The sequence below is a fragment of the Semicossyphus pulcher genome, unplaced genomic scaffold (genome assembly GCF_022749685.1).
Source record: "Semicossyphus pulcher isolate SPU_LCO1_2020_fin unplaced genomic scaffold, fSemPul1.0.p SCAF_14, whole genome shotgun sequence".
In the NCBI taxonomy this organism is placed as follows: Eukaryota; Metazoa; Chordata; class Actinopteri; order Labriformes; family Labridae; genus Semicossyphus; species Semicossyphus pulcher.
The window spans coordinates 16663742-17206837 of record NW_027211648.1 but is presented as its reverse complement, the minus strand read 5'-3'; the positions used below and the strand labels follow the sequence as shown (position 1 = coordinate 17206837).

At 42.5% G+C, this 543096-nt stretch overlaps 34 protein-coding genes across 45 annotated transcripts; 16 read left to right on the top strand and 18 right to left on the bottom strand.

Moving 5' to 3' along the window:
- Positions 1-45570: 45570 nt before the first annotated feature.
- On the bottom strand, positions 45571-70203 carry LOC138591805 (G patch domain-containing protein 2-like). The gene is made up of 10 exons (XM_069662497.1): positions 70180-70203; positions 68698-69363; positions 62411-62472; positions 61366-61524; positions 60954-61039; positions 60796-60860; positions 60662-60701; positions 60484-60560; positions 55819-55904; positions 45571-49082 (listed from the first exon to the last, which is right to left on the bottom strand). The coding sequence occupies exons 2-10, from the start codon at positions 69357-69359 to the stop codon at positions 48799-48801; spliced, it is 1521 nt and encodes a 506-aa protein (XP_069518598.1). The 5' UTR covers positions 69360-69363; positions 70180-70203; the 3' UTR covers positions 45571-48798.
- Positions 70204-94250: 24047 nt separating this feature from the next.
- LOC138591627 (Intraflagellar transport protein 43 homolog) lies at positions 94251-108597 on the bottom strand. The gene is made up of 9 exons (XM_069662271.1): positions 108547-108597; positions 106683-106784; positions 104334-104404; positions 101151-101186; positions 100344-100390; positions 95792-95864; positions 94963-95038; positions 94767-94829; positions 94251-94536 (listed from the first exon to the last, which is right to left on the bottom strand). The coding sequence occupies exons 1-9, from the start codon at positions 108589-108591 to the stop codon at positions 94426-94428; spliced, it is 624 nt and encodes a 207-aa protein (XP_069518372.1). The 5' UTR covers positions 108592-108597; the 3' UTR covers positions 94251-94425.
- Positions 108598-109812: 1215 nt separating this feature from the next.
- Positions 109813-120481, top strand: tgfb3 (transforming growth factor, beta 3). Its single transcript, XM_069661300.1, has 7 exons — positions 109813-110570; positions 114595-114758; positions 116053-116182; positions 116315-116422; positions 118595-118751; positions 119293-119446; positions 119538-120481. The coding sequence occupies exons 1-7, from the start codon at positions 110225-110227 to the stop codon at positions 119694-119696; spliced, it is 1218 nt and encodes a 405-aa protein (XP_069517401.1). The 5' UTR covers positions 109813-110224; the 3' UTR covers positions 119697-120481.
- Positions 120389-171691, bottom strand: ttll5 (tubulin tyrosine ligase-like family, member 5). The gene is made up of 31 exons (XM_069661298.1): positions 171633-171691; positions 169857-169963; positions 169694-169776; positions 168986-169092; positions 168566-168696; positions 168375-168457; positions 165785-165854; positions 165610-165694; positions 163345-163446; positions 163139-163230; positions 162869-162976; positions 156415-156496; positions 156007-156068; positions 150823-150950; positions 150256-150297; positions 148440-148547; positions 148230-148321; positions 147684-147746; positions 146896-147044; positions 146377-146617; positions 144799-144916; positions 144267-144413; positions 144067-144158; positions 143803-143951; positions 143002-143580; positions 142731-142918; positions 140861-141000; positions 133120-133318; positions 128944-129152; positions 125323-125405; positions 120389-122710 (listed from the first exon to the last, which is right to left on the bottom strand). Exons 1-31 carry the CDS (start codon positions 171689-171691, stop codon positions 122658-122660), a joined length of 3951 nt encoding a protein of 1316 aa, XP_069517399.1. The 3' UTR covers positions 120389-122657.
- Positions 171692-173049: 1358 nt separating this feature from the next.
- On the top strand, positions 173050-175509 carry erg28 (ergosterol biosynthesis 28 homolog). Its single transcript, XM_069661393.1, has 5 exons — positions 173050-173160; positions 173423-173575; positions 174375-174465; positions 174550-174668; positions 174791-175509. The coding sequence occupies exons 2-5, from the start codon at positions 173443-173445 to the stop codon at positions 174877-174879; spliced, it is 432 nt and encodes a 143-aa protein (XP_069517494.1). The 5' UTR covers positions 173050-173160; positions 173423-173442; the 3' UTR covers positions 174880-175509.
- Positions 175240-200862, bottom strand: flvcr2a (FLVCR choline and putative heme transporter 2a). 5 transcript variants are annotated; one of them, XM_069661391.1, is made up of 12 exons: positions 197795-197851; positions 197067-197701; positions 186607-186748; positions 185940-186080; positions 183718-183785; positions 183302-183405; positions 179940-180050; positions 179249-179354; positions 179051-179162; positions 178437-178501; positions 177220-177341; positions 175240-176742 (listed from the first exon to the last, which is right to left on the bottom strand). In XM_069661391.1, exons 2-11 carry the CDS (start codon positions 197649-197651, stop codon positions 177267-177269), a joined length of 1509 nt encoding a protein of 502 aa, XP_069517492.1. In that variant the 5' UTR covers positions 197652-197701; positions 197795-197851; the 3' UTR covers positions 175240-176742; positions 177220-177266. The 5 variants fall into 5 exon arrangements, with proteins under 5 accessions (XP_069517492.1, XP_069517490.1, XP_069517487.1 ...); XM_069661389.1 differs by lacking the exons at positions 197067-197701; positions 197795-197851 and adding exons at positions 190226-190883; positions 194052-194098; XM_069661386.1 differs by lacking the exons at positions 177220-177341; positions 197795-197851 and adding an exon at positions 200700-200862.
- Positions 200863-200907: 45 nt separating this feature from the next.
- On the bottom strand, positions 200908-204732 carry LOC138590947 (jun dimerization protein 2-like). Its single transcript, XM_069661392.1, has 4 exons — positions 204558-204732; positions 202370-202587; positions 201213-201317; positions 200908-201104 (listed from the first exon to the last, which is right to left on the bottom strand). Exons 1-4 carry the CDS (start codon positions 204643-204645, stop codon positions 200919-200921), a joined length of 597 nt encoding a protein of 198 aa, XP_069517493.1. The 5' UTR covers positions 204646-204732; the 3' UTR covers positions 200908-200918.
- Positions 204733-205092: 360 nt separating this feature from the next.
- Positions 205093-215483, bottom strand: LOC138591315 (protein c-Fos-like). 4 transcript variants are annotated; one of them, XM_069661869.1, is made up of 11 exons: positions 212812-215483; positions 212421-212500; positions 212203-212307; positions 211854-212082; positions 211635-211743; positions 210565-210724; positions 210453-210476; positions 210289-210367; positions 210025-210176; positions 209847-209918; positions 207694-207751 (listed from the first exon to the last, which is right to left on the bottom strand). In XM_069661869.1, the coding sequence occupies exons 1-10, from the start codon at positions 215336-215338 to the stop codon at positions 209847-209849; spliced, it is 3537 nt and encodes a 1178-aa protein (XP_069517970.1). In that variant the 5' UTR covers positions 215339-215483; the 3' UTR covers positions 207694-207751. The 4 variants fall into 4 exon arrangements, with proteins under 4 accessions (XP_069517973.1, XP_069517972.1, XP_069517970.1 ...); XM_069661870.1 differs by lacking the exon at positions 207694-207751 and having other exon boundaries at positions 209683-209918; positions 211854-211922; positions 211998-212082; XM_069661872.1 differs by lacking the exons at positions 210025-210176; positions 210289-210367; positions 210453-210476; ... (4 more) ...; positions 212421-212500; positions 212812-215483 and adding exons at positions 205093-206299; positions 206397-206504; positions 206833-207060 and having other exon boundaries at positions 207651-207751; positions 209847-209898.
- Positions 215484-217092: 1609 nt separating this feature from the next.
- acyp1 (acylphosphatase 1, erythrocyte (common) type) lies at positions 217093-218240 on the bottom strand. The gene is made up of 3 exons (XM_069661900.1): positions 218171-218240; positions 217864-217951; positions 217093-217510 (listed from the first exon to the last, which is right to left on the bottom strand). The coding sequence occupies exons 2-3, from the start codon at positions 217942-217944 to the stop codon at positions 217295-217297; spliced, it is 297 nt and encodes a 98-aa protein (XP_069518001.1). The 5' UTR covers positions 217945-217951; positions 218171-218240; the 3' UTR covers positions 217093-217294.
- Positions 218241-219138: 898 nt separating this feature from the next.
- On the top strand, positions 219139-220610 carry LOC138591228 (uncharacterized). The gene is made up of 3 exons (XM_069661752.1): positions 219139-219701; positions 220134-220365; positions 220509-220610. The coding sequence occupies exons 1-3, from the start codon at positions 219139-219141 to the stop codon at positions 220608-220610; spliced, it is 897 nt and encodes a 298-aa protein (XP_069517853.1).
- A 197-nt stretch (positions 220611-220807) lies between these two features.
- LOC138591674 (serine/threonine-protein kinase Nek9) lies at positions 220808-228879 on the bottom strand. Its single transcript, XM_069662336.1, has 23 exons — positions 228430-228879; positions 227673-227850; positions 227523-227578; positions 227373-227443; positions 227158-227263; positions 226822-226953; positions 226617-226727; positions 226462-226526; positions 226315-226365; positions 226035-226227; positions 225808-225952; positions 225519-225719; positions 225317-225363; positions 225004-225165; positions 224803-224911; positions 224551-224712; positions 223527-223694; positions 223385-223441; positions 223101-223288; positions 222859-223017; positions 222654-222758; positions 222501-222554; positions 220808-222420 (listed from the first exon to the last, which is right to left on the bottom strand). The coding sequence occupies exons 1-23, from the start codon at positions 228613-228615 to the stop codon at positions 222241-222243; spliced, it is 2886 nt and encodes a 961-aa protein (XP_069518437.1). The 5' UTR covers positions 228616-228879; the 3' UTR covers positions 220808-222240.
- Positions 228880-243303: 14424 nt separating this feature from the next.
- On the bottom strand, positions 243304-248014 carry ttc8 (tetratricopeptide repeat domain 8). Its single transcript, XM_069661751.1, has 14 exons — positions 247913-248014; positions 247301-247421; positions 247131-247194; positions 246869-247028; positions 246496-246585; positions 246366-246410; positions 246183-246268; positions 245998-246085; positions 245771-245881; positions 245532-245671; positions 245267-245441; positions 244977-245099; positions 244376-244459; positions 243304-244278 (listed from the first exon to the last, which is right to left on the bottom strand). The coding sequence occupies exons 1-14, from the start codon at positions 248012-248014 to the stop codon at positions 244162-244164; spliced, it is 1506 nt and encodes a 501-aa protein (XP_069517852.1). The 3' UTR covers positions 243304-244161.
- A 1428-nt stretch (positions 248015-249442) lies between these two features.
- On the top strand, positions 249443-287905 carry eml5 (EMAP like 5). Its single transcript, XM_069661285.1, has 44 exons — positions 249443-249942; positions 256928-257087; positions 260287-260385; positions 260796-260864; positions 264924-265109; positions 265626-265761; positions 266654-266855; positions 267230-267367; positions 267488-267744; positions 267859-268071; positions 268161-268328; positions 270485-270591; positions 270680-270798; positions 270918-271104; positions 271260-271365; positions 271781-271874; positions 273537-273637; positions 273748-273941; positions 274122-274233; positions 274422-274549; positions 275478-275619; positions 275713-275865; positions 276556-276687; positions 277363-277451; positions 278726-278902; positions 279035-279236; positions 279320-279446; positions 279705-279719; positions 280349-280357; positions 281840-281918; positions 282206-282335; positions 282425-282523; positions 282935-282955; positions 283229-283402; positions 283491-283699; positions 283948-284105; positions 284215-284329; positions 284421-284609; positions 284753-284925; positions 285570-285732; positions 285822-285925; positions 286022-286175; positions 286506-286606; positions 286690-287905. The coding sequence occupies exons 1-44, from the start codon at positions 249746-249748 to the stop codon at positions 286724-286726; spliced, it is 5925 nt and encodes a 1974-aa protein (XP_069517386.1). The 5' UTR covers positions 249443-249745; the 3' UTR covers positions 286727-287905.
- Positions 287906-287912: 7 nt separating this feature from the next.
- On the bottom strand, positions 287913-289797 carry isca2 (iron-sulfur cluster assembly 2). The gene is made up of 4 exons (XM_069661284.1): positions 289712-289797; positions 289312-289480; positions 289051-289166; positions 287913-288939 (listed from the first exon to the last, which is right to left on the bottom strand). Exons 1-4 carry the CDS (start codon positions 289771-289773, stop codon positions 288765-288767), a joined length of 522 nt encoding a protein of 173 aa, XP_069517385.1. The 5' UTR covers positions 289774-289797; the 3' UTR covers positions 287913-288764.
- A 389-nt stretch (positions 289798-290186) lies between these two features.
- LOC138591322 (NPC intracellular cholesterol transporter 2-like) lies at positions 290187-293816 on the top strand. Its single transcript, XM_069661879.1, has 5 exons — positions 290187-290268; positions 290515-290618; positions 292285-292392; positions 292494-292666; positions 293266-293816. Exons 2-5 carry the CDS (start codon positions 290537-290539, stop codon positions 293350-293352), a joined length of 450 nt encoding a protein of 149 aa, XP_069517980.1. The 5' UTR covers positions 290187-290268; positions 290515-290536; the 3' UTR covers positions 293353-293816.
- Positions 293817-313647: 19831 nt separating this feature from the next.
- Positions 313648-316207, bottom strand: gskip (gsk3b interacting protein). Its single transcript, XM_069662141.1, has 3 exons — positions 315964-316207; positions 313891-314136; positions 313648-313808 (listed from the first exon to the last, which is right to left on the bottom strand). The coding sequence occupies exons 2-3, from the start codon at positions 314131-314133 to the stop codon at positions 313650-313652; spliced, it is 402 nt and encodes a 133-aa protein (XP_069518242.1). The 5' UTR covers positions 314134-314136; positions 315964-316207; the 3' UTR covers positions 313648-313649.
- Positions 316208-316257: 50 nt separating this feature from the next.
- On the top strand, positions 316258-331247 carry atg2b (autophagy related 2B). 2 transcript variants are annotated; one of them, XM_069661781.1, is made up of 43 exons: positions 316258-316307; positions 316991-317402; positions 317498-317660; positions 317802-317954; positions 318044-318146; positions 318244-318406; positions 318499-318678; positions 318798-318894; positions 319014-319178; positions 319309-319460; positions 319594-319705; positions 320021-320264; positions 320358-320520; positions 320655-320747; positions 320863-321051; positions 321242-321515; positions 321597-321705; positions 321783-321984; positions 322301-322443; positions 322976-323133; positions 323250-323425; positions 323528-323678; positions 323799-324001; positions 324386-324466; positions 324570-324676; positions 324765-324857; positions 324961-325031; positions 325119-325195; positions 325283-325453; positions 325528-325660; positions 325751-325950; positions 326039-326268; positions 326361-326478; positions 326567-326758; positions 326836-326937; positions 327039-327117; positions 327197-327407; positions 327489-327558; positions 327641-327723; positions 329226-329347; positions 329449-329603; positions 329703-329852; positions 329939-331247. In XM_069661781.1, the coding sequence occupies exons 2-43, from the start codon at positions 317241-317243 to the stop codon at positions 330167-330169; spliced, it is 6231 nt and encodes a 2076-aa protein (XP_069517882.1). In that variant the 5' UTR covers positions 316258-316307; positions 316991-317240; the 3' UTR covers positions 330170-331247. The 2 variants fall into 2 exon arrangements, with proteins under 2 accessions (XP_069517882.1, XP_069517883.1); XM_069661782.1 differs by having other exon boundaries at positions 316281-316369.
- A 457-nt stretch (positions 331248-331704) lies between these two features.
- Positions 331705-333411, top strand: noxred1 (NADP-dependent oxidoreductase domain containing 1). The gene is made up of 6 exons (XM_069661750.1): positions 331705-331862; positions 331963-332144; positions 332402-332582; positions 332661-332815; positions 332945-333143; positions 333276-333411. The coding sequence occupies exons 1-6, from the start codon at positions 331705-331707 to the stop codon at positions 333409-333411; spliced, it is 1011 nt and encodes a 336-aa protein (XP_069517851.1).
- Positions 333412-334030: 619 nt separating this feature from the next.
- tmed8 (transmembrane p24 trafficking protein 8) lies at positions 334031-336926 on the top strand. 2 transcript variants are annotated; one of them, XM_069662100.1, is made up of 6 exons: positions 334031-334163; positions 334522-334633; positions 334738-334831; positions 334947-335040; positions 335235-335528; positions 335631-336926. In XM_069662100.1, the coding sequence occupies exons 2-6, from the start codon at positions 334524-334526 to the stop codon at positions 335846-335848; spliced, it is 810 nt and encodes a 269-aa protein (XP_069518201.1). In that variant the 5' UTR covers positions 334031-334163; positions 334522-334523; the 3' UTR covers positions 335849-336926. The 2 variants fall into 2 exon arrangements, with proteins under 2 accessions (XP_069518201.1, XP_069518202.1); XM_069662101.1 differs by lacking the exon at positions 334031-334163 and having other exon boundaries at positions 334546-334633; positions 334925-335040.
- A 1292-nt stretch (positions 336927-338218) lies between these two features.
- LOC138591225 (rab9 effector protein with kelch motifs) lies at positions 338219-341384 on the top strand. The gene is made up of 13 exons (XM_069661749.1): positions 338219-338280; positions 338364-338534; positions 338614-338719; positions 338885-339001; positions 339080-339193; positions 339346-339523; positions 339604-339726; positions 339806-339993; positions 340102-340298; positions 340397-340488; positions 340579-340633; positions 340894-340991; positions 341155-341384. Exons 1-13 carry the CDS (start codon positions 338219-338221, stop codon positions 341382-341384), a joined length of 1731 nt encoding a protein of 576 aa, XP_069517850.1.
- A 393-nt stretch (positions 341385-341777) lies between these two features.
- On the bottom strand, positions 341778-343791 carry gstz1 (glutathione S-transferase zeta 1). 2 transcript variants are annotated; one of them, XM_069661862.1, is made up of 9 exons: positions 343584-343791; positions 343179-343230; positions 343027-343094; positions 342757-342837; positions 342537-342662; positions 342384-342459; positions 342251-342303; positions 342120-342169; positions 341778-341965 (listed from the first exon to the last, which is right to left on the bottom strand). In XM_069661862.1, the coding sequence occupies exons 1-9, from the start codon at positions 343611-343613 to the stop codon at positions 341839-341841; spliced, it is 663 nt and encodes a 220-aa protein (XP_069517963.1). In that variant the 5' UTR covers positions 343614-343791; the 3' UTR covers positions 341778-341838. The 2 variants fall into 2 exon arrangements, with proteins under 2 accessions (XP_069517963.1, XP_069517964.1); XM_069661863.1 differs by lacking the exon at positions 343584-343791 and adding an exon at positions 343317-343552.
- Positions 343792-344041: 250 nt separating this feature from the next.
- On the top strand, positions 344042-351223 carry LOC138591035 (methylmalonate-semialdehyde/malonate-semialdehyde dehydrogenase [acylating], mitochondrial-like). The gene is made up of 12 exons (XM_069661531.1): positions 344042-344176; positions 344688-344729; positions 344837-344911; positions 345399-345560; positions 345653-345731; positions 346218-346520; positions 346898-347019; positions 347354-347543; positions 348044-348225; positions 348314-348493; positions 349316-349414; positions 349515-351223. Exons 1-12 carry the CDS (start codon positions 344138-344140, stop codon positions 349617-349619), a joined length of 1578 nt encoding a protein of 525 aa, XP_069517632.1. The 5' UTR covers positions 344042-344137; the 3' UTR covers positions 349620-351223.
- LOC138591036 (basal body-orientation factor 1-like) lies at positions 350272-355816 on the bottom strand. The gene is made up of 11 exons (XM_069661532.1): positions 355773-355816; positions 355438-355690; positions 355286-355351; positions 353724-353867; positions 353556-353636; positions 353382-353452; positions 352712-352856; positions 351673-352166; positions 351377-351481; positions 350562-350633; positions 350272-350371 (listed from the first exon to the last, which is right to left on the bottom strand). The coding sequence occupies exons 1-11, from the start codon at positions 355814-355816 to the stop codon at positions 350272-350274; spliced, it is 1575 nt and encodes a 524-aa protein (XP_069517633.1).
- A 4251-nt stretch (positions 355817-360067) lies between these two features.
- Positions 360068-365349, top strand: entpd5a (ectonucleoside triphosphate diphosphohydrolase 5a). Its single transcript, XM_069662087.1, has 13 exons — positions 360068-360512; positions 360831-360910; positions 361127-361270; positions 361690-361765; positions 362284-362319; positions 362655-362743; positions 362835-362914; positions 363018-363079; positions 363175-363276; positions 363969-364112; positions 364233-364289; positions 364978-365093; positions 365266-365349. Exons 1-13 carry the CDS (start codon positions 360068-360070, stop codon positions 365347-365349), a joined length of 1515 nt encoding a protein of 504 aa, XP_069518188.1.
- Positions 365350-367288: 1939 nt separating this feature from the next.
- Positions 367289-377282, bottom strand: coq6 (coenzyme Q6 monooxygenase). The gene is made up of 12 exons (XM_069661538.1): positions 376919-377282; positions 376618-376752; positions 373462-373520; positions 371615-371741; positions 370273-370403; positions 370080-370187; positions 369750-369812; positions 369554-369661; positions 368729-368931; positions 368376-368491; positions 367879-368045; positions 367289-367386 (listed from the first exon to the last, which is right to left on the bottom strand). Exons 1-12 carry the CDS (start codon positions 377118-377120, stop codon positions 367357-367359), a joined length of 1449 nt encoding a protein of 482 aa, XP_069517639.1. The 5' UTR covers positions 377121-377282; the 3' UTR covers positions 367289-367356.
- Positions 377199-384583, top strand: fam161b (FAM161 centrosomal protein B). Its single transcript, XM_069661537.1, is given in 11 exon segments — positions 377199-377235; positions 377238-377401; position 377822; positions 378806-379044; positions 379104-379572; positions 380767-381080; positions 382801-382919; positions 383031-383198; positions 383304-383403; positions 383483-383622; positions 383865-384583. Coding segments are annotated over 11 exon segments (1830 nt in total). The 3' UTR covers positions 383944-384583.
- A 1981-nt stretch (positions 384584-386564) lies between these two features.
- ngb (neuroglobin) lies at positions 386565-389680 on the top strand. The gene is made up of 4 exons (XM_069662015.1): positions 386565-386761; positions 387172-387280; positions 387379-387498; positions 387597-389680. Exons 1-4 carry the CDS (start codon positions 386664-386666, stop codon positions 387747-387749), a joined length of 480 nt encoding a protein of 159 aa, XP_069518116.1. The 5' UTR covers positions 386565-386663; the 3' UTR covers positions 387750-389680.
- Positions 389681-396127: 6447 nt separating this feature from the next.
- On the bottom strand, positions 396128-416142 carry tmem63c (transmembrane protein 63C). Its single transcript, XM_069661994.1, has 22 exons — positions 415916-416142; positions 413198-413277; positions 410820-410907; positions 409015-409052; positions 408195-408337; positions 407263-407314; positions 407040-407148; positions 406072-406145; positions 405840-405920; positions 405646-405766; positions 405355-405488; positions 405090-405212; positions 403394-403547; positions 403198-403304; positions 402557-402643; positions 402387-402452; positions 402148-402310; positions 401954-402059; positions 401432-401599; positions 401222-401334; positions 401060-401134; positions 396128-400886 (listed from the first exon to the last, which is right to left on the bottom strand). The coding sequence occupies exons 1-22, from the start codon at positions 416123-416125 to the stop codon at positions 400656-400658; spliced, it is 2523 nt and encodes an 840-aa protein (XP_069518095.1). The 5' UTR covers positions 416126-416142; the 3' UTR covers positions 396128-400655.
- Positions 416143-432026: 15884 nt separating this feature from the next.
- On the top strand, positions 432027-436896 carry zdhhc22 (zinc finger DHHC-type palmitoyltransferase 22). Its single transcript, XM_069662278.1, has 3 exons — positions 432027-432106; positions 433624-434181; positions 435742-436896. The coding sequence occupies exons 2-3, from the start codon at positions 433626-433628 to the stop codon at positions 436017-436019; spliced, it is 834 nt and encodes a 277-aa protein (XP_069518379.1). The 5' UTR covers positions 432027-432106; positions 433624-433625; the 3' UTR covers positions 436020-436896.
- A 625-nt stretch (positions 436897-437521) lies between these two features.
- On the bottom strand, positions 437522-442134 carry cipca (CLOCK-interacting pacemaker a). Of its 2 annotated transcripts, none has more exons than XM_069661974.1 (4): positions 442025-442134; positions 440936-441052; positions 440338-440507; positions 437522-439897 (listed from the first exon to the last, which is right to left on the bottom strand). In XM_069661974.1, the coding sequence occupies exons 2-4, from the start codon at positions 441039-441041 to the stop codon at positions 439100-439102; spliced, it is 1074 nt and encodes a 357-aa protein (XP_069518075.1). In that variant the 5' UTR covers positions 441042-441052; positions 442025-442134; the 3' UTR covers positions 437522-439099. The 2 variants fall into 2 exon arrangements, with proteins under 2 accessions (XP_069518075.1, XP_069518076.1); XM_069661975.1 differs by lacking the exon at positions 442025-442134 and adding an exon at positions 441857-441999.
- A 779-nt stretch (positions 442135-442913) lies between these two features.
- On the bottom strand, positions 442914-457404 carry pgfb (placental growth factor b). The gene is made up of 7 exons (XM_069661747.1): positions 457342-457404; positions 447246-447279; positions 445874-446070; positions 445696-445775; positions 444485-444514; positions 444307-444369; positions 442914-444228 (listed from the first exon to the last, which is right to left on the bottom strand). The coding sequence occupies exons 1-7, from the start codon at positions 457402-457404 to the stop codon at positions 444207-444209; spliced, it is 489 nt and encodes a 162-aa protein (XP_069517848.1). The 3' UTR covers positions 442914-444206.
- A 28987-nt stretch (positions 457405-486391) lies between these two features.
- slc35f4 (solute carrier family 35 member F4) lies at positions 486392-508077 on the top strand. Its single transcript, XM_069662095.1, has 7 exons — positions 486392-486620; positions 503668-503968; positions 504270-504489; positions 504582-504707; positions 504815-505007; positions 506175-506264; positions 506818-508077. The coding sequence occupies exons 1-7, from the start codon at positions 486392-486394 to the stop codon at positions 507057-507059; spliced, it is 1401 nt and encodes a 466-aa protein (XP_069518196.1). The 3' UTR covers positions 507060-508077.
- Positions 508078-513960: 5883 nt separating this feature from the next.
- ap5m1 (adaptor related protein complex 5 subunit mu 1) lies at positions 513961-518524 on the bottom strand. Its single transcript, XM_069661995.1, has 8 exons — positions 518330-518524; positions 517528-518188; positions 517221-517448; positions 517011-517150; positions 516141-516226; positions 515921-516033; positions 515690-515786; positions 513961-515596 (listed from the first exon to the last, which is right to left on the bottom strand). Exons 1-8 carry the CDS (start codon positions 518395-518397, stop codon positions 515514-515516), a joined length of 1476 nt encoding a protein of 491 aa, XP_069518096.1. The 5' UTR covers positions 518398-518524; the 3' UTR covers positions 513961-515513.
- Positions 518525-518620: 96 nt separating this feature from the next.
- On the top strand, positions 518621-527220 carry exoc5 (exocyst complex component 5). Its single transcript, XM_069661663.1, has 18 exons — positions 518621-518796; positions 519160-519254; positions 520501-520648; positions 520744-520938; positions 522363-522427; positions 522647-522675; positions 522759-522868; positions 523027-523071; positions 523155-523295; positions 523374-523456; positions 523546-523755; positions 523841-523988; positions 524078-524186; positions 524900-525020; positions 525132-525218; positions 525315-525423; positions 525551-525766; positions 526028-527220. Exons 1-18 carry the CDS (start codon positions 518770-518772, stop codon positions 526214-526216), a joined length of 2127 nt encoding a protein of 708 aa, XP_069517764.1. The 5' UTR covers positions 518621-518769; the 3' UTR covers positions 526217-527220.
- Positions 527221-543096: the final 15876 nt, after the last annotated feature.

The following is a 543096-nucleotide window of genomic DNA, read 5'->3' as shown; positions in this document are numbered from 1 at the left end:
CATGAGAGCGCGAGCGAGAGGAATGACTCTTTCCATGGTCGGGATAGGGCTCTTTAAGACTCAAGGGCTTGATGAATATGGAACAGCTGCTGTTGGCTGGCTCCGAGGGGCAGGACTTAAAGCGACAGAGGGGCCGGCGGAGCACCGGGGAGGAGGGATCCAAACGCTCACTCGCACACTCCGCTATGCACAAGTACAACACACACACACGCTCTCACACACTCATAGACTAAACAACCTATCACATGAACAACAGAGGCGAAAACCAGGAGAACAGTCAGCACACAAAGTTTCCATCTCAATTGAATAAAAAGAGCTGTGAAATTCTGCATGACTGAAGGTAAAATTTAAATAAATTAAGATTATAAATAAGAGAGTGAGATTGTATCGAGTTAAAGTGCAGGCACAGAGAATTTGTGGGATTAAAAAAAAGCTCCATTTATTTATTTTTCCTGAAGTAAAATACAATGTTTGTTGTTCTTATCGGTAAAGGAAAACTGTTTTACATTTTTATCAACACTTTGAAACCTATATTTTATAAAATTGGAAATAAAAACATCCTGTTTGCATGCTCGCATTCATTTGCATCAAACACCAAAGGAAAGCCAAAGCAACATCACCACATGGAACAACAGAGAACTTCACCGTTCCTAAACTTCAACAACAACAAAAACCTGTAATCCACTCTTTGCACTTTAAGGATATCAATATGAAGCCTTTACTGTTATATAACGCATAAAGTAAAATCTGACACCCGCCTAATCTACACCATAGAAGCTCCAGCAAGCAGTCGAGTGCATCTGCAGCACTTCACTCTCAAAAAGCAATAGCTTTCAAAGCACTAAGGACAGTAAATGTATTTATTGAGCTGTGTCGCTGGCTCCATTTGCGCGTGTTACATGTGAGGTACCATTGTGAAACCTTTCACCACCTGTGAGAGATGATCTCAAGCCATAACTCATATTCTGGAAGCCCATCAGCTTCTAAAGCAGCGGAAAATCCAGCTCTGTCTTCTCTAACCCCAGCTTTAGAGCCGCCTGTGTTTCACTGTTGATCAAGCCCAGTAAGAATGCTGAGAATGCAGATACCATTTCACAGTCAGTGAGGGTCTCCATGTTACTGTATCCCCACATTATAAGAACAGAGCTTACCATGGCATCTTATTGGAGAAACGAGCGGTCCGACAACAGCAGACACTTGGCCGAGTCGAGCAGGAAGAAAACAGCAGCCTGCCCACTTCTTGGAAACTCACGAGGTGCCTTCTGACGGTCAGTAAAAATGAGAGTGAGCGAGGAGGAGTCGAGATCGACCAGCAGATTTGTGCGAAAAAAGGTGTGTTAGATCACTCTGCTGCTCTCCGGTTTTTCTCTGCTGAACAGGAACTGTATATCCCTCAGAGAGGAATCCGGTTCCATTCATCGGCTCACGTTTCTATAATCAATGCAAAAACATCACGCAATCCCTATTGATCATCACAGGCCTATTGATGTGCAGCAATAGTGCCTGCCTCCACAGTGGCACAGATCACACAGCATCTGCTGGCTTTTTGTGACAAAAACAAACGGCTAAATAAATGAAAATCCAATGAAGACGGATGCCAAATCAAACACATGTCAGTTTAATTCCTTAAAGAGGAGTAAAATCACCATCAAACACTGACACTGCACAGAATGCTGGACAAAAGCTAAATCTGTACACCTCACAAGGCACAAACAAGCCACACAATATGCTGTATTTGGACGTCATTATTGATCACAATTTTAATACAATTTCACTTAAAGAATATCAGCCATTTTTCTGAGTTTTAACACTCATTGTAAGCCAATTTGGGGTTTAAAAACTCTCCAATCGTTTTCAAAACTGTCAAAAAAAACATCACTACAAGTCAAATAACTAAAAAAATATTCGAACAGTACAAACAGCTGATCCAGCATAAGTCAAGAGACTTAGTTATCAAACTTCCTCATGACAGACTGCAGTATTATATCTGCTATCTAAACAGTGTACTGTCTTTATGTTGATAACTGCCTTTGACTTGATAAATCACATTTCTGCATATTTTCCTTTGGCCTCCCGACTGACACCACGCAGACTTTTGTCACGCAGTGTGAGCTATGAAAGCCCTGCTGCTGTTATCGTTGCTTCTTATCAGCTCTGTTATGAAAAAAAAAAATGCCGGCAGGTGACAGTTGATTTGACGGGAAGGGATCTGATACAAATAAAGAATTGAGCTGCACAAGGAAAACACTCCATCACACGTGGCATGATAAAGTTACTGGAGTATGACAACCACAAGAAGGGCTTTGTTGATTATTTGACATGTTCATTTTTTTTTTGTGATTTTCAACATATCTGCTTTTGTTTTTCTAGTTTGATTCTGTATTTATGGGTGGTGTAATAAATAAAATGTACAGTAAATTAACTTCAAAAGAAGAAAACACGGTGTAACTTTGAGCAGTTTGGTCACCTAATGGGTTTCATAGTAATAAACCTGTTTGTGTTATAAAATGATGCCTTCTTAATTTTGTTTATTCTCATATCCAGCTGAACTTAAACACAACACAAATATTTTCCTTTAAACAGTACTGCCCTTTACAGAGGAACCTGAAGTGTCATGACAGTGATGATGTTGCTTTAATCAACTTTGAAGCTGAGGTGTACATTTTGAGAAAATGTCATTTAAGACTTTTAATGTAAATATTAGAGAGCAAGAAGTTAAACAGTCTAGTGTCTCTAAAAATAACACTAAACGTTACACTTTTATAAGAATTAGAAAATAAATCTGCAATGTTAGTTGTCATGTCATTTAACAAATTTACCTATAAATTTCACTTGAAATAGACAGACAGCTAGGCCTTATAAAGTCGCCATATTTAACCATTTCATGCATTCAGTGATGGTCAAATCGATAACGTATTCAGCCATCGTTCCCAGAGGAACAGGTACAGTGTGGCAGGTCCGCGTGCACTGCACATGCCTCAATTACAGTTAAACCGCGTGCACACTCATGTAATTTACAGTAGGTAGCCACAGGTGCGTCGACTCTTAATTTAAAACAGCGTACAAAAAGTTAACAAAACAATGTGTCTCGCACGTGTAACCAGAAGATAAACTTAGGTTTATGAATGTATAGTGTACCTTACTCGGACAAGTCATGTCACATCCCGGGCTGCACAGCGCATAGTACCGTGGTGTCTCCAGGTTGTGGTGGTGGTGGTGTGGCTCTGTGTGTCTGAGCGCGCCGTTTAACTGTCACACACTGCAGCCACAGTATCAACTCCTCCTCCGGCGCGCGCCCTGTGGCTAAACCAAACACCTCTACCGGCTGCAGGACCCGGGTGAGCGGGGTCAAACGGGATTCAAGATGAGGAGAAGTGTATCACGAGGGGGGAATACGTTTTTATATGTAGACACCCATTTCATTTTTTTCTGTGAGATTATCTCCCACTTTTTAGTTTTTTGAAGACAAAATAATCTGTATTTTGAGCGTACATTTTTGTATTCGACCGTTCTACTGAATTTAACTGCTGCAAAAATTCCTACAGGCTTCCGTACGGGCCAGTAAACTTACTCAAAGCTGTTTTAAACTGCGTGTCCGTCTCTTTATGAGCATATACAGCTGTTTGAAGTCTTTGCAGTCCGTCAGAGACCATTATTTGGTTTAATATACTAATCTTCTCCGAGGTGTTCTTGATGCTTTTACACTGAAAACGGCAGGTGACAACGTATGTTGATAACTGAATAAATAACAGGACATTAGCAGAGCGTCAAGACGCAGTCACAAACTTAAGAGACTCCCTTTAACTGATTTTTTTAGGGACTATTTAAATACATAAATTAGTTTTTGATATGTAGTTTCCTGAAAGATAATGTAAAAGCCACTATGTGCAAGTAAACATTGATCAATGCATGTTATATATAATACTGAACATAAGCTTATTGTACTCTCCGCATAGTAAGCCCTACTCTGACCTTTGGAGGTGGGCAGTACACCTAACCTTGAACTTTAATAGCCATTTTAACTTAAAAATGTGTAAAAAATTTAAATTGTTTGTGTTGTATCCCGTCTCTTGGAAGGTTTCCCTCCTCAGATTTTACATCCTCCATCATTGACTGACTGCCTCAGCTGTGGAGCAGAGCACACAGCCAGCTGACAGCAGTAACCAACTCTATCATCTCCACTAGAGGGAGGGCTATCTCACAACAAGGCCACCAAGGAGCTGCAGCAGAGGAACCTTTATTTATTTATTTTCCCAGGGTGATAGTGTAATTCATAAACTGAATGAATGACAGTCAGGACAGTGCCAACAACCAGGCACACAATGGAGCCTCCACTGCATTTACTACCGAGCACAAAAAGCTATCCATTACAAACGTGTAATTATTGTCCTTAATAGATTAATTCATGCTGAAAGATAGAAATGGGTTCCAGGCTATTGATGTAATCATTTCACTGAGGAAATTAAGTGACATTAAAAGAATGATATTGTCACCATGAAAGTATCATTGATTCTTTTCGAATGCAATTAACTGTATTTGAAAATGGGACCTGCACATTGAGCTGCGCAAGGAGCACTGAGGATCACTTCATTTGTGAGAGATATAAAGACCAAATTATCCCATCAAAGAGAAAATCTATAAATGTAATGGCAGAGCGCTTCAGCACTAAGGAATGACAACAGCGGGCCTGTTCAGTTCCCTCTGTTAGGCGTATTAACCACCAGTTAGCTGCTCTCAACAACCACAGGAGGATGATCCGGACTGTGAAACAGAATATCACTCAATTTATGAAATCACGTGTGATTTTTTTATTGGTTAATAATTCTGTCTTAAAAGCAGGAGCAATGAGAGGTAACGGCAGTGTCATTGAGACATTGCAAGGAACTACCATTGCTAATGACAAGAAAATGGATTATAGTTGGACTTTTTTCACATTAAGTTTTTACTTAATGTTGTTCGCTTAATCTTAAACTAGAGCTGAAAGGATTAGATAAATAATGCATCTTTTTCTGGCGTCCTTTGCTTTATGTCACTCTTGACTGGACATCTTTGTGGCTGAACTGTTGGCCTGGCAAAAGAAGCAATTTTTTACTTTGGGCTTCAGCAAATTGTGACCAATATCTGACTCATATTAACCAAAAACACTTGTCAAGTAGCCAAAAAAACAAGATCTCAGACTGGTTGATGACAGCAGTTATTGTTAGTTCCACTTCTGCCTCAAATTGATCTGAATCAAGGCCAGTTTAGGTGCTAAAATACACCTGAAGTGCCCTTACTTTCTGTCTACCAAAGCAGCATTATGCACATAAACATTTTCAGTTATTTGAGAATTAAAGTATCCCCATCAAATGTAATATCTTAAAGTGGACATATTTGAGCTATGCAATCAATTTTCTATTATTCTAACGTGTTTTTCAATCACGTTGGTAAAGTTTGTTGCGTTTGAAACATTGTATTCATATTTTAATTGTATTATTTTTGGAGCCTCTCCTTCCTCCTGAAACGAACAAGCCGTTTTGCCAATCAAAGGCTAGGACGATTGGCTGACAGTATTTGAGTGACCGCGTAGCCCCTCACCGCGGCCGCACTGTCGCGCCAAAGTTGTAGAAAACATGTTCGCTCTAGGATCGGTTATTCGGCCTTATATGTACGAGCCAGAATCGCCAGGAGGTATCGGAATGTTTTTTTTTTAAGATTATTTTTTTGGCTTTTTGCCTTTATTTGACAGGACAGCTGAAGATAGACAGGAAATGTTGGGAGTAGAGAGTTGGGGAAGACATGCACCAAATGAGTGGCAGACCGGGAGTCGACCCTGCAATCAGTGCAACGAGGACTATGGCCTCTCTACATATTCCAACTGAGCTAAACCAGCGCCCCGGTAAGCTGAAATCTTGACAATGACTTGACGACAAGCTCGTGCAAGAAGGCAGCCTGAGGTGAATGATGTTGAATGACGATTGGTCGATTTCAGCGAAAGCAAGGTTCTACGTAGAAACCTGCAGCTATTCTGAACGGCCCATTTCAGAGGCGACCTTTTTAAACATGTAATTCTGGAAAAACATGGAATAATGCAGTTTGCGCTGCAGGCACGTAACAAATGCCAGTTTACTGTGTCGTTTGTTGACTTTCCATGGTTCTGTTCTGAGTTTTGATGGATTCCAACAAAAGCCTGCCTGTGCAGCGGTTACTGGTCCGCACAGCTCCCTAACCCAATTACACTGTTTGTAATCCAGTGAAGAGAAATTCAGAGAAGAGGCAGAGAGGCAGACGGGGAGAAAAACATGAAACAGACACAACTCCTGATATGATGTCCGAGCATCAGATGAATCAGGCATCAATCTCCAGTCCTGGTCAGAAATGCTGCATAATTCAAACCCAAACATTTTTCTTTGCGTGATTCAAACCAAATCAGAGGGTCCGAAGCTCCTCTCTCCCTCCACCTGCTGTCAGCCTCCCTCCATCCAACCCTCGCCTAAATTTCATTTAGGAGACATCTTCCCCCCTCTCTCTCATGCTCTCTACGTGGCTGTCTCTTCTCTCTCTTTGAATTCAGTGCGCCGTAGCCCTTAGATTTACTTGCTTAACAAATATGGACAGGGGCCCTAAGTGGTTTTTGAAATCTTCGAATGGACTTTGGAGTGCCTGCGCTGTGCTGGGTGACAACAGTCTCTATGTCTCTCTCCCTCTAACCCATACATGTGTGTGTGCTTACTGCTTGTCTGTCTGTTTATGTTTATGTCTGTTTATGGTAACGCCTGTAAACGTGTGTGTGTGTGCGCGTGCACTTCCATGGCTTCCCCACGCTCTCCCAGACTCCCCGGCTGGGAGATGGCAGCGCTCGCTGGAGCGGCAGTCTGGAAATGAGATAAGGATGTCTGATTCATAGGATCTGACAGGAAATCTATACTCTGCAATGTTTATAATCCAGCCATTACTACACAGCCAAATGAAAGAACAATAATCCAATCATTTACTCCATATTTACCTGAGGCAGATTCTCGGCTTTAGAGGCAAAGTGCACTGCACGGTGGCGGAGGCTGTAAAACGGCTGATACGGGTGAGGGAGAGGGTGAGGAGGGTGTTGGGGGCAGATTTCAGCTCAGAGAGAGGAGGACTTTCAGGGATGGACCGTCCTCTGGGGAGATGTGACGGGAAGGTTTACCTGTGTATGCTCGGCGGGGTTAAAGGTCACTCATTACTCATCATTAAGAGCCCATTGATTTATGAGAAACTTACAAAAAGAAGAGTAACTATAGTTTATGAAACACAAGGTTAAAGGTCACAAAGATGAGCTCTAAAAAACCCCTCTATGAGCAAAGAGCTTCTTCTATTACAAAGCTGATACAGTTTAAAGCAGAGGTGTAATTCGGCTCCCGCACTCTGATCCTGTGTCGACTATAACAGAGAAGGCCATACAGCTAACGTCTCTCCATAAGCATGGAGGAATTCTCCGGTGGGGGTTAACTTATCATAGAGTCTTTCATGGACAGTATGAGCCGCTCTTCATTGTGTACGAGGGGGGAGGTTTATCTTATTTGGAAAAGTGAAGGGGGCCTGCCCTTATCTGTCAATAAACAGTAATTAGATTTTGTGGCCGATAGCGTCGATTGGTTTCTAATCTAGCTGTCGCCCTAGACGTGTGTAATTAAAATCCTGATTGATAAAGGGGCAGAAGCCCGCCCACGCCACCACTTTACCAGACCCTACCCCCGACCCCTTCAAAACACAAACAAGAGCGAGATATGAAAGAAGGCCTGGGGAGAAAACTGCACTACCTATTGATCAGCTCTATCTGCCTTCCTATCAATGCCCTTTTCCCACAATGGAGGGGCCGGTACAAAGGTTCCCCACGTCAAACTTCATTGCTAATCTTCATCCGGCAGATTTTATCCTCTTAAAAATAAAAACAAAATACCTAGGCAAACTACAATTTGGCTTCTTGTGTTTACAAAATAAAAAGTTTTGCACGTTTATCCGTGTGTTTTTTATATAAGGAATTAAAAACTGCTTACCACTAATGAGGCAATGCTTCCTGTGATTATAATGAAATCAAGGAAAATACACCCCTGAGGCAATAAAGAGATGAAATAGGAACAGTGCATTTTATTTCACTAATGGGCCTGTGTACACAAGAAAAAGGCCCAGACAAACACACATACATGCACACACACAGGTGAATGTCAATTGTGCATCACACATTAAACAAATAAGGTAATACCTTTAAGTCCGAGGACTCCCACCGAGAGTAGCCGGGCTGAAAGATGTTCAAAAACACCGCCTCCAGACTTCACCGTCATCAGGGTCCGTGCAGACAGACGAGTCAGGGAGAACGTGCTGTCAAAGTTCTGCAGACAAAGGGATCATAAAGAAAGTGAAACAGTGAGAAGGGGACAGAAAAAAAAGAGGCATCCTGCTGAGTGAGCTCGCATGTTTAGCCAGCGAATATCACATCATGACCCAAACCTCAGAGAGTTACCATGACAGCGTGAGAGGCAGATAATCTGTCTTATAAAGTCACATTTCGTCCGCTTGTCTGCAGGATTTTTAAGCTCGGTAAACTGGGAGAGAGAGCAGGCGGCAGGCCGGTGACCTTTCCTGTCTGACACTGGTCACCTGCTGTCACGTGCGAGGGCTGACCCACAGCAGTGAATGATGGCTGTAAACTCTGTCACACATACACACTGGAAAATATGCCTGCATGCACACAAACACACACACACGTACTGTACCCACTGTGGAGTGGATAAACCAGCTCTCACTCACCAGCACACCAATGCTCCCAACACATCAAGAGCATAATAAATCATGAATTAGAAGAGTGTGAGTGTGTGTGTGCTCGATGGGGGTGGACTCACTGGTCCAGTGCTTAATTTGATTCTTAATGGAAGGCAAAATTTCCAAAGGAAAACTTTCATTGGGCACAAAATGACTTTCCTTAGTTTTCACTTTCTCACACTGTGGGAGAGATTGAGATTGATAAATGCTGGCAGTGCATTGCCAGCTCATGCATGGAGTTCCTCATTTAACTGATTTCTGTAATTTACCCACTAAACAGCGAATAATAAATGGTTACCTAAACAAATGGGACTGAAAAATGAGCACTAAGAAAGCTGCTGTATAAAAATCTGCTGCATCGCTGCTCTTAGAAACATCTCATTTAATAGAATAAAGTCTGTAGTATTATAGGCATATTATTATGTCAAACATATCAATGATGTCATCAACCCAAAATCCAAACATAATGAAAATGATGTGACTGTGTAAGTCGCTTCATTTGCACCAAAGCATATGTAATCACTAATAAATATAATGTAATAAAATTGTTTGTAAGTAAATTAGATTTCAGACTTATTAGAATTGGTTTGTTATTTTAAAGTTGAAAGTTCAACATTTCTTTGTTGCAAAATGCTAATACAAATGAGAGGAAACACTGAAGGATTTCAAAATAAAAGTGCATATAACAGTCATGAATGGGGCGTAAGCTACGGAAGCCCTTAGCGGACATACATCCATACATTTTATTTACATTGATTTCTGATTGTTTTCTCGAGATCTGGGGAAAACAAAGCTGGTTTTCCCATTACAACAGATTAATTTGGCCCATTATCTCGAGATAACAAAGCTTGATTTCATGTGTTAACGGGATAATTTTCCAGCGGTCAAGAAAACAAAACAATCGACTGGTCACTGTGATATTACAGACCAGGACATGCCATGCTGCCACTGCCCTCACTAATGAGGTAAGTTAAAGATGCACTGTCAAAGATTTCAGTTTTGTGCTCTTGAGCGCCACCCACTGGCGATTATCTGTAATTGCGGGAGCTCACTTCCCAATTTAACCAGACGTCTACGGCTGGCTCCCTTTGTCATGATTTTCCTCGCTTTCGCTTGGAAAAACGTTGCCTTCATCTGAGCGTCGAATCTGTTTCTTAGTCTTTGGATTTTCACTTATTTCTGAAGTTGTATCTGTCGTCATCGATCCTTTCTTTGTTTGTTCAGCCATAGTAGATTACGGTTTACTCGAAACACTTGCAGAGAGCAGAAAAGCAGCCGCTACAGACACCCAGTCCATAATAATACTTTATACTGCAAATGCAAAGGCTTTCATCAGTGGGCCACAGGCTCAGTCACCATTGTGTTGCCTCATTCGGTGACAGACAGTGACAGATTTATTTAAACCAAAAAGTTCGAGATCATTACTTTAAGCCTGCTTCAATGCTCATTTTGTGCCTTTGCAACTCTGGGGATACGAGTAATGATCATCTGACGTGACAGTGGTGTCGTTATCTCGTGATGGATAAGTCGAGATCTCAAGAAAACAACCGAAAATAACTCGTTATCATGGCAAAACGGAGTTAACAAAATGTATGGATGCATATCTGCGAAGGGCTTCCGTAGTTAGCGGTGGTGCTCGTAGCTGAGTACAAGAGTACAAGTCTGGATTTTACTGACATTATCACCAACCCACAGAAAGTGAACAATGACAGCAAGTGGCACTAAGCATGATTTTTTTATTTATTTATTTATTACAATTTCATTCTTGCTGCTTTGTGTTGCATTTTAAAGAGATGTACTGTTACGTTGAATCCCAACCTTTCAGAGGTTTGGACAACATTTCTAAAAAGGTTTTGCTCGCTAAAGAGCTGTAATATTTGATGTTAGTCCATTTCATTGTGTGGGTAGTGCTGGTATTGTGTTTTCCGGCATGCCTTCTCTAAATAAAATACAAACACCAGTAAACATGATGATCAAATGATCCAGTTATATGTGGATTGGGCTCATGATGTCTTATAACCTTTTTAATTAATTTTTTACCCTTGAAAAAGTTGGAGAAAAAAGCTCCTGGGTATGACAAAGCTCATCTTGTGTGAATATATTTGATTGGAGATCAGATCCTCCTTTAGATTCTTCTTAAGAATATCTCCTCTCCTGATAATAAGGCCAGCTCCCCCTGTGGTGCCACAACAGTAGAGTGACCTTGTCACCAGGGTGCCATGTGTCACAGTGGGGGGACCCAGAGGGAGAGGATCAGGGTTAACAGATCATCTCCCTGCATGCCGGGTACCCGTGCCCTACCCTGCCTGCTCCCACCATGGGCCCGGCACCAGAGAGGCCGGAGCAGGGAGAGGAGCAGCTCCAGGCTCTGGAGAACATGACTCCAATTAAGCTGTGGAGGCCCGTCTCACGCTCCACTGCCTCTGCCCAGTCGTCCTACGCAGGAAGACACACAGTCAGGCAGGGAAATGAACTCTGTCAGCATCGTTGGGACAGTCACACAGAGAGTTAGATCCTGCTTTACAAACAATTTGTAACAGATAAAATGAGATCCATCAAGAAGCCGCAGAATGAAACAGTTTAAATCCTGATTGTTGCGGTTTTTATATTAAATAATATAAAATGAAACCACAAAGAAAGAGCAATAACAATAAGAGCTTGTTTCCTGTTTTGAGAACCCTGCAGAAAAATGCAGAGAGTTAAGCACACAGTAATAGATGAGAGCGATTGAGAGGCCTCTTTTCCCCCTGTGATTAAAAATGTATGTTGCCACACGCAGCCTTTGGTGTGGAACTCTCCTGGAAAAGGAGCTGGTTAATATTCGGGCCCATGTCTGGCTAATGTCTTAAAGTGATAAATAGGAGGGGGTTGCTGCCGTTTGATTGTTCTTCACAGGCAGTCTGGGAGCAGCAGCACAGGGGGATTTAAGGTGGAGGAATCCTCTCAAAGCTCCTCATTCATTCACTCTCAGACGCCCCATCATTAATTGGGCCTGTCGACATGACTCCTCTGTACCCAGGGCCACTGGCAGCTACCGTGGTGGATGAGCTTTTTAAGACAGTTCAAAAGAGTCCTTGCCTCATGAAAGGCATTCAAATTACATGAAATTGCATTCATGTCGAGCCTTGCAGGCATATTCATACAGTACACTGGCATAATGTCTTATTTCGTGCCCCGCATATCAGTGTGACTATATAATCGTCCTCTGGGGAGCAAATTGCGCTATAAAGAGTGCGCTTTACAAACGTTTTATATGTAATGTTTCAATTTTAAACCGGCTGTATACATAAATACAGTAAATAGAGCAGCTTATGGCGCAGAGGAAAGACAATCCACTTCAGTGTAATCCAAATATTGCAAGCTTTTCTCATAAAACGAGGAACCCAATACACCCAAAGGTAAGAGAAATTACAGAAGATAATATTTACATTACAACCAGTTCTCTTCCTCTCGAACACATATAGAAATCCACAGGCAAATAAGGTACACAAATGAGATTGTACACTACTTACAGCAGCTTGTAAGAAAGCCTCACAAGTTGGTCAAAGCATTCAAATGTAGACCAGATATATCCGAACTTTAATCTTTACCCACAGCGAAAAAAAACACCCACAACTGAAATGCTAATAGAACTTCTAAATGTGTAGCTGGACTACAATTGGTGCAGCAGTTTCCCCCTTTGGCACAGTTTCCTCTTTGACACTTATCTCCCCGCTCGGTGTAAGCAGAGCTATGCAGGACAAGGTGAGTCCAGCCTTCAAAACTTTGTGATTTCTACTGATGTGGAGTTGGAAGGTGATCGCAGAAGGTGGCCACATTTGGTTCATGATGTCAACCATGTGATGCTTTAGTATTTATAACCATTAGGGGCTGTATATATGTCATGAAGTACAGCGGGCTCTTTTTCAGGGTGGCCATTGGCCTACTTCACTCCCATCCTTGTCGGGCTGTTTCTTCATGTCAGGACTGATCACCTCTTCTATAGGAGGAGCTGTTAACTCTTGCTGTAGGTCATCTTCTTGTTTGAAATGTTCTGGATTTGAAGGCACAGTTTGACTCGCATTGCTTTTGTTTATAACATAATTAATGTAAGATTTAGTTACTGAAGGAAGGCAGAGATTCTGAGACCACATTGGCTCAGTGGCTCTAACCTTGGGTGATAAAGATGTCGAAGGTTAAGCAGCAGCTCTGCGCTGGGATTAAACGCTCCCAGTTTGTTTCCGAAGGAAGAATCACACACAGATTTCAGTCCGGACCAACAGTTTTCACGTTACTGAAACTTTCTCCTCACTCTTTACACATTTCACTATCTTTTGTAGCCATTCAGTGTCCTCCCACCCCTGTTTCCCCCTCCTCCTCTCCCTGTCGTGGAAGTGGTTTCTGTTATGGCAGTGGGAAGGCTACCCGCAGCGGGAGAGATCCTAATTAACAGCCTATTCATTTGTGTGGAGCGCAGGGCTCCTGCTTTCTGAGCACTTGTTTTATGGTGGCACTAGGGAGCCCTGTCCAGGGATTTGGAGGGGGATAATTGCCTTTGCCGCAGGCTGCAGTAATCTGGTCGGCTAATTCATTATTTTAATAAGTTAGCTTCTCCTCGGGGGTGTGCTAGCTGCGCTGCGCCTCAAACCTTGGTGGTGCACCTCGTTATTGTGGCGCTCTTTTACACCGCCGCCCGCACGGGGTTAATAACTGTTATTAGCCTCTCTCCTCAGCCTGCAATTTCTCGTTTAACTGGGGCGATTCAAACGAAACCTTTGCGAGCGTCTAATAATCAACCTCTCTGGAACCAGGGGTAATCCCTATGAAGGGGTCCATATAGTGGAGAGGGGTAATGGATGCAATCGCCTGAGTGCCTTTGCCTCCGCTCCTTTCATTACGCCTCCTGATGTTGTTTTTGTTGTTGACGCTGCTGTTGTTTTTATTCAATTCCTCCAAAATCATTGGAGGGGAGAAATATTTGCCTTGAGTGCGGGGGAATGGATCAGATTTATACATACAAATAAGACGATCATTAGGTTTGCGTAACTAATGGCTTCATTTAGGCCATAATCTTCCATCTCTCTAATAGGCTCTGCAGTCAGTGGGATGTGAGCATGTGTCTGTGCACAGGCAGCTTTAATGACTCCAGTGCAGTCAGACATTTTGTGCATTGGCTGATTAAAATCCATGTCAGTTCAACAGGAAGGGAATAAAGAGAGGGCTGCATGAATGGAAGCATTTGAAAAATCCAATATAGGAGATGGTGACGGCTCGATGTTTGGAGAAACCTGCAGTTAAAATCCAATTATGAACCCAGCACAAAGTAGTTTAATGGTTTTGAATGCACATATTGGATACATTATTTCACTATGTGAAGAAAAGAGATATGCTAAATCACTTTTGAGAGGAAATACAATGTAGACAAGGCAATCCTATTATGTGTCCCCAGATATCCCCGCTTTGCATCTGCCAATGACAAAGTCAATCACTGCGGCTAAGGAGGAGAAAACATCCAGACTGTCCTTAATGGGGAAGTTTCACTCAGAGAAACTCTGAATGTCCTCGCTGACAGAGGCCTCTTGCAGTAGCATTCATACGCTGTATGTTTACCAGCGCACGTTACAAATGCATGTATGCTTTCACCACTACAATATCTCTATGTGTACACTCTGTCCACATGCTCTCTGTGGCTTATGCTCCATCATGTCGACCGGCTTGTTTAGCTGTCATCATGCTGTGACCTGCCAGCCACTGTGAAATGAGCTCCTGGATATTAAAGAGGCTATCTCTTCATCTATACTTAACCATAGTGGAGTGACACATCACATGGCCCTGAGCCCTGTAAAGGAGACGCAGGGTGGAAAACGTTGAATGAGCCGGGCCTTATTCTGCGGTCGTATGACTGAAAGAACATTTCCACTAATATTCTTCCTCATCAACCAACAACAAACTATCAAAGCAGGTGAAGTATTGCACAATGTTTATCCAAGAGTGTCCCACTCTGCAAATGGCCCCGCGTGAGCATTTAGCACTTTTATCTGCATCTAAAAGTTAAACCTTTCTCTCAACCGCAGCCCCTTCTGCACACACGAGTGGTTGTGCTCCATAAAGTAAGCACATGATAGTAAATGACCTGGTTCACTATTAACTATTATCCACTTAATGTCCTTCCTGGCTTGCCACATGTGGAGCTTTGGCTGAGCGCTGGCCTCTGGGGCTGCCTGGGGCTCGTTCAGGGCCATGGCTTTTCAAAGCCCACGCTGCCATCTGCTAGTCCGGCGGCCCTGCTCCCCCTTCCCCGACTCATGAGGCTGTGGCTGGGACGGCAGAGGCCTGCGACTGTCCAACACCCAGCTGTTTACCACAGCTTCATGCATATGTATTCAGAGATTGCTATAGATCTATATATGGAAGCTGACGCACGGCTAATAAATGCTCTGCTATGTGGACAGTATTGCTAAATGCTATTTGTGCACAGGGAGGAGTTTGTGTATTGATCTTTCTGCTCTTATGGATATTTCTCATTTGACACTCCTCTGTGTGCGGCAGTATTGATCAGCAGTATCAGCTGATGTTTTTTAAAGAACTGCTGGAGTGGCATAGCTCAGCCTAGCAGCCCTGCCCACCTTAAAGCTGCGCAACTTAGCATGACTGGCTGCTAATGAGTGGTCCCTTCTCTCATCACACAATCCCGAGTCCCTCCCTCCCGCATTCATCAATTCTCATTAGGGAAAATCATCATGTGGAATACCAACTTTTGGCCAATATTCATCACTGTCAGCCCTCATCCACCGCGGCGCAATGACAGACGCAGGATCTGGGAGTGCCTAAGTAGCACTGACTTAGCTCTTTTATTCCCTAATCTCACCCTCTGTGCTTCTGGAGCCCGAGCAACTCTCTGCAGTGCACACTCGCTGACAGCAATTACTTTATGCAAAAAGAGTGGAGGAGTTCAGTGAGTGGCGTGAGTGAGAATAAGCCTCCTCTGAACTCTGGCTGTTGGCAGGCTGCAGCATTACAATAGGACCGGCTCGCTTCCCATGGGCACTAAAGGGCAGAGGGGAGGGAGGGGAGATGGCGGAGGGCAGATTTGTAGCACTGAGACGGGGATCTAGTTGTGACATCGCCCGTCTAGTCATTACTCTGCCAATACCAGAAAATGATTACATAATTGGATTCTTTGGTATTGTGCTCATATGCAAATAGAGTAGGGGAGTGCAGTGAGCGGCGTGGGGGAGAAAAAGCCTCGTCTGACATAAGTTAGATGAGAAAAGTGATATTATTCTCATGTCAGTCCATATAAAGATACAGCCAGCAGCCCGTTAGCTTAGCATAAAGACTAAAGGAAAACAGCTAGCCAGGTAACACATCTGGCCACCAACGCCTCTTAACAACAAAAAGTTTTATGAGGGTTTATTACGAGACGACTTCTTGGCTGTGAAATCTGAGGATGGCCGGCATTCGGGTGGAGATTTGGGCCAACAGGAAGTAAGGAATTTCCAAGTATTCATGTTACTGTATTTGAGTAGCTTTTTCGTGTACTTTTTTTATCTATTTTTTATTTTTTATTTTTCAAAGTCACTAATTTTACTTTTACTTGAGTATGTTTTAAATAAAGTAATTCGCTACATTTGTACATCCATCCATTACTGAGTAAAATATTTATCTACGGACATTGCGAGCCAGAAAGAAAAGTTGACTTGGACCAGGCACCAGTCAAATACATCGCATCAAAAACAGGCCAATCAGATCACAGTGTCATGCATCGCGTCAAAACAGCGGTGCAGGTTGCAAAGAAGGAGACCGGCAAAGACTAAACCTACGTATAACGTGAGTGAGCCATGAATAACACAGAAGAGAGTTCAGAGGAAACACCAAAGCCACCAGACTCCTTTAACAAAAACAGTAATTTAACCTTGCAGAACACGGGACTTGCTGGTCTACCCCTGCCTCATTACATATCGTAACACACGCTAGTTTTGAACTGAACTAACCCTTTAAAACAACACACAACAACACAAACAAACTAACTGATCGAGGCAGCGGTCGACCATCAGCAACTCCCGTGTTCTGCGAGGTAAAATTACTGTTTTTGTCAATGGAGTCTGGTGGCTATGAAGAGAGCTTGATAACTGCTGTTTCTGGTTAAACAAAGGATCTTACTCTTTGACAAAAGGTCCATCTCTCGTCATTTTGACACCAAACATGTAAACATAGGGCCCAGGTTTGAAAATAAAGCAACATTGGCAACATTTCTTTATTATTCAAATCAGCGGGGTCGGAAAGTAACTGAGTAACTTTTACTTTGAGTACTTTTTAAATTAACTTTTTATTATTATTATTAACTATTTTTTTTCTTAATACAGAGGCAGGCTATCTGTTTCACCATGCTTCCAGTCTTTGGTAAATCCATCTGGCTCTAGCTACATATTTACTTTACAGAAATGAGAGCAGTTCTCTCACCTTTAACTCAAGAAACAAAATACTGGTGAGTGTATTCCCCAAAATGGTGGACTATTCCTTTAAATCAAGGTGGCATCTTTTTCCACCCACTGGCTCATCTTCAGTTCAGGAGCTTATCTACGTCACTCTGAGATTGCCTTCGCAAGCACTGTGTCCCCCTCCTGTAAAAATTAGCTTGTGCGTGTCATTCTCATAACGGCAGCAGGATCAATACATTCATTCCCATTTTAGCCGCTCTGCCCCTTTGCCCACCCACGCCCCAGAATAGGACAGCTTGCAAAACCCAGCCGCCATGTCAGCTAATCACAGCCCTATTGCTTCAGTCATTCTTGCCCCATCGCTGGCCCGGCGCAGCGAGAGATTTTACCCAGAGGTCAGTGGGCTGGCCGGCCTGTCTCAGTCCAAACGCCCCTCCTGCCAGGTGGATCAGAGGGAGGCTAGTGGTTCGCTTCACCGCTGAGAAAATGAGATCACACCGCCACAGCAGGGGGGCTGCCTTTGGAAGACCTTCATTCCAGGCTACAAGATAATAGAGGAAAACTATTTGCATCAACTTAAGAGGCATTAGAATAAATCAGACGCTTTGATAAAAATAGGTGGTGAATGACTTTACCAGAAAATGATTCTGATTCACTGATTCTCTACATCCCTTTTCTTTATCTGCTAAATCGTTCAAAAATACACACATATAAATCGTTCAAAAATACACACCAGTGGGTGAAGACTGCATTTGGGACCCTTGGAGGGCAACATATGACGGCCTGAGGCTGTGTCTCAGTGGTTGAGGCATGAGTCACTTCCCTCAGGACTGCCAGTGAAATGATAAACAAACAGCATTCCTCCTCTGATGGGAGGATATCAATGAAACTCATTCAAAATAAAATGTTCATAGTACAACACAGGTCTTTAGGTTGATTTAACACAGACATTTTTTACAGTAATAGCATGGTTATAAAACGTATGGGTGGGATGTTGAAGCATTGCAGGTGGTTCAGCTCATCATACGTGAAATTGCGAGCAGAATTAAATGGAGGCAATTAATGTGGGAACAACAAATAAACAAAAACAGGTGATGCTGACTTCAGTCAAATGCAAATGTCTATAAACAGATAATCTGCATATGAATACAGAATGTAAAGGCAAGGGCAGGATTTTTGGCATCCGAAGCATCCCGATAAGTATATTACAGTTGCATCTCAGGGGGAATTTACTGTATGCCGGAAAACAGTCTTTGAAGAGCAAGGGGCGGAGCGCATTGGCCATAATGCAATCGAAACCGACGATCATGTCAATACGACTTAGCTTTTTATTCATCTCTATAAACAGACATCTGCAAACAAGTGAGTTCAGCAAGCAATCCAATCATTAATGCCACATCTCGACATCAAGATTTTTAGGTATCAAATTGCAAGTCAGAGCAAAAACAATTGCTGTGTTTGAAATGCCGTACTCTAGTAGTGGTACGTACTGATTTGGCCAAAATGTAGTATGCAAACAAAAGCAAAATGTGCAGTATGCCATAAATACCCGGATGTCGTACTGATTAAGAAATAAACTCCCGCATGCATCAGATCAGTCTACCTCGCCTGCTGTATCCCACAATGCGAAGCGCTGGAACCTCACAGCGGCAGTTGAAATCACGGACAGCAGCATTCCAGCGGAAGGGGGCGCTATAGCTGAAGAAGCGGCGGTTATTGTTTATTTCCGCCTGACGTAGCATACTGTAAAACGAATTTGAAAAGCTGCTCCATATGTCATTCTACCACCAAACGCAGTATGCAGCATATTGTACATAGTATATAGTGCGGCATTTTGAACACAACCATCGACAAGGAAGTCTTGACCTGGAAATCCAGTATCGCTCGAAAAAGTGTCCGTCACTCCTAAAGGCTATATCGTCATCAAAAGATTGCACATGGCTTCTGAGATTGGTCAAGAGCAAATAAAAAGAAGCTAATCTTGCTGTTCATTAGTAGTCAGATGTAAATAGTTTAATGATCTTAATGTTTATGTTACCTGTGTCAAGTGATTGTTGACACAGGTAGGAAATGCAAGCTCACAAAGAGATGCTTCCACCTGAAACACCAGTCAATCTGTGACACTGTACATATACATGATGTGACATAGTAGTGATTTTTCACCATCTCATAGAGAAACCTGTGTCATCACATGCTGTAGATACACATATAGGCTGCACACTTACACCTGACCCAAGTCCTTCATCTCTCAGCAATATGGAGCAGCTGAACTTTTTCTGGGTGTGATAGATGGACGGCAGAGTGTCCCCGAGGGAGCGGTGATTAAACAGGAAGTGGAGAGAGTCACAGAGCAGAGCAGGGGCTGGCTGACCCCTCCTCCTCCTCCTCCTCCTCCTCCACCGCTCACTGATCTGCTGCTACAGAGAAGAGAGGAGGCAAAGAATGAAAGGGAGCCATAGATTATCAATAAAGTCAATATGGCATTGTGTTACACCTGCCCTCTGACCGAAGCAGGGTGGCTAGCTCTCATGTCCTTATTGGGATCAGACGGTTGGAGGAGAAAATCTGAATGTATCTGTATTTTTTTTTATAAATTGTGAAAATAGATAAAGAAATCTAGATAATCGTTTGACTTTTTTTCTCACATCACTATGCAAATTATTCAATAATGCTCGTGCAGTCACTTTATCAAAGCATCATCACTTCATACCTCATTAGAATTCTGGTCACAGTCAATGAAAGGCTTGTTTCAACATATACCATATCAGCACAGCGTCTATACAGTAATGCGGCTGCTCTGAAATCTGCCTTAGACCTGCTACTTGAATTCATCTCCAGCATTCAGTGTTTAATTTTTTCGCCCCGGCTGCCCGCAGGGACTTTAACCCTTTCTGCCGTCTCATTTTAATCGGATGCTTTTTTGTTAAATGTTTAACTTAAATTGGGAGCCTCATAAATATTCCAAATCACTCGTCCTGTGTTTGATGAGGAAATGAGCCTCGTACCCGCCGTGATTCCCCAGGCAGGCGGGGAGGGAGAGGGGGGAAAAAAACCCTACAACTTAACTCTTGGAAGTAGACCTGTGTGGCGCTCTGACAGCCTACATTAGCAAGCGGCAAATTGTTTTAACAATGTGAGGGCCGCCTTTGTGTCGAGATAATGATGATATCTCTTTTCTGTGGCGCTACAAGCTACTGAGGTAATCACAAAGGTCTCTACAGTCATCAGTGCCTGAGAGCACCTTTTATGGTCTAAAGGGACAACAGCTTGTGCTGAATATGAATCTCACTGCTCTATCATAGACGTTACATGGAGCGTAATCATCTCAGGCACGTTTGATTTCTGTTCAAGTGAGTTTTTTTATATAATTCCCCTTTTAACTAACACTTATAACAGACACAGTTATATCGTAGCTCCCTAGCAGAGGTCAAGCAGGTCTGACCTTTGACCTTAGAGTGAGTCAGATAGGCTGAGGCCCGTTTCAGAGTTTCTCTCTCTTTCTGTCCGTCTTTCCCTCCCGTGGCTCTGCGGTCATTAATCTTCCACACAGGTGCTGAGGACTCCTGACCCTCTGCTCCACTTCCTCTATTAGCACCATGACAGCTCCACTGTAAGGTTCATATACCCGACTGTATTTCCATCCCTCTCCACCAACACCTCACTTCGACTGGTCTGGGACCTGAAATCCACCACGCTCCCCTCCCCTCCCCTCCTCTAAAGTTCAATTACACTTGTTTTAGTGCAGCTTTTTCATCCAGTCACAGCAGAGATTCATTCATTGACTGTGGTGTACATTTTAAAGTGTCACAGCAATGTGTTTATGGAATAAATTCATAAGAAAAAGAGAGAAACAACCAACACTATAATTGTACTATAAAAGACATTACATTCAGGCACTATGTAATAATATTACGCCAAAACAGCCCTGACCCGTCGACCCCACTAGACCTCTGAAGGTGTGCTGAGGTATCTGGCACCAAGACGTTAGCAGCAGATCCTTTAAGGCCTGTAAGTTGCGAGGTGGGGCCTCCATGGATCAGACTTGTTTGTCAGCACATCCCACAGATGCTCCATTGGATTGAGATCTGGGGAATTTGGAGGCCAAGTCAACACCTTGAACTCGTCGTCGTGTTCCTCAAACCATTCCTGAACCACTTCTGGACTGTGTACTTGGTCTGCAACAATGTTTAAGTCGGTGGAACGTGTCAAAGTAACCGCATGAATGGCAGGGCCCAAGGTTTCCCAACAGGACTTTGTCCAAAGCATCACACTGCCTCCACCACCTTGCCTTCTTCCCATCGTGCATCCTGGTGCCTTGTCTTCCCCAGGTAACCGACGCACACGCACCCGGCCATCTACATGTAAAAGAAAATGTGATTCATCAGACCCAGGCCTCCATCTTCATTGCTTCAGGGTTCAGTTTTGTTACTCAAGTGCCAATCGAGGCGCTTTCGGCGGTGGACAGGGGTAAGCATGGGCACCCTGATCATTCTGAGGTGACGCAGCCCCATTCACAACAAACTGTGATGCTCTGTGTGTTCTGACACCTTTCTATCAGAACCAGCATCAACTGTTTCAGCAATTTGAGCTCTTCTGTTGGATCGGACCACACGGGCCAACCTTCGCTCCCCACGAGCATCAATGAGCCTTGACCCCGTCGCTGGCTCACTGGTTTTCCTTCCGTGGACCACTTTTGATCGATGCTGACCACTGCAGACCGGGAACACCCCGCAAGAGATGCAGTTTGGCTCTGACCCAGTCATCCAACCATCACAAGTTGGTCCTTATTAAAGTCACTCATATCCTGACGCTGCCCATTTTTCCTGCTTTCAACACATCAACTACAAGGAAAATATGTTCACTTGCTGCCTAACATATCCCACCCACTGACAGGTACCATTATAACAAGATAGTCAATGTTATTCACTAGACCTGTCAGTGGTCATAATGTTATGGCTGATCGGTAGTATAGCTGTTATACAAATATATTTTAGTGAAAGTAGCAGAAAACTGAAAAAGTCTGATAAGTATAAAAGGCTATGAGCAGGGCGAGGTAAGGAGCACATTACATACTTATTATTCCCACAGTTCAACACAAACACATCCTCACATCACACACAGACTAACACATGCAGGCAGTTGTCTTAACATATGCAGCATCTCCGTGCATCCTCTCACAGGCCGCCATACGCCCGGGCCAGAGGCAAAGGAAAACACAAATGTCAGTCAGGATGGGGAAAGGTTAAAGACAAGCTACGAGCTCGATACTGTTAATTTGCTCCCTGGAGTCTGAGCAGTCCACCAGCGGAGTGATCGGGCTCTGCTAACTCAGGAGATATATATCCAAAATACCAACTCCACCGACAGCCTGCAGCCTGCAGCCTGTGGAGGGATAAGTAACTATTTCTATAAAGTCTAATTCTAGAGATTTTTAAACATATCAAAAGACATTATAATGCTTTATTTAACTTTTTTTGTTATGCATAACTACTTATAAAAAGGTTTATAAAGTGTTCCCATAATGTGATCTAATTTCAGCATTTACAAAGCTTTATATCTTCCTGTCAACTTTAGCCAGACCTATAGAGAAATACTCTGATGTATCATAACAGATTATTAATTATAAGGCTCTGAAATGGGATATCATGTAAACATAAATTAGCAAGTTAAGGCATTGTGTGAGGTTTTTAGCCATTATATATTACTGTAACCTAATTACAAGCACTTAGGAGCAGAATCTGAGGTAGTTTCTTTTCTTTTTATGATTTTTTTTTTGGCTTTTGACGTTGTTTGACAGGACAGCTAAAGAGAGACAGGAAATGTGGGGAGGAGAGAGTGGGGGAAGACATGCACCAAATGATCACAGACCCGGAGTCGAACCTGGCGACCAGTGCGTCGAGGACTGTAGCCTCTGTATGTGGGGAGCATCTTTTTACATGAGTACGTGATTCACTTTGATTTACACGCATTTGACACAAGAACTTTGGTTCGGGGTTAGGTACCCTGCCAGCAAAGTCGAAAGTGTAGCATGATAAGCTGTTTGTTTTAATGACCTGATGAGTATGACCTTTTGTGTGTCTATGTTGAGTTAAACATGCTGAAATAAGTTTTGAGAGCTACATTCAGATCATCATAGTCCATCAAGAGGAACTTACTTTTGCTTTTAGTCAACATGAAAACACAAACAGGGCAGTTGAAGGCACAAAGCTGTCTATGAATGCTTTTCAGAATAAATAATAGTGTCGGATAAAAGAGGCACAAAGGAATGAACTAAGAAAATATGAAAAGCTGTTTATTTTTTCTAAGTGGTGTGGAGTAACAAGAGGCAGTTTGAAATGTTTGAGATTTAAGAGCACTTATTGCACATGGGACAAATGAAAACTTGAACCTGTTGCTCTGATGCTCGGCTGGATTGAGCTCTGTGTTTGTGTGTGTGTGTGTGTGTGTGTGTTTGTGTGTGTGTGGACACTGTGGACATTAATGGGTTAATAATGTGTCTGTTGGAAGATAATCGTTATCTAAAGTCATATTTGCCCTTTTCATTGTTTTGTTTTTTCATTCTTGGGAGCTGTGTGTGCAGTGGTCGCAGTAAAAAGCAGCCATCAGTCCGTGGATGGGGATGGACCACATTACATTACGTTATTTGTCAGAGGAGGTAAATGGATGAAACAGCAGCTGCTAAGAATAGTCTTGTATTTCTGTGTGTATTTGTGGGTGAAAACTGTTTGTGTGATTTTGTTAGTCTTTGGACATTCTCTCTGTATTTCTTACAGTCAGCCTTTGCACACTTCCTGCACAAACTAGAGCTCCTTTAATGCATTTTAAATATACTATATATTGGATTAACATTCTTTAATATTTTTAATGTTTATTTTATTTAAGCTTCTTGATTCCTGCATTTTACCTGCTTTGTATTTTTTATATTGTAGTTCTCTTTATTTTTATGCAAATAAAAAAACCTTGTTGACAGTTAACCCGATTCTGACTCTGAATCTTGTGTGTGTCTATGTGTATGATGGTACATAGTGCTGTTAGTGATAATCACTGAACACTACTTTTTAAGAGTCATTGTGGGATACTTTCAGGACACTTAATAAGGTACACCTTTATCAGTTAGCAGGAAATAAGGTAAATTAACTGATGAAATGACACAATAAGTACTTTTTGATTTCCTTTATTTTCACTAAAAATGACTTTACACATTTAGGTCACAATATAGGCTTGTATATTCATTCCACAAATACATGGCATTGTTTAAGTTTTTTTTTATTTTTTATTTTAAAACCAATTTAGAGGGCAATTTAGAGTCACCAATTAACCTAATGAGCATGTCTTTGGACTGTGGGAAGAAACCGGAGCACCCGGGGGAAACCCACACAAACTCACGGGGAGAACATGCAAACTCCACACAGAAAGGCCCACTCCGTCCGAAACGGGATTCAAACTAGGAACCTTCTAGCTGTGAGGGGCCAGCGCTAACCACTACACCCCACCGTGCAGCCCATCAAACATTAGATGTTGATGGTTGCTCCTACTTCTTGAAGATGGACCTGAAGGTCTTCCTGATTCTTTTGAGGGTGCGCCTGAACCAGCCGACCTTCTTTACTTTGGTCTCAGGCTGGATCTCCACTTCCTCCGTGGTCTTGTCATCAGGCTGGATCTCCACTTCCTCTGTGGTCTTGTCATCAGGCTGGATCTCCACTTCCTCAGTGGTCTTGTCATCAGGGGAGGAGGTCGTGTTCTGTTCCTCCTGTTCTGGTCCTGTTGTTTGAGACCAGGGGGGCTGCTGACTGTCCTCAGGTGCCTTCTCTTCAGTGATGTTGTCCTGAGGTTTGTCAGTCAGGGAGGAGGTCATGATCTGGACCTCGTGTTCTGGTCCGTTTGTCAGAGACCAGGAGGGCTGCTGACTGTCTTCAGACGCTGTCTCCTCAGTGTCAGTCACATCAATGACGACGTCAGCACAGGAGATCTGAGGGAGGCTGTCAGACAGGAAAGGATGCTGCAGAACCTCCTGGGGTTTGATGCGCCGCTCTGGGTCTAAATGCAGCATCCTTTTAATCAGGTCCAACAACAGACATTGGTCATTGTTCTGTGTGTTAACCTCCATCAGCTCCTCAAGTTCATCAAGACTCTCCAGCCTGAGGTGTCTTGTGTCAGAAGGTTGGAACCCTGAGTCGCACTCGAACTCCTCTGATGTTTTGAATCTCCAGCCATCAGTTTCTCGATAGAAGTAGTATTCTGTCCCCATACCCTGATCCAGCACATGGTCTGGTGGCTGGCCCTGAGTTGCAACGATGAAGCTCAGCACGTCGTAGTCCATGTTGCCGGGGTACATTACGTATCCAGTTACCAGCTCTGCAGCCACCAGGCCCAGAGACCACATGTCAATGGCCTCATTAAAGGGAACGTGCAGCGAGACTTCTGGTGCTCTGTACCAGGTGGTCTGCACACAAGCACCAGGCTGACAAGCGTATGTTGGATGCGCCAAGCCAAAGTCAATCAACTTGACTCTCAGTGGCTTCTTGTGGCGGTCAACAACCATTACGTTGTCAGTTTTGAGGTCTGCGTGCACAATTCCCATGGAGCTCAGGTGGGAAAGGGCTGTGGCCAGCTGATGTAAGACAGATTTCACATCTGTCATGGGGATACACTGGTCCCATTGTTGCTCTATGTAATCATACAGGCTCTGATCCAGCAGCTCAAAACTCAGGCAGATGTTAGCCTTATCGAAGAAAAAGCCAGTCCACTCCACGATGTTGCAGGTGTCTGGATCCAGAGACCGCAGCTGCTTCAGGATAGCAATTTCCAGTCTTGCCTGATGAAAAGTTTCGGGGTCATTTTTGTTGACCTTAATGGCCACACACTGGTCGGTTTGGATGTGGCGGCATTTAGTCACCACACCGAAACCGCCCTCCCCGAGGAGAGCCTCCACCTGAAAGTATCCAAGTGTGCTCCCGATGGATATCTTGAAGTCTTCTGATCCTTGCATGTTGATTGGTGTCTTTGTGTTTGTCAAATGTCAAGTTGAAGGTCTGATACGCACTGAAAGATTCTCTGCATGCTGTCTTACTTATAAACTTTTATAAAATTCTATGACATCCTGATGACATCATCGGGTTCTGGCTTTGATGATGGCTTTGGCTTTGAAATTCTACGCACACACACACATTCTAGAATGTTAGAATTTCAAAGCCAAAGCCATCATCAAAGCCAGAACCCGATGATGTCATAGAATTTTAAAAAAGTTTATAAGTAAGACAGCATGCAGAGAATCTTTCAGTGCGTATCAGACCTTCAACTTGACATTTGACAAACACAAAGACACCAATCAACATGCAAGGATCAGAAGACTTCAAGATATCCATCGGGAGCACACTTGGATACTTTCAGGTGGAGGCTCTCCTCGGGGAGGGCGGTTTCGGTGTGGTGACTAAATGCCGCCACATCCAAACCGACCAGTGTGTGGCCATTAAGGTCAACAAAAATGACCCCGAAACTTTTCATCAGGCAAGACTGGAAATTGCTATCCTGAAGCAGCTGCGGTCTCTGGATCCAGACACCTGCAACATCGTGGAGTGGACTGGCTTTTTCTTCGATAAGGCTAACATCTGCCTGAGTTTTGAGCTGCTGGATCAGAGCCTGTATGATTACATAGAGCAACAATGTGACCAGTGTATCCCCATGACAGATGTGAAATCTGTCTTACATCAGCTGGCCACAGCCCTTTCCCACCTGAGCTCCATGGGAATTGTGCACGCAGACCTCAAAACTGACAACGTAATGGTTGTTGACCGCCACAAGAAGCCACTGAGAGTCAAGTTGATTGACTTTGGCTTGGCGCATCCAACATACGCTTGTCAGCCTGGTGCTTGTGTGCAGACCACCTGGTACAGAGCACCAGAAGTCTCGCTGCACGTTCCCTTTAATGAGGCCATTGACATGTGGTCTCTGGGCCTGGTGGCTGCAGAGCTGGTAACTGGATACGTAATGTACCCCGGCAACATGGACTACGACGTGCTGAGCTTCATCGTTGCAACTCAGGGCCAGCCACCAGACCATGTGCTGGATCAGGGTATGGGGACAGAATACTACTTCTATCGAGAAACTGATGGCTGGAGATTCAAGACACCAGAGGAGTTCGAGTGCGACTCAGGGTTCCAACCTTCTGACACAAGACACCTCAGGCTGGAGAGTCTTGATGAACTTGAGGAGCTGATGGAGGTTAACACACAGAACAATGACCAATGTCTGTTGTTGGACCTGATTAAAAGGATGCTGCATTTAGACCCAGAGCGGCGCATCAAACCCCAGGAGGTTCTGCAGCATCCTTTCCTGTCTGACAGCCTCCCTCAGATCTCCTGTGCTGACGTCGTCATTGATGTGACTGACACTGAGGAGACAGCGTCTGAAGACAGTCAGCAGCCCTCCTGGTCTCTGACAAACGGACCAGAACACGAGGTCCAGATCATGACCTCCTCCCTGACTGACAAACCTCAGGACATCATCACTGAAGAGAAGGCACCTGAGGACAGTCAGCAGCCCCCCTGGTCTCAAACAACAGGACCAGAACAGGAGGAACAGAACACGACCTCCTCCCCTGATGACAAGACCACTGAGGAAGTGGAGATCCAGCCTGATGACAAGACCACGGAGGAAGTGGAGATCCAGCCTGATGACAAGACCACGGAGGAAGTGGAGATCCAGCCTGAGACCAAAGTAAAGAAGGTCGGCTGGTTCAGGCGCACCCTCAAAAGAATCAGGAAGACCTTCAGGTCCATCTTCAAGAAGTAGGAGCAACCATCAACATCTAATGTTTGATGGGCTGCACGGTGGGGTGTAGTGGTTAGCGCTGGCCCCTCACAGCTAGAAGGTTCCTAGTTTGAATCCCGTTTCGGACGGAGTGGGCCTTTCTGTGTGGAGTTTGCATGTTCTCCCCGTGCGTTTGTGTGGGTTTCCCCCGGGTGCTCCGGTTTCTTCCCACAGTCCAAAGACATGCTCATTAGGTTAATTGGTGACTCTAAATTGCCCTCTAAATTGGTTTTAAAATAAAAAAATAAAAAAAAACTTAAACAATGCCATGTATTTGTGGAATGAATATACAAGCCTATATTGTGACCTAAATGTGTAAAGTCATTTTTAGTGAAAATAAAGGAAATCAAAAAGTACTTATTGTGTCATTTCATCAGTTAATTTACCTTATTTCCTGCTAACTGATAAAGGTGTACCTTATTAAGTGTCCTGAAAGTATGTGTGTGTGTTTGCGTGATCTTGACACAAACACACGCGCACACACACACACACACACACACATGCTAACACACACACACACACACACACACACAGGGGGAGAGAACAGAGGCCATAACCAGACACTTGTCTGCAAACATCTTTGCTCTTTGAAATGCAGGTGCAGGAGGTTTTTTTTTTAATCTTGTTTGTTGCTCAGTGGGTCACTGCCAGTCCAACTATTTTTATACTTTAGAAGTAAAATCTAAACTACTTTTTGCACAGATTTCAGAGGATTGTGCAATAATAGTGTAGTAGTAGTACTAGTAGTAGTGTGTGTGTGTGTGTGTGTGTGTGTGTGTGTGAGAGAAGGACGCTTCTCATTTTCCCAGCTGCATTGACAATATCTCCTGTGGTGTCCAGTTTGTTTAGATTTCAATATCAACAAATCAGTAACAATGTAAGGAGTATTACTATGATGTATTTGTGAAATAATACCAGTAGGTGTTCTTCTATATTAGTTTTCACAGTCGTAAAATGCAGCTCATCTCCATAAAACACTACAATCATGAACGTTTTGATGTAAATTTGCACGAGAAGTAGTCCTGCATACATACTTTAACTGAAAAGTTTAAAGAATATATTGCGTAAAACCGTCATTCCACCGTCCACGCTGAGTGTCCTTTTGAGGGTGGATGTGGTGTGAACGTGGTGTGTGAGGTGTGTGTGTGTGTGTGTATATATTCCTGGTGGTCCCATCCAGACGGTGTGTCTGACTTTCAACACGTCTCTCCTCCCCGTCTCACTGAGGTCACCTCGTTGGTATCGCAAGCGCAGCAGTCACATTGTGCTTCAATGCAGACAGATTGCTTATAATAACCGTTAGAGACCTTTCATTTTTCCCTGTCAGCGCTTTGCAGGATAATTTTGGCACCCTTTAAGGATTCAACTCCCCTAATAAGAGGATAAAAATAAACAAGCTAGTTGTTGAGGCACTATATTGGGATGGCTTAATCCCATTTACAAGTCTGAACGCACTCGGGCCAATACAATCAAACCCCTGCAACATCGTTATATGTGGCAATTTTCACCATTTCTAAAAGAAGGAACGACTGAGTGCTCGGCTTTCAGATGGCCAGGATTTACTAAATGGATGAAACGTCACTTTACAAATTTCATTACGAGAGACCTACGTGGAAAAATGCTCAGTCAATTCATGTACCATAACAAATATTAGGTGCATTTATTTTTAGTCCAGATATTGACCACTCTGGCAACAGATTGCATTAAAAGTCTATTTTAATTTGCGATATAGCTGTTTAAAAACAAGTTTCAGATTCTGCAGGAGTGGAGCGTTATTGATTCCTGCAGAGAGGTACAGACGCGATGGAGCTTTACTGTCCAACTGATCTGAGAACAGCCTGGCAACTAGGGGTGGGACAAAATATCGATACGGCAATATATCGTCGTCCTGACACGTGCAATACAATTATCGATAGGCTGGTGCCAAATATCGATACTTTAATTTACAGATATACGGCGCTCAAAAGAGATTTCCCTGCGATTTTGACTCACCACCTCATGACTCCTTGCGGTATCGCTTATGACATGGAGATTGCATGAGTGGAAATTTATTAGCTGAAGAATTTGACAGCAGAGTAGAAGAAGAAGACAACGGGATAATGTCGGACTGGTTAATATAATCTAGTGAAAGCACTTACATCGTTTCATCTCAGTTTGTGTCAAATCCTGTGAAACTGACACAAAAATGCAGTAAATAAAAACATTAATGCTGCATTTTATATTTTAAGGGGCATATTGTATTCTTCACTTAATCAGATATCGAGATCACGAAATTACTGTATTATCGTTATCGAGGGCCACGTATCGTATCGTGAGTTACCCTGGGATTTCCACCCCTACTGACTGAATCAAATACCGTAAAATCTGGAATATAGGTCGCACCGGAATATAAGACGCAGTCTGTTTTTGGGTGTATACCAGAGGGAAAAAAGTTCTCTATAGCTATTTATTAATAAAAACGTGTATACAAGTTATTTCAACACTATTTCAAATCATTTTAATTTAAATGAAATTATAGCCTACCATCTGTTCTCGCCATGTCGAGTTTGCGATCCTGCTAGCTACCTGTGCTGTTGCTAGCAGTAGCTCGCAGCCAATGGTAACATTGATTGTTTTGAGGGTGGCGGCGATCATGACAGCGTAGAAGCGTAACCAACAATAAAGTAAGTTTTCCTCGCTGTTTTATACGAGGAAAAAAAGGGTCAAAAGTGTGTCTTATACACCAAATTTTACAGTAGATACTCAAAGACATTAAGCAGAGCTAACAGATTAGCTGAATTAATCAGTTTGAGGAGAAAATGGTCCAAAAAGTTGATTTATTAAAACAGAATATTGTAAAGGTGAGATAAAACGAGTCGGGTGAATTAATCAACAAAGGCTGAAGGACAGAGGTTGAAGGAGTAAACTAATGTCGCCTCTGCCTTGAGTGAGACGGACATTTAAAAAACATAGCCAGAGATCAATACACACAAGGCTATCTCTGCTGATAACATCTATCCATTACTGTCTTCAAAGTTGGACACACTTCATTCTGCTTTCTGACTAAAATAAGGGAACATATCTGCTGATGCTGTTCAATATCAATATCATATACTATATCCTACTGTATGTGTTAAAAATGTTTGCAGTAAGAAGGTGTCCATTCAGGGGCACCCACACCAGCACAAAAACCGAAATGAAAATGCACGACAGTAATACCGGGCCTCTATTTATCCCATTCCCTATACCCTCTTTATGTATCTAATATTTCTAATTTACCACCGTCCAGGAAAAGTGACACAAGAAGCCATAAATTCCCTTCTAATTCCAAATAATTCCGATTACATGGACGAGTAGTTTTCAATCAGAAAGATAATCTGGATGATAGATGGTGGGATAATTGGCTGTCTCTGCCACGTAAATATTGTGTCGTTCTATTAATCTTGCCGAATGAAGTGTCAAGCTGTCACTCATTCGTCAAACTGAATTAGGAAATATAACGAATAAATAAATGCAGGCGGGTGGCGGTGGCGGCGGCGGCTGCGCGCGTGTGTTTTTGTGTATGTGAGAAAGAGAGGGATAGAGAGGGGAAGAGAGCAGATGAGGTGGCCAGGAGACGGAGAGAGATGAGTGTGCGGGGTCGTCTGTGCTTTAGTGTGTTTGTGTTTAAAAGTAGGTGAAAGACGGAGAGAAATATGAGATGAAAAGATAGAAACAAGACCGTTAGCAAGCATAAAATCATCGGGGGTATTATATACCTTAAAACAATGGCGGTTCAGGCGTCTTTATCAGGACGGATCCCCTCCTTGTTGTCTCTGTCCCAGGGTTCATATCTGTCACATGTCACAGGCAGCGGCAGCCGCTGGATATTTATCCAACTATCAGAGATAGAAAAGGTCATAAATACAAATAATGCATTCCAACAATAAGAAATAAATGTTTACCTGATAACTGAAAGCAGATTAGAACATGAAGCATGCTGGGAATCAGGTGCTTTTTATAATTAATATGTAAGGCATGAGTCAAGAGGTGATAAATATCTTATCTACTCTTTAACCTGTAAGACAGGAAGATAAAAAAAAATCAAGCAGTGACATCCTCTTAATTTAATTTATAAAGATCATAATTAACGACCTGCAGGCTGCACGAGACCCCATTTCAGACCGGAGACAGAAAGGGCCGGAGCCATACGAATAAAAATGAAGTTTTCATTGAATTCTGAATTAAATCTCAAATATCAGTAATTTCACAGAAAAGGTCAGCTCTAATGGAGTGCCTCCCTGCTTTTTTTAATGTCTCATATTTCTCTTGAAGGCGTCCACCGTGGCGTGACGCGGGGGCCGCTAATTGTGCGCCGCTTAATTAATGAAACCATCAGGTGTTTGCAAAGGCAAACAAAGAGCGGCGCGCTCCTAAATCACGGCTGCCCTTCGACACGGTTATTATCCGGCGGCAGGTGAACCCCTCGCCTTGACGCATGACAGATTAGATCTTCTCAGAGGATGGGCCGTCCATTTATCTGCCTGATAAACTCAGAGCCGCTCTCCATTTTCAATCATCAGAAAGGAAATGAGATTAACAATCTAATGATGCCAGCACACACACGCGCACACACAAACGCAAAACAATACTCATGAGCAAATGTCCATTTATCGTAGCTATGATTACGAGCACGGGGAGATGCGTCTTCAGTGATATATGATGGAATTATTATTTATGATAGATCAGAAAACACAGAGCTTTTTTTATTTCATGCAGGCATCTCATTGTCTGTGTTCCTGTTAAATCACACACTGCAACGTGCGTTCACACAGAGGTCCAGGCCTGTCATTTCACAGCACCCATACCTCACACCTAAATTTACAGTGCAGGGCTTGTGTGCCTTCCCCCTATACTCCCCCCCTTTGTGGGTCAGCCCCTCCCCTGCTGTCCCTGACACGCATAGCAAGCATCCCGGGCCCTCGTAAAGCTGACATCTTCACTAAACTATGCTAACAAGGCCGTAGTGATTTGTATATGCACACCCCGGCGGCACGTGGAGTTGGGGGCTGGGGAAAAGGAAGGTGGTGGTGGGGGGGATCATGGGTGGCGAAGGCGGCTAATCAAAGCAAGCAAAGGTTCCAGACACATTTGCAGCAACAAAAACACATATCTGAGGACTCACATGGTTGGAAGGTGACAAGAGGAGGCAACCCCAGGGTCCGTGGAACATTTCAGCCCTGCGCTTGGATTTATAGGCTTCAGGCTGAATGGCTGGTGCAGGTGCAGAGCGCAGACAACTGCTCCGCTCTGCCGATGCAATATATTACCGAGCAACAAACATCAGCCAGGGTGTCAACTGGAACAACTCTTATTATTTAAGGCTGTGTCTTTTAAAGGTGATGAGCTTGAATGGCTGGGATGGTGCAATCAAGTTTGGGGGCTTCGATGTTGTATATATTATTTACGAGAACTGAGAAGGTGGAGAAATTGAATTCATTCGTTTTATTCACCTCATATGGATTAAAAAAAAATCTATGTATTCTAAAGCATTGTTACATTTTATCTATTGATACACACAGGATCAGTACAAGTCTGTGTTTGTCATCACACCTCTGCCTGAGTCTATTACGGGCTGGGGGACAGGGACACGTCCACTGCTCACTTGCTGGTGATTGAAGGCCCAGCGTGCCCTTTTACCGCCCGACAGGTGAGGCTTATTCGAGGGCATCAATGAGAGCAGCAGCCCAGTCGTGACCCAGCCGCTGCTAATTTGAGAGACTCACAGTTAAAATTATATTACACTTCATTAAAACACACTTCTTTTTATCCGCGCAGGAATGACATTCAGGAGGCGCGTGGTTAATAAGATCATTCTGCTGAAAGATCCTCAACTTTGAAGTGAATGTGTGGTGTGTTAGTGGCAAACCTCAGTTACACGGAGACGTCTGGGAATTTTCACTACAATTATCGTCTGCTGGACTTAAATACAAGCAGTGAGTGGCTTTATATCCATGTAAGAGGCTCTGTTTGTCGGGTCATCCATCACTAAGCGTCTTTCAAAAAAACATTTGATGGATTGCCTTGAAGTTTGGCACAGCCATGCTTACTTAATCCCTCCTCATAAACTCTGTCACTTAAGCATTTCTAAGAATGTTCTGATGTATGTTGCACACAGTGTGCTACATGACTGGAAGAAGTACTTAGATCTTTAAGTAAGTAAAGTGGCGAAACAAAGATGTAATAATGTTGGAACTAATTGAACAAATTTACTGATTGGTATCTTAACTTTCAATATTATATCATCATTTCCTAGTTTATATATTTAATGATCTGCAAAGTAACTAAAGTTATTGAAAAAAGAAAAAGAATTATAAAGACAATATTTATCTCTGAAATGTAGTTTAGTATAAAGTAGCAGAAAATGGAAAATCTAATTAAGTATACATTAGGGATCGACCGATTATCGGCGCATTTAAACAAAGTTAAGTGTTGGAGTTTGTATTATTCAAAATTTTGACGCCAATATTTTCACTTTTACTGCAAATGAATATCGGCTCCAAATATCGGTTATCGGCCTCCTTGACTACTAATAATCAGTATCGGCCCTGAAAAAACCATATTGGTCTATCTCTAGTATATATAACCTAAAGTAATGTTTTATTTTGTTCACACAGGAAGTCTCAATGACGTCAGTTCCATTTGAAAAGATGCAACATTTCTTTGGCACAGTGACAGATGTTGATACATACTGTCAAAAGTACAAGTGTCATCGTTCTGGTGTTTTTTTCCTGGTTTTCACCATTGATTGGAATTGGCTTATTCCTTGTTGGCGACCATAACTTTCACAGTACTCGGCAAGGAGAGCAACTGAGGCCACAGTGAAAGACATAGTGCATCAGCCATAACATTATAACCACCTGCCTAATATTGTGTAGGTCCCCTTTTGCCGCCAAAACAGCCCTGACCCGTCAAGGCATGGACTCCACTAGACCTCTGAAGGTGTGCTGAGGTATCTGGCACCAAGACGTTAGCAGCAGATCCTTTAAGTCCTGTAAGTTGCGAGGCGGGGCCTCCATGGATCGGACTTGTTTGTCCAGCACATCCCACAGATGCTCGACTGGATTGAGATCTGAGGAATTTGGAGGCCAAGCCAACACCTTGAACTCGTCGTCGTGTTCCTCAAACCATTTTTGCAGAGTGGCAGGGCGCATTATCCTGCTGAAAGAGGCCACTGCCATTAGGGAATACTGCTTCCATGGTCTCCAACACTGTTTAGGTGTTACGTGTCAAAGTAACATTCACATGAATGGCAGCACCCAAGGTTTCCCAGCAGAACATTGCCCAAAGCATCACACTGCCTCCGCTGGCCTGCCTACTTCCCATAATGCATCCTGGTGCCCAGGTAAGAGACGCACACACACCTGGCCATCCACATGATGTAAAAAAAAAAAAAAAAAAATGTGAGTCATCAGACCAGGCCTCTTTCTTCCAATGCTCCGTGGCCCAGTTCTGATGCTCACGTGCCCATTGGAAGCGCTCACATCCTGGCGCTTGCCCATTTTTCCTGCTTCAAATTCGGGGACAAAATGTTCACTTGCTGCAGAACATATCCCACCCACTGACAGGTGCCATTGTAACAAGTTAAGCAATGTTATTCACTCGACCTGTTAAAATGTTATGGCTGATCAATGTAGATTCAGTGAGACACCAAGATGAGTGAAATCTTCCGACTTACCAGATATCCTTATTTATCAGAATAAACCATCATAATGTGACACAACTAGTGTCAAGGTCAGCACACTGCAAAAGGTGTCTTAATTCTCCTTCATAAGATAAGAAGTCTTAAGGATTTTTAAAGAGTTAGAAAATCTAGCAGTCAAGCTGAGCTTAGTAAGATATAATTGTACCCGTTTCAAATACAACTGATGTTTTTATATGTATCTCTCCAGACAATGTCAATGTCATAATGTCTGCCCTGCTCAACGATTTCGATCTAATCTTTCACTTATTGTTTTGTGTAAGATAAAAGACATTTAAAGACTTAAGATAATCTGTTCTTTACAGGTCACTCTCCCCAGCTGTAAACATCTCTCTCTCTCTCTCTGTCTCCCTGCCCGGGTCAGCAGTAGAAGTGAACGAGCGAGCGCCTGATCTCCTGCGAGCGCGGCTGTCAGCGTGGCCCTGAGTGGGCTGTATGGAGCTTCTGTCAGAGGGTGTCAGATTTCCAGCGTCCACACTGTGGCCCTCTGTCCTGCTCGTGGCTGGATCTCAATGGGCCCTTTGATGGGCCACCCGAGGCCTTTCATCGTGCACCTTGCCACGGAGCACGAGGACCAGGGAGGGGGTCCGCGATGCACAACACCTGGCAGGTATGCGAACCCACGTGCCCACGAGAAAACAAAAGCTACTCTGTGGAGCCTTTATTGGAAATTAATTTCCTCTGTAGCGTCTTTTTGCATTCATAAAACGCAGGACGGAAGAGAACAGGATGATACGGAGCCACGCTTCAACATGGGAGAGACAGGTGATACAGCAGGGCAACAGGTCAGTGAGGGAGTCATAAGACTCACTGGCTTAAAGTGAATTTCAAAATAAAAGCATCAAATTTAGTTTCTGGTTATTATTTACATAGTTTGCTACTAATGAGTGGGTGTGTCCCATTTGATCTTTACATGTATCTAAAGCAGGTGGAACCATATAAACATGATGTATTAGTAAAGTTGTATTGATGAAAAACTATAGCCATTGAAATTAAAAGGGAACAACATCTCGTAGAACTAAGAGTGTACTCTAAATCATCTCATTCTTATCTTACTTGGCCCTCTACGGTTCCCATACACCTGCCCCTGCTTCCCCCTCACCTGTACTGCCCTTCTACCTCTTTGCCCCTACCCCAAATACAGCAGGCCCAACCCCGGGTTCATCCTCTTCCTCCCTTATCTTCAGTTCAAAGCCCGTTGACTGAATTATCTCCGGACGGTAAGAGAGAAAGGAAACAACTGTCGGCAGCCGGAGAGCAACTCTCCTCCGACAGCTGCTTGGTTAACTGGTCTTTACTGACTAATCCCGAGCTGGAGGGACAGGGGCGCAGTGGGGACACATCAGCGTCTGCCCGAGACAAACAGGCCCACTGTTTGTCCTCGGGGAGAGCGGTGTCATGAGATAGTGGATGTTCGTGGCGAGAGCGGAAGCGGAGGTCTCAGGTTTGAGTGGCCACAGAGAGCGCTTGACTGAGGTGTTGAGAGGAAAGGTGTGGTGGCCAGACCCACAGGAGAACGGAGAGTGGATTTAACTGAGGGGGAGAAAGAACAAGCGCTGCACTATAGGATGAGTGGAGCCTATTGAACCCAGAACACCTGTGGGCATTGATCAAAGGCAATGTCTTCTTGTCGGGGTCACAGCGCTTTATCAGCTGTATTGACTTCACAGTTAGTCAAGAAGCTGTAAGTCCAAAAAATCAAATGCAAGTCTCAGAGGTCCACTTACAAAACTGCTACACAGTTACATGTCCAGAAACAGCTAAATAAAACTATATGTTCAAAAGGATTCGTTCTTAATAGGAGAACAAGCAGCTAAGAGCAAAAAACTGCAGTTCCTCCAGTGGCCACTTGAGGCTGGCTCCAAGACAGTAAATCCCCACAGGCTCCTGTATTAAAACGGCTCCTGTATTAAAACGCCAAACTTAACAGCAGAATTTAATATTTTTACAGGACAGTTAAAAATTCAGTTTATGTCTCTAACTGTACAGAAAATTTGTTTTTATGAAACTCACCCTAAATATTATTCAGGCTCTAATTTATGAATTTGGGGGCGTGGTCTCGTTGAGCTGCTAGCTGTCTGCTAGCTGAGCTAAAGTTAAGAACTTGGCTGTGTTTGCCAATGACTGTATATATAGATGGACGACGCGATGCCAAAATAGCACCTGTGATAGGCACTGCCATCTTGCGATGGCGACTTCATATGGAGCCAGAGACTGCGCAGTAGAGATCGGCGAGTGAAGCGGCCGTAGCCACTTCCGCTAACCCAAACACACACTTTACTTACCGAAAAAACAGCAAGGATACCGCACACCGGCGTGTTTAACAGCAGAACAGCTTCTCTGTGTTGGTCTGAGGTTAACATTCACAGGTATGGAAACTTCAATGACTGTAGTGATTGTTTTAGTTGCATTTCCACTCGCGGATCGTCCTCCGCTCTGCTAATCCGGAACTGACTGGCTGCAGGAGCCGACTTTGTCAATAGAGCTGTCAATCATCATTTTGACAGCATCAAATAACTAATTAAAAATAAACTTGTCAGAAAAATGAACACTTGGATGTGAATCACCATGATTTTATAGTTTGACTCATGTCCTAACTGTTAACATGGAGGAGGCGGGCTTTATGACCTATACTGCAGCCAGTCAGCAGGGGGCGCTCCAAATGTTTTGGCTTCACTTTTAGGGAGCTGTCATGTCGTCCATCTTTTTATACAGTCTATGGTTGGAGCCTTCTTACTGACTGTCATAGGCCCCATGCCAATCTCCACCCTAAAGCCTAAGCACTGAACACTCACAGACTTTATTGACGTCAGGCGTGCGGTGCGTGAGTCCGTGAAGGTTTGAGAACTGCATAAAAATAAGGACTGGGACACACTATCATGGCATCACACGTTGCCTGGAAACCAGATGGGCCGTTAAATCTAATAAGTAAAAAAGCCGACCTCCAGCATGTATTTGTGTGTCTTGCAATGTTTACATAGGCCTTTTTTAAGATAAAAAAATGTTAATCATTTGTGAATATTTAATTGTTGTCACAGATAAACGGATTTGCCGTTCCCGTCACTGTCAATGCTCACATTGTTTACATTTATTATAATTTTTTGGTCAAACTTTATTGAATACTACTTCAATGTACGAACATTTGTTTACATTTAGTGGGGGGCTGGACAATCACGTTTGTATACGTCACCAAGTTCGCTATAAACTCTGCTGATCTGACAGTGGGACAGCACTAAGCACTCACGCGCCTCAAAGTCCGTGAGTGTGGAGATTGGGATTGGGCCAAAGAAGTCTGAGCTTCAGTTTTTCTGTGAGTTTAAATCCAGTGTTATATATTTTTTTAAAAGTTAGCCCTAATAACTTTTGGTGTCTGAGCTCTTGGCTTGTTAGCGTGTTCAGCGTTTCTTATAAAAAATTTTTTTTTTTTTACATTACGAGGAGTTGTAGTGATAAGAAGACTGGTTCACTGAGTGGCTATGTTGGCTTTGTTCCACATGCTTTCTTAGCTTTTTAGTCTAATAAACAAACAAACCAGCACCAGTAGAATGTCACTCAGCGGGAAACACGTTATCTATCTCAAGAATTAGAGGAATTAACCTCGGGCATAAACTTTGTTACTGGATAACTTTGAATACTTAAGGCTTGCCAAGCCCTCGTTCCTGTCCCACTCCAGCCAAGTATGGTCACTTGTGGCTGCAGAAACATGGACTAAATCACAGTGGCTACTTCTTATGTTCAGTTTATGTAGGAGTGTGACCGAGTCCTTTAACTGAAACACAAAAGCTGCAATGACACTCTACACTAGCGTAAGAGGTCATTACTTTTATGTTGTCTTACCTTCATGGGAGAGGTTTGTTCAAAATAGGCATGTTTGGGGTGAAACTGAAATATTACATCACCACCAATTAGGCGTTCAATGAAGTTTAGTTTAGCTTCAGTTACTTTTGCTGTGCTGTCCCTTAATGTTCCAACCATGAGCGAGTGTTGGCCTGAAGCATATTCATACACAGTTAAAAGCCCGACACATTTAGACTGACGACATCAACATGGCCAGTCAGCATAAACGCTTCACCAGCATACGGCTCGACCCTTAACTACAGTATGGCCTGTTAGATACAGTTGATTTAAAGAAGCCAGAGTCCTCCACATCCACATAGATCTCCCCCCCACCCCAGCCTCCTCGTCTGTCTTGGCTCTCTGGCACACAAGGTCATCCCCTAGCCAGTCACGACACTCCAATTAAGGCGACTGATGGACGCAGCTAATTGGTAGGATTTATAACCTTCTTTTATTATGCTTTATGAGGAAGGCAAGTGGAGGGCATTACCATTTATAGGCCCCGGGCTCCATGCTGGATCACTGTCATCCAACCACTGTCCGGCCCGACGGCTGAACATCGAGGAAGAGGAGGAGCAGGAGCCGGGACGACTAATCTCCATTTGATTATGCTTATTTTGCTCTTTTGAAGTAGTTTGACTGAAAACAGTAAGAAGAGGAAAACATAAGTAAAAACAGAGCGAAAAAGATGGAGTTAAAGACGGGGTGAAGTATGGAGGGAGGCTCTGTGGGGCAGGAAGGCAGGAGGAGGCAGGCAGGGCTTCTATAATGAGCGTGTGGTTATTGATTGTATTGTCAGGGTGGCTGACCAGGGTCCCGTGTGCTGCGGGCCCCAGTCCATCTGTGGACAATGCAGTCAGTTACACCTCACTGCTCCGTCTAATAAAGAACAGGCAGATTGATGTCACTAGTATGGTTGAACTCTACCTAACACTCAGCAGCTCCGCTCAGTGCGCACACACACACACACACACACACACACACACGTATGGGTACGATGGGACAGTTGTGAAGCTGGGAAATCATTTTTATTACCCTCATGGAAGAGAAGAAATTAAAGGTACAATGGTTTACAGTTGATTATATTCTTAAATATAAAATGTAGGGATGCAACTAAAATAATGGTTATATTAATTTAAACATAAAAAAGAGACTCTCCTACAGTCAGCGTGCTCTACTTTTAGCCCCAGCCAACAGTTCATGTCATTCTCCATCAGGTCAGGACCTTTTTACAAATGATCAAACAACCGCAGCGGTAATGACAGCTCTGTGTTCTGCTGGTTAAAGTTGCCTCTTTTAGGAGGAAGTCGGCGCCTCCACCTGAGCATTCGGTCGCACTCCAGCCCCCAGTAGCATCGGCGGCGGCGGCGGCAGCACGAGCGATTACTCCTGCGCAGCCAGCCAAAACACAAAAATCAATAAACAATCTCAACGTTTCTGAGGGCCTTTCGTCTGACTTAATAAATGTCTCAATCCACTGTTATGACTTCATTTTGCTCTAACGTCTTCTTCATGTGCATCTTTTGCCGATCAATTAGAGAATGGAGTGCCCCTGCTGTCACGACGCGTGCCCTCCACCCGCTGCTGAAGCACGCACACACACACGAGCACACTTACATCCAATGCCCAAGTATCTCCTTTTAGGGTGTTCCACATCTCAGCTCTTTTTTGGAGTAATTTTATCTTTAATTATTTGAGCTAAAAGTGTTTTTTTCAGGATCTTTAGATGCAGATGCCACTTATGCATATTGCTCTAATAGAAAACATATGGAATAGCGCTGTGCTCAGATCCAGCCAGGGATCATAGCCATCATATGTAGCCTGAGTGTGCAGGAGAGGCACAACTTCCTGTCTGTCACCAGCGATGACAACCACTGCATCTTTCTCTTCAAGCGTCTCCCGCTGTCACAGGCCCTAATCCTGGGCCGCGGGGATGACAGGTGAGTGGTGCCGGAGCCTCTGGTCTGTGACTGGAAGCTCCTGGAGAATTTCACGCGCACCCCTCTCTTGTCTCCCATCGATTCTGCCACTTCCCATTATTGTCAATCAGAGCGGCGGCGTCTCCACGGGAGGCGCTGTGCGCCGGGCGATTGCCAGGGCAGCGGGGTGCAGAGAGCAGCAAGCTGCCACTACACCGGCACGGGGAGCCAGCAGGGGCCGCTCTCAAGGGGGCTGCCCGGGCAGGATGCCACGACTAAAGCTGAAACCTTTTGCTTTTACAACACATAGTGCACACGGTCGAGACGCAAGGAGGGGTGAAACCTCTGGAGCGGCTTTTGCGTCGCAGCTGAGGCACTCGCTGCAAACAGTTTCACGGGGCTGTCAGCAGGAAAGAAACTCTGCTCTCTCAGACGTGACCGCCTTGTTAGAAAAATGACATAATAACAATGACAGGAATAATAGGACAGAAGTGCGCTGCAGGTTAAGGAGGGAGTTTGGGTGGTGGCTGCTCCAAAAGTGATCTTCCAGTGTGGCCACATTCCCCCCCTGGTGGCTCTTGACCCTGAGCGGACCGCTGGCGTGGTTCCGTGCAGACGTTCTGGTCAGGTAAGGCAACCATGCGGCGGCTATAAGCCCTGGAGATTGATGGGAGCGGTGCCCTCCCTCCCCGCGCTGTAAAAGATTATCCGCTCACCCGCTGGAAACAAAGCTGTGATGGAAATTCGTCTCGCATCATCAGCAACAAAATATCTACACGGCGAAGCGGGAGTCTCTCATTTTTCATGGGCTATATATTAAATAAAAAAGGGCATTAAAGAAAAAGGGAAGGGGGTGGTCTGAGTGATAGCACTAGTTAGTGTTTTTTTTTTTAAATGGGGCCACTTGAATCAGGGAGATTATGCGGTTTTTATTGGCTGTCAGGAAACACAACTTTCTGCGTACTTCACCCGCTGAAGCTCGTAACGCTCTGATTAGAATGCCAGCAGAAATGAGAAGGGATGGTGCTGGTGGGAAGACATCGGAGGAGCCGCGGGACAATGCACAGACGCCCTGAAATCTGCTCTCCTTCAAATACACAAGAGGACCAACGTGCACAATAAAGCAGAATGAACAGGCTGCACACAGAATTCATACACCCAGTTTCACAGTCAGATCTGGTGTCAGAGACCGAGCCGTGCCTGCTCTGAACCGGAGACACATCAAGCAACAGTGTTATCTCGCGCTAAGTGAATATTGCATTCAGCTGATATGTGATATTTGAATTTCCCATTAAGGGGCGAGTATGTGTCGGAGTGAAAAAGCTCAGTGATGCTTGCTCATTTCAGAGCAGGCAGTGAATGGAAACCTTGCTGCACAGTTGCAGTGTGTCACGGTGGTGATAAGGATGAAGTGATGGAGGGGGACTCCCGAGGAGGGGGGGGACTAGTGAGAAAACAGACTGCTGTAACTCACAGGGTCACCTACACGGGAGCTCACGAGTCAGTTTGAAGACTAACTATCATTTAGAAGAACCCTAACTAACTGCACCTGATCACTGTGATCTTCTGCAGTGGTTTAGGAGTGTTTTTAAAAGGCAGAACTGATAACCTCACGAGTAAAGTGGCAGATCGAAATCGGTCATTATATCGACTCGAGCGACTCCAGTCTGTTCACGTCTGTCAGCTTGTTCAAACTCGGCTTTCAATTTCCCATTGCCGAGGGAGAGTAAGAGAGGGTAACATCAAACTCCCAAACATGACAGAGCTGGCTCTTTCTGACGAGAGGAAGCCATTGATTTTTCCTCCATTTCACCATCAATCTGGAGGAGAAGAGGTGGCTGCTGGTGCTCAGACAGCTGATGATGTGATTTGTAACCGTGGACCACCGGTGAGCGGAGAGAATTGCTCCGACTCTCAACACGTGGCCGAGTGACTACCGCCGTCTTCAGCATTCAGCGGCAAGATTAACAGTGGGGGATCTAGTGATAATCTCCATCGGCCGAGGGAGTATTTTCTCTGTCAGCCGCACTAACATTTGTATTCAGCAGGACCGCTGTCAAATCTAGTGGGGTTTCTGTCACTCCAGCAGCAGCTCTGTGGAAGGTAAAGTCAGTCTGTCCACCTGTTTGGTAAAAACTGAAATATCTCAACACCTACTGGATGGATCGCCGTTATAATTCTGATCCACAGAGGATGAATCCTTATTCCTCTAGTGACACCATGAGGTGATACATTTGTGGTTTTTAATGAGATTTCTAAACAACTATAAGACCAACTGCTGTGAAATTCGGTACACGCCACAATATTTCCTTCAGGTTAGATTGGAAACACTTTTGGGAACCTTTTTCCCTTTTTATCCAGCCCCAGGCGAATGACATTCCCATCAGCCTCAGCTGTACTTCATGATTAGTGGTAACTCAGCTGTTTGGAGACGCTGGCCCCAGTACCAACACGGACTGTGGGAGGGGGTTGGAGCAAGCCACTTAAGCCACTTAAGGAAAACTGTCCCACCCAAAAAATAAACATTATATAACTTTATAAACACTGTATTTTTAAGTATTTTCATAGCTCCAACTTGACCTCAGACAGCCTTTTACTTTGGGGCTATGTTTTTAACTGTACAACGGCTCTGTATTGGTACACATACGGCATATTGTGAGCTCAGCGATTTATAGGGGACAACAAAATCAAGAAAATAAAACTATCATGGAAACAGCTATATGTTCACTGTGGACACAAGTATAAACTTTTACTTTGTGCAAACACAGGGATAACATTAGCAGAGGGCGACAGGCCCAAAAGAGAGAGGGGGAACTTCAGTGGTAGTTTGGAGAAGGTTTTCATTTAGCGATATATTTCCTTATTGGCGGGTACAGCAGTGCTCTTCAGCAAGCGTCTATTTGACAAGAGCATGCACCCTTTTTGAAACTTTTAGTATATTTTGATTTCATTTTAGCTAGCCAGGCAGTAGCAGCAGCAGGGAATGATGATTCGGGAGCCTTGAGAGGGCTTGTGTTTTTTTCTAGCAGGTGCTGATTATTTACAAAACATAAAAATAAAAAATAATATTACTATAAAACAACAAGGATAAAGTATATAAATTGAAATGCACGTTATTAAATATACAACGCAAGCACATTTAATTCTGTGCATTACTACTGAATAAACGTGTGCAGACAAAAAGTTTACAACAAGCTCAATCACGATTAAAAGTCATATTGACCACAGAAAGCATCTGTGGATTTACAAAACACTTCAGCTGTAAGCAAAAAGACTATCACTGGGTTCAACACTTTACGGTAAAGAAGATTCATCTAATGTTTCTACTGAAAAAGTTACACACAACAGTAGCTAGTTAGCGGCTGCCTGCTAGCTGTAGCTAGTGTCAGCCTGGGGCACACAGCACATAACAGAATTAGCTTACTTTCAGCTTACGACGCTCACTTACAGTATGAATGCAGCTCAGTCTCACTGTCCTCTTCTTTGTCGTCTTCAGTATTCTCAATGTTTGGCATTTGGTCTTCACCGTGTCAGCATCTAGCATCCTCATTGTTGGAATTAGCCATGCGTGAAGTTGCATTGACGTCGTCCTCTGGCCCTCAGTTCTTATCATAACACTAGTAAAGCTGTCCACAATCAGCTGGTTAGCACGAATATATCGTATTTTCATGAACTGATTCGGAACTTGTAGTAACTGCTAGCCTAGAAACTGTTAGAGTGACAAACTAGTAACGATAGGAACCAAACAATCAAATCAACCAAGCAGTTAAGTTCAACGTTCATCACGCGCGTCACGCGTTATGTAAATTAAATATATATGAATAGATTTTTATTTATACAACTATAAAATATTTTCGCTTAGTCCTCCGATTGATCAATTATTATTTCTTATGATTAATTTTGTCAATAAATTGATTGACCAACTGGAAACATGTTTGATACATGTGATTACCGTGTTTGTCTGTCTCAGTGTTTCCTGTTTCTCTAAAATCTAATACTTTAATAGAATAGAAGAAAAATATGCACATACAATTTAACCTGGATCTTTAAACACATCTTCACAAACACAACTTATACAATAATGATCGATCATTTATTGCACACAAAAAAATCAGCACTTCAAATAAATACATACTGCAGTTTTTTATATAAATACTCATGACAGAGAAAGGATAATTACATCACCTGACATGAAGGCAAAACATTACATCATTAAAAAAAATCCTGTTACATCATTTTAAAATATATGCACATTTTAAGACACATTAGAATTACAACTTCTTGAAACATTTTTTAAAATCCATAACAGCCCAAAATCACACAGAGTTTATTGAGAAGCAGAGTATCCACCTCATGCTGACACGTATTTTGACAAGACTTCATAAACACTGCACTGCAGGTCTGATTGAATTTTACCATTGTAATGTCTCTCTAACATCTAGTGACATCGTGCAGGCTTTCTAAGGGAGGAGTAATCCTCTTTAGATCATTTGCAAAGCAATTAGGCATGCCTCCACTGCTATTAAATATGAAGATAACAGCCTGTAAGATAAGACGCTATTTGTAGTACGTATCAAATGTTGATAGCTGCCTAAAAGCCCTGATAACAGGGAGATATATTTAAATCCTTGTAAATGAAATTAAAAACTACTACAGTTAAAAAATTAGAGACATATCTTTTCTACTATCTATCACCAAGTTTAATTTAATGTCCTCAGACCTAAATCCTCAATTAATGGAGCTATAATTATGCATCACATCATAAATATGACATATTTTAAACAGTGCAATCACTTTAAATGCATGGCTTAATGGATTAAATCGACTCTGACATTCAATTAAAGAAGGCAAACACATCATTACTTTTAGCATGTATTTATAGATTTGAACAAGGCAAATATATAAACACCTTTAGCTGCCAAAAAACACAAGATGATGTTAAATGTTTTGATCCTTCCTGGTGCAGCGTCGCCACCTGACAGTCACCGGAAACCCTGACCACACGAGGTTTCATTGTGAGGAGGGAGCACAGATCAAACTGGAACCCTTTTGAAACCCAAAGTGAGTTGAACTACGGTGACTCGCAACATGCATTTGTCAGCAGGAACCAGAGAGCCTCTTTTGCATGTGTTTCTACCGCCACTACAGTCTACACAGCAAGAACAAACGCCAGAGACAAGAAAGGAGCCAAAAAAAAGAAGCAAATTCCCCACTGACCTGTGACCCGGGGGGGACCAAGGGGGCTGCCCTGCATGCATACAGAGGAGGTTCAAACAGAGTTTATGACTGCATTATCTCTCCTCTTCCTCATCACTTCTACACCCATCAGTGGACACTAGAAGCCACTACGCTGGAGCAGACGGACCAGGCATCACTCATTCACTCGCCTCCTAGGTGCCTTTGTCAGGTGATTGCTGGCGGAAAAAGGAAAACAGATCAATACATCTCCCATGGGCCTGACAGGTAATCTTTACCTGGGATGAAATATGAGTGGTACCAAGCCGCTGGATTCCTTAACTGTAACAGGGCGATTGACTGGCTGTGCGGAAGCGGTCCCCCCACTTCCTGGCCATTGGGAATTCATTTTGGGGGCATACAGTCTGTCTGTGATGTGATTACGGTGGCTGCTAATTACCAAAGAGGCAGGCGAGGTGTTTCCCTGCTCGTGCTACGAATGGAACTGATGCGTCTTCCTCCCCTGTCAAAGCCTTGGCACCGAAACACAGACTGACGGATAAGGCAACAGCAAGAAGCGCTTCTTAAAACACCACACAGTCAATACTTGTCAGCATCAAGGGGCATATGTCTCCAAGAAGTCGCCAATATATTTATCAAGAGCTCCTTTTTTCTAATTACAAAGCTCAGCCTGTGATATTCCTATCAATCAGGTGTGTTTCCTGGCATGAGAGGGGCCTACAGCGATGCCGGACTGCCTGGTCTCGCTCGAGCAATGCACACAAGAGTTAGCGGAGGAGGGGAGGAGGAGCTCTCTTCCTCAACACTTTGACTGATTCCTGTGGCAGGATGTCTTGCGTGAGGCATCCATTTAGACGAGTGTGCACACACAGCATTTATAAATGTCATCCCTGGCCAACATGATCACATAAAGCCTTCTCAGACGGATTATTGCAGACGCATAACTCACGTTAATTGGCAAATCTCATTCTACTAAATGCGATTCTTCTCTTAAACAGGGCTTTAAAGTGTCTGAAAAGACATGCGGCGTGCAGCTGGAGATACTGCGGTTGGTTTCACTAAAAAGGTATCTTATGTTCATTATAGAAAGTGCATATCTGTGCATTGTGGTGCGCGGAAGATTTCAGATATGGGATTTTTTTTTAAGACTGGAAACTTTTAAACAAACACTCTGCTGTCACTGTAAAATACTTTAACGGCAGCAGAGATGATTTGATTATGTGCAGAAGTACACGCTTGTGTTTTTACAACAGTTTCCACCAGGTCAAACTGAACCCTTTTCACTTGACTCCTATATAAAAATGCATTTTTCTGAAAATACAGCTTGTTTACCAGCTTGGCGAGGACTGTACTGTTTGATCTCACTGTATGCTGCCATTGATCTTTTAATGCATCTGATGGGGCAGGAGCCGGGGAAATGTATACCCCAAGGGTAGGTGAAAAGACAGCGTAGGACTCTCCTCTCCTGTCTCCAGCAGCTCCTCCGACTCCTTTCTGCACAGCCCTAAAAGCAACTAATCCAGCACTGCAGAAAAAAAAACCCAGTCCTTTCAAACAGATTTTCCGCCGGCCTTGAACTTAAATACATTTGGGAAAATTTGAATATGGAAGGTAAGCTGAGGAGAACAGAGGCAGGCCTCCGAGGACCGCGACTACACTCCCTGTGTGTTGTGCTAATGAGCACCTTTGTACAAACTGTAGCTTTTTAAATCCATGCTAATAGGAGGCCTGTACTTTGTGTGGCTCTCTATCGGTGGTCGCCTCTCTGAACTCTGCAGCAGCATGTGGTAGCTAAACATTCTGATGCTCTCCTGTGTCTCGGAGCTAGCTACGTGCTGCTTAACGCAGAGCAAACTCAGCCCTCTTGGCTGCCAAAGCTTTACCTGACTCTCCTCCCAGTGTTCCCACTGACAAACGCTGTGCGACTAGAGTGGACATAATTGCTGGATCGTGTGGTGGCAGGTGGCCCGGAGACTGCGTGTGTGGAAACAGGAGGAGCCGTGGAGTCTGGCGTAGAACGAAGGAGCATCTTGAAGCTTCCTCGAGGAGATGGCAGAGGGTTAACGAGGCTTGATTGCATTAACATTTGTCATGCTTAATATACTACCTGGAAAGACTGGATCTAGCAGTCACATGCTGATTTGAGGAGTGATGATGTGCTTTGTGTTTTCGCAGCCTTTTCTTTCTCTGGCACAGTAGCTTCTCCTTTAGCACTCGGTTCCAGACTTAGGTGTGCTGGTCCAGCCTCGATCACGGTCCTCCCCTGGAGGAAAGGTAAACTCTCCGGCTGGGCAGAAGCACAGGTCTGTGAACCTGCTGCACTTGGTCCCATGGCATTTAGAGTGGAGGTGTTGCTGGCTCCCTGTGCCTCTTCTCTCTGGTGATCCTTATGAAATGGGTTTCTAGCTGCAGAGGAAAAAAGAAGCACATATCATATTCTGAGCGTGTAACACAACACTGACAACAAACAGTAAAACACACTGAGATAAATCACATTTTCCTCGAGTGTTTCAGTGGACGGCCTCTCAAATAAAAATCAAATTTAGTCCCAGACTCATGGATCGCTCGCTGTTTTAGGTATATTAAAATAAAACTTTGAAGCAATCCTGGTCTAATAGGTTAAATATTAATGAGGTTTTGGTCAAGTGAGCCAAATCCAATTTGGCCCCATATGACTTGTGGACATGGTTATTAAAAGGCCAATCTGTGCTGCTCCTATGGCTTAACTTCCCCCCACTACGCCTATGCTGTGTAAGAAGCTGTATGTTTTTTACCTCCATTCATCACGCGTTCACATCTCACTGACTTTTTCCTTTTTAAACATCCTCTTTCTCCTGATCTCGCTCGCCTTTAAAGCTTTTCGTCTCTGAGAGTGAAGGGAAATATCTGAGAGAGAAGCCAGGCCAATTTTTGCAGCAGACAGAAGGACTCTAAAACAATTGCGCTCCCTAACATGCTTGATAAATAAATCTTTCCTGATCTCGACCCAAAAAAAAAAGAAAAAGTTAGCGGCGGTCACACAAGACATTCAGGAAGCAGACCCAGAGCAGAGGACGAGGGAACTAGAAGTGACATTGTGGCTCTGGGCTGTCTCAAAGGATTAGGCATTACAGCGTTCACTGGCATGTGCTTTTGCTCCTTCCCATTATATCTGCTTGTGCCTCTTTCCAGATGACTTCTTCCCCAAACTGATCCGGCGGGCAAGATAATTGATTAATATTTCTTGAGGGAACGATGACTAACCGTTGCTGAGGTTCAGCCCAAACACTCGGGTTAAACATAGTCGAAGGCTTGGATCAAAATTCAGGGGTTTTCATTTTTGACAGATACACAGAAACGGCTGGGAACGTTTGGTTTGTGGGTGTGTTAACATGCACAGGGCTGAGCGGATACAAGCGTCTATCCCGGGTCAAGGTCACAGTCAGGATAAGCTGTTTATACACACTTTTACACTCTGATCAAGAGGACAGATACTTAAGTAAAGTTATAAAGCACAAATCAAGAATGTGTAGGTTAAGGAAAGAGAAATAGTCTGACTGATCGCTGGGCCTGTGTTAAAGTTTCTCACGTTCAGTTTATCGTATGGTGGAAGAAGGACCCAAATATTTTCTACAACAATTTTAATGTGCTGCATTACAAGTAAATAATTTAGTCAAAATAGGTAATGTATAGATTATTTTATCATTAAAGGATGCTTAATGCGAGTATTATAAATAAAAGTACTGGAGCGCTGGTTTAGCTCAGTTGGTAGAGCAGCCGCCCCACATACAGAAGCTACAGTACTTGTCGCACTGATCGCAGGCTCGACTCCCCGTCTGCCGATCATTTGGTGCATGTCAGCCCTCTCTCTCTCTCCTCCCCAAATGTCCTGTCTCTCTTCAGCTGTCCTATATAAAAAGGCAGAAGCCAAAAAAATAATCTTTAAATAAATAAATAAAAGCACATTTTCTGCAGAAAAACTGGCCCATGTGTCTGATATATTTATCATAAATGATGTTATTTGATGGTTAAAACTGATTCTTCAATGCTTAAGTAGATGTTCCTATTTAAGAAGGTGAACATGGTAGTTTGAAGTACTTTTAAAGGTATAATCTCGAAGATTTTCATTCAAAAAATGTCTGTTAAGTCACTATCTATCGCTGAATGAGGTACCACAATGGTGATTGAGCCTATGGCCCACTGATGAAAGCCTTTGCATTTGCAGTATTATAGACTGGGTGTCGATGGCGACCAAGCGGCACCCAGTTAGTGACAGTTAGTTGGTCTGCCAGAGAGGGTAGGCGGAGCTAAGCGGCTGCTTTTCCGCTCTCTGCAAGTGTTGCGAGTAAACAGTAATCTACTATGGCTGAACAAACAAAGAAAAGATCGATGACAACAGATACAACTTCAGAAATAAGTGAAAATCCAAAGAAAAAGAAACAAATTCGGCGCTCAGATGAAGGCAAAGCGACCGTCAGCGAGGAAAATCAAGAGTTACAACCGTAACAAAGGGAGCCAACCGTAGAGGTCTGGATATCCGGGAAGTGTGCCCCCGGAATTATCCTTTATCGCCATAAGGTGTCGCTAGGGACAACTTCCCATACAACTTTAAGTAATTTAGTTTATTGGTTTCAAACCTACAGTGGGAGATATTGTAAAATATATTGTATCATTCAACCTCTTTGGGCCTCAAACTGTTTATTAAAATAAACCATCAGAGATGTTTAGAGAGGGTTCTTTGGTGGAGCTGCGAACAATTCAGATATCTGAAACACAACAAGAGGCCGAATCAGCCAAAAGGTGTAGCACCAATAGTTTAATCTGCATTTTATTCTATAAGATACGCATGTTTTATATGTAAAACTACAATATAGTCAATAATACTTGATTTAGCATATTTAGTTATCTTCCAATAAATATCATGAAGCATTTTCACACCACGACTCATCACATGTACAGTATCTTTGTGCGTCAGTGTGTACATCACACTGTAGTTTAAACTGATAAATGTTCATCAAATGCTTAAATAAAAGATGGTCACTACACCTACACTCAATTTGTTTTACATCAAGGTCAATAAAGGCATTACAACGCAAAGGTTTCTGTCAATGGGAGAATTACAGTACACGCATTTATTGTGGGTGATAATGGGCGGCTGAATGGAACCATCTCACCATCTTAATAAGCTCTCATGTGATGCTCTCTAAAAACAATCATTACAGGCCTTCCTGGAGCACTCCCCTTCCCCCTGTTTATTAATCAGCTAATTACACATTGACAGTAATGGGCCTGCTGATTCCCACACTTAAATGAACAGGGCTGAATAGCTCTTTAATGATTAGCCTTTGTGTTTCTCTCTCCTGCTCGCTCTCCCTCCCTCCCTCTCTCTCCCTCTCTCTCACACACTGAAGAAATAGGACATTCAAATCAGACCTCCCGGTGAGCACACAAACGAGTCAAGCACCTGACAGACTGAGCCGAGCTTAAAACAAATCTGTCTCCACAAACAAGAAAGCGAACGGAAAACAATTAGAGTGCTTACAAAGGCAGCAGGTTTCATGGTGACACTACGTCAACCTGTGTGGGGTTTCAGTGTGAAGCTCAGCCTCAGGAAACAGCACAAACCACCAGGAAAGTTTGGTGGAGCAGCGCAGGCAGGTGCAGGTGGAAACGGAGGAGATGGGTGGGGGTTTGAGGGTGGGGGGGTGGGGGGGGGGTTTCTTTGAAGGACGCGAGCAGGGTGCGGAGTGGAGCCGGAGAGGGCGAAATAGTGCGGTGGGCTGCATTTCTGTCAGCAGAAGTGATGGCTGAGTGGTAGCGTTATTTGTCTTGTGCTGCCATACGGCCCCTCGCACCAGCCTGGGCATTAATGAGAGGGGGCCGGACCGCCGGGCAGGAACACGGCGGGCCTCCGACGCAGGTGATCTGTCAAGCAGCCGTCTCGCTCGGGCAAGGAGACACATGAAGACGGAGGGGAGAGGAGAGGCGGCCGAGCTGACCGAGGGGCCGGGCTCCGCATGGGCACCGGCATGTGGCTCTGTGCGATACACAGAGATAACGCGCCGACAGCCTGACGAGGTCAATCAAACTGTCTATTAACGGCGAACTCTAACTCTTGCAGAAATACAGCACTGTGGATAAGTTCAAGTTTTGGTTTATTGCCATCATCCCGTTATAGAGATAAAGATGAAGGGCATTATCAGCGACAGCAGGGGAGGAGTAAGATTGCAATAATTAATTAGTCTGTGTGAGAGACCAGCCAAGGCTATTAAAATCCATCAGGAACTTTACACTCACTGATTCATCTCTGCCTTACAAATAACTCTGAAAATTATGTTGTGTGTAGAATGTTTTCATTTTCATCAACTATAACTGGCTCTAGTGACTATTTCAATCTGTATTTCTTAAGATGTTACTGAAAACTGGCATCTTTTGTTGGACATCTCGTAAGGACTCGTTGGATTGTTGGATTGATGTTGGTGAGAAAAGTAGAAAATGGCCAATTTAAGGCTGAGAAATGGAGCGGTCATCTAATCCAAACAGATACCTGGCTTGATAAGTTTTCTGGGGTTTTTTTCACAGCCAGCTTCAGCACTGCCGCGGAAGTGCTAAAAGGGTAAAGAAAGAAGACAAAGCAACAGCTGGGTACCGCCTCAGTAATTCCCAGCGGAGCCCTGCGAGGCACCTCCAGCCGCAGACTATTTTCACTCCTGATTACAGAGTTTCAAATCAACCGCTAACACATACAACAATCCACTTCCTCTGGCCAACTCAAACAAAGACTGGGCTGTCGTGTTCACTAAGAGCGACGCTGGGGAGCCGCGCGGCTTCTTTCTGCTAAATCTTTCCATGCAAACAAGATGTTTACCAGAAAACAACACAACTCAACAAATCACCGAATCTGATTGTGTCTCTGTGCACATTTCTGCCACAGTGGCAACAAAGCAGAATTTGTACACAGAGAGTGTGAGAGGTTGTCAGAGTGAATGTGCATCTCCTGGCGGTGGTGAGATTACTGAGGAGAGACGTGGTGCAGCAGCCTGCCAACGTAAAGATTTATACAGAGCAGTTGCAGCTGCAGAAACTGACATTGGACGACATGGGATGCATGATAAATCATGGTGGACAGGGGGCACTAGACTCAAGAGGCAGGAAAACACTCTGCACAGGGCTTTGGGTGGGGGTGGGGGGGTCAGATCAGGAAATCTCATTCTATGCAATTTTGCAAAACATTATATTTTTAAAGCACAAAAAATAGACAGATTCTTTAGTTTAAAAAACACATTAGAAAAGACTTACTTCAATAACCTGTAGTTATAACCGCCCCCTTTTCACCGCCAGAGAAGAAAGAATCGGTTACAAAGTTTTTTAAAGACTTGAAGCCATATATTTCCCCCTTTTACACCTTTAACAGCAGGCTGTGGGTCTGTTAACTGTCGACGAACTGAGGGATGCCCCTCGTTCCGCATGTTGAATATGAGGGGTCCTTAAGGGCCAGGGGTGATCCCTTTTTTACTTTTATGGGAAGTGGCTGAGCGCTGGGGAGGTGAAGGACAGAGTCACCGGCCGTTCCATCACTCAGAGCAATAAATGGATGCAATCTGTATCCAAGTAAAGCATTGGCTGTTTTTAAATTCCACCTCTTTTATCCAAATGAATGATGGACCCCGGTGCAGTGCACTGTGCGGCGATATTAATATACATCAGAGGCCTGCACCCCTCACTAAATCAGGGAACCACCAGCATTTGTTATTTAAATGACAAACACAAGCCGGAGCGCGGAGAGGGGAAGCAGAGGAAGAGGTGGACAAACCAATTCAGATTTCAATCCAGTGAAGACACAAGGCCCCCGAGCCGTGAGGCTAATGAAAAAAGGCAGCTCCACCGGTCCAAACAGACACAACGGCTGCTGCTCGGTGCTTAACGAGGGAGCCTGCATTCTCATTTGAAGCTCGTATAAGGGCCTGCGTCCGCTAACGCCGTTGTGTGCGCTGGCAGCGCCCACAACTGGCGGCACTTCGGCTTCCCTTGGTAGTAACGTTAAGTGTGCGTTAAATTGCTCTGTCTAACTATTTATTTATATATTTGCTTTTTTTCAAGGAAATTTTACAAGAAAACAAACAATGGAAATGAATTGTGCCCTGGCCTTAGCAGCAGCTCTACACCTGGAAATTGTACCCTCGAAAAAAACAAAAGGATTAGCTTCTCCTCCGCCATTGTTGTTGACAAAGTTGATATCATAAGTCCCTCCCCTTTTTGAATTTTATTGGTCGGTGAGGGAGGTGTGACAGTGATGAGCGCGGCGGGGTTCCAAAAGGTTAACTATTTTCAACTGAGAGCGCTGCGAGTGCAGGAAAAAACACAGCTCATGTCGAGGACGTTTTTGCACTGAGGACGCTGAGCGCCGAAAACACTGAACTGCATTGGTTTTGGCGCTGCCAGTGGACACAGGCTCCTAATGTTGACAATGTTCTACATTTTAGTCAGCCCAGTCTTTCTAATATTTTCGTCATGCTTTCCTTTATGAGGGAAATGATGTCCCTGCCACTTAGAAATAGACAAATGATACAGGTTAGTATTTTGTTTGTGTTTGTCTCCACATTAAAAACAGCATGCACCTCTGGCTCTGCGCCACAGAGTTTGAGGAGTACTGGTGAAGCATGTTAGAATGCTAACATTTGCAAAGTGCAGCTCAGCCTTATGTAATAAAGTTTAGACAATAGTTTTGGACGATTTTAAATTTTGACCTGATGGTGATGGAAAAAAATATTCACCAAAATGATACATTTATTTAAATGGGGTAAACACATGTACTGAATTGTGAGTTATTTTGAGTTATTTCACTAGAATTCACAAATAATGAAGCACATAGTGGTGTTGGAGGAAGAGTGAGTGGTGTTCCTAATTATTAGGACTGTCGCTACAAAATGTCGACAACATAATTCTACATATTTCAGTCCGGACAAAAAATGGTGGAATGACTGACCAACATTGCCGACCGCAGAACCATGCTGCTAGCATGTAAGTGAAACCTTCAGCTCTGTCTTTGACATGACCTGGATTTGCTTTTTGCTTGTATGTAACAATAAAATCCCCCCCTTATAATCATGGTGATGTTAAAAATGAAGTGAGAGGTGAGGAGGTCAGAGCTTCATCAGTGTACCTGATGTTGTGATGGGCGCAGCTTCTGTTTCCATCCTCCTCCTGGTGTCTCCTGTGCCTAACAGTCCCCAAGTGGTGTTACTCTGCCTGGACACGGAGAGATCGACAGAGAGAAAGAGAGGCAATGTTACTCATAATATGATCGGGCTGCTCCCACCTGCAATTTACACATAACATGGAGTTTAGTCGATAAACACAAGCGCTGCATATTTGCTCACATTCAGCCTCTGTACGCTGCATATTCTCTAACGTCTTAATTTTTCTTCATTAACACAGATTTTCACCGGAGAGCATATCGGATGAGGAGGGGTGCCGGGGTCTGTGCGGCTGAGTCATTGCAGGGTTCAAGTAAACAAATTACACCTGCTCTCTGCCTCCTGTGTCATATGTCAGGAGCCCTGAAATAGGAAAAAGCCCCCCCACCAGCTTAATAGCCCCGACTGCAGAGATGTAAAGTTAAGGTCAAGGTCCGTCCCATCGCTGTGGAGGAGGGGGGGGGTGGGAGCAGCTGATGTTGTGGTGTATGTTTGAGCACGGGAGGAGAAAAAGACGGATAAGACGGTGTGGGAGGGAGCGACAACAAGATATGATGACAGGATTAAGTGAGAATCTTGCATGTGTTGTTATCTCCGAGAATATTTAAAGCACAATATGGCGTGCTGTTTAAAATGCCAATAAACCTGTTAAAGTGACTTTATGACAGCCTGCAGAGCAACAGAGGTTCACACAGAAGAGAGCTCCTTGTTAACCAGCGCGGCTCATCCTGGACTGCAGGCTACATAAAGCTCACAGCTCTAAAAGGCACATGCTACAATAAGGCCCCGTCAGGGCAGCCTTTTAACAGGCAACGCGTTCTGTGACCTCAGCACCCATAAATCACATGACGGCTGTGCAGGCGCCGGGTGTCGAGAGCTGTGCAGGGCACGCTTTGAGCGAAGTCTCTATGTTGTATAATCAATAGATATAAAAATAAATGGCCTGACCGTTATTCTCTCCCTGCTACCCCTCTCTAATAAAATCCCAGTAATGCATATTTCATTTACTTTTATACTTATTGATTACCTGTACTCCAGTTAGTAAATCACGCGCCTATCGATCCCTCAATCGTACCTCTGTCGGACAGCACATAACCAGCCATTTGCGCCCCTGATAAAGAGCTCAGGCATTGAACTCCCCACAGTAAATCTTTGCAAACTAACTTTTTAATTCCAAAATCGATCCGCGTTTAAACGTCGCATTATTTCACGAGGCACGCCCGCGGTATTAAAAGTAATACCCTGATGCATTTGGTCTTAATGTGTGGAGGTCCATCCCTCCATCTCTTCCCTCATTACACCGAGGCTGGGCTGCTCCGGGGCCCCTGCAGCCTGGAGGGAGGCGAGGGCCCTCCCCCTGCCGCTCAGAGCCGAGAGGCAGAGCCGCTGCGGGGGCCGCCGGGAGCCCGCTGAGACGCTCAGCACAATGCTAATCAAACATGAGAATACCATCAGCTGGCTCATTAAGCAAGGCAAAACAGCACCATTCATCTCCGAACAGAACCCAAAGGCTTTTTATAAGCATGTTACGTGGCGTTGTGTAAAACTGAGACAAGTTGTTAAAAACGCACAACACTGTTTTTATTATTTAACATCTGTTACTTCATCAGTTTTAGCAGCGTGGCAGATGTTGGCCAGTTGTTTTGTCCCTAAATATACAGAAAGTGTGATGAGAAAACAAAGATTGACTTAGAGGCAATGAGCAATGAAAAAACAGCTCATATGTAATGAAGACGGCCAACAACAACAACATTATTCTATCAAAGACACAAGGACACAGAGGAAAAAGTCTCCAAGATGGATTTTTTCAGGTCATGTGAGACACGTTTAAATGCAGGCGCTCCCTGAGGGTGCAGAGTAAAACAGCACTGACACAGGGTCAATTGTAATTTTGGCGCCCACATCCAAAAGCAAATATATCAATTAAAAATAATAAATCAAAAGAGGAGTGAGGAGCTGCGGCTACAAAACGGCCATCTATTTTCATTAGGGTACACGGCGCTTCAGGTGTGAGCAGGATCTCAAGATTAATAGAGGTATTCAAATGAATCAGAAAGGATTAGGGTCTCCTGGGAACATAATCAATAGCTCCAAATCAATAATCAATAGGCCACTCACACCAATATACTAACTGCTGACACCGAGATCTCACAATTAAAATGAAACCTGGGAAGGGAGTGGCGTAAGACTATGATTTATCTCACAGCGCAAGTGTCATTTAGGAATAAATAAGTCAATAGATAAAAGCTGCCGCTGCCCGGCTCAGGTGGGAGGCAGTTATGCATTTTAACGCGGCCGCCGCCCCCCCCGAGCATTACAGCCAAATCCCACAAAGCATGGCGCCCGTTCACGCGGTGATACGAGGATAAACAGCATGCAACCTCATGCAGCCTTTATCACTTAGCATCAAATCTGTGATTGTAGCCGTCAACAGGAGATGACAGCTTTTATTAATACAGTATCATTTCAAGCCGGCCGCGGCGCAAGATTAATGCTCACACTCGGCCCGCAGAGAAAACACTTTTCTATCAAGGGTGTTTGGAAACAAAGAAAAGTCAGATGTATGGGAGCTCAGCAGAAATCGATCACGCGGGGAGGACGTTCAGAAGAAATGAAAATATAGTGAAGTGGAATCAGGAGTGGACGTTTTAAAGTTTGTTAAGAGCTGGCATGAGCGATTATATCATGCTAACTTAATATTGTGCTGTTGTGTTTGCATGCGAGGGAGTTAAGGGAGTATATGGGTGCCATGTGAGCAGAGCTGGGTCGCGAGGACGGAGCCGGCGTCTCACTGGAGAGTGGATTTGAGCAGCTTGGGGAGAAAGATTCAGCTCGTGCCGTCCGACGGGACACATCAGAAGCCCCGCTCGTCAATCCCCCCTCTCTCCCTCGTTCATTTGGGAGTATGATTTATACTTTTTGAAGTGAAGGGTCTTGAATCCCACTATAAAGGAATTAAGAGGTCTCCCCTGAGTCCGCCATTCAAATGAGAGCATGGCAGGGATATGAGGGCTTTTTAATAGAGAGAAATTAGTATTCACAATGCCTCAAACTGGAATCTGAAGGAACCTTTCAGGTGGAGAAGAAAGGGGGCCAGTTTAGAAAAGAAAGCCCTAAGAAGTCGGGGGCTTTTCATAGCAGTCGTGTTTTTGCCCCTCATCAAGGAGCGCTGGAGCTCTCTGTGAAACAACCCAAGAGAGAGGCGGGAAGAAGAGCGTGTGTGAAACAAAATTAAGAATGCACCATAAATAGGCAGAGTGGAAACAATACAACGAGGAGTCCCACAGTCTCGAGGCCGAGGGGGCCGAGCGGCTTCTCAACAGTCCCCCACGCAGATCCAACAGATCCAGGGATGACTGGGAGCCATGTGACGCTTTGACAAACATCTTTGGGATAAACCCTTTTTGAATGTTTTTGTGGAGTCCCAGAAATGCAGGGGTTTGAATCTGCATTACAACTATGTCAACACAAAGTATTTCTCTGTTTGGGAACGCTGACCTTGAAAACTACTGAATTACTGCATTTAAGTGCAGAAGTCTGTTGTGAGATCAGCTCAAACTTCTGGATCGACATTAACACTGTAAAAACACTGTGTTTTACCACCTAAATATAGTATTACTTAAAGGGCCATTTCACCGATTTTCAACCTCAGTTCTATCATGCTATTATGGGTAGCTAACGCCATTATGGTAGGAAAATAAATTCAATTTGTCTCTGTGCCTTTGGAGGACGCTATCCTGGAAAACCTCCGCCAGACTACGTAAAATGCGCCATCTGGCGGAGGCCAGGGATCTCGCTAAACTACACTTCCTCAATCTAGGACGCCCACCTCCGATGTCATGTCTCGTTCAAAATCATCAGAACGTAGACTGCAGACCTGAAGATTTTTTAAACAATCCACCGTATATTCTCGTCGTATTTTGGATTCTGTACCGCTCTGAGCCATTGCCTGCAACGAGACGGTAGTATTTCACTCCAGCATCTCTCGCTGGGCCGTTCCTTTCAGAGGGAGGGGCGCAATGCACGCTGGGTGTTGTAGGACTGGTGAATCCACAAGCTATTTGGACAACTTTCTCCACAGTTATGGCGCCAATTTCAAATATTATTTCTTCTATCGATTACAGAGAACACCAGCTTTGACAGTGGATTTTCCTAGGGTGAACTGCTCCTTTAACAAATTAAAACTAATTACTTTTCTAAAAGACAACACAAATTTGTAGAAAAAACTGTTCATTTTGCAGTTATTATTACTTTTACACCTACGTTCCAAAGAACTAGGAATAAAAGCCATGTCAATTAAACAGGATAGGATGCACACATATTCAAATCTGTGCTCCTGCAAGGTTAGAACATTCTAGTTTTACAACCTGAGTTGAAATCACTAATTTTTTCTGCACACAGGGCAATACAGTTAACCTGTAAACTCAATCAAACACACATTTAGGTACGCCCCCTTCCTGCACAACCCACCGAGTGTATCCTCCCACACACACAATCATACTCTAAACAGAAATCACTCGAGTTAACATCCACAGACTGATCCATCAATATATTGAGCTTTGATCGAACAGACTGAATGGTGTCTCCAATAGGCCCTTGAGAGGCTGCTTTGTTTAGCTAACATCAACTACCTGTTTCTGCAGACTGAGGAGGAACATCTGAGACGGGAGCTCTCTGACACCATGTCAATAGGACACAAAGGGTTCAACTGGAAATTGAAAGTATCAAGAACATTTAGATTTTTCCATTAAATTCAGACAAACTGTGAATAAAAAATATAATAAAGCTTTGAATAAATGTGTAACATACCTGGCTTCTGTCTCGTTTTCCAACAGAAGGCAGCCAAAAGCTAAAAGGAGATAATAAAGGTGTAATTACTGATGAAAACACGCGGACGAAATAACACCAGAGCTTTTTAAGGAGTTTAATCCAGTGTATCTTACTCTCTCTGGTAAGGATCCTGGGAAATGTGTCTGAGTCTCTGAACAAACACTGGCACGCTGCTGCCCTATAAAACACAAACCAAAGACGCACAGTCAGGATCAAACACCATAAAAACTGTTTTCTACTGTGGAGGAAGAAGAAGTCTGTTTGCTTTAACCTTGCTGTGAAGCTGCCTTCTGTCCTTCCTGATGCAGCACGCAGCAGAGCCGGGCACTCGTTTCAGACGTGACTGATACCGATACCCTGCAAAAGGCAAAATGAGCAGAAAATAACAATCATGGTTAATAAAAAAAAAAAAACAGCGCCATTCAACGTAAGAGATCAAGCTGAGTCAAATATACAGTATATAGTGGAGAAGGTCATTCAGATTGTAACATGCTAATTCATTGTTTTGGTGTATACTGGAAGCAATGCACTGATTGGAGGACAGATGCAAATTGCTCTCTTTTCCTGGACAAACATCTGGCTGCTTTTCCTTCAGGGAAAACCAGAGAGACGGTTATTACAGCAGCCTACTCTACAGAATAAAAAAAAAAAGTCTGTACAATACAAAATAACAAATGCAGTACCTCTGTGAGAGAGCCGTGCAGTTTGCAGGAAGGTGGGTGAGGGACGGTTGTCCTCAAGGGAAAGCTGGTTGTCTGAGTCCCAGCTGGGCAGCAGGCCGCTCACACCCGTCCCGACTCCACAGTCCCCCTCGAAGAACCAGTCGCTCTGCTCGTCATCGCCTACGACAGGGAGAATATTGCGTTGGTTAGCATGTCACTGCTGCAGCCAGCGTGTTTCTACTTGAAAAACTTAGAAAACATTTTAGCAAAATAAGGTTTCTCAAGTTTAAAAACTGTGCTATAGTACCCACTCTAAGCTCCACATTAGTTCGCAGACCCACCACACACATAGCAGCTTACCAAAGCAGTGAGAGACACTTTGTCCCATATAAAACTAAAACGCTTGCGTATCACTTTAGCTCCAACCTTGTCCTAATTCATGGTTTTTGATTAAAAAAATTGGCATGAGCGATTTTTTTTTTTAACATAATTTAGTGTTTTTAGCAGGTTCCTATAATTAGTTAGAATTAAAGCTGCTGTACGTTTGTCGATCCGACAAACTTAATTGAAGCTTCGACTGACACGCGAGAGCACCAATAACGACTGCTCCTCCGACTACACGCTACCGTTCAACCAGGCGACACCAGTCCCGTCCCCAGACAGCGGGCTCTCATCAGACCTGTCAGTCAGCACAGAACATGCAGGAACCATGCCTCTCACAGTCAAGGTGTAGTGACAACTGTTAAATCAGAGGCCGCCTGGCCCCACCACAGCTAATGAGATTAGCAAAGGCTTCAGCGCTCATTAACACGACATGACAACGTCTTATTAGAGTCGCCTGGGTGCCCAGCTACCAGCCCATTGTATGGAAACCTCCCTCTGTAGCGTTTCCTCAGAGTCGGGCAGGGTGTCGTCCAAATGTGTCTTTTTTCTGTCCACTATCAGAAAGGTCCATACGTGGGCTCCACATACTCTAAATCAGATCAAGTTTCTCCTGCAGTTTTAACTACATGAAAGTGTAGAGTAAAGAGTTCCCAGTGTGTTAACATGACCGGTGCTTTAATACCTTGTCTTCCCTCATCATTGGTGAACAGGCCGGGGTCACTGCTGCAGGTGCTGCTGGTTTCACTGCAAAGAAATGAACAGAAATACGACATGTGAATGATCTAACTGACCTGTTCCTTTAATCTGAATGACATTCGAGGGAGAAGAGCTCTGTTCTGATTTGTCATATCAAACCGGTGGGATCTTTAGGTCAGACAATGTTACAGCATCTGAGAAGTGAACAATGTGAATGTTAAATTTACATGCCCCTGTAATGTCAATGTTTAACATGTAACATTCAATAATAAAAATAATGAAGAAGTCCGGATCTAGAGGTCGACATAAATGGAAATGACACAAAAAGACAGAGCGTGCCGTGTTCTCCCTCGTCGCGATGGCAAACACAAAGGCATGAGGGGAGGCTCTGATCGAAGCCACTGAGTGACATGCACAATCTAATTGAATATCCTCCGCTGTCAGCTCCAATCTAATCTGGCCTGCGTTGTGGAGGATGACAGCAGAGCGAAACACATTCCCCCCTGCCCGCCCGCCCCTCCCTCTGGGTGTGCCCCACACGCGGAGCGACCCGCAGACGTGCCGCTTCCACGCAACTGGCCAACATCTGCTGTGTGGGCTGCCTCTGCTCGCCGCCTCGACTGCTCCGACGCCGGCAACCCCCAGGCAACCCCTGTTACGCTGCCTCCACACCCTCTGTGCCCCCTCTGCTACCCCAGACCACCCGGGGTTTCTGTGCCTTTCTCACACCTCGGCCACCTTGAAACAGGACCTCTAGACACTCCAAGGTCATTCGGAGGAGGAGGAGGAGGAGGAGGGAGGGGTCAGAGAGGGGTGTAGGTGAGAAGAGCTGAATTTCCTCCTTAATAAATATCTTTCTGAATATTTTATCTGTTCTTTTAAGTCCTATTCTGAACACCAGTGAGCTCAAAGGATACTCTGCATCATTGCACAGATTGATATTGGGTCCTTGATTGGTTAACTTTGAGTCATTCCCATATACAGTATAAAGTGCAGTAATCATAAGTTCACCACTAACATTTAAGTAAAGCTTAATTCCATTCAAACATCTTTACGACAGAGGGGGATCCTGATGCTCCTGATTGCCTTGCACTCTGCTTCCTGTTTATCAGCGATGACCTTGCTCATAGGAGAGAGCTGGAGGGGTCAGATATGCGCTGATACGGTGCTTTGCCATATTGCAGAGGCCTGCAAGTGACGGCAGCATCAGAGAAACGTCCGTCCAGCCTGCGCGTCTTCCTGGCCAGATGGTCCTGCATCGTCCGGAAGAAGCAGATGTGAGAGGGAGCCGGCCTCTCCGGGGAATCTGGAAGATGTCTGGCCTGGCCAAGCCGTCCTGAACTGCCCCCCCACCCCCACCCCTGACATCCCAACCCTTCAGCCCCCTCTGCAGTCTGATTCCCCGGGCCTCTGCTCAGCTGTATCCCACCTCTGGACACATCAACAGGCCACTGAAGCCAAAAACACCCCGACATTACACCCTATAAAAACTGTCATTCTAGTTGCATGCTTCTACCCACAGCCTTCATACACATTAGGAACAGGTGTTAATGAACCTGCAGCCGGATGAAGTTTCAAAATATGTTTGCTTCTTTCTGCAAAGTTTGAGAAAAGAATCACAGGTATTAACAATTAATTAGAGACCGTCATTAAGAATTTATCCGTATTAAAGGTGTAATGTGATGTCGCTTGGAGCAGCACAGGGCCGATGTGAGACCGTTTCCATTAAGTACTGCCTAATTAATGCCATGAATTATTGAGACCACCATTTTTCTTGGGACCAAAAGAAACACCTCTGCTTTCTTCTGCAGTGACCTTTGGCGAGGAAAGTTGACAAACATTTTGGGCAAACTTGGTCTTTGACTGAGGCGCGAAACAGCACTCGACAATAAGATATTCTTTTGTGGATTAGTGCTGCAAAAACAAATAAGTCTTAATTAGATAAAGAAGCATATGTCCATGGTGAAACAAAGCCAAGGGCAAAAACAAAAACTGCATTCCAGCATTTTCGAGCTGAACTCCCCACATGGCTCTATTGTCTCTATACAAGCCAGAGAGGTGAAGGAAAACACAGTATCCAGATGAGCACTAATCATTAGGATATAATCCTCAGCTCCTGGGAGAGGCAGACCAGTTTGCACAGAGATTACAGGCTAGCCGCCATTTATTGAGCCGGGGCTCATTCTGCAGAGGAATAAAGAAGAGGCAGAGACGGAGGGGGGCAAAGCGCTGATAACAATGGATCTGTGGGCTCTTCAAACAAGCCGCCCCAACCCAAATCCATGCCCTCTTCCATGGGCGTCTGATTATAAGGTTATCCCAGCATCCCTGAGCTGCAGTAATTGGATTAGTCTCAGAGATTTATGAAAATTAACTTCAGAAAATGCTGCTCTGCTTCCCCCAAAACTCCGCATAGAGTTTTCAAAATACAGCGAGATGAAGCCGAGTGTGAGAAAAGCACGCATGCTGGCTTTGTTTGTTCTGGTGGCAAGGCTGGAGTCACCAGTAGCAGCACACAGCTGGAGACGGAGGCTGAGCCCGGGACGGCGTCTACCCCACAGGTGAGGCCTGCTTGCCGGGCCAGCCGGGGTGCCAGGTGGCCTCACTGCCAGCAGGCTGGGCCAGGTCTAATCAAGGATGTGGAGCCCAACTGGAGCTGCCAACATCTGCTCCCCTCGCACTTGGGTGGCTGAAGGCAAAGCTCGGCTCCGTGAGAGGAGTGACCTTGAGGAGAGGCTTGTGTTAGGAGAGCAGACACTCCGTATGAAAAAGGTTAATAGAATGAATGAAGGCCAAAGAAATCAGAGTGCTTCAAAAGACATGCTTCAACAGTGGCCAACATCAAATGGACCGTACACACTGTTGTACGACTGTCAGCGCCTCGTCACTGCTGCCATTCGTTCATATCCTTTGCCTCTGCCACGGTTAACCATTAGATTGTTCAGCCCTCGGTACTCTGTGGCAGTCTACTGAGCAGCAATCAAGAGCGTTGGCGTTGTGTAAGTGAGAAATGATTGACAGCGTGCCATGGTGTTCCCATTTATTTCTTCTCCGGAGCTGTTTTCTGTCAGAACGGCTATTGATTTTTCCATAAAGTAAGAAAACAAGTACCGTTTAGGGGCGAGGGAGGTCAGCACAAATTAAACCAGAAGATGTAAAGCCTTCTGTCTGTCCCATTGCCGCTTATCTCGAATGTCTTCTTCTCAAAGGAAATACATTGTGCCAGAGCACGGCAAGACAACTTAAAGGACTATGATACTGAATGTTGCACTGCCCACTATATATATATTTATCTGTCTATTACACATCTAGACCATGGTGAAAAAAAATACAATGACCACTCCTATTATTCTTCTCATGTAGGAGACCTGAAACAATTATTAAATAGGTTTATAAGTACATTGACAAAATATAATCTGACTGTTCTAACATTTCTTAATTGTTTGTCTTTTTTTCTGCTGAAAGTTTCTATTAACTTCTGACTTTCCTCCAGCACCACCATGAGGTTGATTTTGTGTTTTTTAAGTTAAATGTATCAACAACTGTTTGATTGCGATCCTGAGGAACCATTAATGTTCCACTCATGATGAGTTATGTTGATGACACCTTAACTAACATCTAGCGCCATCATCAGGGTAAAGTTTCAATAAATAAATACTTTAGTTCATACCTGAATTACAGATGGCATTGCCATCAGTCTAATTCTACTAAATGAGTGGTAATAAGCAAATGTTTTCACGCGAAAACTCTGCAATAAGATGGTGATCATGGTAAATATTACATCTGCTTAGTAGCAGAATGTTTGCAGTGTTATTGTGAGAATGTTAAAATGCAGAGGTTAGCATTTACGCAGCTATTAGAGTGACTTTGAACTCAACATTGTAGCCTCCTCACATCTTTTTTAAAGCACTATTACTACACAAAGTTGCGACACAAATAAATTTGCCTTGGCCTGTATAATTAATATCTTTGGGTTTTTATGTGTGTTTAACTGCACTAAAGTTAACTTTAGTGCAGGGAAATTAGGTTGGGCGTTTTCAGTATTTCTAGTTTTTTCCAAAAACTAAATTATAATCACTTAATTAAGACAATAATCATCGAATTAATTAACATAAGCAATCTTCACACATGTACTCCTGACTATTTCCAGGAAATTTCAAGACAGTCTGCTACTGAAATTTTTCGAGAGTTGCCCCTCACAGCGAACGGGGTTTCTTCATTAGGCAGGACCATAGACTGTATAAAAAGATGGACGACATGACAGCTCCCTAAAAGTGAAGCCAAAACATTTCGAGCGCCCCCTGCTGACTGGCTGCAGTATAGGTCATAAAGCCCGCCTCCTCCATGTTAACAGATGGGACATGAGTCAAACTATAAAATCAAAATACATGCCAAAGAAATGTTTCTCAAACATGGTTTCTGTCATTATAGTTAGTTCTTATCATGCTAATTTACGTCCAAGTGTTCATTTTTCTGACAAGTTTATTTTTAATTAGTTATTTGATGCTGTAAAAAGGATGATTGACAGCTCTGCTGACAAATACGGCTCCTGCAGCCGATCTGTTCCTGATTAGCAAAGTAGAGCAGGAACAGCGAGTGGAAACGTAACTGAAACAATCACAACAGTCATTGAAGCTTCTATATCTGTGAACGTCTGCTTCAGACCAACACAAACAAGCTGTTCTGCTGTTAAACACGCTGATGTGCGGGATCTTTGCCGTTTTTTCTGGTAACTTAAGCATGTGTGTTTTGGTTAGCGGAAGTGGCTACGGCGGCTCCACCCGCCGATCTCTACTGCGCAGCTCTGGCTCCAAATAACATCACTATCGCAAGATGGCAGCGCTTATCACAGCGGGTGTTTCGGCATCAGTTTCGTACAATGAGAGCAGATGGAGACGCCTTGTCTATCTATATATACAGTCATTTGGCAGGACTTGACGTCCCCTCAACTTGCTAACAGTTTCAGCAGCAGCAGCAGCCCTAACAGCCAGAAGCTTCCAGAATCTCTTCATCTCTCCGATTTGCTATTGTCGTCTTGTAAATGATCTTTCTTCCTCATTCGGATGTTTTTAATCATTCTGTGATGTGTCGCTTTTCTGGTTTTGCACCAGTGGCATATCATAAACATCATCACCCCGCCCACTTGCTTGCGGTGAATATTCCTGACTATTTCATGCTGCGTTCACATCGGCTCACTCTGACTTCTTGCAGACATTTTACCAGGAGGCCGGCAGGAAAACGTCTGCATAAAGTAAAGGGGGAGATTTGGCTATTTGCGTCTAAGCATGCAGCCCACCTGCAAAATGTGGGAGTGCAGTGCATGTGTGAAAGGGGCTATAGAAAATAATACTTAGTTGTAGCTCTTCATAGTAAACAACTGTGCAAGCAGACAGCTTATAATAGCCAGAATGATCACATTAGGACAAGACCGGCCACATTTCCTCTTTGTGATTCCACAGTGTTTCTTAATCTTTGCCTCACTGTAATCATATAATCTCCCTCTCTGCTGCCACATTTAGTTTTGCTAAATAAAATGCACAAGAGAGGGTGCACTCTGGGACGCTGGGACAGGCCCAGCTTTAATTACCCAGCCCAAGACAGGAATTCATTTCAAAACAAATCAATAGCACACCAAGTCACTTATTTATTTGCGACAATATTTCTCAGAAGGAAATAATGAGCTGGCAGATGCCCGGAGGCATAACTATCAAAGATCCCTCCCTGGTGATCATTTCAGCTATAGGAGATGAGGATGAAGAGACTCTATCATTCATTTTTAATGTCAACTCAATACTTTAAAGTGGACTGGTATGATTGTGATACTGGTTTCGTTGAGGACGGGCTGAATATTGACAAGTGGCTCTATGAAGACAGGCAGTATAGATCATCTTAAATGTCGCCTTGTTTAATTGCTTCTGTCTGATGGTAGTTATGCCCGTGACTTTTATGTTATGGGTTTAACTGCCTTGGTAACTTTCCATTTAAAGGGTAAAAAGGGCTTTAAGAGTTTTGAGCTCCTTCTCCAGCATGGTTTTAATCCTGACTCTTTAAACAAAGGCAGGGTTAACGTTTGGCTTTTTGAATACTGTTCAATAAATGAAGTGTTTGATTGCAAATAATTTATCTAATATTTTCTATAGAGCCCTAAACAGATACCCAATAAGGACGTGTAAGGTGTAATAACATTATAATGAAGGAAGAGTTAGTTTTCCAACATTAAAACAACAAAAAACAGGAGGAAAATAGAAATATCCTTTCTTAAATAAAAATTACCCTTCAGACATGTTCTCATCTGCAGCCTCTCGGTGCTCCTTGGCCATCTTTCTCTTCCAGCACTTGTTTCCCATCCGCCTGGCTCCCTCAGCGTGTCGGTCTGCTCCCACCCAACCACCAGACCTCTTCCTGGATACCGACAGTTGCTGCATCCTAGACGGCCTGCGTCTCCGCCTCCTATCCACGCCCGAGACCTTCAACTTCTGCTGCAACGTAACAGTGATGTCTGAGGTCATACGTTTGACCTTCCTCCGTCTCCTGAGTTGCCTTGCTGGATTATTCTCAGTGAAGGAGTCAGACTCAGGCCAGGAGGGCTGCCTAGTCCTGATCGGGCCTCTCATGACAGAGCGCCATCGGCTGGTTGAGGTCACGTCGTCGGAGTCGCTGCAGTTGGCGACTGAGGCAGCGATGGTTGAGGACGTGTTCTCCCTGTATGCTCTCATCTCGTCCAAGCTGGACTCTGAGGCCTCCATCCAACATCGTCTGTGCTGCACCGGATACAGGGAGGATCCACGGTCGCGCTTGCGGCCTCTGCGACGGCGGATCTGCCGGCGCTGCTGCAGTGGACTGAGGACCATTTCCTCCCACAGCTCCCCCAGCTTCCTCTGCTCTGAGGTCTGCTCCAGAGCTGAGACCAGGTCCTGCACCAGCTCATCCATCATGGTGCTGGAAAACAAAGACACAAGATGCAACAGAATAAGCTTAAGTCATGTAAAGAAGGGTTATATTTTTAATTATATCAAATAAAAATGTGTGAGCAGAATAGACCTTCCTTCAAGTGTAACTACGTCAGTATTAGCATATAGTTATAACAGGAAACCTTTTTCTAGAGTGGTTTTAAATTAAATGATCTACTTTAAACCAAACCCACCTCACCCATTACTTCTTCATCTTTATGCCTTACATTATGTTCCGCTGTGTTACCTGTTTCTTCCACGGTGGGCTTTTCTCTGTATTATTGTTGAGCACTAATATAACATCATCTAACAAGAGGCTCCTGCAACACATATATCCTGCCATTGATTAAGACTATCTATTGGTTTTAATGCTTCCTGCTATCATCTCATGCTGTGGTGGTTATCTTTAAACTCAGAAGTGTCAATGTACATCTTTTATAGGAAATACTCACAGACTCATTGCTATCTGACAGTATTCAATTGTAGATGATTAACCACACATATTCAGAACTAGCTTAAAAAGCGACGGGGAAGCATTACAACACCACTGCAGCAATACACTAGCAGAGGCAGGCTAAGCTGTCTGTACGCTGTGTGCAGGTTGTTACATAACAACATCCTACACGTGAGCTCAGCACAAGGACAGCCTGAACAGCCTCACATCTTCCTCCAGTTAACTATCAGCGAACACACACAGTTTAGCAGCGTTTTAAAAAGACAAACGTGTCATATAGCTACGAGTCTCCACAGTTATTTACATGTTTTGTACATAGAGGCAGACGGTCCTTTGGGTTTGAGCACTCACCAGTCGCAGCTCGTCTTGTTTTGTTTTCGCCACAGCTGGGACAGCAGACGCACTTCCGCCCTGCGCACCAGCCAATCAGGTGTCTCCGTCTCGCTGTGACTCTCCTGCATAACATCCCGCCACCCCTCACTCCACCGCGGTGCTTGTACAGATAAGCAGAACCCAAAAGTCCGCCTGCTATGTGGCAGATAACACATTAAATGCCCACCTATCAACTTAACTTATATAACAACACTGTAGGCCTATACTTTGTATAAAGTATGTTGCCATATAGATCTAATATACTAATGGTCTTAGAATTTAAACTATCAGAGAAGTGACAGGATGGTTAAAATTTAGTAATAGGCTACAGTCAGCCAGCCCAAAAACACATATGAATGTATGTTTATTTCTGTAGGCTATGTTTGATATAAATACAAAAATACCACCAAATATCAACCGATAAAAAATCTACATAAGATAAAAGTCAGAACTTGTGTTCTTCTAACTTTTGTGTTCTATATAATAATAATACCAAATGTAAAATGTCTTTCCATGAACACTTCTTCTTACTGACCTTTAAAATAATATTTAAAGAAACAAGATTCAAAGCTTCTTCTCACCTACTTTCTAGCAAAAAAAACCCTAATCTATGGGGATTTTTAAAGGTTGTTGGATTGCATTATATTGTCAGAAGCACTGACAAAACTCACTACTATAATGCAGTGAAACGCATTATAAATCCCACGAAAACAAAGACTGTCAAAGGTGGAGGAGCAAGCCGTGCACTACTAACATGGTGGATGGTTCGATACCCAGCCTCTCCTGCCGACAGGCCTGAGCTTAGGCCACTGCCATGCAAGGTACCCCCACTGGTAAATAAGAGGCAAATTGTAAAAGCGCTATATAAATGTAGTTCATTAACCGTTGAGCTCAGAAATAACCATGTAGTTAAGTTGAATCCAATTGAAAGAGTTTAAATGGAAATCAAACATGGTGTGAAAACAATCATAAATCTACTTGTATGTAACATATTGTACATTTCTTCAATCATTATACCAAAGCATGTAACAGTTAATCATCAAACCATGTTGAGTTGGTGATAAGTTGTAGATTAGAGTAATTCTATTACCTCTGAACCTTTTAAAACAATAGTGCATTAATAAGTGTTTGATGATATGTAACTCTCAGTAATGAAGAATTGTCTCTCAAAGCCGGTGTGTTGCTGAATGAAGCAAAAAGTCATTTAGCACCTCTTTCATCTCTCAGATGAAGGCAGCCCAGATAATAAAAAAATAAAAGTCTGTGAAAACGAGCACAAAAGCCATTTAATCTCTCTCATCTTCCTCTTAATAACTGCAAATTTCCCCTTGGGCCCCTGGGAGAGGGCCTCTCTGTGCCTCTGCCACCTTATCTGTCGCCTCCATATTTCAGCGCGCCGAGCGGCTCCCTCAGTACCCAGCCCCCGGCCTCCTCTCGCTGGGGCCTGTGGGGAAGCTGGGCTCCTGGGCCCGCCATTGTTCTGGCCTGGGAGGAAAGTCCGGAGAGAGTCCTGAAAGCTGGAAAGAGGGAATATTAAAAAAAAAACTTGAGCCACTGCTTCATTAAGCGGCGGTCTTTCACAAGCAAACATATCTGAGACGGCCCCCTTTCAGAGGCAGTAATTAGCAATTTGGAAACCTTGCCCCCTCAGGATATACAGTTTCAATTTAGTCAGCAGCTTTTGATTCTTAGGCACTTAATATTCATTGTTTCTGCCATCTTCCCAATTTCTCGACGTACATTGTCTCGTCTTTCACTGGCGATAAAGTGTTTTATCTTTCATGTAATTCTTCTTTTCAATGAGCCCTCTGCAAGAGAAGTTAATTTTTTATAAATAATTTTCTGAGGGATTTGTGAAGAATGTGAGGGCTGTGATAGCAAAGTGCTCTTCAGGAAGTGCCAGGCTGAATATCATATGGAGCTGGTGCTTGATTGATTAAGTCTGGCTGTAAATAGTGAACGGGAAAAGTTCCTGCAACTTACCGAGAAGTTTGATAGCAGAGAAATCCTCTACGACTGATGACGCGGAGTCTAAAAGTAAAGGATGTTCAAGTTTAAACGACAACACTGTAATAAAGGTCATCCAGAAACACCAAGCTTCACCAAGCGAAAAAACATCTCCAAGTTCTAGCTTGACATTGGCTCCTCGTTATTGTGTTACTCTGTTTACCTCTTTTCTATAATAACTGACTTATGAAAGCTGTTATCATGAATTATTCCAAAGTGTTTGTCCTGGCACTGTAAACCCTTTGCATGGATTTAATGGCAAATGTTTGCAAACTGCTTATTAAGCCAAACCACATATCGTACCTCAGGGGGGCGAGACTGACACTTATCTCTGCCACCATGGAGCCTTTGTTTCAAAACGCGACCACTTCCATTCATTTCCAATCAGCATTGTCTAATAGAAATAATTGATTTTTGCCTCTTCTCCACAAATGAAAAACGCTTGTGATTAAACATTTTGTCTCCAAATCTAAATTCCAAGATCCCCATCAACACTTGAGAAAAATAGGCGACTCATTAAAGCGAAAAAGAAAGAAAAAAAGCAGCAGCTAAGATGTGAAAAGAGGAGGCAGGGAATGAAATAATGAATGGAGTCCGAGTGAGCTATCTTTCCCAGGCAGAGCGCCACTAGGGATGCAAACTCTCAGCCACCAGAAATGAGCTACCTATCTGTGAAAAGAGTGACTGCTCCATCCTATTTGATTTGGCTCTCCTATCATCTCTTAAGAAGATGTCAGCCTTGCTTCTTCTATTGCTCTGAGCCTTTATCAACCCGCAGACGATTTCCCTGCAAAAAAAGAGAGAGAGAGAGGGGAGGGGGGGGAGACGCATTTCAGTGCCTTTCAGGGAGCAACACTAAAGAATAAGTGTTATGCGATAAAAAGGGGCTTGTTAAATAGATCTGTCTATTTGTATGGTAATAATGATCGCTTAAAGACTCGCGGCTCCGTGACTTGTAGAACAAGGAAACAAATCTGTATTCAGGTATTGTGTTAACACGACTCTCCCAACGACCTTGTGAAACTTTCATACAGTAAAAAATGAGTTGAGTTTTTTTCCTTCACTGTTTGCCTCATTCGTTACCCCGTCCTTTTAGAGCGGAGGAGTCCCTGCACTCAGCACAGCTGCCTGTCTCAAACTACTGAAGCTCTTTGCACTTTAAATGATGATGTTTGAGTTTTTATTGTCTGATCAGGTACAGATCTGACTGTCTGATATTCAGAATTTAATTCAGTCTATCAGCAAAAAAGTCATAACAGAGGGTCTGATAGTTAAATATGTTCGGAGGCTTTTAGTGTTGATTTGATTTCCTTTGATTTGCTACATATTATACACTGTTGGATGTAAAATGAGCACATTTCTTAGCATAATTCTAAGCAATAAAAAGGTTTGCAGTAGGTCTGTACAGTAGTACAGCCTCCTTTAAACACTACTGTATCAGAAGAAGAAAATAGTATACTAGCCTGTGTTTTGTAGTATTGAGATCCTTAACTTTAAAGACCAGCTCCAGTCATGTTTTAAGACATTAAATGCTCTGCTTGAAATAATAAATTGTGTCTGATATGTTTTTCTGCAAAATACTTTTCATTACCTTGTAAAAATCCTTCAAAGGCATCTCCTTCCTTCTATCTCATTAAAAAGTCACAAATCTGCATAGTCCCCGCCGACATTGCAAATTTACAACCGCCCCCTCCGTCGCGAAAACAAAACACGTCTCTGCCATCGTTTAGTGGCAACTTATTTAAACTTAGCTAGCTTGAAATGTAGCAAAAATTACGATGACAGTTACAGCTGGCTCGTGCATCGCCGAAGTGGTTGCCATAGGTTACACATAATGATATGCTTAGTGTCAGCCTGTCCATTAACGGGATTGGCTCCTTAGGTTTGTGACGTCTCAAACCTGCCAATCTGAAAACGTGTTGTTCAGCCTGTCCTTGGTACACTGCAGTTTAAAAGCAGACAGGCCCAGCCATGGAGATGACTGCTGGTGTTGTCCCTGATGTGTCTTGAAGCACATGAAAAACACCACATGGAGAAGTTTACAAGGTTAAACACTTGATTCTCACTGGAGGGGGTTTTTAGCAAAAGTAGCAATAGTACACTTTAAAAATATTCCATTAGAAATAAAGTGCTATAATGAATATTATCAACCTTCCTTATATTATCATCATTATAGTTGCTAGTGGTTGTTGACTTTAACTGGTATCAGTCTTTTATCATAACTATGCTGTTATTGCTAATATTACTCATTTGTACCATTATAATTGACATTGTAACCAGAAGTCTGTTTTATCTGTTGTTGTCGTTGTAACAAGAACATATGTTGTTGATGTTGTTGTTGCTCACTTTGATTGTCTCTATCCTGCATCTCCCTCTATCCCACTTCTCGGCCCATCCAGTCGAGGCAGATGTCTGTTCAACATGTGTCTGGTTCTGCTCGAGGTTTCTGCCTGTTGAAAGAAAGTTTTTCTGCCACTGCTGCCAAATGTTGCCAAGTACTGCTCATTGTGGATTGATGTTGGGTCTCTCTCTAAATAACTTCTTTTTTTTTTTTTAAAGAGTACGGTCTAGACGTTATCTATTTATGTCTTTATTTTTGTATCTTTTACTTGCTTTTACTGCCCTTGTTGTTTTTATGACAATGATAATAAAGTTTCTAATCTAATCTAATTTGGCGCTATACAAATAAAATTTGATCGATTGCTTTAAAGCAAAAATATACAAAAAGTATCAGGAGTAAAAGTACTCATTATGCACAAAGGTCCCTGTCAAAGGTTTGTATATGTATATCATAACTTGATGCATTAACTTGTAAGTAGCAGTTTAATGTGGAAGCTGGTAAAGCAGAAGAAAGTTGTTACAAGTCATAGCTTTGTGTATTTTCATCTCAAACAATCACGTTATGTGTGATTTTTTTGTTTTCCTAGTAGATTGAAACTATAGCACACAGATATTGTAAGGGAAGTGTAGAGAAAGTGTAAAGTAAAAAGGAATGTATAAAAGTATCAAGATTGTACCTACATAAGAATTACATTATAGCCTACATTTTTCTTTTAACTATAAAAGATTGGTTACCTTCTTATTCCATTACCAGTATTTATACCACAGCGTTCCCTCCTGTATGTTAAAAATCCCACCCTGAGGTCTCTCATTAGGATTCAAAGGCTCCAGTTTTCTGGTCCCTGGTTTCATGAGCTATAAACAAAATTATCTGCAAAGCTCACGAACCTGAGGAGCATGTATTTGTTGTGAAGGAAATCAAACAGTAAGTGTGGTCTGTTTGTTATGCTGCGTACCTGGAGACCCTCCTGTACATTGTTTCAGATGCATCACTGCCGTGGGTAGCCGTGTCAACCTGCTGCACTCAGGTGCGTTTGACATGTCAATTTAGCAGGTAGCAGGTTGAAGCTGCGCCCGGGGAGATGATACTTTATCTGCTCTTCTGATATCTGCGTGGCATTTCTGTTTAAACAACAAACAGTTCATCCAAAAGATACCTGCCAGGATGTTCTGTGTAAAGTGCAACTGAGTGTTACAGAAGGAGGGTCTTACATGGGGGGAATTATATGACCAAAAAGAGGAAGAAATACATGTGTGTACAGTGAGTTAACAGCAAATGTCGTGGTTCTAAAAGGAAAAGACAAGAAGACATAATACGATGTTAAACAGAGAGTGTGTCCTAATGTTCCAGGGTGACCATGAAATTATTTGATTAGAAAAGGAAGGATCTCTTTAATGCAATAACCCTGTTGTATATAACCTTTATAGGCTTATGTGATGTTTAACCTACCTTTTACATTTTGATGTTTCATAGAAGGAAGCAGACAAGTAACCACATTAAAGGATGTTCCTTCCACCCTGACTGTAAGACATAACCAATGAGCTGTCCTGTCTGATAGCAGGCTCCTGAAACTGACCAGGACACTGAAACAGAGGAAAGATCACATGCAGAGGGATATAAATGTTAAGTCTACAGTTCAGATAAGAAAACAAACCAAAACTTTATTAATCCCGAAGGCAATTACAGTGCCAGATAGCGCCAAAAAATATAGTACAATACAAATAATACAAAATGCAAACAACTCAAATATAAGTGAAAATATAAAACATAAAATGTATGGGTTATGATGTCGAAAAGTATTATTGCCAATGGTGAACATCATATAACCTGATATTGAAAGTGCACATGATACCAGAGGTTGCATATGGAGATTAAAAGTCCCTTTATGCTCAATTTTTCCTCCGTGTTATACAGTCTGATGGCCACAGGTAGAAAAGACTTCCAGTGGCGCTCCATGCTGCTCCTCAGAAGGTGCTCTGGTAGGACTCCAGTGTGGCGTGCAGGGGGTGAGCGGCGTTGTCTATGATACTGAGGAGTTTCCTCAGCATCCTCCTCTCAGCCACCTCCACCAGAGACTCTAGTTCCATTCCCAGGACAGAGTCAGCCTTCCTGATGCTGCCCCAGCATACTACAGCGTACAAGATGCCGCTGGCCAACACCGAGTGATAGAACATCTGCAGCATGGTTCTGAAAGATCTGAGTCCCCTGAGGAAATATAAGTTATAAATAAACTTTTTGATGAGCTGTTTGTACAATATAAATAATAGAGTGGAGAAAGGGGATGGTCGATAGCTCACTGTGCACAGCTAGCTGTGGTTGATGAGAGCGTGGACGATTTGAGTGCGGGATCAAATTCAACTGCACTGATAGTTGAGGTGCATCTGAGAAAATACAGGAAACATCAAATGTCAAAATGTATTAATGTTCATGTGAAATTAACAGGAGCAGCTAATGTTAACAGCTGAAGACAGTAAGACAGAAAAACTACCTGTTATCTTTCTCCTTTTTGCCAACTTAAGCAGAGGAATTTATAGGATTATAATTGATCGTGTGTGAGGACGAAGGGAAGGTTGTAACATTTAAATTGTGGTTCTTTATAAGTTCGTAAAGTAGTAAGAAAAACACTGGTTCCCCCTAAAAAATAAGCACATATGTCAACTTTACTCAACTGACAAATGGCCTGGGCATACCCAGAAATCTATATCAAAGAAGCTTTGTCAACACAAATCTGACATGATATATAAACAACCAACCGTGTAGGGGCAAAATGTGGCTTTTGGATAGTTGATACAAAGCATTGTATGTACTTTCTACCTTCTTAATCAAAATGATCTGTTAAATTAGTGGAGGTCTGTTATTAAATGTAACATCCATCAAAAGACACTTGAATGCGTATGCAAATGAGGATTCAAGCTGTTACTCTTAAACATCTCGCTCCTTACAGAATCATCAACATATGCAATTTTTGTTCGTCTCTCACAACTGTATTTTTCTCCACGATGCCTGATGCTGAACAGAGGAGGAGGAGGAGGAGGCGCAGCAGGAGGAGGAGGAGGAGGATGCAGACTACACGGAGCTCTCCAGCACTAGAGCTAGATTGATTAGCCTGCTCACTTTGGCTGATTAATCAGGGTCTGTTAGGTGGAAACGAGCACCATTTATGGCTGATTATCTTCCCAGAAGGAAAAAATCTTCAGGTACAATCCACAGTGGAACTTTTTCCGCCTCCATTTAAACCCAGAGCTCTGCAGCTTCTTTACTTAGTGATAGAAATGCTGCTTACATTTTGTTCCATGAAGTTTCACGTTACGGCTGGAGGTGAAAAGCCTCAAACTTCTTCCATCTAATCCCGAAATACATTAAAAATTAGCAATGATGATAATTTTACCAGATACACTAATTTCATGACAGCTAAATTACCTGTCATAGCCTGAACCCTCAGACATGGAGCTCTTGATTATCCAAAGATTTAGGCTCTTATAGGAACATCCTGCTTGAGTGGTAAAAATCAATTAGAGAGACGGGAGGTTATACAAGTGATCTGTTTTTATTCCTTTAATTCATGTCCTGCTGTTCCTGTTTTTTCAACTCTTTTTCATGTATGCTACCCTTTATTTATAACTACTTTTACGCTGAAACTTAGATGTATTAACTAAAAGCCTTGCAAAACGCCCTACATGCAAAACATGGACGTCAATTTCAAGTATTTGTTTTATTATGTGAACGTGAAATCTAAATCTGTAATAAGGTTATTAATTAAATTTCAGTTTTAAGAAGAGACAAAATCCACAAGTGTAAAAAATTATTGTCATGATGCAATGGGCAGCAGGGTAAAGGAAGATTATATGATACATGTGTTCAATGGATAAAATAAATACTTTTATTCTTGGACTAATTATGAAAAATGAACTCCACGTAAGGATCAATCAAAGGAAATGTTTACATATTTCCATGTTTTTACATCCTTTTGTTTTAAAGCTCCTGTGAGGAGGTTTGTGTTGATTTTGGCGCCCCCTGTGGACAAAGCTGTACCTCTTATCTCTTTGCTGATTGTACTCTGCTGTATTGCTTAAGTGGTGGTTTTTAACAAAATATCTCATACTGAGTTATTAAAAATAACTATATAGAAATAATCAATCTGGTCGCTGATGGTCTGGTTTGCTTTCATAGTTCATATAGAGTAATCCAAATTAATTTCAGTCTGTTTCATAACCATCAGAAAACTCCTCACAGGAGCTTTAACTGTATTTCCAGTTTCACATCACAGAATTTTACAAAGCTTTTATGTTAAAGCTCTACACTGAGCTGAAACCTTAACAAACATTTGTCGGCCGAAAATGAATCAGCAACTATTTTGATCACTGATTTATCATTTGAGTAATATTTCTTTCTTTTGTAAAGATTTTTTTTGGCCTTTTATGCTTTTAATTACAGAGAGATGACAGTGGATAGTGTTGGAAACAGGGGAAGAGAGAGTGGGGATGACGTGGCAAAGGGCCAAGGGTGCGAGTCGAATCCGGGGCGGAGGACTACATGGGCCGCTGATTTAACCGCTGAGCTAAACCGCTGAGCTAAACCGACGCCCTATTTGTGTAATATTTCCAGCAAATATTACCTAACTCTGGGCGCTGGTTAGGCTCAGTCGGTATAGCAGGCGCCCTGTGCACAGAGGCTACAGACTGGCTGCAGCGGTTGCAGGTCTGACTCCCGCCCTCGGCCCTTTGCTGCATGTCATTCCCCACTCTCTTCTCCCAATATTTTCTGTCTCTCTTCAGCTGCCCTATCTCTATCTTATAAAGGCGAAATGGCCAAATAAATAATCTTAAAAAAAAGTTCTAGCTTGTCAAAAGATATGCTGATTTTCTCTGTTTCACACAATTTAAACTGTGTATCATCAGGTACTGGAGTGTCAGTGAACCTTTTAAATTCTCCTTGACCTCTAGGAAATTGTTATTTTGAAATCAGGCTATTTATATTGAATATAATTATTATTTGCAGCCCTTTAATAACTGGTTTTACATTGTTTCATATGAACCTCTAAAACAAGCAAGAACAGCATCCTTCTCGTGCTGAACCAAAGAACCAACACTGACTAACTCAGTGACTCGGGGCTCTGATCCAGAAACCGCTAAAGACCGACTTATGCAAAGAGGCTTTGACCTTTTACATTGAAGTGAGTTTGATATTATAGTAATGCTGACACCTCTAAATTGGAGAGAGAACACCTATCAACCTGAGGACACGTGCAATCACCCTTTTCATTCTGTTCGGTTCGTTCTCAATGGAGCTCGACGAAAGGGACTTTACCTCTGCTCTCTGTCACTAACACCAGCTGTGGGTTCGCTAACTTTAACTATATTACAGGTTTTTGTTGTCTTATCTGTGGATCATGTGTGCTCTACAAGCAGCCACAATTACACACAGGATTCTCTCTGAACAATCACTGGGAGTATGGCTGTATGTGGTGGACTGTTTAATGGTCACACCGCACCTCGTGCTGTTGTCCAGCCCTGCAGCCACCGCTCGGCTGCAGAGTGGCCTTCCCCAGCCTGGTCACCCGTTTCCATTTATCTACTGGGATAACTATAAAAATCTGTCAGGAGCAGGGTGGGTTTTTTCGCTCAGCTCAGCCTGGCTGGCAGATTGAGAGCCCCCTGTAATGCACAAGTCTGTTTTTATTATTCTTGCTGGGGGAACACTATTTCATCAAGTGCATGATTCCACAGAGGAGAGGAGATAGCCCCCGCCCGGCTATATTTCTTCCAATCAAACATACCAAGGGGAAAAAATGAGTGGGTGCCATCAAATCCCAGAATAATGCTGCCAGATTTTATGTAAAAAGAAGGACTGATGGACAAATACAGGAAGGCAAGACAAGTTTAATGACGTGTGTTCAGGAGCTGAGATTGGAAAACTGACAGAGAAAAGCAGCCTCTTTGCCGGAATATAAATTGTTGTGCGCTGTAAAAAGGCTTTTATCTGGAGTGAATATGGGACGAAATACACAGGTCAGGGTTAAGTCATTTTCTCCGGCAAGTTAAGCGAATAATGAAGGCGAGCCCGCGCGGAGAGGAGCACTGCTACTGCCAGTTTGTCTTCATTTATTATGCCAAATCTCATGATTTTGGCGTTGGCGCAGTGAGTGCTCTGGCGCGCACCGGTGGACGACATATCGCTTAATTTACACAAGGTAATGAAAGCAGGGAATGGGAGGACAAAACAATTTACCTGCTGACACGGGAAGAAGTGATTTGCGAACATGGGGGGTGAGCGAAAGAGCAGGCAGAGGGCCAGGGCCAAGGGGTGGAAGAGGAGCGGAGATAGGGATGAAGGGGGAGAGAAGAGGGAGCGAGAGGGAGGGGAGGATAAAGGGAAAAAAACAAAAGGATAAAAATGACAGACGGAGACGCAACTCGGAGCTTCAGCCTCGGCTCGTCAGGTGATGATGATGGCTTCAATGAGGCAACAGTAAACTCTCCGTCTCTGCCTCCCCCACATACACACACACACACACACACACACACACACACACACACACACAAACGTGCAATCAGGAGGCGAAATTGACCTCAAATCTGGAGGGTCTGTGTTGACAAGGCCCTTGTTTTACTCCTCCTCCCCCCAACAATTGTAATCACTTATCAGAGAGCCTCTTGTGTTGCAGGGACGGGCGGCTTGAACATCACTCTGAGGCCGCAACAGGTATTTTTCAACCAAAGACCAAATCTCTGTCTGCTGCCTCAAAACTCGCTGACCAGTTCGAGTAATTTACCTTCCGATTAATCAGAAAAATGAGGTTTATCTGCTCTACAATGACGTCACCAACTGGCATAATTGTTCCCTCTACCTTCTGCGATGATTGGAAAATACACAAATTAGGATTACTACACATAATCCAGACTTAAATTAAAGCCAATCACTCCACAGTATTGATAGATGAGTTGACAAAGAGCTCGATTGGCCATTCAGCTGATGGCAGAAAAAAGAGTCTGCCCGAGACTCCCTGACAATACGGCTGGAGCAGCACTGTAATTTTCCAATCACTGGCCCTTCAGGCCGGGCAGCTCCTTAGGGCAGTAAGATCAGATGAGCTCCGGCATTTTCTTTTGTAAGAGTCCAAACTCTATTTGTCTGCTCGCAGGAACAAAAACAATCAGGGAGCCGAGAGAGAGAGAGAGAGAGAGGGAGAGAGGGACCGGCTTTTTGGTCTCTCTGGAGAAGGGCCAAACACAGAGCTGGGGAGAGGGCTGCAGAGTGGGGTGACACAGATAACAGCCCTCCCTCCCCCCGCCTGCCCGCTGTGGGTGGTTGGTTGTGGTGATGATGAACGGAGGGGGGGGACGCGGCTCGGCACCAGGACCCTGCTGTCAGGGCTCTCGGCAGGACGAGGCAGAGAGAGGAAGTGTCGCTCTCGGCGGGCCTGCTGGGCCAACCTGGACTCTGCTGAGTCCTGCTGCTCGAGTCTTCACAACAAATCAAACACCATCACACCCACCCCTCCCCGAAACGCGGCCACACACGCGGCCAGGCCTCCGCCACTGTCTGCAAGAATGTGTCAGAAACCAGACTTTAAAGCCCGCTGCATCTGATAATCTGCTTCTGTCTGCTCAGCGTTTGGTGGACCGATATTTCCAAACATGCAGGAAGAGAAACTCGTGCAGGCGGCTCCTCCATCCTCCGCCCTCCCCTGTCCGCAGCCCTCTCCACAGGCTTATTTCCCCTCACAATGAGAGGTGACAGTGAACAGTGGAACTCGTCAGTGTGAATAACACGCAGTCATGCTTGGTGAGACCCTCTGGTGGAGCGCACATACACACACACGCCGAGGCTCAAGGGCCCAGCAGTAGGCACGCTGTCAACCTCGGTGCACTGCCTTCCATTACAGCTTAACTGCGGACAAATTGAGCAATCTGAGGGGTTAAATCTGACACGTTTGCCCGTCTGACCTGTGTTTGTCGTACAGTACAGTCGCTTTCCACTCCTCAATGAGGTGAAAATACAGATTATATACGAGTTCTTAATGAATGCGATCAACATAACGAAGGTCAGAGGGACAAGCGTACAAACTCAGCTGAGCTCACATTACTGTACCATCAGGTCTGCTGCGCCCGCGTGTCCCTCAGCGATGTGCTGTTCTCTTGAGTCTTGCCGTGTCCTTCAGTGGCACCTTATAAGAGCAGTCCATAACACAAGCAGTGGTCAGGCTTAATTTACCCACTTTCTCTGTCCACTGCCCCATCAGCATATAGTATCACATAACTGCTAATGGGCTAATGGAGGGTGGAGGGAGGGAGGGAGCGGGAGGAAGACAGCGATAGTTAGGGAAATGGAGCTCAGGTTCATCCAAACATTTAATAACTTATCCAATCCGGAGCGTTCACCTCTTACTGGGCTAATTATATCATTTAACTTGCCTGGAAGAAGGGGGCCCAGCGTGGACGCTCCGTCTTACAGTGTCATCACATAATTATGACTTATGCCAGCGCGGCCTAGCAAGCTGGATGAAGTCAGCCTGCCATAAATTTTAATGATCACTTAGACAATACTGAACATTCGCAGGGCTTCAGCGGCATTAGCGGGGAAATATGGACGCCGTCGCAGAGAGCAGTGTAGAAGAAGAAGAGGGGTAAAGGGAGAGGAAAAAGGCATGTCAAAGGAAGCAGGTGATGTTTGTGTGACATGTTTGGGGACCGGGCAGGCGCTTGGATCGCGAGGGATCAGGTTCTGCGGTCAGCGTACGGCCTGTGAGAGGGCTAAACACCTGAGTATAGTCTGCTTCAATGGAAAAACAGCAGCTGACACTTAATGCTTGCGGGCCAACTGCTGACCTCATTCTGCGAATAAAACACACGGGACGGAGGGGAAGAAATCCTGGCCGGTCTAATATGGAAACATGACGCTTTGTTCCCTAAGTGCGGCAGAAGTTTCTAATAACTTTGAAAGTCCAAAAAAAGAGGAAAAAAAGGCGTAATCGTGGGAAATAGATGAGGCATAATGAAAAGGGCTGACTGTCTTTTTTTAATAGCTGTAAAATGGCTAATTAGCCCACTATGATTGATCATTGTGGGAGCACGCATTGGGAGGTTTGAGTCTCCTGGGCTTTAATAGTTTTCTGGTGAAATAATTTTACATTTGTGGTGTAATTAAGAACAATCTGTGACCTTTGTGACCTTTAATGTTGTATGTGGACATATTGTTATATATAAATACGCAGTTTATAATCTGAAAAATGAAGCTTGAGTGTAAACTGATACTACAGAATAAGGAATATTGATTTCAAGAAGCAGGCGGCCCCGGCCAGATATTCTGCACTTATAAGAGAATCGGATCTCTCGTGCACTTAATATTAATGTCTGTTTTGTTGCTATCCAGTTTCAGGAGGACCCAGATTCTGCGGTGGGGCGATTGAATGACACAGATTACCTGTTTGGAAAGCCCCAGCAGACAGCTGATTGATAATGCATGACATAAAAATGTTTTTGTTTACCCACAGATATGGTTTCAGTTTCTTCTTTTTTTCCTTCACAAACCTGATTCAGCGGGCTGAAGTGGATTGAGAGGAGAGTCGCGGGTCAGGAGGTCTCGGGCTGGGACTCGACTGCTGGCGTCTGGCTCCATCTTTACCTCCTCGAACCGTGGGGGTCATCCACATCATATTCATCCCATTCAGCCAGTGTTGTCCTAAAGGGGGATGTAACATGAAAACATAATCTCACACCACAATTTCATTCCTCCAGCAGCATTAGATTAGATTGAAACTTCCCTGCACACTTTCCTGGGGCTGTCAAATGAGCTGTCAGTCATGTGTCAGAGCCGGCCCCTGCTCATCTGCTCTAATACATCACACAGCCTTTTATATGGATCAGTATGAGGGGGACTCTCTACACAAACGCCAGCAGCTCCTCCGCTGGGACGCCGGGTGATTGATAACATTTCCCCAGCTCTTCACACTCATGCCCATTTGTATAGTTGGTTGGAGAAGGGGCCCCTGGTGTCCACTGACATCCACGGTGCCCATCACCGCCTCGCCGAAGAACATGACATCAGCCTCGGAAAAACACGGCAGCTCGCTCTGATACATGCCAGGAACGGGCAGCTTTCCATTCATAAAGTACAGTGTGACAGCCATTGACAGATCACTTGTATTACATTGTGATATTTGTATTTCCCTACCAATGAAAGCAATATGGGAAACTAGCCCAGGTGCCACTCGAAATTAAAGATGTGGGCTATTAAATCAAGCACTTAACCTTCATATTATCACAGTGGATAAATGTTTATTGCTCATTAGCTTGTCCCGTGCAGTTTTAATGCTGTAGAAATCAGCTGCTGACTCCAGTCTGAGTGTTGGGATCACTGAGGGGAATCCTGAGGCTGTTTTTGTGTACCGTCATATTGGCATATTGGCCGGGCTAATGGCCACTTGGCACATAGACAGCTATCCATCCCAATCTCAGCCTCACTAATCCAATTGAGGCAACCTGCTTGGCAAGAGAGAGACTCATCTGTCTTTACTGTTCATTAATGGGGCTCCTCTTCGAGCTCGGAGCGCATTCCTTTGGATCGGACCGAAAGCAAAACACTAAAGTCACTAAAACACTGAGTGTGCTGCAGATTCAACATAAGAGCGGAGCTGATATGTAATCACTCCTGAGATGCATAATCACTGCTGTGTGGGGTAAAACATCAGAAAATATGAAACCTCCCTGAGGGACTAGCTACATATTTCCACAGACTATAAAAACACTTGCCTATGCAGGTATGTGATTCAGCTCAATATCAGTACGACCACATACACACTGTCCTCACTCGAGAGCCTTATTGAGATTGTTTTTTTTCCCCTCCATGGCAGGCCTTTATGTCGAGCGGTGGAATGATAATAATGTTTCTAATCTTGTTACATTGCACACAGAATTGTCTTCCATGTTAATGATGGACCGGCCCCCTCCCTGCTCCACTGAGATGCTTACTTTCAATTTGTGTACTGTCATCTCCCCGCCACGCAGCTGAAATTGATGCACCCTCTTCCTTTTAATTAAATCAAAAAACAGTCGGGGGTCCAGGCAGGTGGGGGTCCTGCTCTTGTGTACAGCCATCACAAAGACCTGGCTGACTCCCGGACGAATCAGAGCTGCTGCTGTTTGTCTTTCTGTGTGTTGTTAATGCAGCCGAGTTATTGTATTTAACATGTAAAATCACAAGCACAGAATGGATAGAATGTAAGTTAAATAAACTGATTTTTTACACCTTAATAAAGTGGGTTTTCAATAAAAACTATTCTCTTTAGGGTACCACTTTGACTTTCTTATGATATTGATTTCAGCCACAAAAAGGAGGGACAATTTCCCACTAAAAAAACAATCCCAGAAACCTTTCTCAGGTAGGTTTGCCCCCAGGCGGAGCTGCAGCCAAAGTCTAAGAAATGAGAGCGTAAAATTCCCACACATTAGAAGGCGGATAATTGGATTTCCTGTGTCCTGTACGGTGGGCGGTGTGGTTCCTGCAGCTGTGACATTATCAAGGTAACATAACCTGAAGGCTGCGGTGTAGCAGCACAGGCCCCGCAAGGCCTGTCCTCCAGTTCCACATCACTGCCTGCTTGGCTATTCATCCTGTGGACCCTGCAAATGAAATTATGGGAGGAAGAGCAAAGGACATTCTTTGGGAATTAATCCCATTTATGCCTAAACCCACTTCAGATTTTTATAGTGAGGCCCTCTTTAGATGTAAGACGCATTCACAATTAGACAAGGCCTGAGGAGGATTTAAAGAAATGCTGGGAGTGTTGGTTTGTTTGGTGGGTGATTTGTAGAAACGGACAGGAAACAGGAAAATCTCCATGAAAATAATTAAATCAAACTTATTCTAAAAACACAATTCTTATTGGAAGCAAAAATAATCCCTTAAATTTAATATTACAGCATAGACAACAACAAAACCATGTGAATGTAGAGATTATTGTGTAAGATAAATTAAAAATGTAGCCGCTGAGAATCTAAAATAATGACTTGATCAGAATACATAAATTTACTGTTCATCGGCCAAAATACAGTATTTTGTTAAACTCAAAATATGTATAAGATTGTATAATCATTATGAATTTTAAGATGTGGACATATTGAGGACACTCACTGTGGCATCTGCAGTCAAATCTCCTGCAGCACTGATCAAAGCATGAAGTCCACAAGAGTTTGTTTCCTGTAATAGGAAAAAACATTAACATTTAAAATATATGTAGAAGAGTAAATTACTTTATTAATATGTTTTACAATGGTTATGTAAAATCATCCCTGCATCTATTATTGTAAATACTATGAAATATCTCAATCTAAAACTACACTTACTCATATTATCATCACTATACAGTCAACAGTCAGAGGGATACAACCACACTTATTGTAATATAGTAGGAAATATTATGGTAATTTCTAGAGCAACCACATTTTATCTTAGTGTGTTTAGGGCAAATTAGGAAAAACAATTGTTTATATTAAATATTAAAAAGTAAAATTGTAATTGTATTTTTTTTTCTCCAAAAGAGACGAAGAGCTTGATGTTTTGTTCCACGTGACTGACGTTTACTTTCTCTGTGAACAAAGGGACTTTAGTCTCAGAGGTCAATGCTATTTATTCCATAAAAAAAGTACACACAATGAACCCTCAATGAAAACTATTTCAAATGTAAGTACAGGACAATAGCAGGCTTTATGCTAACCTCATCAACGTAGCCTTAAACCTGTCCAGGAAGTCGTCACAACCCGGATAAAAATGTCGACACACGTGAGATAAAGTTGCTAATAACTGACTTATTGTCTTTAAAAGTGAAGTTTCCCTCTCACCTTTAATACAGATGCTCAAATTGTAATTTATTTTTGTTGTAATATTCAGCTTGGTAACTCTGTTTTACCCACACAGCAAGAGAAAGCACCTGACATCAATTAGCCCCGTCTGTTTACTCTCGCGATTATGCAGATAAACACTGCCCCCTAGTGACGACACGAGAACACGACTATTCACACTGAAATATCACACAGCATTGTTTTTAGATACAAGTCTGAAGCTTATAGTTCTTTGGTGGTTCTTTTTTTACACATTTCTATATACGTTAAGGCAATTAAGTTTCTTATATTATAGAAAAAAGAAAGGTATTTTACTTTTTTTTAATTTGCAGTTTTATTTTCCATTATATTTAACCATGTAGACCAAAAAGACCAATATATTGTTTCACATTTTAAACTACTATAAATATATGTTTATATAAAAAAATATACCAAGTATTTGTTCCTAATATAAAAAAAACATTACTTTAATTTCCCTATACAAATATTATATGATATTGGCTGTTTATATTTCTCAACTCAGAATCTGAGTTCATACAAAATAAACACATATGGAACTGTTATGAACCCTGAGTTACAAAGCTTGACACACACACGCACACACACACACACAGGTCTTAGTACAAGGGCTGGGCTGATTACAGCTCCTTCACTGTCCTCATCAAGACAAGCGCAGACCACAGTCAGAGATGAGAGGCCCCCAATGCACACCCACACACCAAACAGAGTACATACAATAATATGTTCCCACCACTGCACACACACATACTGTACATAAAAACACACACACAAACAAACAGAGACAAACACACACGCTGTGGCAGCCTCCTCAGGCAGCCTCAGAGCTCAGGCAGGTCCCTGCCATTATCCCGTCCTCTACCCTAAACACGCAGTTTTAATTTCAAAGCTCTGATTAGCTGATGATTGCATGACAGCCGCCGACCAGGTTCCCTTTTCGCCCGGCTCCCAGACTGCAACTCAATCATGCCCAATTAGTGGGTCCCCAAACACTCTCTCTTATTAGAGGACTCATAATCGACTCATTGTGTCCTGATTTGGCAAATAAATCACTCTGGAGGCTGCTCACGACCCCCCCTTTCCCCCCTTTTTCCTCTCTCCCCCACTTCTCTCACCCTGTCTCTCACTGCCCACTCCCCTTCTTTTCCTTGTCCAGGGGTCCAGTGACAACGTTTTCAGGCGTGCTTTTCATTGGAGCTGACAGTTTGAGCAACGCCGGACTCCTTTTTTTTTTTTTTTATTCCCCCTGAAGAATGAAGAATAATTTAGCAGCTAAGGCAAGTCAGGCAGCATGCGGGTGTCCTTGTCCTACAAGGTTAAGAATCCATTCCATCTGAGCAAGAAAGGAGTGAATTAAAATAAATGATGGCCAGATATTTATTGCGAGTTTGTAGATGAAGCCAAGTCACTCCGGTGGACCAGCGGGGGCCTGGGCTGCTGGTGGCTCAGTGTAGCCGAGTGACCTCCGTACCTCTTCCTGCCTAACTGGGGAATAACGCTCAATGTCACATTACTCCTATCCTGTATTTAATATATTTATTAATATTCCTATATATATTTATATCTATAAATGCACGTGTTGGGGACATAAGGGTAAAACGTCAAATGAAAAAGCAGGACTTATATGAAATTATCTGGTCGGGGGATGGTAAAAATAATTGTAATTTGATTGAAGGAGGGGAAAACTGAGATTCGAAGACCCGGACAAGGAGACCCTGAATGAGACAGGACAGGAAGCATGGAGACACAAATGTCCTTCAGTGTGGAGATATAGAACTCAAGGCCGCTCTGACATGTACTAAATATATTATATATAGTTTAAGTTAAGGTACGACCTCTTCTTTCTATCCCACTTTCTCAGCCCAGCCGGTTGCATCATACGGTTGTCTTCAGCTTGTTAAAAGGAAGTGCTTGCTCATTGGTGGATTGATGTTGGGTAAATATTAGAGCAAAGAGTAAAATTGTTGTCCACAAGTAAAAAAGGGCCTTTGCAATACTACTGATGCATTTTCCCTTCCCAGAATTCATAGCGAAACACACTTCCTCAGGACAGAGATCCAACATGAGAGCTTTACAGTCTCAGTGGGTGGACCAGCTTGAGCCCGGGGGCTTGCGGAGCACTGGGAGCGCTGTGATGTTTTGTGCGTGCAGGAAACCAGTGGACTGTGATGTAGTGGACTCGGAGTGAGACCCACTGAGAAGCTTTAGCAGCGTCCCACTGTGACGGTGAGCTCGCTCTCCGGGCTCAAACAGCTTCTCCTCCAGCAGCAGATCCTGTGAAGTAACCTGAGGATGCTGCTTCTTTTCTTTGTCCAAACCAATTCACCCCTACATTGTCTCCCCCTCCTCCACCTTACCGACGGCTATGTGTTCTGTGTGTGTGTGTGTTGAGTGGTCATTAGTCTGTGTTTACAGTGGAGAGAGCCCGGCCAGCTGGCGTGTGACGTGTGATGTGCCGCACTGTGGTCTACCACTGTGAGACCCCTGTGGCAGAGTCGAGGAGGCCCACCTACCCCCTTCCCCAGGCGGGCCGCAGAGACCGCGACGAGCCCCTCGGCAGATGGAGCCTCCAGCGTTTCTCGTCTCTCTTCTACAAGCAAAAGGAGAGGTGGAGCGAGCGCTGGAGGTGGGACTGGCCCTGGCCCCCATCACAGATGCCAGGAGAAGGCTGAGACTCTTCGCGAGGCCCTGCTGGGAGGGTGCTGGGCCGGAACAGGTGCAATCTCAGCCCCCTCGATCCCCCTCTGTCAGCACCTCAGTGGTGGAGCCTGTGCTCTCTTCCTGTCCTCGCTCCTTCTCATTCACACACTCGAGAGGTGTTGTGGGGCTACATCCAGCCCCTCCCTCACAAATTCAGATGCCAAAAATCCAGACCAGACACAGTTTTCTTGCTCCTAAAGAGAAGCAAACATTAAAAGTTCAAAGTACAGTTGTGGAAACGTGTGTGTTTGTGACCCTCAGAGGGCACACAGTGGAGTTGTGTTGACTCAGGCGTTTTCTTCTCCCTGCCTCCTGGGCTGACCTCACCACTGCCGGGGAGCCAACACACCCGGTCTCCCATCAGGCCTTGCTTTATCGCCAGTGGCTACAAGACAAAGAGGTTCTGCTGTATACCTGGCTGCAGGCGGCACCCTACATGATGGAAAGAGTTTATGACAGAGAGGGGGGGTGGATGGCGAGGCCCAACAAGCCACCTTGACCTGCCCCTGCACACAGGACCTTGGTGAACCCCGTCCCATTGCCCCCACAGCCCCGCACAGGCGACCCGGCCACTCCAGCCGCCCCTGAGTTATTATCATAATTTCCCGGAGAGGCATTGCAGGGCCTCCACGAGCACAGAGGCGTCCGTGTTTTACAGAATGTTTTGTGTTTTATTGCCTTTAAGTCACTCATAGGCCAGCCGAGAGGGCCCGCAATGATAAGAAAACCAGTCATGTGAAAAATGAAGGCCCTCGCGTACGGGACTGAGAGGTGAAGAAGGGAAATAATAAAATACATGACAAATGTGGAGGTGGGCTGTATTTCATGTTCAAACCCCTGTCTCTCTGTCCAACCCACGGCTGCACTAAAAACATATGAGAGGAAAGCAGGAAGTAATAATAATGAATTCACTGTTACAAAAAGAACAGAAGCTTTTTTCCTCATTTCATGGCTTATACTTAAAAAAAAAAACACTGGCCCTCTCACTCCCCCTCCCGGGTACTTTGACAACATGACGGCCGTAAGATGCCCAGGGGCATTCCAAGCTGCCACCGTCCCAGCCATTTCATGTCCGAGCCCACCTGGGGTAAACAAAAAAGGACTTGGAGCGATAGAATATTAACTAAAGAAGAGAGGGGAAAAATAGCTCTGACAAAACTGAAAATACTTTTCAACCCGTCAAACTTTAGGTCTTACAAAATACCGCTTTTATAGTAATTCCCCCTCCTCTCCTGTAACCCCCTGCGGGTTTTTTTAAAAGGTGCAGTGTATCTAATGAAAATAAAACATCTGTTTAATCTAGCTATTTCAAAAGCAAATCCCCTTTTGATCAAAAAATGATATTGATCTGACTGCCTTAGTAGTGCGGCGAGGACTCTCCTTTAAACTTGAAATATCATGGAGTCTTTGTGGCAAATCAATACTGCGGCTGCTTTTTGAGGCTGGTTTCAAAGGGCGTGAGGCCCATTTGAATATGGTTGATGAAGTTGAGATAGTTTTGTTATGAATTAATGTGTAAAATATGATCTCGCCCTGGCTTTTAAAAAAGGGGGACGTCTTTATTTCCCTGCCTTTTTAAGCTAATAATAATCCCCTCGTGGCCGGTTCATTTCACCTGACTGATGCAGCGCTGGCCGGCGGGTCAGCGACAGGGAGCTCGTGACAGGCACGCCGCCTCCGCTGAAATGAACTGGGTCCTAATATTCCCTGAGCTTTAGCGTGTCTGTCCTCACCCCTCACTCTGTGTCTGCGGGGCCCCGGCATTGGGCCCCAGCTATCTCCACATCTCCCCATTTTCTTTAATTACACCTCAGCATATTGCTTTTGGGCCATATGGAAGGCAGATATTGAGACCAGATAAGATGTATAAACTTCTGTCAACACCACGGCATATTAGCCAGAGCTGGAAGCACATTATCTCTATCCTGTCCTTCCAATTAGCGCCCAATATCAAAATACATTAAGACAGGGCTGTCGACGAGGAGCAGGAAAAGCATTATATTAATGATGCCTCCGTCCGTTTTTTTATTAATATTGTATTACTTCCTTGCGTTTGTTTTCTTTGCCACAGAATGAAAAGTCATTTCCACCGAGGGACCTCATAAAAACACAGATAAATTACCCATTTAAACCCAATGGCCTGGGAACTAGCAGTGCTCAGCTGGTCCACACTGGCCTCGAGGTTTTACAGTTGTTTTTTAGTAACAAACTGCTGCTTTAAAAATAAACACAAGGGAAAACTTCTCTTCCTACATAGAGATTTGGCGCATGTGGCTTCACGTGTCCCATCAAGTCGAAGGAATTTAAACATTGTGTCCTTATTGGAACATTTTGAGTGAAATATCGGATTACTGACGCATGCTTTGAAGTAATGTGGATTTTTACAGCAGAAATGGCTCCATTATTTTAATAGAAAAATGTCAAGGAAAAACAAATTACACCCTAAACCCATGTGAGGCCTGTATCGTCTGATCTGATATACACAGCATCAGCGTGGCCTCAGACTCAGCTCACCTCCCTGTGACACCATGTTCATCTGAAAGCTACCGCCATAACCAGAAAGCTCCCGAAGAACACAACTGTCTTCTCCACTATGTATATATAGTGGCTGCTTTGACATGATTGAATTCCCTGCACCCAGACAGTGAGAGGTCATTGAGAGCCTCTCTGCGGCATCAGGATGTACTGTATACACTAGGAGACGGGGAGGGAATAAAGGGAGCAGGATGAGGCGGTAGAGAGAGGTCACTTTGAGAAGCTGGATGCAAGCACATGCCAAACAGCGTCTCTGGATCTCTCTCTCTTCCTCTAATCCCCTCTCTGATCCACCCGATGCTCGGGCCAATCATTCGAGGCCGGCCGCAACCCGTGATCACTGGGCCCTAATCTGAGCCCTCGGCCCGTCCGCAGCCCACCTCAGACGGCACCGGCTGACTGCCAGCAGAGGAGTGGCAGGCTTAGCCTTCTCCAGAGAGACAGCTAGAGGTTGTCTCTACATGGATGGGCACTTCGCAGCTCGGCGGGGGCGGGAGGAAGGGGCAACATAGCAGCTGCTCAGGGCATATGGGCAGAATTCATTAAGTCTGGCTAAATAAGCCAATTGTGGAGGCGGTAAAAAAGTGTGGTTTGTCTGTCTGATGGAGAAACAAACAGAGATCACTCACAGCTGAAATATTCTACCACACACAATTACTCGGAGTACAAACATCCCGTGTGACAGCTCCGTCCTGAGGTATTACACTTGATGAAGTTGATTCAAGGCCCACCAAATGAAAAAAAACCTGGATCTATTTGTGATGGGCAGCGATTGAGCCGTTAGATGCATAGATTATGTGTCCTTGAGGACTTTTGCTGTGCATCTCCAAATGTCATGAGACTGCTCTCTGCCTCAGAAATAAACCTAATCACAATCTGTAAATGTTACAGCTGTTTCCCTAATAGACCCGGCCGGACTTTGGAGGCCTGCATTTATATTCACACACATGAACCGGAGACTAAACTGAATGCTGATACATGCGAGCAGCACGCGTCGAGGCCGCAGAATACGACGCATTTCATAAATTACATCCAATTCTTTGCGAATGTGTCAAGAGGCAATGTTGATTTAAATTCAGACCTGAGCACACACCCTGTCCTGTGGCCTGTTTGTCGGCTGTGTATTCAGTGTTATCACATTGTAGTGAAGAGTTCTTTCACTTCACCTGACAACAGCTGCTGCCTTGCTCCAGACGTACATCCATTCCTCTTTATCCAGTAAAAGGTATAATGTATGCTAATCCCCCAGGTGTCAATAGGAACTCTGTTCAATGCATTTGAGATAATAGTGAAGAAGGGGTTGCTCCTATCGAAGACCTGCAAGATAAAGTCAATGGCACAGTCAATAACAATAAGGTTGTAGGCTTTAATGAGGAATGTTAATTTGAACACAATCAACTGGATTTCAGCTTAGCTGATTATCAACCTTGGACTTGTATGCGGGTGTTGATAATGCTGGCAGTACACGGAGGGCATGTTTATCTGTGACAGCTTCTTCCAGAGGAGCTTTTCAAACAAATCACTTTGCCTTTTGGCTGTTCAAAAATAACTAACAAAAGAGGGTGAAATTTAAAAAACCTGGACAAAGAACGTACAACCACACCGCACTGTTCACTGCACCGTGAACTTTATTTAAAAAATACAGGAAACACTTTACAAAATATATATTCTGGATAACAAACAGTAATTAAAGTCACTATAACGGAAGTCACTGGCCCTTCTGTGTGATGGACAATCACCAAGTTCCCACTGGAGCCATTTAGAGTCCCAGTCCAAACCTCCTCCTCATGTTACAGGCAACGCCGCCTGCTCCTCACTCTCTCCTTGATCCCATTCCATCAGCAGCTCTGAGGACACCTCTGTAAACAGATGATCCCAGTCCCAGCGCACATCATCCTGCACGGCGAAAGAGACACAGAAGACGGGGAGAAAAGAAGAATTAAAGACGTACCAAGAAAGAGAGCACAGGGAACAGAACGGGGAAGGAGAGCAGAGGGTGTTAATGTACACATCATAAATCTTGATTACCTGGGAGACAGAGTGGCAACCTCCCCTGGTGCTCCAGAAACAGCTGGACAGGTCTTTGCTGGGAGCTCACAAGCTATATTTACTAAGGACTCACTCACCTCTTTCACCTCCTGCTCCGGCGCTAAAACCTTGGTGAGGAGCTTCAAGTCGATCTCGCCATCCTGAAGGAAGATCGCAGTGAAATTCACTTAGCTTGCACAAACAGAGGTGATGTTGGATGCAAAAATAAATGGACCACCTTGACGAGAAAAAATGTGAGAATATAAAAGAGATAAATAAATATCCTTGACTTACTAAGGTCTGGAACGCAGAGTAATACTTCAGATCATTGTCCAGATCTCTGTAGGTCATCACCCGGTTCACCTGGATGCTAACAGGGTAAAGGAAAGTCTGAATTATTAACAGACTCATATTTAAACCACATTATAGAAAAGGGGTAGCCAGGCTGACTGCAGTACTTTCACACTCCATGCAAACCAACACTGAGAAGTGGCTTTGCAGAAGTTTGAAGTTTGTGTGAAATGAAGCTCCAAGACTTCAGTCGAAGACCACAGAGAGCAGGAGACGGTTGCCAAGTGGTAAACGCTTCAAATTGAAACCCAGCTGCTTATCTGTGGGTTAGAATTAAGTGGGGGGGCTCTCAAAGTGGCCGGGGCCTAGCAGTGCATGCCAGTCCTACTTACTGCACATTACACGCTACATTGCCTCCGCAATGAGTTCAATGTGGATATTATCTTGCACAGAGAGCAAGCCCCAGCCTAATAACCTCCACCGCTGTCATAGCCTTGCTACATATTCGACACATGTCGGCGTGTCTCTCACTGCCCTGTAAATCAAAGGGCCGGTTAGTCAGGACCCTGTAACAGAGTTGCATAAATCACATCCAACTGTTATTTCTCCATTTCAGCCCGATAAAGCAAGACACTCTGCAACGGCACCAGTGGAGGACAGGTAACCATCAAAGTCACCAGAGCAGGCCACTGATCTCGTGTCCTGTGCACGGACAGAGGTTAACTGTCAAACACGGGTCTGGGGATACGCTGTGTGTGTGTGTGTGTGTGTGTGTGTAAATCCTGAGTGATAAATATGAACCTTAAAGAGTTAAAGGCGTTCACTTCTGTACCTCGGTGGAGCTGCTATTTGCATGGTGAGATCCTCTTCCTGTACTTCATCAAGGTCTGGAATCACTGGAATATCTGAAAAAAACATTAAAAAGTGTCAATAATTAAGAGCATCTGATTGGTAGCCAAAAGACAGGATCATTTATGAAGCATACAGTAAATCCCCTGTGCTTTGTGTGAGTATGTGTGAGCATGTCCGTGTGGCACTTCCTCCCTCCCTCTCTCTCGCTACATCCTCATAAGAGCTGCCCTGTCACAATAGCCATGCGGCCATGAATATTCAGGAGGCGAGGCGGCAGCTCTTCCTGCTGTGAGAGGGGCGCTGGCCAGGGGCTCCCCAGAAAGCACCCCCTGCTACCTTAGCATTTGGGCCCTGTCAGCGCCGCCCACCCCCAGGACCCACAGTGGCCGGTAGGCCGACCTCCATGTCCACTCTGCCACTCCGACTGGGGCGGCATCCAGCCATGTGCAAGAGTATTTGCTTGCGGGCCCATCTGTGTGGGGTCGGAAGTCACAGTGCGGCCTGGCAGGGGCTGCGGTGCCAGGAGCCGCCAACCCGCTGCTCAAACAGTGGGAACCCACTTTAATTGGCAAAACGCAACAGGACAGAGGATGGCTCCTCTCCCAAGAAGGACAGGGCAAACTTTCACAGCATTTTTCAGATGGACATTTTTTGGAGCAGAGTAATGAGAGAGGCATACAAAGCTCCAGAGAAAGATTTCAAAAATCCTAATAGTAGAACACTGATTGTGTTCAGTGACTCATAAGAAGAACCTTATTGTGTGATGACATTTAATGTCAGAAGCTTCCAGTAGCTAAAGAGGAATATCAGCCGCAACAATCAAAGAGGAAGTGTTATTCTGTCCACAGTATATTTTACCGGCTTCCCATCAGCCTTGATAGAAAATGTGTTAACTCTGGATGTGATGTGGCTTTCCTGCACAATATTTTTTACTGTGGTGTAGCATATATTAACTCTACAGCTGAGTGTTGACAGTCAGAGAGAGAGAGACAGAGAGAGAGGAACAGACAGATACTGAGAGGAAAAGAGAGAGCTGGACTGCATGAAGAGGGTTGTCAGTAATCTCTAACCACAGTACCGCACCCTGAGGGGAAAGTCAATAGAGGAGCTAAATAGAGGTGAAGAGATGGAAGTCTGAATCTGATGGGAGGAAATATCTCGGCATCTATGTCACCATTCCTTCAAAATGACTCCTGAAAATAAACTGGAGTGAAGGAAACACTGATCTTTGATGGAGCAGTTCTAAATAAAAGTTACAGCCTGTTGAAGATGAAGAAAATTATTTTGATTCAGCAGTGAGTACGACTCGCTCAAAAGCGAACCCATCAACTTTCAGCAGACAACAAAAGCTCAGCCTCTGATGATAACTTATTTCTTTCTCTTTTTTAATTAAACCAAATTAAAAATGCCACGCTCGTTTAGCCGCTGACAAGATTCATCTGTGTTTCTGATATCCAAATAAATGCAGGCGCGGGTATTTCATATTCATGAGGCCCCGGTGACACTTTGTCCTCTCATTTACAAAGCACAGCGTTCAGCAGAATCCGTCCCCCCTGGACCCCCAATCAAATTTAATGGTCTTAGTGCAATGACATCAAAAAGCCTTGCCGTCCGGCTCTCTGCAAACAGCTTCCTGGGTTGTCTATCTGTCCACGCACACCCTTTTTCATTCCACCCAGTAATGCTCTATTAACACACTGCATGAGTTCAATGTGACGCACAGAGGCAAATGTTGTCTATATGCAAAGTCTATTATTAAGTGAAAAAAGGAACAACACTTTTAAATGAGCTTTCAATTCAACCCATTACTTAGGGTCAAGCAGGGCATCAAAGCAGCTGCAAACAAGCGAGTGATTTTTCCTGATGCGGAGGGCAGCTCCATCAGGAGGAGCCGTCTGTCCTCAGAGCACCACACATCACCTACGCCGGACGTGCGTCAAGGTGGCTTCTGTCTGGCAGCGAGCGGGCCACTTGTATCCTTATTACACGGCCGCGTCCAGCTTCCTCGCTGAAGCATGTAAATATCAAAAGGGGATAATTTGCTGCGAATGTAGACAAACTCCCGGCAGGCACACGCCAGTCAGCGACTTTGGGCTCCTATAGTCTGCGTGGGGGTCCGGTCAAATGATTACCTTTGCGCTGAATCCATTTGACATGCTCGTGGGGTAATATTCAAAACATGAGCAGCTATAGAATAAGACATGAAACAGATGAGTGCGTTTGCGATAGTGGTGCTATTTTAAGTGACCAGCAGGAGGCTGTGGGGGCAGCTGATGGGAAGATGGGAGCAGGGGACTGGCCTAGCCTTCTCTCTCTCTCTCTCTCCCTCTCTCTCTCTGTGTGCTTGTAGCCAGTGGACATAAGGGATAAGGGTAGGGGACATAATCAAGATCGCAGGGGCTATCTCACTAACCCTCAGCACTGTAATTTCCAATGCCCCTGCCTCGGGCTCTGTATTAAGAGGTCTCCCTCCACAGAGTAATAATCTTTCCGGCGGCGTTAACTGCGAGGGAACCGAACCTCTGGACTTCATTCAGCTGGCCTTTTGAGCCAGTGCACACCAGACAGTGACAGACAACATATGTGTGCACGTGTGTGACGAAGATACCCGCATTGTAGTATACAATGAATTTTAAAGTATCTTAACTTTGCATTTCATTTTAATTCATCCTCATATTTTAATTTAATATGAAAGTATTTTTATATAATGATATTTTTATGGTATTTTTAAACAAGCACGAGAAAATAAGACTCTGAAATGTCAATTAAATATAAAAAACAGGGATGCACGATATTGGATTTTTTGCCGATATCTGATATATCGATATTTTCCAACCCTTCTTGCCGATTTTGATACCGATATATTAGGCACATGTTTTTTTTCCACTTAATTGCAGAGAATATGAAGTCTCCCCTGTAGTGGAATTGATATCATGCCTGTTCTTATTGTAGTGGCCCACTGGCGGATGCAGAAATAACATAATACAGTGCTAACTAAAATGGGCAATATAAGAAAACTACTTAAACTTTTATTTGTATTTTCTTTCAAATAAAACTGTAATATTCATACAGCTTACACAGGCTTGGATGATGAGATTTGGCCCCTCCTCGCATGACCGATGCTGAGCAACCATTGCAAACAGCAACCTTGCTGTCTGTTTCGGAAACTTTTAAAAACTGCCATACTGCAGACATCTTGCAACCTTCTTCACGCTTGACGGAAGAGGCGTGGTGCAGGCAGTGCCCATGCTGAGTTAATGTCGTAGCATTACGCCAAGCTTTTTTAGGGAATCATCGAGCATTTAGGCATAACCAAAGTGCTTTATCGTCGGAAAATATCGCCGGAAAAATGACATGTCTGCCGATGCAGATAAGTCATTTTCAAGCCATAATCTGCAGACACCGATAACGTGATGATAATATCGTGCATCCCCACCCTTTAATATCGAAAATCATACTGAAATTGCAATACAAGTCAAAATAATCGCAATTAGATATTTTTTCAAAATCGTTCAGCCCTATGACAGGCGACATGTTACTGGCAACATCTGCGAGAATGAAATGTATTTGTAAGCACCTTAATTTTGCATTTAATTCTAATTTATCCACACATTTTAATTTAATATGAAAGAATTCTTATATAATAATAATTTTTGTTATTTTTAAACAAGCACAAGAAAATAAGACTCGAAATGTAAGAAATGTGAATTAAATATAAAACATATAGCAACATTTACGTTACAGATGAGTGATTAATACATATAATGATGTACTTCATCTGTATATAAGAACAGAGTGACAAACTCTTTATAATAGTATTTATACAATAGAAAATAAATGATCAAAAGTTTAAAAAATTTACATTTTTGTCATAAAAAATTAGGTAAATTATTTTTTCTTCTTCTTCCTATTCTAATAATGTTGACTTTTCTGAATTCAGAAACATGATGGCAGACATTTTTAGTTAGTTAAGGTTATGATAAGCCGATTGTAGATAAAACAGTTTGATCAGTCCTCCAGTCGTCAGCTGAGCTTTCTACCTTCGCTGATGCAGTCTGACCCTATTTCCCCAGCTGCCTGCTGCCGCAAAATCGAACAATTATTCCAGGCAGGGTTTAGCTGAAATTTCCCCCCTCAGTCGTGGCATTGTTTGATGTGCACAGAGTTGGGCCCTCAGGTGACTCAGTTAATGCTAGATCTGTATTCAACAGCACCTGTCTGACTGTGTGTCGCTCTGGATGGTGAGGGGAGCACTTAAAACTAACCACATTGCACTCCATCAACTATAGATATAATAAATGAGCATATTCAATTGTCTTGCTTATACGGTGCCACACACTGGTCAAAGGCAGAGCTCAAACACACGCTGGATTCAAGGAGAAATATGGTGTGAGCATCAGTGAAAAGCGATGATCTGACCGCCTGCTTATCTGCTCCACTTTCACACGATGAATGTGCGAGGGAGGCACCGGAGGGCTCCTCTTTGCCCGTGAGGAGGGACACAGAGTGGGGGATAGTCAGGGTGCTCTTACCTCCTTCATCATCTGATCCCTGGGGTGTTTGTGGTCGCAGGCGGCGGCTGTGGAAACAGGAAGTGTGAGAGGATGAATTATTCAATGCTCTAAAAATGCAACTGAACGGTGAGGTCATCATCGGGAGAAATTGAGAGGCGTCTCGACTGCTTAGACGTGACGATGGGCTTGTTTTTTGTCATGTTTTTCTAGTAGTTAGGACACATGCTCAGGTGGTGCTATGAGATGCTGTTGGGCTTGTCTGGGGGTCCAGCCTGGCAGGTTTAGACAAGATCCCCTCTGGGTTTTTAAAAAACAACCACAGGTGGAGCAGCAGTCTGAATAAGTATTACTAAGACAAGACAGTAGTGACAGAAGCACAAGATAAGGGATTCTTCTGCAGGGGGAACAACTTTACACACTCAGGCACCGGGGCCCCGACTGCGATGATGAGTAAAACACAGACAACTGCGTCCTCTACCTGCCTGTCCTCGTGACGGCTATTCTAGTCACAGAATGATGTGAGGGAGGGCGAGGAGGGAAAAAACTGGAATAACAGGAAAACTTGGCTCCCAACAGCAATAAAAGTGATGACAACTCAGTCACGCTGTTTTTTAATCATGTTAAGTGATTGTTCTTGGAAGGCAAGGATTAGCTGCAACCAAGGACAATCTGGAAGCACGGCGCTGTTTCCACTTTACTGCAAAGGGAACAAACATTTAAACCGACCTATTTTTCTCCAAGCAAAGAAAATACAACTGGCATTGCATTTAATTTAAAACTGCAAGAGTATGATGAAACATGGATGTTGTGGCTGGGTGAACTTACTCTTCCAGGTCTTCAGCTGCAGGTCTTCTTGATGACCTGTAACGCAGAAGAAAGAGACTATTAGAGAGACTAAATATCACCCGACGATTAAAGTTTTCCTTCCTTTAAATTGCTGGAAATCACAAATCTCAATGACATATATAGAGAGTACACTTCTGTATTCCTGCCACAGATGTATTTTAATGCTCACATCCTCCTCTTCTATATCTAATGATAGTTATTCTGCCACATCAAACACAGTGGGTTCTACAGTGTCTTCGCCTCTCCTCTCTATTTTCTCGGCCTCGTCTCCTGCTGGATCACGCTGCTATTTTCAGACTTCTCTCATTTACACGGCTCAGCTTGAACAGAGCACGCCAGACACCAAAATACTGTGTTTTGACACTTCTCTGCCTCAGCACGGTATTTTTAGCGTCCAGTGCCTGTTTTAAGAAAGGAAGCGATCACCACAGACATCAGGGAAAATATTCTTTGAGAAGTATTCATCCAGACCAATAATCATATAGTATAATAGAGAAGTGAACGCAGATTAATGTGTTAATTAGTGTCCTTAAAAAAATTGTATAAAAAAGGTTTCATGATGCAAAATGGTTCTGCTGCTTCTCCTGGTTTAGTAGTGCCCCCTACTGGTGCTAAAACTGACAGATCCAGTATTGAAACACTTTTCTCCTTGATGTCATTTTTATCATTTTATCATGCCCAATATCAAAGCTTCAGACCTGCAGTGTTAAATTATATAAAATAAATTAATACTTTTACATAAATACATATTAAACCAAAGAAACAGGCAATAAAATAGGTAAATATTATAATACACATGCTCCAGACCGGGTGCTAATTAAACACTCACTAGAAAGACAGGCAGTAAAGGGAAGTTGTTGGTAGAGCTATGGGGACGTTTAAGAGGTAATCTTCTTTTTTTCAATGGACAATTTAAAAGAATAAGCAAGGAAAATAAATTAAAGTTATCTATTTCAAAATATACCTGTACACAAGCTCCAGTCCCTACTTTTATTTCACCATTAAATCCAGAAGCTCCTTACCTAGGTTACTTCCTGTTTTTCTGATAAAGGGTTTACTCAACAGTTTGCTGTACAGTTTTTAAAGACCCCCTCAAGTGTTTAACCTTGTAAACATCTCCATGTGGTGTTTCTCATGTGCTACAAGACATATCAGGGACAACATATGCAGTCATCTCCGTCTGCTTTTAAACTGCAGTGTACCAAGGACAGGCTAAACAACATGTTTTCAGATTGCCAGGTTTGAGACGTCACAAACCTAAGGAGCCAATCCCGTTAATGGACGGGGCGACGGTATGCATATAATTATGTGCAACCTATGGCAACCACTTTGGCGATGCGTGAGCCAGCTGTAACTGTAATTCTTGCAAACTTACTACTGACTACTAACGTTAACGTTACGACTACTGATTACTACATTTCAAGGTTGCTATGTTTCAACAAGTTGCCACTAAACGATGGCAGAGACGTGTTTTCTTTCACGACGGAGGAGGCGTTTGGAATAGTGGGCGGGGACTATGCAGATTCTGGCATTTTTAATGAGGGAGAAGGAGGATGCCTTAGGAAGATTTTTACAAAGTATTTTGCAAAAAAACCATTTAATTCACAATTTATTATTTCTAGCAGAGTATTTTAAATGTCTTAAACCATGACTGGAGCTGCTCTTAAAGTTATTAAAGGCAATTTGAATTTGGGACTTATCATTATCATCAGAGCAGACACTTCAAAATGAGGCTAAGAAACCCACTAACTCAAAAAAAGCTTGCACAAAAATCTAGAGAGATCTAGACAGGGTAATCTGAATATACTGAGATCTAAATTATGAAGTATTATAAGTATTAGTATTACTGATTATCTGCAGTGAAAAAAGTGAAACCTTATCAATTGAATTTTTTTTCAGGGGAGGAAAGAATGAAATAAAAAACAATTAGCTGACCAGCCAAAAATGTTTACTCATGTTTTGCCATCTTATTCATGCTGTCTGAGTGTAGACAAGCAGCCTAAAAGGTGCTAGAGTCCAACCATGCAGGGCAGAGAGGAGCTGAGGGAGCCTACCTGCCTGCCCTTGGACTGTGTCCTGTCTGGGGGGCGGGGGTGGCGACACTTAAGACACATTACAGACCCCTTGATTAAGACTCATGTAAGGCAAAGCGATAGACATGGTAAAACTGTCTAGAAAAAGTTGTTAGGGATAAAATATATTGTGACAACCTGGTTTCAAAGGTTCATCAATAAACTGACAGATCATTTAGTGTCAATTAGAAGTGATAGATCGACAAATCCCGGGATTTCTGCGCTGGGATTAGTGGGAGGAGGGCGGCGGTGATTGAGCATGAGGGGTGACATTGAAGGGAAAAGTCCTTGCCGGTTCCAGGGGGGACCATTACTTACTTTGTTTCAGAGAGGATCAATGCGCGTGCAAACCCTTTTTACACCTCCTGTATTTCAATCGCTTTGAGACTGGGAATCAAGCTGGTTCGCAAAAGCAGAGAAGCGACACGCTGACCTTCTGTGAGACGGGAAAGATCTATTGAGTTTGCTGTTTTCCTTGCTTGCACTAACGGTGCAGTAAACTACGCAAATAAGCGCAATTGACTCAGCCTGTTCACTTCAATGAATCTCCTATGCTCTCACCTCCACCGAGACAGAAAGAAGAAGTGGCAGGTGGAGGAGAAACAGGAGAGTTTGCTCTGCAGTGCATAAAGACTTATGCTGATGCAGTCATGTACAGTATTTAGATTCAGATTTGTTATTTTTAGAGGAGAGCTTTGGGCAAACACCTTCCATCTGTTCCAAATATTTCATGAGTTCTCCATGTTGTGCTCCCCGTGTAAAGAGCAGACTGCAGTGGTAAGGGGTGATTAAGTGGCTTGAACCCCCGTGATGAAGTGGCTAGCTGACTAACAGTGCCCTCCTGTGGCTGATGCATTAACCATGTCAATTACCGCCTTGCTCACAGATGAAGACGAATGGAGAGTTGCCTGCTCGGACAGGCTCCCTCTAACCTTGTTGATTCACAGCCGGAGTGCCAAATATGCACTGATAAATAAGCTCATTCAACAGCATGAGAGTTCATTAATAACACATAAACCCGAGCGCACGGCTCACAGTCGCCGCCTTCAGTGCAGCCGCGGGAGATGGAGGAGAAGGTGAAGATACGTACTTGGCAGAACCAGAGCCGGAGCTTTCTTCTGCCCAGCCGCCCTGACGCCGGGCCGGTTTTGGAGGAGGACCCTGGAAGGAGACGACAGAACAGCTTCTTTAAATGTTTACTCACTTACACAGGAGATAAATACATGAGATTTGAAGAATTCTAGGTGTAATTGGGCTTTAATTCTGGTACATAAAGCAGCTTTAAGTTTTGCCATAATTGCGTGGAATAGGCTTTAGTGTGTACAATTAAAAACACGCCTGGTACGTGCAGAATAGAGTCGTCTATATGCACTCCATTGTTTGTTTATTATAGTTTTCAATACTGCCCATTTCCCCCCCAGCAGAACATATAGAGCAGAGTGTGGGAACTGCCATGGCCTGTAAGTCTGACCCGAAAATAGATCCACAGGGGGAAAAAACGACCCTCTCCCTCTCATTCTTTGATTCTGAAAATAGTAAACTGAGTATGCATCTCGATCCTGAGACCGGGACCCTGAGAGCAGCACTTGAATGAATTGAATTCCTCCGAGCACACGAGGGTGGGCACTAGACAAATGAATTAGGGAGGGTAAAAAAAAGGCACAACATTTCTCATTACTAAATTGGGTCTGCAGAGGACAAAGTGCTCGTGAAGAATTTCTTTCGTTTATGATGGAAGAGGAAATAATCTTTCATGGCTGGTTCCTTCAGCAAAGCCATTTATAAATCTGAATGTCACCATTAAGCGGGGCAGAGGGAGGGGGAGCCACTCTGCTCCGCTGTATATTACCATTAATCGAGAGAGCCGAGGCTGAACTAGCTCCCTCAACTTTGCGTAATTAGTAACTGTCTCTTTATCAAGAACAAAGGGGATTACAATAACGACAATTGAGTCGTTTCAGGCAACATTACAAAGATGCCTTGGAGTGATGTGAAATCTCTCTGATGGTTAATGTTTGGTATTTCTGACATGCGAGACAAGATAACGCGGTCAAGTGTCTTTGAGGGTAATAAATTCATCCTCTGACAGTTATTTCACTCTGCAAAAATGGAGAGGACCAGAAGTGTCCTGAGAAACAAAACAAGTTTGTGCCTCCATTTCTTCATGACCAAATATGAACCTCACAGTTGTAGTAAAATAGTTATGGCTGTTAACGTAATTAGCTTAGCTTGCTTGGATTCCAATTTAGGATTCTGCGATGGTCTCTAGGGCAAAGGAAACTTGTGGTGGCCGAACCCTCTGAGCCCATAAAAGCTATTGAGTCTTTGTTTAAAAGGATGTCAGGAATGTGACCAATCAGTTGGGTATTTTAGGCAGAAGAGGCCAGGGTTGATAAACTAAGACTGCAAATAAACCCACCCAGTCGCACGACACACGCTGGAAAAATGTATTGCATGTGCACAGCAGGTCAGAGAGGGCGCGAGAATACTGGTTGATACATTGGGGAAGTAAGCCTAATTTGGGAAGATTAGCTTTAAGCAAAAGCATCGCTGGTATGTTTTTGGCTTCGGGAATGTTGGCTGGTTTACAGTTTGTCAATCCAGAAGATGTGACTGATTCCGTAAATGCCAAAGATAGTGACGTGCAATTATTTGTTATGTTTCAACTTTCAACTCCAATGTGACCTTGCTCATATATTTTTGCTCAATATTCTGTCTAAACTTTAACTCCAGTATGTTTTTGAGGCAGAGATCACTGGGAAAACTTCAGGACAACATCTCTGCGAAGACTTAAAATGATTCTTGTCACAGTTGGCAGCATAAAGAGAGGATTATGAAACTTGTTGGGAAGGTTATAGAGACTTCAGTCATGTAATTTTTAAATTACACAATTTATAAGACGACAATCGCAATTCTTTGTGATTCTAAAGTTTAAAAGGGTTTTACAGCTTGTATTAAGTAACACTTGAAAACATCTCATGCAAGCACATCAGATCCAATACTTACAGGACAATAAATGAAGAGCAGTTACAGTTTTTGAACACTGACCATCTATGCGTTAAAATCTGCCGAAGAAGAAGATGGCAACTCAAGTGTCTCCGCATAAAAGAGCGCTCCATTGAATCCATTAGAACTTGTGAGTGATGATGGTTTTAGTGTGTGTGGTCAGTTTTAACAGGCCTGGATATCAAATACAACCAGACAAACTGAGGCAGAAATATTGGTAACTTGTGTAAACACCAAGACTGGTATAAAGCTGATGTCTGGAGCATTATCAGCAGAAGCCATGCAAATTCACCAAAGTGTTTTTTCATGCTACCTACCTCGTTGTCATCCTGTGATTCATGTATGAGACAAAAACCAAAATGCACACTGTTGAAGCTTATGGTGAGGGGAAATTATAACTAACAATCTATGATCATACTGTATAATCACATACTTCTCCCATTGCAGCTGAGGTGGAGGACTTCCTTACGTAACGAGAGTCTTCGAACGATGATTGGTCTGCTGCCAGGCGAGCTCGTCGTCCAGACTTTGCAACCTGAGAAATGTGCAGAATTTTAAAAAGGAGAATAGATTTTGAATGAAACCAGCACTTGGTGGCACTTCTAATGGCTACAAAGGAATTTGTGGTTTTGCTTTGCTTTGAATGTGCCATCTGATGAGGGAACCAAATGTTGTCTGAATGGTACCAGTAGATCTGGTTATTCCACTTGCATAAACTAGCCAAGTTTGGTTCTTAGCATGCTTTTGCTTACTAATATTGTACAACTTCTTATTCTGTGAAGCCACACTGTGCAGATTTGGCAACTATATGTTCCTGTGTTTGCACATGACAAGAGCATTAACCAAAAAATTAACACTTTTTTTCTTTCCAGTAATTCATTTGGCTTGTTGTTTCTGTTTTCAAGCTCTGTATACTCAAATTGTCATACCTTGTGAGGTCGAGGAGCAGTAAAGTATCTCATGCCTGACTGACAGATCTGAATTTACCTCTGCAGTAAGAGGAACCTATATGCCTATTGATGCTAAATGCGAAAACACATTTTATGTTGGTCAATGAGACAAAAGCAGTGGGCAAAGAGAACATAGCACTCTCGGGGCAATATATACCACTGTTTAGAGCAGTGGTTCTCAAAGTGGGGTCCACGAACCATAGCCTGGAGGTCCGCAAAATAATTATAATAAATTCATAATACATTTTAAAATTGTGCTGTATCATTAAAAAGTGCACATCTACAGATGAGGACCATTTGCGTCAATGTAACAAGCATATGGTGTCCATTACTCCCACCCATGTTAGCTTTGGACCAATAGAAACTGATATGATTATGACACATCAAGCCAATCCGTCATGAATCACTTGATCCGCTCCTGCTGCTGTCTTGCTATTGTTAATTTTCTGAAAGCTTTTACGATCAATTACTTGAAAGTATAAATTATGTCAAGTTAAGTCCACAAGCAAGTTGAATATAATGACCCTCTGTTTTAAAGTATATATAAGTGGTATTAAATGTTTATCACTATGACACAGGTCTGAAGTCTTTAGGGTGATAAGTTTTGAAATGCAAATAGTCCCGAGGGCATCTAAGAGTGCAAATGGTAGTAAGCATATACTTATTCTGTGTTACGATTATAAGGGGGTCCTTGGAAAATGTTCTCCCCTGTAAGGGGTCCCTGGCCCAAAAAAGTTTGAGAAAAACAGATAACTGCCTTGTATGGGTGAGCTGAAGAATCTCATCCTAACTTCCTACCACACATTTCCAAACCAGAGCAGGACAGGACATCAGGGCAGGATAAAGACACAAAGGGTCTAAAATTGTCTCCATAAATGAGAGGCTGTGATGGCATTAATATCATGTATATAAGGATTTTGGCGTTTCGTGTAGATCTTATCCGGTGTAGTAACTTGATAACAAACGTCCAGACAGGTCAGACTGACCATAAAGATACCTCCTAACTGTTTAAACTGTTAAAACAAAATATTGAGCTGAGCATGTCGGGAAATGTTTGCTAGCAGGGCAAACTTCTCAGCTAACATAAACAGGACATACATTCCTTCTGCTGCTATTCAAAAGCGGTACATGATAAAGTATGTTTGTTTGTAATAGATAGGTCACAGTTAACTGAATGGCTAATACTGTCTGTTTACGTTAGCTTGATAGCTTAGCGGCTAGCAATAGCATAGCCTCTCTGCGTCGTAACAGTATGCTCATAACTTAATTTTCAGCGAACATACGCATCATATAACCTCTGCTTTTATCCCGTCACTCAATCATCTGCAGCTTGAATGAGTAACTCACGCTTTTTATCGCCCCAGACTCTCCGAACTGAACGTTATCTTCCATTTCTGTTTTGGTTGCTAGTGTGCTAGCACGAGAGCAGCGTCTCCCTGGATATCACCAAGCGTCACGCTCTCCATGGCAACGCCAATAAGAAGAGAAGTGCGCGTTCCCGTCAGTCACTGTGAAGTCGCGAAAATAATTAATAAATACACGGTCAATACAGATAGTATATGTTACAATTTAAGTATAACGCCAGACAGCACAAAGGGATGATATGTTTATATTCTTTCTTTCTCAGTCTCATGAGGTAGGACACCAATCTGAATAAAGACATAAGGGAAAAATACTTGAACATCTAAGACTTTGGTCACTTGTTTCCTCAAATTAGGAAGCTTGTGGCTGCAGTTGCGTTCAAAGGGCGGGCCAAACAAACAGTCAGAATTGGGTCAGTAAAATGATGAGGACAGGCTCTGGGGAATAGTACAACAATGATGTCATGTTAACATCAGAGTCAGAGATTGTCTTTCACCAAACAAACAGCATATCCCACAACTCCCTCGTCCCTAATCAACAAGAATCCCCTGATTTTATCTCATCTGCTGCAGTGGCCTGACAGTAAGCACATGCCGCAGCAGTTTGAGAAAGGAAATACAAAGTGGGACTTGAAGTTTTCCTTGACGTCCGCTAGATGTCGCTGTTGTGCATCTTTTACTTGACTGAGGAGCAGCTGAACGGTAGCAGCAACCGGAGTATCACAGCTGCTGGCTGGGCTCACTGTGCATTTTTGGAATCCCTTTTGTTAACTTTGGCCTTCAATCTGCGTTTGATTTTCTTATAACATTTTATTTTGAAATAGGTCTTACTGTCCAAAAACTAGTGCATTATAAAACAATTTCTAAATGACCCTCCCAGACAGGATAAAGTATTTTATAGATGGATATTAATGAGCACCGAGCAACAAAAAAAGGCTTACTTGTCGTCTTATTCATGAAATACAAATTACATTTATCCTCTGTATCAGTAAAAATGACAGAAAACATTTTTTCCCTCGATAGATAAGTAAACACGAGGGGGTTCTTAATTTATTCGTGAACCACTCTTTCGTAATCACACATGTCCCTATATTACGCACGTTTTCTAAAGTTTTTAGATAAAGTATTATTAAGATTAGGACCGCTTTCATTGTCCGAATTAAGTCTATGAATTGCTGCCCCTCCCTCGTAAACGTCACAGCTCGTGGCTATAAAGTGCAAGTGAGAGTGGAAAGCGTTTGAGTGTGTTTGAGGCAGGACTGCAGGGAGGCGGCACAGAGGCGCACTGACTCCACACGCGCAAGTGGATGGAAAGAGCTCAATGCAATGGAGAAAGTGAACCGCGGTGCAGAGATCGGTACCCAGTAAACTCAAGAAAGCGAGAGGAGATGTTTGCAAGAGACAAGGGGGAATGAAGAGTAGGACAAAGAGTTTTAATGAAGAGTTGAGATTATTTTCCAAAATGGCACGGATTTGCTCCACCGCAAATGCGCATTTTGCAAAGATGACATAGCACTTGAGAAAATGGGAATCCTCCAGGAACAGAACTTACTCACGACCTGAATGAAAAGAGAAAAAGGGATTCTATTCAAATCGGGATTTTAGTTTTGTTTTGTCTTCTTTTACTTGACAAGCCTCGGTTGTGAGTGAACGCAGAGTGAAATATGAATCTGGGCAAAGCACTTCTGTTTTTCCTCCTCTCAAATTGTGTGACAATGACTCTGTCGCTGTCCACTTGCACCACCGTGGACATCGACCACATCAAGAAAAAGAGAGTAGAGGCGGTCCGGGGACAGATTCTCAGTAAACTCCGGCTGACCAGCCCGCCTCAGACAACAGGTCCGAGTCAAGTGCCGTTTCAGGTTCTGGCCCTTTATAACAGCACCAAGGAGCTCATTGAGGAGCTGGGCAGAGACAGGCAGCAGAGTTGTGGACAGGATAACACGGAGACTGAGTACTATGCCAAAGAGATTTACAAGTTCAACATGCTCAGTGGGCCGCCGGAAAACAGTAAGTATATTGTTAACGATCATGGTTATTCAAGTGCTTCTTTTGCACCTTCGCAGATCAAGGCAACAAACAAACGGCTATGTTCTAGATAAAAAGTCAATATGTGCAGATTTTACGCACAGGCGCGTCTGTGCGTAAAAGGAGAGGGCAAAGTAAACAGTCTAATTGGAATGAGCACCATTCCTCATACATACCTCACACCAAAGCCATGGGAACTCCAGCCTAAGTCTGACACATTCCTAAGCAGGGAAAATTCTCAGGCAGTTAAGTCTACTATTTATTGCCAACTGCAATACCTCATTTCCATTTTCTGGCCGTGTGTTACCCAATATTTTTCATCCACTGTTACGACTCTCACTTCTATTTCCCCTCTTCTGCTCTCTAGTAGCTCAGTGTTATGATCTAATTCCCTTGTTCATCCATATTGGTATTTCCTGTATAAACTATGGTCCATTGATTGTTCCAGAAATCAGATACAGAAGCTGACCGAGCAGCAGATTCTCCAGAGAAAGTCCCTTTTTAAGTGGGAGACTTGGATCTGTGCCCATGCACGGTCAGAGCCCGGTTATGGTGGATTGGTGGTGGTGTTACCATTTTCAAATCAACAGGTGTTTATGCTGCGCTGTGACACAAAGCAGAGCCTCTGCTGGTTCCCTGCATTAGCCCTGAATCAAATCCATTTCACGAGTCCGACCAAGTGCTCCTGACATTCAAAAATACACAGCTCGAGGTTTATCCGCTGGTCAGAGGTAGCCGGAGCTCCCAAAACAAACAGAGGTCTAAGGAGTGGGATCAGTGATGGCCAGGTGCCCAGGACACATCATGCCGGCCTCATGTAGGATATACTGTAGGTGATAATAAAGGAAATTAACATAACCTCCTATTGGCAACACTTGGTGCACCAAACAGCTTATCCAAGGAGGGTATAAAACAAATTAACAGAAGCTGCCAACATACATTAATTTGCACTTTTCTCAGCCTTTCCATTATGTAATTTTAAAGAGAGCAGTGCATGTTGCAGTATGTACATAATGTCTGTCACCTCTGTAATTTTGCAGCGTAGTTCATTTTCATTCCGGCTGGATATAATGAGTTTTACATTCACAGTTTTTGGAAGGTGGGAGTGTTTGGGAATATCGTCAAGTTTAGCTTTTTTTTTCATCCAGAGTTAAACAGTTAAACAGAAACTTTTCTTTCCACTTGCTCCAGACTACTTTTTCTCAGACACTACTACTAATACAAATCAAAGAATTAGCCATTTAAGACTGGATGAGGCATAACGGCGACTGGGCAGCAATCGATCTCCCACTTCTGGTGCATTAGGAGGTCATCATAAATCAAGTGCTGTTGAAGAAATGGGATAACGGCCTAATTGAACTGAGGCATGACCTTTGGCACAATAACATTTTGAGGACCTGCTGATGCTTAAATTAGAACGGTGGTGCTGTGCACACTGAGGCAAAAACTTCAAGCCAATCATTGACTCAGTGTTGGGTCAGTAGAAACCTGTGCTGAGGACAGCGGGGTATCTGATATATGGGAGAGTAGAAAGATGATGTCATCTGAGCAAACAGAGACAGAGGTCTCTGGCCTGCTCCCAGAGAAACAGCATCCCCCCCTCCCCGGATACAACTCCCACGCCTTGACCATTTCTTGCTTCCTCATCTTTAATCAAGTGGAAAAAAGTTGTTTTTCTTCAGAGCAGAGCTGCATCCCATTATCTCATCTGCTGCAGTGACCTGTCACGGTCGATGTCTGGCCCAGAAGGAAGTAGAGAGATGAGACTCCTTTCTCATACAAAAGCAGCATTTGAAATCTGTATTCTTAAACAAAACAGCAGCAGAATGTAAGATACTTTTATTTAACTTGATTATAGAGCAGTCAAGCTTCCACAGAGTTTTCTGCTGCCCTTTAGAAGACTTAGACGTCTCTGCAGCTGGCCTGCACCTGCTGCCTTATGCTTCCTATTTCCTTTGTTTACCTCGTCAAAGCACTGGAGAGACTGACATCACAGACAATCCTCGGGGCAAGAGGGCAGAAAGAGGTGATTCCTGAGAGTTTGTTTTTTTTAAACCAGGGAGTTTCTGTGTCATGAGAGGAAAGGGATCCCAGATGCAGGAGGAGGGTGAGCGTTTGTCTGGGTGCAAGGTGTGGTGAGTGGCGTTTGGGCGAGGCACTTTATGGGAAGCTTTACAACAGAGCTATTCCAACGTCTGCCCCCAGAATTTACTGTACAAATTTGTCTCTAAATTGCTCGTTTAAAAAGTAATCTAGGTTCAAACTAATTAAGAGATTCATTTGGAATAATTTTGTTATCAAGGATTTCATATGCGACTATAAAGAAACTTTTGCAGACGTGTTAATGAGATAAACAAAATTCTCTATTCAAAATCCCATATAAAAACAGGGTAATTTAAGTAAACCAGCAGTCATAACGGTAGATGTATGTTGTTTACAACCATAATGCTTACATTGTATACATTTATTATAGTAAATTAATTTGGCTGATATTGAACACAAAAAACTTCTTTCCCTCTCAGTAGATTTTCCAGTAGAAATAAGAGTTTACAGGTGAGACAATTAGTCTTAATAGCTCTCATCTAAAAGTGGTGGGGGTCATAAATGTATGTCTTTTTAATTGTGCAAGCAATCCCCTCCACTTACCAACATGGAACAAATTACCTCTCAGACCCTTGGCAAAAATAAGCCATAATGTGAAATCCACCTAAAACCATTGCAATGGGAAAAATGAGGTCATCCAAAAAGGAAACCAAAGACTTGATTAGAATTTCAAATCTCCCCTCGTAGTGGGGCTTTCCACCTTCTGTGGGGGAGGCAGAGGGGGTGGGGGAGGTTTGAGACGGAGCAGTGAGTGAGGGGAGGAGAGGGCTACTGAGGTTTCCTCCTTATAGATTGTGTGGAAACACTGGACAGATATCTGGCCGGGGATGAATGCTGAAAAGGTCGCCTAAAAATAGGGAAAGTTGAAAAAAGGAACTTAGTGGAAATATCAGATAATGACTGGGATGACTGAAATAGGATTATGGGTCAAATGAAGTACAGATACTCGGAGATGTGCAAGGTTTCTTTTGCACGACACAGAAACAACGGATACTCTGAGTTTCCATTTGTCCCCAAACAGCTCGAGGTGCAAATCAGCTAAAGGTGCAGTGCCCCTTTCAACCAGCAGCACATATGAAGCCTGCTTATAAAGCTCAAACTCGGGGTAATAAATTAGCCATGGCTTGGCTGTAAATGACTGTTTCCACTTGGCCCGTAAAAAGTTTGCTATGTGCTTGTTTTGCTCGACACTGCATGTGCTCGGCCTGTTAAATTAATAAACTGTTCAATGGTATTATGATATAAAAGAGAGGGGACAGGAAGCTTTTCAGATAGCATCACAATGTGGCCATTTGTTACGCAGACTCTGCCAAAGGTCAGCGCACAATCACACATACATGACACATACAGTTGTACTTAGCGGCATTGATAGTGTCCCCCTCCGCAGTTGTTTCTCAGGTATTGTTCTGCTCCAGCACGTGAGCCCACATGTTCCTCTCGGGTCCAGGGAATTCTTGGCGGCTGTCCGAGTCCTCTGAGCACCTGTTGGGCTCACGAGCTGGAGGGAGCAGGGGGGGGGGGGGCGCTGCTGTCCCACGGCAGCCTGCTCCTCCACCACATGGGACATTTGGTTTTCATTTCATGACTTCAACTTGTTGCTAACTTGGACCGCACAAAGCACAAGCAGATGGTTAGCGGTAATGGCCAATGTCCCTCTGGAATGACCTAGAAATAGTCAGAAGTAGTAAAAGCTTTTCATCTGTAAACAACATAAAGGTGAAGAGGGAAATCTTCTGTAAAAAGCTCATCAATAATCAGAAGGTAAACATGTCCTCCTCTGTAATGATGTCAGTAGAAATACACACAATGAGGTAACAGATGGATTAGGGCTAAAGGAATTCTCACAGACAATTAGAGCTCCAGTATAAGCTATTTAATTACATAATTTCCTCTTTACCTGCAGATGACCTCCCCTACTGCCCAAAGGGTATCACCTCCAAGGTATTCCGCTTCAACGTCTCGACCATGGAGAAGAACTCCACAAACTTGTTCCGGGCCGAGTTTAGAGCCCTGAGGATCAACAACCACAACGCCAAGAAAAACGAGCAGAGGATTGAGCTCTACCAGGTGTGTGAACTGACCGTTCGTTTCCACTGTTAGCCGAGCGCAGGGGGGTAATGTGCTCGATTTCCCTCCAAAGGCCTGTGTAGGTCAGCGAGAGGGATGAAAACATTTATATTAGGGTGTCCAAATCCCTCTCTCCCCCTTTCATGCGCTGATCATTATTCCATGTGCGTACAGTCAAATGGATTCCACATTAGGACGGATTTAAGAGCTTGCACAGCCGTCTTGAAGAAACCCTAGATTACCATTCGGCCATTCCTTCTTTCTCAGCTGTCAATCTCAGCAGTTGTCCATCCTTGTTAGATCAAGTAAGGTGTTTTGCTTTCAACAGGGGGGTTTATGGATCCGCGCTTGTGTTTTTGTGTTTATGAGCATTTTTTTGTGAAGTGTGTTAAAGCAAGCATCTGTTAGATGTCTGTGTGTGTGTGGGATGGCAAGGACGGAATTTTTTTCTATTCGGTTTCCTCATTAATCTCCCGTGAGAGACTAGGAGTAATGATCAGGTTCCAACATTTCCTGCCAGGGAGACAAGCGTCTCCGGACTGCATACCGCCTCTGAGGCAAGGCTCTGGCCAGCCCTGAATACAGACTGTCAGGCCCTCTAAGATTGTTTCCAGGGGCCTAGGAGGAGATAGAGGCAGGGTCACCCACCGGGGGGAGTAAATGGAGCCGCTCTCTCGCTCGCCCCCACACTTTTCAGGCTGGAGCTGATTGGCAAAGGGCTGACGCTGGCGGTCCTCTGGCCCCTCGTTCCCACAGGAAGCCAGATTAGATCCTGACAATGTTCAGGAACCTGGTTATCCATGGCACTGCTGTGGAGCTAAGTGCTCATACCAACCACCCAAACACACACATTTTGAACTACTGATAAACACCTTTGTTCAGAGAGGTGCTGATGGAGATAGGAATGTTTTTTTGTGTCTCGACATGGTGATACAGATATGACAAGAACGCCCGCAGAGATACCTGCAACGCTGCTTTATTTCCTAACTACATGACTCTTCTTCTTAGAGCCCGGCTAAAGTCAAAGTTTGAACCGCTGATGTGAAGGACGGCCAGGTTCTCATTGGCAGGAGGGTAACACGCAGGCATTAACTTGCAAAATGGGGATATCAACACAGGGAGTCACTTTTTCCATGAGGAGTAGACATTTGGCCCAAGGCATCCTGGAGAGTCTGGCTCAGACAGACAGCTCTGGTTCTGTGTGTGTGTGTGTGTGTGTGTGTGTGTGTCTGTGTGTGTGTGTGTAAAAGAAAGAGTTTATGCAGCTGGGTCACATTTTCATCTTTCCTCACAGATCCTCCAGAAAGACGACCCCAAAGCCAAACAGCGGTACATCGGGGGCAAGAACGTCCTGACCAAGGGAACGCCTGAGTGGGTCTCCTTTGATGTGACGGAGACAGTGAGGGAGTGGCTGATGTATCGACGTGAGTGCGACACCTCTAAGTTTCAGTGTATCTCACCTTATTACATATCCCTTTAAAGAGCACGGGGTACTTCTGAAATGAGGGAGAAATGTCAGCGCTTCACATCTTTTTGCTCTTGTTTCCCCCCTTCAGAGACCAATCTCGGCCTGGAGATCAGCGTGCATTGTCCCTGCCACACTTTCAGGCCTAATGGTGACATCATCGAGAACGCCAATGAGGTGCTGGAGGTCAAGTTCAAAGGTGAGACTGCATTTGGTATGTTCTTATTTCTCTTAAAGTAAGAAACATCTTCCCAAAATAAATCTCCTTTAAATATCTTGCATCTCCATTGCCTAGATTAATGTAATGTTCCCTGCTGTCATCCCCATTCAGAAGACTCAAGAATTCTGCTTTACTGATTAAACTTGAAGAGCCTATCTTTCTCTAAATCTGGCCAGTTGTTCTGGCTTTCAGCATTTGTTGTGTCATGTCGTCTCTAAAGCCAGACTGTGGTCACTGAGTCTGTATTTGGTCTGGATGTCTCTCTGCTCACAGTGAAGAGATTTTCTGCCAGTTTGTATTCACAGATAACATTTACCTCTGTTTGATTTGTCTAATGTTCCCGATAGGCATCTCGTGTTTGTTGGAATATTTGGTTTATTCGGATTAGCGGTGTTGAGGCAGCGCTTGTTTTAGGATGATTTGCATTAGCGGGGCTCAGGTCCTTGTATAAACTGTTACACAGAGGAGTTTGTTTTGGGTTCAAGTTTTAGCTTATAGTGTCTGTTTCAAATGTTTCCATAATGTCATAATTATTTTTACTTTTAATCGTTTTATTATTAGTTATTTCTAGTAAGGGTGGCGCAACAGTGCCTCTACAGCAGTGGTTCTCAAAGTGATAATTATAATGAATTTATAATACTATTTAATATTGTGCTGTATCATTAAAAACTGCACGTTTTTTTTGCGCCAATGAAACAAGCATATTGTGTCCATTCCTCCCACCCACGTCTGATGTGATTGTGACACATCAAGTCAATCTGTCATGAATCACTCAACTCACTCAGGTCGCAGCGAACCGTTCCTGCAGCCGCTTAGCTTGGCTTATTAGCCAGCTAGCTAGCTTGCGCGCATGGAGAAATATTTGAAATATCGTCAAGTAATGCTAAGCCAAAACTAGCTAAATTTAAAAAATATGACGACAGGTATATAGAGTTTGGATTTTATTGAGAACAGTGACGGGAGACCAAAATGCGTCATGTGTCTTCGGGTGCTAGCAGACAAAGCTATGAAGCCAGCCAAGCTAAAGCGACATCTGATTACAAAGCACCTGCAATATCAGGACAACATAAAATATTTTTTCCGTCGGAAGATCGAGACATACACCCGGCAGAAAACACATGGTGAATCTGGCCACAACTTCAGAGAAAGCACAGAAGGCTTCTTATTTGGTGGCTCAATGGATTGCTAAAGCTAAGAAGCCACACACAATTGCACAAGAGTTGGACTTACAGCGGCAGTCGAAAAGTTATGCTTGGGACAGAGTAAAAATGTACAATACAAACAGTTCCAATGGCTTCTAAGAGTGCAAATGGTAGTAAGCATATGCTTAATTGGTGTTGCGATGATGAGGGGATCCTTGGAAAATGTTCCTGGGGTCCCTGGCCCCAAAAAGTTTGAGAACCCCTGCTCTGCAGGACACCCCCTCTAGTGTTGGCAGGATGGACTTGTACTTCTAAAAAAGGAAGATTTGATGAATGTCCAAATACTTTAGACTTACCAGGCCTTTTGTTTTTTTTTCATTTAAGTCATTGTGGAGGGTCTGTTCTTGTGCAATGCTTCCTGGGATGGATGAGAATCTGGTTATTATACAATAACACACACAATACTCTCCTTATTTTGAGTGCGGTCTCCAAAAAATAGTTCCCTTTCATCTACATGTTCCTGCGGTCTTTTTGGTAAGATAATGTGTTTCCTTTCTAAGAGGAAGAGCGAGACACAGCGCATGGGAACACAATCGATCTGGTATCTCACTTAGCACCGGGGCCCTCGGTCCTGGGAACACTCTCGACTGGCTCGGCCACGAGGAATGTGCTGCCACGGCGCTCAGACGCTTGGCCCCGAATTAAAGAGAGGCGTACACATCCACCAAGCATCATCTCTCCTGAGATATCCACTGCTTTAACTATCAGGGGCAGATTGGATGAGCAGACGTAGGCCCAGGGGGGATGAGTGGAGGGAAGGAGGAAGTTAGGGACCTGTGTTAAAAAAGGAGAAGGATGAAAAGTGAGCCAGAGATGAGGAAAGTCCAGTCTGGATATTACTGTAAAAGTTACAGTGGAAGCCACTGAAGTCAGCTACTGAAGCATGGACATCTTTACGATTCCCAACAAATCTTTGTGTCCTCCAGACTAAACTGAATTGCTCCTGCAGATATGGAAGCAGACTATGACGATCAGAGCCGTGTGAAGAAACAAAAGGAGCAGCTGTACCCTCACCTCATCCTCATGATGCTGCCTCCTCACAGGCTCGATGCCCAGTCCTCCTCCCGCAGGCGCAAGCGGGCACTTGACACCAATTACTGCTTCAAGTAAGACACACTTTCTCATTATGTAATACACTGCTTGGATTGCTGATTGCCTGAATTCCTCTTGATGCACCTGCACACTGTGCCAATAAAAATGGCCGCTATTACCGTCTTGCGGGCAGGGGGGTGTATTGTAATTGTACACAAGCCAAGGCAACATGAAATGGAAATATCAGCTGTCACGTCTCAAAATAGATGACATAGCAGAGGAATACATGGGCACAGCTTGTTAATCGCCTTGACGAGCATGACAGAGGTATTAGCCGCGACAAGTCCGGATCTGTCTCGGTGCTAGCAAGCCTTACCTCCTCTTCCGCGGCGTCTCCTCAGCCTGGATTCCCTCTGTCAGGCTGACAGGCAGCACCAAAGACACCTGGGCGGACTCCAGGAGGGAAAATAAGGGCACACCTAAGAGTGGAATTTATGAACGTCTCTCTCATCTCCGGCTGTGAGGCCATAGGGAGGAAAATGTATACAGCACTTAAAATATTGTGTTATCTGCGAAATGAAGTGTGTAATCCTTTCTGTCTTCTCTTGTCTGCAGCAATTATGAGGAGAACTGCTGTGTGCGACCACTATATATTAACTTCCGGCAGGATTTGGGGTGGAGGTGGATCCATCAGCCTGAAGGGTACTACGCTAACTTCTGCTCTGGTCCATGTCCTTACCTTCGCAGCGCAGACACCACCCACAGCTCGGTGAGACGAAGCACCAAAACATGTCAAAGTCATTAATCCGTGAAGAGACTTGGTTGCTTATCTGTACCTTCTTCTGCTGTTTCCTCCACAGCTGCTGAGCCTGTACAACACTTTGAACCCCGAAGCATCCGCCTCACCCTGTTGTGTTCCTCAGGACCTGGAGCCCCTCACCATCCTCTACTACGTGGGACGCTCCCCGAAAGTCGAGCAGCTCTCCAACATGGTCGTCAAGTCCTGCAAGTGCAGCTAGACATCAGGGCTTTAAGGCCCCCCCCCCCCCCCGCCCCGGCGAGAGACATGGGATGTGACTGCTCCCAGCACTACTCAGGAGCGGGTATGAGGGGTTTAGAGGGGGGTCCAGCAGTGCTTCCAGCCATTGCCCGAGCTCTCTTGAAAAAAAATACAAAAGAAGCAGTCCACCAAATCTGCTCACAATCATCAACTCGTCAAACACCACTTCACTGACGGCGCTCGCAGACCCATCAGACCTCCTCAGCAATCGCCTTATGTCTCATGTTTCTCCATATTCCAGCATTCAGAGCACGTTTTCAATGGAAGCGGACAGATGCATAATCCAACAATGACCACTGCATTCCTAAGGACATAAAGTTATTGAACTGGACTCAGCATGATGGACACACATCAGAGATGGAGAGATCCCACCCCCCGACCTGACACACACAGGGCACCTTCAAATGCCCGAGCTGGAAACTGACTCTGTGCACGCCGCAGCTCCCGACACTGTTCATTCAGGATTGAATGCTATTGAATAAAAAAATGACCGTAGAAAAAAAAAAAGAAAACATGCTGGAAACCAACCTTTATTTCAAAGTAGTATTTCCATGGTTATGTTTACCTCCGTGATACAACACGAGAGGGATTCCAGGGATCGTTTTGTTTTAAAGTGAAGCCTTTCTGTTGTATGAGACGATGTATGTCACTAAGTGAACACTTAACTAGATCACGAACTGTAAATGTTTTTCTTATTACTCTTGGAAACACCTTTTTTTTTAATTAAAAAATGGACAGTTGGAATCGTTCTGTTTTGTTCATTAAGTCTTTTTTAATGAGTAATAAGGTACATGTCAATCAAAGGCCAGTGATTGTTCACCGCACATGCTTTACACTACTGACATGATCAGCCAAAAAATATCACATTTCCATGCATGTGTGTTGTAAACAATCAGCAACAAAATGACTGTAAACAACTCTGTATCACCACAGGACGATATACACATTGATTTTGACTGTACTGTTGGATATTTGTAAAACAGCATGCACTGGCTTCAACAGTAGCAAATCCACAACGTGACGTGTAACATCAATCAAAGACAACAAAAAAGTTCAAGTGTATTAAAACCAGTTGTGTTGTACTGCATTTAAAACTACAATGTGTGCAAAATCACACTGATAATCATCGGTTGATATGACAAAGACATGCGAGAAGTTCAAGTATTGAAGTCATCATAAACATACTGAATGTACTGATATATAACAGAGATGATTTATTCTATTAACAAACCCTGAGTGAACTCGCTGTATGGTCCCAAGCAACAAGAAATCCACAACATATTATATATTATTCTGCTGGTGCAGCTTTAACCTTCACTGTAGGAGAGGCCATTAAAAACCACAAGTCCTTTTAGTTTAGCTTTGAGCTACAGATGTGGCCGAAAAGCCTTTGGGTGGACAGTAAATAAATACTGACTTTATAACAATAATATACCTAATAATATTAATACATTTGGTCCATCCATGGAAAACAACATCAACATCTCAACAGGAAAAACAACAAGCCAACTTTTTTCTTTATATAAAATTTCCTGGCGACAGTGCTACATCATCCTTGTTAGGGGTGGGACAAAATATCCATACGGCAATATATCATCGTCCTGACTTCATCCATTATCTTTTCCGCTTAGCCTGTTCAGTGGTCGCAGGGGGGCTGGAGCCTATCCCAGCTGTCATTGGGCGAGACGCGGGGTTCACCCTGGACTGATCGCCAGTCAATCACAGAGCCGACACATAGAGACAGAAAACCTTTCACGCTCACAAACACACCTACGGGCAATTTTAGAGTCACCAATGAGCCTAACGAGCATGTCTTGGACTGTGGGAGGAAGCCGGATGACCCGGAGGGAACCCACGCACGCACGGGGAGAACTCCACACAGAAAGGCCCACTTCGACTCGAACCAGGAACCTTCCAGCTGTGAGGCAACAGCGCTAACCATTGCACCCTCCTGACTCGTGTAATACAATTACTGATAGGCTGGTGCAAAATATCGATATTTTCATTTACAAATATGTAGCACGCTCTAAACAGATTTCCCTGCCATTTGGACTCACTGCATCACTACTTCATGACTCCCCACGTTGGCGCTTGTGACATGAATGAGGTTACGCGAATGGAGATTAATTGGCGGAAGTTAATCAGATATCGTGATGTATCATTCATTATATAATTGTCTAGCAATATAAGAATTATCGCAGAATCACTGTATAGTGATATTATCGTTATCGTGGGCCACATATCGCGTATCGTGAGTTTCCCTGCAATTCCCACCCCTAGTCCTGGTAAACAGGGAACAAGGATGAAGCTCTAACAATCAATAATTCACTATTTTTAAGCCTATAGGGAAAACTTTAAATACTACCTCTGCAATACTTACCAAAACCCCCATCCCACCTGTTTGTGTAACATTTCAAAATAAAGACTCTATGTGAATGGCTCTTGGTGCACATGCCGCTGCATGAGCAGAGAATAAAATGATATATCCTGTAGTTAAAATGCCTCAGGGGCTTAAAGAAGCATCTGCTGAAGGCTATCTGTCAGTGAAATCTTTCTGTGGCATCAGTAGCACGGAGAGAATGAGGGCGGACAACTGTTGGTACATAGGCTGTGTGTAACCAAAGGGGAGGAGTGGAGAGAAGAGGGGGGGGCAGGGAGCTGAAAAGGCCAACTGATGTTGAGCTGCGCAACAAAATCCCAACCTGCGTCAAAGCTTGGCATTCCTGGCGTCGCACACTCTCCTCTCGCATGTCTGTAGCTGTATCGCAGAGGAGTTAATAGAGCCCTGTTCGATGTCTGGCATGCTTTCATCTGCGTCTGTTGTCCTTTCCCAGAATACACCTCTGCGGAGATGCGGTTACATGCAGAGACACCTGTCAGGCCGGCAGAGGGGCAGGGTGCGCCTCTGGTCGCTTTCGTGTCATCTGTGAGCGGGCTCCTGGGTTTGGAAGAGCTTTTGGTACACAGAGAGACCTGGGGAGAGACAGATGGAAGAGAACTGAATAAAGAAAGGTGGAGCGTGTTTCCAATCGACATGAAAGAATTCTACTTCAAAGTTGATCTTTTTCATTATTCCTGGTAGTTACCGGCAGATCTGCTCATTCATCTCAGCGCTTTAAGCCTTTTGTCCGGCTGTCCCCTCCCTCCTCATCCCGACCCAGTCATCCAGTAGAAAAAAGCATTCCACGTACAGTTCGAGCTGCCGTGTTTGTGCTCCCAAACAGTATTCCCTTTCATTCCCTCTCTGCGCACTCTGTTTATTTTGGTGCTCTTTTACACCGTGGGGCCTGAGTGAGCCGGAGAACGAAAACATCGCGCTGACTTCCAATCCGATGACATGACCGCTGGAAGCAGCTTCCTCTCGAAGAAAGATAAAGGGACAATATTCTCTCTGACACATCACACTCTGAATGACACTGGGTTAGAGGAAATGATGTCAGCAGTTTTTTTCAATGGAAAATGAACCCAAAAAGTCGAACAAGTGGGGCATAAAAACAGCAGAGTGGGTTATCTAACATGATGTTTTTTAACAGTTTGGATCTTTGTGTGCGAGCAGCTGACATTCAGATACAAAGGACTCTAACATCCTGTTGTTGTAACTTACATGTGACCTTATCTACTGGTAACATACCTAATAAAATACATTGTTAAAGGAAAATAATTCACCAAGAAAAATGTGCTTTGAATCAAGCATCCAATAACTTACATAATACATCTGAAAAAGGGGATGACAGCCAATAACTACCTTCCTTTCCCAACAAGGCACCACACAGTCTTATTTTGATAGAGAGAGGCCTAAGCCATCCGTCCTGACATGATCAGACTCCCATTAAAAAGGCACAAGTGCAGCATTCATTTCCTTCCCGAACTGAAAGCAATAAATCTCCTCACAGACGCGAGCCGTGGAGCCCTCAGAACTCCTTGAGAAAGCTTAAAGGGAAGCATTGTAAAACACATGTGGTCGATATAATCTGGGTTTGTAAAGCTTTGATCGGCCCTCATCAAAACACTCCCCCTCGTCTTGTGTCAAAAAATAATCACAGAAGAAAAGGGGAAGGAAAAGTGGGGGGGAAAGGGGTGCAGGAAAAAAAAGTTTTCAGAGGATGAAGGGGGGAGTTGTGTGAGCAAAAAGAGGAAGAGATTAAGAGCGCGCACAAGAGAGAGAGATAAAGGGAGAGTGTGATTAATGATGGTTGACAGCTGATCATAGAGAATGCTCTCCATTTGGACCCGCTCTAACTCCCTGTCACAGTCGATCAGGCGAGCTCAGTCATCTCGCTACAAAAGGTACACTGGGCAGGCAGAAAGACCTGACGCACTCCTAAGCTCCACAAAGGCTGTGCCCCTTCTAATAACACCCTCCTCCTCCCTGCAGAACACCACACTGAGGCTCTGTTTCACTCCCAGTCCCATTCATGGCTCAACCGGCCGTGCTTACTGGTTTTGCTACTGGGATTCTTTTTTTTTTTCCCTCTTCGGTTGAGACATTTTTTAAAGTCAAGAGGGAAGCATCTCCCCCACCCTTTGCGCCCTGAACGATGGAAAAAATGCATTCATGAAATTCAGAAGCTTCTCCCAACGGATCTAGTTACAGTAATTGATGAGTTTATAAGATGTTTGTTAGCCTAAGCCAGCCTGCAGAGTTCGGTGGGAAGAGGAAGAATGAAAAGAAATGTTCTGGCCACAGATGCACGCTCTCTTTTTTGGGGGGGCGGGGGAGGACTGAGTGTTGCGCAGCTACTGTGTTTTTCCGACAAGCTGATCTCTGGGTCGGCTGCACTGTGACGCTCACGTGATGTGATGAATGGTACGATGTGCTAATGCTAATGTATAGTAGGTCCATGGAAAAAGCCCCTTGATCAGACAAACAGATGTGTGCATCAGCGCAAATATCACTGTTACTGCAATGAGCTCAACACTTCTCTCAGGATGGAAAGAGTTGTGGAAATAGGGCAGGATGACAGGGCGCACGTGAGCACATGCACCCACAATTGCAGAGCGAAGCCCATAATACACAGAGCTGCATTATTCCAACTGTTAGTGTGATTTCTGGGGTGCAACTGGACAAGACTCCAGCCTTCCCGCCAGATGGGAAGGCCCCCAAACTGTTCCCATCACTAGATCCTGTTACAAAAGAAAGATCGCTGTCACTGTCATCACGCAGTGCCTCTTTATCCTGCGGCCGTAATCTGACCTCTAGTCTTAGACGCATACAGACTTTATGATCACGGAGCAAATTACCACACTGGAAACCTAATGAGGTCATCACACAAGTCTCTGTTCACTTGTGCTCTTCCAGCAAGGTTGTAATTAAAGCTTGTACACTATTTATTATCACGACAATGTAGTTATCTTTTACAGTGTGCAAAATACATTCACAACCACCACAAGCAGCATGAGCTGGCTAAATATATCCGGTGGTGTTTATCAGTCGTCCATGGGGAATGTCCACTATGCCTGGCTGTAATCACTGACACTGGCACACACGGGCATACCCACCCCCTCCCTCCGCGGGCACTATAGCACCACCAGGCCGAGTTAAAGCACTGTACTGAGCGCGTGCAGACCTGCAGCATGGGACCCACCTGTTTTACCGCAGATGGCATCGTAGACCGCGTGCTGGCCGCTGGACACGCTCCCACTGGCTGAGCTCTCTGCGGACGTCTGCCTGTTAATCAGAGACAAGATAAGTGTTAATGATCATTCACAAAGGGGGTTATAGGGTGACAATGTAGACCGTCTGAGTCCAAGCTGTCTAAGAGTATCATTCTATTTAAAGCTGAATGCAAAAACATGTATATTTGATAATCTAGGGTTGTTTTGGGCTCCTTTCTGTGGGCATGCTGTTTCATGACTCATCCTCTGACAGCAGAAAAGTGGAGTCAATTTCAAATAGTCTCTCTTCAGCGGAGGCTAGTGGGGGTTAAGTGTTTACCGAGTGCCTCTCAGGAGCTATTATGACAAGCAGGGGGCAAATTCCTGCTCCTTGTCCTGGGTGATGTGATTTTCTCATTGGCAGGATTACTGTGGTGATTATTGACTATTTGGACCTCAGGGCATGTGCTACAGACAGAAACAGAAGAGGCATGTACATAATCTGTTTTATAGGGTGAAAAGTCAGTACAGTTGTGTATACCTTTAACTCATACAGAAGTCTGGTGGAAGAATTACACAGCCCCTTTCACATAATCAGACAGCAAACACAAAGTAAACCATTATAAGCACCAGCGAGGCGTAGAGCACACGCGCAGACACGTCTGTAACCTTATACATTAAATCTGTTAAGCATTTTTTAGGGGGAACAATAAATAAAGCTTAGCTGGCATTAACCTCTCGCCCCATAACAGCAGCTTGCCAAAGGAGCATTAACAAGGTAATGAGGGTACACACTGCCTCCTTGTAAGGGGCTGCACAGTTGTTCTTTCATACCATTACACAACCACAAATAGAACTGGCCCACTTTGAGCGTGGCATACCTCGACAGGAAGCGACCCCTTTCATATTGAAAGTGAAGAGAGAAAAAAAACACTTGACCTCCGGGTTCTTCACATCGCTTTCTTTGTCAACAGTCTCTCACTCTGTCATTTCAAGAGCAGCCAGAAACATCTGAACTTGCAGTGTGTGCGGATGATATATAAGCTGAAAGTTTAAAATTTCACACTTTTCAAAGCGAGCTGGAGTTCTTGTGTAAACATAGCTGAAGTGCAGTTTGGTAGTCAGGTAGCTAATACGTCCTAATATCATTCAGACACACCAAAGAGGATAAAGTTTAACCATAAACACACTTCTGGCAGCTTCGGAGTGTATACAGTATCCTGTGAAAATAACTACTGTAGTGGCTGATTAATAGGGAGTGAAAGCAGCAGCGGGGCTGACATTAATGGTGCCGCTGTAATTGTCACCCTATTAGTAATGCCACACGACAGCCTGGGTTTCCGTAGTTACAGCTGCGTCTAGCCAAACCTCGCAAACAAAATACCAAACAGGCTCATTTATTTGTGTTACAAATTGGTCCTTTCAAAGCCTTCACTGAAGTCATACCACTTTGAGTCGTTGCAGCCCCTACAGTTGGCTGCAGCTGCGGTGCGATGATAGACCAGAGAGCCCTGCCCTGCTGAGAGGATACCAACATGAGGAGAATGAGCTTCAAGCAAGTGTTCTGCATGTTAGACGAGGCTCAAAATCAAAGCAAACGTGTGTCCAGTTTGTCTTAATCTTCAAACTGAACCAAATGCTGAGTTAGTTCAATCACTCAACACAAGTCAGCACTTTGAGAAAAAGTTGACTGGACAGCTCTCTGCGAGGATTTTGCAGGACTGCAAACAGAGGAAATCATTTGGCTGCATCAACAGAAATCCTAACTCCGTTTCCTCCTCTTAACAGGGCAGAAAAACCACATGTCATTCAGATGAACAGATTCATTTAACAACTGTCAATGGCCTTCAGGGGTGTATTATAATAGCAAAAAGGCCAGTGCTAATTTGTATCAAACAACAGTTTCATAGTTGAACAGCTGGCTACAGGAAGGTGTCTGGAGGACTGGATAACCTTGAACTGTTTGAGTACACCCAGCTCTGTGATTTTATTATAAGTTGGAAGAGCTCAGGCCGATACTGAGATGAATTTCAGATGTGATTCAATAACAGAGGTATTAAGTTGCCCCTAAAACGAGCGCTGGAAATAAAGGGAAGCAACTTATTATCCCACCATTCTCTGCAAACAATCATCTCTTTTCCCCGGGACGGAGTCGACTTTTCAATTACTTTGTCATTTTTTTCTTTCCCCCCTCTCTTTATTCTTTCTTTTCATTGTTTCCATCGGTGCATTTTTTGGTCCTGAAGCTTCCGTTTTTCCCACACTCTCCCCTGTCACACTGGTCGACCACAAAAATGCAGGACATAGGAGAGTGTGAGGGGGCTCTGGAATTCCACATGCAGAGGGTAAACACAGCCACTGCCAGGAAGACACACACACAGGAGCAAACACAGCACCTACCCGGCTGCCCTAACCTATTCTACAACCCCTACGCTGCCCCCCCCCACCGTTTTAACTCTTCAATTACCAAGTATGGTTCTGTTCTGTCTAGTGAAATGATCAGGTGAGTGTCAGTAGGCCTTCAAAGTTGCAGTAAAATACTTAACAGAAAGAAATTCCCACTTACACAAACAGTATTTTGAAGAGCCTTTCACAGCTGAGTGGGGAGCTGTGGTGTTCCACAAGGATCAGTTCTCAGACCACTACTTCTTTAATACAAAAATACAACCTTTGGTGCATGTTTGGTCAAAAAATGCTGAAACTGAATACATGACTAGCTGACTTTAGATGCATCTATGTAAGACTCAATATACAGTGTTCTATTGGGCTCAAATATTTGAAATACTCATAAAAATCCTCTTAAAACTAGACATGATTCAATTCAGAAACTAAGCACATATAAATTATCAAACTACTATTATCTCCCAAACACCTTATCAAGAGCATGTAAAAATGTGTTAAAATATTCTGCAACCCCTGCGCCACCCCCCCCCCCCCGCCCTTTAAACTCTTCACTCACTGAGTACGGCTCTGTTCTGTCAAGTGAAATGATCAGGTGAGTGTCAGCAGGCCTTTAAAGTTGCAGAACATACTTAACAGAAAGAAATTCCCTTTTACACAAAGAGTATTTTGAAGAGCCTTTCACAGCTTTAACTGTGTGCTGTAAAAAACAACCCTGCCCCAATCACAAAGGTTTGCTGTTGTTGTGTAATTTGGCCAGATGTCGGAGTAACAAAGTACATAAAGTAATTGAGGGAAATAGCTAGCAGTTCAGCACGGTTTCATTCCTTTCCTTTTATTTTTCCTTCTGTGCTCTTCAGCTTATCTCCAAACCAAACAGGATCTTAACGACGCTTGGAGCCCAGGCCCTTTCAATGAACCACTTTCTGTTTACGGTTCAGGCAGAAATCAGGCCTGCGATGAGGTTGTTTACTGAACAGGCAGATACACCCTGCGGCCAAAAGACTGAGCACTCCACTCCAAGTCTCATTAGCATTAGCCGTGTCCCCTTGAACTCACCGATCCCTTGCACTTTGTCTCAATTCACAAGCATTGGCAAAACAATCCCACTGTGTTTAAAGCACTGAATGTGCTACATATAATATGATGACTGTGTTAAACTCCTGGTTAATTTCAATAAAGTTGCATCAAGAGTCACAAATTGGTCTTACTTGATGAGGCGCTTTGTTGCTGTTTTCCTGGCCTGTCCCTCTCTGGCACTGCTGGGCGGCTTTGGGGTGTGAACAGGACTAACACAGGTTTGGATGTGGCTGTGACCGTGACCGTGACCGTGACCGGGCTGAACATGAAAGCCTGGTGGGGTGCAGCTGGATGAGTTTGTGGGAGCCTGGGAGTGTGAAGTCTGGTCTGGAAATGGAGCCTGAGAAAGACAAAGAACAACTGTTATATAAGGTCAATATCATGGAGACAATCAAACAACTTTTGACACTTTTATTAACTTTGTTTAGTGCGATAACTTTGAGCTGAACCAATGCAGCATTTATTGTTCACACAACAGAAATGGCAGCAATAGAGATACAAGCAAGTATTAAAACACCATACTGCAGGGTTGTGTAGCTCTGCTAATGCATCACGTGAAATACATACAGTTTCCAGCAAAGGAGGCTTAATAATAAAATAATAAAGAGAACCTAGAGATGCTTCAGGTTACTCAAAGATGACCTCAAAGATTGAACCGAGCATGGTGGTCAGTTTGTCGGGGATTTCATTGAGCACATTTAATTATGTTTGGGTACAATTAGCTTCTCACTCCGTACGACTTTTCTGTTATTAACAAAACTCAAAATGGACGTCTGATTTACTGTCTGCCATTGACTAGTGTACCTTACTTTAACTCATCTCAAATCAGCAAAAAAAATTGTTACACACCAGAATACCACTCAGGCCCAAAGGTTGTGATGCCTGACAGATTAGTGAACTGGTCCCGAAAAAGCGTGCCTCAATTTCTGGTAGATGTTTTTTACAACAACTGAAATTAAGTGAACAACCAGAATATAAAAAGTCTACAATGGCAATAGGTACCGTTACAGCTTGGTCCATAAATATCACCAAAATATATCTCTTTGATATGACGATATCAAAGTTGCCCCATTAGAATGGGGAGCTGTAGCTTGTGGTGTTCCACAAGGATCAATCCTCGGACCACTACTCTTTTGATATAAAAATACAACCTTTGGTGCATGCATGGTCAAAAAACGCTGAAACTGAATACATGACTAGCTGACTTTAGATGCATCTATGTAAGACTCAATATACAGTGTTCTATTGGCCTCAAATAGTAAACCTGCCCATGACAATCTTCTTTAAAGAGGTTTCAGACATGATTCAATTCAGAAACTAAGTGGATATAATCTAAATTACTATAATCTCCCCAAAACCTTATCAAGAGCATTTAAAAATGTGTGTCCTTGCCCATGTGTAGTGTGTTTTTCTGAAAGTATTTTATTGTGTAGGACAAAATAAATATTAAACAGAATTCCAAAATAGGAATAAGGATGTGCAATTACATTTGGAATGGGTTTGTCATGTGGAAAAATGTAGCCTCTGGCCATTAGGGTAAAATAGCAAAGTGCCTGACATGAATTAAAGCAGATATTAATGAAATGCCATCCAGTATCAAAACAAGTTTAACATTTTTTTGCAGTTGGCTGTACTGGGAAGAAATTCCTCACATTATTTATTTGTTTTTATAAGATCTCTTCAAAGGCTTTGGAAGGGTGAAAATGCTGTTTCTTTCTGACATAATATTTTAAGGCCACATTTCACTCTGTCTCTATCTTTGCAGTGCTGGGGAATGCTTTTCAAACATTCTTTCCACATCTCATGCCCATGCTATTTTCTCTGCAGCTTTATACGGCTATCTAACAAGCTAACGGTTTTCCAGCTTCACAATGCAGCTGTTCAAAGGGGCCGGCAGTGTGACAGGGAATATCTGATGTAATTTGTGTGTTGACAAATGAGAAGCTGAGTTTCCAGGTTGCAAGGCCTATGGCCGCAATTCAGTTTGAGCGGGGCCAGGAAGGGCACCTTTCTTTGGCTGCCAGGTGGCCTGGGGCCAAGCCTGTGGAGGAGCCGGGGAGTCTGCACCCAGTAACTGGAACGTGGACTGCAGCTCCGGAACAGCCCCCTGTCTCTTTCTCTCTCACAGAAGAACACACTCATAAGCAAATGTTTATATCAGCACTCACATTAGATGAAGCTCTTCTTTTTGTGAAACAAGATGATGAACCTTTTTTCCCATAAAAAAGGCCAATAAAACATGAAGGTGAGTTCAGGGATGTTAAAAGCATTGATATCAAGCCCCCCTCTCATACCACTATAGAAACTTCATGTCACGTCTCTTCCTGGTCAAGTCAGATTCCTTGTGCTTCAAAAAAAAAGAGAGTGAGACATTTTTCTCTGGAGTCAAAAAATGGGTGAAAGAGTAATAGAAAAACTGGATGCAGGATTGAAGACCTTAGTTGTAAGAAAGATCACATTGCCAGTCAGACTGTCAGAGGGATCCATGTGAGTGGAACAAGGGTTTAAGCGAGACACGTCTGATTCGATGGTGAGACAACCAAACCAGAGTCAGTCTTCTGATGACCTCAGTCTGTAAGGTTTGAACAACAGGATGACTCTTGTCAAAACCATGTTCAGTTCTCAGTGCAACAAACCTTTTCAGATTGGACAAGATTTCCTTCCTTCGTAGACATCATGGGACAACTGTGATTAGACTATAAAACGAGGTGTAAGGGGGAATGGAACAGGGGAGAAGGCAAAGGATCACTTTCACAAAGTGCCTTGAGTAAGACTCCCAGACCAAGCCAAGACAAATATCACCTCAATTGCATTAATTAAGGCCCAACCAAGATGCTGAAAAAACAATGACGTTAGAGCAACTGCATTACTCAGGACTGATCGGAAAAAATGGGTGCATCCACTCATTCCGCCCTGTAAACTGTCCCATGGTACTTCTTTGTCTCAATCTCTCGCCGTCCTTGGAAAGGGTCGAATTTTTCTATACACTCGGAAGGCGAGTGTATAGAAAGACAGAGGGTCTTTTTTTCTCAAACATTAAACTTGCTGTGGGAAACTACCAAGACCACTCTACCTTTCTAAAGTCCTGCTAGAAACAACCAAATCACATCTGTCATGGCAAGTAAGGCGTGACTAAATGTTTTTGTCGCTACATTACTTCTCCTGAGAAATCCCCAAATTTTATTTGTGTTGCATTTGGAACACAAATGGAGCTCAAATCTGATATGAAATGTACTGGTAAGACTTCTAACTCTTCATAGACTCTGAACCAGGCCTTGTTAGTGCCCTCACGGGCAGCATTCCTTGATTTTTCACCTTCTAATACAAGCCTATCTGAGTCACTCATCCAAAAAATGTAATCTTGAAGTGAGGAGTCATATTAGGCTCTCCAGGAATCAGCTTCTGCTGAGCGATACTCCTACTGAATACCATTTTGTGAAGTGGTTTGGAAAGATATGCTCAAAATAGCTGTGTAAATGCTAACATGAAAGCTTTCCCCTTGACGTGGGCGTATTTTGCACTATTTTGGACGGCACAGTGCTTAGGTAAGGGAATATTTTGTACAGACACAAATATTAGGGTTTTGCTGAGTTATAGCTCAATAGTTCTGAGACGTTTTCATTTTTCACCCATGTGGTGTTGATATTAAAGGTAGACATCAAACAAAAGATGCTCAACAATCCGAGTCTTTTAACTTTTTTTTACTAAATCTAAACATAACATTAAAAGCCTGAGCAGGAATTCAAAAAGTGTGAACTACAATTTTCCACCAAAGTCCATAGGTTCAAGCCCATGTGTCTTAAAGTAACCATCAATTTATTGTGAACTTGACATTGAAGGTTGGCCTTTATCGGCTCATTGTACTCTGAGGAAAGGGCACTGGTGCTCACCTTTAATAATAATAACTGTAGTCATTAAAGAGGGGGTATTATGCAGTTTCACATTTTAAGACATATATATAATTTGACAATGTTGGATGTTCATACTAAACGTGGGTGAAGTTTAAAATCTGTTGGTAAAAGTATGTTGGAGTAATCCCCAGGCTTCTCAGCTCAGTCTGCAGGCTGCTGTAAATGCCAGGTTTCACAGTTTTTTCTACACGATGCACTTTGTGATGTCACAAAGTGCAGCCTCAGTAGGCCAATCAGAAGAAAGTGGGCTTGTAGGACGGTGTTTCTTAAAGGTACAGAGCTGACTGAGTCGTTTCAGGCAGAGTTTTTTTAACTGTAAATTATGCTAAGCTACACCACAGAGTGAAAGTTCGAAATTAGCATAAAACTCCCCCCTTAAAGCACCATCTGCTATACCTGGTGTCTGCAATGACTCTGGTCCAGGTATTGTTGAGACTGAAGTCTTTGCTGTTGTAGTTTCTGGATGGCAAACTGAAGCTGGTAGCTTCCTTGGGTGGGCTGGTAGTGCTGCTGAGGGTTCACCCCTGTCACCAAACTGTAGGCACTCTGCATCTGCCCATCCCAGAGACTCTCTTCAGTCTTCACTGGCCTGCGGCTTGGAAAAGCAAAAAAGAAGAGAAGTCAGTGAAAAGGTGAGACAATGAAAATCGAATAATTCCACCTGGTAATAATGGGAAATATGCTCATCAGCTGTCTCGCTAAGAAATTAGTGAGGATCAAGAGCACTTGAGCACTCTGTTGAATGTGAAGCTACAGCCAGCTTTTGAGTTGCTTTACTGAGGCAGCAAAGACTGGAAACAGCTAGCATGGCTCTGGTCATCGTGGTAGGTAGATTGTGTTACCTGGCACAGAAACAGACTTGCGGTTTCCCCCTGTTTCAAGTATTTATGCTAAGCTTAGATAACCAGCATCTTGATGGGGTTTCATTTTGAGATCACTTCTCAACATAGCTTTCTAGCTTCAGTTGAGAGGAAGGAGTGCCAATGTTGTGTTTTAATAATATACAACAATATTTCCTTCAATTGGGTTAATGTTATTAAATATAATTGAGATTTGTGCTCTCCCCCCTTAAGTGACCCCCCTTAACAGCTGAAGTTTGAAATATTGCAAGATAGTAGAAGCTTCAGTGGCTAAATAGTGAGCCATAATAGCACAGTATTTGCAACCATTTTTTCTGTCACTTATTTCACCATCCAACCAAGACAGAGATGTGACAGCAGCTAATTAATCCTCCAAAAACGACCAGAAACAAGTTAAAAAGACAGCTCACAGCGTCCCTGTCGGTGGCTGTTTGGCCCACAGAAGCCTCAAGTCAAAGTGTGCAGATCGGAGTCAGAGCAGAGGGCAGGCTTGTGGCAAACACAGACTGAACTAAAAACTCTTTCTTTTTTTGCCTCAGCGCTCCCCAAGCTTCACGTTCCATTCACATCACAAAGCCACAACCTGGAAAGCAAACCTTTTGACGAGCTGCACGAGTTTGTAACTGGATTATCTGTCATTAGGAACTAAGCCTGTTTCAGCCTTTTTTTTCTCATTTTTTTGGCCTCTGCTAAAGCAATGAGGTGACCAGCCTCTCCTTCAGACACGCTTACACTGAGCCTATGTGGTGTGCTGCTGTATATCGACAACCTAAGCCAAAAATAACGCCATAAAGAGGCCTGCTGGGACATGCGAGGGAAAATAATGTGAAAAAACAGATACACAAGTACAGCTGAAGAATTGGGGACAAAAGGACAAAAAAGTTGCGTGCAATAACATGTTTCCATTGGTCTAGCGAAAGAGGAAACATTGTAGACTTAAAATAACAAAAGCAGCTTTATTTTTAGACAAGCTCTAAAATTAGAATTCAATTAATCTCGAGCAACAATGCACACTGTGGGATAATAATCTTGTGTCGCTCAAGTGAAAACAGATTCCTGTCCTGTGTGGCCAAACAAAGACACAAGGGATCTTATGTGAACATGCTATCCGCCCATGCATTTCTCAGTTCACATAATGGCACATATATTGCAAAAACAACTGCTGTGACCACGGGCCAATTCAATTTCTGGAAACAAAGGCTTGTCTGTGAACCTTGCAAGGCCAGAGATCCTAGAAACGCCAGGAGACAAACAAAAACTGGTTCTTTGTTTACAGCAGTCGTTTCCTTCAGCTTGGCTGCAGCTTTCACACTGGACCTCAGGGACCTTTGGCGCTACTATTTTATTAGCATACGGCCTAAAAAGGACTGCTTTTCCGGTTAAGTGTATATGCTTTCTGTTGGTGCAGTTTTCGCAGAAGGACCCCAAGGAGAAATCTGTTCAAGCAGGGCCTGTCAACACAACACCACGCAGATCACCACAAATTTAAAACCACCAAGAGCTCCGAGTCCAACGCAGTGACCGGTGAAAAGGAATCGAAAGAGAGGAACACTGTTACATCTGAGTTTCTCATCACAAAAGCACCACATGTGTGGAGCTCCAACTATCTGGGACTTCCCTTCCTGCCGGTTGGTGTCGGCTTTCTCTCCGCTGTGCTCCCGATCCTTTAATATGCTGATATGACTTACTGTAGAACAACACAGCAGTGCGAGTCGAGCACATGTGCCGCATCAATCTAACTCAGCGTGAATGTGGGAAAATGGACCGTCTGAGATGACATCATGCCACAGTATCTCAAAGCCCCTGCCTGGTCAGTGTAAACATCAACTGGCCGAAGAGTGTGATGGTATTTCCAGCCATTAGTCAGTTGTTTGCTTACCTTGTTTTAAAGCAACACCATGACACTAAATATGACCGGTATCTGGGGATTTATTGTTGGTGAAGTCTAGACAGGGATGCTCTGGCTTTATTCTTGTTTAGTCATGTATTTATGGTTCAGTTTTCATTTCCTGTTTTATTTTTATCAACTTCCCTCGTCCCTCTTAGGTATGATGGACTCCACTAGACCTCTGAAGGTGCGCTGAGGTATCTGGCACCAAGACGTTAGCAGCAGATCCTTTAAGTCCTGTAAGTTGCGAGGTGGGGCCTCCATGGATCGGACTTGTCTGTCCAGCACATCCCACCGATGCTACATTGGATTGAGATCTGGGGAATTTGGAGGCCAAGTCAACACCTTGACCTTGTTGTCGTGTTCCTCAAAACATTCCTGAACTATTATTGCAGTGTGCCAATCGACCAGTGTACTTGGTCTGTTTAGGTAGATGGTACGTCCATATGAATGCATCGGTTTTCCTTCTTTGGACCACCTTTGGTAGGTACTGACCACTGCAGACCGGAACACCCCACACAAGCTGCAGTTTTGGAGATGCTCTTACCCGGTCGTCGAGCCATCACAATTTGACCTGCCAAAATCGCTTACATCCTGCTTCCAACACATCTTCGAGGACAAAATATTCTCTAGCTGCTGAACATACCCCACCAACTGACAGGTGACACTGTAATGAGAAAATCAATGTTATTCACTTGACCTGTCAGTGGTCATAATGTTATAGCTGATTAGTGTATTTCTCACCTGTTCCCTTTGGACTCTCAAACTGTAAGCCTACAATTCGGCCTTTTAACTGATATTAGCTATTTAAAATAAAAATATTGTCTACTTATGCTGGGAGTTGGTAACATCAGCTGTTGGTGAGTTTAAAATGACCCTATTTATACTGTAAAGCTATGTAACCATTCAGAGTAGACGTTTATAGACCATTAAGTTGTAAGAGTTTGGGCCACACAAGCATAAAGAAGGTTGTTGCTAATTATTTACACAACCTAAGTGCCAGGCTTTACTGTTGCATAGCTAACAAGAACAAATGACAAAGCAAGTTTGATCATAAGGTCTGTTTAGATTTAAGAGAAAAACAGATCATTTGGAATCTGACCTAACAAGTGATTAAAAGGCTGTTTAATAATGTAAAGTGAGAAGATTTAACATTTAAATTAAACTAGTTAAAGGTCTAATCACAAAGATTTCAGTTGCGTTCTCTTTGGAGATAGACAGTAATTGCGGGAGTACACTTCCGAATTTAACCAGACCACGGTTGGCTCCGGTTGTAACTCGCTTTCCTTTTAAGACTGTTTGCCTTCGTCTGAGAGTCGAATTTGTTTCTTTTTCTTTGGATTTTCACTTATTTTTGAAGTTGTATCTGTAGTCATCGATCTTTTCTTTGTTTGTTTACTGTTTAGTCGCAACACTCGCAGCAGCCGCTTAGCTCCGCCTACCCTCTCTGGCAGACCAATCACTGCTGGCTGATGGAAAACGCATCACTAACTGGGCGCTGCTTGTGATTTTTTTCCGCAAATGTCGCCACAGACACCCAGTCTGTAAAATACTATTTACCGCTAATGCAAAGACTTTCATCAGTGGGCTTAATCACCATTGTGTTACCTTATTCGGCGATAGATAGTGAGTTAACAGACATTTATTTCAATTAAAATCTTCAAGATTATACCTTTAACTTCAAAAACCCAAAAATATTAATGCAAATATACATTAAAATAAGTATTGACATCAAAATTGAACATATCACATGACCCTTAATAACAGTTGTGTATATGTATCTTACATTACGCCTACGTTTTTGATCTCGGTGGCATTACAGATGTATCCTTGCAGCCAAATTATACGTAACGTAAGTCTTAACTAGTTATGACATTTATCAAGTTTATGGATAAAACAAGGTTTCATAAGTGACTTGTGTTAAAGTAGCTAGTAGCTGCTCAAAGGTTACTTAGGAATGACTTTTTAGACACACTTAGTAATGGCTGCATCAACTCCTGATCCATCTGACCCACTGATACTGCTCACTGTGGGAGCTGCCCTGCTGAGTCGGTGCATGTATGTGTTTTATAACCTAAATCCAATCACTGGAATTTCACTGAGTCTTACCTTAAGGGTTCCCCTTCCTTTTACCACATCTGGTTCAAATTATTGTGAATAAAAAAGTCTCCTCTTTTAAATCCAAAAGAAGAGACACATCAAACCTATTTTGTGGCGACTTTTTCCACCATCAAAGAAGTTTTTCTGATTAGTTCAGTTGTTGCTTCTGAGAACGGGCTGCCATAAAATCCTTTGGAATGGTAAGGCCTTATAAAATTCGACCAAGTCAAACATCAATCTAACAAAATATTGAACAGAACTAAAAATACCCTGCATAAGGAGGATTGTGGTATTTGAGTTCGAGCTGTGTTGGAGTGAATGTTGCGCTGTGGAGATAATAGTTTCCGGTCATTTGTATGTACAGACAGACGAAAATACGGAGGCAATTTATCTGTCGAGGCTGCTTTTAAGCTCAAAACACAATATTGAATGTTCATGACTAATACAAGGAGAGAGGACTACGCATGCTCTGCTACTGACGAAAACATCTGCTTTAAATGCCTCACATCATTAAACAAGTAGGTTAATCACCATAAACGTATCAGTAGATCCAACTCCGGAAATTACCCCAAAGTTAGCCGTGGGTGTGTGAAGACGTGCAGCGGAGTGAGGCAGCAGCTCTCATAGTGCTGATGCAGCATACCAGGTAGATCCTGGCAGCGGCACTTCAAAGGGCCGTGCTCCTCTTTGAAACCCATCATACTTCACCCCTGTGGTTGCTTAAAGAGCCAGTGTGCTTAACAGCTTCAGTATGTTTGGCACAAACTCTAAGCCCGAGTGAAGGAGGGGGGATGCAGGAAATTCTGTGTTATAAGAAACAGCGCTGAGGTGAAATCAATTCAATTTATCCTTATATCTTATTAAAGGCATCTCAGTGCAGCAAGAGGTGAACGCCAAACCGAGGGCTGGGTTTACAGGGGTAAAAGAGGAAATGTAAAATCCTGAAATAAGAAGCTGCACTTGATTTTCTGATTCATGAAGTGCCAAAACAATGTATAGAAATCAAACCACTCGAGATGAAAAGGCGACTTCTGTTTCCTCAGTATCACATGTTGAAGCTACGTGAGGCTGTCCGTGAAACTACAAATTCAAATCTCTTTTCTTGGTTTGTGGAAATAAAAACTTTTTAAAAAGGAAAAAGGCCAGACATTCCAGGAATTCCCTGACAGCTTGATACACAAGAAAGGATCTGAACTGGAAAAACAGAGTGCAAGATCAAGGCCAAGCTGTCTCAGACATTGTCACTCACGTATCAAGACAAGAATAAAAAGGGATTCGACGCTTATCCTTCAATGGATTACACTTTCAATCGCCAATAGGTTTATTATCCTGGCGTGGTACCACGGAGCATGACCGTGGGATCATACTCCGTCCTTCTGTTTCCTTCCTGCTCTCTTCAGAGCAATGTGAAATTGGTGAGAGGGTGAAGGGGGGCTTCAATGGAGGCGAGAGAGGCTGGAGCAGACAGACTATGTGGGTGTTGACTTTGCCCCCTCACCACCGCCTCCAACCCGCCAGTGCAATGCTTTAGGCTGCCAGCATGCTTCACACACTGCCCGCACTCAGCAGCCAATTCTTCTGTTACTTAACTCCACAATTCACATCAAAAAGGGAACAAAATGCCCATTTCCAGGCATGTATTGAACGAGCCTGCCCAGAGCTGCGTTGGCGCCCTGCAATCCTTTTCCAAAGACTAATAATATTCAATCTAAAAAGTCTTCAACGACCATTAAAAGAGCCTTTAGATTCTATTGAGTGTGACCAAAAATGCTACCAAAACCTAAGTGTCAAACATATCAATCCAAAGAACTACTAAAAAACTCTTCTATGTAGGTAAACACTCAACTACAGCATCTTGACTTTTAGATCTTATGACAAAAACAAGAAAGGCTGCGTCTCCTAAAAGCAATGTTTCTGTTGGTGTACTTCAGCGCGTCGTCTCAAGCTAAAGGCTCTCAGAGGAGAGATATGCGGTTTACCTTGGTAGTGAACCCCAATGAGACTGTTACCGACTATTTCTACTCTGTGGTCTCAGGGGAGGGGGGATAAAGAGTACACGTGAACACAAAGGTGAAATTTTACCAAACAGAGCACCAGAGCGCTTATAAGGGGGCAGAGGAGGTGTGAGTCATTTGGTGTGAGATGTCCAAATAAATCAAATTCCCTTTCAGTCAAAATCTATTCCAAAGTATCTTAAATGGTTGATAATTAATTTTAAATCGAAAAGGGGTGTTTGGAAAGTATACTTCTTTTCGTCCTGGCTCGCTGGACGGTGTGTGCAGTGCTGGTATCATAGTACCATTCGATTATCTTCGAGATTATCCATTTAAAGATCCATGTGTCACACTAAAGCCGCTTTCCAAGTCGTCAAAAAACCTGCTAACACCCGCTAACACCCGCTAACACACAACTTTTTTACTTAGTGGGAAAGGTTACCATCGGCATTCAGACCCAGGTCAAATGACTCTGCAGTAGACCCGCCTCGGCTCCTATCAGCATTGAACATAAAATATGTGTCAACACGCTAATCTCCCTTTCTGGCGCGATGCTATGCTCGGTCGGTAACTTCTGCGACTCCTTGTCTCAGTTACAAATTCCGCCCGTCTCCGTCCGAGCAGCGCTCGAACATCGTTTCAAATTTGTGGCCGCCGAGTTTGATAAATAGACTGAATAAGTAATAGATACAATAAAGACCTAACCATCGTAACATCTTCACAGTTTACCAACCCTGTCTCCGGCGCGTTTTGACATAAGACGGTGACGCAGCAGGAAAGAGAGCAAAAGCAGGATACTCCACTGGCAATGGGAAAAGAGACAATTGGCATTAATAAGCGGGGTCTTCCCGGGTCTGAAAAACTTGCGTCAACGCGCTAATTTTGGTGGGAAAGAGGTATAAGCAATACCCATAGGAATCATTATCTTACCATTCCAGCCCCCACTTCACATCCACCTGCTGTTTACGTTTGTGTTTGTTTTTCACGTTCATACGTAACAAGGGATTGTTGTTGCACTAAAATCTGAGAGAGCAGCACACCATGAATAAACGAATGTACCAGATAGTGGAAACAGTGAATTTAATGACATTATGAAAGCAATTTTATGTAATCAAAATCAGTAACATCATGTCCCATACCCAAAGGCAGAATTGGCGCCAATGTCAGTGAGTCAGACTTGATTGGAGCATCACTAGCTGTACTGGAGATTCACCCAGAGTTATGTAAAACAAATGTGCTATTTGAATAAAACACCCCAAATATTTCCTACTAATTCTATATTTTGTTGAACTCACCTAGTGGTGCTGCACAGATCTTTTCCAGAGTGTACAGCTTTCACTGGGCGTTGCGTCGTGGCAGGAGCATGCCGGGCTTTAGGGTTCAGTGTGAGGCTCTCTCTGCCCAGCATCCTGTTGGCCAGGTTCAGGTTGGTCAACTGTGGAAGGAGGAGAAAACGTTAGATGATTTAAGTCAAACACTGAGTCACTACGATCAAACAACAAACTTCTTGGCGTCCAAATGTCTGAAGCAGTGGAAACGTTTGATGAATAAGCACTCATATAGTGTTCCTCCCTACATCCACCATCATTCTCCTGTGTCTGGGGGCTATGCGAAATGTACACACAGCACATGGCACAGCTAGTCTCCGCTCAGCACTAAATCCAGGTGGTCCCCTCCCCGTTCTCCATCTCCAGCCGGATCAGCTATCATGACTCGCAAGCTCAGAACTGTTTACAGCCACATCAGGACTTCTGTAGCAACTGCTCTGCGCTGCCCTGTGAGTTATGTTCAGTGAAAGCTAATGGGAGAATTAATTATCCTGCTGTGGCATTTTATTTACTGTATTTCCTCCTGTGCACTTTAATGTCCAATGGGAAAATTGAGACACTGCCAAGCCTTGTGCGACGTGAAAAATGTGTCGGCATGGTGTTACACAGCTACAGCTATAAGTTACTTATAAAGGTAGAAGGGTCGTATTCATACAAAGTGTACACACATGAGGGTGCCAATAATGCTGGGTGTTCAGACGAACTGTCACATCTTATTTACCATGTGGGGAGTTGAAATATACCTACTCATCACAATGCAGGAGTACATAAACTCTATTAAAGGTGGCCGTGCCTGGCTTTACTCAATTTCACTGTTTGTATACATGTGGCCAAGCATGAGAGTGAGTAATTACTGAAACCTCAGAGGTCACCTAGTGCAACAGGGTGTTGTTCATGTTTACAAAGTTCCCCGTTTAGTGCAGCAAATGATTTAATGACTTCAAATCTGAGCACTTAAATAAAACAAAATGTACCCTGAACCTCTGAGAGTAAAAACACTGGACTATTTAACTGCGCTAAATAAACTGCTGCCAAGCCGGGGGATTAACTATTCCTATGAAATACAGCAAACACCTTTCAGATAGACAGAATAATGTACAGTCAAAAGGGAGTCATAAAATCAGCAGTCTGTGTGGTCTGGTGCCATCACAAAAAACTTTGACAGAAAAAAAACCCAGTGAGGCAGAAGAGGAGGAGGAGGAGGAGGAGGAGGAGGAGAGTTTGAGCGGCTCCCCACGCGGAATGACAAACCTTTGGGGAATATAGGAGAAGGTGGTGATGGAGCCAGCAGAGCTGCCGCTCCCCTGCTCAGTGCCAATTTGCCACATTCCTCTATTTATAAGCATCAATTACCACAAAAAATAGCTGCTTTTTAAGTATCAACAGAAATCACTCCCCCATGGTGCATCTGATAATGAGACCTCACACAGAGCTCAGGCTTGATGCGGCTCACCGCTGTTTAGGGCCAGCCAGCTACAAACCCCTGAGTTCCAGACCCACCCCCGCACCATCTCCAGCCCACAGACAGGAGGCGAGCCGAAGGCTGGAGGAGGAAGGTGCATGGTGCGAGGCAGCAGACCCTCCGGCTCCAACAGGTCTGCTGAATGAATGAATGAGCAGCTAGATGCCGCCAATCAGCATGGGGTCAGAGCCAGGTTTACACATCAACAAAGAGGAATATCAGAGACCTCACAGTGAGAGAGACACGGCTGCACGGGGGCCAGATTCTTCTTCCTTACACTAAACATTACACCGATCAGTTTACAGTTGCTTAATAACTCAACGTGGCTTCTTGTTCGTAGCTGTTGGCTCGGGTTCTGAAACATAATGAACTCACGTGCTGTGTCAGCAGGTTGATGTGACTGGAGTTGGCGCAGTGGCGAGCGACCCGCTTGTCAGCCAGCTTCTGCAGGGCTGAGATAAAGGCCTGCTGGTTAGACTGGGCTTGGGCGGATAGGGAGTTTAATTCCTTGAATGTTCCCACTGAGTTAGATTTCAGCTTACTGGAACCGCCCCTCTTGATCACTGATACACAGAATAACAAAAGACAAATGTAAGAACCAGGGAGTGAATGTGATAAACAACCACAGGTAGAAGAGTGGGCATACCTTGGCCTGCAGACGTGGGCCTGGAGAGCTTCTGGCTATAGATGTGCGTGGCACTCGGGAGGGAGGAGGCGGCTCCAGAGCTGGGCGTCGATGAGGTAAAAGACTGAATCCTCCTGAGAACCTGGGTTGTCTGCCCAGTTGAGATTGTGTTAGAGCCAGCGGAAACAGCTGTCCACACTGCTCTCGGGGGCTGTGTGACCATGACGGTGGAGGCGTACATAGGAGGGTCAGGAAGAGTCTCAGCATGGCAGTACTGAGACTTTGCCAGGGACTGCGCGTAGGATGGCGGCTGAGGAGGCGGCGGCGGGGGCGGACAATGCAGAGGCAGGGATGCCGGGGCGGAAGAGCAGTGCTGGTGATAAATATGTGAGCAGTCTAATGTCATTGGAAAGCTGGAGCAGTGCTGCGAGGCCTGGACCTCCGGCTGGGTTATAGCAGTTCTTACAGCTGCCTGATCTTCAGGCAGTGTGCGCACAGAAGGCTGACTCTCAGTGACCTTCATGTCTGGGTCACTGCTGACTTTCCCTGTGGAGAGCGACGACTCTGAAGCGCTGGAATCCTCTCGGGCCACAGGGAGAGCTGTTCAAAGGAGGAAATAAGCCAGAGCTGCTTTATCATCAGTTAGCCATTCCTCGGCTCTGACATACATTTGTTTTCCCCCAGTGAGCGCTAATCATGTGAAGCTGACCCGAGATGACTCATTCTTTTCCCCTTTACTTTACAACTTCCTGTTTACAGTGCTTGAAAATATTAAACATAAACCAGACCTACAGTTAAATGAAAAACACAGAAGGAACTCACTTTTGGTGATAGGACAGTTGCATGACTCTCCTGAAGCGTCTCCTTCATGCACGTCTTTCTTTACACTCCTGACTTTTGTTCCTAAGAAGACGGTGGCTGATTTGTTTTTCTGCGTGTAGAACGTCAGGACTTCCTCCAGATCGTTTTCACTGTTAAAAAAAAAACAGGAGATAATGTGAACAGCAGATCGAGATGACTCTGCAGTCAGTAACAGTCAGGAGCCAAACACTGAACAATGCTAAGCCGGCTTGCCAATTCACTAACCTCGCTGCAGTGATGTACTCCTGAAAAACACTGGGGTTAACACAATGCTCCTCTTTGCTGTCCTCCTGTTTGTTCACTATGCGATCAGTTTCCTAAGAAGATAGGAAAGAATAAGGCTCTGTTTGCACACTGTTTCCCATGTTTGCATCATTACTTAGTATTGTTATTCTGTGGCAAAGCCGAAGCCTGGAAACATGTACCTTGTTGTAACAGTGAATAAACTCCCCGAGCTGGTGGGACAGAATGCGTCTGCGGTCTTGGAGTGGAAGCTGGCGACTGGGCAGGACCACCTTAATGTCTTGTTGGAGGTTACTGGCTGCTCTTTTCAGGAAGCGAATCACCAGCTCCTGTGCAGACGGAAAACATCTTTTACTATCACTGCGTTGATTCACTGATTTGTCCTGCTGCTGCTTGTGTGTTCTCCTTTAAGGGTCCACAGCCATTTAAAACATTGAGACATTGAATTTAATGGCCTAGAGATCCACTTCGCAAGTTCAAATTGATTTTCCCTGAAAGTTTGAGGTCATAGATGATGATGAGGATGATTTATACCATTACAATGCAGACTTTCCAATCAGGCTGGCTTTAACTGAGACCACGTTTTCCTGCAATGTGGCCAGACAGCCTCGTTTACATTTCAGCGACAGCCAGGGTACATATGAGTAACGGGATGATAATAGGGAAAATCTGGCAAATATATATACTATATACATTCAAAGTTCATCATTGTACCATTTGGTCGTTGTCCTTGTCTGGCCAAGCTGGGACTGTGTCGGCCCGGCTCTCAGCCAGCAGTCTTTGCTGGACTCGTTGCAGGTATGCAGAAAAGGCCATGCGGGCCTGCACTTTACTGGAGAGCAGAGGAAGAGGAAGAGAAGATAAGACAATTATCACAAAACGAGTGTTTAAAGGAGCAGTTCGCCTCTGGAAGAAGCCACTGTGAGTCAAAGCTGGTGTTCTCTGTAATCGATAGAAGCAATAATATTTGAAATTGGCACCATAGCTGTGGAGAAAGTTGGACAAACAGCTTGTGGTTTCGCCCATTCTACATTCCTACAACACCCAGCATGCATTGCAATACTACTGTTTTGCTGCAGGCAATGTCTCAGAGCGGTACAGAATCTGAAATACGACGAGAATATATCGGTGGATCGTAAAAAAAATCTTGGGGTCTGCAGTCTACATTTCAAACCTGACGGTTTTGAAGGAGACATGACATCGGAGGCGGGCGTCCTAGATTGAGGAAGTGTAGTTTAGTGGGCTCCCTGACGTTTTATGTAGTCTGGCGGAGGTTTTCCAGGTTTGTTTCTACCATAATGGCATTAGCTCCCCATAATAGCATGATACAACTGAGGTTGACAATCGGCGAACTGGCCCTTAAAGCAATGTCAAAGAAAAGATGCAACAACAGAATAGATAAAAATATGTTTGCTTGAAACTGGCAGTAAAGACGATTTGGCTGCAACTCAATCGGCGAAACATCTGTTTTAACTGAAAAAATAAGCAGTTAAACTCATTCCACTTGCTGACATATCATCCAGAAAAGCGAGAGAAAACAAAAACAGGTATGCATCACTCGCCGCCAAAAGTCGTTGAAACACAGTGTATCTTGTCCCGCATTGCTATTAAAATGAGAAGCTGTCTCTGTGGCCCAGGTGAACCCGGAGCGAGTGCTGTCAGAACATTGTAGTTAAAAGAAAAAAATGTTTTGGAAAAATCTGTCAAACGCAAACAATGATGTTGGTGTACTATAATTTCCCTGCTTCATGCACAGTCCTGGCAAGCGCTGAGGAATTTCTACAAAGTCAGACTTGTTTTTGTAATTCTTCCTCAAATTATCATTTTGGGTTCACTTTTAAATCAACATAAGACCGCGTTCTCTGTTAACCTGAGTTAAGAGGTATGTACAGTGCGTTGAATGTGTTCAAATTTAAGGTTTATTCTTACATTTTTTTTTAAAAACTATTAAAATATTAAAGTGTGCAGACTCTGACTTTGAAAATAAACCAGGAAATCACGTTTTGACCCATAAAGAACGAAGAACTGCGATAAAAGAAGGATAAAATCAAGGTATTTGTAAGGTAATCTGTAAAAGTAAGTTTAGAGAAAGGACTTACAAGAAGATAAAAAAGCCAGTATCTTATTTTGAAGACTGATGAAAACATAACCTTTGTAAGGAGGCCCTTCATTCCTTCCTCTTCTTCTTATTCGAGAGGTAACGAGTTGAAAGTGAGGGAGCAGAAACTACAGTAGGGGGAGGAAGACGGGAGCAGCAGCCAGCTTGAGCAGCGGCCCAGAATACCGACTGACCTGAGGTCCCAGCCCTGCTGAAGGATGTTGAGCAGGTTGACTCTGGGCCTGGCATTGTGCGCGGCTGCCTCTGAGCTGGACAGAGCCTCGCCGTGGCAGCGCTCCAGTGGCGTGGCCACTTGTTTTCTTTGCTCTGCTACCAAAGCCTTGTGTGAGCCTGGCTCGAGAACTTGCTTCACCTCCTCGCTCTCCTCTCCCTCCTGACTGCTGCTCGCTGTCGGGGAGGCCTTGGACTCCTTCCCTGAGGTATGCAGCGTTTAAGGGAAGACAAATGTCAGTTGCATCACTGGCATTTCGAATCAAATACACACATGCACTCGAAAATAGAGTTTTTATTGTTGCTGCAATGAAATGAACTCATTCAGAGTCATATTTGGCTAACCTTACCGTGACACAGGGGAGTTATTTATTGGAAACAAACGTGCATTAGCGTGTGATGTTGTCCCACTTAGCTACACAATCCTCAGTGTAAGGAAAAAAAGCAGTTTCCTGAATGGAGGCAGAACACATCAGGCCTACCAGATTTCTTCTTCCCTGCAGCAGAGCGATGAGTCAAGTGGCGCTGTCTCCTCTTACGGGCCTCCAGAGACAGCAGCTTCCTCTCGTACTGGACAACATGGAGGCCATGGACGGCGTCCACCTGCAGCTGCACATTCCCATTCACATTTCTGAGAGACAGAACAAGAAATGTCAACACAGTGTTAGTAGCAACAACTAGGATGACTTATAAGTGTATCAGCAACAATTACAGAGCCATAGTAACAAGCTTTAACTTTAACTGAAGCCAGTTGTAAGAAAGATGAGTGTGGTTGAGCTGCTTTTCCAGAAGTTGACATGAGAGACAGCGATGGTCCAAAGGAGAGAGGATTTATGGCAAATAATAACAGCAACTGAGGTCTTAAAGCAACAACCGTCTCCCTAATCTGGCTACCTAACGAATATGGAAAAATCATAATGGGCTTAGTTTGGAGCCAAATCTCCAGAACATATTGTGCAATAGTAAAAGCTGTGGTTAAAACCTGAAAGCTCCGTACACATTGAAATAACATAAATGCATGTTGTAAAGCAATAACAAAAATGTGGTTCAATAAAAAGACACCGCTCATCTACAACCAAAGTCTTCCACCCTCCTGCCCAAAAACAGACGGAGCCGTGCCACATAGACACGCTGGAAATGTCTCCTCAGCTGTTCCTCTCACCTATCCAGTCGACAGACCAAACAAACGCCACGTTAGAACCAAACCGTTTCCACAAACTGATGGAGAGATTTAGTCCCCCCCCAATCCTGACCACAGTGGAACGCTTACCTTCCATGGAAAAGTCTGTTTGCCAGCATGTAGTTCATTGATGTCTTTGACTCCAGATATCCTCTGAGGGAGGAAGATAATAAGCAAATTATAAAAATGATCAATCCAGGAATCTCAACCACATCAATAATTTCCCAGACGGCTCAATAACACACTTTTAAATATCGCTGCTACTAAGAGAGCCTTTGATCTAATCAAGCTGCAAATCCTCATAAAGGTAAAAGAATTGTAAGCACACAAATGGATTTCCTTTCTTTTAATGGTTTTAATGCAAATTCAGTATAAAGTCACAGTGGGATAAAAGCCTTTCTTGGATGGTAATACACAGACTTAATAAAATACCGACTCTGTTCCTACACGTTAGTCTGCTGGTTTAATTAGTGCCAGAGAAGAGGAGGCGCATGGTCTGGCTGTAAGTACTGATTTAATTGATTTAGCCTAAATGCCCCACTTATTTAAAGACAGCATTAATGACGAGTAACTTTAAAGACAAATGCCTTTTGGAGATTACAAGTGATCCGTCTGTTCCTTCTCGGCTCGGCTTACCCGTAGAGCTCCCACGTTTCTGCAGTGGGGAAGATCCTGATGAAGCCTCCTCGTCTCTCGTACTCCTCCTTTATCCTCCTCAGCACTCTGATCTGTATAATTTAAGAAAACAAAAGGCTAGTTATAATACAGACAGCTTTAAGGAGTGAATGGGCTTTCAGGCGCCTATAATGTCTTAGTTAAACAAAAAATCCACAATTAAAGCCTTACCTCCTCCGCTGTTAGGCTCAGAGTGCTGTCTCCTTGGCATTGTTTAGGTCCGGGCTTGTCTTTTGAGCCCTCTGTTTCTGAGTTGCTGGCTGATGCAGGCCTCTGGCGCTACGGGGGAGAGGAGTAGAGAGAATGTCACTCTAACTAATTCCAACCATCTACAGTCATTCGTCTTTCCAATTTAAATACTTCCTTATGTTAAAGAATAATAACAAAACGTTTTTTTTATAAAACAGTTTAAGAAGAGAGACAGGAAATATGGGGAGGAGAGAGCTAGGGGTTAACATGCAGCAAAGGGCAGAGGACAGGAGATGAGCCTGCGGCCGCTACGTCACTTACTGTATCCTCTGTATATATAACACAATGGTGATTGAGCCTATGGCCCACTGATGAAAGCCTTTGCATTTGCAGTATTATGGACTGGGTGAGATTTTGGTGGAAAAAAAATCACAGTTGGCTCCCAATCAGTGACACGTTTTTCATCACCCAGCAGTGGTTGGTCTGTTAGAGAGGGTAGGCGGAGCTAACGCAACAAACACACTTGTGTGTAAAGCTGTTGCTTTTCCGCTCTCTGCAAGTGTTGCGAGTAAACAGTAATCTACTATGGCTGAACAAACAAAGAAAAGATGGATGACTACAGATACAACTTCAAAAAGAACTGAAAATCCAAAGAAAAAGAAACAAATTAGACGCTCAGATGAAGGCAAACAGTCTAAAAAGGAAAGTGACCGTCAGCGAGGAAAATCTTTTCGATCTTTTCTTTGTTTGTTCAGCCATAGTAGATTACTGTTTACTCGCAACACCTGCAGAGACCGACAAAACAGCCGCTTAGCTCCACCTACCCTCTCTGGTAGACCAACCACTGCTGGGTGATGGAAAACGCATCACTAACTGGACCCAGTCTGTATTACTGCAAATGTAAAAACTTCCATCAGTGGGCCATAGGCTCAATCACCATTGTGTTACCTCATTCGGCGATAGATAATGACTTAACAGACATTTATTCAAATGAAAATCTTTGAGATTATACCATTAGTAGGAATAGTTAAAATCTTAAATTGTCTGTTAAGAAGTTTTCTGACACTGACAAACAAACTGCATGTGAAGACTCCCCCTCCTGTAACACAAAGTACCCTCTCTTCTTTTCTCCCTGTTAGAAAATTTGAAGCATTTTTGTTGTGCACTGGCATTCCTGGCCGCCTCCCCATTGCATGCACTACCAGGCTGTGATTGACAACTTTGGCATTCAGGTTGAAACTTGGGCCAGACAGGGGGGCGCAACCCCACAGGATCGCATGCAGAATTTGTCATCCAAATAGCAGGGGGATTACATTTAATTTGTCCGACCAGGCTGGGGGGATACGAAGGCAGCCAAAAAGTGACAAGGCCTAATCCTTCAGAAAAAGACCCAACTGTTGGCTCTCATCAAAAGTAAAAGGAGAGGACGGGCTGTCTGACGGCCCCTGGAGTTCTTCAACTGATCCTTTGACAGCCCTGCTTTAGTGCCAGGCTTGTTTTCTGTACATCTGAGTAACTGAGACTCTGTGCAACATTGTTTCTGAGTTTTGGGTCAAGTGGTGCACTGCAGCATTAAAAGCACTTTCTTATTGATGCCACTAATGTAATGAGAATTCTCAATACAGCATTAAGAATCGATATAAACAGTCTGTCTGCCACTATGAAAAATAGGACAGCCACATAATCAAATAAGCAAAAAGCAGTGAGCAATTTCTTACCGGTAATGTAACAGGCATCAGGGAATTGCAAAAAGGGAAAAGGCAAAAGATTAATACGTCTGAGTCTGAGGAAAACTCACCGCTCTGCTGTGTGCGGGGGCTGTCGCTGCAGAAAGAGGCTTCTAAGAGGAGAAGGGTTATAAGACAATGAGTTGGAGGTGTAGGAGTAACTGTTTCATGAAGCAGCATAAGACACAAGCATGCTACATTAACATGCAACAATGCCACATTGTTCCTGTACGTCTAAACAGGCCCTTTTACACAATATAAGGTGGAGCAGAAAACTGTCTGATTTAGTAATCTCCCTCCAGCAGACCCCGCGCCAAATCTGGGTGCAGTAGTCGAGCGGACGGAGCCAAGTGCGTTAGCTGTTGTGGCATCATTAGGCAACAAGCCCTACAGAGAGCATTAGTCATTTGATTAGAAATGATAAAACAATAAGTCACAGAGTGTAGCGCTTACAAACTGATGTCACTCAAACACGGTAATTACATTAGCAGTTGTTTTGCATTACAGTGAATTTTCCATGAGGGTATGAGAAGAGCTCAATGGCAGTGGCAGGAATGTACTGTAAGCAACAGAGAGGTGAGGACAAGAATGGGAATGTTTCACAAGGAGGGGTGAATGAGTGCAATCCTCGGCCTGGCTCTTTGCTGTGTATGTGTGTGAGCATCCAGTACCTGTGTTTTTGGGGCTGCTTGGTGCTTCAGGCTCGGGTCCAGGGTGACTCGCTCAGAGCGCGGCTGTCTCGACAGGGGGTCCTGACAAACAAAGCCTGTGGAGACACGGGGGATTTACAAAAGCGTATATAAATGACATCAGGTCTTAAATATGTTACTCCTATGACCTTCATACATTGCATCAGATCTTCAATGTTAGTGCAAGATACTACAGTAAAGGAGGGACATGCTGGCAAAAACATAGTGCAAACCCACTGGGCTGCTAGTTCAGAAACATAATACTGTATGTGCATTGTATATTATATTATTTCATAACTTTATACTCAAAAAAGGAAGAAATATTTTGATTTACACATCAGTTTGTTCTGATCAAGTAATACATACAAGATACATTCCATGAGTGGTGATATAGAGCACAACATCAATGGGACTTTTCACCCTGTGTATCACTCCGCCTCAGCCAGGTGTTCTGAATACTGTTAATTAAAATAAAAGCAGCCCGAGTATGTTTACATTAATCAAGCTGGTACCTCTGAATCACACAGCAGACTCTTATTTCACTGGTTGATGATACATTAAAACAAACAGATAAATGTACATGATCAGCTGCGATAACTCTGGCACTCAACATCATTACCTCTCGTGTTGTATTGCTTAAAGCTCCTGTGGGGGGTTTTCTGCTGGTTATGAAACAGACTGAAATTACTCTATATGACCTACAAAAGCAAACCAGACCATCAGCGATAAGATTGATTATTTCTATATAGTTTTTTTTAATACCTGAAACGGCTGGCGGGGGGGTAGGTGTCAGACAAAGCGATTAACTGCACGCCGCCTTTGTTCACGTTTTCCAGGACAGACATTTAAAGTGAGTGATACCAATGACTATTAAAGAAAGCAGGATGGGATTTTTTGTTCAAAAAACCACCACTTAGGCATGTACGGGACAAAATCAGATAAGAAATAAGAGGTACGGCTTTGTCCACAGGGGGCGCCAAAATCAACACAAACTGAAAGTTCCTCACAGGAGCTTTAATTAGTGACACACTGCTCCTCAATACAGACAATTTATGTGAAGCACTGAACATGCTAAAGGGAAAGGTTTCATGAATTTGGTGAAATACACTTATCTTAAGAAGTCTTAAGAAGACTGATATAACTCTAAAACCTTAGCTTAGCATAAAGACTGGGAACAGGCAGATATGTCTACCAGAACATATTAAGTTTACTAATTTAAACGAAACATCTTGTGTTTTTTTTAAGTCGGTACAAAAACATTTTTTGGGTGTAGCGTATCGTTACGTGTTCCAATTCTTGTCTACGCGCATTTGCAGGGGAGTTGAAAAAGAAATTCTAATTTTTAAATTCTAGTTTTAGTGCAATTTAAAATAAATTGTTAAATAGAGATTTGTTGAAGCTAGTAGTTGAATTTAGTTATCGTCGGAGGGAGCCATGCTAGCTGTTTCCTCCTGTTTCCAGTCTTTAAGCTAAGCTATCTAAGCTAACAAGCAGCTTGCTGTGGCCTTGTATTGAATAATGGAAAGACATGATGAAGATGTTGCTCTTATCATCCAATTCTCCACCAAAAATGACACATATTACCCAAAATGGGACAATTATTTAAGCATTATACAGCTTAGCACGTTTAGATGTACATGTAAGTGATTGTGTTTAAGGGTGGGGAAAGATGTTTATCATCCACATTTCCCACTAATATGATTCCACCCTGTTAATACGATTTCAATCTATGATCTTCTGTTTATCAATTCCAGAACTCCCTCAAGGCTAACAAGCTTCAAATTGAAATGTTAAATAAATATGTTTGTGCCATATCTAGCAGTCAACACTTGAGTCAAATTAACTGTATTGACAGCTTGGAGCTTGAGGCTATTTGTTCTACCTCATCCAAGCCGTCAGGTAAGAATCGGGCCCCTGCCATGCTCTTGCTTAAACACAGCAATTATTACAAACATGGGTGACACGGAGCTGACAGCTACACACAGGCGGAAAATGAATGCTAATGGAATGCTGTCATTATTTACAGGTCTGGGATGCGGCCCAAGTGTTATCAGCCAACAGCGACTCAGTTTGTTCGGTACATAATAGATGTGCTATGTTTTACATGCCACTGCTCATTTTCCCCAGACCCGCAGTAACGTCTCCGTCCAAAGATAACTGGCAATTTATGATTCTACTCTTTCATTTAATGAGCCTGAGGGGAGGGTTTCAAGCCACAGCATGGCCTAGGCCGAGACACACATGCATATTTGCACTCTCAGACACTCACACACAAGATTGCCATTCCTTTAATATCATTAGGCTGAGACCGCAGATAGACTTAACGGTCCAGTGCCAGTTTAGATGGACGCCTGCTAATCAGAGGGCTCCATGTATACTGGGATTGGTAATAAAGATAAATCAGATGATTAACTAAAGCTAAATAATCAAGAGATGTGAACAGTTGGATTATATTTATGTCAAGAGTCCTTTTAACGTTAAGCTACAAGGATAAAGACAAGCTCTCAGACTGTATTTGTGCACCTCTGTGCTGCTGTGGTGAGATTATGAGATTCTCCTCTGTTTTAACTTGCATATTAAAAATATTTAAAGCTCTTTCTCCGCGTTAGAATTGAGTAATTAAGAAAGGAGGAGACATAACAGAGACACATCTAATTCACTACTGTATAAACAGTGTTTATCTCTGCCTTGGGCCGGGCAATTGAATGTCTTCATGCTAAAGATTGCTGCAGTTTGACATGTCGGATCCAGTTTCTCAAGACAGCCTAAAGACTTCAAAACAACCGAGGCCTCTGTTGAAAATTTGGACCGCAAGTCATTAACTGTCAATTAATAAAGGCTGTGGTTACTTCTCTCAACGCTGGAGCTCCTGTTATGAGGCCATACAGCAATTTTCGGTAAATTGCACAAACTCAGCGAGAGGAATTTAGGAAAACATTAAGCGATCAACAATAGACGATTGTCTCTACCTGCTTTAAACCTGCTGGTTACAAGAGAGGTCATCTACTCATTCTACCACCTCAAAAACATTTGTGGCAGAGACCCTCATACGTGCCTTCATTACCACCAGGCTGGACTACTGCAAATCCCTGGACAGGCTCCAGTATGTGCAGAACTGTGCTGCCATGGGTTCTGACCCGCGCCAAGCACTGGCAACACATCGCCCCCACCCTCATCCACCTTCACTGGCTCCCGGTCAGGTTTCGCACCTCCTATAAAATCCTCCTTCTCACCTACAAATCCCTCCATGCCCTGACCCCACAGTACCTTTCTGACCTCCCCCACCCCTATACCCCGGCCCAGAATCTGCGGTTCTCAGACACCCGTCTGTGGACTTTTGGGGAGAGAGCCTTCAGTACGGCTGCCCCCACCCTCTGGAGCTCTCTCCCTATTGAGATACGCAACACAACAACCACTCACTCATCTAAAAAACTGCTTAAAACTTTCCTTTTCAACAAGATCTTCAATCAATAACAACTGTTACCCAACCCACCATCATTTTTCAATCAATAGTGAAAAATTTACCTCGAGCAAAACATTAATAAATATACAAGGTAATAATTATTCTTTATCATCTTTTACTTCAGAGTAAATTTGTATTTAAAGGTATAATAAGTAGGATATTCCTAAATCATCAGTTATGGGCCTCTTTACATGTGTGCTGGTGAGTGTGTGTGCAGACCCTTGTGAGACCCCTCCCTCTGCATCTATTCTGTTGTTTTGCTTTGCACGGGACGTTTTCAGGAGGGGCGCTGTTGTGGTTCCCTGAGCCAATCACAGCGTAAAGGTGAGTGTGGGAGTGGTTCAAATTAGCAACTGGGCCCCATTCAGACCGGCAAACATGCTGAAAGAGCGACGCAGAGCTGGCCTTCTTTCTGTTGGACAGGTAGGTGCCTCAAACCGGGTAGGAGAAGCTAACCTACTGCAACTCCCTTCTCTTCGGCCTCCCCCAGAAAGCCCTCCATAAACTTCAGCTTGTCCAGAACTCTGCCGCCCGGATCATCACCAGAACACCTTCTTCCCACCACATCACCCCCATCCTACAGCAACTCCACTGGCTCCCAATCAACCAACGGATCACCTACAAAATCCTTCTGTATACTTTCAAATCTATTCACAACCTCGCCCCTCCTTACCTCTCCGACCTCCTGCACATTGCCACTCCATCCCGCACCCTCCGGTCTTCCTCCTCCATCCACCTCACCGTACCCCCTGCCCGCCTCAGCACCATGGGGGCTAGAGCTTTCAGCCGCTCTGCTCCCCAGCTCTGGAATTCCCTCCCACCCGACCTCCGAAACTGCACCACCCTGCCAATCTTTAAATCAAATCTCAAAACCCATCTGTTCCGCCTCACCTACTCTCCCCAACTCTAAGCACTGTCCCTCACCCACTCCTAATGTATTTTATCTGGTCTGTTTTACCCTTGTTGGTGTTTTTACTCTTGTTTGTGTTTTTTGTACAGCGACCTTGAGTGTCCTGAAAGGCGCTTATAAATAAAATGTATTATTATTATTATTATTATTATTATTAACCGGCGTTTAGAATGCTAGCACAAAGGTAACCGAGATGCTGTCGGTGTTAGCTCGGTGGGGTGGGCGTGTTCTCGCACGAGAGAGTGAGAGTGAGCTTCTGGTGACGAAGGGCCCAGGAGGAGGGGCCCAGTTTGAATGTGTTATTGACAAAAAGCAAGGAAAATCCTACTTATTATACCTTTAAGATTTGAATATAGCTGATCCTATGTTACAAAGAGTCGACTGACTGCAGATACTCTCTGGATGTTTCAGCTGAATTTTTGTTTTATATTTCAAACATCTGTATTCTTAGAATACAAATCAGTAATCATAACATTTTTTCCATGACTTTTTAATGGGCCGTAATACCCAAGGTTTTTATTCCTATCATTATTATGTGTGGCTAATGATAGAGGGTAAAATGAAGATATACAGGCTTGTGTTCTTTTGATTTTTATGGTTTACTTATTTGATGTACTTCATTTTGCCAGCGTATAATTTACGAGTGTAATAGATTTAAACATAAGCTATAAAAAGTGGATTTATACAAACTGAATGTCAATGAAGTGCAATCAGTTGTGCAAAAGTTTGGAAGTCAGTCATTGTTCCAGCATGCACTCACCCACAAGCGAAAACATGTCTGCAATCATGCTGGCCTTTATCTTCAGATCCAGCGGTGCATCACTGTAAATAAGCAGATTTTTTTCAACAAGGCAACAAAAACATAAAGATAAAAATGACACAAACACAGCGTAGAGCGAGTGTAGAACTGTCATAAGAAGACGTATATTTGTGGTATGACATTGGACCAAAAAACTTACGACACACATTAGTCAGAAAAATAACATTTGCCTGAGGATTTGTTTTCATAAACTAGATGTCACTTCCATTTCCTTCAATTTGACATTTTTATTACGCTTTATTTTTGGTCGCAAATTTATAGAGGCCCTTGTTTGAGTAGCCGGGGTAAAATTTAGGGGTCAAAAAGTCTCCTGAAACGATATAATAAGGATGAAAACGTGTCACTCACCACGCCAGGGAGGGAGAAAGGTTCACCTCTAACAGCCAGGGTTTGAGGTTGGAGTCAATGAGCACATCAAAACCATACAGCTCTACAGAGGGAGACACAAAATGCATCAAAAGGTTTTCATAACAGACTGGGGAAACCGAATACAGACGCAGAATTAGAACCCTAAAGATCAACTCATGTGAATACAGGATGAAGGGTATCAAAGTTACAAGACTTTTATCAAAGCTCCAATATGTTGCGTTTGGCAACATGGTCTATCTGCCTTCCTGCTACTGATTACACGCATGTTATATACCCAATCACTCAAGAGAGACGCATTCAACCGAGCCTGCTACTGAGGGACGGGCTCAATTACGTTAACTAAGTACATACACATTTCATCTGTCATAAAGATGCTTACGTAAGACGGCAGATCAAAAAGACCCCGTGGCTGTGTATACGTTTCGTACGTACAGTTCTCATGACAGGGAAGGTTCAGCAGTCTACATGTTGTCACTGCATATTAACAAGAAGGACAGCACTCTAATGGGTACCAGAATAAGTTTCGTCCTTAACATAGAGTTAGTATCTTGTCCAACTGGGGCAATAAAAATGAAACCCCAGACTTACAAAGCAAGAAATGTGAGTGTGTCCTATGGGACAGAAACCTGGGGAAAGCCTTAAACCAAGCATCGTCTATATTTCACTCCCTTAATAGCTTAGCACTGAGTGACACAATAAAAGCCTTTTATAAAGCGGTCAAAAAGCTCCCTGTGTAAAAGTCCACCCATTCTATCCCAATTTTCCCTCTCGTTTCACTGATATATGGCCCACTGCGACAGAGTTGGCCTACGTGCCCCATGAAAGCCCTCGCGCTGCTCTGGGGAGTGTCACCCGATGAGCCAACGACCCGCCGGCCCCAGCAGCAGCGTGCAGGGAAACCACAATATTTTACAGGGATAGGGCAAAGCCCAGCCATAGAGCCTGGGGAAAAATCCTTCTAATGGCACTTCAAAAGAAAAGACTGTGTTGAGAACAGGCCAGGGGGGTTGGGGGGTTCAAAGCTGCCAGAACCAGCACTGTTTGTTCAGGCATCTCAGGTCAGTGCCAGTGTTAAGCACACAAAAGCCAGCGTGACAGGGAGCTATGGTTTGATATTGCACTTAGTTGAATAATGGGGGGCTGGGCAGATGTATTTAAACACAATGACTTAAATCTATTTGGTTGTACATTTGAGTGTGCAGTTATCTGTTGAACGAATCTCCACCCGGGCTATAAAGAAGGTTGAAACCTAAAATTGAGCTTTCAGTAGAGAACATGTATGGGTTTTTTCTTGTCTGTAATGGATAGGACAGCTAGTCAGGAAATGGGGAAGGAGAGGGGGGTTAACATTCACCAAAAAGCAGGGGGTCAGGGTCAAAACCGGTGCCGATTTGGCGAGGACGTTGCCTCTGTGTATGGGGCGCGCTCTCTGCCAAATGAGCTGAACCAGCACCCCAAGAGTGTGTATGTTTTGACTTTGTTTGGCATAAACAGTATAATGTTGGTCCAGAATAATAACCAATAATAATAGCAAAATTGCACCTTTATTATTAGCAGCTAATCAGATAGTTTTGGGCTAGTCAGATGCTAAGGAGAGCCTCTGCGAGTGTGTAATATAAATGCATGATGTGCCATCTAGAGTCCCAGTCTGCATATGGCCTGGGACTCATCTTGAGTTGAATTGGCTGACTCATCTTGAGGTTTGCGACTCAGTCTGGAGAATGGTTGACTGATGATGTCATCAGGGTTATTACAGACCTATAGCAGATAGGCTGTGTTACATAACGAGGGCATTAAGAATAAAAGATTTGGGCCTTTACCAAACAGTGAGATTGTTACAAAAAGGTGCTGTCAAATTGCATTATGGGTAATGTCTATTAACAGATTCTACATAAAACTGTAGAACCTGTAGGCAGGGGCGTGGATTTTTAGTACTGGAAGTGTTATGGTTTCAGTTTGTAGTAGGCTTGTTGTCCGAGTACTGTTGACCAACCACGTATCAGCAGGCTGCAGTGTATACATGAGAGAGCATGCTAACAGCTAACAATCTGCTCTAAATCAAATTCACTTGACCCTGTGTCATGAAAGCTATTCAGCGTATAGATTTCCTAACTTCCTCGAATGCATCAGAAATGATTGATCCTCCGTTCAACAAACGAGCATTTTAAAAGTAGTTTTCTTCTCCTCCTGATCTGACAAAGCTTCAAGACCCGTTAATAAAAGTAAATCACAAGAAAAACGTTTCTTTTTTCGGGTTCATACCGCAGTAGTAAGCCAGAGTGCAGCCTCTGTGTAACTTACTATTTACAGTGAAACTGAGACTCAGCAGAAACAGATGAACAGGCGCTCCACCGGGGGATTTAAAGAACAAAGAAATGACAGCGTTTATTTTGAGGACATATCTGAGGGCGAAATTCGCTCCACTTTTGATCTGAACACGCGTTCGCTTCTCAAGTTGCTAACTGGACTGTAAACAATGCAGCGCATGGAAAAGGAAGTCTTGACTGGAAGTCGTTTATCGCGTAACGCTGGCTAAATCGGTCACGCCCAACATGTTTACCGTTGTCCCCTGAGGTTATATCGTCGTCAGACTATAGCTGATGGGTTCCAAGATTGCATTATGGGAAATTTAGTGTCCAGATTTTTTCATTTTGAACGCTCTTTTTTAATCTATCTCTTGTTCAAATGTATTTAAGTCTAGTACTAAATCACTGTACTACTCCTTTAAGACTTTCCTGAAAACATTAACAGCATGTTTGTTCTACACTTATGTTTTTATTACATGTATTAAGAGAAGCAGGAGAAAAAGCACACTGCATTATGTCCATCGGGTTATATTTCCTAGGTAAGGAGCAAGTGCTGTTATGCTGTGAGGTCCAAATTGCTGCAAACTTTATTTTCATGATGGAGCTGGACAAAGTTTGCCACATGTGCCTGAGCCAAGACCTGCAACTGAAGCTGCCTCTGCCATCTTTAACTCCGAGGATGGACCGGACCCCCACTGCTAAGCTGTACGTGCTTAAGCAGAGCACTCAGATTTTATTTTCCACTTGCAGGTTTATCCACTTCTATCCAATTTAGTATAAAAACACACACAGATTGAGGCCCGGAGTAAGATGGAGGGAGTGCGTGTGTCATAAAACACTATGCATTAGTCTTGGAGAACACAGAGCTGGAATAAATGGGTTTGAGTCTGCAGTGCCTCACCAGTGGCACCACAACAACAGGGGAAAATGGGGAGGTGTTATCCCGCCTCACCAGCCCGCGACATGCAGACTCCATGTGCCGCGCATTTTCCCCCAATTAGGAGCAGACGCCGCTCCTGCCCCATGAGCCTGCAGAGCCGCTCGCTGCTAGACACGTTTGCTCTATGGCTCGACCGCTGCCGGGGGGGGGGAGCGCTGTTAAACGTGCCCGCAGAGAGCCCACAACAAGCATCACAGACAAGGAGAGGAGAGGCAGCGAACATCCACATCACACCCATTTAAAGAGGGAGAAAAAATGTGACAGAGAAAAAGGGATGATGAAGAGGATTTTTTTAGATTATTGGATGGGCGCTGCTGGAAAGTTCACCACAAGAGACAAACGCCCAAAGACAATAATCTCCCCACCCTCGCCATGCAGCCTGTTGAGCCACAACAACAACAGTAACATAAAGAATTTCCTTCATGTGTGTGTAATCTTGAGAGGCGAGGACAATTAAATCACTCTTGCATCATTCGGGGGTAAATTATCGCTGCTGAACTGTTCCACTGCTGTTTCAGGGAGCAGCGTGGAGCCACAGTCATTTAAAACACTCGGAGGACAACAAATAAAAGCTACAGTTAACACTCTGTGGCCTTATTATGATAGCAAGACCCAATCTATTAATCATCCTTTGAAAGATTTGGAATTATACAGCAGCCGCACTGTCATCACAGACACACCAACGCTGTTCTGCAGTAAATGGTGGGAGTATCTGACAAATGTAAAACAGGGCGAGTGGTGCACAGACGGGGGATTCAACCACACTCAGCACTTAATGAGGGACGTTCAGTGGAACACAGGACCAGTAAGTGGAATGTTTTGTGTGTAATAAAATAGGCCTTTGGCTTGGCTAATCAGATCTTAGTCAAAACATCTCGTAATCAGCATCCCTCAGCAAAAAGCCTGTCCATTAATCACACGGCAGCGGTGAGGAGCTGCATGGGTGGCATTCTCTCCCTCACACACACTCACTCACTCACTTCTTACCGATGTAAGACAAAAAACTGTTTTTATTTCTTCCCACTTGAGACATTACGGAGCTATAAAAAGATTTTGTTACAGTATGCCCATTTAGATACGGACGTGCAATTTGAGCAAAGGGAAGAAACCCCATTTGAAAACAATAAACATTGTATAAAAGCCATTAATAGACATTAAAAAGGCAGGCTATAATTTGCAGTAAATTAAGATTATAATGTGCTTTATGATCTTACATGGCGTCCTTCCAACCAAGCCTGAGTACGTCTGAAAGCTAAACAATGGCTGCTTTTATCGGCCGTAACACGCATGTATTCACTGCCCTGCATTCTGATGCTTTTACCTGTTTACAAGTACAGACAGCTGCCGGGGCCCACGATTAATGCTGGGTGTACTGTAGGATGACTACAACCGTTCAGAAAGTGAACATGACTCCTTGGTGGTTTGGGTGGGATTTGTTTAAGAGACAAGAAACAGCCCACAAAGATACCAGACTGGACTCCCTGAAGCTTAGAAAAACCTGCGTGTTTGTAAAACACACCGGTTCCTACATGTCTCTGTATTCATAAAGTCGATACATACTCACACGAGCACGGTGGGAGTTTGCATGCAACACGACCACACTGTGAGCGACAGATCAACGCGGAGAGGAGTAGGGTGGTCCTCTGGAATCGTCAGTGTCTGTCTTTAGAAACTTAATCCTGTAGACAGACTATGAATGCTGTAATTAACTCGCTCGGGGCCATCTGAAAACACCCAAATTACACTCAATTCAATGGTAAAGTGATACGGCTGAAGCAGGGTAATGTGCATGTTCACAGCAGACCACAGTGTATTATGTATCATAGTAGAAGGTGTGCAACCTAATTGCTTTTGTACTACACAGTGATCCATGTCTACACAGGTCCCTTTAGGCCGACGGATAAGATTTCAACATTGTTCATCTAACACAGACATAAAAGATGGCAACAGAGTCGTGTCGCCAAACTTTTCTACACTATAATTAAGTCGTATCAGATGATCTTGTTTATGCAGAAGCAGAGTTTTGTGTACGTATGCAAAGGAATATAAATTTGTTGCAAAGCAGTCTGCAAATTTCCCCTTAAAACATTTTGGCATTTGGGACACGGTGATGTGTATAAACACACTCAATGCTTCAGCTGAATGAGAATAAGAGTGAACTTGTCTCATTCCTGATTTTCACTCTAACACCAAACATTTGCGTCATCTTGTTGTTTATTCATGTCTATCAAGTGAGAGCCAGGTTGAGGCTTGGTAAGCCACATTACCCTGTATATACCTGCATGGTCACCATTCACACCCCGGGCCTGGGCTAGTGTGTTTTTCAATCCAGCAATGATGCTCAAGCTGCAGATAGCATCTTTATGCAGGCGAATGTCTGATGGTGTGAGCCCATGCTGCTACACGCCCAAACAACCACCAATCATGGGGGGCTATTATGTCTACAGAAGCCTGTCACAACTGCAGAGCCTTTTATTTTTCTAACATGTGAGAGGTGAAAGAGAGTGTGAGCAGCAGAGGGAGGACGATAAACAAACAGAAACAGCAAGAGAAGAGGAAAAAGAGACAGCGTTGCTGAGGGAGGCTTGGCCAATGCGCTCGCTTTTGAAACCCCAAATCTCAGAGAGACCGCCAGACAGAGAGGGGGAGCGCGGACAATTAGTGCCAACACTAACATGGGTAATGGCTCCAAAATGGAGTTCACACGAGCCCACTGCTAGGCAGGACCAGCCAAGAAAACAGTCAGCCTAAATCAGGCAGACCTGAATGGCAAAAGAGAGGAGGAAGCAAATTCCTGGTTCAGTCAATAGGCCGTCCACGACCCGGCAGACAGTCAAAGGGCAGCAACGGGCAGGACGGCTCCACACTGAGGAATGACTGTCTGCAGCCTCAGCTCGGCTCAGTGGAGAAACAGTATAAAGGAACTGTTGGACAATGAAATGAAACTGAAAGGAAATGTGAGGGCTGTTGTAGAGGGGATGAGTCAGTGCTTGCTGCTCTGTGAGCAAAAGAGGGAACAGATTTCAGTCAAAGGCAAACTTGTGAAGCTGCTTGTTTTTTTACAATTAAAACTAAATTCCCTTTCAAAGTAGCCACCCACATTTAGATCAGTGTGAGGGTAGATTAGACTGGTTTACTTCCTGTATGGTTAAAAAAGCTTTAATAAAAAAGAGTCTGAAATGATTACCAAAGCAGTTTGTCTTGTGAGGAACAAACATCTTGCAGGCGGTGGCTATCTGTAGTTCAGCACTCAGTACAGCTTTGATGATGAGATCCTCCACCTGCCTCATCAGCACTGCAACAGACAGAATTAACAGATTATTATTATTTAGCACCCAAATAGTAATATTTTAAAGACACAGAGAGAAAACACAGGGTGAATTTAATCTTCGTACTGAGGAAAAACAAAGGCAAAGATGAAAAGGATGATAAAGAGGAGAAAAAAGGTTTGACTCACATGTGGTGTCCTTCCCCTCCTGCTTCAAATACCTCAACACTGCACTCATACTCCACTTGTTCCCATAATCCTCAACTTCAGGGTCATCGCAACTGAAAGGAAAGAAATGCACTTCAAACGCTCCAGTTATGATAAATGGATGAGTCAATCCAGCTTCCCATAACAGCTGCACATTCAATGTATGTTTCACGTCTGATGCACGTTACCTGACATAATCGCTGCTCTTTTTGTTCAGGCTGTAGTTTGTGAGATGCATGAACGTGTTCTTAATGCTCTTTGAAGTCCGGTCGTACTTGACTGTGGCAAATCTGCAAACAGACAGTGTTTATTTCTATTAATCTAATAGTGTGACTACATATCTCTCTGCAATAATGACCACATCCAAAGAGCTGACACTTAACGTTTGGATAGGGGCACTTTGGAGAGGGATTAGTCTCTGGCAGCGTTTAAGAGGAGTGGATGCCACATGTGCAATAATGAGAATTCCTTGGCACGCGCTGTGTACCTGAATACCAACACAACCCAAAGGAATGTCAGGAGATAAAAGTGGGATTCAGAATTTGGCTGTGATTTATAGCTCGCAGCTGATAATCAAGCCAGCAAACAAGAGGGCGGTGGCACTCCGTTTCCAGCACGTACCTCTATCAGACCTATAAATCATCCACCCTCTCCTGACCTACCTGCGCCTGACAAAAGCCTCCTCTGCGATAAATGAATTATCCTTCCTCTAAATACCTACAGCCAGTAAATATAGGGCAATTACACAAAGACACAATCAGCAACACTTGATGAGCACATTCTGCGATTGAACAATAGAGCGCTTTGTTTCAAAGTGCAGCACCTCGGCGCAGACTGCAGCAGCTGGTGTGTAAAGTTAAGGCTGCCCTCTTCTGGGCACTGAGAATGAATGAGTACCAGTGGATTTACCTCGAGTGCATGAAACACAGTGGATGTAACCTCTTGGTTTCAACAGTAAAGCCAATGCAGTAGTTCGAAAGGCTAGTAGAGGTCGCAAACTGAGTCTGATTGAATGGAAACAGGATATAAATGTCATATTTATAACCTCTGTGATTGACAAGTTGCTACCACTGCTAACTGTTAGAGGGAGGGCAAAGCATATCCATCCTCTCATCCGAGTATGGTCACTTTTGGCTCCAAAATACAAGCTGCTGACATCCAAAACGCCAAACTTGAAGCTTCAAAAAGGTAATCCAAAGTTCAATAGGTAACTCACAGTGGCTACATCTGTTTCTTTTCTACAGTCTCTGGCATGAACCACGCTGAAAAACAGCTACAAGCCAAACTTAGAAATCTCAATTGTGCTGTTAATAGTGAATGTGATGACCGTAGTGCCAAGTTATCAATATCCTAACTTTTATGTAGTTTAGTTTATTAGTTTCACACAAGTATAAAACACAAAACGCATGTGTGTGACTGTGGCAGAAATCTATTAATGACTTTTATAAAAAACACACCCAGGAGCAGATAAGTTGGAAAGGTGCTTGCCTGTACACTATTGCAGTACGATAAATATAGATAAATTAAACAATATTATAATGTTAAGACAAGTGTTGTTCACAAAACTCCTTATTTTTCCTAAAATCTCAAGAGATTTTGTGACTTTTTTGCAGAAAAAAACAACCTGTTTTGTCCAAATCAGCATACCCAAAAAACATGTTGAGAATTAAATTTAGTTCTACATACCTGCTGGTGCTACTGCAAATAAAATGAAATTAGATGTTTTTTTAATGAGAGCTATTAAATCTCTATTTAAAAGAAAAGGTTGGTGTCATGGAATGTGTGAGATACTGCAGCAATAAAATTTACATTAATAAGAAATAATAAGGGTATCCTAATATGGATCCTTGAGGTACGCCATATTAGATAATGCTTTTCTTTGACTCTATTTCTGACTCATGTCAAAAGAATCATTAAAAAATACATATTGTTTTCTATTATGAACATAGTTACTCAGCCCCTTAAAGTGGTCATCTCAAAGATCTGTTTCATTTCGCACCTATGGTGATAAATGGCAATTGCAGGGGCACACGTTCCAGATATCAAAACGTGTGATGTCCACGGTTGGCTCTCTTTGTTACAGTTGTAACTCTTGATTTTCCTCGCTGACGGTCGCGTTCCTTTTTAGACTGTTTGCCTCCATCTGAGCGTTGAATTTGTTTCTTTTTCTTTCACTTATTTTTGAAGTTGTATCTGGAGTCATTCACTCGCAACACTGGCAGACCAACCACTGCTGGGTGAACATGTCACTAACTGGGCGCTGCTTGTGACTTTTTCCGCAAAAGTCACAAAAGGCTTTCATCAGTGGACCATAGGCACAATCACCATTGTGTGACTACATTCGGCGACAGATAGTGACTTAACAGACATTTATTTAAATGAAAGTCTTTGAGATTATACCTTTAGACAATAAACAATACCGTGGAAGCCATAATAACCCTCACACAGCTCACCTAGCCAGGCCCTCCTCATACACGTAGATGAGGAGCGGATCGTATGATGTCACCAACACGTAAAGCCGCACATCAAACTTGAACTCTGGAAACAAAACCAAAAATTATATAGTCACAGAATAGCCAGAATACCAAAGAAAATAATAACAAATTTGTCTGTGTCAGAGGAACTCACCATCTATAAGTAGCGGGTTGTTTATGTAGCGAGACACCAAGATGTTTTCATCCATTGAAATCTGATTTGGCTGCAGATGAAACACACAAATAAGACAATAAAATTAACACTAACTTTCCAAACATCCAATTTCAGCAAAGACCATGTCATCCATTGACCAGGTAGTAAAAGTGTTATTGTAGATTATTTACAACAGTTATATTACATTTCAACTGGAAAAGTGTGACCTAACAAACTAAATCAACAGTATTAATAGTATTTTCCTGACAAATGCACTGCTTTTAATGTTTCCCAGCCCTCCACCATATATTCATATAAAACAGCATTAAATACTGAATTCCAAAGGCATGATGTGACACTGCTGTTAACCATTAACATCAAACATTCATCACATCCAGAAACGTTGGAGACTGCAATGACACTGGCCATAGCGGGTCAACATCCAATAACAGCCTATAAAAACACAATCTGGTGGTGGGAGAGGGGTCATTTATGAGGTTGAAATGTGTTGCAGGTGGCGAAGTTGAGAGGAGATGGAGCTGTGGGGGAGGGGAGCAGTGTAACCTCAGCGCTGGCTACAGTTCAGAGAAAACCTGAAGCAAAAAAAAAAAAAAAAAGAGCGTATTTCTTTCTCCTCTCCAAATATCGCTCTGACATTCTTTCCACTGTTTCATAAAAATGCCTGAGAAGAAGAAGAAGAAGTATCATGCATATGTTTTCCAAGAGTGAGAACCTTGTTGAGCTCCCCCAATAAGCCGGGGCCTTGGAAGAGTGTGATTTACTCCACAAAGCCTATTAATGTCTGAAACACTAGTTGATACTTATTTCAAAGACAGCTGCATCTGTACGCCCCCACACACACACACACACACACACGCACGTAACATCTGGCCGAGTGACTGTTTCAGTTCACACAGTGTTTTTTTAGGTCTGCTTACAGTTAACTCCCTCTAGGTTTTCCATTAATGTAAATCTTTTAATTCCTGAATTAGGAGGAACTTAAAGCTTATCGACTCAGTGTGTAATATTTGGTTAGTTTAGCTTAGCATAAAGCTGTTTCCATCTGATTTCTGTCGGTGATAACCTGAGCTACCTGTCTGCTGGCTGTAGGGTTATTCCTGAATAATGTGAGTGGTATGATCTTCTCACTTTATCTCAGAAGGAGCAAATTAGTTTATTTCTTATTCTGTGAGGTAGGGAGTATAAAAATATATAGGAATGGACAACTACTTCTTTTTATATACTTAAAAGTACAATACCTCACTCAGGTATAGTAGCTCATTCTGTTAGGGAGGAAAAATCTATGAGAAAGAACAACTACCCCTCTTTAAATGTAGGTAAAAGTTAGGTAGCCTATCCTGTCAGGTAGGGTAGCTCATTCTGTTGGGTAAGAAAAATGGACTAATACATTTATAAATGTGGGTTAAAGTAAGGTAGCTGGTTCTGTCAGGTCTTTTAGCATTCTATCACTTAGGAAATATCTATCAGAACGGACAGATGTAGGTCAAATTAAGGAAGCTCATTCTTTCAGGAAGGGCAGCTTCTAAGTATAAAACTTAAACCTCTTTAAATGTAGATTAAGTAGAATACATTATTTAATTAAATAACATTATTTTAGCTCATTCTTTAAGGCATGAAATATCTATGAGAATCTGTGAGAAAGAGACGCTGGTGCAAATGACGAAGATGATGGTGATGGTGAAGTGGACAAAGAATCCAACAACCAAGCTATTCAGTGATGTGGACATGGAAATCAAACACACCAAACCCACCATGTCCAATGACAGGTGTCAGTGGATGAAAAGGGGATTTGATCAGTCCTGTACGGGTCCTCTATGGTGGCCCACTGGTGCCAGAAAATGTGACAAACTGCCCTCTAATGTGCACATAGAGAGGAGATGAAGGGATGCCTGAGGTACCTTCATGTGGAGGAATCCACAGCTACCTGAAAACTGGAACTAAGATTCAAAATTAAGATTTGTAGAAACATATTATCCATGATATAATTTAATGGGGCTAAATAAGCAATCAATTCTGCAAATTAACCCTTGGTTGTCCTGCGTGATTGTTCAGATAATGTGAGTGCATGTAGAGAAATTCCACTCCCATAAGGCCCAATGTTGCAATATTACAAATTAAAAAACCCTTCAACTTAAGATTTGGGTCTTACAAGGTTAAATGGGGCAAGAGAGCAGTGGTTCGAAACCAATGCTCCAGATTGATGGGGTTATTATTCCTTATTTAGGAAACTAAATATTGAGAAGAAGCTGAATTTTGACATGTTCAGTTTTGAGATGGCAACAATACCATTTTCAATTTCAAGTGAAAATGTCAGATATTCCCTGAAACCAGCTTCTTAAAAGTTCACAATTGCCGTTTTTTCCTGTTTAACATTATAGCTAACTGAATATCGTATCTGTTATAGATTGTTGGGCTAACAAAAATATGTAATATTATATCAAATATAAAATAATAGCTTATAAATAAAGATTGTTATTATAATACAAGGTGTACATTGCCTTTTTGGAGTTCAAAAAGGTAAGAAATCACTGTATTGTAGAGTGATACCTACACTGAGAGAATCACTTACATTGCTGACCAAGTAGATGCCTCGCCCTCTTGAAGATGCTACTGGTTTAATAATCCACGAGCCTTTGTCCTTGGCAAAACAATCTGAGATTAAGGGAGGAAAAGAGAAGAGAACATGCACAATGAAAATGTTTGGACTGATTGTGAACAGGTCATAAAGAGAGGATGAGGATCAGGGGAGAGATGTCTTACTGCAGAACTCCTGGTATTCAGAGGGAAGCACAAAGGTTTGAGGAACGATGTGGAAGTTTTTGAACCCGTGAGTCTGCTGCATTCGCTGGATGTTTTTATAGAGCCGGTCTTTGCGCGTCAATTCATAGGACCTGGAAATGAGCAGAGTCTCCGGTTTAAAATACACCAGCGATGCGAGAGGTAGCTTTGAATCTGACAGAACAAAAATAAAAGTATACATAACAGCAATAGATCGCCCTCTGCCTGACAGTATGATTCATTTCATGTTCAGGGGAGGCAGCGGTCCAAACTAAATGCGCTTTGCAGTGGAAGCCAAAGAACACATTGCCTCAACCGAGGGGCTTAGAACGGCTCAGTGCTGATATTTATAACACAGAAAACAGTGGCGATGCACTTATATGTTTGAGAACTCTATCATACCTGGGAAAGTGGTTGACCTTCTGGAAGTCTTGAAGGCTGCGGAGTATGTAAGGCTTGAGGTGAGATCCTGTCCACATCAGGTTAAAGTCATTACTGTTTGGGTGAACCTGGAAAAAAGGCAGAATTATTAATATTAAGTCAGCTTGGTTCATTAAATCTAAGAAGCTGATCAGAAGAAAAAAGAATACTGCCTACTTTTTAGAAACTATCGGAAGTTTAACTCGCATATTTCATCGCCCTCATATTATTTTATCTGTTTTGTTTTGTTTTACTCCAACAATTCTTTAAGGGGCAGAGCCAACATGGCCGCCCCGGTGTCAAGGGGAGAGCCAGATGTTTGTAATAAAGCCTTATTAAAGCCTGGCTCTGCTGCAGCTGTAGTAGACACTCGCCTGCCTTTGATGATGGGTTAGTGGGAGTGGAGAAGCATTGAAATGAAATAAAAAGGGAATTATTCTAACTGCTTGGAAAGAGAAATAATGGGGATTGTGTGCCCTCGTGAAACAGGATTAATGCGTTTGAGGTCATTTAGTTTTTTTTTTCCGTGAGTGCATTCCTGGGCTTTGACATCGGCATTATCAGTCAAAGGAAATAAAAACAGACCTACTACTATTATCCTACACAGCGCAGAGAGAGGTACATAAATAGCATGTGTGGCTAAAATACTAAGATTTAAGGTAATCTTTTGAATTTAGTGGAGAAAATTACCTCATGGAATCCATGATTGGTGAGTATTCCTCGTACCAGGCGGCTCTCTGTGCGCACAATCTTGAAGGCCAAACTGTATCGCTCTAGGACAACAAAGTATTCTTAGCATCCAATGAATTAAAGGTTTAATTGTATTATTATTGCTGTTAATAATGTACTATACCTCCAATGGAGCAGATATTGCCATCTTTTGAAACTGCAGCTTCAGGGACAAACAAGAGAACCGGGATTTTCTTGCTAAGGCCGCTCCAGGAGATGCAGGGATGGTCCCTAGAAAAAAGTATTTTACACACAATCACAGTTAAAGGTAGATTTTTTGAATGTCAGGAATCCACAATAATCTGAAGAAATAAACATTTCACACCCTGATAAACTCCCCAGTAGCAATATCATGAGTTGAATTTCACAGCTCCAAATCTTTGGCATTCATTCCCGCATGATGTGAACCAGCCTATATGGGCAGTTTACCTAACGCTGAGGGAATGTATCCTGACATGCTGTTTGTGTTTCAGACGCGCAGATAGACACAGAACCACACACAGTTTCAGGAGGTGCTGGGCAATAACAAGCCCATACGCTGCGCTAACAAACACTCTTGTAAAACTGCAGACTATCTGATAGTACCAGACACAGCCTGCTTATCAGGAGCTAAAAATACGATAAGGTAGCATGATGATGGAGGAGAGCTCAATCGGGCATGGATGGTCGTGATAAGAAGGTGAAGCATGTAAACAATTGCTGCCCCTAGCTTAGGTATCCAAGTATGACGGACAATATGGCAGATATGTTTTCCTCTATGGTGGCTTTGTTGCAGGTACTTTCGTAATATTTCATCCGGTTGTTTGTTTGAACACATAACATCAAGACATACAAAATACTACTTGCCTAGGTCTTGCCATTTTTTTTCCAGAGCTTCAAATGACTAGAAAGGACTCCAGGCTTATGTAAAAGACATAACAACTTATGATGCTTTAAGTAGAAAAGTTAAAAAAAATTATAAGGTTGAAATCAAGTGCAGAAGATGCTTGTTTGGTAAGATGCACAGGGTGTACTGTAAGTGTTTCAGCTCTGGTAGCATTTCAAAGCTTAGCTGCTGCTTCTGTAAACACAGCACTGGTCACCTAAAGGTTAAACCCCAGCACTAAGCAATCCAAACTAATTCAGGAGATGGAAATTAGCCTAAAAGCAGGCACAGAGGCTCTCAGTAAGGTACAACTAAGTAAAGCTTAAGAGGGAATTAGTTGGAAAATACAAGATAACAAATACCAACTGCTGTTATGATCTAGAGATAGATGCCCTGTCCTCCTATTGAGTTAAAATCTCATCAATTATGCAAAATGAAACCTACCTGAAGGATTCATTTTGTCTAAATGTATCTTGGCATAAATTATTTAAACAGGGCGCGGGACAACTCCTGCAATCCTGCATAGATTTCATTACATATTCACTCTAATAAAGAAATATGATCACAGCTTTAGTTCAGTATAGTGTCACATAAACTGTATTTAGAGGGTAATCTTGAGGATCAGTAGGCTAAGAACCTGACATTAAAGAAGACCTGCTTAATTAAAACAGCTAAAAGCTGCAGGGATGTGAACATATCCTACTCGTCTCCATATTTGCTAACTGTCTGTTATAAAAGCAATGTAAACTTAACTATGGAAGAGCATGTTGTGCAAGAGCAAAGACATCCACAAAAGATATAATGGACATTTTAGTTTGCTGACTGGTAATGTAAATCATAATTAACACTAACTTAAAAGATTAGGACACAGTGCTTATACTATTGTGAGTAGAGGATGACAGGTTTTATTGCCTCCTTAAGCTTTGACAAGTAGTAATGACACTGACTAGCAGGACCACAGTCAGTATTATGTGGTTGTACAGTAGACAGACCAAGTAGCCTGAGCAGCTGCAAACTTGTAGTGTAAAGACTCACTCTTGCTCGTCCTCTGAGGAGGATTCAGAGTCCTCCTTATCCCGGGTCACAGCTGGCATCTTCACAGCAAGAGTGGACGAGCTGCCCGGTGAAATGTCCCAGGGATAACTTGTCTATGCTTTTCCAGCATGGCATCTACAACCTCCTACTGCAAGAACAACAGTTATTAAATATCACAGTTCAATTTAACGCCAGTAAATTCATGCAAAATATAACATTAATAGCCACGTTACTACGGATCGCTAACAGATTCCTGAAACATTGCTTCACATTGAGTACACCAGCTCCTGAATAGCTCTACCTGTTATGTTTACGTTAATGAACTAACGGTATCTTTCAATTAACGTAACGTTACAGTAGACAGAAGACGTTAAGACTTTATCCAGACAGGCAGACAGACAGCCCAACACACGCTAGCTACACAAGACTGAACCTGCTTTAATAACATGCTATCTTAGACATGCAAAGCTAACCAGGTAAGGTCTGCTTACTCTGACACCGCTTAATAGACATTTCAAATGTCATATACCACCGACAACTTGCCTTTATTTCCGAGAGCCTGCTAACTGCTAGCTAGCTAGCTGGTATCACCAGCGCCAGTTGATCATCGCGGTTAATCTTCCTGGTAACTACAACAACTGAGTAGCAACAGAGCAAAGCGCATGCGCATTCACTGACAATATTTGTATGTCCAGCTGACCAAACTTTGCAGTGCACTCATCAGCGGATGGTACTCTGTCAAAAGAACAGGAAGCCCGTGTTCTCAGGTTTAAATGGCAAGAGCGAATATAACATATATATAATATAATTTAATTTATTAATATATAATAAATATAGATCTCTTGGATAATCTTAAACGTGTACAATCAATTAAAATAGAGACTAAACGTAACTTTACCAGTGTAATGAATGAAAAACTGTAATTACTGCTTTAAATGTGTGATTTTTTTGCGTTGAACAACAATATATGAAAATAAGAGATTAAGCTATTGAAGTAATATTGCAAAGTATATATTGCAAATACAAGTACAATCCAATACGTTCATATTTATACTCATTTTAACTTCAATTACATCTGCTAGCTGAATTATAGCAGTTCAATAACTTTACACTCTTTGTATTTATTTCCTTAAATATTTTAACCGAAGATGATATAACACTGGATATGTTGTCTGCACTTAACGAAGACACAGGTCATCACAGAGTATTCTGTCGCTCCATATATACTCTTTGTTAGAACGCAGCCTAATTTACGGTCTACAGGTGACCGGATTTCTTTAAAACTATTGGCTGGTAAAGAAAGTAGGCGGGACCCTAGGCCTCATACGAGCCAATCATATAAATGGTACGATTCGATGGAGCCATTTCTTAAACACTGTTATTGGTCAGAGCCACAGTCCAAGATTGACATATTTACTATGGTGCATATAACACAATACTCGGCTGGCTTTGGTCCCATTTCATTGTTTTCTATTTAGTTTTTCTCTTTCATTTCATGTTCACACTGTAATTTGATAGACGCCGAAAGGTAAATATACGCCCATTCATACTTTTGGTCATAAAAGACTCGCACTGAACAAGGTTACAGCAACGTTAGCTGTTAGGTTACCTTAACGATTGCTTTCATGTCACTTTCTAGCTGATAGTATGTCTGTGTTGTGATAGTAAGTAATCATATCGTCGACATCTATTATTCTGTCTGCAACAGAACCAGCCAGCTGCGCTTTAATGGTCCTGCAGTCTTTAGTTGTTTATTTGGCATTGAAAACACTGAATTCTCTCTCTGACAGGTGCGTCTCACAGGCAGAAGATGAGTCGTTTTCTGAACGTACTGCGGAGCTGGTTGGTGATGGTCTCCGTCATCGCGATGGGAAACACTGTGCAGAGTTTCAGAGATCACAGCTTTCTGTCAGAGAAGCTCTACACAGGCACACCTGAGTTTGGTGAGAAAACTAGGTCTGACTGACAGCCTGGAAACATTAAATATCATATCACTCATCATACCACTGTCAAGTGTCCAAGAGTTGGTGATAAAATACCTTAAAATGTATTTAATAATATATCCAATATTAGGATAATTACAATCCCAACTAGATAGTCAGATTTGATAGGCTACTATAACAATTTGACAAAACGCAACTCTAATACACAGTTTCTGTTAACAAATGGTAGCAACAGTTAATGGTCTTCAATATTAGAGTGACTCAATACTGGATTTTAGAGGCAAAAGCCAATAACTGTGAATTTAAAAGATCAGATTAGATATTATCTTTGCATGAGCACACTATATTAAAATTTGTTATCTCCTTAAAAGGTCCTTTAAGTCACATTTCTATCACCAAGAAACATACACCACAAGGGTTGAGTTACTGAAGTTGTGTCTTTTCAGCAGTTTGCTCACTTTTTGGCATCCAGCATCCTAAAATAAAGAAGATGCTTGTTTGAAAAGTAGGCTAACGTAGTTTAAACTTTGTTGCGAAACTATTTGGATTCTTGGCATTCTGAAGCTGCATGAACTGTGCACATCTTTAACTGATATCAGTGGGTGCCAATTTATCAATACTTCAATGCCACGGTTGGACAAATTGGGTAGAAATACCAACCACACAGTAACAGAATATTTATCATAGTATAATAATTATATATTATATTTATAATATTTGGTTTCTACCGAGTATCTCTTCCCCTCTTTTCTCCTGACTCTCACATTCCCTGATTTTCCATTTCTTCCCATTTCCTCAGTGAATGGTCTCCAGGCTCGAACATTCGGTATTTGGACGCTGCTGTCATCGATCATCCGCTGTGCCTGTGCCATTGATATCCAGAACAGAACGTAAGACAGCTCCTCAATTCCTGTTCCTTGTTTCTGTTGGCAGTTTTCACTTGTTCTCACTCTGTGTCACGCTGGCTCCTGCAGGCTGTATCACATCACATTATGGACGTTTGTGCTGGCGTTAGGCCACTTTCTGTCTGAAGCATTCATCTACAAAACTGCTCCTCTGACAATCGGGGTCATGGCACCTCTCATCGTGGCAAGTGAGTGAGGACTTATGGGAAAATTGCATCCATTATCCTTTAAAAGATTAATTATATTTTATTTTAAAAGGTGTTAAGATATATTTTAAAAATCCTAACAGCGTCTCCTTGTGTATCTCTAGGTTTCTCTGTCGTAGGAATGCTGATTGGTTTCCAGTGTATTCCAGAGACTGAAGAGAAAGTCGGAGCACGACAGAAGAAGCGTAACTGAATCCTGGTAGTCTGATTTCCTCTGGTTCATTGAACACACCTTCACAATGACCACCAGAGACCGATGCACTGGTCTCATTGTACCACTGCTTCTCGCCTTGAAGAACATCAGATATAATTGAGATTGACTTTATACATCTCTATCTAAGCTGTATTCTGTTCTATCAGTTGCATTCAAATAAGCGTATGTTACACTGGAGTAAAATGTTTGGGCTTATAGTGAATTCATTCTCAATTAATCATATGAGGAGGTTTGTGAACGCGAGGGCTCTGAAATGAAATGTGTCGGTGTCATGTTTTTGTGCCCATAAATAGTTCATTTTTGTTTGTTTTTAAACTTTTGAAATGACGGTAATAAAGGGAATGTTGATAGTTTTATTTCACCAAACAATCATTTTCTGTACTTCATTTTTAATCATGACTTTCTAAAGAACTCAGATGACAATACAGTATAAAACTATGCTCTTCATTACAAAGTATCACAAACACGTCTTACTTGTTCTGTGCTCTGAAACGTTTGTACACCCTTTGATCTTATGCACAAATGTTGTCCTATAAAAGTTTTAAAACTGTGATGTGATGATTTCTACTAAAATAATAAGAGAACTGCTTATTAAAAAATGTTCCCTGTGCTGTAGTTGTGTTTATGCATGATTTTTGAATTATTCTGTGCTGCATAGATCTTATATTTGGTTTAAAGCAGGCGCTTTTTATGATGATTTTCAGGCCTCTGAGCTCTGTCAAAAGCAATAAACAAGAGCCTGTTGTGCTATTTGAGGTTTTAAAAATACATGGAATAATAAACCACCCATTATATCCAAAGATAAACACAGTACTGTAGAAAACACATCACTGTGTATCCACTCTGAAGGAACTTTAACAGCCTTAAGAAGTAATGTGTAAACTCCAGGGGTGTAGAAACATTTGAACATGTCCTTGAAATGCCACTGAAGAAAAACTAGCACCTCTTAAAATCACAGAATCATTAAAAAAAACAGGAGCTAGCCACAACACATCAAGTGAAACATGACAAACTGTACAAACACTTGCATGAACTACATTTCTCAGTAACTATATATAAGAGTATTTTACATAAAAACATTTTCTTGTTCGAAATGAGTGATTGCTCTGACATGCTTTAGTTAATAATCCCTATAAGCTCTGATCCCTTACAGTAAAACGAGGACAAAACTGACCTTCCAAAGTGTGAGCCGATGCACAGCATCAATCATATTTAAAATCAGCAGTGTTCAGAAGTTAAACTTCCATATAATCCTGCACAGTCTGCATTTAACATGCTCATCAAGCAATGTAAAGACAGAGTTAGGTTACTCTAAATATTGGTCCAGTATTAGGAAACACTCAGTTAAAATATTGCTCATTAGACACATAAAAACACTACATTTACACTAATCAAAAGGAGGGTGGAAGCATAGAGTGTTGTAGTTTTGGAGTTATTAAAGCTGCAGCTGCACTGAAAAAACATGTAAAATGCCTACTTTGAATAAAATAATAAACATTTACTAAAAAACCATTAAAGTTCCAAGTGCGTCCTCCATGATTGACTCGTGCTTGCTTTGGGATGAGCTAAGTTGCACTTGGGATATCAGTGTGCGTCCATCTTCATACAGTACATCATGTAGTACAGTACATTAAAGCCTCACAGAGGGCTGCTCAGTATGATCCAGGCTCACGTGCTCACTCTTCACAGCAGCTTCTTCTTGTGGGCACCTTAAAGCGTGTTGACGTGTCAGTTTTTCTGTGGCTATCTATGCAGGAGAGGGAGCATCTGTCCTCCTCAGAACTTCCTCTCATTCAGGGTTTCAGGTGGAGAGACGCCTCCTTCTACTTCAGCTGATTTTTTCTGCAAAAGACAAAGACAGAAACAATTACAATTTGAGTCAAAAAAATGTGTGTTTTTTTCATATGAAAAGACAAACCTTCAACAAATCACAGAATTCAGAAAGACAACAGAATATTAACACAGATCAAATGTATCAATTAATCACAAATGTCAAGTTAACTCTTAAAAAATGTAACGGATAAAAAGAAAAGAACAAGAACAAGAAATCCACTGTCCTTAAATATTAATTTGATCTTCATAATGGATTTTACAGGAGGTTACAAAGGATGGACAGTACCACTCTTGCAGCTGTTTAATTTAAGAGCTGATTACAAAAAAATAATGAAAACTTTTATTTTGAAAATTCAAACACAATGTGGTTTGTAACCATTTGTAACAGTGGCAACAGTTTTTTGAAGATTATTTAATGTCAAATCCTTTGTTTATTGAGTGTGTGTTTGTGTGTAGTATAGCTGCTTCAGAGAGTGTGTGCCCTACCTTGGCAGGTGTGTGTTTAGGTTTTAATGAGGTTGTTGGTTTATATATCAAGTCTGCTGCTGCCAGGAGCCGCTGCACGCTGTGGCCCCGTAGTCCTGCACCGATGACACTGAGCCTGTAGGCTGGAACGATAGCTTGGGCGTCACACCTCTGAGGGGCCCAGAGGGGCCACCTCATCATCCATACCACACCACCTCCACAACCACACTGCCTCCACCAAACCGTGCATACCCTACTATTACTGCCTGCTACATGCACTGAGGATCCTGGAGCAAATCATGCTTAATATGATGATGAACATTTATCTGTTTGGTTTTATATATCTAAATACATCCCACACTTCTTCATTAACTGAAGTTTTTTTAAAACTGCTGAGCTGATATTGTTAGTAAGTTTTAATAATTAAACAGAACTGGCTCATTATTAGAACAAGGCTTGTGGTGGTGTTATATCTGTTAGTGTGAAGGATTACTGAAGCTTTCCAATTCAGCTGCGTTTGTGCTGTTAGAGTTGGAATATTATGAACAGAGAAAGGATGAGGAAAGACAGCAGAAGCTTGTCTTAAACAAGGCAACAAGTGAGCAGCAGAAGACGCAATGTGGAGTGAGACTTTGTTCAAAATTACTTATTTTTTTGTATTCTTTTTTTATTTTATTCCATTACATTTTAATCTAAAATATGCTACATACACGTGAAGTATTGGCCAAAACTTTTAAATGAGGCATATCACAGATTAAGTAGATAAATTAACCAAGATTTTTATGTATTTAAGTGGATTGCGGTGTGTTATTATCACGTTATATCAGTGACTTATAAAAGAGATTATTAAAGACGTCTGATCTGTTTGACAGCTGTCAACTGCACCCACATCAAAGTGTTAAATAGTTTAGACGTTACAAAAGTGAATTTTTTTTTCTGCAAAACACTGAGAACATGCTGTTAGGTCAAGTTGCAGAGCTGTCAGACAAAGCAGAATCGTGCTTTCTGCAAAAAGCGCGTGAGAGCAGGGGATGTTTTTAGTGAGTTTAGAGAGAAAGTTTCAACCAGTGCAGCAGTGCAACCCCTGCAGTCCCTTCTGTGCATGCCTGCAGCAGAGCGCTGCACAGTGAGGGCTCAGCATTCAGACCAGAGACAGAGCGGCATCTCACACCTTCCCTCTCCACAGGGATGTGAAGATCCCACCTCTGACCTCATGAAACGCACACAGATGTACTTACACTCGCTGTCTGCACCTCAACCTGCAGGTTGGCCTTCTGTCGTCGGAGGTCGGATTTGATGAATCCTGTGACAAACACAGAGGAGAGAGAAGTTTAAGTAGTGCATGGTGTATAGTGTATTTTAGGTTAAAATAAAAAGTTTAAAAACAGAGATGGCTGGACAGTATTAACCAGCTGAATCTCAGAGTTAAAATCTTGTCACTAGTAGAGTTTTAGGACACAAAATTATGACACTAACGTAGTTTTGAAGGGGGTGAGTTGCAGGTTTTTATCTTAGAGAATATCAGAGACATTAGTGGATTGTATGTGGCTTTAGGTACCCAGCAAAAGGCTTTAAAGGTTATACAAAAAGACATACATTTTTGTGTGACTAATTAACTGATGTTTAATATAGAGCATAGATGAAAAAGAGGACTTCTTCACACATTCAAAGAATTTACCCATGAAAAAAGTCTGTTTCTTGATTTAGCCACTAGGGGGCAGCCTTATCCTATAAAATAGATTACACTGCACAGTTGCTGAGGCCAATGTTCACCGTTGTCTGGAAATCTGTTGCACGTTGTTTCAGGCGAGGTGTGCAGAGGAAACAGAGAGAAAGTGTAACCACTACTTACCTGTCATCACTGCTCCTATCAGCAGAAAGATGCACAGGAAGATGTTTCCTGCTAAAGTGCCCCATTTATCAATAATCTTCCCCTGGGAGATGGTGAAAATGATTCCAAAGATCTGAAATGAGATTCAAAACATCAGATGTATCTCATCTTATATGTTAAGCCTTAGCTAACACAGTTAGCCGTGCTAATGGAACAGACCTGAGCTGAACAGTTCAGTAGTCCTGATGAGGTTCCCTCTGACTCTGGATATGTGAGCTCTACTGCAAATTCAAAGCCCAGAGGTAGATATCCTGTCATGAAGAAGCTGCAGACAGAACGACAGGCAGACAGATGCTGAGGGTCAAATTAGGGACAAAAATAAAGTGTGATCTGCAGTAGTTTTCATCCTGAACAAAGAATTAAAAAAGCAGCTGCAAAATTGTAAAAGTAGGCCAAGTGTATATCGCTGTGTAACACATCCTGTCTGGGTTTCAGAGAATAAAAAGCAGACAGAGGATTTGCTATGGAAACCAGCTCTGGGCATAATCAGCTTACCACAAATAGCAATAATTGTAAGAATAAGGAACGTAGACTGTGAAATGAGAAGGAATGTTAATTTTGCTTTGATAAAGAAGCACTAAAGCTGGATGAGGAAATGCAAAGAAACATGAGCTGCAGCTGAATGTTTTAAGGCTTTATTAGCAAAACCTTTGGACACCCAAATATGACAGGAAGTGATTTGGCAATGATTGGGTTTCAAATGTCAGAGATGTTTTACCTGTCATTAAATAAACCAAATCGTGAGAAACATATTGGCTGACAATGTTAACTGCCACAGTAAAATTTCTAACAGGTTGTTAATGTCGTGTTCAAGGCCTGGGTTTGATGTTTAACTGTAATGGTAACCTACCCTAAAAGTCCGGCCATGATAAACACCAACCACAGGTGACCCAGGTTCAGTGTGAAGGCGTAGACCAGCATCCCGATCAGAGACAGGATATATATGGCCAGGGTGGTTTGTCTGAGGAGACAGGAGAAGAAAATTAATGACACAGTTTAAAATGTATGGTAGCAGTACAATCAAGATGCATTTACACACATACATGCACAGTTTGTGCAACACTCTAGTAACTCTAAACACTCCAAATCAACTTTGAAATCCAGTTTAATCTGATTTTATTTTAACAACAGAGTTTGGGAATCTTAATCTTGTTACAAGGCTCACTTACTACATGCCTCCCGAAGCAGAACAGCAATAAGATCAAGGAAAGCCTCAAACATAATATATCAGAAAGGGTTTCTGTATATACACGCATAAACTTGTAGAAGACATTAGGCTACTTAAGGGCAAAAGACTTTTCAATTTTATAAATTCTTTTTAGAAATAACTATATCTTAATTATCATTTAAAAAACAACCCAATGTCTCAACTGTTCGGACAGCAAAACACCATTTTATCATTATCAGGATGAGACTGCGAGCACCATCTAACCAGTAGCTCTTCTCCTCCACATTCAAATTGTCATGTATTGTGGTATTCAGTGTGTACAAGTCTAAATTTCTACCATTAAATGAGTAAAAAGTATCATGTGTTTTATTTCCATTATAATCTTAAGTAGTAATGGTTGTCTGTGTTAGAGCAGGCATCTTTTCCCAGATCGATCTCTCACTTAAAACTCAGCCAAAACAATCTTCCCTCTTGTCATAACTCAGGCCACCTGCACAAACAGGCTTACTCTGGTGAATCTGTCTCTCGTACAACCACGCGGAAAGAAATTCACCATAACATTTTTGTTAATATAACATCGTCCTTTGACTGTTTCTCACATTGGACAATAGGAGAGTGAGGGTCAACAACTGTGCCTGGCTGCTTTGACAGTGAAGCATCCTCATGGCATGTAAGGAATCTGAGGGCCGAGGGTCTTTTTTCCTGTTTAATAGTTTGCATGCCAGATCACTGAAGGCAGAGTACCAAACATCTGGAAAAAGTATTGACATGCTGGATCAAAACAAACATGATAGTATCAAATAATAGGATACCAATAGGAAAGCCTCACTTCTAACAATGAATTATTCTTTTTTTCCCTGTGAAATGGAGAGTCAAAAGGCCTGAGATGCGACCCAGGAGGAGCAGCTGAGTAAAGCCTGTCAGTTCAGATAAGCAGAGACGGACATCAGATCTTAAACGCAGTTCCGCTAGATTCTGATTCGTGCTCACTTTGAACAAAAGCTTTAATTCACTTGGACATCTCCCTGTGAACGGCTGACTTAAAAGACATCCACGCACAGCTAACACTGCAGCAAACAGGACTGACTGTGAACCCTGAAAACTAAAAATTCTGTTTGACAAATTCCCTTCAGTGGTCGTTGTGAGTTTTCAGTATTACAGGTTCATTTGAAGGACATGAAGCTTAATTATGACTTTTTCTTTTACATGCTAGCTGCGTGGCTTTATTGTTCTGACAGTCCAACAATTTGGTCCAGACTGAAATAATTCAAAAACCTTTCATTGGTGGGATTTTGCATAGCCTTTCATGGTCCCCAGAGGGTGAATCATAATCATGGTGAACCCATAAGTGCCACCATGCTTAGCTTCTTTCCAATTAGCCCCAGATGTACTTTGTATTTAGCATTAATTAGCAAATGTTAGCATGCTGGTCAAATGTTAGCATGTAAGTCAAAAGTTAGCTTGCTATTTAAACATTTTAATTTTTTTATGACCTTGCTTTGTTCCCATAAGCCACAGATGTATTTAGTGTTTAGCAGTAATTAGCAAATGTTAGCATGCTGGTCAAACGTTAGCATGCCAATCAACTTGTTTCTGGAAAGTATTTCATACAACTAAAGTATTATTTGTTATTACAAACAGCTTGACATTTTATTTAACATTTATTTACATATTTGTTCACTACTTTGCTTTGTTCGCATTAGCACTTTGTGTTTAGCGCTAATTAGAGAATGTTAGCATGCTAGCCCACTACAGCAAAGTGTTAAATATTGTAAACAAGAGTGCTAGTGTTATCATGCCATGTTAGCATGTTGGCATTAGCATATAGCTAATTAGGTTCTGGGAAGAATGACTTTGAAGAGTATACATGACTACATGAAATACTTTATTATTCTAGGACAAATTGCAAAGCTTTTTTAAATGAAGTTTCACCACTCTGCAATTGATAGTCTACAATAAGTAATTTGACACATTCTTTCTGGTCTTGCAGTAAACTGTATTGGAAAAGCATTTTTCATTATTTCTCTGAGGCTTTTGGGAAGTGTTGGGAACCTGATCCACACATAGCAATCCTCAGAGCAACAAGCTTTTTATCTATTACCAATAAGTATGAAAAATGCTGTTTTGTTTGTAATGGTTATTGTAAAAAAGTTAATCTTGTGAGTGTGGAAAAAGGAGTCTGTAACCACGTATGATTTGTGGTCAGGAGAAATGGCGAAAAAAATATAAATCTGGGAAGACTGATATTGTAGTGATGCTGGGTAGCTAGATGGATGGAGGAAGAATGAGGAAAAGGCAATGTGCGTTGCTAGCTCAACAGAGCCCAGATATATTTCCCTGTCGCAGCAACAGCTAACCTGAGGGAGAGGTGTCCCCAAAAAAACAACAACAAACAAGTTGGCTAACTGCTTTTCTCACTTAGCTCTCGCTCGCTCAACATGCGTCTACTCTTGTCCAGAATGCCGAACTCCCGCTTTAAAGTAGCTTTATAACAATAACTCCATCTTCCCTCCCACGGAACTGATCCTCAGCCAATTACCCACTCACTCAATAACAACTGCAAAACAACAGCAAACATAAACAGGAACAGGAAGTGTGTTCAATAAGATCTGGGACCTTTTACAGAATTTTTTTCAAGGTAAGGACTAATGTGTCATGTCCTGTGTTAGTTTGTTTGTATTACAGTATGTTCTAAAAAGTAATAAACACATATTCCGAAAGAGGGTGTTGTTACCTTGCACAGAGGTTTACGGGACATTATTTATTTCCTTATTTCCTTATGGCATCTCTACAAAATTGTTTATCTGATAACTGCAGCAGTATGATTAGAGGAATGACATATTCTGACGTCAGTGGTTTGTGGAAAAACTACAGGGAGATTTTTCACGAGTTTTGGTTCCCTTTTTTTTTTTAAGATTATTTTTTGGGCTTTTTAGCCTTTATTTATAGGACAGGGTTTTGGTTCCTAAATGCTTGTAAGCATTACTTAAGCTCAGTTTAGATTCATGTCTGCCCCTCAACTGTATTTTATGGAGACATCTTACTTGTATGTTTTGGTCTTGTCCAGCCAAATGCCACATATGAGCGACCCCACCATGCCAGCGATGACAATAGTCAGACCAATCCTCCCTGCATTCACCTCTTCACCCTGAGAGGAAAAACATCGACATTTTGACTCTAACAACCACATAAGACATCTGTGTACCTGCAGTTATCTTGTCCTGAAAGCTCGGGGACATAACAATCAAGAGTCCCAGAGCCCAGTTATATGTGTCAGGGTCATCTCCTCTTTTATAGTTGTGAGTGTCAAAGAAAATCACTGAGTACAAATCCTGAGTGAATGGCAGGAAAGAATGGTGAAGGAGGTAAAGAAGGACAGACCAAACTGAGAAGAAATACAGAAGGAAATTGTAAATGAAATACATAAGGGAGTGTCTGTTTTGGACACACCAGGACTTACAGGATAGTGTTCAATGATCATCCTATTCAGTAGTGTGGAAACAGCATAGAAGCAGCCAACGTTCAGCCCTGCAGACAACAAAAAGAAAACTATTATGAGTTCACCTTTAGGGAGGAAGACGGACCTCATGTTACCCCTTAAAACACTTTAAGATTCATCATAACTTAGCTAAAATAATTCATGTTTATGACCACAGGTTAGTCAGTACTTCCTGGTGTAAAGATCTGTCTAGACACAAAAACACCTTAAAATCCTTTGGTTCAAAGGTACACATTAAATAGTGACCTTTGAGCAAAGAAATGTGACAACTCAAAGGACCTTTAGATCAATGTAACACACAGGCAGTGCACTGGAAGTCCATGTGTTACGATGACACATCCTCATATCTGCTACACCCGCTGATAAAGATGGTGAGTTTCCACAAACGTGATTGTGCAGACGTTTATTTTGATGCTTTAACATCCCTATTATCTTCACCTCAATAGTGCAACAACATCCTAGCCCATCCTGGATTAATGATAAAACGATTGAATGAATCCGACTGCACCTACAATACCATAAGTCATAATGTTACAGGACATACTATTGACACAACAATGACCCAAATATAGACGACTAAAAGCGGTCGACAGACCTGTGCGTTCTTGTTCTTTTTACGTTTGGCAGTAATTACCAAATGTTAGCATGCTGGTCAAAAGGGTCAAATGTTAGCATGCTGGTCAAAAGGGTAAAATGTTAGCATGCCAGTCAAAGTTTTTAGTTTTTTCAATATCTAGCTTCGGATGTACTTTGTGTTTCGCAGTCATTAGCCAATGTTAGCATGCTGGTCAAACGTTAGCATGCCTGGAAAGTACTTTATGCTCCTGTCTTGTAAAGTGCTAAACAAATAACATATTATTTATTATTATAAAAAGTTCAAGATTTTAATTGGTTCACTACTTTGCTTTGTTCTCATTAGCCTCAGATGTACTTTTTGTTTGGCGCTAATTAGCGATTGTTAGCATGCTAGCCCACAACAGTAAGATGTTAAAGAGTTTAAACAAGTACATGTAGACAAATAAAAGGTTGACAACACCGGTGACAAAATTACTTCATAACAAGGTGCTTAAATTGCATGCTACAGGACAGCCCCTTAGGTCCTCTATGAGCTATTAGCTTTTATACTAAAGGTTCTGAGCGCAGCTAAAAGGCTATCTTTAAACGTAAACATAAACATTTTTGATTAGGAATGTTTTATACACCTTTTTTAAGCACTAATTTTATTGCATACATGTTATTTCATTGTATCTATTGTTTTATCACTATTAATCATGACTGTGTATTATTATAGCCTTCACTTGTTCTGTCATTGTCAGGTTAAAGGTTGGAAATCAAATATAAAGAAGGAATATAGGACACCATTTAATACCAGGCACAAAAGTCTTATTTAACAACATGCTTCACAATTTACATAAAGTAATAGTTAGATTTATGCGAGACAGGCACTCACATCTTCTGCAGACTGCTCTGTTGATTGTTTGTTTACATGAATGACTGAATGGTGCATGATTTTAAATGTTGCTGCCACGAATAACCCTGGGACGGTATCATCTCTTTCCTTTTATAAAGGATGATCCAGTGTTTCCTGTGCTAAAGGATATCAGGGTCAGTTTGGCTTGTTCTCTAAGGAAAAAAGACCATTCGACCACAGCATTGAAATGATGTATGACCTGCATGTAATGTTGTGAAACCTTGCTATGAACTGTCAGTGTAAGCATGCTATAATGGGTATTTTTTTGGAGACTTACATATTGTGACAGCTAACTAAAGTCAGGTAAGGAACTTTGATGTAAGTGAGTCCACTGAGACATGAGATTTACCTGCAGCAGTCTCGTTGATCCAAACTTTTTCTGATCAACATTTGAGGTCTGTCCACAGACATTAAATACTTGTAAAAATAGTTATAGGAAACATTAGCAGTGCTGAAGCAGTCAGCTTGGTATTTGAAAGAAAATGAGTGAACAATAAAGATGACTATTGATGAAGAGAAGGAAAATGCAAGATATTTGGAATGGAATTTAAACATGCTCCTGGGCTCTTAGCACCTTGAAAGGGTATTTTCACACTTTTTATCGCCTAAATGATTAAGAAATTATAAACGACGGATTAATCAGAAGTGGCCCTAGATAAAAAGTAATGTTTGTGGAGTAATAAACAGATCAAGGCAGCAGGAAGGGACCCACCATAGCTGACCACCAGGAGCATGAAGGGTTTGTTGCGCAGCAGTCTCAAGATAGACGCCGTGTACGAGTACTCCTCGGGGGGGATGTTCCTGGCTTGAGCCTGGGCCTGGGTGGGAGGGATCTCTGGTTTCTCCTGAAACACTGAAAAACAAACACATGCACATATTTCAAGAGGTTACACGAGTGTTAAGGATATAAGAGGTTTATGATCTAAGAGAGAAAAGCAGTCCTATCATTGAGCTTGTTCTGGTTGTGTATCGCCTGTTCAGACACTGGGGGGGGGGGGGTTGTCAACCAAGGATATCCTCTGTACATGTCCAAGTAAAAAATCCAAGTTTGTCTGACTGTCAGTGAGTTTTAGTCCAGCATGGGGAGAAAGGACGATTTAACCGAGCTGAAGGGGGAGATGATTACATAAAACACTTCCATGACTCCTTGCTTGTATCTCACATTGTGTCAAAACACATCTCATCAAAAAGTGGACAATTACAGCAATTACTGCAGCCGCTCTTCCAGTGAGCCGAGATGCTGTGGAGTTTTCAGTAGAAAGCACATCTCAGGGAGACTCAGCTTTCCGGCAGTGCTGCCTGAGAAGCCCAGCAACTAAGAAGCTCCTTCTATCTATGAGCCTGTGGATGTAAAGAGTCATCTTCACTTGCAGACTTACCAATGATCACGAGGATGAAGATGATGGTGGCCACTCCTGCACTGATGTAGAACATGATCCTGATGTGGTGGGCCAACTCATCCAAATCGTCGACATTAGGCACAAGGATGGGCGGGATCAGGAACCCGATGGCAATACCCATCTGTAGACGAGAGGCAACATAATGAAACACTTCCTCGCTCTGCTATCAAAAGTTCAAAAGGTCATGTCTGAATGGCATTTGACTGCTTACCACTCACAAGAGTGATGGTTTCTCACTGTAACCACATCAGAAATAGATGTTTACATATAATCTGTAGTCCCTGCATTCAAAATATGTCAAAAAACCTCACTAATATATTACATCTTGCTTGACTAATTAGCTAACATTTTGTGCACAAGTGCCATGCATTTACAATCAGACCTTTGGATGTAGCCCTTGATATAGCCTCCACTTGCTGTCAGATACCCTCAGATTAGTGGGAATCATTATGGTGGCCAATATGGCTTTGAGGATAGCTAGCATGACGGCAGTGTGAGAAGAAAAGAGCAAAGAAAATGTTGTGTTGGATCACAACTTTATGCTAATCTAAGATAATGTGATGTATAAAAGTGGTCGCAACCATCTCATATAGAGTTTTTTTAAATGTACAGATAATGCAAGAGGTCAGATTTGGGGCGGGGACATAGGCTTGACATGAGGATCTAATGTCAGTCTAACTTTTCAGATCCTACTACCTCCCTCCAAACACACACACACACAAACACCTGCAGGGTCCAGCAGCAGTTCTGGATCTGAACTAGAGGGTACTAAGCTATCCAAATTTAAACACCACATGAGTAGTGCCCACTTCCTCAGCTTGCTATGCTTCAAGAACATTCCAGAGGGGACACCAGCTGCGGTCCCTCCACTCTGAGGGAAAAATTGAGAACAAAAAGGGCAAAAGAGGACAAGACATGTTCCTAGAGGAGGAATAAACCAGTGAACAATGTCTGCGACACTTCAGTCCTCTGGGTATGTTACAGCCATCAAGATGAATTGATGAGCCTTTAACTTGTCTTGATAACGTGTCAAACCCAGCACATTCTGACCTCTCTTATGAAGTTACTTTTGGCACACAAACTGTCCGTCTGTTTAATCTTCAAAGAATTGCATCCTTTATGAAAATCCTTCCTACTTTCTTCTAATACAAACTATATCTAAACAGCCAAGAGGAAGTGTAAAATTAAAACTTGGAAGAATCAAGTTCAGGGGCCGAAGCCAAAGGAATAAAGCCGTGCTGAGCAAGTCAACATCAACAACAATGTGTCCTTTTATCTTAAACTGCGGGGAGCAGGATTTGGGCACAAAACAAGAACATGCGTGACAATGACCGGCATGTAGTGTTTGGTACAATGCAGGTTAGAGAGGACAAACTTCAACCGATGGGAAAGCTGGTTTCCGGGGTTAAAGAACATCAGAGGGGTTTAGATTATGGTGTGATCAAAAGGTATCCGTATATATATTACCCTTCCAGTGTACACTGACTATTTTTATTGGCCTGTAAAGAAAGAATTATTTAGAGCTAAACTAATAAGCCAGATTCTTCCTTCTCTGTCACATAATTGTCGAAGTTGAAAATGACACACTGAGGTTTTCCATAACCTTAAGCTTTAAGATGACTAAGCAATTTAATAAATGCTCTACGTGTGAAAGTGAAGGATAAACGACCTCAAATGACCTCCGCAGCCGCCCCTTACTTGCCATGGACACACAATCTCATTGTAATGTCACGGTACACTTCATTTACCCTAAGCTTGGGATGCTGGGAAGAACAAACCACACACGCACACACGCACACACGCACACACGCACACACGCACACACGCACACACGCACACACGCACACACGCACACACACCAACGCGCAACCATAAAGAAAACCCCTTTGAACAATCAGAGTGAGATACACTCGGTCATATCTGCTTCCTCTGACTTCTACTTCCTCGCAGTTTGGGAAAGTCTGTAGAACACCTGTTGCCTGTGAAAAGAAAGAGGAAGTGGCAAACTTTTAAATGTTACGAGCTAACAGGTCTTACATGAGAATCAGCTAACTGCTTTCAAATGTTCTAGCAATATATTGGTGTACTTTAATACACAGTTAGTTCCGACCAAGTAATCTGAACATCACTGCGTCTCTTCACTCTGTGTATCACTCCGCCTCGGCCAGGTATTCTGTATACTGTTACTCTGAATCACACAGCAGACTTTTATTTCACTGGTTGATGATAAATTAAAACATACAGATATGTAACAATGTTTGTGTTGCTTGGCAACAACAGTCCAGTTTCAGTTAAGTTGTGGAGCTAGTTGAGTTGGTGGAGCGAAAAAGTAATCTTTTTACTAATATTTGCTGCTTGTGTAACTGTATAAAAGCAATTACACACTCAAGGTCTTGATGTTGTTCTGAATGTGATCACGGCTGTGGTTATCTGCGGTCTTGTGCATTACAGCAGACAGTATGCCGCTTGTGTAACTGTTATATAAAAAAGACGAGAAAGCAGAAGAGACAAAGCAACAAAGGTTAAATGAAAACTGAAGGCTGGGGCGCTGGTTTAGCTCAGGTGGTAGAGCAGGCGCCCCATATACAGAGGCTACAGTCCTCGTTGCACTGACTGCAGGTTCGACTCCCAGTCTGCCGATCATTTGGTGCATGTCTTCCCCCACTCTCTCTTCACAACATTTCCTGTCTATGTTCAGCCGTCCTGTCGATTAAAGGCAAAAAGCCCCAAAAAATAACGTAAAAAAAACAAAAACTGAAGGCTACGAGCTACAAAACTGAAGACGGCACTGGAAGTAAACATTAAACGAAACACAGTACGAAGAGTGAATGGAAAAGGACATGTCAACAGACTGACAGTGACGAGACAGAAACCTCAGTCAGGTGCTGCACTGCTTTCTACTGTCCTGTTCACCATGTCTTAAAAGATAATCATTTTAAAATGAATATAGATAGATAGATAGATTTTGTAAGTAAAAGCTGTGTAATAAGCAGGATAATGTACAGTGAGCAGGTTGTTTATCACGGAGGAGTCAAAGGAAGGGGTTCCTACGCGATAACAACCTGCTCACTGTACATTATCCCATATATACTATACTTTAAACTGACAGCATTTAGAAAAATCCATTAAAGTAGAAAATTACCTCTAAAACACTATGAGCTCAAACTTTCACAGCTCTACTCCTCAACTTAAATTAAGGACATGCTGTGGAGTACAGTGTTGTCATTTGAGAAATCTTGAGGTCATTTTGACAGAACTGAAACTAACAATGTAAGCATGAATAAACCAAAGTGCTTGGTTCTGCAACTTTGCATGCTTTTAAACTGAAGCGGACAGAGATAGAGATTCACTTTGTTCAACCTGCTGACTCAGGAAGACTGATTTACATGAACACACATACAGCCACACATTCAAGATGGCAGACGCAGACATGAGATAACATGTACTGGCCTGTTTTTAACTCACTTACATTCAGATCTAATACGTGTTCAAGATGACAGACTTCAACCAAACCAAAGCACACAACAGAATAAGAAGCTAGAGCACCGTACACACCCTGCTATGGTTGTTTAAGCCAAACAGGTAAACAGAGACACACCTGATTTCCCAGAACACCAATGGAACAGGCAGTAGACACCTCCTGCTGCCCAAACCACAAGGACGCGAGTCTGGACGGGATGCCCAGGATGTAAACAGTCGCCACCGAGCACACAAACTGTCCGAAGAAAGTCATTGCGTACATGCTGGGGTGGGCCGTGCCTGTCTTGATCCAGGCCCCGATGCAGTTGAATGCCGAGCCCACCACCAGCACGTCCCTCATACCTCTGTTGTCCAGCAGCCACATGACAGGCAGGATGAGGGGGATGTATGTGAGAAAGAAGATCATGGAGAGCCAGTCGATGCCCAGGGTGCTGATGTTGTAGAAGCGCATGAAGATGTTGCTGATGATGCTGTACTGCAGCCACATGAAGGCATTGCTCATGGAGTAGGCGCCGAAGACGAAGAGCATGACCCACCGCCGCTTGTACAGTTTTGTCTCAAACATTGGGAAGAGCTGTGTGGTGTCTGAGGCTGAAGCCTCCAAACTGTCCTGCAGAGACAGCTGATTGTATTCTCCCAAACTGGTTCTCTCTGTTCTTGTAGGAATCCAATGATTGTCTCTGGGTTTGCTGCAATCGTCCGTCCACTCATGAGATAATTCATCCTGAGAGATCATGTTGAAACGCTTCCTTTTTCCTCCAGCGTTCTCCTAACTGCTGCAGGGAAGAGCAAAAACGTCTCCGCCCTCTTAACACTGTGCCATTTTACCTGATTAACCCCTCCCACCCAGCAGGTATTTCCTACATGCTGACCATAAACAAGCGCTCCTGCTGTGCCCAAAGTGGAGATTACCGCTTATTACTCCTTCTGATTAATCTAAAGTTGATCTGGGTTGCAGTTTGAATATAATGAGCCGCGTTGGAAAGCCAACAGTCACATACCTGACCGACATCTGCCGGTGTCAAGTCAACACCTCTTTAGTCATGTGATAGACTTGTTTCTTACTCCTCCTTCCAGCTTAAGTCACAGATTTAACTAGCACTTGACAGCAGCGCAGGGAATATGGACCTAAGGTGGGACAGTCTGAGACAGCAACTTGATTTTATTGCTAAAGTTAGGCACATGACACACACACACTTGCTTAGATGATTAAAGAGGAGCTAAAGTCCGTTCAGCAAAGACTGCAAGTTTGTCAGAAAATTGACAAAGTGTTAAACAGGAAAGAATGAAGAGGCATTATCAACAGTTTGGTATTTGAAGTAGGAAGCTAGCCGTTAGGTGTGCATACATACGAATTGCAAGACTGTGCATATGCAGTGCTTGCAGCTGTATGCAAATAAGTGAAAATATAGACTTAAAGTTGAAGTAAGGCTTGTATTACTACATTGTAAAACAAGTGAATTACTGTGTGCTCATGCATGGCTGCAGGGAGGAAGTATGCGTCGGTGCTCAAACACAAGATGACTGTGTCCCGCTGTTCAAAGAGCACTTATTAAAGTAGAGTGTTTGTGGTTCATTAATTGGATTTACTAAAGCCCGATCATTTTATATCACATCATCTGTCTTGGCCGAGCTCAGGCTGGTTGATTTAAAAAGTTGGATTACAATTTCCGTGCAGCCAGAGAGTATTAGCACAGTGACACAGTTCCTGCTCTGTTGGCTTTGTAATCAAAACGCAGGCTTTGTGTTTAAAACAAGGGTTTAAATGAAGCAGGATGACTTAATTTAGATTAGAGGGTGTATACAGGCATGATATTAAATGCATACTCAAACTGTACTTAATTAAGAATTAAATAAGTGTTTGATCGAGCTCCAAAGCTCCTCTGTTTAGGGTTTTTTTTCCAGTTGAGAATCTGCACAAACACAATAAATACTTCACTTATCTAAAGCAACATTCAATAACCTGCATGTAATATTGTTTCCACGGCATTTTGGGACACACAAAGCATTGATTTAAGAAGTGAGTTGATAACATGACATGATTAAATGAGGTCGGCGAGCGCAGAGAATTCACTGTCCTCGACTGTTTTAAGGATTCAGTCGTGGAAAAAGAAGGCTATGAACTCTGACCTTTGCCTGTCTAGTTGATGATAAAACCAAAAGGACTGATTGTTGGAACACATCATGAAGACGTGCAGACATGTTTGACTGACAGACAACTGTTTGAGGTGCTAGTGAGCAGAATTTGAGGTTGAAATAAGACGCAGTAGTTTGATGCAAAATGATGCTAAAAGAGTGAGTTTATAGTGATCAGTTACTTTTTGAACATGCGTTGAATTAACGTTAACAACTAAAAATGATTCATTCAATTCGCAGTCATAGAAAAACGAATATTCCAGACAAAATTTTCAGGCTGCAACATTTAGTTCATTCATTTATTATTTCATAGACAGAAACTGAGTTTTAACCTATTTTGATAATTGATGAATAATTTCTAACTAACTGTAGGTTTTCGTGTTCAAATAAATCTGGCTCACAAACACTCTACTACACTCACAAAATGAAGTCAGCTTTGGCACTGGGAACTTGTAAAAAGCATTTTTTTGCTAGTTTTTGCTGCATTCAGTAGACTAAGTGATTGATTGAGGAAGGACGAATGGTAAATCAATTGATAAAGGAAATAACTTCCCTTCCAGTTTCACTGAACTATTAAATGCATTACCTGGTTAAATATTATCCTTACTTTTATGTGTCTCCTATAATTCATTTTATAATAAAGCTTGAGCTTTACCTTTGATCTTTTATATACTGTATGTCCAGAACAAAAAAGACGAGAAAAATGCGGGCTATGAAAAATGCTTAAATCTCTAGTTTAACTTTTGGCTCTAAAGTATTTAAATGTCTAATTTTCAATTTGTGTGCTAACAGGGGAGTATCATTAAAACAGATTATTTCTATGAGATATTTTTAATCATGTTTTTTTCTAGCGCACTCAAATAAATCAATCAAATCAATGTTGATTTATTCCTTTGAAGAATGCCGACAACAAATTTGTGCAAGTGAACTTTTATTTTGAAAAATAAAATAAAAAATAATATTTGTCGTTAAAAGCAGCCAACTAATAGGCTTTAGCTCTCCAATGGGATTTTCACATCAGAACAACACTGTGGAAAATGAGTTTTAAATAACTTTTTAAAGTATTCTGTATGTTTATAGCATGTAGCACTACTTGTTGTGCGTTGTATCTTTATAGTATGTAGCACTACTTTTTGCGCGTTGTATGTTTATATCATATAGCACTACTTGTTGTGCGTTGTATCTTTATAGCATGTAGCACTACTTGTTGCGCGTTGTATCTTTATAGTATGTAGCACTACTTTTTGCGCGTTGTATGTTTATATCATATAGCACTACTTGTTGTGCGTTGTATCTTTATAGCATTAGCACTACTTGTTGCGCGCTGTGAGCGTCGTTGGCAACTTTAACAGTCTGGAAATTTCCGATGGCAGGACAGCATTCCCCTTGCTGCCACATCTGCCTGCATGGAGGGAAACCATGAATGGAATGAGTGAAGGGAAGAAAAGGAGAACCAAAACACACTCTCATGATACTGAAACTGCAACCCTAAATGCATGCAATAAAGTATTTTAGGAAATCCCCTGATACATCTGTATGGAGTCATATAATGATACAATATCTGTGGGCGGCGGAGTTATCGCGTTATTGGCAACGACAGATAAAGCGACTGTAAAACCATTTCAGACTGCTATTGCTCCATGTGTATAACACTGTCGCTATCTGGGCTCCCTCGCGATCATATTACGCTTCCTGAAAGTCACACGAGTTGTAAACAAAGCCACAAAACTCAGCATGCTACAATTCTGAAAGGACGTTTCCGCACAAAAACCATACAGAAACTTAAAAGAAGCGTCAATTTAACATACCTGGAGAACGGCAGCACTGATTTACTACTACACACAGACATTACGCACTGTACCAGCAGAAGATGACGAAGTTGTAGCGCACACGTCATTTCCCATCTGGCCGCCTCCCTAAATACAAATAGACGAAGAGTAGGAGTAGCTGTCATGTGATTTTAAGCATTTTATATTTTCTATATTAATGCTAAAGTCATGTATTTGAAGTTGTCTCAGGGAATTTAGTCATAATAAACGGGTTACTAGTCTGTATGACGTCATTAAGCAGCTGTCACAGGAGAAAATAGTCACCGAAATGTAATGGGAGAGGTACAAGCACTGAGTGTTTTTGTTGTTGTTGTAGTTGTTTACTCTTGCTGATTGGACTGCAACAGTTAGTTCTGAATATAAAAGTGTTTAAGAGGTTGAAGAGTAACTAAGTACATCTACTCAAATATAGTACTTGAGCACTATCAGGGGCGATCTCCTGTTTTGGGGCTAAAAAACCCTTAAAAGTGCCCTCTTAGATGTCCCTGATAGATACATCATGATACATGCACACTGAAATGGCCCAATGTGTAAAAACATCTGATTGAGTGCCATAGACAACCCTTGACTTTTTAGTTGCATGTGGGGTTTTATTACAGATGTATGGTAGTTGTCACACATTAAAACACTTTTAGTTTGAATGACATTTTTTAAAACTTTTTTGTTGCCCTGTACCCCTTTAGGGTGGCAGAATCTAAAAACGGAAAAATTTTAAGTTTTGAGAGAAGTAAGGGCGGATTGATTATTTCATGTCATCCTATTTTTTACTTCTACATCCTTTAGTTCCAGAGAAAGATACACTTTTACTTCACTACATTTAGCTAAAGGTTGCCTGATTTTATAGCAAGTAGATACATCTACAGAAAAAAACACATCAATAAAGTTTCACCAAGTTTTGGTGCCCAAAGAGGAAAACAGTTCTCACAAAAAATACATAATGTGATGGCAGGGGGAAGCAAACAATGCGAAGACTGAAAAATAAATTCACACCAGGACTTAAAGCATTATGACACTTTAACGCTCACTTATTTATGGTTATAAATTTGTATGCACATTTACACCGTACCATTTTTGCACTAATCATCAAGTTTAAATTTGCACTACCTCAATAGAGCCACTACCCAATGTTTCAGTGTATAATTGTAATTTAAACAGCCTTTATTCTAACAGCCTTTATTTTAATAGTCTTTATTTTTATTTTTGTCTTTTTATTCTTTTCTTATGGGCTTAAGGGGTGGTGGGGGGTTGGGTTGACAGATGTGTGATTTCACATATCTTGTAAGCTACTGGAAGCCTACATTTCCCTCGGGATCAATAAAGTATCTATCTATCTATCTATAGAAAATGAAAAGTGTAGCAGAACTTTTTTCCTTTTGTACCGTAATAGTCATCTTCCCCTCACATTACCTTGTGACCCTTTGCAGGGGGACACAAGATAAGGGGGATCTCTCATTTATGGGTCGCAAACCTAAAGGTCAAACTATTTTTCTGTAGTTAAAACTATCTCTTCATCAACCAGCTAAACAGCAATAAAAAGCTACTGAAGCATTTGTGCATCAGTGTTTCAGTCCTCTTGGCCATTTCTTCTGCAGAGCTTTGATATTTGAAGTACACTGTGCTGTTAAGTCTTGTGCACTTTAACTTGGGTAGATTTTGAATGCAGGATTTGTTCTTGTAATTGATTTATTTTACAATTTTTATGGCTACTTTTTACTTAAAACTATGGTGGGGTACTTTCATTTTGTGTCGAATTCGGTGACCCCTGTGGACAAAGTGGTACCTCTTATCTTTCCACTGATCCTGTCCTGAAAATATGTAAGGATTGTTTTCTAATGAAACATCCTATCCTGCTTACTTTCACCTGTCAAATGTCTTGCTCACTGCAAATCCTTAGTAGGAAAAATGTAAAAACAAAAAAAAACAAAAAGGAAATGGCTTCATCTGACACCGACCTGGTTACAAGCATTCAGAATAACTACAGAAATAATCTTCTCTCTTATGGTCCTGTTTGTTTTTCTTGGCCATAAAGAGGCCTCATTATTCATTTGTGTCTGTTTAATAACCAGTTATACTCCTCACAGGAGCTTTAAGTAAATGATCTGAGTAATTATTCCAGCTCCGGAGGTAGTGTGCCTAAACAGATCCACACATAGTGGATATAGACATAGTCTAACACAACAGAAATCCATGAACTCTGATAAGGTTTTTCAGCGTAAGCAGGTGCTGTGAGTGAATATGCAGATAAGCTTTAACATGTTGCACACACACGTGGCTCTCTGCCTCGGTACACCAGGCTACAAAGTAGAATGACAGTTTTTGCTACAGCACACTTCACACACATTCATTCCACCAGTGGATCTTTATCTGCATGCGTCCATCGCTACTTTTGCTTTTTGTAGACTGTCCTTAACAAAATATATCCTGTAGGTCCAAGGACCTCCAGGGATCTTTTCCTTGAATCCCTCTGGTAAATAATTTAAAATATATTTCTTCATTTAGCTGAGAGCTTATTTGTCTGTCCTGATCAGGCTAAGGCAAGGCTGGATTGTTAACACAGACCACACAGATTACCCCTAAAAGCCCCAGATTCTGTGAATGTTATTAGTTTTTAGGTATTTGATTGTTTCACACATATGTTTGAGAATTATTGCATATAATTTACAAGATCAAAAAAGGCAGAAAAATGAGCATGTATTGACAAATCTAGCTGTAAAATACTGCATTTTATTGTTGTTATTGAGTTTATAGTATTATTCATAACCCTGGGCTAGGTGCAGTTAGTGCCATTGGATTCTGGGTCTCAGGACATGTGTGGAGGGATAAAGGGGGGGCAAGTGGGGCCAAACAGAAAATATTTGCCCGAGGCCCCCTAAGAGGTTAATCCAGCCCTGGGTTTTGTTTTACTTAAAGCTAATGTCATTAAAAATGGTTATAAAACCATTTCTCTTGGGTTTTTCTGAACATAAGAGAATACAGGAGTATTATTCAACTCACCTGATTCCCAAAAACTCCAATGGAGCAGGCGGTGGAAACTTCATCCGCGCCGAACCAGTCTGACGCCAGACGCGAGGGCATCCCGAGGATGAAGACCTGCGCCAGGGAGCTTGCAAACTGTCCTAGCATGGTCACCCCGAAGAGGTGTGGCTGTGCGCTGGCCACCTTGATCCAAGTCCCGGCGCAGTTGAGCGCGTTGGCCAGCAGTGCCATGACCCGCAGCCCCTTCTTATCCAGCAGCCAGGTGACCGGGAAGATGAAGGGGATGTAGGTGAGCATGTAGACCATGGACAGCCAGTCTATTGCGAAGGCGTCCACGTTGTAGAACTTCATCATGATGTTGCTGATGATCCCGTATTGGATCCATTGGTACGCGTTGCACAGGGAGTACGAGCTGAATAGCAACACGATCACCCAGCGCTTCTTGTACAAACGCGTTTGCACCGCGGGGCTGCTGGCTCCGTTTGGGATGCTGCTGCACTCTATCTGGTCCCCGGCATCTGGACCTGTCGTTCCCACATGTGGACCGTTATCCTCCGCGTCTTGTGCGCTCATGTCCTGCGAGACCCGCGTAATATCTCCCATTTTCTGCTCCAGATAAGTCCTCCACCACCGCAGACACCTTCTTAAAATGTCTTCAAAATCAGAAAAAACAAATAAATATCACTTTAGTTGCATGTGACAATCAAAATTAATTCAATATGTCTACTGGTCTCCTTTGCCTTTACCAAATTCGTAAGGTAACTTCTCGTTAATGAAATGCTTGCTCCATTCCAAAGGACTGACCTGCTCCCCAGAAGTTCATCTAATACTTGAGCTGTGTGAGAAAGCCTCTTTAGACAAGAGCTGATACAACTTTACTCCACCCAGCTGCTGAGATAAGACATGACAGCAAGTGTGACACATTTAGCAGTCAGTCAAGGCAGACAAGACAAACTGCAGCACAGAAAAAACACTGTAAAATAAAACTTAGAGGAGGCTGTGGTTCTATAATTTGCCATTAATGTTGCGGTTTCAATTTTCTGCAGCATCATGATTCATCGTAGCACTATTCTAAAAGTATTCAAAAGTAAGCTAGCTATTGTAATATGCAGCTAAATTATCACAAAGTTGCTATTACTACTAGAAGTCTAATTTAGTTTCTTTTGCTTCAGTAATCTTCTCGTTAATCTGAGAGTTAAATCCCCCCTTGTACGAACAATGAGCACCTTGTGAACTTTTTGTATTAGTTACAAGCAGAGAACTTCTGTTGTGATGCTGTCTTTCATCATAAATCAAATGCTTATTAAATGTCAAATCTCAGCTCAACAAAAATCTGATTACATTTCACTATAAGCCTCCCTTTGATTCAAAAAGTATAAAAGAAATGCAGGTGAGGATTTTGATGACTTAACGGCCGGTTCAGACAGCAAGCATGAGCAGCGCGTGACGGCTCCGTCGTCACACTGGGTGCATGTCTGGGTGCTTCAGCTGGGCTGATCCAGCCAGCCGTGTCTTTCTACATGAGTTTAACATTAATAAAGGCCATGAGCAATATTTGCTTTATAAAGTTAGGTATTATTTATTTATCGTTATGTAATTTATTGATTTGTTGTCATTGTGTTAATGACGTTATGTGATTAAGTTTGAGAAAGAGTATACACTTTAATTCTATGAGTATGCTTTTGTTTTGAAAGTACTGGGCAGTTTGGGCGCCGGGTGGTAGGTGGAGACAAGCGGGCACCAAGGTGTATGGTTTTTCTTTTTCATTACCAGGATAAAGAGGAAGACGACACTAATATTTTGTTTGCTTACTGCCAAATATTTGAATGCAGGCCAAAGAGCTTAAGTATTGATTGGACATTGACAAATTTGATACTGCGTTAGATCCACTTCCGGTGTGCCCCATGGCCGGTTTGAGTTTGAGTTTTGATTTTTTGTTTGTTGATATTAGGACAAATCACCAAAAATAAAGGTCAATTTTACCAGCTTTAAAGTGGACTGTTATAATTTGTGTGGAATCATCTCCTCCTTCAATAAAAAAAAAATCATATTGCAGAATCCCTTTTCAGTCCTAGGAAACGAAAAAATGTGCCAAACCTCCGGTTAGAGTGGGATGTTTAAGAGGTAAATGTCTGTAATATGTATGACATTTCTAACTCTTTGAAGTTCCCTGCATAGAAATGGAACAAATGTATGGAAGTCAATGAAAATGCAGATTTAAAGGGTTAATCAGGTTGCTCTGCTACTGGCCACCAGATGGCGCCGTTTAGCAGAAATTCTAAACATAAAGGTTGAACACAAAAGTTAACACAAGACAGATATTTTTGCAATTTTCTATGACTCAAAAAAGTCCAATAAAAAAGAAACTAAACATTTATTTCTTATGGAAATACAAATTGGGATTTCTTGATAGCTTATATGCTTATATAACATCATATACAAAAGTATAAAAAAACATAACTGGTAGTAACAATATGGTAACAGAAAATAAAGTACAATGTAAACAGTCCATATATATGTGCATACGTGACGCCTGCGCCAAAACATAGTAAAGAAAAAAAGGATCTACCGCTCTGCCACAAAGGTTTATGAAAGAACAGAAATGAGCAGAAAATAATGACGGTTATATCTGTGGGTGAAGGGTCCTGCTTTGGGAAAATATAGAATTTACTGTATTTGGAAATTGTGCAAGCAATTGTATGTGATTTTTTTCTTTTAGTTGTATTTTCAATACACTTCCTTTGATTCAAAGAAGAATTTTATCAATGGTCAGAAAATGCAAGTAATGTTGGGCTTACAGACCACAAAGTATTGAAACCCTGCATTAAAATAGATATATCTTCTGGTAGCCTGATCACACACATAACCACAGTTCTTTTAAGCCTTACATAGATACAGTTATTGAAATGCTTTTAAAACAACAGATTTAGGCTATGTAACTTTGGCTGTTACGATACATCAATAAGGATCTAATATATCAATTAAATTGTCACCGATTCATTATCATAAATTGTATTCTTAAAGATACGCTGACCAATAGACGGGCCGACCGCAATATTTGTATATTTTCTTGTCCTTATTTTAAAAAGAAGAGATTTCATTTTAGCATGTGAATGTTTAGGAATAAAAAAAATCACATCATATTTAAGGTTTTTTGTGTGTGAGTAGATATATTAACTTTTCTGATTGTATTAAATGGGCCTGTGATATTGTCTCATATTAATCACAGGCTCCTGAATCGAATCAAATTCATATTGTGGCAGACTTTGTGATACCAGGTACTGATACTGTTCTCCAAAGGATCCATGGAATATTGTGTTGGGATGAAAACTGTAAATTGCAGTCCTGTAACGTGGCATAAATACATCTATAAGCTCAGTTCTAGTGTTGTTTTTTTATATCTGCAAATTAATATCCACTTATGAGTTACTGACACAACTGAGCTGCAATTAAGCTCTGGTATTTATGATGTTGGGAGGTTTGTCTGCATCCAAATTCCATTTTAACTGCTTGAAATAAGTAGAAATCATGGCGTGTTGGCTAATGGCTAAAGCTAAGAACAAATTAAGTACGGATTAACGACTACAAAAAAATGAATGAATGAAATGTAAGGTAATCTGCCCACAGCTTTGTTGTGCTTTTCTCATTTACCTTCAAACTGATAGTTGCTTGAGCTCCGATGACTAAAATAACAAATGAAAGGGAAAGCGAGAGAGAGGAAATAAGAGAAAATGTCCGATCTTATTGGATCCACATATTTTGGTGTAGCGCTCTGTGACTTAAGGTATAAGGACTTGGCTGGTTTCTCCTCCATGACCGAGGCTCAAAGCTAAGTGCTCTTTGTTGGCTTCTTCTTCTCTGCTGTAAACTTCACTTGGCCTCCAGCTGCTGCAGCAGGGGGTTCACCTCGCTCTCCGGGGTTTTGACACTATCAGTCCTGACAATACACGTGGGGCGGTGGCGGTTTAGCATGAGGATCAGTTGCTGCCGTTCCAGCTTCAGCTCCTCGATCTGGGATTTAAGGCCAGAGTTTAACATCTCTAATCGCTCCGATTCCTGTGAGAGGAAGGAGGGAACAAGAATTAATAGGAGGATTAGTAGGAAGAATGTTTTTGACATTACAACAGATAAATATGAAAGTTTGCAGAGCTAGATATGTATCACCTTTTGTAGATAATCAGTCCTCTCTTTCTTTTTGTTTCGACATCGAGCTGCGGCCACTTTGTTTTTCTCTCGCCTTCGGCTCCGCCTCTCCTCCTCTTCATCTCGCTGAACACAAGTACAAGTAAAAAGATGTGAGGTTAAGTTGTGATGCAAGTGGCTGTGCTTTGGGAGACTTTTCTTGTATCAGAGTACGATGATGAAATCATAAAAAAGCATTATCTTACCATCTTTATATTACATTGTCATATGACTATACTAACTATAATAGCTGTATTTTTTAAGTTTATATATGTTTCCACTATGGTTTTTGTAAGTCTCTGTCAGAGTATTCATGGCAGCATCATCTCACTGCTTACTTATGAAAAACTCAATGACACAAAAACAAAAACACAACTCCAGAGACCGCTGCAAATACATGTGTTTCTCAGGTTCTACTATTTATAGGTTGGTGTTTCTGTTAAATTAACTTTTGTTTGATTGTAGACCACATTTCTCCCTACTTTTTCAGAGCTATTTTTTCTTTGCAGAATAATGCAAAGAAAACAACAGAATAACAGAATACTAAAGTTTTAACTCAGGAAGAGTTCAGAAATCAATGTTTGGTGGAATAATCCTGGTTTTTAATTACAGCGTTCATGCATCTCGGAAGACTTTCACATTGCTGTTGGGTTTGTTCGATGACTTCACACCCATCCATTCACATTCAAACATCCATATTCCTCTTGAACACATTCAGGAGGTTTTCAGTGGGGTTCAGATCTTGTTTGGGCTGGCCATGACATGAAGAGAGAGATGCTGATGTAAGGAACATTTGGAGTGGTCTCTTATTTATTTCCGGAGCTGTTTATTAAACGACTGCATCATGTCCCGCTATGTCCACTAGGTGGACCTGTTGACTAAAATGTTGTACAATGCTGCTGCAAAGGTTCTTTTAGTTTAAAAGTTTATTATAGATTCAAAATCATTTTGCATTAAATTAAGTGACAAATCTATTTAATTAAATTTGAATAATGAATTGCAATTGTTGCATTTGTTCTTTTCACAGAGGAAACAGAAATGTTCAAAAGAAAAGCATCTTAATGAGTAAAAACTACAAATGTTCTGTTTACATTCGCATCATGTATTTATTGGTTATTAGCTACTCTTGTTTGAAATACCTCAGTTTTGATTACAAGGGGCCTCTTCCCCAGGCTGTCCAGGAAGTGCAGAGGTGACAGCATTGTTCCGAACTCCTGGAAGTCGCTGAATCTGAGCTTGTCAGTGAGCGTGGTGGCTGAGATCCCAGCCAGCGGGCCGAGGCTGGGCAGGGAGCCTGCCGTCACCGAGGGATCTGGGATTTGTCCTGGCATCGTGTCAGCCTTGGTCGTGACCACAGCTAGGAGGCAGAGGGAGAAAAATGGGAGACATACTCAGACTGCAATGAACCAGATCAATGAAGAACACAAAACCCTCTGTCTGCTCTGCTTTTTATAGTACAAACCGGGGCAGTCTTTATGGAGTGAGGGTAGAAAAAAAGCCTTTTACATCAACAAATTAGACGCAAATAAATATGGAAGTGATTTGTTTGACCTACAGAGTGTTTCAGAGCCTTTTTGCCTGAGGTGCACGGCTTCTTTCGAGACTTACTCTGATGAATCGTTGGTCTGTTACAGGAGCTGGATACTGAGGCTGCTCTCATTAGGCAATTTTATTATTTTGCTTCTTTTTCTGGAATGAATATACGACCATTTAGAGAGATCTTGGAAAAAACTGTACATGATTTCATCCCCAGACGACAAAAGAGAGAACATCAGGAGTGTACAAAGCAGACTCCGACAAATGCCCCTTTTATTTCAAGAAAACTTAAAGCTAGCAATTGCCAAGAAATACTCGTACACTGTGGTTCCTTCTTAATGTCAGGGGAGAAGAATGTGGCCAAATTCAGGATAATGTGGTCAAGTATGAACCTCAATACTACTGTTTTGTTTAGCCTTATGAAAAATTAAAGATGACACTGTTAACGTGTTTTGTGTTAGACAGATGTTTTTTAGTCCAACACTGGCAAACGTCCGAGTGTAAAAATGCTGACATGAACATTTGAATTTATCCAAAACAATGAAAGAAGAGTGAGCGCAAAGCCAGCCAAAGGCACAGGAAATTACTACAACAGCTCAGCGGATTTCCAAGCCACATGATGCAGCCAAAAAACTACTATCTGAGGTTGATTACTCACAGACCTTTAGTCCACGCCGCAGGAATAAACAAGCAATTTCTGATATAAATATCACATGAAAACACCACCTGGCAGGGCATCATTTGTTAGGCTGAATCTCAGGCTGTTTGAGTCCATGCATGTGAAGTATGCATACACTAAATAGTTAAGGAAGGACTCATGAACTTACTCATGAAAGGAAAAAGAATTGCAGTAGAACTCTGCGGGCATGATTGAAACACATGATATGATAAGGCCATGTGCAAAATCTATCTTTAAAATGTGCAAAACGACAGGAGTTTAGAGGTCATGTGTAGATAAATGCATTAGAAATGTGGAATGCATTAACCAAAGAAAAACAGCCTTAACATATAGGTTCAAAAGCATTTTCTTAAAGTACACAATCTGGACCAATAAACAGTACTTGAATATATCATGATCCAAAGTGAAGATTTGATTAAAACAGCTATTCATTTCTGTCTTTCTGTCTGGCTCAAGAACCCAATTAACTTACACTGATCAGACAGAGTTGGGACTATTGTGTTGAGCTCTGCACTGTTACAGGAGAAAGCCACAGGCTACTTTGTGAATATGAATTTTAAGTAGTTCAGGAACATGTGTGCAGCCATATAAAGTGAACTACATTGTGTTGCACCATGAACACTGAAGCCATTGGTCAACTTGAAAGCGGAAGTTTTTCTTCAGTGCGGCATTCATGCTAACGTTACGTAACTTTGTCTTGCCATCCCAGAGCTGCAGTGATAAAACGTTACAGCTTCACATTTGGAGCGGATTTCACTTTAGAAAAACACGTTTTTAACATTCAATGCACAACACAAATTTTAAGGACACTTAATAGGAACATCTTGTTCTGAATTGTGCAAGCCGTGGGTCCATATAAAAGCAGCATGCAAACAAAAGAGACTGATCTTGGTGTGGTATGCTTAATAAGATGTCAGTTCTACTTTTAACACCGAAAAACACGTCAGACTCAGAGATTGTGGTGAATATGAGTTAATAAGCTCAAACATCAGAGACGTGCTCGCTGCCTGTCCACAAACTGTGCTCGTTATGACCCATGCGTGGCGCGGCAATAAGCTATTTACTATCTAACAAATATTCAGCCTTCGGCTGGTGAAGTTTTGTATACTGACCTGACTTTGATCCCAGGTGCAAAAAATGTCCTTTCTTGTGGTCAGCCGAGGGTCGAGAGTAGATTTTAAAAAGTGGAAATCGTTGCATCAGCCCGATTTAAAACGTGATCCCAATCTGGGAGGATTTGGGAATGCGGAACTTGTGCTATGCCAGCCAAACGTAAGCAGGGATGTAAAAAAGTACATAGTGGGGGCAGAAGTGGGGAAGTCGCGCCGCTCCTCCCATAAAGAAACACTGAGGCTGCAGACTGCAGCGACAGAAGGAGGCTCAGATGGAGGCCTGCACGGAAAATACAGAAGCACGCAGGAGCCCCAATACATAAACGGAAACGGAAAAATAAAAGCTTATACTTTTTCAAAAAGTTCAAAAGTCCTATAAATTATTGGAAATAATATGTAAAGTTCAAATCCAAGATCACAAAAAAGCACCACACACCTCTCTGAATGTTAACTGTATTTATTCAGCAGCATAGATAAGCAATCAATGCTCATTTCACTTATTTTGAAATTTAACAAATAAGTCAAAATCTCAAAGGTAAAAAAATAAATCATAAGTTACATCTTGATAAGATATATATATATATATATATATAGTATATAGCACTGGATGTTTTCATGGAAAACTTTCAATGAGGTCAAACCACAGTTGATGACATTGAGGTATGCAGGGACTCAAACATGGATGAATATGTAAATACAACATTTACAGCAATCAATATACTATTGACACCAAAAACACAAAACCATACTGTAACATTAAATCCCACATTACATCTTAGATCTAGGAACAGATCAGATATATATAAGCTTTGAAAATTATATGGAATTTCTCAGCATGCGATTTAAAATCAAAACTTACTTCTGTCCCTCGTGTCAAAGCAAAAGCCATGCTTTTAGCTACATCACTCTGTTGGCTATTTATCTGGAGAAGTTTATATGTTTGCTTCATCACACACAAGACATTTCATGAGTGTTTCCCTTGAAGTGTTACAGCACACTGGCATCGTTTCAAAGTCAGGAACTTGCGGAACAGAGAAACCAGAGAGATCAGACAGATCACTTCCCTCCGTGCATTATAAGGCAAGGAGAGTCGGGGAGTTGAGGATGTCAACAGATTCAGCTTTCCCGCCTCCTCCTTTATGACCGTCAAGTCCATCTGTGAGAGAGTCCAGCTCGGGACACGCAAACGTGAACACAGACAGGTAGCTGCTGCAGGTGGGGGTGGAGGTGACCACAGGAGTGCTGAGAGGCTCCAAGTCGCTGGAAACAGACTTATACAGGGTCTCCCAGTCCGAGACCCCAAGAGAGCTGCTCAGGTCAATGTCTGGCACGGACCGAGCCGTCTCCATGGGGGTTTTATCCTCCAAACTGGGCAGCATATTCTCCAGAAGCCCCTCCTTAATGTCCAGAGAGGGCTCCAGATCGCAGATGTTGATGTCAGCACTGGCACACAGGAGGATGTTGGAGTTCCCAGAGATGGCTGTGGACGGATCGCTGGGGATGTCCATGTCCTGGAGCGAGGGAGCTTCCTGGATGCCATCCTCTGGAAGTCTGTCCTCGTCTGGACTGGGCGGGAGCACCGGGGACCCTGTGGGCTCCTGGAAAATGGACTCTAACTCCTCTGACATCTGGCACATTGGTTTGTGTGTAGAAAGGATGAATTCAAGCCGTTCTTTCTCTTTCAGGAGGTTGGCTATCTCTGTCTCCAGGGCTGCTTTTTCCTCCTCCAGCTTGTCCGTCTCCTTTGAATTAATCGACATCCAAAATCATCCACATTGGAAAAGACACAAACAGCGGGTGCTAAATGACAGCTGAGTAAATGCATCACTGTTTACTTACAGTTTGCAGTGTATCTGTGAGTTCCCTCCGTCTGTTGCGACACTTTGCTGCAGCCATTTTATTCCTCTCCCTCCTTACCCTCTTCTTCTCTTCCTCCTCTGGAGACAGCTGGGATGGGACAGAAATAATTCAGTTATTACCTTGAAGAATCCAGCCATTTCATCTCCTAATCCGCTACATCCGTTGCCAATTCACCCTCTGAAGGCTGGCAAAAGCATGTTTCGCTGCAATGCGTCTAAAAATAGACCATTGTTGCAGACTTGCTGTGACCTGAATATAAATTGGGTGCCTAAGGAAGGCACACAGCCGGCACACGCTACCAGAGCTGCATGCATAATAGCACTGTTGCACACAAGGAATTCAGATTGGCACATGTAAATTTACACTATTGACTATTCTGTCCAATAGCAGGTAGACTTCATCTGAGCAGACCTACCTGCTCTGTTTTCCCCTTTCTGACAGCATTTTTTCCCTTACTCCCGCCCTCTTTGGGTGTTGCCTGGTGAGAGCTTTGTGCTTCATTGGCTTGCTTGCTACCCAGAGACGGGGAGACAGATGTAATGATCGTAGGCTGGACCATCCACTGGAAATCTGGGGTAGAGGAAATTGCAGTGACTGTTGGAACAAATGGAGTGTCTTCAACGCTCATGTCTTCGCAGACCTCCTGGAAAAATGGAAATAAATCAATAATGAGTACTATAACTAAGATATTTAAAAATAAATGATCGATTTAAAGCATATCTCGTTATATTAAAAAACATCAATAAAGCACACAGTCATATTTTTTAGAGTCTCAAACGGAGGGTAGCCTGACTGTGTTTAATTTTCTTGAAATATACCCAACCCGAAATAGCCCTCTCCAGATCAATATTTGACTTTCTCATTGTTTCTGACGTCAACACTGACGCAGAGATGCTGTGGAGTCTCCTGAATGGATTTATTTTTCTCAATGAACCGCTGCATCGACACGCTCACATTTGGTCCCAGGACGTCGGAATCAAAACAACCCGACCAGCGATGCTATTTTGTCACGTTTCCATGTGATTTCACCTCCAGTGTGATCAAATAACAAACGTATCAGAAATGATGTTAAAAAATTAAGCGCACTCAGTTAATTAAAATCTTATCAATCAGTGTCACCTCCCCCCCCCCCCCCACCACGAACAGGCAGATGACATAAAAGATTTACACATTTAATGTTGAGTTTCTCCTGAGCTGCATGTTGAATACATGATCAACAAAAGCCATTCATACCTTTGCACTGCTCTCTGAGGAGGAAGCTGGGGAGATCGCCTCTTCTGGCGTCTTCTGGCAGAGTGTCCCGGCAGGAGACTCTGTCCGGCAGGTGGGAGAGTCTGAATCCATGTCAGGCGTCAGGTTATGATACATCACGAGGAAAAAATAACACAGGTCCTGATCAGTGATAAATATGGCTCTGGCCTTCCGCTGGGCAGAGCGGCACGGGTCTTTTCTCCAGGTATATACCTGGTAACTGGACGACTAGAATGCAAGCCCCTCCTTTTATGCTCTGCTAGAATTTTATGAATGAACCAAGACTGTACCATCCGCGGAGGGGGAGGGGGGGCAGACTGACAGCCACACAGGCCTATATTTTGGGGTAAAAAAAACATTATTTTTTACATTTACTGTCTTTTTTATTTCCCACATGACTAATATTGTTTCAGCATATTTGGTTTGGATTAAAATCACAACGTCGTCGCTTCACGTGGGGCAGTTTTTACTCTCATTCACGAATATCGGTTCATAAGAATGCATGTGAGGTGAGAAACGTGTGCCTATTTATAAATGCACATATGTAACCATTTGCTGGGCGATGAAAACTGGATGTTCTGATGCATTCATTAAATCAAGGGTAAAATACGTTTATATATATATATAGCCGAACAATATCTACTATATTTACTTCAATAAGCTAATATAAATGTGATTTAATTGGTAAATGTCGCTAACAAATGAAATTGCGCCAAAATTATTTCCCTCTGCTTATTTTTATGATTATATTTTACAAACATACTGCTTTTTTTTTTTTACTTTACCGTCTGGCAGATGTCTCGGTATAAGCTCAGCAATGTGGGACTGTCGTTTATAAAGATAAGAATCGACGGCTGTTAGCAGACATAATGAAATGATGCTGAATTGTTTACTTGGGGAGGCGGTGGTGAGGAGGAGAGATTGCACATGTGGGGGCGGAGATGTCACGTGACCAGACCCGGAACTTGGGGGGAGGAGAAGGAGAGCAGAGGAGAGGAGAAGAGGGGCTGCTGCCATTGACAGGAGCAGCACCATCCTTCACCTCCATCACAATAGAAGGGGATTAGTAAGATGTCTAGACTTTCTGTGTGCTTGCTGATCCTTGTCCCTTTGAACCTGGAGTTTGCAGTACAACTCAAAAAATGTCTACAAGTAGAAAACAAAAAATGTGCTGCTCATAGGCAAGTATAAGGTTGGCATTCAGCTAAACAGTAAATGTAATAATGAAGGTACTTGATTGTGTCTCACTGTAACATGGGGCAAACTTGCTGAAGGGCTCCTCGTATTTTCAAGCCAAAAATGCAAACTTAGACGTTAAGACGTCGGGTCACTACATCCTCAATAATAGAGACATTCTTGTAATATATACTCCAATTGCATCCACTTAAAATAAATACTTTATTTTGCACAGGGCACACGGGAAAGCTCTTTCTCTGTAATCACTTTGACTGTAAAAACAGCCATTGTGTCATTTCAAGCCTTTGAGGTCAGAAAACAAAAGTAATCATTTTACTTTTCTGGTCTGATATCAATTTATAATACGTTGGTTTGTTTTCCACTTTTACTTGAAAGGATTTCGTTTGCCCCGCGCTGCAGTGTAGTTCCACTGAGTTGATAATGGAGAAATAGTGCCAAACCACTCCCCTCAGATGTGACTCTTTGACCACAAGTTGTACATCCAGAAAAAAGTCCTGACCAGTTTTTGCTTTCAGCAGATGTTCAATGAGTCAGTGAGGTTATGACGCTAATGATTGTCATTAGGCAGTGGGGGAGTCCCAGACCAATTGGACAGATTGAACAGAGTGCATTGCACGGAAGCAAAGAACTACAAAGAGGTGACGGACTGTGTTAATACTGATTAAAGATTGTGAGCACAGAGCAATCATCCAAACTGCTACTGATGATTCAATTCATTATCAAAGCGGTAAAAAGATGGTGCAGAGAGATCACAGAATTTAAACATGTTCAACACATTTTACTTTTGTAAAGTTTTTATGTTGATGGAGTAGAAAAAACTGACCTCCCTTTGGGTGCAGCAAAGGCACCTGGAGCACACCTTTGCAGTGGATCTAATAAACACGTTTTGACTATTCAAGTCATTTAATGCGGGAAATTGTATGAGTAACATTTCATTTTGTTGTTAGTAAACTACACATTTAAAATAAAACGTATACCCACTCATCTATTTCCATACAGTTGCCATGCTTTGTACATTCTTCTGAGCTTTCGGAGGTTGGGTTTCTGTAATTCCTGCAAGAAAAAAAAGGTTGCTTAGTCACCACCAGGTAGCTGTGATTTAGACTTCCTTAAATACTACATTTAGTACAAAGTCAGATGTGCTACTCCACAGTTGTACCTTCTGGTCTTTGTCCAAATGGAGGACGTCTACCAACGGAGCGATGGATGGACGGCCATGGGCACACTGAAAGGGCAGCTGGCAGGAGGACAAGGACGCCACCAAGCTGCAGCATTCATCTCTACTCAGGACATCATTAAACTTGATGGCACCTGTTAAATGTGACAACGTATACAAATGATTTTAAAAGTTTTTAGTATGAGACTATAGTTTACTGAAGCACTGTTGCAAAATCAATAGAATGAAGGATGGAAGGAAGGTTACCGTGGCATGCTAGGGAGGCTAGCACCTTCAGCACAGTGAGAGGCAGAGTTCCTCTGACTCTACCTGTTGAGCAAAGTAACTGAGACGAAGAAGAAAGAATACCTTTTAGCTGTTATTGAGTTATGAAAAAGGTTTGGTAGCTAGAAAGACACTTCCAAGCTTACCTCAATCTGCTCTCGGAGATACTCCTGATTACAGAGAAAAAGCAAAATGGTTAACATAAGGGCATGATTCATACAATAGATAGTCTTCAAACTGAGGTTTCAGAAGTCTTACCTCCACAATGGGCTTGATGACAGAAGGTCTTCCCCTTCTGAGCTCATTACTCTCCTTTTCAATGAAGCACAGCGGCACTTTCCCTACTAAAACGTGTGGATCTGCTGCCTCTGAGAACGTCACTTCCAAGCCCAAAGTTCGCAAATGTGGCTGACAGGACCTGTAAGAGCAAGGGTCACTAAACTCTGCTCAAAGATCATACCAATGTAACAATGTTCATATGAAACAAACAGGTTTGAACAAAAAACACCCAGTGCAACAAACGACTACACAGCCATTATGAAAGTTGGTTTAAAAGTTTTAGAGTTTGGCTGCTGGTACGAGCAAAGATTATTGTGACTGTGTGTCAGTATCTGTGAGGCCTCATATTATCAAGAAATGTAGCTCAGAAAATCTTAATGACAAAGGGCTAAGAGCTCCAGGATGTCTTTACTTTAACAACAATAAAAAGGGGGAACAAGGAGGACTGTAGCAATCAGTGTGTGGAAATCAGGCGAAGTGCTTGCAAGAAAAACACAATGAACAAATGTCAAAGTTGACAGTGTACACTCTACTATTAATACAGACTCCCACTAATTGAACTTTAGTGCCCTGACGCTACTGAATGATGGCTCGCAAGCCAAAGTGCTACGCAACAGCTCTGAGTAAAGACAGGGGTGAAATGAGGCTGCGTCACTGCGCCCACTCTTTCTGCCATCTTTATTGCTCCCATCCTTCACCTCATTGCCAAAATCCGCAGCCGGGTGTCTTGGTCGTTGTAAAGAGCAGACAGCAGGCTCTTAAATCTTAAAGACTTTAAGGCCAAATGCAGGGTAAGTAAATCCATCAAGCAATGATAAACTAATTAGAATAAAGTAAAACATATCATATCTTAAATGCCTTCATTTACAGGCTGTGGTTCCTGAACATACAGCGCACACAGGTCCTGCATCAGTCCAGCTAAGTGCTCCAAATAACGGTAAACAATTTTGACAATTTTCATTCAACAGACAGTAGAAATCTTTCCTTATAAATCACTCACTGACTTAAAGATTTGGTTTAATAGTTTTTCTATCATTTCCAAAACTCACCTGAGCAACCTGAGGTCCTCTTCTGTTACACTGATCTCAAGAGGTGGCAAAATGTTCGATGAACACAGGCGTCTCTCTCCTGGTGCATCTGGATCATCCTCATACGAATCTATGACAGCACAAACAGTCATGACTGCAGCATCACATCAGGGTCCCAGCTACAGAATTATGAAATTAACAGTTCATTCGTGAAATAAATTCTGTTTGTCTGTTTTTTACCTGCAACTAGATTTTCAAGTCGCACTCTCTCGTGTGCAGCATGTTGATCCACCAGCACAAGAAGGTTTCCTGGGGTTTCAAAATAAAGCGCATGAGATTTAGGTAAAACAACAAACGACACAAGAGTAAAGTTCATGTTCATACCATCTGTTTCAGCGAGTGTTGTAGGCTCGTTTTCTCTTGTATTGATGAGACATGCAAGAAACTTCTTATCCACTTGATGAATCACCTAAGAGGTAATTAAAAGGTTATTACAATAAACATACATGGCAAAAGGCAAACATAAAATGCGATATGGCCGACACATTAAAAGGAACATTTTGAGGGAAGATTCAAGAGAGATATGTGCCTTCATTGAATGAATCATGTCCTTAGAAAACCGGTATGGAAACAGGATGTTGTGGACTTTGACAGCCAGTCCGTCAGCTTGCCCTGTGGATATGTCCACACCAACCTGTCGGCAAGCAGAGTTCTTAATGCAACATTAAAACAGCATGAGATTTCAGATGCAATTTAGAAGTAATACAAATGTGAAACACATTTTAATACAGTTAAAGTTTTGTTTACCATAGGAGGTCGGACAAACACAGGGTTATTCCATTTCGAGTACAATGAGGTGAGTGAGTTGGAGGTTTCACCACTGTCATCTGTTAAGAAAAACAAGATAATACGTGAAAAAAAAAAGCCAGAATTTATTTATTATATATTTTGTTTGTCTTGATATCCTTCAGTCATCTATCTAATCTGTCTGTGAGGTACCTCTGTCATCAAACCCTGAACTAATCACTCTCTCTGTCCTGGATTTAGGGAGGAAGGGCAACACTAGATCCATCTGAAATGGGTAACATCTGTATTCCATCCCTACAGTTTAAGAAACAGGCACAACAGTGACAGGACAGGACTCGCTGTGCATACTGATCTCGTTATTTTATAAAGCACAGAAAAATAACCAACTCACCCATTTCAGAGAGGACAGTAACTGCCATATTGGTGACATCAGATGTACAGTGCACTTGTGTTTCTTCGGCAGGCGGGTCGTCGTATCGGCTGAGCCCCGTCACTTTGTTGACGTAAACCATCTTGCCCACAGATGTATCATAGTGATGAAGCCAGTCGCCAGATGTTGTGGCCTCTTCCCTCTCGGCCAGCTCAGGATTTGAACTGCAGCCTGGGGCTGGCTCTGGGTTCAGTGCATTGTCACAAGGATTCTCGTTGTTATTGCTGTCTTGGATGCCATCATCACCACCACTGAGGCAGTCGCTGTCCGGTGATTCTGAAGATGTTTTGCTTTTATTCAACCCTGACACCGGCTTTAATTTGGTGAAAACTGAGAGGGCAGGTGGGCTTTGCAGGCTCCTCTGTGTTTCCTCCTTATCTCTTTCTGTAACATCACCATCTTGCTGATCTTTCTGCCGAAACAAATTCTGGGAATTTATAAAAAAGCTTCCTTTCTGAGGAGGTCTTGCAATGTTTTCTTGATGAGTCTCTTGGGAGGGTAATTTCTGCTCAGCAGACTTACCATATACTCGTCTAAACTTCTCAAGAGATCCAGATTCTCTACTTAACATTTTAGTAGAAGCAATTCGGTGAATCTTGGAGGGAATGACAGGAGCAAAGTCTTTGCATTGTGTCTGACACGATCTGTCGTGGACTGCACCCAATGAGATTTTGCGTTTTGATCCAAGGGATCTCTCTTCACATTCTCTTACTAAACTTGGCTTCTGAAACACTGCCTTGGTGATTTGGGACGGGTCCTGAGTCTGCAGACTTTCATGAATGTATGGATCACTCAGACTTATCTTTCTGTTACTTTTAAAAGTACGTGCACATCTATCTGTACCCTGGCAGTCAGGTAAAATTTGCTCCTTACTGTTTAAATCCATCTGAATGTGTTGAGGGATGCTATGAAGCAAAGTCACATTACTGATCGGGGTAGAATTGTTTAATAGCTTCTCGCTGTCCAGTTTTTCACATTGTAGTTGTCTGACTGGACTTGACAAGTCTTCCCTAGATTCACAGCATATTGACTCGTCATTTTCTGTCAGGTTACTGTCCGATTCAGGTTCTGGTCTTTGTAGATCACACGGTGGCTCACCTTTACATTCTTTTTTCCCTTCACTTTCTCTTTTTTCCAACTCATTTGCAGAAACCTTTTTCAGCTCTGATTGTTCACTCTCTTCTTTGCACTGCATTTGACCAGACACCCTGCAAACACTGTCCTCACATGCACTGTCATCTTTGACCTTACGATGAACAGAATCAGATACCAGTTTCATTCCAATACTGCAATCTAGTGTGGAAGCTCTGCTACTTTCTTGGCCACAATTGCTACCTTGGTGCCCCTCTTGGTCTGTATTGTGAGTGCCAAACAATTTGGGAGATAAATAGTCCAAGTCATCTTGAGAAAGTTCAGCCACCAAGTTCTCCTTGCGCAGAAAAGCTTTCACTGCCTCTTCTACACAGAGCAAAATGCCATCCCAATCTCTGAACTCTATTAGAGTTTTGGCAGGCTCAAGACATATGTCATACTCTGAGTAAGGGCATTTAATATTGATGATGTATACTCCATGCAGCTCTTGGCTTCGCTTGTGCTTTGGACTCCTCATGGCAGACGGCCCATCCGGACTGTCGTTTTTCTGATTTGAGCTGCTTAGTTTGCGTAGGAGAAAGTTCAGCAGCTTGTGTAACCGTGTTTTCAGGAGCAGTCGGTCATTTACATACAAATACTGCAAGCTGTTGTTGTAATGTCCTTCTCTGCCAATGTGGCCGATCACTTCATAATGTCCATGTGTGTGACTGATTTCTCCAAGTTTCTGTGCCCGCCCGATGCTGTGTATCTGAACAAACCTGTGGTAGGTGTTTCTAGCTTTCGGGAGCTGCACCATCATGGCTCCTGTGCAGTCATTCTTCAGGGTGAAAGACAAAGAGGGATGCATCAGAGAAATAGCCTCCACTCTGTGTCTGATCCTCTCTCCCTCCAGGACAGCATCCATCCTCTTCCTCCGGACTGGCATGTTGTGGAAGAAGCTACAAATGACAACAGTTGTCCCTGCAGAGGGTCTAGCAGTCTCTGCCTCAAACACATCCATGCTCTTGCCATCCTTGAAAAGTTTGACGTGAGTTTTCACTGATGATCTGGTCCGAGATGAGATTTCAACAAGAGTAGCTAGAGAAACTACACTTGCTAAGGCTTCTCCTCTGAAACCATACCACCTGAGATTCTCCATGTCTTCAACAGAGCTGCATTTGCTTGTGTAATATCTGTTTCCCACATTCTCCATATCCTCAGCGTTTATCCCAGCACCGTTATCGATTACCTGCACTTTGAACGCCTCCATGTCCATCCTGACCCCCACACAGGTCGCACCGGCATCAATGCTGTTCAGCATAAGCTCCTCGACACACTGCTGAAGGCAGGGGATAGCAACACCGGAACGAAGTTTCCCCTGAACTTCTGTAGGCAAACACTTAATCATTGTGGTCATTAAAATTAGTCCCTGTCCTAGTCACACAGAAACGTTAAAAAGTACGTGAGGGGCTTGATATTAGCTGTTGGTAGCTAACGTCCGATAACTTTAGCCTGCCGCTAGCTAGTCCTTTAAGTTCAAACATTTTTTAGACTGCAAGACATTAAAAAAAACACACTGGCGCCACATTACATAAAATAGAAAATGAACTACGACTGAACTACCAAAAACACAGGCTTAAATTAAACTTAGCTGCTGTTTACAGTCAACGTTAAACACAAGAGATAACCGTAGCAGCTAACAGTCAAAGCTAACAGTGCCATCTGCTGGTGTGAAGGACCTACAGCTCGGCTTAACCGTCCTCTTCTTTTTTTCGCTCGTTGGCAACCAGCTGTTAACGTGCACACCGCCACCTAGTGGACGGAGTGTGCTATGTCATGTGTTTATACCACTCTCTTGTATTTTATTAACTAATTACTTTCTATTTTAAGTTACATTTTGGTTGATTTATATGACATGATTATAATGGTATCATGTATACATATTAAGGCCAATAAACCATTCTGACGATATTTTTCCCAAGCTCTGGAAACAAAAGTAGCCAATTTATAACTAAAATTAAACCACTAATCCATTCTGTCATCATCAGCGAACCAAAACATTGCAGGCTTTCGAACAGACATTTCCTTTAACATATTTATTCTCAAGTCATTATATTAAGTACATATAATAAGGACAATACAGGAGAAAATTTGCTTTATTTTTTGTCCTCTTGCATGTTTTTAATTCTGCCAACTTCAAGTGCCACAGGAGAATTCCTGTTCTCTACTGTGCAACTTATGACCTTTTACTCCTTGTTAAGTTTGTTATAACATATGTTAAATGACACAGCTGTGCTTGATTTAATTACATTTTAATAATTTGGGTTTTAACAAGATACATTTTCTTAGAATCTAACAAGTGACTTTTGTGCTATTGTGGTTAAGCTGCATGATAAATTATTTCTTTACATATATTGTAATTTAGGTGGCTTAAAAACACCACGAAGCCCTAGAACCCATCATTTCCCTTTTTTGCCTAATTGATCCAGATATGCAACCCATAGTAGTATAAGAGCCACACAACCAAGTAAGCGCAAACTTCTGAATGCCCAAAAAATGTTGTGAAGCTTTGTATGTTTTGTCAATTCATGTAAATTCTCACCAAATATTCATTGTCAACGCCTGAAAAAATATTCTCCTCTTCATTCTTATTAATCCCCCAAGAGTCACATCGTACATTTTCTTAATGTAATGCTCTTTATTTTAAATTTGTATAAAGTGGACAGATTATGACAGCCTTGTTCTTGTAAACCTCTACTCTTTTTTTCTTTTCCTGCCTCTATACTCCATGGCAAATCTAATTTTATAAGCCTGTCACAAAATCAGTTCAATCTTTCATGAGTATTTCCCTTTTTAATAAAAATTCACAAACTGATTTTATATCTTTAGCTATTTTTCAGTGTTACTCCACAGCCAACTGCAGAACTCAGTCTTTACCATAAGAGGGCAGCAACACTGTGACGAAGATGTATTAATTCACCAGGCCTGTCATATTCCTTTGGTTAGTTTTATGGAGGCCGATGAAGATGTTGATAACAGATTTCCAAGGTCATATCAATGCCTGTTTGCTCAGCAGAATGTTTTCTGGTATTAAGTTAGTTTATTTCCCTTTTCAAAAAGATATAGTTATAGTCTGTTAAGTAATGTGGTAACCACTGATAACAACTCAGACAACTTTTAACAAGCTTTATTGCTGTTAGTAAGTAAAGTTCAAACAATGTGAAGTCTGCTGGAAGGGCTTTCTCATTTATTAATGTTAATGTATTTATTGTAGATGTTAAGGAGACCTCACAGACACAAATCTTGAGCTGCATTCCAAACAATAAAAAATACTAAATAAATAAAACATCTATGTCAGCATTAATATGTTATTCTATTTTACAATGTTAAAAGATGAGTGTTCTAGGCTCTCCACTGTTTTCTCGTTCCTAAACTCTGCCTTGCTTATGTTTGATTTGGGGCTCCCAGTTGATCTCAGCCATTCTTGCATTTCTTTCACCTTGCTGCTCGGGCCTTGTAGCTGCCCCTGGACAGTTCCTGCTGCTGTGTTTTGGACCCATCCAACCAGGCCAAGCTTCTTCCCTTCTGCCTGGAAAATAGTAAGTAAGAGAAAAGTAGAAAATAGTAAGTAAGAGAAAAGTAGAAGTAGGCAACTGATAAGAAGACTGCTGTGATAAGATAGTGGTAAGGGACTGGATGGGTCTTTAACATAAATAATTAGACCTAATACAGAAGACAAAGACTACATGTTATTACAAACATAAATGATTAAACTTGATTTAAAACTAAACCACATCCCACTGCCTCCATCACCTTTGATGCATATGCAGTTCTAAGCACCAGAAAAAGATATCAAGTTAGACTTCAGATTTAATTTTCTTTAAAAGACGTATATAGAGGCTACATTCTCATGGGCTAAAGTTATATCAATGTCAAACTCACTTGAGTGTATTTCCGAAAAAATACACCTTGCACTCTTCCAAAAATTTCGTATTCCACTGACATTAGGTCTTCGTTGGACATAGTGGACCTGGAATTACAGATATAAGACAATACCTGGATGCTGTGTTGTGAATATTTTGGGCCAATGACGTATCATGCCGGCTACATTACCGCTACTACAAGCTATGCTAACCCAATTCATTTAGGTTCAAACGATTTGAAACAAACTTAATTAAAACTTGCAGTTATGTATTCATGCTATATGAATATACGATAACCCATTGTGACCCAATATAAAATAATTCACCTGAATATAGTCTGGAAGCCGTGAAACGACCGCCTGCTCCGAAAGATGTCGATTTCAAAACATCCGGGACTGTGCTTCCGGAAGTGATGCTAAACGCGTGTGATGCTCGGAGAACACCCGAAACACTTGGTTTCTAGGCAACGTATGCAAACCTTGGGAAATGGAGACATCACAGTTATTATGAATATAACCGAGTTGATATATTTCTAGATAGCTAAACTCTAACCTAAACGTTATTTTTAGCGTGAATACGGACGGCATACAAAAAGTTGGTGAGTGTTTGAAATTCTAGACGAAGTTTTGGGTGAAATGTAAAAACCAAAGACGGAATACTAAGTAGAAAACAGCTTGCTACACCTTATTTGACATTGGCCTATCATTTGGCTAGTGAATATTATCCATTAAAAGATAACATGTAAGCAATGTTTTTTCATATTATTATACTGTAGAGGTATCTAAATTAATAACATATAACATAACACCTGTAGTTCACAAAAGACAAAGAAAAACTCTCAATATCCACAAGTGTGATATTTGGGCAAAAGCAAATACGTGTAGATTTGTCAAGCTACGTTTAAAGTCAACTATTAATTATTGATTCCATCTAGGGACCTGTAGAACTACATTTATATTTGTAGTACATGCCTTCATTATCCTACCAAGCTTTTTGTTCTGTTATATGTTCTACATTTAGACTATAGAGACTAATTAGCTGGAATTGCTTCTGTAGCTTGAGAATCATGCAAGGTTGATTTGGTTACACCTGTACTCTTATTTTATACAAATAGTCAAACATTATCTCTTTGTTCCCCCAACCTTATTCTCCTTTAGCCTTACTTTATTAATCTGTTTGTGTCTGTCTGTAATCTTGTTTTTCTATGAATTCTGCAGCAGCTGGTGTGAAGTGCACAGGGGTCAAGCACGAGAGCACAACCTCAAGAATATGATCTTTAAATACTGAAGAAATCATGAGCACATACACAAAGAGAAGACACAATCCTCAAGGGCAGTACAACTTTGCAGAAATAAGAGATAATATCTATACTCACTCTCAACATGCTGTAGTACCTGGTAGGAGAGCAGACAGAGCGGATCAGCCGTTTCCAAACAAGCCTGTCAGCCACAGGAGGCCCAACAACCCTAAGTCACAAGACTCACTGGATCTGAATGATTTTGGAAAAATCGCAGTTACAAAACAACCGAGAGGCCCTTTGTCAACACAAGATCATCATTCATATGGCACAGAGATCACTGTATCCCATCATCCAAGAAAAGATTCACACAGACTGCCCAGTGGAGAGCTGCAGATGTCCAGAGCAATTCATGAAAAACAGCTCATGCTACAGAAAAAGCTGTGGAGGGTTGAGGAAAAAGTAAGACAAAAAATCCACAGAGCCAGTGATGACGCCGCTGAAAGCGACGACTACATCAGGGGACAAGCAGAGATGCAACGCAGGAGAGAACCAATGAGAAGCAGAGAAGTGATGATCCAAGACAGAAGACAAGAGGATGTTAAACAACATATGAGGAGGCAAGATCAGAGGATGGTTGAGAAAATAAGACATGCACATGAAGAAGAAAGGGTTGCATGGAAAAGAAGGGAAATAGTAGTTGAACAGCTGCAAAGAAATGGACGTGAAGGAAATCAGCGGAACAAATTACGGTGGGAAAGTGTGAAAGAGCATACCAGAGAAAAAGGAAGGGTTGAAAAAGATGATGTCAAAGCAAAAGAAAGAGAACAAAGAGCAATCTCGCTGGGTGATAAAGGTTGGACAAGAGAAGAGAAATATAGGAAAGGCATGTGTAAGGAGATCTATATTTCAGACAACAAAGAACACATGCCTCCAATGAGTTCACATAAAGCTACTCATCCAGCTGCAACACATTACCACAGAGGTGAAGGAAGAAACCTGTCAAAGGAACCACTGCTTCCACCAGTTTGTAGTTCATCTCAAACCAGCAGATCAGAGCAAGCGGACCTCAGCCTCACAGCCAGCACAGGCGTCGGCCTCCAGCTTCTTCCTTGCAGAATCTGCAACCGAAAATTTGCAAGCGAAAGATTAGAGAAGCACGTCCTAATCTGTGAAAAGGGGAAACATTCACATCGGCAAGTCTTCAACTCCTTCGTTAATAGGACCAAGGGGTCCGATTTAGGGGAGTACCTGAAAACCCACAGCAGATCCAAAACTCCTGAGGTAGGCCAGAAAAAATTGTATGTCTTGTATCTCTTTCAAAGTGGATCTTTACATTATTTGTCAGTTTCAGCTTTTCTTTAGTTTTTCCAAACGTTTCCTTCTTTTACTAATCTGATTGGTTTTGATGTCTTTTTTTAATTCAGGTTTTGAAGAAAAAGAAGCAAATACAGAACAAGGCAAACACAAGGAATCCTCAAGGAGGTGGACTCCCAGCTCAAACCTTGCAACCTAAGCGGTTCAAGTGAGCCGACCCAATTACACCCCTTTCCTTTGTCTTGTCTTTGTTTGTTATATACCTCATGTCTACACTGTTTGAATGTCATGCCTATTGATTAAACGTAACCATAATCATAAAGTTTTCACTCTTTAGAAGGATAGCAGATGTTATTATCCCTGTTGGAAATATTGACGAGGCACACATATCCAAAGGACAGCAGCAAGTTTTATTCATGGATTTTTTACACAAAGCATGATGCAAGACTGCGTCTGTGAAAGAAGGAGTGTTTATATGATTGTTACATCTCCACAATATTTGGTTGTTGAAAAGATCAACTATATTTTCAACTGCTGTCAACAACACACTGTATAAAAAACATAACCGTAAGGCACAGCAATATTATATTTGCACACATTTTGGTTTCAATAGCTTGCTAAGGCATTGTGAATAACGTTGCATCTTACTGCGTGAAAATACTGTCAGTTACACTATTGACATCTGACAGACACAAGTCAACAGCTTGTAAGCAACTATGACAGAAGGTTTTACGCACACACACATATATATATTTGTTATAACACACAATAAACAACAAAAAAAACAACATATTTGCATTAACAAATGATTCAAAATACAGTAAAACAACATTTCAGAAAGTACCAAGGACAGGTAAAATGAGTGAAAGTTAAAAAAAAAAATGCAATAAGAAACAAAGTAGCTGTAAGGTCAGCTAGATGACTTTAAAAAGGGTTTTTTTTTCCGCATTCAAAGATATTCAAACTGTTCAAGTGTTCATACATGTGCTGCAAAACAAGAATTCGAGTCAAAGACGGCAATAAGAAAAAGTAAACGCAAGCAATTGTTTTAAAAAAAATCAGTAGTTCTGTGTTTCACACAAACGTATTTATGTGACAATAAAAGATGCAAATTGTAAAAGTATATATTTGCATGATAATAAGAATATTTTATTATAACTAATAGGTATGATAAATTAAAATAAATGTTTAAGAGGCTTTTTTGTCTTTGGCACTTAGGCTTTTCAAGAATATCAAATAAAAATAAAAACAAAGTGATGCATTAGAAAATGATGTTTTCTCATTGGAAGATGGTGTAAGCATGATTTATCATAAATCGAGACATCATGCGGGCTGCCCGTCTCTCAATAATCAAGAAGAGGAAACTCTGCATGGATTATCAAATACTCTCTTGTTTGTATGTGCTGTTCTTACCGGTTATATGACAAATACTAAAATATAAGGCACTAAGAGCTGAAGCCTGATTGCTGACATCACTTAAAGTCAACACTATCACCACCAAAACGTTGACTTTCACATTGCAGAGTAACACTATGATCACTACTACGATCGTCTCGCGCAGGTGTGAAGGTCCGATCCTTCATGTTGAATCCAGCCAACATTTCAGTCTGTGGAGAACCGAGCTAGATCCCTCCACCCAGGTGAACACATTGTGCAAGGTCTTAAACAGTATTACTTACAATAAAGTGTAATCATGTGACTTGGTGCTCTGACAAACATGTATACCGTAATGTAACCGTTATGATTGTGCACAAGGCTGCACCATCTACCCAGGTTGTTTAATACAACATGTGCTAAAAGTTTTGACACTTCCCATGATCGGGGCATCTGTGGGTTTAAGTTTCACACACCGGCTCCTGCAGATCGCCCCCCATGGTTTTTGAACCCGCCTCCTCTCCCTCTTCCATCCCGGGGCATGCGATCAGAGTGACGGTTTTGGTTATTATCACAGCCTGCATCCCGTAATGTTGACCGATTGATTGCTGCCCAGAGCTTTTCATTCTCCTTCTTCTGCTCATCAACCTGAAGAAGGCACGGAAAACATGCTCATAGACAAAGATCAAATATAGCACAGGATGTTTTTTGGGGGGAGGATTTCTTACCTGCTGCTCAAGCATCTGGATCCTCATCTCTTGACGAGCGACCGTCTCTTGCAGCTGCAAAAAAAACCCAAAAAACCTTCTCCGTCAAATACAATTGCATCTGGATGCAGCACTGATTAGATCATATGTGCTGTGAAGTGTGCACATTAATACCTGTGAGACCTCGCTACTTGCTTTGCAGCATGCGCCAGATTCTCCTTTTTTGCAGAAGTCATCCTCCTCTAGTCCATTGACTTTATCACAGCCCATTCGTCTAGTCTGTGCAAAATTGTGAAAGTATAAAGAAATTCTTAAAGTTTGAATTCAAATGATATAATTCATGTCTGGATGAGTCAAAGGACAGACATTTTGGCATTACCGATAGGCCCGTCTTACAGCTGACTGCTGCTGCTGCCGCCTTTAGCTCTTTCAGCTCCTCGTAAGGAAGTGTGACGCTTTCGGAGAAAGAAGAGAGCTGGTCAGGAGTGGGCAGATCTGAGTCGTGGGGTATTGGGATGAACTCAGCGTCCTCCAGCTCCTGTTGGATGAGATCGTGCCTGAATTAGAAAACTGCATTAAGATGTTACTGTCTTGTTTATTTGCTTTTTCATGGTAACAAACCTTTCGAAGCCACAGTGGACAGGAGCTGTCCCCAGTCTGATTTGCCTCTGACATCATCGGGGTCTCCATGAAACATTCCTCCGTATTATCCTCCATTGTGCCCCCGAGACCCCTGTCGCGGCACTCCGTCTCTGAACCAGGTTCAATGTCCAGATTCACTGTAGATGTAGACGCCTCCTGGTCCAGTCCTATGTATACACACAGACACAAAATGAAGGTGTATCTGTGTATATCAAACAAAGAAAATAAATTGATACAAAGAGGGATGGAAGAAAATGATTTACCACTTCCTACTGAAAGTCCACTGTTAGAGCGAATAGTCTTGGAGTTCAGCACTTTCTCTGCAAAGGAATGAGAAAATGTATTATTGAAAAGCTCTGTGCTTGCAACAGTATGCTGTGCAAGCGTCTGGTTGTGATTACAAACCCATTATGATAATAGTGTGCCAGCCACAGCAAGAGAGGTCTGGTACGTGGTGGAGGGAACCAAAGATGGGCCTTGGCATGGCAGGGCAAACCTCTGAACCAAATCCTTTATCAGCAGGCATCCCGAGGCGCCCGTTTCCTGCGTTTCCCCACGCAAAGATCTGATTGTCTGCACAAAACAAACGCAGATGATGACATATACACAAGACAAAAGTGGCTTCTGGGTAGAAATAAATATTCTTAAATACCCCTTTCCCACCAAAATTAGCGCATTGATGTGGGTGTTTCAGACCTGGGAAGACCCGCTAATAAATACTGTAAAGGCATATACTCCTGTCAGTCTCTTTTCTGCTGCGTCACCGCCTAACGTCACAAACGTGCCGGAAACAGGGTTAGTAAACAGTGAAGATGTTATGATGGTTAGGTCTTTATTGTATCTATTAGTCATTCAGTCTGTTTATCAAACTCTGTGCTGACAAATTTGGAACGATGTTGGAGTGCTGCTTGGACGGAGGCGGGCGGAATTTGTAGCTGAGATGATGAGGAGTCGCAGAAGTTACCGATGGAGCATAGCATCGCGCCGCAAAGGGGGCGGAGATTAGTGTGTCGACACGGGTCTTGTGGTCGGATCTGGGGCGATAATTACCCGGGTCTACTGCAATCATCTAACACGGGTCTGAATGCGATTGTAGCCTTTGCCAGTAAGCAAAAAAGCAGAGTGTTAGCTGGTTTTTGGACCAGTGGGTAAGGAGCTAAAGATTTTTTTTTTGGCTTTTGCTTTTATTTATAGGACTACTGAAGAGAGAGACAGGACATTTGTAGAGAGCTGGGGATGACATGCACAAAATGATTGGCAGACCATGAGTCGAGCCTGCAATCAGTGCGTCGAGGACTGTAGCCTCTGTATGTGGGGTGCCAGCTCTACAAACTGAGCTAAACCAGCGCTCCACGGACGTAAACTTTAACAACAAATCTAAACAAGATAAATATAAATGCCATAGATGCACCACTATATGTGTTCTTACCCTCGGTGGCTGCAATAGTGAAGCCGTCTCCACAGGACACTTTGGTCACAATCTTCCCTCCAAAGGGTCCAACAAGGACTTGGACACCCTGGTGTTTCTTAAAGTCCTTCACACCCAGCTGTCCATACTTGTTGCAACCGAATGTGATCAGACGACCGCGTCCTGCAAAAAAAAGAAATCATAAAATGAAGTTTCTTAGAAATGGTGATCATTTTGGCTCACTAGAGAGACATGAGACTCTTTTTGTGGTACCATCAATGGCAGCAGTGTGTGTCTTCCCTGGAGCTATGACCTCGATCTTGAACCGTGACAGCTGCTTTGCCAAGGTCAGGGTGGTGATGTACGGAATCCCCTGGTAAGCCTGGTGTGGTGTACAGTGAAAAAAAGGTAAAACAATGGCGACATATGAAAAGTAAATCTCCATAATTACCGCCTTTAAGTGTAGCCCAGTACCTCTCCGGGTTGGTGTTTGAGACCAGAGATTCCCTGGTTCAGACCAAGCTTATTGAATTCATTGTTTCCGCACGCCAAGACTTTTCCAGCTTCTGTTAAGAAGAAGGTTCCATCACTGCCACATGACACCGAGGAGATGGTGGCGCCTTTAGGGATCTCAACCTTGGAAAAACAGAAAAGAAAGTGCTTTTAGCTGTAATTAAGTCTGGTTTTTTTTTCATATTTATCAAAACACTGTATCGTACAGGCTCCTGCAAGGCTCTGTGCTCGAGAGACAGTCAGGAACATGCCACTGCAGGAAACTAAATCTAACCTGCATTGGCGAAGAGAAGTTTTCCTCACATTCCAGACCCAGACGCCCTGCAGCAGGAAAATAGAGCAATTATGATTGGAGACACTTGATATGACTGTACTGTAGGGCCACTGTCTCCATCTGCTGGCAACAGTTAAAACAACCAGGAAGGGGCTTAAAGACATCAGCTCCAAATGACAGTAAATACAGCAACCATGTGTACCATACTCTCCGTAGCCCCAGGAGTAGATGTCCCCGCTCTGAGTCAGGACCACCACATGGTTGTCTCCACACGAAACCTGCCGGACAGGCCGCTCCTCAAAAAACTCCAAAAGCACCGGCTCCAGAATCTCGCTGCCGAACTCGCCCTCCACTCCGATGCTGCCGTAATAGTCGGACCCAAACATGTACATCTGGTCCTCGTCTGCAAAAACAACAGCCAGGTTCAGAGAAACTGATACATGATTTTCTTCTTAGGTTATCATTTTCCCAGGAAGCTTTTTCTCACTGACCGGTGATACAAGCAGTAAAATCAGCTCCGCAAGCCACCTGTCGGACAGCCTTCCCCTGTAGCTTCTCCACCTTTTTTGGCTGCCGGTACGAAGCCTGGTCTCCGTGCCCCAGCTGGCCCACCATCTTGGCTCCGCCTTGGACATTCTGAAGAGACGGTTGGAGTTGGTGAAGCGCAAGAAAAAGTAGACCCAGCATATTTTCCCCACAGTGATTGGTCAATACTCACAGCCCAGGTATACAGCTCCTTTTCCACTGTCACCACTGCAAAGTGACTCTCCCCTGCACACACGTGTTGGGCACCGCTGCCTCCTTTAAATGAGTCAATCTTCTGGGGGGTGAACTTCCCTCCGCCCCAGAAGTAAACCTCTCTTGAGCGTGTGGTCACCACTGCGACAGGGGTGTCGGTCACTGTACTCAGCCTAGCAGCCAGGGCAAAATATCAGTTATACAAAACTAATAAAGGGCCACAGAGAGGCCTACGAAAAGGAGCAAATGAGTCAACTTACTTTGGTTTTTTCATGGCTGAATTCAGCATGGCAACTCGCTCTTCAAGCTCCCTAACAGAGAATGAAGTTATCCGTGGGGTGTCATGGATGATTCAATTTCTTGGCACCCAACAGTATCTAAAATATTTTCTGTTTAAACCAACTTACTGTCTGCAGCAGGAGATGAATGGCTGGTCCAGAATCTGGTCCCCAGTAGGCCTCTTTGCAGGATCCTGCAACACAAAAGCACCACTGGCTTTTAAATCCACTTGGTTTATAACAAAATTAAACAACACTCTTCTCTTATTATTCCCTTCACTCACCTGATCGAGGCACTCATACACCAGCTTGATCAGTTCAGGAGAATAGAAATCAGAGTTCACGTCCATAGTCCAGTTGCCCTGGACTATTTTCACACAGAGGTTCAGGGGGTTCTTATGGACAAAAACAACAAAATTAATTCATTCTGGTGGAAAATATTTCTTCATTTTCTTATAAATGTGAACAATTACAAGTTAACGAACCTACCGTTGCATCAAATGTTCTTGTAAGAGTTAAGACTTCAAAAATTACACAACCCATGGCCCAGATGTCGGATTTAAAGTTGTACTTTGATCCCTGGCACAATTCAGGTGACATGTAATACGGCGTTCCCACGCACTGGATTAAAAAAAGATGAGTTAACATGCAGAAGGAGACACTACTCAGGCGCATATAATCTGTGATCAACTCCACTATCTCACATGTCATCAAACATGGCAGCATCCAGGGTGATAAGAAAAAATGTTCACACTGTCTGTACATCTACAATGTGTGCTTTCATCTGATATCCAATATACAGCATGCACATGCCACAAAACTCACAGTCTCCGCCATTGAAAACTCAGAGTCAAGCTTCTTTGCGAGGCCATAGTCGCCCAGCTTGATGAGGTCAGTCTTGGTTAGGAAAATATTCAGAGTTTTGATATCTCTGCAAGAAAATAAGAATAGTTCATTTCCAAATATAAAACAGGTAAATATAAAATAAAAGGTTGGTCAGATTTCTTTATAGGGACACAGAAAAAGGCTGAAAATCTCACCTGTGTAAGATCCCAGCCTTGTGAATATGGGCCACTGCTGAGGCAATTTGGTACAGGTACCATATGACCACCTGAAGAAACATGTTAAATGAAAATATGCAATACTAAATAATTTGTATTGTACATAACAAATGCAATGATGCAACATACTTCTTCAGTGAAAAGTTTCCCCTTCCGGTGGATGATTTTGTCGTACAGATTTCCTCCTGTGGAGATAACGCCATTTATCATGCTGTCACAGATGAACTGCCTTCAAACTTGTCTCAATTACTAGTGGACACAGTCACAGTATTCACTTACCATTGCAATACTCCAACTCAATAAGCAGGGTCTTTTTATCCATGAAGTGATTGAAGTAGGCTATGATGTTGTTGTGCTCCAGAATGGACAGGATGCTGATTTCGTTCATGACATCTCTGTGCTCCTTATCGGAGAGCGAGCCCAGTTCCACCTCCTTCCATACCACCAGAGAGTTGTCCTGTGGGAAGCAAAAGGGGACATCTCTTGAAAGTTTCTCTACATTCATACTTACACAAAAGATATACAAGGAAAATCTTCGATGTAGAACAAAAATCTTTGATGAGATATAATAGGTGCAAAATTAATTCTTTGGAGTAAAGGAGGGCTAGCATGAAAGAGATGTGCTAAAGCACTCGAAAACAACAATAACAGGATAAAGAAGCAGCTGATGGGAAAGTTATTTATCTTGATCCACTGAAGAATTTCTCACAGTGGTCAGAAAACAGAGGATCAGTGGGCAGTTCAGTTAACCAGGCACATCCTGTACAGTAAATCACAATGATGCACCTATTAAAGAATGCGTATATGATCAATCTACTAATAATTCACACCAAGTTTTGGTACTCATCCTTTATTACTGATTTTTTTTTAAATGTTGTGGGGAGCTAGTAAAGGTGCAGAAGACATGTTTTCCTTGCCATGTTGTTGTAACCGTGATGGTGTATTTCTATTACTGCATGCTGTATGGCATTATGTGCGTTCCCTGCCTTTTTAGACATAGAAAAATATGCTGGGACAGACACACAATTTAACTCACCTCTGTTCTTCTGTACAGAGTGGCTTCACCAAACGCCCCCCTCCCGAGGATCCGGATAGGAATGTAATGCAACTTCTCTTCTTCGCCATTAAACGTGCCCGACGCTGATCGCTCACTGACCACAGACCCGCCGCCCAAATCTGAATTTAGCGAGTCGAAATGTCTTTCATAGTCCTCTAGTGACATTTCTGTTTAGGGACTTGTTAGCCCGTGGCAGTGATGGAAATAACCCGTACAGGCCTGACGACAACTCTTTCTGAAAGACGTCTACAAAACCGTACACACGTCTACCATGTTACCCACGTCGTCCAAAAAAGTAGCCTGTCAGAGTACAAGTACAACCGGAAGCCTCAAAAGCACTCTAGATCCACAATTTTTAGGAAAAATACAACGTAGCAAAATACGTAAAACTATACTAGTTGCACAACTGTAAAGCATGACACAACAAAATAGGACGTTTAGCCAACTTTTTGAACCTTCAAAATAAAAGGAGTATCCTCAAACGTGTTGTAGGCTATTTTACGATGAAAGGCAGCAAACCTCATTTCCGGTTCTGTCTGGTTAGCTTGACGTGGCTAACAGTAAAGTTAGCTAAACGAAATTACAGCGCCGCCTAGCACAACAAACCCTCAACTGTTACTAATGAGTCACCCAATTTAGAGAGGTGAAGTAACGTTAAATCTGCATTACAAATACAAGTTACGTCAGTCTGAAATTGGTTTGTCGTCTGATACTTAACACAGCGAAAACTCGTCCCACCTTTACTCGAGCTGAAACCCGGAAATTGTCAAATTAAAAGGTCTCATTGGCAAGTTAAATATATTACTTTCTGTACACTAAAATTGACCCCATTTTCTCTACTTCACCCCCTCTAAATTGAAGTAAGGTACGTCACACTAGTATCAGATAAAATGTAAGTATAATATACAGATATGTCTATATTTATTTCAAAATTGACAAATATAATTTCATAGCAATTTCCTAAGACTGATATGCTGCAATGTGAGATTTATTTCACAAATACTGACTCAAACTCATAACATAGGTTGTGTAATAATATGAATGTATAATTATCAATATTTTTTTATCTAGACCTTCGATCTTATCACTGTATATATATCAGTGTGTTGTGCACTTTGTATACACCTGGAAAATCTTACCAAGGTATCAAATTAGGGATGCACAATATTATCTGCATGTTACTGGTATCTGCAGATTATGGCTTGAAAATGACATATCGGCATTGGCAGATATGTCATATTTTTTGCCGATAAAACAACGCTTTAATTATGCCTAAGTGCTCCATGATTCCGTAAAAAAGCTTGACATAATGCTACGACATTAACTTGACGCGCACTGCCTGCACCATGCCTCTTCCATTGAAGGTGAAGAAGGGTGCAAGATGTCCACGGTATGGCAGGTTTTGGCTACTACAATAAGAGTATAGGCATGATATCAAGTGTACCACAGGGGAGACTTGATGTTCTCTGCAATTAGGTGGAAAAAAACGTGCCTAATATCGGTATCGAAATAGGCAATCAGCAAAAAGGGTTGGAAAATATAGGCATATTGGATATCGGCAAAAATCCAGTATTGTGCATCCCTATATCAAATGGATACAAAAATGATTAAGTGGTTCTGCTGATTGATTTAAAACATTACCCGTAATGAGCGAGAGAGAGAGAGTGCAGAGGAGATACAAGCACATACACAAAAACTCACACAGAGTTTTGTAATATTGACAGAGCAGATAACAGTGACATGCTTGGGGGATTTCAGAGTAAAAACGAAAAGACCAAAGAAATATCCAGACATGAGTTCAAATGATCACAGCAAGATCACTGGAAATTCAGAACCTCATAACACAGGAAACAAAGGTAGGCTTCAAATATTTAAACTTCGCTTGTTATCATTTAAAAAACACACAGTACAATATTATCAGTTGTACATTTTCAGCTCACATCCGTGTGTGTTTGTTCAGGATCTATGAGCGCAGTCAGAGCTGGGTCCAGGAGTCTTCCACTGTATCTGCTTATCGTGTGTTTAGGACTGCTAAACACTATTCTGATGTTAACTGCTATTGTTATTGGGGTTCACTGTGAGTACAACTGATCATAAAAAGGTGCTGTATGTCACTATGAACTGTAACTGTATTTTTTATAGGCCTACCAAATGTTGTGAAATTGTAAATACATAACAGTAATTTGTTTTATGGATCATAAAAAATGTACCTTTTCATTTCTGCTAATCACAGGTGTAAAAGTGAGTGAGGTATCAGCTCCCGACCTAACAGCAGAAACACTCCTAATAGAGTTTAAGGAATTACAAGTAATGAAAACTGAAGTAATACAAGCTCAAGAAGAGGCCAAAAAAGCAGTTAAGGAGGAGCTCAGAAAGCACCAAAAATTTAAACCGGAGTTAGAGCAGAACCAGACCCTCTGTGACCACCTTCAGACGCAGATTGAGACACACCAAGTGGAGAAAGCAACACTGCAGTCCAAGATGTTTGATTTGCGTGAGAGGCTTTTGCATTCATTCTTTGAAAACCTTTTCTCCTTGACGTGTCTTTAACTCATTTCTTTCTTCAACAGAAAGCAGTTGTGGACGATGCCTGCCAGGATGGCAATTAATCAACTCAAGCTGCTACTTCCATTCTATATTAGAAACCAATTCCTATAAGACCTGGCCAGACAGCAGAGCAGACTGTATCAGCCGGGGCGCCAATCTAGCTGTGATTGATAGCTTGGAGGAGCATGTGAGTCTAGTGTGCTGAAGATGAAATAAAGAGAGGAGTGAACAGGAAGAGTTATTCTTGATATTAATGTACATTAGCAACTTTTCTTTTTCTAAGCAGAAATCAAATGACCTTCTAAGAATAGAGCAGATGGCTGTAAGCTGTATGTTAATGGAAAAGGATGCACAGGACTCCAGCATGGAGGTGATGTTATACTTGTTGCTTCCACCTGCAGAGGTTGTTATATGTGAAGCTTAGTTTATTTAGATACGTGGTTGACAGTTGTTTTTCATGAAAGAAATTTTCATAAGTCAAAGTAGGAAAGGAAGAGAGTTGACAAGAAATGCTGGCTGAATTCTGTTTGGCAGTGGCATTGTCTGCTAAATTGGCCTGCTAACCCACATAATGAACACTTAGAACTAGCTAAAACATGTGACAGTTAAGCTAATTGAAATAACATAAAGATGTAATTTCAGATACTACAGAGACATCATTGCTGTCTAAAACTGCAGAAGCTGAGGAGATGTTTGAAATTATATGAACAATCCCTCAAGGACATCGGATACCTCTGTGGTAGAGATGCTAGCTAATAATAGCGTACAATCTGCGCTTCAAGTGGAGAGACAGGAGGTGTATAAAGGTGAAGAGGGAGTGTTTGAGTAGAGCAATATTAGCCTGAAGGCATTAAGGCCTCATAAAGAGAAGACATTTTTTTCTACACAATGAATCAAGGTCCACTTACTAGCCTTTTCTAGATCTTGGATCTTGGACCATTGGATGGTCTTCAGTTGCAGATTTTATCACTTAGCTCTGTTTCACAATGGCAAAACACCTAGCATAAGCTAGTATAAACATTGTTTTTATGGACTCCTCTTAGCATAGAAGTTGTATTTCTAAATAACAAATTGTGATATTGTTTAATCCCTGTTTCTACATAGCTAAATCTTTGGGAGTTTTTACCAAAAAAGGATCCAAGCGTTCACTTGCACACGGTAAAGGGAACGTGGATTGGCCTTATGTATGTTTGGACAGAGCGACGTTGGGTGTGGTCAAATAATGTTACTTTTCAGGGTCCAGGGTAAGAGCACGCAATGAATTTTGGGAAATAACTCAATTTTCTTTCTTGTTTTAAGTTCCTTTTGAGAGAAAATCAATACCATTCCTATGTCTCGTGTATGGTAAGTATGTAGGTAGAGTGAGCTGATTAGCTTAGCTTACTACTATTATTGCTATTACTAAGACTTAAAGCAGTTGGAAACAGCTAGTCTGTGCTGTCACTGTGGGGGTCATATCTTTGTTCCCTGGATCCTATGTTCCACAGATTTATATGGCAGATAATCCCATTGAACTAAATCATTAAATATTGGGTTAAACCTGAACATTAGTTTTGATTATTATGGTATGTAGCAATAACATTTTCTGGGTAGTTTGGTGGATCAAAACCAACCAAAACAAGAGTTTGAGTCAAGTTTGAGTAACATTAAGAAAACGACCCAGACCCTGCCGGGAAAATGGAAACTTAGAACCCTGGGAACATAGGTAGGCCACGCTCCCTCAATGTGTGCTGCCAAGAAATAGTTAAAGCATTAGTTAAAGTCCTATTTAAAACCAAAAGTTGTGTTTCAAGTCATTTCATCTGATAATAATTAACAACTTCTGATATAAAACTATAACATACATGTAAAATACATTTACACAGTATATAGTGAATATATTTTAAAGTATTACTTGATTGCTTTAGGTACTGGAATCAGGCAGAGCCTAACGACCAAGCAACGCCAGGTGGGGCCTGTGTGTCAATTCTGCAAGCTGAAGACGCAATGAGAACGTGGTCGGACTCAGATTGTCTTTTGGGCAAGGAATGGTTATGTGAAATGGAGCCCAACTAGTTGTGGAGAGAATGGTGGTCCACATGCAGGACAGGTTAAACTCTCCTCAAAGAAGCTGCCTTCATAACATTAAACAAGCTCGGGAATGATCATATGAGAAGAGAAAACCCAGTTATTTTCTTTGTCAGGATTTATTGTTTGCAAGTGTCTTTAGTCTTTAATAAATACAAGAAATATACTGACAAACATGGTTTCTTAATGCAGTTGCACGAGGCCGCAGGCAGATATCTAGCCATGATTTAAAATGATGACACGCTGGTCCAGACAAAGTATCTCAACAACTATTGAATAGATGCAATGACATTCTGTACAGAGACTTTAGGGTGTACTGATCCGCTGTCTTTATTTAGGGCCCCCATAAGGTCACTTTTTTGTGTCCTATATTTTTGTTTATGACTGAACACCTGCAAAAAAAAAAGTAATTTTAGAACTTTGTGTCAAGTTCAAAAGCAAATAGCATGCTAACACAGGAAACTAAGATTTGGTAAACATTGCACGTTTCCATTGTCGTTGCGAGTGCTGAGCATGTTAGCATGCTGATACTAACATTGCGGTACAGCTAAACCTCACTTTATTGCTAGCTAGCACGACTATAGTGTTGTTGTTGTGAGATTAAAAGAGAAATCAAATATCATGCCAATTATAAAACCTGAAAAAAGCCTGGTATGTGTCATTGTAGAGTGAATGGATTTTGTGGCTTTTATAGGATTCTCTCATCGTAAATCAATTCTATACATGAAGCAGATGTGAAGCTAAACTACAATGAATAATCAGAAAGGCCTTAGCTTCCAGACCAGGGTCCACACACACACACACACACACACACACACATCCCTACCTTATCACTGATATAAGCAGCAGACAAACAGATCAATAGGCACTACTTGCACCAGCATAATGGAGAACTCACAAGCAGAACTTGAGGACGAAATAACAAGAAATATTTCACGAGATTTCAACCACTATGGACATCCAGGCTCTCACCGTCGATTATTTGGAGGAGGTAATAATAATAATATAAAACCTTCTGCTGTTTCTGACCAATGTCTTTCGAACTTTTATACTGCCACTCTTTCCTCTCCTCCCTTTCACTTACAAACTAACTCTGTGACTTTAGGTCATCACAGGACTTTTGATTGAAACATATGTTAAATATTGTTGAATATAATATAAATTAGATTAGGTACTTCTATAATCTAATCTTGTTTTAAATTGCGCATGGATTATTTTAACCCTTTTATTAAAACCGCAAATTACTAGGTAAAGGTAAATAGTCAGCATGTCGATGCTTTTGATTTTATTTTAAATATCCAACTTAAGATTACGATATTATGGTCTGTTTACAGAGGGACGTTCTGTGTTTTCCCGCCACCGCCTGGTCACACTGAGTCTGGGCCTGCTGAATGCTGTTCTGCTGATAGCTGCTGTTGTCCTTGGGATTTACTGTAAGTATGACAGCTGATTTCCTCTATCTGATTTCCAATTCATCTTTTGTGGAAGTAGAAGTGGAAATAGATTCAGCCCTGTGCTGCAATACGATGTGGTATATGATACTATAGGGTTGTGACTTATTGTTTTGCTATCATTTTGTTTGTCAAATACCTTTATGTAAAATTAAAAAAACTTCTAAAAGATTGCAAAGGCTCCCAATAGCCTTTACTGAAACAAGCAATTCAAAGGCGTAATTGAATATCTAAATAGTTTATTTTATGCTCATTAATTAATCAATTAATTTTCAGCTCCATTTGACAAAAATGCTCGGAGGCTATCACATGCACTGCCCAAGATGGTAAAAATATTCCTGAATTTAAAACAACTGTGAGGAAATGTTACATTGTGTGCACTTTGGCGCCCCCTGTGGACAAAGTATGTAGTCCCATTTAGAGTACTGGTTGTCCGGATTTGGTCATCGAGAATCTGTATCTGAAACAGGTTTATCCAATCCAGTTTTACTTTACATTGTAGAGGCATTTCAATTAAAATCATGAATATAAACCTCATAGCTTTATTAAACCTCATAGGGGATCACCAAAATAAGTACTGACTGGTAATCCATTAAAGAGATGTTTAGATGCTTCAATCAGGACCACAGTGGTGGACCATCCAACAGGGTGACATTGTTTGGTGTTCAAAAACTTTTTCCACACTTCTTTCTCTTTTTTAGTTTGTTTCCTTCTGTGCCTCAGGTGCCAAAGCCAGTTACTTTCAGGTTTCTGATTCAACAATTACACCCCTCCTCATTGAGATGAACACTTTACGCAACCGCAGCGGTATCGTCAGAGCTACAGTGGAAGCCAAAGCACAACTAGCAAAACAGTACGCCAGCCACATGCAACTAAAGCTACAAGTGAAGCAGCATGAGATCAGCTTGGACAAACTTCAGAAACAGATTGAGATTCTGCGCACAGAGAAGGAAAATCTGCACGTGAATAAAACTGTATTAGGTAAGGCAGACTAACAACCTCTCTGGTGGCAAAGAGTCCAATATTTAGGTTTATGTTCGAACGTTCTCCCCCCTAACGGATATCATGCTGTTCACTATAACAATGTATGTATCAAACTATATGGTTGAGGAATTTATTGAAAAAAAACAGCTTTGGTTTACTTTTTTAATCTCCTGTTGCAACAGAGGAAACCTGTGACAGATGCCAACCAGGATGGACTCTTGTTAAATCGAGCTGCTATTATTTTTCCTCTCGCCATGCGTCCAACTCCAAAAAGAACTGGCTGGACAGCAGAGCAGACTGTATCAGTAAAGGGGGCGAGCTGCTGGTGATCAATAACTTGGAGGAGCAGGTGGGTAATAAATAAAAATAATAAACAAATAAAAATGATTCAATCTCTTGTATAAGTTAAAAGTTCCTTCAAGGGGAAACATGTAAATCATAGCTTGATGATATTTTGCTTTATACGTATTTGAGGTGAAAACTTAAAAAAATTAAGGTGAGGACTAATTCTGTGTAGAGAAAACAAAAACTAGCTCTTGCCACAGTAACTTAAAGGGAATTAAGAGCTAAAAATCACCCACAAATGATCATCGCTCGAAATTTGGACAAAGCAGGCAGCTGTTTTTAGTGAAGCAAGTCTAAACCCCAAGACTGGGGGGACATTGTTCTAAAGGGACACTTACCGTTAGCAGGTAGCTTAAGGACATAGTGGAGCATTCTGTAATTAACAAGCAAGATGTTTTTATTATGAGCTGGTGGATGCTTAATATTTGATGATAATTGCCAGGTGGACAGAAACCCAGCTCCAAATTAATAACTGTAGGCCTATTGCTCCATAATGGCATGATTTGTAAATTAGTAACTGTTTGCTAACGGCTATGGACATGGTAGTGATGTACTACCCCAAAGTGGTCAATTAAATCTTTGAGGTGAAGAACAGAAAGGTTTTAGTAAATAGCGGCTCCACATACAATAGTACATTCTGGAACAAACGTTTAATCATTAGCGGGCTAGTTAACAAGCTAACCAGCCAGGCATAGCCAGGGCAGACACTGGTACCTGCCAATTAGTGCTAAGATATAAGTAAAACAATAAAGAATTAAATAAAGACATTAAGTATGCCAACATTTCACCTCACAGCAAGACATTTTATGTGTTCGATATTTGCATTAAAAATTCTAAAAAAATAAACGTACCTACACTTCAATCAAGGCTGAGAGGTGACGTTACTTCTTGCAGACAGCTAGCGACTCCCACTTGTCACTCAAAAATTCTGCGCCCTTAATTACGAATAACTCAAAGCCTTTATATAGTTATATATATAGGGTAGTTATAGTAAATTAACCCTGTATTTTTGTCATTTATGGGGGAATGCGCTTTTGTACCCGTCTGTACCATAGACTATATAAAAAGATGGATGACATGTTAGCTCCCTAAAAGTAAAGCCAAAACATTTCGAGTGCCCCCCTGCTGACTGGCTGCAGTAGGCTATAGCTCATAAAGCGCACCTCCCCCATGTTATCAGATGGGACATGGGTCACACTATAAATTCAAAATACACACCAAATACATTTTCTCGAACATGGTTTCTATCATTATGGTTAGTTCTTATCATGCTGATTTACGTCCAAGTGTTCATTTTTCTGACAAGTTAGTTATTTTATTCTGTACAAAGGATGATTGACAGCTCTGATGACAAATACGGCTCCTGCAGCCAATTTGTTCCAGATTAGCAGTGTAGAGGAGGATTGGCGAGAGGAAACATAACTAAAACAATCACTACAGTCATTGTAGTTTACATATCTGTGAACGTCTGCTTCAGACACACAATTAAAGTTTACCTGCCAATCTCTACTGCGCAGCATTCCCAGGCCAGACGGGATATATAATCCCTCCAGCAAGCTCTGGGTCTGCCCGGGGGTCTCCTCCCAGTTGGACATGCCCGGAAAAACCTCCAAACACCCAGGGGGCATCCTAATCAGATGCCAGAACCACCTCAACTGGCTCCTTTCAACGCGAAGGAGTAGCGCTCTACTCCAAGCTCCCTCCGGATGTCCGAGCTCCTTAACCTATCTCTAAGGCTGAGCCCAGACACCCTCCGGAGGAAACGTAGATCGACTGGTAAATCGAAAGCTTTTCCTTCAGGCTCAGCTCCCTCTTCACCAGGACGGTCCGGTACAATGCATACATTACTGCTGATGCTGCACCGATACGCCTGTCAATCTCACAATCCATTTTTCCCTCACTCGTGAACAAGACCCCGAGATTCTTAAACTCCTTCACTTGACTTGACTCACTCCCCACTCAGAGGGGGCAATCCACCATTTTTCAGGCAGAGAACCATGGCCTCAGACTTGGAGGCACTGACTCTTCCCAACCGCTTCACACTCGGCTGCAAACCGCCCCAATGCCTGTTGGAGATCCCAGTTTGATGAGGCCAAAAGGGCAACAGCATCCACAAAAAGCAGAGATGAAATTCTGAGGTCCCCAAACTGGAAACCCTCCTCCCCCCAGCTGCACCTTGAGATCCTGTCCATGAAAATCACAAACAGAATCTGTGACAAGGGAAAACCCTGGCGGAGGCCAACATGCACTGGGAATGTTTCTGACTTTGTACTGAGGATGCGGACACAGCTCTCACTTTGGTTATACAGAGACCGGATGGTTCATAGCAACGGCCCAGGTACCCCATACTCCCACAGTACCCCCCCAGGACCCCCCGGGGGACACGATTGTAAACCTTCTTCTTCTTCCAAGTCCACAAAACACATGTAGACTGGATGGGCAAACTCCCCCCAATGCCCCCCCAAGCAGCCCTGCAAGGGTAAAGAGCTGATCCACTGTTCCATGCCCAGGTTGGAATCTGCATTGTTCCTCCTGTAACTGAGGTTCGACCATCAGCTGGAGTCTCCTTTCCAGCACTCTGGAATAAACTTTACCCGGGAGGCTGAGAAGTGTTAAACCCCGATAATTGGGGCATACCCTCCGGTCCCCCTTTTTAAAAATGGGAACCACCACCCCGGTCTGCCAATCGTAGGTACCATCCCAGACCTCCACGCAACATTGAAGAGGCGTGTCAGCCAAGACAGCAGAAACAATGTCCAGAGCCTCTAGCATCTCAGGGCGAATCTCATCTACACCAGGCGCCTTGCCACTGAGGAGCTTCTTGACTACCTCAGTGACCTCTGCCACGGAGGTTTTAGATGAGGCTTCCCCTGGACCTATGAACTCGATCAGCACGCTAAGGCCCCCGCCTTTGCCTGCTGCCAGGTTTACAACGCACTCGACCCTCGACCTGCCTATCCCTGCAGGTGGTGGGCCCACAAGGCGTCCACATTACTCCTTCGGGCAGAGCCCAGCCAGGCCACATGGGCGAAAGCCCGGCCACCAGGCCCTTGCCATCGAGCATCCCCCCATGTCTGGCTCCAGGGGGTAGCCCCGGTCTCCCTAATTCGGGCGAGGTAGCTGTATCCCGTGTTTGCCTTTTCATATGGGCTTTTGAACCACTCTTACTCTGGTTCCTCCCCTGGGACCAATTTGCCTTGGGAGACCCTACCAGGGGCTAGTGGCCCGGACAACACAGCTCCCAGGTTCACAGGGACACGTAAACCCCTCCACCACGTTAAAGTGGTGATTCATGGAGGGGTGAACCGCTCTTACTCTGGTTCCTCCCCTGGGACCAATTTGCCTTAGGAGACCCTACCAGGGGATAGTGCCCTGGAAAACACAGCTCTCAGGTTCACAGGGACACGCAAACCCCTCCACCATGTTAAGATCGCGATTCAGGTTCACCTGGAAACAAAAAAACACCCCTCAAATCTAGTCAGAATTTAATTCCAATATTGCTGTGTTCTGACTGGAGCTTGGAATACAGTACAACAGAAAATACCTTAATCCAAGTCGAAATGAGAAAAAAAGTGTTTCAAAGCCATTAAAGTCTATTTGATCATATAGTACATACTCTAACTTGGAAAATAGCAATTTAGTTATAAACTTGTGTGTCTGCTTTCTTACAGAGACTCATATCTGAAAACCTTCCAACTCAGAGTGGCAGTAGTGATTGGTGGAAGAAAGGATATTGGATCGGCCTCACTGACGTGGTGGCAAAGGGAACATGGGTCTGGGTTAACAATGTGACTGAGACGGAAACACTGTAAGCATCCTACATATTGGTACCACTGGTTGATTGACATTGGTATTGTTAATTTCTATACTTTTGGGGAAAACATGACGAACAAATGTGGAGGAACTAAAGTCTTCTTAAATGGTTTTGATTTATCCAAGGTACTGGAGAAGTGGACAGCCTAAGAGTGATGGACCTCAGAGTGGGGACTGTGCTGCTTTCTTTTACTTTGCTGATACCACCAGGATGTGGTACAATGGAAACTGCAATGATCATCAATATAACTGGATATGTGAGAAGCAACCAAGCTAGACACAAAAGTTCTTGAAAAGAAATCACAATAACTGGACGAATTATTTGCATCCGTGTGAAATCCTTTCAATAAACAAACTGCAGCTCAATTCATTAACATCCATGTTTTATGTGATTATTATTATTATAGTATATGAGTTAATATAACTACACTCTCTGTGAAGTGTTAGTTTAGAGTAGTTGTAGATAGAAGAACATGTATTTGCCAAGTGTTCATTTTACAGAATCCTGCTTGACTTAATAAAAAAGTGACATCCATACAAGTGTCGTATCATGCTTGAATGTTTGAGTTAATATGGACTTTATTTTGTCATCAGAAATTGAAACTGCTCTTTAAATGGCCTCTGCACCCTATAAATATTTAACAAATGATCTTGATTTTGTGTTTGTAATGTTACACACACTTTTACACACACAGGGCAATGTCCTGACACATAATCTCTTTTGGACAAACACGTCACACTGCCCTCGTCTTTGCAGTCAAAATGGAAGACAGCCCCACATTTCCTGTCATATCTTCACTGTCCTATCACTAAAGGCAAAAACAGAGTGAAAGAATAAAAATGTATAGATGTAAACTGAAGTTCTAGACACTTAAAAAAAAACTTAAACTTGCTGAAGTAACACTACTTTTTTACCACTCACAGATTACAATCTTACTGATGGGCTCCATGCAATAACGAACATCGACAGTGAGTTGGCCAAACTGCATGCGTCTTACAACAAAGTGATCCAAAGTAGGGATGAGGCCAAGACAGAGTTGGAGAGAATAATGTCTGAGCAGCGACTTACCAAATGGGAGGCTGAACACCTGGAGAGAAGATGCAAAGCCTACAAAAAGGAGGCTGAAAAAATTCAGTTGGAAATTGTAACGTTGAAATCCCACCTGCCGATGATCAGTGAGAGCTTTGTTTTTTGTTCTCCTGATACCTCTTTGATACTTTGACTACTGATAATTTTATGTTTGAAGTTATAAAATTATTGTGACCCAACCAAAAACACATAATTTTTCCTCTATTTTTTTGCAACAGAGGAGGGCTGCAAACGCTGTGTCTTAGTAGAGGCACAGACGGGCTTCTTCAATATCAGACCACGAGGACATTTTTCTGCCATCTTGTTAGCTCAGTGCCAGGTTAGGTAAACAGCCGTCGTAGTATGATGCAGTGTTCAGATCAGACTTTTGAGCCATTCCACCCAACATAAATCTGGTTGGAGAAAGGCAGTGGTGATTGTGGGGAGAAAGAATACTGGATCGGCCTCACTGACATGGCGGCAAAGGGAACATGGGTCTGGGTTAATGTGACTGAGATGGAAACACTGTAAGCATCCAACTGATTGGTACCACTTACTGTTAATTTCTATACTTTTGGGAAAAACATGACGAACAAATATGGAGGAACTAAAGTCTTCTTGAATGGTTTTGATTTATCCAAGGTATTTCCTCTGCACCCTGTAAATATTTAACAAATGATCTTGATTTTGTGTTTGTAATGTTACACACACTCTTACACACAGGGCAATGTCCTGACACATAATCTCGGACAAACACGCCACACTGCCCTCGTCTTTGCAGTCAAAATGGAGGACAGAGAAAAATCAGGTGGCACTTTTGATGGCAGATTTAACAAACTGATTAGTGAAGAGGAACTCAGCACAGACGAGCACACTCTCTACTCAAACCAAGAGAAGCAACAAGGTAAGTAAACAAAGAGAGAATAATAATAACATAATGTTGTGTTACAATATTGTGACACAGTTTGTGGCTCTTGATCCACCGCTTCTCTGTGTAGTGTCTATGTCCATGGTGGGACCTGAATCCAGTTTAAGGCATCACAAACTGCTCGCAGTAAGCCTGGCAGTGCTCGCTGTTGTTCTTCTAGCAGTCGATATTGGCCTGGGAGTCCACTGTAAGTCACTGTTCATCTATAATTACGCAACAGATTTACAATATTGTGAAAATATTGAGGTATTAGAAGGTCATGAGATTACGCCACATTCACAAGGTACCAAATTTAAAGTTTCCACTGCCCCCAAATTATACAAAATAAATTAAACAGTAAAGGCAGGTTTATGAAAAATCTTATAGAATATTTAAAAAGTCAAAATGATATATGCACTCTGATTACATTTGACTGTCAAGAGTGAAACCATGGGGCATCGGTTTAGCTCAGTTGGTAGAGCAGGAGCCAAATATGTACAGAGGCAAAGTCCTCACAGCATTGGCTACGACCCTGACCTCAGCTCATTTGTTGCATGTCCTCTCCACTCTCTCTGCCCCACATTTCCTGTCATATCTTCACTGTCCTATCACTAAAGGCAAAAACAGAGTGAAAGAATAAAAATGTATAGATGTAAACTGAAGTTCTAGACACTTAAACTAAAACTTAAACTTGCTGAAGTAACACTACTTTTTTACCACTCACAGATTACAATCTTACTGATGGGCTCCATGCAATAACGAACATCAACAGTGAGTTGGCCAAACTGCATGTGTCTTACAGCAAAGCGATCCAAAGTAGGGATGAGGCCAAGACAGAGTTGGAGAGAATAATGTCTGAGCAGCGACTTACCAAATGGGAGGCTGAACACCTGGAGAGAAGATGCAAAGCCTACAAAAAGGAGGCTGAAAAAATTCAGTTGGAAATTGCAACGTTGAAATCCCACCTGCCGATGATCAGTGAGAGCTTTGTTTATTGTTCTCCTGATACCTCTTTGATACTTTGACTACTGATAATTTTATGTTTGAAGTTATAAAATTATTGTGACCCAACCAAAAACACATAATTTTTCCTCTATTTTTTTGCAACAGAGGAGGGCTGCAAACGCTGTTTAGCAGGATGGACTTTCATAAGCTCAATGTGCTATTACATCGCTTTCTCAAGCACTTTATCGGTCAGAAGCTGGCCTGATGCCAGAAGGTTCTGCACGGATCAAGGAGGCGACTTGGCAGTGATAGACAGCAGAGAGAAACACGTAAGACCCAACGTTTAGTAAACGTGTTGATATTACCGGATAAAATCTGCAACTACATTTGTGCTATTTTCGCCTTTTTTAATTCCTGAGCAGGAAAAGATGTTTATTTGTGTGTGTGTGTGTGTGTGTGTTTTTGTGTGTGTGTGTGTGTGTTACATTTCCGGGGTTATCAGCTGGCCGTAAGTCAGCTGATATCTAGCAATTCTGAAGACACGAGAACCTTTTCCCACAGAAGCGGTTTCTGGATCGGATTGACAGATGTGGAGGAGGAAAATATTTGGAAATGGGTGAATGGAAGAACATTGACCGAGGGGTAACACACTTTACTCTTTAATATAAATAAGTAATAACCTTGTTTAAATATAAAGTGACAGAGTAAATATTAACCTGAAATAATTATTATAAACGTGTTCTGTAATTTGTTTAAGCTACTGGATCCCGGGAGAGCCCAACAACCAGGGTAATGAGGACTGTGCAGCTACGTATCCCAAAGACAACCCCTTTTTGGCCTGGAATGATGCTCCATGCAATCATCAACTGAGATGGATTTGTGAAATGGCTCCAAGGTTTGCCAGTTAATGCTATTATTGTATACCTACATTTGGGTTTATACAAAGAATTAATGCCGCTTAAGAAACTTCTGACATATTCTGAATTGTTGTTTTTACTGTCATGTGAATATTTGTTGAGACTAAAAATTGGCCAGAACGGGTCAAATACGAAAAGTACACAAGATTTATGAAATGACCTATAAAATGTAAGTTACTTTAATAAATACAATTTTACCTTTACAATAAACATTCTGTTTCTATTACTACTATACAGATCTGTACACTGGGTTACCAGTTTATCAGGAAATACCCTCCTTCACAGAAACTGCTCAGTAAATCTTCGTCACTGATAATAATCATTAAACAAAACACATAAAAACGCCCAGAAAAAGTGACATAATGAGGCCAGCCACAGCCAAATAAAACACAGGTGTGCACAATTGTATCTGAAAACCCATCAAGTAGGACTGTAAAAGCACACCCTGCTATAATATTTGTAGGTGTTCCTAATAAACTGGTAATTTAGCATAGACATACCATTTTATACATAAACAGTCCAACACCAATGCCCATGTGTTGCTGTTAATGTCTGACCTGCCAGCCTTCTAAGCATTTACCTTTTACCTACCACTGCAGTCTCTCCTATCTGTGTCAACTTTCTATTCAGACCACACCTTGCTTTTTAAGAATGCTGGCCGGCCGCTCACAGCACAGCAAAGTGCTGCCGAAGTTGCCTAAGAAGCTGCTGAGTGTCGACGTGCTCTGGAAAGGAGTCCTCAGACTTTTGCGCCGCAGTGTAGCTGCTCTGGAGGTCTCCAATCTGAACACAAAACATCACTTTAGCAGACTGATTCATGGGGATTATACATTGTTTAACTACTGCACATGTTCAAAATGATAGAATACAATTGCGCTACCTTTTCAGAGAGAATGGAGAGATTGAAGTGCGGCTCATACATGTGAGGGGCCAGTGATTCAGCTGTCTGTAGGAAGGCTTTAGACTAGAAGAAAGGACAAGCATTCAAATTTAAATTGTTATATCTTACAACTAGATCATTTTCAACTTCATCACAATTTACATTATTTGAGAGACAGCAGAAATCTGTTGTTTTCTTGATTTCAGTAGATGTGTGTCTGAGGCACAGACAAGGGGCTTCTTCAAAATCCGACCACGAGGAGATTTTTCTGCCATCTTGTTAGCTCAGTGCCAGGTAAGATTAACAGCCGTCGTTATATAATGCATTGTTCAGATCAGACCTTTGAGGCATTCCACTCAATATAAATCCGGTTGGAGAAACACACCTGTTTTATTATTCCTGCGTTTAATTCAGCTTGTGTTGGCATGACAGCAGTAGTGACCAGCTACATGTGAATTATTCAGAAATATTTTTGGGCACTACAATATTTAAGCTTAAATCATGATTGTGGTTCTTCATTAACAAGACTGTGTAGCATCACATCAGTGGCTCTTAAAGGACAACAATGATCCATAAGCCATACAAAGGCTTATGTCCTCACCTGTTCGATGCGTCCTTTGCGCAGCTCCAGCACAGCCAGGTTGTTGTAGGCCTCAGCATGGTCATTATTAAAAGCCAAAGCCAGTTTAAAACACTGGTAGGCCAGAGTCAGGTCCCCTATACCCTGTAAAACAGAACACATGGACTGTTTTGCATCCTGTATTATATATCTAAAGTTAGCCTGTAAGTTACAGTCAACAGTTAATTGATTTTATCTTTCAGCCATATAAAGAGAATAAATGCTATTAGATCATCAGATATTCTAGCATTTATTTACAGATGTGAACTCACCACAGCCACTTGTCCGATGTTATACCACACATCAGCCTGCTCTTCATCATTGGCCACCAGAGCCAGAGCCCTCTCAAAGGAGGATAGAGTCATGTCGTACTGCTGCGCGTAGAAGCAGCACAGGCCCAGGTTGTTGTACAGCTGGCAGTTATACACCCCCATCTGTAGCAACCGTCTAGTTGAGGGAGAAGCTTATTGAATCACAGATGGGATACAACTTCTCATTACACATACTGTATCAACACAATACAAAGGCTGGTCTGACCTGTAGAAGCGCAAGGCAATCTCAGGCTGATCAGTGTAGAAGTGATTGCTGCCTATGCAGGCTATAGCCTCCACGTGAGTGTTGTCCTGCTTCAGGACGTCTTTGTAGTACTCTGTGGCTGATGAAATGTTGTTCATCTCCTATGACAATATGAAAGTATAGACATCACATTTGTTTTCTTGTATCTGTAAATCGGACTAATTGGACTTCATAGTAAGGACCATGGTGACATACTGTACCTCATGTATACGAGCAATTCCTGTTAGAAGGGTAACCTCACCAGGAAAGTGGTCCAGGCCTTGTTTGAACAGGTTGAGCGCTGTTATTGGTTGATCTAGGCGCTGATACACCTAAGGGGAAGCACACACAAGGCTCTTTTACTCATAAGCAAACACTTTTAGAGAATATTTTCTATTGTGCAACAAGTTGTTAATGTGAGGTGAAGCCATAGTGTCTCTATGACTACCTTTGCAAGGTAGAGATATGTATCCACCACCTCTTGGTGGTTGAGGGCTGATCGAAACTGTTTTTCTGCTTCTCGATATAAACCAAGCCTGCAAAGGACAGAGACATGTATCATTGCACACATAAAAAAAAACTTAAGGAAAAGTTAGAATCTTGAGCTCAGTGTGTATACTGTGAGTTACTTGCCTGTAGTAGCATTTCCCCAGCTGAACTTTCCACCACCAGTCTTTGAACTGAGCATGCTCAGTAGCTTGAGCAGCCAAATCTAAAGCCTTAACAAGAGGTTTGTGTTGCATTAAGAATAATACACAGTCTCGCAATGTAATGTAAACCATTGTTCTTTATAATATAGATTTAAGCAACACTTACATTTTTCACATCGTTTTCATGATGGAAGATGTACTCAAACAGTGTCTGAGAAGGAAAATTATGGTTATTGCCATGTGAAAAAAAAACAATGATCTTGGCAAATTTTTGAAAGTCACAGTCTCAGTCTTACCCTGGATAAATTAGGCTGTTGGGAGTACTTGGCCAGATTTAGTCTGGACAAGTTTATAAATGGTCCTTCTGGATTGGTTAACATTGAGGCCTGGAGAAACAGAAGGAAAACATTTTTATGATCACCATTTCATGCTTTCTTTATAGCCAAATAAAGCCTATTAAAAAATAAAAAGGTGCACTTAAACTGTATACAAATGTAATTGGTCTAACAATATTTATATCTCAAGAAATTGGCGATAGACAATCTAGCATAGGTAATAACTTATAAACATCACAGTGAAAACCTCTGTATGGAAAAAAAAGCCTGATTTTGTTTCACATGGAGTCTTTCTGTCGCTTTAGACTGACACAGTTTAAGCATATTTACTCACTGTTCCGAGGCGGATGAATCTGCCAGAGGCGCTAGTAACAGGACGAGCAGTGCTTGCAGTGCGTGGGGTCTTGATGGCCTGCTCCATCGTCCCAGGACGCCCTGACTGCGTGCTGGGTCTCACAAATCCTGTGATAGGACGCCCTGATTGTGTCATAGGCCTAGAATTCAGAAAGGAAAACTTAGATAAGGCATTTCTTACTTTGTTCAAATTATTATCAAAAACACAAATTCAATGGCATTATACAAGTACTGTATTGTACCTGACAGCTGGAGTGGGACCTCCACCATGACTTGTTCCAGGGAGCCTCAATGATGTTCCAGGTCCTAGCATATGGTGAAATCTGATTAATCAAACAAATTTTACCATCGATAAACTATACTAATAATTAATTTTCATAACCATAAGTGACTGAGACGAGTTGAAACTTACGTGCAACTTGAGCAATTGAGCTCTCATCCAGCATCATCTCAGCAATCCCCTCCTGGTCTACCTCAATTTCATCTATGTACACCATCTCAGTAAGAGCACAGGTTTTCAAGCTCCATGCAGCCTACGAAACACATAGAGTTTCAATCATATAGATGGTCTCAGATGTAAATGTGTTACAGCCAGGAACTGTGTAGAACGATCCACATGAAAAAGAATGAAAAAGGATGACAAAGAACAACAGTATGCGGCCACAGTTACCTCTGACATAGGCAAGGAGGAGTCCTTAAGACAGCATGCAGTAAATGAGTGTGAGAGAAAGAGAGTTGAGGACAGATGTAAATAAATGTAGAAAATGAATGGAAGACGAGGTGCAGAAAAAAAGGAATGGGAAATACAAATGCAACGCAATGAACACGAATATTTTCAAGCAACAGTAAGGATACATTCAAAGATTGACTTAAATGTTACTTGAACTTATTATAAATAAACCACAGCGGCTCGACTAGTCAGGATTAAACAGACTCCCTTCGTTAACGCTAGCAAACAAACAGGCTTTTCTTAATGGATAATCGCTAGCATGCTAGGCTAGCCCAGCTAACTAGACCACAGTACCTGGTCGTACGGGTTTTCTTGCAGTATTTTAGAGCAAATGTCTGAACATTGTTGAAGCTTTCGCCTCCTGAAATAGCTCCACGCCAGAAACATCGGGTCCATCGTCACCTCCATTACTTTGGTGGGAAATAAATGGTGTAAAAGTCGGCTAACAGGCTGTTAGAGGTGGGATGGTGGCGAAAACTAAGCTTCCTCTGTCGCTTAGCAACGGCATAAGGGGGCGGCGGTCCACCATTGCGTAGTTTCCGCTCATGACATGAAATACAAAATAAAATGGAATAATTACAAAATAACGTATTGTACAAAGATTTAACAGACTCAGTTTAATTTGCCTTTCAGCAATGAATACGAAGAATAATACTAGAGACAAAACACAGTTATAAAAATTAGCTGTAAGCTGTAGTTCCTGGTATTTATTGTTATAAATATATAAAATCGTCCTCAAGAATGTAGAAAAAATGTTTACTGCCAATTTAACTTATTAGTAGACCTAAATGATGTTTTGGGATTCATATGAGAGCTGCTGCTGGTTAATGCGAATGTTGCATTTAACTGCTGTGTGCCTCATTTAAAATACTTTCATTGTTTAGAAAAATTAAAATTCAATATCACTAAATTCGAAGATGCATGCTTTAACTGGACAGCAATGGTTCAAAGGTGTATTCTTAAAAGTAACTAAAATCCAAACTAAAGCTGTCAGACAAGTAAAAAGTAAAATATTTGTCTCTGAGATATGGAGTAGAATCATTAAGTTGCATAAAAAAGTACAAGTACCTCCAATTTGTACCTATTTACAGTACTTGAATAAAAGTCAGCCCATACCGGGTTACATTAACCATTGGTTAAACTGGGAATTTTATTGTAAAATCACTCTTTAATAATACGAGAGGAGTACTCCAAGTACTCCTTTCTTTAGGAAGACCAAGTGAAACACCTCTGGGTTTTTATTATGGGTGTATGCTACTTCAAACCACAAGAGTTCAATGAATATATTAAATCTAACAGCCCCTCCTCAAACAGCTACATAAAGAGGGCAAAACTCAAAATATGAATTTGAAATGATGATGATACATTTTCCAGTATGATGAATACTTAAAAAAAAACCATCGAATAGATTTCAATGAAGCAATAAGATACTTTTTAATAAAAACACTAAGGACGAATATAAAGTAAATATGAGCCTTTTTTTAACATAACAGTACTACAGCCTTATGTGTAGCCCAAGTAGGAATTTATTAAAATATATTAATTATGAGGGATACTTATACTTTTATTAAATCATACATTGGGAGAATAGTGTTTTAACTAAACACGAGATTTTAATCTTACCCACAAAGTCTGTTATCCAGTATGCACTATTAGCCTAGCATAACTTTTTTATCCCAAGCGGAGTTGTCCCCTCCTGTTTTTTTCTCTTGAGGATGAATTACAGGGTCTGATTGGGCGACACGCTGTTCCGTCATCTTTGTGGGCGGGGCTTGCAGAATAACAGAGCAGCTCCATCTTTGTAGGATTTGACAGGAGCTTTGACCTGTGTCGAAGAGGACCGCGAGCCCGGTGCTGAGGAAGTACAAGACGATTCTCACAATGAAAACAGCCGCTTAGAAACCTGTTTCTCCAACAGAGACAGAGGACTTTCATCCTGTGAGACACCAAGACGCTAAATTCACATGACCCTCAAAAAATGCCTCATTTTAACGCTCGAGCTGGACTGGTGGAAATGCAACGGAACTAATGGGACACGCGGGCTTAAAATAAATCCTTTTTGGTGAATGACACTGTTTCAGAAAACCTACGTGATAGCGACAGAGAGACAGACACGGAAGTGCGGACATGGCTGACAGGACTGCTCCCAACTGCCACCTGAGACTGGAGTGGGTGTACGGATACCGGGGACATCAGTGCCGCAACAACCTGTACTACACCGCCGCTAAGGAAATTGTCTATTTTGTCGCCGGTGTGGGAGTTGTGTACAACACCCGGGAACACAAGCAGAAATTTTACCTTGGGCACAACGATGACATAATCAGGTAGTGTAAACACATACACATACAGATAACAGTTAGTTTCAGCACCTCGGACAGCACCCGACTAATGGCAGAGTATGAACTGATACTGTATTGTTGTCAGTGTAGGTGCTGGTGTCACCTTGTGAAATGTAATATGATATTTGTTTAGCTGCATATATAGGGAGCTGAAGGGGCACTCACCTACTTAACAGCGTCCACGGAGTTTGTAAGGGGAGCTTGGGGACACTCAAGCCAGGCTTATGCTTTTAACCAGCCGTCCAGATTGAAGGGTGGTCTCTCACTCTGTTAAATATTAGACTCATTACACCTATTGTAGTTGCAGGGCTGCTAGATTATAACATTAGGGTTAGGCATCAAATCTAAATTCGTGATTTTATTTAAAAAATAGGTGAAAATGCCACAAAATTCCACTATGTATTCTTGTTTGTTCAGAGCTTAAGGTGATTTTCTTAAAGTCAAATTAAAACTGAAAGATGTTTATAATTAATGAACTTATTTTTCTTCAGTGAATTTTCAGATTGCAGGCACTCTTGGTTTCATTCCTATCTTGCCGCAGGCACCTTTAAACATATTCTAAAGCTTTCTCAAACCAGCACCCTGCATCTCTCATCTTTCCATTCTTATAATACTGATGTGCAGCTGAACATAGATGTCCTTGAATGGACCCTTGTATTGAAAAGCTTTCTGTGGGTTGTGGAAGCCCTTCTCTGCGTGGTCAGACAAACCTTGAATCACCTGCTTCCCCCTGATAACACACAGCAGAGTTACCAGTGTTACATCACACATGCAACCATCCTCCTGCCTTTCTAACTGCTCCTCAGCATGCCACACAACAAAAACAACCCGTGTCCAACGCTCCAGCGCTTGCGTTGACATGTGTGTGTGGGTTGGCCTGGAGATGACGAGCATTATATAGTGTGTCGGTAGTCAGCTGGACTCCTGCTCCATTATTAATGGGACAATAGAGATGCTTACTAACCTTCGGCTGCCCTGTGGGTGAAGAGCCTTGAGTTCAAACACTTAGCTGGACGAATCACTGACAGAAGTGTGATGCAAGGATACAGCATGAAATTGAAAAACGAATGAATATGCAAAAAAATAATGAATTGGCATCCATCAAATGGGCCATCTGTACATCTGTGCGCACTAATGCAAGCAAATTTGTAAGGATTCAGTCAGATCCGACTCCTTATGGTGTCATTTGGGCTCCTGTTACACCCAGGTTATTAAAATAGATATAAAACTTTGTGAGAACATATTTAAAGTATAACAGTGTTGTTGACCCAGTCCTGGTCATTTTAATCTCAGATCTCAGACGAGTGCTTTTTCAGATCTCATACACATTTCCGTCGTCTCCTCGGCAGATTCAGCTCTGAATAAGTGTTGGTCTGCTCTCCTCACGTTGCACTAACTCATGTGGAATGGATGCAGCCCCCTCAGATAGCTCGCTCTTTCTGTTTCCCACTCCGTTCCTCCGTCTTCCCCTTGGTCTATTTTGGTTGCTGCTTTATTTTGTCTGTGTGCTACATGTAAATTGGTGTTTTACTTCATGAATTAATTGCCTGCTTTGTTTCTCCCTCCTGGGTTCATCTTGCCCTGCTGCCTCTTTCAACTGGTTTTCCCTGTCTGCTTTTCAAATGAATGAAAGGCCGAGCTGTCCGTGGCAGCAGACGGAGATGTAGGATAGTCAGGCCTTCCATTCATGGTCATTTAGAGGAATGTGAATTCACAGGTTACTGTGCAGTAACATAATAGACCAAGGATGACAGTATACTGAAGCTAAAACACAATTCCCCTGGAGCCATGTTAGTTTATTGTTCCACACTCACATATTTATTTTCTAACTCAAAGAACCCGAGGCTACAGCTGAAAACCTGCAGGAGTTTTTTCTGTACCGCAAACTTAATCCCCCCCTTTTTGCAATCATGCTGACATGCCTGGCGTGTACGCCCTGAGCTGAACAATGCACACAGATGCATTCAGAACACAGACGTGCACATACAAAAAATATAAGCCGAATTACCGAGGGATGCTCTGAGTGTGTGATCCTAGTGAATTCCCATGACTGTTGCGAAACAGCACACACAATCCTGTTTAGATGAGGACGGGTGCAGGGTAAGGAACACAGGTTTTGTGAGCTGATGGAGCTGTTTGTCGAATGTCTTAATAAGAGGTGAGTATTAAAAAGAGGCTGTAATAGACACAGAAATAAAAGGCGGTCTCATATTACCATATCATGTTAACTTTGTGATGGACCAGAGCCAGAGTTATGGATTATAGATACCAGGTGAGGTTTGTTTCTGTGAGCCTCGAGAGATAAAGTGAATACATTTCTATTCATATCGGCTAAGAATATTTTCCTTCAAACTTCGAATGTATTTTTCTTGTTAGAAGTAGCAGCAGGGTGCACACAGACAAGAGTCTTGCACCTGCACTCAGTATGAGATACTGTGAAATCACTCTGCATATTAATGTGCAAGCTAAAGTCAAACCATGTTCTGTAAAGTCATGAAAGTGTGATTAATATCCATGCAATATGGTGCATTTGAGCTCCAAACAATATTGCTAAAGCATTGCATGTGAAATAAAGGACTGTGGTGTACAGGGTGAGTGTGTGGGAATGTGACATTACCTGTTTTTCCAGTAAGAAGTTATGATTGTATAGAAAGCACATCATACTAATAACCTTATTAGTTGTACTTCTTCTTACCTTCCAACATATTTCCAGGTATTCAGTGCAGAGTGTCGGTGCGATGCCGAGGTCTTAAATCCGCTCATCACTGTGAAAAGCTGCAAGGACTCAGAGAGGAAGGCAGCCTGGTCTCTAAAGAGCAGATCTGTCTTCCTCCATTAGCATCCTCAGGAGTTCAGTACAGTTACTTAGCTCGATGGCATGATTCAGCATCCTTGTCGCTGGAATTAGAAACACAAACTTGAACGGATGTGTCGTTTAAGGGAGGTTATAAATGTTTTACACAGATGAGGTAAAAGCTGCTCTGATGATGTACGCTTATTCTCACCTTGCGTTCAATTAGATACAGCCCAGATGACAGGGATGCCATTGGGATTATTATTGTGCATGTAGGAGTGGAATTAAACATTTTTCAAAATAGCTCAATTTTGATAATGAACATATTGTATGTGCAGAATGTTGGTAATTAACAGAGGTGCTGATGAGAAGATGAAAAATTATTCTTCAACAATCAAACAACACATAATTAGAGCTAACATGAAGAGTGGCCATGAATTGATTGGATTGATTGAGAGAAATCAATTTTGACCACGCATATCATAGTAAGGGCTGCACGGCCTCACAGCCAGAAGGTTCCTGGTTCGAATTCCAGTTCGGACGTAGGGGTCCTTTCTATATGGAATTTACCTGTTCTCCCCGTGCATGCGTGGTTTCCCTCCGGGTACTCCGGCTTCCTCCCACAGTCCAAAGACATGCTCGTTAGGTTAATTGGTGACTCTAAAATTGCCCCATAGGTGTGAATGTGAGCGTGAAAAGTTGTCTGTCTCTGTGTGTCAGCCCTGTGATTGACTGGTGATCAGTCCGGGGTGTAACCCCGCCTCTCGCCCAATGACAGCTGGGATAGGCTCCAGCCCCCGGCGACCCTGAACACGATAAGTGGTATAGACAATGGAAGGATGTTACTATTTGACAGATATTTTGGGGTGCTGGTTTAGCTCAGTCAGTAGAGCAGGTGCCCCTTATGCAGAGTAAATAGCATTACTTTATGCAATTTTGCATTTAAGACGAGTAAAAATTTGAAGGTGCTACTTTGGAAATTGTGATTTATTTTGACAATGTTTTGACTTTTTATAATCAGAAGAAATAATTGAATCGTCTAGATGATAATCGATAGATGAATCAATTAAAGTAATAATCTCGAAGATTTTCATTGAAATAAATATCTGTTGAGTCACTATCTATCGCTGAATGAGGTAACACAATGGTGATTGAGCCTATGGCCCACTGATGATAGCCTTTGCTTTTGCAGTATGACAGACTGGGTGTCTGGTGTGACTTTCGTGAAAAAAATCACAAGTGGCGACCAGTTAGTGACGCGTTTTCCATCACCCAGCAGTGGTTGGTCTGCCAGAGAGGGTAGGCGGAGCTAAGCGACTGCTTTTTCAGTCTCTGCAAGTGTTGCGAGTAAACAGTAATCTACTATGGCTGAACAAACAAAGAAAAGATCGATGACTACAGATACAACTTAAAAAATAAGTGAAAATCCAAAGAAAAAGAAACAAATTTGACGCTCAGATGAAGGCAAGGAAGGAAAGTGACCGTCAGTGAGGAAAATCAAGAGTTACAACCGTCACAACCGGAGCCGACCATGGACGTCACACATGCAACACTGTCTGGATATCTGGGAAGTGTGCTCCCGCAATTACTGTTTATCGCCATAGGTGTCGCCAAAGAGAATGAAACTGAGATCTTCGAGATTATAACTATAAGGGAAATATCAGTAGCCCTTGCAACACTGCAAATAACATAAATTAATTGTATCAAAAATCCCAGATGGAAACTCTTCTACTGTCAGGACAGTGTTACATGTAGTAGTTCTAATTATTTTCATGATAAATCAGTCATTTTTAAATAGATGTCAGAAAAAAAGGGAAAGGTCCTATTAAAGGTTCCAACAGTTGCCCAATCATACACCAAAACTATTCATTACACAGTGTTCCTCGACAAATGACTAAACCTATTAACCATAAATAATTGAATTTTCTGTCCATCAACTAATCAATAAGCTCATTAATCGTTTAAGCACTGATACTGTTAGACAACATGGACCAGATCCAGTACACAGAGTGACTCATTTTGTTCTCTCTGAGGTATTTGTGGACTAAAAATGATTTTTCCCTCCTGAGATTCATGATAAAATGTTCAGCCATTTTTCTTCCTCTCTCTGTCCCTTTGACTGTCTCACACAGCCGAGCACCACCATCCTCTATTGCTTACTTTCTATCAGGTTTTCTATTTTAGGCTGTAAGCGCCTGCTGTAAGGGCAGGTGTTCTGACTGACATTTGATGGGCGGCTGGATTAAAAACAGTTTGAGGAATCCTGGGAAATATCCCGTACTGTACAGGCCTTCTGAAATGTGCTAATCCTCTGCTTCTCTTTAATCCACAGTAGGTAGATCAAACAAAGGAAAGCGCTGCGTGGGAATGTGATTCAAAGTTGCTTTGAGATCTCATCATATCACGAGGGTTGATCGTTATTCCTTCCCATATGTAACTGTCTGCATTCATGGGTCAAAAATAGCTCGCCTGACTTGTGTTGAAGTCGTTTCACGCAGGAGTGATTAAAGATGCGTCTATTCGATGTGGCTTATTTGACCACCGTCTCTTCCTGTGCTGCATGTTTGCATATGCACCGTGAGAAATCAAGTCCTCGGGCTGTTTATTCTCCTCGTATCTACATGAAAACAGGCTGTTTAATTGCTGCAGTATTTAGCTAGTTTTGTACTACAGGACTTGGCAGATGGGAGACAGCCGCATCCAACAGCCGTAGCCCATCTCAAACAGGAGAACTGTGGAGATGCACTGCAGGCTAAGTCATTAGTGGTGGCATTTAGCAAGCTCTTCAGCTGACAGGAACATGAGTGAAACACGGATCTTGTAGCTGGCTTAAAGACTGCATTGCATTATATGTCATGCATATTGAAAATGTACAAACATAACTCAAGTGAAAGTAAAAGCTGAGTGTCCTGCAAATACTTCTGACCTCAGATTGACTCCATAGCTGTTGGCGATTAAACCATCAATGTTCATATTTCAGCAGCGACCCTGACAGATTTGCCGTGAACCACACCTGCAGTTTTCTCTGCTTTGTTCGCTGCATCTCAAAGTCATCTAATCACCTCCTTTGATAGCTATTTTTAGCTGCTTGGCTCTGATTATATAATTCATAAAAAATAAGATGAGAAATTGTGCCACGTTGGAGAAAGGTTCGATAAAGAAGGTGGACGAAGAGGAGGTGATGTGAGAGAGCAAGGAGAGAGGGTTGGAGGAGGACAAAGATCAGGGCTGTCACTTCTAACCCACCTCAGCTGTCTGAGTCAACGCTGAAGCTTTGTCAGGACTGTGCTGACAGCTTGTTAAGGTTGCAGATGAGTCGTCACAAGTCAGACAGAGAGGACGAAGACAGAAAGAGACCTTTCAGAACGTGAGAGAGGAAGACTCGTTCTGTCGTGAGCTGGTCGAACTCGGCAGGATTTGAAGCTGCCCGGCCTGCTGTCTGAAAACAAGCCAGGATTAAAAATTCTGGAGAGCAGTTGGCAAAACAGGCAGCCTGATTATAATGGAGGGAGCTCCGTCGCAGCATGAAATATATAGGCCAGGACAAGGCAAGAGGAAGAATTGCCCAGTGAATCACTCAGGCCTGCCTGGAACGTGACTGGCGGCTGCTGAAAGGAGGGGCGGAGCAGGGGGAGGGAGTGACAGCTCTCTACAGCGGGCTGTTGCTCAGCTGTAGAGTGGGAATGCTCGTAGGTGGGGGGAGGTACGAGTGGAGGGGGGGGGGATTATGTAACAGCGTTACAAACATATGCCTGCTGATGCGAGGAAACCCCAGATGAATTAGAAAAGGTGAAAGAGGCAGAGGATCGTTCTATGGATGCTGAAAGAATTGACAGAAATGGAGAAAAAAACTGCCTGTTATACTCTGAAAACACCCTGTAGGCATGCATGAAGCTGGGCCGTGTGTGTGTGTGTGTGTATTTGAGCATTACTGAGTTAATTGAACCATGTCACCTCATCAAGCTGCCTCTCTGCCTCCGTATTCAGACCCATCACAGACTTAACATGTTCATCTCATCCCAGTGGTTTCTGCTGGGAGGGTGAATCCCTCGCTTGCTCCCGGCACACACACAAACACGCAGACAAGCACACAAAATGGCCATGCTAACCAGATGTTTATCTCTCTCTCTCTCTCTCTCTCTCTCTCTCTCTCTCTCTCTCTCTCTCCCTGTACAGTTTAGCTCTGCATCCGGAGCGTGTGTTGGTGGCTACAGGACAGGTGGGCAAGGAGCCTTATATCTGTGTTTGGGACTCCTACACCGTGCAGACGGTGTCCATCCTCAAAGACGTGCACTCACACGGTGTTGCCTGTTTGGCCTTCGACCTGGAGGGACAGGTACAGTTGTGGCACAATAACTGGAATATCCTGGGAAATTGACTTTTCCTTAGCATTGTTTGAATTGTAGCGAACTTTTATATATCAATAGTTTGGGTTTTTGTAGAAAGGAGCACAGACAAAGCTGAAAGTGTATCCTGAAATGTTCAGTTGGAGGCACTCAGAGCTGCAGGCTGGCTTTTCCAGCCCGCCTGCCCGGCTGAGTTTCTGAATGACACATCTGTGATTACTCCAGCAGTGTTAGCTGGACAGCTGCACCCAGACATGCTCTACTTGGTAGATTTTACAGGAAAGCAGTCAGATGCAATGTTTGGTACTGTGCATGACAGAGCTTAACAGGACCTGGTCGTGTTAAGGCGAGAAAAGTTAGCATCAGCGGGACCTTGATGCTGACATCAGTGGGACCCTGCAACATATAAACATTAATTGTTAATCACTGGAATATCCAGGTAACTCGCTGGTGAACCTCATGTTATCTCTGGAGCCTGCTCTCTGCAGACTTGCCACCAGTTAATATTTACACACTGCAGCCTCCACCTAATGTTGATTTGGACTATAAAAATCGATACTGTGCGGAACCCTCACTAGGTTTTTTATCTTAGCACGCCTCTCTCTTCCTCCCGTAGGAGCTCCAAGAGTGGAGTCATACCTCCTGTATTTTGCAGTAAGAGACAGGAGGATGACCCCGTGCTATTTTCCTGCTCGGGTAGAGAGCTGGGGATTTAGATGGAATGTGACAGTGGTTTAAGCCAGAGGAGGCTCCTTCGCTTCTCAGTTTAGCGGCTCTATTTACTCTAAAACTGTCCTATTCCTGGATCAGAGGAAGTCGGAGCTGAACTCCGGACGATCCAGAGGTATCCCTTGTGCCTTTACCTTGTCCATATATTAGTAGAATGTTAAAAAGAGATGTTTTTCTTGTTGTCTAAATATTTCAGCCATGTGCCACATTATCACCTGGTTGAGGCTAAATTAAAAAATGTCTTCATTAAAAACGTGTTAGTACACATGATTGCACAGAATATTTCTGAAACTTGTATTAACCCTCGAAAAGAGTTAGTTAAAGGTCTCCTTTTATTTTGACTTCTTGGCTGTCATATCTAATTAATGCAAACTTTTCACAGTGGGATAAATTAGCATTTATAATAAGAAGTGCTTAGCAGGAGTCTACAGCCTTACTAGCAGCTCTTTACACCTGATCTTAGGCACAGCGGCGCTTGGGCTGAATGCTAATGTCGGCATGTTAAGACGTATGCAATGACAGTACTAACGATGAAGCTTAAAGGAGCAATTCGCCCCTGGAAAAAGCCACCGTCTGTCAAAGCTGGTGTTCTCTTTAATCGATAGAAGCAATAATATTTGAAATTGGCGCCATAGCTGTAGAGAAAGTTGTACAAACAGCTTGTGGTTTCACCCTGTCTACATTCCTACAACACCCAGCATGCATTGCGCCCCTCCCTCTGAAAGTTATGGCCCAGGGAGAGACGCTAAAATGAAATACTACCACTTTCCAGTCAAGGACATTGATTGCTGCAGCATTGCAGAATCCGAAATATGACAAGAATATACCGGTGGATCGTCTAAAAAATCAGGTCTGCACTCTACATTTCCAACCTGACGATTTTGAATGAGGCGGGCGTCCTAGATTGAGGAAGTGTGGTTTAGCAAACTCCCTGGCCTCCACCAGATGACGTGTTTTAAGTAGTCCGGGGGAGGTTTTCCAGGGCCCATTGGAGAAGCGGATAGCGTCCTCCAAAGGCACAGAGTGAAATTGCATTTTTGTTCTTACCATAATGCCGTTAGCTCCCCATAATAGCATTATCGGACATTGAAAATCAGCGAACTGGCCCTTTAAACAACGCTGACAAAGTTTAGAAGTCGATGTTTACCACAGTTTAGCCTGTTAGCATGCTAACATTTGGTAATTAGCTTTAAAGTTTTGCAGGTATTGGCTCATAAACTAAAGTATTGGGCAAACTTTTGACCCAATGATTGCGCTAAATGAAAGGTTGACGATCACCAAATATGTTACGTTTGATCCTGAGAGGAAGATGAATGTGTGCACAAAATTTCATGGCAATCCACATTGGCCAAAAACATATTTATCCCTAGAGGTAAAGACATGGACAACCAAAGACAACAGGATTCATCATCTGGGAACCATAAACATTTGCAATTTCATTTGTATGCATTTGAAAATTAAGAGATCTTAAAGGGGGGTATTATGGTAATTTCAAGCTTCATATTTCACTCTGTGATACCTATGGACTAGCTTAGCATCATTTACAGTTAAAAAAAACTCCTTATTTTCCTCACACTGGTGCTCTGTGCAGGCCCTTATACAGCCTCTGCCTGAAACGACTCACTCAGCTCTGTCCCTTTAAGAAACCCTGTCCCTACAAACCCACTTTCTTCTGATTGGCCAGCTCTCTGAAGCCTTCTGAGGCTGCACTTTGTGACGTCACAAAGTGCCGCGTGTAGAAAAAACTGTGTGAAACCTGGCGTTCACAGCCGCCTGCAGACTGAGCTGAGAAGCCTGGGGATTACTCCAACATACTTTTACCTACAGATTTGAAACTTCACCCAAATTTACTCTGGACATGATATACAGTTTATGTCTTACATTTTAAAAGAGCATAATACCCCCTCTTTAAAGTTGGGACCAAACGACACACCAACATCCCAAGAGCCACATTGCTAGCTTGGCTAATTTGCTTGACTTTAAAAATACGGATGCCCTTTTCAACCCTCTCATCCCCGTGGTTTCAATTAATTTCGTCATCTTACCCTGTTTGCTAATCCAAGTTAAAACATTGGAAACGCCTCACCAGAGACTTTTATCCATAGCCAAACGTTGATTCAGCTGTGGATCAAAGAGGACATCCTCCACCATGTAAAGCAAGCTGCAGAGTGTTGAAGGATTTCCATATGAGCCTCTCTCTTTTATTCTGCTCCGCTGCTGCTGCTGCTGCTGCCTACTCACTCAGCCAGATATAGGTGGCTCCTCCAGCAAAAGCACTCAAACATGCTCACTGGAAGCGGCAGCGGCCGGACTACTGTCTGTTCTGCTCTGTAGCCGTCCTTAGCCCTTCTATCGTGGCTTTTAATGCTACAGTGGAGGTGGCTAAGCTTGAATTGCAGTGATTAGTGCAACAGAGTGTGTTCAGTCTGTGATGTGATGATGTCTTTCCTCTCTTTGCAGTGTCTGGTGTCCGTGGGTTTGGACTCTAAAAACACAATCTGTGTGTGGGACTGGAGGAGAGGGAAGGTTCTGGCAGCCGCTCCAGGTCACACAGACAGGGTGAACGCTTTCTTCCTTCCCCCGTCTCCTTCATGAGCTCAGTATCGACCGCCTCAATTAGCTATAAAGGCAGGACGGAGTGTGAGCCCAAAGAGGACATAAACAAGTTAGGCCTGATTGATTGTGGGCTTTCCAGGGCCCGTCTGAGACGCTGTGCGGCTAATAAAAAGGAATTTTAAAAAGATGAAACACAGGCAGCTGTTGTTTTCTAATTTCAGCCCACACATTTTCTAACACAGCCGCTACCAACACACACATTAACTTTTCTCTCCTCATTTTGTCCTTTTGTAATATGTTCAGACTTCTCATTTAACATTGCAGCGATAACCCGACACATAAAAGATCAATATGCTGAATTCTGCACATATAATGTTGTGGTTTTTGTGTTTTGTGTGTTTGTGTCCCGACAGATATTCGACATATCATGGGATTTGTACCAGCCGAGCAAGCTTGTAAGCTGTGGAGTCAAACATATCAAGGTAACCCCACCTCCTGGTCACTTTATATCCTGTAGATTACAGCCGGCTCAGAGCTGCAGCATTTGAATAATATCTGAGAACAGATTATCTTTTTTTTGTGTGGAAGTTTTCAGATTCCCTCGGCTCCATGCCCCTTTCCTTCCTGACTTCTCTGCTTTATTGCCAAGACCATATCAAAATCTTAAAATAGACGTATGCAAATTCACTTTATTCATGGTTATTAGGCACTCTACATAAGTAGGACAGGCAATGGCTCACAGTCTCTTCCCTCACATTTGTATGAATCTGCTCTGCAGAGAGGAGAAGTGTTGTCTTTCTTTGGGGACTCTTCTGCTCAGCTCCCCATTCAGCTTTAAAAAGACCCTCCGCTGTACAAGCCGCAGCTGTGCACGCTTCACTCTCAAGGCCTATCTCTATCAGTTCTTTTTCACAGAAGAGTGGCGTTCATAAATCTTTGATGAGTTCATGCAGGGTGTCTTCGCCAAGCCTTCCTTTGGGATATGTAGTAGTGTTGGTTGAGTTGCACGGCCATTAGGAAATAACAGGGACTTCAGGGACCCAGAAAAAGAGAAGAAGCTGGATCGTGCCGGACGTGACTCTTTGAGGCGCTCTTTAATGGGTTTGATGCTGACAGGAGGTTTAGCCTACTGTATTCCTCCATGGTGTTACAACTCACTGATCACTCCCTCATGTCAATCCAGCTTGACCTGCTGCCTCTCGTAGTAATTCCCCCTTGAACTCTTCCTCCACCAACGTGGCACAGAAACCGCAACCACACCACCTCACCCAACCCCCCCTTCCTCCAGTCCTCACTGAATCCTCAGTCTTCCCCCTCCTCCTCCTCCTCCTCCACTCCTCATTCCCTCCCTTCTGGGTTCCTGATGCCAAGGCAATCCAGCAATTGTCCCACATAATTCCCCTGCCTTCACCCTGCGGACCATGTGACATCTGCTCCCTGGCCCTGTGCTCGCTCAGCGATTATAGCACTCAGAGCATCCAGGAGATTTAGTCCCGGTAATCCACTCACTAGCAGGCTGAGGAAAACACAACCTCTACGACGAGGACCCAGGCTGCTGGCAGCGCTCTCCTTCTCACGCAACCCCTCCCAGCTTATTATACGGTAGTTTGTGTTTTGATTAGTCTGTTACAGCTCAGATGTTAACATAGCATGCACATGCACACACAGAAACAGCATTATCTTCATGACAGGTTGTACTCTTTACATTATATGTACATGCCTGATGGCAAAAATCATCCAGGTAATCAGAAGGGGGAACACTGAAGAGAGGATTTGTTTAACGCTAAGTTTTTTTCTGGTTCATGTGTTCATGTGCTCGAGACTTGTCTAGTGCTGTTCAATGGTAAAATGGTAAATGGACTGTACTTATATAGCTTTTTTCTAGTCTTCCAATCACTCAAAGCGCTTTTACACTACATGTCACGTTCACCCTTCCTCACACACTGATGGCGATGACCTAAGCGCCAGTCTCCAATCAGTATCTATGCACATTCATACAATTTGGGGTTCAGCGTCTTGCCCAAGGACACTTCGACATGTGACTGTAGCAGTCAGGGATCGAACCGACCGACTCTACCACTGAGCCACAACCCCCCTGTTCTGTGACTGTACTGTATGTATAATGTGGACTGCCAGCTGGCTGCAGATGAGAATGATCTTTTAGCTATAAAAGATTTTCATATAAATAAAGTCTCTTTAGTCACTAGTCTTCAACAATTTAGGTAACACGTACATGTTTTGCAGTATTACAAAATATATATGGATCGCACCACAGACTATATATAAAACAGTGGAGAATGCAGAAGTGCCTTAAACCTGCATTCTTTCTAATGGCCAGCAGGGGGTGCATAAACTGGTTGCATTAACCTACTTCTCAGTTCATTTATTACCTCAGCCAACATTTTCCTATTGAGTTTATGGACTCAATCACTAGTTTTAAGTCTTCTTCATAACAGCATGATGTTCATTTTGTAAATTATGGTTCCATTTAGAATAAGATTGATGGGCCGCTGGTTTAGCCCAATGGGCATATTCCTAGGCTAAAGTCCAACACAGCGGCCACAGGCCCCCCCTCGGCCCTTTGCTGCATGTCGTTCCCCACTCTCTTCTCCGCATATTTCCTGTCTCTCTTGGGTGGCTACTTTTATACAACCTATGCCTTGAACATGCTTGTGTGTAAAGGTGTGTATCGTTTTCTCTGGTTTCAATCAGCGGGGCTCACTGGGATCATGTAGGTACCAATGGCTTCATGTAAAAATCTTTTACTGTATGCGTGCTTTAAAAAGCAAAACATTTCTACACACTAGTATGGTCCTTAAAGGCAGCTATTATTGCAGTCCTGAAACATATACAGTATATATTGTGTACATACATATAGTGCATACAATGCCAAGGATTGCCCCAGTGTTGGACACCATGTGGACGGACGACAGCAGCTTTGAGAAAATCAGCTTCCGGCAACACTGACGGCCGGTCGTCTAGTTTTGTGAGCTGCCAAAGAGTTGACCTCTGTTAGCGTAGCATTTAGCGCTCTGACACCATGCAGGAACATATGAGGGAGGGGAGAGGCTGATGAGTTACACCGTCTCTGCATTAAATAACATTTAAGAGATTTCCGTGTTGGTCGGTAACTGAGCTAATGACAGACCAGTAATCCCTTGTTAAGAGCAGCAGCTTCTGCTATGCCAGTGGTGTCTCTGGAGGGTGTTTGAAATATTAAACATGTTATTGAGAGAAAGCAACACTGTAAACCTGATTTCCACTCAAAGCGCTCTCATTTTCACCTTTTCTCTGTACTCCCCCTCTCCCTCCGTTGCTTTTTCTCCCATGCTCCTGGCCTCTACATAAACCCCTCCAGCATCTCGTCTCCTCTCAGTAATTCAACAGCGAGGGGATTAGCCGGCGCCCGGGTCTCGCTGCCTTATCAGTTGCGGGCAGGGAGGGCTGTGCAGTCACGCCGCATCTATCCCCGCTGCCTCCGCAACAGGCTGGGTCACAAAGCCCCTTCCCACCCCCTTCTCTTACCCAACACTTGACACACTTTGTATACACCTTCCCAGATTACTCACACACCTATGATCTTTCCTGCTTAGCCCTCAGCCCCCCGACCCTGCGCGTAAGATCCCGCACATGCAAATACTCGCTCTGCGCTCAGTGAGGAGCTCAGGATTAGGAGACCTGTGCTGCTGAGGTGTGTATAAGCGTTCGATGTTTGATGGCAGGGCTGTATCTGAGGCTGTGATGCCTGCCTCTGATAATCGATCCCTCCTGTTAGCACACAGCAGCCCTATCAGTCAGGAGGAGAGTTGTTAGTGAGGGCGTGAAAGGCTGTCTCTAGAGGAGCTCATTTGTTCATTGTGTGACTGTCTATCAAGCCTCTGCAGAAAGTTAATGTGTGGTCGAAAACAGCTTCAATGTTTGCCCACACTTTCAGTCTCTTCTGAGCTGAATCCTGTTGCAGTTCATAAAGATAGATTTGGATAGGTGAATTCTGCTTCAGGTAAAAGGCTGTCATTCTGTCATTTCCCCGCAGCTCGCAGGTGATGAGTGTGTCTGTTTTTCCCGCGCAGACGGCCGTGTCGAGACGCCCTCCCCGCGCCCTCTCCCTGTGATCTCATCCCCATGCAGACAGAGCGTCTCTCTTTCGCCCTCTCCTCCTCCGTTTGATGGATTTAGCCCTCAGACGGGGCCGTGCCGGTGCATCCCAATGACCTTGTTCATAAATAATGAGCCCGTGTGTATGCGTACGTGTGTCTCTGTCTGTGCATGCTGATCAGGTGGTTAAAGCACTGACCCCCAGCAAGAGTCCCCCCGTATCACATGAAGAGGAGGGGGAGCGTTTGAGTTTGACTTTCCTTCAAGGTCTCAGTGTGTGTGTGTTTGAATGGATCTCTGTGTGTGGCTGTCAGGACATAAATAACTCGATGGTTTTCACTCTGTTGTATCCAAATGTTCAATAATTGTCCGTTTGCTCTTTCAGGACGGGATTACATCAGGGATTAGCCGCCACACTCTTTCACTCTTTCTGTTTGTTTTTGCAGTTTTGGAGCTTATGCGGTAATGCTCTCACACCCAAACGTGGCGTTTTTGGCAAAACGGGGGATCTCCAAACCATCCTCTGCCTGGCCTGCGCCAAAGACGAGGTCACATATTCAGGTGCCTTGAATGGCGACATCTACGTGTGGAAGGGGATCAACCTGATGAGGACGGTGCAAGGAGCTCATGGGGTGAGTTTTATAAGAGTTTTGTGCTTTTATGGCCCGGGCCGCTTTTGCATTTCCATCACAGTAAAAGCATCTAGTGAACTGAACCAGGGTTGTAGCCATGCATGCGGGCATAGACCTCAGTAGAAAAGGATCAGCCTTTTACTCCACAGGATTAAATGATATCTATTGGATCAACAGCTGGGTGAGGGGATGGGCGGATGGGGGAGGGGATAATAAGTACAGTGCCTGTTCATTCCTGCTTTTTGTACCACCAAATGTCTCTCTGAGGGTTTAGGTAACTCATTGTGTACACAGCCAGACAAACAAAGCCATCAGCAGAGCCTTCCAGTAATAAAAGAAAAACATAATGTTACCTCTGTCTGTGTTATCTTGAGACACGCAGCAGCAGGTTTGTAATTGTGAAAGCCTTGTTAAACAAATGCCTGGTTGAGCAGCAGCTCTACACGGTATTCAGCAGGAGTTGCTTCTGTCGTTGCTCATTTGTCGTGCCCACTGACAGCATGTCATTTCTTCCAGTCAGGGATTTTCAGCATGAATGTCTGTGAAGAGGGCTTCGCCACCGGGGGCCGAGACGGCTGCGTCCGGCTGTGGGATCTCAACTTCAAACCAATTACTGTCATTGATCTCAGGGAAACAGACCAAGGATATAAAGGTGATGTCAAACTGCCTGTTTTTTCCTTTAAAGAGGGGGTATTATGCTGTTTCAGACACATATAAGAAATATACATAATGTTACAATGTTGGATGTCTAAACGTGGGTGAAGTTTCAAACCTGTAGGTTAAAGTATGTTGGAGTAATCCCCAGGCTTCTCCGCTCAGTCTGCAGGCTGCTGTGAACGCAAAGTTTCACACAGTTTTTCCTACATGCTGCACTTCGTGACATCACAAAGTGCAGCCTCAGCAGGATTTGGAGAGCTGGCCAATAAGAAGAAAGCGGGCTTGTAGGGGCGGGGTTTCTTAAAGGGACAGAGCTGACTGAGTCGTTTCAGGCATAGGCTGTATGAGGGCCTGCACAGAGCACCAGTGTGAGAAAAATGAGGAGTTTTTTTAACTGTACATTATGCTAAGCTACTCGAATTGTATCTTTAAACCATCTCTCTTCTTCTTACTAACTTTATCTCTCTTTTCCTCATCTCTTATATTTATAATCTTGGACGTAACAGTAGCTAGAAGTGAAAATAGCCGAGGTGGGTAATGTGATTGCGGGCAGAGTTAATAAATATGTTTGTTTGTATAAGTCCCCACATTGTTCTGCTGTTCCTCTTGTTCTTCAAAGTCCAAGGTCTGTTGCAGTTTATATGGATAATGTTCACATACAGCACCTGCTTGCTTCATCCTTTTCTTGCTGTATTACTCAGAGTTAGTCGCAGATTGGCTGCCATTGTATTAAAAAAAATCATCCTAGGTTGCCTGCAGTTGGCTATTTACACCTCCTGTCTTTATCAACCCTGTCGCGTCTCTTAAAATGTCTGTCTGCTTTCATGTAAGCATGCTCTTTAAACTATGTATTCAGAGTTTTAAGTGTATTTGTGTGTTTTTCACAGGGTTGTCCGTGCGCAGCGTGTGCTGGCGGGGAGATCACATCTTGGTGGGCACACAGGACAGTGAGATCTTCGAGGTTGTGGTCCATGACCGTAACAAGCCCTTCCTCATCATGCAGGGTCACTGTGAGGGCGAGTTGTGGGCTCTAGCTGTCCACCCCACCAAGCCTCTGGCCATGACGGGAAGCGACGATCGCTCAGTCAGGTGAATCTTCAGCACGATCTTTTCTTTGTTTGTTCAGCCATAGTAGATTACTGTTTACTCACAACGCTTGCAGAGACCGGACAAGCAGCCGCTTAGCTCCGCCTACCCTCCCTGGCAGACCAACCACTACTGGGTGATGTAAAACGCGTCACTAACTGGGCGCCGCTTGTGATTTTTTCAGCAAAAGTCACACCAGATACCCAGTCTGTAATACTTCAAATGCAAAGGCTTAATAAAAATCATATTAACCCATTGTTAACCCACAAGAAAGTCCTAACTCTCCATAAGTCCTAACAACGCAAACATTATTGCCCTGGTTGTAATCTCACCACTGCTCCTTCTTTTCATCTGCCCTTTCTCCTCTGTGTCTAAAGGATCTGGAGCCTCATAGATCACGCGCTAATAGCTCGCTGTAACATGGAGGAGCCGATCCGCTGTGCAGCCGTGAGCACTGATGGAATTCACCTGGCGCTGGGGATGAAGGATGGCTCCTTCACCGTGCTCCGAGTCAGGTGGGTACACAATCCAGAAGCTAAATTGGACATCTTCGGTGCTCTGTAACTGGCCCCTACAAACGAAGAGATCCATCCCTTTGTGTCTGTTTTCACACTTAATGTCCTCTTTCCCTACAGAGATATGACAGAGGTGGTGCACATCAAGGACAGGAAGGAGGCCATCCATGAGTTGAAGTATTCCCCTGATGGCGGCCACTTGGCTGTTGGCTCTAATGATAATTCAGTGGACATCTACGGCGTGGTGCAGAGGTACAAGAAAGTGGGCGAGTGCATCGGCTCCAACAGCTTCATCACGCACATGGACTGGTCGACTGACAGCAAGTACCTGCAGACCAATGACGGCAGCGGCAGGAGGCTTTTCTACAGGATGCCAAGTAAGACGACATCACCAGGGGAAACATGTCATGTGTAGAATAATGGCAGTTTAAAAGCTTAAGAAGTGTCACAGAGCTTCTTTGTGAGATACAGTGTTTGTGTCTTCTGTTGAGGTGGGAAGGAGGTGACCAACAGGGAGGAGCTGAAGCTGGTACAGTGGGCTTCATGGACGTGTGTTTTGGGCCCTGAAGTTAATGGAATATGGCCCAAATACTCTGATATCAATGACATCAACTCTGTGGACGCCAACTTTAACAATCAAGTCTTAGTAACAGCAGACGACTATGGATTAGTGAAACTTTTACGATATCCGTGTGTAAAAAAAGGTAAACAAGTTGGATTTTAAGGAGAGTTAATGGAGACGTTTTGACGTTATGATCTGCTGTGTTACTGATGTGTTTCTTCTTGATTTTAGGTGCAAAATTTAAAAAGTATTTAGGCCATTCAGCCCACATAACCAACGTCAGATGGTCACATGACTACCAGTGGGTCATAACGATTGGTGGTGCGGATCACTCGGTGTTCCAGTGGAAGTTTGTTCCAGAAAGAAAGTCCAAAGAAGCCGTTCATATAGCGCCACAAGGTAAGACGACACCCTGCAACGTTCACTGTTTAACCAAACTGTGGGACTATATTCTCCAAAAGGAGGATTTACATTTGACCTTCCAGTCAATCCAATTACTGTGTAATATTTTAATGCAGCTTTGTGTGGAGAACCGTGACTCGTATTATTGATATATATATTGATATCACTCCTTTTATAAATCAGAGGCTCCTGCCAACAACACATTATCAAATTAGGCTAAGTGGGAATCCCTGATGGAAATTTTGAAGTCTACTCAATCTCCCACTTAATAACTGCAGAACAAAGTTTGCAGCAAAAGTCATTTAGAAAGAATAAATGTGTTGAAATAAAAATGTTTTCTTTCCTAAAAAAATAAGCCCACCATTGCTGCTAAAGCCCACTTAACACCTTACATGTTTTTTAAACAAATGGAAATAGAAATATAAGCTCCAAAGCATAATTTTGGAAAGAGCCTTGCTGTTTCCCCTTGCTTCAGTCAGGATGTTTGACTTAGCTAGGCTGCTTTTGGGGCGGTTGTGACTCAGTGGAAGAGATAGTGGAAGGTTGGTGCATGGCTCAATCCACAGCTCCTGCAGTTTACATGTCAAAGTGTATTTGGGCAAGACACAGAACCCTAAATTGTGTCCGAAGGCGTAGCCATCAGCGTCTGAATGGTAAATTGGAGTTTGGCACCTTGCATATTAGCCTCTGCCAACAGTGTATGAAGAAGACAGCGCTATGCTAAGTGCAGTGCATTTACCATTAACCATCCTACTGGCTCCATACTTGTGCTACCACTCTTGTGTCTGTGTGCTAAAGTTTAGGTAACCACAGGCAGCCCGTTAGCTTAGCACAAAGTCTGGAAACAGAAGGCGAAGCCCAGCAGGACCTCCAAACAATTTTTATCATAATATCAAGCTCAGAAATTGCTTGCAAGTCTTTGTACTAAGCCAAGCTAACCACCTGCTGGGTTTAACTCACTGACATGAGAGGAAATGGACTGCACTTATATATATATGTAGCGCTTTCCTAGTCTTCTGACCATTCAAAGCTCTTTTACACTACGTGTCACATTCACCCTCTCACATTCATTATCACACACTGATGGCAGAGGCTACTATGCAGAGTGCCAATCTCCAATCAGGAACTAACTACATTCATTGGAGCCATTGGGATTCGGTGTCTTGCCCAAGGACACTTCGACATCTAAACTGTAGCAATCACGGATCAAACCGCCGACCTTCTGAGTGGGAGACGACCGTCTCTACCACTGAACTGCAACTGCCCCAGAGTGGCATCAATCTTCTCATTCACTCGCACCAAAGAAAATTATTGCATTTCCCAAAGTGTTAAACTATCCTTTATCCGTAATAGTAATCCTGTCATCTACCTCTTAGCAAGAAAGCGATTAGCCTAGTGTTAGCATTGTTGCTAAAATGTCTTTTCTTTTAAAATACGTTCTTCTATCACAAGTAATGTGAGATTATTGTGACTCTGAATTTTGGTTATGTGAACCCATTCAGAGACATTCTAGGTCACAGTACATTTCTTAGTTACCTATTAGAGGTCGTATTCTGGCTGTTACATAATGTGCACCCATACTGCTCCCAGCAGCCTCGTGAACTTAATGTGCTGAACCACCAGAGAGCAATGCACTCGATTGTTCTGCGTAATTTCTTTCACGACCTACCATTTCCATAAAGCTCTGCAAAGAAACGGCCATCATATTAATTAAGACGAAGCCAATAAAAGTGAATGAAGCTTGGAAAGTATAATTGCATTGTCATTCCCAAGTCATATTTTTTCCAGAGACAGGGCGCAGCTGTGCTCTCTGAAATTGAAGCACATACTAACTGCCTTTCCTTTTAATTTTCCTAATGGATCTTGTGAGTAGCCGCCCTTAGCTGCCGGCTCTGCTTATTGCCTTGTCTTTGGCTCGGCTTCACTGTGCTGCATCAGCATTTTTATACATTTGTCTTGAGCGATGTCACTGTGAAGCACGACTGCCTGGTAAATAGGAGATGTCACAGTATGATTACATGATTGACCCTCACTCTTACTGTAACACCGTGCAGTGTTTTTTCACTGTTTGTGCAGAGGGATATTTGTCTGATTTAGAGGCAGGGAAGGATTTTTACTGTTGAGCTGTGACGCAGCCTTGTTTCTGTATGCAGAGAGCTTGGCCGACTCTAACAGTGAAGAATCAGACTCTGATCAGTCAGACGTACCTGAGATGGACTCAGAAATCGAGCAGGAGACGCAGCTCACATATCGACGACAGGTTTGTTATAGAATCAAATATGTTCCCCCTCTCTGAAAATTATCTTTATTATTAAACAAGGATTTTGAACACCTTTTTGTGTATTCAGGTGTATAAAGAAGATCTACCTCAGCTCAAAGAGCAGTGCAAAGAGAAGCATCGAGCGACGGCCATGAAGAAGAGAGAGAGAGCCCCGGGGAGCGGGGTGAAGCTGCACTTCATTCATGGGTAGGCTTAAGAGAAACTCTTGAAAGGTGGACAGTGTAAGATGAATTTCAAGTGGGCAACCGTTTCAACATTGAAGCCCTTCTACCAAAAAATAAAGCATTTGTATTTTTTCCTTGCAGCTACAGGGGTTACGATTGCAGGAGCAACCTGTTCTACACGCAGACCGGGGAGATAGTCTACCATGTAGCTGCTATTGGGATCGTGTACAACAGACAGCAGAACACTCAACGTTTCTACATGGGTCACGATGATGACATCCTGTGTTTGGCTATCCACCCCCTCAAGGACTTTGTAGCAACAGGCCAGGTAACTTCCAGCACTTCTTACGTGAAATATTCAAAGGTTTCTTTGGATCTGTTTATGGATCCTCTGAGATATCATGAGATGTGCTTCTCGGTATCTGACTCAATAAGTGAAATACGTAGATTGTGCACATACTTTAAGTGTCTTTGTCTGTACAGGTTGGCAGAGATTCCTGCATCCACATATGGGACACAGAAACGTTGAAACCCATGTCTGTGTTGAGGGGTTTCCACCAGCTGGGAGTGTGCGCTCTGGACTTTTCTGGTAACGCTCAGTGCTTCTTTTATGTCTCCAATCCAGACAGATTTAACATAACACACATTTCACATTCATAAATTCATCCAGACAGGGGAACAAAAAACCCTCTTCCACACATTAAAGAAACGGGCAAAATAACAAGATACCTCATTTACAAGCCGCACCGAAAAACCCATTTCTGCTGTCTTTTAGCTTCAGCAGTCTGACAGCATCACGGTAGACCTGTTCATCTCGCTTCCTTTAATTGGCGCCAGACAGAGGCAGTGAGGTGATCTGTATGTCAGCGTCAGTGAATAACCTGCCGTAGATCAAACCCACCGGGCTCTTTCATGTTGCTAACAAGGGCCAAATTTCAGTGAACTGGAGCAGGAGTGAGCTCAGTCTGTGCTCTTCTGAATGTTTTTTGGTCTTTCTTCCACAGCGGATGGCAAGCGGCTGGCCTCGGTCGGCCTGGACGACAATCACACCATTGTGCTGTGGGACTGGAGGAAGGGAGAGAAGCTGTCTGCCATGCGGTTAGTACGGTTAAACCTAAGTGCAGGTCGGCCTTTTAGCGCACAACATCTGCTCTCAAACACCCAAAAAGCTTTGACGAATCTACATTTAATTTTAAAGATTGTTTGAGCGCTGTTAGTTTAAATGAGGACAATTATTGATGAGGGTTAAATTGAAGGCACTTTGCTGCGCAGGGCTGACAGCGTGATTGATGGAGGAGAGGAAAGAAAGGGAATTACCTTTTAGATTACGAGGCTGCTCTGCTGCAACCCTGCCGGAGTCTGAATGGTTAGAGTTGGAGTGTGCCCCAGGGCCCCATCTTTGGATCCATAATTAAAGGGAATTACTTTACATTTTCAGGCTCATCCTGTTGAGTTGGTGCACTTCACATATCAGATTTAATTTTGACAGGGAGAGATATTAAGAAAAAAATTCTTTAACAGTTTCAGCCTCTTAAAATCAAAGGCCACATCTTACATACATAAAGAGAAAGCAAGACTTACTGTCCAAGGCGGCACAGAGAGAAATGCCCTTTTTTTTCCTACCATAATGGTGGGCCCTTTAAGAAAAAGTGTCTTTAACAGTTGCAGCCTCTTGAAATTAAAGGCCACGTTGTACATACATAAAGATAAAGGAGGATTTACTAAGTGTTGCATACTAATTTCTTACACCCCTGTGCACATAAGATGTAAGCAATACATGTGACCAGATATGGTGCACACATCTCCGCTTTGTGCATTTGATGCAAGCGGATTACCTTGATTACCTTGTGCTGTGCTGTGAGGTGCTAATTTGTTCAGAACATATTGTTGGATTTTTCAGTTTCCCAGCAGTTAAAATTACATAACCCGGAAACCAGTAGAAACCAGAAATATCTAACTGGAAAACATCCGCTTACTAAAATATCTCTGCTTTGCTTTGTTGCTTGCCCTGCTTGATGCTCATATTTAGCATCTACTCCATTGAAACTCCCCCTGGCGAGTCTGAAGCAGTGCATCGCGGGTTGTTCGCCTGTGTTTTTTATGTGGCAGGCTCTCTCTGCAGCGCAGAGACAGCTTGGAGCTGCACTAATCTCCTTTGCAGACCCTGGTGGGCAGAGCAGTGAGGCGGGCGTGGGGAAATGGGGCCTGACAGAGCCTACTGCCCCTGTCTGGTCTTCAGTGGGGGGAGGAGGAGTGGGTGTGATAGGGAGACTTTAAATGAGGGTGTAGTTGGAAACAGAGACACGAAGAAAAAGGAGAGGGGGCTAATGTGTCAGATATGGTCCAATGCTTACGAAAACTAGTCCCTCCTGTAGACTGGAAAGTTGCAAACAAAAAGTAATGATAAACCCGCACACGTTACATAAAACATCATATCCTTGGGCCAGATTTATGTTGTCTATTCAGAAACAGTTTGAATCTCTAAGCCATGCAAACAAGGTATATTTTTTTCTGCATTTATCTGCCAATTCTCAAAAGCCTCAGTGTAGCCGGCTGTATGTCCTCTGCCCTTGAATTTTTGCTTCAAGCCACAGTAGATTCGTCTTTTTTCATTTCAAGTCCAAGTTTACTCGTCCCTCAAACTGTCAAAGTAAAGATAAACCAGGGGGTAGGAGGAGACGAGCCATCGATGCATCACAAAATGTACAAATGTAATGTTTTTCTTCATGCATATTTAGTGATGTCAAAATTGTTTTTCAGGGGAAGCAAAGACAAGATTTTTGTTGTCAAAATAAACCCCTATCTGCCTGACAAGCTCATCACAGCTGGCGTGAAACATATGAAGTTTTGGCACAAGGCTGGTAAGACTCCTGAGATTTTTCTTACTGAATTGCAGAAACTCCTAACAAGCAGAGCTCAGGCTTAGCTGTGAAACGTCTCACCGTGAGTTGGCGGTCTGTTTCTCTTTCAGGTGGTGGTCTAATTGGACGCAAGGGGAACATGGGGAAGACGGAGACGATGATGTGTGCAGTGTACGGCTGGTCGGAGGAGATGGTGTTCTCTGGCACTTGCACGGGGGACATTTGCATTTGGAGGGACATGTTCCTGATGAAGACTGTCAAGGCTCATGACGGCCCCGTGTTCAGTGTGCACGCTCTAGAAAAGGTACCATAAGGAACCTCTGTCCAATGAGAACTTATTTTTTTGTGTTTTAATACATATTAACTCCTGTTTCACTCTCTTGGAAGTGGACAATATCGGACAATATATTTGCTCTGACAGTGAAATCTTGAACTAGCAGGAGATTATTCCCGGGTTAAATGTACCCAAATGTTGTCTCTGCAGGGATTTGTGACAGGAGGAAAGGATGGTATAGTGGCTCTGTGGGACGACACCTTTGAGAGATGCCTCAAGACTTACGCCATCAAGAGGGCAGTCCTCGCTCCAGGCTCTAAAGGTAAAAAGGTCATCCTGTTATCTTTTGTCCTCCAGTGTCCTTGCTTCGAGTTCCAGAGATGTAATCCACCCATTCAATGTAAATCCATTTAAAACATTCAAAGCTCTTAGCTGAAATGAATATTTCCTCCGGCATCCGGGTTCAAGCGAAGGTCTCTGACTTAATTCTATGATTCATCCACTCTGCAGGGCTGCTCCTGGAGGACAACCCCTCCATACGTGCCATATCTCTGGGCCATGGACACATCCTGGTGGGGACCAAGAACGGAGAGATATTAGAGGTGGACAAGAGCGGCCCTATCACGCTGCTGGTCCAGGTTAGATGCTCATAAAACCACAAAATCTGTCACAAATCATATAGAGCAAATCAGATTCCACCTGAGCTCAGTATCCCCGTGATAAAGTGATAATGTCGAAGATTTTCATTTAGATAAATGTCTGTTAAGTCACTATCTATCGCCGAATGAGGTAACAATTTCCGTTTACCGCCATAGGAGCCGCCAAAGAGAACAAAACTGAAATCTTCGAGATTATCACTTTAAAGCACCAACAGCAAGGAGACAAAATGCTTTGAGATGGATTTCTTATCTAAAGCATGTTTCAAGCAAGTGCAGGTTAATTATCATTATAGTACATAATAAATGGATGGCAGAAAGTTTCCTTAAATGATGTTATGCTTGGGAGAAAAAGGGATGACTCGTGATCAAGAAATTGTGTGTGAAGTTAAATGTCATGTTCCACAATCAGTATCTAAAAGCTTTGCCTTAAGGTTAATGAAAAAGTGAAATCTAATTGATGTGTGCCCCTTTCCGTTGTGAAAAAATACAAGTATACCAGCATAGCACCTTCAGTGCGATTATAACAAGACTACTCCCTGTTTTACGCAGCAATGCAGAATCCCCAAAGAGGTGGCCATAAACGGTGATGAATTATTGCTGTTGGATGTGAGATTGTTAATTTAGCTAAGTGGTCCCGCAGTGTCTCCTGGTTCCCCTGATCGTAGTCAGACTGAGTGAATGAAATTGATCGCCCTTTTCAAATGCTGTGAAATATACAAGTACAGTCTGATGGATGGGAGCTGTTGATGAGAGAGCTGAAGGTCATCCTGGGTTATCGCTCGTATAGGTAACAGGCTAACTCAGGACGTGTTCTTTGGTAATCTAAGAGAATATAATGTGGGGTGCATACAGTTTATGTGAGTGATTAAGCATTGGTGATTAATGAAGCTTTTGTATGTGTTTGCAGGGTCACATGGAGGGTGAAGTGTGGGGCCTGGCCACTCACCCCCACCTCCCTCTCTGTGCCACCGTCAGTGATGACAAAACCCTGCGCATATGGGACCTCTCGCCCAGCCACTGCATGTTGGCGGTACGCAAGCTCAGAAAAGGTGAGTCACCGCTCAGACACTAACAGATGAGTTTATTTTCCAACAGGAAGTACACAGGTCCCAAGGCTATAACAAACACATTATCCTCCACAGGCGGCCGGTGTTGCTGCTTCTCCCCTGACGGCAAAGCCTTGGCGGTGGGCCTGAATGACGGCAGCTTCCTCATTGTGAACGCAGACACTCTGGAGGACCTGGTGTCCTTCCACCACCGCAAGGACATCATCTCCGATATCAGATTCTCTCCAGGTCCGTGGTCCACCTCCGGATTTCTTAAACATTACAAAACTACCCTCAAATCTTTCTCTGAGATGCTTTTAAAATCTGTGTGCCCTTCAAAGCATCTTAGTGTGTGTAGGATGCTGTGCAGAAGTTCAGCAGGTAGACATATTTCCCTCCCGCTGTGGAGTCGGGAAGATATTGCTGCAGGCCTGACCCAAATTAATGGCTTTCTGTAATCGGGCCAGACAGAGAGACAGCAAGGGCCGAATGGGAAACAGTCGGGGCAGACAAAGTGAGAGCAAGAAACTAAACTCTTGTTTGGCTGGACACTTAACCTTGATCCACACCGCAACAGATCTTATTTCTCAACCCAACACTATCAATCTCTGAGATCCGACAGCTTGGAGTAGAAGTCTCTGTATGGAGCAGCGTAATGCTTGGGATTTTCAAAAAGAAAAACAAGCTCAGTGTACACTGGGGTTTCTTGGTGTAGGTGTTAAGTTTAAGACAAATTGGTGAAATTGTGCATCAAATATTATAGCAATGCATCTAAAAGTTGTGGGGCTTTACTCAACCCAAAAAAGTAAACTGCTAGGGATGGAAAGTCCTACGTTTTAGTTTCTTTTAATAGTATTAATAACCATATAGCCATAACACCGCCATTCTGTTGATGCTTGGTTTATGCGACTGACACTCTTCTCTGTTCTGTTTGCCCAGGTGCCGGGAAGTACCTCGCAGTAGCATCAGGAGACACATTTGTGGATATTTACAATGTAATGAGCAGCAAACGGGTGGGTGTGTGCAAAGGATGCCTGAACTACATTACCCATCTAGACTGGGACAAGAGAGGTAAACATGTTTCCTTAAATACTTTCTTCTTATCTCCTTGCAAACGACTGCTTAAAGTGGTTATCTCGAAGATCTCACTTTTGTTCTCTTTAACTATTTAACTATTGCGATAAATGGTAATTGCAGGAGCACACTTCCCAGATATCCAGATAGTGACGCATGTGTGACGTCCCCGGTTGGCTCCGGTTGTCCTGTCTTTTCTTTTAAGACTGTTTGCCTTCATCTGAGCATCAAATTTGTTTCTTTTTCTTTGGATTTTCACTTATTTTTGAAGTTGTATCTGTAGTCATCGATCTTTTCTTTGTTTGTTCAGCCATAGTAGATTACTGTTTACTCGCAACAGCTGTAGAGACCGGTAAAGCAGCCGCTTAGCTCCACCTACCCTCTCTGGCAGACCTACCACTGCTGGCACACGCATCACGAACTGGGCATCGCTTGAGATTTTTTCTGTGAATGTCACCACAGACCCGGGGTGTAATACTGCAAAGGCTTTCATCAGTGGGCCACAGGCTCAATCACCATTGTGTTACCTCATTCGGCGATAGATAGTGACTTAACAGACATTTATTTAAATGAAAATCTTCGAGATCGTTACTTTAAGCCATTTACAGATTCATAAATGTCTCTGTAAAAGAACAGTTAAGCACGACTGCCTTTTGGGGTTTTCATTCACAGGGAAACTACTCCAAGTCAACACAGGTGCTAAAGAGCAGGTGTTTTTCGAGGCTCCTCGCGGCAAGAGGCAGACCATACCGGCTACAGAGGTAAGCATGATCAGCAGGCACAGGAGCAGCCATGGTTATGGTTGGCACACTTCTCCCCTTTGGGATCAGAGGAGGCTTGGAGAAGGGCAGCGCAGCATTAACACGGCCCACTTTTCACCAATTCATTCTAAATTTGGCAATGGAAGTGGGATATTGTTGGTGTCCCTTTAATACAGCTTGACATTCAGACATCTTACAAGGCACACTGTGCAGGGGTGCATTAGGAAAATAAGGCTCAGAGATGATAGATGCTTCTGGGTCGTGTCTGGCCGGTGTGTCTGGTCCTCTTTTACCTGTGCTCGTTTATCCCACTTCATCATGATGCATTGTTTCCTTAAGGCCTCCCATTCAGTTCACTCTTCCCTTGTTTACTTGATCACAGGATTGTTATTGACAGGCTGAGACAGGTGGTTGGCCGATCAGGTCTTTCTGTTTGCTGGTTTAGATTGTATTTTTCAAACAGACAACTTTTGTTTGGTTATGACACCTCTGCTGTTAGAAGCCAGGGAGTCCCTCAAGGCTCTGTGCTCGATCCCTTTTATTTATCTGCGACAATTAAATTATTTTATTATATCGCTCTTTTGCAGAGGACACTTAGCTCTTTGGACAAATGAGGTGATCTCAGCAGATTTATAAGGGAGAAGAGAGGCTGGATATCTGAAAACTTTTTCAATTTTAATGAAAAAAACCCTCAAATTCCTTTTTTCTTTGGCCTTGAGAGATATACATATAAAGATCCTGCAGCAGTCTCTGGGACCTTTTTAAAGAAATAGTTTGACATACATTTGCTGAGAGTTAAATGACAAGATTGATACAACTTTCATGTCTATAAATATGAAGCTGGAATTAGCACATGGATAGCTTAGCTTAGCCTAAAGATAAGGGACAAGAGAAGAGAGCTTTCCGGTGCTGGTAGAGACTTATTTTTGCAGTGTTTGACAGAGCCAGGCTAAATGTTTCGCCTTGTTTCCAGTCTTATAAGATAGGATAATCAGCTGATGGATATAGCTTCATATCTAACAGATTGACTTGAGAGTGGTATCAGCCTTCTCATCCAGCTCCTAACAAGGCAGTCTTATAATAAAGACAAAGCGTAGAAAGCGTTTGACACCAGTGTTGAGTCAGGTCCTGTCAGGTCCTGATTTCTTAATTATGTTCTGTTTATTTGCTCTTGTGTTTGCCTGTTTTACGGTTCACTTTTATTGTGAAAAACTCTGTAACCATTTAAAAGTGCTATATAAATGAATCGTCACTTACTGACTCCCCTGGCTCAGGTGGAGAAGATTGACTGGAGCACGTGGACGTGTGTCCTGGGAACGTCTGTTGAGGGCATCTGGCCTTTGATCAGCGAGGTCACAGAGGTGACCGCTGCCTGCCTTAGTAATGACAGGAAGGTGCTAGCAACAGGGGACGACTTAGGATACGTCAAACTCTTCAGATACCCCGTCAAGGTAAGACACAAAGATTCATTTTTCTTATTATGTGGTTTGAGTGTGTAACAGCTTCAGGCTCATGGTTAAGGTTTATGCTAATGTTATGTTAATCCCTGTGATGTTGAACAAATGTTGCCCCTCTCCCTCCAGGGGAAATATGCAAAGTTCAAACGCTACGTGGCCCACAGCACACATGTTACAAACGTGCGATGGACCCATGACGACAGCCTCTTGGTGACTGTCGGCGGGGGCGACACGTGCCTCATGATCTGGGCCCATGAGCCCGAGGGCCACCGGGAATTCAAGCAGTGCGACAGCGAGGAGTCAGACATCGAGAGTGAGGACGATGGAGGTGAGGGAGGAGCTTCTTTGTCAGGCTTATGAAATATTTCTGTTGCTAAAGTTCAATCTGTATGATTTGCTGTCTGTCACCAGGTTATGACAGCGATGTGACGAGGGAGAACGAGATCACCTACACCATCAAGGCCTTATCCACCAACATGCGACCCATGACCGGCGTGAAACCCCACTTGCAGCTGAAAGAGCCCTCTGTGGACGAAAGGTATCCCTCAGTTAAGCTAACACGAGGCATTGCAGATGCTCAAAAAGAGTATTTAGAACTTTTAGCAATTTCTTCCTGACATAGATTAAAAATGAATGCTTCTTTGTCGAGCAGACCTGCCTTCTTTCGTCAACTCTTTCACTTTCCCTGCCCTGTACCTGCCCTTTTGAAGTAACTCAGCCTTTTCTGCTCTTCTTCCTTTCTTTAATGGCTGTCCATCTCTCATTATCCTGCTTCCACCTTTAATTCTACTTGAAGACAAGGCGTGGTCAGGTAAGCTTTTGTGTTCATGTATGTTGAAGCTTTAACGGTAGATTACCCCTATATAAGTTGTTCGCGTTTTCTTCACAAAGAAATAAGACCTTGTCCTGGTCATTATCTTACTTGCTAATGAGCTGCTGCTCTGACTGGCAAGACAAATTGGGCGAAACGTTGAAGTAGATCTTGAATTTAATGGATTTAATTAGTTAAACGTCAACTTTAGTCAGGAGAGCAAAATCTGAAAGGGTTGTACAAGAATCATTTAATTGTAAGCAACCCTTGGGAAATGGCATAATTAGAAGGGGGTCATATCACACACAAAACACACACCAAAGTTTTGTTTACACGGCTCGTTGTCTTATTTTTCAATCCTCATAATCAGTCTTTAAACCTGTCACAGACTTTGGCTGCTTCAGGTTTATTGATTTCTCCTTTTTTTTTTTTTTTTTTAAATATGCAAGCATCCATGCAGCATCTTCTGGGCAGCAGTTGTCATGGAAATGGACTGTAGTTGTCATGGTTACACAGTGGCACTGACTCTTGTATTTTATGTCCTCAGTGCGTCTGGCGGGCAGCAATGAATGCTGTGAGAAACCTTTTTTGTAACTCTTGTTTTTTTCTTTGTTACTGCTGCCGTGAAGAGGGTCGAGGTAAGCTGTTAACTCTCTGGTTTAGTAGATTGAATATGACATTTATGATGTGAACCTCACCTTGCCACGACTATAAAAGAAGCAGTTGTCGATTGAGTCTTGCTTATTTATTATTTATCGTTTCATTAATCCAGGGTGTTTTAACTATGCACTTAATTATAGACACATTTTCCTCCACATGGTGCAGAGAGAGCTGACATTTAGCTGATTTGATGAGTGAAATTAAGATAAGATAAGATAGAACTTTATTAAACTCTGAAGGAAATGATAGTGCCAGATAGCTCCAAACATACTGTACAAAATCAGAGAAAAAAACACAACTCAATATAACGTGTATGGGTTAATGTAAAAGAGACTGTAAGAGATGTAGTAGGCAGAAAGTAATAGTTATAACATAGTAAGAACTTCTATTGCACAATGAATTTAAAAACAGTGCATGGTATAGAATGTAATTGTACACAGTAATTAAGCAAAGATTATATTGCTCCTGATACTGCACATGGTACTAATAAGGAAGCTGAAGTATGGTACATGAGTATGCATTCTCTAACTATCAACATGAATACAAATATATGGCCAGAAAAGTATTATTGCACACAATGAACATAATATAGCCGGATATAGAAGAGTAATATTGTACATGGTAAGGGCTGAAAACTGTGCGCTGGTTCTCCTTGAATAAGGACAACTGTTACTTTAAGTCAGGTTACAGCGTAGTTGACCCAATGTGCTTTACAGGTGATGCAGGCAGTTCAGCAAAGGGATACATGATAAAGCAACTGAAAGCAATTATACTTAATGTAATGAAAACAGTAAAACTTTAAAAAACTATCATGATAAGATCAGAAACAGAGTAAAAAAACGATAAAGAAATAAAAAAAACAACAACAACAAAGTGAAACCAAGAGGAAATCATGAGTTATATATTGGTCTTTAAATTAGATTTTAAATCTATAGTGGAATTTTAAGATACTTATCCTGAAATATGTTCAATAAGTGATGTTTTTGAGTCTGTTAATTACACTGTATTCACTGTGTATTGATATGTGGTGATAACAGACAAAGCTGTAGTTATGTCACTGTGATATTTTTTATATTAAACTGCAGATTATTCACGTCATTTCACTCTCTATAAAACTGTTCCCACACAGTCGCCTTATTCAGTCCTCGCTCTTTCATGGCTGGTTATACAAACGCTGTTCACGCTTGTGATATAAGAAGCCTTGACATAAAAAAAATCTCATGTGCTTTTAAAGAGAAAATTCAACCCTCCAAAAACTAAAGAATTCATTCAACACAGTTTCCTTTGAGATTTAACATCACCTGTTTGTGTGCACGTATGAGCAGATAGTCATGGGACATTTAAATACAACAGTAACAAGAGTTTACTGTATAATATCACCATTATTATTGCCATCATCATCATCATTATCATGATAAGCAGCTCTGCAACGGCCGTCTCATCCCAGCTGTCTGTTTCAGGCCTCCTGTCAGCAGAGCGCTGCCACAGCCCGAGAAGCTGCAGACCAACAATGTGGGCAAAAAGAAGAGACCCATTGAGGTAAGAAGGGACGACACATCCTTACCAAGACACAACAAACTAAAATAAACACACAGATGGAGGAGTTTTGTCTCTGTCGGGGCAGCAGAAGATTCAAACTGCTGGTTTGTAATGTGATTATTTCAGCTGAAGACGCTGTGTGCTCGTCCGCGGTGCAGACTGCCTCTCTGGGGACTCTGATGATGCTTTAATCGAATGACGGCGTCCTACTTCGGCTCTGAACATCTTAGTTGTCATGGCGTTGACCTCTCTGACCTTCTGTTGCTCTTTTCCCGACTCTCCCACAGGACCTGGTGTTAGAGCTGGTGTTCGGCTACCGTGGCAATGACTGCCGCAATAACGTGCACTACCTGAACGAGGGGGCGGACATCATCTACCACACGGCCTCGGTTGGCATCGTGCTCAACCTGACAACCTGTAAGGAGACGGATTATCCTGAAGAAACTCCGCTCTAGATTCGCTCCCTGAAAAGCAAACATAACATGTAGATATTTCTTTTCTTACAGCCTGCCAAAGTTTTTATGTCGAACACAGTGACGACATTCTGTGCCTGACAATCAATCAACATCCCAAATTCCCCAACGTGGTGGCAACAGGCCAAGTAGGTATGTTTGTGAGACGTTGACCTCCCGCGTCATCAGCCTCCTCATTTTTCTCTCCTGTTTCCTGTGTTGTGAATTGTGCAGGAGGATTGTTGTAAACGACAGATGGCCGACTCCCTCTTACAAGCTTGTCTGTACTTTATAGCAACTAATGAGCAAAATTAACATTTCTGCATCCATGAATAGTTGAGGGATTGTAGCACATGCTCAGTTCTCACAGACAGACAAAAACAAGCCTGTGCTCGCAGAAGCTAATGACAGAAGATTTATCATAATTTTCTCTAAATTACCCAAATATTTTGAAAGAATAAGCTTTTGTCTGTATAGCAGGAACCACTATTGCTCAGAAAGTGCCCAAAAAATGAACCAATAATTTCTGGTTTGGTGAATAAATCAGTTTTTCCTTCTTTTCAGGTGATACTGGTGACATGTCAGGTAAGGACATTTCAAAATAAGCCTTTATATAAAAGCAGAAGATGGTGTTCATTTCTATTGAAAAACTATTGAAAGAACACGCGTGGTTTAACTCATTATATCTTACTGCCATCTAGTGGTCAGGCTAAACTTTGCTGTTTTTATGTATCAGGTTTGGAGGCGTTTTGTTTGCTTTGTTGTGGGTTCGATCACATTTATGTATAATTGGAAAAAGATATGACTATAGGCTATAAATTTAGACAAGTAACTTCCTTCTCCTTCTCCATCCCTCAGCCACGTCTCCATCCATCCACGTGTGGGACGCCATGACCAAGCAGACGCTGTCAGTGCTGCGTTGTTTCCACGCCGGTGGGGTTTGCTCTGTCAGCTTCAGTGCGACAGGAAAACTCCTGCTGTCTGTGGGCCTGGACCCTGAACACACCGTCACCATATGGAAGTGGCAGGAAGGTGAAATAATCTTCTCTTTAACTTTGATCTTTTTCTGGTAAGTGGAGAGTCCCAAGGGATCACACTTTAATAGCACTTTGTTTTTCAGGTGCCAAAGTGGCCAGCAGGATCGGTCACACCCAGAGGATCTTTGTCGCTGAATTTCGGCCGGACTCCGACACACACTTTGTGTCAGTGGGGATCAAACATGTGCGTTTCTGGACGTTGGCTGGTCGAGCTTTGCTCAGTAAAAAAGGTGTGCTGAGCTCCATAGAGGATGCCCGGATGCAGACCATGCTGTCTGTAGCATTTGGAGCTGTAAGTTACTTCTATATAAACTATATAAACTGTCTACTTTTGGTCAAACATCTCATTGATTCTTAAAAGAAACCAGTTTTATCAAATCTTTAAAATTGTTGCATATTATATTAAATCCTTTTAAATATGACTGACTTTAAGCTCATCAGATCTCAAACTGTCTGCTTAAACGTGCTGTGAACTGTTCTTGCAATGCTTTCTCTGCTCTTTTAGGCCACTAGATTAGTGCAGATTTGTTTTCTTTTCAGAATAACTTGACATTTACAGGTACCATTAGTGGGGATGTGTGTGTGTGGAAGGAACACATTCTAGTAAGAATTGTGGCCAAAGCTCATACGGGCCCTGTGTTCACCATGTACACCACACTGAGAGACGGCCTCATCGTCACCGGAGGCAAGGAAAGACCGTAAGTGCTGCTCTGTAATATTCCTCCTATATATTTCAAATCAGTAAGCTTGGATGTGGATTTAGTTTTATCATATATTGTCTTTAAAAGAGATATTTTTCCTCTGCAGGTCAAAGGAGGGAGGCGCCCTGAAGCTCTGGGACCAGGAGCTCAAACGCTGCCGAGCGTTTCGATTAGAAACAGGACAGGTCATAGACTGTGTTCGTTCCGTATGCAGAGGAAAGGTACAGCTAATATAGCACTGGGTACAATTTGCAGCTTATTCTCAATCGTCATCATCTGTATTTTGAGATGTTTTGTTTATGTCTGCATCAGGGTAAAATCCTCGTGGGGACCAGGAACGCAGAGATCATTGAAGTAGGAGAGAAAAATGCAGCGTGCAACATCTTAGTGAACGGACACATGGACGGGCCGATCTGGGGGCTGGGCACACATCCCTCCAGAGACGTGTTCCTGTCTGCAGCAGAGGACGGCACTGTCCGTCTGTGGGACATCCCCGAGAAGGTCAGAACCACTAAGTCTCAGCCATGTTTCCATTCTATCAAGATTTTTAATGTTGCTTTTATTAAAATAATCGAGATGGTTTCCCTCACATATAAAATACAGCAATAACAAGTGTTTTGTGGTCTTGCCTGTTGGCTTAACAGAAGATGCTGAATAAAGTGAACCTGGGACACCCGGCACGAACCATCAGCTACAGTCCTGAAGGAGACATGGTCGCCATCGGCATGAAGAATGGAGAGTTCATCATCCTGATAGTAGCTTCGCTCAAAATCTGGGGCAAAAAAAGAGACCGGCGCTCTGCTATCCAGGATATCAGGTAATCATAGCCGAGTGTGGCACTTTACACACGGTACTTTTTTAGCTTGCCTAATATTAAATACTTGATTGGCATGTCAGCATCTTTCCTTAAATTTGATATTTCTGTAAATGTTCTGGAAATAAGTTACTCTGATTTGCCCAAATTAGGGTTGGTTTCTAATGCCCACCATATTAGCCCTGTATGGACTTTCAAGGGTCTCATATGACACCCAGTGTGAAGCAGCAAATTATCTGTAAAGGCAACCACAAGCGGGTCCTCCAGTGTTCTTCGGACCAAACATGTCGTCCCTAATTTTCATGTATTATCATAAAGTGTTAAATTTGCATGTTCATTTTTAGATAGTAAAAAATCTATATCAGTGTTGATGTATACGATATAAGCAGATATGAAAAAGTATTTTACAGAACATATAATACAGAAAACAATGCTCAGGGTGATTTAAAGATGGTGTCATAACATAGTTTGTCCAGCAAGCATGCTCTGACTCCAGAATTTACAATACTCTCAGCATGTAGCAGAGCACATGTCAAATACTCTTTAATTAAGTTCATCTTTGATTTTGTCCATCTAAAATCTATTAGTATCAGTATCAGTCTCAAAAACACAATATCAGTTTGTGACACTACATGTCTTTCTTACAGGTTCAGTCCCAATTCTCGTTACCTGGCCGTAGGCTCCACTGAGAGTGCTGTAGATTTTTACGACCTGACCCTCGGCCCACAGCTGAACCGCATCAACTGCTGCAGGGACATCCCCAGCTTTGTGATGCAGATGGACTTCTCTGCTGACAGCAATTATGTCCAGGTACAGGCTGTGTTAGGGCTCATCAACTCTGCAGTGCAAAAGCATGTCTCTGGCTGTTTGATCTCTTAACCTGTGATGTCTTCAAACAGATCTCTACAGGTGCTTACAAACGACTTGTGTACGAGGTGCCGTCTGGGAAGCAGGTCACAGAGCAGACCCATATTGACAGGATTACCTGGGCAACCTGGACAAGGTGAGAGTCGCGGCAATACAAATGAAAAGGGTGTCAGAAAGGTAATCATAAACAACAGAGAATATAACTGCACTCTCTCTCTCTCTTTGTCGCCAGTGTCCTTGGGGACGAGGTCGTTGGGATCTGGTCCCGCAACACAGACAAAGCAGACGTCACCTGTGCCTGTGTGTCCCACTCAGGCCTTAACATCGTCACAGGCGATGACTTTGGAATGGTAAAGCTGTTCGACTTTCCATGTCCAGAGAAGTTTGTAAGTATGATTGTTAAATATTATTTTGTTTGTTACTTTTTCATAGTTTTTGATTTGTTATGATGCTAACATTGACATTATGCCAATTTGTCTGCTGATAATAGCGTCATATGTGAGATTTTTCACTGCACATTTCTGAGGATAGCTTGATTTGTATTCATCTAAAATACGGACAGTGTCGCCCCCTAGTGGTGCTGTCAAAAATAGCCCAGTAAAATGGGCTCAAAGCAAAACATCAACTGCGTCAAATCTTACTAAAAGAGTCCATGTTTTTATAAAATTATTCAATCTCCCAAAAAATATTCACATGGTGGCTGTGATCTGTTTCAGGCCAAACACAAACGCTTTCTGGGCCACTCTGCTCACTTGACTAACGTACGCTTCACAAATGGAGATCGTTTCGTTGTTAGTGCTGGTGGAGACGACAGAAGGTAGGCTCCAAAAAACTACACAAATACCATTTACTTGTCGATTCATATTAACGGATCCATCCTTTCCTTTATGTCCTTTCCAGTCTCTTTGTGTGGAGGTGTGTCCATGCCCCTCACTGAGGACCACACCTGGACCATCCTGCCTCGGAAACCCTCCCAGCGAGGCTCTTAAGAGGAAATAAATCTGCTTTAAACAAAGAGGAAAAGTCGGAGGAGGCGAACAGACCTGGCAGCTTGTAAATGAGTCAAAGTGTTGATTTGACTTACTGCCTCAAAACTAGGTGCATGCATATGTGCAAGGCTCATTCTCATCGCAGCATCAGTCCTGGTTGTGAACACAGGCAGAGTGCACACAGCCCTGCTCTCACTACATCACATCATCATTAATAAAATACAGTACGTGCATATCATTTTAGTGACGGAATTAAAAGAATAAAAAGAGCCTATGTGTCCCAAATGGCAGTTTAGCCACTTGGCAGGTCTATGATATTGTGTTACTGACAATGCCATTTTATAAAACATGTAGCAAACTGAATTAGCCTTAATCTGAGAGTTCAGTTTATGAGGGTTTGGATTCCTTTTGTATTCTGTTGGTTTTACTTTTCGGATCACGTAGTCATTTGTTTTTTCTATTTTTACTGGTAATTCCAAATCCTGTGGCCTTCCTCCTGAATGTAACATCCACTGTTATGTTCTGGATGTCAGCATGCCAAAGCATACTATGCACTGTTCACCTGACCTGGTCACTGTGTTACCCTGATGGTTTGTTAATGTGGTTGTGTTGTTGACTGGTTGACCTCAAACCTCCCTTCGGCAGTGTTTCCCCTCATGACATGTAAAACGTGTGCAAACTTGTGTGAGGATTTTGTTTGTGGTTAGTGGGTATGCATGGCTTACTGGAAGACAATCTGTCCGAACCAAACTCCTCAGAAAAACAAAAAGAACAGCTGTAAATTGATGTTTCAATGCACTGTTGCAATTCTTTGGGTCACTTCTCAGTGTGCTGCTATGACGTATTATTGTCGCATTTTCATGAATATGAACGGTGTGACTTTTTTCAACAGTGAGTTAAATGTTTTGTGTTATCAGATATATTACTTAAATGGAATGTTTTATCAGAGAGAAACTATAAAAAGTGCAAAACATTTTGCTTCTAACTACAGACTAACTACAAAAAAATGTTGCTGCATATTTTGATTTACATTATACCAGTGTAAATACCATTTGTACATATTCTTTTTGTATATTTTTTGTGAGATGTTTCTTAAATTCCACTTTAATAAAAAAAGAAAAGGCAACTATGAACTTGTGTCTAACACTTTGATATCAATTCATGAGCAGTGACATCATAAATCTAAATAATAAGTAACACTAATAATAATACAATCAGTGTACAAACAAACATTTTATCATTCAAAAGAAACTTTTCCTCGCTGCCCTCTCATCCTCTAATCAGGAAGAGCATCATGTGACCTCAGTAAAATGATGCTTTTTGGACACAACTATTTGCATGTAATAAAAAGAAATTACTTTCAACACATTTATCTGAAATTCACTCAATTTTACTTCAGATGACACAAATATAACTTAGCTCTCTTTATTCATAGATTTGATCTATATACATATATTACACACAAAAGCAAATCTAGTCACAGAACACTTCAACTGAGCCTTTGCTTTGTTTAAGTACATGCAAATCACAGTTGAATATTGTGGCTGTAAATTACTATTATTGACTGTCACTATCTGCAAAATAGCACAATGATAAATGAATCTGCTTTTCATGCAGTCTAAGCAGTTTTCCAAGAAAATTATTAGCTACCAGTTTTACTTTGACACTAGTTATTTGTGAATGGTGTTAGGAATTCATTTATATTAGAGATAGTCAAATGTAATATTATACCCTGAGTTACCAGTGAATGAGGTACACCTGATTGTTAAAGCCCATACAAATAACCCTGATCTAAAATTCTGCCTTTTATGAAGCTGTTCTTGGCTGACATGTCGGGGGGGTTGCATCTCTACAGTAATAGTTTATGCTAAAGTACCGAATGCATTTTAGTAGGAATGTAATATTATAGTGTAATATATAATAATATAGTGTATAATATAACGATTAACTGGTAAATCAGGGTAATATCAATGCAGAGGAGCTAGGTCATAATTTAACAGAGAAGGAGCTGCCACAGGAGCAGCCATGATCAGCCTGAGGATTCTTGAGCACAAGGAAGGCCGAGCGAATCAACTCATGGCTGAAATCCACAGTGGCTCCTTTCACGAACTCCAGACTGTCCTGATCCACGATAATGCCCACTCCTCCCTGCTCAAACACCCTGAAATGCAAAGCAGAGTTGATGCAGGCGGGTACAGAGTTGAGTGGATTAACAGACAGCAATGATGCCAGGTGAAACATAACTTTTAAAACAAGATTAGTGGCAGTTTACCTGTCGTCTTCATTCTTGTTACCATCAACAGAAAACTTGTACTGGAACCCGGAGCAGCCTCCTCCTTCCACGTGTATTCTCAGGTACTCGCCCTTAACCATGATCTCCCCTAGTCTCTGGATTAAAGGGGGAATAAGCAATATGGATGAGGAACAAAGCAGCAGCAAGCAAAGTGGCTGAATCGATATACGTTTTAACTTTCAATAAACTTGTATCTTCGGACATGGGAAGACAATGATGTTTAGTCATGTGTCTGCTCACCTTCACACATGACTCAGTGAGGTTTACTTTATCTTCTGAAATAGTTTGCTTCTCCTGGGTGGCAGCGCTGCTGAAACGCTGAGTCCCCGTTAAGTAAAGGGGCAGGGGATTTTGAGGAAGCCGGTGTAACTGTTGGCCCACATTGGTGTTGTTCAGAAGAGTAGAGGCTCTGAAAAATATCAAGATTGGATCACATGACAGCAGGAGATGTTGTAATGTTACTGACATTGGTGCTAGCTAATAACAAAGCTAACGGTTGCGTCAAGAGTTAGCTTGCTAACAACCTAGCACAAATAAAAACACAGCATTTTTCCGCCTCTAAAAGAGCATTACAGGTTATAATACTGTTGCGAGGGACCCCCCCTAATCATGTCAACACCAAATGTAAGGTTAACTTCACCTGGCGAGGCTCAATACTTTTGACTTTGACGCAGATATCATAGTTCCTATAGCGAATGACATCTTCCATAACAAATGTAGGTAATTCCCACCCCCAACCGTTGACAAGGGACAAGATTGCACTCTTATTGGCTAAAAGGTTTCGGTTAAATAGACACACCCATACGTGGTAAAATACGGAAATTTGATTCGTCAGTTCAACTGCTAATCACAAGGTTTTTGTCTTGAGAAATTTTTGTTTTCTACCTTTGCCTTGACTGTCAGGCAAAATTATCCCTTGGTGTATGCTGCCCCCCTCGAGATCCACGAATTAAATGTTTAGATCAAGCCGAACATAGCGACGAGTGGGTTATTTTGCTGCCTGCTTTTTTGATCTGGCTGTTATTGCGCTGGAGGCGGGATCTTTACACTTAGAGACTTTCCTGTCAGGCTAAGCGTCGGGCATGAGAAACCTCAGTGACGATAAATAGGCGTCACTTGGATCTCGTGATACAGGGAAATAAAACGTGCTAGGCGGCGATCATTTCTAGTTTCGAAGCTGAAGGAGGCACCTGAAAGGTACAGTTTGTTCATTTTGAGTTTTTTAAACTTCTGTTTACCATTTTATAATAAGCAAATACTGTTTGTCTTGTTCACCGAAGTGCCAGGCAGTTGTGTAGTATTTCTTCCTCGTTGTGTTAAACTTTGTAATCACTGCTACTCTTGGGGCGTTTTGGGGAAACAAGTCATATGATTTAGCACTTTCTGCTTACTGCTCGAAGTCAGACTGTTCTGATGGTTGTTACTTCCGTTTTCTTATTTTAGGGTCACACGACAAGAAGGAAACATGAATGTCCAGACGGGTCTCGTCGTGTTGGTCTGCTTAATGGGATTCACCTGTGCGGAGCCGGTGAAATTCAAGGACTGCGGTAAGTTTAATTAACCTTTTAATAAAAGATTATTTTGCTGTGTGATGAATGGACTTATTTTATATGTTAGTTATTGAGCTATTTTCGCGGAATCAAAGGGGACTGAAGAAATCTGAGGATAATGAGCTACATGTGCATCCAGGATACCTGGAAATGTAATCAGTGGAAAATAATTATCAATTACTTTAAATTTGCTAGTTTATCCGACCAATAGCCCGAAACACTAAACTATAAAACTTACATGTTTGCCTACTTGAAGTTGATATAAAGTTAATTATCCGTAAAACTTAACATTTGCCTGAATATACAAATGTCACCCAAATATTATCACTTGTACTAACCACTATTTAAAACATGTATTTGCACATTAAGAACCCTCACGTGTGCTTGTCTTTTAGGTTCCTCAGTAAGTTCAGAGAGTTCATTGTGTGGTCAGAAATGGAAGCTTTATTTATTTTTTTTAAACTTTTCTATAATATTATGGACTTCAAAAAAGACATATTTTAAAACGTGGTTAAAGTTAAGAGAGTGAAAGGTATTCAGAGTTCATAGTCTGTATAAGTGAAGTAAAAAATGCTTGCTCCTGTGTTTCCAATAATGCAACTCAAGCCTCTTGGTGACATCATCAGGTTTTTTGTCGCACTGTGGAATAATACTTTAGAGCCACAGAAAAGATTATAAAGCTGAGTAGGAGCCTCGTGACTAGTAGCCTGAACTTGTATAAATGTTTTTACAGTGCCCCATTTACCTGGCATCATTAGTCATCGCTGAATGAATACAGCCATAATGGGGAGGTTGTAAAAAGGACTGGGTCAAAATAGCTTTGAAATGAGTTCATGTAAGGAATGTAAAAAATGTATGCTTAGTGAGATAATCCAATCTACTAAAAATAAATAATCCCTCAAACTTCCACATTACGTTACACATTTCTCTCTTGCCTGTACCGCTGCCACTTGGACAGAAATTGTCTGGTGTTTCCTTTTGTCTTGTAAGGACAGATTAGCTGCCTAATATTATTTCACAATCTACTTTCTGTGGGCATGAAAACATCTACTGTAATTTAGATTTTGGTCACTTTATGTTTTTCTTTTTAAAGCAGTCGTTTAAGGATTTCCCTTATCACCACATTGACTAAAGTCCAAGCAGGCTGAATTTCTCATCTGTTTAGTTATAATTGTTCATCTACATTGAGAGCTACTTGAACCTTCAATGTCAAAGTTTATTCTGAAAGTAAAGCCTTATACATGGCTGTCTCAAGACAGGAAAATTACATGACGAAAATTCTCGTCATGATACAAAGGGATCAAAATGGTTTAAGCAGACCTTCTTTTCACTGAGGGGAAAAATACCGTAATGATCCTAAAGGTCTTGTGTCCCCTTTTTAAGTTCTTCATGACTTTTCTGTGGCAAAAAACAATGCGGAATAGTCTGAAAGTGTGCTTTTAACATTAAAAGAACACTATTGGACTATAACTGTCACTTTTTTTGTAATCGGCTACTATTTTCCCCTTCCATAAGTTCCGTAAATTTTAATCCCTGACGATGAATACCTCATTTGGCTTGCTTAAACCGAACCAGCCAGTTGGCTTATAGGTGTGTTCATGATGTGTCTGTCACCTGTATTTCTTCTTTCTAAAACATGCTCTTTCCCAATGTTTCTCTTCAGGCTCTGTCTCTGGTAAAGTGGTCATCGTTGACATTAGCCCTTGTGCCGTTCAGCCATGCCAGCTCAAAAAAGGACAGTCCTACGGTGTCAACGTGACATTCACAAGTGGTGAGGGAGCTTTATCTTTTTAACATGCTTCTCCCAATGATCAGAAAATGTAAATTTAATTCTAACCTTGTGATCTCACTGTCATGTTTTATCTGTGGTAGATGTGCAGAGTCAGACGAGCACAGCAGTGATTCACGGTGTCATTGCTGGAGTTCCCGTCCCCTACCCCATTCCCAACGAAGATGGCTGCAAGTCTGGGATCAAGTGTCCCATCCAGCCGCAGCAGACTTATAACTATGTGAACGAACTTCCTGTGAAGCCGGAGTATCCCGCGGTAAGTACCACATGTGACATTGGCAACAAACCAATTTAAATGTCACCAAATTATAAGCAGTCTGCAAACAGCCTTTGAAGTTCCAGTCCTGCTATATTGAAAACAATTTCAAGGTGTCTGCAGGGCTAAATGTGACCAAATCTTCAGGAAATGTTTAATTTTTAAAGTACACTTTAATTTCTTAAAGATATATTAGCGGAAGGAGAGCGTGGGGATTACAAGGGGCCGAGTCGAGCTCGGGGCTGCCGCATCTATGGCTGAGCCTGTTTATCACCTGGCCTGGAAATCAGTTGCTTGAGTCAAATGCAAATTTGCATGAAATGTACTTGGTTACATTCCACATCTCGGGACCACACAGGGGTTAAGTTCTTTTACATTCAGTGATATCTAATCAATCCTGAGTCAGATATATGCCAAATGTCATGTTTGTAGTGTTTAACTTGTGACTTGGAAAAAGTTTCCCAATGGATTAAATCAATTAAGTTTTTTCGCGGCTCGAGGTGTTTGTTAAGTCAAATGTTATCTCGCTTCGTTGAACCTTTTGTTTGGTTGGGAGGTTGTAGTCACACCTTTTTCACACATCTCTTCTGCATTTCTAGATAAAGCTGGTCGTGAAGTGGGAACTGAGAGACGACAACAAGAAGGATCTCTTCTGCATCCTCTTCCCCGTGCAGATTGTGAGCTAAAGAACCAACAGTACTTCTGCTGAGAATTGTAATTTTTTTAAAAAAGGGATTCAGCTTTGAGTAAAAACCAACAGAAGAATATAAATGACTTTTTGAAGATCTCATTTTATTCATTCGTCAAATTCATTTTAAGATGTCTGTCACTAGTTTGCAAGACTTTGCCGCCCACACACCTTGGATCCTGCTAAAGATAAACAAAACTAGCGGCTGAATTTTGCTGCAATCGTCCTCAGTTGATTTTAAGAGTTGTGGAAGTGAAATGATGCAGTTAATGTTTCTGTGACTGACCCTGAACTACATTCCACTTCAGTGCAAATGTCTTGTCTTACTGGCTGCTGTGTAGTCCGCAAAGGTACATGCTGTACTTCTAAAACTTTTGTAATATTTCTTACTAACCTTGTGCTACTGGGAGACTTATCAAACTGCAATATGAATTAAATTCTAATAAAGAAATCTAATGTGTACTTCAGGTGCGTTATGTGTTTTTCTGATGTAAACAAAACGATTTAGTAGTGTAAAGGGGACCATTATGGCAATTTTTAACAACTCGTGTACTATGAATATAGTTTCCAAACTATTGATATTTCCCTGAAAGCGGCACATTAAGTGAGTTTTTTTTTTTTTTCTCCATTTCACAAAAAGTTTGCCTCGCAGAAGAAATGATAATTCCGCTTTAGCTTCTGCATTTTTGGATAATCTCTCACAAGGTAAAAATGAAGACTGGCCAATAAAGCCTCCGCATGATGTCGGCGCAAAGGCCAGCAGCGAGGAGTGACGGTATGAAAGCAAAGGAGCAAGTTTTCTGAAAGTCTTTAACACTGAAGTATCAGGATCATAAATGGGTCACATGTACAGCAAAACATTTTACAGCAGCTCTGAAAGTCCAACAAATCCCAAAGCTTTCAAACTGGCACAGAATAGAGCCAGCTTAGATTAATACATAAAACATTTAAATAAGTCTAAACTGTTGCTGACCAAGTTATACATGTTAATGAAAGCCCCACAAAATACCTGCATACAAAAATACACTACACCTATAACTCCTGTTTTAAAAAGCTATATAAAGAACAGTATAAATTTGTCACGTTACTTTAAAGCCCCTGTAAACCCAAATCCACAAAATATGTGGAAACACTAGTAAGCATCTTAAAAGTTTTAGAAATTAGTTTTAATCCAAACGAGTTATTGCCATTCTTTGTTAACTTCCCTGACGCTGGGGTTAAGTTGGGCGTGGATATGTATGATGTTTATCACGTCATAAATTTCCTTGAACCAATCAACCGCAGTTGTGTCGCCCTCACAGGTGCAACACTTGAATACCAACTGACTCATGTCAGCACTTGATGGAATAAATGCTTGAGGTGAGCGTGTTTTGAAGCACCCACATATTGGACGACTGAGCATTTTAACAGTGGGAGCCTTTTCCTCCATGTGACGCCTATTACAACAGCTTTGACAGAAGACCTGCTCCATTTGTGTTGCTTTGTTAAGTGTATGTAATCACCAGCTAAATCATTGTCTTTGTGTGTTACACTTGCATAGGCTGGAATATACCTTAGCTGGGGTCAAAGGTCATGCTTGGCTTTTTAGAGTCATATCACTGCACTGACATTGATAGGAGTTATTAAAGGCCCTGTCACATAGGTGTGTGTCATTATCAGCTACTTAGCTCTCTGCTATGGTTATGTGAGGTATTAAACCTGAGTTCAGATTGTTATAGAGAAGGAAAAGCTGTCATTTGTCCCTCGCAGAAATATATATAACAATGACAAGTAATATTTATAACTGGTCACACTTACTCGACACCAAAAGGAAAAGAGAAAAAAGCCTGTAATTTTCGGTTATGTAAATGACCTTTTTATTTGCAGATGTTTCTGTTTTCCTTTGTCCCTGATCCCATTTAACTTGCTTAATTGAATATACGTATGTTAATCTAATATTTACCTCAAATTAAATGTCATTTACATCTTTGTTTTTGTGAATGAAAAGACATGCTAATGGAAATGACAATTAAGTAAACTTAACACTTTGGTGGACTACACACACACTTCACAGGTATCTAACGGCATTGATCTTCCTGTGAGGCTGATCTTTGTCACTGAGAACATTGAGGACGTGGACAGTTTCCTCCCTGATGGCCTGCAGACTATCCGAGGCACGATGCAGAAACATCAGGTAAACACTTTTTTACGACACACACATTAACTTAGGTTTGATGCCCTTCAGTGTTTTATCTAAACACGTGTTCCTCTCGATTGTCTCTGCAAGATCTGGAGAGGTTTTCACACTATTTAGCTGACCACACCACTTTGGACCAGTTATTATAGTTTTTAGATTTAATTTAAATTTTTAATTTAATTTAGTCTTTCTGTTTGGTTTTTGATTTCAGTTTATTTTTAGTTAGAAATTGACTCGTTTTAGTTTAGTACTTCTTATTTAGATTTAGTGTTTGTTTTTGTTTTTCCGCAATTATGAGGAAATCCTTGATTTAAAGAAGCTGAAAAAAGTAGGATGAAAGAATGCATGACATCAAATATGATTTACAAAACCATTGTTAAATGTCCCATATTGTGCAAAGCCATGTAATTCTTGTACACCATGAACCATTAACATTGCTTGACCCACAGCAGAGCTCGGTGTATAAGCACCCAGGGCTGATTTTACCTGCAGTGCTATTTAGCTGTAGTTCGTGTTGCACTGGTAATTGTAGTCTTTATTTAATTTTTTTTTTTCTTTAAACTGTCGCTTCATTTTTATTTCAGTTAACGAAACTATTTTTTTCCTGCTAGTCTTAGTCTTATTTTTCCTTAACTATGATAACCCTGCTTTGCACACATGATGATAGTGAGGTTAGATTGATGAAAGCATATTCAGTACTGAACATACAGCTCCATTTAGTGGATGATCTTTGGTATTGTGTCGTTTAGAATTTATTATCACCGTCACTACAGGGTTAAATATTTTGTTTCGCAGGACCAGTGCTGACAGATGAGTTAAGGCTGTACGGGAAGAGTACCTTCATTATTTTGTTATTTTTGACACAATAATGACACATAAGAAGTCTTCATTTGGAAGTCTCAAAACTCAAGAAATAAATGGCTTTTTGATGATAATTTACCCAAATGAATGCTTGTTTGGGCTTTAATGAACCCATCACTTTAAGTTAAGTTACACTCATTCCTTTGTTTTAAGATCTGAAATTGTTTGAGTTTGACTGCAGCTAAAAGTTACAGCACATTAAGTCATTCATATTCTGAATACCTTCAATAATGCAGAGTTTGAATGTTACACTGTTCCACATATTTAAGGAAACCAAATAGTAACCTGATTAGAGTTTTCAACGTCTTCGACATTTATTTGAGAAGGTGTTTTTTTTGCAGCCTCGCTGTGCGAAACATTGTGCAAGTCTGGTGTTGACTCCTGACTCGTCCCTCTGCCCCTTTGGATGGTCTCCAGTTGCTTTGTGCTCTTTGCTGAAACAGACCAACATTACAAAGGTTAGTTGGATAAATACACACATGTTGCAGAATAAAAAAATATGTGAATCTCAATGTTATACAGTTTGCCTGAGCTCAGCCTGAAATGACATAGTCTATTAAGGTTGCATCTACTGCAAGTCGTCACATCTGCTACCACCAAAAGGAAGTACTATACATGTCTGTAAATATAAATGATCTCAAGGGTTATTTCACTTCCTTTCCCATCACCCGTGGCCTGAAAATAAATGATGCATGATAAAATGACTTCTCTTCCTTACCTTGCTCTTCATGTCGTCTCTCTTGCCCTCTGCGTCCTGGGGTTGTTCCTCGTCTTTGGGCTCTTCTGGGCTCTTCTCAATCCTTTCCATCTTGAAGTTTCGTGAAGACAGACTTGAATTTGAGCACTTCATGGATTCTCTGAAAAATTGCATTTTTTTTTTAGAAACAAAGTACTATAAGAGATAAGATAGAACTTTATCAATCCCAAAGGAAAAAATAGTGTCAGATAGCTCCAAAAATACAGTAGAAAATTAGAGAAATACAAAAAAACAACTCACATATAAGTGAATATAATAGTCTGATAATCATCTTTAAAAGTTTCATCCACTATAAATCATCACATGTGCTACCACATGACACACTATAAATATTCTGTAACAACTTTAACAAGCCACACAAAGTCTGCAAGAAAAGTTTTTAAACATTTAAGACACAGCTGCACAAATTATTCCCCTTTCACTTACTTGTGTTCTCAGCGTAGCCTGCATGTCGACACGTCGCTCTCCTGTGTCTTTCAGCTGCTCCTCTGCATTTATTCCTGGATCTCCTCTTCATCAGCTGGGTAATCGTACGGTTGGAAAACGTCTCTGGATCGGAGCATCTTCTCTGCAGTTTAGAATTTGTTTCTTCTGCTGCTGAGGCCAGGGAGGAGACCCTGTGCTGTTCCCTCTGTGTTCACTGTCAGACTGCACAATGAGGCCGGGCTGTTTGAACCTGAAGAGAAAGGACAGTTAAGTTAGGAGACGAGCTCCAGTGGAAGAGCAGAAACTACAGTGTCTAAAGAGCCATCTTTAAGGTTTGTGCAGTGATACAGGAAAAATGATGATAATGACGCATGATAAAATGACTTCTCTTCCTTACCTTGCTCTTCATGTCGTCTCTCTTGCCCTCTGCGTCCTGGGGTTGTTCCTCGTCTTTGGGCTCTTCTGGGCTCTTCTCAATCCTTTCCATCTTGAAGTTTCGTGAAGACAGACTTGAATTTGAGCACTTCATGGATTCTCTGAAAAAGTTATAGCATTTTTTTAAGAAACAAAGTACTATAAAGAGATAAGATAGAACTTTATTAATCCTGTAGGAAATAATAGTGTCAGATAGCTCCAAAAATACAGTAGAAAATTAGAGAAATACAAAAAAACAACTCAAATATAAGTGAAAATATAAAATATAAAGTGTATGGGTTAATGCAAAAGAGACAGTGCCTAAAGTTAAGTATGTTAACATTACAAAGGTTAAATGGATAAATACACACATGTAGCAGACTAAATATATCTCAATGTTATACAGTTTGCCTGTGCTCAGCCTGAAATGAAATAGTCTGATAATCGTCTTTAAAGGTGTCATCTACCACAAATCATTACGTGTGCTACCACATGACATTCTAGAAGTATTCTGTAACAACTTTAACAAGCCACACAAAGTCTATAAGCAAAGTTATTAAACATTTAAGACACAGCTGCACAAATTATTCACCTTTCACTTACTTGTGTTCTCAGCGTAGCCTGCATGTCGACACGTCGCTCTCCTGTGTCTTTCAGCTGCTCCTCTGCATTTATTCCTGGATCTCCTCTTCATCAGCTGGGTAACCGTACGTTTGGAAAACGTCTCTGGATCGGAGCATCTTCTCTGCAGTTTAGACTTTGTTTCTTCTGCTGCTGAGGCCAGGGAGGAGACACTGTGCTGTTCCCTCTGTGTTCACTGTCAGACTGCACAATGAGGCCGGGCTGTTTGAACCTGAAGAGAAAGGACAGTAAAGTTAGGAGACGAGCTCCAGAGGAAGAGCAGAAACTACAATGTCTAAAGAGCCATCTTTAAGGTTTGTGCAGTGATACAGGATAAGTCAAGTCAAACTTTATTTGTATAGCTCATTTAAAACAACCACAGTTAACCGAAGTGCTGGGCAGGCTCAAAGGATACAAACAGGTTCAAAGAATACAAACAGGTTCAAAGAATACAAAGTGCAAACAACAACTAAGAATAAAAGAAAAACAATAAAGTCAAGGTGTCAGACTCAACTCGAGTCGAACGCCAACGAGAAGAGGTGTGTCTTCAGCAGTGACTTAAAGGTTTCTAGGGTCAGAGCAGTTTTTACATGAACAGGTAAGTTGTTCCAGAGTTTAGGGCCAGCCACCGCAAATGCTCGGTCGCCACAGTTTTTCTGTCTAGATCTGGGAACATCCAGGAGCATCTGATTTGTCGACCTTAGTGCTTTAACTGGAATATGCAGATGCAGGAGTTCTGCTAGATAAGGTGGCTCCAGCCCATTTATAACTTCAAAATCAAGCAATAACATCTTAAAATCAATTCTAAAACAGACAGGAAGCCGATGGAGGGAGGCCAGTACTGGTGTTATGCGATCACGCTTTCTTTTTCCAGTTAAAAGACGAGCAGCTGCATTTTGCACTAACTGCAGACAACGAAGGGACAACTGATCTAGGCCAACGACCTGAAGAGAAAGGGACCTTTCACTTACTTGTGTTCTCAGCGTAGCCTGCATGTCGACACGTCGCTCTCCTGTGTCTTTCAGCTGCTCCTCTGCATTTATTCCTGGATCTCCTCTTCATCAGCTGGGTAACCGTATGGTTGGAAAATGTCTCTGGATCGGAGCTTCTTCTCTGCAGTTTAGACTTTGTTTCTTCTGCTGCTTTCTGCTGCTGAGGCCAGGGAGGAGACACTGTGCTGTTCCCTCTGTGTTCACTGTCAGACTGCACAATGAGGCCGGGCTGTTTGAACCTGAAGAGAAAGGACAGTAAAGTTAGGAGACGAGCTCCAGAGGAAGAGCAGAAACTGCAATGTCTAAAGAGCCATCTTTAAGGTTTGTGCAGTGATACAGGAGAATTGATGATAATGATGCATGATAAAATGACTTCTCTTCCTTACCTTGCTCTTCATGTCGTCTCTCTTGCCCTCTGCGTCCTGGGGTTGTTCCTCGTCTTTGGGCTCTTCTGGGCTCTTCTCAATCCTTTCCATCTTGAAGTTTCGTGAAGACAATCTTGAATTTGAGCACTCTGAAAAAGTAATAGCATTTTTTGAAGAAACAAAGTACTATACGAGATAAGTTAGAACTGTATTAATCCTGAAGGAAATAATAGTGTCACATAGCTTCAAAAATACAGTAGAAAATTAGAGAAATACAAAAAAACAACTCAAATATGAGCGAAAATATAAAATATAAAGTGTATGGGTTAAAAGAAAAACAATATTACAATAGTTATCGATAAAAGTCGACTATACTTAATTATCTTACCTGACGAATGAATTCAGACTCCACTCTGATGAACCACATGTAGTGGACTTAACTTATACTTACTTAACTAATACTAACAAAACTTAACTTATACTAACTTAACTAATACTAACAAAACTTATAGTAACTTAAACTTAACTTATACTAACTTAACTTATATTAACGTAACTTATAGTAACTTAAACTTAACTTATACTAACCTAACTTATATTAACGTAACTTATAGTAACTTAAACTTAACTTAAACTTAACTTATACTAACCTAACTTATATTAACGTAACTTATACTAACTTAACTTATATTAACAAAACTTATAGTAACTTAAACTTAACTTATACTAACTTAAAGGTGTAACAATTAGGATTTTCCTAGAAAAATAAAATATAGACTTTTACAAATGTAATCACGGCGTATAGGTGAGTGTGGGAATGGTTCAAATTAGCAACTGGGCCCCATTCAGACCGGCGAACATGGCGAAAGAGCGACGCAGAGCTGGCCTTCTTTCTGTTGGACAGGTAGGTGCCTCTGGTAGGACAGGCTAACTGGCGGTTAGCATGCTACCGCAAAAGGTAACCGTGATGCTGTCGGTGTTAGCTCGGTGGGGTGGGCGTGTTCTCGCATGAGAGAATGAGAGTGAGCTTCTGGTAACAAAGAGCCCAGGAGGAGGGGCCCAGTTTGAATGTGTTGTTGATAAAATGCAAGAAAAAATCCTACTTATTATACCTTTAACTGAACTTAACTTATATTAACTTAAAATATACTAACTTAATTTATACTTTTTTTTTTTTTTTTGAGATACTTTAGTAATTCCCAAGGGGATTAAAAACAAAACTTAATTTATACTAACTTAACCTATTCTATCTAATCTATATTTGTGAAGGCACTTAGCTCTTCAGAGGACGCTTCGGTGGAGGGGGTCCCTCTGCCCTCCCAGCAGGTCGCTTGCGTCCCGAGCCTCCATGCTGCTGGTCCTCGGGCTCCAGACCAGGCCACTGCTCCTCCTCCGTCAGCGTCAGGGTCAGGCAGGGGGGCAACCTATCTGGCGAAGAGCTTACAGAGGACCAACGTGAAGAAACAGTTTTGCAACTACCAGAGGAAGAGGAAGAGGTGGAAGAGGAGCTCGAGGAGGAGCTCCAGGAGGAAGAGGAAGAAGAGCCCGAGGAGGAGGTGGGAGAGGAGCTCGAGGAGGAGCTCACCTCAAAGTCCCTGTAAAAGCTAGAGGGGGAGCCAGAGGGAGGGCGGGGAGGAGAGCAAAAGGAAGAGCAAGTAGGAGAGCCAGAGGGAGAGGGAGGAGGAGAGCGAGGAGGAGAGCCAGAGAGAGAGGGAGGAGGAGAGCGAGGAGGAGAGCCAGAGAGAGAGGGAGGAGGAGAGGGAGGAGGAGAGCTAGAGGGAGAGCGAGGAGGAGAGCTAGAGGGAGGTGTGTGAGGTTGCAACCTGAGTGGGGTACCTGAGGAGGACCCGGCTGCTGCTACTACTGCTGCCGGGAGCCTCCAAAGGACCACCCTGAGGACACGGGGGGGAGGAGGAGAGGGAGGAGGAGAGGGAGGAGGAGGAGAGCCAGAGGGAGAGGGAGGAGGAGGAGAGGGAGGAGGAGGGGAGGACCCGGCTGCTGCTCCTGCTGCTGCCAGGATCCTCCGAAGAATCAGCCTGGGGACGGACTTACCGGGGCCATGGACAAGGACCGAAGTCCAAGTGACGCGCTGAGGAGGAGAGCTAGAGGGAGAGGGAGGAGGAGAGCGAGGAGGAGAGCTAGAGGGAGAGCGAGGAGGAGAGCTAGAGGGAGAGGGAGGAGGAGAGGGAGGAGGAGGGGAGGACCCGGCTGCTGCTACTACTGCTGCCGGGAGCCTCCAAAGGACCACCCTGAGGACACGGGGGGGAGGAGGAGAGGGAGGAGGAGGAGGGGGAGAGCGGGGAGGAGAAGGAGGAGGAGGGGGAGGAGGAGGAGGGGGAGATGAAGGAGGAGAGCGAGGAGGAGAGCCAGAGAGAGAGGGAGGAGGAGAGGGGGGAGGAGGAGAGCCAGAGGGAGAGGGAGGAGGAGAGCTAGAGGGAGAGCGAGGAGGAGAGCTAGAGGGAGGTGTGTGAGGTTGCAACCTGAGTGGGGTACCTGAGGAGGACCCGGCTGCTGCTACTACTGCTGCCGGGAGCCTCCAAAGGACCACCCTGAGGACACAGGGGGGAGGAGGAGAGGGAGGAGGAGGAGAGCCAGAGGGAGAGGGAGGAGGAGAGGGAGGAGGAGAGGGAGGAGGAGGAGAGCCAGAGGGAGAGGGAGGTGGAGGAGAGGGAGGAGGAGGGGAGGACCCGGCTGCTGCTCCTGCTGCTGCCAGGATCCTCCGAAGAATCAGCCTGGGGACGGACTTACCGGGGCCATGGACAAGGACCGAAGTCCAGGTGGCGCGCTGAGGAGGAAAGCTAGAGGGAGAGGGAGGAGGAGAGCGAGGAGGAGAGCCAGAGGGAGAGCGAGGAGGAGAGCTAGAGGGAGAGTGAGGAGGAGAGCTAGAGGGAGGTGTGTGAGTTTGGAACCTGAGTGGGGTACCTGAGGAGGACCCGGCTGCTGCTCCTGCTGCTGCCGGGAGCCTCCAAAGGGTCACCCTGAGGACTCGCATGCCGGGGACGGGGACCTCGGACCAGGTGGCGCGGCGGTCGTCCTGTCGACAGAAACAAGCCAAACATTTCAAACTCTCTTTCACCAAAATGACTCTGGAAAAAAGTCCTCACATCCTTAGATTTCAATTCAATAAGACTCATTTAAAAATAAAAGTCACAGATACACAAACACGTGACTTTAAGCAGTGCTTGTTTTGAATACTTAACTGTATGTTTCTGTAATTTGCTTCTCCCATTAACAAATCAAAATGCACACTTGTAGAATTAAACAACTGAATGGACTGAAAGCACAATAATATCACACTGCTGTAAGTAAAAAAACATGATGAAAAAAGTTTCAGTTACATTTTTTACTACTTTCAATAACTGACAGCCTGCTAAGCTATGATATATTTGACTTTGTATCCCAGTAAAAGGTCTGATGAATACACAGGTAAGAAATTAGCTTAAAGGTGATGACACAAACACCTGCCAACATCTGTATCATCAAGAAGATGGAGTCTCATATCATCATCCACTATTCAGCAGGATCTTGTGTGTACTTAATAAAAAAAAGTTAACATTAATATCAAATCTGATACATTAATAATACCTCTGGAAAAGATACAGATGATTTCCTTTCGAACAGTATTTACATGTTCTAGTCCCTATGCGTTTCTGTCAGTTAACTTAGTGGAAAATAGATCTTGTTTGACCTGAATTTGTAACATGCATTTGAATATTAAGTCATCTAAAAACAAAAGATTAGTAAAAAATACTCTGAATTTTGATTAGCATGAAAAGTAATGTTGCTATCTAACGTGGACTCAAACATGCGGGCCTGGGGGAGTTTCATGATTATTTTCGCGATATTTTATAAATCGTCCAAATATTCAAATTATTTCGTAATAAAGTTGTGTTACTGTGCACAGTCATTTACAGAGTTACGTTTTGTCAAACGGCTATCAAATGAGATGAATTCACCCTTCAAAATGTCATTTAACAAACTCTTTATCAACTCAATGCATCTTTCACGTCTCAACAATAAAACAAGCCTAGAGTAAATCTGACGTCTGCCGTGCGGAAACAGTTCAACACCGTATTTTCTGACGTCTTCACCTGCCAGCCTGTAGCAGCTCTTTAAGGGTTACTATGGAGATTTGAAATGCTATTTACTTTTAACGCCGATATCAAGCTAAATTTGTTTTAGCTGACAAACTTCCGGTTTCATCAAATTTAATGCATAGGCCTATAACGCATGGTAAATTCAATGAAAAAAGGTGTGTTGAAAATTAAAAAGAGATACAAATATACAGCTGGATAAGAGTAATAACCGGATGTTAAAAACAATACCATTGTACAGAGACGAAGACGAACAAATTAGCAATATCATCATAATAAATACAAAGTTGAAGCCGATATAAAATAGGCCTTAGTGAATTAATAGTGTGAAAAATACATTGATGTTTATTTAAATGCAAAGAAAATAAGAATTTATTCCCTTTATAGGTTGGAAATATTATACCGGGATCCCAAACATGCAGATTGAAAGATTTCATTGCATTTATGTTTTGGAAAACGTCCTTCAAATTTGATGAATTAATCCTTTAAATGCCTTAAAAGTAGCGATTATATGCGGGACTGGACCAAAATGAGTTATATTAACAGGGCCTACTAGTTAAACATGTACATTTTATTCGTAATATTCTGGTATTACTGTGCACAGTCATTTACAGAGTAACGTTTTGTCAAACGGCTGTCGAATGAGATGAATTCACCCTTTAAAATGTCATTTAACAAACTCTTCATCAAGTCAATGTATCGTTCACGTCTCGACAGTAAAACAAGCTGTTTCTTAAAGAGTAAGTCTTACGTCTGCCATGCGGAAACAGTTCTGATCCTCGGAGAAATCTCCCGATGAAGGGTCGCTGAAGGGTTGATCAAGGGTCGATGAAGGGTTGATGAAGGGTCGATGAAGGGTCGATGAAGGTCGTTTTTCTGTAGAAATCCTTGGAAATTTTCAACTTTGAGAACCACTGCGAAAATCTGCTGCCAACTCTCAATTTGTTTGTGTTGAAAAGACTTTGAGTTTGTTTTTGTTCGATTAAGTACATGTTAGAATCTGTTCTGACGTCACTCACCTAAAGGTTGCTATGGAGATTTTAAATAGATAACGTCTATGTCATTTTATTTAAAGGTTAATTTACTTCACATTATTAATTTATTGAAATCCCATTATCAATTTCTCTTGAATAAAAAAAATCAAGTTGATTTTAGCTTAATTTCTGGCTCAACTACTTTTTTAAAAGATTAATGTTTTCACATTGTTTACCCTATAATGTTCATTCTGTCGTCTTTGTTTGTGCATTGAATGGCTTGGCATTAATAAAAAATTAAGGCATTTCTGTTGCTGTTTTTAGTTGGAAATTAGCTGTAGTCCCAACCACGTAGGCCTGAAAGCACTCATGCTTATTTTTAATTTTTTTTAATTTTTTAATTAATATCAGCAAATGAATAACAGCAGAGGCCCAAACGCATTGTGGCATATGGATTCATATGACAAACTAAAGCCGTATGGCATTGCAATAAATGGCTGCATAGATGGATTTAGTCGACACATAATGTAGACAGAGGCATATACAACTAACAGTGACCCCAAGGTAATCGCCGACTACTTCATTAGCACAGTCAGGCTCATTGGAGGCTGTCCACAGTGGTTGCGGGCCGACCCAGGTACGGAAAATGGTCATGTCAGAGAAATGCAGCTGTTCTTCCGTAGAAATCATGCGGACCATCATGCAGGAGAAGGAAGCTTCATTTATGGATGCAGTACGGCAAATCAAAGGATAGAGTCATGGTGGGGGGTCCTGCGAAAACAGTGTGTACAATTTTGGATGGACATTTTTCAAACCCTCAGAGATGATGGACATTTCACAGGTGACTTCCTGGACAAAAACCTGATGCAGTTCTGCTTCCTCAACCTTATCCAGGTAATGCCTTCTTGAAATATACAAATTACATAAGCTACAGTATAGACACATCACATTCTTCAGAAAATGTAGGTATTTTGAATGCAATTCTTAAGTCACTGGTAATTTATCTGGTGTCAAAGTCTCCTAAAACACATTGTGACATTTGTAGACTGATCACTAGCACTTTTTGGTTAATCTTTATTCTGTCCATCAGACAGATGATTTTACCTTAAGTAACAAATGGTAGGGTAAAGAAGCAGAGATGTTTCAATAACAAAGTTTGTAAAATTGTATTGCAGTAGCGCACTGGAAACTACAATGAAAAATTGACATGTATAAACTGTTAAAAAGAAAATTTAACATGCATCCTGTCAAAGTCAACAATGGCTGCCATGTACTCTACAGAAATACTGTATCTTAGTTAGTAATTTTGGTCAACAAAATGAAACTTTCAAGATCCAACTCAGAGTTAAATAAAGAAACTGCCTGAGTGGCTGACTCCTCTTACATTCAGAACAGTACCTTTTGCTCAGTAAACAAGCTGATTGGTTCCTCCGAAACACCTCGACTTCTCAAGAAAGTCACAATATCTAACAATTTCTCTGCCATCATGGACCTTTAGGGTGAAATAAACAGGAGGGCAGTTTAAACTGAGTAAACCCAGGAGATGCAGATGAGAAGCACAAGGAGAATGAACATCTTCTCATGATTGTTTGCACCTAACAAACACTTGGAAACAGTGTTGACCTTGTTATTTTTTAATGAAGTAAATCCTAGTTAAACGTGCGATATGCAATTTTCTGCCGCTAGAGGTCTCTCAATGAAACAATAACAAAAGAAAGCGCAATGGCATCATTGCAGTCAGTTTCTCCCGGTTAAAATTCCCTGATGATTAAACCCGGTAAAAACATGAAATAAAGCAGTTTCACGTAAAAAACCTGTGTTTCTCCGACGCTATTCGGCATGCCGGCAGCAGGGGCTGGAGCCTGCTGCCGCTAATGTTTCCCCAGCCGGTTTCTCTGATAACTTAAAGCTCCTGTGTGGAGTTTTTCGCTGGTTCTAAAACAGATTGGAATTAATTCTGATTACTCTATATGGCCTACAAAAGCAAACCAGACCATCAGTGACAAGACTGATTATTTCTACATAGTTCATTTTAATGCCTGAAACTGCTGGAGGGGGGTAGGTGTCAGACGCAGCGATTAACTGCACCCTGCCTTTGTTTACATTTTCCAGGGGAACAATGTAAAGTGAGTATTTCATATGACTGACTGTGACAAAGTGAAAGTTCCTCACAGGAGCTTTAAGATCCAGACGTCTATGACTAAAAGATGACAAAAATCCTTCATCCAGTTAAAATATATAGTAAAAAAAACACTGAGATCTAAAAGGTGTATTGTAAAAAACGTGGCCTAAAACTGGATAAAAAGTCAATTTCTGGCAGACAACCACAGCACTGATGACATGATTGATGTCACTACTCGATTAAATTTACAGATTTCTCTGGGTTTGAACATTTTAGACATTTTAATGCGGAAATATTACATACTACACGTTTAAAAGGCCACATTGCTGTCGACTTATTAGGGGGAAAAAAGTGAAACTGGGTATCTATAGGAAAACTGTGCTTGCCTTTCAAAATCTGTGTTGTAGATGCAACTTTTATGGACCAAAAAACAAGTCATATCTGAAAGAAAAATAGTGATGTACTGGATACATAGGATCAACACAGGCTGTTTGAGTTTTTATATCTGACTTTGTAAAGCAACATGTTTTAAGCAGCAGATAACGGGCTACAGTAGAAAAGCTGTGCCTTCTCACATCCTGTACTGCATATTGGTAACATTGCTGCAACGCAAATTTATCTGATCACTTCTAATGTACTGTGCAGTAGAAATATTCCAGAAAATATCTCAGATGCTTGTGTCTCTCCAAACTGCCCAGATAACATCACAGCTAGTCTGACAATAGTCTGTCATACATTCACAAACTCATTTTAAGCTAATTTTGTGCCCTGTGTCTATGTAACAAAAGCAGTATCTGCACAGTCCATTCAACCAAACTATTATCTGTAGTATACAGTTTACCAACAAAATTATACTGTGACACTCCCAGTAAGCCAACAATGTGGCAGGCATACCCAGATTAAGTACTGATGAAAATACTGACAGTATAAGTCAGGTCAGTATACCTTCACTAATGCATACCTATTACAATGCAGATCTTCCTCTCCTTCTTTTGCCATGTTTTAGCAGTTGCCATGTAGCTCAAGGTACGTGCTGCCACCACTGGAAGCAGGACAGGAGAGGAGAAATATAAGGCAAAATTTTGTTAGATATTTGTTTGTATAATTCTGCTGTCGTGTGAAAAAGCATCTTTCACATAGGTAACATTGGCTAAGAAACATACAAAAAAAAACAAAGCTAAAAACGTAAGTGTCTAAATAACGAGCTAGAACTGACAAGGTCCAAAACGGTCCAGCTTTATGGACTCTATCTATCTTACTGCCGTGGGGGTGAAAGACATTGAGAAATAAATTACTATTGTGGCAACTATTTACAGACGTGGGACATGGGACCTGGATTTCCGGGACTGGAAGTGTACCAAGTGGTTTCCGTTTGTAGTACACTTGTAGTCCAGTAATATTGACCAATCACGTCTCAGCAGGCTGCGGCGTTTGAAGGAAAAACAGTCTGTGTGGAGAGCAAAAGCAGACGGAACGTAATGTGTCGTAATGACATCCAGGCTTCCAATCTCTGTAAACAGACATCTGCATACTAACAGCTAACAATCTGTTCTAAATCTGAAATTCAACTTGAGATAAATTTCCTTGAGGTTGTGTCACGAAAGCCATTCAGCGTTTAGATTTCCTGACTTCCTGGAATGCATCAGAAATGATTGATCCGACCTCCGTTCAACAAACGAGCATTTTAAAAAGCAGTTTCCTTCTCGTCTTGAGGACAGACCTGACAAAGCTTCATTTTTACTCCTTACTAATCTACATCATGATGTTGAAATTTCGGCAAAAGTAAGACCCGTTAATTAAAGTCAATCACAAGAGAAACGGTTTATTTATCTATAAACAATGCAGCACACAAAAAAGGCAGTCTTGACTAGAAGCCCGTTTATCCCGTTAACACCGGCATGTTCACCAGTGTCCGCAGAGGCTATCGTTGTTATGGGATCCGAGATTGATCGGAGGCATACCGGGGTCTCCCTCACCTGACGTTGAAGATGCGGGGGGCACGGTGGTCGATTTAAAAAACACAATAAAGTAAAAACCGCAGCATTCCCTGTAAAGGTCAGAATCATGTCACGGATCGTTTTGGACATCATGCCTCACATTTATTGCATTCGATGTATTTGTAGTAGGCCTACATGAGAGAAACAAGTCTGGGCTAATATTGATGCAACGCAGACCTCTCAAGTTTCATCAAAAGCTCAGAGTGAGATTTCATCTGTTCAGGCCGTAGTGACTCAAAATTTTGTAGTTTCACCCCAGAGGCCCAGAGGCCCCACCCAATTATTTTTGCTAAAAACTAGTTCAATTTTTCATACTGTTCATAATTGACAAGCACAAATAGGAATGAAAACAATGGGCTAATTTGATAAGACAAATTGAATCAGCTGATTAACTGTTTTATTTTACATTTTAAGATGAACAGACAACACTTTGACCCCAAATGAGCCCCTAGAAAACAGTATTCAATTAAAAAGGTATTCAAACATCATGAACCGTATAAGAAATATAACATATAATATATAATATAACATAATATAATATATCAAATATACATTCAAACATGAGATCTGCCTCTTACCTGTGACCAGTCCTACCTCACAATACCACTATTAAATTTTGTTAAACATACAATATCAGGAATCTACCAATATATTTATTTTAATCTATACTATTTTTCCTTCTTCTTATCACCCCTCCCCTTTTCCTCTCTTTCTCCTTACTCTATGCACTCACAACACTAATTCCACACACGCATCACACACAAAATCTGTCGTAAATGTAACTGTACCGTATTTCGCACACTGAGTACTACAGTTGGCTAATTGAAGTTAGCAAATGGTAGCCAACTGTAATCCTCTGCTAGCCGTCTAAATCGATGGCGCACTTTCTGTTCAATCAATCACTGCAGAGGTGGCAAAAGTACTCACACTCTGTACTTAAGTAGAAGTACTGATATAAAAAAAGACTCTGGTAAAAGTAGGAGTACTGATTCAACTCCTTTACTCAAGTAAAAGTAAAAAAGTACACGCTCTGAAATTTACTTCAGTACAAAAGTAAAAAGTAAAAATGATTTTTTTATGTCAGTTATACACAATACTTGTTTTGATAACTTGGCAAAATGAAAAACTAAAAATTAGTGCTGTCAGTCGATTGAATTTAATCTGATTAATCAGTTTTAGGCTGTGATTAATCACGATAAATTGCCTTTGTAAAATACCCCTCATCCATGCAAATTACCAGTTACTTGACTAAAAAGTTATTGAAGTGCACTATACAACTATATTATTGTTGCCTACCTAAATTTTCTTTTTCTAGAATTTGCATTTGAACAAACCATGATGGTCATATTTCTGAGCCGACCTTGAACACATCATAATATTTCAACACGGATAACTATTTTTAACTAACGGGACTTGCTACAATGTTTGAGTGCACTTAAGGAGGCTGCTTTAAGCAGACGACCTGACCTGTCCTGCAGCAGCAGCCAGAGGTGACGGAGCTGTTCCAACAGACAGTGAATGTAACGTGACTCTACTGGAGATAGAAGTTACTGAACAGACTGAAGGCTGCTGAAGACTTAGTGGACCGCAGCTTTCCGTCTGTCTGATGCTGTCAGTCATTGCGGTGCTGTAATGTAATGAGAAGTCCGTATGTCTCATATGTCCGATGTTTTCTGATTGGCAGTTGGGCGCTAACTCGGGATAGTATGAAGTCAGTGCAGAGGTCTCACTCCCCACGTCTGTGTTGTGCATTTCAGCGTGAGAAATACCATGTGTGGCGTGAGACCGTGAGAACTGGCTTAAATGCGTGAGTCTCACGGCCATTGCGTGAGACTTGAGACCCCTGATGCAACGTTACACAAATGAGCAATGAATGTTAGGCTAACTAGCTAAGATATTTGGGAGTAGCGTTAGCTTAATAAAGAGTAACTTTAGAGAAAATGTAAACCTGTATTTACTCAACAAGTAAAACCGCATTTATTTAACATTTAATAATGAGATGATTAAGTAAATTTACCTGTTAACTGTGTGACACGGCGCCTGAACAGCGGCTACAGGAAGCAGACTCGCGTTGGTTGCTGGAAATATATTTCCCTTAAAAAAACTTTTCTTTTCTTCTCGAAATTTTACGATTTAATTCTCGTAAAATTACGAAAATTAAGGTAAAGAAGAGAGTGCAAGGAAGTAAGAAATAACCATCGAGAAAGAGGGTAAGTCTACATGTGATGTGCTTCTCACAGAAATCATTGATATATGAGATGATCAATTGATTACAAAGCCTGTAATTAATTAGATTTATTTTTTTAAATACCTGACAGCAATAGTTTTGATATGATGTGCTCATGCGCACAAACCTGGGTGACCAACAAACCCTCTACCCTGCTGCTGAAAAAATCCTACAGGAAACACTGCTTTCCCGTGCACCATTGTTGTGTTGCCATGAGAACGCGGACAGGCGGACCCCAGCAGGTGTCAATCAACATGGGATCTGCCACGCCTACACAGTCCTGAGAAATGGTCTGAATAGCCAAATGAGCCGATTTTCAACAAGATTTTCTCGTGGTTCTGAACATTTATTTTCACTCAGATTTTTGTGGATGCTTTATGACACACTCAATCACATATGCACTTTTGCTATTTGAAGCCGAGTTTCCAGGGCCTTTAAGGAAACACTGTTATGTCACATTTTTTAAGATTATATGTTTTGTATTTAAAACTATCTACAAGCTACACGGTATGGGGTAAAAAGTAAAATATTTCTCCTATCATTTGGCATCAATCTAACTACTTTATCAAATGCATATTTGCACATCAGTATAATGAATTGAATGAATGTACTTGGTTACATTCCACTACAGGGGACCACACAGCTGTGTTTACTTTCTTTACATTCAGAGATATCTAATCAATCCTGAGTCAAATATATGCCAAATGTCATGACTTGTAGTGTTTAACATGTGGCATGAAAAAATGTGTTATGTCCCCAATAGATCAAATATGATTAAACAGCGACAGTGTCTGTGGATGGTTGGAGGTGTCGGTTGACAGATTTTTCTTTCACTTCCTTTTTTTAAAATGACTTCCTGCAATAAGGACTTGTTTTGCATTTGATTCCTAGTGCAGACTTTGAGCTGAAGTTGCAACAGTGCCTCTGAGGAGTGTTGTGGTTTTTTTCAGCTTTGACTAAAAAACAAAGAATATAATAAACTCTGAAGATCTAATTTGATTCAATCTTCAAATTGATTTTAGGATGTCTGTCGTTTAGATTTTGCCATCCTTTGATTGGCTGATTCTTGCTGCAATCTTCCTTACAGGTACATACTGTACTTATAAAACTTTTGTAATATTTCTTACTAACCTAACTTTCTCTTTGATATGGTTAAAGAACCTAAATTTCCTTGTTTCACACAAAGTCTGCCTCTCTAGATCAGACTTAACATATTCCAAACCTCACCTCAGACTCATGTGAACTCTGTTTGAAATGTGTAGGTTTGTTTCTCACGAGGTTAAAAATAAAGACTGACATCATTCTGAGACTTTATTGGTCAGAGCAAAGGCCAGCAGCGAGGAGTAACAGTATGAAAGCAAAGGAGCAAGTTTACTGAAAGTAGATTTCATAACACTTAAGTATTAGGATCATAACCAGGTCACATGTACAACAAAGCAACACTTTAAAGCGGCTCTAAAAGTCCCACAAATAGTGTTCATGACAAAATGAACCAAAAGAACGAAAAATACATATTTAAGTTTCCACAAGGACAGGCTCCTTACTTTGCAGCAACAGCTGGGAATGCAAGCTTTAGCTGCAATGCACTGTGCAGTATGGAGAACAGATATACAAACACAAAGTGATACTTGGGATTGAATAGAGAGCCAGCTTCGACTGAGACGAACAAACCTAAAATTGTTTTGCTATCTGTGTGAAATGACAGCCCCACAAAATACCTTTAATCTCTGTCAATAAAAAATTAGTATTTTTTGTACTTTTCTAACCAAAAGTCAGTCATTAAGGCAGTTTATATGAATTACGCTGAAAGACTTTAGCTTTGGCTCTTTCACGCCTGCTGAATAAGAACCAGTTGGGTATATCTGAGCAGTTATGAGTTTGTAGCTTTAGTGCAAGCAGGGCAGAGTGTGGAAACCGGATGAACACTTGCTGCGTCTTTCTCACAAAGTACAAAAGGTGCAGAAATCACAGTTACAGAGGTGTAACACGTGGAAGATGAAAGATCTTTTCCACAGTGAGGTCAACAACATTGTTGCAAGAGATCCTGCACAGCCAATCAGGAGCAGTTGCTAAACTAACATGAAGTCATTCAATGATATGAGAGTCAGAACAAAGCAGAGTTGATAGGGCAGGGAGCCCTGTTATTGTAGTGGCAGCTAGGCAGGTAAACGTCACAAAGTAGGCTATAATATTATTCGTCAGACTTGGTTATTTGGCTCAAATCCAAACAAACCCACTTCACTCCACTTCTGCAGCATCTTGGTCCTTTTTATTGTCCGTTTTGCTTCAGCCTCTCGAGCCGCTGGAGCAAAGCATTCCCAAAGGCTTCTCTGTACCCGGGACTCAGCGTGTCCAGAAGGGAGTAAACAGTCTCATGGTACTGGGTGCTCATGTCCTCGTCCACTTGATCGAAGGCGTAGCCCACCACCTGTTTAACAGAGGGATGTATTGTCAAACCGAGTATGTTTTAAAGCATGCATATATTCTGTATGTTTCGCAGGGCATCTTACCCTCAGTCCTGCCTCTGTGAGCTCCAGGCAGTACCGGTTTCCCTCTCTGGTTTCCACGTTTATGTGGGCCACATCTGACGCGCTGGTGAGGCTTTGTGACACGTGCATTTCAGCGACGGCAAAAAGAACGTCATTGACCACTGCCTCTGCTTCCAACCTCATGTCTTTGACGTCACCGAGTTCAACGCAGTCCTCATCAAATGAAGAGACCATGGATTCCTCGGGTTGGCAGTCTATCTCCATCCCCTGTGACAGAACAACAACGTCAGTGGCTGACTCAGCTGAAGCACAGATGTTACAGTGTGCTATTAAATCTTACTGAGACCTCCATGTCCATGATAATTAATACTTAGGACTCCTGTTAAATATTATCTAATATGAGATAGTTATAAAGTCAGATGATGCCTTAACTTCACCTGTAACATAACATCTGGTTGTAAATCTTTAAAACAAATATTTTAAAGGGCTCGTTCTGTAAATAAAAAGGGGAAGTGGAACAAACGTATGTTCTGTGGGTTCTTATTTTAATATTGAACTTCCTGAGTGACTGTGTAAGAAAAGGTCAAACCACTTAAAAAGGGACATAACTATGCTGGACACCATTTTTCACTAACATAAGTAAGATAACATTTCATCCTATAAATGTTTATGTAACTTAAGAGTTTATTGCTGAGCACATTTCTGTTGTAATGTGAATACCAGTGTGTGGATCAGTTGTCACAACCCTTATCCTGTTTTCCAGCATTTTACCCTGAAAGTATGCACCTGCAAGGCTGTGGTGAGACAGAATCCTGTTGTTCAGATGCTGCTTCACTTATTAAAGACCATCTGAATCTCTACCAGGCTGAAAAAGCCAACTTATCACCATGACACAGAATTCCCCAAAGTAACACCTGTTCTGTTTCAACACATCCACCATTTGTAATCCTTAGTACTAGTGCATTTGTTGAACAAGTTCAAACTTGTTATAAGTCAAGGGGCTCTCAGTTGTGCATTCCTGTATAAGCTTTTTTCTTGCATGTCAGCTGTAACCTGTGTTTTTATCATCAGTCATTCTGTTGGCCCGATGACTTTATGGACAATGTTCCCTTGTTATTGAACCCCTGGCCCTGACTATGAAACATGCAACAAAATCCCACTTAATTTTTACAGATTAGACTTTGATTTTGATAATAATAGACTGTTGATATTATTATTTGTTTTTACATTATCAAGACGACATATATAATGTTGAATTTCAGTTAATAAACAACTGGGCAGATATTGAAGACAAACTGGCACATAAATCTCTGTTCAGTAGTGGAGTTGGGCCTAAGTATTTAAAGTAGTACATTTCTTTGAATTGTCTTTAATTTATACACTAGAAGTGTTATTATAAAGTGACATAAAATAAAAACACAAGTGCTTTAAGATTAAACTGAACTGCAGTTCTATTACACGTGTATATTACCTTTCAAAATGCAATAAAGTTACTGTTACATGTTAATTCATACAACCAAAGAAAAAATCAACATCACAGCGACCTCTTGAGGAGTCTCAGTAGACTGCATGTGGAGCTAGCTGAGGCACAATATGTGTGTTACTGTGCCTACTGACTACAGACGTCATAGATTGTATAGGTTCAATGAGTGAGTTTCACACAGTCTTAAAATTCAGCAAACAGATACACTTAGCTGGATTGATCTACTGTAGTAAACTTTACGGAAGCCCTTAGCGGACATGCATCCATACATTTTATTTACTCTTGTCGTTTTCTCGAGATCTCGACTTATTTTTCTCGTTATCACGGGAAAACGGAGTAAATAAAATGTATGGATGCAGGTCCGTTGAGGGCTTCCGTAGAACTTGGATGCTAGCATGGCTAAGCTACATTAAAGGGCTGAACTCTGGAGAAACTAAGCCCCTGCACTGGTTACGTTGGCAAAATATTTACAAGCTTTCTGGGCTATTTGCACAATTCAGTCATTTTATATTTAAAATGTGCATACAGAATATAAGTCAAAAGGTAATCAAAGGCTGATCTGATAATTACACAGTATACATTTCTAACCAAACTGCGTTCATTTTTCTCACCTCCTCGCGTGATGTGTTCTTCCGGCTTGTGGAAGAGCTCGAGCCCGCTCGGAGCTCTCCGGAGAGACGGCTCAGTCTAATTAGCACGTGAGATAGGTAGCTGTTGAGGCTCGGCTTTGTGGGAAAAGACAGACTGAAGCCACATTAATGCACGTCCTGTCTTGACCTTCAGTGTACCTGCCGTTTGTCTAATTAACTACTTAAAATAAATCTTGACCCGATAACCGTCCCGTGGGCTGCACAGTTCCGCCATGTTGTGACGTCATCGTCTAATCCCGCCCCGGAGTGTGTAGGCTCAGTTGGTGCGGAGTCATGAAAGTGTTTGTAAACAACTCAGTCAGAAGGTAACTTATTAGCCGCACTAATATCTTCAGCTCTGTCACTTACTCGTGCGTTTCGGCAAATGGTTGGTGCAAATATGTGTGGTGGTTTTTGTTAGTGTTCATGTCACATGTGAGGGTAGATAACTTGAGAAATGTTGGGTTTAAGGGTTGCCTAGCTAGCTAACTAGCAAGCATGTACTGCTACAAGCTTTGCCTGACGTTAGCCGGCTATGCTAATGTTGTCTCGCTTTGCCGATAGGAGTCTTTCGTATGCAGCTAACGGTGCTAGCCTCACAATTGTTAACCGGCTAGTCAGCTAAATGGCATGTCTTTGTCTTGCCAGCAGTCAAAGCGCAGCTACCGGTCTCTACGATGACAGCTCTATTCGAGCAAATATGGCTAAGGGTAGCTATTGACTAGCAAGTCTTTGGCATGCTAACTGTTATTTCGCAAGTGCGTTTGGCTTGTTTACACTGGCTCTAGAATAGGAACAAATATATGCGTATAAAACCCTAACGTCATCTGGACATCTGGTGTTACTAACGTTATTCTAACGTTTTCATGGCGATTTAAACTGTCTTTGTCTTTAACTGACGTATGACTAGATCTTGCTGTTCTTGGCTTAGTTGTAAACATTCTGTGTAAAGCCTGTTGTGTCAAGTGTCAAATTACAAAGCGGGCACCATATGTTTCTCTTTCTATAGGCGAAGCAAACTGGAGTCGGACCAATTCCCACACATATACCTGAGTGTCAACACATCCTCCAAAGTGTCCCTAATCTTGGGATATGAAGGGTGTTTGAGCTCACGCTTTCTCAATGTCTTTAAGCCGACAGGATGACACAACTGTAACACCAGTGACTCATTTAAAGCTGTTTGATTAGCTATAGCATTCCGGTGGCAGAGCATCAAGATCTGTTTCATTACCTGTGCACAGCTCACCTGTTGAGTTAAGATGCCTTGGCCATTTTCGGAGTCTATAAAGAAGCGGGCTTGCAGATACCTCCTGCATCGGTACCTTGGCAACTTTCTACAGGAGAAGCTGAGCTTAGATCAGCTCAGTTTAGACCTCTATCAAGGCACTGGATCACTTGCACAAGTGCCACTGGATAAATGGGTATGTGTAGTGTCACCTTTGTGGCAGGATCAATAATATAAACGCAGACTTTGCATGAACCAAGAGAAGCTTCATTATTATTTTTTCTTCCTCAGTCACTAAACGAGCTCCTAGAAACGGCAGATGCCCCTTTTGAGGTTATCGCAGGGTTCATCCAGACAATTTCTCTGACAGTCCCATGGGCTGCACTGCTGCAGGAAAACTGCGCCCTAGAAGTCAAGGGTTTGGCGATGGTGCTCAGACCAAGACCAAGAATGGGTAAGGAGAGGTTTCACTATGTGCCACCACAACACCATCTTTGAGAAAGGTTCTAGATCATCATTCTGTTCAATGTTAGCAAATTGACAACTCATTTTACTGACAAGTATGTGACTTTATCACATCTGGCTTTTCTTCCAGCATCTGGTACCGAGCCCATGTGCTGGTCCAGTTTCATGACCAGTAGCATGCAACTTGCCAAAGAGTGTTTGAGCCAGAAACTCACCGACGACATGGGGGAGAGCTTCCAGCCTTTTGAGGGATTAGAAAAGTTTGCAGAAACTATAGAGACAGGTACAATATATCTGTACTTTTAGGCAACATTTAAGACAGTTAAACAGTGTTTATTAAAGTGTAATCTCTTTTAATTGGCTACCTTTCAGTTCTGAGGAGAGTTAAAGTGACATTTTTGGATACTGTTCTCCGAGTCGAACACATTCCAGAAAATTCTAAAACTGGAATCGCTCTTGAGATTCGAATCAACAAGTAAGTTTAGGCTTAAATGTATAATCAATCCAAGAGGAGGAAAAAAGATAATTGGAAACTCCTTGATAAACTTACTGTGTTCTGTGTTTGCTTTCAGGATCGTTTACTGTGACGAAACAGGCGAGGAAAGCTCAAATGTGAATGTGCATCAGCCAACCACATTTGCACATAAAAACTTGCAGATGGAAGGCATCACCGTGTTTTGGGATGAGTTTTCAGATGTGTCCCGTGCTGGTTGTAAATCTTCACCCACTCAAACGGTTAGTTTTTATAGGGAGGCTTTGAAATTTGGCATTAAGAGGTGTGTGTGTGTGTGTGTATAAGCCTTTGAAAAAATCATCTTATTTTGCAGGAAACTGAGCCAAAGCTCTCCCCTAGCTGGAATCCCAAAATCATTTGTGAGCCTCACCCCCAGTTCACAGAGCCAGTATCCTCTACAACACCATTTGAACCGGTGCAGGTTGGAAGCCTTGACGGTAAAATCGAGCTGTCCCTCACTCTAAAAAACAACTTAGCTATGCCTGGAGCAAAGGTAAGTTTACCATTTTTTAAAGTACAGAATATCAAAAGAACAAATGTTTTTGATTGCTTGCTATATGACGATCTACAGGTGATTGCTGTTAACAGTGTTTTGCATGCTTTGCTTTCTAGCTGGATGTTGTCGGACATATCGATACACTTATTATTCTGTTGTCCCCGCGGCAAGTTCATCTTCTTCTGGACTTGTTTGGGGCTTTCTCTGGTGGAGGTGAGCATCCCTCTGATCCATATTTTTGCTATCATCTATCATCAAACAGGGTAACAATGTCACCAAATGAGTCATTCAGAAAAAGAATAAATAGATTTGCTCTTATTCTTTGTGTGAAGGTGCACAGGAATGGGCTAAGGACAGGAAAAGCCGTCCCATACAGCAGGAGGATGAGTATCGGCTCCACATGGAGCTGAACCGCTGTCTGAAGAAGGACAGCGCTGTGCCAGGAACAGACCCCGATCTCTTCGAGAGCCAGACAACCAGAACTGTGTCGAGTCGAGGTTAGACCAAAACACCATCCTCCGTCTGACCTCCTCTCAAACATGAAATGTGCTGGTTGCGTTTATCTAATGAAATGTGTTCTTTTTTTTCCTTTCCTCTGTTTTTTTAACACATCTGTGGGTGGTGTAGATGATGTGTTCTTCTCCATGGCAGACATGGACATGTCTCACAGCTTGTCATCTCTCCCTCCTCTGGGTGAACCACCCACTGTTGATTTGGATTTGTCACTTAATAGCAACTACTCTGCCTCTCCAGGAGAATCTCCCTCTGGAAATGCAACTGTAAGTTTTCACTTGTTTGGCTGCCGTCATAAAAACACCATGAAATGTAATGCTTTTCAGTGTTCTGGTTACTGATTCAGAACCAGCCTTTCTTATATTATCTTGCACACAATCTGTGTACCTGTGTTTGTAGGCTCTGTGGGATGAGTACATGGATGTACCTCGACAAAGAGAGAAGCAGACTGGTGAAACTCCGGTCCAATCACGGGATTCACAACTCCCTCAAAAATTACTGAGACAGACTTGTAAGTATCACAATATGTCTTTGTATTCTTACATACTTTATACAGATTGAATACCAGTCTCTCTGTGACCAATACTTCATAGAGGGAAATGAGATTACAGCTTTTCATTCAAAGGTAGGATTACAGCAGCATAACGTCCTGATTAGATCTGTGTCTGTGGTACAAGTAGTAGTAGTAGTAGTATGACGATAAGTGAAAGCAACTGGGGAGGTGTTTGGAGCTATGAAAACACTCAAACCCTCGGTTGCACATGAAATCTTTTCACCACAGCAGATTGAAGTATCTGCATTCATATTTGCCTTTGTTGTATTTCAGCCCATCCATCCAAAACACACGGTGATGAATCAAGGCCCGAGCTGGTGCTACGATTGACACTGAGTAGCCTGGCTGTTTCAGTCCTCCATATCGACCCTCTGCCACCACCGGATGCTGCTCCCAGTCCCCTTGGCCCCATGGCTGCACACTTCTTCAACATGGTTGGCCGGGGCCGGCTCGCCCCCGCTGCTTTCCTTCAGTCTCGAACAGTATTTAACCAGGCTTGCCCCCATGACCATCTCAGGTGCACTTTTGTATTTCACTATTTGCTGTTGTGCACGGACAGATTTGTCATTTCATTCTTTAACGTATGTCTGATTTGGGCTGATATTAACAGGTTTGTAGGCCAGGGCCTGAAGATAAACTATGAGCACTGTCAGGGATCCAGCCTTCGGACCTTCAGCACCGACGTCTCCCTTAACCAGATGGAGTTTCTGGAGTGTCTGTTCCCCTCGGAGTCAGTCAGTGGTGGCTCCCAAAGAGGCATTCAGTACACTGAGGTCAGCGATTTCAGCCTGAGCTTTGCACATTCTGCACTGCACTGAGCTCTGTACATACACAGTCATTGTGCCTGAAAGTTGCAGCTGGCGTGACATTACGAGTGTTTCTCATTAGCTTCTCTGTCACACCTCAGCTCCTGACATTTGACACCACAGCCAGTGCTGATGCGCAGCTTACCACCTGCCTTCACCTGCTTTACAAACAGGCTGAGCGCAGAGGCCCTCAGGTAACAGCATCTATCAGTCCATTGTGAAACCACAGCATTTACACTTATCACTCTAACACATAAACTGTGTCATAATTGTGTGTCTACTAAGTCGACCCTTTGCTTCTCTGTGCAGGGAGGTCAGGTTCGCCTCAGCACGATCCCCAGGAAAGCTGAGATCCAGGTGGAGCTGGGCCCTGTGCGCTCTGAGCTCGACATCAGCATTGTAGACCGTCTCAACTCCCTGCTCCAACCCCAGAAGCTGGCCACCACAGAGCTGATGGCCTCCCATTTGTACACATCCTATAATAAACATGTCAGCTTGGTAGGGGCGTCCCTAGAACTATTGATTAAAAAGTAGTATTTCCATCTCAGATATCGTATAAAATGTCACTATAATTATGAATATTGTAGCCTAGAAAAGGAGTATGAATAAGTGAAAAAAAGTTGCTTATTTCAACGCTCTTTAACTTACACATTATCTAAATATTTGTCTCTTTAAACTCTTTTCACAGCATAAGGCCTTTACAGAGGTTTTCCTTGATGACAGCCACACTCCCAGCAACTGTCATGTATCTCTTACGGTCAATGCCCCGGTGCTCGGCCTAGCGGTCCGCTTCCCCATCCCTGACCTGCGCTCAGATCAGGAGAGGGGCCCCTGGTTCAAGAAGTCCCTGCAGAAGGAAGTTCTGTACCTGGAGCTGGAAGACCTGGAAATGAAAACGGAGTTCATGGGCGGCAGCTCTCCGGAACAAACCAAAATGGAGCTCACCTTCAGGGAGCTAATTGGTATGTTGACTAAAGCTTAAAACCTTTTAATTTAACCTAGAAATTTCTACTTAACTTCTTTTTTTCCCCTCGTTTGCACAGGAAAGTTTCAGGAGGAGCCGGATCAACCAGCTGCCCGGTTCCTCAGAGTGTCCCACACCATGGATGGAGACATGACAACATCCGAGAGTGTCAAATTTGACTGGCCGAGGTACGTCTACCTACCCAACCTCAAAATGATTTCTCCTTCAGGGGCAAATCTCAGTGACACTTATTCTCTCTGAGCAGGGTTGTGTTGAAGATGAACCCCACAGCAGTCCACTCAATCCTTGAGAGGATCACGGCTGAAGATGACGAGGGGGCTGAGGACCATTCTCTTGAAGAGGAAGAGGAGGAAGGGGCTGCCCATTCCCTGAAGGATGTGTGTGATTTTGGGAAACCTGAGCCGTCACCCTTTTCGTCACGGAGGGTTATGTATGAGAATGAAGAGGTAGGGCATGGCTAAAGGGCCACATTCATTTCAGTAAATGCATGGATATGCTTGATATTTTATATTTCTAAATTTGCTTAAGTAAAGAATTGTTGTTGCTGTTTTGATAATAGCATCGGTCCACAGCAGGTGCAGGTGTTCAGATTTGCATTCAGGAGCAAAGGTATCCTCCTGTTGATATATTACAACGTGTGACAGATGCATCATTATGCAAACAGCAATGCAAGCACTGCTTTGCATACCTAACCTGTTGACAGAGCAGGTGGTGATGATCCCCTGTTAAGAAAATCTCTCCTTTTGTGTTTTTAAATTCCAGATGGTTATTCCCGGCGATGTCGCTGAGATGACGGAGTTCCAGGAAAAAACCATGAACAACTCTCGCTTCATCCTCGAGTTGTGTTTCCCCAATGTGCAATTAGTACTCCCCAGCAAGGCTTTTTATGAAAAACTACACAACAGGTATGGAATTTGTAAGACAAGATTATTTAAAGTGGCAAATGTGTGAGTTGAAACGTAGACCAATGAATTATTAAAGGCACTTCTGAGACATTTATACCAATAAATGTGTTGACAGTAGCTGAAAATCAACAGATACTCAGTTGGTGAAGTGTTCTGTACCACTTTGTTTCCATTTTTATTTGCCTGAACACATTATATTTCTTTGTAGATAGGCCATGTTGACACGTAGCTAATATATGAAAGAGTGGACTTGAATTGAGATACCGTAAAACCGTAGCCACTGGTGCGGTAGCTAGCAGCCTTCAGTAATTGTTGTAAGGGTAGCAGCTACAACCGCGATCATGACGTTACAGCACATGTCCGTGACGAAGCGTTAGCTAGCTTATAGCGCCATCGTCTTCGTAAAATCCTGTAACACAGATTTTATACTGGTATATTGGTCAAACTGGTATATAGGACGCAGCCCACTTTATTTAATTAACTTAACCGCTTCTTGTTCCATTACATTAAATGTATATTCTCCATATTTAAGGATTAACAATGACCTGCTGCTGTGGGAGCCCACTGCTCCATCTCCAGTGGAGACAGTGGAGAGCATGCCGTATGGAGTTGGACTGTCTGTCGCCAGTCAGCTGATCAACACTTACTCCAAAGACAGCTTCAGCCAGTTCCGCTCTACCGGTCCTGAAGGTGCGACGGCTGAAAACATTATCCATGAATTTCCACCGGATCACAGAATTGTAGTAGAAACGTGTCATGTAAAATCATGTGTAGTCTTCTTATCATGATTTGTGTTGTGCTTTCAGATGAAACCAGTGGCTCAGAGGAGGAGACCATGCACTATTACTGTCCTGCGTCTGACCTGGGCCTCAGGTCTCGCAAGAAGAAGAAACCAAAAGCCCAAAGCAAGACCTCCCAGAGCCTGTTCTCCGTCATCCTCAGTGTCAACCACGGCCTGGTGGCTCTTCAAACTAATGCTAAGGTAAACCCTTTTTATATCCCTCACCATCCTCACCATTCAATCAGACACTCAGATGTCTTGTTTTACTGATAGTGGGATTGAGTTTCCTTCTTTTTTTCCCAGAAGGAGGATAAAACTGTGCTGAAAAACAAACACGGCGAGTTCTGGCTGGAGGTAAAAAACGCTGTACTGTTCAGTGTGACGCAGTACGAAGGCTATAAAGACCAACACTACATCTGCTTCCACACCAGTAATGTTAGCATGTATCATCAAGGTAAACCAGCTGCACGTATTCTCTATGATATGACCTTGTGTTGATGTAATAATGTGACCTAGAGTGCTACTCTACAGTGTTACCTCTTTCACTGATGTCTCACTCTGTTAATCTGCTCAGGACTCATGGATGGGGGCACCTCTGTCTCAGACATCAAGTTACCATGCAGGACGCATCCGCACTGGTTAGAGCCGACTATCTACCAATCAGAGACGTCTCCTGAGAGATCGTCCACGCCCTCGGAGGGTATCGGTCTGGAGGCCCGCAGCATGGTGTCTGTCGCTGTCAAAATTTCATCACAGAATGCAGAACGCAATGTTAAGGTAGAGTATTAAAATCACTTATATTCTATATTTTCCAAAAGGATCAATTTGTTTGAGATCTGTTGACTGACAAAGTCCCTGCATGCTCTTGTTGTCAACTTTAAATCTCAACAGACCATTGTGTGACCACATTTGTCCTGTAGATGGGGCTGTTTTCAAATCCAATAACTGTTGTTGATTTAATCTCCAACCCAAACCCTGACCCTTTGTGCTTAACATGTTTTTTAAGTCAGTCCCATGAGTTCTTATACCGCTGTCATAGCAGTCACACACCTGTTTCAACCCACATTTTCTATAATAACACACTCAGACAAGCATTTCCTTTATTTAGCAGACTGGGTGTTGAAAGTAAATCCGGCTGCTCTGTTGTGCATCTTTATGCAGGAATTCCTGGTTGCTGTTGGAGTGAGAGGTGCCACACTCCAGCACAGAGTCGTCCCTGCCAGCTTGGGCTGGTATGACCAGGTAAGAGTAGATAAGTAACTCTCTGTCTGACAAAATCTATTCTATTCCTTTAGTTAGGTCGTATAATGTAATAAAATACATATTTGTCCTCTATGTGCAACAGATTGTTGACTTTCTGAATGTGTCTGACGAGCCTGTTTTGGGTTACGCCCCTCCTACGTCTGTCACCACTCTACATTTACATCTATGGAGCTGCTCTTTGGACTACAGGTAAAGCAAACTTCATACCTCCCTTTAAATAATGACTTAATTACCTATTTGTGTATTCTAATGTTCGATTTCCCTTTCTTTTGAAAAGACCTCTTTACCTGCCGCTCAGATCTCTGCTGGTTGTAGAGACTTTCAGCATCTCCAGCAGTGTGTCTTTAGATCACTCCTCCTCCACACTCAGGTATGAAAGGGCTGAAGGCTCCTTATACACTATTGTGAGATGGGACTGCTTTATAGTAAAGTATGCCTTCGTTGAGTGTGAAAGTGTGATTTGTTGTATGCAGGATAATTCTGGATGAAGCGGCTCTGTTCCTTTCAGACAAGAGTAACGCCGTCTCCGTCAATCTAGCACGTGGTAAGTGTTTTGCTTGATTTTATTTTGAAAAACAAAACTGTTTATAATGTTTATTTGCAGCATTGAGCCATGTTTTGCTTGTTACAGACTATGTCCAAGTGGTCGACATGGGAACGCTGGAGTTGAGGATAACGGCAGTTAAACCTGGATTGGATGGGAAGTTGGTAAGCATTATCTTCCTCTTAATTGCTCAATTAATTAATGTTTAAACTGAATTCATTCATCATTCTTCCCTGTCCTTTGACTTGTAGTCAGAGCCCAGATTTGAGCTGCGCTGTTCCAGTGACGCAATTCACATCAGAACGTGTTCGGACTCCTGCGCCGCCCTCATGAATCTTATCCAGTATGTAGCCAGCTATGGAGACTTACTGCCTCCTGCAGAGCCGGAGATCAAGCACAGCAGCACTACACAGAGAACAAAGGTCAGCACATGAGCCTATAGGACATACAACTTTAAAACTCTGCAGGTGCTTAGTTTGGTATTATTTTTGGACAGGCGGAGATCCCCAGCCGGCCCACATCTCAGACCCCGTTGCTCGCTGAGACTGAGCAGCAGATGTTGCAGGACCTAATGAGTGAAGCGATGGAGGAGACTGACGGGCAGCATGCACCAGGGCTGCAGCAGAATGGTTACTACTTTGTTTGTTATAGTTTAAAGATGAAGCTCCATGAATAATATAACTTTATTTAACTAGATCTGATCTTTCACACATCTATAGGTGCACATGAGGAGCGCAATCAAGACCACGACCCGCCTCGCTCAGACCTGTTCTTGTTCCCAGATGAGAGTGGGAATGTAACCCAAGAGTCAAGCCCCACTTACCCCATGCTTCACTCTCCTCTCATCACTCCTGTCCCTACACTTGCCCAAGAAACAGACGACTTCTGTATCCTGGAGACACCTGGTTCCAGAGGAGAGGTCAGGGTGCACTCATTCACTTTGTTTTAGCTACGTAACAAAGAGATGGAGATGTGTGTTGGCTCACTGTGCGTGAAATGTGTTTTAGGATCTTGATCAGGAGCCAGTGGTGAAGCAGCTTACCTCAGACACTGTGGAAATCAAAGGCGATCACTTCAGTCAGCCTCCACATGGGAGCGACTCCAGCAGAGGAGCCATGAACTTTCCCGTCCCAGAGGTGCGCTACCTCATCAAGGAGATCTCCGTCATCTGGCACCTGTATGGAGGGAAGGACTTTGGGAGTGGGTCTTTCACTGCATCACCTGCTAGAAGCCGAGGGTAAGCCTTTATCTGTTACTGTGGACACACTGTTTTTTATTGGGTAACAAAGAAAGGAGCTTGTTTCATGTGTATCAAATTCTGTCTTGCAGGTCTACACCCCATAGCTCCCCTTCTCAAACTCCTGTAAGGCAGGCCAAGACTTCAGGACGGACAGGAGGAGGACGAGGAAGGAACCCTGACGTCCTGATGGAGATACAGCTCAGCAAGGTAAAATCTTAATTATGGCGCCCCTATGCACATGAGATAAATAATTCTTGTCTACCATTCATCAGCCTTTCTCTTACCCTTTCCGTAGCTGAGATTCCAGCATGAGGTATACCCGCAGACCCAAGTGGCTTCTGGGCCGGCAATGGATCAGCCTGTCTCCAGGCAGGTGTTCGTCGTGCAGGACCTGGAGATCCGAGACCGACTGGCTACCTCACAGATGAACAAGTTCCTCTACTTATATTCAAGCAAGGAAATGCCCCGTAAAGCCCACTCTAACATGGTGAGGAAGACAACACACTCACATTAAACCAGACAAGTCTTGGCGTAGTCTAACGTCTTGTGTGCTTTTTGTCTTAGTTGACGGTTAAGGCGCTGCACATGTGTCCTGAGTCGGGCCAGGCTCCACAGGAGTGCTGTTTGCGTGTTTCCCTGATGCCTCTTCGCCTCAATATCGATCAGGTAAACAAATCTGATACAGCTGGTTTTTCCATGCTATCATAGCTGTGTGTCAGCATCCTTTGTAACATTTTTTTACAGAATTGATCTTTGTTTGTCTGCAGGATGCTCTCTTCTTCTTGAAGGACTTCTTCACTAGTCTAGCTACTGAAGTTGAGTTTTTTTCCCCACCTGCTCAAGAAGGTAACATCCATAATTCACAAGTGCCTTCAACTAACCCTCGCTTTGAATAACTGTCTTCTGTTAATATTTTTCTTTGCAGCTGTCTGCGTTTCCACGAAAAAAGCGTCCGCTCCAGAGATCTCCTGTAGCTTCTCCAAGCACGCTGGCAGCAGCCAGGACCCGGCCCCAATCATCTCAGTGCCCGCTCAGAGACGCCTGAGCCATAATGGATTCTCCACGTCTAGCCGGGAGGAAGTGAATGACAGTGATGCCTCTGCTGCTACATTCACTGACCAGCCAATCTTCTTTAGGTCAGTGTGAAATGACTAAATAATCAAACCCCTTTGAAGAAATAATGAGATGACTAATCTCTCAATTTCTTTTCCTAACAGGGAGTTTCGATTTACCTCTGAGGTTCCTATTCGCTTGGATTACCATGGGAAACATGTTTCAATGGAGCAGGTACATGTGCTCAGAGAGCTGTAATAATGCAACATTATTTTGTTCTGATTTATGAATGACCTTGTGACTGCTCTGTTCTTAGGGAACATTTGCAGGGATCATTATCGGGCTGACACAGCTGAATTGTTCAGAGCTGAAATTGAGACGCTTGTGCTACAGACAGGGGTATGTTTATCTCAGTATCTCTATCTTATGAGACTGTATGGGCCCTATTGTCCACCCGGCGCAAAGCGCACAGCGCAATTGTCATTACTGTCTTCCACCCAGAGCAATCGTCATTTTCACGTCAAATGTCAATGTTGTGTAAATAGCATGTGATCTTGCACCGCCGTTAGCGCTCATTGGCGTGTTGGTTTTGAAAGGTGTGGTCAGGCAAACGGGTGGCGTGTTGCTATTTAGAGGACGCAGAAAGCGACTGTGCCTTAGACCAACAAAAACCTGGTCTAAGGTCTATGGCGCAGTCTGTCTTTGCTATTTAGAGGGCGCATTATGGACATGCATCGGAGAGTTCACAACACGAGTCTCTGCTTGTCACTCACACAGGGACGCACAGCAGCGCTTTTACTCATAAGGAAAAAGCTGTGTATTTGCAGATACAGTGAAACAACGTTTAAGGGACAGACTGCAAGCTTTGGTTTCCCTCGTCTCCTTAAATCATGATACTGCTTTCGGTTTTTTACTGACCTGCTGAGAAGTGCAGGAAGACGTGGACAAGCTCTCCTCCACACACACCTGCTTCACCTCAAGGAGATTCCTGCTCGAGCCACGCATGGGCCAAAAACTACCGAGACTGACACAAAGCTCTCCAAAATGCGCGCTCATTCAGACGCACGGTCTCTATAATACAGCAGAAACTGAGGTAAATTAATTACCATTCTCAAACATAACTACCTGTGGCACCGACAATTGTGCCCACAGATATTAATACACTGTCCAGTCTCCATTACGCACGGACAGAATGCAGTGATGTGATCAGCAACAAAAATTAAATAAACATTTAAAGCCTACCTTTCTTTGATGGCCAGCACACAGAACTTTAATAAACATAAGATCCTGTCCGTCTGGAGACTTAAATCATTAATGCTGTTCCTCGTGTGTAAATGTACACAGCATGACTCTTTTCATTTTCGTTTCTGCTGGGCAGTGGGATCGCTTCAGTGGCTTTAACATCAATCCGTGCTTCGACATGTATCGTACAGTAACCTGTGTTTTTTTCGGCGTGTTCAAGGACACAGTGGAAAGAAATAAGTTAAATAAGCCGGTCGGTGTCCGGATTATATAAGAAGAATGACTGAAATCCGCCTTGTAAATAGCAACACGCCTGCCTGCAGGCGCACTGGGCTCTCAAAATGACAACTGACACTCAGCTGATTGGTTTGATTCATGTTATGCCGGAAACACGCCTATGAATAATCCAGGGACTGAAGCCAACCTCTTTGCGCCTTGCGCCTCAGTTTGCGCCCAGATTATGCGCCGTCTAACTGGCAAAAGTGCGTCAAACATGCCCTAAATCAGCCATGCGCTTTGGACTGTGCGCCTTCCGCCATCTAAATAGGGCCCTATGTCTTTGATTTAGCCTTCAATACAAAATATATCCCTTTAAAGAGCATAAATCACACAGCAACAGTAATCGTCCTGTGGACACTAATACTTGTGTTGTATTTCAGATTATTAGGTGTGGATAAGCTGTTTTCCTATGCAATAAACGAGTGGCTAAATGACATAAAGAAGAACCAGCTTCCAGGATTACTGGGAGGTGTGGGACCAATTCACTCTCTGGTACAACTAGGTGAGTATAACGGCAATGCCAACATGGAAACCATAATGTATAGTGTGTGAGCTTGTGTATGTAATGCATTTCCCTGTTCTTAAGGTGAATTTTCTGTTCAGTTCAGGGATTCAGGGACTTGGTCTGGCTGCCGATCGAGCAGTACAGGAAGGATGGTCGGATAGTCCGTGGGTTTCAGCGTGGCACTGCCTCCTTTGGAACTTCCACTGCTATGGCAGCTCTGGAGCTCACCAACAGGATGGTGCGGACCATCCAGGTAAACTCACTGTTTCCACTTTTACTAAAAAGTCAGAATTTGCTGCTAATTTCCTCCTGCAGCATCAGACATATCCTTTGCTTTGTGGTTCATTTTCAGGCAGCAGCTGAGACGGCCTATGACATGGTGTCTCCAGTGCCTGATGAGAGAGACATGAAGAGGATAAAACGGTTCTCTCATTACGGGCTGGCTCATCAGCCTGTGGACCTCAGAGAAGGTGTAGCCAAAGCCTATACGGTGGTCAAAGAGGTAAAAAAAGCTAAAATATTCACTTTGATGATACTAATGAAAAGAAACTCTGTTTAATGAGGATTCTCTGCTGATTTCCCCCACAGGGAATCACAGACACAGCACTCACCATCTACGACACAGCCACCCGGGAGCATGAGCAGCGTGGGATGACGGGCGCAGTGGGCGGAGTTCTCCGCCAGCTGCCTCCAGCAGTCGTCAAACCTCTCATTATGGCCACTGAAGCCACCTCCAATGTGTTGGGTGGGATGAGGAACCAGATTCACCCTGATGCGCGTCAGGAGGAGTCTCAGAAATGGAGGCAGGGCGAGGAGTAATTCTTGTTGCCATTTGGTACCTCAAACCAGGACTGTGCTGAAGCAACAGCTCGAACATACGATGGAGACTTTCTTCAGAGCGTTATTGCAGGCATCTCAGAGGTGCATATGAAAAGGTGGTGTAAATTATATTCTGTTCATCTCGTGGCAATTTAAGCTACTGTGATTCAGCTTGTGTCAGTCCCCTCACAGTGCCTTCATGGTTATCAGCATTGTCAGACTGTACGTTTATTCAAAGGGATGTATGAAGAGTGATGCATTTTTATGAGCCACATTTTGTCTTTAAGTGGAATATGTTCTGTTGTGGGGTAGACTTTGGCATTAGAGATATAAAATCATAACGATGAAGAAATAGGCTGCTGTCTCATGAGGCGCAATAAGCATTAGCTTCATTCTCAAACAGCTCTGTTTACAAGTTGTGTGTTGTTGCGTTCCCTATACTATTTGGTGTCAACAAACACTAATATAGTTGTAATGACCCCTAATTTATATCAACTGCACTGTATGTGGGCCTTGTTATTTACTGTAAATATACCTAATGTGTAACATTTCATGCAAATATAAGAGAACAACTTTAGTATCTGAATGTGTCACAGATGTGTAAAATTCTGTAATCAGCACTTTTTTAAGTGACTAGAAAGGTTACTTCCTCAAATGAATGACAGATGGGAAGATCGCTCATTTTGTTATAAAGTTTTGCAATTTTATTTTGAGCTGTGATCAATGTTGTATAATTTTTGTAAAAGCTGCTGGTGTTAGAAGCAGCTTGTAAAACTTAAAAACACTTTCAGATGTCTCATTCTGTCAGTCTGCTGCTCACATTTTCACATTGTTGGCACAGTACATGGAACTATGTAAACTCATTATCTTGAAGAAAAGTCTTAATTTCCTGCGCAATTGAGTTTTTTAAGTGTATGTTTGAATATTGATATTTAGTGTGAAGTTGTGTTGCAGACATTTGAGTTGCTCATTTCCCTTGTTAATGTGGCCAGGATAATATTTCTTGTACATAAGTGTACAGTTAAATCAATGAATTTGTATTAAAAGCATGAAAGGGAAATAAAAATGGTTAAATCCACTAGAATAGAGTGTGGTCAAGAATTTGTTTTTCATTGTCATCCCACCATTCAATTATATAAATATTTAATCATATGATAAAGGTGATGACTCAACATAACCTGTATTGATTTGCTGTGACCCTTCCCTCCCATTAGGTTACTGCTTTTTATCTGTACAGTTGTATAAATAGCTTTAAATATATTATGGAAAATTTGAATGACATTTCTTTTAAGAGTCATGGTTGGATTTTGTTTTGTAAAAAATATTTAATTGTAATAATTTTATTGTAATTCACAGTACTTTATCTTGCTTTTTTGAAGATTTCGGAAGAATTTTATTTTGAAATACATAAGCCGTTAAGTCGGAAGTTGTCCTTTTGCCATGGAAACAAGAGGATGAGGCCGATTTTTACTGCTTAAACAAAGTTAGTCAGTTGAAACTTTCTTCTTATTAACTTCAGTTGAAGCTTTGGGACGATGGTTGACCTAACAGCTCATTTGAATAGTTTTTCTTTCGAAGCTGGGTTGACCGAGGAAGAGAAAGAGTTCATTCACCTTCGTTCACGCGCCGCTGGACTGACATTTTGCGGGTGCGCGCACGCAGTTTTCCTGTGTAAACTCGTCCAGTCACTGAGGTAAATTATCTGTAGGTCTCTGAAAAGTGCTTCTGACATAACACAAGTACTTTAAAATAACATTAACACACTTCATGGTACTTTTGTTTTGCAAGTTTAGATGTATCATCAGAGGTCAACCTGCTAACAGAGCCTCACTGGCATCAAAAGAAGACAGAGACCTATGCGTTGGGATTCTCGGGATGGGTCACGTGGGAAAACAGTTGCTCAGGTCCCTCCTTGAAAAGTCCGGCATCAAACCTTCACACATGAAGATCTCCAGTAGAAGACCAGAATCTACAGGTACACTGCCAAAGACACTTAAAGCACAAAAAAATCCAAATCAAAGTTAAATGACCTAGTTTTTCCTGATAAATCAGCCAGTAATCCGAAATTCACAAAACTAGCTATTGACTGCATCAGTAATGTCACAGATAATAGTATATATAGTACATTTTAAGGATTATTAAACAGATCTTTTTGTGACTTAACTCAATTTCAGTTCAAGTTGATTTTATGTGTGCTTGCTGTATGTTTGTTTATGTTTTGTTTACTTTCAGTGGAATTTATTCACACTGGAGTTGAATGTTTCTTCAACAATAGCAGACTGGCAGCATGGGCAGACATACTGTTCCTCTGCTGCCTTCCCTCTCACCTCCCTAAAGTCTGCGCTGAGCTCCACTCCCACCTGTCGAAGCACTGCCTTGTGTATAGCTTCTGCTCTGCCGTGCCCGTCACCAGGTAGTACCACACTCATACAACATTTATGTTTGTCAAATATCAGTCACTGAATTCTTATGTTGCTATCTTATATTTCAGATTGGCACAGCTTCTTGGACATGACTTCATTCTCAAACCCAAGTATGAATATGTGACAAGTGATGCTGCAGATGTGTGGTTGTCCTGCACTCACATCAACACAGCTTTGAGAGATCCTTTGCTAATGGAGGCATCATGTCCTGTTTCGATGAGGGGTATATCATGTTTCTTTATTGCAGACTTCAATTTCGTTGCATTTGAACTTTTCATGTTATGTAAGGTGCAAGGGTGACCATTTGAAACATGGTGCATTGAAACATCACCCTATTTTTGTCCTAATTTAGGTGGCATATCTCTTGATCTAAACTGGGTGTGTGCAGTGTTGTACAGCCTGCTAAATATCTGCACCTCTGCCGGTCTGGGCTCCAGTGCTGCTCTCTCTCTGATCAACAGTGTCCTTAAAGGGAAAGAATCACACACTGTTGACTTAAACACACATAATTTCATCAGTGCATCATATGCATCTACCCTTCTTCCAGATATGTAAGTGTACTACTGTATAGCTAAAGAACATATATAAACTGTATGGCTACTATGTTTAACCGTGTCTGGAGAAAATATACATATAGTATATATAGTGCAATAAATTAATGTTTACATTTCTTCTCTTTAAAGGCCCTGTCCATGGATTTCTCTCACTGATGCCCAGATCAAGGAGACCCCGCTGCAGTGCTTTCTATCAAGTGACAAATATTTGCAACAGTGCATCTCTGCAGCATACAAATCACTGCTACAGTCACCTCCAAAATAAGACGCGCTTATTCAAATGTAACTGTACATATTCTAAGGATGTCCCCCACAGACATAAGTTGGAAGGGTTGTACACTTATTTTTGAAAATCATAATGTAAAGTTACATTTAAATAGGAATAAAAAGTGACAATATTGTGTTAACATTTTTTCCACACATATTAATATTATCGGCACGTTATCAGTATATTATGGCTTGAAAATGACATATTGGCATCAGCAGATAATTATGTCATTTTTCTCTGCCAATATTTTCCGCGAGTGTGCCTGCACCAAGCCTCTTCATTCAAGCATGAAGAAGGGTGCAGGGTGTCTGCGGTATGGCAGTTGTTGACTACTACAATAAGAGTAGGCATAAAAAAAAGCATAAACATTAACAAAATAAAAACAGTCTCAGGTGTGGCTTTTCTCTTAAGACTTGGCGTTTGGAATTACTTTTAATCATGGCTACAACATTACACTAGTGGTAAGTTGTTTAGCAGGCAGCATCTACAAAGGGAATAAATCTCAAACGTTGTACGAACGGTACAAACGGTGTACAAACGTTACTTCCCCGCTCAGATTCGCAGATTTTCGGCAACACTCGGGAAAACACGGAAGTGTCAAAAATTCGGATCTGTTTTTTCCTGTCAAGCAGCAGCACAGAGGAGATCCGTCACATGATTGCAGTGATATGGAGGTGTATTTCCTGATGGCCTGCGTTGGACTGAAATAAAACCTTGTCGAGTTATCAGATTAACAGCGTTTCATCGTGGTAAGATATGTGTTTAACCAGTCTGACTCCAGCCTCGGCTGCACTTTCTCTGTTTGCTAGGTAGCTAGCTGATGAGATGCTAACTACCAAGCTAGCCAGCTGCAAGCTAATGCCAGTTTAAGAAGGTGTAGCCTGAGTGTGTGACATACACATTTACATTTCGCTTTTACAACAAAGTATTTTATTCGTCTGTTTGTGTGGTTAACATAATGCCAAACAGCCGGTTGTTAGGCTAGTTTCTCTGCGTTAGGAGGCATGTTTAAGTGCTGTCATCTTTTCCTCCCTCCCTGTGGTTGAGAGGGGCGGGGCTTCATCTTTTGCAGCCACGCAGGCTGAGGTGTTTGCCTTGTCTTTACAGCCATGGAGAGATTAGAGGCTACATCAGAGCTCCAGTCACGGTTGTCATCCCTGTCTTTCTCGTCCTTTCCCGGAATAACTTCCAAACAGTGCGACAACCGACCGCTGGACAGGTGAGTCAGCCTGGTGCTAAAGTGTTGCTTATAAAGGAAAATGTTGATAGCTGTACTTTTTGCATCATAGTGTCTTCGTTGTTGAAATGTTGTCTGTTCTTCAGGCTCCAGAATACAGACCTTTCACAAAGCTGCACCCACTCCAAAAACCAAGCTGATATGGATGAAACCAAGGAGGATTCAGGACCATATACTGAGGTAGTTAATTTCGAATTATGTTTGAAGAGCTGTCAAAGGAGGGCAATAAACAGGGAAGTGTAATATGATATGATTTGTCAGCTGTAATATTAGTCTTGTGTCTGTGCATTTTGAGGGTAATGAAGAGGCCCCTGCTAAGCCAGCCTCAGGGGAAGCTGGCGAGGAGAACAACAGCTCTGGGAGCTGTCAGCTCTCCGCTGAGATGAAAGGTGAGGGCCTGCTGAGTGTGCCATCATGACTGCTGCTTTGTTTTTATCTATGATTAGCATTCAGAGGATTCATAAATCTGTTCTGAGTGTGTTCAAAGTGTAATACAGGCTATAAAAAACATGTTTTATAAGCGTATCTTAGCTAGATTAAATATATCAGAGTCTTCATTGCCATTTGTTCCTCCTGATGGCAGCCCAGATGCCGCCCCTGAAACCCCCATCAACATGGACATCTGCTACTCTGAAGGAGCTGAAGGCAAAGCTGCGCACGGAAGAGGACAGCGTGGTGACAGTGTACAGAGGCGACATCATGACAGTTCACGTGCCCACTGTGCCCGAGGCCAAAAAAGTGTGCTGGGAGTTTGCTACAGACGGCTATGACATTGGCTTTGGCATATATTTTGACTGGACTCCCGTCACGAGCCGGTCTATTACTGTACACATCAGCGAGTCCAGCGATGATGAAGAAGAAGAGGAGGAGCTGGAAGGTCAGTTAGTGTGCCTGCTTTAAACCTTTTCTTCACTGGATGTTTTAATCATCCATCTGAAGCAGTGTGTTGACTTTGTGCTTTGTGTGCTTTCTTTTTCAGGGCCTGTCAGCAACGGAGACATTGAGAAGGGCTCCAAAAGTCAATCCAACTCAAACTTGGGTGAAATCTTGCCTGTGTACCGCCAGGACAGTCACCTGTCCGTCCATGGTGGGAGCCACGACTTTCCAGGTGAAGGCACATACCTCCTGAAGTTTGATAACTCCTACTCACTATGGCGAAACAAAACTCTTTACTACAGAGTTTACTACAGTGCCTGAGATGCCAAATTGTTGTTTATGAATGTATACTTTACAGAAGAATACTACTCTTTAGATCAATGAACTATTTTTGATTCCATGCTTGGAAAAAGTTATAATATAAAAGGTTAAATATAGGCATATCTATTTTTTATCTCTATCAGCTTGTGTTGTCACATATTGGATTTTACTTATATGGTCAGATAGTTTTGAACAGAACATTTGCTCCAGTGTCTTGCTGATAGATGTTTGAAGAATCCATGCATATGTGCCATGTTCCCATGTATGCACTGTGCTATTTGGTCAAGTGCCCATCATAAAACATACACTGTCTTCAGGCGTAACATTTCTATGGTAGCAGTGATCAGGGAACACCTGCACAGGATATTTTTTTTGCCATGCCAGGTGCTTAATCAGCAGTGCTCTACAGAAATTGAGATTTCCTTGTTATGTGTGTGTTTGCGTGCACCTTCTACAATTATGTTGCTTTGTTGTTGTTACCTGTATTTATCCTTCTGCCTTGTAGCCTAACTTATTTTTTATCTGTGTTACATTCGAATATGTCATAATGAAGAATATTATTATGTAATTCTGTCCACAGAGCTGTTTTCTGTCTTAGTGCTGTGTCGGTAAATGATATAAGTTGAATGTACTGAAGCAAGTGGTGACAGTTTTCCAAAGTGTGCTTTTTTATGACACAAATAAAAGTCATCCCTTATCACATGAAGCTCTTATTATGTAATACAGATTCAATATTTACATTTGCCTCACTCCCCCTTTAATTTGCTATTTCAGAGAAAGGGAGCGGTCGCAATATTCATCTAACTGTATTTTGTGCACAGCTCTATGTAGGTAAAGGTCAGTGTGTTTGTTTTTGAGTTTCATCAGTGCATCGGGCACACGTGTTGAAAGTCCTCGTTCCATCCTGTTTCTAAATTGATGCTTCTGCTGCATTCAGTCGTGCGCATGTTCCCAAAGATGCCACAGCTTTGGCTGCTCATGCTGCATACTACTTAAAGCGACAGGATTGAAGCTTCCCATGTTTGCTGTGCTGAACCTTTGCTGTAAGTTATGATCACATTTGTTCCTGAAATTTATATTCCACAATAAAAAGTAGATTGTTTATTTTTTGTTGTGATTCATTTTGCATGAATCCCATGTACAGCTGCAGCTTGCTATTATTTTTATCGTCAATTAATCTGTTGATTATTTCTTGATTAATCGGTTAGTTATTTGGTCTGTAAAATATCAGAAAAGGGTGAGAAATATCCCCGTGTTTCCTAAAGCCAAGGATGACGTCCTCAAATGTCTGTTTAGCCTATGATTCAAAGATATTCAGTTTACTGTCATGGAGGAGTGAAGAAACCAGAAGATATTCACCTTAATTAATTGAACATAGGAGCAGGTAGATGTTGCAAAAAGACACATTAGTCTCCAACCAGCCAAGTCTGTCCATTACACCTGAGCCTGCGTCATTTCATAACAGTCTCTCTGTAGATCCAGGATTAGAAAGCGCTTCAGGATGGTCCCCTGTGTTTTTATTAAATTGTGGCATTAGGGGTTTGATGTAATTGTTACAGAGGGGATGATGAAACCAGGTTTTATTTTCAGCTCTTCCCAAAGGCCAGTCAGAATCCAAACTTACTAATGTGACTCACCATTTTAGCAGATGCTAAAAAGGCATCTTATCATTGTTCTATGTTTATTATATGAGGATACTTGTTTTGGCTAAAATTTTAGGTACTACAGTCATACATAGACTTTAATGGTTTGACCATTTTAAAAGTTGGTGACAGTAGATATGCAGTTACGTATTATAATCTACTCTTGTAAAGCATATCTGAGAGTAGTTTGAGGTGCCATTGTATTGAACTTATAATGAAGCATTAAAATGAAAGTGTTCACTGTCTTGTCAAACTCCATTACATAGGCAAATAATCGTATAAACCAATCCAACTCCACCATAACCTCTGTAGTCCTGAAACTGACCAAAAAAAGTTTTCTTTTAACAACATTGATTGACAAAATATATATTTTGCAACATTTTCTAGTTACAGTAAAGGTAGCCTAAATAAACACGGTGGTATGAAATGCATTAATAAAACAAATTAGCCAGTAAACAATAGTAAATTGCTTTATATATATATATAATATAATATAATATGTAGAATTCTCTGTTATAAAGAAGCTGTTCTGCTAAAGCTAGCTAAAAAAAACTCGTTAAACTATTTGTTTTAATTAATTTATGTAAGCGTTTTCAGGTGTGTGTGTTTTCATAACGGCCGCGAGCTCGAGACAGCCAATCAAGAGTGACTGCTGGAGCTTTAGGTCGCACTAAAGAGTTGCTGTTAGCTTGAGCTGTAAACTTCTTGATGAGGAGACCCTGAGAACATGGGGAAGCTGAATTTTTATGTGCTTTACTCCCTGCGTGACGCTCCCCGCCAGTTCATCAGGTAGGCCTTTACTGGATAACCTGTGTTTTTCTAACCGTTTTCACATTTAAAGTACATTGTTTTCTCTGTCTCTCCGCGCGCAGCAAATCCAACCGAAGGTGCTTCCAAGTACACGTGCCCCTGCCTCTCCCCAAACAGCTGGTCGTCTTCGGTCTTGGAGAGTGGAAATGCAGTGAGACAACAATCTCTGTAGAGGTTGTGGTTAGTGCTGAGGTGCCTGCTCAGAAAATAGGGACCCTGTCATCTCAAACGAGGTATGTAGAAGAAAGGTTTTAGCAACTTTCTACAAAATAAAACTCGAATCTAAATGGGTCATATCTACTTTGAACTCAGGTGCCTGACTTGGGAGGGAGACTGGAGCCCTGACATTGCGTCAGTGGCAGCTGAGAGAGGCAGGAGAGGAGTTTATGGAAAGATTGTGCTCACAGTGTGTGGAGAGGTAGGGTAGTTGTAATCTCAAGAGATGGTTTAACTGTTGCGAGATAATGGTTTTACCTGGTACTGTATACTTTACAGATTTAGAAGGCATGATCCTCCTTGGTTTATATTGTATATTTCTCCAGTTATGCTTCTTTTAATGCCATTAACTTGTAAACACCCACAGGATAATGCCAGTGTCTTCAGCAGCACTCCTCTTGTTCAAAGGAAATGTCTGTTCCCAGACAAGCTCAATGCCACTGATCTCTCTTCCACATTACACCGAAGCATTGCAAATGAAACGGTGAGGTTAATATGGTTAAAACAGTTTTGCACTTTTCTTTACGTTTTTGCAAAATTTCAGTGCTTTCCTTCTTTGCAGATAACTGTCGACATGTCACAGTTGGGTGAAAGTGTTTGTTACGCAGAGATCCAAGTCAACAAAATTGACACCAGTTCTACGACTCAGGGAAATAAACCCCCAGTGTGGCCTTCGGTAAGATGCAAGTCATGCTTAAGAATATACATATATTCAGTATACATTATATAGTTGTTTAATTGTACATTGTTTTGAAATTAATTTGCTTTTCCTAGCCTATATAAAATATTTAAATTGCCTATGTAAAGCTGCCTTGCCTTGCTCATAAGGAAAAGACCCCCAGACGTACAGTTATAAGTAAGAGAGGCCATTTGACATGGAGCTCAGAGGACATGGACAGCCTCACCGACGACATTGACCAGGCTTCAACCCCCAAGAAAATGAGGCTGTCCAGGATGAACAGCCAGGAGGAAATGACTGTTCAGATAAAGAACGAGAACAGAGGAGGTCAGAAACAAACTTTTATAACCACTGTGGTCACATCGGAGTCGACAAAGAGTTTTGACAGAGATCATGATTAGTTTCAGCATGTCCATCAAAGCGCTGGAGCCACACGATGTGTATGAGTGACTCTGACACGGCCATCCTCATCGGAGGGGAGACTGCAGATCAGAACTACTGCAGGGACTCTCTCTGGAAGCTTGAGTTAGGTCAGTATAACACTTACACATTTAGTTTACACTGTACATGCCTTTTTCACCCTTAGTTTCCTCTTTGACCCCTCCCCAGACAATGATTTCTGGTTCCCCATGAACTCCTCTGCTTCTGGACCTGTGCCGCCGTGTGCCCGTGGACACTCTGCGTCCTATGACCCCGACTCTAAGTCTGTCTTCGTTTACGGCGGCCTGAGGGAGGGTCAGTGCTACAGTGAGCTGTACATCCTTAATACTCTGACCTGGAAGTGGAAGCTTGTCAACGTGGGTTTGTTGCTAACATGTTTTAGTTTTCTTTTTCTTCTCAAACACTCAGCCAGAGTTATGAAAGTGTTTTCTTTTGCTTTGATTTTGTGCATTTACCTCCTTTAGGCGAAAGGCAGTGTTCCAAATTTGGCATATCACTCTGCAGCCTTTTATAAAAAGGAGCTTTTTGTCTTTGGTGGTGTTCAGCCGAGCCATTCGTCTGGGGAGAAGCCCTGCAGCAATGCTCTGTACATCTTTAACCCAGAGTTTGAACTCTGGTACCAGCCTATTGTCGAGGGGGACAGACCTCTGCCTCGGTTTGGGTCAGTCTTATATTCAAAAACCAATTAATCTAAATACTGTTTTATTTTTCCTATACATTGATCATGATCATCATCATCTTTATGTTTGTGTCGAACAGTCATTCAGCAACACTGATATCACATAAGTTGTTAATATTTGGTGGACGGAAGACTGCAACCTACCTCAATGATCTCCATGTTCTAGATCTGGGTAAGATTGAGACGCAATGGCTGCATCGGGCAACAATTTTGTGTTCAAGGTTTAAACTGATAAACTGATATTTTTTCTGTATGAGGGAAGGATTCATGGAGTACACAGCTGTGAAATGTGGGAACATGCCGCCACTGCCTCGAGGGTGAGTATATGACTGATCAACCTTGAGAAATGTTATCCATGTAGCCATCTGGTTTTTGCATTTTTGCATCTCTGACAGACAGAGCTGCATTTTGATTTCAGGGTTTTAACACAAAATATAATCTGTTTTGTGACAAAATAATAGTCTTTATGCATGGTTTGATGGATGTTTTAAACTTAAAAAATGCATGAAATCGAAGTGAGTTGTTTAATTTTACATAATTGTGCATCTGAAAAATTGCCTTGTCTTTACACTGACAGGTTTCATGCAGCTGTACCGGTTGCAGACAACAGGATTTTAATCAGTGGAGGTTGCAGCGCAATCGGAGCCCTGCAGGATGTTCATATTTTCAACACTGGTGAGCATATCATTCTTACAGCCTCTTGTGTTTTATTAAGTTACATTCAACTATATCAGTGTGGTCTGTTGAAGTCCCACATTTTTTTAGTAATTTAAAAAAAAAAATTGTTTATTCTTCATACATCTACTGCTGAACCTCCACCACTTTCCTTTCTCCTCAGACACCAACATGTGGAGCTCGGTGGCGTCTCCTTTGCTTTGCTCACAGCCTCGAGCGGGACACAGCATGATCAGTTTGGGCTGCTCCATTCTAACAGATACTAAGATGCACGCGCAGGGCCAAAATGTCTGTGTGAAGTGCACCTTGCTGGTGTTTGGTGGGTCGGACTGCTCCGGTACCTTCTACAACGACACAGTCAAGTGCACAGTGGAGGTTCCTGGTGACAAGTGATGGATTTATAACCAACCAGGACAAGTGATTTCAGTAACTCTAATTCTCAGATGCTGTGATCTGTCCTGACAATGTGACAAAAATTACAGTTTCCATGTTTATGTCTCTGTAAAAGTTATTTTTCTATGTGTTTGTTTGTCAATACATCTTTAATGCTTCTTTTTAGGAGTCTCTTTGATAACCATCCTTTTTTCCCTCACAGGGAAAACGTGCTGCAAGTAGTGAAATGAGAGGTTTGACACTTTGCATAGCAAATCTGTTTTACACCTTAGGTTATGACCTTTAGCTTGTACCCATATCAGAGTGTATTGGAGGACAAAGTTAAAATGCAAATAAATATTTTTAACATAAATCTTCCTTTGTCATTTAAAAGTAATGACACTGAAATGGGATTAAGCATTTTATTTAACAATGTACAAAGTTGCATGGTTCTCTCTAAATCTGTCAAGTTGTTTTATGCACGCAGGTCAGCAGGTGTGTCTGGTTGGCTGTGTGGGTGGCTCACTTTGAAGGCGTCAATCTCAAGCAAGGTTTGATTTAATCTTTTGATGGTAGGAAACTGCTCGAGGTCCACTTTGAATCTGTACATGATAAAGACATAGAGGGGTCATACTTCTCTGAGTGTTAAAAGTTAAGTTAGGGTCATGGGGGTAGCAGGTAAACAAAAAGGGAGTTCTTGCTTGCTGAGTATTAATGATGCATTTGAGTTATTTATGAAATATCTGATTTACATACCTCTCTGCATTGTAGACCTGTGGGACCAGACAGATGTCTGCCATGGAAATCTGAAAGCAACAGATAAGATGATTTGTTTCTGCCATATTTAACACTGTTGCCATTCTTGACTGTGATAATCATGCCCTTACCTCATCACCCACACAATATTTCCCTGCTGTTTGCTTCAGGATGGGCTCGAGAGCTGAAGGAGAAATGTGTGCACATGATTAATATAGTAAAGGAACTCAGGATGTAGAGTCGAGAAGACGAGCTTCCACCAACCTTGAAAGCCGCGATCAATGAAGTGCTGAGACCACGGCACCTTTTCTGCTCCCACTTTCTGAATCACAGACAAATTCTGAAACGTCAAAGAAATTATTAATATTGTGAAGTTACACATGTTGACTGTAATCATTTGTACTTGGCTTTTCTCACCTGCAGGGGCTGAATTCCAGAGGCAATGAGATCACTTATCATCCGAACCTGGGCACGTTTCTTTGGGTCCTCTGGAAGAAGCCGAGTCCCTGGCCTGGTCTCATCGAGGTACTGGACCACTGCCAGCTGTGTCAGCAACGATCCATTTCAAGTTATATTCAAGTTGGTAACTGAAATGTTGTTTTTGAGGATTTATATGGGTAAAGAGTTTGGGACTCACTGACTGAGAGAGGAGGAAGCCATCAATTTCAACTGCAGGCACTTGTTGCATGGGGTTTAACGTCTTGAACTCTTTTGTACGCTTGAGCACAGAGAGAGCTTTTGTGAGACTAGTTGAAGGATTTATGAAAACATGCATATGCATGAATAATTTGTCAAAGTCTATTAAATCCATGGTGTACGGTTAAACACTAGATCAACTGTCTCATGCTAATTATAATGCACAGTGTCATCTTTGCATGCTTACTGATCCTGTCAACCTATACTGTACCTGTTGACCTCCATCTTCAATTAGATTGACTGGAACCTGGTCATATTCAATACCTTTGAGAGCAAAAGCTGTTGCACAAAAAGTTCATCATCTTTTGGACATCAAATAAATGAAATGACAGCTTAGTAGTCAAATGCTTTTGCATGACTTACCAATGCGAACCCTCCAGGAGCAGGAGCTTCTGAAGTATCCATGAAGAACAGGCTGCACAAAAAACAAAAAACATTAAGTCCATTTGAAAAAACATAACATTTTCCCTTTGCTTAGTTAATTTCTGTCTACTTGTTCACCTTGGTTTGGGTTGCCATAGTTGTTTTGGCTCTACTTTTCCCCTCAGCTAGACTGAATCAACTATTGCAAGCACTTTTTCTACAGTTTAACAGCCCCTTCATCCCCCAGCAACCAATAGCATGTGCCCCTAAAATCCCTCCTACCTAATCTTTGGTCCATGACTAAGCAACAACTGGGCTTCATCTGGTTCACATTAGCGTCCTGTTGCACACACAGTACACTTGCAGCGCACAGCAATGTTATTACAAACAATGTTTTTACTGTACCTTGGCCAGGCACACTAAGGACAAGTGCATTGTTGTGGCTGTGATATCGCTTTTATTTCTTAGGATAAGCTGGGCTTGTCAAAAAGACGTCGATTATTTCGTGCACATTTTACAGCAAAGTCCCTCCTCCTATGTTTTAATGTCATGTACATAAAGCTCAGCTAGTAGAAACCCCTCCTTCTGCCTGAGAGAAGCTAGTTTTCCTGATTTGTGGCAGGTTTTTTAGCTCCGGGTTGCGTAACTTCCAGCCACCTTATGGCTGAGTGCCTTATTCACTTTTGTCCAATGATAAGGCGACTTCTAATGCTAAGGCGGGATTAGCCAAAAACTCAACTAAGGATTGGATAGAATGCGTCAACGGTTGGCCAATCAGGCTGCGTTATTAATGGGAGTGCAAACCCGGAGCGAATAGCAAGCCTCGGAATTATTTAAAGCCCGCCCACAGGTAATACAATGCCGTTAGGAGGAAAGCTGGATGCTGTCTTCTCCTGGCCACCGTCCCACCTGCAGAGTTGGTCAAATAAAGTCGACCTGCGCCTATTAACATTTCCAACATGGCGACAACAGCGTTAAGATCCGTGCTGAAGGCAAAGGTAAGACTTACAAGTTACACAGCTTCAAAATTTTCCTCAGTTGGAAGTGACGCAGGCAGATTTGACAGCTCACATTGTTTACAAAGTGCCAGGTGTCATGTGCTGCAGGATTTAGGACTGGATAGCTTTCCACACAGGGTTCTTTCTCATAGATGGGATTAACTTATAGTGTTTCTTCACTTCAAATGATATTGATAAAATGCTACCTGAATGCAGGCTTTCTTATAAGTCACCACCCTTTATGAGCTGATTTATAATATAAAGCAAGGCTTATTTGAGCAATTCAATGTGAACATTGTACTTTTATCAAAACTAATCACCCCAATAAAACTGAACCTGCTGGCTGGACTGTATTCATTCTTCCATTTCTCTCGAGTCAACTTGACTTTGTCCCCTCCGGCCTCTTCATCACTCCACACTTAGTAGTTGCTCATTAATCTGGAGGGCCTACATGCTGCAACTGGAAACAGCCAGCATTGTGTAGTTAGTGTTTGCTGTGTTTCTTTCTCAGGTCCCGTTTAAAGCTGGCCGCATGTGCTACTCCTCCTCTGTGGTGAGTTGGGAACAGTGTGCATTGTCTTATCAGTTAGCTTTTACAAGTTCCATTGATTTTCATGCATGGGTAATCCGTCTTCTGACTGAATGCATTTCTCCCCACAGCCCACCACAAAGTTGTTCATTGATGGGAAGTTTGTTGAATCCAAAACTACAGAATGGCTGGATATTCACAATCCTGTAAGTGTCCCATGGCCTGGATCGTAAAACATACAATGGACCTACGTTGTGTACATATGTGGTTGGGTTAGATATATTCTGCTGTAGCTGATGCAACACTTGTTTGGTAGCTCTGACATGTCTCAGGTCTGTGCAGTTTAACCTGTTACATGTTACATAATGTTAAATGTCTGTGCCTATCTGTCTTTTTTGTTCAGCACCATACACCAAGTTTTTAAATTGCAAATGTGGAATTTAGATTTACAGTATCTATCACAACAAGTTTCCTCATGGACTGAATGAAGAAATCCTTTTTGTTTGTGTCTGATAAACTCTGACCTGCAGATTTATGAAAGCCCAGACATCTGAGTTAAACATCAGCTAGGATTCACCCGTTACATAACATTACATGAACTAAAACAGCATGTGCTGATTGGTATTCATTAATCTTTAGTCTTTTAATGTAAATTGACTTATCCTAATTGTCCTCCTTTTCCGCCCCCTGCAGGCTACCAACGAGGTGATCTCCCGTGTGCCCAAAGCCACCCAGGAGGAGATGTTGGCTGCTGTGGACTCGTGCTCCAGAGCCTTCCACTCCTGGTCCGAGACGTCCATCTTGGCCCGGCAGCAGGTCTTTCTGCGTTATCAGCAGCTTATCAAGGACAACATTGTAAGTCAAAGGGTCAGAAGGTATAAGGTGCATCTTAAAGCATGAAGCAGAAAACAAAGGAGTGACACAAGGGTCATTGTGTTGTGTTTCAGAAAGAACTTGCAAAGTCCATCACAGTGGAGCAGGGCAAGACCCTCGCAGATGCAGAGGGGGACGTGTTCAGAGGATTGCGTAAGTTTATTATTCTTACACGTGCACACACATAGGGGGATTTGCATAGGGCAACATAAGTGAACCTTTGCGGGTTATGTAGGCTTAGTTAATGAGTTATACTGTCACTGTATGTGCATAAATCTGAAGAGGGCACTTTGAATGGCTGCTATGACCTTTCCCCTATATTTTAGGAAGGAAGGAACTTTTGTTGCTGATGTAAAAATAGTGGATTAAGTTTTCTTCCACTCTTCCTCACACCACTACAGATTGTTCTTCTTCTACATTTATCTTTAAATAATGCTTTAAACATAAGGGATACTCATACATTCTGGGGAAGCATAATTGATCTTTGAAGGGTTTGTGGAAATTTAACTCTGCAGACATGGTTTGGGCTTCCATGCAAAGTCAACACACTGTAAAGCAGATTATTTACACACATGCACAAAATAACCCAAACACAATAACTCATGTGTTGTATGCTCCGTTTCCGTCTTGTCTCTGCAGAGGTTGTGGAGCACGCCTGCAGCGTCACCTCCCTGATGCTTGGTGAAACTCTGCCCTCCATCACAAAGGACATGGACACCTACACCTACCGCCTGCCAATCGGGGTGTGCGCCGGCATCGCCCCCTTTAACTTCCCCGCCATGATCCCTCTGTGGATGTTCCCCATGGGCATGGTGTGCGGCAACACCTACCTGCTGAAGCCGTCAGAGCGGGTGCCGACCTGCGCCATGCTGCTGGCCAAGATGCTGCAGGACGCCGGCGCTCCAGATGGGACGCTGAACATCATCCACGGCCAACATGCTGGTGAGAGTTGGTCTGTGGGGCTTTTAGTCCGTGATTGACAGAACATATATTTTGTGTCTGGGCCTCAGTCTATTCTTTACATATTTTTCTTTTCATTTGCTTGAACCACCTCCTTTAAACTAGATATCTTTAGGCTTACATTGGACAGAAGAAGACATTAAATGATGTCATCTTGGCTCTCAGAAAGGACATATTTCCTTTTTTTTGACATTTTAAGACTCCAAAAAATCATTAAATCTCATCATATTTGGAAGAATAATATGAGTGAAATAGGTTATAAGACAATTCAAAAAAGGGCACACTCATATTTAATGCACAATCTCATTTTTAAACCTATCCTTATCAAACTATAAAGTTTTTTCTAATTTCTGCCACAGCTGTGAACTTCATCTGTGATCATCCGACCATCAAGGCAATTAGCTTTGTCGGCTCAAATCAAGCTGGAGAGTATATTTATGAGAGGGGCTCTAAAAATGGCAAGAGGGTCCAGTCCAACATGGTGAGTAGAAAATGATACTGCCACACAGGTGTTATGTCTGATGCTCGCTGTAAATGTCCACGAGGTGGCAGCATTGGCCAACAGAAACTTGTTTACTGTCATCGCTCCTCCTCACTGCCAGCTGTACAGAAGTGAGAGTGCAAAACAGAGATGCAGCTGTGCATCACTGTTAATGAGCCAGGTTGTGGATAATCGATGTTCCCATGTATTAAATTTAATGTGTGTCCATCAACTCCATGAGGATTAAATTGTGGGTTTTCTCTCGTAAATGCAGAGGTTGTTTTGAATATTGAGATCAAACGGCAGAGGGCTAACCACTTGTCATGCACTGCAGGGAGCCAAGAACCATGGTGTGGTAATGCCTGATGCAAACAAGGAGAACACTTTGAACCAGCTCGTGGGCGCAGCGTTCGGTGCAGCGGGACAGCGCTGCATGGCTCTGTCCACGGCCATCCTGGTGGGCGAGGCTCGGAGCTGGCTGCCGGAGCTGGTGGAGCGAACCAAGGCCCTGCGTGTGAACGCAGGTACCGCACCCCGTCACCCCACCCTGCACCTCTGTCTCTCCTGAGCCTCTGTTCTCCCTAAGGCACTTGGTTTAGTCATCTCGGTGGCCACCCACGCCGACCTAACCACACCTCTCGCCTTCTGCCCTGTTGTAACTTTGCGTCAGAGTCAGCTGGGAGAAACGGCCTGTTGAGTCAGCCATGCTGCAAATTTGTGGCCAAATCTGTGGCCGAGACCTAAATAGCGGTTCGGAGCATCAAAACCTTTTATGAAAGGAATGATGTGGAGTAAAATTGAGAAGGATTTTCCCTGTTTGCCGTGATATGGACTCTAATTTGCGTCGTACACAGGAAACCCATAAGTATCCATTTTGAGGGCGTGCCTGAAGGTGCCCCTCGTCCTGGCTTTTGCGTGTTTGTGGCAAGAGACATATTTGAATGTCAGTGCCCGTAATGTGCTCACATCATGTATATGCCATACTATGTAACCTTATAGCTGGTTGTTTTTGGGGCCCTGCTAGGAGACCAGCCTGGTGCAGACGTGGGGCCCCTGATCTCTCCGCAGGCCAAGGAGAGAGTCTGCAGTCTGATCCAGAGTGGTGTGGACGAGGGAGCGGAGCTGCTCCTGGACGGCCGAAGCGTCAATGTGAAGGGTTACGAGAACGGCAACTTTGTGGGGCCCACGATCATCGGCGGTGTAACAGTACGTTGGTTTAATATCTTTAAGTGTATTTGCATTCGAGTACCAAAAGAACTGAACATTAAAATTAGTGATCTTTGTTCTCTCGCAGCCGGAGATGAAGTGCTACACAGAGGAGATCTTCGGGCCGGTGTTGGTCGTCCTCGAGGCAGAAACTCTGGATGATGCCATCAGTATGGTCAACAGGAACGTCTATGGCAACGGAACGGCTATCTTCACCACAAATGGCGCCACTGCACGCAAATACACTCACGAGGTGGACGTGGGCCAGGTGAGTGGCTGCAGCCTCCAAATGTGTTCCTCAGTTTTGAGAGAAAGGAGACATTCACATCAGCCTGTCATGTCTATGCAGCATCTCAAGCAGGGGGCTCATCACCTTTCTGTTTGCAAAACGTTCACACACATTAAAAAAACAATTATTTTCCATGTCAAGTATAGCCTTGTTTGCCCCAAACCTAAAATAAACACATTCAGCAACCCCCTACCCTCCACTTCCCCACCGGTCAAGACTAGAAATAGCTACAGCAAATATGTGCGTTACCTGAAAACAGGGGGACATAGAAACATTTTTCCGGGTAGTACTGTTAGAGGGAAATCTTAAATTAAACTCAAATAGGGATTCCTAGGGTCCTGTTCAAAGTTTTGGCATAAATATGGCCAGAGTTTACCTTGTTTGTTTGCCTGTGGAGCCCCAGTTATGCCCTGTGTTTGCTGTTCACATGTCGGGGAATGCTGTGCAGGCCATGTGCTGTACTCCTCTCCAAACCTCGATGCAACAAACATCTACTTTTCCTTTTTTTTCCTCCCTGCACCTTCGCCAAAAGGCCTCAGTGCTCCAATCTTATTCCCGCTGTTTCAAACATTTAAAACCAAACATGCCAGGCCTCTCCTGCCTTCAAACGTTTTATTTAGTTTTTCTTCCCTTCAATAAGAGCATGCTTTGCTGTGCTATATGCCGCAGGTTTAGCTTTGTTTAGTGCGATCATGTTCGTCTCTCTCATCTGCTGCATCTCACTCATCGCAACAATTTAGCATCTGGGGAAACTATTTTACAAAGCACACTTATTTTCTTTTTTTTTTTTCATTTTTACAGGTTGGAGTCAATGTTCCCATCCCTGTTCCTCTGCCCATGTTCTCCTTCACTGGATCAAGAGGATCCTTCAGAGGGGACATGAACTTCTACGGAAAACAAGTATGAAATAAACAAAAGCATCTTATTCTTCAAGGTGAAAATAACAAATATGTGGAGGTCTTAAGTTTTGATGGAAATGTTTTTATTGTTTTCTCTCCAGGGAATCCAGTTCTACACACAGATCAAAACGGTAACATCACAGTGGAAAGCAGAAGATGCCACTTTGAAAAGTCCTGCAGTTACAATGCCGACTATGGGACGCTAAATACTCCATCAAGTACTGCTCTTCAGTCGCATTAACCAGAAGACCTACGCACTCTTTTTCCACATATAACACAGACTAATACGTTGAATGTGAATAGTATATTAAAAAAGTTTTTAAATACTTATCCTTAAATTAGATTTATATGTAAAGAAAGTTAAATATAAACCACTGTGGCCATTTTAAATATGCAAATGATCTGTACACGAGACTGTGTTGTTGGATTGGTGTCATGTCCTCAAATACATCACCAGTATTGAAACTCTCGTGTTCTTACTTAACAGTGCAGTGTGTATAATCAACATGAATTATGGTTGAAATGGATACACTGCACTTTGTTCCACTGACCCAACATCCAATGATTGTTTAGGGCTCTTTCTAATCTCTGGAGCATATTTCGGTTTCAGCACTTTGTGTTCAGTGTTTTGTATGAAACTGGTCCTTTTTAAATTTGTTGTGACCGAATTCAAACAAGCTTCCCATATGTAACAGAATACTCACAAACCATATATACATGCATGGTGAGGTATTTATAACAAGCACAAACAAACATTTGTGTGTTCTACAGCATACATGATTGACGCTCTGTGGGAAGTGCACAAAGCGAAGGCAAACAATCCAGAGTGTGATGTGCGCTGTAGAGGCCACACAGAGGTCATGTGGTGTGTATATCCGGTAGGCTGTTTGGGTTCGATGGAAGAGTGCGCTCAGGCGCCTCGGTGATGAAGGTCGCCGGGGACTGCTCCTCTCTAATTCTGGAAGACAGTCATCATTATGCAACGCTGAAATCCAACTGTCTAATAAATCAAATGTTGGCACTTATGTTCTCACAGGCAATGCTTTCTAAGCTAAACATGGAATGTGGGACCAATAAATCTGAACCGGCTTCTTAATTGCAAAGATGAGGTACAACTTTTATTCTCCAACATTCCTGTAGTTTCTTACCCGGCAGCATCGCTGTCAACGAGGCTCTTCTTCTCCGAGGAGGCAGACAGAGCCAGATGTTGGCTGCCTTTCCTATCAGAGAAAATGCAGAGTTGCAGTTAAACACAGGAGTGAAGAGCCATGTTTTAGCACACTAGTGCCTATTCACTCAGGCCTGCAGCCTGTCTTGGAGAGAGGGTCACTCTGGGTCAACACAATTCGCATGGACTTGGATGTTGCTAACAAACTCTTGAGTCGCCAAATGTACTGTTATTCTGCTGGACTAGGTGCCAGACCACTGCTAACATGAATATACATCTCTGCCTGCCATACCCCCATACATCCAGATCCCCTGCTGATCCTTCTGAAAATCATGTTACCAGCTGCTCCCTGACCACAAGCGTTCAAAGAACAAAAACAGCGAGTGCACGTGAAGAGGGACCAATAGGCTGAAAGCAAATCGACGTGACCAGATGTTTGTTTCCAAGCACACGACTCTGTGGCTGGCCTATTTTTACTATTGTGCCCAGACTCTTTCTTCATTCTTTTTAAGCAGCTGGATGGAAAAGAAAATTGGTTGAAGCCTAACTGATGTTTTATGGTATTCTCTTCTTCTTTCTGAGAAAATGGCTGTTTTAAACATTAAAAAGAGGGAGGAGTCACCAGAAGGTCGGCCTGAACTACTGCGTGGTGTCACTGCTCTTTGTTCTTCAGAAGTAATTGACCCAGAAGTTTTAGTCCATTTTCAGGGATTACAAGTGCACCGTAGAGGATTTTTAAGGATACTAGCACTTCTTTTACTAAGACAAACATGATAGAAAGTTTTTTTTTATTACCTTGTTGTCTTTCCATTCATTTTAGCAAAAAGAAGCCTGAGCACTTGTTCCCTCTGCTCCCAGGTGAGGTCTGAGATTTCCACCTTACTGCCTGGTTGATGAGTCCTTAAAAATAGAAGGAAGAAACCAATTCATTTACCATGTTTACTTCTGCTATTTTACATATATTGGCTGTATCAGTATGAACCATGACGAGGTTTGAGGACCACAGAATAAGCTTAGACATGAGGAATTAAAAATATCACAAAGACATCCACAGTTGTAGAAGTCATGGAAACGATGTGAAGTGCACCTACCACCGTGCAGCCGCCTCCATGTCTGAATGCACACAGTTGGTACTGTTTGGGCTTTTATGGAAGGTGCGGATGGGTGGGAACTTCAGCTTTCCTGCAGTGGCTTCTCTCAGCCTCCAGCGATAAGCCTGCAGCGCCTCTTTTTTGTACTGCCGCCTGCTGGCCATGATCTCCTGCTTCACCTGAGCCAGGGCCTCGTGGAAGAACCGCTCCAGCTCTGTGCGCTGCTCTACAATGTTGCTCGCTAGCCGCTTTATGTGCCCCAGTTCCTTCTCCCGCATGGAAAGCACCTTCTGCAGCTTCTCCAACTCTATCTGGCTTGCATGGGTCATGACCAAAGTCCTCTCCTTCTCCTTCTCCATGTCTCGCTCTGATTCAGTCTCTTTTAGATCTAGGGCCTCCTCCAGGGAAGCTACCTTGGCCCTCAGTTTGGATAGCTCCTGTTTTTGGGCCTCCATCTGAGCTGCGTTCTTCTTTATGATCAACTCATATGTGTTCTGGGTGAGATGACAGAAGAGCAAAGTAGTAAGATGGATGATATTGAGCTTACATTGAAAAAAACTTTTAATTTTATGCCAACATAGAGCTGAAACAGATAATGGTCTGTGTGCTGGCTGCTTTGCTGCTGAGTGAGCAGCCAAAGCTCCAACAAGGTGGATTTACTCTCTGTATTTACTGTCATCAACACAGGTTAGATTAATGCACCCAATATTTATTTGTCTTGAAGAGTCAGCGCCAGAAACCTGTGAAGGAGAAGCCACTAAATATGAACCCATCCACCAGTGGAAACTCTCCACAACCACCGACCGCTGAGAGGCTGGGTAGTAGGCAGGAGGTGGGGAGTGGGACCACAAGCAAAATACACAGGGTCAGCACAAGTAAACAACACAAGGGGAAAATCCACCTGAAATATATTCTGCACAGATCTGACAAGTGCTTCATCACTGAAGTGATTGACTTTTTAGAATGAATGGAGTCTGTCCAAGCACTGCCGGGACCGAATAGTTACACTGCTGTTTGCTGTCCGATGGTCCAAACACACCTTGTCCAGTGTCAGGGAGGTGTTCTCCTGTGCCAATGAACTTGTTAATTTCTGCAGGGCTTCGGCCTCCTTTATGTGATATTTCAGCGCTTCGTTGAGACGGACGTTCTCCTTGAACACGGAGCGCGAGGCGTCATCCAACTGCCTAAATAGTATAGAAGACAAACAAAAAGATTTATTTAAACCTCAGAACAACAAAACAAATGCTCCGGGAAATATTTCAAGACCTTTGCAAAGCCTCTGAATATGACGAGATTCAGTTCTGATAATGTAGAGTGTGTTTAAAGCTAAATCAATTATTGACGCTCAGACCAAAGCGGCAGGACCACACCAGAATCAATGTTAAACTTTTATGAGCTGTAAAAAATAACTAAACATAACAGAAATATACATCTCATAGCCTCAAAGGTAATAAACTATGGCTTTCCACACATGCATTACGCTCTCTTCTGGGGCGGATGAAGATGTGATGATTGGCTTCTATGATGTACACTATCTGAACATGAGCAACCGGTGTGGTCGAGAGAATAACATTAGCTTTAGCTATATATACATTTATATACATAAACAGTCGTGTGAGTAAATTATGTTCTCTTTGAGCACATCAAAGAGCAGTTTAAAGAATGAAGAATAACATTAGTTTGTAAAGGGACAGCGGAGACACGCTCACACGATGGCTTCATTGTGGGCCTCCTTTACGACCACGGCTATCCTTCTCTCAGCTTCACTCTCCAGGCAAGCCTGCAGGGAAAAATGTCAGGTTCCAGCTAGTTTATCACAATATTTTCACTTCATTATAAGTCATTATGAAATGAATCGGACGATTTAGATGACCTGAAAATACCTTTTCTTTTAAGAAGGCGCACTCCATTTTGTTAAGGTTTTCCCTGTGTTCCTTGTCAGCAGCATCCATGGTTTCTCTGACCTACAAAATAGAAGCCATCATTATTTTTAGCCTGACAAATAAAACAACCGCTCTTTAAAAGGAATCATTTTATACTGTGTTCCTTACATCACTGAGCTCCTGCTCCATCTGGACTTTCCTCTTCTGAAACTCCTTAATTTTCCTCATCCCATCCTGAATCATGTCAAAGTCACTAGACTTCTTTTTGAACAGCTCCTTCATCTCACTGATTTGTTGTGTGTAATCTTCCGCCTGTTGAAACATATAATTAGATGCATAGAATAAAAAACATTCCGCATATTTAATGCATCCCTTAAGTGTTAAAAATGCATCCACCCATCTATATAGTCGCTGCAAAGTTCCCACAACGGCAGCTTGTATAAGTTAGGGATTTTTTACACCAAAGTTCACACGGGCCATGCTCTTCTGCAAAAACCAACTTAAGCACAGATCAGTCAGACTAAATACCTCAAGATGCTACTGTGGAGAAGCCAGTCAGAGCAAAAATGTGACAAAATGACCAAAGTCATGAGAGACTGGCAAAACAAGCACCCACAAACATGTACATGACGACTAAATGAGAGGTTATCAACCATCTGATTGCAACTCTAGGCCTAATCGTTATTCTTCACATAACTCTGTCTACATCAATGGACCAATCACACGTATTTATTCAACAGCGTGAGCCTTCAAAGTGTCAGTTTTGTCAAAATATCACAACATTTTGTCGGGTGAAACTGGCTTTTTTTTTCTCAAGCTGCAAATAAACTGCAGTTGGGAAAGTCTTTAAGAAACAATTATTTGACTGACCGAATTTCTCAACACTTTAGAGAAAAACCAGGGCATTCGTCGCCTTTGATGGAGTAGTTTCCATTAGCTAACTCAATTTTTAGAATGAACCTTTTTACGAGAACGTCTTCAGAGTCAACCACATAACACTATTTCTTTCTCAGTAACTGGACATATGTGACAGTTGTCTAAAATAGAGATGTTTTAAGTTGGTCCAGAACAGGCCTCTTTTTTCCTCCTCTTATTGGACTCCATTTTACCAGCATGAAGTAAGAGCTGGAAGATGGAAAACAGCTGCTAGCAAAAGAAGCAAAAGCTATTTTATACCTTTTATTTTGTGCAGTAAAGCCACTTGAATTCTGTCATGTCAGTTTGATAGCTTGATCTTAACTGCAAGCAGCAGAGGTCAGCGAGGATAAAATGAGTCAAAATAAGTCCCTTTGGTGTGTGTTGTGTTATGTAACTTAAACTGGTATTTTAGAGTAAGAATCTGAGTGTCATGTGAAGTTTGGTTAACACATCAAGACCAGCAGTGTGACTTTTCCCGGCCAAGCACTTTCAAATTAGGCTATGCATTTTTTTTCTGTGGCCACCAACATAGATTAAAATAACATTAAACCATGTAACTCGGAATGTGAGGGTTTGTTTTTTTGTTTTATGGTCGCTTTGTTTGCTTGTTGTTTTCTTGCATAAAAAATGTCAACATAATTACACACAGGACAGCTGCTAAGACACAGCGCAGCACATTTTTCAGATGCTACAGGTTTAAGTTGCGCACAATAAATCACAGCGATGGCCACTGGATGCTACTATGAACCTTGTTTTATGGGCCGAGTGGTAGTTGCATTTCTTTTCTTGTGGCTGTTTTAAATTGAACTCACCAGTTTGTTTTGCTCTTCACGGGCAATTGACGCTTGACTTTTGAGGCTTTTCTGCAGCACATTAATCTGTCAAAAAAGTTGAAACTTTATGAAAACGGCTCAACATTTACTTTGTTAATAAATTTACAAATACAAACTTGCAACCCCCCTACCTTCTCCTCTTTAGCTGCATCCTGTCTCTTCAGAAAGCCTGTCATATCGATTGTGTCCTTCTCCGCGCGGTACAGTTGGTTGGTGAGCTCCTCGTTGGCGCGTGCCAACTTGCGGCAGGCCTCGCGGTACTGCACGAGCGACTGGTCCGTGACCTGTAACCTCAGCTCCCAGAGGGCTGCGTTGGCCCTGGCCTTCTCCATGTCCGACTCTTTGTCCACTTTTGAATCCTGTTTGGCTTCTTTCTTCCCTTTCCTTTTATACAATATCACAACGTATCGTTAGTGTCCGTTTTAAGGTCAATTCAGCGAGAAAGTTAACAAAAATACGCACTTACCCGGCTTTCGCCCTCTTTACTTTGGCGACTTTCTTCTTCGGCATCACTGCTACTTTTACTGGCTAAAACAGCTACTACACAAAACAACACTGTGCTACCACAAGGAGAAGAAGTTGCACGGTAATTACCCTCAGGCTTTACAGCTTGTCTATCTGTAACGGTAGCAAGCTCCTGTGTGACCCGCTTTTAATGTTTGTGTAGTGTTGTTGCTATGGAGACGCTGTCACAGAGGAAAGGTCAAATTTCCGTCTACATGACTTTTGGTGATAAATAATAAACCTACTAGCCTATACTGTATTTAATGCACACATCTTTGTTCAAGTTTATTTAAAATATAACGTTTGACAACATTGCCTTGTCAAATATAAAAATATTTTTAATGTCTTTAAAAATTGGTAGGTTAGGCTTCTGGTAATGATGGTAGAATAAAATAAACAAAATTAATATCCAGAGGTAAAAACAAAACAAACAAAAATAGTAATACAAACATAACAAAAATCTTAACACTAAACTGACCTCACTCAAAAAACGTTGTCCTTTCTTTACAGTACATATAGTGTAATGTCTTTTATTGTTATAAAGTAGCAGTAGTTGTGCTTTACTTACATTTGATGAGTAGGCTTTTGATAATAATCATAAAGGTATAGGTAGGTACAGTAAGCTATATGCACAGGTTATGTTATACACAAGTAAGGAGGAGAGCTCTATAAAGGTATAAACAGATACATATACCTACTGGATATAATTTAGGCTCTAATTCTTATCACCATCTCCTTTTAGACATTTCTGAATTAAGATGTCGGCAACTAACAATATCCATTGATCTTTTGATTGTTTTTGGTCAGTATTATAAATGGTATGATTTTCAACCAGTAGTCTAAAACACAAAGAGAGGACTGATTCGAAATTAACCACAGGCAAACAGCTAATCCTTACATTCAAGATATTTGTAGTCCAATAATAATATACCACATATTGTTGGTAACTTTCTGTCAATCGACTAGTTGATAAATGATCTCAGAATACCAACAACAAATGACACTCATTCATGTATTCATTTTCTTTAAATCATGAATAATAACCTCTAACTCATCATCAGTTATTGCTTTTTGAAACATTTTGCAGCGCACTGTGCTGCTCTTGTATTATCAATGTATTTAAAAATCATCCAACCGATCTCTGTGGGGGACGTTTAACTTACAGATCTGTTCTGTAGGCTCTGGATCAGCACAGATTGCCTGTATTTGTCTCTTGTCTTGTAATTACAGTCTTCTCATGCTGGGCTCTATCAAACAGGATCTGTTTGCACATGATCTCCTCCCACATGAGGACATGAGAAACATTTGGCTCCTGTCACCAGTATTGTCCATGTTGTCCTGAAAAGAACTATGTGTAACTGCCTGCCATCCCCACAGTTGTTGTTTGCTGGAGTTATGGGAAAACCACTAAGGTCAACGAAAATGCACTTTGGCTTACATCTTCGAAGGAGCTCATCAAAAAGAAACAATGTAGAGTTAGCGCAGGTCATAATTCAGGCTGAAAACCGCTGAATTCTCCTCATTATCTTGTTTGGCTTTCTGCAGGAGCCTGAGATTGTCCAGTGCAGATTATTCATCAAGCTAAAAGGGAGATATCACTAAAGTGTTGGGTGTAGCTACTGTTCAGTGAAACATATAGGGTCGCTTTCTGCTCTGGCATCATGAACAGAGTTTGAAGACTAAATTTAAAGGTAATTACTATGACAGTGAGGAGAGAAAACTGAAATAACCCGGAGCTTTTCAAAGCTGTCATTATCATTGGAATTGTAATGACAAGGTTTGGGTCTCTTCAATAGACTTTCTGGGGTAGGACACCCACAAACATGGCATTCCTGAGGGCAACATTGCAGCATATTAATGATATATTGCACAGTGTAGATTACAAAGCTGGGGTCCCTTCTCATGCTTTACGGTTTCAGTTAACTTGAAACAAAATACCAAAACGACCTCTCTGTAAAACATTGTGTTTGCAATGTGCTGTGTCATGCTGTAGAGGAGAGCTTTACACACAATGTATACTGAGGCAGTGCATGTTTGCAAGACATGAATTTCCACAGACTTTGCCTTAGATTTGATAGATTAGTTGTGAATATTCAACATTTCTGTTGCTGAATTTTAATTAGCAAAGCTTTTAACTTGAATAGCAATTTCTATTCCATCAAATGTAATATAAAAGTAGGCATGTCTTAAAAACTAAAACATGCTGTGATTTATGCGTCACAAGGCCAAAGGTGGATTATAGCTTTGTTCATTTCCAACCCAATTGCTACATTAACCACAGAATGTGTCTGGACATTTAAATAAAGAAAACACCTCAGAATGATTTCAAAAGTCAAAACAAACACCAGACAAAACACGACTTGTACTTGATATCTCTAAAAGGGCATCTTTATCCCGGCTTTATTAGTCACATTATCACACCGTTAACATGCAGCCAAGACATGTACGGGCACAAGTCAGTGAGAGGTCCTGCACATGTACGCTTTGATAGGGGCGAACGACCATTCTGGTTCGCCGCAGGATTGAAAAAAGTAGCCACAGTATTTAGAAAAAAGGAAGGAGGAAAGAAAGTCCAATATTTTTAGTCCAAATTACAGCGTTGGAACAGGGCTTTGCACAGTCGAGTGTCCTGGGAGTGGAATGGCATGATGGGTGAACACTAGTGCCAAGCCCCACCCTCCCCACATTGTCCTCTCTGTGGACTTCCCGCACTCTCTCGTGCCCATCAGCAGGACCTCTGCCCTCCTCTTACCCTCCTGCTTGGGCTAGCCGCCGGCTCGGTTTCTGCCTCAGTCGCCTGCTGCGTGAGGTGAAGCAGACTCGTATTTAAGCACATGTTAAGTCGGGGTCTTGGCGGGGTCATTCCTCCAGGGATGCCTCAATTGCTAGACTACCAGCGCCCACTGTTTCAGATCTCTGTCTTCTTTCTGTTGATACAAAGTGGGTGGAAAATATCACAGCTGAGTACAAATCTCAGTTCATGTAAGGTCTCTGAGTTGCAGTGCCTCTGTAGGAGATCCTTGATACCTCTGCATCCTGCTTTAAAGCCTGTAACATAACGTGGAACATTAAAAGCTGATACACTCCAGCATTGGCTCATGATGCCGTGCCAAACACCCACCTAAAGCGGAGAAAAAGCCACTCATGCTTTTCATGCATTCTCTCGTGAAACGTGCCATGCTGCCCAAATATTTTTCCCTTGGAAAGCCTGTGGTTAACACTGGGATGAGTGGGAGTCAGATGATTGCAAACATTCTTTTAACTTTTATGCCAGCTGGGTGCAGGTCACAGTCGCATTTTTGAAGGTTGGTGAGAGGGCTGCAGAGGATTTAATGTGCTGATTATGGTAGGATCATTAAGATTAGATTGAGAGGATTTGTGTTAATGTATGCATGACAAATTAAAGCTTCTATACATGATTCATTAGAGGTAGCTATAAATCAACCACCTACACTAAATAATGAGTCACATCTTCTGTCTGAAGGAGGATTATGAGTCTCTGTGTTAATTTATTGTCTCCCTCGTAAACCTAAGATATTTTAAATTAAGGAAAACGCACAGTAACCACCTGGTAAAGGTTAACTCCAGTGGAAACATCAGAAAAGTGTATATAAGTGAATCTATAAATCTCTGTTGATAACAGCCAAATTAAAACTTGCATCACAGTCATTTAAGGCTGTTGTGAAAGTCTAAAGAGTTGCAAGATGAGGGATTTTTTGCGTAAGTCTTAAATACACCCATAAAAAGTATTTTAAGACCATTTCTCGACTTCTTTTAAAGTGTGAGCCATTCATTTGACTTCTTTATAAACCCCTTTCTCCTTACTTAAGGGGACTTTTTGGCTCCAGAATAACCAGTAAAGATGAGGAGGGGAAAAACATAACCTAAAATAATCCTAAAAGAAGAGGGAAAAAAAGGAAAATGCAGTTGGTAGGCAGGTAGTCAGCCTCCAGCTCAGCTCCCAGGAGGAGGAGGGGGGGTGGGGGACTCCTGATGGAGCTGGGATGGACCGCCACAGGATTGGTTGATGGCTGCTCTCAGTGTGGCCTCGTGCCAAGCCCTTATGTCTTTATATACTGTAAACAGATGACCGGACAGTCCTGAGTGTGCACTGCATCCACTCTGCGTCTCTCCATCTCCACTGCTCTCTCCCTGTCAATCTTTGACTCCAGCATCCACCGAGGCTTCTTCTCCTCCTGAACTCTACTTTTTTTCCCCTTTTTTTTAACTTCAGTTGTGTCTTCTTTTTCAAAAACAATGGCCGCTCCGAGACTGCTCCTCACTTTAACCGTGTGGCTCCTAGCAGGGAGCCTCTTAACGGAGGCGACTTACTACCGGCACCACCGCTACGTCCCCCACTTCTACCGCTACCGGGAGCACTCCGCCAACACGGAAAACCTGCTCCCCGAGATCTCCAACCCGTTGCCTGAAGTCTCGCAGCCCGGCGTGCCGACCTACCCAGAGATTCCCGAGGTGTTCCACCCGGTACCCGAAGTCATCCACCCCATCCCGGAGGCTTTCAACCCGGTGCCCGAGGTGGTGTACCCTGCACCTGAGCCCTACCAACCGCCTGAGGTCCACCAGCCGGAGCCTGAAGCCTCCTCCCCGGTCAACATGAGCCGGATTTTCTTCGGGATCATGTTCGACGCAGGGAGCACAGGCAGCAGGATCCACATCTATAAGTTCATCCAGAAGGACCCCGGTAAGTGCACCAGTTTCCCTCTCTTTTTCTCCAAACAAATAGTAGCTCATCGCACATGCTGCTGGCTCCCACTCTGTCTGCTTGCTGTTAGGTCATTCACTGTGTGGTGTAATGACAAACATGCACAGGCAGAGTGCATGGGTAATACAGCTTCTAAAAGTAGCTGAGGTGGACTTTAATTTGCCGGTCTGACTCATCTGTGTAGGAAGCAGACCTCTTAAACTGGGTCAGGATGTAGGTGAAGAGCTGCAGTCTAAATATCACCAGTTGTAAAAGAAAAGATATGCAATTACATGTACTTCTGCCTGCTTTTTTTAGTCGAGCTGCCGGTTCTGGATAATGAAATGTACCACGCAGTGAAGCCTGGACTGTCTGCTTATAAGGACAACCCTGAGGAGGTATGTATGTTTGCATCATCACTTATTAACTATCTATATTACAGAATTGATCCAAGTCTGCAAAACACAAAACCAGAGGGATTTTCTTTGGGTTGGGTTTATGTGATGTCAGCACTGAGTAATTACAAAAATGCCTCCTGTTGATGTTTTTTTTTAACACTTTTATCCCTGAAGATATTTAAAAGTTTGATAATAATGCTGCCATTCCTTCTGCAGGGCGGCAACACCATCCGGCAGCTGCTGAAGATCGCCAAGAAGACAGTGCCAGAAGACGACTGGAAGAGGACCCCGGTGGTCCTGAAGGCCACGGCAGGTCTGCGTCTGCTGCCCGAAGACAAGGCCCACGCTCTTCTGAAGGAGGTGAGGAGCGCTTTCTCTCTCTGCCCTCAGACAGTTTGGCACGAACACCGCCCGTCCCGCCACGGAACGGGATGAGAAACCACTAAGTGCTTACAAGTGTCACTGAAAAAAAGGAAAAGGCAGCAGCTCTGCCCATTTGGTGGCTATCATGTTGCAAAAAAACAGCTGTTGTGGGGTTTATGTGGAGTAACCATATTTGTCATTTAAAGTATTAAATCCAGGCTTCTGTTCCAGCCATGCTTGTGGTTGAGTTATCTGTCAATCTAAAACTGAAGAGGCACAGTTTGTCTTCTGGAGCCTGAACACACTGTGTACTAACAACATAAGAGTATATAGCCGTGTAGGCTTGTGTAAATGTATCGCTTTAAATCAAATCTACTAGATAATTGTAATAAAATGATAATTAATCTGTTCCACAGGTGAGGGATGTGTTTGATGAGTCCCCTTTCTTTGTGCCAAACAACAGTGTTTCCATCATGAATGGAGCAAAAGAAGGTAGGTCACCTTTAAATGTCGTGCAAACAATTTGCTCTGTAACACAGGATGTTTAATTTATTTTTAGACCTAAATATTGACTGACCAGGTGTCTGAATCACTTAGGATGTATCACACAAAACTGCTCATATAATTGTTTTTACAAGAGGTCTGTTCCTCCCTCATCGAGACAAATAAATATGCCAGTGTGAGCTTCTCTCCCACGCCCAATAATTTAGCGTGATCCTCCACATCACTCATTAAGACACCCTCACTATGTTATGTTTCATCATACAGTATGTGCCGTTCATTATCCTCACTTTATGAGGGCAATAACTTGACATCTGAGACAATCGTAATTACCTGGGGCTGGCCTGTAAACTGCATCTTAGTTAGACCAACGTTGCTAATTTAATATAAGCTTTAAAGGAGACAAAGAAGACATCTCCAGTTCTGAGTTTACTCTTTGCGGTGTAGGAAAATACAGGTCAGTTGTAATCACACTAATCCGGACATTTTCCCCCCATGTGCTGTTTTAGGAGTCCTCGCGTGGGTCACAGTGAACTTCCTTACAGGTAAGACATGACTTGTGTTTTGCTATGTTGGTGTTAGTGGTCAGGAGGCTCCATATCTGCGGCTCCAGTGTACACAGAAGCCCGGCAGTAAGAGACTCTTGTCTCCTGTCTGAGGTTATGAGTTTGAATCACTGGCCCCAAACATGTTGCAAAAACAAGCAATGTTGCCTCAGGTTTTTCACACAGCTATGGCACCATCACATTTATTTTAAAGCTTAACCAAATGGGTATTTTCCCTCCAGGTGGGGAGGATATTATCTTTGAACACACATCTTTCTGATATATCCGAAAGTTTCCTTCACACTTGTTGATCTGTTTGGCTTTATTCTCCGTAGGTCACTTGTACTCCAACACAAGGAGGACTGTGGGCATCCTGGATTTGGGCGGAGGATCTACACAGATCACATTCCTTCCCAAGTCAAAGGTGATTAAAATATTTGTCATGGTAATTAACTTGGTTTAAAAATAACACTTACCAATAACACACAACTAAACATTTGATGTTTGTCCAACAGAAAACGATTAATTCTGCTCCTCCTACCTACATCGCTAAATTCGATCTCTTCGAACACACGTATCAGCTCTACACACACAGGTAAATAACTGTAGAAGAAGATGCTCCGTTCTCTCAATGAAACTCAAATATAAGTGTTTTATAGAGAAAAGTATATCTAAAACTTTATGTTCCCATCACATAGCTACCTTGGAAATGGACTGTATGCGGCTCGGTTGGCGACTCTTGGAGCATTGGGAGCTGATGGTAAGAGAATCCAGTGCTTTTAATCACCTTATATTTGCACTGTTTCCTATTCTTTTACTGGGCCAAAGCAAACTGTCTCTTGTTTTTTTTCCCAGGACTGGATTGGAAAATCTTCACGAGTTCCTGCCTGCCGAAAAAGTTCAGAGAAGATGTGACTTTTGGAGGAACCACCTACAAAGTTAGCGGGATTCCAGACGGTAAGATAAAAGCAGCCTGAGGTTTTGATTGCCTTCCCAGTTCCCTTGGATTGGGTGATGCGTGCATTCCTTTCTCTAACTCTGGAACACAATAGCGTACAGTACGATACAATCTCTCATGAGAACATTTATGCGCTGAAGTTTCTGTAACCTTGGCGCCAAACTCATGTTTTGTCATCCTCTCTCTCTCTCTGTCCTCCCTCTTGAACAATTATACTGCAGTCAACCGTGTATTTAAACGAAAAGAAAACTGTCAGTTAACTTCACAAATAAGGCAGTCACTCCCATACCACAGTCAAGTAGCCAAAAGATGCTGGGCTTGTCCCTGAGTTGTTATTTTTTTTTTGTGTAACGAGTGGCTTGATCTGGACCGCTCACAATTATGTGGTAAAAATAGACAGCCCAACAGGGCCGCGCTAACTGCCGCTCTTGTCAGCACATGGTTTCGCCGGCACAACTGCGCCGACCATACCCATGGGGCTTTGTGAGACTTGTCCTTCTGGGGCTTCCCTTGTATATTATATGGTGAGCCCCCAGCTTCAACCCATGGCTGACCTCAAACCGAGGCTCCAGACTCGTCCCATTGCATTCCAACCATCGCTGCCTCCGAGCACCTTTAACTCATTGTTTACTCCACCATTCCCAATCTGCATTGACGAAACCGCATTTACCTTTTCTGTTCCTCTCTTCAGGCTATGCAGGCTATAAGCTGTGCTACTACGAGGTCATGAAAGTCATCAAAGGAATAGTGCACCAGCCTTACGAAGTGAAAGGCAGCAGTGTCTTCTACGCCTTCTCCTACTACTTCGACCGAGCGGTGGAGTCTGGCCTCATCGGTGAGTGGGCACAGACCATAGAGTCGACTTCCTTCCAGTGCCATTATCTTTCAGGCTAATTATCATCTTTTGCACAAAATAAGCTATTCAAATTGCACGTTGCTTGTTTTCTCTGCACAGATGGCAATCGAGGTGGTGCAATTGAAGTCAGGGATTTTAAGAAGAGAGCCAAGGAAGGTAAGAGTAACATGTTATCCTGTTATGGATAAACTTGTGTAGGAAACTGACAATCTTACTTATATCAGCGTCTCAACCACTGAAAAAATATGCAGCACATTCAACGCTACTAAACCCTTTTTGTGCTCAAACACATCCATGGCACAAAAGTCAAACTGTTGTCAAGATGGACTTTAAGAGAAATAAAGTTACACACCTTACTTACACTAATGTCCACTTGGAACCAGATTTCTAACAAGTAGGGCCGAGCTCTGTGTGTTACATAAGGCTGTTTGTGTTGTGAGAACACTGTCACATGGTCCTAAGGAACGCGTCTGGCTGGCAGCTGAGCTGAAGAAGTCTTGTCTGGCCCCGGCAGGAGGGCACCTGACAGCCACACACCACCTGTGGGCTGACACATACTGAGATGCACAAACTGTGTGTGCTAGCACCACCCACCCACCCACACCCTCAGCCTTGTGCTGACCCTCAGCCGTTCTCCTCACACCTCCCTGTTTATTCAGCCAAACAAAACAGAAAGGTCATCTTTTAATCATGTCGCACACAGGTTAGAAAAGGTGTTTTTTAAAGACACTGGACGTGACTCCATTGTGATGCAGCAAGGAGTCTCCGTTAATGCTTTTTTTGTCAGTGGCATGTGAAAGCTGTGTTAATGTCTTCAACCTGTTTTTTTTGTGTGTGTTTGCAGTGTGCAACAAAATGACCAAATACCGTGCTATCAGCCCCTTCCTCTGCATGGATATGACATATATCACCTGTCTGCTAAAGGAGGGCTTTGGCTTCAAGGACAGCACTGTGCTGCAGGTGAGCCAATCAGAGCTTGTGAGAGTCAGACAGATACACAATATGTAAAACAATCATATTCTGTCTGTTGAGCACTTCACTAGGCTTAAACATGGTCTTTTCCACATCATTATGACAGAGGGTGTGGGAAACTGTCTCTTATTGGAGATCTTTCTGTCCCTCTGTTCAACAGCTGGCCAAAAAAGTAAACAATGTGGAGACGAGCTGGGCCCTGGGAGCAACCTTTGACTACTTCAGAAACCTCAACATCCACTAAGGACAGCTCGCTGTCGCTGCAGCCGGCACTGAGAGGGACGGTCTGTCACTGTTGGGGCGTCATGTCCTCCGTCCACCCTCGATCGGCCCGTCCCCTTCACAGACACACCTGATCTCCCTCCTCCACTTTTTCCTCAACCTCAGCACCCTGCAAACACTCCGAGAACTGTTGAAAAAAAGAAATCACTATATTTTTATAAGGCCAGCTATTTCTACTGTATGTTGAGCTCATAACTGGTGGGCTGACTTTATGTTTTGTAAAAAGGTTTACATTTTTTCATCCTGATGGGTGCCTGATCTAGCGTGGGAGCTTCCTCTCCTGCCTGTAAAGTGTGTACAGGGTAGCTTAAAAGCAATACAGCCAGTCATGGCATGTTATGGTGCTTACTGTGGTCCTGGTGTGCACTGTGCAGTACAGTGGATGCATTTAGAGACTGGGTGCTGAACCATAGTTTCCTCTCTAAATGCTTGTAAACCAATGATCTTTTTATACTCGTAAATTATTTTAGAGGACCCTAACATTTATTCCCCCGTCCTTAGAAATCAAGTGGCGAATGACAATCATCACAGCACATTACACTTTAATTGCAGATATTGTAGCTAAGACATGATCGGTTGCTTTGATGTGGACTAAAGGGTTGTACATATTCTTTAAGCAGTGTAAGACTCACCATGATTGAAGGGGGGAAAGCGAGCACAGTGGAGATGTGCCTCTCGCAGACTGTGTCGTATAGCTCTCACATGTATGAGGGTAATGCCTGTATTTTACACTTCAGCCATTATTTCTTGTTGTGTCTACAGAGAAAAAGACCTTATCAAGCACGGCTTAATTGCAGGGGCCCCAGGTCTGAGCTGTATTTTAGACTCGCTGAAGGGAAACCTCTCATCACGGGTAGATAGTTCATCCAACAACATAATTCACAGCCATTAAACGCAGCAAAAATGTAAACTGAAATTATGTAAAAACTTTTCACCCACAGCTCAAAAACATTAGTAATATTGAATTCTGTGTTATTTTTCTCGTGAACTGTACAAATATTTAAATAACTGAAAGTTTATCTTCTATAGAATATTTGAATTATCCTCATTATATTAACTCCTGATGTGTTTGCTCTCTAAGCCTTTGCTGTCTCTTCACTATTCACAACGTTCAATAACTACTGCTGTATATACATAATGTTAACTTTTATTAACCTAATGTTTTTGACAGGAACTGCTTTTTACATTGCAAAATCTTTATGCTGCACAATTGCTCACAAATGCCTCTATGTACATCGAGATGAATAATCTGATGACTGACAATATGTAAATTGTTGTTTTTACTAAATCCAGTGAAATAAGTGTTTATTATACATGTATGTTTTAATAAAACGTGAAAAATATTTCGTTGGGCCTTTGCCTTTATTTATAAGACAGCTTAAGAGAGACAGGGAATGTGGGGAGGAGAGAGTGGGGTATGACATGCACCAAATGATCGGCAGACCGAGAGTCGAGCCTGCGATCAGTGCGGCGAGGACGGTAGCCTCTATACATGGGGCGCCTGCTCAACCAACCGAGCTAAACCAGCACCCCGATGTATACTTCCTTAAAATCTAGACCGACTTGGGAGGATAGGACAGCAATGAAATGATATAAAGATGCACTATTATCTTGTTTAAACAAACAGGGAAAATAACATTCATGTTTGTCTTGAGCTTAAAATCTCTCTGAGCTTAAAACTGTGCAAACTTTGGATTTTTGACATTATTTATTGTAGTTCTGCACTCGTTCCTCCAAAATCAGCACGCATTATGATTTCAAAATGCTGTATTATCTCCTAACAGCGACACCGCAGAGCACTTTCTGTTGTCGATGTATTTTGCACCAAAGCATAAACAAGAACCAAAAGAAGGCACATAAGAGATAAAATATATCTTTAATATTTTATTTTATACATTCACACTTTTTACAGCTTGTTAAAGATTACAGTCTCTGGAGACTCACCAATGACCACCACATGACTGATGCGTCACTTGCTTGCAAATGCCATGATCTGCTCCTGCGGAGGCAAAAAGAAGACATCAAGTGAGCAACTCCGTCACCTTGGACTCGTGCTCGCTAAACGCCTTTAAAGACGACCTGTAAACCAGCAAACTCACAACATTTAATATGGAAAAGATGCCACGTTTTACTCTGTGCCTTTACAACCCGTTACAGTTGTGTTGGTCTGAATCACTTAGTAGGGTATAAAGCCATTTCACATCAGTGGTCGTAATAAAAGGGGTGTGAAAACACAAGCCAACACCGCTGTCCGCTGCCCCAGGGCCAGCCCTGCACCCCACCCACACACTTTTGGTAACACTAAATTTGGGGCTAAACTTAGATGCCATAGTAGTAGGTTCAGAACCCTGAAAATTATAGACACCGCTAAAGTAAGGCTCCATGTAATCAGAAAGGAGGGAGGAGGGTGGGGTCAGGGTGGAGGCGGAGCTTAGGCTTGACAGGTGGTTGATGTTATCTGAGTGATGGGCAGGTTCACTGGGATGCTTACTTTCAGTGTTGGGATCATGTTGGTGGCCTGCAGACCGAAGGTGCGTAGGAGGACGACAGGAGCGGCGTTAGTGGAGTAGAGACGTTTCATGAGGTCGATGGCGGCCATCATGGGCAGATTGTGTCGCTGGCGCTCAGTTTCATATTCTAACAGGTGCTGCATCGCTCCTGCACAGACAGAGAGTTAAACTGAGGACAGAGTGCAAGCTTGTCATGTGTTTTCTACATTAAGTCAACACTGGTGCTATTTTAACAGAACGTTTAACAGAGAAAAAAAATAAACACAATATCTGCACGTTTTTATGAAAAGAAACTTACACATAGTTCCTGGCAGAATGAACAGGAAAAAAAACATCAAATAAATGTTACCGGAAAAACTGTTGCTTTTTATAATTCAGATCAACAGCGTGCGTTCGAGCCGGGGCTATGGAAAAGAGCTTAGAGGAAACCACTGCGCCTCGGTCGCAGCGCTTGTGTCTGTTTAGAGTTCTCACTGACCCAGGTCCTTCCCGTTAAACGCCGCCTGGCTCAGGAGCTGCGTGAGGCAAGCCACATCCCCGAAGCCCAGGTTGGCTCCCTGACCGGCCAGAGGATGGACACGATGGGCTGCATCCCTGCAAAGACAAACACATCCCCTTGGTTGACTCGCAGTGTTCTATTTTATGCAGTTTGGGAAGTTCCCTTACACATGAAGCAGAAAGTCTACTTCAAACACTGTTTTTTTTTAGGACTTTCTTGATCAGTATCTTAACTTAAAGTTGGTTTGTTTTCCTGATACAACCATAAGATAGGATGGATCACTGGTTTCTCCCATTTAACAAATGTTCAATAAAATACAATGCCTATCTTACCCGATGAGAGCTACTCTGTGCCTGATGTACTCTGATGCGTGACCCATGCCCAGAGGAAACATGACTCGGGACTTTGTGCCGATCCCCGCCACACTCGGGGGAAGCTGTCGGGGTGAACCTGCAGACGGCATGATGGCCGACAGGGCGTTGCGGAACATAGAGCCAGCCGTCTCAATCAGCTCCGACTGGTTCTCATTACTCCACTGTTAGCGCGCACACAGACGGGCGAGAAGACAGAGGACACATCACAGAGAAGGAAAAAAGGGCCAAAAGAGAGAGAAAAAACAGACGTGATCCCTTTGAGTGGACAAAGAAATTAGCTGACATAGGAGCAAAGCTCAACTCCAGGCCAGAGAAAGTTCCCCTCCCTGACTAACTGGTTTGGCAGAGCGGCGGGAGCTGGGCTAATTAAAAGAAGATGCCGGCCAGGCTATGCAGTCGAATTAGCTCTGTTTGAAAAACATTCCATGCAGTAATGGTCGACACTGGGAGACCACAGGTTTAATTAGCAAACCAGGCCTAAAACCAAACGTGACTCAACCGTGGTGACCCCGTCCTTCAACAGGCCCTTTAAAAATAGCCAGCTTGGGAAAAAGGAGTTTCTCCAAACATGAAGAAGCGGACACTGAAATATTAGTATTGTTTAAAGTTTAGGCAAAACAATGACAATATTGTTTGGATGATTCACAAAAAACAGCTGAACACATGTCTCCGGGGTCTATGAAGAACCCCTGCCACATGCCGCACAGTGCGTCAACATCCCCGTGACTGATGTGGAATCAGACTTTAAATAAAACATCAGCAGTTCGATGGAGAAAGACTCACAAAGGCAGAGTTGATTGCGTCGACGAAGCTCTCCTCGTCCAGCTCCAGCAGCTCCTCTGCGAGCCGATGGCTGGTCGACCACACCAGAGAGCTCTCTGTGTCGGACAGCTGCGTGGGACAGAGCGTGGACACTGATATCAGATACTTACATGACAGACAGACGGATATTATGAAAGACGTAATGATGATATATTACCGGTAACATCGCGATGGGCCCTGTAGGGAGGAACCTCTGCCATGCGACATTGTTCTCTGTGGGCTGTCCAACACATAAATTAAACAGTGAAATATTGCGGTGTTGTATTGTACGGCATACGTGTTAATTATATATACTGCACACCAAAACAAGATGGTGTACTTCTGGGTGGGTGTATTGTTCTCCGCATGCTGACGGATGTGATTTTAAAATTACTGTCATATTCAAAAAACTGAGCACCTCACACAGCACGATACAATAATACATGTAGAAAGGAAAATGGTGCGTATTATAGTAAAGCACTAATAAGTGTGCTGTATGCATGCTAACCTCTGATAGGTGCAGCACAGCAACCACCGCAGACTGGTCGTAGTTCCACTTCACTGTCGGTATCCCTAATTCCCGCCTCACCATTGAGTTTGGTCCGTCTGCACCGATCTGCAAAGAGGATGAGAAAGCATTACAACAGGATAAAAACAAGTTAAGAATAGATGTAGAGTTTTAATGATGGAGCCAAACTGACCAGCAGCTTGGTCTGAATAGTCTCTCCGTTGGCCAGCGTGACCTGGACCCACGGGATGGACTCAGCAGCCTGGTGCGGCATGGGCCATGTGTACTTCACCACCTTGGACCTGTACTTCACTTGCACGTTATCTGAAGGACAACAAACACATAAAACTGGTGATTACAAAGGCGGCACTGCAGGAAAAAAAAGCAGTGGTCCCTAAAATAAAATGGTGTGACTCTCTCAACAAAGGGATCAGTCGGCCTTTTGTTTGTATCATCACACGAAAATCAGTGCTTTGCAACTTTTTCAGTCAAAACACGAGCATGGTTTCCCTGCAGCCAAAGCAGTGGAAGATCTATAAACCACCTCGTAAAACACCACTGCTTTTCCTGCCTGGCTCATGCGAGCTGCCGAAGTTCGCATTCGACAATCTTCTTAATGGTCTTGGCCTGTCACTTTGCTCTGACTAATAGTGTTTATCTACAAGAACACCCGGCCACACTTTGCACAGGCTGCCAGCTGCTTGGATTCTGCATTAAAACAGCCGCTCTTCTTAAAATATCAGCAGCTGGTCATCCCAAACATGAAAGGATCCGGAGCTACGCTGGCTCATGGCGACTTGGAGCAGGACCCATCCACAGAGCTGCTACTGGTTCCTGAACACGACATCAAATATGGGTTTTCAGTGATTGGAGAGCAGGGTAACATTGAAAACAGCTGGCCTGGAGCACTTTTCATGTAGTGCATCGAGCAAAACAGCACCGAGGATAAAAAGAGAGTAGAGAGAGAGGGAGGGAGAGAGAGAGAGAGGAGGACAAATGGCAGGCACATGAGACAGAAACGTGCAGCAACCACACATCCGTTGTTTGGCGCAAAATGTTGAAAACTGTTTATAAATATGCCACTTTAACTGTCAAGCACGTAGCGGAGCGAAGTTTTATTTGCGAACCTCACAAAAGTTGGTCTAATGTCAACAGCAATGCCGCTCTACACACTGTCAGCGCTTTCGTGTCTTAAGAGGTGGCGAAGCTTTGGAGCACATGGCAGCTTTAAATAGGTCACTGGACCACTTCACGTGTCAACAGAGGGTGCCGGGACTCCACAAGCTCCCAAAATGGGAGTGTTTGATTGAAATTGCAGGAAAAACATGAACGATTCCAAGAGCTTTAGTTGTCTTTAAAAACAGTCCCCAGGAGGGGGGATGGATAAACAGAAACCTGGGGGCAGGATGGAATAAATGTGGTGCCATTAGCAGCCAGACTGGGTCTATTAGGCAGATGGAACAGGGCTGAAAAGGTCTCACAGAGCGCTGCTGCTGTGTGGGGGTTCATGTTTTAATCATAACTGCTTTGCTTACCGGTCAGGCTGTCCAGCTGCTTCGTGAGCGCGGCCACAACGACGTCGTTCTCCACGATGTACGCCATCTCGTCCTGCAGGTTCTCCTTATCGAAAGTGATCAGGGCATCAGAGCAGGCATCCCAAACCTAAATGAGAGACCAATTATGCCTGTGGTTTACAAGTCTATCCTTAAATGCATCCCCTTCACCTATATATAGCCGGGCAGAGAAGTGCCGCTTCGCTTAGCTGAACACATCAAAGTTGTTTCGCTGCTGTTGGGAGGTTGGCGCAGCCTGCATACATCAAACCCAGCGCCAGGAGGGTCACCAACACCCCTCTGGCTGGACGACTGACTCCAGCTTAATGGACATGACATGTTGTGATGTGGATTTTTGAAACATTTTCTTGGAAACTCAAATAAAAAATGAATGTTTGTAAGCACACAGACTGAATCAATATTTACCCGCAGCCAAAAGGGTGCAGTAATTCTAACCCTGAGAGCAGCATTTGACTTAAACATGAGGAGGTGAAAAAAAGTGTTTCTACAAGGTTAATCCTCCCCTGGCTTGTAACTATGGTGACAGAACCCATCATTGTGCAGTAATATGCTGATGTACTACTTTTTTCCAACTTGCCATAAAGTAGGGGGATATACTCTACAGAAAACCACTAATGGCAGTGGGTTTGCAGCTTGTGATAAGTGGTTGGGAAGAAAGATTTACTGAGACCAGCCCAAAATTGTTTTGGGTTTGTTTAATGCGGGGTGAAATGATGCAGCTCTCGGGCTGCTGCATACTTTCTGTGCAAGATTTAAACAATACACATCCTGCGAGTTTATAGAGAAAAAAATGTGGGGAAAAATGACGCGCTGATGGTGAAAACTGCGTTCGCCTTCTGTTTGGAATCTAAACCCTCGATGCTTAGTGGATGTTTAAGGTGGAAGAGCATTTTATAGCATGGAAAGAATGTTATTTAGAGCTGACCTACACTACATACTTTCCAGCGCTATGGCTGAGATGGATATGACTGCAATTCAATGGACAAACAAGCCCAAACAGTGGTAGCAGAGTGAAGGTATAATGGGAGAGGTACACTACCATAATCACTGTAAGGCAGTGCATGATGACATCTTAGGCCCGGAGAGAAACCCTGCGGTCGGGTGTTCGGTACATGCCGACCACATCTTACAAGAGGGCCTGAGCCTGCACCCACAGCCGTAAAGCGGGTTCACTCTGCAGCAAACAACCACTCTCCTGATCTTTCATCTTTTTACCGTTGTTCACATGAATCTTTATAATTATAACATATGAGGAGTGAGTAGCAATTTGAAAACGTCAAAATGATTTAGTCCTTACTGAAAAACATGGCTTTAATAAATAAAACTTGCCTGGTCAGAGAGCAACAAGCCGAAGACGGCCTTCTCTTTAAATATACCTTGTGTGCTTTGGCATCCATGTGCCACAGATCCTGCAGAGCTACTGAAAGGGCATAAACGCCGCAAAGGAATGAACAAAATGAATGTTATGTGAAACCACCGTTTGCCATTTTAATGTGAACAATTACATACCATACACATGATTATATGATACTGCATTGTGTTGCTTGTTCATTAAGCTGAATGACTGAGTAGAAGCTGAGAGTCACAGATTTTGCACTCCGCAAATTGTATGCTGCCATGATTGATGGATGACAGAAATACATACAGTATGCCTGTAAATTAGAAAGTCTGGAGGACATGTGAAGGAAAACTCAAGTTGGGAGATGCACAGCGCTGCAGTATAGCTCTGGATTCTTTTAGCACGGCAGTTGCAATGGTAGTTACTGTACGCTTGTGCTGCACAAATGTTTAAAAAGCAGAAAACATACCTGCATCTTTTTATAGGGCTTACACCTCATCTTTGTGATGTTTTCCCATGCTCCAATACCTGTGAGGGCACAAACACATTTCAAGGAAGTTACAATACCAATATAGAGCAACAACTTCCTCCAATTTTAGAACAAATAACCGGCTTTCATAGTCAAAAAATGATTTTAAACATAAATCAGAGATCACATGTCAACAAAACGTGCAGAGGGGAAGGAAACAGTCCAACTTGTCAGTGTGATGAGGGTCAAGCTCAAGCTGAACTTGGCAGATTTAAGCAGCACTGGGACCAACAACCACAGGCAAATCTAGTAAAGTGGATGTTTTCCTCCGTTCGACTGAGGTTACACAAAAAATATTAAATGTCAAAAGAGTTTACAGACTTGAATAAAGATGTTCTACATATTACACGTTTTTGCTTCCTGATACAGAATCTGGTATCTGGACTTGAGCACCGGCAGATTCCTAGAACCCATCTGATACTCGTGTGATAAAATACATAATTGTTATTATATAATAGCTGTCGGCTGTATTACCAACCCTGTATGGATGTGATGCGATTGCTATCATTGTTGTACAGCCTGGCTCATCAGACTGAAGAAGCTAAACCTGACCTAAAAACACCTACAAACAGCCTGAGCTAATGTTAGCCACAGATTGGCACGTGGCCACTCCTGACGTCCTGTGTCAGCCGAAGAGGGTCAGAAAAACCCAGATTTTTAACACAAAGCTGCTTTATTTAGTTTTTTTAAATTTTATTTTGGCTTTTTTGCCTTTATTTGATAGGACAGCTGATCAGAGACAGGAAATGTGGGGAGGAGAGAGTGGGGGATGACATGCACCAAATGATTGGCAGACCGGGAGTCGAACCTGCGATATGTGCGATAAGTGCGACGAGGACCTACTTTACCAACTGAGCTAAACCAGTGCCCCAGTTTTACAAGTTATCATTATCTTAACTTAATATTACAATAATACAGCCTTAAAAGATACCATTTTTATATCACAGATGGTTAACACTTTTGTAGCCTTGCCTGGGGTGTCACTCTCCGATAGCAGCGCAACGTTCTTATATCCCGCTCTAGAACAGTAGTTGCTGGCGGCGGCCATAATCGTTATCATTTCTGTGTAAGCTAATTTTTTTGAAAAGAAGAAACAAGTGAATTCTTTGGGTGTTTGGGGAATTTCTTTCTTGTATCTCTATTCTTATATTATTACAATTTGGTCATTTATTACACTCTATGCACATATCTGCACATATTTCATATATTCTTATACTGGATGCACTTTTGTTCTTATTGCTTATATTATTATTTCTCCACATATTGTTTTGTACATTTGTATTGTATATATCAGGGATTCCCAAAGAGGGGTGCATGAGCTACCTCAAGGGGGTGCGTGTGAGGAAAAATGTAATGGTGGTGTAATGGTTTATTTATTTCATTAAGTGGGATTTTTCACTTGAAAATCCATCCATGCGATCTGTTTGTGTCAATCAATTTTTTCCTTACGTGGTGGATCGTGTGTAACTTTACTGCAGTTTGATTCAAATTAGGCAACTGATGTTCTAATTTTCCATAACCGCTATGTTATGTTTGGTAATTGTAATTTAAACTTGATTCTATTTTTCTTTAATGCGGCCTATCTGCTTGTGCCTTTGCTTTTTAAAAGTGAGGACGTAAGTTTGTTGCAGTGTAGTTGTGATCTGTTGAATATTTTGAATACCTTGATTATTTGTGCAGATTTAAACTTGATGCCTTTAATGCGCCTATAAGTAGGCTATGTTGCGACGGGATGTAAAAGGGGGTGCATTGCATAAAAAGTTTGGGAACCGCTGGTCTATATAGTTCACATATTTTACGTATTACTTATTTCTATTTCTATTTCTTCATACTTCTTGTCTGTATCAGAACAACTGCAACGGCCGAATTTTCCCCAGGGATAAATATAAGTATTTCTGACTCTGATTCTGCATTTTAGGCAGTATTAAGGCATTTCTAATACTGGTGTCAGAACAACTCTAGTGGTAAACCTGTAAATGCTTAAAAACATCTCTGACTGAGCACTTCCTCTTGTGTTACATTCTACAATTCAGCATAAAACTAATTCAGGTGGTAGGGGGCAATATCTAATGTATACCGTATATATTTATATCTTTAAAACAATACAATTAGAATTTTAAACACACTGTAGAGTTGCTGGAAAAGACACAGTATGTGTTTCATAAGCATGAAAGGTGTAAGTACTATTTACTTTTTGCCCAGATACCAGTTGGAGACGTCACAGCAAAGCACAATGTCTACACTTCTACATTCCTTATTTAGTTATTTGAGATGTTAATCAAAACACTGTCTCTCTCTGGCAACTGCACAAACATGATTATTTCTGAAATTAGATTCACGATGCATTGGATTGTATGATCTACCAGGAAGATCTACATTGTTTACTTAATGTAAACTTGAAGTAATTTTAAGGCTTGAATCAGGAAAATATGGATGAACTTAAGTGTCAAACAATTAAATTAAATTAGCCTTATGATTGTTGACTACATAATTCCAAATCAATTTTGACAACCTGAAACTAAATACGTCAATTCCTTTTAAGACAATTTAAACTGTGTTTTAAACAAAATACTTAAAAATGAAACAACAGCAAATATCTAGACTGATGGTTATATTTGTGTATTTTTATTGGATTCTAGGCCTGAGATGGCAGATTAAGGAAACAGACCATGTTACACAGATGAGTCCATCAATCCCAGATTAAGTTTCACACCCTTGTATCCAAGACTCTTCCTTTCCCTCATCTCGTACACGGAGAGGCATGATTTTACTACAGTCTGGGTTGTAGAAAACCTACAATCCTTAGCCTAATCATTAACTGCATATGAGTGTAACTAAAAGAAAAATTGCAGCAGGAGAGATCCCAGGTGACCTTTCACACGAGGAGCAATTAAGGTCGGATATGATCCCTGTAAAGCCCTGGTGACTGGGCAGTGTCTGATCCCTGGCTTACCGTGTGGGAGTCATTTAATAGTCTAGCATCACAAGCTTATCACAGGAAGGGAGCTAATCACTACAGAAATAACTTTAAAAAACTTTCCTACTGCTTTTACAAAGCGTTTTAACGTGTCATTTTGTTTTTATTGTATACTGTACCACTGAGGACGGTGGCAGAGCCTGGACTGATGGAGCTGACTCTGGTGCTGTAGGTGTCAGGGACCTTGTCCATTACTTTCTTGTTTCCTGCTTCAAGCAGGAGGATCTTCTTACCCTCCAGGTTGGGATCCATGCCTGTCACATATCGTGCACATATTATAAAAAATAAAGTGTTACTATATCAACAACAAATCTTGTGGTGTAGCTGTGGGTGGTTTGGCAATCTGGTATGATTAAACTGCACTGAACTGAAGTCTTACACCCACATGTGGTCTGTCAGACTTTGGAAATCATCACTCACCTAGGGAACATGCCATTGCAGATCCAACCATTCCTCCCCCGGATATAACAACATCATAAACGTCACTCTTGCCAGATTCGTCCCCATGTTCAGCACTCACCAATCCTCGGCTGATGATTCTAATAGCAGATAAATGCTTTTCTGCGATATAACACCGAGCAAGACCGTTAAAGGCCAGCGTCGCCTTTGTGAGCTTATGCATGATTCACTCTCAATCACTCTTCATATTGGACAAGTCCCGAATTAAACAAGAGAAAACACTCAGTCTGGAGACGTTTGAATGACAATCGAAAAGACGTTTCCCCTTGAATGTGTCCTAATAGCCACAGCTGTGTCTCCTCTGTAATCCAGCCATGTTGTGTTGACAAGCGCTCCAAAGGGAGTACTTCCGGTGTTTCGTCCAATCACAGAAGACGTTTGTCGCGGCTGGCGTTGCTGCGTATGTCCACAAACAGTGCTAATGCTACCAAAACGGAGGGGCGAGTGTAAGTAATTGCTTCTTTTCAGGTGTAATAGAAAGACTCTGTCAACTTTATTTCAGGCGAAAAGCTCAGTAGCTTTCCAAATAAGTTGCAGCTTATCTTGTCAGCGGACATATACGAGTTTGGAAGACGATTCGCAGCCAACAAACACTTCCTAAAACTCGTCTTGTAACAGGTTGGCGGCTCTACATCACTTTCCATTTGAATATCGTTAATTTCTTTTTTCTTATTACGTGTATTTATGTGGCAGAAAATAGAAAATAGGTTTGTATGTACGTAGAAAGGTAAAATGTTGTTAAGCCATTAGCTAATGCTAAATAACCTACATTACGCTATGTTGAGAGCCCGATGTCTGGTTGACATGGTAACCTGTTTACACAGTTTACACAGACGGGAGGTGTAGTTGTCAGCAAGTTTTAAGTGTTTAAAAGTCTCAAGTTTTTCTATATATTAACAAGCCTCAAAATACAAAGTAAAAAGTGGGGCAACTAACTGAAACATTTTTTTTTATCCTTATCGAATATTGATTTGATTAATTGCTGATTTAATTAACAGAGTTGTTTAAATATACCGGAAAATAAAGGGGAAAAATCATATTACCATTTCCCACAGAGCAGCAGTGGCGGGTGAAGAACTGTGACTAGACTGGGTGGCCGAAGTGGGACACCAACTGAAGCAGGGGTGGCATACAAGCACAAACATGTTGAACTACAACTAACCTCTTTTGTCTCCAGTACTTAATTGCTTCATTTACTAACACTACAGTGAGTTTTTCTAACATTTATGTGTTTTTGAATTTTATTCTGAAAAAAACCCCCAGACAGTTCTAACCACCACAACACAACAGACTGTTACCCTATTAAGGTAATATCAAGCTTAAATTATTTTGAAGTTGAGGACTGTGTAAAACATCTCAGATCACCGTACATTAGGAATGAATTTCTACGAAAGAAGGGTGGAAAAGAGGAAGTACAGCAAAAGCTAGCTCTGTAAATGTACAAATGTGAACAGGGTTCTTGTGTTAAGACCAAGACTGACAGCCATGCTCTTTTACATTGTGTTGTTAAATACCTTGAAAATTAAATTGAAAATGTGTTGTGTGCCGATTAAATCAGTCTCAAGTATCAATTGCTAAAGGTTCAAGTTATTAAAATTATGCAGAGGTTTGACCTAAATTTAAAATTAGGTTTATTTAAATATATATTAAAAAAATCAAAGCAGTATTTATTCATATTAACAATTCATAAGTATGAATACAATATAAATATAGCATATAGCCTACTATGTACTCTCTAATCACAGTAATCTATAAAATTACAGTTCAATATAGTAGCTTGATTTTTTATTCTTGTAACCTTAGACTTGGAGTCTGATTTTATTTTTCTTTAATCTCTTATTTTTTTAGTGTCACAAATCAAAAATATGTCAAAGCTGGAGACTTTGCTGGAAGAAGGACTCAGATCAGAGTTGATGTTCCAGCAGCAGCTGAAGGCCCTACGTGAGGCTCTAAAGAAACAGCTGCAGGAGACACAGAGGAGACAGAAAGAGGAGCTGGAGAGGAGGATCCATCAGAACGCTCTGCTGTCAACAGATGCAGGCAAAGAGTCTGGGGATAGAAATGAAGTTAACCGTCAGGCCAAGTAGGTTTCCTAAATTGTCCAATATGCTTTGTCATAATTATAATACATCGTATTTTCTTACAGATCTCTAATGTTTTTTTCAGTAGATCTACACCTCTACATCAAGAGACTTTGCCCCATCCAAGACAGACAGAGATGCCTAAGTCATCTTCTACAGCCAGGATATCTCCTTCAAACTGGAAGAATTGTTCAGTCAGGACTTCCACTCTAACTCCTACACAGATGAGGAAAGAGAGGGAAGCTGAGGCCGAGTGTCAGAAGAAGTTCTCTGCATTCCCGGTCCCCTGTCATGTCACTCAGCCCCTCTATCAGGAGATGATGGAGCTGAGAAAGAAGGAGAGGAAGCATGGCCTCGAGCAGAGGAGGGACTTCTTGCTCTCTATCCAAAAACCTTTCAGCTTCCAGGAGAGAGAAAGGGAGAAAAAGGAGAAACTGTTAGCAATGCTAAAGCAAGTCTCAGAGGATCAGAAAAACAAGGTTGCTGCTATTTGGAAACCTCCAAACAAAGAGGCTAAAGAATCTGAAATGAAAGGTGGGTTTCTTTTACTAGTGATGATGCTGGAAAGTGTAGTGTTTGGTATAGTTGAAATTAAAGTGAAACAATTAGAGATGAAAATCTTTTAGCATAACTGTATGTGTGACAGGTCTAGACAGTACTCTTGGCAACAGCGGCAAAGAAAAACATATTTTTAATGGGCAGAAACCTCAAGCAATATAATAATTATAGAATTATGACAGATAATAAAAGTAAAGCATGGGGAGTCAAGCAGGTCTATGGCAGCATGCAGTTCTGCAGATGGGACATGAATGCAAATTGAGAGAAAAGGGGGGAGAGAGGACAAGAGAGGAGCTTGGTGTAACCCCAGCAGTCTAAGCCTATAGCAGCACAACTTGAAGTTGGACCAAGGCAACAGATAGCTGTAAGCCTACTATAAAAGCAGAGAGGGTGTCTGTCTCCCAAACTGGTAGATGATTCCATAGGGGCAGTGCCTGATATATAAAGGCTCAAACCTGCAATGCCCACTTGTGACTTCTTATCACAAAACACGGTTTTACTGAGCCCATTTAGTGGTCCTTACTTCTAGGATCTGTTAACTAGGACTAGTTGTTCCAATCCCTCAATTGCTCACCTAAGGCATGCTGCTGCCTGGACTCCGCAGGGTGGTCAGGTGAGCAGTAGCATCTTCAGGGTTATCAGGCACCCTCCTTCCCTCAGTGTTTGGCTGATATGCCCACCACACCTCCACAGGGTTCACGGTGAATCCTGGCATCCCAGGCTCATCCCCTAGATGTCTAGGGAGCCCAGGTGGGGTCTTTTTTCTTCACCCAGAGCCATTGATTGCCCTTTTTAGCAGCTCTGGAGAAGTCGTTTATGGCTGATATATTCAATAGATTTAAGAGATAAAATAGTTCTCAAATTTCATAATACACAGTAGCTGATGCTCTACAAACAGAAAAATCTTACTTGTTACGTTCTTGAAAATCATAATTAAATTGTAAATGATGTAGTGATCTCACAAAGTAGTGTCTGTCTTACATTTTTAATTTATAATAATAGTATAAAAACAATAACTTCTCAACAGCCTATATACAAAAAAAAACTTGTTTGTTCATTAAGTGTTATAAAACGGGATCTATGTATTGAAAGCCAAAAAATAATACTGTATGTTGATATTGAATACTTGTGTGTCTGTTACACTTTACACTGTGATATGACTCTGTGCAGACGAGGAGCTTTGCAGACAAGTCACCGCTCTAACAACAGTCAACAAGCAACAGAACCCTGCTGTGTCTGGCAGCCCCAAACTTCGCACTGCTGACCGCACCAGGAAAGAAAAGCTGGGATTCCTGGATGAGAGGCCCAGCTTCCAGCCAAAGATCAACCATCAGGTCCCTGACTTCAGCAGGCTGCACAGAGCCTTGCAGAAAGAGGCGCTGAGAAAAACACAGAAGAAAGACGGGATTAAATGTCAGCCCTTCTCTCTGAGGACTTCAGCTCTCCCTGTAAGGCAGAGTAGGACGAGCCCTGAAACCTCACAGGTACACATTTTTCGTTTCTTCAGACATGTTTGGTTTGCAATGACAATCTGTGACAATGTTTTCTATTGGTTTTATTGGTGCTATTTATTCATTCATTTGAGCGCACTTTGGTTGTAATTACCTCTCACAATATGAGCTCATTTAATGTAGTTTCTCTTGTTTTGCGTTTTCATCCTTTGATTATTTCTATGAATTTCTATGAAAGTTTTAGAATTTTAATGGTCATAAACTTTTCATAAGGTGGTTATTATTTATTGAGATTTAATCACTGACTTTCTCTCACATATTACCTGAATAAATGCAAAGGTAAATGCCCGTCGTGAAGAGCCAGTGTCTCTAATGGAGTTAAATAAGAAGTAGACACCCAGGGCTCCCGAGCACCAGATGGCTTCATGTAATAATTTTACATTACTGCTCTGCTTGATGGATGGTTCGAGAGACACATCCACCCACCACTTCATCATGTCAATACATTTCTCTTTTTAACAGGGGTAGAAAACCACGAGCTGTCCTTGCAGCCTCTAATATTTCACATGACAAACAGTGTGGATTATCTACATCCTTGCTTGTTTAAAAAGGCTGTAGCACTATGATTGCACCAAATTTACAACCACTGACTTAAAAAGGACACCAATCTTAACAGAAGTGTTGAAATGTGGCTTTGATAGGATAGGCTTTGATCTTGATTGCATTTTACTTTCTATTTCATGCATTCGTGTTTAATTTGTTGGGTTAAAGAGATTTATTGTATGGGTTAAGTTCTTATATGGCATGTGTGTTATTTTTTGAGGTTGTTCAGACCACTCTGCTAAGTTGTGGGGCCATAAAGCTATTTAAAATATGTACAGTGGGCTCTCTTCAGAGGAAATACTACCCTCACTTCGACTGTTGTATTTCAAACTTTCTACACCTCATCATTTATCAAGTTTAACTGAAGCCCCATCTCTGCAGGGCCTGATGCACAACCATATTATGTTTGTTAATGTCATCCTCATACATGGGAGGTTCAATGATTTTGCTGGCGAGATAGTTTCACATGATGTCATTGTTGAGTAAAGATAATTAGAAACAGTAATTAAATCAGTACAACAGCAATCCATGTTATTATGAAATGACACAATAATCTTTCCACACATATTTTTCTTTTATTGATCAGTAATGGTCCTCTCTAGTTCAGCTAAAGTACATTTCAGAAAAACAGTTCAATAGTTGTTGTTTTTTTCAGTTGGTTTTATCTGGGGCTGCACGGTGGTGCAGTGCTTAGGACTGTCGCCTCACAGCTAGAAGGTTCTTAGTTTGAACCCCGGTTTGGATGAAGTGCCTCTTTGCATGTTCTCCCTGTGCACGCATGGGTTCCCTCCAGGTACTACGGCTTCTTCCCACAGTCCCAAGACATTAGGTGTTAGGTGAATTTGTGACTCAAAATTGCCAGTAGGTGTGAATGTGAGTGTGAAAGGTCATCTGTCTCTATGTGTAAGCCCCGCGATTGGCTGGCGATCAGTCCAGGGTGTACCCCGCCTCTCGCCCAATGACAACCTGGTTAGGCCCCAGCACCTTGCGACCCTGAACAGGATAAGTGGTATAGCGATTTGATGTCAGTGAATGAAGAGTTTTTCCCGCACAAATGGATGAACTTGTTCTACTACTTTTAGTCAGGCATTGCTACAGCTCACTAAAATGATTAATTTAATGGTTAATTCTCATCATCCCTCATCTACAGATATCAAAAACAAGTAATCTCGGTAGAAGCAAGTCAATGGGGGCGTTAACATCACTGTCCACAGACACACTCCCCACATACATCACAGATGCTGCCAGGAAGCGCTGCATGGCTATCAGGTGACTTTTTGACATGGCTGTAACTTTAGACGGTCATTCCTCCATATTGTATCAACTAACTGGATCACTGTTAAATCCTCTGATATGCAGTATTTTTTGTTACCTCCACAGGAAGTCAATGGAGATGCGGGAGAACAAGAATCAGGAGAGCGCTGACTGGTTGAGAAAATACCAAATGAGGTCTCAGGCCATGAAGAAGACACTCACGCTCCATGCAAAGGTACTGGACCCGCACAGCAGCTTGAAAGAAGTGTATAATGAGAAACTACAGCAGCATTGGTGAGTGCCGGTCAAGTGAGGCCGCTCATATTCAGTTTTTGCAACCTTTTCAACTCACATCACAACAACCACAATGGCTAGAACTGTAATTGTCTCTGCATAAAGGGAGGCTGACCAACAAAGGACGAGAGAGTACATGAAGGAGTTACGGGATATGAAGGCACGCGTTAGTGAACGCCCTTATTTGTTTGAACAGGTCACAACGGTAAGTTACACAGTAAGATGTTCTCATCTATTTTAAAATGACATGCCCCTCCAGTATAACTTGGACTGTTTACTTGCAGAAAAATGCAAAGGCTCATGCAGAGCAGACGCACAGGGACAAGCTAAAGAAAGCCGGATTAAAGGAGCAATTTGTCGAAGAAAAGGGAAAAGCATCATCCAGATCTGAAGACGACACAAACGAGACTGACAGTCAGAGCAGGTATGCACAGTGAGAAAGTTCTGTTTTACATCCCCCGTGTATTACCACTGTGTCCGGTAAGAATATGAATAGCTCTGGTGCTGCAGAGCCAAGGACTTCATGTGGTTTAGTCGTATTACATTACATAATTTTCTGAGCCTGGCCTGCAAGTCTACAGTGAAGAAAAGACAAATGTTGTAGCCAAGCAAAAGTTCGACGTAATTACAATATAGTCATTTTCTAACCCAACATGTCTGATTTAGGGATGAAAATGTAGACGATGGGGAGAAAATTGAAGATGTGGAAGAGAAGAGCGTGAAGTCCAAAGAAGAAATGCCATGATCAAAAAGGGTTTAGGCGGCACTGAGTTTTCTGTGGCCTCCCCGCTAGAAAACAACACTGTCCTCAGAAATGATTCATGTCACGGCGTAGTCTCCGCAGCAAGCGTTTGGTAGTTTAAGATGTACAACTATAAATTATGAAATTACAAAACAATCTGGATTTTACAATCACAAATGCTCGCAAAATGACTGACGGAAAATACAAGTTTATAGAGCTGTAATATGTTTATAAGGTATAAATATTTTATATGCTTTGAGTTTTACACACACATACACATATATATATATATATATATATATTTATACGATCTGACAGAATATATTAAAAATAAAAAGCTGCCTTTGGTTTTATGACCACAGTTTTGTTTAAGAATATAAACTGTAATTTAGAGGATTATGATACTTGGTTACCAGAACAAACAGTTCAACAACAACATAACATTACATTGTTACAATAATTTTTGCTTCACCCACTCTAAAACAAGCAGCGTTCAATATCAAAATAAAAGATGACAGGATATATAATCTCTTCCACTGCTCTGCCATTACAGCGTTCTACTCCACTTACATCTGTAAACAACTGTACTATTGTTTTTGTATTAGGCATTTAACCCTTATAAACTTTATATATTATATTTCACATACATATGAGTTGTTATTTCTAATCTGGCACTCAAACTTCCTTCATGATTAATAAAATTCATGAAAAAATGAAGTAAATGTCAATTTTTGGACAGGTCCTGTAAGGACACTTAGCGTCTGACACGATCCTTTTCTCAGCTGCTCCATGTTAAAGTTCCCCGTTTGTTCCTTCAGCCACGCTGCCACCTAAATAAAGATCTCGCAGGGACCATTTAAGTGGTCTGCCCCGAGCCCAAAGACCCACATCAAATACGCGTATACACTGGCCTCCACTGTAAACCTGTGCTTAGACAGCTGACTTCCAGGAATTTAAGAAATCATTTTTACTTACAAACCACATGGGAATGTCTGACTATCTGAACCATCATAATCAAAATGTCATCAAGGAGAGACCAGTACATACCGTATGGTTACTTTTATGTAGGCCACTGTGTCATCCGTTGAGACCGACGGCGATGTTTGCATACGTTTCAATCAAGACGTCCTAAAAAAGCACTTCACATGATGATTGTTACAAATTACAATGTAATTTTCCCTTCCAGACTGAGGTGCATCTTTACATAGACGAGCAGAGAAAAGGTGACTGTAACAGTAATGAGCATAAAATAAACCATATATTGCATAATAGAGGTCACATAGTACTTATAGATGTAATAAATAATCGCAGAGTCCTTTCCTTGTAATCTCAAACATCACATGACAAAGCTTCAAGGGCTCCATCCTGTCAGGTTGTCATGGGAACCGTGTTTCCCTCCGCACTCTGCCTCGTAGTCCCTCAGGAGATCGCTGTGCACCTCTGATTCCCCCGATGCGCGCCTGCAAACAAAACCAATCTCCCACAACCTGTTAGATAATATCTGATCCGGCCTCCTGCGAGATGTGCGCTGGAGCAGACGCCTGTTACGTCTCTTTAAACGAACTGGAATGAGCGGAAGCCGAGACAGGAAACAAACACATCTAATTAGGATTAAAGCAAGGCCACTGAATCTTATGATCACGCTGTTTGAGGAGTGGCTCCGCATATAACACACTGCACACTGAGGTCTTTTATTTTCCCTGATATAGAAATTCCCACAAGTTTAATTATGTAAATGTATGGGTTGCAAATGTATGCAGCAGAGGAAACACCCTGGAATAGATGATACAGGCCTGTCACAACACCTTATCTCTGCCGCCCACATGCACACCTGCTCCCACATCTCCATCAGCTCAGTAGCTTTTATACTGGTCCACTTTTATTCATCAACAGGCTTGTTGTCTGTTCAGACCCCTCTTGATCAGACTGGTGTCGTGCTTTTGGGTTTAAACCATGAACAATCACTTGCTTTAAACATCTGTAATGACATTGTGTGAAATCCTTATGTTGCACTTTCTAATTTCTTGTTTACTTGAATTCTATGTATTATAAAGTAAGAGAGAGAGATTTTGTTAAGTGCAGTCTATGTCGTGTGTGCATGTATAGCCTCTGTATGTTTTAGTCCCTGGTTCACCTGCAGGAGGAGCTGTGGCTCGCTGCAGCCTCTCCAGAGCAGAAGAGAGAGATCCCTCTTTTTCTCCTTCTGTGGCGTGAATAATATCCCCCGTGCTGGAGAGAGAGCACATCAAGAGGCAAACGGGGAAGGGGAGAGAGAGATAGCAGCCAGTGTGACAGATAAGAGCGTGGCAGGAACTTGTCTCCCTGACTGCACCACAGGCCAGGGAAAGAGAGAGCAAGTGCACCACAGTGTCAGGCAAGGCTGCTGCCTGCACACACAAACACACTCGCGCGCACACACAAACAGAACCCCTCAGCCTGGTTGCAACAGAAGAAGTTTAGCGGGAAGAGTGACCTCAGGAAGGTACAGTATGTTTGTGCGTCTCACATCTCCAGCAACTGATTACTCCTCTTTATATCTGAAACATTACTAACAAAATCAGCGCTCACTTGATTGTCCACTTTGTTTTCCAGGTGGCAGAAGTTTCCTCTGTGGATTAACTCAGATATTATGGCTCTCATCAGGCAGCGTCTTCTCGTCCTGTAGAGGAGTTGTGTTTTTCCCCTCTAGAAGAACTTGCCTCGTGTTTACAGCCTGAGGGAGGATGGAGAAGCTGTCAGGGAAAGACAAGGAGCTGATACGAGGCAGCTGGGAGAGCCTGGGCAAGAACAAAGTTCCTCATGGTGTCATCATGTTTTCCAGGTAACATTTTACACCATCAGCATGATTCAAATGGTGTCAGACAGTAGAGGGACTTGTGAGAGAAGAAAGCATCTATTCTCTGCAGCTATCCTTTAATTAACATCAACTTTAAACTAAGTAAAAGGATGTTGTTGTTTTCTGTGTTGTTACCTAACAGCTGTAATGATTGAATATGTATCCAAGGTGCTAAGAGAGAAACACGCTACATCTTTCGCTGCACATTTTCAGAATGCAGAGACAGGAAGCTTGACTTGTTGCTTGGCGACAAGCTGCAATAATCCACAATTTACTTTGAGACAGCTGCCGCTAAATCAGAGAGGAGCAGGAGAGATTTGTAGATGCATGATTTACAGAGTGATTTTGTGGATGTGTATACACCTATAGAACAGTGTGCTATTTGTCTGTGGCAGACTGTTTGAGCTGGACCCTGCACTCCTCAGCCTTTTCCACTACAATACAAACTGTGGCTCCACACAAGACTGCCTCTCCAGCCCTGAGTTCCTGGAACATGTCACCAAGGTGAGCTCCGTTCATTGCACTTACCTCCATAAGTACACAGTTTGTGCTTGTGCACAGTTTGAAACTCTCTCTGCATGTGTATGTGCATGTGATCCCAGGTGATGCTTGTGATCGATGCAGCAGTCAGCCACCTGGACGACCTTCACTCCTTGGAGGACTTTCTGCTCAACCTCGGGAGGAAGCATCAGGCAGTGGGAGTCAACACGCAGTCGTTTGCTGTAGGAGCATCATTTCATAGTAGAACTCTCAAAAAGCAATTTCACGAGTGAGTGAGCTGTGACAAAATATGTGTGTGCTTGTTTGTTTTGGGCTTCAGGTGGTGGGTGAGTCCCTCCTCTACATGCTGCAGTGCAGTCTGGGTCAGGCCTACACCGCGCCGCTGCGCCAAGCCTGGCTCAACATGTACAGCATTGTGGTAGCAGCCATGAGCCGAGGCTGGGCCAAGAACGGCGAAGACAAGGCGGACTGAGGCGCCCAGCGGGAGCTGCTGAGCTGTTGCTGTCAAATCAACATGGTTGCCATGGAATAAGGTTGTGTAACTTGCAGCGGTGCGGCTTTGGCTGCAGTACATTTGATCTGTGAGTGGGGTCGCATAGGGTAGCAAATGTACGGTGTGCTTACACTTTACAATTGGATCGACCAATCGCAGGGTTTATTTTCTGTGCTGTGGATGTTTATCTGCCAGGCCGTGCTGCGAGGTCCTGAGCCAGCCTGCTTTAGTTCCTGATCCTGTAATCTGAGCGCCTCACACTGAGACAAACAACAAGGATAACTGTTGAGTCTCTATGTATATAATGGCTCTGATATATCTACTCAAATGATAACAGTGGCTGTAGTGGTCTTTGTGATGTATCTTAAAAGAGTCGCACAATAGTGAAACACTAGATAATACATTTAGGCATCACACACACTGCTCAAACTGTGGTGTTACTGTGGCCAGCACGGGCAGCTCTCTTTCTAACTGGAACACAGTGATACTTTACGAAACATGTTGGGACAAAGCAATGTGATCTTACAGAAGAAAATCCTACCTAAACCATTACTGTGTTTTCTATGAATATTACTGTCATTACTCCTTTTTTATGAGTGTTATCTAACATTTAATCTACTGATAACTAAAGCAAGTTTTAAAAAGATTATATCAATTAGATACTGACAAGAACTGTTATACTCTCTGATGGCTTTCTTCAGAGATTAATGACTGTTAAGGCGTGCGAGTGCACCTTTCATAGGCTTCAGCTGACTGTTAACCTCTAATAGACTGTTATGTGACTTTCTGTGGGCATCTTTTGAGGAATGACAACATCTTTATCCCTTAGCTTTCAGCCTCCAGTCATTGTTAGTGTAACATAGTTTTGTTGTATTCTACTCGCTCAGTAATGCTTATTAACTGTGTTGTCGTGGCTACAAACATAGCGTTACCTCACCTTTAGAGGTGCAGATAAGCAGAGGCCTGTGTTCCTCCAACACTGAGCTTCTACATGGAAGTGAAACTGGAAATGAATATTTGTTTTGGATGATGAAAAAAAGTTTACATTTTAATTTAACTAAAAATACAGAGATTTTCTGTGCTGACACTGTCCAACATGTGTGCATCATTGTTATTACTGCCATAATCCTGTATGTATCATCCTCAGCTGTTATTTACATCCATGATCATAATGCCAAGTAACGTGCAACAGGGCGCCAAGTATTAGATAATAACACCATACAACTGTTAATCCAAGCTGCTGATATGTGGTTATTATTGCTTTAGTCTGAGTTTACATTTATAAAGTTTATTTTTATATAATAAATAATGTATGTGTAGTTAAAGAGCATAGATTTTTATTTAAAATGTCATGTACTGTACGGTATATATCCCTAGATGTATTAACTTCTTATCAGGTTTCTTTTGATCAAAACATATATAAACTTCTAAATGTGCAATCCTGACAGTTAAGTATAAAAGCTTTTATTTTGAAATATTCTCTCCCTACATAGTTTGTTCAGTCTGCAATTTCAGCTCACAGGTATGATGTTTATTACCGGCTGTGTAGGTGTGTATTTATAGTGATTCTTTGTCAGTATCAGTACACAGCCCTATGCAGGATGTCTCTGTTTTAATGACCTGACATAAGGTGTTTTTAGCAGGCATGACTGACAACTGGCATGTTATCCTGTTAACATCCAGCTCTGTACATACTGGCTGTGTCACTGTCTACCTCATCATTATCAGCTGCTACTGAACAGCGATGACTTCACCTAGTTATCCTTCAACCAAAAACGCACAATGTTATTATTATTATTATTAATAGAGTAAATGCAAGTACGCACTCTTTGTAAACTGGATCAATCCTACACTTTAAAAAGAAACATGTAATGTGCTGACTTGAGAATAAATAAAGTGATCTGTGGATATTTTACTGCCAAACGAGGTCAGTGTGTTTTCCTGCGATTGTTTTTCCCAGGCTGATGATGGTTACAACACAGTGGTCAGCATTTGAAATCAATCATAGATGCTTGATATGCTTCCCACTGACAGCCCATCCTCTAGTGTTACATAAGATCCAAGCACCGAGTGGCTCATCGCTCTTGGCTACAGAGACGAGGGCGACTTCAGGCGCATCAGCACACTTACTCATGCAACTGCACAATGTCACATCAAGACTGTTTACAGAATTTCACAAAATGCCAAGGATTTAAAACATTTGTCCTCCTGAGATTTGCAATATGGACTTGTTTGTTTTTATTTCCCTCAGAAAAATAGCAAGTACAATCCTTTAGAAATGTGTGCATGTGTTTTGATTGTATCAGTTTGCGTGTGTCCTACAGCTAGAGCCGTAGGAACGAGTGAAATGGAGAAGGGAGGGTTGTAGTAATGAGTTAACTGAACACACAGGACAAATTTCTCCTGTAGATACAATTTGTTTGTATCATTGTAAAAGTCACATCCATGAGCTGGCTGTCTCTTCTGCTGCGGGAGCAGTGGCTGACATGCCCTTAATCTGTCTCTCTGCACTTTGAACATTATCTTCACGCTCTCTGTCCCACTGAGAGTCTGCTGCGTTTTGTGTTGGCTCCACGCTCCATGTCTCGCTTCATCCTCCACAACAGCACTGACCCAGAGTTGTCTCACAACTTACTCGGCCCCCTGACCTTCTCAGTTCAGCAAGCAATGGTAAGATTGCAACAAATTCAATAGGTTTACTGCCCTTGTGGTGAATCATTAATCGGTCCCGAGAGTCCTCCAGGCTTACCTTGTCAGATACGAGGATTTGCTCTGAGGTCTGTCGTCTGGAGACGAGTCTGTGAGAAAAGACAACGCATCTTATTTTTAGAAAGTCTGCAATGTGTTTTGGAGTGATGGGGTATTGAACGTTGTCATGACAACTGTTAAGTGATGCTCCAGAGCCTCATGTGTTTGTGTGTGTGTGTGTGTGCATTTGCATTTGTCTAAAAAGAAAAGGTATTGCTTGATAACTCACACATCATAAATCATTCTGTGGAGAGGATTAAGGATTCAGCAGTGACTACGCATGCAGGCTCATAAGGTTCGCTCTGATAGCTCTCTCAGCTGGAGACGGCAACACGAGCCTGCCGAGCCGGCACCACAACAGTGGGAATGAGCTGTCTAAGGACAAGTTGTAGCATAAGGCTGCAATTTTCATATATTTTCTGAGTGTAAACACATTTTTCACATAATTTTTGCACAGAAGCATGTTTCTACAATATAAGGCCCATTTGCACCATGTAACTGTAAGCTTGTTGGGTTCTGAGCGATGCTACACGTGACTTACTCGATACTACGTCTGGATGCATTTAGTGCTGACATAGAAGGACTGTAAAAATTGGTTAATCTGCTGCTGGTTCACTAACATGCTGGCTACGTCACTACATGGGCTGTTTTGTTTTAGCCTATCTGAGCAGGATGCTATTTTTTTTAAGCATTAGTTAGCACCAGTAGCATGTATTACCGCCTATGGTAGTAGCATTGTAACCTATTTGTAGTGGATGCTCGCCCCTTGCCCAAAATCAGACTACAAACCTATTTTCGTAGCGGGCATGAATAGCCTATCGCTTAGCGCCTTTGCTCATGGCAGGTAAATGTGCTTTTTAGGTACTATCGTGTGCTGTTTGAGCTTGTGGGATTTATACTTGTGTATTCTCCTTGTTAGGACCACTTTGTCGATGGTGGAACGACCACAGTGGATGTTTCCCTCTGTTTTTTCCCTCCTTGGCTGCTGACTTAATTCTTGCTAACAGTAATTACAAACAACTCTTAGCAGTGTCACTAGCGGGGTTTGGCTACCTTCACCACTATGTCACAGTGGTACAGATGATTATTTGATCGGATGGTAGCTTAGTGTGTCTTGCCCTACCCATACATCCCTTGCCTCACACGTTAAAGAATCAAGTTTACCTAGGATTTGTAATTGAGTGTATCTTGCCCTACCACTACATAACTCCCCTTCCAGCATAATAGTGGCCTCTACAGGGGCAGCTCCCTCCACATCAACTGCCTTCAAGGTTCCATCCTCTGTGCCATACAGTGATGAACTCCAGAGAAGCTGGCCATACCCCAAAGAGTTCCTTCACTTACCGAGTAACTGCAGGAATTTGCTATGAAGGATGCCTGAAGTTGAAACTTATGCCACGTCACCTTTGAATAAAACAAGATACACCAGCACTTTACCCAGCCTGCCTTTCACACACCAAGGGATAGAAGGGACATCCTAAGTGCTAGGAGGCCATGGTTTCAGACCCTTCGGCGTATCCAAGAGGTACAGTATTGAGTATGGGCATTGCCCCTGAAAGTGAAACTGGTTCAGAATGACTGTTGTCAACAACCCTCTGAGGTCTTTTGCTCTCAAATGTGTGTGAGTCTCAGGAAAGGGGCCATGGAGCATGTACACATTTCAGTTCAATGGAGTGGGGTTTCACTTGCATTGCAAATGTTTTTTTCTCCAGGCTGTCTGAGGGAACTGGTTTGCGAGCATTATCTTAAAGGATGCTTTTTTTCTATGTGCCAGTTGCCCCCCACCACAGGCAGTTTCTTCATTTTGCCGTTGAGGGCAAGGTGTACAAGTTATATGTGCCTCTTGGCTCTTGAGCAGAGGCAGTGCTGCAGCACTTTCCCTTTGGACGATTGGCTGATATGTACTTTGACTTGGGAGCAGGCAAATTCAACACAAAAAATCTTTTGGCCCTTGTTTCTCAGTTAGGGCTTACTGTAAGGAAAGTTCTTCATCTTCTTTGGGCTCCGTTCATTGTGGGACTTGCATATTTGGATCAGAAGTTTGATCCTCAAACCCCAGAAGCACTAAAGCTGGGTGTTGATGGCCTCTGGCCAGATCCTTTCTTAAGAACCTCGCTCACATCAACACACTGACTGCTGTGTTTCTCCCTCTCGGAACCAAACAGTCCTCTGGGGCAGACTGTCTCCTGTATGTCTTACCACAGCTCCTACTTTTTATACTGAAACTTTACCAAATAGAAAGATGCAACGACACAGTGTTTACTGGTGGCCACTTGCTGGCCAGGGAAGATATGGTTCTCAGTCATCTGTCTGCTTTCCATTGTAGTGCCTTGGCCTCTACAAACCAAGGCAGGAATCACCCTTCACAAATTGGAGGGGGGGCACACAGCCGCCGGGCATCTTCATGCCCTTCAGCTGAATGTTTTACTGAGTTTTTAACCAGTGTTATGCTGGTAGCATAGGATCTTGACGAGAACATTATGTAGGAGACAACCCCCTTTATCGGGTTGCTCACATCACCAAGGTCACCTGTGTGACTTTGTTGGTGTAATGTCTCAACCTTCTGCACATGCATCAAACACCATCTCTGGCAGTCAACCAGACTTCTTAGAACCTTAGTTATATTGTTTTTTCTCGCTGAGTGGATCAGTTCAATTAAGGACATTTGGAAAATACTTAAAGGAAAAATATTTCACTATGTAAGTGGAAACCTCTGAGCTATACACATCTTTTCTGCAGCAGCCATTACTGTATGTCCTGCAATCATCTAATCTGCTGCAGTAGATCTCATAAAAAAGGTATTACTATGAAACATTTTCTACCAAGTGGACAAAACAATGTCAGAAAAGTTGAGAATCTTTGAAAGTACTAAATTAACCTTTAGATGATATTATTGTGTTAGTTACTTTTTTCAAAGTCAAGGATAAACTTTCTTACGTTAGTTGATAGTGATATAGTATAACAGTTGAGATAAAAAGTTTAAAGTTATAGACATTTTCACATCTGTGAGCCACAATATTATGTAAAAGGAAACACCACCATCTAATTAAGCTATATTGGCATGCTGAAACAAACCTAGTGACAGTAACAATATGTTTGCAGCAGGAGGCAGAGACATTTCCTATTCTAAGCATCTGGGCAGGAGAAAGGCAAGTGACAGGCCATGCACCCAGAGGAATTCACCTTTCACTGAGAAGCATACTCTCAGTGTTGCCAGGGGTGACGGGGGAAATGTCAGGGACTTCTCCTTCTTTTTTCAAAACACTTAGCAACGAAGAAGAAATGGCAGGCATGTAATATTGTTTTTTCCACATCCCCTTTGATGCAAAAAATGACATCCATTTATTCAGTGTGAGACATAAAAACAAAAAACCTACTTGTGCTCCACTTTGCTGGAACAGCATCTAGCATTGGCACTATGGTGCTACCGCCTTCCAATGTGGTTTGGATAAAAGCAGACGCTCATACAATTAAAAGCCCCATCCAGTCTTACATGTGGTTTCAGGGACCAATGAGGACTGTTCAGTATTTTCACAGGCTTGTCCCAAGGCTAGTGTTTATGCAGACATGCTGCTTCAAACACTAAGCTAACATGCACCTGCAGTACCAACCATTCCAGGCTCTGCTTAAGGCTGGGAGGGTATAAGATCTGGGATTATCTTTGGAGACATGGCCTGTTCATTAGTAAACTTATCTTCTTACACATAGGGTCACATTTTGAGAAAATGATCCATTGTCGCTGCTGTTGAGAGTTACATGAAATTACAGCACTGTCATTTTTGTACAGTTAATATGAAACTACTAACCAACAGCTGCTTTGGTTAGCTTAGCTTAGCCCAAAGACTAGTAACTGAGAGAACCAGATACAAATACTTAAATTATAATTTTAAACTAGTAGGCATATTTTTGTTGCGTTTGGACAGCACCATGCAAGCTGTTAAGCTAAGCTAGCTTGAAGCAGGCTTCACCAGACAGACAAAAAAGTGGTACTCTGTATAAATTAAGTGGAAAATGCCAATGGGGCGCAACCCACTGGTTTGTGGCCTGATGTTTGGCAGCCTTGAATAAGGCATTTTGGTCGTCGCCATCTTGGTTTTTTGGAGCTAGAAGTGACCATTTTTTAACAAGTAGCGACTTATCAATCACAGGTAACCAAGCCCTAAAACATATCCTGTTCATTGTCTATTTTACTATAAATGGGACCATTACTTACAAGTTATCTTTAAAGAGATGGTCTGTTCACCAGTACACTTATCCTCTTACACATAGTTTGACATTTTGGGAAATAGTTCTATTATCATTACTGCAGAGAGTTACATGAGAAGACTGATAGCACTGCCATGTCTATACAGTTAAAATGAAACTAAAACAGCTGGTTAGTTTAGCTTAGCTTAGCCAAAAGACTAAAAACAGAGAGAAGCAAATACTATACCTCTAGCAGAGCTGCTAGGCATATTTTGTTGCATTTGGACAGAGCAAGGCTAGCTGTTTTCCTGCTTCCAGTCTTTTTGCTAAGCTAAGCTAGCTTGAAGCAGGCTTCACATTCATTGTACAGACACAATATTGGTAGGCCTACTACTCTGTATAAATGTAGTGGCTCACAGGGGAGTAACCCACTGGCTTGTGTTAGTTAGTTCTATAATCATTACTGCAGAGAGTGAGAAGCCTGATAGCACTGTCATGTCTGTATACAATATGAAACTACAACCAATAGCTAGTTAGCTTAGTTTAACTTGACTAGAAACAGAGGGAAGCAGGTACAATACGTTTATTAGGAAGCTCTAACAAAGTTGGTAGCATATTTTGTTGCATTTGGATAAAGCCAGGCAAGCTGTTTTCTTGCTTTCAGTCTTTTTGCTAGGCTAAGCTGGCTTAAAGCAGGCTTCACATTCACCTTAGACACAAGACTGGTACTATTCTGTATAAATTAGGTGGAAATAGCCATCGCTACGTCACACATTGGTTGGTGGAAAACTGTTCTAGAAAGTTTTGATTAAGGCATTTCTGGCTGTCGCCATCTGTTTTTTTTGGAGCTAGAAGTGACCGTATTTGAGATACATATAACTGTCCTTCTCTCCTGGTAGCCCTAAAACTTACCCTACTTCATTGTCTATTTTACTCAAAATGGAACCTTAAGTGAACATCATACTGTATTGAAAAATACTTTTCCTGAGGTAATACATCACCAGAGAAGTCGGTTAATTTCCTCATCTGGTGCAATACAATGTGACTACTTTTTACAACCAGTGGAGGCGCCCCCTGCTAACCATTAACACAAGTGCAGGTTTAAGGCACTTGTGCATCATGTTCATGTTTGAAACCAAGAGACTACGCCCACTTCTTATGTATAGTCTGCAGTGCTACCAGTCTTCAAAAATAAACAGAGAGCATGAGTTTATTAACAAAGATTTCAAAATATTTCTTTAAATAGTAAGTCTTCACATTAGTCATTATCCAGTAAGGCTTTGTACACTTCCTGAAGGCATCGTGTGCACATTCACTATTGCACTACTACTTACCACATGAAGTCTGACTCACTGCCTCCCAAAAACCCTTCATCACAGACCACAGCAGAGGAGAGCAATAAGGAGGTCACACCACAAGATGAGTGGATTGGGCTGAATTAGTTTTAATTTCAGATCACAGCACTTCACTTTTGACAGATGAAAACTTGTTAGCCTGACAGAGATTAATCTGAAACGCAGTCTGTCCCCCAACCTCAACCTTCTTGGAGATCAAACAACCTACATTTACAGCAGGCTGGTCACATACGCAAAGACGAAGGCTACTTATGATACACACAATTCATAGCCAAGAGCAAAAACAGTGGATATGTCTGGAAAGCGAATGTGCCAGCTATTAAACCGAAGCGGGTCAAGCCGACAGAATATGAAAAGACATGACAGGATACAATAAAACTGGTTAAGCAACAATCCATCCTTGCATGGCCATTAGAGCTAAGAATACCCTAATCATTTTTATTTGTATTTTTCAAAGGAAAGTGCGTTTAATGATCTGTGAAAAAGGAACCCACAGGATATGTCGGCACTTCAGACACAGAAACTTTGAGATGCTCTTTGATGTTTCTTCTGAATTCTCTGAACTGACCACTTCATACTCTCTCTGCTGCCAGCTCCCATCTGTTTTATACAGCATGAGGAACTTGTAAAGTAGAGCAAATATATTAAATTTTATACAATTATATGTCATCAATTTTATAAAAGTACAACGGAAAAATAACTTTCATGAAACAGGCCTATGATTTATATAATTAAACTACAAAAAACCCTCTTATAAACGTCACAAAATTGACTATTCCCTCCTCTAAGCAGCAAGAACATTATCAGCTCTCCTGAATGCCTAATCAAACATGTTGATATGAAAATAAAGACAAATCATACACGATGGAATGACCCTGAAGCCAAATATTTTTATCCTCTGTGGAGAGCTTGGCCATACATTGTGATCTGTATGATAGAAGAAAACAGCAGCTGAGAACTGATATGACATTGATTGAAGTCAACAACAAGGCACCGACAAGGCCACGATACAAAACAGCTTTAAAATGAAATGCTTGGACCACATTCACATTTGGGATTATCCATGTGTCCTGGGTGATCTGATTTCAAGTGGACAGCTCTAAGCTGTTCACACCTAGCATTAACAAGCCCCTCAAATGCGTCCTCAGTGACCACTTGTGATCGGATCTCACTTTCCTGCTTTGTATGCAAGTGAACACGGAGCCTCATTCACCTTCATTAGTGACTTGGAGTGACATGAGAAATAGATAAAAATAAAATTTTCAAGACACAGCAGAAAAATATTAAATCAGACAGGAATGAAGGCGAGTGGTCTTCAACGGCAACGGTGACATGGATACGGAGAGTGGGCAGTGCTTAATGTGACCCAGGACACGTGCGTACACACTGCCAGACGAATGTGGATAAATGCGTCCCAGACCTGCTCTGTATGTGGCCTGAGTGATCGGATCTGAATGCGTCCTCAATCTGTCCTGGTTTTGTTCACCTTAACTTAAGGCTATCCACTTGTGATCGCTAAAAAAACAAAAACACATGGTCTTCATCAGCAGATGATGTTAACTTATTGAACTCTCGTGGATCTGTAAATGTTAAAACTTAATTTTTTTTTCCTGGGAATTTTCAGGAATACTCCATGTCTATGTTGCTGCACAAGTTGGCCTTCATAGCTCCAGAAAAACCAAGTAAGTCGACCTTGAGCGGAGATCGTCTTCTCAGCTTGTCAAGAAATAAATGTAAACCTCAGAGCTAAACATGCAAGGAGAAGTTGACCAATTGAATATTTGCTGATCAAATGGCAACTGAACAAACTAATCTCCTCATAAAGACTATGTGATATGGTGGAAAGCTCTAGAAAAAGGTTGCTGTGTGAAGGTTATCTCTGTGGCAGGAGCTCACTGCTTGTTTGTTGACTATAAGAAGGAACGTCCCGTTGACTGTTGAATGGAAATCACTATTCTGGGTTGTTTTTGTGTTTGTTGTTCTTGTGTTTTCATCTCTTGGTTGTTTCCCCGCTCTTTAGTTTTCAGTCCATGCAGCATATTTCAGGCCATGCTGGATTGTCACACGAAAAGGAGAGTTTGTTCAAGGCACAGCGAGAGACATGAATGACAGAGTACAATCAGTTTACATTCAGATTCAGGGGAAAAACTTTCCTCTCACCATGATGAAATAAAAATGACCCCAATATACAGAACTAGCTAACAAACACTCTGACTATAAACCAACTTGATTATTTCATGTGAGCTTAAGGAAAAGGATATGAATGCATACCATACAACATACAGTCAACATGCAGTGGAGTGTCACACAGAGTAATGCAACTGAAATCATGGTAGCTTGGTAGTGCATGAATTGTACTGTGTTATAATATTAGGGACACAACAAAATATCATTTTAGCAGAGAACATTTTCACCAACACTAAACACACAAAAAAATAATAATAATTACGGTTATAAATTAAGAGTTTGAGTTACGAGTACTTTTGTTGTAATTAAAAAAACTTTAATTTCATGACTTTGGTAGCAACCCAGGGTGTCGTTACTTTCAATTTTTCACAAAATGAGTCAAATTCTTCTTCAGATTTTAACTTCATGGCTTCTGTTTTTAAAATGTTGTAATTCCTGGATGTGCTTCTTCATTTCCCAAACCTGGTACAAACTGTAGGAATACTTTTAAATTTTCTTTTAATGCTTAGCAAAGATAGACAAAAGTTAATGAGATGAGAGATACCACGCTCATATCATCTGCTAAGTATAACGCTATGGCAAGCAGCCGGTTAGCTTAGCTTAGCTTAGCTTAGCATGCGGCCTAGAAACAGGGGTAAACAGCTAGCCTGGCTCAGTCTGAGGGTAATGAAAGTCCCTATCCAGCACTGCTTAAGGATAAAAGGGTAGAAAATATAGGTAACATGATATTTGTAACCACTGGGAATTACTTTCTGGATCCACCACTGGGAACACCAGGACTGCAGCCAGCCAAGTAATAGTCCCGGTTCTGGCTATGGGCTAGCTATTCCACCCTTTTTACAGGCTTTGTGCTAATCTAGGCTAATTGGCTGTAGCCTCACATAAATTAGCTGTGTCCTAATCCAGGGGCTGCATCCTTTCAAGGATTGCTGGCCGATTGCGTCACAGCAGCGTGTCAAAGGCTGTCCCAATTCGAAGGCTACTTCAGATGCCGACAAATGCGTCGGGTGCATCCTTTGCGGCCCAACGTATCCCGAGATTCATTGCGCACCAATTCAAATGAGGTGGCTGACTCTTACACGGCCGAAGAATAAACTTTTAAATGTAAAAGTGTTTGGTTTCAACTCAATTGAATGGCTAGCATTACATGTTAAAAAAAACAAACGAAAGGGCCTTTGAAACGTGATGTTCGTTATGCTAGCTTGTTAGCCCGCTAGCGACCTGTTGCTAGGCGACAGGAGTGGCGTTTGGTGACACAAGGGTAAGGGCGGGAACAGCTGGTGACGCAAACAAGAAATGCTTTGTAGACCAGACCGTCTCATTTCAGTTCGGCTTTAGCGGCTATGCAGGCTATTAATGACGGTGCCTTCGTAGACCGCCTCCTTCTACGGCTGCAGCCCCTGGATTGGGACACAGCTATAGTCGAGACATAAGAGTTGTATTTATCTTCTCATAAAACTCTCGACATGAAAGTGAATTACCGCTTAAGAAATGTTGAACTTTTCCTTTAAAGTAAATAAACATAAATCAAGTTGGATCACATACACAGCTGAAAAAGCATAATAAGAGAATAGTCTGACCAAAATGGGACAGCTCTGCAAATCCTCGTCCATCTCCAGTGGCCCCGCCCCCAACCCAAAGCACAACAACAATGACACCAAAAATACTGTAGCAAAAATAGCAACCTCAAATTGATAATAGTTACAGAAGCTCCAGGTACAGTCAAGCTGCTCGTGCCTGCTTGGAGAGAGTGTACACATACTACAGTACATCTCCGAGTTACATTCGGCCCTCCGTCTGTCTGCTCTCTCACTGCAGATGGCTTCACAACTAGCTGCCCTCACCCTCAGCCTCCCCGAGCTCTGCTGCCGAGGAACCAGATATCACCCGTGCCCAGACCACTGTGTCAGTCTGCCAGGGCGAGCCTGCTCACACCACCCACTCTGATGGGAACTTTCACCTCCGCTCGTGTCCAAGTGGCGCCACATGGACAAAATCTCTAATAGAAACCCCAAAGGCAATTCTACCAGAGTCACTTTGATTAGTTTTAACCTCTTAACTTTCAAATAAAGCCATAAAAGTGGAGGGAATCCCAGTCACGGAGCATCCAATAGATGAAATAACATAATCTGTACATCTAGGGTGGATTTATCTTCTCCCAAGATTGAGGTTTGTGTCCAGGTTCAAGAGACGTTAGGCAAACTGCTGATTTTAAACGTGTAGTGATGTTTGCATGGATTCTACTCCGAAGCTTCTTTCCTCTTTGTGATCGCCATCCTTTTTAACAAGCCGAGTTTCAGGGTCCGAGGCAGCTTAGTTGGAGTCTGAGGTCAATGGCGAAAACGCAGCAATGTGGCCGTTGGCGGTCTGTGCTTCACGGGTGAAGGACAGCTTCAGGGGGGATTCGGTGTTACTGGTAGCTGACTGGGCAGTCCATGAGTGGGCTGGAGCAGCAGGGTTCAGGGGGGTCTTGCAGCTCAGTCTCATGGGTCTGGGCGTGGTCTTCTTCGCACTCCGGTTCCTCCGCCGGGACGTGGCTTGAACTCTGTGAACTGGCCATGGCGCCGTAGCTGTGGTGGGCCGGGGAGGGCATGGGAGTCAGGGCCAGCTCTGGCTCCAGCAGTACGGACGCCACAAACAGCTGAGGGAGGAAGAGCAACATGTAATTTATGATTATGGCAAACAGTAAATCACTCGACAATGGGGCCGGGGGGTATCTAGATATCTTTGCAGTAAAGATGCAGTAATTAATATTCTGGATATGGGGCGCTTAGCTTAGCTGTTACACTTAAAAGAATAAATGTGGTACTGTACACTGGAGGCAGTGGTGGATGTTACAGTGCTCCTGTCTGCATCAGTGAACGTCCCCTCTGCTGGCTGATCAGACATCTAAAACAAAGAGAAATGCATTATATTTATTTAGTTTTATTGCATCTTTATAAAAAAAGAATATCAGTAGGGTATGATGTAGCTGACCTGGTAGCTCGTCGACTTGTCTGGTTGCTTCCTAAGGCACAAGCGGAAGAGGGAGAAGGCAATAGAGCACAGCAGGGACACGAAGGTGAAGAGGGTGATAGGATGCACTGGACCTGTGACAGCAAAGGAAGATTACTGTAATGATGTGCACTCAACCGCAGAAAGGCTGATACAGAAACTGTAATAGGGGTAATATAAGTGATAAGGTACCTAATCTGAGCACAGAGAAGAAGAGCAGCCAGAACATGCAGAAGATGGGAGCCACGATGACCTGGCTGATCGCTGCTCTGTGGATCCGCTGGTTGAGTTTGGTGGGAACGTATGCATAGTAGATGTTGTATCGGTCGACCATGTGCTTCAGAATCACATAGAGCAGACCTGGAGGACACAGTAAATAATGACTAAAAAGGACAGAGCAGCAGGGTATTGTGTATGAAAGAGCCTGCTGGGATTGAGGATTTCACTTCAGAAGTAAATAGAAGCTACGTGAGCTCTGGGCAGAGACAGGAGCGGAGTGGGCGTCTGGCTTGCAACTCGCTGCGTCTGGGTGTCTGGGACGACAGCAGCAAATTCACACAGTCGGGCATCGGACTGGCAGGCAGTCAGTCGAGGAGAGTGAGGTCACAGTATGAGGATAGACAACACATGCATAGGGCGAAGAGGAGATGTGATGGGATGCAGAGGAAAGAAGGAAGAAGGTAAATGAGGATAAAGGAGGGTCGCTGTACTCACCAAAAGGTGTAATAATGGGACATGTGATGCTGTAGGTCATGCTGACTGCAAATATACACATAGTCCAGGCGTACTCCAGGCCAAACTGGAACTCATAGGCCTGACTCTGCAGGGGGAAACACACACACAGTAAGATGTTCACATTTTAAAACAGAGCACAATCGAATGAGATAAGCATTAAAGGCTCAGCTGACCCGTTTGACGTGAATGCGCTCAGCCTGAGACTTGGCAAAGCAGAGGCGGACGGCGTACACCGTCAGCCCCGGGATACGGAGAAGCTCCATAGATGTTCCGATCAGACTGGATGTGATCACGTAGTTTACAAAGAACGCGCCGTTGTCGGGGAGAAACACACACCTGTATGAACAAAACAGTGATGTTTTTCTCTGCAGGAGGTGTTTCTTACTGAACTGAACTGAAGGGGTGTTCTTACTGGAATTTGACTTCCTTCTCATCCAGGAAGTGGACATCAAAGAGCCATGTGAAGAACAGGTCCAGACTACAGGATAAAATAAAGGGGAAGTAGTAAATAAAATCAAAAGAAGTGCATGAAAAATATGTCGAAAAGCAGAAGTAATGTGTGTGTTCTGATCTAACTGGTACCTGGACAGACCCAGTGAGGGCAGGATGATGACCATGAAAACCAGCAGTAAAAAACACTTGGTCATGGTTACTTGGTTCTCACCAGACCTGAAATAAACACAAGGGATCATATTTAATAATTATGCATGTTTAGTTAAAAAACATATCTGCACAGCTCCCTTAGAAGTCAGCTGACTCTACATCTACAGGACCATTAGGTTCATTAGCATGAGCGACGCTTCACTCCAGTAAACAGTTGAGTTGCATTCGCTGCTTCGCACATCACGCCTGCACAACACGTTTGTGGGGGTGGTTATGTAAAGACAGGGTGCTCATAGGTGCTGCGTGAGGTTGTCTCCTTATGCACAGTAGTTCCGCTTCTCCTCCCGCTAGTCCCCATGTGCCTGCTCCTCTGCGCACGGTGACTACTGTGCATATCATTATTCTCACATGGAGATCTCTATGACAACCTGCCCAGAATAACAGTGCAGGGAGAGCGACAGAGGGAAGGAGGGAGAGAGAAAAAAGCGCAACAGGGTGAACGAGAGAAAAATAATTGAAATGAAAAAAGAAAGAAATGCTGAGATTCGAGGCAAAGACGTGAAGGGTTCATTTGAAGAGGCATTTCCATATCAGAGAGGTGGCCGACGGCGGGTGAGTACCTGGTCCAGTGGGACTCAAAGAAGGCCGAGTAGTAGACGATGAAGGGCAGGAGCACCGAAAACGCCCACAGCAGGAGGGTTGGGAAGAACTGGGTGATGACCGGGCTCTGGATTGGACAGAAACATGATGAATTAGTGAAACCAAAGAGGGTTAAAATGTAGCATTAAGGTCACACGGTTTATCTTAATCTCTGACCCGCAGACTCTCCACAGGCCTTGTGACGTTGAACTTGTCCATGGTGTTGACGATGATGGCGGGAGTGGTGAGGAAGAAGAGCAGTAGGAAGAGGAGGATGTTGAGGAGGATGCAGCGGAGCCACCAGCGAGAGCCGCACAGCGACAGGTTCTCCCTGGTGACGGGGGGGGGGGGAGAAATAATGCGTCTCAATTCACAGGACAGACAGGACATTTGACACACTCCTCTCCCCTGACACTCCCCGCTCTGTGTGTACTGACATAAGCCTGAAATAGACGCCTGGTCGCCTCTTGTATGCGAGTTGTTTCTACTCTGCTGGACTGGAGAGCAGGTTGAGAACGGCACACTCGAACACACAGTTTTAATGAAGGAACAGAAGTACCTGCTCCAGGCGTCTAGGTAGTGCAGAAACACATTCACACACAGACACTGCTAAACATGAAGCACAAACAGCATCCTTTAGGTTAATCTCTCATACATATGCATCAGTCATTTGTTACATAATCTCACTGGGGCTGCTGCTTTTGCTTTCCAGTATAAGAAAGCAAAGAATGCATAATAGCAACTCACACCAGAGAAAGGGAATTAACTTTAAATTGCTTCTTTTTCAAAGCCAAAATGCGTATTTGCATTAATAAATAGATTCTTTAAAGGAGAAATTCTCTCCTGGAAAAAGCCACTGTCAGTCAAAGCTGGTGTTCTCTGTAATCGATAGAAGCAATAATATTTGCAATCGGCGCCATAGCTGTGGAGAAAGTTGTACAAACAGCTTGTGGTTTGCCAATTCTACATTCCTACAACACCCAGCGTGCATTGCACCCCTCCCTCTGAAAAGAACGGCCCAGCGTGAGAAGCTGGAGTGAAATACTACCGCTTTCCAGTCAAGGACACTGATCGCTGAAGGCAACGGCTCAGAGCGGTGCAGAATCCGAAAAACGACGAGAAAATATTGATGGATCGTCTAAAAAATCTTGAGGTCTGCAGTCTACATTTCAAACCTGACAATTGTGAACGAGACATGACATCGGAGGCAGGCTTCCTAGATTGAGGAAGTGTAGTTTAGCGAGCTCCCTAGCCTCCGCCAGATGACACGTTTTACGTCGTCTGGCGGAGGTTTCCCAGGGCCCATTGGAGAAGCAGATAGCGTCCTCCAAAGGCACAGAGCAAAATTGCACTATTTTTCTACCATAATGGCGTTAGCTCCCCATAATAGCAGTGATAGCACTGAGGTTGAAAATCGGCGAACTGGCCCTTTAAGGTCTATCACTGCAAGCTTATGTTGCCTCTACAAGTATCATAAGCCCTCATAACTCTGGTTCAAAGTCTAGTCACAATCCAGAGGTTTCCAAAGATACCAAATATGTCAGCGTTAATTACAGGGAAAAGTGTCTGAATGATGCATAAGACATGTAATACTGGATATTGCGCTGAGATTATGCGTCTGAGTGGGTTTCCTTCTGGTGCTCCGGCTTCCTCCCACAGTCCAAACGTGCAGGTTAGGTTAACAAACTGCTTGCACTGTAGGTGTGAGTGTGAATGGATGCCTGTCTGTGTACCATACTTCTCTTCCAATGCATGCTGGGATAGGTTACAGCTCCCTGCAACCATGCACGTATAGATAATAGATGGAGGGCCCTTGAAGTCGAGTATAAGGACTTGTATGGTTATAGAGGCATAGTAAAGTTCCAGTACTAACCAGATGATGTCACTGGGAGCAGGTGCGTAGCTGACCCCCCATTTGTGTGACTGCACCACAGTGGTGATGCTGGACTGCTGTGGTTTGCGGCGGCAGTTCACACGACTGTAATCCTTCACGATGCTGGAAAACAAAACAACACGTAGAGAGCAGCATCAGCGCTCAGTTATGCCTGCTGTTCTGCCCTAATGTGACTTTTACAGTTGCTTCCTGCTGTGACATGGTTCACCCGATGAGAGGACAAGTCATGCTGCTGTTTACTCACACTGCAGTCATCCTCTCATCACGGAAAGTCACAAAGGCGATGCCCAGCCTCTTCATGGTGATGCGGTTCTTCTCGGCGTTGAACTCGTCCGTACGTTTCTCCTCTAACTCGCTGTAGTACTGCTCTGCATCCACCTGCAGAAAACAGTTAGAGCGTACGCTGCATCTTAACTCTCAGATACAACCACAGATATGTTGCTGCTGGATGTCCCTACTTTTTGATTGCAGTGCCATCCAGTGGTAGCACACTCTCTGTACAGGAGTCACCTACTAATTCCAGTGATAAAAGTACCTTTTCAAAGCCACAGATGTCGCAGCAGAAAATCTGAGCGCACGGATGAGTCTTGATCACGATCTTCCCCTCCTTCTGGGCCTTTGTGGCGAAATACAGCCTCCCTTTCATCGCCTTTCGCCTGCAAAACACAACACCCTCAGACACGAGCCTCACCATGATCACAAACTGCAGTCTTCAGTGTGTTACTGTACCTCTCTAGGTCCAGCCTCATCAGCTTGTGGACATCAAAGCAGAAACGGATATCAGTGACAGTACAGCTGGGGTAGGCCTCACTAGTGAATGGAGCAAAAGGAGTAAATCATAACGATGGTGATGAGAGCGTCTACATGTGTGCAGAAAGATGGACAGGGCTTCTTGGCTTTATAAAACATAAGCTGAGGATTTAAGTTGATGTAAGAATGAAATAGAGAAGGAAACATGTACTGGAAGTGTTTGGTGATGAGTCCTGGGTCGGATATCTCTCTGGGGATGGAGGTGATCATCAGAGTCCTGGCTACCTGCAACACATAATCACCATGAGTAGTTATGTTATAACTCACATCCTAAAATCATCTTAAGTACTGAGAGCCGTACATTCACGGTCCCCTGAGGATCAACTCTTAAGACTGTTGATCCTCTCACTTTGCCTCTATGGCCGTCAGCAGGAATATTCAAGGGTGAAATGTCTTGACATCAATTAATCAATGAATGACATCACAGTGGCTGTGTCAACTTATTATATACAGTCTATGATCCTGATGATGTTGATGATCTTGTGACTCTTCCTCTAGCGCCACCAGCTGGTTGAAATTCAAGTTAAAAGGGCTCTACCATTATTGGATAAATATCCAATGTAACACACGTTCATGTTCCCCTGACGATGAATCCTTATCACTTTGATGATCCATTTGTTTTGTTTATTTAGATCCCCAATACCAATATGACAATACCAAATACACTTCTACACAATTCATCACAATACAAACACATTACACTTTATACATCACATCTAACAAAATAAATATTGACACAAATCAAACAAAAGCTAATGAAAACACCAGACAAGCTCTAAATGAATTTATCATTATTTCATATACCAATGTCACAAAACCCCTTGACACGCTGCAGCACAAGAATTAATTGATATTAATGACTGACATTGTGATTTTTTAAACCAGTATATAACCATTAACGTTTCATGTAATGAAAATCTTCATGTATAGTTTATGTTTAGTTTTAGTTTATGAGGAAATACCTGTAAAAGTGTTGACATCAGTCTTAGCCATAATTTGTGTTTGGCGCTAATTAGCATGCTAATATGCTAAGTATGATCATGGACTTGATAAACTGGAGGTTTTTGCAGTCGAAAAAATGCCTTAATGCTTAAACGGTACGATGTGCTGGTGACAGACCTTCTCATCCTCTCTGTACTCCAGCCGTATGGAGTGGTGAGCCATACACAGCACGGTGATGATGAAGTAGACCAGAGCGAAGACGCTGTGCAGCCACAGAAAGCTGTCCCTGTGAGGTACAAAAACACTGCTGTGATTTAAACAAATATAGGTCGAGAGATGTTTCTCACGGTTCTGTGCATTCTCATGAGATTTGATGTCATTCATAAAGTGTTGGACTTACTTAGCGCTAACATTAGCCAGTGTTGTTCTCCCAAAGTTTTCAGGACTGTCTCCTGTAGAAATAATGCAACATGACAGAGTGCGAGACGTTTTAATTTCTTAATGACTTTAAGGAAACTCCTCCTCTTCGTCTGGAGGGATGAAGCAATGTCACTATTCAGAGAGAAGCATTTACTGAAATCTCATCTCAATGAACCCGACACAGACATTCAAACATGCTGTGCTGCTGTTCTAATTGGGGCACCCTTTGTTTGCTGTTGCCATGGCGGCCTGTCGAAGGGTGTTGGTGTTTTTAATGAGCAGGGTGACACACTGGCCCATAAGATGACAGCCAGCGGTCATAAAAAGTTTCTGTGGAAAGCCCTGCTGCTTGCAGACCCTATAACGGCTCCTGTGCTTCATGCTGTCATGGAATCACTTACTCCACACTTCCTACAAAATAAGCACACCACTGCCAAGCGGCATTTCTGCTTGTATTTAGCAGCTAATTTTCGGCTTCATCCCACCCCTGACACCTACATGTGTATGTTGGGAGGAAATGAAGCACGTTCTATTTCGACAGTCCTACTTGATGAATCGCCACTGGCATGCTAGAAACTCCCATTAGATGAAGAGCAGCCTTTGTGTATGAGAGTAGCCGTGGTTTTACTTCATTGTGATGTTTTATGGGTCATTTTAAGTTCTATAGTTTTGATCTAGTTTCTTTTCATGCTGTTGCTTTTTTTAAACTCGTCTTCACCACAGCTTGTTTGAAGCTAAACTTTCTGAGCGTTCAAGCTTTAAGGCCTTTGGCGTGTAGATGTGTGCGACTGTCTCTGTGTGGCCTGGCTTCTCTCGCTGTGAGGTGCTACATATGTCTCTCCTGCGGTTAAGGATATCCCTCTGCTTTTCAAACAGGCGGCCAGCTAGACCATCATGTAGGGACCAAAATACCCAGGAGGTTCCCGGAAAAGTTGACCGGCAGGATTACGGCCAAAGACAGCAGGCAAACCACTGTCATTAGCAGGATGACATGGCGCTGGAAGGACAGGTATGTGACGGCGTCGATGCCGCATTTGCTCCGGATCTCTTCATCCCTGCAGAAACAAAGAACACCAGAATTAAAACCTCTAAATACAATCTGAGGGATCCTAAACTGTCTATGCTAGGTGAAAAGAACACAATGCAGTGAAATCCTAATGGAACATATTTTTGTAGCTGTGTCTGTGGCAACATATGGGCCAATACGTTATACCTCATCATGATTAAAACACCCCTACTTTAGTGCCAGAGGCCGTGATTACCAACCGAGAGGTTCAGGAAACCCAGCGTCATAAAATAGAACAAAAAAACAGAAGAAAAGAGGTGCACGCTCGTCTCGTAGCAGCCCACACATTGCGATCTCGCAGGGTGGGTTTACACTTTCCCAGGGATCCCAGGGTGAGCCACTGGCGAGAGAGCTAAAAACAGCAGCATCTACACTCCACCATTATACTATGGAAACCATGGACACCGTGGAAATCGCCCTTTTTAACAGGCTTAAATCTGTTGTGTGCAGTCAGACTCGAGCAAGTGCAAATATCCAAGGGGAAACCGTGGCACCAGCGGTCACACGAGCTCAGACTGGTTTGTTTTTCCTGCTAAATGACATATAACAAGAGACTTTACATTAGACGGTGACTTCAGCTTTGAAGACGGAGGGCCAGTAAAAAGATGGAGGCAAAGCGGAGAGAAGGGTGAAATAATTAAAAGGGCAAAGACTTTGTGCACTTACTTCATATGGTAGAGTGATGAGAGCCACGAGCAGAAGCCCTGCAAGAAGAGCAGAATCATAAAACAACCAATGGATGCGTTATTTTAGATAAATAACGACATCTGTATGCAAGTCTGCACACCACATCTGACTATTTGCATGCATCCTCTATTAGCATAGTAATGAGGTCTGCAGAGTGACACAGAGATGGAGGTTTTAATAGGTCTAGCCTGCAGCAGTAACCACTTTACTGCAGCCTCAGCTTTGAGTAGGCACACTGCGATGACTGCAGTCTGACTCTTTGTCATACACGGCTGTAAACATGCAGGGAGCGACCTCAGTCTGTCACACAGGTGTCACAGAGTCACAGACAGCCCCGCTGAGTCATGATCCAAACTTTACTCTTACTACAGTTGACGTAGTGTCATCTTAGACAAGTGGACTTTGTTGTAAAAGTGCAGCATGGTGCATTTTGAGACATCAATATTTCCTGACAAATAGACTGCGACAAACTAGTGCGAATAAAGGAGGACATGATCGGGACCACAGGCTGCCATCAGTGGAATTGTTGATGACCCTATGTTACCTTCTCCTTTACATTTGAAAGTGAAAGCAACTGGAGTTTGTCTGTCTTCTCCTCAAATAGTTTAGTGATTAAAGGCACCCTGTGGAGTTTTCTTTACCAACAGCGTTGCAGTAGAGCAGTGGATTGGATCTGTTTTACAAGCATATTCATGAATACTCTATGCACATGCACAAGCACAAGCTGATATAAGTCCCGTCCGCAGACTTTGTAGCATTTAGCACTCATCAAATGAGAATCACAGGGTTTGTCGTAAACAAGATAAAAAGGTCTTGTTTCATTGACAAAAATCAGTCACTGCTGTGCAAGTACAAGTCGCCCTTCCTTGTTTCATCTGCCGTTTGATGCGGTGCACTGGCTGACCATGAAGGAAGCACTAGTGGAATATTTTCTGCTGAGGGCAGCAGGGCAAGAGTGTGAGCTGAGGAGGCGGCAGGAAATGAAAGAAAGACAACTGAATTGAAAAAGCAAAACAAGACATATTGAGAATGTCTTAATGTTACTGAGGCTCTTACTGGGTGAAAAAAACTAAAGATGGAGACGATTTTAGACAAACGCAGAAGTTGAAATGTCTTTCAATGTATTAAAAACATTTCTTGTCCTACCGTTAGGTGCAGCTTATAATCAGGGAACACTTCCTTTAATACATTCTGCTGACATGGAGCCAGACTGTGTTAAAGAAACTTTTGGGAGTGGTGTCCACCTGAGCTAAAAGACAAATATTCATTCTCCTTGTTTCCATTAATCAAACTTTTATTTCTAATTGCTCCATTAGTGCATTGCTAAACAAATTATTGTCTTCTATCACCTAAAAAAAAGGTTGATGAGAGCGGAGCTACAATGAGCCTAAAGCTGAAATGTACTGCACTGCTGTAGTGATAACTCTCTGACGTTGCACCTATTGTTGCTACCCAATTTATATTATATAGTCACTGAATTATTTGTTAATAAAATTGAATAAATGAGTGCAGCTTTAAAGTAAGGCAACAAAAAAGGTCCACCTTAAGATTGAAACTCAGACAGTTATAGATGCAGGTCTTACCACATTAAATAGACTTTGCAAACATTTAATGAGGTAAGGGTTAGACCTTTAGGACACATTAAATGTGTTTACTTGGTTGTAAACGAAACAGTGTTTGTCTAGGATGAAATCCACAGGGTGCCTTTAATCGATCTGCTGTAAAGAGGGTGATATTCAGTGTAAATGAAAATGTCTGCGCTCACCAAACTAAATAAAACTCACCATGTCCTTTGTCTCTGAGTCGGAGGGGCTGGACTCTGAGGGAGACTTCTCTTTCTCACTCGGTTCTCCATAAAACAGGGACGTGAGACTGAATTGGGAAGATAAACAAAGAAATAACAAGATATTGATCGTGTCCTGACGCGACCTTATCAACACATCCACTTTAATTTATTTCAGGCCTGTAAAGCCGATCTAACACAGACACAATGTAACAGCAGCAGACAGTCCCTCAGTACCTGTCTGACATCAATCCCTGTGTGTGTCACATGGAAGACATAAAACAATACAGCACAGTCAGATCTAATAAAGCCACTGTCATGATCGAGTTTGTGGATATTTCTCTGTGGGCCGAACCACTGACAGTTCAACAGCGCGTCAAATTAAGCAGAATAATTGAATTAGTACGAGAGAGGGCCGCTTGGCAAAACACACAGATGATGCTCGCCCTCGGGTGCTGTGAAGCCGCTGCCGGTCAGGCAGAACTAATCGAGCCCTCGATCCCCCAGAGAGGAGACTCAGGTCAAGCAGAGGGAAGCTGCTGCAGACTCACGCTGACTGCTTGAGCACCTTGACTTTTTTGTAACCTTAAAGGTGTCTGAATAGATGATTACCCAACTCGTACATCGGCAAGACATTTTATAATTGACTGTTACCTCATGTTTACAGGTCTTTCTTACTGTCACTGGATTATATATTAACAGTATTGTCGGCGTAGCCAAACCTTATTCTTACTTAGAGCACCAGTGTGAGAAAAATGAGCTTTTTTTTTACTGTAAATTATGCTAAGCTGCTCCACAGGTATCACAGAGTGAAATATGAAGCTTGAAATTAGCATAATACCCAGCCTTCAAGCACACACAAAAAGCACAGCTGTTTAAATATTCATATTTAAATACTTTACTTTAACCGTTAACCGACCGTTAAGAATGTTAACCGGTTAATACTACAAGTTAAACAGTTAAATTTTGCCTTTTTATACATATATATTTAGGAAACACGTTTTGTTGTCGTTAGCTGAGCTGAGCATGTTTCTATTTCTTCACCAAAACCAGTGGACAAACTGTCTCCTACATAATAAGGACTGGTGTAGGCCTGTTGTTAAGGTATTGAATGTTTGGCACTGCAGCGAAACTCATTAATTATCTAAAACTCCAGACACGCCGCCGTACAGGATCTTATGTTTATTAAAGTTCTGTGTGCTGACCATCAAAGAAAGGTCGGCTGTATATGTTTATATATTTATTGTTGCTGCTGGATCACATGGCTCTATGCTCACGTGCATGCGTAATAGACACTGGACAGTGTATTATTATCTGTGGGCACAATTGTCGGTGGCACAGGTAGCTACGTCTGAGGATTATACTAAATTTACCTCTTAGGTGCGTGTGTGTGAGTGTGTGTGTCTATTAGAGTGAGAATGACGGTGTCGGTCTCCAGCTGTTCTTTCTAAAAATGATCTTTAATTCTTATCGTTAACGATTAATGACCATTAACGCTGGTCAATTATCGGTCAGAAATGTTTTTCTAAATTAGCATCCCTGGACCTAGACTTTTTTCGAATCCAAAAAGTAAATTTTTATCTGGTCGGTTAACCGGTCAAAAAATGAATTCCAAATGCACATCCCTATTTTATATAAACAGTATATATATATATATAGTTTGTCACTTAAGAAGGAAACTTATTTCTGCCCTAGAAGAAGAAGAAAAATATTTTGAGATGGCCTAACTCATCTTTTCATGGTATTTGCTGACAAATCTAAAATGCCACAAACCGTCTGGCCCTGACCTTTATGTATCAGGGGAATGAGTCAAACATTGACTGGTTCAGGCTTCTAAAAAGTGAGTTTTTGTGGCTTTTTTTGTATTTTCAATATTGGTTACAGAAGAAAACAGTTTAATTATGGTGCATTTGAAAGGAAACGTGTTTTTTCTGTCAAATTGTATCTTAAATAAGAAAAATTGTTCAGTTTATTTATTCAATAATTAAAATAATTGTTATTGCTGCACCTCTTATTTTGAAAGAGTTAGGCGATGGGTCCATCCAAACCACTCTGTAAGTAAATAAAGAGTATATAAAGGCCTGTATATGGCCTGTTATAACACTTGTTTTCATTGTCAACATAAGATGCATGTTAGCTGCTACTTTTGAAGCATTCACTCCAATAACAACAAAGATTCTTTGAACCAAAGGCAGAATAGAGGCTTTTTTGTACTTTGCTTCCTGCACAGTCCCAGCAGAGGGAGCTGCAGGCTTCAGCATCAGCTCTCAGGAGTGGCTCCACTTAGAATTATTGCTCCATCTTAAATGTGGACGTGGCTCACAGAGCAGCGAGTGGATCAGATTTTCAGTGTAAAACGACGGCAGGAGATGAATTCACCTGTCATTCTCCATCAGCAGAGCCAGGCGGCCGTAGTCCCACGCAGCCTTCCTCAGACAGGAGAAGATGAGCAACAGGAACTGAAACACAGACAAACACACAGGTTAATGTAACGAGGGAAACCAATTGCACCATCACACTCACTCTACGTAATCATCTGCAAACCTTTTCATACTTCTTTATTTGAATTCTGAGGCTTCACTAATAAAAAGCCTTTAAAGGTTCAGAACGCAGTAGGAATAATGAGCCATCTTCTTTCTTTAGTAGTACGTGGTTGTCTTGGAAACTACCAGAGACAGGTCAGCGTGCACACGCGAACACATGCTGAGCACTAATGAAGAACGAGCGCGGTCAAAAGCAGGAATAAATGTGAATAGCCTCCATTCTGTCACAAACGGAGAACTAAGAGAAAGAACCGTATTCAATGACATATAATAGCACACAATGCTGAAAGGCCCTGATTAAATATCTAAGAGGATAAATGGGTGATGATGGATGAATGTTGACTCATGCAAGTTGAGTAAAAGTGCTGTTGAATGTTTGATTTTAATTACGGCGTTAAATCATTAACTCATTTTGCGGTGAGACGACATTTGGTAAAGTGGGCAGAGGTGAAAGGACATTAATGAGAAGAAAGCTCCCGTGAATGTTGAATGATTCATGTTTTAGTGATTTACAGTCATGCATGGACAATCAGGGCTTCCTTGACTGAGACGCAGATGAGTAATGAAGACTCCAAACTCCTTCCTTTAATAAGAATCCCTCCATTAGCTCGCCGTTTGTCTCCTTCCTGTTGTTTTATTTCACTCCGTCTTGATGCGTGGGCACGTTCTCCTCCAGTCCCACAGATGATTGATTCTGTATGATGATGGAATTGATGCAGAGGCGTGCTCCCGTCACCTGGGGGGAAGGATGCTTTGACTCATGCCCGTCATTAAGAGACAGAGCTCAACCCTCTGCGTTGTGTTGGCAACCAGGCAGCGATAGAATGAGCCAATCAGGGCGCGGAGGTGGCAGATTGAGAGTGATATCAGTGCAGAGATCAAGCTTGACAAGGCCTGACAGTGGAACCGAGGTAGTTGACAAGTGAAATTGGAGGCCTATTATTATCTCGAGACATAGAGCTATGTTTGAAGACAGTGCACACATGCATTATACGATGAGAACAGGAAGATAAAGCCTGCTGATTCAAAAGCCCTGACAAGAAGGAGACAAATAAAAAGCTCCACAATGTTTTGCTTAATTTAAAGTTCGGGTTTGTTCTCGGAGACTTTCCCCTGAGGAAATAACACATCAAAGCTCCTGACTTGGTAGAGGAATATAAAACAGTACAATACAATATATAAAACCACATCTTTTTGTACTGCTGGAACAAAAACCACACTCAACAAGCCCCGAGTTTGACCCCAGCATATTCTTGACTCCCGATGCAGCTGTTGAACTTTAATATTATCAAGTTCAGAGTGAAGCGTTTCAGACAGGGCATCCATTAGATGCTGTATTTACAGTAACAGCTCTCTGACAGTGTGTCACCTCTTGCTGTCAGTTTGTATCAGGGCTCTTCACTTTATCTCAACAGGGTGTTGGCAGCTCTGGAGATGTTCGGGAATCTTGTTGTCAAAGGCCGATGAGTGGCAGCAGTACACAATAAGAGGTGATTGGGAGGGTAAAACAACAACACCATAAAAAACAAGATTAAAGAGAGCGAACATGGCTCTAAGTAGAGCTGAAACTACTAGTCGATCAGTTGACCGGTCAGTGTGCCCATGCTGACCCCTGTCCAGCTCCGAAAGCACTGACAATGAGCATGTGATCATCAGAACTGGAACTCTGAGCAATGGAAGAAGAAGGCCTGGTCTGATGAATCATGTTTTCTTTGACATCATGTGGATGGCCGTGTGCGTGTGCGTCGCTTATCTGGGGAAGACATGGCACCAGGATGCACTATGGGAAGAAGGCAAGCCGGCGGAGGCAGTGTGATGCTGAATGTTCTGCAGGGAAACCTTGGGTCATGCCATTCATGTGGATGTTACTTGGACACGTACCAACTACTTAAACATTGTTGCACACCAAGTACACCAATTCATGGAACAATATTCCCTAATGGCAGGAATGGTTTGAGGAACAAGACATGAGTTCAAGGTGTTGACTTGGTCTCCAAATTCCACAGATCTCTATCAAATCGAGCATCTGTGGGATGTGCTGACAAACAAGTCCGATCCATGGAGGCGCCACCTCGCAACTTACAGGACTGAAAGGCTCTGCTGCTAATGTCTTGGTACCTTCAGAGGTCTAGTGGAGTCCATGCCTCGAAGGGCCAGGGCTGTTTTGGCGGCAAAAGGGGGACCTACACAATATTAGGCAGGTGGTCATAATGTTATGGCTGATAGGTGTATATCGTGTTGGTTGGCCATAACACTTTCAGACATTACAATGGGCTATGGGAACTTGTAATGGACATTTTAGCTTTTGACACTTTAAAGGTCAGTTAATTTAGGAAAATAGAAAATAATCATGAGTCAATGAAGAAATAATTCTTAGTTTCAGCCCTTATTCAAATGTCCCTCTATCTGCATAACTTAAAAGGTCAACTGGTTATTATAAAAAGTGGGAAGACACAGAAAATGGAAAAACAACCAAATGAATTGATGATGGCTTTTCTGAACATAGTTGTGTAGATCATTGTGTGCGTGTGTGTTGGTTTGGGTGAGTCTGTACCATCCAGAGCACCACATTGATGGCGAGGACCGTGGGCACCCCTCCAAACGGCAGCCCCTGGAGGACGCTGCTGCGGGAGTGTGCGCGGTAACATCTCTCAGCGGTGCTGTTTGCTTCTCCAAAAGAGTCCAGGAAGCTCAGAACATCGAGCTCCACAGCTCTCCCCTCCACAGGGGGCGCTCTCGTCTCAAACAGCTCAGAGTGCTCCATCAGCACTGGACCATACCTGAGGAGAAAGAACGAGACCGTTAGCCAAAACAAGCTAACTGTCTGACTCATGTCTGCTCTGCCTTTTTTTTTCTGTTAGCTTGGAGACACACCTGTTGTTAAAAACATCACAGTCATGTTGGTTCAACGAAATAATACCATAAATGTAATAATCCAGTGACTGCAAAAGTTTAAGTGACACTTTTTTAGAGGAAGCTTAATTTTTTGCTAACCAACGGCCATTACAATTATCAGGCCTAAATATTGCTATATGCTAGCACTTAGTAGTTAAGCTAACCTACTGTTTAGCATCTAGCTTAAATGCTATAATGTTTTAATAGTAGTACAAGAAGAAAAAAGTAAGAAAGTAACAAACTATCTAAACTATTATCTCCAGTTTGCTAGCATTAGCCACCACAAGCTACTGTAGCAGACCCCTTGAGGCTAAAGCAGAAAAACCCCTGAGTCTGTTGAATTGAGAAAAGGACAGTTTCTTTTTTTCAGTTCAGTTTCTGATTTAATTTACTTAAATTAATCCAAAGTTATACGTCTTAGTTATGTTATTTGTTACCATAGTGCCTATCTTTTCCATACCGACTCGCCCAATACAAGCCTGTATTTACGTACACTGTTGCTTTCTAATGGTAACACTGAGTACGGGTGTGGTGTTGATAATAATCCTTGAAATTGAGATTTTATGGTCAGTGTTATTAACAATAAAATGCTGTGGCCCTTTCTCTCAGACGAGTGTCTGCCACTCTCTCTCAGTGCAGTTATGGTAGCATTTCTAAGGATCAGTCTAATGACGATCACAGTCCATTAGCAGTCATTGATCTGAGTCCGTTTCTTTATCTGACAAATGGAAGTGAGACATCTGTGAAAAGGGACAAACTGATCGGATGACAGATATACTGCAGGCACTTAGAAAAGCCTTGCTATCCAACAGGAAGACGCTTAATAGCCAGTTTAACTACACAGAAGAGAGCATATTTGAACGTTTACAGAACAAAGTCAAAGCTTAAACTGTGTACTTTGATGCCTTAATGAACAGCTTGTAAAGGATTGGCAGTACTGCCATTTTCTGTAGCATGTACATAATATGATCATTCACACTGCCACGACCACAGAACCCTCTGTCCTAAAGCAGCACATACACTCTCCTCACATTGGATCAATACAGCTCCGACTCGCAGCTGCTCCGCTTGTGTACCCTCCTCCCTGAATAAACAGTCTGAGGAAATGGAGCAGCAACAGAGTGCTGACAAAGCTTTGCATCAATACAGCGATTAAACCTGAGCTAAAGACATCCATCATCAGATTTCATGGTAAAAATGAGCTTCGGCGACATATTCAGAGCTGTTGTTATTGTTACATAACCGCATGCTCTGTAGTAAACACTCTGCAGCAGTAGAAGGCAGCCAAAACTGCATCACAACCCTACCTCACATCCAAACACGGCCAAATAATTAGATTAGAACTTAAGTCCCGCCTCTGAGCAGGAAGATAGCCAATAAAAGTTTTGGATTATGAGGTGACAAACGGGGTGGCCTTTCAGATTTCACCCCAGGCCACCCCTTGGACACGCCTTCGCTGCGAGGTAACACGAGGCTGAAACAAGTGGGAAAAGGGAGAGTAAGCTAACAGCCTCCATACTGGCACACATTACTGAACCCAACATGGTGTGATTTATCACTGCAGCAGTGATGTCACTTCCTGAGGAGCTCAATCACTGTTTTGTAAAGCATTTTCCAAACAGCAGGATGTTTAGTGAAGGAGGCGATCGGATCAATAGCAGAGCTGCTGGACGGCTGTACATCACCCTGTCAGAGACGTCCACAGAAGTATAAAAATACAACCCAGGAATAATTCAGCAGCTCTTTCCGCACCACTACAGTCCCCTCTTACTTTCTGTAGTGGAACTGTGTAGCTGTGGTCAATATTCAGATACTTCTGACCCTCCCTGTGGAGACAACTGGGGAGGAGATTCCCTGAGGAAGGATCACAAAGCAAATCCATAATGTACACACACACACACAGTATGCAGAGCAGTGTTATCAAAGAGGCCGACGCAACATACATCACGCTGTCTTTCTTTGCCAATGATGAATTAAGCCATCGATACGCACAAAGGGATTATTTTACAGCTAAAAATAGATTAATAACAACACAGGCTAACAGAGAAAAGAGAGAGCAGGCAGTTCTCTCACAAATGAAGTAGCTTCATCATAGGGATTTCACTCTTTGGATTCTTTATATTTGACAGATATTGGTAAATTTTAGTTGAACATTTATTTTGCACACATTTGCAAACTAATTTCGAGATTTTAGAGATCAAATACATAAAATCTTGCTTGTGATACTGTTAGTAGCATCTGCTTTTAAATTAATCCAATCATCTTGTTGAAAAGCCTAAAAAAGGAAGCTGCAGTGAAAAGCAAACTATTCAGAGCCTATTTTAATCTTCCTGAGATGAGCTGAATAGCAAACAAATCAAAGAGCGACTCTGCGACTTAGCAACAGGAGCTAAATCAAACAGACATGATGCCGTACTATAAAAGAAATCAAGCAGCCGGGCTGTAAACAGGAAGCACACTGAGCTCTAACAGAATTGGACATGCAGAAGCTTAAACAGACCTTTAACGGCTCATTGAGCGGCTTCTTCTTCCTGCATCAGACGACTCATTCACTCTAAACTGCAGCTGCTGATGTTAACACTGAAACTCTTCCTCTCCAGTATGCTGGAGGGTGACTCTGGTGTGGTTTCACACAACATTTGGACAAACGTCACAGCATGACTCAGCAACTTTAACCACAAAACTCCATGGATCTTCTCTTTCTGCCTTTCCCCTGATAAATAAACACCCAGACAAGCTCACAGTTATCCCATGGTATCCATTTCTTCTGCAGCTTATTGAACTGACTGACGTCTCTCTAATCCTCTCCCTCTGCTCATTTCTCTCCTCCTCATCCCTGAGTCAGGCTGCCAAGCCAGCGCAGCAGATTACAAACTGAAGTTTGGCTCCCGCTGACGCCATGAGTGAAAGCTCTGCTCTGTGCAGAGTTAGACTGTTATTCACAGATGCTGAAGTAAGTGCAGGAGCCACGAGCTGGTGATGAAATACACCTGAGTTAGAGTCAGAGAGGCGGAAAAAACAGCAAGCTGTAGGAGAGAAATGCTAGCCCGGGTCAGGTAATCTGCTCATTGCATCAGAAAAAACAGCTGAGGTATCTGTGTGTGAGTGTGTGTGTGTGTGTGAGAGAGAGAGAGAGAGAGAGAGGCTACAACCCCTGAGGTGAAACAGACAAAACAATTAAAGTCTAAGTCAGAAGATCGATAACTTGTAATAAACTCTGATTCAATCCGCGTCTGTCCTCACTTCCTGATAATATTCTGATCCAATCAGCTTATGCAGTGGTCGCACCATGAATTGTGTCCACTGTCAACTTTTATCATGTATAATGTTTATCATGTTCACCATACATAAGCCAATATACTATACGCTCATATCTAGGGGTGGGACAAAATATTGATACGGCAATATATCGTCGCTCTGACTCGTGCAATACAATTATCGATAGACTGGTGCCAAATATCGATATTTTGATTTATAAATATACTTAAAATAAATAAATATACTTCTAAACAGAGATTTTGACTCACTAGTGATGCACTAATGTCAACGGAAATGAATGGGCCGAAGAAGAAGTTTCCAGCAGGATGAGAGAAGCAGCGGGAGAATGTCGGACAGCAGTAAAAAGAAGTTAACAGATGGGCTAATTTGTTTTTACAGTTGTTCTATAGTTCTGTAAATTTAATTTAAACATGTACATTGTGTCATCTCCCAAATTGAAGTGAATAAATACATTAATCCCGCATTTTACCTTTTAGGAGCATTTTGTATTCTTCAGTCAATCAGATATTGTGATATATTATAATATGATTGTCTTGCAGTTACATCTCAGAATCCCTGTATCGTGATATTATCGTTCCGTGTATCGCATATCGTATCGCGAGTTACCCTGCGATTCCCTTCCGTACTCGTATCTAATTTTGGCCTGATGTTGGCACGAAAACAATTTTGACAGGGACATGAACGTCTGAAACCTGAACAGTTGTTCTGATACTGTTACCGTTACTGGAAATTCCTTCATTACCACTGATAATGTGGGATCGGTATCAGCATGTACGCCAGTCAGTGCGTACTTACCTGATACCATGAAGAATTTACAGCTTTGCACTGTGCTGCCTCCTCTGATTTATTATGGCAGCTACTGTTTTAAAGCAGTGAAGAAGAACTGATTTCAGGTCATTTAACACATAATAAATAACAGCAGTGTGGTGCAAACAGAGACTGCATTGGTCAGAAATGACAGTATTTAACAATATGTCACACTGGAAATCCCATCAATAAAACAATGTGTAGAGTAAGCATGGCTCAGTTTCAGGGGTGTTGCCATAACACGATGGTAGCATTAGCCTATAGCTGCCAAAGATTGCTCTGTATTGCTCTGGAAACTCATTATTACTCAGTACTGGCCAAGTCAGAAATTCATGTATTTGAATCTGTATGAGGAAGGATAAAACGGTATCAGAACAACTCGACAAATCATTCAAATGTTTCCAGATATTTCCATCTAGATCAAAGTGGTTGACTTATTGTTTTAATTGAGCCATTCTGTGATCATGACTACAAAAGCTGGGGAGACAGTGTTAGCATCCACTACTCACTTTTAGCATCCTTTAAATCACTTAAGCAACATGTGCTTTGTCGTGCTGGCATGAGAAACTCAATCTATGCTATCAGATAAAAACATGACAGGAAAGTATTTCACATATTAACATGCTTCCAAGTGGTACGATCCTTATTCCCAGCGGTACCGAAGCCTCGTCAACAACATAAACCATTTGTCAGACAGCCGTGGAAGAGCTTCTCCTCCCGTCGTCAAACATTCAGCTGGACGAAGACGCATCACCTGCCTGAGGGAATGAGAGAGAGACGGGCCTGTTTTGCTGAAGAAATGAAGCATAAATAACGTGCGAACTTGCGCTGACATCCAGACCTCTGCACCTTATCAACTGCCAGCTACTGTGAGATAAAAGACTGCCCCCAAGGACAACTTGCAATCACCATAAATAAAAGAATAACAGCTTCTGAGCTGTTGTTTCTCTTCCTGCAGTGGCTGCAGTCTTGTTAAACACACACGTTCCCCCCCGCTGCTGCTGTTTGTGTTGGCAAAGATGCTGCTCCCTGCCTGAGACAGCGATACCTGCATGGAAGGGAAAGGTCTGACGTTTCCCCCGTCATCGACTTCATCTCAAAGGCCCAGAGATGGTACAATATGCATGAGCGACTTGTGGCTGTGCTCTGCATGATAATGTAAATGTGAGACTCTGATTATGTAAATCCTGCTGTTTAAAATGTATTCTGTAAAAACAATCCTGCTCTAATGAGCTGCTAACAGGCCAATAGGAGATGACAGTGGTATGAGCTGGAAGCTAATGTTTTATAATAGCTGTCACTGGGGGCAGACAAAATAATGTAAACACATCTGACCTAAAGAAAGTAAACTGTAAAGGTGCATTTATTGTTTTTTTGGCTACACATTAAAGCTGCTGTGGCAAACTGTGTGCAGATGCAAAGCAATGTTAGCATCTATTCATTGTCTATTCTATATAAAAATGTAGAATCTGTAGGCATGTGACCAGATTTAAGTATGGGAAATGTTCTGGTTTCCGTTTGTAGTATGTTTGCAGTTCGAGTAGTATTGACCAATCACGTATCAGCAGGCTGCAGCGTATGCAGGAAAAACAGTCCGTGTGGAGAGCAAAAGCAGGCGGAGCGTAATCCACCGTAATGACATCTGCATGCAAGTTAAGCTAACAATCCGCTTTAGATCAAAAATTCAACTTGAGACTAATTCGCTTGACGCTGTGTCGCAAAAGCCGTTCAGCGTTTAGATTTCCCAACTTCTTTGAATGCACCAGAAATGATTGATCCGACCTCCGTTCAACAAATGAGCATTTTAAAATTAGTTTTCTTCCTCTCTGGAGGACAGACCTGATCTCAATTTTGACCTGAACACACGGTTGCTTCTCAAGCTGCTAACTGGACTGTAAACAAAGCAGCGCATAGAAAAGGCTTTGGCTGGAAGTCCTTATCGGTAAACGCTGGCTAAACCAGAATAACTGAAATGGTCGGCGTTGCTCCCAGAGGCTATATCGTCATCAGACAATAGCTGACGGGTTCTGAGATCTGCATGTATTTGAAGTTATGTTGCAGGCCATGTGACAAATGTTAGGTCCCATTATAACTCTTTTACCTCTGTTTTGGTCTCCACCAACTTCTGAGGGAAATTTCAGAGGCCTTAGTTATTCTATATATTCAGTTACGTAATTCGTTTGCAGTTTGGTGCTGAGTTTGTAGGAAAAAATCTTGTTTGTTATAAGCAGAAACTTTCAGATTACAAATGGCCATTTTATCCATTGATAATATAAAAAGTATTAATAACTGCAGCTTTAAAGTAACTTCTACCTCAAACCCAGAGTTTTTTGGCGACACAGTTTGTTGTTTTTAGCATTTAGCATTAGTTTCTCTCACGTTTCAGGTAAAACACAAATATAGAGGTCCCAGATGTAGACTAAGGACGATTTATTGCAACAAATAAAAACAAAAAGGCAAAAACAAAAGGCAGAAATATCCAGTGAATGAAATGTCCAAGAAAAGGCCCAACTTAAAATCCAATCAAAACCATGTGAGAAGACAAGGAGAAAAACAGAGGAAGAGGCATGAGGAAAATCTAGGAGCAAGGTAGCAGGAAGTTGACAAAGTTGACGTTCTGGCACAGAAGGGAAGCAGCCTATAAATCACGTCAAAGCCCTGAAAAACTAACATTTTTAATAGCTGAAAAATGTTGCAAATTCAACTTTAGTTGGCTACATTTGTAATTGTTACTCTGTTACTTCAGAGTGGAGGGCATTTGTCACTGGGAGATTATGTTACTTTGTCAACCACCTGTAGTTCTACATCAACACACCTGAGACTTTTTTCAACTCTATTTCCTGAAGGTCCTAGGTCACCTCTCCCAATAATCTGCATTGGGCCCGAGTCTCTACGTTTTAATGTTATGTTCAAGCAGAGATCAAATGCTTGTCATTACTTTCATTCAGTTACATTCACCACATTGCAAGAGGAATCTGGGTACCTGCCCCAGCATACAACACACCTGTATTTGATTGTTGATGACATCGTTGTCTCTTTCTACAATCCATCCATTCATCCATTATCTATACTGACACGTAGAGGCAGACAATCATTCTTACAAGCGCACCTATGGGCAGTTTAGAGTCACCAATTAACCTAACAAGCACATACAGTATTTGGACAGTAGCAGGAAGCAGTAGCAGCAGACTCCACACAGGAAGGCCAGCGCCAGCCAGAGGATTCAAACCAGGAACCTTCTTGTTGTGAGGCGAATGTGCTTCCACTGCACCACTGTGCCGTCCCTATATACTATCCTGACAATAATATATTTCTAAAGCCTTAAATCCTCGGGGGAGACTTTTTCTAACCCGGCTACACTGATTTGCTTCCTGCTACAAGAGCATTAGCAAAGTTAGCTAGTGATGCTATAAGGCCTTATAACCAGTGGGGTGTAAGGCCTTTTTTGTGGACCTGGCTTTGTGCACTGGCGTAATTGTAACATTTAACCCAAACTGTTGCCACCTAAAGCAGACACACTTTTACCTAGAATATAATTTTATCCTGAAGCATCAGAATTTATTCTCCCTGAATTAGAAAGATAAAAAATAGGCCCTGCGTCCACATACTTTTGGCCACATAGTGTTCATTCTCTGCAGTTAGTTGGGATATTAAATGGGGACGCCATGTGTGATTGCATCTTATTCTCACTCCACAGGAGCTCCAGGCCTCTGCTGTGACGCTCCTGGTTGTAGGGGGGAGTTTGGGGGAGTAGATGCGCAAACCCTCGTCAGACTCAGCCTTAGGGGGGAAAAAGGGGGCGGAGGGTTTTAACACAATCTGCTCACCACCTGCTCGGTGGAGGAGGGAGGGGGCTATACTCTTTTCATACCTCACTCTCTCTCTATCACACATCGCACAAACACAGCTCAGTGAGGTGTGTCTGCTCTGAGCACACAGTTAATGCTGCCTCTTTCTGAAGCCTGAATGAGACATAGAATAAGTGGAGCCATGACGGCACACAAACCAACACCTGCTTCCTGTCTGTCTGCACATGCTCAGTAGGCCCCCCCGGGGATCGCAGCGTGCCTGCCTGGCTGCTGCTGCGTGGACTGGGCCCTTCCTCATTAGACCCCATCTGGCATCAGTGATGGCTTTAGTGTGACATGTGTGCTGGAAGACAGCGACTCACAACCTACCTCACCTAATCTAATCTGTGTTTTCTCTGCATATCTCTGAGCTTCTAGAAGATTCCTCCCACAGCCTCTTACTCTGCCGGAGCTGATCTTTAAAACGGGCCCACGAGAAACCCTGAGTCTCAGTCAAAATTACTTTCACCCCCGCATCTGTAAGAAAGTGCAAACACTGCCAAACAGAGAAATCGCTTCTCTCTGTGAGCATCTAAAGCTTGTTTAAAACACAAACAATGAATCCAAATACATGTCACAGCATGCTCGCGTAATCTCAAACACTGCATTTAATCACAAAAAGCCTTAAGGGAACTATTTAAGTTGGCAGCATCACTTCATCTTCAATTTTTCATATTAATGCTGCTTTCCAATAACATTCAACTACACTCCATGTGCATTAATTACACGCTTTCCTAAAATAACACTACTGGCAATCATATTTCAAAGCTTATATTGAGTTAAAAAATGTAAGGACAGAAGAACTTCCTGTCCTCACATTGAGTTAGTTTGTAGTGACTTTTGAAAAGGGCACACATGCACACATCAAAATGTCAGGAAGCCTTCACAGCAGTCTTTTTTAAAAACCTGGATGCAAGCAAACTTCCTCAAACTTCACAGCTACAAATCTGAAATCCTCATCATCGGCCCCAAATCACTCATCACATCCTGCCCCGACTTCTCCCTCTGCAGTGATGGCTCCACTGCTCCTGCTTCCACACACATCCGTAACCTTGGTGTCATCTTTGATCAATCTCTCTCCTTCGAACGTCACGTTAACTACATCACCAAAACTGCCTTTTTTCCATCTCAAAAACACCGCCCGTCTTCGCCCTTCCCTCTCCTTCCCAGCTGCTGAAACATTCATGCTTTCATCACCTCATGACTGGACTACTGCATTAGCATCCTAAAAGCTAATGCAACTACAATACATCCAAAACTCAGCTTCTTGTCTTCTCAGCCGATCTCGCACCAGAGACCACATCACCGCTGTCCTTCAACACCTCCACTGGCTCCCCATTCAAGAGAGAATCCAGTTTAAAACCCATCCAATCACCAAAAGGCCCTCCACAATCTTGCCCCCTCTTACCTCACTAACCTCCTTCACCAACACACTCCCACCTGTAACCTCAGATCCGCCGACGCCAACCTCCTCACCTCTCTCACCAGATCCAAGCGGACTTTGGGGGACAGAGCCTCCTCTATTGCTGCCCCCTCCCTCTGGAACTCTCCCCTCTTTGAAAACCGGACTCAAAACCCACCTTTTTAAATCTGCTTTTAATCTGTGATCCCTCATTATGTTTTTGATTTCTGTAATGTACTACGTATATATTTAACTGTCATTTCTGTACTGTTTTTTTTCTGCTTGTACTGTCTTTGCTACTGTTTTTTTTTCATGTAAATTGCATTTCAACACCCATGTTTGCTTTTTGTTCTTCTTGCAGTTATTAAAGAACAAGTTTACGTCAAAAATCTAGTATGTGGCTGACCGCAGGAGGAGCAGCCCCGCCTACTCCTCGAACAAAGTATCCAGATCCGTATAGACAGAGAGTCGCGTCAGTGGAGGTCCAATATGCTCCATGCAACTCTCTCTCAATACGGCTGTGAAGGTACCGTCACTCAGACAGTCAGTCAGTCAGTCAGTCACATACAGACCCGTGTGTAAGGCTGACCCCGGCAGTCAGCCAAAAATATGGTTCTCAGTGCAAAGTCTTTAGCCAGAGTAACAATGTTTAGCTTCTTCAAACTATCTTTCACCCCATAATTTAATGAATGGAAGACGCTGGAAGTGGGAAAAGTAGGAAATCAATCACAAAACTTATGGATAACTCGGAAAATGGTCTCTAATGTGACACAAGTCTTAAATATGTCTATTTTTTAAATTTTCTGTTATTATGCTACAAAATAATGGAAAAATGCCCATCAAGAGTCGTCAGCATCCATCTTTTATTGTCTGACCAATCGTGCAAAACCAAAAGATATTTAAGTTGCCCTAAAAGAAAAGAACAGTGATGGAACAATAGATTTTTTATTCTGATTAATTTCCTGTCGTCAGGCGAGAGACAAAGCGACCGATTGTCAGCTTTAATGGGAAGTAGATTTCATTTGTGTTTAATGGATAAAAAATGCTAAACCAGTGTGATCATCTATAAATGACTGAGCAGCTGGAATATCAGATGAGACTATTAGCCCACCGTGCATATCAAACAGGCCGAATTTAATGTGTGAGAGGATAAGAATGTCTGACAGCTAGATGTGGCTGTGCATGTCTAATGCTGCTTCCTTGTTGTCTGGTAGCTTAAAGCTGCATTCTCTTTGCTGGTGACGGCCTGTTTACGAGACATCAGTGACAATGCTGCCTGCGTGTGCATGGCTGTGATGGACCCCTGTGGAATAGCAGGAAAGTTCAAAGCAGGAATCTCAAACAGCGTGGAGCCTCCTCTCCTCCCGAGACATAAAAAGAACAAAGCCGGGCCTTCGGTACATAACCGCTGCGGTTAGAAGGCAGCTGGAATACAAATGGAGGTTTCACAGGTAACATCAGATCATCAGCGATTGTTTCTGTTTGTGTTCGATTTCCTGTCGAGCAGCTTGCACCCAAGTCTTTTCTGACATTTGTATTCACATCCAGCAGCCCTCGACAGCCCCGTGACATGGAGCTGGGGAGATTAGTCACAAAAATACAACTCACATATGATGCAATCTTGGATGTATATGTATGAAGCACACTCACACAGTCACCACACAGCTCACTGCCACCACCACCACCTTCAGCTTCATCGCTACGAGAGAGGGCGAAGGAGGAAGTACACAAGAAGATCTCTGTTTGGTGCTACACAGAAGAGAGTGTTAACAGCGTGGGCTGATCCTCTCAGATTATCAGTCTGCGCTCTGGTGTAGAGGTAACTATCATGCATTACGGCATTAAGGGCAACACAACAGTAACGTATATATCCAAATGCAATACCTCAGTTAGATGACATGACAATTTACACCATGATACAATAGATGACTTGATTTACTTTACTGGGTTTGACAAAAAACTGAACTTCCTGTTTGATTACTTTAAATTATTTCTCACTGAAAATTTCCAGAAAATATAATCTACAAGAATTACACCGATCAGCCATAACATTATGACCACGGACAGGTGACGTGCATAAAGATTATCTCGTTACAGTGGGTGGGATATGATAGGCAGCAAGTGAACTTATTGTCCTCCAAGTTGATGTGTTGGAAGCAGGAAACTGGGCAAGCCCAAGGATGTGAGCGACTTTAACATGGGACAAATTGTGATGGCTAAACTGCAGCTCTTGTTGGGTGTTCCCAGTCTGCAGCGGTCCAGGGAAGGAAAACCGATGAACCAGTGATGGGCTCACTGATGAGCGTAGGGAGTGAATGCTGCCCGTGTGGTCCAATCCAACAGAAGAGCTACTGAAGCTCAAATTGCTGGAACAGTTAATGCTGGTTCTGATAGAAAGGTGAACACACAGAGCATCACAGTTTGTTGAGTATGGGGCTGTGTAGCTGCAGACCGGTCAGGGTGCCCATGCTGACCCCTGTCAACCGCTGAAAGCGCCTACAATGAGCACATTAACTGGAACACAGAGCAATGGAAGAAGGTGGCCTGGTTTGATGAATCACATTTCCTTTGACATCATGTGGATGGCCGGGTGCGTGTGCGTCGCTTACCTGGGGAAAACACGGCACAAGGATGCACTATGGGAGGCAAGCCAGCAGAGGCAGTGTGATGCTTTGGACAATGTTCTGCTGGGAAACCTTGGGCCCTGCCATTCATGTGGATGTTACTTTCACACCTAACACCTAAACATTGTTACAGACCAAGTACGCCCCTTCATGGAAACGGTATTCCCCAATGGCAGTGGCCTTCAGCAGGATAATACGCCCTGCCACACTGCAAGAATGGTTCAGGAATGGTTTGAGCAACATGACAAGTTCAAGGTGTTGACTTGGCCTCCAAATTCCCCAGATCTCAATCCAAATGAGCATCTGTGGGATGTGCTGGACAAACAAGTCCAATCCATGGAGGCCCTTCAGCACACCATCAGAGGTCTGGTGGAGTCCATGCCTCGACAGGTTAGGGCTGTTTTGGCAGCAAAAGAAGGACCTACACAATATTAGGCAGGTGGTCATAATGTTATGGCTGATCAGTGTCAAATTTAATATAAATCTACATGCAGAATTAATCAAGTTTGTTAAAAGAATACAAACAATCTCTGACATTAAAAAAAATATTCTACATTTGGTAAAGTCATTTTACAAGTAGCTCATAATCTGCTCTAGCCTATACCTCCTACTGGTTTTAACACCCTCGAGCTTAAACCTTAGTATTCATCAGCAGTGTTTATTATTTATCTCTTTCCATGTTAAGCAGAACAGATTATGTGATTTCTGATGCTTTGCACCATTAGAATCAAACATCAAAGGGTCTTTGAGCAAACGCTGTTCACTGTTTGATCATTCAGGAGCTGTCCACCTGCCCGAGGTGCTGAAACACCAGATAAACTAGATCCATGCACAGAAGCTTACATGCCGCACTCTATAGCCCTCGTGCTCAGCAGCTGGTCGATGCTGTGAGAGTACACCATATCCATCTCTCTCCCGCAAGCTCTTCTTTCAATCTCGGCTCAGAGTCTGAAATATTAATGTCTGTGTGATACTCAAAGACGACCTGCCTTCATTTGCTCTTTTTCTTGGGAGAATGCGCTCTTCCTTTTTTGCAGTGTGGGATCAAATTTTAAAGTGACAGTCTTGTGAAAATCTTACCAAACACTGAAAACATGGAGAGAGAGCAACATTGTGATCATCGACATTTGTCAGACACTGAAATGTACGAAGGATCACTATATATAGAAACAGACTGAACAAGCCAATCAAAACAACTGCAACAGCTACACTTTAAATAATAGATATTTCTAAAATGTTAATTATAGGCTCCTTGTCAACCAGGCATTCATTATATTTAAGTGGGAGTGTAGAAAGTTGTAGTTTGTTGTTAAATTAAAAGCGTCTGTGCTCGTCTCAGATTTATGCCAGCTACAACAGATTCCACTGGTGACCAGTTTTAAAGTCTCTAACTTTTTACAGACACATTTCAAACCTATAGTGAGTGTATGATGCACATCAAAGTGCGATTTTAAAGACATGAAAGACTTTAACTGAAACCCTTAGTCTCTTTGATGTCTTCAAAAGCATCTCTATTTATGGACAAAGTCATAAATGGGAGCCTGGAAACACGAGAGAGCTTCACTGAAATGAATGAACTACAGTAGACATCATCACTGTCCCTTATCCTCATATAGCATGCTTCTGTGTGCCTGGTCTTCAGCTACACTTCAGTAATTTCAGAGGATATAATAATATGTCTCTCCTTGTCACAATTAGACCTTTCTTCACATGAAATTCTCTGTTTCAAAGTCAAACAACATGGCATGGCATATTGAAATGCTATGCACGAGTGACCCATTAAAATGTCATAATCCCTTTATAAATCTGGCTTTTTAAAGGCCACTTCCCTTCATCAGTCAGGTGCACATGGCAGGAGCTTTATATGCAATGCAGCCTCTGAAGTCAGGCTTTAAAAACCACAAAACTACAAATGAAAGACCCCAACAAAACAGATTTAAGCATCAATGGTGATAACATGACCTCAGATTACCTATTGTCTTTAAATAGCATATTTTGGAAGACCACAGAGCCAGACAAACTGTGAAAAACCAAATAAACATGCAGCAGAATTAGCATGAATTCAACAGGTCAAACTGCTCGCTCATTACATCAATAAAGCTTTGTGTCTGTATCTTTCACACTGACCAACAACAAGCAGAGAGAAGATAGCGTGTTCACAGCATGGTTAGCTTAAAAACACCGTATTTATTAGTATTGTTCCAGTGGGAGCCCTAAATAACAGGGAAGGGTGCTCATTACAGGTCTGCCACCCAGTTGTCTCCATGAGGAACAAAAGGTGTTGTAGTGAGGAGGAGGAATGTCTCTTCTGTTTTGGGTGTAGTAGTGACACGCTGCCAGAAACATCCCCATCCTAACCAACAAATAACACAACTACTATACAATGCAGCGAGCTTTTACGCGATTACACTTCATTTTAACTTGAAATCTCCTCATGCAGTTAAAACAAAAGACGGTTATCTCATTAATTAGACCGTGTTTGGCGACTCCTTGTTCCCCCGCTTACTGCAGCACTCACACCAGTCTGTACACCCACCTATCTCCAGCTCTGTAACTTGATAGAAGCGATTGCGCCATAAATAGCGCAATAAAGCCTCCATTCTGCTTTAAGATCACCGAAATAATGTTTTAAAATTCGCATCGCTCACCTTAGGAAGCTTCCTGGTCGCTGGCGCCTGCTGGTGATGAGGATGCTGCTGGGTTTTTCCCCCCCTTCAACACCAAGAAACAAGAGAAACTCCCACCTACCCAGGGGCCGTCTGACAATTCAACACCTGGAGGCTGCTAAGGGAGCGTCAAGTAATGTTTCAATTCCATGTCTTGTTTTTGTCTTTAATTTTAGGATATGCAAATTTATTTTTGCACTAGTGTCTTTAAATATCTGATCTGCTCTGCGGGTTAAAATGACTCATCCTGACGATGAAATTATTATTAAATTTTTACAGTTAAGAGAAGACATTTAGACGATGAGGCATCACAAGGAGCAAAGTGTGGCTCTAGTGCACACATTGCTGAGAAACAAAGCAAAATGTAATTAATATGTATCACCAATCTGACAACACTGAGACTAAGAGTTAAATAATCGAGGATGCATTGCCACCTACTGGATATGTGTCAGTCTTGCATTGTCCCAACTTCTATAGGATTTAATAAGCCCAGACAAAGCCCAGACTGTTTCCTTCCGTAGTCTTTATCGAGCAGTACAATGAGCAATCAGTGGTGGAAAGTGTATTCACTTACGTACATCGAGGTGGGTGTACTTTACCTTAGTGCTTTTATGTGATACCAATACTGTACTCCACAACACTGTAATGACCAATATTGTCCTTTTGTTTGTCCACTATATTTATTTGACAACTTGAGTTACTTTACAAATACTTATTTCAGAGACAAAAACATATAACTAGTTAATCTCAAGTGCATATCGCCATTAATACTTTTATGACTTTAGCTTACTAATACAAATTTTACTTTCACTTCTGTTTCACATTCACAGTGTATAACTGGAGTAAAAGGTCTAAAAACAACTAGTCCTTTCTTGTAAATAATCACCTTTCTATTGTGTACAAAATAAGAGCGCGTACATGCAGTGAATTGTCAGAATTATGGCGTAATTAAAATATAGACAAAGCCCATTTAAGAAAAGTCAATTAATACCTGTTACAATTTTTCCATTCAATTTGTTCAGGAAATTATTGGAAAAAGGAGGTGAAACAGACGCATCCAGACCAGCAGGCGGCGCTAGAGGGAGCAGCAGAGACCCCAATAATGAGCACAGACGTGGATGTGGCTCTGAAACACCTTGTGAGCGTTTGAATGAACGTGCTGAGCTCCGAGCCGAGGCTCCGTGGTGCTGAAGGGACAGCTCCTCCAACCTCTGACATCTGCAGGTAGGAAGCACGGACACGATGACGATTATTTTATGAAGATAGCTGTTGTCATGGAAATAAAGTGATTGACGCCATCACCGCGATGAACACAGAAAGCACGGAGCAGAGGAAGCTGGAATAGTCCTTGATTGTGCCGCTTTTTGTCATCTAGGGCATTCACTGGCCTACAATAGAGCTTCCCAGTGTTTTTACGCAGGTAGCCCCCCATATAAGAGAAAAAAGACCCAGTTTTAGTCTGCAGGAGCTCCGTCCATCCTTCATCTTGTGGTGTTTCTGTCTTTACACATGTGTTCGTGCTGTAGGTTAGGAGATCAGAGTGAGGAGGGTGAGATATTCTCGGTGTTCCCAGTGGCCCCTCAGAGTCCCCAGGCCCTACTTGGCAGAGAAATGAGTTTTTCTCAGCAGCAGACTTACATCCTCTGTATTAAATGAGATCACACGATCTTAATGATGTTTCTTTGCCTATCAGAAGGTGTGTAGCTTTACCACCATGTTTCATATAAGTGGATCTTAGCCATTGGAAGTTTTGTCCTTTTAATATTTCAACCTTAACTGTTTCAGTAATCTGTAAATATAAGAAGAAAAGGAGCTACAGTATGTTTCATGACGTAGTATATTATAATATGCATAACATTTTGAAATTGGCCTACTTCACTTTGCGACTCAGGGACAGTAATTTTTAGGTGTAAGGGCTCAAAGCCTTTGAAAAAAAGCAACATGATCAAATTCTGTATTCTCACCCTGATTGTGCCACACCTCCTTCTGGAAAAGAACGGATGCAATTTAATGACATCCAAACAGATGTCCAGTATGTACAACAATTACACTTTAAAATCTATGGATGACATAGCAAAACAATGATATTTTCTATGTGGGTTATGCATTATTTTAGCACCAGTGAGACTATACAAAGCTATGTAGTGTTTTTCTATCCCACATCAACACCAACGTATTGCTAATATTGCATAGAGCCAATGATCTGCAAGACAAACACACCAAGCTGTATCACAGTGGCAAGTTCTGGCAATGTCTCTCAAGTACAAATGAAGGTTGATTGAAGTTCAGTTAGGATGAAACAAACCTTGAACCGTTGGAAAACTACCTACAGCTTTAAAACGGACAAGATTACAAGGAGTATTCTAGTTTTGAGAATTTGTAAATAGTTTTTGTTGATCCTGATGTAAAATTTTTTCATTATACTTCTTTAATAAATAGTAATAAATACACTATACAACCAACACAAGCCAAGAGGACACACAAATTTGTGTTACAGATGTTAATATTATAGAAGTCATTATCTCATTACTTTTACGTTACTTTTTGGTGAAGTTTTACAGTTCATCTTCATATCATTATACAACTGAAGGCATGCACAATGAAATGCAGTTTAAGAATGAATATCAAAAATAGGACAGAATAAAATAATAAAAATGGCAATGACATATAATAAATTAAATGGAAGTTGCACATTTTATAAATTGTACCTCTCTGCCCCCTGTCTCTCCTCTCTCCCTCAGACATGTTCACCAGGATGTTAAAGCTGAGACTCCTCAATGCTGTAGCCCCTACATACTTCTTCATGGCTACAGCCGTCACCTTCATTCTGCACTTCTGCTTCTTCATCCCAACCATCTTCCCAAACCCAGACACATCTCTGAGGGGTTCCACAACTCTTCACACGGTTGTTTTCCTTTTCTTGATGTTTAATGCTCTGGGAAACTACATAATGACAATCAAATATCCTGCCGAAAGCGCCAACGAGACGGCGGTGCCGGTGTGTTCGCCGCACTGCTCGGACAAAGTGGACGCACACTACCTCCTGAACGGTCGCCACTTCTGCAAACTGTGTAAGAAAGTTATTCTGAAGAGGGATCATCATTGTTTTTTTACTGGGAACTGCATTGGCAACAAGAACATGCGCTACTTTATCATGTTCTGCATCTATACATCATGTACCTGTTTGTACTCGTTGGTTCTTGGCGTGGCCTTCCTCACAGTGGAGTACTCCCTCTCCTTTGAGAACCCACTCACCTTCCTGACTCTCCTCCCCCTCTCCACTGGTTACTTCTTCATGGGTGAGTCCTGTGATAATTCAAATGAAAATGTATCTTTAAAAGGGCAATTCCTGTTTTTAACCTGAGTCCTATTTTTTATGTTTATGTGTTTAAATAACTAGTAGGTTCAAAGTGTTTTCGAATTGCGCAACTATAATTTCAGCGGCTATAATTGCTACAATGTAATCCTTTGGGGTAATTACAGGCCAGCAAGTTAAGTCCATTTAAAATGCTGGTTGTAGCTACGTAAGGCTTAGGTTGTTATCCAAAGTGTCTGACAACAATACAGAAAAGTTCCTTTTTTACCAGAAAGTAAACTCTCTAAAATGTGAAATTCACTCTGAGGAGATTTCATACAGAAAGAGGGGATAAAAAAGACATATAAAACAAGTAGTGTGTGTTGCCTTCTACCACCCAGTCTATATTCCTAATACTAGAGTAATACTATAAACGTGCTGATGTTATCAGGGTGAAAGTGCTGTTACAGTGTGTGTGTTATGTGAAATTGTCATTTATGTTATCTACTATACAGTATGACATATATGATCATTTAATGCTTACATTTGCATCACATACTTGCAGTGGCCGACAAGGGTAATCGCGCTGCAATGGCCCAAACAGTTTCCATGAGAAGAATGGCCGCAAATACAGAAACAATGCCAATTCAAAAACACATGCAAAAGTCCAGAACACAAGCAACAATGGAAATGTGCTGCAAATGAAAAAGACGTGCTGCAAAAGCTGAAACTATACAGAAACAGTAATTAACAATTAATTAAAAATTAATAAACTCACTGGCTCGTCTCCCTTCTCTCCTGTCAGTAATAAAGCTGTGCCACAGAGCGCCCCTACAGGCCTGGAGCACTTCCGTCATGATGACTGGATTTGCAGCATTTGTCTTTTGCACGTGTGTCCTGGGTTTGTGTATTTTTGACTTTGCATAGTTTCTGAATTTGCAGCACGTTTTTTCATTTGCAGCGTATTTCCGTCATTTCAGAAATTGCATTGTCACTGAATTTGCAGCCTGTTTATTTAAATGGAAACTGTTAAGGTCGTTGTCGGCCACCAGACCCACACTATATCAGGAAATGTCAGACAAAAATGTAACTACTTTAATAAGCATCTGTCTACTCATGCTCAAAAAGACCATCAAATTCCAACACTTCCTCAACTCCTTCATCTTAATATTCTCTACGTAATCTCCGCTATCCATCTCTCTAACTCACGTGTTTACAGTCCTCTTCCTAAAGGCAAGGTTTCAGAACAAGACTTCCACTTGAATAAGAGTTTACTCCACGGTAAAATGAATGAAATTGACTTAAATTGGAAAAACAAGCACTTTAAATGGATTTAACTTGCTGGCCTGTAATTGCCCCAAAGGGTTACATCGTAGCCATTACAGTTATGTGTAGACTGCAGGCTCAAGCAAACCACTGGAGCAATTCTACAACAGTTTGTATCTGCTTGTCATTTTAACACACCTTAACATATAAAAATGGGACTCAGGTTGAACAATACAGGAATTCCCCCAGAAGATACACATTCACTTTCCGAGAATTTACCCTCAGTGTCTCCCCACAGGAACAATCTCAGGCCTGCAGCTCTTCCTGGTGCTGATGCTCTATGTGTGGCTGGGCATCGGCCTGGTCTGTGCAGGTTTCTGCTGCCAGCAGGTGTTGCTGGTGGCCCGGGGACAGACCTGGTGTCAGATGCAGAGGGGGCAGCTGGTGGAGAACCGCAGCCCGTGGAGAAGCAACCTGAAGGACGTTTTCGGTACCCGCTGGATCCTTGGCCTTATCGTGCCTCTGCAGACTGTGGAGACGTGCTCTGAAGACACAGACGCGCAGAAACAAGACTGAGTGATGACCATGTGTCGTATTTAGCAAGTTGTACAGAATGCTCTCTTGGGATCCATGTGGTGATTGATTTAAATATTAAATGGATGCTTTATGACCTTTAAAGTAGTCCATGAAATAGTTAGCGGTTAGCACACATTCCTTTAAGGAACTGAGCCATATATCAGTGTGAAACTTCTGAATAAGTGCATAGTGTAAGTGTATCCTTTAAGACAAGGCAATATTAAGACTAGTAAGTTAGATGTTTGAGACATCCAGCTGTTTTTCATGCACTACTACCTGCATTCGCATTAAAATATAAAGAAGGCTTTTTGCATAAGTGCTAACATTCACTGCTCTGCATTTTAAAGTGTGCTACTGGTTTGAATGCCTGCCTCATGTTAAGCTCTGAGATTACAGCTGAAGTGTGTTGTTCTTCTGCACTTCCTTGTAGGATGCTACGAGACATTCAGGAAACTTCTGGTAGTTTCTGCTACAATAATTCTCTTTGACGTTAAGGGCTAGCAGACAAGGAAACTACAGGGTTTAAAGCATAAACTGCCGGGCTAGACAACAATAAACTGTTACATGTTGGGCCTGATGTTTTCTACTTAAATGCTTGATGAGATACAATAATACGCGCCTTGAATGGGTGGGGAACGTGAAGATGATTACCACATTATTATCCAGGGTATTATTCACAATGTGCCATAAACTCACGTCTTACATGCTTACAGGTGACTCCAAAGATGAGGCATCTGCTTCATTGCTTATTATAGGGCCATCTTTATAATTATAGTAAGGACTCACATATTCAACATTGTGAGATGATTTCATTAAACATACTTTTAAGAGCTATTTTGTCTATTCCTGTGATTCCAATAAAAGAGTTCAAATCACAGCAAGCAGCTCATGTGTTGTGTTGACAGAAGACTCTTAAAGGGGACATAATTTAGCAACGTTCTATTCTTCTAATGTGTTTGTTAATGTGAAGTTTGTTTCGTTTTAAAAAATGTATACATATTTTAATTTCTTGTCTTTTCAAAGACGGCAATGGCAAAAGTTTTGCCATTCAAAGGTTTGACTTTAGCCGCGATTGGCTGACAGTATTTGGAGTGATCGCATAGCCCCACGTAGGGGAGCGGCCACACTGCACCGTCACTCTAAAGTTGTAGAAAACATGGCTGCTCTAGGATCGGTTATTCGGCCTTACATGTACGAGCCAGAATCACCAGGAAGTATCGGAATGGTAAGTTGAAAACCTGACGATCGAGGTGAACGACGATTGGTTGATTTCAGCGAAAGCAAGGTTCTGCGTAGAAACTGGCAGCTGTCCTGAACGGTCCATTTCAGAGGCGACCTTAAAAATGTCATTCTGGAAAAACACAGAATTTTTACTTTTTCCACTGTGAACACCCAAACATGTGAAACCCATGCAAAATATGAGACTATCATACAAGATGTGGCCCCTGTAAGTGAAATAAGAGACTGAAAGGAAACGATTTTCAAACAAAGGTTTATGACAGATCAGTATTAATCAAAGTGACTTTTGCTAAAGAAACGATACAAAGCACATTTCACGATAACCAGAAAAAAGCGATCTCATGAAAGTAATCTTTAAGTTTCGTAAACCCCCTTTTGCCCTTTTAAACCAAGACTGATTGGATTACTTCTTAGTGTGCAATTATTAATGATTAGAAAATGTTGCAACAGCAGTGTTTTGTTGCAAGAATAAATATCACAACTTAACATTTAAAACTGACCCAATGATGGCTTCACTTGTACTCATACTATTCTCTCTACATGGACAGTTAGCCAGGACATGATCCGTTTTGAATCAGAGACCATTAATAATTCTTTGGAGACATTTTAGGACATTCAAATCTCCTCCACAAGAAGCTCACAATCTAAGCTGCCCAAGCATTGATATGAAGTACAAATATTAACATATTCAAAAAGGCACAGGCATCCAGATAAACATTTATATTCACATTATTTTATCATGACAGATGCTCATTTAGGGATACAAGCCGTAACATTTGTCTCATAACGTTGTCAGTAATCTTAAAACTAAAGTGCGAGAGCCTGTCATCCTAAGCTAAAAGGAACTATTTAGCTGTTGTTTCCTAGTCTTGAAATTTCAATTAATACCACATGACACAAAGCGTAAGCAGGAATGAACATGGCAGCAACTAAGTAAGTGCAAAGTAAGAAACATAACACAATAAGTGAAACGTACGGCTACAGCGCTTCACTTGCTACAGTTTAAGCTCCTTCATAATGTGCTCGGTTTGTTTCTACCACTCGCATGGCTTTAGTCTGGGTCAGAGACAGGTTAACAAATAAATAATACTGACGCAGAGTAACAAAATGACCTAAAAAATAATGCTATGGTTTTTTCTGGCTGTTTGAAATCTCACTGTGACCTAACAGCTGTCCTTTGAGAATACAAGCTGTGAGTAAATACACTCACACACGAGTGATCTGCTCGTGCAGTTTCATTTTACCGAGGGTTTAAAACAAAGTTAATTATAAGAAATGAACAAGACCAAGTGCCCAGTGGATGAGTGATGCTCCTCAGGATATTGAAACACAGGGCACATCTATCCACTCAGGTTTTCTGTTGATTTAAAAGCCGGAATTAATCTCATTTTACATTCAAGGCATGTATGTGTCCTCAAATGAGCCGTAAGGCATGCGTTTTATGCTATTAGGAGTTCAATATATTGAAGCCATAGCCCTATTGCAAGTGATACTTGCTATTTTGAAGCAGGAGAGGCAAGAACATGTATTATAGGCAAGGGTTCAAAGTGTAAGCATGCTTTTAACTTCTACCTGGTAATAGTAGGTGTGCTTCAGCTTTATATTAGACCAGCAGTTCTGAATGTGTCCTCTATTACTTGCAAATTTCAGATGATTCCTCCTGATAAAAGTGCAGAAGTCTATAGTTAAGTTATAGTTTCTAAAGTTATAATGCTAGATGCTGTGATGAGCATTTCACACCGGGAAAGCTGTTACTGTAAAGATTTGAGATTTATGTTTTCGCCTTCAGTAAATCATCTTGAACCTCTGATTGAGAACTGCTGGTCATGTCCGTTAATATATTATGCCAGGACTCTCTGAGCTTTAGCTGCCCATTGCTCCTTGTCTGTGTGCTGCAGAGACAGCTGCAGTTTAGTCCAGAGCTGCGGGTCTCCGCTGCTCAGAGCCTCCAGCAGCAGAGCCGTTTGCTCCTGCAGCTGCTGCAGCTGGCCTTGGGTGCGCCTATTATCTTTGATCAGCTGCTTCGTGCGCATGGTGATGCCCAGCAGGCCAGACTGGTTGAGGATGTTGTAGGTATTGCTGAAGCGTTTCATTTTGTTACCGTCCACGCAGAAGCCGTCCTGGTCTTTGTCGTCGTTCATTATGTTGTCGTCAATATCTGTCCTGAATTCATCCGTGTAGGGCTGCAGAGAGCTGATCCCTGCCAGCTGGGAGAGATCCATGTCAGTGAGTTGCGCCTGAATCTCAGCTGCCTGTGGTTGGTTGTCTGATGTCTCAAAGCTGGAGACAGGTTTTATTGAAGTCTGCACTGCTGGCAGCGGGCTGGGGGAGCTGTAGAGCTTGTGGCTGTGGTGATGCCTCCTCTGTCGGTGTTCATATCCTGATGTTGAACTCACCCTCACCCTGGAGGAACCCACCCTCTTAGTTGGTGTGTCTGCAGGGTGCGGGGCGATTTTGGGATATGACTTGAGGATGGGCATGTAGCTTTTTGATTGTTTCTGATTTTCAGAGCCAGTCTTTCGAGAGCTGCTGCTGCCGTTTGATACGATTGGCTGCAGAAGAACCATCTGTGACTGAGGCATCACTTCCAAGGGTGAAGGAAAGCCCCACTGTTTATCTGCTGGAGCCATTTGGGATGGCTAAAGAACAAAAAAAAACTTTAATACCAGGCTAAAACCTATGGTATAATATTTACAACATAAAAAACTAAAATATGACGGGCATAAAAACTGAACAAACATTCAAGACAGTATAACAAACTAAAATGTACAGAAAGACTTTACATTTGCACCCAAGAAAGGAGGGTAGAAAGATAGGAATGTCGACTAGTAGCTTAGCTGCAAATCCAGACAAAATCTCAAAATTGTAATTAAATCTGCAGGGGCCCTTCCACAGACCAGATCACAGTAACAAAGCAGGTTTAAGGAAGAAGTACGTTGCTGTGTTGCAGTTACGAGCAGGGTAAAAACACTTTAAAACACTCGTCATTAAGAGGCTGAAAATCACAGAGGTATAAGGCAGTTTTAACCAAGAGTAATAATCAAACTGTGCTAAGCAGAGGCAGACATTTGTATTGTACCTGCTTTAACACAAAGTTGTTCATGATGATCATTGGGGATAGTCCTGCATATGAGCCTCCCATCACAGCCACCTGCGGCCCAGTCGGGTCCTGGTTGATAATCGACCCATTCCTGCCTGCGTCCTCCGAGTCAGTCAGATCGACTGTACTGAGGTACTCAGAGCTGGCATCTGAGGAGGGGAAGGAGAGCATATGGGTCTCATCATATTTAAAAGCAACATGTTACCTTCCTGTTGTGCCTGAGGCAGAACATCAGTACTATGGAAACAGAGGCAGATGTAGTTAAGCCTCCCCCGAGGGCCTTGAAAAGGATACCATCAACCTGATAAGGAGGGCTAAAACGAATCCAGGTCAGGCCTCATAGTGTAGTGTAAACAAAAGTCATCAAAAAAATTGACCCAATAGATGATAGCCTACAAAAAAAATGTGACCTAGATCTCTAGATCTGATAAGGGTTGACCTTGTTTATTGCTTGGTGCCATTTTTCGTAATCGTGGCAATGCTATTTATTTGCTATTTGGTACAAAATATAATATACATTGGGACAAACACAAATCACAAAGGTGTGTAGTTACAAAGAACCATAACTGAATCAAACCTGAGAAGCCTGAATCCCTCTCCAGGTCAGGCTTGGACGCTCCAAGGTGCGTTACCCTGGCGAATGGTGCTGTCCTGTGTCTGTTGGGCCTGCTGAAACTGTTCATGTTTCTCTCCTCTGGAAAAATAAAAAGTTTATAGTTGAAAGTATGGCTAGAGCCTCTAACAGGGTTCAATGTGCTTTAGTCTGGCACTCATGATACGTGAAGACAAAGACAAGATTATAGTTAAGTTAGCACCCAGTTCGTATTCAACACGTGAAACTGAAAAAGTTAAGCGATCTTGTAACCATAAAGTGGCTAGGGCATTATTTAAACAGTGCAATTTAGTTCGTTTTTGTCTTCCTCTGTAATTTTTGTGTCTTCATTGCAGGATATTGTTAAACTCAGTTGGTCATAGAGGACATCTCCCAGGTTCAATTACAATGTGAAATACTTGGCTCTTTAAATTAATGAATTATAAGCTCATTTACAGAGGTAAGTTAGGCTCAAATAGGAGGATATTGTGTTTTGAAGAGGACATCAACAAGTCATAAGATCACGTGATGTTTGATCATAGCAATCATTGACACGACCCTGTCGTTTAATGGGCCCGTCACACCCACACATCCTTGGCTGATTACGTAGTTACTGTTTGTGAGAGGTGCTTTTAGAAATGTCAGAACATTGACAACAGTAAATATGATAAGCAAGGAGTCTGAACTTTCCAGTATTTATAATTTCTAAACTGTTGGTTAGCAGCTGTGTTTATTGCTGTGCTCGAGCTGTTGTGCTCGAGCTGTTGTTTACACACGCAACTTCGTCAACAATAACTCTAAATGACATAACTTACTGGTTAATGCCACACATTAGTCAACATTAACTTATTTAGACAACTTCGTACAAAACCTTAGTATGTAAAAAGCAACATTAGCTGTACTTACATGAGCCTGTTTCACTGTTAACTGCCCTCGCGCTGTTAGCTTTGCTAGCTAGGTGATGCTAACTTTTCCGTTAGCTATCGTAGCTTCAGCTTGGCAACCAAGCTCATTACGAGACTGTGTGCTATATTTTAGCAATATGGCTATCAAAGTTATTTTCCTAGACCTTACCAAAATGACGCTTGCTTGAAAACAAATATCCGTTTATGGTGACATCCGAGGAAAGCTATAGCTTTTGTTATCGTTCCACTTGTCTGGCTGTGGTTTGCCTCGCTCCTCTTGTTATTTTTCTTCTTCTCTGAGGTTTAACGGCATCGTCAGTGTTGCATTACTGCCACCTGGTGGGGGGATTTAAGGAGTACAGTTCTTAAACTCTTATTAGCCCCAATCTTTACATTTCTTACATCATGTCCTTTTTCTCTGATATACAAACAAGCACATGTGCTGCCTTTAAGTGTGCTCCCCTAGCCCACAGTCAGGAATGTTAAGACTCTATATCAGACTCTATGTGTTACATTAACGCACACTGGACTTTTATACTGTCGGTTTACTGCACTTCTTGCTTACTAATTTTCTATATTTTTATTCTAGTTCTGTTATAATAGTTCTGCAACAAATATGTAAACCTACTTGGCAATAAACCCAGATTCTAATTCTTAGATATTAACACTATATGGATACAAACACTATATATCGAAAACTATATCTATGGCGACCCCTGAATGCTCACCTGGATCTTCAGGCTCTATATATGAACTAAAATAATTTTTTTTAAACGTCTATTGTTTGTGATAATGTAATACACTTTTATCGGTAGCCTACCATAGTTGCCTTTTGTTTTTGAGAAAGTAAAACATTATACAGTAATGACAGCAATTCTTTTAAAATGATGATGAAAAAAGTAATAATCAGACAATGGTTAGTCTATTTAATATAATAAATCACACAAGACAAGCTGTCAACCATAACAATTTAATTACAAAATAAATATTTAAATGAAATAAAAAATACTAACACAATAGAAAAGTTACTTTTTACATTTTCATAGAGATTTTCTTTGTGTAGCACATTAAAAAAAACATTGCTTTACCTAACTACTTCAATTGATACCTTCCTTTCTGCAGTGTTTACAAAAACAGACAGAAGAAGACACCTGTGCTGTGGGCTTACGGGAGTCATGTGTCACCAGGATGGACACAAACATGTGTTGCCACACAAAGAACAGAAATGTTTTTATGACTGAGGGAACTTTGCTATCACATTAGAAGAAGAAAAAAATAATTAAAATTGATAGTCTTTAAGTGGGATCAATACCAGATGAGTACTGCTTGAGTGTATTGATTACTGTGCTATTGATCTGCCCGTTCCTACTGGGCTTTTCATGTTCGCACTGCAGCGCATACACACTTCCTGGTTTGCTTTGAGATTAATGGATGTGTTCCTATAATTGAAAGTACTCTTGCAGGAGTAGAAGAACATTTCTGCATTATTATTGAAATATAAGAAAGATATATCTAACAGTTTATGCAACCCCCCGAAACAGTAAAAAAAGGAGAGACTCCAAAAATAAATCAGGTTTTTGACAATTTCATAAATCACAGTACTTGTTTTTCTCTAGAAACAAACTTCTTTGGTCATGCCTTGAGTTGATAACTATGTCTGATAAATATTGTTCTCATTTTGTCTGAATTGTCATAAATTATTTCTGGTCACACAGTGCCTTGTAGAGAGAGGGATTGTGGGATTGATCGCCTAAAAAGGATAGGTCCAAAAGGGCTGATTGCGGCTAAAAACACTGTACTATGTCTAATATTACTTATTTGCGCGGTACAGACTAGACTGAACACTAGAGGGAGACATTTCATTACTGCAGGTAGAAAGCAGCTGCAACATACGCCGCTGTGGCAAGTCAAGACTTCTTGGATGATGTTTTAACAAACTTTTTGAACATTGCTGCTCCACATATAATCTGCTGTTTTAATAAATATGACTTCTAAACAGCTGTAACCACCTTTAAATACTAAAGAAATGACCAAATTACATTAACAGTAATAACTAGTATGAAGGAGAAGGCCTTGGTCTGTTTGGTTCTACATTGCACTGGCTCCCAGGCGTGTCCATTACATCAGGTGTGTAACAGCAGTGTTTCCACCAATCACTTCCTGTTGAAGCTTGTCATTACATACGCTCTGCCCGTCAGCAGGAGGGCGAGTCAGCAACACAACCCAGCAGTTTGAGTCTCTGGCTGCAGACACAGTGTTGGTGGATGAGCGGAGGAGACTCTGGATGCTGTCGCTGGGTTGAGAATAAATTATGAGCCACACTGCAACAGGGGGTCGGGTCACCACGATAGTTACCTGCGAGGGATCTGGCACCTGAAAAACAGAAGAAAGAATAATGCATTGTTAGCTTACAGTTATAGTGTTGTAGACTTAAAGTGAATTCTTCCTCACCTGTCACATTCTTTTGTTTTTTGTCGATCCTTTCTCTTTCTTCCTTTTCCTCTTTGCCTTTTCCTGCAACAGGGTAAAAAAAGAAAGTCATCAACATGCCTCTGTTCTCTGAGATGGAAGATTATTATTCTTTTCAACCATGTCAAAACTGATGTTATAGCAATATATATGTTCTTACCTTTCAACCTTCACAACAGGTTTCCTGACTCTGTAGAACAAAAGTTTGAATAAGTTAGAAAAAATATCCATAAATGTAATTTAATAGACATTAGTCAACTCTGTCTCCCAGAAACTTTGTTGTATGTTTCCCCAAATGTAAGGAGAACATAGATGCTGGATTGCAAATTGCTAGCATTTCTAGTGAAGAAAGTGCTACATTTTTGTATGACACATCTGGAGGAGGGACGGGTTGGAAAGCCGGGAGTCAGATTAATCTGCAAAATGTATGTTGTATTTATTCTGGCACCTGTGTCTTCTCCCCTCCCCGATCAGACAGATTTCCATCATTCATGATTCAGGGCAGGCCAATCACAACCATTTATCTAATATGGGGCGGGTTTAAACGCAGTTGAGGCATTTTCTTAAACAAGATGTCTGCTGCGGATGTGGAATCTTCTGAATCTGCAGTAAGATGTAATTGTTTATGTTACTCATAAAGGATTAGTGTTTGGTATTATGCAAACCGTTTGGATCATTTCAACTGATAATCTTGAAGTTCTCAGTTTTTTTCTGTTCGGCAGCACTTTATGACCATATAAGGCGATTATGGGAGCAACCGTCCCAGATAACCAGACATCCACGGTTGACTCCAGTTGTAACTCTTGATTTTCCTCGCTGGCGGTCGCTTTCCTTTTTAGACTGTTAGCCTTCATCTGAGCGTCCAATTTGTTTCTTTTTATTTGGATTTTCACTTATTTTTGAAGTTGTGTCTGTAGTCATCGAACTTTTCTTTGTTTGTTCAGCCATAGTAGATTACTGTTTACTCGCAACACTCACAGAGACCGGAAAAGCAGCCGCTTAGCTCCGCCTACCCTCTCTTGCAGACCAACCACTGCTGGCTGATGGAAAACGCGTCTCTAACTGGGCACCGCTTGTGATTTTTATCCAAGAAAGTCGCCACAGACATCCAGTCTGTAATAATACTATTTACTGCAAATGCAAAGGTTTTCATCAGTGGGCCATAGGCTTTCGTTAGTGACTTAACAGACATTTACTTAAATGAAAATCTTCAAGATTATTACTTTAAAATTAACCGGATGGTTCCAGACTAATTTCTATTTGTGAATTGGTGTGTTGATGCCAGGCTAATAAAAAACATGAATCATCATCACAAGCATACAGAGTTGGTATTTGCAGACTTTATGTCATAAATTTGACTTGTTTTCTTACCTACATTCACATGTCTGATGCTCCACAAACGTCATCTCAACATATTCTTGGAGCGGCTCTGATGGCCTGATTTTCAACAGCTGAGGGATAAAACAAGGTCATGTTATTAACAGGAGCTCTTACAGCACATTAAATAAAGGATAAACTAAACTAACTACTGCTGCTGTCCTTGCTTTACCTGCATGGTGACATTTGTGGTGTGGGTTGGATGGCACTCCAGGTTCTCGTCCCCACAGCAGCCCGCACACCTCACCAGTGGCACACAGGAGGGGCTGTAGATGTGCTCCACCTCCGTGGGGTACTCCTGCACCACCTCCACCAGCTTCTCAATGGTGCGGCAGAAGCTGCGGCCCCACACTTCTTGGAACATCAACACTGTGGATGAGAGAAGGAGGCAGAGTGAGTTTGAGAGGACAATGACGTTGCTGAGACGGGTGTGTGGTCCGATAAATAAATATGTGTTTTCTGTCCACATGTGTATTTCCAGCTTCCACAGTGCAAATGATAGCTGAGATGTTCCTTATATGAGTTTGTGAATCCTAATTAGAACTGACAAGACGTAAAAACTATTCTTACTTCTTGAGTCAAACTGCACTGTTCATAATAACATAACAAACAGTCTCATTAATTATCTTAATAATCCAACAATGTCAGCCTTAAGCCATGCACACAGAAACATAAAACCAGCCGCGATACGCCAGCGTGTATCCTGTTTTCATTTTGCAGTAAATAATGTTTGTCTAATGTACAGTACGCTTTCCTGTGGGAGTATATGTGTAAAAGTGTCCCGGTTGCACAGTCTGAGGGGGAGGAACAGGGAAGACTCCGGCAGAACAAACAGAGGAGGAAGAGAAAACAAACATTGGAAACATGGCCATGACCAGAACTCTGCTGGAGCTGGAGCTGGGCTGCCCCGCGGGCACCTCTGGGACTGCTGTGACCCCCGAGGTCACCGAATGGAGCCTGACAGCACAACAGCTGTTTATAAAAGCAGACAGGCTGGGAGGGGACGGCTGGGGAAGCATCTACGACGGGGAGATGAGGCCATGAACTATAATGTTGTACAGCACTGAGGGCCAGTTCACTGACCAGTTACTGCTCCTTCAGCTCACTGTATGTCTGCTGCTTCTCTGAAAGTCTTATTTCTCCTCTTTCAGCATTAATTTACACAGTGAACTCAGTGAGGAAGATAATATGAGGAGGGTGTGTAATCCCTGTGAGTCCAGACATGTCCAGCTATTATCAAATCACAGAGGAATTTCATTTAACTTGCATGATTCAGGAGTGTTGTCATTCTATTACACAACAGTGCATTACAAATACAGTATGAATAAATACAGTTCAAAGATATGTTGTCAGGGCCTGGATCCATTCCTTTGCCTCTGACTCTAGTTTCAGCCACAATATACACATGCAGTAGATACACATGTGGCTTGACAAGATATTTGGAACTACTTTTTCTCTCCAGTAAATGTAAAAAACGAATTTAAAAGGACACATGTCAAACACTTAGACAAGATTTTGGGACTAAAAAAAGCAGATATTCTTACCTTCAGTAATGTTTATGTTGGACAAGGGTAGACTCTGAAAAACAGGGGAAAAATGGGGTTATCAATTATGATAAATCATCCAGGTGTGCATCTTATCATAGTGTCAACCTCTATTTAAACTTGAGAAATCATTGAGAGGCAACCCTCATTTACAGTGATATCGAGTCCACTACAGAAGTAATTAAAAGAAAGCGTTAAAAGAACAAGGTGAGAGATGGATAAAAGGCCATTTAAATAACTGAACGGGGGGATTTTGACATTAAGAAAAGACAATTAAAAGGAGGATAAAATACAGGTGTGTAAGAACTAATTAAGTTGATTAAAGCTCCTGTGAGGAGTTTTAATCAATTGATTATTTCTATATAGTTATTTTAATGCCTCAAACTGCTGTCGGGGGTAGGTGTCAGACCAAGCGGTTAACTGTACGCTGCCTTTGTTTATTTTTTCCTGGGTAACTATTTAAAGTGAGTGATACATGTGACTGTTAAAGAAAGTAGGATGAGATTTTTTGTTAAGAAACACAGGATGAAATCAGCAAAGAGATTGGAAGTACAGGGGGCGCCAAAATCAACAAACCAAAAGTTCCTCACAAGAGCTTTAAAAATGGGTAAAAATAAATAAATAAGTGAACAAAATACACTTATGTGAGGATGGGAGGTTTAAAACCCGATTTCTAAAATGTCCAAATGGTAAAATTGTGCTAACTTTAATGAGCTGTTGTAGCTTGTGTCAGGCGCACTATAACTAAAAGCAGTCTTTCCGAGCTCTGACCGAACTCGAGGAACATGAAGCAATAACCAGTTAGAAGAGTGTGTCTGATAAAGCCCAACCGAGAAATGAAGAACTTCTGTGAGGTAACATGGTAATTTTCCAATCACAGCTTTATAGACAAAAAGGTGGAAATGAAAGTCGCGTCTCTCCGGGAGAGAGGACCATCCACCCTTGTTATACAATGTGTATCATAGGCTTCACTGCTGATAAATCTCAATGCAGAGTGATAGGCAGAGTCAAGACGTTTGAGGGTGGAGGAGGGGGCATGCCTGTAGATTACATCGCCATAGTCCAAGGTAAAATAAATGTAAATGTTAACTATACACAGATAATGACAAACGTAAAGTATATCATTGGGAACAGAAAAGGGACATTTCACACATAAACATAAAGACAGCATCGGCCAGCAAGTAAATACCAATATCAGACACTTAGGTATCTGTGTCCCCTGGTGGTGACAGCTGGAACTACAGTGAAATAAATCCGATGATCACACCTTCTTTTTCCACCCTGCAGTGGAAAACTCTCCCTGACGAGCAGCAGCTCTCTCATATATATCACGTTCCTCGCTGTGCCCAACTGTTTAGGTTCAAAACCTGTTTCCTGTGCTGTAAGATTCATCTCTCTATTTATTTTCCCATTCATGCTCTCCCCCCTCTTCTCTGTCTTTATTTTTTCCCATCATCCCATGATAAACAGAGCGCATTTCTCATTGGCCTGGGAAAACACTAAACCTCCAGTTGACTCCGTCTCAGGAAGGGAAATGTAGGTTTGATGAAATGCCCTCTGGCAGAGGAGCAGGACGGAGGGAGACAACCTGCTCATCGGTGGCGTCACATTACAGGTTTTGGGTTACGCACACGCACATCACACAATCTTTGAAACTGATAACCAAAAGTGTTCAGACAAACAGGACTTTCCCAAATGATTGCAATAAGTACTTTTGCTTTTTTACGCCATGTGTCCATTCCCGAAATGTATCAACTTCCTGTTATGGAGCGTTATCAACTTCAGTGCAAGGATAGCATCTGTCAGCTACACTTCATACAAACATTGTGATTAAAGAGGAATGTCCTGCTTTGATGATGATGATGCATTCACTGTCACAGTGGTTCCTGTAAAATTGTCACAGAGATAAGTGCACTCGTGACCGATCTGTCCTCTCTGCAACAGAATGTACTTTAATAGAGAGCTTCCAGTCAGCCACTTAGGATCAGCCCTCCCTACGATGCGTTCAGGCATCTCAAGACAGAAGAGCTGTCCTATAGAGTGGCGTTCACTGAACTGTGTAAGCACCACAGGATAGAAGCTCCCCTCCTTCACAGCATGGGAAAGTCACAGCTCACTTTAAGTTATTGTTGTAAAGTCACTTCCCCTCCTTGGGACTTTTTCCCCCATCCTCTCTTGTGATGCCAGGCGGATAAAACAAATCCCTTCCCTGTGTTAATTGCCATATGATCTGCCCTCTCTCTTCTTGCCTTTGGGTGTTCAGGAGTCCGCTCCACATCACAAGGCCTTTTTGGCTTGCCGCTGAGAATGTGGCGAGGTGGGGAGGATTTCGTGACCTCAGCCGTGGGTTAAGCTTTGACATGGTGGCGAGGCATCTCTGGCAGCTCCTGTGGTTGAGAACACAGGAGTATGCTGCCCACGGGGAGCTGCCAGATTACTAAAGGCTGCATGAGGATCCTCACGTAGCCGCTCCTTTGTCCTTGAGCACGTACAGTATTTGAGAGTGATTAATGGTGGCTGGGAGGTAACGCAGCTTTGATGGGAAGGGAGAACCTCTTTACATCAATACGGGAGAATAAAGTTGTCTAATAAATCCCAGACAAGGGCTGCTCTGTTAGTGCTCCTCTCAAGGTGTCTTTCACTTTTTTCCCCGATGACCTTTTTCATGGAGTTTTACTCCTCAGCGCTGCGTATTTATTAGTTTCATAATGTGGGTGTTAAGACCTTTGAGACTAACTGTGATTAAGTGCTACACAAAGAAACTTGACTTGACTTGACCTGACGTAAATCCTTCTTGTCTTTGCTAATAATGGTCCTACTCTTTGGGCTCTGCATCGTGTGGAACATCTGGGTTTCAACTACAAAACACTGCTTTGAAATCATGAAAAAAAAGCAGCAACAGAATCCTTATTAACAACAGAAGCAGCATCATTTTTTACAATCACATAGAAGAATACAATTCTCCACTGTGCTGGGGGTTTGCAGTCTTGATTTCCTGCACAATCTGGCACAAAATCTGCTGCTTCTGATGGGAAATTAAAACATAATACCAAGGCTGGGAAATGCACAAAAAACAGGCCCAAAAGTGAAACAGAAAGCACCTTATGTGTGAATGTAAAAGTGAAATAAAAACACATGTAATTAACAAATTGCAGCTAGGTGTGAGACTTATTTCAGCTTATTTTGCAACGCTAAAGTATGCATGGAAAAAGACTTACAAGACAGAGTGGCATGTACAGAGTGCGAGTAAGGAAGAGACGAATACTCACAGGAGTTTAACTGACTGATGTCAAAGTTTCTGCAGCTAGCTAAATTACTCATCAAATAATCTATGAATTAACTGGCAAATCTTTTATCTATCGTCAACAAAGTGAGAAACGCCACAATATTGCTCATAAAACATCTGTGGAGAAGCCATCCTTATTGGACAATCAACATGGTGGATATGTAACCAGGGTCAAGCTGCAACAGCCCACTCCGGTCCCCGTTCCACAGTCGTACAAGCGCAACATACGTTGCATTTCCCCAGATTGCTTTGCAGAGTGCGGGGAGTTAGTTTGAGCAAGAGGGACAAGATTAACGCTGGCTTCTCAGGGGACCGCCTCTTTACAAACCAGCTTCTTCTGTTTCTAAACTCTCTGGTGAAAGTTTGTTCGCTGCTCGCTGAGACTTCGCTCCGGCCTCCGGGTCACATGTGAGGGACCTGTTGTGTCTCCGGGCTCCCGCTGTCAGGGTCGCAGAGGCTCCGGGCCTCATTACTCTCCACTCCCACACAGCTGAACTGCGTCATCTTTAACCTCTTTGCTTAACTCCGTCTGTCACAGGAAGGGCAGCATGCGTAGGGAGCAAAAACAAAACTTGACGGGGACCCAGCATAATGGTCATAAAGGATTTTAAACTCGGAGGGTCACGCTGGGGAGGGGATGACGGGCAATGTAACAGCAGGTAGTATGGCTGGTAGCCAGAAAGATCTGGACAGCAGCCAGGATACACCGCTGTGTTTCATAAGGGGACATGTAGACGACTGACAGATACAGACAGGAATATAAATCGAATGCAGATCTTTGCTTGTTCAGTCTAAATAGACAAGACAGCGTGTCGTTGATGAATGGACAGAAGATGATGCAGAGCTGGATTAAGTAATTCTGGTTTCTCTTCTCCTTATGATTGAGAAATAATGATAGTAAAGGTCAGCACTCAAATCACTGCACTTTGAATCCCATGTGTTGTCAAAGTGCAGTAGATACAGTTTAAATTGTCAATGTTTTGTTATACTTTCTAAAAATGACATGTTTGAGGTCAAGTCAAGTCAAATTTATATACATATTTTTTTGCCATTTTAATGCCTTCTAACAGGGGAAGAGAGAGTGGGAATGGCATGCCGCAGGGAGCTGAGGGTGGGAGTCAAACCCTGGACCGCTGCATCGAGGACTGTGGTCTCTGTACATGGATGCGCAAACTGCTGAGCTAATCTGGTGCCCCTCAAATGTATTTCTAAAGCACATTTATAAACAACTCATGTTGACACAAATGTGTATTTTCACTTAAAATCAACAGCAGTAGTGCAGCATCTTTAGCAGCCGGCAAATTTAGGCTGAAAAACAGCTATTTGGTGTAATTTGTATTCTTATGGGAAGATAATACAAAATGAAAACATACCAGCTGGCACACTTATCAGGAGAAGTACTACAGCTTTAGTTTCAGTTTTGAAGTTATCTAACAAAGCCTGAAAATGGCTTTACAAACTGAAATGGCTTACACTCTGCTCGCTCCGAAGATCCGAAGATGAATCAACTGACAAGAACAGATTCACCAAGACAAAGTAAAATGTGGAAACATTTGATAGTTTAAAGTTAATCAGAAGTTCTTTGTACTAGGTTTGTACACTGCTTGTGATTGTGGAAAAACAGTGTTCATTTCGTCTGTACTCTGCCAATAATGATCCAATAGACTGGTCATCATGCAATTATTTACATAGCTTTTCAAAAGGGTCTACTTTCAAGCTTAACTCTATTCGTTTAAGGGGATAGTGTGGATAAACAGGCCACAATAAGAAGTGAATTAGTGGTTCGGTCATATCAGTACACTAGATCTGCTTTTGGTGATTGGGGTGATGCATGCAGAGTGGAAGAGCAGCAGTACAAATGTTTAAAAAGCAAAACTGGCAACGTTCCCAGCCATAATCCAGACCAGTTAAACACCTGCATCTCTAACTCACTGAAAGATATATAGGCCAGGGGTGCCTGTGTCATGGTTTCAGTCCGACTGAAGCTTCACTGTGAGCACGGGACCACACAGGACACAGAGCACTAAAGCAGAACAAGTGAATACAAACACAGAGACAGCCAGACGAGTGAGAAAGCAGAGCTACCTCCCTGCCTCACTGATCCTCCTCATCCATCCTTTATCGAGAGCCAGATTCCACATCATCAACACCATGACCGCCACATTAATTCTCAGGCCCCGTGAGGTCACTGTATCTATTCTGCACTGCTACAAAAGAAAGCACGGCTCTGTTTTGTATATACGCGGTGGGTTTGACCTACAATGACAGCGGAGCTTTTACAGCTCTGACAGTAACCAGCTGGGTCTCGGGGGTGGTCAGGTCAGGCCTTGTGATCATAGAGCACTGCCAAAACACCAACAGACTTCAGCAGAGCATGTGGTAGATGTGCCACAACAATCAGTCGACTAATCTGGGTGAATGGAGCCTTTGAAATCCAGAGTTACTCCACAGATTAGAGGACTGACACACTTTTAGTTTGTGTGTCACACAGACTCAAAGCCGCTAAGTAGCATAAATAAACAAATGTGTTACTGTACAATTTTGAAATACGAGCTTAACAATAGATTTTAACTGTGAGAAAACATAACATAGGAATAACACATTTTAACAAATCATTTCTGTACATTTCCTGCTGAGAGGTAGCTAAGATACCACTAAAGCTAGAGCTAGCTCTTTAAGCTAGCTCCTCTAGCATAAAAACTAGAAACAGAAGGTGAGAACTAACATGACTTTCTGACATGAATCTAGCACCTGTTTGCCTCACTAACTTTACAAAAAAGTATATAATATAGTAATAACAATAATAATAATAATAATATATGCTGTACGATATCTTGGAATGTAGCAGTTTCTTCCTGGAGTCCCTGCTTAGCTTGGCTAGCTTGGAGTTGCATGCTAACATACAGTAGGCTAACGTCCCATGGCTCTAGCTTATTTTATGCTCAAAAACAAGCGTGTAAGTGATCTTATCATCCACTTCTAAGCAATAAATTTAATAAGAATTTCTATTATTTATAGTAAAACTATTTTTTAAGACTCATTTCAGGTTAAAGATAAAAAATATTCTTGATAAAATGATATGGTCTCTTGTAGTGAGTTTGGAAACAACAAGAAATTATGTTTTCTTTGAGTAGTAGTCTAATTTCTGAGAACAAAACAAAACTGGGATTTATTGAACAAACCTTATATGGTCAGACGTCAGAGGAGAGGTAAAGGTCTGTATAAATGTTGATTTAGATAAATTTCCTCAGTATAAGTCTATTAATACATGCACAAATGTCCCCCTAAAGACACACACACACTGCCGGCTATAAACCATACACTCCGCTCACAATACACACACATGACACAGGTCTTGAGATAAGGCTGACCGTTGGTAATTGTGGTCTCTATTACAGTAAACGCTGTTCTCTCTTTGTAAACCACAGTAAATTACATCCAGATGGGAGATTAAAGCTTGCTGAGTAGACGGCTGCCCTGAGCACCACCGCTCCTCCTCCTCCGCAAGAGGAGGGAGAAATCCATATTTACTGATTGCAATTGCGGCCTTCCCTTGGGTCGGGACATTACAACTGGAGAGAAATACCACAACAACGCAAATAAGAGCAGTCAGCAGGTCACTACCGCTGCTTGCCCAGCATGCAGAACTTGAAGATACAGAGAGAACATGACTTTGTAATGTCTGATTGTTGATAACTGAGCTGCATCTGGACAAATATTCTTACATCTGATGTTTAATGTTGATGTTGGATATATTTAAGATCATTTTTGCTCCTGAAACTCGAGTGTAACTTCTAGGATTGTGCCGCCATGCCACCTATACTTGGCTATATAAACAAGAATTAGGAAAACACGCTGAGCACAAACACAGACACGTGAGCGTTACAGATGGTCACACTCAAGTATTGCTTTGCTGCTGGTGATGATGTCAAGGAAACACCTGTGTAACGTCACGTCCTCATACACACACACACACACACACACACAGATCGAAATTGTGAGATGTGCAGCAGGCTATGTCTCCACCACTCAGCTTTTTGTTTCCTGGAATCACTGAATGCACCCACTTAGGTCTGGTTGTGTTGGTGCAAGATTTCACTTGCATTTTTTATACAATCTGTATGGGCAGGAGGCAACAAGTACTGCACAGTTACATTTTAAACACACACACACACACACACACACATACACTGTACGTACACAGTGAGAGTTTTATGCAAATGAAGCACTGAACGGGCATGTAGAGCGTCGAGGAATGTGAGCAAAAAAGCTGTGTATGGTAGTTAGATCATATTCTCCAAGAGACAGTGTTAGTGACAGGGTGACCAAGAGTCCACCATTGTTCCTACAGGAAGTACAGGTGCTTCCAGCCTCTATCAAGAGCCATATAAGCGTGGGATTGTTTCAAGAGAAGGAATTATGACAGATGGAAACAAACAGAAAGCACGTGTGATTTGGAATCACGTGAATGATTAGAAGCAATTTTGATGCTGTTCACTGATAGTAAAGTTTCAGTGCTAGGGTAACTGATGCCCACTGACTGGACCAGGCTGGTTTGAATGCATCACTTGCATACTCATCTGTTCCTACTTCCTCTATTCTCACCTAATACAGGCCTGTACTTGACCTTTACTCACAGTAACATTATTCTCACCCAGCTGTGAGGTCAATGACTGTTGCAGGATGGAAAAATTATAACATTAAAAACATTGAAACATTCCCTTTTTTGGCATTTTTTAGGAAAAAGAACAAGGAGGGAACATTTTCCAGGTTCACCTGGTAATAAACTGCTGACATATGCAGCCAGTGATGATGGTATTGCTTTTTCTAAGCGGACACGAGGCTAAAAGGTTGGGTATAGCTGCTGTGCACGTCTTAAACAATCTTAATCTAGTCAATATTTAGATATGAAGTAAGAACACAACATGCCTGGTCCTCAACAGACATCTGCCTTTGTTTATGGATACAATCTGCTGTAAATTCCTGGTAGTAAAGCAGAAATATTTCCACATTTCAGAGCCGAGTCACAAGACTGCTGACGGCAGCTCCAGCGGTGACGTTAATGAAAATCCTCATTATCTATTAGAGACACGTGGGTAAAGAATCCCAAAGACAGACATTTATAAAAAGCTTTCACAACCACATGGCCAGTGTTTGATTTTTCCACTTTGGTACGTCTCACAGTGTGCTGTGGGAGCTGGCAGGACACCCACCCACCAGAAGTTCTGTTCAGTTTGTCATCATCACTTGAATAGAGCTGATTTAGCATGATTGTCGTTTAACAGACGTATTCTTGACATAAGAGAAGAATGTATTTCATTTTTAAGCTTTAACATAAAGCAATCTGTGGATGAATTTCAAAATAAAACATTTTGTTTTGGGCAGCAGGCAGTCATTTAACCTGTTACACATTTAGGGCCCTGGATTTTGTCACTATTATTTTGACTGAGCAGGCTATGAGCTGATTATCAGGATTAGTGGAGATGTGGTGATCCCCTGCCTCTCCCACTCACTCTCAACTCAGGAACAGCTGCAAAGTCTCGGCCGGAGAATCTGGAAGGACATGGAGCTTTTTTTTCCCAACCTTGAGAGTGTAAGACTTCTATATGTGGACTTCAGCCTGGCAAAAAGGAAACTGTTGCTGTGTGACTTTGCTCAACAGGAAGTGTCTGAAGTTTGACAGTCGCAGTGAATGGACACAAGAATGGCCTGGTTTTGCATTAAACATGAGAGCCATCAGAGGCTGCCAGCCCTCAGCAACATTGGGAGGAAATCAGAGCCTGAGAGTTTCTTGGCTCATGTCCGGCTGTCCGATGGCACAGCCTCCAACAAGTGTGGCACAGGCCTCTGAATGAGTTCTCACTTCAGTTTCAGCTTGGTCCTGTTCTGGCATTTTTTCATTATAAGACTACAAGTCAATGCCAGGTAGCAGAGAACAGAACAGCTTTGTGTTTACTGCCAGCCTGACAGTGATATGACCGGCTTGAAATTTAATTCATTAGATTCTTGCACACACTGGTTCATCTTATCTTTATCTTATAGTAATTATTCTCATTGCACGTAGGCCTACTCCTCAGACATGCAGATAAATGCTGAGATAAAACAAGTCATGTGCAGATGAAGAGAAAAGAGCTGAAGATTGTAAACTTTCCTGCCAGTTTGACTTGATGCACTGCCAACACTTTCTGTCAGACTAAGCAGCATGCTAACTCCCCCCAGCTGCACAGTTGTAAAACTATAACCATCCACATTTCTTATTGGAGACTCCTCATTAAAGGAACTTCCCACCAACATGTGAAACCAGAGTTTCCTTGATGGAAATCTACACTGTAAACAAAGATCTCATCATTGTGGAGAGGGAATAATGCCTGTCAGTGAAACGCTGAAAAGCTTGTAAAGTATAATGCGTCTGTAATCATGAGCTTAGCAGGCTTTGCCAAATATAACAGTGAGTCACTTCGCATGAAGTGATCCAGGCGGAGTGATGCAGTTTGTCACGTTTCATCTTATGAATGAAGGGAGCAGGAGGGCGCTCATTCAAAGCGTATTAAGGTGTCAGAGAACAATGAAATATCAACATTACGTCAACAGAACAATGGATTATTATCACTTTATCAACAGGCGTCTGCTTACTCAATCATTTAGGACCAGGCTGTCAACATAGCCACTATTTTACGGCTGTATTTTTAAAAGTAGACGAAATTAATCGAGCAGGAGTGTTTAACTCGTCATGTGATTACTTTTTCTAAAGTCAAAATGGCTCAATTTCTCTTCTTTCTACGCATAAAGTTTTACTATGTAACTTCCTACCTGTGCAGGTGAGAGCAGCAGAAAAAGCGCCACCGCAGTCTGGATGACAAAACCGACTTTCATTTCGTGATGTCTGCGAAAGGAGATGGGGCTGATGTTCTCCCGATGCGCGCAGTACAACAATCCCAGCTAAAGTCCCAAACTACTCAGACAGGAGAAAAAAGATGCTGACCGGGAATTTCCGAGTCATCCGCTCCCAGCAGAGAATGCGTGCAGTCACGTAGCTCCTCCGCGCGCGTGTAACCTGATGAAGAGGAGTGAGCTTACTAATGAATGAGGCCCCGGTGGCGAATTGGATGGAGCTGGGGTAAAAAAGCAACACTGTCAAAAATAAATGGTTTCAAGTCTCACATTTAAAAAAATTAAAGCACCCAAATGGCTCCAGTTTCAGCAGCATGAAATAGTGGAAGCCAGTTTTGACAAAGCATTTTAACTGCAAAAAGTTAAAAAAAACCCCCCAAAAAACAGAAGTCTTTTTTAATCCAAAATCTGTTCCAAAGTTGCACAACACTTTTCAGTGCTGCTTCTCTGAGCTCCGTCTGCACAAAAACACACTTGCCACTAATTGCCCCACACTACCTTTTCACAAGCTGACCATTTCAATCTCCTCCCCCTGTTCTGTGTCCTCCTCTCTGCTCTGCTCCATCTGCCTGCACAGAGCTCATGAGCCCTCTCTTTCTTCTTCTTTATAGCCACTTTAAGCTGTAACATATAACAGTAATTTATGAGATGCTTTAAACGGTTATCGCAGAGATAGTGACACTGCTGCCGATGCTGTGTTTCTGAGTTGTAGACTATACAGCAGAGGTGATTTAAGCTGCAGAGTATACACAGACCAGCAGAGAAAAACTCCTTCTGAGGACTTTCTGTGAGGGCTATTCAGGCGAGGTAAACATTTAGAGAGCTTTTTTCTTTGGTGACATGCATGGTAGACTCATTGCTCAGCTCCAGGATGCACAGAGATTTTCCTCTGAGGCTTTAGTTTGCAGAGACAGAAAAGGGAGATTCCATTACTGTTGACACATAGAGATAATCTTCAGTGTGGGACTGGTGTGTTTGGAGAAAGCCTGAAACGAAAGGATTCCTTGTGGGCTTGCACACATTCCTAACACAGTACTGAATAGCTCCTCTGCCTCCTTCTATTGTACAGACCACACTCAGGAGTGTGCACTTTCTAAACATCTCAGACACTTAAAGCAGAGTGAGACATCCCCCCGTTACCATCATGCTGGATGGAGCATCCGAAAGTGCAAACAATCAGGGCTTTTGAGAGACATTTCCTTTAATTATGCTGGGCAGTATCACAGTAGTCTTTGCCTAAATTGTATCTCTGCATGGCAATGATGGATGCTCTCGGAAAATCAGGGAGACGACAGAATGGAAGCAAAGCAAACTGTGTGTTCTTCGAGGAACGGGACTCTGCAATTACTTCTGTTTTAGCCCTGTCTCTCCCGCCGTGCTATCATTGTCTGGGTGGTGAAAGTTTTATTTTACAACAGTATCAATCTTCTCCTTCGGACTGTCTAGTTATCCACCTTGTTGCTGCAGCACAGCAAGTGCAGAGGGACCAAGATTGTCTAGAATCTGTTTTCTTCCCTCTAAGAGAGTGCAGCAACCTCAAAGGACAAGTCAAACTGCTGTATATTGATATAGTGCGAGTGTTTACCGAGTTTTATTTCAAACAGAGAGAGCTAAAGACTTGCCACACAGACACTTACCAACATCACGCCATCTGCTCAGTGATGGTGCTTCTGATGAATGGATCTCTGTCGCCAGACGGTGAAGAAACCTTGAGGCCCTCAAAGCTTTTGCTAAAACAGCAAAGACTGATATTGTTAGCCATGAGTCATCATATTGTTGTGTTTAGAGAAAAAGAGCTTCTTGGATATCATACTTACCTTCTCAAAGATTATTTCAAATAAGGCACTATCCTTTTGAATTAGGCCTCTATAGTGAAATCAGGATCTAAAAGAGTAACCGGGTTAGGGCTCTGTTTCCAGCCGATCATGCAGATGAAATGGACATGTTTTGATCAGCGATGAAAATAATTACTTCTTTGAAAGCTTTAACAGATCTGGAGTTGTAATATAAAAGTCAAAATGTCAACTAACCCTCTTCTCTAATTGTGTTTTTCTATAAGACTTCATGATTTAGGGAAGGTCACCCAGTCGAATAAATAAGCCGCTCACAGTCCGCCATGCCTCTTAATGTTGTGAAGACCAAACGGTTTCTCTCAGGAGCTGGAGTGCAAAAGTAAGCACATTTTTTTCCTTTTGCTGTTGACCTCTCATTTTCCCAGATTGCCGAGGAAAAAGGTAAACAGATGAACAACATTAATGATGTCCATTCATCATTGTTGGGGCAGCTTTAGTTTCCTTCACAGTGGGGCCTTGAAGGGGAAGGTGGAAAACCAGAGAGCCCCTGACTGTGAAGGATCTCATTAACAATAGTTAGAGCCCTACAGGGAGGCCGAAGTTACTATAGAAGTGAGAAGTTCATTTATCGTCTTTCTATTATGTATGATTTAAACGATGTGGCTCAAGACTGAAAATGTAACTGGACATATTTAAAACCTTGAAACAAACAAAAGTTTAAGAATAGAGAGAACCTGAACAGGAGGGAGATGATGTAATATGATTTTCCTCATGATAGACCACCTGGACAGCCGACCCAAACAGGATACGACCACATTTAACACGCAGACCTTTACTTCCTGCCATTAATTAGACAGGACAAGCAATGAATCTCTTCCTCCTGCCTGACTGTATTATTGTAAAGAGAACTATATTTGAAACGAGTGGTAAATAGGAAGTGCCCCAGCCATGAGTAACAAGCTGCTTACTGTTTGCTAAGGTGATTAGCATTATATCACAACAAGTTCTTTCATTTAAAACATGTCAAATCCTGTTTACACTTCCACACTACATTGACATGGGCTATTTTCGTCCCAGACATTTTCTTGTTTCAAGGTTGTCAGGTGTCATCCTGTTTTCATGCCCTGTCTGTGCATGTGTGCGCATTGTTTCATTCCTTAGGAAGCCCGTTAGCATGTTAACAGACAATTAGAAGTTATTTTAGTCTGAAGCTATCATGAATCAGTCATTGCTGAAATCTCCAGATACTATTTAACTTTATGCAGCTGTGTCTTGGACATCACAACGTCAGTCAACTGTGGTAACCGCATGCTAAACGAGGATTTTGCTCTTGATGTCAAAGAGAAAATGTGGCTCAGATCGTTCTGTTTATTTTAAAGGGCTATTTTAGCAAACCATATGTCATTCAAGGCTTGACAAAAGCATCCAATGGTAGAAATGCTTGTGGAAAAGAGTTTTTTGACTTTTGTGCTCTGTTACAACTGCGACATGAGAGGACACCACTCTTTTGTCTGTGTAAAGCATTAAGACGTGGTTAGCCTAGCTTAGCCTAGCAAAAACTGGGAAAAGGGGGTCACAGCTAGCCCGGCTCTGTCGTTCAAAAATATTCCTGCCAGCATCAATAAAGCTCTGTATGTGTTTAATTTCTTTTAGTTTAAACTGAAATGTAAAAGTGAGAGTTTGTGGTGTTATGGCTAGCTGTTTTCGGAAGCTAGTTTTGATGAAAAAGCACCAATAGGTCGATAAAGTGGGTAGATAAAAATTGGCATACAACTTCCTGGATTCTTACATTTACGTTTGTGTGTAGATTAAGGAACAAGAAGTCATTAGTGAGCTTTAGAAGTGTTGGTATGCTGATTTCCCCCCTGCTTCCAGTATTTAAGCTAAGCTATGCTAATCACCTGCTGACTCAAGCCCCTTACTTGGCATACGGATGTAAGTGGTATCATCTCACTCTCAGCAAGGAAATGAATAAGTGTGAAGCCACATGCTCAAAATGTTTTTACTTCAAATGGATATCCATTTCGTTTTGCTAATTACAACATACAGATAATTTTTGCTAGCATCCACAGACAGACTGAGGATCACTGAGGCTCTTCCCTGACTTACTGTACAGAGGACCCTGAGCACAGCAGCAGCAGCTCTCCAAAAGGAAACTGAGTGTTTGTCTGACGTAAAACTTCATCACCTCCATGAGCCTGTGGTTGGTAATATAGAGCAGGAAAAACAGCACTGAGAGTGAGTTATCACGGCTTGTGTCATTGCTAGTTGTAAAAGCCGTTAGCTTTATAAATGAAGAGCGAGCGGTGCAAACTGCGCGGAAGTGGTCCCGCAGTCAGAGAGCAGGTTATAACTCAGGCCTGTGGTGATACTCTAAACTCCATTAAGAGGTCCCACATGTGGAGCACATTCACGAGTTCATGGGTCGGCGCTGTTGGTGGTTGTTCAGGCGGAGCCATTAAACAGATAAATGAGATGTTTTTAACATCTCTCTCATGTTCAAACATTTTCGTTAAATTATAGCAACAAAATTATGTTGAATGTAAATATATTGTACATTTTTGCGAGCTCCAGCAGGTGTACTGCAGCAGGCCTTGGATTACTCTGTAAACACGCGTCTGTGTACACTTAAAGGATTTTTTTCAGCCCTGTGACATGTTAGTAAAAGAGATAAAGGAGGCAGAGGCTAATGGAATATACCCTTTAATAGTAAATGTTGCTCCGAGATCGATTGGCCGCAAGATTAGATTTATTCCAAGAAGTAAGAGACACTTAAGTAAACATGAACTCGATGAGGCCGCAAGATTTACTGGACTGCAATCGCTCTTGAGTGCTGCTGTTTATTTATTCAGTGTAGTGAATGTTTTTTTAAAACCTCAAATTAGTTTATCCTCCCTCAGGAACTATATGTAAGACTTTTAAAAGGTTTCTTCAGAAAACACACACGTAAGCCACATTAATAAAGAAAATCTAGCTAACATAACAGTAGCACAAGTTCAAATAGTGTAAAAGATAGCATTAAACTTAAAGTCACAGCTAAGCTTGAATAAATGTTTCTAGAGCTGCACATGAACTGAAACAATCGACACGTTGTGACGCTTGACTTTGAAGTGCTGTTGGATTCAAATCAGATTCAAACACTGCACATTTGTAGCTTTCTGCTTATTTTCTTCATACCAAGAGTCAGAAAGAAGATTAATACTGTTCCAATGACTGTTAATTTAATTTGTACAGCATATGCTTGGCCTAGCCTAGCTAAGCTTAGCTTAGCTTAAAGATTGGGAAACATCTTGACTCATTCCATCTGAACATTAGAAAATCCATCCATCACTGCCTCTAAAGCTCTCTCAACAATGTGTTCTGTCTAACTATTTGCAAAGTACCATTTTTCCCAAATGTCAGACTAATACGAGAACAAATGTTTGGATCCTGATGAAGAGGATTTTTGGGAAAGATATTCAATTGCTCAAGGCCTTATCCTCACATCAACAACAACATCAACAACACAGCAAGCAGGAAAGCTGTTAGAACTCATCCTTTCCAAATAATTGTAACCCACAGAGACACATTTTTGAAGGCGGATAATCCAATCTGGTTTTGAAATGTCTGATAGACGGTCAGAAGACGGGCCTTGTGAGAGAGAGCTCAGAAGTAGGCCATGGCCTGAGCAAGTGTTAGGTGAAGTTCATCTGTGTGCAAGTGTTTATACAAACTGCAGCCAAGCCAAATTGTGCGTGCAGATTTATTTATGTGTAGGGAAATACATTTACTCAAATAACTATAGCTTGTAGAACAAGGAACAAGAGAAATGGGAGCGGGGCAGGGAGCGGGTGGGCGGAGGTCAAAGAGCAAGGGAAAGTTAATAACTTGAAATAATAAATAAAACGGCCGACTGATGGGAATTTGGCAGCAGCGCCATTTATTACCATCAGTTACTCACTTTCAAAAAAGCCGCTTATTGCTTGATGGCTACTGTGCACATGCAGGGACAGGAGGGTTAATTATTTAGGACAATGTGTGTGTGTGTGTTTGTTTGTTTGTTGTTGTCTCCTGTGATTAAGTGTTGGGTATTGAAGTGTTGCTGCCAGGGAGACGGTGGAGACAACTAATCCCAGATGGAGCTGTGCCCAGAGGGGACAGATAAACAAAGACCACCAGGGTGGATAAAACAGCCGGCCAGTTAAACAGAGTCTGCAGGACGAACAGAAGTAGAAGCAGAAAGAGCAAAGAGAGGTTTGACAAGTGATATTGTAACTGTGCTCGATTAGCTAAGCCCTAAGGTCCAAAATCAGTTCGACTACTGTTTGCAAAGGAAACATTTTTAGTGACATTGGCAGAAGCTACATTTTCCATTACCCTGAAAGAGAAAATAATCAAATAAATACACAACTTCCAGGATGATGCTGCTGAATCTGTGAGAAATAAGGAGCAGTTAGAGGCCATATTTTCTTGCTCTGTAATTTCTGATGTCACTGCAAAGAAAGAAACGCTTGACTAATCAACACATATCCCCAAATATTTGGTCATTTTTACGCTGGCTTCCATATCCAAATCTGATCTCTGATGTGTTGTTGACCTTCACAGCTTACCTTACACCATAAAACCTTTCAATTCTCTCAATATGTTTGCAGAGATTACACTAATGCGTGCTCAGTTCAAGGATCTGTGGCCCAGGCTCAAACTGTGAGGTCCTTCCAATACGCATCTCCGATGAAGAACAGGACATCTAACCTGTCTGTAAGACTGTGACATCCCTGAAATATCAAGTGTGATTACAGGCATGATCGCTCTCAGACTACACACAACCGCCTTACTGATGGTGAATGCTTTTTATCTTCTGAAATGGCAACTGATTGAAAGCTGGTGTTTGACAATTCCAGCAGTAACATCAACAGAAGTTGAACGTGGCTCTCGTCAGATCAGCAGATCATGCGTTGGGGGAGAGTTGGAAAGTGTTGTGATAAGCTTTGAACCGTCGGGAAACGAGCTGGTGTTGAATGAACACAGACCACAAACCAGCTCCCGACACCCAGAGCTGTGAACGAGTGAAAATGTGCTGCGCTAATCAGGAGAAAATAAACACAGCAGCACCCCCGGGCGTCGTGCTAACAAGAGGAATGGCGGCAGGATGGTGAGGCCGAGGCATCATGAGACACAGTCAGCCCAATGTCATGAAGAAACATTTCCCTCCAAAATAAGACCAGTTGTATTAAAAAGCATTGACTTTTATGATTTCCCCTTGCTTGTTGGGGGTGTGTCACTCCCTCCCACGGCTTCCTCTGGATCAAAGCCAACAAGGCCTGAGGGATTCTGCCTACAAATGGAGGGCCTCGGAGGAGCCAGCGCGCTCTGTCTAGGACTCCATCCTAATCTCCAGGATCGGGGGAATTTTCCCATCGAGATGAGAAGCAGATTTTCTGTTTTCTGTTTCTGTCTCCCTCCCTCATTCAGTCAAACCTGGCCCTGCATCCCCCGAGGGACAGGGGGAGGAACATGAGCACCATGGGAAGGGTGGCTGTCCCCGAGCCCGATCACATGACGGAGGAAGGAGGAACTGAATTACGTACAGAGCTGTGAGCACATGGAGCCAGTCCAAGAGCTCCTAACTTTCTCATGTAAAAACACAAACAAGATTTGATCAAAACGTCATGTTTGGGCGATTCCCACTTATGATGGAGAAGATCTGTCTTGGAGGCTTTTCTATGTGGATTTTAGATACTTTGGCTTTAATACTTTGTCCTCAGTCTTGACCTCTGAATGAGGCAGAAGTAGGAACATGCAGATCAGACCAGAGAGACTGGTTCCCCTTTCCTCTTCCCATCAAGCCCCTGGAGTTGATACTTTGACCATAAATCCTCAGACTCCTAAGCTCCACCTCCTGCACCTGCAGCTCCCCGAGGTCCTGGCTTCAGCTTCCCTAGAGCCCGACCCCTGGACTCCTGTGGCTCAGCTCTGACGTGCATACTTTGGCTCACAGCGTAAACAGACAGAGACGAACTGTGGGCCAGTCACCGGGTGTTTGGTAAACACATTAGCAGGAGGAGGAACAGGAGCTCCCAGTGGAGATGAGACTGGCTGACTATCCTGAGGCGGGAGAGCAGAGGCATGAGATATAAGGCTTATATGGAAGCCTGTTGAATGTCGAAGTTACCGTGCCAACAGATAAGATGAGGTGGTTGGTATGAAATTGTTTTGGCAACTAGGATCAAGTTCGGCCTGGTGGTTAGAAAGATCATCCCTCAACCAGAACAACAAGGTTAGATCCTGAACTGAGAGCAATGCTAAATTGGTGCCTAAGCCTTAGCGTCTCCCTTGGGCCGAGTATTGGTAGCCACGGCTGTCGAGTATCAACTATGGTTGCCTGTCTTTGTCTGCGGGAGTTTAGTTCAGGCTGTTCATGATATATTTCTGTGTAAGGTGTGAAGTGTTGGTGGGGGGAGTTAGGCTCTAAAATACAATGACACTAGCTTATGATTTTATTTAGCATCGCATTCATTATTCTTAGGAATAAATACTTTGAAAGAGCTAGCTCAAAGTTAAGTTCACAGTCCAAAAAATGAACTACTTCATTTTCATTTATGCTCTTTTCTACTCTGATTTCTTGTGATCATCATTCAATCGCAGATATTTCCCAAGACTGGCCGCATGCTTCAACTCAATGTGTTGTTTCAAATTTGTTGCTGATGTGACCCAACGGGCACAATTTGCATAAAAATGAGAAAAAAGATTTTTCCTGTTGGAATTTGCACTGATTAGTTTTATAAAACTCCTTCAAATGTTCATAGGAGCTGGCTTCAGCAGTACCGGTAGCTGCATTGTCTGAATTGCTAGCAGCATTAGCCGCATGCATAGATGCATACCGGGTACCTTAAATCCAAGTTCAGCTGCCGTAAAACCCAGTGCTCGGCAACGTGAGCAGTCGTTCACTGTCTCTGTCTCACGTTCTCGTTCATGAGTTGCAAATTGATTCGTTCAGTTCAGACACAACACCGTAAATAGAGGCATCTTAGCTAACGTTGCATGTGTATGCTAACTGCTAACTATTATACAGCTAGCAAAGCATTTTGTAACTCACCATAAACAATTTAGTGAAATTAATTATTTCAGATGGCAGGGCTTCTGCGTCCTTGAATTCAACTCAGACGACTCAAATACACTCTCTAGGGCTGCACTACATTGGTTGTCACATGCGCCGTTGTTGTGTACAGAGGCGGGGAGGTGTCAATCAAAAAGTGACAGGTCATGCCTAAAGAAGCTTGATTGATGGTCTACAAGCAAAATGAACGGTTTTGGAACTAGGTTTTCTTAAAGTTATGAACTTTTATATCACTTAATTCATACATATGCTTAATTAGACTCTCATCTTTGATATCATATATGCATTTTGACTATTTCAACACCTTAACTTGTAGGAGCTGTACAGTTCTGTGTGTTATTAAGAGATAGAAATCAATCCCGACCTGAACTTGAACATTTTGGAAAATTTCAGGAGGTTGTTGTGGGACGACAGTCATTATTTTATTCCAAACACACAGGAACATCTGGACTCTATAGAAGCAGCGTTTTTGAGCTAGAAACCCTGTTTGCAACTCTTATCATTGTCTCTGTAAGATTGTACTAAACAGCTTGTAAATACACCACACCTATCTCTTCCATTACCATTAGTCATCCAAATGTCTTCGGAAAGACACATATTTGAGATGTTTTCATGACAGGTTAATCTCAGCGCAACGTGAAGGGCCAAAATATTGATGTCAACTAGATCCAGAGCAATCAAATGTAGAAAATGTTGCTGATAATCGTTGCTGTAGTCATGTTCTAATGAGCAAAGCAGAACGCACATCAGAGGGTGAAGCCTGAGTCATGGTGAAAGGTTACCCAGGAAGATTACTGAGTCTGGCAGTGTTAATAAGGCTATGTTTACATTCTGCGGCTCCGTGTATAAGCAGACCTGAGTGACCTGGGATTAAAAGGAGGCTAGTGGTGGCTTGATGGTAGACACACACACACACACACACACACACACACACACACATTGAAATAGTGGTGCCAATGAGGGTTTGAAGGCTGTGTTCATGAAGTGCTGAGTGCTTTCATATCAGCAGGATTGCTGGTATGGTATGCATGCTCACATCAGAGACAGAACGGCTCCCTCATTAGTTACACTTATCATTTAGTACATATTGTGTAAAACTCAAAAGTACACATACACACTCAGAAACACTCAAACACACAAACTAAACTAACTAAATATGAATGAGTCCTGTTGCCTCCATCCATGCATTATCTATACCGCTTATCCTGTTCAGGGTTGCGGAGCCGATCCCAGCTGTCATTGGGTGAGAGGCGGGGTACACCATGGACGGATCGCCAGTCAGTCACAGGGCTGACACACAGAGACAGACAACCTTTCACGCCCACAATCACCTACGGGTAATTTAGAGTCACTAATGAACCTAACGAGCATGTCTTTGGACTGTGGGAGGAAGCTGGAGTACCCGGAGGGAACCCATGCATGCACGGGGAGAACATGCAAACTCCACATAGAAAGGCCCACTAGAGGTGCTTTTCAGCAGCAGGAACTTTCCCCAGGAACCTTTTGAAAAACTCTGTGCATTTTGATAACAGGATCCAGGGTCTGAATTTAGTTCCCGGGACATTGTTTTACCCCCTGAAAAGTCCCTGCTCGGGGGTAGTACTTTCCAAAGTTCCAGGAACTTTCAGGGCGGGACCTGCAGTGCTGATCGTTTCTGATTGGTCGAGTACTTGCAGTGTTTTATTTCACCCGCCATGTTAAGAGGACTGCAGCTGCAAGCTCACAATCAAAAGTTGAATCTCCTCCATGCTAACAGGCTAACTGTAGTGTTGCACAAATGATACCGGCCCATTCATCGCGTTTTATGGCGTCACCTTTGTTGTATGGCCTTCATCTTCTTCTTACTGCCACCTACTGGACTGGCGGTGTAGTGCAGTTACTTTTATTACTTCTCCATATGTCATTGGCCTGATTTGCAAAATGTTCCCGAGACTTTAGGCCGCTGTGGAAACGCAGACAACAATGGGCCACTGGAACCATTTAGTTTCTTGAAGAGAAGTTCCTGGAACTAAAAGTTCCTGGTACTTTTGGTCGAAAAGCACCTTAGGTCTAAACCAGGTTTTGAACCAGCAGCCTTTTGGCTGTGAGGTGACAGCGCTAAAAGTCAGTGCTTACCTCGACTCCACGACAATGAAACCTACAAATTAAGGCAGAAATCTTGGTCTAATTATGGATTTAGACCCAGATATTAACAGCAAATAGTTACAAAATCACCTTGAAAATAGAGCAAAAGGATTTCTGTCTAAACGAGACACCGACAAATTTGTTCATGCTTTTATTTTAGCGGGCTAGATTATTGTAACGGTGTCTTTACAGGTCTGCAAAATCGATCAGACAGCTGCAGCTCATCCAGAAGATGTCCTCACCAACGCCATGAAAGTAGAGCACGTTCCACCTGTCCTTAGATACGCTGGCTTCCTGTGTGTCACAGGACAGATTTTAAAATCCCGCTCCTACTATATAAAGCACTAAATGGTCTTGAGCCAAAATAACCAATCAGACCTGCTAGCTCATTATGAGGCATCCAAACCCCTCAGGTCCTCCAGGACAGGTTTACTTATTGTTCCCAGAATAAGAACCAGACAGGGTGAGGCTGATTTTAGTATCTACACTCCTTGGAACGAGCGACTGGAGTACCTGAGGCTGTTTGAACCTGTTAGCTCTTATTAAAAAAAGGTCTTAAAAGGTCTACCTTGCCTTGCCTAATCACTGCACTGGTGTGCAGCCAATTATTCCTGTCAAACTTCCTCAAGTACACAAATGTGTCGCAACTTATTTGAACCGTATAAATAATGACGTGCAGTTTATGCACAGGCAGTAAAAAGTGCCCGTCTAAGTAGTTTCCCATGCAACCATCTGCCGGTTGCTTGCCAGATAGTGATGGGAAGATGTCAGGAATAGTTTTGTTTATTGAAGGCCGTCGTTACGAGTGGGTCACAGAGTGAATTTGTGAGGGTCTGACCCTTACTCTCCAGCTGGTGCTACTGTATAACAGCAGCAACAGTGATGGACACACTGCAGATTTAAAGGTAAGAAAACCGTCTAAATGATGACATTAAAACACAGAGGAGGATTTCATAATGTGTCAGACATTTATCCAGAGAGTTTGACCGTCATTAGTCGTCTTTGTGTCTGTGATCAGAGGAGAATCACAGTCTTTTGTTTACACCTGATCCTGTATTCTCCGGAGCGAGCACTTAGCACTGACCCCATCCATCATCCTGACATATTTTGGAACCGAACAATTGCCACTCGGCTCTAATGTTCCTCCGTCTAACCTCCGGGGTGCCTCCGCTCACACTCCACTACACCTGTGTGTAAAGAAACACCAGCCCACAGGCACCTGCACGGCCAGCGCGCCGCAGATGGAGAGATTAATCACACGGCGGATGAATGCTGATGATTTATGGGAAACCGTGACAGTGTGGTCATAACAGGCAGGAATGTATATGCGGGACGGCCTGGAGACTAAACGGGCCATTATTTGGAATTCAATGCCAGGACTCAAACTGAAGGGGGTTCCCCTGTCTTTAAAGGAGGTGACTGAGGAGAAAAAGTAGTCCCACATCTACTGCCTTTGATGTTGTTACGAGTAATTCCCCCTCCCCTTTGCCTCTTCCCTGTTGTTTTCCTCCTCTTCTTCTCCCCCCTGAGAGGACAAATTCCCACACTGCGACCAGAATCTGTGTCCTTTCTGTCGTGACTGTGTCCACTTTCACCGCAGACATACCCAGCAGCTTTATGGCTCTGCCGGGGGCACATTTAGAGGGATAAGGGGCAACCAATCCCAAGGGACGCCCCTTTCCTCTGTCCCAGCTCTCTGCAGTCTCCCACATAACAGATAAAGTCCGACAAATGGGATCTGGCGAGTGTTTTTTTACACTCTCACGTGATATCAGCAATTACACAGGATCCCCCCCTCCCCCTCCATGTCTCCTGGGGGGCTCTTATCAATGTGAAGAAGCCACTGAAGGAAATGCCAACTTAACTTGAGGGGCCTGCACACTGCTGTTCATCTTCTGTCTGCAGTGACGGGGGATTTGGAGCAGCGACGGGGGGCTGGGATGTCTCGTAGCGTTCAGGCAGGGTGCACTGTGGTCCTTTGGATGTTGTGCGACATGAATCAGTCCAGGATCAGATTACAGGCCTCGTACTCTGGGCGCAGAGCACGGAGGAGACAGGATCCAGCTCAGCACGCAAGCATGGGAAATGTGCTCATGAATCGACAGGCCGCTTCGACTCTGGGCAGGAAACACAAGTTTGCAGATGTTAAACAGCTGTGGGACATCAGAAAGTAGTGCATGGGAAACAAGTACACATGGAATATAGCATGCAGAACACACTGCTACGCTTCAGCCTGTGAGATAGAGAGCTACTGAATTAATAGACTGAAAGGAACTAATTGGATCTCATCTTAATTTTACCTGTCTCTGAGAATTTGTGTTTTTTTTGGTGCTGACAGTTGAAGAACATCTGTTATCTCGTGCTGGAAGAAAGCGGAGCAGAGGAAGAGATATGAGCACTTTGTAATTTTAAAGATGCGGGCCGATAGGAGCTAAAATACTACACTCATTGTCTTGTCCAGAGCAGATGGTATCTTACATGATGTGATGCATGCAGGCCAAGAGTCAGTCTCCTGAGGAAAGAGGAAAGAAATGTGAAAAAAATCAAATTAACAAGAAATGCTCATTCCCATGAAAAGGCTCAGGAGGAAGAGATATTATGCAATTTGGCGGTTTTTCCCGTCAGCTGTCAGCTTGACAACTGATCTCACGGCAAGCAGCAACACAGTGTTTACACAAAGATGGTTTTTGATGTTATGATGGAACATTTAACAAAAAATGAAGTCTCAGAAAAACACAGTTTGTGCAGTTTTGGTCTGTTCAGCAGATGTGAAAACCTCTGCAGATGCTTCAAAGACATTTTTAATTTTCATATCACAAGCAATCAACAACTATGTGACCTCAACGGTGCAATTAACTTCAATAGCTTCAAAGCTTTTGATATCCAGCAGCTGTGAGGTCTGACTTATCAGATCAGGAGAGCTTTGTTATATTTCCAATAAAAGAAAAACAAAATTTATTATATTTATCTATGAACAGAATGAAGAGTGAGGCACTGGGGACGGCAGACACTTATAGGCTTAGGAAAGGATTATCTTGTCTATTTTATTAAACAAAAAGTAGAACAAATACTACAACGCAAGATCATAAAAACATTTTATGTAGCCAAGATTTGTTTTGGGCTATTTTCAGCTGAAGAGAGACAGGAGATGTTGGGAGGTCGAGCCTGCGGCCTTGCGTCGAAGACTGCTGCAGACTTTAAAATTCACACCTACAGGAAATTTTAGAGTCATCAATTGACCTGACGAGCGTGTGTTTAGACTGTGGGAGGAAGTACCCGGAGGGGAACCCACACATGCACGGGGACAACATGCAAACTCCATGTACGTCCGTAACCGGGATTTGAATCAGGAACCTTTTTGCTGCGAGGCAACAGCACTAAAAGTCAGTGCTTACATTGACTCCACAACACTAAAACCTACAAATCAAGCCAGAAATCTTGGTGTAATTATGGATTCAGACCTTAATATTAACAATCACATAAGACAGTTACAAAATCTTCTTAAAAATGTAGCAGGAGTCAAAGGATTACTGTCTAAACGAGACAGCTCATCCAGAATGACACTGCCTCACCAACACCATGAAAGCGGAGCACATTACAGCAGGCCTCAGACCCCGACACTGGCTTCCCGTGTGTCACAGGACAGATTTTAAAATGCTCCTACTATATAAACCACTAAATGGTCTTGAGCCAAAATCATGAATGCTAGTTCGTCATGAGGCGTCCAGACCTATATAGTGGGAGATATTGGGAGAAGAGAGTGAGGGGTGACATGCAGCAAAGAACCGAGGGCGGGGGTCGAGCCTCTGTACATGGGGCGCCTGCTCTACCAACTGAGCTAAACCAGCGCGGCCATGCAGCCAATTTATATCTTTTATAAATACATCGATTCAGCGCAGCGGCTAAATCGGTGGCCCACGTACAGAGGCCACAGTTCTTGATGCAGCGGCCCTGGATTCGACTCCCACCCTCGGTCCTTTGCTGCATGTCATCCCCGATTCTCTCTTCCCCTGTTTCCAACACTATCCACTGTCCTCCGTCAATAAAGGCATAAAAAATAATCTTTATAAATGTCAAAAAATAATGTAACCCTGATAACTGTAAAGTGATAAACTACATGTCATTTAAAAAAAAAAGAAAAATTCTCACTGTCACATAAAAACACAGACGGGTTCGTGCTGTGTGTCAAAGTCAAGAGTGAAGACTGACAAAGAAAGAACTGCATGCTCTCTACAAGTAAATCACGTGCAGGGAAATCAAGGCAATCGACAAGTATGTGCACTGAAGCCAGGATGAGTCAGCTCAGCAGACTGAATGATGTGAACATGTATTTTAATCCAAATGCAACACAATGTTTTTGAGAATTGTTCAAATTTGGATAATTGCATTTGAGAGCATTTTTCTCCATAATAGAATCCATCTCAAAAACAATTGAATAAACCTTTCTGGGTCAGTTGCACAACCTTGTATCAGATGCATGTGTCTAACTCATGTCATAAGCGATAATGCTCGTTTGCAGCGGATCGATGTGTTGCATATGTGGCACACTTTATAGACAGCTTGTATCTCACTGTACAAACTGGGGTTTGGACTCAGTCAGAGTTGGCAATCTGTGCAACATCTGAAATGACTCCTAATCGCAGTTCCCAGAAAGAGGTTGAGAAATGCAGTCCTGCTCTGCAGTTGGAGCAGCCTGACGCGATCAGCCAGTAAATTGTGTTTTTCTTAAGGTGCCAGTGCGATAACTTTGGCAAGTGTGAGAAAATCTGGTGATGTAGCAGTAAAAACTGAGTCTGCAGGCATGAGAGCTCTGAATACGCACGACAAATCAAGGTTCATCTGCTCTCAATTATAATGCCAGAGGTTTCACAGCCAGAGTCAGATTGAAGAGACAGCTAGTAGTAAATATCAACTCAAGCAACATTTAGCCCACTGGAGCAACAGGATCTACAATCTTTGGTGTCATGTTTTATGCATCCTTCGTGTTCTGTCTTTATGAGGTTATATCAGCTCTCATTCGAGTTCATAAAAGTACAAATGAAAGCTTTAAATCTGGATCCCACAGGGGAGCTGTAAGACCTCTTCAGACAGACACCCTCTGTCAGTGTAACTCTCTATTAAGCTGTGTTAAAAGAAGGCGAACTTCTTCACTTGTACTTTCATGTATTATTCACACTGCAGCATGATTGTAGAAAATGAAATAATACTGGCTCTTGTGAGTTTTCAGCAGCACTAAGAATCCTCCTCTTTGCACACCGCTGTGCCTGATGTGTAAATATCAGCATAAATTAATGCAGGAATCGCAGAAACAGATGGTATACAGTATGTTTTACAGCATAGCTCAGTGCTTATACGCACCTGTGCAGAAGCGTGATCAGTCTGACAGCTTTAAATTTGGTCATTTGTTTCCCGAGTAAATGATGCACAGAGGCTAAACTTATTTACAGTCACAATAACTGTTGTAGACTTCAGCAAACTCTTCCTGTCTGCTTTTAATGAGTTAGTTAAACACTGACAGTGTCAAAACTGTGCAGATTCAAAATGTACAACTGGAGCAGTGGGCTTCATTAGCAGGATTAGTATTTGTACACCAGATTAGTGTACATAGCTCTTCTTTGAGATGTGCACAGAGTTGTATATAATAAGAGAATAACACCCATTGGTATGAGTGTTCGCAACAAAAAGACACAAATTCACTGTCACAGTATTGCATACTGAAAAGCATAAGTATTATCTTTGATTTTGAACAAAGGATTTTCATCAATTAAATCCAACTTATCAAAGAAAAAGAAGCAAATGTGTTGCTCGTTGTGGTTTCATCGATGCTGCGTCACACCCCTGAAGTGATCAGAACATCTCGACATGAATAAAAGACAAGAATAATAAATCTTTACATAGAGGCAGTGTGTGTTTGAATCCTTGAAAGGACGTAGAGGACTCCTGAATTTGCAGCCAGTTTTAATTGCTGGCAACAAAATGACTCTTGTGTCCCTCTGGAGGCAGTTATCAGATCTACTCTCATCAAAACATCGAAAAAGTACGCGCAAAGCTGATGACAAATTGCAATGTACAAGCTGAACGGGAAAACATGTCCTATAAAATATTACAACTGCACCTACATGAGTCACCATTAAACCGAATAATTCAGATATCTGTGATCAGTGCAAATGCAGTGAAGAGAAGCATCAAACAAACTCGCTGTTATCTTTTGATGTTCCCTCTGCAGCTCCCAGTGGAGATTATCTACATCATTAAGAACATACCGTCTAACATAAGAGCAAAACAGACCAAGATACATCTCACTCTGCTTTTCCTTCATCATTTTGTACAAGCTGTAATTTCAGTGCCTGTGAGAACGCTCCTGGTTGTGCGATAAGCAGGTTGGCCAGAGGGTGGCACTCTGGTAACAGCTGTGAAATGATGCTAAACAACATAATATGTTGTAATATGCAGGAGGGTATATATAGCACCATGATTATATCAACACCACAGAAGCAGGAAGTCTATAACACTGTTAATATTTAAGTCCTATATTTAGCTCTAGTAAATGTTTAATTACTTCACATTAGTCTAACATGAACGCAACATCAGCTTTTCTGCTGACGCACAAGTTGTTGCATCATTTTTGCATTTATAAGACATGATGAATATAACATGAGTTTAAGCACCAGTTCCTGTGTAATGATAATGATGTGTTATGACACCAGTGATTCAGTAAGAGAAATCATTTGGTTCCCTATATTTGGAAAAAACACACTAAGCAGTGTAATCTGCAGAGGATACCATCATACAAGAACGGATACCTGACAATCTGTCTCCTACAAGGACTGAAAAAAACGTGTTTGAGAGTACTGGGCGAAAGGAATGAAGTCCCCACAAGCTATTATTCATTAAAGTTAATGGGATGACATGTAGTGTAATGGTAATGGCCGCATTTACTCTGAGTCTGCTTTAATTTTCAATATTGTTTTGAAGTGTTTAACTTGAAGCAAAAAGATAACAGCTTAAATTGAAGATCTGGTTGTGTTAACAATCATGTCCAGTATAATTAATGTATATGTAGTTATATTAATGCAATCACGTGTCAGCATTTTCCTGCAGTGTTATATCTCAGTACAATAACACTATGAGAATAAAAAACAAGTCAATGAGTTTCTCTTTGGCCTCTGGTAGAGAGAAGTGAGGATCAATCAAAGCTAGAAGTAGTAGCTTACCCATTGACTGACTAAAGGTGCACCATTGAAATCTATCAATAAGCCTTTTCTCATCAGGTATCAGTGGTCAGCTGTGGACTGCAGAGTATCTGCTTGTGGCCATTTACTGTGTCAGAAAACCCTGTAGGGAGTAAGCAATCAGCAAGCATTGATTGTCTGTAAACTCCTCTCTGCTGAGACAGTGACCATGAGAGAGAGAGAGAGACACCCTGCACCATTACAGCCTTAATGAATGAAGCGGTTAAATCAAACCGGACCTGAAAGGTAAAAGGGGCAATACTGGTAATGCTCAAGGGTGAAAAGGTCAGGGAAGTTATTATTCAAAGTGATACCTAAGTACCTTTAAGCTAATGATCAGAAAATGCACGCAGATGTGCAACTTTAGCTCATTTAGCGGTCTGAAAACAACTCGCTCATTGAGACAAGTGATATAAAGCTAATCTTTGTACGTTAACAAATTCCACCTACCATCACCTCTTACGCTTAAAAGTGTGAAGTGGTCAATAAACAGCAGAGAATCCTGGGAGTAATGCGCTAGAACCAGGCTAGCTGCTTCCCCTTGAGCGCTAGGCTAAGCTAACCAGCTGCTGGCTGTAGCTTAACATCATCTGCACTGACATAAGTGGTAGTAATCGTCTTATCTTACTTTGGTCAAGAAAGCAAATAAAACGTTAAACTATTCCTTTACATAATTTAGGATGCGAACACACCATGTGTGTTTTGATTTAGAAAAATGACTGCACTATTTTCTGTGCAGAAAAACAACCCCCGCTTCTTTCGACAAGGAAAAATGTGTACATAGTGTGAATAGTTTGTTAATGACTGCTACCATTTATATTGTCATATCTTTTAATCTTTTTATTGCCACCTTTGTGTCTTCTTTATTACTTGAGTGCTTTATTGAATTTGCCTGTTTGGTGAGCTGCTGTAACGAGTAAATTTCCCCTTTGGGGGATCAATGAAGCTTATCTTATCTTATCTTATCTTATCTTATCTTGCAGAACAGGACAGCTGAATTAGCTGCTTCCCTGAGAGAGAGTAAAGGGCTTATGTAAACACATAAGATGAGTCAGCTTGTACAGCACAACAGCTCCACTTTTGTAAGTCCAAACAATGAAGACAAAAAAATCAACCTCAAACAGCCCTTTAATTACTTACTGTCATCATCCTTTATTTTCTGGTTGATAGATGTGAAAACTCTGATTTGTCACAGTATGTAGGCAGCATTTTCTGACAAGCACTTCCCAACAACACTTGTTTGAACACTTGTCACTACATCTGTGTGAAAACCAGAGATAAACAGTGGACATAGTGTAACTGCTGAAGAGAGGATGATTGAGAGTGTCACTGGTTTTGACCCACTAGGCCACGTCTTCGGCCACGCTTCTCTCCCACCTCGCCCCTGAACACAAGCCACAGAAGACAAATGTACGAGAACAATGGCAGCCTCCCACACCATCTCATTAAAAGACAAATGACAGCGGCTGATACAGAGGGCTCTGTGGAGAAATTCCAAATCCATTGATAGATTTCCCAGTCGATACCCATCTCGACCTTGAATTCCCCGTGTCAGCATGCCTGTCCTACATCAGAGTTTAACGAGTCTGATTCTGAAGGTTGACCTTCCTCGCTGAAATCCCCCCGTGTATGATCGTGCTTAATGAGCTGTGGGGCGCGGAGCTGTAGGCTGAGAGTTCAATGGGACCATTAACCTGCTTGTGAAGCAGAACAGGAACACCCATCCCTGCAATTGATTTAAACAAAATGGAGCTGATATAGTGTTGCAGTTGGAGGACACCACGGTGTTAACTCCACAGAATGAAAAAAAAAAAGAAGATCATTCACAGTGAGGTCGGCTGTGTTTCAACAGCTGCTGTGTATTGGATTAAGGTTTAGGCCTTACTGGTTGTCTGTCAAGAAAGATTCTCTAACTCCTCCTGGCACTGATGTCCCACTGACCCGATTGTTAGGATGTGAATGGGTACCTGAGTTGTCTTCAAAACCTACTTTTTCTTGGTATGTTTGTACCTGTACGCCTACATTTATTTCACCTTATTAACAAAAATATGGGAAATACCAAATACTGAAGGCGGAGACTTTTGCAAAGTTCCCTTTTTTTAGGCATATTTGTAGCATGACTCTATGAAGGTCACTTATGTTGGTATGTATCTCAACAACTACTGGATGGACTGCTATCACATTTTGCGCAGGCAGTCATGGTCAACAGAGGATAAATCCAAGTGACTTTGTGATCCCCTGAGGTTGAAATCAGTAGTTTTGAGTAAAATGTCTTACCAGATATTGAATGGGTTGCCCTGACATTCATGTATCCCCAAGGAATTGTGAAAACTTTGTGATCCTCTGATCCTCTACGGTTGCTCCATCATGTTTGTTTACCTTGGTACACAGCGTACACCTTTATGTATATAAAACAGTTGTAACTGAGACCACTGGAGAGTCTCAGATGCTTAGGAACCAGATGGACCACCTTCAAAGAGGGAAATGGATCCACAAACCATCGAGACAACTTGCAGGACTCCACTCGCAAGGGGAGATCTGAAGCGGAGGCCACAACCTCCCCAATAGGTAGGAGCTGGCATGTGTCATACATCTGCTGTCCTCTTGAATCTTGTTTTTAGACCAGCTCTGCATGCAATGGCAATTACAATAAGGGCCTGGCAGAAGGGACACCAACTTCAGCCTCTAGATCAGGGAACATGGGGGCTTGTGGCGGTAGGCGCACTGCAATGGAGACACTTCATCAGCAGAGCAAGGTAAGGTTTTCTAAGCATACTCTATCCAGATGAGGTGTTTACTCCAGGTGGTTGGGTCCAGGGAGATAGTGAAGGCAGGTTTTCAACTCCTGGTCAAGGCATATGTCTCGCTGTTTCTCCAATGAAAGTGCCAGAATGCCTTCCACATGGGCAACATAAACTGCAGGCCTGGTCCTGACACCACATCCTTTGCGAAACCATGGAAAGAGAATACATGGTCTACAGCGTCCTTAGAGGATGGAAACTTAGGTAGAGGGACGAAATACACAGTTTTTGAAAATCTGTCAACGACTGTAAAGATGGTGGTCTTACCTTCTGGGTTAGGCAACCAGTGACACATTCCAGGGAGGCGTCAGACCAAGGCATAAGAGTGGGTGCAGAAGCCCTGGAGTTGTACATCTGAAGACTATGTTCTGTTCATACACAGAACAGATGGCCACATACTCCAAAACCTCCTTCTGCATGGATTGCCGCCATTTGCATTGTTTGAAGATCACGGTCTGCCAGAGCCCTCGATGGCAGGTGAGGAATTTGATCTTAGAAAGGAGACAGGGAGAAAATGCCGGTTCTGAGGACAGTTGGCAGGACATGTGGTAACTAGACTAGACTAGGACTGCTAGTAGGAGTAGAGTTGGGATAACAGGTGATGATACACTTAACTTCTGATGACGTACTCCACGTTCTTATGAACGGTTCAAACCAGGAATCTTTTTTCTGCTTCCTGCAACCAATGTTTCCACTCCTACAAGGCCACCTAATCGAGCCAACTGGTCTGTGGTGGTGTTGTTTAGTCTAGAGCAAAAGCAGCTACCAATTTATGAGAGTACCAGCCACTGTCAGCTGACAAGGTGCTGAACTCTATTGCGTAGTGCGATCCTCCCACCTTCCCTGCCGCAGAGTTAAGAGAGCCCCCACTGCCTCCCGGGCAGTTGCTGTGCTATCGAAGATCTTAGGCAGAGTTTTAGTGAACAGAGCAGGGGAATGACACACCATAGGGTCTAAAGCCAATGCTTCGTCATGCATGTGAGTAATTATGCAGATGCCTTGGCTTCGTTGCTGGGGAAGGAGTAAGCCTGCATCTCAAAGACGAGTCCACACTTCAAAAGGAACAATAGACAACTTCCAGACTCCCCTGAAAACTCCTCTGCTTGGGTGAGATGTGGAATCGCAGCGGTGCAAGCGGGAACTGGACCGGGAACAAGAGCGGGACTATGTGCTGGAACTGTGCGAGTTCTGAAAATGGGATCAAGCCATGCCATTAACTGCTGGAGCCAACCTGCCAGGCCAACCTTGCCATCAATGGAAGCCTGGAAGCTTTCCTGCTGCTCCAAGAGCTCATTTACCCCTACTAAGGTAAGCCTCTTGTGGTGATGGTGGATATGGCTGCCTTGAACATGCAACGTGCACTGAATTTGACTTAAATCCATTTTGGCCAGTTCGTGCTGTAACAAGTGGTTATAAACAAGGAAAAATCAAACATCAATCACAAAAAAAACCCTGATGGCTTAAATCAGTCTTTACCTGCCAAAACAGATCAATACTGTTACAAAAACAAGCAAACCATTCCAGCAAGGAGAAGGTGAATGAAAGGTCAAAAACTGGCAGCAATCAGGAAACCAGGAACTCTAACACTCGGAAAAACTGCGAGGACGTTTGACGTGAAAAACAAAAACAGTCTGGGACAGAAAATAAGTTAAATTTAATAACTACAAAATTTTACTCTTTTTAAATGGTGTCCTTTGAGAGTGGTGCCAGATTTCCTATTGAAACCAAAAACAGCACCTTAATAAGCTTTTGCATTCTGATATAGGCCTACATGTGTGGTCTTGTTTCTGTTAAATCCCCACTGGTGCACAGAAATCAAATATCTATACGAGCAATCTGTTGAACAGAGTCTGTTATAATAAACATCCTGAAATCATTTAAATTCAGAGCGGGTGACAGAGAGGCAGACCCTCAGCCAATATCGATGAGACCATTACCCACAATCCTGCCTGGTCAATCACACTAAATGTCCTGTCCCCGCTGCTGCTGTCCAGCCTGTGCTCCTCAGTCCTCTCACACTAGCAGCCCAATCCATCATCCTGACTGCGGAGAGGAGGGATGGAGCATGCAGAAAAGCTACGCCGAGGGATTTAATGTTGTTATCTCTGGAGACCATAAATCTCCAGCAGTGGCCTCCCAGATTCAGTAGGTGAGATCAAGTTACATTTCACCAGGAGGAACACAGCCTTTGCCCACTTTTAGGAGATAAGAACAGTTACACTATGCACCACGATTACATGATTAAACACAAGGCATGGCCTTAAGGGATGTATAGATCTCATGGAAAACATACAGTAGCTTTCACCAGGATGCGTAACTAGTTATATGAGCTCGGTTGGAGGTTTACATTGATCTATTTCGTTGTCCTTAGGTTTTATTAAAGATGCATGATATTATTATCAGGTAAACTTTTTCTTGACAACCAGACACATTTAAGCAGGATTCTGTGACATCACAGTTAGTTTGGAAATACTATTTTACCAATACTGATAAAACATCCAAGTGTTATGTTATAACTTCTTTCCTACCCACGTGAAAATGGACATTTCAGTGGCACAAGATATCTTTACAGGACTTTACAAAACAAACATTAACACAGACAGGAGGACCATACAAAATGCTGTGAAAGCTGTTTTACGAAAGGGCAACTTACGTCTCCATTATATGATCTTAAAGGTTACCTTCCAACATTGTTAATCTCTGCTTTACTGCAATTTCTTCTCCGTCTAAAAATGGATAACACATCTCCAAATAATCTACTCACATTTACAGGCTGAAGACACAGACTGTACCGTTACATGCACAGCAGATAAATGAAGTAATGATTGAGAACAAAAAGTGTGACACACTTCTTCTTGGCAATCTCCTAATATATGATGGAGAGCTTTACTTTGATGGTCACAATCATTTGGATTGGTATTGATTGTTCTTTAACCGTGTAGTTTAGGGTCAAAGGCTAAGTGCCTTCTCATTCACAAGAAGAAGAAGACATACTTTATTAATCCCTGAGGGGAGTTTACTTTTTTATCACTCTGTTTTTACAAACATGCTACACACACACAAAGGCCGGGAATACACACATGCACAAACAGGACTCTATGGACATGCATTAATGGAGAGATGTCAGAGTGAGGGGGTTGCATATGGACATGCGCCCCGAGCAGTCAGGGGATCCAGTGCCTTGCTCAAGGACAACTCGACAGTGCTCAGGAAATGAACAGCTACCAGCCCCAATTCCCCGCTTGGTCCGTACCTGGACTTAAACCGGCCACCCTCTGGTTCCCAAGCCAAGTCCCTATAGACTGAGCTACCATACCCCTACATGTCATCTGCAAGCCACATGTTAGAGACATGTTGTGATTTCCATTCTGCTCACGCTTTCAGTGATGTGTTTCCAGCGTCCTCTGTCAGGCGAACAGTAAATCATGTGTACACACTTTACACTGCATGGCAACATGTGGAGATGCTGACCTTCAGAAAAGTGGATGCATAGACGGCTGCTAATGAAAATTGCATGTGCACAAACACCAGGTATGTGATATTGAGGCTAATTGCTGCTGGGTCTGATGTAACGTCCATGTGACAGAGGTAACCTGAATCTCTTCTCTCTTTGTACACAGTATTTAACCGTCCTCCACTGAAATCATGTTCAAACAGGGATGAAACATGGCATGACGGAGAGGCTAAGCTCTGTGGGTCGTCTATTTATAAAAACGCAGTCTGGCCATGGTATGTTTTATTTATATGCGGCCTGGCATCCTGAAAAGAGAGCGAGCAGGCGGGTTTGCCAATTTCCTCCTCCGGGCAAAATCAACTTCTGTTGCTCAAAAGAGACGAAGAAGAAATCCTATAGGCCACTCGCTGCGCTGTGTGACAGCTTTACTTTGCATGGAGACAACAAAGAAAGGTTATGTGAGGCCTCAGAGGACATTATGATATTTTAGCTCATGCACAGCCACAAATGATTCAGAGGGAAAGTAAAATCAACACGTGCTGTTGTTGTGCAAGAGAAGGGCCTATCACGTTTTCTGGCATGATCACACATTCTTCTCCTAAGATTTGCATCCTGTAAATCTGCTCAAATAGGATTATTTTATCTTTATCGTGTTCACATTCTCTAATTAAAGCTGTACATTACCGCTGAGACCTGGTGATCAAAGTTATTAAATATTTACCAAGCTTTCAAACGTGACCTTTGCAGGCCAACACGCCACGCAGCCACAGTAGAGCTCCCTATATTCTAATGTCTTCTGTCCAACATCGCTCTTCCTCTCTCTCTCCCCGCTGCACGAGCCAGGTTATCTTTAGTGCACATTGAATATTTATACAGCAGGTGGCTGGGGAGTCAGTCACTGATCTCTAAGGTGACTCGCTGAGCCTCTGTGGGGGGTGCTGGTGCGCTGATGGGGTTGGCCTGGGATGAAGTCACATGGGACATATTGTCTCCTCAGTGTGTCCTTTTTATTCCACTTAGGCGAAGGATTATGTTTTCTGGTCGGATGCCGAGGCCGCAACGCAAGCTCGGAGGAGAGGAGTCAATGAGCTATTAGAGCGAGGCCTTTGTGGTCAAACTGTCTTCTGATGAATCTCCAAAAAATACATCATCTCTCAGCGTTTAAATCAGAAGCAGAGGCTACAAACAGAGGACACACTAACACTGTACGAGCTGCAGAGAATAAGCGTCGCTGCAGAGAGATATCTTGTTACACCACACATAAAACAAATAATGTTAAAGGGAGAGCTTTTGAAGTGGGTTGTATGAGGTTAATGGTGAATGGCCCTGTTTGGAGAAACCGGCTGGAGTACCAGAACTGATGCTGTACATGGGGTCATGCAGAACACGTACTTCAGCCACATTTAAGAAGCCCGACATATAACAAAACTTAAAGAGAGTGGTATTATGCTGTTTCACATTTTAAGACATATTGGATGTCATGTTGGAAGTTTCAGATCTGTAGGTAAAAGTATGTTGGAGTAATCCTTCTCAGCTCAGTTTGCAGGCTGCTGTGGACGAAAGGTTTCACACAGTTTTTTCTACGCGCTGCAATTTGTGACGTCACAAAGTGCAGCCTCAGCAGGCCAATCAGAAGAAAGCGGGCTTGTAGGGGCGGGGTTTTCTGAAAGGGAGAGAGCTGACTGAGACGTTTCAGGCAGAGGCTTTATGAGGGCCTGCACAGAGAGTTTTTTTAACTGTAAATTATGCTAAGCTACTCCACAGGTATCACAGAGTGAAAGATGAAGCTTGAAATTACCTACATACATACCCTACAGTTTAAGTGGCACTATATTTTTGAATATTTTCACCGCTTTCCTTTGGCACAATTTTTATCCCTACAACTTATAATTTAATTTCCAAGAGGATCTAAAAAAAAACCATGCAGATTCAAGTTTAAGGTTTTTTCACGTGAAATGGAAGAGGTCAGAGAAGATGTCTATCATGCAGAGCATTCATTTCAAGCAAAGCTCTGTCTGCTGATCATGTCTGAGATTGAAGTCAGCCTCATTCCACCCTCACAGCAGGGTGTACATAAAAACATATTAAAGAAGATACGAGAATCTTCCTTTCATATTAGCTTTGGAGATATTGCTCCGAGATATGCAGATCACTTGACAATTATGACACTTTCAGGCATTACAGGAAAGTATATAAGCATTAGGAAGTTAATAAATCAGATCTTGCATTGTCACAGCTCATACATAAAGTGTTCTCATAACAGCTGCAAACACCTTTAATGAGTCCGCTGCTGTCAGAGAGCAATTTTCCCTTCGAGCTGGATTCTTCTTTAATGCATTAGCAGCTGATAGAAAATAATAACTCAGACAACAACCTGAAAGAAAGCAGCCAACGCACAATCCTCTAATGTAGCTGTATACATTTCGTGTTGCATAAACTCTTCAGAATTGAACCCCGGCAGAAGTAGGCGACAGAAGCAAACTTTTTTTGGACTGAAGCTGCACAGACTTGTAAGAAAGTGTCCAATAATAAATTAGCATTTCTCAAGAGGCGTGGAGAAACTTTCTGGGCACCGGCGTTTCATTGTTGTCGCCACAAAGCTGTCCCTGAACTGAATGTGCGAGATAAGTGCTTTGGAGCACAAACAAACTGAAACAAAAGAACATGAGGTGGAGATTGGTTCAGTAAGTAAGAGAGGGGGAGGAAGCACTTCTGGCGTCCAAGGGCATCATAAACCCCGGCATGTGTCTGCACAACAATGCCAACAGGGGCGCAAATTCTCCACACACTGGGAATCGATTTCACACAGTGAGTGGAGGACTTGGAAAGAGGCGTATCGGAGAGACACTGAAATACTGCTTCTTGTGTTATTGGATTTGGAGCCCGGGTTTTCTGAGGGTTTTTTTTTTTGCGCAGCATCTGCAAGCTGGGGGATCCAGTCAAGTGAGGCTTCCAGGAGCCAGACTGAGAACCTGTGGCACAGGAAGAGAGAGGAAGAGGAAAAGAGATTGTTCTGGGGTTTACTTTAGAATCAAATTCATAAGTGCTTGGAAATAACAACGAAAAAACTTTATCCAGAATGGCCTAAAATAATGTGCACAAACTTCATAATCTTTAAGCTTTTATATTACACAACAGGAAGTGCCAAAAATATGAATAACACTTGTGGCCATACATTGAACTAGCGTGAGTGTGCCACTTTTGTTTCTATGAAGGACCTGCAGATTTTATTGTGAAAAACTGATCTGAGGAGAATTAGTCCACAAATATCTGAGAGCAGGAAGAAGCAGAGAAATGATGGCTAGAAAACTTTTTTCTTGGTGGCCTTTCTGGGATGTTCCTGCGTGGGGTCAGTCTGATCTTTGATCATGTTTCGATCTTTATACAAGCTTCACATGCACGCTTATTTTACACTGATTCAATCAATTAAATTCAATGTGACTTATTAGCATGAATGTAATGGAGACAAAAGTGTGTTTGAAAGATTATGTGTGTGTGTGTGTGTGTTTAAAGTTGGTGTTGTTTATGTGCGAGTGTCAATTTGATTATATTAGTGTTGTTTTTGTCTATGTGTGTATGTGTGTGTATGTGTGTGTGTGTGTGTGTGTGTTGCGTCTGTTGTGTTTCCAGTGATTGTTTTTGAGATGCAAAAAAAGCACATGAGAGAGGGTTTTGGGGCGGCTGTGGCTCAGTGGTAGAGTCGGAAGGTTTGTGGTTCGATCCCCAGCTCCCTCAATGTCAAAGGGCAAGACACTGACTGAACCCCAAATTGCCCCCGGTGGCATAGCCTTCGTGTGTGAATGTGATGACTGTTTGACAGTTGGGCACTTTACATAGCAGCCTCTGCCATCAGTGTGGGAATGTGTGTGAAAGGGTGAATATGACATGTAGTGTAAAAGCAGCTTTGAGTGGTCACAACACAAGAAAAGCGCTGTAAGTGCAGTCCACTGACATAAATAAGGCCAGTTTAAAATGTCACCTTTCAGTCTAAGCTGTAGCGGTTTTACTGGAGCATCACAGCGGCTCCCAATACAAGATGAAAAACATCAACAAAACAGAGACTGCAAATCACTGCATATTTTAGAGATGCCAGACGTGATTTCAAATGTCGTCAGGATTCGTGTTTTTAGGAACTTGTTGTCATGCAGGCGGTAATGAGTGTTGGCTCCTCTGCTCCTCTGCTGACTGCAGCCAAGTTCTCTCCTTCATCTAATTGAATTCAAAGCATGTGATAGTAGTGACACGCCCCCTAGTGTCTACTGCGTGCCAGCCTCCTGGAGTTTGATAACCTTGCTCTGCGTCCGGGAGCATCACTGAAGGAATGTGAATGTGGATTTGAATGTCCTCCTCCTCCTCCTCCACCACCTCCTCCTCTTGTTGCTAATTGTTGCTGCAGCCCCGGGGGTCTCTCGCATGTTGATCAGGGCTCACCCCCGCTCTCTTCTAATCTCTGTCCGCTCGGACCCACAATGACAAGCACGGAGAGTGTTGTGGAGAGTGGAGACCAGCCCTGCATCCGGCTCGAGCCCGTGAAGAGCACGCACTTACCGGGCAAGGCGACGCCGACCGGAGGCAGCTGCGCGGTGTTCACGGACAGCAGCCCCAAAGTGACGGCCAACGGGGTGCACGACATCGAGGACCGGATCCTGAGGATCACCGGATACTACGGCTACAACCCGGGCTACTCCAGTCACAGAAGTGAGTGAAAAGTGTACTGATTGGATCATGAGTGGATGCGACAATTTCACACCTTTGTAGCAGGCGTGACGCGTCAATTAAAGAGACAACATGTTTATGAGAGTGTTAGGATGTGTAACAAGAGATTTTGTACTGATAGGCTGCACAGAAACATGCAGTATGAGTGATGTGCGCAGGGATAGACCATGCAGGAATCTCCTGTCCATGCAAAGTAGTTACCTCTTAAATTAGACTGTTGCAAAATCTGCTAAACGGGTTTTAATTGAGGCTGTTATGAAGCAGCATGGTGTCAATCAACGCTAATATCAGCTGGGGGATGTGTGATGCTCTGGCACATCTCTCCTTGGGACACAACATAACAGAGAGAGAGAGACAGAGAGACTGTAATTACACAGCAAGGTGTCATGCACAAATGATGCTGCCATTCAGTTCCAAAGTAAACTGTTTAAACTGTCGGCCTGATGTCGCCCATGTTGGTGAACTCTGCAAACAATCACTTACATGGCGGCCTCAGATTGAATTCCAAATGTTTAATTACAACCATCAAGGCCCCCCCCCACATGACAAACACAGCAGCTCTTCCTGTGATGCATGTGCATATCACCAGCTATCTCCACAGTATAGCAGCGCCTCAGTTCTCCATAATGTCCATTTGTCACCGTGGTTTTGATAAGTGGAGCAATATAGAGTTCTGCTGACACAGAGACAACGGCTATGATTGGAGGAGGGAGCTGATGATGCACTTTGTTCTTTGGGTTGATCTTTAAAATGTGGCTCTGTTCAAGTATTGTCAGTGGGATTATAAGAGCAGAAAGAGAGCAGGCAGTGAAATGCTCTGCACGCAGCCAATTAGAGTGATTTTATAAATGGCTTTATGGTAATGAAACAAGGTGGGCAGAGCAGGATTTCAAAAGGTTTGTAAAGGTTCTTTATAAAACTGCCACTTTTCTTGAATAAATCTCCAGGGTCAGGTCTACATCACGAGTTTGTGTTCAAGTACATCACCCTAAAGAAATTGGACTTGTCACGTAAGCTCCCGAGCATCTCCCTCTGGCCGTTACGTAAAAGCTCGAGTACAAATTCATGACGTCTGGAGGACAGATGCACTCCAAATGTTACGACCGTCCTTCCCAAATCTACTACTCAACCCTTATACTCTGTGACATTATGCATTACTGTGACAAACTTGTTTCAAGTCTCAGAGGAAATGTGTGTACGCAGGGAGAAATCGGGAACGGTTCCAGAAGAGGCTCTTTCGGATGAACTGAGAGCACCTCCATGGATTTTTTAGATGGAGGCAGAGGAACAGGAAGTGGCTCGTCTCTCATTAAGTGCCTCCTGTTAATCAGCCGTGTCAGTTGAATGCAATCACAGGATTTTCACTTCGGAATATATCAGCTCGTCTAGATTAATCTAGTGAAAGAAAACATGATTAACGAAGGACACTCTGAAAGGCCTCTGAAAGCACAGCAACATTGCGTGACATGTTTAGGATTTTAGCTTTGTGCCTAACACCCAATGTCGTTTAACTTGTCTAAAACAGCCTTGAATTACATGTATGGGGGTTGTGCACTGAGGCTAAGTGCTAATCTAACAACGGTAGAGGACACTTGAAAACACAGCTACAGACTGAAATAGTATGAATCGGTTTCGTAGGCTCACTGACCCAGAATTCATTGCTCTTCATAGGTTAAAAATATCAGCTGGAAGTTAGAAGATTGAATAGCAGGATACACTTTGTGAATGTGAAGAGACACCCTAAATGTGCTTCAGCAGTTAGCTCAGTCAGACAACTCACGTTTGTGAAATGCTTATTGCAGCAGCAGAACATATCTGATGTTTGGCATCTAGGCTCAGACCTCATCACACCTCAGATTTATTTAGGAAGGAGATAATATTTTAAACCCTGCAGGTGTATGCTGGGGTGGTGGTGGGGCTGAAAGTATAAGCGCAATACTGGTGCAGGGTAGCGAAGGCAATGACAGAGCAGAGAGAGAGGCTGGATATCTTGCAGCTTAAAGTGTTAATCTCGAAGATCTCAGTTTCATTCTCTTTGACGGCACCTATGGCGATCCAGACAGTGTTGCATGTGTGATGTCCACGGTTGGCTCCGGTTGTAACTCTTGATTTTCCTCGCTGACGGTCGCTTTCCTTTTTAGACTGTTTGCCTTCATCTAAGCGTTGAATTTGTTTCTTCTTCTTTGGATTTTCACTTATTTTTGAAGTTGTATCTGTAGTCATCGATCTTTTCTTTGTTTGTTCAGCCATAGTAGATTACTGTTTACTCGCAACACTTGCAGAGACCTGAAAAGCAGCCGCTTAGCTCCGCCTACCCTCTCTGGCAGACCAACCACTGCTGTGTGATGGAAAACGTGTCACTAACTGGGCGCCGCTTGAGATTTGTTCTGCGAAACTTGCACCAGACACCCAGTCTGTAATACTGCAAATGCAAAGGCTTTCATCAGTGGGCCATAGGCTCAATCACCATTGTGTTACCTCATTCGGCAATAGATAGTGACTTAAAAGACATTTATTTAAATGAAAATCTTCAAGCGTTTCGAGTGTTTGTCAGGTGATTGTGGAGAATGATGCATGTCAAGTGTGAAATCATTGCAGCTCGAGTTGCCTGCCTACACTAGCTTTGATATGTATGATAGAAAAGTGAATATGTTTGATGTTTTGGATTCTAACACTTAATGGAAACCAACATTTTGTACAGAGGCAAACAGCTAATGAAGAGGCCAATTGAAGACACCATCACAAACTGAGATAGTATGAATCAATCTTTAAATGGTAAGCCTGCTGACACAGAATTCATCATAGTTCATTGATTTTTTTTCTAAAGTTTAACTGGGAGACGGAAGACTGAACTGCAAGATGGACTGAAAATTTCAGCATTGTCCTGAATGGCTGATCTTTTAAGACAATCATTTAAAAAAAAGACATCTCCACATCTCCAACTCTTTTAAATAACTGATTCATACTTTCAAGCAAAAATGGCAAAAGAAAATCATTGGCTCCCGTTTCTCAAATGTTGAGATCTGCTTTTTCTGTGATATATGTGATATTAAACTGACTATCTTTGGTGTTTCGACTGTTCCTCAGACTAAACAAACTTTAAATGCAGCACAAGATAATGGAGCAGATATTGTTATTTGTAGCTCTGGTCCCCTGCAAGCAGGCCTCAGTCTGTCCCGTCTCCTTGCTTTCTGTTCGCTGTAACTCGAGTGTAAAAGATGGGGTGTCGTCTGTGATGAGATTTCAGGTATAAGGAGCAGGTGTGGGTTGTAATAACATCCGTAGCACGCCTATAAAGCCGAGTGTCAGCGGGTGGAGCGGTTATTTGATTTGCGAGCCATTTCCCATTTCTCTGATGAAATATGCCATCTGTAGCCCTGCGTTTCTGCGTCTATCCATCAACTGATTATTGTGCATGCCAGAGTCAACAGAAGGTATTCCTCAGGGCAGCGTACTTGTCACCATATTTCTTGCTTGCACAGCTATTAAACATGCTGGTGCTGGTGCTGTCACTGCGAGGGAGTCTGACCGCACTGCTCGTATGCACAACAAATCCTTACTCATTTCTTCTTAGCAACAAGATTGTGAAAGGTTACTTGCTCATTCATTTCATTCATTTGTTGTGTTTTGTTTACACTTTTCCAAACTTTGAATCACGTGTCCCGCAATCTGTTGATTTTCCATAGAGAGTTGGACAAAGGAGCACATAAATAGAACAGTGGGCTCATCATGCCAAGCCTATGGGGTAATGATATATTTAGTAAGATTTCGATGCCAGCTTATTATTGCCACTTGCCATCTGTGTTGTGTTGGAAGATGCCTCAGAGGGGGATTTTGGACTACATTTGGTTTGGGCTGTAAAGCACACAGAACGGTTATGATATCATGTGTCGTGATGATAAAAGCCACTCTAAACAAGAAAGGTGCAAGTTTTCCTTTTGTTGTGTGAACTGCTTTGCTTACATGTTCAGTAAACTCAGATGGGTGTGAGTGTTAATAAGCAGGCAGAAGTTTTAATGAATACAGACCACCAGTTGAGTTCTTCCTGCAGACTAACATTTTTTATAATGTTGATGTTTAAAGTGTTTGCCTCTAAATCGAGTACACAGGGGAGTCTGTAAGGAGGTGCAGATAAGGGTGCTTTATTATTACAAATAAGGAATAAGTTAAACTGAAGCTGCTCACAGCCAGAAGGGTCCTGGTACGAATCCTGATTTGGTTGTAGGGGGCCTTTCTGTGTAGAGTTTGCATGTTCTCCCTGTGCATGCGTGGGTTATCTCCGGGTACTCCTGCCTCCTCCCACAGTCCAAAGACATGCCCGTCAGGTTCTTTGGTGATTCTGAAATCAACCGTAGGTCTGAATATGAGCGTAAAAGGTGTGTTTCAGCCCTGTGATTGACAGGTGAACAGTCCAGGGTGTACCCCGCCTCTCGCTCACTGACAACCGGGATAGGCTCCAGCTCCCCGCGACAGAAGGTTGGCGGTTGGATCCAAAGCTCCCTCAGTCTACATGTCGAAGTGTTCTGATTGACAGTTGGGCACTTTGTGTAGCAGCCTCTGCCATCAGTGTGTGAATGGGCGAATGTGACATGTAGTGTAAAAGCACTTTGATTGGTTGCAAGACTTGAAAAGTGCTGTATAAGTACAGTCCATTTACCATTTGAAACAGGGGCGTGACCACGGTTGTGGCCTGGGGTGGCATGGGCCCCCTGAATTCTGAATGGCTACCCCATAATATTAAACAATGGTAACCTGTCTGCCTGGTTGGAGGCAGAATATAAGTTCAAACCAACATATTTGTCTGTGTTGCAACAGGCTACTAGTGGCTTTGTGGCTTTCAATGTTGCACATCTTTGTCGGTACTTTAGTTAAAAATCACAGGTATGTAACATCTGCATGATACCTTAATACTCGTAGTTAAAGTAGATAAGATAAGTAGAGACAGAAGTGGTAGATACAGGATGTTTAGACGTGTGTGCACACTTCATGCCCCCCTTGTATAAGTTGGTGCCTCAGTTGGGCCATCCCAGTCAAAAGAGTCTGGACACGCTCCTGCTGAGGCAGATTCCAATATATTCAGCCAGAACAAACACTGAACCGTCCCTGTGTTTAATCTCCTTTAATCTTATTGTCACTGTGGTATTCAAGTGTAAAAACATTCTTTGACATGCAAAGCTTTTAGGCTTTAGCTGGTATGACTCTTGTGAAACAACAACTAAAAGATGCAAAGTTTCCACAAAGACCTGTGATTCTAAAATACCAAACACAAGTGTGAGGAGCTGCTGGTTCTCTAACAGCACACCTCAGGAGAAAAGAAACGGACTCTAAATCAGCAGAACAAACACATTTTCTTACAGCTCCCACTCGGCTCCTGCTGGAGCAGATAACAATGGCGAGTGCAGTAAATGCCTCCTCAGCATGTTCGCTGAAAACTATCACAATCATTTGCTGTATAATGTAGAAAAAGGCAGGTCTGTGGCGCTGGCACGCTCCCCGCCGGGTAAATAGGTACGCTGAAGGAGAAGTGACAGGGACTTGTAGTGGCAGTTCCTCTCAGCAATGCTCCTGTGTTTTCCACCGCGGGCATCACAGCAGGACGACAGCACACAAACATTCAGAGGAAACTATGGAGGAAATTTGAGTAAAGGTTTATCTCACGGCGGTGTGTTTTTATAGAGAGCGTTAGACTGCTATACAAAGAAAGCAGACATGACTGTTAGTCTATTCCTGCTTGTAGTGATTGTTTATGCGCTTTGTATTTTTGAAACCACCTCTGTGCGGTGTGAACAGCAGGTTAAACTCACTTTCCCCCCTCAAACATTCTGTATGTGCATGCACTTATTTTGGACCGTCCCGTTCCCATGCCTGCACACTCAGTGCTATTTATAACCAGCCTCGCATCGAATGGGATACGAGCTTTGCCTGAATGACTACTGGAGTGCTGCGAGACTCACATGGCTCCTGGGAATGAGCAAAAACCACCCTGCAAGTAATGGCTACAATATTCCTTTAAAGGAGGCAGAGAACCTCTGACCTGTACTCATGCGGCTGTGCTGCTGGTCAAATGTTAAAGCGAGTGTAGGAGGACTAAATATTTTGGCTGGCCCAAGCTGTTCACTTCACGGCTGAGATGTTTGTCCTGTGAAAAGTTTTATGTAATCCAATATAAGAATTACATCACAGAAGGGCACACCGTGTGAGAGGTTTGTAATGGCCTCTCCATCATGCTGAGTGTATCAACGGTCTTATCAGAAGCCTCACGCTGCCCTCTTGTGGTCTGTTAACTCCACAACAACAATGGAGTGATTGAAAATATACTAGTCTTATTATTACTATCTTGTATCGCTGATTAGATAAGCTTGAAAAGACTACATACACATTTTCTTACTATAGCTTATTGTGTCCGCAGAAGTCAAAATGTATCCATTTACCTGTAGTGTTATCAGGCTGTTCAGAGAGTGTGTTCCCATGTCCCCGAGGTTTCTGCTGCTACTGCAAATCAACAGAAAATGACGATAAGAGGAGTTATATTTATGGTGCTCAATTTGTAAAATTAAAATGTGATTTGAAGATGGAAGAGTGCTGTTGTCTGCGGTTCCTGGTACGAACCCTGGTTCGCACGTAGGGGGCCTTTCTGTCTGGAGTTTTGCATGTTCTCCCCGTGCATGTGTGGGTTCCCTCTGGGTACTTCCTCCCGCAGTCCAAAGACATGCTCGGTAGGTTCACTCTATAATGCCCACTGGTGTGAGTGTGAGCGTGGATGTTTACCTGTCTCTACGTGTCAGCCTTGTGATTGACGGGCGACCAATCCAGGGTGTACCCCGCCTCTCGCCCAATGACAGCTGGGATAGGCTCCAGCTCACCTGCGACCCTGAACAGGATAAGCCGTCAAGATAATGGATGGATGGATGGAGAAGGACGTAAGAAACATCTTGTATTTGATGAGTAGTTATCTTTGGTATTTAAACCTAAATTAAAGTACAGCATCATCTTCGAAAATTTCCTGCATTTTTACCTTAACAGTTTTATCAAAATAAAGTCGTGTTAAATCAAGCTACCACAAACTGACACAGATTGGGCCAGTTAGCTTTCCAGTATAGGAGAACTTCTTTGCCTACACTCTACAGTACAGTCATGTGACTGGGTACACATACACAAATAAATGCATTGTACTTCTATAGCGCTTTTCTAGACTTCTAACCACGCAACGTGCTTTTACACCACATGTCACATTCACACACTGATGGCAATGACCGAAGTGCCAATCTCCAATCAGGATCTATGCATTCACACACCGATGGCTATGCCTTCAGGAGCAATGTGGGGTTCAGTGTCTTGCCCAAGGACACTTCGACATGTAGACTGTAGCAGTCAGGGATCGAACCCCCAACCTTGCAATTGAGAGACGGCCGACTCTACCAACGAGCCACAGCTGCCGCGAAATTTCGTGAAATACACACCATGAGGCCCAACAGCAAATTGTAGGGCCAGCATGGGTATTTATTCACCTCACATACAGCACTACAACATATTAACAGTAGCACAGTGACATGAGTACATCAGGTCAACGGTTCTGTATCCTCTATATGGAAGAATCGCGCACCATTACTTGGAAAGACCTGACGTCCTGAGGCCCTAACAGGCTGATCAGGCTTTGCTCTTTCCATATAACTTCCCTTACACTGAAAATCCTCCACACAGAAGAAGTAGACCCCTCTGAAAACTGTCCACAGCGATGTCAGTGAATTCTCTAACATTGTTTCTGGAAGAGCCATCGGTGCGGAGTTTAAAAAAAGCATCTTTTCAGTGCTTTAAAAAACACAAATAATACGTAATTCCCTTTTGCTTGTGTTTACATAAGTGTTTACATAATAAGACATGGCTGGTGAAAGGTTTGGTGCATATCTTATTTAGGTACATCCATCATCATGTGCCTCGTATGCACCTGTAATGCAATCCATCACCACTAGGTGTCCTCGTCCTCAAATATTCTAACCACACGGAGTGACGTGGATGATATGGGGACACGTCTAACAGACAGAAGTTGATTCATGGGCCATATTTCAGAGCTAAAATAAGCTGCAGATGTCGCACACGTCTCAGTCTCTCACCTCTCCTCCTTCTATTGCTCCTGGTCCTCACTGAGATGTGATGAGTAACAGAGAGGGGCCAAACACAAAGGAGCCTGCACCAGAAAAACTGAGGAGCTTTGGTTCATCTAAATGACAAAAGAGCCTGAATCAGCTGAGTGCGTCAGTGTACCCGCGACCGTCTGTTGCTATGGAGGTGAAGAGACAGGATGTTGCACTATTTGGTGCTTTGATGTGGGATGGAATATTACCATTGTGTTATATACACTCAGCTTCCTGGATTATAGAGCGTCATGATGTATGGTGTTGAGAGGCACTGTTTCAAAATAAGGGTTAGTTTGAAGCTGTAGTTTGTGGTGCTGCTGAATTCAGGATGCTGATGCTGCCAGAAGAGACAGAAATCTGATATAAATCTGACTGTCTGTAACATGCTAAGCTAAAGATAGCTTCACCTACAGAAGAAAGAATATATATATAAAGGATATAGAAAGGAACAATCACTTTAAGTCCTTGAGCTAATATTTGAAATTGAACTGCGGCCTCCTGTAGCGCCCCGGCTCCAGGTTTTCCTCTTAATCTGATAGCGATTAGCATCCTGGGCTCTGCTTACTGGACGCTTTCTCTCTCCCCTCCCTGTCTAGCTGTTGGCTCCACTCATCAGCAGAGCTATTTTTAAGTTTAACCCTCCTCATCTCAGGGGGATCCATACACCCCCCCCACCACCACCACCACCCCCCAGCTCATCCCCTGCTTACACCTTGTTTCAGCCGTGCTTGCATCACACACTTAACGCACAAACATTTGAATAAAGCCTCGTCCTCCCAGCGTCATTCAGGCATTTGCATTAGTGTTGCAGCCTTTCTGTCCCACTGGGGAATCATGGGAAATAAGAGTGCTTCGACAGTCCTAACAAAAAAAATCATAACAGAGTGTTTCCTTTTCAAAGCATCTCCTCGATATTGCGTTCAAACAAACGTATTACCGTGGTGTTACTGGAACGTGGCCCTCCATCTCTTCTATTGCAACAAACGGCCAACAATAACTGTGCTGACTCTCTCAGCCTGAAGAATGCACAGAGAAGTGCTCTGATCTGCGATGCTGTCTGTAGGCGTGCCAGAGCCTTAGCTAATCAGCACAGGAGAGTAGAGACAGACAGTGAGGGAGTGATACTGATATAATGACTGAGATGCTGGAGCAAACAGGGCTGCGAAACCGCCTAAATTTGGTGTTTTACAAAGAAAAATCACCCCTGCACTTACTGTATTGCATGTTTATGCAGGTATCTCAAAGCAGTGTTTGTTGTGTTCCTGGCTTGCCTCGTATTGATCTCACAGTGAGAGGGTAAGCATAGCAAAGCACAGGTTATTTTAGGATTATATTTCAGGCTGCAGAGCCTCGTGTGTCTCACTGCATAAACAAGACACTGATATGTTGTTGATGTAAAAGCCCAAGCAATATTTTATTCCATTAATTCCTCACGTAGATGAACCGCAGCCGGGGGGATAGAGTGGCCGGAGATGGAAACTCACGCGGCCCAGGCTGACCCTCCTCATGGTGCTGATGAGAGGGTTTCCCTTGACTCTGCAACAGTGATGGAAAAAGTATTGAAACTTTATTCAATCAGTTTCATTACAATGTAAATATTTAATCTTACATTAACTGTAAACGCCCTGTGTGGAATTTTTTACTGTGATTAAAGTGAAGCAGCAGTAAAAAGTGCTTCCAGTAAGTGTTATGGGCTAAAGTAATGACGCATAGCCCTTGTTCAGGTCGAGCCCTGAACATGTCTCTGCATTAGCTGATTGGCATCGTCCATGTTTACAGCTGCCGGTGTGGCTATCAGCTAACTAGCGCTGCCAATCAAAGGCCCTGTTGGTCCCACCGACATAATGACAGCTCATGCCAAGGCTGTCTGATGCACCAGCTTTCCCACCAAGCAGGACAAACTTATGTTGTATTTTTGAGGCATTTTTAACTGAATTTATATTTGTGTGTGTGTTTATTAAAAAGGGATTTTTGGTCTCTAAATAGAATCCTGGTGCAGCTCAGATTTTTTACCGTGTCCCTCATAAAGCTGAGCTTTTTCCTCAAGATCTAACATTTGTTTTTGTTACCTACTGGAGGAATGATTTGTTGTTACATCTAGGGGAATTCATTAAAACATAGACTTGTGGCTTTAGGAGTTATTTCCTAGTCAAAAGGTTTCCAACACCCAAGAATGAATGCAGGCCTACCTGAACCCCGGTGAGTTTGACGTGTCTCCTGCAGGACCTCTTCACTCGAGCTGCAACTCCCCAAAATCAACATTAAAATTCAAAGTTATTAATATAGTAAGCAGTACTTTAAAGAGGGGGTGTTATACTGTGACATTTATATAATGTTACAATGTTGGATGTCCAGACTAAACGTGGGTGAAGTTTCAAATCTGTAGGTGAAAGTGTGTTGGAGTAATATCCAGGCTTCTCAGCTCAGTCTGCAGGCTGCTGTGAACGCCAGGTTTCACGCAGTTTTTTCTGCACGCTGCATTTTGTGATGTCACAAAGTGCAGTGTCAGCAGGCTTCAGAGAGCTGGCCAATCAGAAGAAAGCGGACTTGTAGGGTCGGGGGGTTTCTTAAAGGGACAGAGCTGACTGGATCGTTTTAGGCAGAGGCTGAATGAGGGCCTGCACAGAGCACCAGTGTGAGAAAATGAGGAGTTTTTTTTACTGTAAATGATGCTAAGCTACTCCACAGGTATGACAGAGTGAAATATGAAGCTTGAAATTAGCACAATATCCCCCTTTAATGTTGATTCAAATGCTACTCGGTTTAGCTACTGTTAGCCAGTTTTACTAAGTTATATAATCCAAGACGTTTGATGTGCATTATTCCCACTCCGTGCATCAGATGGACTTGTTGAGATCAACAGAGGCACAGTTTCCTCTGAAATGTGGAAGAGTTGTGCTGTTAAGTGTCACACAGTTTCATTTTTGCCATTTTTTAAGATTGAACCAAACATGTAAGACTCTCAAGTGTTTGTGTCACAGCTCAATTGATAAATGTTGCAGTGGTGAAAGCGACAGAAGAGAGCTCTACAATAATCCGACTCTCAAGGAGTAGTGAAGAGCAGGAGATGTGCCAGGAAGAGAGAGACAGTCATCGGAAGCCAGAGGACGAGAGTAGATAGAGAGAGACGGGGATGGATGGAGTGAGAGGAGCCCGGTCAGGTAGACAGGAGAGAGAGAGGAGGACGGAGAAAAGGAGGGGGGACAAGCTAACGCAGCATAATTAGCCCGGGCTGCTTGGTTACCTTCCAAACAAAGCTGCTGATTTGTGGAGCAAAAGAAGAGGAGGGGAGAAGCGACAGAGACAGAGAGAGGAGAGGAGAGGAGGAGGGGGAGGACAGAGAGAGATGAGGGGAGTGATTGCACCATGCCACACACACTTGAAGTTCAGTCTCCCTTGGAGACAGTGGCAGCTCCGGATCACGGCATGACAGTGCAACAGTAGAGTCTCCACTCCACTTCACTCTCTCTGAGATATTTCCACTGAGCTGTGTCACCATCCGGATCCGGCAGCAGCAGCAGCAGGAGCAGCGCGGGGCAGGAGAGGAACGGAGAGGCAGGACTGGAGTGCTGGAAGAGGAGAAGAGTTGACAGAGATCTGATAGGAGGAGGAGGAGGAGGAGGGGGGCAATCAAGAGCCTGAAGGAGAAGCGGAGGAGTCAGGAGGATGGACGGAGCGAGCAGGAGGAGCTGCTGAGCGTGCAGCACTTACACACTCACACACACACATACACACACTTCCCAGGGAAGGACAGTGTGTTGTGCCTTCAGTGGAGGATGAAGAAGCACTCAGCGCGAGTAGCTCCTCTCAGCTCCTACAGCACTCAGGTCCTGACCTGCCCCATCTCTGAAGGTAAACTGAGAGACGCAGAGAGGCCCGAGACGCCGTGTGTGTGTATTTTGTCTTTACATGTTAGCAGGAGCCGAGTTATTGGCAGCATTAGCTCAGATTAGCTGCTTACAACTTTGCAGTACTTTTATCTATTTATGGGACAGCTTTAATAGGAGTTGGCAAGATATTTCCCATGAGCCATCGCTTACACGCAAGTTTCAAAAGGAGAAAAATCTAATATTCCAGACCAGCTACTGCTCTTTTTGAGAGTTTTTCTATGGATGGTGTAAAATATACATCTCTATAATTTCAGTTTCCTGCTGGCAGAGTTAAGGCTAAATGTGTTGAAAGTAGGTGAAGCTGTCGCAGCAGCATATATTTGTGGCAAGGCAATGATGGGAAAAAAAGCAACAAATAGTCCCACATCCGTTGGTTGTCCTGTCGTTCATTCATTGCACTGAACCGCCAACTATTCGCTAAATGCCTTGAACTTCACCTAAACCCCTCCACCTTTTACTTTGCATGAGCGTTGCCGCTAATCATCTAAATGTTTGGCCTGTAGAAAGCCCGCCTGACAGTGCAGACATGTGTGCTCTTCACATTGGCTTCAGAAGGCGTCCGTCCATCAGTGTCACCGGCATGCAGCGTCAGAGTTGAGGATAAAACACAGGATGGATTGAAATGTGGGGTTCGAGCAGGAAAACTGCGTCACGCAGAGGATCAGCTCGGGAATGATCCTGTGCAGCACTGTGATTTATTTAATGAGTTGGCGTGATGCTAATGCTTTGAAATAATACTAGAATAAATGAGCGGGACCTTTGTAGGCTAGAGGTGAACGGGAACTTGTCTCAATTATAATTTCAATCACATAATTTGAGTCGATATTTAAAGGCTGTTCTTGGTGTTTTGATTTTGTGAAGAGTCCATATCTTGACATTGTGTCACCTGGTGCTTGATTAATATGTTTGCATACTTTAAGACGACGACTCTGCCTGAAATCAACCTTAAATAGTCCCTTCTTTACATTAGTGACGTATTTCACTGCAACACTGTGCGTACAGTCTGTGTTTTTCCGGGATTATTGTGTCCTTTGCAACTTTTAAGCAGCAATATTAGTCAGCAATAATACTGTCTGTTATGAGAATACAATCCTGGCCACGAGAGCTGCTTTTATGAGACAGGGGAATAGTAGAGTTATAATATTACTGCATCTTGGCACCGGATCAGCCTGTAGTGGCTTTTACCTGAGGACAGAAAAGCCCGTATCCAGCGCTAAAAGCTTTAGGTTTTTGTTGGTGCTATGAAACACGAACCATCCTGCTCGCTGGGTGAGGAGAAATATGTGATCTCAGTTTTCCAGTCAGCTAGCACTGAGCTCATTAGGGTGATTAGGAATCCTCGCTGTGACAGAACGTAATTAGACCGAATCCCTGGGTGATCGTGGAGAAAAGAGAGTGTATCGATGTTGAACAATTTGCTTTCACTTCATACTGTAGATCTGCTCCCTGCTGGGACGCACTGTAAGATGAAACGTTTTTAGAGAAAGTTTCTTCAGATGAAAGTTTGAGCTGAAAAAAGAACCAAGTTTGACTTGATTAATGCGGGCGTATCATCAGTGGTACACTGTTTGAAAGCTAGAGATGTTTTAGTTTTAATTTAAAGGTTTTCTGCGCTGTAGGGGAAACATTACAGCTCTGCAGTGTGGATGGACTTAAGGCCAGCGCTGCACTGGTGCAATGTTGGGAAGTAAATACTCGAGTACTGCACTTTTGTACAGTTTTAAGGTGCTCCTTTATATATTTACTCAAATACATTTGTGAGGGAAATATTGTTTTTCTTAATCTAGTACATTTCTCAGGCTGATAAAGTTTTCTGGTTACTTATAAGTTTAAGATTTCTACATAAAAAAAATGTTCTACTTTTATTCGAAAATGTTTTTATTTAAATAACTTGAGAGCCAAAGACGTAGAATATTTCTAATATTTTTAATAAGGAAAAGTCCAAAATATGAGAACAAATCATTGTAGCCGGAGTTTTTTCTCTCTCCACCTTCATTAATGCTATAATCCTTAAGATTTCTTATTCACCCGCTTGGAACCACAGGATTAAACTGCCTTGTGTATAAAGTTGTTTAACAAGCTCCCATAGGATCAGACACGAGAGCTAAATGCTACATATGCACTGATACATCCAAATTACACATCTAATGTCAAATATGATAACATAACTGTCAGAGGGGGCCAAGTACTTTTACTTTTGATGTTTTAAGTACATTTAGCTGATAATACTGCTGTGCTTTTACATCATTAACGATGGTTGTGTTGGTACTATTACTTATTTGAGGATCTGAATACTGATGTGACTCTTATCTGTGACTTTATATTTCTCCTACAGCCGTCACTTAGCTTTAATACTCTTACTGGGTGCCAATAGTGATCTCACGCATTCATAAGGCTTATAAAGTGAGTTTGGCGAGACTGTTGAGCTCTTTTCTTGATGAAAGAAGTGGCCCTCCTCATTTGTCTGAGAAGTTTGGTGGCAGCGATACAGACAACTTATATTCTTAGCACACATTGGTTAATTAATCAAAGTGCAGCACAGGCGTTGTCACCGGTTTCTGTTGGATGAAAGACAGCACTTGTAGGTACAATCCTCTTTCATTAGACCTGTCAGTGACGCTACTTGTACTTCCGTTGTTAGACTTCCTGGTGAGGTCTCGTAGCAGACAAACAAAAGAGCACAGATCAGAAGCAATAATGAGCACCCCTGAGATGCCCTGCTACTGTAGAGGGGAGATACTACGGGTTCAAGTGCTTTCAGGGCTCTAGTGTCAGTAGCCATGGTGGAAACAGCAGAGCCTCACGTGCTGAGGTAGCAAACATCCAGCACATGTCATCTTTTATTCCTGCCCTGGTGTAAATTGATCGCACTGTTGAAAGTAAAAGAACGGATCTGAGCTCTCTCCGGAAATGCGCACCCACACAGCACTTCACATATTACACAGCACAGTACAGGTCCAGAAGCCTTTTACTACCGCAGTCCATTAAGGCACAGGGCCAGATCCAGAATGCACCACTGGCATAAGATTAAACATAAGTCCCCTCTCTCCCCCTCCTTCTCTCGCTATCATATATTCCAGTGTATAATTTGTCCGGTGATAATATTTCCCAGTTACCCCATACAGTTTTTATATGTTCCAATGTATCTCAAAGGACACATTTCAAAGCAGGATTGTGCTAACAGACAACAGTGGCTGTCAAGGTTGACATGACTTTCTTGTGGAATGTCATGTGGTTAGGTTTACTCTTGCTTTCTAGGCGTCAGGTTTCTGTGCGCACCTGACTACAATGGGTGTACAGTACGTGCTGAAAGCTATTTATGACATGCACAGCCACAATGCTAACCAAACACATTTTTGACAAAGCCTAATGCATTATTGCCGTAACAGCAGGATTTGCAAACTGTGGTAGTGAGGTGGTACTAAGGGCGATTGATCAGTAAAAGCTTCTGTGCTGAAACCCAGCCAGGTAGACACAGGGTACATCTTACTGTATGATTTGTTATACTGAGCAAATGATGAATAATATGCAGTTTGGCTCGTACAAATAATTGAGGAACAAGGCTAAATGCTAACTTTGGCATGCTAATGATTATGCTAACAGGCTAATATTAAGCATGTGAAAAGGTTTACTTTGCTCACCATCTTAGACTGGCATAGTAACTTAGTGACTGTGATCATAATAACATGGTGTAACAATGCTAACATTTGACTATGCTAACAGTGACTATCTTACAAGCTTATGTTAATCAGATAAAATGTTAACCATGTTCGGCAACTTAGATAAGCATGATAGCATACTCACTGCAACCATGCTAACATGGTGTGATTATGCTAACACTGATCAGATACAATGTTTACCATACTCACGGCCTTAGCATAGGATAGCTGAAGAGAGATAGGAAATGTGGGGAGTGGAGAGTGGGCGATGACATGCACCAAATGACCAACAGACCCGGACTCAAACCTGCGATCAGTGCGTCGAGGACTGTAGCCTCTGTACATGGGGCACCTGCTCTACCAACTGAGCTAAACCAGCACCGACCATGCTAACATTTGATCATGCTAACATGCTTACAAGGTCAAAATCAGGCTGACCAGCTTCGATTAACATGTTAGTATAGTTACTGCAACCATGCTAACACAGTGTGATCATGCTAACCTTTGACTATGTTAACATTGACTGTGCTAACATTAACTATGCTTAACAAACTAATGTTAACAGATACAATATTTTATATGCTCACCAGCTAGATTTGCATGTTATCAGGCTAACAGCTGATAATTAGCACAAAACACAGCAAAGGGTGAGCGCAAAGGTGAAGCCAGTCAAATAACACTAACAATGGCACTCGATGGAAAATTACAGGATAATGAAAGTTAGAAGAATTCATAGAAATGTTGTCATATTGAGATGTTTCACTCACCACCACAATTGTGAACCTCATGGTGGCACGACAGGAGAAGGCAGGTGATACCGCCAGTAGGCTTCATTCGCTCAACTTCATGGGTATCCATTTGCCTGGGATGTGCGGATTGGTCTGCATTTCCAAGTGGTGATATCGGCATCATTAGGCAAGGCCAAAATGCCTCTGGACACTGCAGCCAATCAGACAAACGAAATTGGTTTTACTATGTAGCTAGTGCCATCATCCAATTCAAATGACCTCTAATTCAATTCGTAACGTGAACTGCAGAGTTTATTTAATACTGACACAAAAGTGGATTCAGTGGAACGTTCCACATCTTGGATGTTCATGAAGTACTTCAACTACACTTAAACCCACCCCATATTAGATAAACAGTTGGCCTGACCTGAATACAGCCAGATGACATCTGTCCGAATATCTTTAAATTGTCTGACAACCCATCCAGTAGTTGCCAAAAGTTTAACCACGGCTTTCTGTTCTTATTGGCCTTTAAACAGGAAGTAGAGCCCAAATGAAGAGACCCTGCAATGCATTCTGTGTTATTACTGATTTGATACTTTTATGTCTCCCATCAGGAGAGGACGGTTCAGAGTCTCACGCAGAGACACCCGGCAGCGAGACCAGCGAAGAGAGCCAATCCTTGCAGACATGTACCAACACAGCTCTGAAGGTGCTGGGTGGTCTGCTGATGGTGCTCTGTGTCTCCTCCTCCTGGGTGGGCACCACTCAGGTGGTTAAGCTGACCTTCCAGTCGTTCTCTTGTCCTTTCTTCATCTCCTGGTTCAGCAGCAACTGGACCATGCTCTTCTTCCCCATCTACTACTCCGGACATTTGGTTATCACACGGGAGAAGCAGACGCCCATACAGAAATTCAGGTAAACTGCGATCAAAATTATTTCTAAAATTCAAAATCTGTTGTTGTGCTAATTTTTAGCAAAAAAAAAAAGTCTTGTCTTTACGATTGCCTAGGTAGTCTTTTTGCAGTAAGCAGGGTACCATTTTGCATCTCTTGCACTCAACTGGAACACATTTTAATTCACCAGACTGTCCATGAGGAACAAGGGAACTAAGCAACCAACGTTTTAATGGTCCTCTTGACAGCAAGAGCGTGACCAAAGAAAAAACTGTTTCAAGAGAGGCTGACATGACTTTCCTGTTGTGGGTTTTCTCTAACAGGGAGTGCAGCAAGCTCTTTGGGGAGGATGGGATGACTCTCAAGCTTTTTGTAAAGAGGACAGCACCCTTCTCAATCCTGTGGACTCTGACCAACTACCTGTACCTCCTGGCCTTGAAGAAGCTGACCGCCACTGATGTCTCTGCCCTCTACTGTTGCCACAAGGCCTTCGTCTTTCTCCTGTCCTGGATTGTTCTCAAGGATCGCTTCATGGGTGTCCGGGTCTGTATGAAAACCCCAACAATAATAATAATACTTATGACTGTTTGCTTAATTATGAAGATTCCTAACAACACTGGTGGCTCTATCTGCAGATTGTGGCTGCCATAATGGCCATCACTGGTATTGTCATGATGGCGTATGCTGATGGATTCCATGGTGATTCCTTTGTGGGCGTGGCGTTGGCTGTGGGCTCAGCCTCCACGTCAGCCCTCTATAAGGTAATACTACCGAGGTGCACCATGACAGCTTTGTGTGATTCTCTTTGCATTGATTTCTATTACTTTTATTAATTGCCTGAGTTAATAATGATCTCCTTCACATCCAGGTTCTGTTTAAGATGTTCCTGGGCAGTGCCAACCTCGGAGAAGTGGCTCACTTCCTCTCCACCATGGGCTTCTTCAACCTCATCTTCATCTCCTGTGTGCCCCTTATCCTCTACTTCACCAAGGTAGAGCACTGGGGCTCGCTGTCTTCACTGCCCTGGGGATACTTGTGCGGACTGGCAGGACTGTGGCTGGGTGAGAGACTGATACTTATACATGAAGAATAAGGATCCTGTATTCCCACGAACAAAGCAGTTTTGACTCAGAGTCCAAGCTGACATTTAATTTCTTGTTTTGTCTAAAAAGGTTTGTTTTTTTATAGACTCAGTTCAGTTTACAATCCTAGAAATTTAAATTCTATTTCATAAATTATAGAAAACAAGTTTCATGACAATCCATCCAGTAGTTGTTCAAACTTTTATTGTGAATTTAACAAACATAAACCTCATGGTGGCTCTAGAGGAAAGCTCATGGCATCCCTAAAGTCAATTGGCTTCATCCAATGGGCAACATGAATGTCTCTACAATACTTTATGGCAATCTATCCAGCAGTTGCAGAGATATTTCAGGGGTTATTCACGTATTTCTAAAACTTAAACATATTTTGGTCTAAGTGACTGTTGATAATAAATGTTTTGAAATTGCTTTAGCAGATTGCGATGTGGCTTCAATGGCTGCAATCTAATCCTTGCAGGCAACTGTTTCCCATCGAAGTACATCCAATAAATGCACTTGTTTTTGCCTCTGACAGTTCAGATTGTTATTCTTATTATATTGTACAGGAGAGTTGTTTCAGGAGGACAACGATGGAAAAGTGAGTCAGAGTTGGAGAGAGAAATTTATTGTGTTGGAGCACATAAAACATAGTGTGGGCTTTCATACGTTTAGAATAACAATCTGAGCCTGTCAGTGGCAAAAACAAGCCCTGTTAGTGGACATATTTTGATGCAGTGCAGTTGCCTTCAAGTATAAAGTTGCAGCAATGTAGCTCCTTTTGTGGCCGCTGGCTGTGGCCGTCTATTGGGGCAATTTCAAGTCTTTTTATACTTGTAACTCGTTAAGACCTTAAATTTTGTTATAAAAAAATAAGGCCCAAATACTTGACTTCTCCTTTAAGTCATCATTAAAGGGGTGGACAGATAATACACTGACTGGCCTCGCCATCCATAGAGCCATGCTGCTGGCACGGCTGTATACCAGGAAATACTCACCTTTAAGAAGCTGGCTAACATTTCAAATTTTTTACTGAGAAAAATCATTTCAATTATTTATTGTTGCCAATTTGGCCAAATCTTTTAATCGTTTAATCAATTACTTGACTAATTGTTCCAGCTGTCTTAACCTCATTCATGTCTTTTACAGTGTTCAACATCCTGGTCCATGTTGGTGTCGTGCTGACATACCCAATCCTCATCTCCATAGGGACACTGCTCAGTGTGCCAGGCAATGCAGGTATGGTTTTATTATGTGATTTACCTATTACCGCTAATCCACTAATTGTTATTCCTTGATTATTATGCAGTAAAGTAATATGTTTGTGAAAATGTGAGTAAATGACCACACACACTGTGGCTTTTTCTTGAGAGGTCAGCACTTAGGGCCACTGTAGCAAACAGATTACACAGCAAGTCTGCCTCTCTCGTCCTGGAAACCCAATCATCAATGTGCCTAAACTCTTCTCTCGCTGAGGGAGGATCAGGTTGCCAAGGCGACACTAAATGCCTGCAGACGAGTTATTTCTTTAACCACCATGGACTGTATGAAGGTCAGTGGGTTACCGCAACTTGTCCCCGGGCTCAAGACCGCAAAGACACAAGAGGATAAAGTGGATCGCTTGTGCTGATTATAAGCCGTATTTGCTTCACTCATCCGCTACAGCCTCAGCGTCCTGTGGTTTATCTTACTTTATGTAATTAATCTCAGTTTGTTTTTCTTTCTCCCCCACCTTCCCTCCCTGTCCTGCTCCCTCTTTTGTTCCTCTCTGTCTTTCTCTCACCTGCTGCAGCCGTAGATGTTTTGAAACATGAGGTGATCTTCAGCGTGGTGCGTCTGGCAGCCACCTGCATCATCTGCCTGGGCTTCCTGCTGCTGCTGCTGCCAGAGGAGTGGGACTCGGTCACGCTGCGTTTCCTGGCCACCATCGCAGACAAGAAGTCAGAGGACCACGGGGAGGAGCTCACAGAGTCCAGCGTCCACACTCGAAGCCGCAGTCGAGCCAACGGCGCTGTCTCCATTCCCTTGGCATGACGCGGCCGAGCTGGAAGCCTCTGTTAACTTCTTGAAGCCCTGTCTGCTCATGTTCCTCTGTCGCCCGAAGAGGTGTGGATCTTCTGACCACATGGGCTGTCCATCAGGAAGGCAGGAAGCATCGTCTGAACTTTATCCAACTTCACTCTGGAGATGCATCTCTGTCTCTGCCACTTCACTGCAGGAGGGGAAGACGAGAACATTAATGGACCTTTCTAACTAAAAGGGTGGAAAGTGTTAATTACTTTCTTGAAATACTTGCCACGCGCAGTCCTGATCCTCGCACGCACCCGAACCAAGAGCTGACTGACCTCCCCTGACCTGCTCTGCAGACTGTATTCTGTGAATATAACTATTGAAAGGGCCACTTTGGCTCAATCTTATATGTATTTATGATATTTATTTAGAGCTGTATCAATAAGAGTATCAATTTTAAGTCTTATTGAATAATATTATATACAAGAATGGCAATTAAACTATGCGTAATGTACAGGCCCTTTTGGTTTTATAATAAAAGACTTAAAAACCACATTCACAGCTGTGTTTAACTTATTATAACAGGACAACAACTATGTGTTTAAGTTATTCAACAATATTTCGGTGAATTTGTCCATATTTTTACGTTATTCTTGCCAAAATCAGCATCAACACTGATGCATACATTACTGACTGCTGGCAAAGCCTCAAAGTTTCTTTGCATTAAAACAGTCGCATTCTGTCAGAGCTATAGCGGCTGTGTGGTCATGTCCTTGGTGGTTTTAGCAATACTGGAGAATTTGAGAGGAACATTACATAATAACAAATAGCCACAAACAACTTTGACAGGAAAAAAACTGAAAGGAAACCTCAAGAAAAGCCACAGAAAAGGGATCCTTCCTAAAGGAAAGATGGACACCCAAGCAGGTCTTATGCATGAGGTGAAAGAAGTAGCTGTAATTTGATCACGACATTAAACAGAAAAGAATGCCAAATTAAATTGATAAGGAACACAACATATACATTGAAATTAAGGTTTAAGTTAAGGCTTTACTAACCTTTATATATATTTTACAACTATAAGTATTATTATTATTATTATTATCAGTATTGCTATGCTTGATATCTTGATCTTTTACTACTACGGCCAGTAAAAGATGAAAAAGTAAAGGTGTTTATAGATAATAAAATATTACTTTCATCATCATCAATGTTGTCTAGTATTTATTATGGTTCCAATTTATTCCCACTTCAACATGTAAAACTGCCAAATATAAGTCTAATGTTATTTATTTATTTTGATGATATTAAGATTAGGGTGATATTGCCTAACAATGTGAGAGCAGGCCTATAAGAACATATAAAAACCGTTAGTTTAATTATATACAAAGGCTACTTGTATCATGGCCAACAAGAGTGTGATTCATACTATATTAGTAATCTGTCAAGTGCATTGCATTGATTGAGCAGCAATGACTTTGCACATTTCTCCTTGCTATAATATATGCAATGCTTTTCTGTGCCGCACTTAGCTGTCACTTACTGGCATACATACACGCACACTGAGGAAGATTGAGAATGATTTTTATTTTCTATAATTGATCCTCTTTCACACAATCTGTGGTAATAAAATGCATGACTACATGACTGCCAATGGAAAAAGCCCATAGGACACCTTTTGATTCTGTCATGTGATAGGCGCTTGTCAAAATGACTCTCTAGTGTCGCATAACATGGTAGTGAAATTACATTTGATTACAAATGGTGCAACTGAGTCGATGAGAGTGTCTGCTCATTTGCAGTGTCTTTCTGCATCACTTTATCACATATATGCACACACAGTCCCAGTAGTGAAACTCTGCAGAGCTGTTATAGTTGCAGTCAGTGAGAGAGCTGAGACCTCTAATGGAGCATCTGCTGAGGTGACAATTTCAGCTAAACAACTGCAGTGGCATTTTAACATATTAAAATAAATGAGCCAGAAGAAGCTGAGGTAGTGTGTAATGCTGAAACTCCATGATATAGAAGTTATGCTGCCAAACCCCGGACTGATAAGAGCCTACTGCAAGACTGGTGCCTTTTATAGCGGAAAGAAAACTACAGCTTTAGCCAAAATAAGTAAATAAGATGTGCGTACACATTCTTATAGGTAAGCTCTCTTAGATAAGGGGTAGAGAGAATACAAGCAAAATGTGAAAAAGGAGAAATTACAAGAAATTACAAAACATGGCTGCTAGGCCTGGTCATGTTACAGCTTTGATGCTAATCTGCATCATTTGCTAAAAAGGGCCAGCCATCAGCTCTTTTAAAAGTAACATGAGAAAACGAATAGTGCTCTAAAGAGGCCAAAACACTCACCAAACTGCAGACGTATGTTTGGAAAAAGATAAATAATTCAAATAATAAGACAGCCCCGCAAGCTGTTTTGTAAGGTACAAAATGTTCAGGCCGGCATGCTCAAAAGCTCATAATGCTAGCATGATGATTGTTAGCTAGTAGCCTACAATGTTTACTACCTACAGTAAGTTTAGCATGTTAGCTTGAAATAACTTTAGAAATAGTTAAAAACCGGTAACGATTTCTCAGAATTAAGGCTAGAAAATCAAATGGCTTGTTTCATAAACCCAAAGTTATTCACTTCACTTTTTTTACTACATGCTAGCCAAGCCATATGCTAGCAGCTCTGTGACGATGTGTACTTAGCTTACATACAGCAGGGATTTGAGCTAAATGCTCCTATTAACTTATATCAATGCTAAATGCTAACTTGCTTACAGTAATAATGCCTGTATGCTGATGTTTAGAATATTTATTTAGCTTGTTAGCATGCTAAAATTAGTTAATTAGCACTAAATCCAAAGTAAAGCTCAGGCTGATTAAAAATGTTTTAGTTTGAGGGTATTTGGTCATAAAACAAAGTGTTTGACAGAAACTTTGACATGATGGTAGGGCTAGATGAAGTGTCAGGGTCAGGGCAAACAAGTTTCTACAAATTAACTATGCCAAAATTCACAGCAATGTTGAGAAATGTTAATTAACACATATTTCAAAGTCTTGAAGGTGCTCCAGGAAAAGACAGTGGGTTATGATGGACTGACTCAATATATCGATATCCCATCCAAAGAGCCATGCCATTAGCCGTTTGTATTCTCTTTAGATTATCTGATGATTGTTACAGACGCTGTTTGCCTTTATAGCCTATATTATCAAACGGTACCAACAGAGAAGAACAGAGGTCACATTTCTAAGCTAACCAGCAGAGTTATGCTGTGGCCTACAGTATGGAAGAGGCAGATAAAACTACTTCCTGACATGCTCCTTGTATGACCCACCTTTGTAACAGTGTTTATTTCCCCCTGAGGTTTTCTGAACACTCATCAAGTCCCATTTCTCAGTCAGTTAACTATTTCCCAACCAACCTGTGTCTGAGCTCTCCCCTCTGGGCTTTCTGATATGTAAGGGGTGCAGGGAAATAACAGGTTCTTTCAAGCATTAACTTATGAGTTACAAAGTAACCTGTAGGGAGAGTTGCCATAGAAACCTGGCTCATTATAATGAGATAGACAAGTATGAAGGCAGGGATGAAGTACACACCTACTGTTTTAACCACTACGAGAAGTGTTTGTTGCATTTGTACTTTGGCACCAAGCAGAGATGCTTCAGGACAAACATTGAGTTTGACGGCAGGGGAGATGTGAGGACCTCCAGTTTTGTTTGGGAGCAGCGACATCAAAGGTGGCCAGCAGAGAGTTGATTTTGAAGGTGAATTTATTCAGTAACTAACAAAGTTTTCTAGAGAGAGGCAAAAAATACAAAGGGAATCAAGGCATGTGGTAAAACCATGGATTTACAGTGACAAAACCTCGATGAGAAGACATGAAAAAGGTGAGCGAAGTCATGTAATTAACATTACTATCTTTCACTATAGTAGAAGTATAGTAGAAGGGACAATGGGCTCCACAGGCTCAAGACCCAGGCTGCGTAAAGTAGCTCCATGTCACACCCTGCAAGAAGAAGAGGCACAGCCCAAACCACAATGGACACTCCCCGCACTGCCAGTCACTGAAGATCAGCCGTCTGGATCTCTGGGACAGAAGAAGACAACCCTACCTCCACTGAAACAGGAAATAACTCTTTCCACACTCTCAGGTTAGAAAGCCTGCTGCCCCTTTAATTCTCATTCCCGCTTGTTATTTCTGTGTTGTGATTCTGTGTGCATGTGTGTGCTGTAAGAGCCAAGCTTTGCAGGAAACGTCCCACCAAAGCAAAGCAGCATTTCAAGCATCATTCACTCCCATCCACCCCGAAGACCCCAGGTTGGCACGGCAAAATTAGCTTCCTATTGTAACTATAACAGAGTATTCTTGTTGCCTGAGAAGTTTCTCATCTGTTCAATCCTGCATCGGGACTCTGACAGACATAATTTTACATGATTGTTTCTGACTGGTTGTGATTTTTACCCAGACATCGCATCATTATCTCTCCTCAGGCACTGCAACCGCTGGCCCTTCAAATTGGCCAACCAAGCACTGCCAATCAAATTGCAATGGTAAAAGAGAAAAAAAGGAAACATATCCCTCCTCTCTGTCCCAGCATCACCTTCATTCTGCCATCCCAAACCTAATAAGGAATCTGATGTTGTTGTAGGGGAGGGACTGCAGAGATGGGGGTGTCCAGCGGTTTTCTACACCCGTCCAGACAGGACACGCAGGCACCAGCCGAATGACTCAGGTATAACATCTTGACAAAGTACCTAGGGGCTGAAGTGCATCTATAACATCAATAATTCATTTTTTTATTAAGGGAAAATTAAAGTGTGCAGCAGTGCTTAAGAGCGATGGAGGGAAGATGGGGTGAAAAGAAAGAGAGAGAGAGAGAGAGAGAGAGCAGGCTGCGAGTGTGGGCTCTTCCAATCCCAGTGGATCTGATTAAAGTGTCGCTGGAGTGGGAAGTAGGGTGGTCTACAGCCATGGAGCCCACAATGGGATCTATTTTCTGGGAAAAGGGGAGAGAAAAGTCCCCAGTACGAGAAACACACAAAAAACAAAGTATAGTGGTGACGGTCACATGACTCTTCCTATTGAATGGGTTGCTCTAAATCCATGTCTGTCCATTGAATATAAGTTTTTTAAATTATAAATCACGTATTTCTAACATTTTTATTTTGGTAATACTGATGCTAATTTAAGCTTATTTTTTTAGGTGAAACTTTAGAGGGGAAATCTCTGTTAAACACTCATAGACATCTGCACTTGACAAGGGGCCCAACTGCTTTTTTGTTGTGTACACAAGCCAAAAACAATCGTGAACTTCTGATTTAATCTGCACAAGGATAAGGTAGCATTAAAATGTAAATACTTACTCCACCTCTGTCTCTCTTCTGGCTCTGTGGCCTCTTCAGGGCGGCTTCCTGGAGGCCCAAACTGCTCTCACTCAACAGGCTCATCGGCGTCGACGAGCTCACCTCCGACAGGCCAGAGAGCTGAGGAGACATAAGGTCGTCTACACACTCAATGGTACGGGTGCAAATGATCATTTTAACAAGCAACCCTTATACAAAATCTGTCTGAATGTGATCTAATGATTGATTTCAACATTTAGTCATTTAATTTGGCTCTTCAGTTGGAAACACAGAAGGAATCCAGAGGCTGAAACTTGTGAGGAGACCCACAGAGAGGGACATCTTCTGGGATGAGACCACAGGAGAAAGTCTGGACCCCAGCTGCCTTCTGGACTAAAATGATCTCAGTGAAGAGAGACAGCGTAGCCAGTCAAAGTCTGTGTCTGTGCAGAGGAGAGGACGGGATCTAGAGGGATCAAAGTCAAGGTGCCAGGCGCTGTCTATAGACAAAAAACTATAATGGACAACTCAAAGGAAATGGTGAAGACGAGTGAAACACAGAGGGATAGTTGGATGGGGCCTGAGTCTGCCAGCAATAGGGTTCTGGGACTAAGCACGGCAAACAACACTGTATGAGGAATCCGGACAGAACAGAGCTAAAAACAAAGGACGAGTCACACAAATTAGACACTTGGCTAATTGAAATATCAAAGTAAAGTTCTGTGGAAAGTGATCATTTTCAAATACAGTATGAGCACTGATTCATACGTTCAGCGATGGGATCAAATCGCTTGCAGGGTATACTGTAGGTGCTGCATGATTGGGTTTACGGTGCCCTCTAGAGGTGAAAGTGATGCACAAATGTGAACAAACCTCTGAGTGCGAAGCTCATTTTGCCTTCCAACATTTTTAAAAGCAACCAAGCAAAAATACATTTTACATGTAGTTCAAAGAGTCGGGATACAAACTAGCAGCCTTTGCAGCCTCTGGTCTATTTCAGGGTAATGGGTGTAGAAATTAGTACAAGAGAATCCTTCAGCATCCTAACATATCCACTTGTTTGAAAAGATGTGTCTCTCAGCAATAATTAGATTGAAAACAGGAAATTGCTAATTGCACCGTCACTATTCAAGTGGTCTCCCTGAGGCCGGCTCTTAGCGGGTTTAGAGACTCTGAGAGGAGCTGGAATCCAACCAAACACCTGAGGCCACAGTGGCCGACTAAACCCTGGTCCTGAGGCACGGCGCGTTAGAGGAACATTGGTGGGATCACATCGCACAGCGGGGGGCTGGACAGGAATTAAATCACAAAAGATTATCCGGCAGTGGTTAAGTGGAAGTATTTCAATAGAAGAAATGGGCATTAACGAATCAAAGCAGTCTTACATTAACTTTATTGTACTCCACCACTGGGTGTCATTATTGGGCTGAGGGACATAGTGAAGTTGCCTCCAGCAGTTAAGTGGATAACAGCTGCATTATTTTATAGAGAATGAAGGATGATTTATGCATTTAAGGCGACGCAGCCTTGTGATTTATTAAAATGATTTATGAAAATCTACACAAGTTTATTTATTTTGACCCATGTGAGTTTTATTTTGTTGATTAGAAAGTGGAAACAGTAAAGAAATAAATACAAAATCAATGATTCTGAAAAACACTGTGAAATTAAAGAGCCAAAGGTGTGATCTGAAGGCACTGGAGCAGAGCAACACATTAAAACGAGTCCTTGTACCTAACCATCCATTCAATCAACAAAGCAAAGTCTGCCAGTGAGAGGCCACTGACTGCAGACTCGAGGAGCCAGACTGACCACATATTGGGATACTGAGGAGATTTGGAGTGGCCCAAGTCTTCAAAAAAACTTCTACTTTTCCAGTTCGCTAGCCACACACACTGGGCCTTAAAGCCAAATCACGGTGGAGGGGGAGAGCCGAGAGGTCTCGGTGTCTGCCACTCCGCACTGCTACATAAAAAGAAGGTGAAGGATGCCGTGTGAGCAATTGGTTCCAATTGACAGAGGATTGGTCATGGTCAGCCTTCTGAGTGGAAATCCACGTGAGAATGTAGCATTTGGACCAGCAAGGGGCACAAGAGGCCAACAGCAGACAATGAGGGCACTCAGAGGAGTCTGGCTGCTGAGGAATAGTGGGCCACAATCTCCTTTGATTTAACCCTTCGTCGGCTGGTTATTCTTTTGACTTTTGAAGTTTTCACAGTGGACACTTAACAGAGTCAGAATGAGAATCACAGTTCTGGTAAAATAATAATAAACAGTCAGAAATGTGTGCGATAAAAGACAATAAGAGAGGTCAACCTTCACTTGTGCTTCAACAATAATCAAAATAATTACTTAAAGTTCCACGTTAATTAAGTGAAACCAAAACTCAAAAGGCGACCCGACCACTTCCACCCTTGTGACTTTTTCACCAATTAGGCAGGTAGTGCTCACTGAATGGGAGCGGCTGCTTTCAAGTCTCAGAGGGCCAGAGGGTCAGCGCTCAATCACAGTCCAGTTAGAAAGGTTGTGTGTTTGAACGAGCCACTAGTTGACAGGGCGGGGATGGGGTCAAAAGGGGGTGGGGGAGTGTGATTGGTGGAGGAGGGAAAGGGGGGGAAAGGACTCCTGCCAGCTCTAAAAGAGGAGCCTTTTGTAGCCAAGACACTGGCCAGAGCAGGCCGGCCTTTCACAGCCCAGCCGCCCCTCTCCTCCAGGCCCGCACCAGCTGATGACAAGGCCCCAGCTGCTAATTATCCGGCTGATGGAGAGTCACTGAAGTGGGACTGTCAGAGCCAGGGGTGGCCCTTGTGTCTGCAATGGGATAAATTTGAGGGCGGGTGGAGGCTGGGGGATGAAAGAAGTTGGGCTAAGGAGGAAGGTATCTCAAAGAAAAGAGTATCCACCCATCAGCAGAATGAATACTCCTGCCAGTCAAAGTTTGCACATTGTGAACTACTTTTACATATAAATGCTACACATGTAAAACATGGTCAATATTTTTACTGTTTTTAACCTTTTCTAATCTACCCAGTAACAACAGGATGGTAACAATGGATTTTATCGGGTCACATGTCCAGTCTCAGTCACTTTATATTGTTGTCTTCCGTCCTGTTACAGCACAGTGAAGTGTGTACAAGCTACAGCATCATCTGTCCAGAGGACACCGGAGCAGTTCCAGTTGAATTCCATAGGAAGTACTCTTTGGATAGAAGTTCCCGTGCTGAAAAAAAACAACAACAGACAGAAATTTTTTTTAGTTTTACAAAAAGTGCATACAATAAACATTCTGATATCAAAACTACTGGAGGCTTACATGTTACAATCCGCGGTTTTGCAGAGGAATAAACCTGCACTGAATGCTGGTCCACGCAGCACCCAGAGAGTGTCATGTCAGGCACTTTGAAATACATCTGTGGAGATAACAGAGGAAATGTCAATTACTTTAAGATCTTATAATTATATGCTAACAGATCTAATATTTTGTTACTATATCCCATGAGAAAAAAATCGGTCCTAAAATAAAGCACCCGACATATTATCTTACTTTGACATAGGCTGTGAGTCCGGTGCAGAGGGGGTCAGTGGGTCCTGGCATTGGCCCTAAAAAGCTGATCTTGCCTTCCATTGTGACCTCACGAGATCTAGGGAATTTTTGTCCTAAATATCAGCGAGGAGACAACTACTAATTAGTTTCTTAATCAAATACACAGCTGCAATAATATTCCTCTATTTTTTATGTTGATGCTCAGGAGCACTGTGCTTACCAAGCCCCCAGACCAGCAGGTTCTTCTCCTTTGAAATATCCAGCTGTCCGGAGCTCACCTTCACATCCACAACACCCATCTGATCCCTACGCAAGATGCCAAAACCACATGCATGTGTTAGTGCAAACATTCTGTTTAAAATCAGCCTCTTTTATAAGCAATTTAAAGAGAGATAATAAAAACAGTTCTGACGCAAAATAACTGTTTATCAAGATTTGATTCTCTCTCGTCCAGAAAAAAACCCCACAGGGACACAGTACTGTAAGTGCGTGTCAGGAAAGAACTGGACTGCTGAATAGTCCAAAACACATGATTGAGTTGTGTTTGAGACTTGCAGATTACATTACAAGGCTTAATTAGGTTATTGGGTTTATTACTTGGCTGTTAGTGGACTGATTTGTTCTGCTTAAAGGGGTTACAGTATTGAAGGTACTGTCAAAATAAGGATGCAGCCCTAAACCTGACCAAACGTGAGAGACCATAAAACTCTTTAAAAAAATGGAAAACATTTTCAGCATAAGATATGATAAAAAATGTCTAAGTCATGTAATTACTGGTATACATTTTATGTTAGCTTGCAAGTAAAGTGGGATGTATTTGCATCATTTTGTATGTTAATTATTATTCTCAGACTCCATGGAAAGAATGGTGTCTAAGAACTGCATGTATTAGGTTTGTCAAGAGGAGACTTTTTAATCTTCTGAACACTTAAACTTAAAACTTGATGTTAAAAAAGAGAATATGTAAATATTTATGTCATTAGGAGGACAATTGACCTTCAAAGGAGGCGTGAACAGTGAAGCATTAAACCTCTAGAAACACTAGATCTACACTCAGATTTAAGAGATGAAATCCTCTTCTCTTGCTTACCTGTTAAAGAACGGCAGGTGTGCTGCACAGTACTCAAAGCTGTTCTTCACACTCTCATGAAGCTTGAGGGTTACTGACAGACACAGCTGGCTCCCTTCTTCACTGAGCTTATACAAACCAAGTATAGGGGGAACGGGGACCTGATGAACAATTGGAGACGTTAGCGCTACTGTATGGGACTAAAGGCATGTTAGTATGTATGTTTAATACCTGAGATGTATAGCTGCATAGTCTGAAAGGCTCCAGGGGAGGAGAGAAGGGGAACTTGTATGGCCCAGAAAAAGCTGAGCCATCATAGTTATCCACGCTGCTGGCAGTCAAGATGCTGGAGTCCAGGGAGGTGACACATGGATGGACCAGGATGTCCTGTAGTGGAGAACCATTTGGTGGCAGAGTAAGGGTCACCGTCACATTTGGGAGCACCCCTTCCACTTCACACTGTTGACAGAAGACAATAAAGGAGGAATGAGAAAAAGGAAGACCTTAAAAAGTTAATAACTTTACTTTGTGCTCTTACTTTGCATGTCACAATGCCAAAAACATCCCACAGGTCCTGTCTGCTCCTGTTACCATACTGCATGGAGCGTACAGTTTCTACCAGGGCTACGTTCACCACAGCTCGGCCACGGTGGAGCCCTGTTTTCCAGGCTGGCTGCTTCTGGTTCCCACCGGGAGTGGGAGCTGTGGGCGCAGCAGGTAGCCCCAGTAGTGGCACATCCAGGGGTGTGCCAAGTGGACAAATCTGCAAGAGTACAGAGGGCAGCATGGCAATGCGAGAGGCCAGCCCCTCACTGTCAAGTTTACCCCCTGAGGAGAGTAGAAAAGCCTGCAGACCTGCCAGGAGAGTGAGGCCCTGGGAGACAGACAGCAGGCTGGTAAGGGGTGGCCTTGGCTCGGGAGGGGCATCCACTAAAGGCAGGCAAGCTAGAATAAGAGGCCCTTGTGAGATGGCCAAAACTGGCCAAAGTGTCCCCTTTGCAGGACTGTCCACATGCAGCTCCAGGGCCGGAGATCGCTGACGATAAAGGCAATCATCTCTGACAGCTACATAGGATTTGTCTGAGTCTGAAAGCCCAAGTTCAGTGAGCAGGAGCTGCAGTACAGTGTTTTCATCTGGGACTGCTACATATGAACACCCTGCCAGGATCTTTGCACGATGCTCCACAGTGGCAAATCTCCTGTGGGGAAAAACACACGATATGACTAACAACTATGAGCTGCAAGCAGTGTCTCAGCAGACATTTAAAGACATTAGAACGCTGCTACGGTCTTAATAATATTTTAAACAGGAAGTGAAACATTTTAACTTCGAAACATACCTTGAAAAGCGTATTGACACATTTTCTCCCTTCTCGTGAGAAATAATCCACAAAGCACGCACACTCATTTGTTTGGCTGCACTAAAGCACTCAATTTACTGATTATTCGGTGTCTTCGTTATTAATATTCGCATTTTAATGTGCAGTAATTCAAATATCCCTCATTAAAATTACTTGGCTGTCGCACACACTTACTTCCTGTTTCTGTCTCATGTGACAACAAACACCAATCAGCCGACATGCGCGCATGCGCTCTCTCAAGCAGCTATCCCCACCCTTCGCTACCCATACAGGAAGCTGGATTGCTAACCAACTAGCTGTCAACAAAGGGCAAAACTGTACGAAATCGGCAAATCCATGTGGAAGTCGGCGGTATTGCCGACTCTGAGCTCCTTCCTCTGAAATTCATTTCACTTCGCTGCCAGTTGAATCTCTTGAACATGGCGACAACTGCTCAGCTGTTCGAGGTAAGATGACTGCTGCAGCGGGGAGCTGTGTTAGCTAGCTGTCAGGCTAAGGTTGCTAACTACCATTAACGGTAGATTAACGGTTCTGTCCTCATTCCTTCTAAGTGTGCAGAAAATAGATACATCCTAAGATAGCTGGGAAGATTTCTTTTGTCGTAAGGTTAAATTAATAGAGGTTTGTTAGAGATATTCGAGGAAACGTGTAATTGACTGTTATTGTGCAGTAAAACGTTATAGCAGGATGTAACGTTATTCAAGTAGTAGGTGTATCCTTGTAGTATTTTGGCTCAATAACAGGTGTGTTGCTGTAGTTTTTGTTTGCGGAAATCAATCAACACAATATTGACTTCCTCTCCCCCGCAGGAGCCCTTTGATGCAGATGAGTACATTGAGAGGTTGGCATGGAGGACACCTGGAGGAGGCTCCAAAGGAGGAGCTGAGGCATTCGACCCAAAAAGGTACTGTAGGAGCTTACCACACACAGTTCATACTCCAGATTTGAACCTGGACTTTTGTTACCATTGTGTCACCTGTTTCTTAAATATGTTTGCAGTCTCATATTTATTTAAAAGCAATGCACCAATGTTGCACACAGTTTAAATTAACAACACAGAAAACATGAAGTATAAAATGCCCTCATGTTTATTGAGCTTTGTTTTCTTGCATGCACAGTAAGCTTGATAATCAATATGACATTGACTTGCTTCATAAATAAGCAGTGCAGCCTTTCACATGTCTTTGACAGTGTTGCACAGCTGATCATAGCTATAATGCTGCTCTCTCGTTATGACTTATTAGTGTCTTTCTAGCCTTTCAAAATGTCATTTATGCCTGGACCTTTAGAATTATTACAGAAGTTAGGTTTCATAATACTTGATAACATAGATGCACTTTAACTTGAATATTTTCACTATAAATTATGATTCATTTAGTCAGTATCAACTTGCTAAATATTCAGAGTGAAACTGAGTTGCCCCCCCTGCACTTACTTAAGCTCATCCTAGTGTGTCCAGAGCTAATTAAGTGTTTTTGATGGTTGAACTGGAGGAAAAACGGAACATATCTACGCTGAAGATTTTTTTTCATGGTATTTACACTGCTTGTTGTTGTGTTTACACTTGGGGACCGAGTTATTTCTCGTAAGCAAAAATGCCATAACAGTTTAACTATACCGTGGATCCATCCCGCCTTATCTACTTCCTCCACAAAACTGTTGCCACCACCTCCTTCGGAAGCTCTTAGCGAAGAGTCAGAGACAACATATCTGTGGAGGCCACCATACTGTGAGTCACCAGCCAGGGAATGAGTGTCTATTGGAAAAGGGATGGGAGATGTCTTTAAGCTGTAGCCAGTGCCGAGGGAATTAGTCAAGAGATTATACACTCATCATTTTGGGATGTTTCCTGCTCTGTGAAATGTGGTGCTGACTTAGAACATTTGCTCTGCCGTCCTGATGGCACTTAAAATGCAGCTGACGAAGTTGCTAGTTTTCAGAGCTTCTTAAGTCTGGGGACCCAGGAATTAAGCATCAGGGACTATTCTCTAACTAACTATAACTACAGCTGTGAGGTCAGTGGGACAGATTTAACCTTGTGGTATCCAATTACCCCTCCAGAATAAAGGCGTTTTTCTGTCTTTTACCTGTTGTTTGTTGAAGATCTACTGTATGCTGATTAAACAGTCCTCTTTGTTCCTTTGCGATAGGCTGTTGGAAGAATTTGAGAACCACATAGAAGAGCTGAAGCAATTGGATGAGAAGATCCAGCGGCGGGTGGAAAAGCTCGAGCATCAGTGTCATCGTGAGGCCAAGGAATTTGCCCACAAAGTGCAAGACTTGCAGAGAAGCAACCAGGTGTGTTTCATAATCGAGTAGGCAGTAGAATCCCCATAAATGTTTTAAAGAAATAATTTTCTTTACATTCCCTCTCTACTGTTTTTTTATTTCAGGTGGCCTTTCAGCACTTCCAGGAGCTCGATGAGCATATCAGCTATGTGGCAACCAAGGTTTGTCACCTTGGCGACCAGCTTGAGGGGGTGAACACGCCTCGGCAGCGGGCAGTGGAGGCCCAGCGTCTGATGACCTACTTCAACGAGTTCCTGGATGGAGACCTGCGCAGCGACGTCTTCAATAACCCAGACAAGGTGCTGCATATGTTCCTTCAATTCTCTTCAGTGGAGGTGTGCGCGTGTGTGTGTGTGTGTGTGTGTCTGTGTGTGACCATTGCAAAGGACCCCCGCTGTGATACAGCTGGAGGTGAGAATGAACAGGATTACGAGGTAAATCGTCCATATTAATTTGTCAAGTTTATCCCTTTAGTTGGATCCCTCGGCTAATTTGGATTAATAAACTGTCATTTGCCGTGTGACAATAGCCGGCTGATTGACTAGCATGGATGTCAACATGCTCATGTCAACCCTAATTGCATTTACAGGAGGTTGTCTGGGAGCAGGAATTTGGTTGGTCCTCAGCTTTGTGTCGCATTACAGCGGCAAAGAGCTTGTGGCATTATGGTGCATGTAAGGGCGGTGATAACATGCATGCAGGGAGATGAGATGCACACGTTCACTCACTTCCTGCCTACACAGAAGCCATGTTGGTGTTAGACAAGTAACCCCCTGAAAGTTTGATTTTGCAGTTTTGTAAGTGACAGCAGAGAGATTGGGATGCTTTAGATTAAGTCCTGTTAGAAGCAGCATCATTAGTGGATGCAGAGCAGTGAGTCTGGGGGTCAATCCCAAAGACGAGAGCTGGAGATGGAGCTAGTTTTCCGGAGAGGCGTGCAGAAATATCTGGCCAGATTCCTTTTTCCTGAGCATACCTCGAGACGAAGGGGAAAGAGGAAAGCTGCAAGTGAATAGCTGAAGGGGGATGGCTTTGCTAATCCTTCTGAAAGGGAGGGCTGGGCCGCCAGCGTGGAGACAAGTGCTGCTAAACCCTGACTGCAGGGAGACGGCTACATTACTTACATGGGATTTAGCTAATCTTAGCTGGGGGACAGATACTTAGAAAACCTTCGCCGAGCAGAAAGGCTGGATCCTCCTCACGGGAGCAGAGTAATGATGTTAGCTGAGGCAGGCATCTGCGGGAACAGAGGAGTTGCGGACGGCGGGCCTTTCGTAGGTCTGGGGCTTTTTCAGCCAGTGTGTATGTCAGGAGGGGCGGGGGGGGGGGAGGGGGGTTCTCGACAGGGCTCCCTTTTTTGAGACAGATATCCCTGGCCGGACAGATTATTGAAGGCGATTTAGACTCCTGTGGGATTACAGCCCATTCAGAAAAGGCATGCCAATAAAGAGTTGGATGTGCTGCTAAGTCAGGACTGCTGCTGTTGCTGCTGCCGATGCCCAGGTGAGCGCAGCCTGTCTGTTATCAGCTCCCTGTTCAACACGGGGAGGTGGAGGAGGGCAGCGCTGAAATGATGATCCCCCCAAGTGGAGACACTGCCGGCGGCCTGCCAGCTTTTTGTCTGGATGTCCACCTCTCATGCTCCTGTCGTGCTCTCTCTCTCTTTTTTTTTTTTGCCTCACCTGACTCTCACTCCCACTCTTTCTCTCACTCTCTCCCGCAGATTAAGGAGGCTGCTGATATAATTCAGAAGCTGCATCTCATTGCCCAGGAGCTGCCATTCGACAGGTGAGTCAGGCATCCTGGAGGCAGCTTTAGACAGGAGCACTGTCAGACAAGGGGAAGGTGAAGTATTAGTGATGTCGATAATTCCTCACAGTGTAAACCCAACAAAGGATTATTCCGTTTTATAATTTCTCTAAGAACTAAAGTCACATTTTTTGAATTTATAGTTGTTTATTATTCGTAATTGTCTCCATGAAGATTAATTATGTTTCCCTCTGACAGATTTGCAGATGTCAAGGCAAAAATCGCAAGTAAGTATATGAAAAAACAGTCCCCATTTCTAATACATAAGGAGTTAGCTATTATTTGATGTGTCTTTGTGTTTCTTCTCCAGGTAAGTACCATGACCTGGAGAGGCAGTTAATCCAGGAGTTCACTGCTGCCCAGCGCAGGGGTGAGATTGGACGTATGCGAGAGGTGGCAGCGGTTCTGTTGCATTTTAAGGTGACCTAAAGACGTATATTCGACGTCTACATTTAATTTCTATGCCGCATTTTGTCTTGCCATTGGTCTTGGTCAATGGCTTCAGATGCGGCTTTAAATCGGCACTTCAGTGTCTTAATCTGGCAGAAAAAGTAACTCCTGGGTGTTATTTTTTAAAGGGCTATGCACACTGTGTGGATGTCTACATCAAGCAGTGTCAGGAAGTGAGTGTAAAATGTTCCTCTGATTCAATATTCCACTCCCAGTATCCACAGACTCCTGATTAACCCTTTGTTTGTCCATTCAGGGGGCTTACATGAGGAACGATGTGTTTGAGGACACTGCGGTTCTCTGCCAGAAGGTCAACAAGCAGGTGGGCGAGGTGTTCAGCAGCCCGGAGACGGTTATGGCCAAACTCATCCAGAACATCTTTGAAAACAAATTACAGGTATTTAAATTACTATTATGTACACATACAATTATTTAAACATTCTTCATGCTGTAGTTGACACTTTTGTTTCTGCAGGCCCACGTCAGGGAAAAACTGGACGAGACTCGACACTCTGATGTAGAGCAGTACCTCAAAAACCTCTATGACCTTTACACCAGGTACTCACTCAGTCATATATTTATATTATCTCACTTCCTGTCTTCAAAGTCACCTGCACTTTGAAACATTTTTTTCTACATGTCTCCAGGACCACGTCATTGGCCACCAAGCTGACAGAGTTCAACCTGGGCTCGGACAAGCACACGTTCCTGTCCAAGCTGATAAAGAGCATCTTCTCCTCGTACCTGGAGAGCTACATCGACATGGAGAGGGAATACCTGCGCACTCGAGGTGCCATGATTCTGCAGCGCTACTATGACTCCAAGAATCACCAGAAACGGCCAATTGGCACCGGCAGGTCAGAATTTGGAAGTCGATATTTTTCCACATCAGGTATTATTGGAATGTGTTTTGCAATAAGCACCCTGTATGTTTTTCTTCAGTATCCAAGAACTGAAGGAGCGCATCAGACAGCGCACCAACCTCCCTCTGGGCCCTATCATTGACACCCATGGGGAGACCTTTCTGTCCCCTGAGCTTGTTGTCAACCTGCTGCAGGAGACACGTCACGCCTTTGAGAGATGCAACAGAGTGAGGAGGCTAAAAATTATGTATTTTTAGAGGGAAACACCTGCAGGGCTGGAAGAGTTAACCCTTTCTTTCTGTTTGGGGTGACGCAGCTTTCAGATCCTTCCGACCTGCCCAAGAACGCCTTCTCCATCTTCCTGCTGCTGGTCGACCATCTCTGTGTGGACCACATCGACTACGCCCTGGAGATTGGCCTCTCAGGTACATAGAGCATTATAACCATAATCTGTATTTGCACTATGTTGATTTATCCCACTGGTAAGTCTATAAATACACACCCAAATCACACTGGGTGCCTCACTGTAGAGCAAAAGATGTGGGCACTTTACAGACTCAGGGCAGAACCAGGGCTCATCCTACACCCACTCCTAAATGAGAAAGTCTAGCTCGTTGTCTGTTGTAGCTCACCTGGTCTTTAAATGTGAACTTTGAGATGAACCATGTGGTTTGAAGTCGCCCCACCTGAAGGAAATATGCACACTGTAGACTGTGCTTATTGTGGTGCGGCATATGGTGTTTAAAAAGGAGAAGTAACCTTCACTCAAAGCAAAGCAGGTTCTGTCTCAGTGTCTTGTTTTCCATTCTGCTCTTTATGCTGCTGAACACAAGAGGAAGCTTATCACTTTCAGGCAGCTATAGTGGAACTAAACATGTGTATTTATCCCCCAGTGCTCAATGCATAAGGTATATTCTTCATCAAAGAAATGCAACACTTGTGTTTCCGTACTTTGATTACTTTCTCCTCACTGTCTGATGCTGGAGCAGAACATTGCTGTGGATGTTTTTCTTGTGGTATAAACTCATAGAAAGCAGGCAGCAGCGGTTTTCTGCCCGACATGACTCATTGATTTATTCTTTCACCTTCCTTTGGGTTTATTGTCTGGACTTATTCTCTCTCTCTCTTTGATCTACAGCGATTCCCTCATCAGATGCCAAGAATGCCAACCTGTACTTCCTGGATGTGGTTCAACAGGCCAACTCCATCTTCCACTTGTTTGACAAGCAGTTTAACGACCAGCTCATGCCTCTAATAAGGTCATTATCATACTGTATGTTCCATAGAATGCATAATTTTATTGCTCCTGCCTCTCATCAACATTACATTATAAGATAACAGGGAGAATGCTTATTTGTTTGTATTTCCAGCTCCTCTCCAAAGCTGGCGGAGTGCCTGCACAAGAAGAAGGAGGTGATTGAACAGATGGAAGTGAAACTGGACACAGGAATAGACAGGTCAGTGTGCTCATAAGTGGCTACAAAGTGCTCTAATATGTGATAAAAGGACCATGAATGGTCTTTAAACAATGCATTTTTTTCTGCCACTCTCAGAACAATAAACTGCATGGTGGGGCAGATGAAGCACATCTTAGCTACAGAGCAGAAGAAGACTGATTTCAGGCCGGAGGACGAGAACAACGTCATGATCCAGTACACTACAGTAAGAGCTGCACAGCCTCAGCTTCTACCTCTGAGCTCACATGCAAAACAAAACAAATCCGCATACATGCAAATCACTTGCTGTCAGTCTGTCTATCTTCTTAAAATAAACGTTCCCTTCCTCGTAGGCCTGCTCCAAGGTTTGTGCCTACGTCAGTCGGCAGGTGGAGCACGTGCGGAAGTCCATGGACGGGAAAAATGTGGACACAGTGCTGACGGAGTTGGGCGTCCGTTTCCACCGGCTCATTCACGAGCACCTACAGCAGTACAGCTACAGCTCAATGGGAGGCATGCTGGCCATCTGCGACGTGGCTGAATACCGACGGAGCGCCAAGGACTTCAGGGTGAGCAGGGTGGGGGGGGCGTAGGTCCAGGATGCACTGGTCACAGGGCGTAACATGGCTCCTCCAACAAATACTGTGAATACCTAAAAATATCAAAACCAATAACTGGTATAGTCAGATCATGAGAGATATGGATATTAGATATGACAGGATGCATTTAAAAATATGTGATGTTTATCGTCATTATAGCCTGAGCCTCACATATATGCAGGAAATACCTTAGTGTGTATTACGAGGTATAATAGCTTGTGTGCCTTCCAGGTCCCTCTGGTGCTGCAGCTCTTCGACACGCTCCACGCCCTCTGTAACCTCCTGGTCGTTGCCCCTGACAACCTAAAGCAGGTCTGCTCAGGCGAGCAGCTCACCAACCTGGACCGAAACCTCCTGCACGCCTTCGTCCAGCTCAGAGTGGACTACCGTTCGGCCAGACTGGGCCGACACTTCAGTTAATGACTGATGTAACACTTCCATGCCCTCCGTCCAGTAACCCACGCTTTGACGAGACGATGCACCTTGGAGAAACCCATCCCGGCTTCAGAGGCGGCCCGATCCCGGCACACAGACTTTACTGGGATTGCTTTGTACATCTATAAGACGAAGGCCGCTGCTCCTTGAATGTGGGAAATGTGCATTTTGCCTTTATTTCTTTGTTAATTTCTCCCAAGCTGAAGAAATTTAAATGTCTATTGACTTAAGATTTGTTTTTAAATACTAATTCACCCATGATCCATACGGATAAGAATTCTGATATAATGTAAGTAAATGGACAACATTGATTTCTGTGCTTATGTAAGAAATAACTTCTTTTGATTGTGCCAAATATATAAATTCTGCGGCTGCACTTGTGCACGGGAGTCGACCCTAAAGCTGCTATAAAGGGAGACTGTCAACAATCACACTGTAACGTCAAGACATCAGGCCTGCAGAGGCACTTTGTAATGGGAAAAGCCCCGACAGGGGAACTGACAGAGACGTCCACACCGAGCATGAGGTAGAGTTCCGTCTGGCTGAGAGAGACACATGACCACCTCTCTAACCTTTGACCTCTTACCACAAAGCAGAGGTCAAGAGGCCATCACAGGGGAGAGTGATCGGAGCTGTGAACGGGGTCTGAGAGCCTCTCTGGAGGTTTGGGTGGTCCCCTCTTAGGCTCAGATGACGGGGGCTGATGGGTCAGTGAATATGCGTCACTGTAATTGCACAGATCAACACTTGCTCATCCAGCGGTGCACACAGTCCAAAGACATTATTGGCTGGATCTGCAGTGTTTCTGGGTCAGAGGACAGGGAAGTCTCGACCTCTGCTGATTTAAAGAAGCAAACTAGAGGGGAGGGTGTCGTCACAGAGCCGATCATGTCCCTGATGTCTGAAACGGTCTCCTACGCGAAGCTGCTCCCACTGTACTGCTGTTTACCTTAATTTGTGACTCATTAAAAATATGTTGCATTTTATAATTGCCCCCGCTTCTGAAAATTCTTCAAGAATGTGAAGCTGTTAATAGAAAGTTTGGCCAGCTCTCTGCGCGAATGTCACTTTCAAAGAGAGATGAAACAGTCCTCCTTTCTATAGAAGTCATCAAGTATTCATGGGAATTCTTGCCACCAGAGGAAAGTTCTTTCTCAGACTTCAGGAAGTGAGCGGAGCCGGAGGGGATTAGATATCTACGAGTTGATGAATTGTGTGCAGTAGTCATGGACTGGGGGAGAGCGGGCGAGATAGAGACGCCTGAGAGCTCGGTTCCAGCTCCGGCTGGTTAGCGTTGTGTAGAAGGTACACACAGTGCTGCGCAAGTTCAAACAACATAATTAATTAGGCTAATATTAATATTATCAATGCCACATAAATTCAATTCTCTCAGCCCTAATCACAACTGGATAGCTTGTAAAAATTATTTTGTTAGGCCCTGATGCAAACAGAGGGTCTTTTCCAAACATTTGAAAACTATTTGTTTTTGCGGCGATTAATGTGCGCGCAGCAGGAAGGGGTTGGGGGAGCGGAGCCGGGCCAGCGACGATAACTGGTGTGGAGACGGAGGCAGAGGCGCGGCCTGGCCCCAGGGACTCCCGGCGCAGGCACATGGAGGAGGGGGAGGGATGTGGTTTTTGGGGTGGCTGTTTGAGCAGGTGGAGGGGATTAGTAATACTGTCAACACTGGAGAGCTGGATAAGACTGTCCTCTCTTACTCGCTGGATTCAGCAGCTCGTGCATATACACATTCAGACACATAAAGACGGCAGCACGTACAAACACGGGGGCGTCGTACAGGAGAGGGAAACTTATCTGACCACCGGCGAGTTGTTCATGTTTCACCTTTGATTCAACTTCTTGACAGACTTCCAAAAGGCTCATAACATTACAAAAAGCACATGTATATTTCCTCTGTGCGGCACCCTTTGTACTAAGAAACCTCTTGTTCAAGCTACAATGTAGAATGAGCAGGTTTTTTTGTGGATTATTAAGACACATTTTTTACAAATGTTTTAAGCTTTATTGGGGCGATAACCTAACTATTTTGAGGATACACTACATGCCATTTAGAGTGCAAATCATCTGATCTTATCATTTATAATAGGATCTTCTCAGGTGCACAATCAGGCCTCCTGCATCTTTAATATCCTCCATTGATCCTCTTCTCCACTGACCACTGATACCCCCCATTTGTTGCATCTCCCTCCCTCCGTCCCCTCCACCAAATCATCGACCACACTTTCCTGTATTTCCACTCTCTCTACACACCCGGCTAGTCCCTCCAACATCCCATAAATCCTTGCTTTCGGCGCATTGCTGCCACCCCAACTAGGCCGGCCCTCCCTCTGCCTCCTGGAGCACTGACAATAAAGCATTACAGCAGTCAATCCATGTCAACAACAGCTTTGCTTAATTCCTGCTAAACACGTTTAAACTAAATCTTCACCTAATGATGCATAATGATTTGCTCTTTAGTGTGCTGGCGGCTCGTATCAATTTCGGTGGTTTAATTTAGGCGCCATCGGAGGGGATGACTCAGGTGGTCTGACTGTAGGAGACGCACGGGGACGGTATTAAGGATCCCCCTGGTTAAATTAGTCAGGTAATTGTGAGGAGATGCACTGCAGAGCGTGCAGAACAGGTTGGGTAGTTTCAATCTTTCATTCATAAGAAAGCACATTTATAAATCATGTAACAGTCAATAATCCAAGTGAACAGCTCAGGTCAGACTATGTATCATAGTGCAGACACATAGTGCATTTTAGTGACACTGATGTATAATCCACAGAAAGCACTTTTAAAATCTATTCTTCCAGATTTCTCTGTGACACTCGTTCCTGACGCGGGCACACAGCCAGGCCCTCTGATGTGCTGCAGATGTTGCCCCGGCCTTGACCTCCTGCCCGCTCGATGCCGGGGCCAGAATGGCACAGGTGCCGCGCCACCTTCAGTCTTGGGCAGCCGGGAGCTGCACTGTGCAGGATGCGAACGCTGCCAACTCTCCTCCTTTCCCCACTTTTCTCATTACCAACATCTCGTCTGACGGGGTGTAAAGAAACTCTCCCCCGGCTCCTTTTGATGACGTTAAAGTAGTGTGCTTGTCCTTTTTCTCCCCCCCCCCCCCCTCCTCCCCTCCTCTCCTCGCTCCTCTTCTCCTATAAAAACACTATTAATTCTCTGCCATAGTGGAGTGTTTTCCAGTGCTATTTCCTGGCCCGGTGCCTGTGCCTCGCTCTCTCTTGGCTGGGTTTGTCTGGTTGACTGCTCCACAGGAACAGACTGGCACTCTAGCTGAGGGCTCCAGGGTCTGCACACACAATCCACTAAACATGTCTCTGTGTGAGGAGCTGCACTGCTTCGGAAATATGAAGTGTGAGTCCTGATTTATCACATATTAAGTCTATTTAGTAAGCTCTTATTATTATTAGTCTGGTTTACTATCCTTTATTATCATTAATGTGCATGACTATCATTATTAATAGTAGTGTAAGTAGTAGGTGCAGTAACAGCTGACATATTCTTTATAATTACAGCAGCAAAAATGCATAATTTTTTAATTTAGCTATAACATAAGTGAATGCATGCTTAAACACACAGCGTACACCACTGGCTGTTAAATTGGCAGATGTACAAACACATATAAAATTGCATACAGTGTACACTACATATTAAAAGCCCTCAGTGACAGTCTAAAGAACAAATTGATTCTGATGGTGAAGGGACTAAACATTCACTCACAGTGCAAACAAACATCTGTTACGTTTGTAAGGCCTTTGGCCCTGCTAACCCACTGATGTCGAACCAAGCCTGCACACATGCCAGAGACACAAACGAGGCCTCTCTCTCCTCCACTGAAGATGAAACACTGCATCACCAAAGCATGTGCATTTGTCTAATCAAGCTTTTAGCCCGCGGCTACACTGAATGTAAATGAATAGGCCTGTGTGTGCCAGCCACTATTTCTGTTCACTCTGGCTGCTGTTTGATGATGAAATGTTGCAGGAGCACGAGACAGAAGGGGGCACTAGTGCTCCAGTGTTGCTCTCCTCCCCTGTGGAGCCCTCTTCTTCCTCAGAGCTCCTCACAATGGGGATCTGCCTGAGGGGGGAAATGTTGCTTTTTTAGGTCTGTGAGCCCATATCCCTTAATCCCCAGCCATGATTGACAATCATGATTTAGGGTATATGGTGTCCCATTCTAATCCACGAGCAATGATTTCATTTGCATACCTTCCGTACGTGGCCTCATTTTGGAGGAAACGGCAGCCTTTGTAAGTGATACAGAAAGAGAGAGCTGCTCGGAGTGAGAGCAGGATGGAGAATAAGGAGGAGAAAGAGAATGGATGGGGGAATGTTTGTGTTTTTTTTTCTTCTTCTTCTTTTTTTGCCAGAAGGAAGATGATAGCAGTCTCCATGCCTGAGCAAACATTCCCATATATATATGCCTTTCCTCTGCAGCACTTTCCCCTCACACACACACACACACACACACATAATGCACGTGGATATTCAAACTCTCCAGCACAATCACAAGTGTTTTCAGAAATGTAAAGATGCGCGGAGACGCGGGAGGAACACACAGAGACGCTCCCTCACACGATGCAAAACTAAATTGCTATTTGCTCATTTTATAACCAAGTCAGGCTTAATTATAATCATGGGAGTTTGGGAGTTACCGTATAATCTCTAGAAGGTATTAAGAATTACCCAGAGCACACCACAGTGCAAAAGAAACAAATACAAATACGTACAATTATTTCCCCGTCATAACACCCAGGGGAGTGTGAATCAAATAACGCTCAGTGTTTGGTTTGCCCACAGAGACCGCTCATCCTCGCCTTTATCGACTGAGGAGAGGAGTGAGACGTGGATGAGAGGTCAAAGGGGTCACAATTCAGCGCGAGGTTAAGCAATTATCTTATAGTGAATATCTAAATATATTTAGATTTTATAATTTATGTTGGTTATAATTTATTTCATTCAGCCCGTATATTTTGACTTAGTGGATAATATATACTATGTTATATAAAGTGGCAAAGTGTTTGTTAATACTGGGGAAATAGTGTCAATAAAAATGCAAAATAACACAAATTTTAATCAGTATTTTGATAAAAGTGTCGCAAAAGCTTAAAAAATATTTAAATTATACAATTATATAAAATGTCATATTATATAGTTTGATTATAATATTTTTTACAGCTAAATTTTGCAATGAAAATTAATATAACTAGTCTGAAATTATATTTATCGACTGTATATATAAGATGTAGGGTAATGCTATAATTACTTATAACACTATACATAATAAAATAATGTTATTATATTTTTTCTCGGTTGAGACAAAACATCTGCAATATTAATATTCTGAATATTATTAATATTTCGCAGCTATAAAAAACATGGAGTCGTTGGTTTGAACGTTTCTTTAAGTGTTGTAAAATATGTGTCCAGATATAATTACACTAAGCAATATACAGTATGTAGTAATGTATAGTCTAAATGTAGAGTTGGTAACAGCTGATGAGATGGTTAGAAATAAGATCAGGATTTAATTTTATTTGTGATTAAAAAAGATGTTTAATTAAAATAATAAATGGAAGTCTTAAACTATTCTGATAACAATAGTGTCACTTTCAAAATAAAGGTCAAATATCCCTCATTTATATTAGCTGAATTTTTCCCCCCTCGAGGCGACGCTGCCAAGGTTACAGCAAGAGGGAAGAGATAGAGAGGCATCCTCTGTACCATCCCCTCCATCCGTCCCTCCTTCCTCTCTGTCTGAGTGAGCCTGGCCAGGTCTCTGTGACAGAGCACTCCCCTTTGGAACAATAACAGTCTGATAATCTCCTCTTATCTGCACTGTGTTTAGTGCCTGGTTAACAGGCTGTCTACTTGACGGCTGTCTCCGCCGTGGGGGGAAACCATGGTGTCATCATGAACCTGAGGAAGAGAGCAGCACTGAAGTGGAAGAATGCTACGGAGGAGGGAGAGAAAAAAATATAGTAAATGTTGGAAAATGACTACATGAAAAAATACTAATTAAATGTGTGTCTTTTTTTGACAGTGAGGGCAGGTGTGCGGTCGACCTGTCCTGAGTTTCCGCCCCCTCTGCCCTCACTCATTCAGGGAGTCAGTGTGGGAGGTGGTGTGGAATCAGGCCGCCCGAGGGTGTTAGCACTCGAGCATCGCGCCCATCATCCCACCTCCATGGGCCGTCCCACCCTCTCCGCTCTGTTTACCCGGCCCTGGCCTAATTGATTCCCTCTCTTTATCTTTTTACCTCCTTAATTTTGTTATTAAGTGTGCGGGAGAGGCGCGAAAGCTCCTCTTTCCCCCATTTTGAGAAATTATACTCTTGTACTTGATCCAGCTAACAGGATTTTCTTAAATTACTTTATAAAAGACCATCTTTTAACTTTCTTCTTTCTCTCTCGATCCATTCATTAGCAGGTCTGCCTCAAGGCCTGCTCACATCAATTTCTTGGGTTAAAGTTACAAAGTTAGGCAGCTCAGCGCGGCGCTCACGGTGGTTTGCGGACGAGCGGGGGTGGCTGGGGGTGGAATGGGGACGAATTATTAATTTGTGAAGTATTAGAAAAATAAAGAGATTGAATTAAGAGTATTGGTCCTCTGTTATCCAGCATGGCTAGCCTCGGGGACTTACTGTGGTGGAGGACATTATGCAAATGCTCTCCCTCACTCCCTCTCTCTACAGTGCTGCTATCATCCAGTCTCTCTACCTCCCTCCCTTTTTTCACCCTCTCTCTCTCTCTCTAGCAGTCAATCTCTGCTCTCTTATAATCTTCCTCTCTGTGTGTCTCTGTCTCTTTAATCTTCATCAGTCAGCAGAGACAGACACAGTGTAGAGAGAGTGTCTCCTGTCAGAGCAGATCCTCTCTGGCTCGCTGTTCTCTCATATCTCTTTCTCTCACTCATTCATGAAGAGCCGGTTCCCAAAAATCTCTGAAAGCAAATTAAAGGACAGGAAGAGGGAGCAAAGACACACACTGCTCCTTATAAAAATCAAGGTTGTAAAGATGCTGGAAACTAGATAGAAGCCTTCACCTTCTCTGCCACTTTGTAAACGCTCATATGCATGTAGGCAATGTATGCAATATGCTTTATTAAGAGGTGTTGGACTCCTGCGAGGAGGCACCTAAAGCAGCAGCATCTTTACTTTGCGTGCAGCTTTAAATGCTATATCATGCGATATCTTATTTAAAGGAAACTCCATCGATTTAACACATCGAAGTCTGTTTACAGGTCTCGTGGAGTTCTGCTCTATATGAGAAAAAGTTGTATAAAGTCTTTTAAGAGGAAGATCTGACAAAGTGCCTCAAGTGATGTCACATGAGTCAGTGTTGGTGAGGTGTGGAGACAAGTTTGAAAGTGACAAAAGACAATTTGCACAATCGGCATATGTAAAAAAACTAATGTGATTGTTGGCAGTTGTAGTGGTATGCATCCGTGTGTGCGTGTTATATACGGTGAATATGGACATGTATGTGTGTAAATGGGTCAACCTGTACCTTTAAGAGTATAAATGGAAGTACTCACCTGGAGGTGCAGACTGAGGAGGGAGAGATGTCTTCAGGAATGATGGTGACACACCGACCATGCAGCTCTCTCTGACTGGATGTCAATTCTGTGATTGTGTCTTTTCAAAATAAAATTTAAGAAATTGTGCAGTAAAAACTAGCATCACACGTCTTTTCCAAACAAACTGTTTGGCAGTTGAGATGCATTGTGGGTAATAAAGGCGCCAGCTTTTGATAAAGCATTGTATAGACTAAAGACCACATCTCTGGTTCTACTGCATCCTTTTTGGTGAGAGTCCAGTGATGTCATCAGGAAGAAGAAGAAGAAGAAGAAGAAGAAGAAGATGCTTATTTATCCTTATACTACGATAGCTTGGGGATTAATCCCTGAGGGGAAATTCAATGTTTTCACTCTGTTATTAAACATGCTACACACACATATGGAGGCTCTAACGGGGAGATGAGGGGGCTGCACATGCACATGCGCCCCGAGCAGTGGGGAATTTGGTGCCTTGCTCCAGGGCACCTCGACAGTGACCAGGAAATGACGTAGCACCTCTGCAGCTTCCAGCCCCAATCTCCATGCATGGTCCGAAACGAGACTTGAACCTACCACCCTCCGGTTCCCAAGCCAACAGGGGGGGAGAGAATGGGGATGACAGGCGACAAATAAGAGTGGGAGTTGAACCCGGGGCACTGTAGACCAAAACCTATATAACAAAATCACATGTCTCCATTGAGCTTAGGCTTCTCCTCCCTGTAGATAGTCTGCCTAATAAAAAGATGCTGAAAATGTTCCGATGTAGGTGTGGCAGGTAAAGGCAGGTTAAACATGTGAGCCATGAAACACAGGTAGCAAAAGCTGACATGCAAAACTTTGGTCAATATTGGTGTTTATTCAAGACAGCTGATGAGGCCAGAGTCCAGTTAATTACCGCTAATAGAAGAGATAGAAGAGGAAGACGAGGGGGCAGTTTGGACGATAAGAGGAGGATGGCTGGAGGAGGAAGAGGAGGAGAAGGAGGAGGGCAGCGAGGCATGGTGTCAGTAACAAGGCCGGTAATCTTACAGCAGGAGGGGGAGAGAGAGACTCCCAGCAGCACCGGCGGCGTACACGGCACTAGAGGCAGAACAGACAGGTTTGATGTTAGCAAATATTAGCTTTGTGCAGGACGTGGGTGCACTCTCTTTGACACGCTCATTGCATATTCAGGGACAGATGTTTCCGAGGACGAGGAGCAGGTTGAATGAAAGGCCTGAGACGGCAGAGTTGCTCTCGGAGGAGCAAGTAATTGGCCCCTTGACGGTATCGGTGACAGAGAGAGGCACTTACACACACACAGATACACACACACACACACACCCTTTCTCCCTCCGCGCTCGGCTCCTCTGCCTCTCTTCCCGGATCTGATAAAGGTAAACGTGTAGCAAATTTGTCATTTGATGAGGGAGGATTTCCACAAACAGAGCTGACATGATGAGCCTGTGATCTGCCTGTATGAGAGTCAGCAGGGGCCCAGGCAGGCGGAGATCTCAATCCTCCCTCTTCCTCTCTCTCGCTCTCTCTCCCCTACCTCTCGCTCTCTCTTCCTCACACATACACACACACACACACACACTTGGCTGTGTTCACATGGAGCCTCAGTCTCAGTAATTGCCGCCTGCCATCCATATCTTTCCCCTTCTCTGTCTCTGAGTCCCTCGCTCTGCTGCCGTCTATCTCTCCTCCTCAGAGACATCCTCCTCTTTCCTCTTTGCCTCTTTTTTTTTTCTCTCTCCATCAAATAAAGGAGCCCGGCCCTCGCCTCAGCATCACACTCAATTTCTGACTCTTTCACTTATCTCTGGGCTCCATGCCTGCAGACTGCTCAATTATCCACACTCACCTAGCTGCTTCTACTTCTTCTTCTCGCCCGTGCACATAAAAAAAAATCAAATATTTCCAGTGCTGTATTGACTAGTTAAAAGGGTCAAGAGCTCAGTGGTAGACATGAGCCCAGCGATAAAGTTGCAACACATTCAGGTGATAACAGCCCCACTGGAATAATACGTGGATTTATGAATGGGCTTTGGTGGGAGTGGTATCAGATGGATTCAGACAGACGAAGTTAAGTGAAGTTTAGCGGCATTTCCAGCCAGAAATCGACCTCCGTTACTACAATCATTCCCCTCCATAGAGACTTTGTACACACGTCTTCCCCGTCGCGCCACACCTAATTGCTCTGCACTTCTGCAATCCTCCTCCCCTCCTTCCTTCCTTCTATCTCTCCTCTCTTTTTCTCTCCATCTGATGTGAGAAGGAGTCACTGGGTTTGAGCCTTTTCCACTCAGAGGTAATGGTGCTGCCTTTTGCCGAGTCCCATGACTCTAATCCTGGGACTCGGGACCCGAGCTACTGCTCTGCTCCGTGCTGCTCGCTCAATGCCCCTCTGTCTCTCTGAACTGCCTCAGCAGGTTTAACCCTTCAGCCCAAATCTGGATGCAAATCAATTGTTAGGAAGGACAGTACTTTGGTGATGATGACACAAAGTTCAGATTTAGCAGAGAAAACCTTTATTTTGAAGCTTGAGCTGCAGCCAGTTAGCTTAGCTTTGCAGCAGTCTTTAAAGAGACAGAGCAGGTCGTCCACTAATTGGGAGGTTGGTGGGTCAATCCCGGCTCCACATGTTGGAGTCCTCGGTAGATACTGAACGCCATATTGCTCCTGCAGGCTGTGCCATTTGTGTATTAATGTAATATGATTAGATTCTAATGAGGAGATGCTTTGCATGGCAGCCTCTGTCAACAGTGTACGAATGTTTGTGTGAATGGTGACAAGAGTGTAAAGCGCTTTCAGTGGTCAGAAGACGAAACGTGCAGAATAAATTATTTACCATAAAGAAGCTCACTAATATAACACACTATATCTCTTTATATCAAACATATTTCAAAGAAGCATCCAGTTTAACCAAATGTATGTGAAAGAGGGGGAGACGGCAGCTCAGTCTGTAGGGGCCGGGAAGTGGAAAGCTCATTTCCTGGGCACTGTCAAGGTGTCCATGTGCAGCCCCCTCACTCTGACGTCTCTCCATCAGTGCATGTCCACAGGGTCCTGTTAGTGCATGTGTGTATTTCAGGTCTATGTGTGTGTAGCATGTTTCTAATGACAGAGTGAAACATTGAATTTCCCCTGTGGGCCTTAATAAAGTATCTCTAAAGAGAAAAGGAAGTGTCTTATATAAAAATGACTTGAAATACTGGACTTAATAGCTACTCGCCTGTTTGTAGTAATACTTATTAGTGTTGTTTCAGTTTCACTCGTATTAGCTACATCTATATAATATTAGTTTCAGGTGAGTGATTCTTCCCTCTCTTTAAGTCTACACATAAACCACAGTGTTGAATTAATAAGAACCATTATTATGTCAGGTCATGTTAGGCCAGGGATCGCTGTGCGACTGGAATTGAGTCAGCAGTCTGCTGGGACTGAACGAACGTAGCTAACAGCTAGCTGATAGCTGAAACACCAGACTATATAATAACAGGCAGAGATGTTGGATATTTTCATGCAGAGGTCCCACAGTCCACCAAGCCAACGTTACTGATCACGAGAGGGATCAGCTGGCTCGCAACCTTTGAATCACCTGAATGTAAATTTTCTGGCCAAAGAGTCAAAACTGTCTAATCCAAGCTGGTCAATAAAAATATGCTTTCAACAATATCTAATCAGTGCAACCTGACCGTTAATGAAGCTAAACATTTGGATTTTGTATCTTTCTAATGATCTTTGGGTTTGTATTCTTGCTCCAACAACTTTATTTAATGATGTTTCTGACGTCCCAGGACCTCGACAGATAGCTTAGTGAGTACAGTGTCATCATAACTGATAGAAACAAACTACAGAATCACGAAGTTGTAACTAACTGGAGTTCTCCTTCCAGACTTGAACCAGGCCTGGAGCTCCCTCAGTCTGTTTGTGTACATCCCTCCTCTTTTTTAAGGCACAGCACCCTGAAACATCATCGGGGAAAAAAAGCTGTGCTGCCTGGGAGAGGTCTTCTGTGGTGGGAGAGGGGGGAGAGGAGAGAGAGAGAGAAGGGGGGGGGGGCTGAGAGGAGAGCTGAACTTTGTTAATGGAGTGTTTCTCCGTGCAAGTCACTCAGCTTTGAAAGCCAAGCCCCCCGGGTGAGGACTCTGAAGCGCAGGAATCAGACATGCACAATCAGTTCCACTCCTTAAATCTCCTCCAGAATCGTATCTTTGTGAGCAGCCTTTCCTTAATTTATTTCTCTATCAGTTAGTGGGTTGTGATCTGGCGAAGTGCTCCGGGAATAGGAGGCACCGCTGAATGGTGAAACGGAGAAGGTTCCTCTCTTTCTGTTTTCTGCTCCCTCGCTGATTTGCACACACACTCGTACTCCCTATCTCTCCCCCTGTGCCCTCGCCAGCCATTTAGGCAGCGCCTCTGACTAATTTGCCCATCACGCTTGCTGTCTGGTCCTTTACGGTTGGAGATGTTTTGACGTGTCTCTCTCGGCTCGCTCTCTCCACTGGCACTGTCTCCACTATGATTAAGAATACTCTGATAATAAGCAAATGCCAAGAAGTCACCGAACGGCTGAGAGAATGTGGAGTGCCACAGCGTGAGAGAGCGCGTTCCTCTGCATCAGTGGAAAAAATGTTTAGAGCGAGCGGTGCACGCACAGCATTTCCACTCAAAGGAAATGTAATCCAGAGTGCAGAAAGAGAGGGGCTTCTAGAGGGCACATTCTTTATGCTGGAGATGAAAGAGGCGCACGCTCACAATGTTGGTTTATATCACCGATTTCACATTCAGATCAACAAATGGAGTCACATCTCTTATTAATTACAGCTGTTTGTTCACGCGACTTAAGGTGCGCCGTGCATGCACCCACGTGGCCCGAGTCTACCTCCCTCCCGAGGTCGCCCTGTTTGACTCTTCCCACAATCCCCTTGGAAAAAAGGGCGTGTCACTGACAGGAAGAATGTGCCAGGCCACCACGGCAGCCCCCCGCCTCATACACCACCCCCCCAACCCAAAACCTCCACACACTGGACTCACCAAGTGATTAGTTGGGGATTAAAATATTTGCTGGGCAAATATCTGCCTTGGCTGTCTGACCCGACATCAGAGTTCAAAGACACGAGCTTAACCAACTTTTCTCTTTACTCGACAAACCATCAAGACATCGCAGACCACACCCAGCACGCAGACCCTGAATCATCTCTAATCTCCACAGTGAATAAAAATAACTCCTACATTCATGTGTTTGAACAGAGTCATGTGATCAGGCTGAATGTGTGTGCGTGTTGGACATATAAGGAGCTGAAATGCTGAGAATGCAGGAGAAGTGTTGATGGGTCATGTGCTCCATTGAAACTGAGGTAATTAGGAGAGGGCTTTAAAGAGCATAAACATGTATACTGTGGATTAAAGGGGACAAAGTCCCACTGGCTGCTGGGAAACAAAAAGTGTGTGCAGTGGAGGAATAATTAGGTACTTGAGTAAAAGTGTTAAAGTGTAAATGTACTTAAATATATAATCTCGAAGATTTTCATGTAAATAAATGTCTGTTAAGAGCGACCGAATGAGGGAACACAATGATGACTGAGCCTATGGCCCACTGATGAAAACCTTTGCATTTGCAGTAGATAGTATTATTACAGACTGGATGTCTGTGGCGACATTTGTGGAAAAAATCACAAGCATCGCCCAGTTAGTGACGCGTTTTCCATCAGCCAGCAGTGATTGGTCTGCCAGAGAGGGTAGGCGGAGCTAAGCGGCTGCTTTTCCGCTCTCTGCAAGTGTTGCGAGTAAACAGTAATCTACTATGGCTGAACAAACAAAGAAAAGATTGATGACTACAGATACAACTTCAACAATAAGTGTAAATACAAAGAAAAAGAAACAAATTCGACGCTCAGATGAAGGCAAACAGTCTGAAAAGGAAAGTGACTGTCAGTGAGGAAAATCAACCGGAGCCAGCGGTGGATAACTGTTCACACATGCAGCACTGTCTGGATATCTGGGGTGTGTGCGCCCGCAACTGCCTTTTATCACCATTAGGAGCTGTCAAATAGAACGAAACTGAGAACTTTGAGATTATATATTTAATTACAAATAAAATTCTTCAGTGAAAAAATTGTAAAAGCTTAGATGTACTACTTAATGTAAATGGACCTGCAAGTTTTTAAGTGTAGTGTATTGTTATATGTAATGAATAACAGGGTTATAACGACTGATACTTTAATGTGTAAGTAAAATATAGTTGATGTAGATGGTCAAAATGGGGATGATTCAAAATCTGGATTAGATTAATTACTCTGTTGGGTAGTTTCATGTGTAAAACATTTTATAATGTGAACATGTGTTGAATGTAAAGCCTTCATGTGTAAATTAGCTTGTAACTAAAGCTGTCAGATATCTGAATGGACCTAAAAGTTCAATTCTTTAACCTTTGAAAGGTAGCAGAGGTGCATACAAAGCAGTAAAGTACCTCAAAGTTAAAGTTTCATTACATCACTGAAGTGAATGTATTGCGTTTGTACAACTTTCTCCACAGCTATGGCGTCAATTCAAAATATCATTACTTCTATCGACTACAGAGAACACCAGCTTTGACTGACCAGCTTCTACTACTGCCACTACTGAGTTTAGGCTTCTTCCTCCTGAGCATTAATAATATTATAGAAACCAGTTGTAGCAGTACATATATAATAGTGCTATAATATAATATCCAAGACCTTGAGTTATAATAGTTTTACTGAAGTAAGGCAAAATGCTAATACTCGCTAGCCTTTTAAAAATGTAGTTATGTCAGTGTCTCGATTGACCCATAATTAATTTAATCTTTTAATTGTTATAAATTACTGAAAATCTGCACATGGTAATCTCCCAAAACCAAAGATACAAAATTAAACTTGTTTTGTCCAACTAACAATCCAAATGTACAGAAGCTGTAACATCTGAGACAATAAGAGGTCAAGCTGCCTTTTGATTTTTATCAAAAGAAAAGAATATCTATAAAGAAAAATGTCTGTGTGGATGTTTAAAGCCTTTTTTTATGTTAGTAATGAGGAAATATCTTTCTTATTTCCACATAAAGAAAAGTGTTGGATGCAGGGGAGAGCAGGAGAAGCTGCCAAGTCCATTATTACCCCTGAGGGCAGAACAACACGCACCCCTGAGGTCTTACAACACTCAGCAAATTAAGAGCAGCCTCTGTGGCTGGGGCCTCCACCTCAGCAGCCTCCACCTCCCTGCTGAACAATACAACCTGCACCGCCACCGCAGAGCCTTCATCACAGCTCTACGCCTGCTCCTCTTAGTCCTTTATTATGAGTCCTGGCCGCTGACTCAGGGGGCTAATATTGTTTTGCTTCCGACGGTCATTTGGCACCGAGTGTTCTTAATTTCTTGTGCCCCCTCTCTCCATCCTACCTTTTCTTTGTGTCCCGTGAGGGCGGGGGCTGACGCGGCATGTCGGCGAAATGCAAAGGTTTAATGACTTTTTGTTGAATTAATTAAGGAGGAAAAAGTAGTTCTTGGGGAACAAAAGTGAAGCAGTGGTGGAGAACGGGCGTGGGGCACAGCGAGAGCGTCATAGCGGCCTGGCAGCCTCAGAGGATTTAATTTAGAGAGGGTCTCCTGGAGGGCCCATCTACCGGAGCCCGGGGCCCCAAAAGGACCACTTAGAGGCTCTTATTGGTACCAAGCTCGCAGCTATCCATCACTGTCACGCCACCCTCTGAAAGCAGGGCACACTGTGGAGAAACTGCATCAACACTTGTGGCTCCTGGAATCTAAACGTCAGTGTCTGCAGGCTGGAAACGCAACACAGACTCTCGCCTGCAGACGGTTAGTTTGTGACAATAAGAGAAAAATGTGAGTCTGATTTGTTGTTACTTTGATGCATAGCCCCGAGCTGCGCCACTGACAGAACAAAAAGTGAATGTGTTGATGCATCAAATGTTTGTTTAAGTTTTTACACCCTAAGGGCTGCGAAGTTTGAACCAGAAAATGTTCTCGTACATGAACCAATAAAGTCTTTCTTACTACTGCAACACTGGCTTTACTGATGAAGAGAAGGGAACTCTGCTTTCTGCTCAATGTTCGAAAAATCCTTTCAATTAACTGTACTACAGTCAAATAAAAGCAATGTCACAAGTGCCAGTTACTCTCAGTTAATATTTGATTAATCAATGGGCTCACACCTTAATGTTTCTGGAACCAATCAAGTAATGAAATGTGGGGCAAAGCGGTAGGCTGCTATGCTAGGTAGCCATATTCCAATATCCAATTGATACAGCTTTTAGTCAAGCAGCAACCTTAGCTTAACTTAACTTATTTGGCACCCTCTCATCTAAATATGGTCACTTCAGGCTCCAGAAAACCAACATGGCGGCAGCCATGACCCTAAACTTGAGGCTTCATTTAAGCAGTCGGGAAGCCAATGGGTGACGTCAGGGCGGCTTCATCCATTATTTATTTACTCTATGCTTCTAGTTCTGCATAACACACAGATGGTTGGGGGAGAGGGAGGTTATTTGTTGTACAGTTCCTGGCTGGGTGCGGTACTCCTGGGAGTGTTACTGTGTACCTCATGTTGACAGTTAGGAAGTTGCTGAACCTGAAACTAGTAGAGACAACCATAATAATGTAAGCTAACTGCTTTTAATGCTATCTTATCTAAGCTAGCTAGTGACTGTAGCTCCGTATTCGTTGTTGACATGGCAGCATCTTCTCATCAAACTATGAACGCATCAGAACCGGACCACAGAGCAATGGTAGAAGGTGGCCTGGTCTGATGAATCACGTTTTCTTTTACATCATGTGGCTGGTCTCGTGAGTGTGTGTTGCTTACCTGGGGAAGACACCAGGAGGCACGATGGGAAGAAGACATGTCGGCAGAGGCTGTGTGATGCTTTGGGTAATGTTCTGCTGGGAAACCTTGAGTCCTGCCATTCATGTGGATGTTACTTTGACCAGTGACGCCTACCTAAATATTATTGCAGACCAAGTACACCCCTTCATGGAAACAGTATTCCCTAGTGGCCTCTTTCAGCGGGATGATGCGCCCTGCCACACTGCAACAATGGTTCAGGAATGGTTTGAGGAACATGACAACAAGTTCAAGGTGTTGACTTAGCCTCCAAATTCTCCAGATCTCAATCCATCTGTTGGATGTGCTGGATAAACAAGTCCATGGAGGCCCCACCTTGCAACTTACAGGACTTAAAGGATCTGCTGCTAACGTCTTTTTGCCAGATACCTCAGCACACTTTCAGAGGTCTAGTGGAGTCCATGCCTCGACGGGCCAGGGCT

Bases quoted from the DNA above. Each gene is read 5' to 3' on its own strand.
- tgfb3 (XM_069661300.1), top strand. From the start codon at position 110,225: ATGAATCTGGGCAAAGCACTTCTGTTTTTCCTCCTCTCAAATTGTGTG. The intron at 114,759-116,052 runs GTGTGTGAACTG...CTTTCCTCACAG, and splicing joins AGAGGATTGAGCTCTACCAG to ATCCTCCAGAAAGACGACCC. The intron at 118,752-119,292 runs GTAAGACACACT...TCTTGTCTGCAG, and splicing joins GACACCAATTACTGCTTCAA to CAATTATGAGGAGAACTGCT.
- gstz1 (XM_069661862.1), bottom strand. From the start codon at position 343,613: ATGCACTTGTCCTTAGTGTGCCTGGCCAAG. The intron at 343,095-343,178 runs GTAAGTCATGCA...TTTGTGCAACAG, and splicing joins CTCCTGGAGGGTTCGCATTG to CTTTTGCTCTCAAAGGTATT. The intron at 342,838-343,026 runs GTACAGTATAGG...TCTGTGCTCAAG, and splicing joins TTGAAGATGGAGGTCAACAG to CGTACAAAAGAGTTCAAGAC.
- isca2 (XM_069661284.1), bottom strand. From the start codon at position 289,773: ATGTCATTCGCTATAGGAACTATGATATCTGCGTCAAAGTCAAAAGTA. The intron at 289,481-289,711 runs GTGAAGTTAACC...GATATTTTTCAG, and splicing joins AAAGTATTGAGCCTCGCCAG to AGCCTCTACTCTTCTGAACA. The intron at 288,940-289,050 runs GTAAACTGCCAC...TTTGCATTTCAG, and splicing joins AACAAGAATGAAGACGACAG to GGTGTTTGAGCAGGGAGGAG.
- slc35f4 (XM_069662095.1), top strand. From the start codon at position 486,392: ATGACAAGCACGGAGAGTGTTGTGGAGAGTGGAGACCAGCCCTGCATC. The intron at 486,621-503,667 runs GTGAGTGAAAAG...GTCTCCCATCAG, and splicing joins GGGCTACTCCAGTCACAGAA to GAGAGGACGGTTCAGAGTCT. The intron at 505,008-506,174 runs GTGAGAGACTGA...TGTCTTTTACAG, and splicing joins ACTGGCAGGACTGTGGCTGG to TGTTCAACATCCTGGTCCAT.
- pgfb (XM_069661747.1), bottom strand. From the start codon at position 457,404: ATGAAAGTCGGTTTTGTCATCCAGACTGCGGTGGCGCTTTTTCTGCTG. The intron at 447,280-457,341 runs GTAGGAAGTTAC...CCTGTTTTTCAG, and splicing joins TGCTGCTCTCACCTGCACAG to AGTCTACCCTTGTCCAACAT. The intron at 444,229-444,306 runs GTGAGGAAGAAT...TCTGTTTTTCAG, and splicing joins AAAACAAAAGAATGTGACAG to GTGCCAGATCCCTCGCAGGT.
- ttll5 (XM_069661298.1), bottom strand. From the start codon at position 171,691: ATGCCAGCTGTGACCCGGGATAAGGAGGACTCTGAATCCTCCTCAGAG. The intron at 165,695-165,784 runs GTGAGTTCCTCT...TTTTGTTTCCAG, and splicing joins CAACCCGCTACTTATAGATG to AGTTCAAGTTTGATGTGCGG. The intron at 156,497-162,868 runs GTAATCATTTCA...CTCCCTCTGTAG, and splicing joins TCACAAGACAAACTGCTTTG to AGCTGTATGGTTTTGATGTG.
- ap5m1 (XM_069661995.1), bottom strand. From the start codon at position 518,397: ATGAGTGTGCGTGCTTTGTGGATTATTTCTCACGAGAAGGGAGAAAAT. The intron at 517,151-517,220 runs GTATTAAACATA...ATTGTTCATCAG, and splicing joins TATGCAGCTATACATCTCAG to GTCCCCGTTCCCCCTATACT. The intron at 515,597-515,689 runs GTAAGCCTCCAG...GTTTTTTTTCAG, and splicing joins AAAACCGCGGATTGTAACAT to CACGGGAACTTCTATCCAAA.
- LOC138591322 (XM_069661879.1), top strand. From the start codon at position 290,537: ATGAATGTCCAGACGGGTCTCGTCGTGTTGGTCTGCTTAATGGGATTC. The intron at 290,619-292,284 runs GTAAGTTTAATT...GTTTCTCTTCAG, and splicing joins GGTGAAATTCAAGGACTGCG to GCTCTGTCTCTGGTAAAGTG. The intron at 292,393-292,493 runs GTGAGGGAGCTT...TATCTGTGGTAG, and splicing joins CAACGTGACATTCACAAGTG to ATGTGCAGAGTCAGACGAGC.
- gskip (XM_069662141.1), bottom strand. From the start codon at position 314,133: ATGGAGATAGACTGCCAACCCGAGGAATCCATGGTCTCTTCATTTGAT. The intron at 313,809-313,890 runs GTAAGATGCCCT...TCTGTTAAACAG, and splicing joins TCACAGAGGCAGGACTGAGG to GTGGTGGGCTACGCCTTCGA.
- noxred1 (XM_069661750.1), top strand. From the start codon at position 331,705: ATGGTTGACCTAACAGCTCATTTGAATAGTTTTTCTTTCGAAGCTGGG. The intron at 332,583-332,660 runs GTAGTACCACAC...CTTATATTTCAG, and splicing joins TCTGCCGTGCCCGTCACCAG to ATTGGCACAGCTTCTTGGAC. The intron at 332,816-332,944 runs GTATATCATGTT...GTCCTAATTTAG, and splicing joins ATGTCCTGTTTCGATGAGGG to GTGGCATATCTCTTGATCTA.
- eml5 (XM_069661285.1), top strand. From the start codon at position 249,746: ATGGCTGACAGGACTGCTCCCAACTGCCACCTGAGACTGGAGTGGGTG. The intron at 271,875-273,536 runs GTTAGTACGGTT...ATTGTTTTTCAG, and splicing joins GAGAAGCTGTCTGCCATGCG to GGGAAGCAAAGACAAGATTT. The intron at 284,106-284,214 runs GTAAGTGCTGCT...TTTCCTCTGCAG, and splicing joins ACCGGAGGCAAGGAAAGACC to GTCAAAGGAGGGAGGCGCCC.
- erg28 (XM_069661393.1), top strand. From the start codon at position 173,443: ATGAGTCGTTTTCTGAACGTACTGCGGAGCTGGTTGGTGATGGTCTCC. The intron at 173,576-174,374 runs GTGAGAAAACTA...CCATTTCCTCAG, and splicing joins CACAGGCACACCTGAGTTTG to TGAATGGTCTCCAGGCTCGA. The intron at 174,669-174,790 runs GTGAGTGAGGAC...GTGTATCTCTAG, and splicing joins GGCACCTCTCATCGTGGCAA to GTTTCTCTGTCGTAGGAATG.
- tmed8 (XM_069662100.1), top strand. From the start codon at position 334,524: ATGGAGAGATTAGAGGCTACATCAGAGCTCCAGTCACGGTTGTCATCC. The intron at 334,634-334,737 runs GTGAGTCAGCCT...TCTGTTCTTCAG, and splicing joins GACAACCGACCGCTGGACAG to GCTCCAGAATACAGACCTTT. The intron at 335,041-335,234 runs GTGAGGGCCTGC...TCCTGATGGCAG, and splicing joins GCTCTCCGCTGAGATGAAAG to CCCAGATGCCGCCCCTGAAA.
- LOC138591035 (XM_069661531.1), top strand. From the start codon at position 344,138: ATGGCGACAACAGCGTTAAGATCCGTGCTGAAGGCAAAG. The intron at 344,730-344,836 runs GTGAGTTGGGAA...TTCTCCCCACAG, and splicing joins TGTGCTACTCCTCCTCTGTG to CCCACCACAAAGTTGTTCAT. The intron at 346,521-346,897 runs GTGAGAGTTGGT...TTTCTGCCACAG, and splicing joins CATCCACGGCCAACATGCTG to CTGTGAACTTCATCTGTGAT.
- LOC138591036 (XM_069661532.1), bottom strand. From the start codon at position 355,816: ATGCCGAAGAAGAAAGTCGCCAAAGTAAAGAGGGCGAAAGCCGG. The intron at 353,868-355,285 runs GTGAGTTCAATT...ATGTTTCAACAG, and splicing joins GTGAAGAGCAAAACAAACTG to GCGGAAGATTACACACAACA. The intron at 352,857-353,381 runs GTGAGCGTGTCT...TATACTATTTAG, and splicing joins GCCCACAATGAAGCCATCGT to GCAGTTGGATGACGCCTCGC.
- ttc8 (XM_069661751.1), bottom strand. From the start codon at position 248,014: ATGGACCCGATGTTTCTGGCGTGGAGCTATTTCAGGAGGCGAAAGCTT. The intron at 247,422-247,912 runs GTACTGTGGTCT...TGTGTTTCGTAG, and splicing joins AAGAAAACCCGTACGACCAG to GCTGCATGGAGCTTGAAAAC. The intron at 245,672-245,770 runs GTACAGTATGTC...ATATTGTCATAG, and splicing joins GAATTGCTCGTATACATGAG to GAGATGAACAACATTTCATC.
- LOC138591805 (XM_069662497.1), bottom strand. From the start codon at position 69,359: ATGATGGATGAGCTGGTGCAGGACCTGGTCTCAGCTCTGGAGCAGACC. The intron at 60,561-60,661 runs GTATGTTACACA...TTCAATTTCCAG, and splicing joins GAAAACGAGACAGAAGCCAG to TTGAACCCTTTGTGTCCTAT. The intron at 49,083-55,818 runs GTACACTGATGA...TTTCCTCTGCAG, and splicing joins TGCGCCCATCACAACATCAG to CTAGAAACCCATTTCATAAG.
- flvcr2a (XM_069661386.1), bottom strand. From the start codon at position 200,862: ATGGAGGAGAAACCAGCCAAGTCCTTATACCTTAAGTCACAGAGCGCT. The intron at 186,081-186,606 runs GTAAGTCTGCAA...TTTGTTTTTCAG, and splicing joins CTTCATCCTCGTGATCATTG to TGTTTCAGGAGAAACCAGAG. The intron at 179,163-179,248 runs GTCTGTTCCATT...ATCTCATTTCAG, and splicing joins TACTGAACTGTTCAGCTCAG to ATCTTTGGAATCATTTTCAC.
- zdhhc22 (XM_069662278.1), top strand. From the start codon at position 433,626: ATGTTCACCAGGATGTTAAAGCTGAGACTCCTCAATGCTGTAGCCCCT. The intron at 434,182-435,741 runs GTGAGTCCTGTG...GTCTCCCCACAG, and splicing joins CACTGGTTACTTCTTCATGG to GAACAATCTCAGGCCTGCAG.
- entpd5a (XM_069662087.1), top strand. From the start codon at position 360,068: ATGGCCGCTCCGAGACTGCTCCTCACTTTAACCGTGTGGCTCCTAGCA. The intron at 363,277-363,968 runs GTAAGATAAAAG...TCCTCTCTTCAG, and splicing joins AGTTAGCGGGATTCCAGACG to GCTATGCAGGCTATAAGCTG. The intron at 364,290-364,977 runs GTAAGAGTAACA...GTGTGTTTGCAG, and splicing joins TAAGAAGAGAGCCAAGGAAG to TGTGCAACAAAATGACCAAA.
- atg2b (XM_069661781.1), top strand. From the start codon at position 317,241: ATGCCTTGGCCATTTTCGGAGTCTATAAAGAAGCGGGCTTGCAGATAC. The intron at 322,444-322,975 runs GTATGGAATTTG...TCCATATTTAAG, and splicing joins TATGAAAAACTACACAACAG to GATTAACAATGACCTGCTGC. The intron at 325,454-325,527 runs GTCAGCACATGA...ATTTTTGGACAG, and splicing joins GCACTACACAGAGAACAAAG to GCGGAGATCCCCAGCCGGCC.
- LOC138591225 (XM_069661749.1), top strand. From the start codon at position 338,219: ATGGGGAAGCTGAATTTTTATGTGCTTTACTCCCTGCGTGACGCTCCC. The intron at 339,002-339,079 runs GTGAGGTTAATA...CCTTCTTTGCAG, and splicing joins GAAGCATTGCAAATGAAACG to ATAACTGTCGACATGTCACA. The intron at 339,194-339,345 runs GTAAGATGCAAG...CTTGCTCATAAG, and splicing joins AACCCCCAGTGTGGCCTTCG to GAAAAGACCCCCAGACGTAC.
- cipca (XM_069661974.1), bottom strand. From the start codon at position 441,041: ATGAACAGTTTCAGCAGGCCCAACAGACACAGGACAGCACCATTCGCC. The intron at 440,508-440,935 runs GTTTGATTCAGT...TCCCCTCCTCAG, and splicing joins GAGGGATTCAGGCTTCTCAG to ATGCCAGCTCTGAGTACCTC. The intron at 439,898-440,337 runs GTACAATACAAA...TTTGTTCTTTAG, and splicing joins ACAACTTTGTGTTAAAGCAG to CCATCCCAAATGGCTCCAGC.
- LOC138590947 (XM_069661392.1), bottom strand. From the start codon at position 204,645: ATGCAACGATTTCCACTTTTTAAAATCTACTCTCGACCCTCGGCTGAC. The intron at 202,588-204,557 runs GTCAGTATACAA...TCTGCCTCCTAG, and splicing joins GCACCTGGGATCAAAGTCAG to CTGTGGTCACGACCAAGGCT. The intron at 201,105-201,212 runs GTGATACATATC...TTCCTCTCACAG, and splicing joins GGACTGATTATCTACAAAAG to GAATCGGAGCGATTAGAGAT.
- ngb (XM_069662015.1), top strand. From the start codon at position 386,664: ATGGAGAAGCTGTCAGGGAAAGACAAGGAGCTGATACGAGGCAGCTGG. The intron at 386,762-387,171 runs GTAACATTTTAC...TGTCTGTGGCAG, and splicing joins GGTGTCATCATGTTTTCCAG to ACTGTTTGAGCTGGACCCTG. The intron at 387,499-387,596 runs GTAGGAGCATCA...TTTGGGCTTCAG, and splicing joins TCAACACGCAGTCGTTTGCT to GTGGTGGGTGAGTCCCTCCT.
- LOC138591228 (XM_069661752.1), top strand. From the start codon at position 219,139: ATGAGCACATACACAAAGAGAAGACACAATCCTCAAGGGCAGTACAAC. The intron at 219,702-220,133 runs GCAAGATCAGAG...TCAAACCAGCAG, and splicing joins GTTAAACAACATATGAGGAG to ATCAGAGCAAGCGGACCTCA. The intron at 220,366-220,508 runs GTAGGCCAGAAA...TTTTTAATTCAG, and splicing joins GCAGATCCAAAACTCCTGAG to GTTTTGAAGAAAAAGAAGCA.
- LOC138591674 (XM_069662336.1), bottom strand. From the start codon at position 228,615: ATGTCACTAGAGGACTATGAAAGACATTTCGACTCGCTAAATTCAGAT. The intron at 225,364-225,518 runs GTACACATGGTT...TTCCTGCTGCAG, and splicing joins CTGGGGCTACGGAGAGTATG to GGCGTCTGGGTCTGGAATGT. The intron at 222,421-222,500 runs GTAAGAAATCCT...TGCCTTCTTCAG, and splicing joins TCCAGATGCTTGAGCAGCAG to GTTGATGAGCAGAAGAAGGA.
- LOC138591627 (XM_069662271.1), bottom strand. From the start codon at position 108,591: ATGGAAGATAACGTTCAGTTCGGAGAGTCTGGGGCGATAAAAAGC. The intron at 95,865-100,343 runs GTAAGAGCACCC...TGTTTTTTTCAG, and splicing joins GGGATCAGATGATGAAGGAG to ATATTCCAGTGATTCCAGAC. The intron at 94,830-94,962 runs GTAAGTCAAGGA...ATCTTCCTTCAG, and splicing joins ACTCTGCGTTCCAGACCTTA to GATGGCGAGATCGACTTGAA.
- tmem63c (XM_069661994.1), bottom strand. From the start codon at position 416,125: ATGGAGCACTCTGAGCTGTTTGAGACGAGAGCGCCCCCTGTGGAGGGG. The intron at 407,149-407,262 runs GTAAGTCCAACA...TGTACCTCACAG, and splicing joins CTGGCTAATGTTAGCGCTAA to GGACAGCTTTCTGTGGCTGC. The intron at 405,489-405,645 runs GTACTTTTATCA...TGTTTTCTGCAG, and splicing joins ACATCTGTGGCTTTGAAAAG to GTGGATGCAGAGCAGTACTA.
- exoc5 (XM_069661663.1), top strand. From the start codon at position 518,770: ATGGCGACAACTGCTCAGCTGTTCGAG. The intron at 519,255-520,500 runs GTACTGTAGGAG...CCTTTGCGATAG, and splicing joins GAGGCATTCGACCCAAAAAG to GCTGTTGGAAGAATTTGAGA. The intron at 523,457-523,545 runs GTACTCACTCAG...ACATGTCTCCAG, and splicing joins CTCTATGACCTTTACACCAG to GACCACGTCATTGGCCACCA.
- LOC138591315 (XM_069661869.1), bottom strand. From the start codon at position 215,338: ATGACCACAATGATTAAGTGTTTGCCTACAGAAGTTCAGGGGAAACTT. The intron at 212,308-212,420 runs GTAAACAAAACT...GCTTGCCGACAG, and splicing joins TGTTTGTCCGACCTCCTATG to GTTGGTGTGGACATATCCAC. The intron at 210,725-211,634 runs GTGAGTTTTGGA...TTGCTCTTACAG, and splicing joins GAGGACCTCAGGTTGCTCAG to GTCCTGTCAGCCACATTTGC.
- acyp1 (XM_069661900.1), bottom strand. From the start codon at position 217,944: ATGTCCAACGAAGACCTAATGTCAGTGGAATACGAAATTTTTGGAAGA. The intron at 217,511-217,863 runs GTGAGTTTGACA...ACTATTTTCCAG, and splicing joins TTTTTCGGAAATACACTCAA to GCAGAAGGGAAGAAGCTTGG.
- coq6 (XM_069661538.1), bottom strand. From the start codon at position 377,120: ATGCATAAGCTCACAAAGGCGACGCTGGCCTTTAACGGTCTTGCTCGG. The intron at 368,932-369,553 runs GTGAGTCTTTCT...GCGCGCTAACAG, and splicing joins ACGCAATCAACTCTGCCTTT to TGGAGTAATGAGAACCAGTC. The intron at 368,492-368,728 runs GTAAGATAGGCA...TTGTCTTTGCAG, and splicing joins CACAGAGTAGCTCTCATCGG to GGATGCAGCCCATCGTGTCC.